Source organism: Drosophila gunungcola, assembly GCF_025200985.1.
Source record: "Drosophila gunungcola strain Sukarami chromosome 2R unlocalized genomic scaffold, Dgunungcola_SK_2 000004F, whole genome shotgun sequence".
Classification (NCBI taxonomy): domain Eukaryota; kingdom Metazoa; phylum Arthropoda; class Insecta; order Diptera; family Drosophilidae; genus Drosophila; species Drosophila gunungcola.
Genome location: NW_026453167.1, coordinates 2,324,332 through 2,857,307, shown reverse-complemented (window position 1 = coordinate 2,857,307; position 532,976 = coordinate 2,324,332). Strand labels below are relative to the sequence as shown.

The 532,976-nt window shown below is 40.3% G+C and overlaps 88 protein-coding genes, 2 long non-coding RNA genes and 5 other non-coding genes across 130 annotated transcripts; 54 read left to right on the top strand and 41 right to left on the bottom strand.

The window, feature by feature from the left end:
* Positions 1 to 11,450: 11,450 nt before the first annotated feature.
* LOC128254388 (uncharacterized) lies at positions 11,451 to 22,428 on the bottom strand. Its single transcript, XM_052983466.1, is given in 12 exon segments — positions 11,451 to 13,726; positions 14,169 to 16,887; positions 16,889 to 17,522; positions 17,590 to 17,705; positions 17,763 to 18,160; positions 18,770 to 18,951; positions 19,016 to 19,183; positions 19,735 to 19,889; positions 19,958 to 20,196; positions 20,567 to 20,702; positions 20,765 to 21,790; positions 22,346 to 22,428. Coding segments are annotated over 11 exon segments (6,366 nt in total). The 5' UTR covers positions 20,918 to 21,790; positions 22,346 to 22,428; the 3' UTR covers positions 11,451 to 12,260.
* Positions 22,429 to 23,827: 1,399 nt separating this feature from the next.
* Positions 23,828 to 33,246, bottom strand: LOC128253962 (protein quiver). Of its 2 annotated transcripts, none has more exons than XM_052982695.1 (7): positions 32,643 to 33,246; positions 30,695 to 30,791; positions 30,560 to 30,637; positions 29,921 to 29,968; positions 28,055 to 28,107; positions 27,900 to 27,993; positions 23,828 to 27,792 (listed from the first exon to the last, which is right to left on the bottom strand). In XM_052982695.1, the coding sequence occupies exons 3-7, from the start codon at positions 30,606 to 30,608 to the stop codon at positions 27,569 to 27,571; spliced, it is 468 nt and encodes a 155-aa protein (XP_052838655.1). In that variant the 5' UTR covers positions 30,609 to 30,637; positions 30,695 to 30,791; positions 32,643 to 33,246; the 3' UTR covers positions 23,828 to 27,568. The 2 variants fall into 2 exon arrangements, with proteins under 2 accessions (XP_052838655.1, XP_052838654.1); XM_052982694.1 differs by lacking the exon at positions 29,921 to 29,968 and adding an exon at positions 29,123 to 29,179.
* Positions 33,247 to 33,595: 349 nt separating this feature from the next.
* Positions 33,596 to 40,066, bottom strand: LOC128253636 (aquaporin). Of its 2 annotated transcripts, XM_052982205.1 has the most exons (6): positions 39,883 to 40,065; positions 36,004 to 36,074; positions 35,696 to 35,851; positions 35,488 to 35,631; positions 34,326 to 34,748; positions 33,596 to 33,901 (listed from the first exon to the last, which is right to left on the bottom strand). In XM_052982205.1, exons 2-6 carry the CDS (start codon positions 36,037 to 36,039, stop codon positions 33,866 to 33,868), a joined length of 795 nt encoding a protein of 264 aa, XP_052838165.1. In that variant the 5' UTR covers positions 36,040 to 36,074; positions 39,883 to 40,065; the 3' UTR covers positions 33,596 to 33,865. The 2 variants fall into 2 exon arrangements, with proteins under 2 accessions (XP_052838165.1, XP_052838164.1); XM_052982204.1 differs by lacking the exon at positions 33,596 to 33,901 and having other exon boundaries at positions 34,263 to 34,748; positions 39,883 to 40,066.
* A 6,553-nt stretch (positions 40,067 to 46,619) lies between these two features.
* On the top strand, positions 46,620 to 62,771 carry LOC128253635 (aquaporin). 4 transcript variants are annotated; one of them, XM_052982201.1, is made up of 4 exons: positions 46,620 to 47,233; positions 55,603 to 55,781; positions 61,698 to 62,051; positions 62,110 to 62,771. In XM_052982201.1, the coding sequence occupies exons 1-4, from the start codon at positions 47,218 to 47,220 to the stop codon at positions 62,296 to 62,298; spliced, it is 738 nt and encodes a 245-aa protein (XP_052838161.1). In that variant the 5' UTR covers positions 46,620 to 47,217; the 3' UTR covers positions 62,299 to 62,771. The 4 variants fall into 4 exon arrangements, with proteins under 4 accessions (XP_052838161.1, XP_052838159.1, XP_052838163.1 ...); XM_052982199.1 differs by having other exon boundaries at positions 46,625 to 46,731; XM_052982203.1 differs by lacking the exon at positions 46,620 to 47,233 and adding an exon at positions 48,737 to 48,757.
* On the bottom strand, positions 59,162 to 60,078 carry LOC128253637 (C-type lectin 37Db). Its single transcript, XM_052982206.1, has 2 exons — positions 59,921 to 60,078; positions 59,162 to 59,858 (listed from the first exon to the last, which is right to left on the bottom strand). The coding sequence occupies exons 1-2, from the start codon at positions 59,987 to 59,989 to the stop codon at positions 59,238 to 59,240; spliced, it is 690 nt and encodes a 229-aa protein (XP_052838166.1). The 5' UTR covers positions 59,990 to 60,078; the 3' UTR covers positions 59,162 to 59,237.
* A 1,537-nt stretch (positions 62,772 to 64,308) lies between the features above and the next one.
* Positions 64,309 to 65,106, top strand: LOC128253759 (hepatitis A virus cellular receptor 1). The gene is made up of 2 exons (XM_052982428.1): positions 64,309 to 64,805; positions 64,893 to 65,106. Exons 1-2 carry the CDS (start codon positions 64,370 to 64,372, stop codon positions 65,039 to 65,041), a joined length of 585 nt encoding a protein of 194 aa, XP_052838388.1. The 5' UTR covers positions 64,309 to 64,369; the 3' UTR covers positions 65,042 to 65,106.
* A 251-nt stretch (positions 65,107 to 65,357) lies between these two features.
* Positions 65,358 to 66,547, top strand: LOC128253757 (integumentary mucin C.1). The gene is made up of 2 exons (XM_052982427.1): positions 65,358 to 66,259; positions 66,325 to 66,547. Exons 1-2 carry the CDS (start codon positions 65,587 to 65,589, stop codon positions 66,444 to 66,446), a joined length of 795 nt encoding a protein of 264 aa, XP_052838387.1. The 5' UTR covers positions 65,358 to 65,586; the 3' UTR covers positions 66,447 to 66,547.
* A 192-nt stretch (positions 66,548 to 66,739) lies between these two features.
* LOC128253702 (uncharacterized) lies at positions 66,740 to 67,803 on the top strand. The gene is made up of 2 exons (XR_008267480.1): positions 66,740 to 67,402; positions 67,480 to 67,803. It is a non-coding gene; the product is annotated as an uncharacterized LOC128253702 (long non-coding RNA).
* Positions 67,738 to 92,577, bottom strand: LOC128253699 (SET and MYND domain-containing protein DDB_G0284059). 3 transcript variants are annotated; one of them, XM_052982310.1, is made up of 7 exons: positions 92,350 to 92,577; positions 69,862 to 70,169; positions 69,737 to 69,800; positions 69,473 to 69,604; positions 69,062 to 69,409; positions 68,760 to 69,002; positions 67,738 to 68,703 (listed from the first exon to the last, which is right to left on the bottom strand). In XM_052982310.1, exons 2-7 carry the CDS (start codon positions 69,905 to 69,907, stop codon positions 67,833 to 67,835), a joined length of 1,704 nt encoding a protein of 567 aa, XP_052838270.1. In that variant the 5' UTR covers positions 69,908 to 70,169; positions 92,350 to 92,577; the 3' UTR covers positions 67,738 to 67,832. The 3 variants fall into 3 exon arrangements, with proteins under 3 accessions (XP_052838270.1, XP_052838268.1, XP_052838269.1); XM_052982308.1 differs by lacking the exon at positions 92,350 to 92,577 and adding an exon at positions 73,772 to 73,809; XM_052982309.1 differs by lacking the exon at positions 92,350 to 92,577 and having other exon boundaries at positions 69,862 to 70,287.
* Trnat-ugu (transfer RNA threonine (anticodon UGU)) lies at positions 70,580 to 70,651 on the top strand. The gene has a single exon. It is a non-coding gene; the product is annotated as a tRNA-Thr (tRNA).
* Positions 71,186 to 71,257, bottom strand: Trnat-ugu (transfer RNA threonine (anticodon UGU)). The gene has a single exon. It is a non-coding gene; the product is annotated as a tRNA-Thr (tRNA).
* On the top strand, positions 75,715 to 75,786 carry Trnat-ugu (transfer RNA threonine (anticodon UGU)). Its single transcript has one exon. It is a non-coding gene; the product is annotated as a tRNA-Thr (tRNA).
* Positions 78,545 to 92,389, top strand: LOC128253700 (uncharacterized). The gene is made up of 5 exons (XM_052982311.1): positions 78,545 to 79,061; positions 85,775 to 85,884; positions 89,992 to 90,395; positions 90,459 to 91,460; positions 91,789 to 92,389. The coding sequence occupies exons 2-5, from the start codon at positions 85,807 to 85,809 to the stop codon at positions 92,168 to 92,170; spliced, it is 1,866 nt and encodes a 621-aa protein (XP_052838271.1). The 5' UTR covers positions 78,545 to 79,061; positions 85,775 to 85,806; the 3' UTR covers positions 92,171 to 92,389.
* Trnat-ugu (transfer RNA threonine (anticodon UGU)) lies at positions 81,563 to 81,634 on the bottom strand. The gene has a single exon. It is a non-coding gene; the product is annotated as a tRNA-Thr (tRNA).
* On the top strand, positions 88,152 to 89,912 carry LOC128253701 (persulfide dioxygenase ETHE1, mitochondrial). The gene is made up of 5 exons (XM_052982312.1): positions 88,152 to 88,898; positions 88,953 to 89,097; positions 89,166 to 89,529; positions 89,588 to 89,706; positions 89,763 to 89,912. Exons 1-5 carry the CDS (start codon positions 88,743 to 88,745, stop codon positions 89,816 to 89,818), a joined length of 840 nt encoding a protein of 279 aa, XP_052838272.1. The 5' UTR covers positions 88,152 to 88,742; the 3' UTR covers positions 89,819 to 89,912.
* A 668-nt stretch (positions 92,578 to 93,245) lies between the features above and the next one.
* Positions 93,246 to 97,183, top strand: LOC128253907 (extracellular superoxide dismutase [Cu-Zn]). Of its 2 annotated transcripts, none has more exons than XM_052982613.1 (6): positions 93,246 to 93,384; positions 95,165 to 95,234; positions 95,297 to 95,524; positions 95,689 to 95,917; positions 95,980 to 96,001; positions 96,548 to 97,183. In XM_052982613.1, the coding sequence occupies exons 2-6, from the start codon at positions 95,172 to 95,174 to the stop codon at positions 96,765 to 96,767; spliced, it is 762 nt and encodes a 253-aa protein (XP_052838573.1). In that variant the 5' UTR covers positions 93,246 to 93,384; positions 95,165 to 95,171; the 3' UTR covers positions 96,768 to 97,183. The 2 variants fall into 2 exon arrangements, with proteins under 2 accessions (XP_052838573.1, XP_052838574.1); XM_052982614.1 differs by having other exon boundaries at positions 93,247 to 93,384; positions 96,820 to 97,183.
* Positions 97,184 to 98,372: 1,189 nt separating this feature from the next.
* On the top strand, positions 98,373 to 101,322 carry LOC128253909 (CD151 antigen). Its single transcript, XM_052982615.1, has 3 exons — positions 98,373 to 98,832; positions 100,203 to 100,391; positions 100,458 to 101,322. The coding sequence occupies exons 1-3, from the start codon at positions 98,770 to 98,772 to the stop codon at positions 100,923 to 100,925; spliced, it is 720 nt and encodes a 239-aa protein (XP_052838575.1). The 5' UTR covers positions 98,373 to 98,769; the 3' UTR covers positions 100,926 to 101,322.
* A 207-nt stretch (positions 101,323 to 101,529) lies between these two features.
* LOC128254150 (uncharacterized) lies at positions 101,530 to 105,587 on the bottom strand. The gene is given in 5 exon segments (XM_052983008.1): positions 101,530 to 102,223; positions 102,225 to 102,427; positions 103,039 to 103,655; positions 104,812 to 105,296; positions 105,353 to 105,587. Coding segments are annotated over 4 exon segments (1,638 nt in total). The 5' UTR covers positions 105,237 to 105,296; positions 105,353 to 105,587; the 3' UTR covers positions 101,530 to 101,830.
* Positions 105,588 to 107,377: 1,790 nt separating this feature from the next.
* Positions 107,378 to 108,125, bottom strand: LOC128253886 (C-type lectin 37Db-like). The gene has a single exon (XM_052982590.1). The coding sequence runs from the start codon at positions 108,058 to 108,060 to the stop codon at positions 107,401 to 107,403; it is 660 nt and encodes a 219-aa protein (XP_052838550.1). The 5' UTR covers positions 108,061 to 108,125; the 3' UTR covers positions 107,378 to 107,400.
* Positions 108,126 to 108,635: 510 nt separating this feature from the next.
* On the top strand, positions 108,636 to 109,493 carry LOC128253807 (translocon-associated protein subunit delta). The gene is made up of 2 exons (XM_052982488.1): positions 108,636 to 109,002; positions 109,064 to 109,493. Exons 1-2 carry the CDS (start codon positions 108,763 to 108,765, stop codon positions 109,322 to 109,324), a joined length of 501 nt encoding a protein of 166 aa, XP_052838448.1. The 5' UTR covers positions 108,636 to 108,762; the 3' UTR covers positions 109,325 to 109,493.
* A 43-nt stretch (positions 109,494 to 109,536) lies between these two features.
* LOC128253803 (uncharacterized) lies at positions 109,537 to 114,366 on the bottom strand. The gene is given in 5 exon segments (XM_052982482.1): positions 109,537 to 110,895; positions 110,897 to 110,977; positions 110,979 to 111,060; positions 111,118 to 111,268; positions 113,052 to 114,366. Coding segments are annotated over 5 exon segments (1,839 nt in total). The 5' UTR covers positions 113,239 to 114,366; the 3' UTR covers positions 109,537 to 109,557.
* LOC128253805 (uncharacterized) lies at positions 111,792 to 117,618 on the top strand. Its single transcript, XM_052982486.1, has 4 exons — positions 111,792 to 111,938; positions 116,223 to 116,422; positions 116,509 to 117,158; positions 117,227 to 117,618. Exons 2-4 carry the CDS (start codon positions 116,263 to 116,265, stop codon positions 117,452 to 117,454), a joined length of 1,038 nt encoding a protein of 345 aa, XP_052838446.1. The 5' UTR covers positions 111,792 to 111,938; positions 116,223 to 116,262; the 3' UTR covers positions 117,455 to 117,618.
* A 144-nt stretch (positions 117,619 to 117,762) lies between these two features.
* Positions 117,763 to 119,206, bottom strand: LOC128253804 (putative gustatory receptor 47b). 2 transcript variants are annotated; one of them, XM_052982484.1, is made up of 3 exons: positions 118,262 to 119,206; positions 118,040 to 118,201; positions 117,763 to 117,976 (listed from the first exon to the last, which is right to left on the bottom strand). In XM_052982484.1, the coding sequence occupies exons 1-3, from the start codon at positions 119,204 to 119,206 to the stop codon at positions 117,836 to 117,838; spliced, it is 1,248 nt and encodes a 415-aa protein (XP_052838444.1). In that variant the 3' UTR covers positions 117,763 to 117,835. The 2 variants fall into 2 exon arrangements, with proteins under 2 accessions (XP_052838444.1, XP_052838443.1); XM_052982483.1 differs by having other exon boundaries at positions 117,763 to 118,201.
* A 12-nt stretch (positions 119,207 to 119,218) lies between these two features.
* On the bottom strand, positions 119,219 to 120,725 carry LOC128253806 (probable N-acetyltransferase san). Its single transcript, XM_052982487.1, has 3 exons — positions 120,493 to 120,725; positions 120,039 to 120,362; positions 119,219 to 119,598 (listed from the first exon to the last, which is right to left on the bottom strand). Exons 1-3 carry the CDS (start codon positions 120,498 to 120,500, stop codon positions 119,376 to 119,378), a joined length of 555 nt encoding a protein of 184 aa, XP_052838447.1. The 5' UTR covers positions 120,501 to 120,725; the 3' UTR covers positions 119,219 to 119,375.
* A 383-nt stretch (positions 120,726 to 121,108) lies between these two features.
* Positions 121,109 to 121,863, top strand: LOC128253801 (mediator of RNA polymerase II transcription subunit 29). Its single transcript, XM_052982481.1, has one exon. It carries the CDS (start codon positions 121,208 to 121,210, stop codon positions 121,778 to 121,780), a length of 573 nt encoding a protein of 190 aa, XP_052838441.1. The 5' UTR covers positions 121,109 to 121,207; the 3' UTR covers positions 121,781 to 121,863.
* Positions 121,864 to 122,281: 418 nt separating this feature from the next.
* Positions 122,282 to 123,755, top strand: LOC128253763 (death-associated protein 1). The gene is made up of 4 exons (XM_052982434.1): positions 122,282 to 122,378; positions 122,444 to 122,507; positions 123,257 to 123,345; positions 123,410 to 123,755. Exons 2-4 carry the CDS (start codon positions 122,462 to 122,464, stop codon positions 123,563 to 123,565), a joined length of 291 nt encoding a protein of 96 aa, XP_052838394.1. The 5' UTR covers positions 122,282 to 122,378; positions 122,444 to 122,461; the 3' UTR covers positions 123,566 to 123,755.
* Positions 123,756 to 124,003: 248 nt separating this feature from the next.
* Positions 124,004 to 125,049, bottom strand: LOC128254094 (trypsin iota). The gene has a single exon (XM_052982910.1). It carries the CDS (start codon positions 125,009 to 125,011, stop codon positions 124,244 to 124,246), a length of 768 nt encoding a protein of 255 aa, XP_052838870.1. The 5' UTR covers positions 125,012 to 125,049; the 3' UTR covers positions 124,004 to 124,243.
* Positions 124,084 to 124,170, top strand: Trnastop-uca (transfer RNA opal suppressor (anticodon UCA)). Its single transcript has one exon. It is a non-coding gene; the product is annotated as a tRNA-Sec (tRNA).
* On the top strand, positions 125,027 to 125,599 carry LOC128254095 (coiled-coil domain-containing protein 103). Of its 2 annotated transcripts, XM_052982912.1 has the most exons (3): positions 125,027 to 125,157; positions 125,222 to 125,406; positions 125,460 to 125,599. In XM_052982912.1, the coding sequence occupies exons 2-3, from the start codon at positions 125,261 to 125,263 to the stop codon at positions 125,557 to 125,559; spliced, it is 246 nt and encodes an 81-aa protein (XP_052838872.1). In that variant the 5' UTR covers positions 125,027 to 125,157; positions 125,222 to 125,260; the 3' UTR covers positions 125,560 to 125,599. The 2 variants fall into 2 exon arrangements, with proteins under 2 accessions (XP_052838872.1, XP_052838871.1); XM_052982911.1 differs by lacking the exon at positions 125,027 to 125,157 and having other exon boundaries at positions 125,171 to 125,406.
* On the bottom strand, positions 125,592 to 126,426 carry LOC128254093 (trypsin delta-like). The gene has a single exon (XM_052982908.1). The coding sequence runs from the start codon at positions 126,392 to 126,394 to the stop codon at positions 125,633 to 125,635; it is 762 nt and encodes a 253-aa protein (XP_052838868.1). The 5' UTR covers positions 126,395 to 126,426; the 3' UTR covers positions 125,592 to 125,632.
* A 2,157-nt stretch (positions 126,427 to 128,583) lies between these two features.
* LOC128253747 (trypsin delta-like) lies at positions 128,584 to 129,410 on the top strand. Its single transcript, XM_052982399.1, has one exon. It carries the CDS (start codon positions 128,608 to 128,610, stop codon positions 129,367 to 129,369), a length of 762 nt encoding a protein of 253 aa, XP_052838359.1. The 5' UTR covers positions 128,584 to 128,607; the 3' UTR covers positions 129,370 to 129,410.
* A 986-nt stretch (positions 129,411 to 130,396) lies between these two features.
* LOC128254363 (trypsin alpha-like) lies at positions 130,397 to 131,216 on the bottom strand. Its single transcript, XM_052983430.1, has one exon. It carries the CDS (start codon positions 131,191 to 131,193, stop codon positions 130,432 to 130,434), a length of 762 nt encoding a protein of 253 aa, XP_052839390.1. The 5' UTR covers positions 131,194 to 131,216; the 3' UTR covers positions 130,397 to 130,431.
* A 230-nt stretch (positions 131,217 to 131,446) lies between these two features.
* LOC128254356 (trypsin epsilon) lies at positions 131,447 to 132,291 on the top strand. Its single transcript, XM_052983422.1, has one exon. The coding sequence runs from the start codon at positions 131,473 to 131,475 to the stop codon at positions 132,241 to 132,243; it is 771 nt and encodes a 256-aa protein (XP_052839382.1). The 5' UTR covers positions 131,447 to 131,472; the 3' UTR covers positions 132,244 to 132,291.
* A 103-nt stretch (positions 132,292 to 132,394) lies between these two features.
* Positions 132,395 to 133,273, top strand: LOC128254362 (trypsin alpha). Its single transcript, XM_052983429.1, has one exon. The coding sequence runs from the start codon at positions 132,436 to 132,438 to the stop codon at positions 133,204 to 133,206; it is 771 nt and encodes a 256-aa protein (XP_052839389.1). The 5' UTR covers positions 132,395 to 132,435; the 3' UTR covers positions 133,207 to 133,273.
* Positions 133,274 to 135,238: 1,965 nt separating this feature from the next.
* Positions 135,239 to 136,070, top strand: LOC128254361 (trypsin theta). The gene is given in 3 exon segments (XM_052983428.1): positions 135,239 to 135,538; positions 135,540 to 135,765; positions 135,768 to 136,070. Coding segments are annotated over 3 exon segments (786 nt in total). The 3' UTR covers positions 136,028 to 136,070.
* Positions 136,071 to 136,837: 767 nt separating this feature from the next.
* LOC128254359 (trypsin eta) lies at positions 136,838 to 137,735 on the top strand. The gene has a single exon (XM_052983426.1). It carries the CDS (start codon positions 136,876 to 136,878, stop codon positions 137,674 to 137,676), a length of 801 nt encoding a protein of 266 aa, XP_052839386.1. The 5' UTR covers positions 136,838 to 136,875; the 3' UTR covers positions 137,677 to 137,735.
* Positions 137,736 to 138,709: 974 nt separating this feature from the next.
* Positions 138,710 to 139,683, top strand: LOC128254357 (trypsin zeta). The gene has a single exon (XM_052983423.1). The coding sequence runs from the start codon at positions 138,769 to 138,771 to the stop codon at positions 139,612 to 139,614; it is 846 nt and encodes a 281-aa protein (XP_052839383.1). The 5' UTR covers positions 138,710 to 138,768; the 3' UTR covers positions 139,615 to 139,683.
* A 521-nt stretch (positions 139,684 to 140,204) lies between these two features.
* On the top strand, positions 140,205 to 141,167 carry LOC128254360 (trypsin eta). The gene has a single exon (XM_052983427.1). It carries the CDS (start codon positions 140,290 to 140,292, stop codon positions 141,079 to 141,081), a length of 792 nt encoding a protein of 263 aa, XP_052839387.1. The 5' UTR covers positions 140,205 to 140,289; the 3' UTR covers positions 141,082 to 141,167.
* A 257-nt stretch (positions 141,168 to 141,424) lies between these two features.
* On the bottom strand, positions 141,425 to 142,294 carry LOC128254358 (trypsin delta). Its single transcript, XM_052983425.1, has one exon. The coding sequence runs from the start codon at positions 142,262 to 142,264 to the stop codon at positions 141,443 to 141,445; it is 822 nt and encodes a 273-aa protein (XP_052839385.1). The 5' UTR covers positions 142,265 to 142,294; the 3' UTR covers positions 141,425 to 141,442.
* A 379-nt stretch (positions 142,295 to 142,673) lies between these two features.
* LOC128254118 (uncharacterized) lies at positions 142,674 to 155,248 on the bottom strand. 2 transcript variants are annotated; one of them, XM_052982947.1, is made up of 9 exons: positions 154,749 to 155,248; positions 151,152 to 151,461; positions 150,107 to 150,208; positions 149,850 to 150,044; positions 149,091 to 149,201; positions 147,526 to 147,852; positions 146,982 to 147,457; positions 146,682 to 146,924; positions 142,674 to 146,385 (listed from the first exon to the last, which is right to left on the bottom strand). In XM_052982947.1, exons 2-9 carry the CDS (start codon positions 151,399 to 151,401, stop codon positions 143,155 to 143,157), a joined length of 4,935 nt encoding a protein of 1,644 aa, XP_052838907.1. In that variant the 5' UTR covers positions 151,402 to 151,461; positions 154,749 to 155,248; the 3' UTR covers positions 142,674 to 143,154. The 2 variants fall into 2 exon arrangements, with proteins under 2 accessions (XP_052838907.1, XP_052838908.1); XM_052982948.1 differs by lacking the exons at positions 151,152 to 151,461; positions 154,749 to 155,248 and having other exon boundaries at positions 149,091 to 149,199; positions 150,107 to 150,206.
* Positions 155,249 to 159,531: 4,283 nt separating this feature from the next.
* LOC128254078 (odorant receptor 47b) lies at positions 159,532 to 162,283 on the top strand. Its single transcript, XM_052982885.1, has 7 exons — positions 159,532 to 159,616; positions 160,498 to 160,668; positions 160,731 to 160,899; positions 160,967 to 161,487; positions 161,540 to 161,747; positions 162,010 to 162,168; positions 162,233 to 162,283. Exons 2-7 carry the CDS (start codon positions 160,535 to 160,537, stop codon positions 162,281 to 162,283), a joined length of 1,242 nt encoding a protein of 413 aa, XP_052838845.1. The 5' UTR covers positions 159,532 to 159,616; positions 160,498 to 160,534.
* Positions 162,284 to 163,918: 1,635 nt separating this feature from the next.
* On the top strand, positions 163,919 to 174,219 carry LOC128254089 (uncharacterized). Of its 3 annotated transcripts, XM_052982904.1 has the most exons (20): positions 163,919 to 164,147; positions 165,033 to 165,230; positions 165,739 to 166,086; positions 166,150 to 166,431; positions 166,493 to 166,625; positions 166,697 to 166,839; positions 167,021 to 167,207; positions 168,056 to 168,168; positions 168,293 to 168,562; positions 168,625 to 168,762; positions 168,883 to 169,683; positions 169,787 to 170,255; positions 170,379 to 170,560; positions 170,623 to 170,801; positions 171,320 to 171,459; positions 171,517 to 172,168; positions 172,226 to 172,395; positions 172,452 to 172,721; positions 172,804 to 172,932; positions 173,874 to 174,219. In XM_052982904.1, the coding sequence occupies exons 2-20, from the start codon at positions 165,158 to 165,160 to the stop codon at positions 173,926 to 173,928; spliced, it is 4,734 nt and encodes a 1,577-aa protein (XP_052838864.1). In that variant the 5' UTR covers positions 163,919 to 164,147; positions 165,033 to 165,157; the 3' UTR covers positions 173,929 to 174,219. The 3 variants fall into 3 exon arrangements, with proteins under 3 accessions (XP_052838864.1, XP_052838863.1, XP_052838865.1); XM_052982903.1 differs by lacking the exon at positions 173,874 to 174,219 and having other exon boundaries at positions 163,961 to 164,147; positions 172,804 to 173,153; XM_052982905.1 differs by lacking the exons at positions 168,883 to 169,683; positions 173,874 to 174,219 and having other exon boundaries at positions 163,978 to 164,147; positions 172,804 to 173,153.
* Positions 174,220 to 174,641: 422 nt separating this feature from the next.
* LOC128254135 (probable serine/threonine-protein kinase dyrk1) lies at positions 174,642 to 176,614 on the bottom strand. Its single transcript, XM_052982969.1, has 2 exons — positions 176,396 to 176,614; positions 174,642 to 176,328 (listed from the first exon to the last, which is right to left on the bottom strand). Exons 1-2 carry the CDS (start codon positions 176,544 to 176,546, stop codon positions 174,932 to 174,934), a joined length of 1,548 nt encoding a protein of 515 aa, XP_052838929.1. The 5' UTR covers positions 176,547 to 176,614; the 3' UTR covers positions 174,642 to 174,931.
* Positions 176,615 to 177,008: 394 nt separating this feature from the next.
* On the top strand, positions 177,009 to 178,978 carry LOC128254256 (farnesyl pyrophosphate synthase). The gene is given in 7 exon segments (XM_052983176.1): positions 177,009 to 177,273; positions 177,537 to 177,631; positions 177,702 to 177,913; positions 177,972 to 178,314; positions 178,317 to 178,332; positions 178,393 to 178,619; positions 178,678 to 178,978. Coding segments are annotated over 7 exon segments (1,248 nt in total). The 5' UTR covers positions 177,009 to 177,100; the 3' UTR covers positions 178,860 to 178,978.
* LOC128254254 (CWF19-like protein 1 homolog) lies at positions 178,861 to 181,039 on the bottom strand. The gene is made up of 8 exons (XM_052983173.1): positions 180,958 to 181,039; positions 180,728 to 180,894; positions 180,339 to 180,670; positions 179,971 to 180,282; positions 179,803 to 179,911; positions 179,413 to 179,741; positions 179,196 to 179,353; positions 178,861 to 179,139 (listed from the first exon to the last, which is right to left on the bottom strand). The coding sequence occupies exons 1-8, from the start codon at positions 180,975 to 180,977 to the stop codon at positions 178,998 to 179,000; spliced, it is 1,569 nt and encodes a 522-aa protein (XP_052839133.1). The 5' UTR covers positions 180,978 to 181,039; the 3' UTR covers positions 178,861 to 178,997.
* Positions 181,040 to 181,439: 400 nt separating this feature from the next.
* Positions 181,440 to 182,313, top strand: LOC128254259 (uncharacterized). The gene is made up of 3 exons (XM_052983178.1): positions 181,440 to 181,606; positions 181,673 to 181,795; positions 181,855 to 182,313. The coding sequence occupies exons 1-3, from the start codon at positions 181,496 to 181,498 to the stop codon at positions 182,215 to 182,217; spliced, it is 597 nt and encodes a 198-aa protein (XP_052839138.1). The 5' UTR covers positions 181,440 to 181,495; the 3' UTR covers positions 182,218 to 182,313.
* A 216-nt stretch (positions 182,314 to 182,529) lies between these two features.
* LOC128254262 (uncharacterized) lies at positions 182,530 to 185,805 on the top strand. 4 transcript variants are annotated; one of them, XM_052983183.1, is made up of 3 exons: positions 182,530 to 182,790; positions 184,392 to 184,789; positions 185,552 to 185,805. In XM_052983183.1, exons 2-3 carry the CDS (start codon positions 184,468 to 184,470, stop codon positions 185,653 to 185,655), a joined length of 426 nt encoding a protein of 141 aa, XP_052839143.1. In that variant the 5' UTR covers positions 182,530 to 182,790; positions 184,392 to 184,467; the 3' UTR covers positions 185,656 to 185,805. The 4 variants fall into 4 exon arrangements, with proteins under 4 accessions (XP_052839143.1, XP_052839145.1, XP_052839142.1 ...); XM_052983182.1 differs by lacking the exon at positions 182,530 to 182,790 and adding an exon at positions 183,944 to 184,103; XM_052983185.1 differs by lacking the exon at positions 184,392 to 184,789 and having other exon boundaries at positions 182,539 to 182,790.
* Positions 185,806 to 185,918: 113 nt separating this feature from the next.
* LOC128254265 (protein FAM166B) lies at positions 185,919 to 186,503 on the top strand. Its single transcript, XM_052983188.1, has 2 exons — positions 185,919 to 186,074; positions 186,130 to 186,503. Exons 1-2 carry the CDS (start codon positions 186,059 to 186,061, stop codon positions 186,396 to 186,398), a joined length of 285 nt encoding a protein of 94 aa, XP_052839148.1. The 5' UTR covers positions 185,919 to 186,058; the 3' UTR covers positions 186,399 to 186,503.
* A 375-nt stretch (positions 186,504 to 186,878) lies between these two features.
* Positions 186,879 to 189,253, top strand: LOC128254255 (NADPH:adrenodoxin oxidoreductase, mitochondrial). Of its 2 annotated transcripts, XM_052983175.1 has the most exons (5): positions 186,879 to 187,057; positions 187,151 to 187,412; positions 187,805 to 188,177; positions 188,247 to 188,418; positions 188,477 to 189,253. In XM_052983175.1, the coding sequence occupies exons 2-5, from the start codon at positions 187,201 to 187,203 to the stop codon at positions 189,118 to 189,120; spliced, it is 1,401 nt and encodes a 466-aa protein (XP_052839135.1). In that variant the 5' UTR covers positions 186,879 to 187,057; positions 187,151 to 187,200; the 3' UTR covers positions 189,121 to 189,253. The 2 variants fall into 2 exon arrangements, with proteins under 2 accessions (XP_052839135.1, XP_052839134.1); XM_052983174.1 differs by lacking the exon at positions 186,879 to 187,057 and having other exon boundaries at positions 187,064 to 187,412.
* Positions 187,372 to 187,787, bottom strand: LOC128254266 (uncharacterized). Its single transcript, XM_052983189.1, has 2 exons — positions 187,569 to 187,787; positions 187,372 to 187,511 (listed from the first exon to the last, which is right to left on the bottom strand). The coding sequence occupies exons 1-2, from the start codon at positions 187,744 to 187,746 to the stop codon at positions 187,432 to 187,434; spliced, it is 258 nt and encodes an 85-aa protein (XP_052839149.1). The 5' UTR covers positions 187,747 to 187,787; the 3' UTR covers positions 187,372 to 187,431.
* Positions 189,198 to 190,540, top strand: LOC128254257 (UPF0605 protein CG18335). Its single transcript, XM_052983177.1, has 2 exons — positions 189,198 to 189,338; positions 189,395 to 190,540. Exons 1-2 carry the CDS (start codon positions 189,298 to 189,300, stop codon positions 190,323 to 190,325), a joined length of 972 nt encoding a protein of 323 aa, XP_052839137.1. The 5' UTR covers positions 189,198 to 189,297; the 3' UTR covers positions 190,326 to 190,540.
* A 138-nt stretch (positions 190,541 to 190,678) lies between these two features.
* LOC128254252 (F-box/LRR-repeat protein 6) lies at positions 190,679 to 195,225 on the top strand. 2 transcript variants are annotated; one of them, XM_052983169.1, is made up of 9 exons: positions 190,679 to 190,820; positions 191,741 to 192,659; positions 192,721 to 192,931; positions 192,992 to 193,161; positions 193,220 to 193,360; positions 193,424 to 193,591; positions 193,648 to 193,880; positions 193,940 to 194,074; positions 194,130 to 195,225. In XM_052983169.1, exons 2-9 carry the CDS (start codon positions 191,757 to 191,759, stop codon positions 194,332 to 194,334), a joined length of 2,166 nt encoding a protein of 721 aa, XP_052839129.1. In that variant the 5' UTR covers positions 190,679 to 190,820; positions 191,741 to 191,756; the 3' UTR covers positions 194,335 to 195,225. The 2 variants fall into 2 exon arrangements, with proteins under 2 accessions (XP_052839129.1, XP_052839131.1); XM_052983171.1 differs by lacking the exon at positions 190,679 to 190,820 and adding an exon at positions 190,848 to 191,142.
* Positions 195,226 to 195,270: 45 nt separating this feature from the next.
* On the bottom strand, positions 195,271 to 196,083 carry LOC128254261 (uncharacterized). The gene has a single exon (XM_052983180.1). It carries the CDS (start codon positions 195,873 to 195,875, stop codon positions 195,414 to 195,416), a length of 462 nt encoding a protein of 153 aa, XP_052839140.1. The 5' UTR covers positions 195,876 to 196,083; the 3' UTR covers positions 195,271 to 195,413.
* Positions 196,084 to 196,448: 365 nt separating this feature from the next.
* Positions 196,449 to 200,887, top strand: LOC128254253 (WD repeat-containing protein 48 homolog). Of its 2 annotated transcripts, XR_008267534.1 has the most exons (10): positions 196,449 to 196,857; positions 196,954 to 197,173; positions 197,237 to 198,231; positions 198,294 to 198,398; positions 198,459 to 198,598; positions 198,668 to 198,863; positions 198,927 to 199,121; positions 199,183 to 199,288; positions 199,415 to 199,546; positions 200,766 to 200,887. XR_008267534.1 is itself a non-coding variant. In XM_052983172.1 (9 exons), exons 1-9 carry the CDS (start codon positions 196,816 to 196,818, stop codon positions 199,456 to 199,458), a joined length of 2,043 nt encoding a protein of 680 aa, XP_052839132.1. In that variant the 5' UTR covers positions 196,450 to 196,815; the 3' UTR covers positions 199,459 to 199,984. The 2 variants fall into 2 exon arrangements, 1 of the variants encoding a protein (XP_052839132.1); XM_052983172.1 differs by lacking the exon at positions 200,766 to 200,887 and having other exon boundaries at positions 196,450 to 196,857; positions 199,415 to 199,984.
* LOC128254260 (protein Vhl) lies at positions 199,530 to 200,758 on the bottom strand. The gene has a single exon (XM_052983179.1). The coding sequence runs from the start codon at positions 200,609 to 200,611 to the stop codon at positions 200,048 to 200,050; it is 564 nt and encodes a 187-aa protein (XP_052839139.1). The 5' UTR covers positions 200,612 to 200,758; the 3' UTR covers positions 199,530 to 200,047.
* On the top strand, positions 200,779 to 201,581 carry LOC128254263 (trafficking protein particle complex subunit 2-like protein). Its single transcript, XM_052983186.1, has 5 exons — positions 200,779 to 200,919; positions 200,975 to 201,144; positions 201,205 to 201,292; positions 201,355 to 201,434; positions 201,491 to 201,581. The coding sequence occupies exons 1-5, from the start codon at positions 200,887 to 200,889 to the stop codon at positions 201,534 to 201,536; spliced, it is 417 nt and encodes a 138-aa protein (XP_052839146.1). The 5' UTR covers positions 200,779 to 200,886; the 3' UTR covers positions 201,537 to 201,581.
* A 315-nt stretch (positions 201,582 to 201,896) lies between these two features.
* Positions 201,897 to 202,496, top strand: LOC128254264 (cuticular protein 47Eg). Its single transcript, XM_052983187.1, has 2 exons — positions 201,897 to 202,056; positions 202,121 to 202,496. Exons 1-2 carry the CDS (start codon positions 202,045 to 202,047, stop codon positions 202,460 to 202,462), a joined length of 354 nt encoding a protein of 117 aa, XP_052839147.1. The 5' UTR covers positions 201,897 to 202,044; the 3' UTR covers positions 202,463 to 202,496.
* A 3,167-nt stretch (positions 202,497 to 205,663) lies between these two features.
* Positions 205,664 to 207,448, top strand: LOC128254116 (troponin C). Its single transcript, XM_052982944.1, has 4 exons — positions 205,664 to 205,820; positions 206,121 to 206,295; positions 206,354 to 206,605; positions 207,343 to 207,448. Exons 1-4 carry the CDS (start codon positions 205,809 to 205,811, stop codon positions 207,369 to 207,371), a joined length of 468 nt encoding a protein of 155 aa, XP_052838904.1. The 5' UTR covers positions 205,664 to 205,808; the 3' UTR covers positions 207,372 to 207,448.
* A 1,309-nt stretch (positions 207,449 to 208,757) lies between these two features.
* Positions 208,758 to 216,372, top strand: LOC128254140 (uncharacterized). Its single transcript, XM_052982972.1, is given in 17 exon segments — positions 208,758 to 209,093; positions 211,858 to 212,620; positions 212,684 to 212,833; positions 212,898 to 212,930; positions 212,984 to 213,064; positions 213,578 to 213,691; positions 213,758 to 213,829; positions 214,031 to 214,138; positions 214,210 to 214,245; positions 214,301 to 214,363; positions 214,744 to 214,829; positions 214,831 to 214,852; positions 214,940 to 214,972; positions 215,029 to 215,100; positions 215,155 to 215,211; positions 215,346 to 215,390; positions 215,961 to 216,372. Coding segments are annotated over 17 exon segments (1,971 nt in total). The 5' UTR covers positions 208,758 to 209,078; the 3' UTR covers positions 216,182 to 216,372.
* A 486-nt stretch (positions 216,373 to 216,858) lies between these two features.
* On the bottom strand, positions 216,859 to 219,467 carry LOC128253850 (signal transducer and activator of transcription C). The gene is made up of 2 exons (XM_052982534.1): positions 218,332 to 219,467; positions 216,859 to 217,599 (listed from the first exon to the last, which is right to left on the bottom strand). Exons 1-2 carry the CDS (start codon positions 218,767 to 218,769, stop codon positions 216,940 to 216,942), a joined length of 1,098 nt encoding a protein of 365 aa, XP_052838494.1. The 5' UTR covers positions 218,770 to 219,467; the 3' UTR covers positions 216,859 to 216,939.
* A 3,022-nt stretch (positions 219,468 to 222,489) lies between these two features.
* On the top strand, positions 222,490 to 223,176 carry LOC128253896 (larval cuticle protein 1). The gene is given in 4 exon segments (XM_052982601.1): positions 222,490 to 222,698; positions 222,773 to 222,989; positions 222,992 to 223,092; positions 223,095 to 223,176. Coding segments are annotated over 4 exon segments (393 nt in total). The 5' UTR covers positions 222,490 to 222,686; the 3' UTR covers positions 223,158 to 223,176.
* Positions 223,177 to 224,588: 1,412 nt separating this feature from the next.
* Positions 224,589 to 225,764, top strand: LOC128253895 (flexible cuticle protein 12). The gene is made up of 2 exons (XM_052982600.1): positions 224,589 to 224,723; positions 225,255 to 225,764. Exons 1-2 carry the CDS (start codon positions 224,712 to 224,714, stop codon positions 225,636 to 225,638), a joined length of 396 nt encoding a protein of 131 aa, XP_052838560.1. The 5' UTR covers positions 224,589 to 224,711; the 3' UTR covers positions 225,639 to 225,764.
* Positions 225,765 to 226,159: 395 nt separating this feature from the next.
* LOC128253890 (mitochondrial sodium/calcium exchanger protein) lies at positions 226,160 to 230,023 on the bottom strand. Of its 2 annotated transcripts, XM_052982594.1 has the most exons (8): positions 229,815 to 230,023; positions 229,119 to 229,328; positions 228,653 to 229,056; positions 227,916 to 228,269; positions 227,739 to 227,857; positions 226,868 to 227,102; positions 226,746 to 226,813; positions 226,160 to 226,686 (listed from the first exon to the last, which is right to left on the bottom strand). In XM_052982594.1, exons 2-8 carry the CDS (start codon positions 229,256 to 229,258, stop codon positions 226,492 to 226,494), a joined length of 1,515 nt encoding a protein of 504 aa, XP_052838554.1. In that variant the 5' UTR covers positions 229,259 to 229,328; positions 229,815 to 230,023; the 3' UTR covers positions 226,160 to 226,491. The 2 variants fall into 2 exon arrangements, with proteins under 2 accessions (XP_052838554.1, XP_052838553.1); XM_052982593.1 differs by lacking the exon at positions 229,815 to 230,023 and having other exon boundaries at positions 229,119 to 229,408.
* A 30-nt stretch (positions 230,024 to 230,053) lies between these two features.
* On the bottom strand, positions 230,054 to 230,871 carry LOC128253892 (uncharacterized). The gene has a single exon (XM_052982597.1). The coding sequence runs from the start codon at positions 230,779 to 230,781 to the stop codon at positions 230,161 to 230,163; it is 621 nt and encodes a 206-aa protein (XP_052838557.1). The 5' UTR covers positions 230,782 to 230,871; the 3' UTR covers positions 230,054 to 230,160.
* Positions 230,872 to 233,119: 2,248 nt separating this feature from the next.
* Positions 233,120 to 235,153, top strand: LOC128253893 (endocuticle structural glycoprotein SgAbd-2). The gene is made up of 4 exons (XM_052982598.1): positions 233,120 to 233,236; positions 233,784 to 233,962; positions 234,470 to 234,545; positions 234,628 to 235,153. The coding sequence occupies exons 1-4, from the start codon at positions 233,135 to 233,137 to the stop codon at positions 234,781 to 234,783; spliced, it is 513 nt and encodes a 170-aa protein (XP_052838558.1). The 5' UTR covers positions 233,120 to 233,134; the 3' UTR covers positions 234,784 to 235,153.
* On the bottom strand, positions 235,080 to 237,259 carry LOC128253891 (odorant receptor 47a). Its single transcript, XM_052982596.1, is given in 6 exon segments — positions 235,080 to 235,230; positions 235,766 to 236,337; positions 236,340 to 236,380; positions 236,443 to 236,632; positions 236,696 to 237,086; positions 237,145 to 237,259. Coding segments are annotated over 5 exon segments (1,155 nt in total). The 5' UTR covers positions 236,997 to 237,086; positions 237,145 to 237,259; the 3' UTR covers positions 235,080 to 235,179.
* An 805-nt stretch (positions 237,260 to 238,064) lies between these two features.
* On the bottom strand, positions 238,065 to 238,572 carry LOC128253894 (protein FAM98B-like). Its single transcript, XM_052982599.1, has one exon. The coding sequence runs from the start codon at positions 238,490 to 238,492 to the stop codon at positions 238,175 to 238,177; it is 318 nt and encodes a 105-aa protein (XP_052838559.1). The 5' UTR covers positions 238,493 to 238,572; the 3' UTR covers positions 238,065 to 238,174.
* Positions 238,573 to 240,320: 1,748 nt separating this feature from the next.
* On the bottom strand, positions 240,321 to 240,780 carry LOC128253889 (uncharacterized). Its single transcript, XM_052982592.1, has one exon. It carries the CDS (start codon positions 240,628 to 240,630, stop codon positions 240,394 to 240,396), a length of 237 nt encoding a protein of 78 aa, XP_052838552.1. The 5' UTR covers positions 240,631 to 240,780; the 3' UTR covers positions 240,321 to 240,393.
* Positions 240,781 to 240,994: 214 nt separating this feature from the next.
* Positions 240,995 to 241,361, bottom strand: LOC128253887 (protein suex-1). The gene has a single exon (XM_052982591.1). The coding sequence runs from the start codon at positions 241,348 to 241,350 to the stop codon at positions 241,048 to 241,050; it is 303 nt and encodes a 100-aa protein (XP_052838551.1). The 5' UTR covers positions 241,351 to 241,361; the 3' UTR covers positions 240,995 to 241,047.
* Positions 241,362 to 241,943: 582 nt separating this feature from the next.
* LOC128253937 (prisilkin-39) lies at positions 241,944 to 243,688 on the bottom strand. The gene is given in 3 exon segments (XM_052982654.1): positions 241,944 to 242,670; positions 242,672 to 243,332; positions 243,391 to 243,688. Coding segments are annotated over 2 exon segments (714 nt in total). The 5' UTR covers positions 242,864 to 243,332; positions 243,391 to 243,688; the 3' UTR covers positions 241,944 to 242,148.
* Positions 243,689 to 245,224: 1,536 nt separating this feature from the next.
* On the top strand, positions 245,225 to 245,687 carry LOC128253925 (uncharacterized). The gene has a single exon (XM_052982636.1). The coding sequence runs from the start codon at positions 245,265 to 245,267 to the stop codon at positions 245,616 to 245,618; it is 354 nt and encodes a 117-aa protein (XP_052838596.1). The 5' UTR covers positions 245,225 to 245,264; the 3' UTR covers positions 245,619 to 245,687.
* A 1,789-nt stretch (positions 245,688 to 247,476) lies between these two features.
* LOC128253934 (uncharacterized) lies at positions 247,477 to 248,082 on the top strand. The gene has a single exon (XM_052982650.1). The coding sequence runs from the start codon at positions 247,583 to 247,585 to the stop codon at positions 247,931 to 247,933; it is 351 nt and encodes a 116-aa protein (XP_052838610.1). The 5' UTR covers positions 247,477 to 247,582; the 3' UTR covers positions 247,934 to 248,082.
* A 722-nt stretch (positions 248,083 to 248,804) lies between these two features.
* Positions 248,805 to 249,768, top strand: LOC128253942 (collagen alpha-1(VIII) chain). Its single transcript, XM_052982659.1, has one exon. It carries the CDS (start codon positions 248,901 to 248,903, stop codon positions 249,684 to 249,686), a length of 786 nt encoding a protein of 261 aa, XP_052838619.1. The 5' UTR covers positions 248,805 to 248,900; the 3' UTR covers positions 249,687 to 249,768.
* A 950-nt stretch (positions 249,769 to 250,718) lies between these two features.
* On the top strand, positions 250,719 to 251,228 carry LOC128253847 (uncharacterized). Its single transcript, XM_052982530.1, has one exon. It carries the CDS (start codon positions 250,733 to 250,735, stop codon positions 251,084 to 251,086), a length of 354 nt encoding a protein of 117 aa, XP_052838490.1. The 5' UTR covers positions 250,719 to 250,732; the 3' UTR covers positions 251,087 to 251,228.
* Positions 251,229 to 251,601: 373 nt separating this feature from the next.
* Positions 251,602 to 252,088, top strand: LOC128253844 (H/ACA ribonucleoprotein complex subunit 1). Its single transcript, XM_052982528.1, has one exon. The coding sequence runs from the start codon at positions 251,679 to 251,681 to the stop codon at positions 252,018 to 252,020; it is 342 nt and encodes a 113-aa protein (XP_052838488.1). The 5' UTR covers positions 251,602 to 251,678; the 3' UTR covers positions 252,021 to 252,088.
* Positions 252,083 to 252,884, bottom strand: LOC128253848 (uncharacterized). The gene is made up of 2 exons (XM_052982531.1): positions 252,753 to 252,884; positions 252,083 to 252,276 (listed from the first exon to the last, which is right to left on the bottom strand). The coding sequence occupies exons 1-2, from the start codon at positions 252,847 to 252,849 to the stop codon at positions 252,083 to 252,085; spliced, it is 291 nt and encodes a 96-aa protein (XP_052838491.1). The 5' UTR covers positions 252,850 to 252,884.
* Positions 252,885 to 252,956: 72 nt separating this feature from the next.
* Positions 252,957 to 253,440, bottom strand: LOC128253845 (uncharacterized). The gene has a single exon (XM_052982529.1). It carries the CDS (start codon positions 253,403 to 253,405, stop codon positions 253,049 to 253,051), a length of 357 nt encoding a protein of 118 aa, XP_052838489.1. The 5' UTR covers positions 253,406 to 253,440; the 3' UTR covers positions 252,957 to 253,048.
* Positions 253,441 to 254,246: 806 nt separating this feature from the next.
* Positions 254,247 to 255,042, bottom strand: LOC128253928 (uncharacterized). Its single transcript, XM_052982638.1, has one exon. The coding sequence runs from the start codon at positions 254,883 to 254,885 to the stop codon at positions 254,424 to 254,426; it is 462 nt and encodes a 153-aa protein (XP_052838598.1). The 5' UTR covers positions 254,886 to 255,042; the 3' UTR covers positions 254,247 to 254,423.
* A 101-nt stretch (positions 255,043 to 255,143) lies between these two features.
* LOC128253927 (aspartate, glycine, lysine and serine-rich protein) lies at positions 255,144 to 255,691 on the top strand. The gene has a single exon (XM_052982637.1). It carries the CDS (start codon positions 255,181 to 255,183, stop codon positions 255,640 to 255,642), a length of 462 nt encoding a protein of 153 aa, XP_052838597.1. The 5' UTR covers positions 255,144 to 255,180; the 3' UTR covers positions 255,643 to 255,691.
* A 1,038-nt stretch (positions 255,692 to 256,729) lies between these two features.
* LOC128253851 (MAGUK p55 subfamily member 7) lies at positions 256,730 to 264,172 on the top strand. 5 transcript variants are annotated; one of them, XM_052982536.1, is made up of 9 exons: positions 256,730 to 257,084; positions 259,685 to 259,788; positions 259,849 to 260,126; positions 260,478 to 260,609; positions 261,005 to 261,034; positions 261,343 to 261,510; positions 261,832 to 262,153; positions 262,308 to 262,601; positions 263,041 to 264,172. In XM_052982536.1, exons 2-9 carry the CDS (start codon positions 259,746 to 259,748, stop codon positions 263,559 to 263,561), a joined length of 1,788 nt encoding a protein of 595 aa, XP_052838496.1. In that variant the 5' UTR covers positions 256,730 to 257,084; positions 259,685 to 259,745; the 3' UTR covers positions 263,562 to 264,172. The 5 variants fall into 5 exon arrangements, with proteins under 5 accessions (XP_052838496.1, XP_052838498.1, XP_052838495.1 ...); XM_052982538.1 differs by having other exon boundaries at positions 259,679 to 259,788; positions 262,425 to 262,601; XM_052982535.1 differs by having other exon boundaries at positions 259,679 to 259,788.
* A 35-nt stretch (positions 264,173 to 264,207) lies between these two features.
* Positions 264,208 to 267,875, bottom strand: LOC128253852 (spermine oxidase). Of its 2 annotated transcripts, none has more exons than XM_052982541.1 (2): positions 267,665 to 267,875; positions 264,208 to 266,424 (listed from the first exon to the last, which is right to left on the bottom strand). In XM_052982541.1, the coding sequence occupies exon 2, from the start codon at positions 266,407 to 266,409 to the stop codon at positions 264,877 to 264,879; it is 1,533 nt and encodes a 510-aa protein (XP_052838501.1). In that variant the 5' UTR covers positions 266,410 to 266,424; positions 267,665 to 267,875; the 3' UTR covers positions 264,208 to 264,876. The 2 variants fall into 2 exon arrangements, with proteins under 2 accessions (XP_052838501.1, XP_052838500.1); XM_052982540.1 differs by having other exon boundaries at positions 264,208 to 266,430; positions 267,665 to 267,874.
* Positions 267,876 to 268,527: 652 nt separating this feature from the next.
* On the bottom strand, positions 268,528 to 271,922 carry LOC128254109 (syntaxin-6). Of its 2 annotated transcripts, none has more exons than XM_052982932.1 (4): positions 271,747 to 271,922; positions 270,876 to 271,033; positions 269,541 to 270,263; positions 268,528 to 269,123 (listed from the first exon to the last, which is right to left on the bottom strand). In XM_052982932.1, exons 3-4 carry the CDS (start codon positions 270,163 to 270,165, stop codon positions 269,047 to 269,049), a joined length of 702 nt encoding a protein of 233 aa, XP_052838892.1. In that variant the 5' UTR covers positions 270,166 to 270,263; positions 270,876 to 271,033; positions 271,747 to 271,922; the 3' UTR covers positions 268,528 to 269,046. The 2 variants fall into 2 exon arrangements, with proteins under 2 accessions (XP_052838892.1, XP_052838891.1); XM_052982931.1 differs by lacking the exon at positions 271,747 to 271,922 and adding an exon at positions 271,119 to 271,680.
* A 396-nt stretch (positions 271,923 to 272,318) lies between these two features.
* On the top strand, positions 272,319 to 274,553 carry LOC128254278 (phospholipid scramblase 1). Its single transcript, XM_052983222.1, has 5 exons — positions 272,319 to 272,495; positions 273,130 to 273,306; positions 273,374 to 273,765; positions 274,225 to 274,368; positions 274,429 to 274,553. Exons 1-5 carry the CDS (start codon positions 272,411 to 272,413, stop codon positions 274,456 to 274,458), a joined length of 828 nt encoding a protein of 275 aa, XP_052839182.1. The 5' UTR covers positions 272,319 to 272,410; the 3' UTR covers positions 274,459 to 274,553.
* On the bottom strand, positions 274,487 to 323,881 carry LOC128254273 (uncharacterized). The gene is given in 9 exon segments (XM_052983209.1): positions 274,487 to 277,727; positions 277,795 to 278,021; positions 278,083 to 279,073; positions 279,076 to 281,146; positions 281,209 to 281,316; positions 281,390 to 282,175; positions 282,237 to 283,897; positions 303,490 to 303,546; positions 322,922 to 323,881. Coding segments are annotated over 9 exon segments (7,980 nt in total). The 5' UTR covers positions 322,953 to 323,881; the 3' UTR covers positions 274,487 to 275,679.
* On the top strand, positions 285,316 to 363,322 carry LOC128254277 (G-protein coupled receptor dmsr-1). Of its 8 annotated transcripts, XM_052983214.1 has the most exons (9): positions 285,316 to 286,041; positions 289,409 to 290,083; positions 339,987 to 340,073; positions 358,583 to 358,876; positions 359,698 to 359,869; positions 360,323 to 360,449; positions 360,654 to 360,875; positions 361,235 to 361,417; positions 362,310 to 363,321. In XM_052983214.1, the coding sequence occupies exons 4-9, from the start codon at positions 358,634 to 358,636 to the stop codon at positions 362,785 to 362,787; spliced, it is 1,425 nt and encodes a 474-aa protein (XP_052839174.1). In that variant the 5' UTR covers positions 285,316 to 286,041; positions 289,409 to 290,083; positions 339,987 to 340,073; positions 358,583 to 358,633; the 3' UTR covers positions 362,788 to 363,321. The 8 variants fall into 8 exon arrangements, with proteins under 8 accessions (XP_052839174.1, XP_052839178.1, XP_052839175.1 ...); XM_052983218.1 differs by lacking the exon at positions 339,987 to 340,073 and having other exon boundaries at positions 362,310 to 363,322; XM_052983215.1 differs by lacking the exons at positions 285,316 to 286,041; positions 289,409 to 290,083 and adding an exon at positions 298,470 to 298,726.
* On the bottom strand, positions 343,502 to 343,920 carry LOC128254281 (uncharacterized). Its single transcript, XM_052983224.1, has 2 exons — positions 343,744 to 343,920; positions 343,502 to 343,665 (listed from the first exon to the last, which is right to left on the bottom strand). Exons 1-2 carry the CDS (start codon positions 343,862 to 343,864, stop codon positions 343,574 to 343,576), a joined length of 213 nt encoding a protein of 70 aa, XP_052839184.1. The 5' UTR covers positions 343,865 to 343,920; the 3' UTR covers positions 343,502 to 343,573.
* LOC128254274 (zinc finger protein 777) lies at positions 349,830 to 352,259 on the top strand. Its single transcript, XM_052983210.1, has 2 exons — positions 349,830 to 350,297; positions 350,376 to 352,259. Exons 1-2 carry the CDS (start codon positions 350,130 to 350,132, stop codon positions 352,047 to 352,049), a joined length of 1,842 nt encoding a protein of 613 aa, XP_052839170.1. The 5' UTR covers positions 349,830 to 350,129; the 3' UTR covers positions 352,050 to 352,259.
* Positions 353,956 to 354,659, bottom strand: LOC128254280 (cuticle protein LPCP-23). The gene is made up of 2 exons (XM_052983223.1): positions 354,538 to 354,659; positions 353,956 to 354,415 (listed from the first exon to the last, which is right to left on the bottom strand). Exons 1-2 carry the CDS (start codon positions 354,547 to 354,549, stop codon positions 354,119 to 354,121), a joined length of 309 nt encoding a protein of 102 aa, XP_052839183.1. The 5' UTR covers positions 354,550 to 354,659; the 3' UTR covers positions 353,956 to 354,118.
* A 12-nt stretch (positions 363,323 to 363,334) lies between the features above and the next one.
* Positions 363,335 to 368,011, bottom strand: LOC128254275 (Bardet-Biedl syndrome 4 protein homolog). 2 transcript variants are annotated; one of them, XM_052983211.1, is made up of 10 exons: positions 367,675 to 368,011; positions 367,471 to 367,610; positions 367,307 to 367,419; positions 366,296 to 366,586; positions 366,077 to 366,233; positions 365,880 to 366,002; positions 365,725 to 365,809; positions 365,016 to 365,102; positions 364,066 to 364,277; positions 363,335 to 363,554 (listed from the first exon to the last, which is right to left on the bottom strand). In XM_052983211.1, the coding sequence occupies exons 1-10, from the start codon at positions 367,751 to 367,753 to the stop codon at positions 363,381 to 363,383; spliced, it is 1,461 nt and encodes a 486-aa protein (XP_052839171.1). In that variant the 5' UTR covers positions 367,754 to 368,011; the 3' UTR covers positions 363,335 to 363,380. The 2 variants fall into 2 exon arrangements, with proteins under 2 accessions (XP_052839171.1, XP_052839172.1); XM_052983212.1 differs by lacking the exons at positions 363,335 to 363,554; positions 364,066 to 364,277; positions 365,016 to 365,102 and adding an exon at positions 365,257 to 365,445 and having other exon boundaries at positions 367,675 to 367,918.
* Positions 367,949 to 376,832, top strand: LOC128254282 (uncharacterized). The gene is made up of 3 exons (XR_008267535.1): positions 367,949 to 368,078; positions 372,744 to 372,900; positions 376,520 to 376,832. It is a non-coding gene; the product is annotated as an uncharacterized LOC128254282 (long non-coding RNA).
* Positions 376,833 to 377,823: 991 nt separating this feature from the next.
* LOC128254117 (probable cytochrome P450 12d1 proximal, mitochondrial) lies at positions 377,824 to 379,778 on the top strand. Its single transcript, XM_052982945.1, has 4 exons — positions 377,824 to 377,956; positions 378,013 to 378,338; positions 378,396 to 378,512; positions 378,570 to 379,778. Exons 1-4 carry the CDS (start codon positions 377,855 to 377,857, stop codon positions 379,588 to 379,590), a joined length of 1,566 nt encoding a protein of 521 aa, XP_052838905.1. The 5' UTR covers positions 377,824 to 377,854; the 3' UTR covers positions 379,591 to 379,778.
* Positions 379,779 to 380,202: 424 nt separating this feature from the next.
* LOC128254005 (serine protease 41-like) lies at positions 380,203 to 382,408 on the top strand. Of its 2 annotated transcripts, XM_052982765.1 has the most exons (8): positions 380,203 to 380,406; positions 380,463 to 380,508; positions 380,722 to 380,867; positions 380,935 to 381,492; positions 381,669 to 381,717; positions 381,794 to 381,909; positions 381,964 to 382,200; positions 382,279 to 382,353. In XM_052982765.1, the coding sequence occupies exons 1-8, from the start codon at positions 380,349 to 380,351 to the stop codon at positions 382,314 to 382,316; spliced, it is 1,248 nt and encodes a 415-aa protein (XP_052838725.1). In that variant the 5' UTR covers positions 380,203 to 380,348; the 3' UTR covers positions 382,317 to 382,353. The 2 variants fall into 2 exon arrangements, with proteins under 2 accessions (XP_052838725.1, XP_052838723.1); XM_052982763.1 differs by having other exon boundaries at positions 381,964 to 382,408.
* A 14,749-nt stretch (positions 382,409 to 397,157) lies between these two features.
* On the top strand, positions 397,158 to 515,280 carry LOC128254245 (Krueppel-like factor luna). The gene is made up of 5 exons (XM_052983155.1): positions 397,158 to 397,954; positions 404,075 to 404,626; positions 505,405 to 506,728; positions 506,810 to 506,959; positions 513,730 to 515,280. Exons 2-5 carry the CDS (start codon positions 404,525 to 404,527, stop codon positions 513,903 to 513,905), a joined length of 1,752 nt encoding a protein of 583 aa, XP_052839115.1. The 5' UTR covers positions 397,158 to 397,954; positions 404,075 to 404,524; the 3' UTR covers positions 513,906 to 515,280.
* Positions 418,555 to 420,284, bottom strand: LOC128254251 (uncharacterized). The gene has a single exon (XM_052983168.1). It carries the CDS (start codon positions 418,692 to 418,694, stop codon positions 418,566 to 418,568), a length of 129 nt encoding a protein of 42 aa, XP_052839128.1. The 5' UTR covers positions 418,695 to 420,284; the 3' UTR covers positions 418,555 to 418,565.
* Positions 440,987 to 443,472, bottom strand: LOC128254248 (piggyBac transposable element-derived protein 3-like). Its single transcript, XM_052983164.1, has 2 exons — positions 442,299 to 443,472; positions 440,987 to 442,233 (listed from the first exon to the last, which is right to left on the bottom strand). Exons 1-2 carry the CDS (start codon positions 442,537 to 442,539, stop codon positions 441,173 to 441,175), a joined length of 1,302 nt encoding a protein of 433 aa, XP_052839124.1. The 5' UTR covers positions 442,540 to 443,472; the 3' UTR covers positions 440,987 to 441,172.
* Positions 515,281 to 532,976: the final 17,696 nt, after the last annotated feature.

The window sequence follows — 532,976 nt, the reverse complement described above, 5'->3', positions numbered from 1 at the left end:
CACCTTTCCCCGTTATCGCCGACAGATTGGTCATAAAATATCGGAATTCCAGCGATCTTTTTATCGCTGCTGTTGAACCCATAAAGCCCCGGATCATGGAGGTTTTTGGGCTGTCCACGCTTTATTATCGCTTCGGATCGGATCGTTGGAGCCACGCCCCGAAATGCAAACCAATCCAAGCCAGTTTAATAACTTTGTTGCAGCATTACAAAGCAGCGAGTGCCAGATGCCGACACAACGATAGTATAACCCCCGACCAACGAATTAATCAAGCTTAATTTTCAGCCCTCGACAAAAGAAACAATTATACACAGCGATTAAGGGAAGGGTAAGGAAAAGAGGAGAATAGTGAGCAGAACAGTCCAGCTTCTCTAGCTTCATTTTTAATAGGAAGATGGCTCATAATAATTGTTATACCTGTTTGAAAATTATGAAGATAATTCTGTAATTTATAGTCAAGATTTAACTTTATATCTGCATAAAAATACCATGACAATTGTGTTCAGATATAACCATAACTATTTTTAAACTATCGTTGTTCCAACCTGTGATGTGGCTGTTTGAGTTACAGAAGTTTGACTGTAGAAACCCAAGACCACGAATTATGAATAAAATTAAACACAATTGCTCAAAATGTCTGAAAAGCGTACTGATTCTCTCTACCCCTTCCCTTAACCCCAGTCATTTCCCGCAGATTCCAGGCAAAGAGGAGACATGATTAAAGCCGCGCACGAAACGCTTTTCACATAAAAGACGCCGCGGAGCGTAAGGCGATCTCGCTAGTTAATCGCGCAGAAAATCTTCATCAGAAATGGACGGCAAACGAAAGCAAGAAAAAAACAGCAACAAAAAGCAGCGCAGTAAAGTTACTCAAACTAAAATAAATACAATCAAAACATGAAGCCTACAACGCAAGCAATAAGTAACAACGACAACACAACGACAACGACAAAAGAGCAAAGCGCGCCGGCAAAACATTACAAGACCTCTCTATCGCCTTCTCTTTTCCGCCACAGCATCAGCTTTAGCACCAACAACGGCAACAACAACAAATAGCATAATCGCATTGAGTAAGCCGAGGCAACTCCTCCCCCTCCCGCCCCCTAACAGCTCCCCACTGGGCACACAATTTAGATGCGCGGCAATAGATAAACTTAAAGAGGCTTTTATTTAAACAAAGCGCAGCAGCAGCGCAAGAAACGCCAATGAAGCTGCTCAGTCAGGCAGACAGAGAGTGAGATTCAGGCTTCCAAAAGGTGCGGATTCAACAATCAGGAGGTTGGGGCGGCTAGGATTAATTTAAAGAGTATTTAAAAAAAAAAAAAAGTTCCAAGCAACTGAATCCGTGCTAGGGCGCCACTTTTATTTGCTTAAACATATATTTGTTTTCCATTTTTTTTTGATTTTCTGCTCTTACGTGAATATACTTTAGTAGGAAAGGAGCTTTAATGATCCCTGCTCAGACACCATTGAAATGAACCATTTAGAGCTTTTAAGCGTAATTCGATAAATAAGTAATTCTAAGCTACTAATATACTACCGTTTAGAGCTACACACCCAACTTAAGATCACTGTTAAGCCAGCAAGTAAATTATTCGAATTAACACATTTGAGTCCTTGAATCCAGCCCTGTTCCAACTAGCAGTAGCTAAGTGCGCGGAGCTGGGGAATAAGAATGGGGACTCTGAGTTGAAGCCTGATCTCTGAGGCCCTGCCGCTGCTGTCGGCCGAAGCGCAAAAATGTATGTAGCTTACAAACGAGCAACATCAAAAGAACAGAGCTCGGATTGGTGCTCTCTTTCTCGCCCGCTAACAGGATCGATTTCCCTCGTTAGCTTCACCGCTCTCATTGTCAATCTTATAGGACTGTAGTGTTGCCTACTCAGCTATTTCACCACCAGATCTGGCGCTTTCCAAATAATCGGTTGAGATCTGGCCTTTTTGTGCTGCAAAATAGGGGCAACTCTATTGGATTGCACTCGCCTCTTTTTTTGTCCCGGTTTGTGTTTGTCTCTGTTGCTTTTCGAGCTGATCTTTTAATCGAATCGTAGCATTTATTATGTTGCGACTGGGGATTGGATGTGGATTGGAGACTGTAATTGTTGTGATTTTGCGGACAGTTTGTCTAATGTCGTTTAGCAAACAATGGACATGGCTGTGTCATAAGTTTACAAAAAAAAAAAAAAGAAACCAAACAGTAAATGGCCAACATTTGTTGCGCAAATTAATAATTTGCTTTTCGGCTTGCGCAATTCGCTTTTGACGTGTATTGTGATTCGACTTGATTTAGCTTTGATTGAACTTGATTTCTTGTCTCAATTGGAATTTGCATAATTTATTTGTTTGAGAGCGTGCTGCTCTAATTGCAATTAGCACGTGACGGACAGCAGTTATCATCACCTCCATCATCATCATCATCGTTGTCAGTCGGCAGTCAAAATCCCATTCCATTATCCCATTTCTCGATACCCAACTTCGTTCCACTTGTCGACAGTTTGGAGAGAAAAATCAATAATAGGCATGTGGAAATTGTATTTAATTGACAGTTAAATGGTTTTCAACTCGCCATGGAAATCGATTGGGTTTGGCCCGCAGATGCCATTGGGGTTGTTGGGGGGTTAAGAGAAGTGGTTTGCCGAGGGGGTGGTGCGTAACAGCCAATTAGGAGTGGAAAAGTTTTCGAGGAAAATTAATAAGCAGGAAAGAAGTACATGTCAAGGCAACTGATTTGTTGGGGTCAAGTGATTAGGTGGTTTTACAAAAACTGGGGAGGAATATTTAAATTTACTTAAAATGGGATCAAGTAATTACTGGTTTTACTTAATGATCGTTTATTTTCTAAGGTAAAGAAAAAGTGAATAATACTACACTGACAACCAAGCATTTAAAGAAGCAGTGACGAGCTCAACGGTACCAATAAAAATATAAAAAAATGCACACTAGTCTTAATTTTCAAAAACATTTGAAAGTTTTCTTTATACATTATATGTTTCTTTAGAATTCTCGACCAAAGGGTTGCATGTCTGATGATTTTCTTTATAAATAGAACTTTGTTCGGAAACTCTTCCCCACTTTTTACCCATCCGCTCTATTTATTCTACTCCAATTCCCCCTGCGAATTGGACCCAAAGCAAATAAATAAAACGCGACATTTGAACCGAACTGACAATCACCTAATTACATGCACAAACACTGCCGCACACACTCTAATTAAAGTGCGAGGAGTGCGGCGACAGAAAAAGCGAGACAACAAGTGGGGGGGAGTGGGGTAATTGCAAGGCGATGGCCTGTCATCGGTTGTTCGTGTGTTGTTGTCGTTGCAGAACGCTTAAGCAAATAGCATTAAATAAAAGGTTAATAAATAGCACAAAGCACACACTGCGGTTAAGAGAGTGAGCGAGAGAAGGCGATTGAGCGAGACAGACAGAGACAATATGGCCGACAAGGCTGACATGTGTACGACGTTTGTGCGCGAGAGGGAGAGGGCAGAGGCTTTCGTTTGTGTGTGTGTGCAAGCAGTTTGTAACGCCTGCTTATTTATGTACGATGAAACTAGAGGGGGGCACATTGGCGGGTCCTTTCAATTTAACCGTCGCTCCTCCATGCAAATGTCAATTGTCAGTTGTTGTTGATTTAAGTTTATTTGGTACAACAATCAACTAATTACGGCTTGTTAAATTGCAGCCATTGAAATGACCATTTAAACCATTCAATTTCAATCGCATGCAATTTACCCATTCCCCTGACTCTCCCTCTCCTGTGGTCTCCCCCTTGCCCCTCTGTCATGTGTCATGTGTGCGGATACTTATTTGATTTATTCCCGATAATGTCCAGAGCGATGGTCATCGTGTATCCACTGTGGTTGGGTTGTAACATATGGATTTGGAAATGAGGGCTTGACGAGTTTCGATTGGAGAGTAGAATGTATTCTCTACAGATCGAAAACTCCAAAATTCATTCCAAGCCTCACTATATAAAAAACATTGCATACTTTTTGGTGGACGATTTTGTGGAAAACCAAATAAACTCTTGTGACGAAACAATTGATTTGATCGTCATGAAAATTAGGATGTGGTTTTAAATAAGAAAACGAAAGCATTTCTTCTCAGATCTGAAATCATCATCTTTCTAGCTGTGGCTGCTGATCAAAATGAACTTATAAACCTTAAAAATGAATTTCAAATATATGTATATGATTTAATAATAACATTTCTTATAAGAAACAAGAAGTCTTTAGTTTTTAAAGTACAAAAGATTTAATGTAACATTATCTTGGCAAAAACTACCTTGGTGAGGAAACATTGAGCAGCTTTCACCTTAGAAATTACCGTAACGCCTACGATCTGTGGCCTATCATCGATAGGATCTGCCTGGAAGACCGAAACGAAAGACAACAAAAGCATCGACGCCTCTGCAATTTGTTGTACACGAAATGCAATTTGCTTAAAATTTATCGCAATTTAATCATCAACATGGAAATATGCGCCCAAAGCAGACGCGGGAGTGAGATGGAGATGGCCCGGGGGCCAGAACGAGACGGTGCGAGTGCAACAAAACTATTAACGCCAAACGATCGAGATGCCGGCCAAGATCTCTCTCCTTTTTCCATTTCCTCCTCCTCCTGCTTCTCCTTCTTTTTGAAGAAGGGGTTTTAGTGATCTTTCCACCTGCTCCCACCAAACGCTTCGGGCCAAATTCGCGATGGCAAATGTTTTCATTCATGGCAGTCGCAAAATACATTTTAAAGGAGTCGAATAGCAAATGGCCTATACACATAAAAGACGTTACTTGTTATTGCCAAGGTAATAAAAAGAATAAATGACTTAATCTATTCTTTGATTTTAATGAAAAAGGCTTTTAAATATTTCTAAAATGAGATGGAAGCCGTAATCCTTTTTTCAACTTCATTGTATTTAATTTTCTTTGTAGTGGCCTAAAAAGTGCATTTGAAATCAAATGCATTTTGAGAATCATTAAAAATTCCATTTAATTTTATTTTTGATATCTTAAAAAATTACTAATTCCTGCCGTGCTTAAAGAATATACTTTTAGAAGTATAATTTGAAAACTAATGCATATTTGAAATTATTAACGACTACATAAAAACTACATTTATTTTAGATTTCTTTCTGGTTTCTTAAGAAAGAATATAAGTTTTAAAAACTTTTGATATTAATAAGGACGAAATATAAAATCTCATTTATTTTAGATCCTTTCTGGTACCATAAAAAGATCTTGTCCCAGCCTTCATTCCATATTTTATCCACCAAAACACCCCATAAATACCCTGCAATGGCAAAGTTTAAGAGAAACAAAAGGTCAGGCGACCCGGTTGGCACAGCCAGGAAGAAGAAGCAGTCTACGCCTGGGGTTCAAGGAGAAGAAGAAGAGGTCTTTCAAGCGGCCACAAGCCATAAGCGGGAAAATTTGCATTTTAGCCACATTTAACGGTTATGTTTTTGTTTTTGGTTTTTTTTTTTTAGCGCAAAGCAACCGCTTTATTGCATTCAAAATTGATTTGTTCATGACGAACTCATTTCGGCGGGGTGGGGTGGAGGGGTGGTAATGGGTAACGGCCAGTTCCAGACGACTTATGGCTGCTGTTAACCCCTGGGACGGAATGCCTGCGATGAAAGCGGCTCGAACGGGTACCGGCAATTAACCAAAAAATTTGCCCACACTTAACGGTTAATTGGATGGGGTCACCGCCGTAAAAACCAAAAACCAAAAATAAAGAATCTGTAATGCAAGACAACAACGAAATGCGAAAAACAGCCGAAACTGTACCAAGGAATATGTGGGTATTTGTATTTAATCTGCTGGCATCGGACATTGACACAGTAAAATCGATCAAACTTTTTGCTTGCTGTTGGCCGCCTAAAAACTCATTTAACTTTTGTGACCGGGAAGTGTCAAGTCACTGTAGCAAACGACAAAAAAAGTACACATTTCTATTGATATTTGCACAAAATGACAGTTCTGATTGCTGGCGACATTTACACGCGACAGCATTTTGGGCTTAAATAATTCGGAAATTTATGGATATATATACAAACATATATGGGTGAAGTATCGTGACTCTTAAATATATAAACACGGTGAAAAATATCTTAATAATTTTGAAGGTTTTATTCTTGAATTATAAAAAAGCTTTATTTTGATTTACTATTAAAGCGTTTAATAGCAAAACTGTATTATGTCATGAGACAAAATGTTGGATTTTATATATGAACATGGTAAATTATGTCTAAATAGTTTGTAAGTTATTATCTTGACTTATTAAAACAGTGATGAGTCTTCGATTTTATATTTTTTAAACTTAAAGAAAGAATTCTTCATGAATGCTCTTTAACCCAGTTTCCTAGTCACCCACATCAAAACCTTCACTCCTTAAATGCCAACTCGCTTTCACAGCTCTGACAGCCTTCGCTAATGAGCTGCTAACTGAACAAAAAGCTCTAAACTGATTTTCCCATCAATTCCCAAACACCACAGAAAACACACATGCAGCCCGACATGGCTGCATTATAATAAACATCGTGTCAAGCCAAAAGGTCAACGGCGAAAGGAAAGTCCTCCGATATTCACACAGCCTGCCGGTCTCATCGATACGGATTCCGAATGCCATTCCTGTTCCCAACGAGCAGCTAACAAAAGTGGCTTAAATCAACGGATGACAATGCTAACGAAGCAGTCAGCAAACAACAAACAAACTGCAACACTCCGCATGAGGAGCAGGCAAACAAAAAATGGAGAAGGTTGAGGAGGAGTTCAGTTGAGGCTGAAGATGAGGAGGAGTAGCCAGGAGTCGGCACCTGGAATTGAGTGCAAAATATGGCGCAGCCAAAACAAGACTTACACTTAAGGAAAAAACCTCTAAAATGCAAAATGTTACGAGGAACCGACTAACAAAAGATTTAATCATGGCTAAGATATTTATATGTACCAAAGTCAATAAATTTTTTCTTTGTAGTTAGGATCGAACGTAAGTGCTAAAGAAATATATATTTTTCAAATTTTGTAATAGTTAGATTCTGTTAAAGACATTTTTTTAATCAATTAAAATTTTTAATTAATTAAAATACCCAATAAATAAATATACTTTCCAGAGTCGAAAATCCTAGCACTTTTAATGCCTTCACGAATGTCCTTTATAAATTGTTATTTTATTTGACATAGCTTAGTTGTTTTGAGTTATTTTCCTCTATGTACCCAGATGGAGGAGGTACTTCTTATGTCTTGTCTGGGCCATATCCATGTTACTTAGCGTCTTAGAGCAGTTGGCGCGTCATGTAGCCAATTAAAAAAAGCGAAAAACGACAAGCGCGAAGACCGGAGAACGGAGAAAGGGGGCCCCGAAGAATTGGGGGCTGAGATTCGACAATGGCGAATGGCTGGAGGTGCGGCAACTGGCTGTCCTGGTCACGATCTCAGCCGGAGTCGCACAGAAATCTAAGCGAGGCAATCAAATTAGGAAAGAAACAGAGTTACTATACATTCTCCCTGTAGATCTGACCCACAGAGGAAAGTAAAAGGGGGAGCGGGGGGAGTGGTGGTTGCACCGCCTTAATTGCATCTTTAATGTGGCAAGAGCACACACACACACACACACACACACACACACATCCGTATGCTAATAAAGGTCAGGCGATATGCACATCTTGATAGGCAAGTGTCAACGTACCGTTGAACAAATTTCATGCCTGATTTTTTGGTTTTTTGGGTTTGGAGTCGATTCTTTTTGGTTATTTTATGCTTTTTGTTTTTTTTTTTTTTTTTTTTTTTGAACGGCAGCTGGGACATTGCAACATGACACCTCGACATGACAGCAAAATGAGCTTCTGTTGCCGTTGCCCGACTCCTTTTCGAGATCTCCGCCACAGCAGCAACGGCAGCAACCGGAGTGAGTGACAACTGCAACGGCATGGCTTTCAAATATTTAACACCAGCCTCCAGCAGCAGCAGATTCGGAGTCCAAGCTTCGACGCACCAAATGCATGTGAAATCGATGCCAAAACGAACACTTTTCGCACTCACAGAATGATATAAGCATGGGGCAGGGAGAGTGGACACTGGCCATACAGTGAAAACCTAGTGGGATGGACAAATTAAAAAGGGGAAACCAATTTTCTAGGTAAAAATTGAGTCAATGACTTTCATGATCCTAATCTTACCGTAAATCCTAATCTTGCATAAAACTGATTATCAATCTTGTATATAAATATAATAAAAGTAAAGTAAATGAGTTTGCAAGTTATGAAAACTTATTCAATATGTCAAGTTAGACCTGGTGTTAAATTTATTAGTCGCAAGATATCAGAGAACTTTATAGGTCCTAACTTACCTCCCAGCAAAATACATTTTAAAAAACCTATTAGGTGATTTTTTTAAATTCTAGTAGATTATTCAAATGTATTACCCACACTTCACTGTAGCTTTTGCATTCGGGCAAGGCGTCTCTCTTTGATTCGACCAATGCCAGTTTGGCATTCATTTATTCGCATCTGTTGCCAATTTACAAAACTCAATTTCAGTTTTTTTGCTTTCCGTGTGATTTTCGATTTCGATTTGGTTTTTGTTGGTTTCTCGCGTTTTTTGTCAAACGTCGAGCCGCCTTAATTGATTTTGGCGCTTTAACGAGGCGCAAAGTAAACACACTCCCGGCCAAAACAAAAAAAAAAACCCATTTGACAGGTCTGTGGGCCGAAACGAACTTGGCTATCGGAGTGTTAATTGAACGCGAAATTGTAACGAGATTGAAATTGTAATGTGTGATTAAAGTAAATAGGTGAGGTATCTAATCGATTCATCGCTTGTATCTGGACGATTTCTATATGACCTTATTTGAACAATCCCATGATAACTGTCCTCCAAAATAAAATCGATAATTGGTTTTTAATTTTTATATTTTTTATTTCATTTCGTAATCATGCACTCTGTCGTTTTGCATTTAATTTTGTTTTCCTTTTTGGATTCTGTCAGCTTTCAATTAGTTTTCCGTATTATTCGTAATTGTTCATCACCGCTGATATATTAATATTTATATCTGTTTGTTATATGTACACCTTCGAAACTCGGCCATTTTTATATGGGAGGGATATGACCCGCAATCCATATCCGATTCGTAATTACACATATATTGTAATGAGTTCTCAGCTCCATGCTTCTACATGTGTAATGTTATACTTATTTTTTTGTTTAGTACTTGATAGCTTATGCAAGAAACAGTTAAAATCGCTTATGCTGTTTATTATTTTCTTTTTATCATAAGTATATTCAATTTCCATCAATCTCTACGATAATATTGGTTTTATGTTCTCATTATTCATTTGTCTTGTTTTTTGTGCTTCGGTTTAATTTTTACAGTATTGCAAGTAGTCTCAATTATGTAGATTAAATATTTATTAATTAAACATACGTTTTCATTTTTTTGTTTTGGATGTGTTTACTTAATTACCACAACAAGCGTTTCCAGTTTTCTTATTTGATTTACTAACAATACATTCATATACAATATTTGATAAGGGAATCAGCTCAACTGCAATATGGATTGGATTCGATTCAATGGGCCTAAAGTCCCCGAAAATGTTAGGAAACCGATAAAACTCTACTGAAGTACAAATCCAATAGTAAGGAAATAAACATTGTTTAAATTAAACAAAAAAAATTACTTTGAAAACTATATCTATAAAGTTTTAAAATAAAAACAACCCAAAAATCGTCTGAATTCCTAGTAGTTCTATACAAAGAGGCTACATGCAGATTAAGCTGTTAATACTCGATTGGTAAATTCACATATTAGTTAGTTATAGAGCATTAGCGATAGAGTGATAGGATGTATTGGGGGAGGATGGGAGGGGCAATTCTACACACAGTTTGAATCTCTAGATGTGTCTGCTGCATTCGCTGTAAACAATTTCACATGTAGTTTTGGTTAAGTTCAAATACGAATACGCAAAATGGCTGTATCGATTATATATAATACATAAATATTTGTTTTTTAAATATACTGTATAATTTCCCTTTGTTTTGTTTTCTTTGTGTTTACACTTCATGCAAAAGAAGGTGTTAAAAACTGTTAAGTACATATAAAAAATATGAATATTCAACCTTGTACTGAATGCTGCTTGCAGAAAGATTTGGGGAAATGAAAACCATTTATAAGTATTAAGAACTTGTGTGTGTGCTCTTAAATGAATGCAAAATAATATATATGGAATAAGTAAATATGGAATTTATAAATAAGGCCAAGCGAAATTCAGGACAAGGCTGCTTATTATAACTATTGTTTATCATAACTATATACAGATATTGTAAAGTACTAGACAAAAATGAGTTAAAAAACTCTTACAAAGTCAAAGCTATGATTTCATGGATTTTTTTTTACTAAATTTCTGCCTCCTTTGAGTTTATTCGAATCGATGATCCGAAAATGGAAAATGGAAAGATAAAAATGATTATTTGGATATCAGACAGTCGAGTCGAGTCGGCATTAATCGTATTTATGTTTATATACACAGCTATAATTTCACTTTAAATATATTCTGCTTAATAATCTGCTAGATGTTGACTGGTTAGATAGAGTTTCGCTTTCGTGTGTTTACCCGTATTTGCTGTTGCAGAAGTGTCAAATCATAAAAGTTGTACGCATCACAATCGGTATATATGGTATATGGTTTATGGAGAAGGGAAGGGTCGAAGAAGACTGAAAAACTATGGCCATCAGGTCGTAAGATAATCCGATTCTACGCATTCAAGGTACGAGATGCAAGATACAAACATGCAATTTCAATCCCCTCCAATTGGAGGTGTATATGGAGAATCTGATGTGGGGATCGAGTGCTGTGAACTGAAAATTGGGAACCGGAACCGGAAAAGAAAAATGATGATACCGCTTTCAGTTTTTGAATGAATGAATTTCGATTTAATCAGAGTTTTGCTCGGTTTAGGTTTGCAATTTGTTTTCCATTTTATTATCGCTCTTGCTTACGCTCTTACCGATCTAAAATTTACATACTACGAAGTTACATCGCTATATAATTATTGTTTAAATGTTTTTGTTTTTTTCGTTTTGTTTTACTCGGTTTTGTTTTGGATTTTAAAATATTATCGTTATCAATTAGGGTTTATATATTATATCTTTATTATTATTGTGTGTTGTTTATGCCGCTGTAGCTGTTGCCGCCATTGCATAAGCATTCTTTTCTGTTTTTGCAATTACGAATACAATTAAAATTATTACCTTGTATAAAAAATAATAATAATAAGAGCATACAATAATAGTGTTCTTCTGCAACTCCTCTCTATATCTCTTTCTCTCAATCTGTTGCCTCTGAAGTTGCATTTCTTAGTTAAAATAACTAAATGTAGTTTAATGTTTGTTTTCTTTTCGTTTAAGTTACAGGATAAGTTAATTTAATTTACGTACATTGAAAAATGTGTTTTGTTTCTTTTATTTTTGTTTTGTTTTTGTTTCAACGGGCTGCCCTGACTTGCCACGCCCCGAATTTTTAGGCTTTTGTGGGGGTGGTGCTGGGCGGGGGGCGGTGGGTCATCGGTGGAACAGCCCGGCTAAAGCGCGTGGTTCTGAAACGGCATTAAGCCGGAGAGAAGTGGTCTCTTCTCCTTATCGTTACAACTATTCGTATCACTAAACATAGTTTCATTAATCATTAATTCTTGCTGTTATTTTGTGTGTTTTGCAATTATTATCGAATATTTACAGTTGCTATTTAACACATGAGTTTTTGCTGTTGCTGTTACTGTTGTTGTTGGTATTGGAAAGGAAGAGGGAGGATTGGGTTGTGTGGGGTCTCTACTAGCCCAAGAGAAAGAGCCAAGTTCTCGGTATGCATTTCCATATACATTGTACATATATATATATATATTTGTTTTATTAATTTAATTCTTATTATGGTTTTAGGGTTAGGCGATCTTGAAAAATAAGACCTAAATCGTTATACACACATATGCTTCTATATATAGGCTATAGAAAATCAAATTAAGCGAACTTTGTTAATGGTGGCTTTCATTTTTTATACAACTTATCCGTCCCGTCTTATGCTCCCCTCCCCCCGCTCTTGGCCCTTTCTTTACTGGCTAAAAGGTTTTCCTGCTGCTGGCTGCTATTCCGAATAGCTGCTTGCTTGAAAATCTTTTTGTTGGTAGAAGGGTTTCTGTTTCTGTGTGTGTGTGTGTGCGCGGGCGGATCCTTGTGTTTGCATGTGAAATTCTGAAAATCCTACATAATGAATTGGGCTTCAGACCAGCTCGCTTTTCTTGACCAAACAGAGGGTGCAGCAGCAGTGGGGCTGCTGCAGGAGCTGGCCCAAGGCCACTTGGGCGTCCGCTTGAGGCAGGGATATGGCCACCGCCTGGTTTTCGCTGCTTTCCGTTGATGCCTCCGTTTGCGTCGCTGCCAAACTGAGCAAAGTGCCGCTGGGCAGATGCAATGGGGGTTGCGCTCGATGTTAGCTGCTGCTGCCGCTACCGTCCGCGTCTCATCTGTTGATGGTGGACGTCACACCCACTCCCCCTGCTCCCGTGCCAGTGGCTCCTCCTCCTCCTCCGCCGCCGCCAGCTCCCGTGGCATTCACACCGCTGCTCACAGATCCTCCTCCTCCGTTTCCGCCCGCTCCACTGCCATTGTTGTTATTATTATTGTTGTTGTTGCTGGTAGGCAGCACAACTCCTCCGTTGTTAGCACTGGCAATCACCTGCTCCACAGTCAGAGCTTTGCCCACCTCCTTGGCACTCAGCAGACTGCCATCCTGGGTGTTCACATTATTGGCATTCGTGGCCACCAACTGCCTAATGGTGGTGGTGGTAGGTCCCACGGCTCCACCCGTACTATTCACAGTGGTGCCCAGCGGCAGGGTTCTTGTTATGATGGCCGAGTTGTTGAGACGCCCTCGAAGCACCTGCTGCAATCCACCCGGACCCAGTTGCATCTGCATCTGGCCGCTGTTGTTCTTCTGCAGCGGCTTCACATTCAGCAGACTGGTGTACAGCACTCGCTTATCGCCCTGGCCAGTTTGTGAGTTGCCCGTGGTGGCCAGCGTTTTCAGCTTCTGATGTTGCTGTTGTTGCTGCTGCTGTTGCGATTTGTTCAGCAGCACCGTGGTGGCGCCCACCTGCTGAGCTTGCTCGCCCGCCCCAGCGCTGCTCACAAAGTTCAGCTTGAGGTTGGAGTTGGGCAGCTCCTTGTAGTGAAGCTTTTGATTGGCCGCCGCCGCCGCCGCTTGCAGTTCGCTGGTCAAGGCGATGGTGAAGTTGCCAGTGGATCCGCCGCCACTACTGTTGCTGCTGGTCAGGAAGATCTTGTTGGCCTGCTGTGGTGTCGCCTGAGTGGTGAGGATTGCTGTCGAAGCAGGATGCAGGCTGTAGTTGTGATTGGCCGCTATCGCTGCCGCCGAATTGGGCTTAAGTTGTTGCTGCTGCACTTGACCAGACCCTGCTTGTTGCTGTTGCAGATTGACATCCGACACGAGCAGCGGTAACTGCGACATCTTGATCACCTTGCTGAGCTTTTGCTGCTGTTGCTGCTGCTGCATCTGATCGCCTGTGTCCATCTGATCGCCGCTATTACCCGTCGTGGTGGCAACCAGTTCGTCCAGTTCCTCGTGCTGCACCAATTGTTGGATCTGCTGCTTGGTCAACTGGATCTGCTGTTGCTGCAACTGTTGCTTGCGCAGGAATCTCCGATTGAGCAGGAGTTTGTTGACGTCTGTAAAAGGAAAAGGCGTTAAATAAATGTCTTTGTATAATATGTAGATGAATAAGATAGGACTGTTTAAGACTATTAACTATCAATTTACTTTTAGAAAGCTAGAATTATCAATAAAATAATAAACTTTTTTGCGCCATAAAAAAATTGTAATGTTTTTTAGATTTTTAAAATTCCAAACAACTGCTATCTAAACGAATTCATGAACCTTAGCAGCTTTAATCTGCATTTATTAAGTTCTTAACAACACCAAAAGTAGCTTGTGCAATAATATGAAAGCAAATACGAGATAAGATATTAAATGCCATTTCAAATTCAAGAGTGCTTACAGACAAAATGGGAAAATAAAAAAATTGTCCACACTTTTTTATGAATTCATAACAGCGAAAGTCAGTGTTCTCAAAAAATTAAAATATAAGTACATTCTTTGTCCTCTGCTTACCTGTATTCTCTGGTCCGTTGAGCTGCCTTTTCTGGGTGGCCGGGCGGGTCCAGACAATCTGATTGGTTACCGCCTTCGGCGAGGAGTCCACTGTGGTGGAGAGCACCGCTGTGGTGGCCACCGCCGTGTTCGTACCGCTTACCTGACGCCACACGAAAGGCTGCTGCGTCACCAGCTGCTGCTGTTGCGGCTGCACATTGTTGCGCGAGGGCGTGGCCACCAGCAGGGGCGTACTGGTGGTCACCTGTTGCACCTGCTGCTGCATCCCGGCAATGCTGTGCACGGCCAGCTGCTGGCCACTGGCTGTGTTGATGATGTTGACGCTGGAGGAGCCTGAGCTGCCACTGCCCCCGGAGGAGCTGTCGTCACCCTGCACCTTCACATTGGACAGCGTGATGACCGTGTTGGGTCCAATCGAAGCGGTCGTGGCTCCTCCACCGGCCACTCCCGCCTTCTGGATGGCATAGGTGACCTTTTGGGAGGTGGCCGCCGCCGCAGCTGCTGCTGTGACAATCTCGCCGCAGCTGGTGGTGTAGATCAAGTGGTTGCCCGTGGCGCCAGCGCCGGCAGCTTGTAGGGGCGTCAGGGCGCGCGAGGGATCCCGCTGCATCTGGAAGAGCAACTGCTGCTGCTGCTGCTGGGGATTCTGATTCTGGTTGGGGGTCTGTTGAGGCGTCGCCTGTCGCTGCTGGACGGTCACGTTGCGGAGCTGAGCCTGCGCCAACTGGTGCTGCAGCTGCTGCTGCGCGGTGAGTGCGGGCAGTGGACTGCTACCCGTGTGCGGCGTGATGGTCACTATATCGCCCACGGCCGCTCCACCGCCGTATTCCGTGCGTGCGATTATCTGCGGTCCGGCGTTGGCAAACTGATTGAGCAACTGCGTCACTTGGGGCTGCTGCTGCTGCTGTTGCTTCTGCGTGGTTATCTGGGCGGGTATGTTGATCAGCTGCGTCGTGGGCAGAGCAATGGCTTGTTGTGGCTGCAGCTGTTGTGCCTGTGCGGCAACAGGAACGATCTCCGCCTGGGGTTTCTCCACCGGCTCCAGCTTCACCGGCAAAAGCGTTGCCTCCTTGGCCACCACCACTTCCGGCTGTTCTACTTGCGCGGGAAGTTCCTCTTTGGGCGTGACCACCACTGGCGGTGCTTGGCTGAAGAAGAGCTCGCGCTGCTTGAGAGAATCCGCCGTGGGACAGACGGTAAACGTTGAACTACCCAGCGGACTTTGCGCTAATCTCGTCTTGCGATTGCGGCCAGCGCGCTTTGATAAATCGGCAGCTCCCACCTTGGGTTTCTTCTCATCAATACAGTCCAACAGCTGATCGGCAATCTCGACTTCGTCCACGGCTGCCTCGCCATCCAGGATGCCGTTCCAGAAACTGGTGGCCTGGTTCAAGGCCTTCGGATCATCCATGGCACACTCCTGCAGTATGTTGTCCAGCATATGCTCGTGGTTGTCGTCCTCGTCGTCATCGCCCAGCAGATTGTTGATGTCGTTTAGCGAGTCGCCGCCGCTCAGGTTGAATTCCAGAGCAGATCCCGAACCGGATCCCGAGCAGTTGGGACTCTTGCTGCTGCCGCGGGCATAATCCTGAACTTGAACCGTCTGCAGCAGCTGGGCATCCGACTCCAGATCCGTGTACTTGAAGCCGCTGCTCAGGAAGTACGAGTTCGAGTCGTTTTCGTCCGCTTCTCGCTTGCCCAAACGGTTCAGCTCCACACTTATTGGCGTGTCCTGGGTCCAGTCCACCGCGTGACCATCGCAGGACTTACCCACCTCGCAGTCTTGGCTATCGGACAGCTCATCCGTGGGCGTTTTGGGCCGGAAGTGCAGCCAATCGCGTCGAATCTCCGAGAGCAGCTCGTTGCAGATGTCCAACCGCTGACTGGAGGTTGGCGACAGACCGCCCAAGTAGTCCGCATTGAATTCTTCCTCGACGGGAGCTTGTATGAACAGATCCTTGGGCCTCGCGTGCACTTGGCTGTTGCGCAGATTTCGCAGGCGAATCACATCCGGCAGCTGGTTCAAACAGGGCGCGGCCTCATCCTCCTCCATCCGCCTGGCGGCCTGCATCTGTTCGTGCTGCACCTGTTGCTGGTGCTGCTGGGCCTCCAGCTCCTTCTTGACCGCCGTATGCCGGATGATGCTGCTGAGCTGAGCGAGATTGACATCGTCCTCCGCCTCATCGTCCATGAGTTCGGGAACATCGGATTGCGTGGACTGCAGGACGGCTGCTGTGCGAATGCTGCTCAGCGGTTCGTTGGAGTCGTCGGCATCGATCATCTCGCGCTTTATCGTCTTGGCCACCTCCTCCAGCGAGGGTCCCGGATGCGCTGGTGCCAGCGTGCCCGTCGATGCGGCTGCCTCCGCTGCAGCGGCTGCTTCAGCGGCTCGAGCGGCGGCCGCTGCCGCCGAGGTGGAGGCCACCGGCTGATCCTCGCCTCCGCCGACGACACACTCCTCCGCCTCCTGCTTTATCACATTGATTTTTTCGCTAATGCTAACATCCTTATTCATAACGTTACTACTACTACTACTATTGTTGTTGTTCAACACGGTGTTGTTGTTGTTGTTGTTGTTGGAACGGTGGTGCTGCTGCTGATGATTGGCTCGCGGGGGTTGCAATTGCTCCTGATCCTTCTTCTCCAGCAGCTCTGTTGCGAGATTCTCGCAATCTTCCTTATCCTCTTCCTCCTTTTTGAGTTTCTGACCAAGAACCAGTAGCCAAACGCTGGAGATAAGACCTGGGCAAAGGACCCAATGCTGGTTTGGTGTCCTCTTCCTCCTGAATCTGAACCTCTCCAGCTTTCGCCACCGCTTCCGTAGATCTTTTCAGCCGCTTGGCTGCATTTAGCTCTCGCAGTTGCTGCTTCTTGCGACGCAGGCGGCGACGTTTCTGGCGAAGTTCTATCCAATTTTGGGGTAACGTTACCGCTGAGCTGTAGATTCCAAGCCTTGACAAATTCTCATCTTCGCTGGCCAGGTATTCATCCTCGACTTCCATTTCATATCCCTCCAGTTCTTTGCTCTCCTGGCCGGACTCTATACCCGCAGCGGCTGCTGGCTTTTCCATGTCGCTGGGGGGTTCCACCTTTATCAGATCCGGAACAGGCTGCTCACCTTCGACGGGCTTTCCGGCGGGAATCAAATCCACCACCGTGGGCGGCGAACTCGGTTTGCACAACTGCTCGGGATGCTCCGGCTTGAGTTTGTCGCCACACCTGTCGGCCACCACGCTCTCCATCACCGTGTAGTCCAGCTGCGACCAGAAGTCGTCGTAATTTGTTGTGGCCCGGTCAAGGAGGATACGACCGCCACGACCCAAACGACGACGCGCGAAGCCGATGCAACGTGGCCTGTAAGATTAGCCCGATTCGGAGTGAGTATGGGCATGGACATGGGCCAAGTAGAATGGCAACAAACCTGGGATAATTGAGGGAGGTCAGTGTGTAACGATATTTGGCATCCGAGCAGGCTCTACTGGGCGCCATCTCCTCGTCGGCAGAGTCCCAAGGCCAGCGACCATCTCGGTGACGAGTCTGTGCAAAGGGGAATAGTTAACATCTGGCTTCCAGTTGAGATTTACAAACACTTACCGGCAGGTAAATACAGCTCGACCTGCGCCTAAATGCAAACGGCGTCTCCTCCTCGCTCTCCGAGCCCAGTTTGTTGCCATTCTGAGCCCCAGCGCCAAAGTAGTCCTCCTCCTCGCTGTCCGCGATCGAGTCGTTGGCCGCCGGCGAGGCGCTCTGCTGCCTGCTGAGGTGGTGCAGATGGTGGGGCAGGTGGTGCGCGGGCGAGACTCCAGCGCCTCCAGAAGCCGGCAGTCCCGGCAAATACTGTTGTTGCTGCTGCTGTGGGTGCTGATGGTGCTGCTGCTGTGGCTGTTGCTGGTGTGGCTGCTTGTCGCGGGGCAGTTTGTGCTTGCGCTTCTTGTACGTACGCTTCTCCTTGCGACTGCTGCTCCCGTTGCCACTGCCACTGTTGATGGCATCTGGAAAACAAGTAAAAATGTGAATTAAACACGGTGTTTTCAATCTTAATAAACTGTATATTATATATGTACACTGTAAAAGATTTATTTTGTTTTTTATTAAGTCTAAGTATATTTGGTAAAAATGTTTTAAGTCGATTTGAAGTCTATGCTATCTTCAAAGGTATTAAGAAGCAAACGATAAGGTTTAGTCTTAGTGAAGTGTAATATCATTAGACAAATCTTAATATATTTTAATCTAAGAGTATTTTGTTTGTTAAAACTGATTTAAGTCCTTTTGACGTCTATGGTTTCTTTAGAGGGATTAAGAAATAAGGCTCTGATTTGGCAAAGTCAAGTGAAAAAAAAATGTCAATAGCTAGGTAAGCAAATTCATGTACCATTTATGCAATAAAAAGTAACTGATATTCAAACAAGTCAAGAAATTATAAAACCATTAACCCATTTTATATGGATAAGTAAATTAAATTATAAAAAAAATTCAGCAAATATTCGATGAAACCAATCAAATATTCATAACAACATTCCAAAAACCGACAAATATCAAGTGTTTTCGCAAAATGTTTGTACTATTTTCAGTTAATTCAAAAGATATCAACCCACCCTTACCCATTGTCAGATTCGACGTGTTCAGGTACTGCGACGCTGAGCCGAAGACATTTGCATTGCCCGCCGCTCCAACACCGCTCGGCAGCAGGCCCGTGGGCAGGGCGGCCAGAATAGCACCAGCCGTTCCCACCGCCGCCGCCCCTTGTGAGTATTGATTCGTATACAATGGATTATACGCGGGTCTGCAAGTAAACAAGGAGTATTTCAGTACCTTTCGGCGAAAGTAAGGGGCATAGCGAAACGCACCTTGTGTTCTTGTACTGAGAATTCAGCTCCGAGTAGACAGCACCGTTGAAGTCGCGCATCTCGACGCGCTTTTCAAAGATGTTCACCGTCATCTTGAGATGATCGCGTTTCGTCTCCTCGCGTCGCCGCACCATCTCCAGTATAGTGGTGGCGCGCTGCAGGTCACGTCTATTGAACATTCGAGGAAAAGGTGGATTAGTTAATCAGGTAGGGAAGACGGGGTCATAAAATATGCTGCCTAAAGAAAACTACCTAGAAACTATTGAAATTTATAAATGATAAAAAAAATATTCCAAGGTAAAATAAGCCTTAAAAAAAAGAGTTTTAAATCTTAAATATTTTATACTTTTTTCTAATTAAATCATAGATTTTATATAATTTACAAATACTTTAGATTTACTATTTGCAATCTATGTCTTCAATGTCAAAGGACTTTTAGTGATCAAAAATCGACAGAATATTTATTTTCTACTAGTTTATCAAATAAATGACTCAACAATCAAGGCAAAGAACAAAATAGAACCAAAGAAAATTAAGAATAAATGACTCAACTGATATATCAGCGAGATAGAAGTTCAATTTATAGCAATACGTCTGGAAATGAACAATTCAACAACATCTTTGTGTTCAAAGTTTCCAGAAAATGTAGTATGACACGATTAGCCAGCACTGACATAATTTTTCAACCGACATTAGACTCAGTTTCACTCAATTCTTACCGCAGCTTGAGCATCTTCTCGTAGGAGGCCTCATCGTTCTTACGATTCTTGCGGGTTTGCATTTTCTCAGTGCGCCGCCGAAAGGCCAAGTACGGGTTGTTGGAGCTGGCGCCGGGTCGACTCTCCGTTTTCACTGTGAGGATCAGCGGGTGTTGCTAGAAAATGATAGTTAGAATTAGTGTTATATTAGCTTGTTCAGACAATTAGGCTTTGGCAATAGTACCATCTTGAGGCGCTTGTTTAGCCAGTAGTCGTAGACGGATATGCTGGTCTCGTCGTCCTGGTTGAGCAGTGACTTGGCCTCGTTCAGCGTGACCACCGTTTGGCCGGAGCTCTTTTCCAGCCGGTCCATCATCTGCTCGAACTTCAATTCGGTGAGCTCCAAGCGCTGCTGCTGACTGAGCCAGTCCTCGTCGGCACTGTCCATGTCGTAGTCAGGAACCTCGGTGTCCAGCCCAAGAGCTAAGGGAGGAGTTTAATTAGTTGGGGTTTTCCTTAATAACATTATTTAACAGTCACATCTTTATGGCTATTCTGCTATTTAAATAAATAATCTAAAAATATCTAGCAAGCAATTAATAATGTTTTAGTCGCAACCGTTAATTGAGAAGTTCGTTAGGGTTCTGGATCCTAACTCACTAAAGAATGTATTTTTCAGGCATACTTTGAAAGGTGTTTCACGATTAGGACCCTTTTTAAAATAGGTGAACTTGAGTTATTACAAGTGAATATTACATAACAAAGTGAATAACTGAAAGATTATTTCGTTTTGGAATTGTAATTTGGTTTAGTCAATTTCGATCAAGTTTAGAATGATGTCCTGTCAGCTTACGTTGCATGTGGATCATTTGGCGGGGCATTTTGTAGTCCGGCGGATAGTAGGCATCGTAGAAGGGCTGGTCCGTCTGCAAAACCTCGGGAGTGGGGATGATTAGGCCCGCGCATATAGCCCGCTGCAGATGGTGTTCCTGCAAGGATGACAATCCAAATTAGTCCCTGTCAAACCGAGATCTCAAAAATGATAACTTACCGACTCCTCCTCCTTCTCCATGCCACTGGGCATCTGCGGCACCGCCCGGTTGATGGCTGAGTACTCGGGCAGGTCGGGCAGCTCCTCGGCCAAGTAGATGGGCATCTGCTTGGACGGATCCAAATGGCGGGCTCTGAACGACAGCTTGGACATCTTGCTGGCTTTTGATTTGTGTTGGGGTTGTGGGTAATTGGGTGTTTTTGGGTGGTGTGTGGAACGTTTCTATTTGCTGTTGCTGTGGCTGTTGTGAGTGTTTTCTTAGGTGGCTATGGATGCTACCGCTGCTCCGGCTGTCCAACAGCAGTGGGCAGTGGGATTCGGGCTGCTACTGCTACTCTGGATTCTGGAGGATCTACTCCGTTGCGTGGTTTGCGTTGTAGTTGTATTCACTCCTCTACTCGTTCCCCTGGCTGTTTTCGTTAGCCGAAGATGGGACTGGAGATGGGACTGCGGATTCTGGGAGTACAACAGGTGCTCCTCCTGGTCCTCCTCCTGATACCGATCCCGATCCTGAGCACCGGGGCTGCGGTGGCTGTGGCTGCTTTGCCAGCTGGTTAACGCAGCCCCTGTGCCCGTTCCCCTGGCCGAAGACGTAGTGCCACTGCTGGTGGGGATTGGGTGTGGATTGGCGACTATATAGGGCGTGTCCTCCTCCTCCGCCCGATCCTCCTCCTCCTGCCGCTCCTCCGCCTCCTCCCTCGGCTGACGTCGTCCTTGGTCCTTGGGAACTCTAGCTGACAGCGCCGACAGCAGGATAATGGCCAAGGAAACGATCTGGTGGCAATTACGTAGACAACGCAGTGGTAGCAACAACAGTGACAGCGAATGCAGCAAATGTGTCGACGACATTTTTCACGTTGAAATCGAAGGTTCTGTGTGAATTGGCATAATTACGTTCATCAAATTTGCACATTTCAGTTCATCATCGTTTTAGGCAAAAGTTGAAATTTGGTTCTTCTTCCTTTTGTTATTATTTATTATTACTTCGCCTTGGTTTTTTGTGTTATCGTTTTGGCTGATAAAAATCTAGAATCGAAAACAACAACAAAAACTAGTTAGTAAACAACGCACTCACACACACGGACACACGGACACACGCACATTTAAATGTGTGGGGCAGCGCGCGCGGGAAAAATATCACATATACACATGCCGCATATATACATTGCTCTTTTCTGCCTTAAATTAATAAAACACGCACAAAAACATAGTCGCGATGAATCATTGCCTTTGCCTTTTTTTATTGCGCATTTTTTCTTTTATAAAACTGCGAAAAGTGCAAAATCATAGAAAGCCGAGACGAAAAAAGGCGGCATAAACAAACACACGCGCGCAAAAACACACACCTTAAACAAACGCGGCGAATTTCAAAATGCTTTTTCAAGAGATTTCTCACTTTGCAGTGCGCTGTTAGTTTACATTTTGTTTGTACAGAACTCTGTTAATTGAGAAAAAAAAACCCAAGCAAACTCCGCCTCATGTGGGTTTTGTTTTTTGCTTTTATCTGGCTAAATAGTCTCCAACCATCATGTGCGTATATTTTTTAAGATCGGGACTAATTTTTCACACACTTTACCGCACTTTTCAAGCAGCAGCGAGCGCAATCTGGTTGATAAATCGCTCGAAAAATTTACACATATAAACCCGATTTTGCGTATAGCGTGGTTTCGCTGGAAAGCAATAATGGCGGCCAGAGAGCCGAAAACCGACGACGCCTCGGAGTGCAAGGCCGCGATTAATTTGCACCGACGGCGGCGATAACGATGAGCGGCCGCTCTTAAAAATCGTTTATTTTCCTCAATTTCACTTGGCAGCCTTATAAAATGTACATTACAAATTAAATAACCACTTTTGTAATTTTAAGCCCGCCTAAACACTCTGTCTTGTATTAAAAAACTTCAATTTAATGACACAAATGTTATCGATATATCGCCGTTGCCCGCTCGTAAATCGCGGCCTCTCACTCCGATAACACTCCGAACGTTATGCTAGCGCCCCCTGGCGAGCTCTTCGCGCACTAAGCTCAACGCGGAATGATTTTTTTTTTCACAAACAAAAAAATCGATTTAGATTTTTTCACGCACATTTTTCACACTGTTTGGCAAATAGTATGCCTGCGAAATGACAAAATGATGTGATTTTCAGCGTATTTACCACTGCCGCTCCGTTTACAGCTATATTTTAAGGAGTTTAGCTAGCGCAAACGTACGAAATTGTTCTTCAGCAGCGGGACACGTTTTTACTTATGGGCGGCCATTACGAATGAGATTTTCGGAGTTGTCGGAGTCGTGCAATCGTCAGCAGAGTGGCGAAATTATTTTGGCAAGGCCTCCTGGGGAAATATTAATCCATTTTGATTGCGGTTTTCGGCTAAATCTGTGGAATTTTGTGGGGGAGTAAATGCATACATTCGGATTGGTGGCGACCAGCTGCATTTATTTAATTTGTTGTTAATTTACGCAGCCCCAAATCGCCAGCTGCCAGCTAGTGGTGGACAAATAATTCGGAGTGGCCAGGCGTTAGGGGATTTTGTGCGGGCTATCGGTAAGAGCTCACCAATGCGCTGGAGGTAAAATGTGCTAACGCCTGGGTTTTGAAATCTGGGAAACCGTCGTTTGTCACTAAATTTATTTGCTCTAAAATTAAAAAAACATGAAGTGATATGTTTAGTTCCAAAATGCAGATTTAAAACATAGATAAAAACATTAGTTTATTTTGTAATTGGCATTTTAGTATTTTATTTGGCGAGATTGTAAAAGAATACATTAATATAGAAAACTACCTGTGTTTTAAATCCGTTCCTTCTAAATTTCAAATAATTTCAATTTTTTTTTTCCATTAAATGCTTTTGATTTATTATAATCTCTTACAAGGCTTTTCGTACTCGCTGTTTTGCTTATTTTTGTTTATTTGCTAATTACATTGTCTTGATAGTTTTTAAGGTGCTCGTTGACTTTAAATCTTTACTTTTTGGAATACAATTAAAATATTGTCGATATTCTTTAACGATTTTCAGGGAGTATGCTGAGTTGGGCAAGCGATTTTGAATGGTAATTATTTTCGTTATTTTTTTTGTATTTGTCCAGCAAAGCGAGTTGGAAGCACCTGCTTAGTAAAAAGTAAGCCTCAAAGCTTTGTTTTAAAGCCCCAAGCAGAATAAGCTTGATTTGATAAGTTCCCTCGCCGATCCTCCAACGGTTTTTTCAGCTGCATTTTGTATCCTCGGTTTTTTTGGGCATCTATTATTTGTTTTTTTGTTTTTTTTTTTTGGGAAATGGCCGCACGGATGTTCACAATTACAGTTGGGGCGGCGACCGCCTGTGGCCAAAAGCGATCTTTTTGGGAATGTTCGCCGGTAACAGGCGGCGCCATATTTTTCATTTTTACCCTCGAAGTTTCAGATGCTCGGTAATGCACGCGCGCCTGCCGTCCACAAATGCCAGAAATTAACTTTTAACAAATTAAATAATATTTTTTGTTTGCATTTGTGGTACGGCTGTCGCGGCATTGCGACCACTGTGCATGGATTGCGATGGCGTACATGATGAAAAACATAGTCAGACAGTGGTGTCGTATGTGAAAAAGCACCATTTTCGTGGGTGGCTGTGGGTGGAGGGGCGTGGCACAGCTGCGAAAGAGGGACAGAAAGAGCTCTCTATCGCACCTGAGCAACCTTGTTGGTGGTGAAACACAGTGGCGTACAAGATTTTTTTGGTTTATTTTTTAAAAATTAAAATTTCCTAAAGTAAAAAATAAATCTGAAATAAAACTAAATTTCAGTTCTTATTTTACCTTATTTACTTTTTTACGACAAATAAAAAATAAATAATTTAAATTTCAAAGCCACCATAACAAAATTCTTGTGTACGCCACTGGTGGAACATATGTGGATGCCATTTGACAAGGTGAGTTGAGGTGAGAAGGTGAAAAGGTGAGTGATTGAGCGAGAGGTGGGAATTACCAGATGTGAGCGTGGAGAGCTGAGGTGTTAACTCAATTCAAAAAAATTGGAATTATCTGCTATATTCAAGATGAATAATTGAAAAAAAACGAACCAATATCTAAAATTAAAACATAAAAGCGACTGCTGATTTCTTCTAGAGAGTTGGTTTTTGAGCTTTTTGTGTCTCCTAGGTTTTTCTCTTTTTTTTTTGCAATATTCATCAACCAATACCAATAATCATTTTACTTAGCATTTCGCTATATTGGTAAGATCTTTGATATTAATTTAGTGCTTTTTGTATTGTGAGGAATCTATGGATGTCAAGCTTAAGCCCATCATTATCGGGCTCTTTAAAACGGTATTTAATTGTATGTTCTGTTTGAAAAAACGCGCCTACAAGTAGTAAAAATTCACCATTGGTTTTTAGTATATTCATGAGTTGTTTGAGTGTTTTCTCTAAGTGCATCGCTTATTCTGTAACTGTATCGTATTTTCTGTATATATTTCGCTAACATTCAGTGAGTGGCATTTGTGTTTTTGCGTGTATTTGTATTGTTTTATTTTTGTTTTACTATATGCTACAGGTGTGTCTCTAGTGGAAGAGTTCTATGTGGTTTCTGTTTTTGGAAGAAAGTTAGTAAAAAGAGTCTTAAGATCAAACAGAGTTAGGAAAGAGTGAGAGATAGTTAAACAAATAGAAAGATATACAGAGAGATATAGAGGAGATACAGAGAAAGAGAAATAGAGAGTGTGTTGGCGCTGAGATAGATGTTGGAACTACAAAAAGTACTAAATTAAAATATGTTAGTTTTGCACTACAAAATCCGTGTGTGTTAATTTTGTTGTTTAACTTCATTGCCTGTTTTCGATTAATGTTTTTGTTTAAACTTTGAAACGCATTAACCGTCAATCAATCAATCAAATACTGGTTATAAGAATATTGTCAACATTCACAAACCAAAATCGGTTAGATATTTGTGGTTAAAATATATAAGTTTATCTGTTATTGAACAAACCAACATACCAGGAAAGCAAGAAACCATACAAATTGAAATTAAAAATAAATAGTGTAAGCATTGCATTAGGGATTTTCGCTAAGTTTAGGGGGTTTTGAGGAGGGGAAGGGGGTTTGGGGGAGGGGTCTAGGAGTAGGAGGGTGCCGGAGTGAAGGTGTTTGTGTGTACCACCAAGATAGGCCGGCTAAAATCCGATATCCCATCCATCTACGAGCGAGGCAAGAGCGAACTAAGAAAAAGGTGCGCAACTGTACTTTTTGGATTAGAGTTTTTATTTTTTGTTTTGCTTGTGACTTACCTGTGCTGGACGGATATGGATATTCTATTGTTTTTCTTTTTAATATTTTCGTGAAGCATTTTTCAACTAAAGCCAAGTCTAGGGGTTAATATTATACAAATGCGTGGGCAAAAGTGCACGAATGTTGAAAAGTTGGTTAAGTGAGTAGCAAGTAGATAAAGCAAATTGAAGCTAAAAGTTAAACAGCAAAAGTTGAGAGTAAATTTTGCTAGATATATATGGTAAAAATGGTTGTTTATTGGCCAATCTTCAATTATACAAATGAAAAGGTTTACGCTTAGAATACAAAACTTCAAGTCGAATACTCTAGTCGAGATGATAATTATAATCATAACTATTAATTTATAACATTACGTAAAATTCCAAAAATGTAAATCATAAGCTATGTAAGCTATAAGTTCCGATTCGATTCGATTCGTTTTAAAACTATCACTAGCATGAATGAGAATTGATTCAATTTCAATTTCATAATGAGGGATACGGGTTGTATTACGGATCTGAGGGTTAGGGATCGGAATTGGGGTCGGGTATCATCTACTTACAATCTAATTATCACTTGTTGAACATAAACCAAAGGGACCAGGGTGATCGGTACTTTATACAGTTTGGTGCTGGTGGCAGGTTCTATGAGGCAAACTACTTTAAGATCGATAGGTTACCAAAATTCGGTCTCATTGTTGCTTCGTTACGTGATATGATGCGTGCGGTTCTTTGATTTTTGTTTTTTGTTGTAGGCTCCAAGCGAGAACCGAGAGTACAGCTTAATGGCTAGGATCTAGGATACCGAGTATTAACAACAAAATAACGTTTTATGCATTATGCAGTTCTCTTCCGACTTTGGAATAAACAAGATGAGCAAATGTTTCACTTGGTCACTGCAAATACTTTTGGGATGATCTTTTTCAGGGCTGGAAATATATACAGTGTGTCTGGGGGTGTATAGTTATTCCAAGTTTACATAAGATTTGGACAAATGTTTTAAGGTAAGTCTATTAACGTATTAAAGTTTGAATCGATTACTGGCTTTGGTTTTCTTGTTTTTGGTTTTGGTTTATCCCTCTGGTCGGGGCATTTACAAATGTAAGTAACAACGAAATAAAAATGTAATAATTACTACGATTCCTACTTAAGCGCTACATGCTTCAGCTTTAGCATCAACAACATGCAATTCAAATATCGATTCGATTTCGATGCGAAGAACTCTGTGCATCCAAAGCTCGCTTTAGTGTGTGTCTACCGTGTGTGATTAAGAACAGAGAACAGAGAAAGCCTTCTGTCATTGGAAGCTTTGGTATGCATCAACATTCCTGGATCGGGTACTCGAGATTTCGATTGGTGCTGATCAAACTACTCGAAGTCCTTTCTTCGAAAACTGTGCTCCAAAAGGAAATCAATCGTAACTGTTATCGTAATGAAATCAAATCAGGCTACAAATCATACGCTTAGATAGAGAGGAAGATAGATAGTGAGTTCGTGTAGGATTTAGTCAAGGTGTTCTTTGTATGTTTTGTATGTGTGTGGATTTCTGTGGGTGAACCTAACACTTTCTATCTGCTGAGCAATTGACTTATTAGCCATGACACTGCCACTGCGATGGGTATGAGATGCAGCTGGCAACCGTTAGTGAGTAAATCTTTACTAGAATTGCACATATCTTCCTCACAAAAGCACATATGTCCATTGCCTGAACTTTCCATCATGCACACGTGATCGACCATGAATAAATTGATCTGTAACTGTGACGTACACATGCGTCGCACCACCTCGTACGCTGGAAAGAGAGAGTAAGAGAGGGGAGAAAGAGACGGGGACAAAGGATAATCAATTCGCGAATAGGATAGAAAGGCTAGACAAAGTCAGAGTGTCAATTCTACTCACGTGATCTCTGATGCCGCACCATTTTCACGCAGCAACCGTTGCAGGTCATCAAGGGAGGTTGATCCCTTGGCAGGGCAGTATAATTGAAGGGATCCTAAGTAAATATAAAACATTAATTCACATATTATATATTATCTCCATTACTCATTTCAAACCTTGCAGCGGGCATCTGTCCAGGAATCGCACTCATAGCAGTAAATCGATCGCGCTATATGAAAAGATATCGCGTTATAATCTACTTCTTAATAATGCTACTGCTTTCTGCTGATCTTCGGAATAATTTGAGGTTAGCTTTACAAGTACTGTAACGTCAAAACGTGCAAGACACAAAAGCATGCCAGAGTTGCCAAACACAAACAAACAGCAGGCAGAGAACATTTATCGATACCAGTTTGAAAATCAACAGGTGGATTTGTTGCGTTACTTTTGAATTGGGTGTGTGATAATTTAGAATTTATTGAATGGCAAGTGTTTAATAAAATCTCTAGCCTAGATTTGCAAAATATAATAAACTCAACAGTAAAACACATTTATGTGGGGGATGTACTTGGGAAGCTTTAAATAGAAGAGTGTACTTTTAAAGCATGCACTCGCACTCACATACTTATACACCACATACAGACACGCACAAATAACTAGTATAAACTATCGGTTTTTTCGGATATAGTTGTTTTCAGAATTTAGTTCTGAAAAAAAGGAATTCTCAACAAACAAAAACGGAATACCCTTTCGTTGTGAACTTTATAACGTATTGAATCGCACTTTACCACAGACTTACACCTGATTCAAAGGATTTTAAAAGGATAGTATAAATGAATTAAAAATGAACGAAAAAGAATACAATTCAAAAAAGCCTTGCCTTGGTGCAAAACAAACTTGAGAAAAAAGTGCAACGGAAGGAAAAGTGAAATTAGCAAAGAGTAAAAGGGGATGTGTCCCAAAGAATTGAATGGATATTGGTGGCAAAGCTTTAGGATTGAGCTGGATTGCTCCGATCTTTCGGCCGATCGGGCATTAAATATAAAAACGAAAAGATCTTAAGTAACACTGATAATCCAAAAATATTCCTTATTCATGGTGAACTCGTTATAAACCGATTCGAGTTTGTTCGAAATAGATTATACATATACTTATGCATGACTCTTATTTTCTTATATTTTGGCAAAAAGGTAATCGATAGGTTTAAGCAAATGGAATGGTTTGGAAAGGCAATGGACTCATACTTTGACATTCGGCTGAGGTCTGCGGAATCCATATGAAAGTTAGAAATCCGATAACGGCTGCAAATAAATAATGGAAGAAAAGAGAGCAAAGTAGAAGTGGGCAGTAGAAGGAGCACGAACCAAAGATACAAAACCAAGGATGGTTTGGGAAAGAGTGGGCAGTAGATCAAGCGCCGTGTCAGGTACAGTTGACACCTGAACTCGTTCCGGTTTCAACTTCCTCCGAGCATGCACAACTGTACCTGCCATTGAGCTATACAACTGACTTTGGGTAAGGTTTGAGGAAAACATATAGAGTTGGTGGGTGTAATGTTGAGACTCTACAAACGTCGGGGACTACGTTAAAACTCTCGATTTTCTGTGCACACATTGTTCCAATGCCATTCGTTTCCACCGCCTACTCGAAAATATATTACCAGGGTGACAGTGTTGAAAAAGGCACAGGAGGAAAGACAATTTTTACAAATTACGTTTACATTTTGGTGTGAACTTCACTGCAACTCAAGACGCATACGTGTTGTTGTTGGATGTGAGACCAGGAATATGCAATATATATGGGTATATAGAATGTATAGAGTTACAGACAGCTGCTTACAGTCGATATATAACGGCATTTACAATCAACGGCACGTACGAAACGAAACCAATAATGAAACTAAACCAAACTCAAATCGAACGCAACAATTTTTTTTCATGTTTTTACAGGGGATTATTTGATTTTTTTTTAGATTAGTACAAAAACTTAAGGTGAATTTGGTTCAAATCGAATGGGGAAATCATACGCAAAATTAAACTTACTTGGAAAACAATTATCGGTGGTAGCGAATTTTGCCAATGCCAAAAAAACTATATATTATTTTTGTTACCAATGAAAAATGAAAAATAAAAATAATGTAAAAAATGTTTTCAATCAATTTCACTTGAATTGTGAATGGCTTAGCAGCTGTAAAGGAAATGAAAATTAATCATCTCGGTGCCCTATCTAAACAATTTCGATTCGATCGATCGATCAGCTTGCACTTAAATGGAATTCATCTAGCAATTTATTTACATTTATTTGGCTCTTTTTTTAAAATACAACTTTTATAACGAGTCAGCAACTAATGCAAAAATATTGTAGTATACTTAACGCTTGGATTCTCATTTTCCTACAAAATTTCCCTGCGTCTGCTTTATTGCTAAGAAATCTAATAATCTTGTGTATGTAGGTATATAAAAAGCTCCCAGTCCATTCTTTGATCTGTGTGAGAACAAAACTTGATGGTCCATAAAACGGCGGGATTTTATGTTGGCTATTCTGTTTATTGTTGGACTTCTGTTTATCATTCAATTCGCTATGGTGTTGACCTTTGTTCATTATTAATTTAATAACTATTTCTCTAGCTTTATCTGAGTGTTTGTTTGATGGGTGTGGTGATGGATGAGTGAAGGGATTACCTGTTAGGACCAACAGCCAATTGCCGACTGCATTTCTCTGCGTCCACATCTTGGTTGGTTTACCGGCACTCCACCCACCTAAAATAATTTATTTTAGTGGTTGCTTGAAAAGGTTAAATATATATTGAAACTTGCTTTTATTGGGCTTAATTTATTTGAGTTTATACTGTCTGCTGTCTGCAATCTGCTCTCAGGTCCTGATCCTGCAGCGAAACATTATGCTGCCTCGTCACTAAAATTTGGGAAATATTAGAAATCGAATTTCTTAATCTCTAGTTATTTTAGACTTATTTACGAAAAGCTGGTGTAATATTATCATTAAACAATCTATTTTTTTTTCCAATTTTTTTTTAGACAATATTGTATGCGAATTTCATTTATAAGGGACAACACCTTCTCAAGATGTTCTCATCTCAACACCACTACGTTTACAAAAAAAAACTAAAAAGTCATAATTGTATGTTGATAACTCAAAAAAATAGTCCCCCTTTTTATTTAAAAAAAAAACTCGTTGCGCCTAATTTTGACTTCTTTAAATATTAAGCAAGTTCCAGCACGTTTTCCTCTTTAAAATATGCCCTGTTTTTAATCCCTAAAGACTTCCCGCAATAGAATTGGAAACTCAAAAATTAACACTTTCCCCGAATAACGACCGACTCTGGTTTCCCAACTTTTATGACTCCTTAATGGTGCACATGGCGAGGGTTGACCACAGAGTTTTGTGTGGACATGATTTGTGGCGCTTAAATTTATGGCGACACTTTAAGATCCCATGGAACATCCTCTAATGTGTACGTCAATATGACAATATAAATATATGGCGTATATATATATAGATGGGTATAGATATAAGTGGATCAAAAACATGGCTCTAAAAATAGAGCCGCACAACCTCTAATAAGTGTTCTAGGTCAATCGGTGTGAGTGTGTGAGTGTTGTTGCTGTGTGGTGCAGAATGGGTGTGGGTCATGTTTTTGGGTGGGTGAGTTCAAGTCATGGCTGTTGCTGATGTCAATGGTATTTCGGTTTCTCGGTCCTCTGTGATTGACCGGCTGTTCGAATACTAGCCATAAGTATCACATCGTTCGGTTTTCACATTTCACACTGTCCTCTGCATTTTACACATTTCTTGTTTGGTTTGGCTGAATGTATTGTGGCATTTTTTGCATTGAACTTTGGCAAAGTGTCAAAAAAATGCGAGGGCGGGCAACAAGAAAAACAAGTGGGGAACGGAACGGCAGACCAAACTATTTATATTGATATGTATGCCACTGCTAAGAATATTCTTAAAGCGTGTAGAGATCAATGGGGATGATTGAAATATTGATACCCTCTCGACATGTCTTCAAAAACACTATTTCCTTAAATTACATGAATTTTAGATATTGACTTAAATAAATTAAATTGCCTATATGTATACTCCGCGATAAATAAAATTATTATTAAAATATTAAACTTATTTTATTGATTGTATATAATTACATATTTAAATATGAAGAATATGTGTGAGAACTTAAAGTGTCACTAGTTTTAAAACATTTAGCATTTCATTAATAATCTTTTTGTAAATTGTAAATATTTAAACCAATTAAAAAGGTCAGATTCAAAGGTAAATGGGATACTACCTCATGTATACCATATGAGATTATCATTATTCCTTTGATATAAAAACCAATATACCCTTTAATATCGGTGAAGCATTAAACTGCCGCCGGGTCTATTGAACATTTCAGGTTAAGGTTTTGGCTTGGCACTACTAAATTTAGTGGCCAATATGGGAGACTCTCCACTGCTGCAAGCCACTGTGGCTAACCCGCACAACCGTTGCATACGAAATAGGTCAGAATGTGGTGCAGTGACCGCATGTCCCGTTCAACAAGTGTTTGCAATGCCGCCTTTTTAGCGTAGATTATGGCTGCCGATCACATTTCATTGGCCCATTCATCAAATTTTAATGGCACTAAAGAGCTAATTGCATAGTGGGTCAATGGCAGGCCAGAATATAAGATTAAACACAACGGCCGGGGTTTGATTTGTATTTTTATCCTTTGCCCCCGATACGTTGAACCCTTTAATTACTTGCCTTTTTCCTTAGTTACTGACTAACTGAAATTGAATTTTCGTTCATGTTTGGCTACCACTTTTTCGTTGGCCACACGCGAGTATTGATTTTATGTGCTTGTGTTTACACGTCGCTGCAGCTTCTCCACTTTTCCCAGCCACTTTCCACTTTTCCTTTCCTTTCCTTTCACACTTTTCCGGGCCGCTGTTTCATAATATGTTCTGGGTTCTCCAATCGATTGGTCAGCTTAACTGGGTCTTAGTTTTTTTTAGAGCCCCAGTGCAATTTGCATTTGACCCTCGCTGTGGTCGCGGTCGCTTTTCCGTCGATTTACGAGTTTTTCTACACGGTTTTCCTATTGATTTCGCTCACAACACTTTGGTGCATCTATTTTTCCTTGATTTTCAACTGGCTTTTCAATTAATCGTGTGCACTGGCCAATTGTTTAGTTCACTAATTCGAATAATTTATCAATTTATTGGAAGATTAGTTGTGGGCAATTTCAGCTAGATGCCGTTTTTATTTGTTAATTTTGTAATTTATTTAGCAGGTCACACGCAACGACATTGACAACGACGGAGACGACTGCGGATTTTCCAATTTTCCCTTAACGCTTCATGACAGTTTTGGCGCATGACGCTTTTGACGTATGCTGCGCGGAGCTTTTCCGCATACGAAGTGTTGGAAAACTTGTCGGGGAAAGCTAACAGCATAAGCTTTTCATGGCGCCCTTTTTGAATTTGAAAATTTAATTTATTTTTGAAAATATTTGGAATACCTTGAACCACTTCTTTGAATATTTTTGGTACGGTTTTTCATATTTCCTTAAAAAAAAATTTATCAATCACTTGATTTTTTTATGTCGCATACCAATACAAAACACATCTGATACAAAACAGATAATTAAATTTTATTTTTTTTTACAAATTAAATCTGTTACCAAGCACCTAACTGAATAACTTCATATCAACAAATTGTAGTAAATGTTTTCCACTTTATTGTGAACGAATGAGGATACAAGTAGTTTAGTTTGTAGATTGCATTTTAGGGCAGCTTACACATTTAAGTATTAGTTAAACAAAAAATGAACTTTTCATGAATAAATACATAAATAAACACGAACGGGGAAGTACACGACTAAGTATGATAGACACTGAAATGAGTGGATTAAACGAAGAATCTGTTCTCCTCGGCTTTTTCTCTCTCTCTATCTCTAGATTCGAGTCGCTTAAAGTTCCTTAATCCTAAGCATAATCGCGAGCACCGTCCAATTTGCGCATCTGCAAATAATAGAAATATAATAATAAGATAATTAGTTGAGCAAATGAAACAGGGATGCAAACCGATCGAAATTGTGGACGGGTTCGGTTGGAGGTATCACTGAATTTTCTAAATCAATGGTTCGGTTCACAACAGTGGCTTATTTTAGTTTTGCGTGCAGTTGGCAAGAGCTTTAGTATACGAATATCTGCTGCTAAAGCGATAAAAATATACAATATTTAATAAAGCATCAATAAATCAGTTATAAGTTCGGTTTGCATCCCTGAAATCGAGTAAGTTAGGGTATTTACAATGCGAGTGTGCTTGAGAGGTGAGTGAGTGTGTGTGTGTGTGTGATAGGTGCGTGTGTGTGTAATGAGTGGGTGTGATCACTGATCAGTAGAAAGACTCCTCACTCCAGGCACTTATCAACCTGACTCTCACCTCGCGTTCATCGGCGTGCGTTCGGTACTTTTCGGATGCCTCGTTCACCTTCGGTGCCGGCTTCGCCTCCAGTACCTGGGTATACAGCAGGGCGGCTGCCACGCCCCCCAGCACAGGTCCCACCCAGTATACCCAATGCGATGTCCACATATCGGTGGCAAAGGCAGTGCCCACTGTGCGAGCGGGATTCATGCTGGCCCCAGTGTACCGAATGGTGCCCAAATGACCCAAAGTCACCGCCATTCCAATGGCCAGTGGCGCCGTGTAACGGGAGTCCGGCTTGTGGGGATCACAGGCCCCAAACACGACGAGCACCAGCAAAAGTCCCAGGAAGAACTCGATTCCCAGGCCCTGCAGCTCCGAAATATTCGGCGCCAACGAGGTGTGACCCAAACCATTATGATAGTCCTGATCGAGGAGGATCTGGGGAAGATACAAATTATTAGATATGATTAGAATTTATATTTCATTTGGGGTTTTCTTTTTCCTAATTGAGATAAGCACAGTTCATCCAAGAATTTCATACTCCTTTTAAATAATTTTCACCTAATATAAACCTAATTAACTAAGTTTACTTTACTAAATATGGAAAGATTCGATTTTTTTAGTATTTAATTTAAAAAATAATATTCAATATATTTTGTTATATACTTTCAAAATTAATTTAAATGCAAGCCATAGTAAACTTATATATAATGTATATAATATAATGTGTATAAATACAAAAACATTTGCAAATACTTTTGCAACGTATAAACATTATGATTTTATATTTTAATCTTGAGTTATGTTTGCAAGCTTAATATTAACACCAGAAACGCTTGAGAGATTTTATTTTTGGACAAAATATGTGAGTGAAGTATGAGTAAGTACTTAGCTAATCAACGGAATGACTAAATGTACTCTTGACATTGGCGTTTGCCGTTCATTTATTCACTCAACGAAGGAAAGCAATTGTCGAAATAAAAGTCACTTTTTAAACCACAGCCGGATGTAAGACAATCAAAAACTCTAAGAGATAAATGACTCAATACGAAAGCTTTTGCTTTAAGCACGAAAAAAACCAAGATAAGAAATATGTAAATAAATAACAAGTAAACATTTCCATAATTTTGAAAGTGATTTTTGAATTTATCTAAAATAGTATTTTATTGTTTCTCACCTTAACAGCAGCAGTTCCAGCAATGGCACCCAGGCATTGGAAAACAACATAAAAAACGGCTCGAATCAAGCTGATTCGTCCTGCAACCAACATTCCGGCGGTAACAGCAGGATTCACATGTCCACCACTCAAGTGGCCCACAATCTGCAAGGTAATATTATTAAATTAGTATGAATTATATTTTTAGGGAATATTTTAAGTAGCCTACCGTAATAGCCATGAAGATGGCCAGGCCAAAAGCCAGGGCCTTAAAGGTACCATCTTCAATTTGAGTGCATGCACCGCAGGCAAAGAAATTGAGGATCAGATTGCCCAGGAATTCTCCGATCAGGGCCTGCCACAATCGCAGCTCCTTGGATTTTAGCTGATATATAAAATAATATTTTACAAATATTTAAAAACTGTAGATCAGGTGACTTAAATATATATATACAGATACTTTAGAAATAAGTTCAATTTTCGAATACATGCTTATTCAAATAGTTTTTCTGCAAAATGTTTATTAACTTAACTCACCTCATTAAGACCCAGTGAGTATTCGAACTTTCCCATCTTCTTCGCTTTATTTTCCGACTGAAACTGGCGGACTGCAATAAAAAACACACGGAAAAATCAGTGAGCTATGCCTACTAAATGCAAATATCAATCCGAATTGTATATGGAAATGTGTTTGAAAATGGAAGCGAAAAATTGTCAGACATGAACCGGTAGTTAACCACCGACGATGCCCCCTTTTTGCACTCATTTAAGGTGCTATATTGTTTTGGCCTTTCGCGACAGTTTAACAATCTGCATTTCCGCTGCAATTGTCTTGGTTCCTAATTGGTTGACACTTTTGTCTGGTCTCTAATTAACACATTTGCAGCTATTCAGTTTTAAGCGGGGGGCTTGCTAAATAAATAAGAGGTTTTATTATCTTAGTATTGTAAATTTATTCTTTTATACATAATGGGTTTTAAAGGAGCACAGAAATTGACTTGTAGACATTTTTTTTTCGGGTCAGCATTTAGTAAAACATCTTTAAAAAAATGTTTTAGAGTTTATGGTTTTAAAGTATATTTTATTGTATTCTTTTTTATTTTCAGCTGTTCAGGAGGGTTTATGTGCTCAGCTTAACCCCATGTCGTTGTGCCAAAACTGGGAATTAAAGGGCACCCCTAAATAACCCTTAACTCCAGGAATCCATCTTATCAGCAATTGCAGCTGCATGTGAGAATTTATCAAAGCAAACACAGTGTATAACATTTAATTGGCAACGAGTCGTATAAAAGTGTGGTAAATATTTGAGAGCAACACCGGCAGATGTAAACAGCACTCGTGAATGAGCAGTTGAGAGTGTTTAACCAGGGGGCAAAGGGGTCCCAAAGGGGTTAATGTTAACCCGCTGAAGCCGCGGGGGGATTAGGCCTGTTTTTTATAGAGTGGAATCAGTGGAGACTATTTGTTTTGCTGTTCTTATTTGGCGCAATGCGGTCACGAACAGGCCCAAAAATGGGCGATCACTTGTCGACCATGCCCCCACACCAAACATAAAGAGCTTTAAAATATATAACTACATATATATGTATATAGCATATAGCATGTATCATATAGAATATTCCATTTGTAATTTGTCTTTGCCATCAATCAGTTGACCGTTCAATGTTAACTCCCATTTTGTTAGCTCAGAAAATATACATCACATTTTTTCTTTATTTTTCTAATGCAATCTTAATGAGTTTCGTGTTTTATTTGCGTCATCTATGAGGCCCGTATCGATATCAGCCAATAGACTCAAGTGGTCTGATATGGAAACGCGGGTTCTAGCCTTTAATTGAGGTGCAGAGGAGTGTGCTGGATGAGCAGATAGTAATTGAATTGACTTAAGGTTGGACTCGAGCCTCACGGATAAGTGGAATACCTTGTAATAGAGCAGAAATCATCCAACACACAAACGCCTTCATTGATTGGAGTCCTAAGAAAACCGGGTAAAAACTTGAGACTTTAAATATTTGTCATCGCCTGTTAATCATGCATTGTGAAAATTGATTCAACAATTTGAGCATGTAATTATAATTATTTTCCATGGAATGTTATTTTAATTGGCCAACTACTAACCGACATTCCATTGTACAGATTCACAGGTGCTGATTCTGTTCTTCGGTGCTAATTAAAATCCGTAGCGCGAACAACAATGTTCCGGGTACCCAGTTGAGAAAATCTAAACAATTAATCGGCTCTGATTAAAGTTTGTTTTGCGATTATTTTGGGCAGAAAATAAGCTGGCTTTATAATTGGAAACCTAACACCCAACACCACTATTTCCAATTGTGGAATTTTCAATAGCGCGCTAATAACCAAATTGGCCAGTGTGTAAGTGTAGGTGTGTCCGTGCCAATTCGCTTAATATCCGAACAATAAAGTAAAAGTTTGCTCAACAAATTAGCACAAACGGCGAGAACAAAACACACAAAATTCACACATATTTTTGCACACCCAACAAAGTAGAATGCATTTCGACGCATTTCAAGTTGATTTTCGTCATTCGACATATTTCTGTAGCTTTCGAAACGTGTATGAACAGCGGGTTCATGAACTTGAACTCAAACCGAATTGAACCGAAAGGCGGCTAAAAATGTGTTCCAATAAAAATTTAATTATATGCTAATAACGAAAAATGTCATTAAGAAAACTCGCAACACACAAAGACATTCGTCATTAATTTAAAACATCTAGATAACAAGGGTATAAATCTTGCGTTTATGGAACTGATGAGGTAATGCTTTCCAGTTTGTTTTTGAAATTGTTTATTGACTTCAAAAACAGGTAAATAAATTATGCGGCCATTTTTAAAGTAATTTAAAAGGTTTCTATCGCCGTTTTGGGTAGCATTTACACATTTGTCATTAGGTAAACTAAGATTTACTAGAGGTAGACTGCTGAGAAGTCAATGTTTTTAATATTTATTAGTCACAAGATCTTGCTAACACTTGCATTCTAACGTTTGTATTCTAACTATTCTTCAGTTGAATAATACATACTTGTTATCTGTTAAGCTTTTAAAATAAATATATTTTGGAGGCAACTGAATTCAAAAGTTGTTTATAGTTTTTTTTCTTCAACTGTTAAATAAGATCTAGCCTCAATTGCGTACTTCTGCTGATGGCACTTACCGATATAGACGTTTGCAATTGTTTGCCGCAACTTTGTCATTTAAAAAGCCATAAAACTTACTTAAGCTTTAAATTTGTATGCAACCCCAAACGTGGGAGGAGCAGGAGTAATAAAAGGGGTAGAGCACACAGAAACAGAAGCAAATGCAGAGTTAATGCCTACAACTCCCACACACGTGTTCGAGGCTACAGTGGAGCCCCGTTAATCGCCAACTGGCCACTCCAATTACCTGATCAGGGACCAGAAAATTGCCGTGGTCAACCCATCAATCACGGGTGTCAGATATGAAACGAACTGAATGCCCCCGAGCTTTGGATATGTCCCATTACCATATCATCGGATCACGGCATTGCCGAACCTAATTAACCACACAATACAAAAACATATAGATATCTTAAAAGCTTATATAGATCGCACGACCACATCGTTTCACGCAAGGCTGGTTTTAAAATGAAAAGCACAATAAAATAACCCACTGTTCTGCGTAAATGTTGAAATGTCTTTTGGCAAGATTCTTATTCTATATCCGCAGCTTTTAATTTCTCGGAATAACGCTGGCGGACAAAGTAAAAATTGTACAAAATTGTTATATTTTTACGATTGACACTTGCGGCGGACTTTTTGCGAATTTGTTTATCTTATGTCTAGAGAGAAGAAAATCAAAAAAATAACACATCAAAGAACATTTGACAAAATATGAAGAGAGGAGAAGGCATCAAATGCAATACGGTATAAGTTGCAGTGCAAAGGGAAACATACAAAATAATCAAAAATTACAGTTAATAATGTATGTTTTTGATTATAATGTAATGTAAATACAGGATTTTTTTAACAGATAAGCTTCCTTTGTTTAATGATACATATATGTTTAAAAACAGAATAATATTTCCTGAACACTAAACGAATTTTAATTTATCTGTTAATTATTTGAATGATATTAATAAAATGTCTTGTATGTCTTTGAACTCATCAATATTGACTTGTTTTAAGGTAAACATATTTATCAAAGAATTATTTAAAAAAATATATATAAAATTTAATTATTTTCAATTAGTTCAAGAAAACATTTTAATTTTTTGAAATTTTTGCTTGGAAAACCTATAGCAAAATATAAATTAATATTGAAAAGTATTTAAAAAAAATTCATATCGTTCTTCGACAAAAACGTTTAACATTCTTTTTTGACATGTAAATTAAAAACTTATATATTGTAATTATGATCACATTCAATTAGAAGTTTACCTTGTTTTGTTATTAGCTCACTTTTGCACCTTTGCACTTGCTAACGAACTTGGCTTTGCGGCAACAACAACTAACACCTAAACTTGCACTTAACAAATATTTAATGTATTTTGGCAGGAATATGAATTCGCTCCTCGAGCGATCCGCGCACTTTGACTCGACGACAAAAACTGCGCGATCGCTTTTGGCAGACAAAAACCAAAGCAACGCAGCCCCAAAGACGATGGTGCAAAGAGAGCTCGGTGTAAAATATTAAGAGAGCTTAAAGAGAGAGAACCTGAGAGTGGGAATTCTAGAATTAAATGTACGATTATCTTGAAATTAATAAGTGACAAAAATACAAAAAAACCGAGTACAAAAACCCACCACACTTGTTTTTGCTCATCCGAGACTCAAACCTTTTGTAAACAACTCTAAATCGAAATTGCCACCAATCGTCTATCTGAAAGCAATATTGTCAAATTTATTGACTGCAAATAGTTATTAAAAAAGGTAATATTTATCCAACCCATCATCAACGTCAGACAGTGACGCTGGCCAAAAAGTTTCCATCATTTTTCGATTTTCTTATCACACAAATTTGCTCAGAAATCATGTCTTTCGCAAACAAATTCTTTAATTAATTTAGTGCATGTCGTCCGGGGAACACTGAACTTTTCCATTAAACATTGACGCAAAATCACATTTATTTTATCTTTATAAGGTGCGTTCCGCAAAGTTAATTTGCCTTTTTAAAATTAATGGCTTTAAACTGAAGATTCTTGTTAAACGTGATAAAAAATTGATTTGGTTGGGCAAAATGAATTCGTTTGACAACAATGTTATCAAAACTTAAATAGTTTTAAAAATAAAAGAATAAAAACAAAATTTGATTTTTATTTCATTATTTATCAAAGTATTCTTATCATTATAAAAAGATAAATGTGTTATCTCGTGGATTTTGCTTTTAAATAAGGATTGATTTGGACTCTGATTTTGTTTTTGTTATCTGTGTGCGTTGGCTTGGTTTGAAATTGTTGACCAAAGATAATTTGGTGAGTTGGTTTGTGTTACGGATTAGCGCAAATTTCAGAATTTGAAGCACACTTTTTTGAGGCGTCATAAAATTACTGGCTCCATAAATTTATGACTTTGAGTTGGGTGTAAAATACTTGATCAATTAATAGTGAATAACATATCAGTGATAAAGGAGTTGTGTAACACTGTCAAAAGTGTTTAGGTATGAGAATCATAAAATAGAGCTACTTCTGATTTTATTCATACGTAAATTCAGGCTATTACTGTTAACTTTACATTTTAAATTTATTTAGAAACTAATTTTAGAAAGACACAACGTGAGCATCCATTTTTTTTTACTTTAATAAAAAATACAAATTAATACTTTCAAATCTTTTTGGCATGCACGGACTAAAAGCATGTAAAAATGTAATTAATTACAAGTGGCATTGCAATTACTTGATAGTTTATCTAAGCTATGAAAGGTATGCCAAAGCGTTTTTCAATAAAAATCCCAAAAGAAAATGATTCATTTGCATAATGACGACTCATACGGTTTGCCCTTTTTTAATCGAAATATTTTTAGGGAGTAACTGACTAGCATAAATCAATTTGAAAGACTACTTGCTTTAGATAAAGATCTTTTCTAATTTACATAGGTACTAAGAGAAGACTCCTTTGGTAAAACAAAAAGGAAAATCTAGTCCACAATTCAGTTGAATGGAAATATATGAACCAGCCGACTCCTCTTGACACTTGACTCCTGACACCTGGCCAACGCCCACTTTTCAGCCACCACACAGAAGTTTCTCGATGACCTTGGCCCGTCATTGCGCCCATTTGCATATGGCCCGTAATCCTGTGAAAGGGCTCGGCTTTTTGCTTATTTTTTTTGTTTGCTGGCAAGTAGCCTCACTGTGAAATATGGAAAAGCAAAGTAATTGTGTCCTGACTGGCAAAATAATAAATTAGAATTGTCCGGTCATAGCGCCCCCAAGTGGGAAGCCATTAATTAAATCAGACAAAGCTGGAATTTAAAGCTGGCAGTAGCGAAATGACGTGATCTGTGGAGTAGGCACTTTGTGGATGGATAAATAAAACTGCTTTATTGTTTTTCATTTAATTACTGTGAAAAAGGCTTATAAAAGGCGATTTTTTTTCTTAAATGTGGTACATTTTACTTGTTAAACAGAAGTTTTTGATACAATCCTTGCTTACCTAATCAGCAAATTCTCTTAAGCACTTGTTTTGATTTGAATTACTCATGTTAACATTTAAACTGATAAACCACGTTTGTACTATTGATACAGCCACTTCCGCACATATAAAATAAGTGGCTGATATGCCAGAACTAGATTAGGAAGTTTTTTTAGCAACTACATTAACTCTAACTGAAAACAATTAACTTGGTGGAACGCTATTTGAATTTAAAGTAAGGTTATTTTTTTTAGCGGAAGCTTACATAATTCTCTGTTTTGGTTGGGTTCTATAGTATTTTTTGCCAATGTGTGCTTTGATTACCCTTTGAAATCGCATTGCGAAAAAACTCAAAACATCTGCGACGGCTTATCAGCATCTCGGACCTAAGCAAATTTTCATCAATTGCCATTTTTTATGTGCCCATTACCGTTCCCCATCTTAATGGGCTCTCGATATATATAACACGTACACCATAAGTCAACAGCGGCCGTGCCTAACATCACAACAAAAAAAATTAACCAAAAAAAGGAAAACAAAACAAATCGCTAAGCTGCGACAGAAAAAAAGTCAGTTCTTTATATATTTTTCTATAAAACAAAAGCCAGTGCGAGAACAAAAACCGAAGAAGTTGAGTAAACACAAATGGCAAATTGTACAAGTACGAGCAAGTGCTTGTGTCAATCAATATTTCGAGTGCTGCGAACTTTTTAGCCTGGACATGGATGGGAAGGAGAAGTAGTGCTTTTTATTTTTGGTTTCGTTAATTACCTGCAATTTTTGGTCCGGCACGCGCTTCAACATCGCTCATACGCCGTGTGTGCTACAGGAAGTGGGCATACGCCTCGTGTGCCACAGAATTAACCTTAACATTTTGGCTTGGAGAATGTGTGGCGTAGATCTGTGATCCATGACCAGAATTATTCGCTTGAGATGCCCGCATAAGATTTGTTTCTGCGAAAGCTCTTGGCAATATTTCCCACGGCGCATGCGTGAAGACAACTTGAAGCTAAACAGCAAAAAAAAGACAACAACCAGAGGTTAGTCATGGCTGCAAAGATGATGGAGTTTCGAGATGGAGGGGCACACAGCGACAAGCGTCTGAAAATGTGCAAAACAAATAGCTCAACAACAATTCAACATTTCGAATTGGACTTGGACGAGGCTTGCCAAAAAAAATAAAAAAAACAATAACGAGAACCGCAAGACCAGACACAATAAAAGCAAACACCAAAGCCCCAAGCAGCGGCCTTATTGAAACATAATGTCTGATATACGTGTACAGTGAATATAGGCTATAAACTATTAAAATTATAAGCTATTACTTTAGTTTTTATAATATTACCATTATATAAAATTATGTGCGATTAAATGGTTCCTATGGTACTTATCTACTTATGTAGAGTAAACTTTATATAAGTTTTCGGCTCTGTTGATGCTTTTTATTTCCCTAATTACTATAGAATATATAAAATAAAAAAATTATATATTTTATATATTTTGCTTATAAATTTGTATGTAAAATATTATTTTGTAAGCCTGCTATATTTATATGTTATTTTTTTAAACGTATCTAAAGGCGTTTTTATACCTTTAACTTATCAGGTAAGTTTTCTAAGCCTGTAATTCTTATTTTAATTATTTTAAGGTATATCTTATGTAAATTTAAGTAAAACATTTTTAGTTTAAGAATACTTTTTCTCACTCTGACTTTCTGAAATTTGTCCTTTAAAGAGTATTTCCTTAATTGAATAAGAAAAGGGTTTTTGGAAAGGGTATGGAAACTTATTTTGCTTTAGAAATTTCTTAAGCACCTCTTAGTCCACTGTACTTCACACATCATGTCTCGGTAAAATAAGTGAGCAAGCCATAATCAGAGCGATGGCTAAATTTGCATAGACGTTTAGTCCCATAGTCTTGGAGATGGAGACTCACACCTTTACAGCGACCACTAACCAAGATTGATGAAGTGTCAAATGGCGGAGATAGAGCATCACAGTCTGAGGGAAAAAAAGTGACATTGACCTTTATTCGATTTTTGGCTGCTGCCCGGGCTGAAATCAATCATACGCAAAAAAACAAACTGGCCACACGCTCCTACTTTTTGCCACCTGATTGAACCAATTTCGGGGCATTTAATTTTCTACCGACTCATGATGGTTATTGTGCGCCCAAAATTCATTTCAATTCGTTTATTAGCCGCCCCCATAAGCAAACACAATATTAGCGTTTCGCGTCGAGATTATTATCGTTTCTCTCTGTGTGCGCTTACACATTTATTTAGCTTTGTTTTCTTTTTATTTTGTATTTTTCATTTTGTATTTTTCATTTTCATCTTTTTTTTTTTTTGAGTCCACTTGGCGATCGTCTGTCATTTTCAGTTACAATTGCAAATGTTTCAATGTCACTGGAGTCCGCTTACGGTTATTATTTTTACCGTATTTTGAATTGTTTTCGTGGCATCACAAGATCCAAGTGCAGAGAAAACAGATAATTGCACAAAAACCAAATTAAATTCAATTTGGATTTGGTAATGGCAAACTACCATTTGGAAGGTTTTTCACTGGTTTTACATGGATTTCAAATCAATTTTATTCGATTCATTGGAGTAAAGCGAATGGCTGCTTGAAAAGACATTTCCTCTTTATTATTTCTTCACTTTCACCTATGATTGGGAAATATGGACCATACTTTAAATTAATTAAAGTAATGTAGTTCAAAAGTAAAAGACTTTTAAGCTTATTTAAAAAATATACATAATTACAATCGTATTTATTAAAATAGTTACTAATGAGACTATTATCTACTACTTACTAGGGACAGGAACGAAACAAAAAACAATTTTTATATATTAACATCTAACTGGTTGATTTCTACGATCCCCATCTTATTCTACTGAACCCAATTGAAAAAGAGGCGGGAGCACAAGATCTATTGGTAATTCGACAAGCATAGACCATCTCAACAGCTTGCGATTATGATCTCGCCCATTTAGCCAGAGTTCGTGCCATTTTAATGGTTAACTGGCATTAAATATAATTACTCATTAAGGCAACAAAGTCGGCAAGTCTATCGCTTCACTTCCCCAACCGTTGGCATAAATAAAACCGTCTGAGTTTTGGCTCTTGTTTTCATAATGGTCTGAGACGCTTCCACAAACAAAATATAGTATAGTAAAATTGAGGCTCTTGGCGAATGCCTCCTTTTATTTCTGGTTGTCACTTGTTTTGTCAATAACTCGCAACTGTTGCTCTGGCCAGAGGTAAAAATAGGCTGACTACGACAAGGTAAAAGCCCTATTCATAAGCGAAACCCCGCAATCAATATGGCATATTAAAGCCGTGGAAAGTTGTTTTAAAGTGAAACTGATAAGGGGCCAACCGTCCATAACCCATTAGCCGAGTTTAAAAGTGAAAAAGCTACAATAATGTACCATTAAAATGAAAAATGGAAGGTGGGTGGTCGACTAGGCGTTCCTTTTTTTGGGGGGTGAGCCCGTCACGTGCAACATTTGTGGATTAGCAAAAGTCAAAACTCTGCTGGAATGATAAGATCTGAGCAATGCGATAATTATGTCTGAGGTTCTGCATGACCAGCGCAATTAGATTAATCAAAAATGTTTATGGCATTTTGAGTGCTATAAACCGCACACGTCCATATATCAAGTGCCCAAAAATGGCAGGCTGATAGCTATTCGACTGTGTGCAAAAGCCGAAAATGGCTTTGAACTTTCCCCTTGCTCAATAACAATTAGATTAATAATTTGGCACATCTTTGTCTTAATTGATTTTCATTTGTTTTTAAGTGGCACAATATTAGCAATTCTGTATTAAAGTAGCTTTAGAAGATTAGGTAAGGAATTACTTAAATAATTTAAAAGACTACCTGCTTTGTTATCGATTTATTAATATATTTTTAAATTTCTTATCTTATCTTCTTTGTATTTAATTTTTTTTTCGTATAAGAGATAGTGGGCGGTTTTATCGGTTAAATTTGTGTTTTATGTATTCGCTTAAGCTTAGGGCTATAATGTTTTAAAAAATAAAATAAGCTGGATTTACTGTTTCCGGGAACTATAATTTTAATTGATTAAACCATTATGAATTATTAAGCCCATCAAAATGTGTTCCCCTTTCTCTTCAGTTTTCAAAGGCAGTTAAAAAACAAACATTAAATTAAGTCACTGCCAACTAAAAGCTTTTTTCCAGGGCGCATTTAATGGCTTGCATTGGCAACCAAGAGGTAAGCAACTCACATTGGCAAAATAGAGCCATTCACAAAGAATATGTCCCCGCGCCCAAGAGCCATAACAAATGTTTTTACACCCTCATTCGATTAAGTCATCATCGGGTCAGGTGTATTCCGAACCCAGATCCTTTTCGAGCGTTTGGCCAAGCCCCAAAACTGAAAATCTGATGTCTCTGCTGCAGTCGCAGTCGACGTTGACCGCGGCAGCGACGCCAACGGCGACTGAGGCAGCGACTGCGACTGCGACTGCGACAGAGAGTATATCAGTTACAGCCGCAACGTTGCCAACGTTTATTTGCGCTCGAGCAGCGAACGTGGTAGCACAGCTTTTAAGCACTACAATCAATCTCCGAGAAAGAAAAGAAAAGAAAAGAAAAGCAAAGAAAAGCCAGCCCACAACGGCAAACGGTAATTTAAAAATAAATTCGAAAAGGAAATCGAGTACGGGAGCGGTTAATTTAATTGAAAATAATAAAATCAAGTTATTATACGTTGCGCTTTCCAATTTCGAGTCAATCAAAATTGGGCCCAGTGTGAAAATAAACAAGGCGAGCAGCTCAGGAAAAATAATTTGACAAAAACTCCCCTCTGTCTGCCCATTCGACTCTGTGGTCAAGTGCCTGACAATTGTGCAACCTCAAGACTCTTAACCTTAACAATTATATTTCGGCCACAAAAAACTATTGGCACAATTCAATTCGATTCGAGTGCTCGGTAACTCACTTTTACCTGTGCAGCACACAAAAAAAAAGAGTTAGGCAAAAAGCGCGCTTTGAAAACGAAAGCAAAACACAAGTTCAATTCAAAACCCCCCACGCTTTGCGAAAATCTCAAGTGACAGCCCCCAGAAGACAGTAGACCGAAGACAGTAGAGCGAAGACAGAAGACAGCAAAATGGTTGAGAAAACAGGTGAGTGATTGACGATTGGAGACTGGAGAATGCAAACTATGCGTGTGCGTGTGTGCGAAGGTTAATTGCAAATTAAATGGGGGCGAAGAGTGCGCGAAATTGTTTCGATTTTCTGCGAAAGTTAATGCCACTCTTTTCTCTGAAAAATGTAAAATCAAATATAGACAGTGCTGTTTCTAGAAAACCAAATTAACAGAGACCTTCAAGTGACAGAGTAACTGTTTACTAATTTAAATTTAGATAAAATTAACAAAACTTCAGCAGGAAAACAAATTGGTTGCAGTCCATTAAATAATTGTTTCGTTTTTACACGTTACAGTGCGATTTGCCCTACATTTTTGTATACATTTTTAACATGTGGAACCATTTATTAAAATGGTTATAATAATTAAAATAAATTGTTTTGTTAATATTAAATCCGTTTGACCATACTTTTATGAAAGAAAGTTGTTACACTTTTAAATACAAAAATTTGGACACGAACATTTTAAATTTTCTGTTCTTAAATAATAAATGTAAGTTAATGATATATTGCAAAACTTGATTTACATATTTATCTTAAATTTTTTGTGGAATGAACAACATTTACGTGTTTTACGAAAATGTAGTTCGCACTTCATTTAAATCGCTTCAGTCAACTTTGGATTTCACTTTCTTAACAAAATCAAATTGGTCCTAAAGTTTTCCTAAAAATTAATCATTCCTGTGTAATTAATCAACCATAATAAGCTATCTAAAGATATTTTGATAAATCATCTTTTTTTTGGGGGGTTGAATAAATCAAAGAGTAGCCCGCCTGTCGATAACGATAACGAGATGATTGCTTTTCAATAATTTCTCTAGCGCAGCATGACAAAGACGGTAAATTAGCCTCGAGTTATTTTTCTATAGTAAGACGTATTTTTTTGTGCTGCTTTGATTTACTATAGCTTCCGTGGTGGTTGATGATGATTTCTGTAACTGAAAGTTTGCATGACAGAAAAGCCTCAAGAGAAAAAAAGATAGATAGGAGAAAACTTTGATAGGTAAACAACAGCGGAAACTACAGTCTATAGTCGGGGCAATTCAAACGATGATGATGGTGATGACTCCCCAACGAAAGCAATAAAACCACACCGTCAAGTGAATGAACTGAAAAGAAAAAAAAAACAAATTAAGAGCCGAAAAATAGGAGGTTTTATTTGTGCAGCATCAACAGGCAATTAATTAAAATCTTAATTGCATTTTCTGTTTACCGCAAAGAACTAAAGGCGATCTCTGGCGTCATTTTTGCCGATATCGTTGTGATAATGGCGATAATATTTGCGTAGCGCTTAAATTCATTTGCCAGCCAAGCTCCATTATTGAAATTCTTGGTTCCAGCTAATTAATGTCAACGCCTGAGCTTCTATTTGATCAAGTGTTTAAACACAAGGTTCAATATTTGATTTGGATATTAAATATTTTCGCTGCCTGGTTCATTGGTTAAATATCATTGGTGGCATTCTTTTTGGAGCAGTAAGACCTTTAAAATAGAGTTGTGAGGTGCGTGAGAAATTCGCAGGCCTTTGGCGCTGAAATTCTGCAAATTATAGTACAAACGTGTGGCTAATTTGATCTCTCTCTTTTTTTGTGCGCTTTAACGTCTTCCCCGACTCATAATTCAATGCGTTGTCATCTTGGGCCAACATCGCTATATATACATTTTTACACACTTCCACCTGACGTTAGTTGATGTTTTGTTTTTATGGCGTCGGATTCGCAGACATATAAAATTACAGTAATAATCGTGAGCCGAGTTGACATGACATCACGGTGAAATTGGCATTCGAAACAGTAGCACACTTAAGGCCAGAAAATGCTGTTCGGTGCGGCCAACAGAACATTTAGACGTTTAGCACAGTTAGTGCGCATCTCTACTTATTTCAAGACGTCTCCCAGCTCAGTTCTCAATGGAAGATCAACTTGTTTGTTAATCAGATAGCTTATAATTAAGATAATAAGCTGCCATTGAGATGCACAGAAGCGAAAATGCTCGGTTCCCATGGAAAGTTTTGGATTCACGTAACGTTGAATTAAATTTACGGAATTGTGGGGATACTAATTAGGAATGTTCAAATGTCTAGAAGGGTTAATGACTTTGATTGGCAACTTCGATCTTATCTTAAAGTTGGATTATTAAATGTAATAATTCATTTTCTTTTTTTGGGGTGACATTATCCCTTAAAAGTTTATAATGTTTGTTCTATAACAAACACCTGTAAATCTTTCCCTTTTTGCCTATCATTTCATCTTAAATTATCGCAATTAATTGGTAAATTTCCAAAGTTAGTCATAAACCACAAACCTCAATAAATTGCCGCTGATTTATGGTACATTGTTAGCGAGTTAAAGCGACATAAATTCGTTCGAGCAAAAGCCCATAAAGATTACAAGTGAATGGGGGACGCACTCCTCCCGCACAGCAAACGAAAACTGAATAGTCCCTGCCCATCTGACTAATTAATTTATAACGATTTTAATGGCCAGCGAACAGGTTTCGATCTTTCCCGCGACTGTTATTAATAAAATCATCACCTTACCGCACAAAAGTGCCCAAGAGTTGCTCAAATCGAAATTAATAATCCGATTAAATTGATTAATTGTTGTAGACGAAATGGGTTGAGAACAATATGCGACAGAACCTTTTGTTTTGCACTTACATATGCGAAATTAATGCCCCAGTGCTGGGCATTAACTTTAAATTAACGACAATAACATAATTTGCATATATGGACAAAAATAAACTTTGTAAATTTACGCAACCAAATGTAAGACACACCTTGAGGTTAAATCCTTTGTTCTTTTCTCATTTCTTTTAATATGTCAAGCCAAGTCTTGTATAAAAACCATTAAAGCAGCTGTCCCTTCAAAATTTCACTAATTTATTTTCACTTTCTTGTTGATGATAATTGCACACGTGTCAAACTGACGTCAGTTTCCAGAAAATTACCATTTGATACACCCTAAAAACTATCCTAGCCCATAAAACTACTTTTTGTGAATCCTTTTTGTCTGCCAGTCGATTTCTTGGGTCCCCATTCCCTGCTTGAATGATTAGGAAGCATATGAGCAAAAATGGACATAAATTAGTAAACTTATGCCAAATTTGCGTGACTGAAGCGAATTAATGAGTTGAAAGAGCGGAAAATGTTTGCCATCCTGCAACGAGGTGAGAAAAGGCGACAGGCGATGACATTGCTCATGTTCTAATAATACGCAGATAAGTCATGGCTAACGCTAACCCAGGTTCCCCAATCAACATAACCGCCAAGTGATTCGGGGCCAGGACTTGGGAGCGGCTCTTGCGGAGCCAAGCCTTTAACTTGGCCTTTATTCAGGCATGGGCACGTGTGCCTCGCCACCACGCCCCCACACCTTTGTGTTTGTGTTTTTGCCAAGGCTGGCCACAAGAAGCACTGAGAGAAACTTTTATTCAGAAACATTATTTTCATATTGTCAAAAGAACAATTTGGATATAGTATAGTACACATATAATGTAATCAGTGCTTAAAAAACGGTAAACTAATCGATCTACGTTTACGAAAACAAATGAATACAAAACACAAATTTAAATTATGTTTTAAAATAGAATATTTAAAGTATATAATTTTAAATAGACTGTAATTTACAAAAATTTATCTTACCTCTACTGTTAATTGCAAATTAATTATCTCGCTTTGATAATTTGCAAAGACCAAAACAAATGTAAATTCAATTTAACAGAATTTAATTAACTCAGTAAATGTTACAAATCTTTGTTGAAGAAATTTTACCAGTGTTCTTCTGGTAATTTCTCCCAGTGCAACTTGCCATACAAGGTTTGCAGGATGTGAGCCACATTAGAAACAACCAGAACAGGTGCAAGACCATGTCAGGCGGACATCCGCGGCAACATCAGGTTTATGGCAACTGCAACTCCGCTTTTCCCGGGGGTCAGACATGCACTTAAAACAGTCCCGGCCAACTTGGCATATATTCCAATTCGGACACACAATGTGGATTACTATATTTGGGTCTCAACGGCCTGAGCAATTTCCAGTGCCGGGAGTTGCTAATAATACGGCAATTATATGCGAGCCACTAAATTAAAACCGTACAAGGGGATCTGAAATTCTCTATTTCACCTATCTTATCGGTCAGTTCAGTTCAGTTGGCTATTCTACCGGGCAATAGCCATAAATCGTTGGACAGAAAGCTAGCAGGCCTCCACGTCAAGATGTTATCTTGGGAATTGCGAAATAGTTGAATATTACGAGCACCACTTGAGTCGTGCCGAAGGTTCTATGACTGTAAAAGTGAAATTGCACGGGGCTTAGGAATTTTTCCCACGAGGATCGTGATTTATCAGGCCTGAAAGCGATAACGAAAGTGCCAAGATTTTTTACTGAAGGCTGTTGTGGAAATGTGCAGCGACCTTGACATTTTAATTGAGTTTGTGGGCCTGGCGAGGTGACGAATTCTGTATTCTCTAAAACATTATTATATTTTATTTGAATAATTAAGTTTTGCAGTTTTGTTTAGGAGCCAAAAACTAAAATAGACATAAATACTATAAAAGGTATACAAAAATTGAGTTCCAGCAACCGGCTGTACCCAAAAATAAAATGAAAGTTTAGTTTTAATAAAAGTAACTTGAAATAAACTACAGACATTACTAAAGTATAAATATTAATTCAATACTAAATATCATAACGAATATATAAAATTATATTTTAAGTGACAATAGTTAGTTTCGATGACAATTTTTTTTTTCGTGTGGAAATTATGTTTTGGGACATTAGCTTAACTTTTTATATAAATACTTTTTTATTATTATAATACTTTTTTATAATTATAGCAAATATTTTTAAGAAAAACCAACATAATAGCTAAATTATTTGAAAGAGTATCAAGCGCTTGAAACTTCGCCGGTGAGAGATTTCAATCTCTTCGAGCACGCGTAATAAAAAATTGTTTTGTTTTCTTCGTACATTGTTGAGTTCGCTTGTTGTTTTCAAACACGGAAGCCAAAGAGAAAGAAAACAAAAAAAAAGTGAGACAAAGTCAGAAACGAAGCCACTCTTTACCTGCTTTGAATTTCAAATTTCCGCTCGGCTCTGCAAGAAGTAAAAAACGGGACAAAGTAATCAAAATCAAGTGCCAGGTACAGGTACCAGTGGTATTAAAAAAAAACAGGTACTTTTTTGGTATGTGGGTCAGGCAATTCCAAGCCAACTTTTTAATGGCAAGAGTCCAGAACGAACCATTTTGCAGCCGATAAATATTATTACGCATACGCCGGGAATTTTTCGATTTGAAAGAAATTAAATGTTAAATGTTGTGCTCGTTTCTCGATATGTTTTTTCTCTCCGGCGATAGCGAAGCAAGTTTGCTTTTGATGTGCGCCACACTAATTAATTTCATGTCGATATGGCAATGACAATGACACTGTCATGTTCTGATTGATGGGCTGGAAAATTGATGGAGCGCTCCCAGTTCTCGAATTTATTTAGAACACACCTTTGCGCTCTAATCAAATTACTTAGAATTCATGGGACGATCGCGAAGTTAACTTTTTCCACTAATTAAATTAATTACGATTCATTATGGACATTATCAAATTGTATTCGACAAATTAAAGGCGAAATTAACACAGATAAATCTTCATCTCGCAAATGTATCTCGGCTGGCCTTGCTGATGGATTGTTTTTATGTCTATTTTTTGTTTTTTTGCTAAAACATACACAAAATCCAACCGAAAGCCTCGACGTCGTCACGCCCTCACCTTCCAATTGATGACTATTGTGTGTAATTGTTGTTATTATGATTTTTTCTTTTTGTTAATTTCATTTTTTAATGTGCCTGCCGGCCACAATAATTTATTGGGTTTCGCATTTTCTTCAGACCACTTTCAATGGCATATCAAGATGTGTGTGTGTTTGGTTGAGCATTATCCATTAGCCAACTTCCAAGGATGTGACAAGAAGGCCTACGAAGGTTGTTAAGGCCCAAAAAACAAATCGCGGCGGGACGGGCAATTTAGATTAAGTTGGCTGAGCACCCGAGATAAGGTTTATTTTTAGGTAGCAGCCACTACTTTATCTTTATGGAGACCTGTTGAGTTAGTTAGCTTCTAGTCAAAAGCAAACCTCGAAGATATAAAGCCTATCAATTATAAAACTGATTGCTGCTGATTGCCTACGAGTTAAGTAAGTTACATGTAGTAACTCAACCCAAAGTTACTGGCAATTTAAATGTCATCTAAACTGGCTAACAGCCATCAAACCAAGTGCATTTCACAGCTCAGAGCCTTAAATGAAAGCCCCGCAAATTGCTTATTAATGATCCTCAGGTTCCATTGAACTTGAATCTCGATTTTCAATTCAATTGCCGTGATTAATATCTGGCAGATAAAGTTATTAATTTTCCCCTCGCGCAGCGCAGTGTATTGATTGATTGTCAAACGGAGATGCTCACAGTTCGGCAATAATTTGTGTTTGTTTGTCCCACAATGATCGTGTAATTATGTTTGACATTTCGTTATCTTTAATTAAATTCAATTTATATTTGTTTTTGTCTCTGCAAATTAACATGACGCGAGAACACCGAATGAATTAAACAAATGTTCATTGCAAATAAACCATAAATTTCGTACATATATGCTAATTGAGTTTTGGCCAATTGCGTTTCTTGTCAACAGGTCGATCTGGTTTCATTTGCCAATCTTATTTACGCTCCTTTATGTGGGTGTATCGGCCTGCCAATGTGTCGAAACTATCATATTTCATTTGATAAAATGGTTATTGCTCTTAATATTCTTTAATGGCCACTTCCTGGGCTTAAAATATTTAGATCAAATGTGTGATAGGTGATTATTTTTTTTTTAATTTACTGTCACTTTTAAAGGCCGTTAGTCACACACCATAAGTTATCATTCTGTAGTTTTATTTCGATAAAAAGTGACGCCAAATATCAATTGAATTCCAAGAAATATCATAAGTTACTGTCAGCTCAAGTTATTTATGGGTTTCCTGGGCTTTTGTCGGTGGGAATTCCTCGGGGATTTCTTCAAATTCAGATCACGTTAGCCTGCATTTGATATTTTCACCAGATATACTTTAGCTGAATTTAAAGGAGCAAACGCAGTTTGTTATTGCTTTTGAGCTAATGCCAGTAGCTAATCGTAACTGTTTGTTGACACCCAGATTTTTATGAGGTTTTCCTGCCTTTGCTATTATCTCGGGCAGTCAGAGTCATGGGACGCCAGATAATTGCCATATTAAGTGAAGTGTGCGAACTTGGCGATAACATAACGTCACTTATCAGTGGAAAAAGGGGCGTTGTGTGTTTATCACTTTAGCTGGCATGTTGGTCAAGTGACAGCTTTAAAAACAAATATCACTATTTAAATGCGGCTTAACTAACGAGGTGAAGCCTTTTTTAAGGCAGCCAGAAATTCTCAACTCTCTGATAAGCCCTGCATTCTATTTAATTGCACCAAATTAAAAGGCAGTCATCACGTTTATAAATAGTTTTATTGGCAGTGCAGCCGGGACTTAGGCTGCGTTTTGCTTCGCAAATATTTGTTAAGACCGCTTGGCGCGTAGACAAATTAATTAACACCCACTCATTAGTACTCAACTACGAGTGGCTGTGGCTCGAGCAATAATGACAAATGAAAGGCTTCTGCCAGGAAGTAAACACCAAAGTGTTAATAAACAAATTAATTAATCAAACTATGCAAATTGTTTGAACAGACTGTGCAAAAGGGCCAATTGTTTGAACAACAAGTAAACAATATTAAGCTATAACTTTGAGCTTAATTTTTTATACTTTTGAATGAGTCTTTGTTTAATTTATATAAAATGAGCTTAGGTATTCCAGAAAAATAAGGCGTGAAATTCTTTGACGTAATTGCATTAAACGTGCGCATTTGCATTGCCTTTAGCGTCACATAATACGTTAAATAGCTTTTTTTTTTGCGCCACCTTGTGCAAACTGCAATAAAATTGCTCCAGTTAAATATTAATGAAAAACTTGCACAAAAAATTCTAGCACCAAGCTAAAACTAAAGCTGTAAAAACAGAAGTTCTATCTAATTAGTTTTTCTTTGACTAGTAGTTACAGTAGTTACAGTTAAACAAACACCAGACTGTTGTTTATTCGTTTTCGATTTTTTCATGCCAACTTTGTTGACTAAGAGCTGCATAAAAATGACAATAAGCTGACAAAAACTAATAATTAATTATGATTTGGCATGCGCTGCGCAAGTCTCAATCAACTGTTTTTTCAGATTTATTTTCTGATTTCTGTGTTTTGTTGCGATTACTAATGTTGGGTTCTGTTCGGTCTGTCTTTTCCATTTGCAGAAATGTCGAAATTCGTTGGCGTTGCCGACATAACCGAGAACAAGAAAATCTGGCGCATGCTGCTCGGCGAACTGGTGGGCACATTTTTCTTGGTCTTCGTCGGCGTTGGCAGCACGACGAGCGGAAGTGTACCACAAATCGCATTCACCTTTGGCTTGACGGTGGCCACAATCGCCCAGGTAACTATACGCATATAAATTTAAGCTAGGATGGATCAGAGATTTGAAAGAATTCTCGGAACAAAATGTTTTGGTTTCAAAACATATACAAATTAAAGTAATTTTTTAAAATATGGTAATATATAAATTTTTTTATTTAATTTATATTTTACTTTACTTTTAATTAAACAAAAAATTAACTTGGATTACAGGTCGTATGATTAGTTTTCAGAACAGTCTTGCATATGTTTGTACTCAAAAATTTACAATCTAATAAAAAATCTTGTTTTACCTTCTTAGTTTTCGATTTAATTATTAAAAATTATTAAGCTTCACTGATAAGCTTGAAAGACTTTTGATAAACCTTTAATTACTTCTTGGATACCTTTGTATTAAAAAATGTAGGATGCAAGAAGACTTTGGTTTTAAAATGAACTACATTTTTCTAAGATTCTTATTACTCAAGATTTTTTGCTTATTCTTACTTTGTAAATACATCGTTATGTTTTTGCACTTAAGAGGTTTAGTAATTTGATATCATTCTTAGATGTACAATTCATATTTAAATGTTTATGTAAATAAGTTAAATGGTTCTAGACGATGGAGTAAATGACATTATTTCGGAAACCTCTCCTTGTATTTTGGTCCACCCCAATGAACCTAATACAGATCGTACAAAGAGAACGCATCGAGCTAGAGATTTCTGATTTGAGATCTGCTATCCAAGTCAGAGATTTTGTGGCTCGAAGTCGGCGGTGCGTGCGTCGATCGGCGGACATTTTCAAGGACACGCCACCGCCGCGTTACACTTTCGGCTCATTCACAAACGCTGCGCTTTTTGGCCAAGAGACATTGGCATTTAAAAGCGACAACAACATAAAATAACAAAAAAAACTAAAACGGCAGAACGAATGCTGAGCTCGCCGCTCAAAACTCAAGACTGCGTGCGAATGTAATTTACAAAATTGACAGATTTACAAACGCACACTGGAACTCACTCGCAGTGCGAATAATAAATGCGCGCTCGCAGCAAAAGCGTCTGCGCTGGCAATTAACATTAATCAACACGCAAAATATGCAATTAGATTATTATGCGTTTAATTACGCTATGCTGTGCTGTGCTGTTCTGTTCTGTTTGGAGTGACGACTGTTGCTGTTGTCGTGCTTTAGCATTTAAAGCGATCTGCGCTTTGCATTCGATTTATGGCACCACAAAAGTCAAGCTCAACCGACCGAATCCATCAAGAACACGAAAAGGCTTCTATGATGTTCTATTTTTAGCTTCCATTTCATAATTTCGATTTGTGTTTATACATTTATTGATGGTTTTATAATGTTGGGTGGTAAAAAAGGTGAGTTCTGAATAGTCCAAGAACTAGTAACAAATATATTTCATTATAACATTTTTTTTAAAATGAATGTGTTAGTAAATCAATTAATTATTAGATAATATTACGTGCTAAAAAAGAGTTCTTAAAAATCAAAAATAAACAAGTATCTTTACAAAAAAAAAACAATTAAAAATTAATTTTTTTAATTTTTTGAACAAATTAAATTTAGCAATAAATTTGTATAATGATTGAAAAATATTTGGACTACTTCACCGACATACATGTCGTATGAGTAATATGGATTTGCAACCACGGGTGAAAAATGTACTCCTTTCAAACTTCTGGTTACAACTCAATAGTTGCACTGCTATTATCATAATGACTATATTTAACCAAACCATAAAAAATAAACTTTTATTATGAATGCAAAAAATACAATATTTGTAATAATAAAACATTTTAAAACTTGTAATTTTGAACATTTCATTTTCACTTTGCAAGCGCCTTGGTAAAATGTCCTCCTTTCCAATTTCTGATTACGAGCCGACAGATGCAATGTAATAATCATATTGAAAGCGTTAATAATTACCATAATGAAATCGAGTAGCATTATTGAAAACATAATGGAAGCTTGTCTCTACCATTTTTCCGCGGAAACCACTTGCAACACAGATTCGCTATTAGTGGCAAATTAGTTGCCCCTCGCTTGCCAAATCACGTGAACAGATCGGTCACATGACTGCAGGCAGTGGCAGATTTTCCAACTTTTCCACCTTTCCATGTTTTCCATGACGTTGCAGCACGAGTCGCGATCAAATGGTAGTCAGATAAACTCAGGTATGCATTGCTAATTTCGCCAGCAGGTGTGACGACAATGGTAATGGTAGTTCGTCATCGTTATCGCTATTGCTATAAGCCAAACCAAAAACATAAAATATAGCCCCTGCAATAACTGTTCAATGGAGCAAGACGCGTGGCGTCAAATTGGAAAACGTGCTAATTGCCAGCTTTTGAGTGACCAGTAATAGTGTTAGAAATAACTCAAGAAATATGATATATACTAAGCTTCAGTCTTAGCTATCGAGTTCCTCGAGAGCGGCACTTCAAATGCAAATCTCTGGCAGATCCGCATTTGTATGCAGTTTGCATCTAAAGGAAATGATTTAAAGAAAATGCTAATAAAATGAAATTTAATGCAACTAAAAAAGCTTAGAAAAAATGGCAAACAACAATACGACGTGCATGGAAAAATTTATATGAAGCGATCTCAATGTGGGTTGTATATTGTCATGTCATGTTAACCGATTGTTATCATGTAAGAGGGCTTGCCAATTTATTATATGTTTGAATTGAATTTGATTTCAGAAAAACACTAAATTTAAAAATAACAAGATAACTGATATGATCATGCTATAATTTTGCTTAATATATATATAATAAAATAAAGCGGCTTCAACATTAAGTTCTGAGTCAACTTAATGACATTATATGATTTAACTTTGCAGGCGGCTTTAAAACAAAAGCAACAAAAGAAAAACAAAAAAAACTAAGTGCGTGCAGCGTTCACGTTTTTGTTTTCAATTTGCGATCGCAATCGAATCAAGTTGGTTGAACAAACTTCGACTTCGACTTTGGCTTTGGCCCGATGCGAACTTGAATTGAATCGGCCAACAAGCAAGTTGGCAGCAAAAAATAACCACAACAACAATCGCCAAAATGCTGCTGAAAAGCAGAACGAAACAAACAAGTTAACATTCGATTTTCAGCTGAAAAGCCATAAAATATGATTTAAGCGTAAAAGTCGATCTGCAGTTTCCACTGCACATGCGTAAGCCAATCGATCTCTATATATACATATAAATATATCTCGATCGGTAGAAAAGATCTGCCAGACTTCTCGTAGCCAATGGAAAACCTTGAAAACTTGGAGAGTTCTAACACAAAGTAATGACAAAATTCTCAGTTGATTTTAGATTTATTTAAGTGGACTGTCATATTAGTATCAGTTTGCGAATCTTTCAAATAAGGTCAAAACTACTTAAAAAATAAAATTTTCATTTTATAAACAATATCTCTTCAATTGAATTTTTTTTAATTTTAAATTGATTTTGAAAAAATTGATAAGACACAAATGTTTTTTCTTAGTTTAGATAGATTTTTCGCAAACGAAGTAAAGACTTGCAGTACAATTGTTATCATTCATGGTAGTCTTTCCGTTGAATGTTCGTATATCCACACACTTGCCGTCCTTGGTGGGTTCACCATCTGCCCAACTGAGGAACTTGGCTTTGGATCCTTTAGTTATAGACACGTATTCATCATCCTTGAACTGAGAGGTCACGTCGATCCAATAGCGATTCAGACCATCAAACTTACTGCCAATGCTATTAAGTTCCTCCTGATTTTGCGGGCTAGCCAAATGGCCACCCATCTTATGACATTTTTCCAAGGCATCGTGCCAGTTCAACTTTAGTTCCTTCTCAATGTAATACGATTTGTTACCCAGTTGGTGAAACATGTCAGTCCTTTCCAATTTTCTAGCTTCCGGAGTTGGTGCTATTAATAGCTGAGAAGTATTTTTCTTTTCCGGATGCATTGTCAATGGGAAGCCAAAAGTATCCAGTCTTCGATCGTTAAGGGCAATTCTCGCAATAGTAACAGCTGCCTCACAGGCTTCCGTCCTCCTTTGTAGGTTCGCCATGTTCGACATACAGGGATTCAAAAGCCCAAAACAGTAAGCTGCACACTGTTCCTGGCATTCTTCCCCCTAAAAAATACATATTTCTTGAGCTTTTTATAGTTTAAATAAATTTTAAATTCATCACTTACCTCGCAAACTACTGAATACGAGGTCCTAAAGTATATAGACAATACGACTAATACAATAGACAACCGCATTGCTCTGACTGTAGTTACTTGTCTATCCGCAAATCAAAACCAGACTGACTTAAATGCATCTTCAGCAAAGATATTATGGAGCATACCAGTGAACAACTTTATGTGATTATCGAAAAAGCAGCAAATATTACGCTGCAAGATAAGAAATGTTTACTACATATTTCCATACTTAACGAATATAAGACGTTATTATCATCTTACACAGAGCAAAATACAAAGCGTCCGTAAAGAATATTTTATTTTATTTCAAATTTGTATACCACTTTAGTATTTAAAAAATGTTCAATATAGATGTCATTTAATTATAACCTAATATCAACAATATAGACTGCTATTAAGTTAATAAATAACTAAAAGCACTTAACAAAAATGATCAAAATATTTATTTTAGCTATTTTCAATCCATTAAATCATAGGCCTAACTCGATTTCAATCATATTTCATCGATGACTCATGTCTAAGCTCAGATTTCACACGCAGCCGGTCCGTCGATCGCGATTGTTTTCGTTGCATATATTAAATTTAATTATGGGTTTCGGGCTCGACAATAAATTTGATTAATTTCACGACTGTTCGAGTGTGTGCAATTAAGAGGAGTTGGGGGTATGGGGTTGAGAACAATAGGCCTACTGGTAGTAGTAGGTCCAAAACGCTGATCTCGACGATTAGGCCAGGTGGAGCGGCAACAAAAGCGGCAACTTAATGTTATAGACGAAAACGAAAAATTGCAATGCACGCATGAGCATAACCAAAATGTCAAGAAGTTGTTCGAGTTGTAGTTGCTGCTCGGATTTGCTGTTTGGGCCGCAAACTCGACTCGATCTTGCTCTTGGCGGCATTTGTAATTAGCGTTTTGTGGCTTATTTTTTCTTTTTTTTTTTTGCGCATTTATTAATTAAACGCAAAGCGACGCACGACATTGGCCATGCGAAATCCATATCGAAATCGAATTCGTATCACCGAAACGTAGCGAAACACGGTTGGAAAGAGATATCGAACATAGAAGCCTGCACATCGACCTTGAGAGTGCGCAGTGTGATCAGTGCGTTTCGGCTTCATTCATAACACTCGATCCGATGCGATGCGATCCGATCAGTTTAGCTGACTGTTTGGCTGTTATTTCCATTTAAGTTCCAACCATGTGATCTCTTCGCGGGCAATGACTCAACAGAACCCCCCAAATCACTTTTACTTTCGACCTGAACTTTGCCGACACACTACTATAAACACAATAAATGCACTCGAATGCATCGCAGCTCTGACAAATTGCTTGTATCCGTTGGCAGTTCGATGTGTAAGCGATTGTGCAACGGAAAATTCGGAAAGTCGAGCCGAAAATCAGCTGCCATGGCAAAGGGCAAACATTAAACGGAGATGGTTAAGATGTTGCGTTGTCAACTTGACATTTGCAAGCAGCGATCGAGAGTGCGATAGGCTATTATGCTTGAATAGGTTTAACACACATCTGTTAAAAGTAAAAAAATAAGAGTAATTCCATAAATTTTGTGATTTTAAGAAAAAATAATATAATTTTTTAGGGATATATTTTTTTTTAAAGTGTTTGTACTTAGAGCCAATAAAATAATTTAAATTTAGTTTCCTTTTGAATTTTATATTCGTGGAAATGGTTTGAAACTAAGACCAATACATTTTTTTTTGACTTTAAAAATATATCCATTATAATCCCAATCTTTTTTATACTTTTCAGGGCTTGGGTCACTTGAGTGGCTGCCATATCAATCCAGCTGTCACCCTTGGCTTTCTGATCGTGGGCGAGATCAGCATCCTGAAGGCGGCTTTCTACATCATTGTGCAGTGTGTGGGCGCCATCGCAGGAGCGGCTGTGATCAAGGTGGCTCTCAATGGAGTGGCTGGCGCCGGACTCGGAGTTTCGTCCTTTGATCCCTCCCTGGATGCTGCACAGGCGGTGCTGATCGAGGCGCTGATCACCTTCACTCTGGTGTTTGTGGTGAAGGCGGTATCGGATGCCGGTCGTCAGGATATCAAGGGATCGGCGCCACTGGCTGTGGGCCTGGCCATCACCGCTGGTCATTTGTGCGCAGTAAGTTTAAAAAAGAATAAATCTAATTGAAAGGTTGATAAAAACTATCATTTTACAGGTTAAACTGAGCGGTGCCAGCATGAATCCCGCCCGATCCTTTGGACCCGCCGTTGTCCAGGGTGTTTGGACCTATCACTGGGTTTATTGGGTGGGTCCCATTGCCGGCGGCCTGCTGGCCGGAATCCTCTATCGATTCATCTTTAAGGTACGCAAGGGCGACGATGAGGCCAACTCGTACGACTTCTAGACAGTAGCCGAATACCAACCTGTTCTTGTAAATGTCCGCACCTGCTTCCCATCCACCCATCACCCATTCGCTTTCCATCCAGCCAGGGTCACATCGAATTCGTTGCCGAAATTTCTCTTAGATTAGGTTTGCTCCACCACCAATCAACCAGAACTTTTCACACAGCTGTACCATTTTTATTTGTTAAAGAATAAAAAAACACGCAAATGTCTTGTTTTAGTTGTAACGCGAAGCTAACACTTAAAGTATGCAATATTGTATTTGAGTAATTTTAAGCTAAATTATATGCACAACATCATTACGCGAATCGAAGGAAAACTGTATTGAAGCTTAACTAAATTGTAACTCGAAAGCACTTTCCCATGGAAATCCGAACCAGCAAATAAGGTTAATTTCCTCTATTCAGTTGATCACCACTTGTTGAGCACCTACGAATTGTATTATGACTATGTGTAATAAAAAATAATAAGAAAATACAACTGTACGTCTTTGTCTATATGTCCTGGGGCTTTAATCATTTGTCATCAATCGCCTAACAGTTTATTAGATTTTATAAAAACTAATTAATAAGCAGCTAAGCATTCATTTGGTGACATATACTAACTTCTCAAGTTTAGAAGTATGCTGCTTATAAAGTGACTTGCAAGGACGATAGCAAATGGATACCGCTTATTTTTTTTAATGTTACGCGTGCGTAGAACCGTCTTTTGGGATCTTTGTTTATGTGCAGAGGCTAATGTATAAATTTCAGCTTAAGAAAGGCAGCACACCCTTCCAAAACAATGAGTCATTTTGGTCACTTGATGCCCTAAAAATCCCCGTAATGGCTTGGTTTGCATTTAGTATCCTTTGCATACTTGTGATGATGTACTGCGTGCTAACGGAAACATAAATCGGAACAGAGAAAATTTCATATTATTACGTTAAATGAGTGGATCATTGAGGTATTTAATTAATTTTATTTAAACTTTTACGGGGAGACAAGGGCTTTGTATTGTATTTCGGTTTTTAAAGATAAATTATTTCCAATTACAGCTATGATTAAGGGCTTAAATGTCAATCCCAAAATGAAAAGGATAATGGACGGATGGGACATGTACCAATTTAATTTATGGCAAATCTCTTGTTTCGCTGAAAATTAGTTAGCAATTATATTAAGAGATATTTAAATTATTATTAAAAATAAGAATAAATTATAATAAATATAATATATTAATAAATTACATGCTGATTGTTATGAAGCCTATTACACCAACTGAAAAGTGTTTACTTCTATATCTACATTTTACAATGTATTTTACATGCGGTTAGCTAGGACACAAACCTGGATGTATTTGACCTTCAATTTTAGTAGTGGCGATTTTTAATTTAAGCCCTATAGACGCCAAATATATTTTATCTTAGAGACAAACAAATTTAGAAAATAATGTTAAAAATTGTATTTTTGTTAAAATTTAAAACAAAAACATTAAAAAATGTATTTTAAATTTAAGTTCCAAGCGGGCTTAGATAAATTATCACTACTTTACGGTCATAATTTGGATGACATATTAAAACTATTATTTATTTTAACAAATGTTTAAGAACTTTTCTTCAAAATTTATAATTCTCTTTACAAAGGAACTTTACTCATGACCGTAATTTTTTGAGTCATTGTCTTTTTCATTTCTTTACTCAATTCATTTCCGTTGTGACGATAAAACGTTAAAATCGAACAACAAAGTGTTACAAGGCAAGTTGCACATGCGTGTTCACCCACCCGCAAGTAATTTGAGCGATTCAAAAGCCAATTTCGCCACTAATTCTGATAAGCCATTTTGGTGACCACTGTAAAAAATTGTGCTCACTGTTGTTCACTCAACCAAATATTGTTTAGACGCCAGCATCTTATTGTTGAGCGTTTTGGGCCTTTGTCGCCTTTGCCTATTCTGTTATCAGCCCTCAGCTATTTTGTGTGAGTCGGTATAAGTGCGTTAAACACCATAAGCTCTGTGGTCTAAGCTCAAGCTTCTTTTAGCGTTTAGTTTCAGAATTAATTGTAATCAGCACAGCACAACGCAGCTCGCTAGAAATGAAGTGCGCAATTAAAATTGCCAGCATTTTTTTGTGTTTCTTGGTAGCTGGCATTTGGGCGCAGGATGTAAAGCCAGAGCGGCCAGTAGATATTAGGCCAACCATTCCAACTACTACAACAACAGAAGAAACAACTTTACCTGACACAACAGAGAAATCGACCATACCAACAACAGAATCCACAACATCAGAAGCTACTACAACTACAACAACAGAAGCTAGTACAACTACAACAACAAAACGCCTTACAACTATAGCTACAGTACCCACTACAACCACAACAATAGAACCAACATCAACAACACAAAGGGGACCAATATATCCGACCTACCGACCTCCCCACGTGCAACCCACAGACACTTCTAAGAAGCCTTGGATCGTAATGGAACCGTTGGAAAGGTGTTTTCTGAGAAACCAACTGGAGTACAGTACTTGTAAGTGTGATGTAAAAGTGAGAAAGATTAACTGGAAAAAGGGTCCAAGGTGAATCACATTTCATCTGCTTGCTTTTCAATTTGCAGGCTGGCGAAACCCCCCGACGTCGAGCTGTTATCGCTGCTGTTACTATTACGACAACCATATCACCGAATGCAATAAGCTCCACTATGGGCCTTGTTGGTGGTATGAATATAGGCAGTTAAAAGTTCATGTAAATTGGAAAAAAGTGTAATATAAACGAAATTGAACTGCAAACGAAATAAATCAATACAACTTTGAATATTAGGAAGATCGAAAGATTTACCATACTGTGTATTTTTAAATTTTATTGTTACTTCGATCCAAATGTGTAAGTCTTAAAGTGGAAAGGTTCTTGTGGCTATAAAAACCTAATTAACATATTTCGTTTTCAATTTCGCTTTCGCTTAAACAAAATTTAATGATGCATTTTTTTGTATGTATTACAAGAACTTTAGGATTATCAATTTTTCTTTTAATCTGATAATCACTTTTTGTATCCACTGTTAAAAGTTCTACTCACAAGTGTTAACTCAACCAAATTTTTTGAAATGCCAGCATCTTATTTTCTATAAATTACTCAGTCCTCCCTGTTGGTTGGCGTGCTGTTATCAGCCCTCACCTTTTGCGTGTGAGTCAGTATAAGTGTGTTAATGACTATAGCTCTACAGCTAAAGCCCAAGCTCAAGCTACTCGGGACTGGCGATCGGTTTCAGTATTCGATGCAACCAGCTCACGTTAACACAGCTCGCTAAAAAAATGAAGCCCGCAGTTAAAATTCCCATTGCTTGTTTGCTGTTTCTGGCGACTGAAATTTTTGCTCAGGATGTAAAACCAGAAGTTCCAGTAGATATTCCGCCAGAAGGATGGGAACCGACGATTCCAACAACTGAAGCTTTACCAATAGAGCCAAGCACATCTACCACTACAGAACCCATCACCATTCCAACAACAGAATTTTTCACAGCATCAACAGCAGAACCATCCACGACTTCAACTACAGAACCCACAACAATTCCAACAACGGAATCCACCACAACGTCAACATCGGAATCCACGACAACATCAACAACAGAACCCTCTTCAACTTCAAGAACAGAGCCTAGCACAACTTCAACAACAGAATCCATCACAACTTCAACGACAGAGGCCACCACAACTTCAACAACAGAGACAACCACCACTTCAACAACTAAACCCAACACAACATCAACAACCGATTCCACCACAACTTCAACAACAAAGCGCACATTACCTTCATCAACACAACCCACAACACCTTCAACAACGCAAAGGGATCCATTATATCCAACCTACAGACCCATCTATACGCGACCTACGACTTACCCTACCAGGAACCCTTGGATATGGCACGATCCGACAGAAAAGTGTTATCTCAAAAACGAATACGAGTACAGAATGGTTTGCTATGGTAAGTTTAATAAGAAAGGGGGAAATTTTTATGAATCATTTATTTGTTTGCCTTTTAATTTGCAGGAGGGGGTTGGCGAACGACGGCGATCTGTTATCGCTGCTGCTTCTACGAGAACAGCGGTTTTGCCGGATGCAGTAAGCTTCACCAGGGACGTTGTTCTTGGTATGATTCTGGACGATGGTGAACATTCAAGACACAAACCTGGACACTTTTCTCGCTAGAGGGCGCCCAAAATGATCGCCAGCCTGAAAAATCTGGATTAAAGACGTTTCGCCTTTTTTTTTTTGTTTAAATATATATATATATTTAAAATCAAAGCTAAACGAACTAAAAAAACATTTAACAGACCTCAATATTAACGTTCATTTTTTGGCAACAAATCTTTAATTTGCTTCATTTTTACATATGTAGTTAGAAGTTAAAATTAAATTAAACTTTTGGATTTAAATATAACATAACAAATACAAAAATATTTATAATTTGTTTTTTTTTAATGTTTTACACATGTTATATTTTATTAGTTTAATCTAAATTTTTAATGATTACTCCAATTTTTATAATAGAATATGCATAACGTTCAAAAAACAAATATAAATATAGTGTATACAATATCAACGGCCCGGCGCCATTAGTCAGCAGTAATTTTGAACAAGAATTTAATCAGCTCTTGTTTGTAAGATGATATATATGAGCTATGACTGTAGCTCTACAGCCAAAACCCAAGCTAAGCAACTTGGGATTGACAATCCGTTTCAGTATTTGCTCTAATCAGCTCAAGTCAACACTGTTCGCTAAACATGAAGTCTCTAGCAAAAATGTTCTTAATACTTTTGTGTTTTTTAATCGCTGGAATTTGGGCACAGGATATACCACCAATGCCTCCAGTTGAGGATATATCGGAATACCAACCAGATTCACCTAGAACTACAACAGAAACTACCACAACAGAAGCCTCCATAACAAAATCCTCCACAACTTTATCAACACAGCCCATCACAACTTCAACAATACTACCAATATATCTGCTTTCCAATGTTCAACCTTCTTCTGCCGAACATGTCAAAAACCCTTGGATCCGAAACAAAAGTGCAGAAAAGTGTTATCTGAAAGACCAAGAGGACTATAATAAGAACAGAAATGGTAAGTGTGGTGAAATAATTTTGCAAAAATTTGGGCAAAGTTAATCACGCTTTTTCTCAACCATTTTTAATTTGTAGAAGAGAGCTGGGAAAAGACGACAAGCTGTTATCGCTGCTGCTTCAATGACGAAAATTGTGCCGGCGAATGCATTAAAATTCACGATAGGCCTTGCTTATGGCAAGATTATGCACCTGCCGCACATGTGCTTCAAAAAAATATGGTAAAATTTAACTAAAGCTGGAAGTAAAATACAGTCAGTTCATTGTTTTAGCAAAAGATTTGCAATCCATATATTTGAAAGTGAATGTGTAATGTTTTATTTGAGGACGACATAATTTAAAACTGTAAAACTCATTTATTTGTTTTTAATATTTGCAATTAAAAGTCTTAAAGTCGCAAAACATTTGTATACATTTTGAAAGTAATCACTCTAATCCAGAGTATATACATTGCCCAAATTGAGGAAGCAGTCCTTGAGGTTCTGCTGACTCTCGCAGAAATCGGGAAAAGGCGGGGCCAGCACTTCATACATAATCCTGATCAGATCAATGAATTTTGCCAGGGCCTTGGAGTATTCCCCTGTCTCGTACAGCCTCTTGGCTGTGCGCGTCATCATCTCGGTGTCCTGCATGACCTTTAGACCTTTCAGGATGTTGGTGATCTCGCCACAGTTCACACACTTGACCATGAAGTCGTTGCAACTGGGTGGTACCTCAATCACCGCCGTACAATTATTCGGGGCATCGCAACGGAATCGTATCACATCCCGAGGAAGATCATCGAAACGGGGCCAATTGTCGATACAGGCATCGCAGGAGCACTCGAACCAGTAGAGCTCCTTCAGACGCGCCTGGCGATCCGATCGCTCATCTTGGGTGTACATTGGTCCATAGTTCTCATTGATCGGAAGTCCAGCTTCGATGGGTCGTACACTGTTTATGTGGATGGTGGTGCCGCGGAAGTAACGCACCACGCCCGGATCACAAGAGTGATTGAACAGGGCCAAGGTGGGATAGATGGCTCCGCCAATGAAGATGGACTTCTCCCGGCCAGACGAACTGAATTTGTGAAGCTCCGCCACTTCATGAGTATTAAACTGGATGAACTGCAGACTGCGCAACACCAGGGAGCATATAATGGCCACCTGATCTGGCTTGGGCTCCAATCCAAAGTAACCTCCGGCCCGGAGGCATTGTGTCAAAAAGCGAGCCATCAGGACGTGCTGGAAGAAATTGGAGGGCTGCCGTTCACCCTGATGTCTCTCCAATTGAGCCACTCTGCGGAAGTCATCCTTAGGTAGGCTAAGCAAGATGAAATTTAATTTAGCACTAAAAAACTAAGAAAGTAAAAAACCCACCTGATCAGCTGCTCCGGTGTCAGCTCCTCATCAATTGTTGGCTTTAAGTTGAGGAAGTAATCCAATGGCTTGCTGGCAATGATCCTCAAGGCAATGTGATTGTTAATGGAGGCACCTGAACGCCAGAGAATGGGAACTATTCCACACTCGTACTTATGAAACTTCTTGGAGGCCTCTTCACGACATTGTTCCGAGCAATAGAGAACATCGGCACAGCGAGGACAGGCCACGGGAACCACAGTCCTTGGGGAGAATAGATTAAAAACAAGATCTTTCAAGGTATAATTACCAATCTATATTACCTCACAAAGCAATTCTCGCAGTGAGTCTTGGCAAACTTTTCCAGCAAAACTGAGACAAAAGGTCGCTCCACTAGCAACTCTTCACCGGGCTTTATATTTGCAGAGGCTCTGGCATAACGACCCTCCTGTGGATTGCTATCGATCCTCACCAGAGGACTCACTATTTCATTCTCCAACTTAACTGGTTGGGCTTGATCCAAAGCTATCTTCTGTTTTTGCTGTTTGGCCTCCTGTTTAGCGGTTCTTGGATCATGGCTCAGCATTTTGATCATGGTCATGGCATCCAAATTGAGTTTGGCGCGCTTGTCAGAGGTCAATGTGGAGTCATCCATGGTGGTGATACACTTTCTTCGGGAGTATGTGTAGATATAGTTAGGGTAAAATTTTTGATTGCCTTTGAATAAGACTCACTTGAATGCCTCAATTGTATGTGGATAGTCCTTGAGAGCCATGTAACAACGAGCCTGACGTTCGTACAGCTTGTAGATCAAATCCTTGGGATAGCCTAGATCTAAGGCTCTTCTAATATCAATCAGGCATTCTCTGCAAGTAAAGTAAATGTTAATAAAATAATTAACTATACCGTTTTCAGTTTAAAGAAACCTTTTGGAAGAAGAACTTTCTTTACAGATCAGCCATTTATAGTATGTTAAGTACTTACAACTACATACTTACTGATATTTCTGCATGTGGTACAAAGTGGCCGATCGATTAGCCAAAACAATACGTATCTCTGCCACTGAAGAATATATAAGGCTATTAGTACTGTCTAGATCAACTATTACTTGTCAACCACTCACCATTTTCACTGGGCAGCGCCACATAGCTTCTGGTGTACAACATCATTGCCTCCAGCCACTTCTTGGCCTTGAAGGCGGAGGTGGCCCGCTCCTTGATCTCCGCCGCTAGAGTAGCGTTCTTGCCGGCGAACTCCTGGTTCACCACCAGGTTGGCATCCCCTGCCTGCACCCAGGGCAACTTTCCCACATAGGCCACGCGCTCCTCATCACTCTTGCACGATGACAATTTGGCAATGTCCGACTCGCAACTGGAACCCGCCTGATCCTTGAGCTTCAGATAGTATTCGGCAAAGAAGCCCGTCTTCTGGCTAAGTGGAGTTTTCATTTTATCTACACTTTTCAACTCAAAATTATGCAAGTTTAAAGAATTTTTCAAAATTTTTCTGTACTCTCGGCTAGAAAACTGCAGATGAACTGAATGGGTATATCGGGAAAATTCGACGACAACGTGTGGTATAAAAACAGCTTTTTGGGGATTTATTTTTAGACGAAGAGAGTGAACCAAAGAGAAAGCAAAGAGAGTGAAAGGAAAAAGATGAGAGAGCTCAACATTTGTTTACTAACAAAAATGCCGACACATGCTAGTATACGTAGACGTATTTACCAAACACGGAAAAGCATTAACGAATAATTAAAACTCATGCTAAATTTGGCAAAAAAAAATTGGGTGGAAAATGGAGGAGGGAGAAGTGCGATTTTTGGCAACGCTGCGTTGTTCGCCTCTTTAGCTCAGTGGTAGAGCACTGGTCTTGTAAACCAGGGGTCGTGAGTTCAATCCTCACAGGAGGCAGATGGGATCTGCATCTTCAATTAGTTCTCGGGATATTTTGTTAATTTTTGATGCCCTAATATTTTAAGCACAAGCTTAAATAATTTGAAACCAATGCCCTGTATATAATAAAAAGTTAACAACAATAAATAATAATATATGGGTTTCTGGAAATCAACCTAAGTTAAAAACTAATAGAAAAGATAAGTATCAGCGAAAAATCATTATTTAATTGAGACTTTAAATGTTTCTAAATACTTGAGAAATATAATGCTAATCGGAGTGTCAAAGAAAACTCTTCCAACCAAATTCTGATTACATTTTTATAAACCTATGTATATATAATATCAACTATCCACTAATTTTGATTGAATGAAATAAAAAACAAAAAAACCATGATTATTAAATAAAAGCACGTTACCAATAAAATGACAGAAATTTCTTTTGGCCAACGTCAGTTGGCAACAGCAAAGGCAAATATCGAAATTGTAAAAAACTCAAAACTAAAAGAAATAAAAATAAATAAAATAAAAAAAAAAAGTTAACAGGAGAGCATGCCTCCTGTGAGGATTGAACTCACGACCCCTGGTTTACAAGACCAGTGCTCTGCCACTGAGCTAAAGAGGCTTGGGCAAGGCGGCCGGCAAAAGTGAAACTTCAACTGAGCGCAATTCGCTGGCAGTTGTTGCTGTCTGTTAACATATGCTTTTCGCGGGTAGTTCAAAAAGTTGTAGTTTTAATTGCCGGGTACTTTGAGAAATTGGCTTCGTGTCAAAGGAAATTAATGTCGGCCTTATCTGGCATCGGCACTTGAGCAAACGGCAGCTGACTGAGTTCTTCGGCTGATGAAGACAAGTCGAAGTTCAAAGCGAATTGCGGGTGTGCAGCTTCGAGTGGCAATTTGTTATGGGTAAATTGTGAAGAATTGACGTGGGAAGTGGTAGATGCAACACCTAATTGTGTCACTGGGTCTGCAAACTGAATTCTGTTTTATATCCTCTAACCAAACACAACTGTACTTCTCGATAAAAAAAGTTTCCCATATCGAATTACCTTTGTTAAGCCCTTTGGCATTTAAGCCGTATGCAAATGATGTAAAGAAAAGGTGAAATGCGTAAATTACAGTGTCAACATTACAACGCCCACTTTGGTAAAAATTCGAATCGCTTTTTTCGGTGTCCCGCCGTGAAAATGCATTATGCACAAAGGAAAGCGAAACCCAATACCAATGGTAAGGGTGCACATTATGCTGTACAAGTATGTAAATTTCGCTAAGCTGTTGAATCGCTCCCCGCTTTTGACTTTCGGGGATGTATAACCCCTTTTGTGGAGTTACCAATCCGAGGTGGTAGTGTTGGAAAACATATTTCCGTGGCTGACAAACTGGACATGACAGCTTGTACATCTCGTACATCTCGGCCCTGTCATCAATCATCAATCACGACGGAATGAAGAAGGGGTGTTCTGTGTCAAAAACAATGTAATCATCAGGGCTTACAGCGGATCAGCAGCTGTCACTTGTACGCAGAGCGACTTGTAGTACAGTAGAGCCACTCAAAGGATGCCCCCGTGTGGTCCTGATTGAACATTGTCAATACTCGTAATCGCAATGTTTATGGGCTGTCATCCCAAGCGCAAAATATTTATCACTCAGCCAGAGTTGCATCCTCTCCACTGCATCAAAATCAACCCCTAATAATTGGGTATTGTGCAACTGCATTTCGGGAGTTTTGAATGCATTTCGAATCGCTTTCGTCCAGTTTTTGACCCTGCCTTTGAAACTGGCCAATGCAAATGCAAATTCAAGCGGAATAAATGATGCATCCCCCTCTCCACACGTTTGCAAAAAGCCGCCAGTTAATTACAGTGTATTTTGTTATTTCCTCTTTCCCTGCCCACCTTTTTTTTGTTCTTTATCGTTCTCGATTGCTCACACACATTTATTAAACTTCCGTTGCATTTGCGTTTTTGTTTGTTTTTATACCCTTCTATTGGAGTTCGTTGCCGCTCAAACTGTTTTTGGTAAAACTATTTGTTTGATTTCCTTTTTTACAAGTTCAATATTTGTCAATTTTCTGATAATAGCAGTCATTGACTTGAAAATTGATTTATAATTGTTTTGTTTTTATTTTATGGGTTGGTGTTGTATTCGATGTCGAAAACGTGCCTATGAAAACATATGTTTACAATATTTGATTTAGTAACTTTGGCTAATTACACTTTTAAAGGGTATTTAAAACAGAAATTTACCTAAACTAGCCCTCTTTTTGTTTGCATTCTTTATTTTGCAATATACTAAACTTCCGTTTTGCATTGTCGTTGTGTGTCTGCTATTGTCAACTCTTTGTTGTCAGAGGGTTTTTCAGCATGTATTCATGTCAACTTGATTCGCACTGAAAACTCAGTCAGTTCACAGACAAAAATTAAATAAAACCGAAATTAATTGCAGCAACTAAATTGTGTTTAAGCCAGGCTGAACACCTTCCTGTCTCAGTTTGTCGGCAAATAAACAAAAATGGCTTAATAATTAAAAGCCATTTTTCTCTCGTAAGCCACATGCATTTCAATTGTCGCCAAATGTCATTAGGTGGGCGACGCATTTGGCTGTTGACATTTGGGAACGTCATAAATAATTTATAACAGACTTTTGCGTTTTGGCCATTGTTTGAAAAGTCTTGAAAATGGATTTTATGGATCTTGTACTTGATTGCCAGCTTGGGTTTTTTATTTGCTTATGTGCCAAGTTGGTTTTTTATGCAAATTAAAGTGTGCCACTTAATTAATTTTGAACGATCAGATAAGCATTTAAATTAATTAAGGTCCAAAGTGATCGGAATCAAGTTGTTTTCAGCCGATATACAAGTTTTTGGCTGATTTGTAAGTTAATGTCATCTAAATATCATCAAGCGAAGGTAAATCACACAAGAGATAATGCTAAATCAACAAATTTGGGACAATAAATTGAGTGCTGACTATGAGATTAGGTGGTGACCGAATATTAAATGAACTTGGTTTATCTTGGAAAAAAGGTGTTGGAACATGATTATTAAATTAGCTATGAACATGTGTATAGCTTAAATATAGAGCTCTCTCTTAAGATAGAATCAAAAAATAACAATCTTTCAATGGTATTTTACTTACCAAAATTCCTGGGTGATTGACATCGGCGAAGAACTCATTCAACCAACTTTTCAATCAACACTCATTGTTTTGAGGATTACTACATTATTTTCCTTTCATTATAATTTTTCTTGAGCTGTCACTTATCCATCAACGGAAGGAATCAAATTTCAATTAAATCCTCAACTTGAGTTTTCATTCAACTCTTTCCTCCGCTTTACGACAAAGCACAAACATTTTCTTCATTAGAATTTTCTTTTCAGTGATTTCTTTTCCTTATGCATTTCCCGTACAACCAACAACCTTTTCTCCACATGACTTCCCCTCGTTTTTTGCTTGAAAAATGTCGCTGAGGTCAATGGATGTGCACAAAAGCCTTAATTCAATTTGATTACCATTAGGGTAAACGCATTGCGTGGAAAACTCTTCAGACCGTAATCAGTTCAAATTAATTAAAAACTAAAAATAATAAAACTCAGACGAAAAGAAAGCAAAACACGAACCAAAAATGCAATGCAATGTGTTTGTGTTTACAAAGGCAACAATGGAAAGTGCTTCAGCTCAAGTGGAAAACAAAAGCTAAATGAAATGAATTTTCAAACCGATGAGGGGGTTGAAACAAAACCGAATTTCAAAGAGCGGCGTCGGCGGCAGCTGGCCAAAAGGGGAAAAGGCGAGGGAAAAAGGGGAAAAGGCACGTGGCGCATGCGCAGGACCTCGATTTGGGTCGGGATCATAAGCTGTTACATCCAGCCGTCTGTCGTAATACAGTTACAACCTGAGATTGATTGGTAAGAGCAGAGGGGATGAAGATCCGAAGTGACAGACTGTGACGAATTGCCTCGAGCGGATGCTTTTTTGCCTGCGATCTTTTTTCGGGATGCTAATGACGACGAACCATTGATGTAATGTCCTTTGCCTGTCAGCGGGTATTAGCCTCATATTTCTCTATCCGTTGTCTCTCATTTTCCCTTGCAATTTTACACTAAATCAGGCAATTTTTTACCCAATTTTTTGTGCTCATTGTTTTCATTTGACACTTTTCGGATTGATTGGTACAAAAAATAGCAAAGCGACAGGGAGAATTAGTCAGCTTATTGCCTATACGAAATCCTTTTTTTGCGGTTGAGGTGTGCTCGTTTTAATGCGATTTAATGGCAATTTGGGCACCTCGGATAATTTTAGGCAATTCATTTATCCCTCGACACATTAACGACAGCTGTTAAAATTTTACAACTCAGCACGCGACAGTTGCTTGTCTTTTTCTTGCCTGATCCTGCTGTGAACTCTTCGATTTCAGACCCAACATATGGGACCTAATCGATGGTAGTTTCTGGGGAAAATTCCTGACCCGAACCGCAGTTGATTTTAAGGCTGGTAGCGAAGCGCAAAGACCGTTGATCCATTTTGCACGCACTGCTGCCTCGAAACTGAAATCGAACTGCACTCAACGCAAGCCCCATATATGTACATACATATCTCTCAGATGCGTGGCAATCAAAATGATGATGTGAAAATATTTGCTCATCAAGCATGTCGTCTTGGCTTTCAGGGAAGACCTAATGGCTCCATCTTGCCAACAGGTGAACAGGCTGCCGAATTTCTTTCTTTTGACCCTAATTGTCATGGGCCACTGAAGCGAAGCGCCCAAGAGCCGATCTTAATGTTGATTATCCGCTGAATGTGTGTAATTTTTGTGAAATTAATATCCGGTCGGCCTGACCTTGTGTCTTTATACCGCCACTCCACCTTTCTCTTAATTGCCTTTGAAAGCATTTATCAGCTCGGCGACAGTCGACGAAAACAAGAACAAGAGCAACTTCAACTGTGTCAACATATGTTCTTGTTCTTCGAGCAGATACAAAGATATAGATATGCTGATATATAGTAAAGTTCTCGCACAATGCAAGCCAAGCTCTCACCGAGCAGTTAAAATTCGCTTCTGGGACGCCCTCGAAACGTGGGCCTCTTTAGCTCAGTGGCAGAGCACTGGTCTTGTAAACCAGGGGTCGTGAGTTCAATCCTCACAGGAGGCATGCAAGACCCCCAAGTAATTACCTTAGATTGCGAGGGAGTTGACCATAAAATTTTTTGGGTGCTCTGGGTTTAAAAAAAATGAAGACACCAACGGGAGACCTAAAAAGCGTTTCATATATGCTGGAACTTTTTAAGTGGAGTATCATTGCTAAGCTCGGATTCATAAGATAAGTAAAGTTGATATAGCAACCTTCAGTTCGTAAGGTTTTTGGTTAAAGAAAGGTTTTATGATACACTGTTTAGTAGAAATATTTTTTTTGCAATTCAAATAAGTAATTACAATTGCAAATGTATTACTTGCTATTCCAGAAAAAATATACAAAAAAAACTTTAATTTATACAGCTAAATGCAATACGGGAAGGGAAGCGGTACATTTTTAATAGTTAAACACTTAAACACCTAAAACTTATTTTAGGGAACGGCCATGACAACATTCCCTCACTCTCCCTCCTGGGAAAAATTCCACATTTTCTTGCACAATGCGCGCATTACATTAGCCCAATCCCCTTAATCGAGGGCACCTGTCACCTGCCGCAGGACTTGGAAGCACTTGAAATAAACGCGATCAAGTTCCGCTCCCATTGCGCTTAAGCTGGCGAGACAATTTATGTCGTCTCGCGATCTTGGAAATGCTCCATGGACACGCACACCTCAGGAGATACGAAAAAAAAGAGGATCGGCAGCGGAAAATGTGTCCAGGTAGAGCAAGTGTAGTGTTTTCTTTATGACGGCATAAATTCAGTTTTAATTGAGGTTGCAAGCGGCTACTTGTTTGGCCATTGGAATCTCATCCACTTGGCATAAATTACGAAAAACAGGGCTCCCCCCTCTGTTTTCCCATTTTTCAAGTGCCACAGAATGTACGAGTTTATAGTGTTGGCTTGGCCTTTGGCCCCGACCTCCGCCTCGATTTCAAAACCAATCCCAAAATCCCAAACCAATCTAATTCTCGGAAAACCAAGGAAAACCCAAAGCAAGTCAAGTTTTTCCAGCCACTTGCGGTCTGTTCTTTTTTTGTGTGTTCGTTGTTTATTTTGTTCGGGATGAAAAACCATAAAAAGTGGCCTCGCGGTACTGACAGCGTCAAGTGATTTTCCTTTGTTTTTCTTCTCGGAGAGGAAGTGTTTCTTTTTTTGGGTTTTTTACTTAACGACAAGCAACAAATATCTCTTCGATTCTCCGCATTCTCAATCTTTTGTCTTGGTTGGCTGAAGAAACGAAAGATTGAAGCAACAAACGCGTATGGAAATGAGCTGAAGCCGCTTTCTGTGGATTTGGTAATAGACGCGGTCTAACGGTATAGCACATTTCACTCGGGCGTTTTGATTTATAGACAGTGGCCCTGCCTCACATTAGCTAATCGAAACGATATCAACCCGTAAAAAGTTTCGCAATTAGGCGGGCAGCCGAGGGTTAAAATATAGCGCACTTGAAGCGCGCGACAGGCGCAAGCGTAATCCGTTTTTTTTTTCCTGTTTTAATTTTTGTTTAATTTTGATTTATGCCTGCTCTTGAATCTTTGGCTCCGCTGGGTATCTATTTGGGTTGCACTTAATGAAGGGAAATACAATCAACGCCAGCCAGCAACCCCTACGCATGCCGATTTTACCCCCGATACAGAGTAAAGGGTTTCTTTTTTCGGGATTGTTGTGATCATTTTAATTGACTTTGCGCACGAGCGGACTCATCGGACCGAAACGCCGGAGATAAAAGGCAAATAGAGGGCACACTATATAAGCCGCGAGCCATACCATATGTCGATGATTTTGATGGCGTGATGCAACTGGAGCAGCAGGCAAATGAGCAGTTTAAGATGCATCGCAGCTCGATGCATCGTAAAATCTCGGATCTCGGATCTCGGATGCAGCGACAGCTGTCAAAATAGGCAAAGACACCCACCGAAAAGTCGAGGGAGTGGGGTTCAATGCACTGGAACTCTATTAACCATTAACCATTACGATTGCAGCGGGGGTCGGTCGCACCGCACACACTATAACCCAATAAATCCGGAGACCAGTGCACTTCGCAAGTACTCTACTCTGCTCTCAGTTTTACAACCGCTCTCTCAATTGCTCACCAACCACCAGTTTTATATACTCAGCTATTTTCAAGCCAAATAGGTTTGTTTTCTATTTTGTAAAAGATGGCATTTTCTCAATACTGTTTTTAGGTCTATAAATGAGTAAAAACTAATAAAATATTATTTTGATTCTTAAAATATTTAAAGGTTTTTTTTTTAAAGAAGATTACCCACTAACTCGACCAAAACATGTGGTATAAAAAGTCTATTATTGCTGGGCTACACCCAGGCTGATGCATTCATAGATAAAGATACATTTTTCAAATACTGTTACTTGAATGTTGGTTAATAAATGTTTAAAATTAATTTTCTGATTTCAATAATATTTTCAAAAATCTTATATGACTAAGTTCTAAGGTTATAAAAACCAATTTTAATTGTTATAAAAACCAATACCTAAAAATTGATGAAGGCACGTCGGTTATTACAGTATTTATGTCTAAAACTATAATTCTCCAGAGATTCGGAGTTTATTGATGCCATTTTTAGCTATTTTTGCCTAAGCCCAATGCTCGACATAGCTAGTTTTGTAAAACATGGCGGGCAACACTAAACATAGAGAGAGGGTGCAGAGGTGAGAGACCCAAAGAGTCGTAGAGAGAGAGAAACCCAGAGAGCGGCTTCATGTAATGCCCGACTGCCGTTCAAGTCGTGATGTTCAGACTTCATCCAAAACTCGACGCGATCGGGTGTGCGCGCACTCTCTCCGTATAATCCATAGTCGACTTCGTAATTAGTTCTCTTGGACCTTCTTCCACTAACCTGATCGGGAAAACGGATATTCCACTCCTACAACCTACGTGAATTTGTGTGTTTTGTTTACCTATTCCATTCGAGAGTAAATTTCCTGTATCCTCCATAAACCAAGAAAACGCACAGAGGAAACTCTATAATTAATTAAACTGCTGCAAGCGGAAAAAATAAACCAAAAAAATTAAAACTAAATGTGCCGATCGCGTTTTAGTAACGGTTTCGATGCGGTTTCAAACAATCGGTTTAACCATTGACATCATTGATTTATGTCCCAAGTGTAAATAATTCGCACAATACAATACACCAAATTGAGGCTTTCCTCCCTCCGCAAAAACAAACCAATCAAATGCAATGAAATGAAATGTTGCCATTGATTTGCGCACATTGCCATTGTTCAGAGTTATTGGTTGACTTTTAACTGGGATCCGTACTTTAAGTTGGTAAGTAGTTTTCATCGGCAATAACAATGGCTTTAAATAAAGAGCGAAAATCACTTGTGGAAAGCGAAAGGTTAAGCAGCGATCAATTGTTGCATTCTAAAAATACAGTACGGCCTCTTTTGAGCAAACGGGGTCGTCGCAGCAAAAATAATAGTGATGATAGAGCAATTTTGTCTTTGTTTTTTTCGTTCTTCAGAGGGCCACTCCTCCTGAAGATCTTAACTTGGAGTTTGTCTTGCATAATCCCGTAGAGCGTCGGGTAAACGGTTCTGATATCTGAATATTTATGGAGAAACTTTCGAACTCTTTTATAACACTTCTCTTATCATAACAAAAGCGGCAGGGAAACTAAAAAAAAAGCTCGCAAATAAATTAGTCAGCCGTCTATTAAAACGCAATTTGCCTTGTTGATGAGTCGCAGATATGGCTGTAAACAGTATGTTTTTGCTCATTAAGCCCTAACCAGGTTCAAAGGTCCACAGAAAACGCGGATGAGGAGAAAATGTTACATTGAAATTCTTCCAAGCAGCCACAATCAATCAGTCAAATATGACTCGATCTCTGACCATATAATTACGTATGAGAATTTTGCGGTTGAATCACAATCCACGAACTTGATACGTTCTCGAGACCCCTTTCAAATCGTGTCTTAAATGCAGTGGCAGGTTCTGTCTGTATCTCAGTCTACACATCACCCATCTCGCTTTTGTCATTAATTTTAATTAGATATTTCCTTTTGGGAATCGCTGACTGCATTTGAATGACAATTGATCGGCTTCTAACCAAAATGTATTCCCCGTTTCCATTTCTTCATTGAAATGCCTAACCCTTTATCGACAGGACGTCTTTGGGGTCTCTAGAGTGTCATTTACATATTCTTCGGATTCTTTTGGCTGTTCGTCTTTGACTTTTGTCTGCTGTTTTGATTTTTTCAATGCTAACAACCTAATCAAAGTTTGTTTTTCGGCTTTTTGTTGGATATGTTAATTTTCGAATGACTGTATTTTATTTTTATGTGGGCTTCATGTCGTGATTTCTTGTCTACGTATGGACTGAGATGCATCAACGCATTTGTCTACAGACTTTTGTTTTGTCTACTTCACCCATTAAGTGGGAATAGAAAGCCAAGATTCGGGTAGATAACTTTGCATACATCGTCGACCTCAGCATGTTGACTATTCGGGCTAACTGTTTCGGTTGCGGTTTTCACTTTCATTCAGAGAGGCGCTGTAACAATTAAAACGAGAGCTGCAAATCTATATCTCTACAATATAAACCATGACAAGACTATCGGGCATCGATTTCGCTTTCGTTTCGATCGTATTTCCGATCTCTGGCCAGGGCAATTTGCACTTTCATAGAGCGCCTAATCAAAGGCCCGCTTTCTAGAATTGATTTGCATAAGTGATTTGTCCAGTGCGGAGACAACTTTCGCGACCCCAATCTGCATCTCGATCTGAAGACAGCTGATATTCTAACTGTGAACGATAAACACATAGCCAGGAAACATACCCGAGACTAATTGCCAACTGAAAATGATGGGCAATTATCAGCTGAAATAGAAACAGCTGCAAAACCAACAGTGATCACTCGAGAAAATCATTTAAACCTTTGATATTTTTGAGCTCAGCTTGGGCTCATTGTATGAAGTCCATAAATTCAAAACTAATTTCTGTTAAATAGCAAAGGCAGTTTTTTAATGGAATACATTCAGATCAAAATTAAAATAAACAAGAATAATTACCTTTTATTTTAAAATTGTTATCCAACTTGAAATTATTTGGTTTTTATCATTTAACTAATTATAAAACGAAGCTTGTTGCCAAAAAAGAAGTGACCCTCACTGCATATGCTCACCGTTTATGACATAAGATAATAGTTTATTAGAACAAGCAACAACCCAACGACCTTTTCTTTGAAAGTCTCTCAAAGTTCAGTTTATAAAAAGAAAGATATACCCGAAAACAAACAAACAAATTTCCATATTGATGTCAAGTCTATTAAGCATATTCTTGGCCAGTTGTCAAGCCATCTTAGTCCGGTCAGCTCCATTTGTTGGCCATGTAGCACGCAGCCTCCGGGGCGATTAAAATTATCAATGTCGGGGCTGCGCTTGTGACACTTGTGCACACATAATAATGCCCGACAAGCCAGGCAATTGTCAAGCTGGGCTAATTTGTGTTTTGCCGCCGTGTGTTAGTGCCAAGAGAAATATTTCAGCTCGTAAATAACTCGAACAGACAGGGCGCGCAGGTGTTGGGAAACTACGAAACTAGACAGGGGTTAAGGTTTATAGGAAAACCACATTGAAAAACATAAAAACAAACTTAATTTGGCGTCATACCCGCAGGGCCAATGTTTATTCATAAAGGTTATTAAAACACCAAAATGTTACAGAAACTGAATTGAGGTAATTTTGATAATTGTTTCAACCTTGCTAAAAAGCGAAAAATAAACATATATCAAAGAAAAAAAATAAAAAAAACTGAATATCAGGCTAATGCCTCCTGTGAGGATTGAACTCACGACCCCTGGTTTACAAGACCAGTGCTCTGCCACTGAGCTAAAGAGGCTCTGTTATACTGCTGGCCAAAGCGCGATAGCTCTTAACGCAGTCAGAACGCTTCTAACAGCTGGAAAAAGTTAACATAGCTTTGCTAACTTTAACAGTGCCAAAAGCTGTTACCATTTTCCTCATTTGCATCTACAGTCAAAGCTTCGAATCAAGTTATTACGCGTTTATATAAACAACTATATATTAGAACCAGGTGTCATCTCCATTTAAGTAATTGAGCAAAATAATTTTGCATTGTTTAACAACTTTGTGGGCGCGCACTGAGCTCATCTCGCAACAATTTTGTAGGCGCGCTTGGTTCGAAAATAATAATAAACAAGTAACAGCAGAGGGGCGGGCAGATAACGCCCCCCTCACAAGATAGACAGAAATTCGATTTGATTTCTAAGCTATTGAATTTACATAAAACTCGGCATTTGATGTGTGGGCAGATGTGTTTTAGCGTATACGCAACAAACTGTCAACATCCGAACGGACTGCATATGATACATGGCTTAATGGAAGAAGATTCGATTCAAGATCTCGATCTCTGTTGATTGAAATTTATTGCAAGATTCTCAGCGTAAACCGTTTGAATTCGAGTTAGAGACGATCCCCTGGGACCTTGGCGAAATCAATTTCATCTAAAGCCTGAGAGAAATGATAAAAAGCTGAATAAACTTGTCATCATTTCGCCGGCTTTTTGGGTCATTTCGTGTGAGATCTCTTGGCTAGACCGGAAAATTCGCATCCGAACAAGTTTCACTACTTGGCAACTAAAAACCACTGGACATCGTTCCACTTGCGTGGCCATCAGCATCGAAAATGCAATTTGCAGCTTGAATTTAGGTGTAACAGTAATATACCACAATTTGCAGCTTGTTCTTGACTGGAAAACATTGTTTGTGCTACCTTGAGTCAAATTGCTTCATAAACTTGGCTTTTTGTCAGTTTCACTCTTCTAACTCTTGCTTGAAACGCCGGAAACGCGCTCAACATAAATGAAGTCCAAATGGAAATGATTACAGGGCTTAGTGTTCTTTGGCTAATAGAGATGATAGCGTGAGGTAAGGTGTGGGCTTTGGAAATGTGTAATTTTCTATACGATAGCATTGGTAACTAAAAATTAAAAATCTAAAAAAACTGGTTTATGGTTTATGGTTTGCCCAAAACTGACAATAAAACTGTTAAATTGGATTTTAAAAAACAAAAACAAAGGTTTTCCCAACAGTGCTCAGTGTGACATTTAATTAACTTAAACTATAAATGTGATGTAGATCAGCTCGTGTAGCTGACAGGCACAAAGACTTGAAATTTGTTTAATTATATAGGTTTCTTACCCTAAGTTCTCCCCAGGTAACTCTCCCTAATAACTTGATTATGGAGTACAAGTACTTGTTCTTGGTCTGGCTGCGCTTCAGTGGTTTAAGCGCCCCCATGTTGAAGACCCGGGGCCTGGGAAGCAAAAGCACCTGATCGCGGGTCTCGCTGCACTTGCTCTCGTTTCTATAAAAATATAAATATATATAGAGACAGACACGGGGAACCCTTCAGAGTTGGGCACGCAAATTGAAGAATAATAATTACATGCATAGAAGTCGACTCTCATATGTATACGTATAGTTAAGTATGCTGAAGAGGGTATAGTTGAACGATCTTCACGGTTGACAGAGCTTTCCCACAGCCAATTGAGGATTGTAACTGACACTGCTGCAATTTGGCGAATGGTAGATACTTTGTAGATTCCTGACAGATTCTTCTCCCCAGTTCCCCATAATTTCAGCTCATTAACAAAGCGCTCTAGCAAAGTAACCAGCCAGCAGAGAGATAGATTCAAATCCAGTCGCTAATGTGCGAGTACTCGTCGTGGTTCTTATTCAGAGCTCTCTAAGCAGGTCTCTTTCCATCCATTCACCATTCCACAATTAAGCATTAAGGCGAAATTAGATTAATGGTAGGCCCACATTGGGCAAGGTAAGCTCCCCTCGTCTCTTGAGGCTTTATCTAGTTCCTGTCCCAACACGCAAGCGCAGAGAGATAGGCCCCAAAAGATGTGTTTAGATGGAGTTCTAAGCTAAATTTAGTAGAACGTCGCTTGCGGCAGTGCCAGCATGATCATTATTCTCCAAGACTAATGACTTGCTTGCTTAGGCCCAAGCCCAAAGCTTAATAGTACAATGTCAAACAGATGCTAGAGATACAGACTCCAAAGCTAAGAAAGATGTACTTTGTGGCTTAAATACAAGTAAGTGTTCGGAAAAAAAGTAAAATTATTTAACGACTAAACCATAAAAAATCGAAAAACTAAATTTTTTGGTAATATAACCATCAAAGTATTACATTTTCAAAGCCTTGTTTAATTATCTACCAAACTAATGGTTGAACACAACACATCGTTTTAAAAACTTTCATCGAAAGTTTGCCTTTAAGCTTAGCAGCTCATTGGTTATGGGTGGGAAATTTTAAAGCAACGCAATGTGAACTGCTTTTTCATAGAACTGGTTCTTTTTTAGCACTCAATAAAAAAGAAGCTAACGGTACGAGTATAAGCCCTCAGCCCTATAAGACACATTTTATATGTCACAAGTATCCATGACAATTGCAGTATGAATGAAGCGCTTTGTCTTCGAGTGCCGACAAAGGCAAACAAGTGAAAAGCCAGAAAAGCGGGAAATGTTGTCTTTGCCGGCACATTAAGTAATGTGATCTATGCAACCTCATCCGCAAGATACAATCTCGAGAGTGTGTATCTTGCGGCTGTGCATATCTGCATATCGAATGAATTTCTTTGTTGGGCCCCTGAACCACCGAAAGTGCGTTTTTATACCCTTGCAGAGGGTATTATAATTTCAGTCAGAAGTTTGCAACGCAGTGAAGGAGACGTTTCCGACCCTATAAAGTATATATATTCTTGATCAGCATCACTAGGAGAGTCGATCTAGCCATGTCCGTCTGTCCGTCTGTCCGTCTGTCCGTCTGTCCGTCTGTCCGTCTGTCCGTCCGTTTATATGCAAACTAGTCTCTCAGTTTTAAAGCTATCTGCATGAAACTTTCCCAAAAGTTGTCTTTCTATTGCAGGTAGTATATAAGTCGGAACGAGCCGGATCGGACGACTATAGCATATAGCTCCCATAGGAACAATCGGAAAAATAAATGAAAAAAAATTATAACTTTGCTGTTTTTTAATTTTTTGTTTAGTTCTTCGACATATAGTAATGGTAAAATATTTCCGATTTACGGTTTAAATTTCATCAAAATCGGACGACTATAGCATATAGCTCCCATAGGAACAATCGGAAAAAATAAATGAAAAAAAATTATAACTTTGCTGTTTTTTAATTTTTTGTTTAGTTCTTCGAGATATAGTAATGGTTTAATATTTCAGAATTACGGTTTCAATTTCATCAAAATCGGACGACTATAGCATATAGCTCCCATAGGAACAATCGGAAAAATAAATGAAAAAAATTATAACTTTTCTGTTTTTTAATTTTTTGTTTAGTTCTTCGACATATAGCAATGTTTAATTATTTCAGAATTATGGTATAAATTTTATCAAAATCGGACGTCTATAGCATATAGCTCCCATAGAAATAATAAAAATATATAAAATAACTATCTAATAATTGAGCTGCAAATAATCATAGTTTCAATGTTTTTTTTTAGCACATACTCAAGTAAATCATAATTTAAATGTTTTCAAAAGTATTTAATTAATGCAATAGCTGCAAGGGTATATGAACTTCGGCTTGCCGAAGTTTGCTTTCCTTCTTGTTTATTTTGTTTTTCTGTAACCAGCTCATTTGCATATGGTCCACATTTTCTTAGCGGACCTACAATATGAATGATGAAATGAGAACTTGAAGGATGGTTCTGGTGGCCAATTAAAGCCTCTTCAACGAATCGCAAATGTAACGTGCCAAAGTTGTTAAGCCCGGCGAACCGAAAATTGCAGCCCAATTGTTTTTGCCTCGCCAAGCGGAACGCGAAATTAAAGTGACTTTGAAGCGAGCTGAAGTCTAGGACTGAATCGTGGGGGATGTCCACTTGCCAGCGATGGCCAGGGTTCAAAGTTCACCACAACATATATGTGTATCTATCACTGTCAACTTGAGGTTGTATCTTAAAGTCTCTCTCTGCATCTTCTACTCCATTTCAGAGCTGTAAACGAAGACTGCCGAGTTTCCCATCATGGACACCGGAAGTGTGGTTAGTGAACCGATTTCCGCGCATCATCGCGCCTTCGCCAAACAGAAGTCCGCCTCCATGGTAAGTTCCCTCGATTGCAGAAAAAAAAAACATATGCACCCATGGGCTTATTGTGTAAGACCTAACATAATTAATGCAACATCCATTGGCGGCGAACCGCCCTGGCCCGCCCCTATTGTCTGATTCGATTATGTAAGTGCGCGAATACTATCTACGCTAATTAGATATTGACACGCACAGGCCCGACAAGCAGCAGGCATTAGCATTAGCCATAAACCATAAGCCATAAGCTGCAAGCACTCACCCCAGATACTTTGCATCGCTACACGCTAGAAAGTTGTCGAAAACGAAATTCGCGAATGGGCAAACATAAGTCCCAGATACAAGCGAACAAATACCAGATAAAAACGAAGACATTAACTTTAGTCGAAGATTTATTACTCTTTAAGATTTTTGGGGAACATTATTCAAAACTATTAATAATCTAGGGAGGTTCATCTTCAAAAAGAGTTATCTGTTAAAATTAAGATTTCTTATCTTTCCTGCTTATAATATGGTACAAATTCATTGTTTAGAGCTATTTTCATTTTCGATTAACTGTACATTTTTTTCAATTTCTCAAACTCAGCAACGTAACATTATTTTTTCTGTGTACTATAACCTCTTTATAAAATGGCATTTAACACTCTTCAACGCTTTAATCCAAATAAATGCATATTAATAAAGCGTTGAAAACATCATAAAACATGAAAATGTAAGAGCTCAAAACAAATTTCAACAATTAATTGCAAATCCATTTGATTGCATTTTTAAGCAACACTTTCACGCAGCCCACAATGCAGAGTCATTCAAGCAGTTGCATTCAAACGATTGGTAGTTCGAGTATCTAATCTTTTTAACAAACATTATGTGTGAAATATTGCATTGCCAAGCTGGGAATTTACGTATGTATTTATTTTTTATGTGGGGGAAGTGAGTGGAATAGGTAAGTGTGAGAAAAGTGAAATTACAATTCAATAGACTCGGAGAATTCCACATGTGCTTTGAATTTCCTAAAGTTGATAATAAAAGCGCAATGTGGAGTAATATTGCAATTTTTTCTTTCGAAATGGAAGAAAGTCACTTTGGCAGCAATGATGATGGAAATGAGGTGACCCCACTAATCTTTAACATTCGGCCATTTGGGCCTTTTGTGGGTATATAATATTTCTAAAGATACTCACATGATGGCTGCTTGGCAAATTAGTAGAAAGAAGTCAGACAACACAATGGAACTTTCACTCGCCGCGAAATGATTGAAAGCAAAAGTGAGTGACGAATATGTTTTGTTTGGGCTAAAAATCAAAACATCAGCATCGATGCGAATCATTAAGTGACAGGTGTTTAGTCATGTATTTTTTTAGGCGGGAGGCGCATCAATGGTAATAGCAACTATAAAGAGGCCCAGTAAATTGGCCATATCCAAAATGCTGCACAAACAACTCGCCCCCAAAAAGTGAAGTAATCACAGGCAGAGCGAAACGAAATCAATATCTCGTCTTTTCCTATGCAAAGACCCTACGTATTCCGCACCCCGAACTCGAGCTGCATTTCATACTACCCTTCTCCTAGCGCCAGATTTCCTCACTTACTTCACCATCTACGGTCAATTAATTCCTTCCACAAAATTACACCAATTACTCAACGCGAATGCTAAATAGATTTTCAGACCGAGCTGTTAATGAAAGAAATTCAACTCATAAGTTATGCAAATTTATTTATGATCTGAGCGAAAAGTCATGAAATTTATAACGAAATCCGGTGAATGAAAAAGTTCTCACGTTCACCCCGTGTAGTGGACAATGTCCGGTCTTCTTATTAATTTGGTAAAAATTTCTCAACAACTGCAACTTCCTTGAGGTGGTAGGAAAAAATAAGGTAGGGGTTGCTTGCGAAGGGGTGCAAGGAAGCCTAAAATGCGTTCAGAAGGTGGTTGTTGCAGTTTTTAAGGGTCACATAAGTAAATGCAGCTGAGACAAAACTTTGTAACGGCTTTTGGTTCTTGTGTGTTTAGGAGTGTTTTTAAGATCTTCAGAAATATGTTGAAATGTAACAGAAATGCAACCCTGAAAGTACTTCTTTTGTTTGGTTTTCCTATAGCTAACGTTTCGAAATGAAAATATGCCAGTGTTGATTAAACTATAGTAGAACTAAAAGGAAATTAAAATCCACTTTATAGATCTCACAAATCAACTTATTTAATTGCAGGAAATGTACACTGACAAATAAAATGCGGTTCATGCACCTAATAGATATAGTAGGGAAAAATTATTTAATCTAATACTTCAAAGTAATGCTCATCCAAAGGCATTTGAAATAACCCATTTATACACCTATATTGACATTGAAACACTTATTTTGCTAATCACGTAGTCCAGTCTTGTTCAAAGTTCGAAAAGCTTTCGCTACGTCAAAGCAACAGGTTCCCCAAAAGCTTATAGACGAAGCTCCACGCAACACACCCTAATTCAACTCAGTAAAACTCAACACTTCAGCTGATGTGCCGCTGAAATTTTCTGTGTTCACCAAATTTTTGTTTATTATTGTGTAAATGGTCCCCAATTATTTAATGCTTGTTTACAAATACCGGTTCGCGAGTGATATGCTCTACCTCTGATCAAGTGTAATATTTGTGATAATCGAAAGACTGTAATCGCAACAACAAAAAGTGCTCAATTATCAGTAATTTAATAAATTAGGAACTTTATCAGATGCCATAAGCCAGCTCAATACTGATTAACTATTTATAAGTAAGCCCACAAAAAAATTATCAAGTGAAACGTCTAGGGGGTAAATAGAAATCTAAACGAACCAACCAATTACACCCGAAGTCGGACGGTTAGAAACGAACCTCAAATAGATAGAAACACGATCACAAAATGCGAGTACTTGGCTCCAGTATGCTGTCGGCCCTCAAACGGCTCTCAACGAGAAAACCCCCAACCTTGGTCAGTAATATCCGATCGCTGAGCTCTTTTGGAACCATGAGCCTACCGGAACGTCAGCCCTTCTCTCCAGATTTCTTCTTCCGTCAAGTATGTAATTAGCTACTCTATTATGAAATGAGATTTTCATAGCATTCTACACAGCTTTTTGATGGCGAAAGTAGCACGTATAGTTACCTTTTGGCGGATCTGAAGAATGGAGAGGCTGTGATCATTGATCCTGTGCTGGAACAGGCTAAACGAGATGCCCAGTTGGTCAAAGATCTGGGTTTTCAGCTAAAGTATGCCAGTAAGTCACAGCAATCTCTGTTTACCGATGAATAGATAATTTCATCATGACACCGTCGTGTTTCCTAGTCAACACCCATATGCATGCGGATCACATAACGGGCAGCGGTTGGTTGAGGAAGTTGACGGGTTGTCAGTCCGTAATTGCGGCCGCCAGTGGAGCAAAAGCGGATCGTCACTTAAAGGAGGGAGATCGCATAGATTTTGGGACCCATGTGATAGATACTTTGGCCACACCGGGACACACAAATGGCTGCATGAGTTATGTGATCAAGGATCAGGCTTGTATCTTCACCGGGGATACTCTCCTTATAAGAGGTTGCGGACGCACCGATTTCCAGGAGGGCTGTCCACGAAACCTCTATGATAATGTGCATAGCAAGATCTTCACTCTCCCTGAGAACTTTCGCATTTATCCGGCACATGACTACAAGTGAGTTGTGAATGGAAATACATATATTAGGTATATCTCTTATGTCTGCCAATTCCAGAGGTCAAATGGAAAGCAGCGTTTGGGAGGAGAAGCGCTATAACCCTAGACTGACTAAGGATATCGATGAGTTTGTCAAAATCATGGACACCCTAAACTTGCCATATCCCAAGAAAATAGGTGGGAGTAAACGAAAATCTAGTATTAGCTTCCTTACTAAGACATATACCTTTCAGATGCCTCGTTGCCCGCCAATCGGGAATGTGGAGTGTACGATATACCCAAGGAGTAAACCTAACCCCTGCAGTCTATGGGCAAATGTTTCTAAGAGATCTGTAATCTTTAAAATAAATATACGTAGATTTCTTATTAAAATTAACCCAATGACTTTCTTTTACTTAACTCCCTGACTTTGTTGTGCTTAATAAGATAAACTCACTTCTTTGTTTGCTTCTTTTGTTACAGACCATTCTCAATCCGAAGGGTTGTGGCAGTGCCGTCAAGTACAGTCTGCACTCGACTGCAGAGACGAACCAGGAGACTGCCAGTACCACCACCACCACAAGCCACTGTTCCACAACTGGAAGAAGGCGAAAGGGTGGTTCCCTGGGTGGTACTCTCTCCTCGCGATCCACGCGCAGTGAATCCAAGGAACTGCGATCGGCTCTTCAAGATCGGGAGGCTGTCATCCAAAATCTGCGCATTCAGCTATGTCTGGGCAAATTGCCACGCCCCACGGGGCCACCTTTGGATGAATCCGAAAAGCCGGCGGCTGAGCAAAAACTAAACAGACTGAAAACTGAGGCGGAAAATAAGCGAATTAAGATCAAGAATCTGAAGAGTGCCCTTGAAAAGCTGGACATCACAGAGTGAGTATCATAATAATATGAAAAGGAAACAGCTAGTTAATTATCATTTCATTTTACCCACAGCAATATAGACATTCGCATACGGCAAGCCGAGTTGGAGTATGCACTTGGCAGAGAAGAGCTCCAGATGCTTTCGATTGTAGAGGAGGCTCGTGCTTTGCAGGCCAGGCTGGAGAAATCCAAGCCCGAGGCCCAGACGCTATACAATATTATTAGTTCTGGCGTCACACTGAGTCTACATGCCGTACATGCCACCTCTGGAAGATGGGCAGCTCAACAGAGAACCGATCAACCGGGATACTATGTAGAATGGGCTTTAGAGGGCGATGGTTTGTACAAAGGCGATCGCATCTTAGAGATCAATGGTCGTCTGGTCACCGGAAAATCCAAAGAAGAGCTGCAGAAACAAGTGGGAAACTCTGGCAAGTGCCAGATGGTGGTACTGCGCAAGAAGTCCGTACCCATACCACAAAAGCAACTGGATCAGGAAAAGGAGAACAACATGAGGCTGCAGCATCGCATATCGTACCTGGAAGAGCAGGTGCGGGAGCTCCAAACAGTGAAGGATCATAATCCTTCCCAGCAGCAGCAGCATCCACATCAGCAACATCAGCAGGCATCCTCCAATCAATCTCAACATGTGACCAGCATTAGTATATCCTCACCACCTTCAACGCCACCTGAAAAGCCACTGATCTTTCAGCGGGGCAACTACATAACCACTTTGGTGGGTGGCAAGCCCATCGAGCTGATGGGCGACGACTTAGCCTCCACTCAAACTCCGCCTGGTCATGTGACCAAAACGCTGATCAAGGAGAACACCCACATCGATTTCAGGGATCGTCTGCCGCACATGTACTCCATGCCCTCCAAGTCGCTGTCCGCCTCGAAAATCTCGATAAATAGCGATTCCGCCTATATGCAGCACCATCGACGCGAGAAGGAACGCCATCGTCAGCATCGGGAGCGCCCAAGAGATCCTCTCCAGCAACAGCAGCAACTGCATCGCGAACATCTCATGACCACGCATGCGCGCAGTGTGGAGCATCTTAATCATTATAATGGGTAGGGGTCCAGTTTGGATTGAAAAGCAATCGCAGAACTATTTTAACTATTATAAAATCAATCTTTCAGTTCCTTTAATAGAGTTACCAATCCTAAAATTATACATATTGCACAAAGTTTTTTTTTCAAATTATGAAGACCAAAAACAAGCTAATTTGTAGATAACACTCTCACAAATTGTAGTTATTAAATACTTATAAAATATGTTAAGTCCAATTGGTGGATTAAGTAAAATGAAAAGATCAATTTCAGCTATGAGCATTTCTTATGATGTCTATCATAAATATAATTGCAACCTACCTAACCTTTTCCATCTTCCTCATTCTAGACTTGATCGCCGCCGTGACACGCCCCGTCAAAGTGAAACGCACACTTTAAAGCCCCGCCTCCCAAGCGATATGAGAAGTGTAAAATCCTTGGATTTCGATAGCGAAAACGAATCGAAACCCGCTACAGAGACGCGAAATGCTCGACCCACTCCGCCCAAGAAGCCGCTGCGGTTGTCCCTGCAACGAGCCCAAAGTCTGCAGACCGTAGAACTTCATCCCTGTGCGGATCTCGAAAGAAAGCGACCCATGAAAAGGGTTCACCACAATAATAGCAACAACAAGGGTGGTGGAGGATCACCAACGGATGGGGGTCAGACAATGCTCATCGAGAACTGCACTCCCATGCACACTGCCTCACTGGGCAGACACAAGCTGATATAGGGATCGAAATCCAACCAAACTTAGTGTAAATCAAAGTAGTTTAACCCTCGACCGTCACCAGCTGACGATTGGACCCAAAAAACAGGCGGACATGTGCAAAATTATACTTAAATATACAAATAAATAAACAAAAACCCAAATGGGTTGTAGTAGTAGCGTAATTTTAGTATTGTACTTACATTTTATAACAATAAGTAGGGCTTGGCTATCATCTTATAGTATTGGCAAAAACCAATAATAGAGATTTTTTGTATGTATGTATGATGATTTTATTAGCACAATTTATCAATGAGAATACACGAATATTTTTACGTATTTATGTGTTTAATTGGAAAACTGGATCTTAGCCTGCTGGAAAGGCAAACCTCTTGGTATCTATCCTTTTTTTAAGACATTTACAATAGGGGCTTATTATTTATTTATTTATGACAAGTTTTCGAGTTTTAAATTTCTATCCAATAAATTCGGAAAGGAAATTAAACACAAAATTTATTTAATGTAAAGAAGAAATTTTATTGTTAAAAGGATATTGAAATGGGACAACGGCTTATAATATAAGATAAGGTCCAAGAAGTAGAAATATTTTAAAAGTTATTTCATAATGTTAAGATGATTAACACCTAAAATATTTGGTCCGTAAAGTCTGCCAATATTTCAGACCTTTATTGTAGGCACGAGCCTGGCACACATTTTGGGTCGCTACAGTGATAAGGTATTCAATTGAAAAGCACGTTAGCGTGTCTCCGCAGCACCTTTAATTATTTTAAAGAATTTGCATTGTGTGGAAATGATTACTCAATATATTGTGTTTCTAGTTTAACTAATCAGTGAATAGGGTATATATATATTTTGTTAGAATTCTAAAAAATAGGTAAAATTGATCAATCTGCAATTGATTAAGAGTTAGAGAGAGAGAGAGAGTTAGCACGAGATAAACTGAAGAGCGGATCTCTCTCCCACGCGATCGTGCTGACCACCCACTGCAATTTCCGCCGCTCTACTAGGTAGCTCTCTCCACTCTCCAATCTTCATTCTCCGGTCTCCGCTCTCCCCAAATCTCCCCAATATTCTCGCGGCGAGGCGATTTGCGATGGCAATGCCAATGGCTTGAAACAGATTCGTCGCAGTTCTCCAACGGTACGGAGGTGCAACCGCTTAATTCGCGCAAAACCCGAAAACAATCACTACCCAATTATTAAATAGTTGCTAACAAGGTGAGTGCGCAATTGGCAGGCAACAAAACAATAAGAAGAACAAGGGCTAGAAATCGGGAGTAATGGGTGAAGGTTAAGCTGAAGCTGAAATTCTGTAATTAAAACGGTTTCATTATTTATTTGCTTGCCAACTCTTTAGAACCAGATTTAGACTTATTACCTGGAATTGCTTATTACCAAAAACAAAAACCAGTTACCGCAAAACGCAGTTTATTTCACATATTTTTGGTTCTCTCTTTCGGCAGCGTTCGTTGTCCGCTTGCCCTTGAGTGGGTTAAGGTAACCAGTTATAAATCCCTAAGTGTGAGTGGGTTAAGCTGCACTTGAGACCAAAAATATTGTGTATAATAAATAGAATACATATCCATTGAAGTCCACACATTCCACTGTTTCACAGTTTTACACTTCAATGAAATTCTCTTGCCTGAAATGTTTGTCGAACAAGTGTTTACAATTTACTATCTTTCCATTTATGGAAATTTATGTCTCATTCTTATCTCAAAACTGCATATTTTGAGCGTTTAAATTGGATGCCAACTCACTGATTGAGAAATAAAGTAATCTTTGCCCTATTGTTTGCAAATTCATGATGGGCTTAATGATCGTAATGTACAGATAAGGTGTGTTTCATTAGCATAACATTCCACGGGGGTATTTCAAGTCAATTGCATCTGAAACTCAACCTCTGTTATTATTTTCAAATCAATCATATTCAATCAGCAAGCCAACGCAATAGTAACGCTCGTTTGATGGACAAACGATGGCGATTAGTTGCAATTTGCGGCCCATTTCGTGACAGTTTGAACCAGAATAAATAAACAGGTCCCAAAAAAATACTTATAGTCCCACAATCATATTTCCAGTTCCTCAGATAGGGCCGAAATTCAGTCGCTCAACGAGCGTGAGAATCGTAAATTATGGAACCCAATTTAAGTGCAGATAAGGATACGTGTAGAGCAGGTACTGACCGCTTTTGAAGATTGCCACGAACATGAGTTTGCAAGACTGCCAGCATATCGATAAGGACTAGGGAAACCGGACCAATAAACAATTATTACCCCGATAAACAGTGACACCCATACATTTCATTCATGGGACATCATTGGAAGCGAAGTGCGTACGAAAAAGAGATTGTTGATTGACCTTCCCGCAGCCACACTTAACCCTGTGAAAAAGGCTGTTTGCATTTAGTTTCGTTTGGGTATCGTTTATTCACACACATAAATAATACCCGTTCGCAGTTCGCACATCATATATGACCCACAAATCGTTTCATAAATTGAGGCTAGGCGCTTCAATTCCGCACACAACTGTCCGCTTTTAATGGAATCAAGTGATTGTGCACCTGATGACGTCCAAGCCAGAGATGAGCTTGAATCACAAAATTTGGGGATCAAAAATATATACAATATATTTAAAAATGGTTTTTTGACATTTTAAGATTGGCGCTAAAACAGTTTCGACAATCAATTAAAATTAGTTAGTAATATATTGAATGACTAATGGTAGAATATTCTTCATAGAACAGGATCTTTTTGCAGTTACTTCATGATTTCAAAGTTGATATTATTTTTTTTGTCTTTGCTTTTACAAATCTATTGTATGCATGCATGGAATTGACAATAAAAATGTCACGTTTAACAGATAACATCTCTAGTTTCTATCAAGCTGTGATTTTTTTATGTTTTGTGGCACTGAATCTAATAAAAAATATTTATTTATAGCTATTTACCCTTATCCAATTGTACACGTGCCTAATTTAACAATGATTTCCTTACAGATTCATAATGTTGCAATATCTTGTGGTCACCCTGGCACTTTGTGCCACGATCTCTTCTGCCGCTCAGACGGTAAGTTCAATGAGAATTCTAAGATTGTAAATTAATAAGTTTGTTTTATATTTACTCAACAGCGTAATATGCCCATTCAGGCTATAGCTTATCTGGTCGGACCTGTGCAATCGGATAATACTCAGGTCAAGGGCAATGTGACTTTTACGCAGAACGATTGTGGCCAGAATGTCCATGTGCGCGTCCAGTTGGAAGGATTAAAGGAGGGCAAGCATGGCTTCCACATCCACGAGAAGGGAGATCTGACCAACGGATGCCTCAGCATGGGTGCCCACTACAATCCCGATAAGGTGGGTTCTTTATTCTTTTAAGCTATTTGCATTAAATGATCACATGTACTTTAAACTTACGAATTTATTATTCTCAGTAGATCACGGACTTCCTTTTATGCTTGTGATAAGAAATTATTGCAAATTATTAACTTGTTAAATAATATTATTTTCGTAATTTACAGGTTGATCATGGTGGTCCCGATCACGAGGTGCGTCACGTTGGCGATCTGGGCAACCTGGAGGCCAACTCCTCGGGCATTATCGACGTCACCTACACGGATCCTGTGATCACTTTAACTGGCAAAATGGCCGTTATTGGCAGGGGATGTGTTGTCCACGAACTGGAGGATGATCTTGGCCTGGGCAACCACACGGATTCCAAGAAGACTGGCAATGCAGGTGGCCGCATTGGTAAGATATCGGGTCTGTCTATTTAGCAAAATCTTATACATAATATAAATTTATTTTTACAGCCTGCGGTGTTATTGGTATCAAGTAAATATCCCTTCCACTGCGTCAGCCAAAACTGTATGCTGCTCGAATATTTTATGTGTAGTTGTGTAACTCCAGGCCCAGTAACTAATGAAATGTTTTCCTAGTTTCCAACTCCACCCACAATCACACACCCTCACACATTTTGGCTTTCACATTTTCCTCAATTAACTGTCTCAGTTCACTGACTCACTCGATTTACCCTTCATGCTGTCCTGACGTGTGTTTGTGTGTAATAAAATCAACAAAAATTAACCGAAATCTAAGCTAAACATTAGCGTACTATGTATGAGCCACTTGTATTCCACCAACTCATTCATGGCCTAAACAAACTGCCTCACTTTCCTGGGGTTGGTTGAGTGGTAGGTAGGTATGACAAAGGGTTTTCTTACCAATCCATTCGTACTAACATCATTAACATTAGTGGGCTGCCCAACAAAAAGTGGGATATTGGAATAACAACAACAAAAGGGAATCGGAATCGGAAGGTTTCTAATCCACACCTAAGGGTTCAATCATCTCTGTGAACTTACATTGTGTGTTTTCCAGTGCCCCACCTGTATCTGCACCTGCACCACCACAACCACCAAAACGTCATCAGCCACTGTACTATGTGCCCCATGGGGAGCCACAAGATCATGTTGTCTATCCACTACAGCGCTATCCCTCGTACCCACTGCCATACCTAAGCCCATACCCATATCCGCACCCATATCCGCACCCATATCCCTATCCGTATCCGTTTTCGCACCAATCTGTGTACCTGTGAGATCGCGAGAGTACTACTACTACCTGTTCGCCTGTTCCACCTCTAATTGCAGCTCGGATGTGGACGAATGGCCATGTCGCGATGGTGGCGCCGGCGCCCTCCGCTATTCCCTCTCCATCCTGACCGTCATCGTAGCAATCTTCATGGCTCGAAGCCTCAACTAACCCACTGCACCCTGGAATTGGATCGAATGAGCATGTGGCATGGGACTATTGACCATTGTAGAGATCCGCATCCCCACCTACACCACTAATCACAACAACCATTAGTCGCACACACACACACACACACCCACAAAAGTAATTATAATACTCCAGCAACAACAGCATTATCCACCCGAAAAGTGACCTTTGAGGAACTAACTAAGCTACTTATACTGTGTTTGAGTTGATTGATAATAAAGTTTGTTAATTGTACTTTGTGTTTTGTACAATCCTAGCGATTGTAACAAAATTGTTGAAGATCAAAACTTGTTAGATAAGGTTTACCTATAACTCAATAGGGAGATTAGACAAGAAAACCTAAATTTCTTGTTCAAATAGCAAAAGCTTGATTCATTAATGGTAAAATATAATAAGGTACATGGATTTTCTAAGGGAGTTTAAGTCTTAATTGGAATTTGATAAGATTAAACAGATTGAGAAGAAAGAAATTAGTATCCTATCATATTTTTTAAAAAAGAAATTTCTACATTTTTTATGGCCTATAAATTAAGCAACATTTCAATTAAATTCGTAATTTGTATAAAATTTGTTCATTTCCATATACATTTTCTTAACATAAACTATTGTTCCATCTGAATAGGCCACCAACTGAATTAGCACCTTTATTTACCACGAAAACTATAAATAGAATGGTTCAATCCAAGTAACAGAAATCATAAAAAAATAACCCATAACGTCACCAATGCCTTTATAATTCCGTACGTACCCACTTTCTTATTCAAGTAATTGGGGCGTATAACTTTCCCTGTGACTTTAGATTGCTGAATTCCAGGTTAGAGCCACAATTTGCTTTAAATTGCGGAAGCCTTCAGCAAATGTTTGCCCTCCAATCATTCAAGGAACTGCAGTTTCAGGTGATTCGTGGGCCCCCAACTAATAATGGTCAAGCAACAGCTTTTGCTTTTATTTTAGCGAGATTTCTGTGACCAGATATGGCCAAGACCAAGCCAAAAGAATGGGTCACCCAGCGGGATTCCGGTAACTTGGAACCATAATTCCCGACACGCGACATTAACATCATCCAAAAGACTGTGTGGCATACTTCTGGGCGTCTTTAATTATTTCGCACAATCCCTCAGAATTTCGTTCTGTTTCTCGAAGAGTGAAAGCATTTACAACTTTCTTTCGCCTTCGCACGACAACACGCAATTAATTTCGCCTTGGGCCCGGTCGAGTTCCAAGTGCTAAGTGCTGAACTTTAAAGGGAAACAAAAAAAAAGCACCAGGACGTGGGCGTCCAGCTGAATTTGTATGGTAATAAGTGCAATGACCCAGTCGGACCCAACTGGAGGTGTAGCACCACCGGTGGTTGCAGTGAGGTAAGCTCCGGGCGACCCACAAAACGCCACCAAAAACGCCCCGCCTTTTGCCTTGGTCAAAGTTCTTTGGTATCGAATGTTGAATCAACGAAATGGGTTATGGGGCATAAAAGCAGTTGGCTGGCACTGCTACCTATCCCTATTCCGATTCCCGTGCCTAATCATGCCTGGCCTGAATTCGAATCGGGCCTCCCGGACTTTCACTCGCTTTCACTTTTGCTCCACCCCGGCCATAATCCCCGGGTGCGTTGCCAGCACCAACCCGGAAAGTGGCCACAACAGACCCAGGGGGTTTCTAAAGCCCGGCCGGACAGGCATTGCGGTCAGTTCGTGGCTCAACTTCAGTCCGGCCAGTCGCATCGGGCGATCTCTGCCTCTATCTCCCAGCAAAGCGGTTCTAATTCTGGACTTAACTTAAATTAAAATAAATTCGGAAAGTGCTCAATTAAGTAAATCAAAATGCGTTCGTGCGGTCCGAGCTTAATTAAATATGTCCTGTTTGCATTCAACGTTTTGTTTGCGGTAAGTGAAGACTATATCAGTTAAAAGATTTCCTTTTTTTCTCTGAAATCAATGATTCAGTAAAAGCAAAAGGACAACGATTTATAAATTATAAAGTGGTTCTGACATTGCACACGATTTTAAAAAGTTTGAGGACTTTTTGACCGGAATAAACATATATGAATTCTGTAAACTTCCCAAATTCAAATATGTGTAATCAACATATCTTGGATGGAGTTCGCCAAGGATACCATGTTTTTGTTTAATTAAATTACGTATCACTTTAAGAATTCGCTGAAACTGTGATTAATAACACGAGCTTGACACTGCTAAATATTCTATCTGTAATCTTCGATTTTATCCTCAATTAAATTAATATCGGTTCTGGGGACGGATCTTTAATACTAGCAACCTTTTCGAAATTTTCTTCATGTACAGAAAAGATACAGAAAATAAGAACAAGAGATACAAAAAAATAGTTATAAAAATATGTGAAACACGTAAATTATACTTTAAAGTGAAACGGTACCATAAAAAACTTTTTAGTCATTACCTGAATCATTCATCTTGGAGAATTTGGTCGATTATATTTTGCAAGCCAGTGTAATAATACTTTTTAAAGATTTAGCTAAAAATAATCGAGTTAACCACTTAACACTTTTAATAAGACCTAAAACTGATTTATATTGTATTTATTAGTTAAATTTATTAATAAAGAAACGTGTCAATATAATAATTTTACCACATATCATCGTTAAATATCATGAAAATCTTCTTTCGATTTTTTTTCTGGGAGTTTCTTTTTAAGCCCAGGTACTCGAAACAGTGAAAATATACAACTAAACTCCAATCCAGACTTGCCAGAGAACTCTTGCAATTATATTTTTGAAAATTCAATCGGATTATCCAACGTGATTAGATTTCTCCAGCAATTTCGATTTAATTCGCCCTAATAAACGTCACTTTAAGCACTACCATTAGACTATTATACAACCAGTCTTGTTGAGGTGGCTCATTTAGATAAGTATCGCTGGAAAATGGCATTGTCGCCCGCCATCGACTGGTAAATCCGCCGCATCGGAAAACGCGATTTGCTTGTAACGACATACAAGTGATGTGTGCGTGCTCCAAGTCGCAATCAAAATCCAAAGGACATGGACATCGGGTGTCCTTCGCATTGACCAACTGGGTAGAGCAAACAAGCGACTTTCAATGACGCCATGGACTTAAACATGGAAATTCCATTGACTAAGTTGTTGGCGATTTATATCGTTTAATTAGAATTGGAAATGTAAATACAAATGCCAACTCGAATTAGGACTTGATTGGAAGCCATTAACTAAATTGCTTTACGGATATTTGATTAATCAGAGGGATCTTGTTTCTTACAGATCTCTGGCCTGGGAATTCTTATAGCTGGTGCTGTTGTGTTGGCCGATGTGAATGAGTTCAATCACTTTGTGGAGGGTCGAGTTTTGGGTCCACCAATTGTCCTTATTGTCACGGGATTGATCATATTCGTGATCGCTTCGCTGGGATGTTTTGGAGCAATCAAGGAGTCACCAACTCTTTTAATAACAGTAAGTCCTCTAACAGTCAAAAATATAATGATTTAATGTCATAATTTATTTAACTATCCATACCAGTTTGCTGTACTTCTGGCCGTCATCTTCATTGTGGAACTAGCTGTTGGAATCGCAGCCAGTGTTTTCAAGAAGGACCTGGAGTCGATGGTGAAGAACTCACTGCAGGAGTCAATCAAGCGTTCGAATAGCGAGGATACCATGGCCTGGGACAACATTCAGCAGAAGCTGATGTGCTGTGGAGTTGATTCGCCGGCGGATTGGAGGACACTCAGCGCGAACAAGACACTGCCGGGCAGCTGTTGTCAGCCGCAGTTCATCGACACCACCGTGGGACATTGTCTGGACTCACCGGCTCTGGGCAAGGATAAGTACTTCCAGGATGGCTGCGTCGGCAAGCTGAGGAATCGGATCGAAAAGAATGCCACCATCCTGATCGGTGTGGGCATCGGCATTGCCTTCATCCAGATTTTGGGCATCATACTGGCCTGCTACCTGGCCAATTCCATTCGACGGGAGAGGGCCAAGTAAGCCCCATCGTATATATATTTCATTGATTACTATTTTAATTGATGTAGTGGAAATTGTTTTAACGTTAGAACCTGCTCAATCTACATTACCCCCCAAAAAAAAAACTGAAAAGCTATACGAAAAAACGCAACAATTCTTATCAGATTAAATCATCATTAGCTACTTTCTAATGTTTTCTAAAAGGTTTTTTTATAGTCCCAGAAAGCTGTTTTCCATCATATTCAGCACTTCTATCTTCCTTCTTTTTTAAAAAGAAAATATTTTTAAAATTCATTTGTCATTTACATACACATGAATATGAATATATATGCGACTTTCTATTTATACTTTCTATCTCCAAAAGTTTTCTACAAAATTCTTTCTATAGTTCCAGTATGCATATTTCAACATCCACTTATTACTTTATAATAAATCTATTTTCTTTTAATCTATCCATCTATATTACTACGTTTTATTTTCTATTACGACCGAATTGCTAAATTTAATTTTCCATTATGACAAATTGTTGCTTTGTATTATCGAATAAACATAATCCATTTGTGGTAACCATTTCGTTGTATTGCTCAATAAAAATATATCTTTACAAACGAATGTTGTTTTGGTGTCTTTCTAGTTCTCTTTATTGTTAGGGATCTACAATCTGATGCTGTTGCGATTATTGGCCAGGCTCAGCGTCCACTTAAGCTTGAGTCCCGCCATAAAGTACATACGGATTCTTATGGGGGATTCTACGGTTTTTGGGGGTACCATCTAGAACTACGGGTGGACGCCGCGGTATGGTGTCTCAGCGGGGTGCAACTGCAGTTTAACGAGTGCTCGACTACTGCTACATCCTCTAGGGGCAAATGCAATTTAATGGTCGGGTTCCATAGCGCTGGAACTGGATTTCTATTCTCGACTTCGTCCTATTTGCTCTGAAGCAGCGCTTCCGAGAGTCGTTCAATGGCCGTGACCGGTGGCTTACGGCCCTCCTTTTCGCCGGACTCCAGAATGGCGGCGGCAGCTGCTGCCTCGGCGGCCTCCGCCTCCTCAAGGACGCGGGCCTCCTCCTGTTCCCTTTGCTTCTGGAAGTGCCTGAACTCCGTGGGCGTGAGCATGCCCCTCAGCACGGTTTCATAGCTCACACTGACGCCCTTGGCCCCCATCTTCTGATGCAACTTCCAGCACTCGCGCTCCTTCAAGCTGCGCACATATGCCGGATAGTTGTGATCCGGCTGCTGTTGTATCTGATCCTCACAGTTGGCCGCATTGTTGTTGTTCTCCTTCTTGGCCTCATCCGGCGACAGGGTAGCAAGCGGGCATCTCAGCACCCCCATCCCTTTTCGGAGGCTGCTCCATTTTGGCCTGGACTTCGGTCAGGAAAATGGAGACGGGCGGCGCTGTCGGCGGTCGATTGGCGCGGATACGGGCGGCCAGAGGTGCTATCGAGCCACGGCGTATCATGTGCGAGTACTCCTTGGAGGCCAGTTGGAAGGTGGGCGGATAGCTGTCTTGAAACGAGACTGCCAGAAAGCTTTAGTTCGGTTTCGATGGGTTTCAAAGTGCATTATAGTTTAGAAAGGTTCATAACACCTAGCTCTCTAGCAAAAACTGGTAGTGCAATAAATAATCTAAAAAAAAGTTCAACGTGTTTTCTTTTCTCTCAAATAAAAAATAATAACTTACGTTACGTAATTTATTTTAATATTTATTTATATATTAGTATCTCGCAAACAAATAAACAGTGAAAAATATTAGGTAAAGCACACTTTGAGATTATAGAAAATGTAAGCCATGCTTTCTAAAGCTTAGAAATAATCTTTAGAGGGTTAAATCCCCTTTGTAGTGTGTCCAAAAACAAATGACAAATATTATGGGATTAGCCACAGAAATCACTAGGGTTTTGAAATCACTTTAAAAGGGGGTAGCTCTTAAAAGCTTAACGTCGTCTTTCGAAATAAATCCTAAGGACCTCTAGACTTAACACAAAAAGTGTAGCATACTTTTATACAGCTTTATAAATAGTTTTTATATATCTTTCCCTTATATATCTCTCTTCGGGCAACTAAAATACCAGTTTCAAAAAGATAATTGCAAAATGGTGTATATCCCGACGCAGAATCTAGAGACTTACCCGATTTGCCCGTCTTCCTCAGCAGCGGCGCCCTTCGCTGCGCGGCTCCCGAAGGCGTCTTATCGGGACCGTTAGAGGGTGGCGACGATACCGCCGTGGAACTGTTGTCCTCCCGCTCGGAGTCGCTGCCCTCGGAACTCAGCAGGGAGACCAGGGTAATGACATCGGGGGCGACCACGCTGCGTGCCCGGTTCAGCGATTTTTTCGGCGCATTTCCATTGCCGGCGGAGGCAGAGGCAGTGGTATCCCCGATGACATCTAGGGGCACGGATACCCCGGACGAGGGTGTTCTGGTGAAGATCTTGCGGCGACGCAGCTTCTGCTGGCTGCGCTTACTGGCGGCAATGACGCCCTTGCTGCTCTCGTCCAATCCGCGGACCGGAGCGGACATAGCACGCACCAGGGGCGGACGCCTCTGGATGGTCAATGCCGGCGAGATGCTCAGCGGGATGTCCGGCGGAGTCTCCACCACCGGATGACTGCCCTCGATGTCGCTAGTGTGGTCCGCTTCCGCTTCCGGTTCCACGTCCTGTTCCTGTTCCCTCTCGTTGGTAGCCCTTATCGTCTGCGACAGGACTATATTCAAATTAATCCGATTCTTGTCCGCCTTGGCGCTGCTGCAAATGGATAACAAGAACTAATGCAACTCCACCGTTGTTGTTTGGGTAATTGAGAAAACGAAATGGAAATGAAAATGAAAATGAAAACGGGATATGGAAATGGAAAGTCTCGAGTGACCTACTCCCGCCACCCGGCTAAATTTAAATCAAATTATTTGGCATTAGTTGCGGGGCAATTTATGCTGTTCTCGATTCGGAATCATGCAAGGCACAGAAATAGAAATTAACTTGGGTGTTGGGTTTCGTCCACCGCCATACCAACCGTTTGAAAAAGGAAACCATGTCAATTACATTGGCAATTGGCGCCCGAAAAGCATTACCCGATGAAAGTGAGTCTACGAATCGGAGGGTCATTGAACCCCGCAGCAATCAGGCACTACTATTTGCGCCCAGGTTTCAGCTTTTCAGCTTTTCAGCCAGCATCTATCTTGTCAGCGATTCCAGGCAATGATCGACTTAAGTGTGCCGATGGGTGGTGGCTGTTGTTTTGGGAGGGAGTCCCACTCCTAGCTACTCCTTTTCGAGCATGTCTAGCGTGTGTTATGCACTGGAACATAAAACTTTGACGTTTGATTCGGGCGTGAAGCATGCAAATTGCACACAGAACTTGACGCGACGCCCATTTCGAAAGTGACACTTTCGGCATATTTATATAGATGATATCAGGACAGTCATTACGATTGGAGCCATCGAGCTTATTACGTATACGTATCCGGTGAGTGGAAGCCAAGGGGCTGCGTACCCAAGGGGCTGGTACCAAGGTCAAATAAAGGCACTCACTCAAGGGTTCCCATAGATGCGACAATCTACGAAATGTTGCTATTCAAATTCCATCTTGGCATTTTCGACGCTTCATAAAAAAAAGAACTTAAAAAAAAACCTGCAAAGCACATTGTTCTTGCTCTATGGTTCGTAAACTTCGTACTTTTTAGAACGATTGGGCATAATAACAATTATTAAAAACCCTTTTGTGAGGTTTTCTAAGACCTTTAAAAAAAAAAAAAATTATATTTTACAACAATCACAACATTATGAGTAAGCCACTGCGTTAATTCTAGAACACATTTTCTATTGCAATTTATTTTTATTCAGTTATTCAGTTATTTGTCTTCATCTCTTTCGAAAACGTTAGTTTCTAGTAAAGAATACATACGTTTTCGCTTCGGCCGGTTCAGTTTGTGTAGTCCTTTCCGGTTCCTGGTCCTTGAGCAATGACGAAGTGGAGGACCAGGCCACCAGGCTCTTATCCCTCAGCCTTAAGCCCTGCACCTGCGAGGCGGTGATGCGGGGGGCAATCCTGGGAGTGACCTCCTCCACGGCCAGCGATGTCTGCCTGCCCACGGGATACAGCTTCTGCCGGATATTCTCGATGGATCGGCCCACGGAGAGTCCGCGGGAGAGGTAGCCCCTCTGTTGGGCCGAGAATCTGGCCGTCGGCTCGATGAAGGAGTGCTGTTTCCGCACCGACAGGGGCAATTGGTAGCGGCCACCGGATAGTGATGAGGAGGATGGGTTCGCGGTGGACGATGGAGCGTTCGTCGTCTGGAGGCGACGACGGCTGGCCACAGACAGCGACATGGTGACAGCCAGAGTATCCTTGATAACCTTGATTAGCAACGGTGACAATGACTGTGGTTACTGGAATGGATGGAGTGGGTCTTCAGGAGGCCGGCGTTGCAAGGAGGGTGCCTTACGTTTCAATTGCCAATCAATGTGGCACATCGAATGCAAATCAATTACGAAGTCATTAAGCCCCGGAGGCAATAACTTTGTCAACAAAGCAGACGGACTGAAGTGGAAACCCCATGCGAGAGCCCAACGAACCGCCAACCGCCAACCGTCACGAAAGCGAAAGCCACTTTTTGGGAATACAAATCCGTAGGCTGGCCGAGATCGAGGTGGCTTCCACGTCCACTTGGCTCGAATGCCTTGCACCGACTGCGTTTTGTGAATGAAGAATTTCGGACTCCGAACCGGAATCGGGTTTTTTTTTGTTGTTTTTGGAAGGGAGGTTCGTTTATGTTGCCAACAAACAATCAACAAAATCGCAACGTTGGCAAGGAGCCGCCTGTTATGCTGGCTCTCTTTAGAGTTTAGTTGTTTGTTCCATTTCCTGCTCACACCCACACGTCAGACAACCATCCACCGATCTACACTGAAAAGGATGGGCATGGAATTAAATTTAATTATTACTGTGAGTTATTATTGTGAGTTAAATGATGTTCAATTTTATGATTTACTTATTAGAAGTAAGGCACATTCTCTGAAAACATTTAATTGGCTTATAATTCTCAACAGGTTCAAGCGACGAAATTATGTTCTTGAGAAAATGGTTAACTGATGATAGGTAAATTTAAAAACCAACTGATTAGCTATTTTTACAAACTACTCATTTTACTAAACTGTTTTAGATAGTTTTTATATGCCATATCTTTTGTCAGTGTTATCCACCTGCCAGCCCCGGATTTTCCCCACTTCCTCCGTGGACACGTGCAATTTCGGTGGGTCTGGCAAGTTTTCGACTGCGACTCAATGAACCCGCACGAACTTTTGTTTTCATTTGCGAACCGCCCCCCCGGCCACCCAATGCCTCGTAATCGAAAGGATTACAGCATTTTTGGCAATATGCAAATCCGGCCATGAATGAATGAATTTTGGCCAAATGAAGAGGTGGCGAGAGGAGAATTGCGTACAAGTCGCTCAATGTCGGCGAAATGTTAGATGCAAATTCAGTTGTCATAATAGGGGTATGAGTATCTCCGCTACGGATGGGATGGCAAGTGAAAAACTTTCACATTTGTGACAATTTCAAATTCATCAAAGACATGCAAAGTTCGCTGGAAAAGTTCCGTGCGCGGTGGCAATCAAAGAAAAGTAACGAACATAACAGAACAGAAGCCCGGAGAGCGAGGCAAACACAAACACAAAATGGCATAAAACCCAAAAAAAAAAAAAAAAAAAAAATTAAAAGGAAAAAAAAAAGAAAGCAAAACCAAATCAAGCCCACTTCAAGGTCACAGCCACATCAACCAAACATATGCCTGTTAGCCAAAGTATTTATACGAATGTATCCGAATTTCTGATTGCCAGCCAATAAAATGTACTTAAAACAAAGCTGAAAGGCCAATTCGGGGTGGATGGGCATTAATCATTTCCAGTCGGTAGTCAATATTTATGGCTTGACTTTGACGACGCGCTTTGTACCGATCGGACAGGACTCCGGCTTTGGCATTTCACTTTCTCCCTTTCGTTTGGCTTGTGCTTGTGCTAGTGCAATTCAAAATCAATTACAATCGAAATGCCGTAAATATTAGACGGAGTCGCAACCAAATACGGAGCGGTACCAATAGGGAAACATGTCAGACGAAAGCTTAGTTTAATTAGTAGAGGCGTCGGTGCCAAATCACAGTGACTGGAACGGCCTGGACTTAACTTTTCGGTGTACTGAGTCCAATTACATTAAATAAAACACACTCACTTATTTGAAATACAGAAAATGGAAACCAATGTTTTTGATATTTTTATTTGAATCATTTTGGGCCAAAATATACCTATTATACAAAACTGTCCAGCTCTGAAATTGAAATGTTTTAAAGAATATTTCATTTTTACAATAGCTGCAAGAGTATATACTTTCTATTGATTTTTGAAGCACCGATTGTCTTTAGTTTTCAGTAAACACAATGTTTTTTTTTTATTATTATTATTAATTATTTATAATTATTTTTGTATTTTATTTATATTACTCATCATCGCCTGCTTCACAAATGAATAAAGTTAACTGTTCACACGATCTATCATACATTAGGTTACTAAACAGAACACAGTGATCGGTGGCCTTATTACTGGGTTCTCCTGATGCCCACTTCAAAAAACTTGCTTTCTTTCCAGAGGTCGAGGACATGTACACATCTTTGTCGCCCAAACTATTGATATCCAGCCAGTACTCAGTTGAGGTGGTAAGTTGTGCCTCAATGGCGTTCAACTCCGTTTCATTACTGATACTCGCCAGGTGACCTCCCATCCGGCGACATAATTCTCCAGCAGCGAACCAATTAAGCCTGTTGTATTGCTCAATATAATAGAAGCCAGAACCAATATTCGCAAAGTTATTTGGGATGTTCTTCTTAGATGTGCCCTGCGATGAAGCCAGGCTGGTTAGGATCTGGTGTTGGGCAGCCAATTGTTTTTCAATATTTTCCAGCCTTAACTCTGAGGCTTGACGATTGGAATCGTTTAAGTTGGATCCCAACCCTTGGCGGTAGAACATATGGTTCAGTACCGCTCGGAAGCAAAATCCACCACACTGGTTTGGATCTTCCACTTGCCATTCAGCGCCACTATTAAGCGCCAAAAATCCATGTAGTACCGCGTAAAAAAAAACAATTTTTGGTTTAATCATTATGAAGGCGTAACGAGCAATAAAAGAAGCACCGATCGAGTGATTTAGCTGGATCGAAAAGACTGCCTTAAATACCCATATGAGAACTTTAGTATTTGTAGCTTCCACTTTGATAAGCAACGGTACTCGACCCCTAGATAGACTTACGTCCTCTGCTATTGGTGCGTATCATCATTTTTCTCATCAGTATAAATGTACATATGTTATATGTTATACATATGTTATATGTTATTTTATTTATATTAAAGCCATTTTTAAATGAGAGGTGACGGCAGCTGCCACTCATTACTCACCTGAGTTAACCGATTTTTAAAATATTTATCAAAAACTAGAGAACTAAGCATGAATATTATATCAAAAGACATACATTTATATTGAATGTATACATAGCACTGGCTTACGAATTTAAATCGACAAAGCAAATCGACTTTGTATAATTGGATTTTAAAGATCCTTAACATAAAGGACAAGGGATGAAGAATTCATTTAGCTATTTTATAGCTATCTTTGAACTGATAGTGGCCATCCCTGGTATTGGCCAGTGTTACCATCCTCCACGATGGACTTCGGTAATTTTCTCGGCTGTCAAGTGACGTATGGTGCTGTCGTGGCGTTAGTTTCAGAGAGAAAGAAAGTCCCGAGTTGGATAGCCGCTAATTCTATTGATTCCTCAATAAAAACCACCACAAAAACCCGACCAAGATGTCCCGTCAACTGTTTGCCATCTGCCTGATCGCCGCCGTTTGTGCGTCCGGAGTCTATGGCAGCTGCAAGGCCACCGTGAGCTCCTTCAGCACCCAAGATGCCACGATTCTGACCCAACTGGCCCATGTGGGCGAGTTCACGCTGCAGTGCAGCGGATCAGCCCCCTCCAGCCTTTTCGCCGAGTTCCCCTGCGGCAAGGTGGTCCCAGTGGCCAAAGTCGGTGACGACAAGTACCAGGTGAGCACATAATCCCCTCCAGACTTTGACCCGACTCTAACGCACGAACACCCCATCATAGGTGAGCTGGGTGGAGGACATCAAGCAGGGCAGCAGCGGCAATGTCCAGGTGCGTCTCTTCGACGAGGATGGCTATGCCAATGTGCGCAAGGCACAGCGTGATGGCGACAAGGTTTCCTCGGTGAAATCCCTGCTGGACATCTCCGTGCCCACCAAGGGCGCCTACAAGGGACCCTGGATCAAGGCCGAGCTGCTGGCCGCCTTCCTGGTCGGCGGATTCGCCTACTTTGCATTCACCACCAAGGGCAAGGTGCAGTCCTAAGAACGCGGATGCCTTCGTCATCGATTCCTTGAATGAAATTCATTCGCACTAAAATCATTTAGCATCAAATTGGCCAGGTCCCCCAGAGATTTTTCCACATTTTGTACACCTAAGTATCGGAACACCTGCGCCGCCCCAACATAAATAAACGGATCGAAAAAAAGAACAACCGTAGGAATCTATTTGAGATTAATTTAAGTTTAATTTAAGAGATAACTTGTACGAATACACGCTTAAATCTGCCCGGCGGAGGAGCAGGGCACCCCGTTCATGGTCGCCTCCTCGTCCGAGGAGATGTCGATCATGCTCTCCACGCGCGACGGCGACATCACATACACAAAGTGCTCCGTGGAGCCCTCGGGTCCGACTGGAGGCGGGAGTATGACCACGGAGCCATCCTGAGGCGGAGGTGGCGGAGTATCTATGCTACAGTACTTGAGATTCCCGGCTCCTCCACCACCGCCCGAATCATCCGGCGGCGGCGCTCCACCATTGCAGTCAAAATTCTCCAGCTCCAGCTCCAAATCACTGACAATCCTCATGCAACGCATCTTGGCCAGCGACTGGAACTTCATGGGCATGGCCCGCACCTGGCGGGCAAGGCTCAGGAAGAACAGCGTATTGGCGTCCAGTTCCCGGTTGGCCTGCAGCACGGCGGACACATCCCAATCGCTGGGGAAGCGCGGATCGCAAATCTTTCGCGTTTTAGCCGGCGACTGCGGCTGTTGCTGCTGCTGCTGCTGTTGGATTTGAGGCATCTGTATCGTTTGCTGGGGCTGCATTTGCCCCGAGTTGTTTCCGCCGGAGCAGCTGAGATTGATGGCCGTGGTCTGGGGCGAAGGTTGCACCCTTCTCACCTTGGAGGCTGGTGGTGCTGGCGGTGGAGGTGGCGGCGTGGGATTGCCCAGGGGCAGATTGACACCCGAACAGCTACCATTGAGGCGATTGGCATTCTGCACTTGATTGGCCAGGTTCTGGAACAGTCCGAGTGGTGCTCCTGCTGCCGCAGCGGCTGTCAGCTCCTTCTTAAAGTTATCCGCCGCCGCAAAGAGATGCGGTTCGATGATTAGACAGCCAACATTGTTGTTCGGTCCACTGCCGGAGCTGCAGCCCGGCGGAGTGATCGTGGGTGGCAGCGGCAGTCCAGCGGCCACTGCCGCGGCCTTGAGCGTGGCCAGCGGAAACATCTGCTGGGCCAATCCGCCCACGCCCAGGCCCATGGGCAGATGATTGGCCAGCGAGGCCAGGGCATTTGCATTGGCCTTGCTCACAGCGGCGGCCGCTGAGGATGCGGGAGAGATGGGCAGGGGCAGGACTACGGCGGAATTGCAGCCACTGGTGGCCGGCGGAGTCATCGAGCTGAGCGGAGCCACTGCAGCGCAGTTGAGGCTTCCGGTGGCACTGCCATTGCTATTGCTATTGTGGATCTGAGGTCCTAAGGAGCCGGAAGTGGCTCCAGCGCCGCCCAAATTGCTGCCGGGGGAGATCATGTTAGGGGGCGTCGCCACGCCCAAACTGGAGGTCAGGGCGGGCGCCGAAGTACTGCTCAGAGCGGTCGTATAAGTATTAACCTGTGTGCGTTCCTATGGACGAGCAACCCGCTGAGGCCGTGGCAATGGTGATCTTCAGTTCATCCTCGCCTCCATTGCTGGCCTGCCTTGGCCAAAACTTGGTAGCCAAAATCACACTCCGTGTCGTCCTCGTCGTTGGATTTGCCATTGCCATTGGCGGAGTTTCTGGAAGGAAGTCAAAGATCAGTTGGTTTCGATTGTCATAATAAGGAGAGTACTCACCTGCCCGGTCCCTGGAAAGGCTTTAGGAAGTCCATGTGATCCGCATGGGCCCAGTACTGGTACTTCTTGGAGGTCTTTGTGCCCACGCGAAACGAACGCAGATACTTTGTATAGCTGTCCCTTAAATTTTTCCATTTCCGCTTGGAGGCCTCTGTAAAAAGCATACAAAATGGGAAGTTTAGATAGATACTTGAACTTATGATTTACCAAAAACTAAATAAACGTTGAATACACCTCAAAGGATATTATTAAAAAAAAATGTAATATTAAAATGACATATTTTATATGTAATTTTTAAATAGTATTACACACCTTTGTATTTTTTTTAAAACTTGTCTTTGAATTTGTTGTTTAAGTACTAAGGATATTAATATAACAATTATTCCATACTATTAAATATATAATTTAACTTTAATTATTCATTCAATTTTTTTAGTGACAAATATTGAATTTCATTTACTTCAGTTTAATATTTTTGACTTTCTTAAATGCAGTGATCAAGGTAAATGTTTGTTATAAATATTCAGTTTTACTTTAAAACTTGATAACTAAAAAATTAATAACCAAATTTAAAATTTTCAATGAGTGTGACCGCCCTTAAAAAACAGGAAAATACTTTTTAAGGGAATGCAACCGTCAAATAATACCACATTAACCCACAACAAGCCCTGGCATTTAATTCATTTCGTTTTCGGAAATCGAGCAAGCTTGTAGAAACGCATTTAAAAGATCTTTAACTGTGTGTGGCTTAATTGCAAAAAAATAATCGTGCTGGTGATTAAAAAAGAACAACGAGTAAACAGAAAAACATTTACTTGCAGGTTAGTTATTTTTAATAAATATATTTTTAATAAATATAATTATTGTGATTCCCCGAATTGCAAGAAGATGATAAGCGTCAGCGACGTAATTGGCTGCAATGAAAGCGTTTGTGCATATACATACATACATATGTATTTTTGAGTGGTAAATAATGCGTATTACGTTTTTGGTTAAAAAGTTGCAAGTAAATTTTTAGGAAAATGATTGAAAGGGAATTGCAACCTAAGCATAAAATTAATGCCGGCGATGAAACAATAACAAATAAGTCATGTTTATGCGAGAGAGCAAGAATTGTAGAGGCAGAGCTATGGGGAATACAGGGTGTTGCAAGTTTAAAGTCTTATCGTATACAAAAATTAGTAAAATGCATTTTTAGCCTTAAGACATAGTTTAAATATTTGTAATTTAATAAATTAACTCAAATACTGGGGATAGCATAGCATAGTAAAACAAAAAAAAAAACAAATTAAAATAATAATTTTATAAATGAACAGTTATAATGTTAGTCCAAAAATTTAGTTCTCATTTAAAATTTTTAAACCCGACAGCACAGGTGGTTGCGTGCTTGAACTAAAATTCGCACCTGGCAATACCGGACGCAATGTTTTTGTTTTGAAAAGCTCTCGCCTGCCCACTCCCACTGCCGCCCAGCCCGCTTACACCTCCTCCCAGTCTCTTTGGGTCTCTCTCAGCATCAGAGAGCGCGCAGTATTCGCTCTTTGACTGTTTTTGTTTGTTTTTTCTGCGTGCCAGTGTGTTTTCCTTTTCATTTTTTTTGTTTCTGCTTCTCGCTGCAATTTGCCGACCGCACTTCAACACACACACACATGGACTTTTTCTATATACATATATGTATCATGAGCGTACGAAAAATATCAGGCCGGGCGGTTTGAGTTTGGCCGCTTTCAGGTACATATATATTTAGGTGTATACATATACATATGTATATACATAGTATAGCAGTATGCGTGGGTTCTACGTAATTCAATTTCCTACGCTTCCTTTTTAGAGGGGGGTGGTGGGGTGGTGTTATCGTAGAGGGGGTGGTATCCTAGGGGGTTCTACTATAATGGGGGGTGGGGGGCCTTATAATAGGCAATAATATCACCTACCCACTGAAAGTCCTATCTCATCAGCGATTTGCGTCCACACCTTCAGCTTGACTTCGACGTTCTTGTAATCCGGATTGTGATTGTTATACACCACATCGTACTTCTTGACGATCTCGATGAAATCGGAGGTATTATCTGACGTAGTCGAGGACTCGCTGATTGCGCGCGCCACTTTCACATCCTTCATGCTAACGGGGCTTTTACTAACGGTTCCTTATTTTTTGGGAGCCTTTTGCTAACAGTACACGGCGAGAGTAAGAGAGCAAGAGCGGCCGAGAGAGAGAGCGAGCGAAAAACTGGCAAACCGTCCGACTACCGTTCTGTGTGCGACCGCTCCGGCAAACGTTGGACACTTGAATGAAACGACGACGACGACGACGACGCCGCCGCCGACAACGAGCTGCATGCACACACAAGTACGCTCCCCACTCCACCGCTCCCCCTGCGCCGCCCCTGCCCTGCCCCGCCCCTCGCCACACCCCGCACCGCCCCAACCTCCCGCCGCGCGCGCACACTCACACAAACACACCCGAGCCAACAACAACAACAACGAAAGCGGGGCCCCAACAACAAGCGTACGTCGTTGGAGGACGTGTAAAGAAGAAGAAGAACAAGAACGGCGAGCTCTATCATGATGAAAAGGAGAGGGGGGAGGGCGGGGGCCGCTCCAGCGCTAACCGCCCACCAGGCAAAAACAACAACAAGAATAAACCCAACCAGAGGGCTAGTTGCACCAGTGTTTTGTATGTATGTAATTCACATATATGTGGTGTGTGGGTTGGATTCAAAAACCAAGCGCGACAAAATTGCGATGCTGCCCGCACTTTGTGGCAGGCGAAAATCTGCTGTAAAAGCAGCTTAAATGCATTTTAAAATGCAGAAGTAGACGAAACTGTTGATTATCACGTGCCATCCAAGCCAAGTTCAAGGTCATAAGCAAGGAAGTATCTAAAGGATATCGATAGAAAGGCGAAAGGTATGGGTGGGCTTAAAGAGAAGAAGAGAGTGATCTTCGTTAATCCTTATCAATTTGACTCAAGAGAGCTTTTGTTTTGGTACCGCTGGGACAGCAACTTCTATGATAAATTGAGGGACTAGAAAAAGGGGAATGTGTTTTTAAGAGAGGGCTGGGAAGGAGAGCCGGTTGAGGAAGATAGAAGAGTGGGCGAGTTGCCCATGGGCGTAACTGGAGTAAAACAAAGGGGTTTCTATAATGATGTTTTCTCAATGAATGTGGTTTGTTGTTAGATTTTGTTGGCGGGGGATTGCCTTAAGTGTTTGGTTTCAATAATAAAATACATATGTCTTTGTAAGGATGCTACATACGTTTATAATTTTTTTTTTTAATTTCGTAGTTACTTACATCTGTTTTGTGTTGTAATCTTTCAATAAAGCGATAAGTTACATATTGTTCAATATAATTACTTCTTTTTCAAAACCTACATGGGGATACTATCTTTAGTTGCTCACCCTCTTTTTGGATCCGCTTCTGACCCAACCAAGTGGCTCCATCGATCCGTCTCTTTCCCCCTCTTGCTCACCATCGTCTTCCTCTTCTTCGTTTGCTGGTGCTGCTGCGACTCTGGTTTTGTTGTTGCGAACCTACGACCAGTTAACTTACCTACCGCTTTGGCTCCTTCCAAACTAACACACATACATATAGACTCTGGCGAATATTTAGCCAGGCGCCTGTACATCGCTATGTGTGTGAGTGTTTGTGCGCTTTGGCTGCGTGTGTACGTTTGTATCTCTTCAGCTTGTGCGGGTTTTTTGTTGCTTTTATTATAAGTATTTTTTCGCTTTTCTCTCGTCTCGCCTCGTCTCTTTCCCTCTCTCTGCCTGGCCCCCCATCCTCTTAGCCCGCCCCCACTCGCAGTTCGCAACAGCGACGTCTCTGTGCCCTCTTTCCCTCCCTTTCACTCTTTTGGCACAAAGTCCTGGCGGCCGGCTCTCCCCTCCCCCTTTCCCTCTCCTTCGCACCCACAGCTCCCGGTTTGCCAGTTCCAAACATCATCATCATCATTTGCCAGCGAGCGACATCATCATCATTATATCAACAGCCAGCCCCCAAACAGCAGTAGCAACAACAACAACAAAAGCAGCAGCAAGCAGCAGCAGCAGCCATTCGTGGAAGGGAGAGGGGAGTGGGGACGGGGGGAGGAGTAGGTTGAAGGGGGACTAGTGGGTCGCTGGGCGTTTTGGCGTTCGACGTCGAAGGCCTGCCTGCTTGTATGTATGGGTGTGTGTGGGCCGTTCGTTGCCTGTATGTATGTTTTGTAGCAGTGCCGCAAAAAGAGAGTGGGGCAGGGAAAGGGGGGTGGTGGGGTGTTGCCTGGAAGGGGGCGGGCTGTGGTCTATGTCAGGCAAGCTGGAACGGAGCGGTGGGAAGGGGAAGGGGATGGGGGGTGAGGAGAGCGGGGGAGAGCGGCCTACCGCCGCTGGTGGAGCTGTGTTGTTGTAGCTGCTGTGCTGTACAATATGCTTGTTGTTGTTGTAGCTGGCGTTGTTGTTGCCTTTCGCAAATCGATAAACGATGTCCGGACTACGGAGTAGGCGAACGCTTTGCGTGTGCACATACATGAACGGGACGCCTATATATGTATACAAAAACCATATATTATATATGTTCAAAATCATTGGTGTGCGTGTACATAATGTAGCGATTTTTATATGATACACCGCCTAACGGAGTTTTGATGCAATCTGCAGCAAACAGTACATATGTATTTACTTACGTGTGCACCCACCTTTTGACCCCCCGGCAACTATTTTGTATTTTGTGTTGACCCAACCATTTGGCATATTTTTCATATTGATTAACTCTAAAATTTAAGTTTCCCAAAGGCATCATTTTAACTTGAAGCTTAAAGATATTCCATCCATCATGTAATTTTCCTTAAGTAACTTCATTAGCTGATAAATGTTCCTAACTACAGAAAAATATCGTAGTCCTTATAAGTAACTAGGTAAAAAGACAGAACAGACAGCAGATTTTTTGAAGTTTCTAAAACTTTCCTCAAGTTTAATATATCTGTTTGAAGGTGTCATGTTACTAAGGTTTCTAAGGTTCAACATAAATCATCAAAACAAAATCCAAAAAACTGTGTTATTGAATTTTTTTCTTTTTTCGAGTTTATTCACTTAATGTAATTTTCTGTTTTGATTACAAAGGATATTCTAACCAACCGAACTTGAAACAAAAAATCCAAATATGAGTTCCACTTTTGAACAACATTTAATGGAGATTGCCAAAAAACTTATGGCCCCTTCAGATAAATCTGATTTCGCCATCGTCCGGGATTTTATAATGGATATAATAAGGGATAATCAAGTGTTGACTTCCACATGCAGAGTTGAAATGTTAGACTTTGGTAAGTTATGGATACATTTTAATTTTTAATTTAATTTTAAACTATAATATGATATTGCTAAACTTCATTTATTCTGCGCGTTGTAGGCAGCCGTGCTTTGGGAATACATAAAAACGATAGCGATTACGACGTAATGGTTGTGCTTGAATTTCCCTATTTCGAAGATATATTAGTGCGTCCGGATCGACATCGTCCAGGAATGGTGCACTTGGACTTCAAGGATTTGCCCTCAAACTATTTCACGCAGGACACGCTGCTGGATAACCGCTGGTATCTCAAGCGCGATGAGTTGCAAACGTGGATGCAGTGCATCCTGACAAATGTCATCGGTCGCAGGGTGAGGGGCGCACGCTGGGATTATTACGAACTACGCTACCACCGCAAACCCACTTGCCACACCATCACCGCTGAGTCGAACAATCGTGTGTTCTCCATCGACTTTGTGCCGGCCATTAAAATTTACTTTGATGATTCTGACTGGCTGGCAATTCCCAAGTGGGCGCCAGGTCCAAAACGATCCAACGGTTGCACATTTATGGTGAGCGACATTGAAGAAGAGATATATTGGTTCAAACAGGGTGGTACGGTTATCCAAGACGCCGTAGCGTTGCTGAAGGCACTGTGCGAGGCCAAGGACCTCCCCAAGATTCGCAACTATCATTTGGTTTCCACAGCCATTCGTATAATCAAGAGTGATGATTTCGATGGTTCTTCCTTGGAATGGACCCTTCTGGGTGTATGTATTCAAAGCAAAAAAAAAAAAAATTAAGTACGTACAGTAAGTCACCACTTTTGTTTCTCCAGCTTCTCTACGATCTAATAGAAGCCCTGGAGGATAATGACCTCCCGTACTTCTGTTACGATGAGCTCAATCTGCTGTCAAACTTTAAACCAAACCAGGTCATTAAATACGTCAATGTCTTGAACAGCGTGTACAAGACCCTTAAAAGTTATCCGCACCAGGACAACCTTTCCTATGAGCGATGCAGCTGGCACTTTTTGGGAGATGATGATGATGATTACGCTGACTAGGGCTTGTCAGGCCATTAATTTCATTTTTTTAACACATTTAACAAGTTTCAATCTTTTTTACTTTCGTCGCTTTAATGTGACATGTGCCTTGTGAAATAATAAACAATTTGGTTTAAACTTGGGAAACAATAATAATAATGGCATCAGATAAATATAAAAGACCCTATGTATGCGAATATTATATTAATTTTTATCAATTTTTTAAGTTTTTAGTTATTAGAAAAACTAATTTTCATTAAATGTAAGCATTAAAATGTTTTTGAGCAGGCTAAATTACTAAACAGTTAATAAGCTTTTGTTACAATCCTTAAATATTATGTGAATGGACAATAAAGGCTTTCTTGTTAATCGATGTGTTTACTATATACTGTAGTAGTTCGTTTAATCCATGTGCGTAATGGGGCCCATGGGTCCAAAAACGTCAACATCCCTGCCCGATAACAGTTGGCGCTCTTTGATCTGCTGCTGCTGGAACAGAAGCTGGACCAGGATGATCACATAGTTGGCCATGCCGTTGTAGATCTGCCAGGATAGGTGATGGGTAAGGATAAGAGTGGTTTGGCCTCGAGTCAGTTGATCACCTACCACGTAAATGGTGGAAACATTGAGTATTGTTGTGCTGCCCACCAGAGCCGCCTGCCGATTGTGCATGCGCCAGTGCTGGAAGTCCTCCGTCTGCCGGCGAGCCACATCCTGGTCCGGAAAGTATCTCGAGTAGTTGCTCAGCAAGTGCATGCAGTTGCGCTTCTGGAGAACAAACAATGCACCCTCTTAAACAATGAAGAGAACTTGCCAAGCTATCCCCACCTCTCGCTGCAGCAAATACCCATAGGTGCTGGTGATTACCACCTTGTAGGTGTGTATAACCACGTGAAGCAGCATGAACAAGTACTCCAGGTCCCAGGACTCTCTATCCAGCAGTTTCTGGCAAATGACGTACACCAAGCAGGTCATGACGGTAAAGTCGTAGAAGAGGCCAGCGGCGGCTGCAAACCCAAACACTCCATTCAGTTCGGCCAGAAGAAAAGAGCAACGCTTGGACAGGTCGAACAGGTGCACAATCCGCTCGTGAACCTCTTGTCCGCTCAGTTCACCTTGATAAAATTGCCGGAGCAGCTGCTGAACCAATCGCAGGCGCACCCGCAGAAAGTCCATGATGCCGATGTGCACAAATCCCAACAATCCTACGGAGGTCATCAGCAGAGTGTAGGTAAAGGCCATCAGCAATGTGGATGGAATGCCGCAGGTGCAACGCGTCGTTTTGAAGACCAGCGAGATGGAAAAGGAGAAGAAACAAAAGCCGACGATCACAGTGCCATACCAATATTTCATTCGAGAGCGTTGGTAGTTCCACTTAACCTGAGGAAACACCTCCACGACAGACCGATCGAACTGCTGCATGCTGGCCAGGAGTCGCAGGTGCCTGCTCCGCTGACTGTCCAGCGACAGGCAGAACTCCAAGTAGGTGATCGAGCAGCTGAGGCACTCCCAGGTGAAGATCGCCTTAACCAGCGGGCTGAGGTGCTCAAACATGGCCGCTGCCATCTCCGGATCCTTTAGCTTCGCCATTAGGCTGCCCAGGAAGCAGATGAGCAGTAAAAAGCGCGCCAATAATGCATAGCCCACTGTCCACCTGGTTGAAACTGCTCCTCCTTGACCCGTACTCCTCACCCGGATCGTGATCAATCCCCAGTAGAACAGCAGGCTGTACAAATTCCCGTAGCAGTAAACAAAGCCATCGTCTAGCCGCATTGTCTTAGGAACTTGAATTTGGACTGGCCAGAGCCGTACAGAGCTATTTATTCCCGCGCAGGGGTTAATGAATATTGATTACACATAGATATGATCGGACTAATTGAATACATCGTTTTGGCCGCCGCTACATGTCTGCTTGTTGTTTTACACATTGAAACACATCCTCTTAAACAAAAGTGAACTGGCGTGCTTTACTGCGGGAATTTGAGTTGGCGGTGGTATTGTTGGCGGAGCTGTTAGAGTTGGGTGCAGTGCGTCGCAGCGCCTTCTGCAGGACATGGGCGTCCGCGGGCTCGATGCGCTTGTAGTACTGCTCCTTGGTGTCGACGATCTCGAAGCCGAACTTTTTGTAGAACTCGATGGCTCCGTCGTTGTTGATTTGCACATGCCTGAAATTGTTGTAAAAAGTTAGTACAAACGTAAGTGGTGCTTTTGGAATAAACAGAAATTGCATCAATACCAAATTAGGGCAAGGAAATTAGATAAAAAGTCACATTTGATTATTATAGTTAAAAAACTCTCTTATAGAATTAAACAATTGTTAGCGAAATAGTTGTCCAACTTTTGAATCGAAATATGTTGACTTCAAAAACATTTAGAGCTCAAAGAGCATTCTGAACAAAAATAAAGTAAAATAAAATTAATGATTTTAGTACAAGAGTGTGATTTAAAGAATGTACTGCACCAAACTTGTATAAATAACAGATAGGTAAAAATCAAGAAAAAGTCTCGTTTCTGCTGTAAATCTAAATAAAAACTTTAACCGTGGACCCTAAAGTTGTTCAACCTACTTCGGTACCAAACAATTCCAAATGAATAGTTTTCTTACAGAAAAATGCTGTCAAAGTTTCCATCCTTTTCGGCAAAGTTCATGATGTGCTCGAACATGACGGTGCCGATCCCTAGACGGCGGTACGGGGACAGGCATCCCAGGGTCATGATGTACAAACGCCGCTGGTTTTCGGTGGTGTCGATGCGACAGCAAACGGCGCCAACCACAATGTCATTGTAGTAGGCCAACTTGGCCAGTTCGCCGGCCTCGAGGACATCTACGTAGAACTTGTCATTGTAGGAGACCGGGAAGACCACGGTGTTGAGCTTCTTCAGCTGCTTGATGTTGTGCGGGGTCACATCGCCCAATTCGATGCTGTTCCTGCGGGGGGTTCAGGGTGGAGAAATGGGTTAACACAAATGTACGACCCAAGCGGCACTTTTAGGTTATGATTCTGGCACAAGTGCAGCGGACACAAGCTCCCAGTTGGACGCAGTTCATCTCCACTCACCTGGTCATAGTGGTCGTAGAGTAACTTAAGCTTTAGCAACGCGCTATGCGCCTCGAAATTCTAATAGAAAAATGTGTTTTAAGCGCCACAGCTGTTGTCCAGGTTGCTGCCCGCCAGTTATCGTTATCGATAGCTACCGCCCGCTGCAGTGGTGCTTATATAGCTATTTTATATACAAAGAGCTTAACGAATTTAGTTTAATAATCGGAGCTAGTGTCTACTCTTTTAAAATAGAGTCTATTTTGAAACTAAAATATGCTTCATCTATTTTCTTCCTGAAAGCTTTTAGAACGCTTACTTTAATTTGTAAACATATTATTTAAGGTTTAACAACGGATATATTCGAGCCTTACTGTACACTTAATATATAAAATTGTATACACATTTTACAAATTTTTGAATTTAAAAAAAAAGATAAGTATTTACTGTGAAGACAATATTTCAAATATTGGAAAAATATTTTTTTTTAAATAAGTTTATTAATGCTAAACATTTACATTAATTGTTAATCTTAAATTTTTAAATATATAAACGGGAATTTTTTTTTTTTATTAAGCTAGATTATTCTAGCTAAATGTTTTGTGACGGTTCATGCCATATCTGAGCCACCCCCAACGCAAAAATGAGTAATCTCATATCGCGTTCCACCATTGAAAAAAAAACAAACTGCTGTTGTTTAATTTCTCCGTGAAAATTCAACATTTTCGAGTGCAAAATGAACCCAAACATGAACATGATGCCCATGTCGGGTCCGCAAATGATGCAGGTGATGCAGTCGTCACCGTCAGGCCCACCAGGACCTGTGCCCGTGCAACACCAGCAGCAACAGCAGCCGCAACCGCTGCAGCAGCAGCAGCAGGCGGAAAAACTAGACAACATATCCAGGGTAAAGAGTTTGCTGGGACCCCTGAGGGAATCGATGTTCCTGACTATCAGATCAAGTGCCTTCACACTGCAGCAAAACAATCTGGCGGATAACTTGAAAAGGGACACGGGGGCCCATCATGTTCCTCGATTCGACAAGCACTTGGAAGATTTCTACGCCTGCTGCGACCAAATCGAGATCCATTTGAAGACGGCCATGCAGTGCCTGCAGCAGCAAAACTCCTCGAATCATTATCTCCCCGGTCCGGTGACCCCAATGCGCATGGAAACCTTTATGCCGGACAACGCTGGACCCATTCCGTATCCCACCTACTTGAACACCGTTCGAGTTCACGTCCAATCGGCGAAGGATATTCACGATACTCTTATTAGCGCCGCGCAAAACATTTCTCAGGCTGATTGATAGTTGTAGTCGATTAGGTCTTATTATTTACCAAGTCTAGGTTTAAGGTTAAAGTGTAATAATAAAGTAGTATTGATTTTTAAGCAATTGTAGTTGTTTGCTTTTATAAGCAGTAAAATGGTGGGACCATTTTGCCGATGCTTGAAATAAAAGTGCTAGGGTATGGAAAAAATTCTTTAAAACAATGAATATAATTAAAGCAATTTCATTGATACAACTCAAAGTTTAATAACATATTTTTAAAATTAAACTTAGCAAAACAAATGTTTCCACATATTATAAATAATTCCTCCGATACAAATTTTATTGGCTACAAATCGTTAATATGTAACCCTAAAACTTTTTTCATTCACATTTGAGCGTTTTATAAAAGTTTCAGAATTATTTTATTGTTTTAGTTAATATGTATATAGATTTTAATTTGACCACTAAATACTGTGTGCAGTGTGAACAACGAGCAGCAGCTGAGCTACTGCAACAGTGAGAATAGACCTACAAGTTTCGATAACAAGTTTCGATAGGCAACAGTCGGACGTGTCACAATTAGAACGCAAAAGCAAAACAGCAAAGCCGCGCATTTATTAACAACAAAAGAGAGGTAGGTCAACGAAGCCTTCTACACTGTAAGTGTAAATATTTAAATATAGTTTTCCCAACCCATAGCTTTATAACCCAGGAAAAATGGCTGATGAACAACCCAATCTTGTTGCTGGACACCCACCTGCATGTAAGTGCACTTGCATTGGTGTGTGTGTGTGTGCAGTCATGTTTTTGTTTTTCCACAAAAATTCCATAGGAAATCTACGAATTGCCCCGCTGGCAATTAATAATACTCCCAATCCTATCAATTGCCACAATATCTACTCCCTTATCAGTATCTTAACCTGTTTCGGCCAAAGCTGATAAGTAAACAAACAACTTGCACATACGCACACGAAGCCATTGCTTCCAAAATTATATTTTCTTACTTTGTGCTGACGTCAGATGCACAGCGACTTGTGAATATTTAAAAAAAACTTGTATACCCTTACATAGAGCTTTATTATTTGGGTGATATGTTTGTAACGCATAGAAGACATCTTCGACCCTTCGTATGTTGATTCTTGATCTAATTATTTTTCTATGCATTACACTCACTTTGTTTTAAATCTAGAATCATGAAAATTTAACAATTGTCCTTTATTAAAACATTATGTTTAAAAGATCCTATGGTTCCGACGACTTTTAACCATTTTAGGCAGAGTTTTATCGAAATCGGATTGTTATACTCTGTAGTTTCCATTAATTTATCTGTCATATAGACCAACTGTTTTTGCATTTTATTCATTATTAATCTTTTCAAACCAAATTTAAAATTTTGAGGGTCAAAAGACTATATACTTTTGTTTAAATGACCAGGGTATATAAACTTTGACTTGTTGAAGATCATTTTGTTTTTATAGTTAAAAAAAAATTATTTATTATTTTTGTTTTTAGTAAAGGCAGGTGGCATGAGGATTGTACAGCACAAGGCTCCAACTGCTGAGCGTGCGCCCAAGGATGCCGAGGACTGCACTGGACTTACGGTGAGTCCTGGTCAAAAATACTCTATTATAAATTCAAATAATACTCATTCCCCTTGGCCCCTAGCAACCTATTGCTGTGAACTCGGGATCGGTGAGCGGTGCCCCCGTCAAGGGTAACACGGACTTTACGCCCGCCTCCGCCCAAGTGGCCCACTCGCCCAAGCCCCCGGCCGCAGTGCAGCAGAAGCCCCAGAACCACATCCAGCAGCCACGCAAGTGATATGGATTCCGGCGGGCAACTTATAATCATAATTCTAACTATTTGATCTTTTGCTTAAATTCTCAATGGTATTGAAGTCGCCTATGAAAGCGATAGTTACTTTATATGCATTTGCTACTGCATTCCATAAATGAATTATGTTGATTCTCTGAGTAAATATTTTGTAATAAACTGTATCCTTTTTTATAGATATCAAAAGCTTTTTTGCTGGGTATGCAATGTTAATGTACTTATAAATTAGAGCTTTAATTACAGCATTTAATTTAAAATTTTTTTTTTACCATTTAGTTCACGTAAAAAAATATTAAGCTAGGTATCCATAAATAATGCAAACTAAATTAAAAAAACCAAACTTTTTTTAAACCGATGATATTGTATAATGCTTTTATTACTGCGTGAACTACCTATCTAAATTATATAACACTAACACTAAGATGCTCTACAAATTCTCCTAAAATTCCCAAGTGCTTTTTCTGCATCTGGAACTTATAAATGGGGAAACTTTAGTAGATATTAGTGCCCCACTGAGCTTTGGTGGTCCAAGGTGCGGACTTCAAATCCGTAGTCGATTAGCGTCGAAGTGGTTCGATTCCACCTGGGGGGCGAATAATGAAGTGGGTTTTGTTTTGTATTTTGTTTTGAAACATGGTTTTTATTTTTGCGACCCCAGCTCCCAGCTTATAAGGCATTGGCTGCTTTGACTATCCATGGGCGCAGCACAGCGACATCCACATACACACCGGGGTAGTTGACGTCCGCACACCGGTAACCCCAGGATACAATGCCCACCAGCTGGCTGTTGGCCACCAAGGGACCTCCAGAGTCGCCTGTACATGCATCCGCATGAGTGTTGGCAGCACAAATGGTCTCTTCGCCCACAAAATCCGCACCATAGCCATACTTAGGCGAGGCACACTCCCCACGATCGATGATCTGCAGCTGGGCCTTCTTTAGTGTGTCGGCATAGGCTCCATTATCCGTGTAGCCCCAACCGGTGACCGTGACCGTCGATCCACCCAAAGGACTCTTCTTGGCCAGATTTATGGCTCTGGTCGAGAGGCCAAAGGTGAGTGGAGTGGACAGACGCAGCACAGCAATGTCGAAGTGCAGGTAGCGGGAATCGAACTGCTCGTGGACTTTGTACGCCGCCACGGGCACCAATGTTCCGCCGTAATTGTGATTCTGTGCTCCCACACGGACCTTCATCAGGGTCACGGATTTCCCGTGCAGACAGTGTCCGGCCGTCATGACAATCTCCTTGCTGTAAATGACTCCGCCGCACTCGTGACGCGCACTGATCTGAATGGAGACCTGCCAGGGGGCATTACGGATGACCTGGTCACTACCACCCACTATCCGCTCATTGGCCTCCACCTTTGCTGCTGCTGCTGCTGCTACGAGGAGGAAAAATAGCAGTAGAGCTCTTACTATTCCGTATACAGTCATTCCGAAAGCCAAGTGCAAACTGCTCGTAGTTGTTCATGAAACACCTTCATGACGGATTTATGCGCAGGGCTGTAAAAGTTAATCGCCGGCTAATAGGAGCTTATCGCTGGTATTACTGGTATTACTGATACTCTCAAGTAGTTTTGGTCTGTTCCACAATTTACCCAGTTACCTAGGCAACCTTTGAAAAACAAACTTTTTTTCGAGTAGGGAAAATCCAAAAAATCATTCACAACCAACGATTCCATTATGGAGGACTGGAAGATAACGCCGGAGGAGCTTATCCGACTACGGGAAAGCTGTCTTCAGTGCATCCGCGATGGAGAACTCTACGAGCTGCGCAATGATGCCAAACTAAGGGCTGTTTATAGCACCCAAAACTACGAGGAATTCAAGTAAGTTCCTTAAGTCTCAGACCTGACATTAAATATTAGCCAAATGCTTTCAGGGATATAGTGGATGCGGCTCATCTGCGTCCAGTTACCAGAAGGGACAAGGCCAATGCCCAGACCAAGAACCGACTATGGAACTCGGCCGCCCGCGATTGATTCGATTCCCCAATAAAGAAGAAAGCAACGAGTTGAGTTATAAACAGCAAATTCGTTTTATTTCGCAAGGTTCTTAGGCGTTGTTGACCACCCAGGAGCGGAGGTCGGCCACGCTGGCGTAGACACCGGGGTAGTTGGAGTAGGCGCATCCGTATCCCCAGGAGACCACACCGACAAGGACTCCACCGGAGACCAGTGGGCCGCCGGAGTCACCCTGGCAGGCATCCTTGCCGCTGGCAGCAGCGCAGATCATGCTGCTCTTGATCTGGCTACCGTATCCGTAGGTGGAGGAAGCGCACTGCGACTGGCCGACGATGTTCACGTTGACGTACTGCAGCTGGGAGGGGATGGAGCTGGAGCCGTAGGACTGGGTGCCCCAGCCGGAGACGGAGGCAGCTGCGCCGTTGGCGGGGTTGGAGCTGGCCAGACCGATGGCCTTGATGGAGGAGCTGAAGGACAGGGAGCTGCTCAGCCTGACGATGGCGATGTCGTTGACCATGGTGTTGGCGTTGTAGCCCTCGTGGTTCTTGAAGGAGGCCACCTTGGCCACGCTGCCGCCGGAGCTCCACAGGCTGGATCCAGCACGGACTTGCAGAACAGAGGCGGACACGGACTGCAGGCAGTGGGCGGCGGTCACAATGATGTTGGCGGAGTAGACGGATCCGCCGCAGGAGTGGCTGCCACTGCGCTGCAGGGAGATCTGCCAGGGGAAGCTGGTGATGGTGGTGGTCGTTCCTCCGACGATGCGGCCATCCAGCTGGGGCAGGAGTCCCTCGGGGACGGTGCCTCCCAGGGCGCAGGCTACGGCAGACAACAAGATCACGAACTTCAGCATGGTGCGAATCCAATGAGTTGCCTTCCCAAATGGGCACCCCATTTATACGGGGTTCCAATCTTCCCCTTGCGCATTAATCAGAGTTTTCAATTATTTTTATCACTATCGTGTCAGGAAAACCCAAAATAACCCGTTGAAGTGACCGGCAGATAAGTCCTCCACTCCAAACTCTTTAAGCTTATATTTATTTATATTTTATTCGTGTAATATAAATTCGAGTTCGGGTTTCTATATTTCGGCTCTTTCACCATTTGGTAAATATTCCATTTTGTTTTAGTTCTTAAAGTGTGCCATCAAGTGTATCACATAGAAATCCATTTTATTTTTTTATGTCCGATAATTCGTTTCTCGAAATCACTCCAGATAAATTAATTTAAGGATGTGTTGTTTTTTTTTTTAATGGTGCAGAGGGGTTGGGATCACTAACCTCTCAAATAGAAAACGTGAGTAAGCCCATTTGGGGCCAAAGACTTTGGCAAGTCAATAACTTCAAGCTGATTCAAAACAGGGATGTGTATCAATATCTCCGATAAGAGGTATCACATCTGAGATTATTAATAAGTGAAAAATATTTGGGGTCATTCTTATTCAATTTGGCTTTGTACACTTTTAAAGTAAGGAGTTAAGCGCTAAAATACTAATCATTTCTCAGACTGATTAATAGCATATTTTATAAAATGCATTTAATATAGTTTCAATTAGAAAAAATATTATTTACTACCTAGATCTCATTTACTTCAAAAATGTTTTTAATTTTGGTACTATTCTTCTTTGTTTGTTTTGCTTTTAAAGTCAAATACAAACCATTTTAGTGCCACAAAATGTTACAAAACAAACTATTAATATATTTTTTTTTTTTTTAATTAGTTAACATTGTTATATTTAAATTTTAATAACATTTTTTTTTTTGTAAATGATTTTTTGTATGCTAATTATTAGCGAAACAGTAAGCAAATCAAAGTTTTTTACTCAAAAAAAGTGTTTGTTTTGATTTTTATACCCTTGCAGAGGGTATTATAATTTCAGTCAGAAGTTTGCAACTCAGTGAAGGAGACATCTCCGACCCTATAAAGAATATATATTCTTGATTAGCATCACTAGGCGAGTCGATCTAGCCATGTCCGTCCGTTTCTACGCAAACTAGTCTCTCAGTTTTAAAGCTATCTGCATGAAACTTTCCCAAAAGTTGTCTTTTTATTGCAGGTAGTATATAAGTCGGAACGAGGCGGATCGGACTACTATAGCATATAGCTCCCATAGGAACAATCGAAAAAATAAATAAAAAAAAATTATAACTTTGCTGTTTTTTAATTTTTTTTTTTTAGTTCTTCGACATATAGTAATGGTTAAAAATTTCAGAATTACGGTTTAAATTTCATCAAAATCGGACGACTATATCATATAGCTCCCATAGGAACAATCGGAAAAAAATACAAAAAAAATATAACTTTGCTGTTTTTAAATTTTTCTATTAGTTCTTCGACATATAGTAATGGTTTAATATTTCAGAATTACGGACGACTATATCATAAAGCTCCCATAGAAATAATAAAAATATATAAATAATAATTGAGCTGCAAATCATCATAGCTTCAATGTTCTTAGACATATACGCAAGTAATCATAATTTTAATGTTCTACAAAATATTTAATTCTTGCAATAGGTGCAAGGGTATAAGAACTTCGGCTTGCCGAAGTTTGCTTCCTTTCTTGTTTTAATTATAATTTTTTATTTTAATATCTGAAAATTTAATTTAAGTTTAAGCCAACAAAACAAATAGGACCCATTTTAGATCTAGTATTTTTACATTTTATCGAACTATTTTCGAATTGCAATCTTCAAATGCAATTTAATTTGCAAAGTATTTTATAAAATGATTTAATATTTAATTACAAATACAAAATATTCAATAGCCAGATATTTATTTTTATTCTTCCATTTTTTATCAGTGATAAGATGTTTTAGTTATCTAAATACAAACGCTTGATCGTACTTGCGGTTAAAATTTTGATTTGTTTTTTTTTTTTAAACAAAACTGCGAGACTTTGGAGTAGAGGACTAATCTGCCGATCACTTTAACGGATTAATTTTGGTTTTCCTGTCACGATAAAGATAAAAATAATTGAAAACTCTGATTAATGCGCAAGAAGAAGATTGGAACCCCGTATAAAAGGGGTGCCCATTTGGGAAGGCAACTCATTGGATTCGCACCATGCTGAAGTTCGTGATCTTGTTGTCTGCCGTAGCCTGCGCCCTGGGAGGCACCGTCCCCGAGGGACTCCTGCCCCAGCTGGATGGCCGCATCGTCGGAGGAACGACCACCACCATCACCAGCTTCCCCTGGCAGATCTCCCTGCAGCGCAGTGGCAGCCACTCCTGCGGCGGATCCGTCTACTCCGCCAACATCATTGTGACCGCCGCCCACTGCCTGCAGTCCGTGTCCGCCTCTGTTCTGCAAGTCCGTGCTGGATCCAGCCTGTGGAGCTCCGGCGGCAGCGTGGCCAAGGTGGCCTCCTTCAAGAACCACGAGGGCTACAACGCCAACACCATGGTCAACGACATCGCCATCGTCAGGCTGAGCAGCTCCCTGTCCTTCAGCTCCTCCATCAAGGCCATCGGTCTGGCCAGCTCCAACCCCGCCAACGGCGCCGCTGCCTCCGTCTCCGGCTGGGGCACCCAGTCCTACGGCTCCAGCTCCATCCCCTCCCAGCTGCAGTACGTCAACGTGAACATCGTCGGCCAGTCGCAGTGCGCTTCCTCCACCTACGGATACGGTAGCCAGATCAAGAGCAGCATGATCTGCGCTGCTGCCAGCGGCAAGGATGCCTGCCAGGGTGACTCCGGCGGCCCACTGGTCTCCGGTGGAGTCCTTGTCGGTGTGGTCTCCTGGGGATACGGATGCGCCTACTCCAACTACCCCGGTGTCTACGCCAGCGTGGCCGACCTCCGCTCCTGGGTGGTCAACAACGCCTAAGAACCTTGCGAAATAAAACGAATTTGCTGATTATAACTCAACTCGTTGCTTTCTTCTTTATGGTTTCGTTAGTTTTTTTACGGTTGCTTCAATTGGGGGTTTTTGGGGGTCTACATATGTTTAACGTTGAAGTAATGAATATGCGGAAAAAATTGCGGACTTTGTTAGTCAAGAAGGTCTTAAAGTACATGTTACATTCATTCTGACTAAATATTTTGTACGGATAAGCGAATTAGACAAGTCTTAAAGAAATATTTGTTTTTTATTGGGGACTAATCCAATTGGGTAGTTTTGCAACATAATATTCGGAGTATTAGCCTGTATCCCTTATTGAATAAATTACAATTTATTTTCCGGATGGTGCTTTAAGAGACGCGCTAAACTTTTAACACAACTAATGCCGTTTTTTAGACTTTTAGACAGATTTAAGTTGTTACCATTTGTAAAACAAGTATTTGTTTTGTTATGCTCATAGTGAAACCGCTATTTTAAATTGACATCATAAAGTAAGTTTTGTATTATATTTTAATATTTCAAAAAATGTGTTTTTCTTTTACTCTGCAACACAACACTATACACCTAGATTACCCTTCTAGTGAGCGGAATAACTACAATTATTTCTGGTATATACAAAATTATATAGCTGTTATAATTTTACGTCAAAATAAGTATATGTATAAGTATAAGCGTGCCTATAAGATTACGTATCAATATTAAGTTTTTAGAATGCTCGCGAAATCAATCTTCAATTTACTTATTTTTGTGTATTACTGACTTTAAAGTGATAATAGCTATTTTATTAAATAAATGTGAGAAGACAGAATAATGGTGAAAAAGGGTCTTTACTACCTTCTTCAAATCATTTAACCCAGTCGTTACCCTTGCAATCGGATAAACGCTTGGATAGGCAGCGTATAAATATATTGGTATTACCTATTTAAATGCTATGAGAAACCGCAATACTACCCTCAACAAAACATTGATCGCCTCCCCAAAACTAAAATTTTTGAAAGAACAAAGTCGATAATTTTCTGCTCGGTTTAGATTTTATTCGCAAAATGCTTAGGCGTTGTTGACCACCCAGGAGCGGAGGTCGGCCACGCTGGCGTAGACACCGGGGTAGTTGGAGTAGGCGCATCCGTATCCCCAGGAGACCACACCGACAAGGACTCCACCGGAGACCAGTGGGCCGCCGGAGTCACCCTGGCAGGCATCCTTGCCGCTGGCAGCAGCGCAGATCATGCTGCTCTTGATCTGGCTACCGTATCCGTAGGTGGAGGAAGCGCACTGCGACTGGCCGACGATGTTCACGTTGACGTACTGCAGCTGGGAGGGGATGGAGCTGGAGCCGTAGGACTGGGTGCCCCAGCCGGAGACGGAGGCAGATGCGCCGTTGGCGGGGTTGGAGCTGGCCAGACCGATGGCCTTGATGGAGGAGCTGAAGGACAGGGAGCTGCTCAGCCTGACGATGGCGATGTCGTTGACCATGGTGTTGGCGTTGTAGCCCTCGTGGTTCTTGAAGGAGGCCACCTTGGCCACGCTGCCGCCGGAGCTCCAGTAGCTGGATCCGGCACGGACTTGCAGCACAGAGGCGGACACGGACTGCAGGCAGTGGGCGGCGGTCACAATGATGTTGGCGGAGTAGACGGATCCGCCGCAGGAGTGGCTGCCACTGCGCTGCAGGGAGATCTGCCAGGGGAAGCTGGTGATGGTGGTGGTCGTTCCTCCGACGATGCGGCCATCCAGCTGGGGCAGGAGTCCCTCGGGGATGGTGCCTCCCAGGGCGCAGGCCACGGCGGACAACAAGATCACGAACTTCAGCATGGTGCGAAATGAATACTCTTGGAGCCGGACGGCGTGCTTTTATAGGCGGGTCGCTATCTCGGAGGCGGTTTAATCAATGGCGAAGTGAGATCCATCGTGGCACAGGTGGATAGTGGCGTGGAGTGGCCCTTGCCTGATAAGCTGATTAGTTCCCGGAATTACTGAAGGAGTGACGCTACAGCCATGCTGAGGCTATCGCTGTCAAGAAAGTCTAGATATGCGCTTCGGATCATGTATATAAGGCGACTTCATCTGCGGATCAGCATACAAGCGATTAAGATGTTGAAATCCGCGGTACTTCTTTCCATTCTGGCCTGCGCCTTGGCGGGCACTATTCCCGAGGGACTGCTGCCCCAGTTGGATGGTCGCATCGTCGGTGGCTATGAGACCAGCATCGAGGCCCATCCCTACCAGGTGTCCCTGCAGCGCGGGGGATCCCACTTCTGCGGCGGCTCCATCTACTCGCACGACATTGTGATCACCGCCGCCCACTGTCTGCAGTCGATCGAGGCCAAGGATTTGAAGATCCGCGTGGGCAGCACCTACTGGCGCTCCGGCGGCAGTGTCCACTCCGTTCGCGCCTTCCGCAACCACGAGGGCTACAACGCCCGCACCATGGTCAACGACATCGCCATCATCCGCATCGCTTCGGACCTGAGCTTCCGCTCGAGCATCCGCGAGATCCGCATCGCCGACTCGAATCCGCGCGAGGGCGCCACCGCCGTGGTCTCCGGATGGGGCACCACCGAGTCCGGCGGCAGCACCATTCCCGACCACCTCCTGGCCGTCGACCTGAAGATCGTCGACGTGTCGCGCTGCCGCTCCAGCGAGTTCAGCTACGGCAGCAAGATCAAGGACACCATGATCTGCGCCTACGCCGAGCACAAGGACGCCTGCCAGGGTGACTCCGGTGGCCCACTGGTCTCCGGCGATCGCCTGGTCGGCGTGGTCTCCTGGGGCTACGGATGCGGCGATGTGAGGTACCCCGGTGTCTACGCCGACGTTGCCCACTTCCACGAGTGGATCGAGAGGACCGCCGAGGAGGTGTAAGCCCCACAAGCAAACACTTGAAATAAAAGCAATCCATAAGCAATTGAATTCAGTTTGGTGTCTATCTCTTTGTTTTGGCCCAATTGCGTCGCACGTGTAAGCCCTTACACTTGGGCACTTGGGCAGATAAGACGAGTGTATAAAAGGTTTGGATGGCGGCATGTAAGTAAGCACTAGCTAGCACCGCTCAACATGCTGAAGATCGTGATCCTGTTGTCCGCCGTGGTCTGCGCCCTGGGAGGCACCGTTCCCGAGGGACTCCTGCCCCAGCTGGATGGCCGCATAGTCGGCGGTTCGGCCACCACCATCGGCAGTTTCCCCTGGCAGATCTCCCTGCAGCGCAGTGGCAGCCACTCCTGCGGCGGATCTGTCTACTCCGCCAACATCATTGTGACCGCCGCCCACTGCCTGCAGTCCGTGTCCGCCTCTGTGCTGCAAGTCCGTGCCGGATCCAGCTACTGGAGCTCCGGCGGCAGCGTGGCCAAGGTGGCCTCCTTCAAGAACCACGAGGGCTACAACGCCAACACCATGATCAACGACATCGCCGTGATCCGGCTGAGCTCCTCCCTGCCCCTCAGCTCCTCCATCAAGGCCATCGGTCTGGCCACCTACAACCCGGCCAACGGAGCCAGCGCCGCCGTCTCCGGCTGGGGCACCCAGTCCTCCGGCGCCAGCTCCATCCCCTCCCAGCTGCAGTACGTGAACGTGAACATCGTCAGCCAGTCGCGGTGCGCTTCCTCCACCTACGGCTACGGTAGCCAGATCAAGAACACCATGATCTGCGCTGCTGCCAGCGGCAAGGATGCCTGCCAGGGTGACTCCGGCGGCCCACTGGTCTCCGGTGGAGTCCTTGTCGGTGTGGTCTCCTGGGGATACGGCTGCGCTTACGCCAACTACCCCGGTGTCTACGCCGATGTGGCTGTTCTCCGCTCCTGGGTGATCAGCACTGCCAACAAAATCTAAGCAGTTAACCCGTTGGTTGGATGTATATCAAATTGCTTCAATAAAACTTATTAATACAGGCACTTTATTTTGACGGTTATTTATTTTTGTGAACTAAGTAACTAAGATATGCAATTTTACATGTTCGCTATAAAAATCTCTTAAGCCTTGCTTCAATTTAAAAGAGCAACTGTGTCCCAAGAAATTGCTTGAGTACCAACCGAACTCGATACTTATGATTGTAAAAGGTATTGTATTGTTAACTCTAAACATGTTTACATTTACCTTTCAAAAGTAAAGGGTATGTATTTGGTTTAACTTGAATATTTGGAAATCTATTACGGTATAATTTCACCAACTTTCTTTCAAATTTGTGATTGCAAAAACACAAGCCAAGGAGAAGTAAAATGGGCTGCAAAAAATGTTATATAATTTCACGTAAATCGTATTACACCCACCGCCTTATTGAACAGATAATAGAAAAGTAGTTACTTAACCTGCTCACGTCACAGGTGTTATCATTTTTAGGGTTCAGGGGAATTCACATAAGATAACTCGACGTGCTTTCCGCGATTTCCACCGATTTCAATGGTCTCAAGTGGCTTAGGGAAAATATTTGGCCAGGACCGATGTATCTAATCATAGAAGCTTAGAGTGCATCGCGTGGCCACAGATCCACTTCATCTTTCATTGACAAGTTGAGTGATGGTCTGGATTGGCGAGGCAAGATTAATTAGCCACACAACGAAGCAATTGATAAGATTGCACAGATTTGGTCACGGGAAGTCGAACGTTTTTTTTTTTGGACCATGACTGGTGAAATACTAGGTTGTATGAATTAATCGTACTAAAAAGGAACGATTGTAAGGAGTTGTTATTTTCATAATATTTTTCAATCAAACGCAAAAACAAAGCAAATAGTCAAATCGAAAACTTTCTAGCTGATAATGTTGCTTATGAAAGAATTTCGTTATCAATTTAATTTGAAGCACCTTAAACTGATTGAAATTTGCGGTTGATTTTCGCCATTGCGGTGTCAAAATATAGCCACCCCTTATTTTGCGGTGTATTTCCAGTATTTTGGGTAATGGAGCCATTAAAAGTTGCCCATGAATGATATAACCTAGATTTTGGGAATAGCGTATCGTTACTCCAGTTAAAATAATATATATTCCTTTGAAATTTACAGTAAACCTCAATAAACTAAGGGTGAGTCTTGCGTAACATTCACTCAACCACTTTAACATTGCAAACCTTAAAAAAGACATATAACAAAGAGGTGAAGGTGTATGTGTAGGATCCACTACCGACCTTGTTAAGTATAATAGTCTTGATCAGCACTTTTCAGACATATCTTTATAGTAAAAACACAAATTGGTGTCATCACTTGGCCCATAACTGCGAAAATAATAAAGGTGTGCGCAGTTCAAAGCTCACCTATTGACTTTATGTGATCGTTTAAGTGCCGACTCCCGAGTTTCGACTGGTGCTCCAGATTTCGTGGGCTTTCTTTGACAAGCAGTAAGAGTCGATTGATAAGGAACTTGCCGCCTGGGTATGCTAATTCATTGGCTCATAAGATCAACCGATACTGTCAGTTGTCCACTGGAGGGTCACCTTCCGCCCAATCAATCATAACACTGATAAAAACATTGAACAGTAAACATAATTTTGGTTGGCTACTAATTCCGGAATGTTTTATTTTATATTTAAAATAATTATGAAATCACATTATTAAATACCATGCATATTGAATTTCACAAACTAAAAGTAAAAATTTGAAATAAAGGGAAAAATAAATAAATAAATAAATAATTTTTTTTTAAGTTTTTCTTGCGGTGAAAATGTAAATTTTATATTTTAATTAAAATAAATGTAGGTAATGCTTCCATACTTAAAGTGACCTTCAAAACTTAAATCTGCAATTGATGAAAATCAAAATCAAACATTAAGTATGAAATATTTTACTAATTTTGTACCAGTGTAGACTCGGATCTGGTGGAAGGTTATAAATGTTGGTCGTAGTTTTCTGATGGTTCAGTGTTTTTCCAGAATGCAGGGATTAGTGGTTCTTTTGGTTAGCTTGGCTGTGGGTTTCGCCCATGCGGGCACAATTGGCATTTCCAATGCCGATCCCTTCCAGCGTGAGGGTCGCATTGTGGGCGGTCAAGACACCACGATTCGAGCTCATCCCTACCAAGTTTCCCTGCAGACGAAGAGTGGATCGCACTTCTGCGGTGGCAGTTTGCTCAACGGTGACACTATAGTCACGGCTGCCCATTGCCTTGTGGGCAGGAAGGCGGCCAAAGTGTTTGTTCGCTTGGGTTCCACGTTCTACAACGAGGGCGGCATTAGTGGTAGCCGTCCGGGATCTAGCCTACAATGCGGATTACAACTCCGAGACCATGGAGTACGACGTGGGAATACTGAAGTTGGCCGAGAAGGTCGAGGAAACCGAGGATATTCGTTATGTGGCTCTGGCCGAGAAGACTCCGCCCACTGGAACCACCGCTGTGGTCACCGGTTGGGGTGCCAAGTGCTATTTCTGGTGCATGACCCTGCCCAAGACGCTCCAGGAGGTGAAGTCGATATTGTGGACTGGGAGACGTGCAAATCGGAGGAATACAAATATGGAGAGATCATCTACGAGTCCATGGTGTGTGCCTATGAGAAGAAGAAGGACGCCTGCCAGGGTGACTCCGGTGGTCCTCTTGTGGTCGCTGGCACCCTGGTGGGTATCGTGTCCTGGGGATATGCCTGCGCCTCGGAAGGACTTCCCGGTGTCTACTCAGATGTGGCCTTTTTGCGAGATTGGATCCTGGAAACGAGCAAAGCTTTGTAGATTTTTGTAATAAATTTAATGAACGAGCATTAGGTTGGCAAAAGTATAAAAAACCATTTTAATTTAATAGATTTATCTGTGCCGTAAACTAAAGAATTTTATTTTAATCTTAATGCTAATGATACGATACGTAATGTCAGTCTGATTATTTTTCTAATTAGAGGCAAAAGTATGTATAAGTGATAACACATGAATCCAATTTACAGCCCTTAATTTGTTCTACATGTTGCCTTTTGCATATTAATATTCATAAGCATACTTTCAGGGTTTAGTCAGAAATCGATAACACAAAAGCGATTTATGGTTTAAAAACCAATAGTTTTTTAACAAAGCTTAACTTGCTCAAAGAATTTATACATATTTTTAGGGGCTTCACATAATTACAAATTTCTTTACACTTATTAAATCAAAAGTTGTCCACTGATCCATATTGCGTATACGCACAGTTGTCTGTCTTATACTTATAAAATGGTTAACTTAATTTCTTAGCTGTGCCATTTCACGTTTATAGTTACTGCCTTAATAAAAGAGTTATAATAAAATATATTTTTTATTTAAAGCTTTTTATTATTAATTTTTTTTTAGTGGCAAGCAAATATTTCTTTAATCTGATAACACTCGAATAAGGTTAATTGATTGGTTATCACAGCTGGACAATGTCGTTATGCTTAGTCAGCCGTGGATTTTTGAAGCTTATGAAGGAACCAATTCAGGAGAACTGTCAGCGCTCATCTTATCGGTTTTAGAGTAAAAACAATTTATTGACCAATTCGAGATATGACGAAAGCTTCTCGTCGGTTTTTTGAACAAGCAAAAAGATTCAATTTAGTCACTCATTGAACAACGAAATGAACAAAGTTCTGTTACGGATATTTGCGGTTCTGCTTCTGCTGGGATTGCTGGGATTTCTGGCAGTGGAGGCCCAGCCAGATGGTCGAATTGTGGGTGGTGCAGATACCTCCAGTTACTATACCAAATATGTGGTTCAGCTGCGCAGACGCAGTTCCGCGAGCAGTGCCTATGCCCAAACCTGTGGCGGTTGCATCCTGGATGAGGTGACCATAGCCACTGCAGCCCATTGTGTCTACAATCGCGAGGCGGAGAACTTCCTGGTGGTGGCCGGAGACGATAGCCGCGGAGGAATGAAGGGCGTGGTGGTGCGAGTGGCGAAATTGATCCCACACGAGCTGTACAATGCCTCGATTACGGATAACGACATTGCCCTAGTGAGGGTGGATCCCCCGCTTCCCTTGGCCAGTCACGCGAGCACAATGCAGGCCATTGGTATCGCCACGGAGCAGCCGGCTGTGGGTGTCCAGGCCACCGTCAGTGGCTGGGGCTACACCAAGGAGGACGGGCTGTCCTCCAATCAGCTGCAGCAGGTCAAGGTGCCAGTTGTGGACACCGCAAAGTGCCAGGAGTCGTACTACTGGCGACCCATCAGCGAGGGCATGCTCTGCGCCGGCTTGCAGAATGGTGGAAAGGATGCCTGCCAGGGAGATTCCGGTGGACCTCTGGTTGTCAACAACAAACTGGTTGGCATCGTTTCCTGGGGCGAAGGATGCGCGAGGCCCAACTATCCCGGAGTCTATGCCAATGTGGTTCACTTTAGGGACTGGATAGCCAAGCAGCAAGCAGCCTATGTGTGATTCACCATAAAAATAATGTTATTATATTAAATAAATAAAAGTGTAAATATAATACTGTACTTCGCACTTCTTTATTATTGCTCAGATAACTCAACTGCAGTTGTCGAATCATATAAAAGTCTGGTAGTAAAATCGTTTATGGGTATCAAAGGCTGTTGAGTCCATACTTCAATTTGCTTTTGGATCATGGCAAGTCTTTAAAGTCTTTGCAGTTATAAAATGTATTTTTTTGTATTAAAATATTTGTTTTTATCCCTTTTTTAAACCCTTGCAGAGGGTATTACTATATATATTCTTGATCAGCATTGCCAGGCAGGTTGATCTACACATGTTCGTCTGTTTTTTCCACCCCCCCGGCTACACTGCTAAAAAAACATAGTATATCCAAATAAGTTGTTATTAATTTAATTAAATTTAAACAAATTTTTAATATATTTTTTTTATGAAATTTAATTAAATTATGAACTATAAAGTATTGAACTCGATAGTCAGATATTTATTTCTATTCCGTTTTTTTTAACAGTATAACTTTAAAAAAAACTTGGATTGGGGCATGATCAGGAGGTACAGAGTTTTTGGTTGGAAAACCAGTCGAAATGTGCCGTATTATTACCGAATAAGCGTTTCGGTATTAAAGCTTGAAAAATTATACTAAAATTTTTCAAAAATAAGTTTTTAATTATAGCAAAAATCGAAAAATGCATTCAAAAATGATAAAGTTTTTTTGTTTTTATAGTCGTTATTTTGTTAGATTAAGTAATCTTAAGCGAGATTTCATCTGATTCTGTTAATAATATATTCTTAGCCTTGGTAATTGGGTATTACATAATATGTGGACAACCCTAAGTAAACAAAAATGATTGAAAGCTTCAAAAGCCCCAATACCAATCATAATCACATTGTCCAATGGTATAGTATAGTAGTATAGTAGCCATAAAGCGTAATCGCTTGTAGTTACGAATGACCGTGCATATCCAGAATAAAATTTATGGTCAATATAGTCGGGTAGACCGTCAGATAAGCCATATGCCGTGCAGTTGCTGGCCAAGTGGTTTGGGCCCTTAGTTCTCGATTCTGCGTGGCTTTGCAAAGATGTCGCGCTCTTGGTTGGTTTGCCTTTTGGCCATTATGGCTTGCCTGTTGGCCTCGACGCACGGTCTTCCCCTCCAGGAGAATCCCCTCCAGGAGGACGAGAAGAGCGGTGGTCGCATAGTGGGTGGCTATGCCACGGACATTGCCCAGGTGCCCTACCAGATTTCGCTGCGTTACAAGGGCATCACCACGCCGCAGAATGCCTACCGCCATCGTTGCGGTGGTTCCATCATTGCCGAGGACAAAATCCTAACAGCGGCGCACTGCATCATTGGCACGGTGCCCAGTCAGTATAAGGTTGTGGCTGGTACAAACTATCAAACCGGTTCGGATGGCGTCATCACCAATGTCAAGGAAATCATAATGCACGAGGAGTACTTCTCGGAGTTCGCCTACAACAACGATATTGCCATTCTTGTGGTGGATCCGCCATTGCCCCTTAACAACTTCACCATCCAGACCATTAAGATGGCCACGGAACAACCACTCGAAGGAGCTGTGAGCAAGATTAGCGGCTGGGGAACCACTTCACCAGGTGGAACATCCTCAAACCAACTGCTCGCCGTCGATGTGCCCATTGTGAGCAATGATGTGTGTGACAAGGATTACGAGAACTTCGGCGATGAGACCTACCGCATCACTGCGTCCATGTTGTGTGCCGGCAAACGGGGAGTGGGTGGTGCGGACGCCTGCCAGGGTGACTCCGGAGGACCCCTGGTGGTGCGCGATGTGCTCCAAGGCGTCGTCTCCTGGGGCAACAGTTGTGCCCTGGCCACTCATCCCGGCGTCTATGCCAATGTGGCCTACCTAAGGTCCTGGATCGATGCCAAGCTAGCACAGCTCTAGAGAAACATTACTGTTTTGTAAATAAATTCGCTGATTAGCCCACGTGCTTTGGCGGTTTTCCAAATCTAACCGTTTCTTATTAATCTTTTCCAATGGTAATCTGCTTGGACACTGATTAGATCAACCTTGGACAGCTGGATTAAGATTAAGTGACTTCCAATAAATCGAAGCCAATGTAAAGTGATAACAATAAAAGCCCCAAAAGTATGCAATGGCTTTTAAGCGCAATAACAGTTAGCTGAATGATATTAGAGTGGACCAAAGTTCAAGCGTAATCTGATAGTTTGGGAATTCTTCACTCTCAAAGCTAAATACGGTGCTATATATAAATGGCGCTCTGATAATAATCTAAATTGTAGTTCATACCAAAAGGAAAATCTGATTCATTGAGCAACTCTTAAGAACTTTATTCTTTTTTTAAAGCAAGTTAAAAAGAGTTAAAAAAAGAGTTTAAATTTACTTAAAGATTAATTTAAAACAGTCCATCAACAAAGAGGCAATCGCCTCTGGAATGACATTATCTTGGCCGTACCCTGGGTTCGCATTGCTATCGGGAGTTATCTCGAGCACCGCCCATTAAGTTAATCGATGTGGCCATTGAATGCCGTTTGGTAAGGTTAAAATTTGCAAAACATATTCAGTTCGATAGGAGCCTCACGCCCGTGCAAATCGATCATGTGCATCCCTTTACTGTTGTTGGCCATTGGATTCTCCGCCGTTTTATCCATCGCAGGCCAACCGGAGGGCAGGATAATTAATGGCACCACGGTGGACATAGCCCGGCATCCGTACCTCGTGTCCCTTCGCTATCGCCGGGATGAGGAGTCCAGCTACAAGCACGAGTGTGCCGGAGTGATCATCTCGGAGCAGGCACTGCTCACCAGTGCCCAGTGTCTTCATGGTCTACCGGAGGGTACTAAACTCATGGCTGTGGCTGGTGCAAATACCCGCAATGGCACCGATGGCTTCATTTACCCCGTCTCCAATTGGACCCATCATCCGAGCTACGATCCCCTCGTCGTTGACTATGACATTGGGGTTTTGTTCCTGGACACTCCCCTGAACCTCACCCACTTTGGCATCAGCTCGATTGGCATCCGTCCGGAGCGACCGGCAGTGGGTCGACTGGCCACCGTAGCCGGATGGGGATATCGCGAGGAATGGGGACCCTCCAGTTACAACTTGGAGCAGACCGAAGTGCCAGTGGTGAGCTCGGAGCAGTGCACCCAGATCTACGGCACGGGTGAGGTCACCGATCGCATGATCTGTGCCGGATTCGTGGCCCAAGGAGGCAGCGATGCCTGTCAAGGCGACACCGGTGGCCCCCTGGTCATCGACAATCAGCTGGTGGGTCTGGTGTCCTGGGGACGAGGCTGTGCCCGGCCCAACTACCCCACCGTCTACTGCTACGTGGCCAGTTTAGTGGATTGGATCGAAGAAACAATTGCCGCTGCCGGAGCGCAATAAACATTTATCATTTCTAATCTTCAAGTGGCCAACGCTCGGATAGAGCTACCTAATTCAATAATAAAACCGTAATCAAACAAACCATAGACTACTATATGTTATCGACTGAAACATGCCGCACATTGGTAATCTACTTATGTAATTTTGGAGGTCATAGGAAAGCTAGCTATAGCATTATGTTTAGATATATTCAGGATTTAAGTTTATAGTATGCTAGTTTTGACTACATCAGAATTGGCAACAATAATAAAACCATAATCAAACAGACCATATACAACATTGTTATCTACTTTAGCATGCCGCACATGGGTAATCTTCTTATGTAATTCTGTCATAAGATAGGTATATTTAAGACCTTTATTTACAGAAAGTCAATTTTGCCAATATCAGACTGGGCATCGATGATCTCCAGTAGCCAGTCGCGAACATCCGGAACGGAGCAATAGACTCCGGGATACTTCTCGCGGGCACAGCCTGTTCCCCAGGAGACAATGCCCAGGAGTTCGTTGTTGAGGATCAGTGGTCCACCGGAATCGCCCTGGCAGGCATCCTTTCCGCCGCCGGTGACCCCAGCGCAGAGCATTCTACTGGTCAGCATGATGGAATAGGCGCTCTTGCACTGGGTGTTCTCCACCACATTCACGCTGACCTCCTGGAGGACATCGGAGATGGTGCCTCCCTCGCTGGTGGTGCCCCATCCAGTCACCGTTACGGGAGTATCGTGTTCCGGACGCTCCTTGGCCAACTGAATGGGTTGCACCGCCTTATTGAACTCAAAATCGCCATCCAGAATCAAAATGGCCGCATCGTAATCGTTGTTCAGTGTGCGATACTTCGGGTGAATGATGAACTTACGGACCGCCAACTCCTGTTGCGGTCCCGTGGGATACCAGATGTTCGAGGAACCAGCCACAATTGTTAGATTTTCCGGTCCGGTCAACGTGCTCAAACAATGAGCAGCACTGATGACTATGTTTGACTTGTAAACGGAGCCTCCACATCGGTGATTTCCTCTATATCTCATAGAGATTTGATGCGGATAGTGGGTGATGTTCGTATTCTCTCCACCGACAATGCGTCCATCGAGCTTGGGAACCTCAACCTCCTCGTTCCGGTAAAGAGGATCCGCCAGGGAGCTGGCCACTCCCAGAAGCACCAGAAACGCGACCAAAATCCGTGACATTTTCGAACAACTGACCGCAAAAGCAGCGCAATCACTGGATTTATGGAGTAACCTTATCAAACTTAGCCATAGATTGCGGTTGGATTGACCATTACTCGGTAATCTGACGAATCTAACGATACGCTTTGTAATCAAGAAACAGACATGGACAACGAGCTAGTCATAAATCTTGGCTAAAATTCATTCTAGGCTTTTCCCTAAAAACATGACCTTGCAAGTTAATTTTATTAATTCAATAAACCTACCAGGGGTATCCCGTTCTGTACCACTTAATTGTTAAAGCATTATCTTTACCATAGCTTTCTAAGAATTTTAACAGGTTGTAGTAAATTATTGCCTAAAGAAACTATAAAATGGTTACCCGAAAGTAGGCTACCTTCCCACCAAATTATTGATATATAAAAAACCATTTCTTTACTCTACATAATTTAAAGTTTTATTACGTGTAGCTTAACTCTAAGCCATTTACACTGAAACTAACACTAAGATTGCACATTTCCGGCCCAAGACTGCTGACATTTATCACAATACGCATCCGTTACGATACTAAACGATATAATAAGATGATTGATTGCACTTAGATTTCTTAGGGCTTGGGTTCGTTTCCATTCCGTTCACTCTTCTCAGTTGGTACCTGCACTTTGCGTATTGGATGCAGTTCCCAAGGGTTTTTCCTTTCACTAGACTCTAAAGATTACCAGCTAGCTTAGATTTAACAAAATTGCACCTTGTGGTTTGGCAAGAATCTCCGAGTTATTGCACTGATTGTTGTTGCTATTGCGTTGCTTAATCTTAAAACGGAAGTCTTTCTTCTGGTATTGCACATCCCTAGAAACTAGCTATATATTCTATTAGCTATATATATATAATATATATATAATCTTGTATAACTAACTTTTCCTAATCATTTTGTAGAGCACGGAGTGCGTTTCTATGCTCTCCGCCCCGGACTCCCACATGTCCTCCGCGTTGGTCTCCTCGTCCGTTTCCGAGGATCCGCAACAGGTGCTGCGACCACGTCCGTGTTCATCCGAGGAATAGGACGACATGGTGGTGGTACTGCCCCGCACATTGTGCTCCTGCGAATTCGATTGGGAGTGGGATCGAGTCAGGGTTTTGTCGGAGTCCGCATCGCTCAGATCGCCAGCGGCTATAGCAGCCATGTTTTCCGGCGAACGACGACTGTGACTTGGAGAGACCATATGCTCGAGATCCTCGAATCGGCTGTCGTTCGGACCGCTTTCCTCCTCGTTGTCCTCGATGGTGTCCACCCGGATGATCTGTCCCCGGCCAGAGAGCATCTTAAAGTTGTACCTATCGTAGACGTTTCGCTTGTACAGCTCCGTGGAGTCGGTGCTCATGTAACCGCTGTCCAGTTGTCCGAAACGCTGCTCATAGTAGGTTTGGCTCCCAGGTTGTCCCATTCCAGCGGACTGCGCAGCATCCTCGATGATGGAGGCTATGTTGTCATCCTCCAGGAATCCAGCTGCGTTCTTACTGCCATAAGTTGGCGCTGGACTTTGGCTGGGACTAAACTTGTTAGCCGCCATGGTCACAAACTTTCGCCACGCGTTTTTCAGATCCTTGGCCTTCTTGGCGCGATCCTTTAGTCCAATGGCAATCTGCATTCCGGCCGTGAGCTGGGCCTGTTCGATCTCACATCGGTAGACGGTCTGGACATTACCGCCGGCAGTGGGACTTCCGCCGGAACTGCTGGCCGCCCGCTGGGGATAGGCTATGCCCACTGGCACTCCGGCATTGCGATACATCTCCTTGGTGCGTTCCGAAAGATGACCACTGCTGCGATTGGAACGGGAGCTTATGGACAGGGCATCAAACTGGGCCAGATCCACCTCTTTCAGGTTCTTATTGCCGCTACTGAACTCGGGTGGTTCGGCTACGTCCTTTGGGGAATCCTGTCCAGCCTTGGAGGCCTCCTCCCGCTGACTCTTGCGTCGATTGAGATACTTGGTCAGACTGTAGTCATTGCGCAGACTATTGATTTTTTTATTGTACATCCCTTCGTAGTCTTCCTGGCTTTCCTGCTGGGATTTACCACTTATTTTCGGATTCTTAGAACCCTTTGTGTGAGTTCTCTCCTCGGTGGTGGCCGATATAGCACTGGACATGGTGTTGTTGCACGAGTTCTCAAACTCCGAGATCCCAGTGACCTCGGTGATCTCGCTGTGCAGACTGTAGGCATCTTCATCGGGTGCCTGGCTCTCCGGTGATAAGTTCGGCGGAGGAGGTGGTGGCAGTGGGCGTTTGCCTTGCACCAAAGGGGGGCAGTAATGCTGATTGACCTTTGGCCGCAAAGGAGGAGGTTTCTCCTCCGCCTTGGGTGATGAAATCGTGATGGTGGTCTTGTTCACCTTTGTGATGTCCACCACTGACTGGGTGGGTGAGGTCTCCATCAAACGCTGACGACGTGAGTGCTTGGCCTCCAGCGTGAGGATCCTACCCTCCTCCTCCGGCGTCCTCTCCGCTTTCTTCTCATACTTGCTGTTCTCCTGGGCAATCAAAGGTGACTCGTAGATCTCTCTCAGGTTTCTAAACGAGTTACTGGATCGCAGGATAAAGGAGGCGGTCCTTGGCTTGATGGCCTGACTGGGAGCTGGACTCATCTGGCGACTCAGATCCGGCAGAGAATTGATCTGACTGAAGTCCGCATCCATTTGCTTATGGCCATCCCAAGCGGATATGTCGCAAAAGCTCTGCTTTTTGGGCTTGCGATCCAGGGTATCCGGCTCGAATTGATCGCTATCCGTGCGCTCCAGATCGGAGGGCGGTTCATGCTCCACCTCGATGGTCATGCTGCCCCGAAAAGGAGTGTCGTATTTAATCCGGGCGGCCACCTCCTTCTGCCTCTGCTGCTGGCCAGGATGTGGATGCTGGTGCTTGGCAGCCAGACGCTTCTTCATCTCACCCTCCTTGCGAAATCCGTCGAGGCGATCGTAGACCGTATGACTGATCTCCATTTCCTCCTCAAGAGGCAATGCTGTACTCAGACTGGGACTCAGTTGGGAGCTCACATCCGAGGATGGTGAACTGGAGGAGTGGGAACTCTTGCGTTTGCTGGGCTCCAGCCGTTCCAAACTGTCCGTCTCGTAGTCCACAATCAGATATTGCGGCGACTTTCGCCTGTAAATCGGTGAATCTGGCTGGAACTGTTTCAAGGATTTGCGACTGAGCGAGCTGTAATCCGGCGTGGGTACCGATGGAATGCTACTCTGCGTGCTACTATAAATATCCTTGATTCTCTTCTCTATGGTGCTATCATAATCGGGCGTGGGAATATGAGCTGCATATTCGCGTTTCAGCGAATCATATATAACCTCCGCCGGTTTCATATTGCGCAGCATATTATAGTGCTGTCGATCGAAGGAGGTTAAGGATGTGGGCGTGGAATTGGCGGCGGCAAACTGATCCAATACCTCACTACGTTTCCTCAGCGATTTGGAGCGACTGGAGGTGCTGCGCAACGAGGCGGCCGGAGAATCGGCCAACATGAACTTGGGATTATTGTAGATCTCTCCACCGGTCTCGGCAAATCCGTAGACATTGGCGGCCACGGAAAAGGCGGAGAAGCCGTCATAAGTGCTGTTGCCCACCGGAGTCTTGGGCTTGGCCATTTGTTCCGGACTATTTTTACCGGGACTTCGGCTGGATTGGGAACCAGGAGCCGTTGTTGGTGAAGAGGACTTTACAGAACCCTCTTCCAATTTCGTTTTCTGCATCGGCGGTGGTGGTGGTCGCTCCTTGGGTGCTGTTATCTCCTTTTTCCGCAATGAACCCTTGCTGGGCGAACCCGAACCCTTCTTTGTGGTCGGGGCTTGACCTGGTCTATCGAGGGTCTTCTGAGCCGGACTCGCATCTGAATTGGGCACACTTTGGAGCCACTGTTCGATGCTATTCCGCTTGTCACCCATTCCCTTGGCGGCCAAATTCTGTTGCAGCGGAATGTTGAACATGGTGGGTGAACTGGAGTTGGAATCCGGCTGCAGCTCCTCGGGAATAATGTTTAGCGAGGGCTGGTAGCGCTTCGAGGCCATCTTGTACTTGGCAATGGCGATGACCTCACGGATCTTCTGCAGAAACTCAATGGCAGCTTGAGGGGGTTCCTGAAAGTAATACAAAATATCATAAGTTATAGATAAATGAACAGGTTAAATATGTTAAAACAGCATACCCATGGTTTGTATACATGGCCTGTTTAAGTTGTTTTAAATATTGTAATATACATTTTTTTGAATTGAATTGAATTTAATACCTGTAAATTTGAGCAATTTTGAAAGGTGGTAATATTTACCATAATAATGCAAACATTATTAATATTAAATAATGCCATTTCTTATGCACTGAATTTGGCATTATGATTTTATATTGAACCTCAAAATTAGAGTAAATATAAACTTACCGCCAGTAAATGAGGCTCGAAATAAGCCGGATTGAAGTAGAGTTTCTTGCGCACATTGCCACTGACCATGGCACGCAGGTTCTCCAGTTTTTCCTCGCTCATGAGCTCATCAATTACGGCCACATTCTCGGCGGGCAGGCACTCATTATCCTGCAGGAAGTCATCCACATCCAAGGCGGCATTATCCGTTCCACCCGTTGGCTTAGGTGATTTACTCAACTGGGGATGCACCAGCACAGATGTCTGTAACGCATACATTTTACTCTGTAATTTTCAAAGAATAATATATAAAACACCCACCTTAATCTTCTCATCCATTTCACATTCCGAATTAGAGTTAGATATATCGCTGGCAAAACCGGAATTATGCTCCCTTTCGCTCAGTTGTGGAAAATGTTGCAGCAAGGGGTTATTTTTCACGATTCCCATGTCCTCTTTAAGACTGCCCATACTGGTGCGTGTATTGGAATCATTGCCATTGCCCAGACCCATGCTGTTCGAGGAGTAGATGCTGCCCACTCGACTAAAAGGTGCTCCATAGGTGACCTGATCGTTCTTGGGATAGTTGATATCATTGGTCAGGTTGTCTAGCGAATGACGAGAGCTGTGACGCTTGCGCTTCTTCATGTAAAGATAGAGGAACACCGAGGCCACATAGATGAGACCCAGGAGAAGACTGCAGATCCCAATCACCACGTATTCCCGCATGGTCATGCCATCGGAAGTGGAGGCCAGCGTTGTGGAATTGGCCGGCTGGAAGAAGACCTCGGGAACATCTGTTTAAAGGGGGGGTTAGCGACTATAATATTTTATTTTTTATTTTTTTTTACTAAATAACACTTACTGTGGGCATACTTCACGGGACTACCGTTCACACGGAAGGCAACACAAGGTGAGTGCACATTTCTGGGCGGCATCAGGGGTTCACCTTTGACATGACTACTGGCATTCATGGCCACCGTCATATCTCGGCACACCAGATGCACCACTATCATACGACCCTGCATCTTCTGGCGAAGATCAGCCTCACCCAGCCACAACAGGAAGCTGCGTCCCTCATCCCGGAACATCCGGAACGGATAGTCCGTATCGATGGGATTCCTCAGGTCCGACCAGCCATTGGAACCCAGGTACTGAGCTCCGGTTACAGCGCAAACTGGTGTGTGAATGCCTTTTTAAATAAAAGTTATACAAAATATGTTTAATATTTACCATGGCATTGAAAATTTTGAAAAGTCAAAAGGTTTAAAAATATTGTAAACAATAAAATGAATACTAGTAATGCCAAAAGACTTAAACTAAATTTATAAAAAAACATAGCAATTTAATGGAATGTCAACCATTTAATTATTCTGAAATATTAAACCATTACTATATCTCGAAGAACTAAACAAAAAATTAAAAAACAGCAAAGTTATAATTTTTTTTCATTTATTTTTCCGATTGTTCCTATGGGAGCTATATGCTATAGTCGTGTCCGATTTTGATGAAATTTAAACCGTAAATCGGAAATATTTTACCATTACTATATGTCGAAGAACTAAACAAAAAATTAAAAAACAGCAAAGTTATAATTTTTTTCATTTATTTTTCCGATTGTTCCTATGGGAGCTATATGCTATAGTCGTCCGATCCGGCTCGTTCCGACTTATATACTACCTGCAATAGAAAGACAACTTTTGGGAAAGTTTCATGCAGATAGCTTTAAAACTGAGAGACTAGTTTGCATATAAACGGACGGACAGACGGACAGACGGACAGACGGACAGACGGACAGACGGACAGACGGACATGGCTAGATCGACTCTCCTAGTGATGCTGATCAAGAATATATATACTTTATAGGGTCGGATCATCCAAAGTTATTAAATTTACAATGTTAATTGAGTCAAAGACTTTCCCAACTTATAAAACACTGGCAACAATACATTTTATTATTGGCATGTCAACACAATAAAAATGTTAAATGCATTTTAGTTATAAAAAGTTATATTAATTTGGTACAACAAATGTTTGTAACAAAGTAAGTGATTAACAAACAAGTTTGCGATTTTACGTCTAAAAGTGATTACTAATTGGCAAACTAAAAAATTATCACTGTATTTTGAAAAAATTATCATGTTTAGAAGCCTTAATCACAAATAGTTGAATTTACTGTAAATAATAATAAAGTTCTTACTAATAAAGTTTAAAAGTATAGAAAACAATACTATTCAATAAAAAAATTGTATTAAATTTACAGAAACCTGTTTTCCCAACAACCAGTACTACTTAAGCAATTTTAGTTACCAACTGTTATGTATTATTTAATCCTAATTGTCAGCAAATTTGACAAAAAATGGGTAATTAGCCAACCAGTTTTTGGTTTTATGGACTAGGAGTGATTTGAAAACATAATAAATTACTCACTGGCAAAGCTGATCTCCCTGCTGGGATAGATGATCTGACCTTTAAGAGGCAGGAAGACAAATGGGATCTTTTCCGATGAGGAACCACTCACAAAGGGCGACAGGGAGCACTCTATAACAATGGGTGGAAAAATGGGAAACGATTAGCTGTGTTTGAAGTTGTGGGAAAGTATAGTGCATAAAAATAGCAACGATAACGATCGACGCTTATCAATTACGATTGGGAAACGGTAGTGAAACTAAAACATATTTGTGCTGTGCTGTGTTGTTTTTCCGGCCAGCCCAGCTCTTACTTTCGGTCCGAGTTGGGGTCCGATTCCGATTCCAACACCAAGTCCAATTCCGATCTTCGAGTCGGATTCCAAGCTCAAGTTAGACCCCCAAATGGCAGTTGGCTGAGATTGTTTATGTTGGCAGACGACGACGACGACGGCGAAAGTTTCCTTTCATTCATTAGCAGCGGGGAAACAAGCGATTTGTTCAATAATAATAACATTTTTTCCCTCTTTGCGTCACGTTTCGTTTTCATTCTGCAGCCCTGCACAATTTCAGTAGCTGTTATTACAGCATTTCTTTTTCAATTTTTTTATTTTTTTATTTTTCAGTTGGGCAACCATTGTGCTGGGATATGACAAAACAATGGATGGATGGAAGGTGTCCCACACACGTGTGGGAGCAACTCCCACCGCGAAATGGAGCACACAATTTGGCTCGGAATTAGCTGGAGCTGGAGCTGTAGGCTTCCGCAATCCATACTCACCATGGATGTCGTCCACGCAGATGCCCAGATCCTCACGATAGGCCCTCTGATACGAAAGACATTTGCATGTGCATCCCGGTTCGCCATTCGAATTGGAGTTTTCCAGCTGACCCCGACCTTTTTGCATTTTAAGACGGCGGGTCAGGAGCTCCATTTGACCGCCGGCCAATGATGAGGTCGCCGGATTGAGTCCATCTGCGGATTGGGCGGTATTCATTTGGATTATGACAGGTTGCATATGTTAATCCGCTGCTTACCCTGGCCAACTTGACCGCTTCCATCGCCGGTCTGGCGCACCAGCGAAGCTGTGCCGCTCGAGAGTCCGATGCAGGTGTCCGCATTGCAGGCGCTTCTCAGGCCTGCGAAGAGAAAACATTAAGATGAATTGAGTTGGGACTTCACAACAACGCATCAACATCAGCCGATTGACGGCTAATCAGAAGACAGGCTGGACGAGACCAAGCCTTACGGGCAAAATTAATGCTGCTGTCAGCGGATGAACCACGGAAAAATAAAAAATAAACGCCGCATCACCCAGCCGAAGATGCCACATGCCAAGGCAACTAGCAACTGGCCAATGACAGTGACACAGGCCTTGCATTCGCAAAAATAAGCAAGTCTTTGGCACTTCAACTTAGTTGGAAATCAATATAACTAAAGAAAATATTGTAGTGTAATAGAAAGTTTTGCAAATGGTTCATTCACTAAAAATAACTTAAGTTAATAACAAGAAAACTTTACCTAAAATAAACTAACAAAAAAGCAAACAAAATAAAATAGTTATTTTAATTTAAGCTATATAAAAAAAAAATTGTAAGATTATGTTCATTAAAACCAGTATACTTTAATGAAGTATTTTATGAGGTCACAAATCTTAAACTCCTCGTATTAAAAGTTTGTTTTATTATACCAATGTCAACAATGATAAGTGATAATAGTTTAAATGGCTTAATGTATGGGGAGATTGATTAATTATTTTGTCTTTACATTGAATACATTTACAAACGTATTTATTACACTAAAAGAAATTTATTTTCCACATAAATAATTTGTTAACGATTTGACTATATAAGATTTCAATTGCACATTTCAGTTACATAAAATTTCGTTTTAATATCTATCCATTAAAGTAAAACAAAATTTATTGCCTTAAAATAAAATATTAAGAGCTAATGGCCAGTGGCCATACAGTTTCTTATTTCCCCATAAATAGCATCTTTATTGGTGGTTGCGAAAATCACTCAATTGAAAACCAACCCTCTTTTCTTTTGTGTTCAACCCATTGCCAAGTGTAAAACTCACCGCTCGTGTGGAAGGTATCGCCGTCGTGATGTCGTGTCAGATTGATGAGTTGCCCGTTGGTCTGCTGCAGTTCCTCCAGCAGCAAACTGGCCGGCATGAGTGGATCCTCGATGGTATCTTCGCTGGCGGTGGCAGTATAGTGGTTCCTCACCCTCGGATGGGTGGGCGGTCGGGGCGCCGAAGTGGGCGTGACAGGCGGAAAGAGGATGAAAATGAGCTGAAGGAGCAGCGGTGAGGATTGGAGCCGCATCTTAACAGCACCATAGCGGGATGCAACGCACTCTGGGGGATTCTACGGTGCAGCTGCTAACTACAAAAAAAAGGAGGGTAGAGAAAAAAAAGCCACTCATTAATTAAAAATAAGTCTAAATTCGTAGCTAGCGAAACAAAACCAAAGCCAAATCCAAAACCAGCTACTAGTAAGTTGACATTCTTTGGGGGCCCCAAGCTTAATGAGGCAGAAATTGTTTGGTCCGTTTTGCTGGAAATGGAGCAACATCTACATCCAGTTGTTGCTAGTTTTAGCTGTAGTTGTTGTTGTTGTTGTTGTTGTTGTCCAACGGCTAACGGACAACATTTAAACAAATGTTGCAATTAAAACTCGTTCTGGCGGCAAGTGTATACTTATTGCTTGGGACACAAGGTGAGGAGCTGGCATAATGCTGCACTGGATCAAGTGCGTCGCTGCGGTGGCAGTGGGAAAACGTTATTTCGATGCTGCTGCTGCTGCTTCTGCTGCTGCGTTTACCGTTACCAAAAGCTAGCTGCACTTGGCTTAGAACACCCCGTTTATACCGCTAATCAGTTGCACTTTAGCAGCTGCTTTCGGCCATGCCAATTTACATAAATATTTCACACACACAGCAAGCAGGGAAAAAAACAACAACAAAAAGAACTTTAGCACACGGGCACCACAGAAAAATTATTGGGGACTCCTAACTGTTCATATCAACGAGTAGTTCTACTAATCTTGCTTTTTTGGCTCTTCAAAAGAAGAACAAAAGAGACGGGTGCGTGTGAGTGGGATGGGTAGAGCTAGAGCTAGAGCTAGAGCATAAGCTAGACCTAGAGGTTTATATCTAGAGGCATAATGTGCGCGCGAATGAATGAATGAGAGAAGAAAGCGATAAAAAGCAACAGTTGCGGCCTAATTTGAAAGTAAAATTTCTTTACAAAACGCAGTAGAACAGCAACAGTAACACTAAAGTTCGGTGCCTAAGTCTTTTGATTGACCAGTCACCATCATAATCACCATCCATCTACAAGCTTAGCCAACTCCATGGTCATCGCCATCGCCATCGCCATCTATCACTCCACTTGCTGTACAGTTATGGCATTTAAAAATAAACAACAATAACATTTCTATTATTTCTCTTTCTTTTCGATTTGTTTACGACTTTGCCTTAGTTATTCGGTTTTTCGGTTTTTGGTTTGATTTTAGGTTGTCTAGCTTTTTTCGGTTGTTTTCGGCTTGTCTGCATTTTCGAAACGAATTTAATGGCAGTAATGACCTGCTTTTCGGTTTTCCAACTGCAACATCAGCAAAAGTCACAGCCATACTCGTACCAACTGAAACTGATGCGATTTTGATGATGCTGGGAAAAAAGGCAAGCAAAAAAAGAAGCAAACTGATGGTTCTGAGATATGTTATATTTTATGTGGTCTGCAGATTGTAGTATCTCTGTAGTGTGCTGTCTATAGTACGAATCTCCATGGGGCACCTGTGCAGGGTCTTGACTCTTGCGCACTCGACTAAACTCAATTAACAGGTAATTGAACCCAACTGCATAAATTAGCCATATTCCATCTATTCCATCTCATTTCAGCCCATTGCAGCCCATCATCCGCCGCCATGTACGCGATCATTAATTATTGGGCAACACGAAAGAGCGTGTGCGCATTGTTCTAAGTCTGTGCATAAATTTAACCATAATAAACAAGTGGCAGATGCCCAGGGATCAGCTGGATCGACGAGGGATATACCCCTTGATTTTACTAAAGTTGCCCATCGGAGCGTTAAGTGCTGCAGGTTTATTAAATAACCATTGGTATTGGCTGAGCTCAAAGTCGTTGAGGGATCTAATAGATATCTTATTTATTCATTCTAAAGTTGTTTGAAAATATTAATTTTAGATTATTGATTTGGAGAACTCTATGTTTGAAGATAAATTTATCTTGAAAATTTTAAAAGTAGATGACAAGTTCTGGTAACTTATAAACTAAATGAATGAACTCTCAACAATCAATGAATAAGTAAAAATATTAACAAACTTATTTAAGGTGTTTTAAAAAATGTTTAATCAAGTTTCGAGTTCATGCACTAAAATTCTTTTCCCAGAGCATTTAGTCTTTTAAACTTATGTTTTGAGAAACTATATTATATTTTGCATCTAGAAAGGTATTCCTTGACATTAAACTGAAAATCCATAATTTTCAAGAGCAACATTTTATATTTATCTGTTTTTCTACTCATTTTTTAATTTGCCAATTTAGCAATCACATTTATTTGCTTTGACAGTAGTTAAGTTAAATTTAACTTTTTGAAAAGGGTTCATTATAAAACCCATCGAAAGCTTTAAACTTATTTCTCTATTTGAGTGTGGTGCTTTCTAATGTGCTGTAAAAATAACTTTCAATTTGTGTGAAAAATCATTATCATTTGATTTGTTTTCTTTTGAACTCTTTAAAGTTGGATATGTTTTCAAAACTAAAGAAAACTTATTGGAAGGTGTACTTTAACTAATAATGAACAAGTAAAAATAGTGCTTCTCATAAGTAATGTTGATCTAGATTGGACTTAAAATGGATTTCTCCGGGGAGTTGAGTCCTTTAAATTCAAACTATAAAGCTTGTATTGGTTTATATTAACACAGCTTATTAATGTAAATTAACGTTGGCTGCCACTGAGTTTAGCATACCCTTAGAAACCTATGTGCACTGCAAGAGGTATAGAAATTACCACAACGCATTCTAACCTGGCCATTTCAATTCACATGAACATGCACCGACCATGGAGTTTGGAGTTGGCTACATCTCCGGGTGGCAGATAAACCCATTGTCTGGCCGGAGCAGCTGCTACACTTCCGAGTGCAGTAGTCGACGTCACACTCGGCTCACTTTTAACACTTAGAACACGCTAACTGCAGCAGAAAAGAGCAGAAAACTGTGGAGCATCATCATACCGGCATAATAACAAATTCCAAATTTATTCCGCTGTTAGTTTTATTATTTTGTGTTAGTCCATTGTTGTGGCCAGAGGAGCGCATCATTTGCTTGCCGCCTTAATGTGCTTTAATATGTACTTGGGCTGGCCAACTTAGGGCCAAGTTGGCAGTTGGCCAACGGTTTCGGCGTTGTTAAAACCGTATTATGGCAGTGCAATGGCCGTTGTTTTGGTTTTGGTTTGGTTTGGTTTTATTTTTGTTGTTGTTTTCCACCAAATTACTTTCTCCCAAAAAAAAAACAAAGATTTTCAATTTGGGAGAGTGCCCATGCCCAGTGACCTAAACTCAATTGGCAATGGTCTGATTAACCCGAGAGCCAAGGGCAACTTAAAGCCCTTTTCCCTGTCAAACAAAACTTTTTAGATTTACTCACAGCAGAGCCCGTTGGAAATTGGTGAATAAATTAACACCCTTGGCCGTTAATTTTTCCCGACAAGATGCACCTCCCAGGATTGCTTTTCACACATAAACTTAAGCGGTTTCTTTTTTTTTTCGTGTTGCTGTTTTGCCGTTAACTTGCTTAACTTCACTTTGCATCTGCTGGCATTTTCACACATTTCTTTGGCAACATTTTTTGCACGTTTTTTAGCATTTTTGAAACATTTTCATCTCGTGCCAACACACAAAACACAACACAGAAACAATCAGAGCCGCGATAAGTGTTATTGTTTTTAGAAAATTTGTAGCGTTTCGTTCGTTTCGTTTCGGTTTCTTTTGTTTTTCTTTCTTTGTTTGGCTGCAAAGAAAGCGAAGATAGCGGCGGCTTTTCTTCGCGTACTGTGGATTTTATTTTGGGTTTTGTGTTGGGAATTTTCTTTCTTACTACTAAGTAGTAAGTGTTTCTAAACCGCTGGAGACGTCTATCAAGGTCGCCGTCGGTGGAGCGACTGCCAAAGCAATCGCAGCTCAAAGAAGCCAAAGCCGCCTGAGTTTCGTGAAAAAAGATATGGAGAGATGTGGTGGTTACACGCTCTTAAACGAGTTTTCTTTTCAACTCCACGCTCTTATATCTCGAAAGTATAAGTTCGAGCGTAGAGTGTGTTGTGTGTAGTGTGTGTGTTTTGACAAATTGTACAACCAGCCAAGTGATTTTCTATATAGTTGTGTTGTGATGTGTGAAGGCGAAGATCTCTAACTGCAGACTAATTAACAGAGACTGGGACAGGTTCTCGGCATCGCACATACGCCGTGTGGTCGGCGGCTGCAGAAATGACAGGAATCCCCAAGTACCGTTTCATTTCGTTTCGTTTGCTAAGATTCACGCTCCAATTTGATAAAAGCTTTTGGACCAAGAAAAAAAGGCGTCATTTGTCATTGGTTCAACTCAATTTATGACAATTTACTCGCTTTAGTTGCGCTCGAGCTGTGCGCAGCTGCATTTCTTGGGATCTTGAGAGCTTGAGATCTGAAGATCTGCAGATCATTGGCATCCAAAGATCCGGAGATCCGTGCACCAGAACAAGTGAAAACTTTCGAAAAGATGGAGTTGTGGGGCTTGCTTCGAATTACACAGCCAATCTGTTTGACATAAGCGAGTTATAGAGTTATAACATATATAGTAAGGCGGTCTCGGGCCAGCCAAACCAAAAAGACAATTACCACAAACTGGTTTCAATTAAAAACAGTTAAGCATTGCAGCCACACAAATAGACAAAAAACATATAGAAAAATAAATAGAAATATTGGCATCTCCTTTTTGCCGACGCTGCGTACGTGCAGTCTCCCAGTTGGAGACTCCAACCTGAAGACTGTCTTCAGTATGCAGTCTTCAGTCTTCAGTCGACAATCTGCACTCTTCGTATTTATTCCCATCTCGTCTGGCCAATAATTATACTTTAGTTGGCGACGCGGCTGCAACTATTTGCTTTGGCTGCATTTACAGTTTTGGTTTTTTTTTTTCTGGTGCCGCTTAAGTTGCCGCCCGTCATTTAGAAAGTTTTAGTTTCGTAGATCTCCATGTAATGATACCCAATGATCCCGCCTTCTTGCTGCTACACTACTCAACATTATCGCCGGCCCATTTACCCCATATTCAGTTCTCGAAAATGGGTCCTTCGATCGTTTTATTTCTTGCATTTATGACTGTGTCTATCTGCATTTCATGACGCTAAATGTTCGAATTTGTATTTGTGTGTCAGTGGGAGATTTGAATCTCTGAATTGCTATGCTCCTCTAGGCTCTTATCTATTTGGCTTGAATAAATTTGTGGTCGATTTAGCATTGCGTTACCCGCACACAATTGTCCGCGTATCTGCTCACCATTTACCCATGCCTGATCCATAAATCTTTAACTGTAAAAAGGAGCCAGCTCGAGCTTCAGGTCTAGTTCCCGGTCCAAGTCCATATCCACATCCACAGCCATGTCCTCGTCCATGTCTATGTCCATGTCCATGTCCAGGTCCAACTTATGCAAACTTTGGCCACACGTCGCTGGATGGCCGGCGGCTGCGGTGAGTCGTCTGATCTGCTGCTGTTGGAAAACGGGGAAACCAGTTCATGTCTGGGATGAGCACACTGAGGAAAAGGGATACCCTTTTAAGTCGAAAATTTGTAGGAAAATACATCTTGCTCAAGACACAATTCAAAATATTTATAGCGGCAGTCCAAATATTTTTAAAACCTTTTTTTACTTAAATTATTTTACTGACAATATTAAAAGAATTTAAAAAAAAATTATTTTATGAACTTTGATGATTCGTTTGTGTCTAATAGAATTATTCAAAAAGGATTATTATATCTATATAGGCGATGGCACTGGCAGTAATTAGTCTTGGCTTAGTAAACAGTTCTAACATTAATGTGTATACATAATTTCAGAAACCAATTTATAGGATCAGTTGAGTAACTTAATGACAAATAATTTGATATTTTTATAATTTTTCCCTGTGCATTAGGATTGCAATGCTCCTCCTGTGCCCGCCACTCCCATCCTCGCAGCTTTCCTCCTCAAGATGCTGCTAGTTATTGATACGCTGGCGGCGGAGTGGAGTGTGCGGTGTGCCTCCGGCTGAGCTAAACAAACTTGCAATTGTATTCATAAATAACGATTGAGAAATGTATTCTTTTTTTCCACGTCTGCGGTTGCGCACTTATTACCAATTGCTTCTGCAATAAACATGAAAATGCGCTCATCGAACTTGGTCCACATCGAATCTGGAGTTAGAGTCCATAACGGTTTATAGAGGATGCGAGTGTCCGATATCAGGGGCTTGGTAATTATTTGAACTCTGAACAGGTCGAATATCTCTGCATTGGAATTTTGTGATATGTGGTGTAATATGAAAACAATATTACCTAATACAGCAAGTGTTTCTTATTCTATAAAAATATTAATACATAAACTTTTAACCGGATCTTTGTGGAGAAAAAATATAAAATTCAGTGCTATTCCCTGCTATTATTTTATTAATTTATCTCGTACACAAAAAAAAGCTTTCATGGCTTGCCATATCTTCTTTATTTTATGCAATTTTAATTGTTTTAATTTAGAAAATAAATAACAAAAAAAAAAAGCAATCAAGTTGCTTGACAACCATTTAATTACTGGAACTGGAAATTAATCAATGCATTTCACGCGCAAAGAATCGTTATTTTCTTACTTCTTGTACTCTTTAATTGGCACTTAAAATCAAGTGTCGAACCATAATCTATATAGGTGTAGTGTCTTCAAGTTTTTTTTTAATTGCCCATAAAATTTAATAGCTGTAATAGAAATAATTGTCTGTCCATGTTTAGTGTTCGCGGCACAAAGTTATTTTTATTAAATCCTTGTATGATACACATCAAAACTTTATATCTTTGTATTTACTGATAACTGGAAAGTAATTAGGGCTCATCACACTTGTTCTTTTTAAGTATTTTTTAAAATCGGGTGCAAAGCCATAATTTAAACAAAAAGATTAATAGCTGCGAGTTTATTATTCTCCATACAAAGTTTGTATAATAAATCCTTGAAGGATTTTATGTCTATCAAATAATGTGCATGCATTATGTTTTTTTAAATCTGTTATTAATCTTTAATCTGAGCATAATGTTTAATGGTTGTGATATAAATAACTGTCTTTTTGTTTGATTACTGGTTTTCATACAATTTATTTTTTTATAAGATCCTAATAGAATAAACATTATATATTTATGATCTCACTTTATATCTTTATGGTCTTAATATAATCTAAATTAAATCAGTGATTTAACTTTTTTTTAACATAAAGTTTAATGGATGTGAACAGAAAAATTGGCTGTTTGATTGTTTAGTTTTCTTCATACAAATTATTAAAATACTACAATTTTGAAGAATAAACATTATATTTGTATGATCTTACTTCATATCTTTTTGTTTTTTTGGTAATCTCCTTCTAAAACTTTGTAATTGATACTTAAAATCAGGTGTCAATTGGAGGTAATTCAGCCTAGCACACTGATAATTGTTATGGCTTTCGTTTGCTGGGATTGCATAATTAAAATCGTAGCAGGAGACATAGTCATTACCAAGAATCCCCATTGCGTGTTGTGGTTTATGGATATGAAAGTGGATGTGGATGTGGTTTTGATGGCTTGGCAAAGTGGCGTATGACAGCGCCGTGGGGTTGCGTGTGCATCCTGGCCAAGATTCAAGATCCAAGATCAAATAGCTCCATTACCCTTCGTGCCACGTTCCTCGGGAGACCAAGTTCCGGGCTGTATCCAACCATCGCCAGATCTGATTGACAGCCAACAAGCCAAATGCATTTCAATTAAACGCTAACCGCTACGAATATTTCCATTTCTGGGTGAGTTACTGATTGTTGATGTCTGGTCAGGTGTGCTCTGATCTCCAGCTTCTTTTTTTTTCGTGACCAAGGCAATCCGAAACGAAACCAAACAAGCCGAACCCAAACTTAAACTCAAACTGAAACCCAAACCCGTAGGAGAACAATTCCAGAACAGCGGTCAACTCATCAGTATGCTGTATAAATTAGAGCATCAAACGGCGCTTTGCCAACTCGGAACTGGTCTATACTGTTAGTACCACTATCCACTGGCCCCATCCCCATCCACCAATTCAACTATTCAACTGTGGCTGAGACGGTGCATGTGGTTGCAGTTCGCTTCTGGCTGGAATCGGATGGTTTTTGGAGTGGGATAGGATGGGCATGAGTTCAATGACGAGGCGCGGAGTCATCGACGCAACTTGTGCACATATTGTTGCGAAATTGATATCAATTTGTTTTAATGGCTGGCCCATTATGGTGCCATTATATGGTTAGTCCGTGGGTTATAATAAAACACACTTTATTACGAGCATTACAGGCAACGCACGCCGGGACATTGACTTGAACGACTCGTCTAATCCCAGATTGATTCCAATGGCCTTGCTAAATGGCCATGTCCAGCACATAAGACGGTGGCTAGCATTAGCATGTTAGCATCGAAACGGATGTCCACTTGGCCATCCCAGACATTGAATACAATAACCAGTATGGGATCGAATTGATCGGTTGACCAACCCACGGGATCCGGAATCCGGATTATGACGGAAAGTGTGTTGGCCAAATTTGAATACTGGAACTGGATTTATGCTGGTCTTGTATCGATGCCTCTGTGTCCAGGATCCTGATTAAGACATTACTCATTCTTCACAGTTTAGTGTTTAGTTATGCAGACAGGAAGTTTATGTGCCAGGTTGATTGAACCTCTAACTCATCACATCCATTTAATATGTTGGGTGGAGCGAGTGAAGAGCACTTTGCCATGATCATGTTTTGCTATACGCTTCAAAAACTGTGAATAAACAGAAGCCCGGCTGAATTCACCATTTATGCGATATATATTATTCATTGTTCTTAATGATGCTGATGATCTAATGGGGCATCCGAGTCACGCGAAGCCAAAAGGTTGGGTTCACTGAACGATGTACTAGTGAGAGAGTGACCGAAAGGTCCATCATACTGTATATGCGATATATCATCAGTAAGAATCGATCGAAATAGTGCGATTTGCAGCACATGTTCTCAATGTGCAAACACTTAAAGAAATCTACTGTGTGGGCGTTGCCAGCAAAACAATTGCTTATAAACATTGTAATTAGACCCTTGAGGGTTTTTCTTGTTCTTTTCTTTTCTTTTCTTTTCTTTTTATAAAAGGAGCAGGCCGCTGGATTGGAGCACAGTTTTTACTATAATGGCAGACGGTGGCTATCAATCAAATCTTGGCCTTTTGCGGCAATTCTTGGATGAGTTTCGCTCTGTCCTGAGGCAGGAAACTCCTGGTCTCATCCCACGCCTGGCTTTTAACTATGCTCGCGCCTGTTTGAGGTGAGTGCTGGCATCATCCATCATCCATCACGCTCTTGATAATCTTTTTAATCCATTTCCAGTTTGCTGTGCCAGTATCCCAACATGAAGTTGGCTACTTTGTCTTTGTACCGCTGGATCAATGTGTTTATCATGTGCAATGTGATGAATGCTTTTGTGACCATGGTTTTGGCTCTGCCAGAGTCCAAGAATGTGATTGAAATAGGCGACGACTTGGTGTGGATTTCGGGGGTATGATTAACCGTGTCTTCACCCACTCATAGATCATTAAAAACTAATGGTATTCTGTGTTCAAAAGATGGGTCTGGTCTTCACCAAGATATTCTACATGCGTTTGCGTTGCAACGAGATTGATGAACTTATCTGGGACTTTGACTACTACAATCGGGAGTTGAGGCCGAATCATAGGGATGATGAGGTCTTGGGCTGGCAGAGAATGTGCTACTTAATAGAATCGGGCCTATATATGAACTGTTTCTGCCTGGTCAACTTCTTCAGTGCTGCTGTTTTCCTGCAGCCTTTGCTGGGCGAGGGAAAGCTACCCTTTCACTCGATTTGGCCCTTTCAATGGCATCGCATGGATTTGCATCCCAATATGTTTTGGTTTCTCTACATCTGGCTCAGTGTGACATCGCAGCACAATCTGATGAGCATCCTGATGGTGGACATGGTGGGTATTTCCACCTTTCTCCAGACGGCCTTAAATCTCAAGCTGCTGTGCATCGAGTTGAGGAAACTGGGTGAGATGAAGGCCGTAAGTGATGCCCGTTTTCATGAGGAGTTTTGTCGAGTGATTCGCTTCCACCAGCATATCATAAGGTGAATTTTTTTTTTTCCACTTTTGACCAAGATTATCGACTATGATTTGCAGTATGGTGAAGAAAGCCAATAGTGCCTTCAATGCCTCCTTCAACGCGCAGTTGGTGGCCAGTTTTTCATTGATTTCCATATCCACTTTCGAGACCATGGCTGCGGCGGCCCTCGATCCCAAAATGGCAGCCAAATTTGTGCTCCTCCTGATGGTGGTCTTCATTCAGTTGTCGCTTTGGTGTGTTGCTGGTACTTTGGTTTGTACTCAGGTAGGCTTTTGTTAAACTTGGGCGGAAAATCTTAGTAGAAATTCAAGAATACCATCAAAGAGCAATATTTAATTTAATTTAATAAATTAAAATCTTGCTCTTGCTTTGACTTACAATTACTTTCTTAGAAGAAAATTCTTAATCGAGCTCTTTAAAGCTCTTTAAAACTTAACATTATCACGTATAAGTTTTTGGAACCTTATAAATTAAGAAAATCTAAACTCTTTGTTTTAATAATTTTATTTTTCATTAACTTTAACAGTCTTTGGAGGTGGCCCAGGCTGCATTTGACATAAATGATTGGCATACGAAGGCTCCAGCCATCCAGAGGGATATATCCTTTGTGATTTTACGAGCCCAGAAACCGCTGATGTATGTGGCTGAACCCTTTCTGCCCTTTACGCTGGGAACCTATATGCTGGTAAGGATATAATAGTATTTTCCAAAATTGAATACTCCATTAAATTTCTAATCCACCTTTTAAGGTTCTGAAGAATTGCTATCGCTTGCTAGCCCTGATGCAGGAATCAATGTAGTTTTGTACTTTCTGGGCATTTGCATTTGCATAGCTGGTAAAAAAACAAAAGAAAAATTAAGAATTGAATATTTTATTATATTCTCTACACTTTTTTAGGGTTCTGAAGAATTCCTATCGTTTGCTGGCCCCGATGCAGGAATCAAAGTAGTTTTGTAGTTTTTTTCGAAAATAAAAGTTGGATATTTTCTGGGCATTTGCATTTGCATGGCTCGTTTAGGTTGTCGCCGCGCCCAGTGACACTCGGGGCCTAAAATTAACAATGGTGACGGACCACGCACACCCAGCGGCGACAGGTGCAACCCAGCTGCAAAATGCAGGGGAGGAGCAGATGATGCAGTGCCTCCGCCTCTGCCACTGCCTCTGCAAATGGAGCTAGGGCTGGAACGCAAGCCAGCCTCGAACTTATTCAGACGTGACTCGTATTGTCATGATCTGACCCAAACCCAAACCCAAAAGCCAGACAATAAAGACTGGTGATCGTTTAGTATTTAGCATTTGGAGTTGTGGGCTGAACGCTTGGACTTGGAACATGGCACATGGCACATGGCACATGGGACACCAGATGCTGATCCATGCCCTTCACACAGCACACAAGTGGGAAAGTCGCCCATGTCCATGAAACGTTGACCGGGCGAAATGTCATTATGTGCCATGTGCACATTCGGCCAGAACGAAAAGCTCCAGCACTCTCGGAACTCCAACAACACACCCAATTCCCGGGTGCGTGTACCAGTGCACTGAGAAAAATTGCATTTATGTATGATCGGAGAGGTGGCCAGCGATATTTATGTGGTTTCGTAAATATATTTTTGATCACTTCATTTTGTTTTTAATTAATTTTTTCTTTTTCTGATTAATGACTTTATCTATGCTTTAAATTATTTACTAGTGTTTAATTTTCTTCTTAATTTAAAATGGATTTATAGAAAATTATTGTGTTTAGAGAACTATTTTAAATACATATTTCCTTTTCTTGAATTGCGTAGCCAATTAAAAGTTGTTATTTTTGGTTTGATCATATACTGCTATGTATGAATGATAATTATGATTTTTTTATAAACTAACAAAATTCTTTCTCAATGTTAACACAAATGTTTCATAAATTTATGATTTAATTTTTGTATTTGACCAAATACTTTTTGATTATGACGATTTTCTATTTTAGGAACCAAAATTTATTAGAATTGAGCTCTTAATGTATAATTTGTTTGTACATTAAAGCCCCTTCACCAAAAAAAAGGTATCTCAATGATATAAAAAATGTAGATTTTTAATTTAAAATTTGTTAGTAAATTATATTATTATTCATCTGTGGTAACAGATCGGTTATTTATTTTAAGCAAACCAAATCCATAAAAGAAAAATATTTTCCGTGAACCGGCGACTCCCCAATTTGGAGGATGGAGTGGGTGGCTGGTTGTTGTTCGGTGGGGGGTGGGCTTTTGTCAACTTCGGTTTGCTCGCCGCACTGATTAACATTTGAATGGCAATCCACGTACGAGCATTTAGAACATTGTGTCCATGGCTCTTTGTTGCTGTCTCCACATCTAATTAAATCCCCTGTTCGAGCATTGTTGCCATGGAGTCGGTGGTGTGGTGGTGGTGGTGTGGTGGTGCCGCTGCCCCCGCTAATGGTAATCGCATTGGCAATCGCGATGGCAATGGTAATCGTAATGGTCCAACCACCGATCCGACTGCAGACCATCAACGAAGTTAGGTTCTCGAATTTAGTTTGTCGCGCCATATTCTAACGATCGGTCGGGTTCGGTCCCCAATAAACCATCTGCAAAACTATAATCGCTTGAGGTCAATCTACTAAGTTTAAAATCCCTTTAAAACGGATATCCTTGCGGAATTAAACGGTATTGAAATTAATTAAGTGGTTTTGAATGGTGGCCTTGAAATCCTGGTTCTAACAGTTGCACTTAAGTGTATGATTATTTCATCATATCCTTTCAAGGATATATTAAGTTTCAGGACTTTCGGTTTAGTCAAAAATGCATTATAAGAAAGTGTTACCTGTAAGCATCCATTTATTTGGTGGTAAAACAACAATTTAAATCTCAGGATGGTCTAGGATATTTCTTAAGAAACTCTTTAACTTTAGAAAAGTAATCAATGTTAACTCTCAAGATCTTAAAGGACTTTAATAAGAGTACTCAATAGTAAATAACAGTTTTGATTCATAACTTATGATCATATATTTATAGAGGATGTTAAAGAACAAAGCTAATGTTTCGTTGAACGATGCACTAAAGATCTTCTATATCCTTTTAAATTTCTCCCTTTAAATTAGGTTATAATTTCACAATTCTAGAAAAGCTTTCAGCATTTAAAGTGACACTTTCCAAGTACAGCCACCACTTGAGGTCAATAGCTAACGTTTTCCAAAAACTCACTTCGCTTTTGTGTGCTTTGGCTGTGCGTCGAGCATAAAGAGTTGAGTGGACAATAAGCCGGAAGTGACATCCGGAGTTGCGGATCGATATGAGTCGAGCGACACGTAGCTTGGCTAGATTTTCGTTTAATGATCCAAATTCACGTTACGCATTGTGCACATTATGGCGGCAGCAAGAGCAGCAGCAGCAGAAATATATTTAACTATTCATGGGATTTTCCACCATTTTTCGAGCAGGGAAAATTCTCTCCAATTGAGGTCGCATATTTCATGTCATTTTGTCAGCCAATGAACTAATTAGATCACATCGGATAAACCAAAGCGACTAACAACGAGCTTTAAATTCCAGCTAAAACAGCACGCAATTGTTTCGAGAGCGAAAAAGCCACCAGATTGCGGCTAATAATGCCGCGTTCAAGTTAGAAATCCCCTTTTGGAAGTACTCTTAAATTGAATTATAGAGGAGCGTACACAATGAGACCCAAAAAGGAGTTACACCTGCTGCTACTGGCCCTAGTGGTCACCCTAAGTCTCAGTAATATTAATGGTAAGTACTGAATTGATTTTATGATTCTAAAATATATTGCTCTTTCAAAGTTTGTCTTTAAAATATGTCAATAAAAGCATCATAGTGTAGTCATAGAGTTTGTCCGTAAAATTACCATTGCAAACTTTATAATTTTGGTTTTACAGCATACTTTTTTTCCGTTTTCAAAAGTTTTATGATTCCAAAACAAGAGTTTATTGCTATACAATAAAACCATATTTATTTATGATTTTATACAAGTGTATCTTTAATTACTTTAGTGTTAAATGATTTCATTCTTTTTTTCCTTACCTGGTGTTATAATAGTAAGTCGTTGTGACATATTTTTTTTAAATTTAGTTTTAGAACATATTTATTTTTCTATCCACAAAAGATTAATATTTCCAAAATTTGAGTTTATTAAAATAATACAAATGCATTATAAGCGTTTTTTTGATTACTCTGGTTTGTAATTACTCATTATTCTTTAGCACATTGGTATTACTATAAATTCGAATGTTCTGTACAGGTCAAACCACTTGCAAAAATGGCTTAGGTCGAGTGCTCTATGAGAGATTGCCCAACCAGCAACTGCAGGGCTACGATGACGATGTGGTGCGGGATACAGCGCCACCATTCCGGGTGCTGGAAAAGTGCCAGGACTTGTGTTTGCGCGATCGCTCTGGCTCCAACAACCTGGTGCGCACCTGCACCAGTTTTGACTTCCAGCCTGGAAGTCGAATCACCTCTTTTGGTGGCAATTCCGAGTACGAAGAATCCCTGTGCTATTTGACCTCCGAACAGGCTGGACCCGAGGGCATTGGAAGCCTAATGCTGGTGCCCAATAGTGTGCACTTTAACGAGATCTGCTTGACCTGTAAGGGCTCTAGAAAAGGGTAGTCCGATATCTTTTATATTGCCGATCTTCTCCCAACTTTAGCAAGTCGTCCGGAAAGGGAGTGCCCGAGTAGAAGATATGTCTTCGAAAGGCATCCCCGCAAGAAACTGAAGCTGCCCATTAGTGACATCAAGGAGATAACGGCTGCGAATCGGTCGGATTGTGAGGACAAGTGCCTGAATGAGTTCTCTTTTGTGTGTCGATCGGCCAACTTCGATTCCACCATGCGATCCTGTACGCTGAGCAGATTTACCCGACGCACTCATCCGGAACTGATGGAAGACGATCCCAACTCCGATTACCTGGAGAACACCTGTCTAAATGGTAGGCTAAGATCATAGTTCCAAAGCATAACCTCTAATTCACTCCCTGAACCAATGATTAGCTGAAAGGCGATGCGATGGACTGGCCGTTTTCGTCAAGGAGGAGAACAAACGCCTGGGTGGCCCCTTCGAGGTGGACATATTCAACAACATGACGCTGGAGGAGTGCCAGACCATGTGCCTGCGGGCCGAGAAGTAAGCTTTAATAGCTCTATTCCAGAGTCATTTGAATTAATAGCGGACACCGCATCGCAATTTCATCACAGATATTTCTGCCGATCCGTGGAGTTTGACGACCAAAGCAAACAGTGCATCCTCTCGGAGGAGGACTCCATCTCGCAGAAGGATGACATTAGCATCAGTTCCAGTCCCACACACCATTTCTATGATCTGGTGTGCCTCGATAATCGTAAGTGGCTACCGTAAAGACCTTCTCCTCTCAGCCGAGAGCCGAGAGAAGAGTCAACAGCGACAACAAGATTATAGTGGTGCATCCCATCACAACGGTTGCATCCATTGCCATTTCCCCTCAACCGTTGCCACCTATATATCCACACATATGTCTATGTTATGTTGTATTCCCGTTGCAGAACGAGCCAACGATTATCCAGATAACTCAGTCACCTCGCACCTCTTCTCCAGCGGCCGGCGGCCAGATACGGCATTCCAGCGGTACCGCAACTCCAGGCTGGGCGGCGAGTTTCACTCCGAGATCACGGGCCGTTCGCTGAGCGAGTGCCTCGACGAGTGTCTTCGCCAGACGAGCTTCCAGTGCAGGTGCGTTTTGCAGTTGCCGTTGCCGTTGCCATTGCCATTCTTGTTTTGATACCCTGGCACAAAGTCTTCCTAGTTGATCAAATTCTTACTAAAGCTAATTTATTTTTTGTTTCTGTAAAAGAATTTTAAAGTTTCATTGCATTGTCTACTCCCTTACATAGTATATTACAATTATAATAGATTTATAGCAATTATTACTAATATAGTCACTTTTAAGACATTGATTTACCACAGCTACGACTTTGAAGTACTAATAGTTAATCTGGTGTAGCATATATTACATAAAATAAGTTTAAGGGTAGTTCAAAGGCACTGATTTAATTTTGATACTCAAAGGGTACTTTCATATACATTCGTAGTTTGTAAACATACGTTTCGTCTAGAAGTACGTTTTGGGCTTAAATATTAATTCAGTAGGAATAACATTTCCTCTTTATGCAGCATGAGTTTATCAAAAAAATATATATAAAATCTTATTGTGGCAATCCACAAAATTATTTTAATGTATAAATAGTAATAATTTGTATAACATGTTGATCGAGTATATATATTTGGGCACGCATTAGCGGTAATCTTAAATCTTGCGATAATCAAATATAATTAAATATTAATATAATACAAAAGAAAACTAAGAAACCGCTAAATAACTTTAAATAAATATTATTTATGGTTAAGCCTTAATGAATCTGTTAAAGAGTGGTCAACGTTTCTATTTAAGGATCATAATCCCTAGAAACTTTTCCTTTACCACCAGGGTATCCCCAACTTCGGCATGCAATGGCATTCCAGTTTTGTGGTTCTCCTACTGCCTCACTAACCAAACCACTCTATCTTCCCGCAAATTACAGGTCTGCTGTGTACAGCGATCGTTTTCGTACTTGTCGCCTGAGTCGGTACAATCAAAAGGACGGCATGCGCATTATATACGATGCTGATTATGATTACTACGAGAATCTAATGTGTAAGTGGTTAGACGGTTAGATGTTTCGAGGAGGTGCTAATAGCGGGCTAGTAATCCCTGACTTTTGCTGCTGGTTCTGCTGGCTGATTCTGATACTGATGCTGGTTCCTATCCCATCTTGCAGTGAATGTGGTGGGCGGAGGGGCCGATGGCGATGGCGGTGGTCACAGTGGCGGCAGCGATGGCAAGCGACCCGGGGATCAGTCGGGCAGCAACTGGAGACAGCCTAATAAGCACGACGATCGCTATGGGTCAAGTGGTTCGACTGGCGGCGGAGTTGGAAGTGGATCGCATGGTGGGACGGGTTCTGGCGGCTCAAGATTGCCGCCGGGCGAGGGCGTTGACTATAACAGGCCATACGATCGTTATCCGGACTTTGCGGGCAATGAATATGGTATAACTGGCCATTTCACAATCTCTAAATTAACCTTTAATGCCCCACTTAATCCTGGCCAGATCGCAATCCTTATGGCGGAGCTGGCGCCGATCGCGACAGAGATCGCTATCCACCCGATCGTTATGGCTCCCGATATCCAGCCGGAGGAGATCAAATGGGCTATGGCCGACCCTACGATCGCTTTCCCGATGACTATGGTGAGCTGTGTGTTTTGTGTACTCTCTTTACCCCCTTTTAACCCTTAATGTCACAAACATGAGAAACGATCACCTTAACTCTAATTCTACTGACAACTAATGCACTAACCACTAATTCAGATCGGTACCCAGCTGGTGCGGGTGTTAATGGCGATAGAGACCGCGATCGGGATAGAGATCGTTATCCAGGAGCTGGCGAAAGGGATCGAGATCGTTATCCAGGGATCGCTGGAGACAGAGACAGGGAGCGTTATCCAGGCGCCGGCGAAAGGGATCGTTATCCAGGCGATAGGGATAGAGATCGCTATCCAGCAGACCCTTATCCGCCGGAGCGTTATGCGGATAGGTATGGCGATCGTCGTTATCCGGACAGGGAAAGGGATCGCGATCGTGACCGTTTGCCACCCTATCGACCACTGCCCTATCCCGGAATCAATGATAACAGCCTGCCCAGCGATCTACCGCATACACGACCCTATCCCACCGACGATGATGCTCCCTTCCGGCCATATGGTTATGGAGGAGGTCGTTATGGTGACAACAGATACGACAGTCGCTATCCCCCACGTTTTCCACCTGGTCGCGAACGAGATCCCGTGGGCGGCTACACGGGCAGAGATGCACCGGACAGCATTTTCCCGGACAGGCGGTACAGACCTTCGTCCATGGACGGCGCCAGGTATCCCTATTTGCCAGACTCGCGGGGGCCACCTGGCAGATACGATGACATAGTGCACAGTGCCAGGAGACCAGAACCGGACTCGGCCAAACGCTATCCACCAGCACCCATTGCTCCGACGGGCAGTGCCAGCAAGTATGCCTCCACTCCGAACCGGTTCCCGGTAGGTAGCGATCGTTATCCCATTGACATCTACAAATACGGCAATCGCCCGAGACCCGATGATCTTGGTCGGAGACCAGGTAAGTACTTCGACTAACCAACTACCAACTCGTAACGCGTAACTCATTTGGTGGCTAGTCGGGCTTAATATCGATATCGATGCTAATTGTCTTATCCACTTAGGTCTGGAACGTCCGCCACCTCCTTTCTATGACTATGACTACGAGGAGCGGTATGGCGATAGATATGGACCCTATGACAGGGAGTACGATGGTCCGCCGGGTAGGAGACCTCCCAGTGGTGGTCCTTATGGACGCTACGACACTCCTTTTAATCGTCCCTATGGCGGCAATGGCCTAGATGATCGTCCACTTCCCCTGCCTGGATTGGGACTCTCCCATCCGCCCACTCCCTACGGTGGAGGAGGAGGTGGGGGAGGCGGTCATGTGGGTATAGGAATAGGTGTGAACTCGGGTCCCCCACGACCGCCCATCACCCGTTGCGAGGAGAGTGACAATTTCAAGCAGATAGCCGCCCGGCACAAGATGCGTCGCCACTTTGTGCGACGAGCTCTGACCGTTCCTAGCCTGATTCAGTGCGAGCGGGAGTGCATCGAGAGTCGGGACTTTGTGTGCCGCAGCTTCAACTACCGGTGGGTGTGTGTGTGTGTATGTTGTGTGTATGTTGTGTGTGTGTGTGTGGACGGAATGCAGAGATACACGATAAGCGATACACGAGCCACAAACAAATTCACATTGTAAATTTCAATTTGCAGAGACTCGGCCGCCTCCAGCTACGAGGATAGAGATAGGGATCGCGATCGCGAGTCGCCGAACTGCGAATTGAGCGACAGAGATTCGCGGGAGCTGGACATCCACGATCCGGGCACCTTCGACGCCTCCAACTATGACTTCTACGAGCGCAGCATCGGACGCAGCGATGGCGAGTGCATGGACGGTGGGTGGAGTGCCTATTGAAGTGTGCATTTATCTTGTTTGAAATAAAATTATCTAATATAGTCACGCAAACGTGTAACGAGGAGGGCATGGAGTTTACTATCCGCACGCCGGAGGGATTTCTGGGTCGCATATACACCTATGGATTCTACGATCGCTGCTTTTTCCGCGGAAACGGGGGTACGGTCAATGTACTTCGGCTCAGTGGACCCCAGGGATATCCAGACTGTGGCACCCAGCGGGTGAGTTCCTTAAATGATGTATAAATTTTATATAAATATAAGGCTTGGAAGGGCTTACTTTCTTAAATGAAAAAATATAAACAGCGGTCGGCTTAAGTTAAATAAGAATTTTAAACCTTCAAACAATAACCAAGTACAGAACTGTATGTTATATTATGTATACCGAAATGTGGTGAAATGCTCATTATTTGCAATGACGCACGAAATGTAAAATAATTTGTGTGATTTGAAAACATTTTTTATTGATTGCATGTTTAAAACACGAAAAGCATAAAATACTCTACATTTTTGTAAAACAAGTTAAGCACAGGTGGAATAAGTATACTGCATGTATACTACTTTGTCTGTTATTTTATATATATATTTTATATATATTATTATATTTAATAATTATTTATATTTAATAAAAATATATTTATATATGTTATTAATTTAATTATCTTTAATATTTCATTAATCGTTCAATTCTTTTACTTTTGTTTCAAGAGTTACAATCATTAATCTTGTATATTTTTTAGTATGGTGACACCCTAACCAACATAGTGGTGGTTCAGTTCTCGGACAATGTGCAGACCAGCAGGGACAAGCGCTACAATCTGACCTGCATTTTCCGTGGTCCTGGAGAGGCGGTGGTTAGCTCTGGTTACATAGGAGCAGGGTAATAAAGATATTCCATTAACTATAACAATCTTTTATTCATGAATACAACTTTTAGCTCTGGCAGTCCCATTCCCATTGAGTATCTGCCAGCGGAGAATACTCTGAGTTCCAAGGTGCGCTTGAGTATCCTGTACCAGGGCAGACCCACTACCACGATTGCCGTTGGTGATCCTCTGACCTTCCGATTGGAGGCTCAAGATGGCTATAACCATGTGACGGACATCTTTGCCACAAATGTGGTGGCCAGGGATCCCTATTCCGGACGCAGTATCCAGTTGATAGACCGCTTTGGCTGTCCAGTGGATCCATTTGTGTTCCCTGAACTGGACAAACTGCGGGATGGCGACACTTTGGAAGCTCGGTTTAATGCCTTTAAGATACCCGAATCGAATTTCCTGGTCTTTGAGGCCACGGTGCGCTCTTGCCGCGAAGGATGCCAGCCGGCCTATTGTCCTGGACCAGCGGGTCGTCAGGAGCCTTCCTTTGGCCGCCGACGAAGGTCCCTGAACACCACCGAAGAGCCCGAACCGGAGGCACTGGCGCTGGGGGGCAGTAGCCAACTGGAGGCATCCACTGTGGATGAAGTCACCGTGGTAAACAGCACCACAGTAAGTGCTACTTTGGGACAGGCTCCTGTGAATGAGACCCAAACGGGTGACAAAACCAAGGAGACTGAGGAACCGGAGCAAGTGCGGGAAATGATTGAGGTAATTAAAGTTGTAAATTAGGGGAATTAAATTCAGAAGCTTATGGCATCACTTTAGGTCTTTGAAACCCGTGAGGAAATCGAGAAGGAATCGTATCCCCGCAAATTGGTGGCTCCGGTGGAAACGGTGTGCATGACTCCGGCTGAGTACCATGGCCTAATCACAGCCATCATCCTGCTAATGATCCTGCTGTTTAGTATTACAATGGTGGCGGGTCTAGGATACAGGTAGGTTCTACCTAACAAGCTAACGATGCAGGCTAATTGAGGGGTTTCTTCTTTAGACGGTACTGGAAGTCCATCTCCAAGAATCGACTGGTGGACCGGCACTCGCCAATCCATTCGCTGGGACACTCCCATTCGTCCATACGCACCCATGAGCGATTTACGGAGATTGGACATATGCCCAACTTGAATGGAGGAGGTGGAGGAGCAGGAGGCGCAGGAGGCACTGGGGGCGGAGCCAATCAGAGCGCATCGAATCGAGCCTCAAACGCTTTTCGCACCAACATGTCCATGTTCGGCGGCTCATTACACAAGACGTTTGCCACGGGGTGAGGAATGGGCCAAGCCAAGTCTCCAATCCACCCAACCGGTCCACTTATATGGGGTGTTTAATGTTTAATGTCTTTACAGCAACTTGGCGCGCATGTGCCAGCTGCCAGTGATAAATCCCATGCGCAGTAACAACCAAAGTGGACCCCATCAGTTCGAGGATCCCAGCGAGCCCATCTACACGGATCCCTCGCTCTTCGAGCGTTCCAGGCAAGTGCTTGCTATCCATACCCCCATTAGCGGTAGCAAAAATATGTGTTCGCCTTTTATTGCTATTTGTCTAAGCCGTCGACACCTCGTTACAAGGGTCTGCAGATGCAGAGGCCCACCTTGTTGCAAAGTCCATCCCGTCCGCCGGCTATTTGGCAGTTTGTACTGCACCAGTCGCCTTGCAACTGGCACAGGCCAGTGAACGTGGGCATATCGCCTGTAACTAGACACAGAAGTTAGCTCCCAACTTAGGCACAATCTGCTGGCCAAGATCACACTTACTTCCGTGGGCAGCGACTAAACCGACCAGCAAAATAAGCAGACAGAGGCGTAGGTATTCCATGCTGATGTGCTGTCAGATTCAGACTAAAAACTCGAGCTGGGATGGCGATAAGCCGTATCAGTCATGTGAATCTTGAACTCACCTCTCTGCATATATATTCGGAATTGTATTAATAATAGAACAAAAACGAAATATTGTTTTCGTATGCCGAAGTATACGTTCCCTTCCAGCAATTACAAAAATATTTGTATGCCTATCTATACATTTAAAGCTTATAAAACGAAAATAAAATTAGATCAAATATAACAAACAAACATTTAAACGCAGATTTTTAGATAAATAAACCACAAGCCTTAAAAGGTACGCCTTTTTAAAATCTGATATGTGTATGAAAAGTTATGGCCTTAAAAGTAATGGTCTTATTGGTTTTTTTTTAAATATGGAAAGGTCATTTTGTATAAAAAATCAATCCAATATACAAACAAACATTTAAAAGCAGATTTTTAGATTTATGTCTTTTCAAATTGATTGTTTTAAAACTAAGAGTCTAGTTAACTTAAAATGTCTCCTCTACAGCGGTGCAAATTTCAAACAAAACTATGATGCCTTCGGCAAGACTATAAGTACTGATCACCTATTGTTTGCTTTTCGTTCACAGATCGCTGCGAAGTCTGACCATGGTGGCCGAGTCCGAGGACAATCAGGAGGTCTGAGATCCAAACTCCTGTGATTAGTTGTAAATAAGCTAAAGGTTCTAAACTGCAGTTAATCAAAGACAATCTGACAAATATCAAGACGCTAGCTAAATGCGTGGGACCCTCGAGTAATCGGTGGTGGTCCATCAAGTATAGCCTAAGAACTGCACCACTGACCAGTATCCCAATATTATGATCTTATGCTATTTAACATAGTCTATCTAAGCTTAACAACAGAAAACACAACAATTATTCTCTATACCAGCTAAGAAATGAAATGCAATAAAGCCTAAACTTATCCATATCACAGCCGACTTTCGTTCTGCCCGGAGGAATGCAAAAGCGGTCATTAATCAGCATACGGGAGGATGTAGTGGCACATTGAGCGGCTTTGCCATTGCAGGGTTAACGAGCTAGGCCAATTGCCAGTTGCAGTGGCAGTTTCCGTTGCAGACAGTAGCCGGCGGGGATTTGTTGGAGTTGAAGCTGGAGTCTGCTCGCTGGACAATCAGAGGAACCAGGAGGATCGGTCAGAGGCCAGGGCATAAATCAAGCAACAGGGCGGCTACCGAGCGTAACTGAAAAGAAACCTCTACAGCTTAGTAGGTCACAAAGATTTGCATATCATTAGGAACTCGTTCCTTGCGGAGCTGAGGCTTCATATAATTAGCAATGTGTTGGCTAAAGCTTAAGCAACTTACACTTAAACTTACAGTGTACAAATAAAGACATTATTCCTTTCCTTTGCATACAGTTTAATTAACACTTTCGAAATAAATTAAAACCATTCATTACTTAAAAATAAATATATATATATAAATTAATGCAGATACGGAATCCCATTTGGGCCATCCTGATTGCTGGTCTTGACTAGCACAGTTTGAAAAGCGTTCGAGAGGACAGCTTCTTGGTGGGATGCTGGACCAATGCGACTCAATATGCTGGTTAAAAGCTAACATAAGTTATGAATTATATAGATAACACTATTTACAGAAACTAAGTGTAGTTAGCTAGCCCTTTTTTAATCGTCGAAAAAGAGTATTTCAAGTATACGCTTTTGTGCACTTTTCTTGCGCTCCTTGTTCATCTTAAGGAGCTCCGTGGTGACCAGCTCGCCAAGCAGATGCTCCGACAATCGCTGGACGCCCGGATGATTGGGCGGCGCCTGGAATTTCCCGAAGTTTGAGGGGTGTGAGCTGTTGGCCTGGTGTGGAAACTGCTGGTACAACTGGAAAAGGAAGTCCGTGTTTGACGGAAACATGTTCTGGTGCTGCTGCTGTTGTTGCTGCTGATTGTTGTGACCGCTGTTATTGCCGCTGGTTATGTTGCTCCCGCTATTACTGCCCGTGCAATTGCTATTGCCATTGCCATTGCCACGCTGCATGTTCATCGAATTGCCATAGTGATTATCGTGCTGCATCAACACCTGCGGCTCCATCAGATCATGGCTATTGTCATCGGAATCGTCATCCGAGTCGTTGCCAAAGTGGCTGCCATTGCTGGCCATCTGAGTGTGGGCACTGCCATTGAGCTGAACGCGTGGTTTCTTCATGTGGAAATTGCTGGATGCCGAAGAGTCCAAATCATCGCCCTTGGGGTTGTAGACATGTGACTGCTGCATCTGCAGATTGGAGCTGGTGCTGATGGAACCGCTTGCGGCACTGGAAGAGGAATGTACCACCGGAAGCTGCTGACCAGAAGCCGGCGACTGTTGCTGGGATGGGTGCTGCTGCTGTTGCTGTTGTTGCTGGGATTGCTGCTGCTGTTGCTGAGAATGTAGGGTACCAGCCCCGATTCCTTGCAGCGGCGACGAAAGCGGTGATTTCATCGAGGACGAGGTGGAGGTCAGGCTGCCGGCGCTGTTCTGGACGCCATTCACGCCCACAGAGGTGCCGTCCTTGTACTGATCCTGATAGCCCTGCGAGGAGTCGGCCATCACAGCTGCCACGGCCGCCGCCTGCTGCTGCATTTGTGACTGTGAGATGTGCTGGAGCTGCTGCGAGGCCACGGCCGCGGCAAAGTCCCTGAAGACTTGGTCCGCCTCGATCTTCACCTGCCCGTTGACGTTTTCCAGCGCCGAGGCAGCCGCTGTACTCAAAGCACTCATAGCATGCTGCTGATCCGGCTGGTGGTAGTGGTGGCTCTGACCCGAGCTGTTAAACTGAGAGACATTCTTCATGGAGCCATTCGACTTGTCCACCTGGTACTCGTTGTAGCTGGAGCTGTTGGCCGACTGCGGTGATGTTAGGAAGTTCGGCACATGACGGTAGGATTTGCGCGGCTGAATGTGCTGATCGAGGAACTTCATCTTCTCCAGATAGGGACGCGACAGGTGTTCGTAGACGGGCGGATCGCCCTGCTTCCGTTGGGAGACGTAGCGCTCGCGCAGGTACTTCCACCGCTTCTTGCACGTGTCCACTGCAAAGGAGGAGGAACGTTTAGATACAAAGTCTGGCCGGAGGAGCACCCCATCCTCAATCCTCACCATCCGTTCGCAGCTTCATCGCAATAAGCTGCCAGGCCTCGTCCTTCGTCTCGTACTTCCCGCCATTGGCACCGCCGTTCAGGTAGTACTTCTGTCGGTTGTAGATTACCCCGTGCTGCGCCACCTCGTCAATTAGCTGCTCATCCATCATTTTAGTTTAATTCGCGTTTTTAGCTGCCAATTTGCCTTTGGTGTATGTCAGGCCATTTCCAACACTGGTTGCAGGTAGTGTGCCAGTGTGACCAGAGGCATTACAAATTTAAAGGGGGTATACAGTTAATATGTATTTAAATATATTTATTTAAAAATACTCTTACAAATAATAACATTAAAAATAAATTATAATACAGAACAGATACTGTACTTCTTTTAAAAGGAAAACAATATTTCATTTAATTATTTATTTATTGTTTTGAATGCCAAAAAGAAATATATTTTTTAGGTAGTGAATATAATTTGTTTCAGCATTTATTAGACTTTAGACTTTTTAGTCAATTCTTAAAACAAATTAAAATCAATACAGCTATTGATAAATTTAGCTATAAAAAAAACTAGCTCTGAAACCGTTATTTTTATAATGGGTTTTTGAAAACAACAAGTATTTTTCCGAAATAGGAACTCGGTCACTCTGGCAGTTTTTGTACCCAAGTTGAACTGCGATTTCGTTTCGTACGTATAGTTATCAGTGAAGAGCCGAGAATTAAAATGTTTAAACTGGCCCGTATGCTCCTGCCGCAGCAGCGGATCCTCGCCAGTCCGCTGCGTCTCCAGCGCCTGATCTCCACCAGCGACGAGGTGAACTCGGAGCCCATCCTTCCCACCATTGGTGGCCTGCCCACCGAACTGGTCAACGAACAAAAGCTGAAAAAGACCAGCAGGTACTCAATCCTACCGGTTTTCGCACTTGACCTTTGTTTTGTTTACGTTTCGGAGACCGGTATACATATGCATGTATCGCATACCAGATTTGGGCGTGATTTCGGATGCGGAGTTTAGGGGTTTCTTGGGTTGCTCGGCGTGTTCATGTGGGGGAGAAAGTTTGTACCTACTTATGCAGTCACGTAGGCCAGATCTCTACGAATGCGCCTGTGTGTTAGTTTTGCACTCTATTGTTCTTAACTGTGTTGTTTTGTCCACACAGAACCTTATCGACGCTCCAAAATCACTCGGTTCCCATTGCTGCTCGCGTCACGGTGTCGAAAGATGAAAGTCGCGACTTTATGGCCGTCTTCCCAGGTGAGCTGCGTCGCTTACTTTTGCCAATTATCATGTTAATACTAATGCTGATTCTATTCCGTGTCAAAAGATCTTGTGCGTGACATCACCACCGTGACGAAGACCTATAATTGCACCGATGCGGCCAAGTGGTTTGCCCAAGTCCTCCAGTACAATGTTCCCAGGGGAAAGAAGAATCGGGGCATCCTCACCGTGCTCACATATAAGAATCTGGTGCCTGCCCAGGATCTCACCCCTGAGAACATAAAACTCGCCCAGTATCTAGGCTGGTGTGTGGAAATGGTACATATCTATTATATCAAATAGCGTCCCAGTTTACTATAACCAAATCAATCTGCAGCTCCAGAGCTTCTTCATCATCTCCGACGATGTGATGGACAACAGCACCACCAGACGCGGTCAACCCTGCTGGCACAAGGTGGAGAACGTTGGTCTGACCGCCATAAACGATGCCCTCATGATCGAGAACGCCATGTACGCTATTTTGAAGATGCATTTCAGCCACTTGGACTGCTATGTGGCTCTGATGGAGCTGTTCCACGAAATCACCTATATTACCACCTGCGGTCAGTCGTTGGACCAGCTAAACTCGAATCGCTGTGTCTCGGAGTTCACCATGGAAAACTACAAAGCAATTGTGGAAAACAAGACTGCCTACTACTCCTTCTACCTGCCCTTCGCAATTGCTTACATTTAGCTGGGTGCGACATGACCCTTTCATTTTCTAGACTTACTTACTTATCCTCTTTTCTATTGTGTAGCTATAAGGACGCTGAGGCATTCCGCCAATCAAAGACCATTCTTCTGGAAATGGGAAACTTTTTCCAGGTACAAGACGATTTCCTCGACTGTTTCGGTAATCCGGAAGTGACCGGCAAAGTTGGAACCGATATTCAGGACAACAAGTGCTCGTGGCTGGCAGTGGTGGCCATGCAGCGAGCCAATGTAGAGCAAAAGCAAATCATGATCGATTGCTATGGCAAAGAAGGTAGGGGTATATTAGATATTTGTCCTTATCTATTGTCAAACATTTGATTAATTTGCAGATCCAGCTAAGGTAGAACGAGTCAAAGAGCTGTACAAGGAACTTGGACTGCCATCTACTTATGCCATTTTCGAGGAGGAATCCTACAACATGATCAAAACTCACATACAACAAACCTCTCGCGGGGTGCCACACCAGACCTTCCTGCAAATCCTCAACAAAATCTACCAACGTGACTCCTAAATTACTCGATTGCAACGACTTAACTAGTGCGTTTTTAATTAAATTGTAGATTTAGCATTTATATGGATGAACTGTTAGCACGGGCTCAGCAATTACAACCGAAATGAAATTTTACTATACATACAGTGTGTTTTTTTCTTAATCGTCTGTAAAATCAAAAGGAGCGAAAGCCTTGCGAAAGTCCTCTACGTAAGCCACTTCTTCGTTCTTGTCGAGAAGGCAATCCTTCCAGTTGACTTTTTCGTCGCAGTTAAGCAGATTCTCCGAACAGAACACGTCCCTGAAAATAAGCGATTAGTCAAGCAATTGAGAGCGGATATTCAGATTAAAGCGTACCTGGCAAAATGAATGGGAAAATGTTTCATTTGCCGCGTAATCAGAGTGCTGTCGTCGGGCAATTCAGCCAGGAAATAAGGTCCCATTTCTGGTAGCATTTTCTCAGAATCTAAAGCCGGCAAAGTCTCAAATTCCAGATTGAATTCCTCCGCTTTGTCCTGAAATGTAAAAGGGAGATGTGAAATACATTTCTTTACAGGTTACGATTTGGGTGTACCTCAAAGCTATGTTTAATCTTCCAGGCATAGCCTTCTTCAAAAGCCAGTACATTGATCTGCAGATGAACAGACTTGTAATGCCGCTCTGTGAAGCACACCACTTGTCCCAAAGTTTTGAAGAACTTTTTTAGGGCCATCTTGAACTTATTTAGCTCCTCCCAATCCTCTGGGCTGAGTTGAGCTGCGCAGGGCACATGTTTGGTAGACAAAATCATGACATGATGCTTGTTGATGGGTCCTTTAGCCAGAGCCAGATAGAAATGTTCGCCCACAGTAATAATGAGATGCTTCTCCACATCGGGGGAGGATAAACAGAACCAGCATTTATCTAAGTTGAAAAAAGGGAGTGTTATAAAAATGCAGTTTGTGAAAGGCGTAAATAAAGAAACCTTGCTCAATTTGAGGTATTCTAGGGCGCTTATCTCTTCTGTTATTGTCACCACTTTGCCGTTTACGACTGCCACCATCCATGTCGTAAAAGTACTGACGAGTCTCCGACTGTAAAAGGTTGAATTTTAGAATTAGTTGAATTTGTTGGCGGTTTCAAGGTTACCCACTGAATCACTCTTGTTAATGGCTCCGCCCAAATCTAAGCCAATAAAGGGACAAGGTATTTCGTTGGTTGTCTTCTGCACCAGGTCCAGTAAACGTGATTTGTCAACTGGTTTAAGGGTAAGTGCGTAAATGTACTTGGCCTTCTCGGCATTTCCCACATCCGCCAGGGAAATAAAGCGAGTGCAAAGCTCGAATTGCGTCGTTTCATCCTTGGGCATTCGGAAAGGAGCACTTTCGTAGTGGCTTCTGGCGCAAAAGTGATACCGCGGCTTGATTTCGCGGCAAAGAAACGATACCAGTTTGGAGGCTGTGGCCTAAAACAGAAGATTGTGGTGACAAATAGTTATGGAAGGTTTAGTCGAACACCTACGTTCTCCTTCTCTTGCATGCCGAATGGCCATTGCGATGTGAGGAGGACATCCACTCCTCGATATTCCGTGGAGCAGTTTTTGGACACCAGGCAGGAGTTTCGAACGGCTATGACGTCGGCTTTGGTGAACTCGTGCTCCGAACCAGAGGATTCCCCAGAATTAGCTGCCTCCAAGCCACTTAGATAGGCTATTTTAACACCACTACTCAGGGTGTAGACTCCACGCCTTCCAAGATATGTGAGATTGGTGCAGATTTCACCATCCGCCAGATTTTCAAAGTATTCGCCATGCTCCTTTTTGTTGGGCCCCAGAATATAGGTGGGCACGGTGACTTAATATTATGACATTATAAAACAACTTAAAAATGTTTATATTTAAGTATACTTACTATTTTTAAAGCCATTTTTGTAGGCAATAAGCTCCTCGTTTTGTTTGTCTTCGCCAAAGAAATCGCCCACACAACACAGGATTTCAAAGGGTCCCGCCTTTTTGTTGACCTGCTCCACGCGTTGGAAAAGTTGCTTAAAGCGACCCCGCACATCGCCCACAACTAAGCTAGGAGGAATAAACAATAATCAACCTTTAATTCATAATTTTAATGCCGGTTTTATTACTCACATTTTGGTGCCCGCGTCCATGGTTATCGATAACTGAGCAATCGATTGTTACTAAGTTGTGGAGTGCTGCCAACCTGTTGCAGTAAAAGGCGCCATTGTTCAAAATTTAAATAGGCTTAAGTGTTTTACTTAAAAAAATCTATTTAAATAAAACATGATTTAAATTAAATTCACAAATAATTAGAGCGCCTCGTCTTAAGCGCCATGACACACATTTTGTAGTAAAATTCTCAGTTCCACAATTTTTCGGCATTTGCTGTTTAATTGACCATAGAACATTCTATGCTTATATAACAAACTTTAACCTTACTGCAATGTCAACGGCCCAAAACATGACATTATTTATGACATTGGCCCCAAATAGCAGCAGATTGCAACAATGAACTTTTGCTGGGCTTTTCTGGTCATGCGTGGCTGGCACAATTAAGTGGCCAATACTCTTTGCGTTCCATTAGATGTGGAGCTGCGTGGAGGGATATAAAATGGGTCTTTCGACTCCATATTCATATCAGTCATATTTTAGACAGTCAAACGCAATAATGTCGCTTAGTCAGCTATTTTTATTACCCGTTTTGCTTGGAGTTGCATTAAATATTGGTCATGTGTTAGGCCAAACCACTATTGATTGCCAAAGACCGCCGCAACTTGTGGTGGGTTTTCTTTTCTAGTTTGATGGAGGCTTACCGGAATATTAATTATTATTTATAATTATTTAGGATCCTGCAATTTGTTGTAGAGACGGAGGTCGTGACCAGGCGACAGAGCAATGCGCGCAGAGGATTTTAGGAGCTGCAAATGGTCAAAAACAAGGAGGCCCTCCATCTCTAGACACTGCTGCTGTAAGATTTCTTTGGAACATATTTGAAAAACCTTTTAAATCTTAACACCCCTAATTTAGTGCCTGGCTGAGTGCATCTTGACATCAAATAAGTATATTGATGAACCTCAAAAACTTAATTTGGACAATATACGTAGCGATCTGACCACCAAGTTTTCCAACGATACTGCCTATGTGGAAGCCATGACGATGGCCTTTTCCAAATGTGAACCACAATCGCAGCGAAGATTGGCCATGATCCTTCAGCAACAACAACAGCAGAAATCCCAACAGCAACAACCAAGATGCAGTCCCTTCTCCGCCATTGTACTCGGATGCACCTATATGGAATACTTTAAGAACTGTCCGGATCATCGGTGGACTCAGAATGCCCAGTGTGCTCTAGCCAAAGCCTATGTTACGCAGTGCGGCTTGGGTGCTTAATTTTCCGGTTCGTTTGGCACGGAAATTGTATATACAATTTAGTAAATAAATAATAATAACGAATTGGTTCGTTTTTAATTGTCACCTAAATATGAAAGTCTCCAAAATATATACATTTTTTTAAATAATTTGTTTTAAGGCAAAAAATATTTATTATCTCTTTAAAGGGAAATTCGAATATTACCTTTTTAAATTGCAGTTTATTATCTCTTTATAATTAATTTGTTAGTTTAAAACGATAACGGCATATAATTCGTTTGGTGTGGCCAGATTATTAAGTATCGAAGTTGGCTAGCAAAAACGCAGTCACACTATTAAATACATCGATATATCGGCTTACATTTTTTTTTCCGACATCTGCAGCTTCTTCGCAATCGTTTTTTTGTAATTATTGAGATAAAGTCGGAATTTGAAAGCGAATAGTCTAGTGCAGACGCTGCCCAAGTGCTCCTTAAAAGACAATCTTGAATAATATCAACATGGTTGACCTCACAGACGCCGGTTCGCCATTCCAGCAATCCATTCCCGACTTTGCCTTTTATGTGCCGGCTGTTGTTGTTTTTACTTTGGCAGGTGAGTGTACCCTCTTCCCCCTCCCCTCCCCTGTGTATATGTATATCCCCTCCCCCACCCACCCGAATGTTATGCATGTTATAACCCGGCCAAAATCCCGACCGCAAATTGGGTCAAAAGACTTTCACCAAGCGAGCAACTCTATCTGAATGTTTAGACCCTTCGTAACTGCCCCTTTTTTTCTTACCACCAGCTGTTGTTTGTCGTTTGTGTTTGGTTTTTTTTCGTTCTTATCTTATTTTAATTGGAGATAGAGATAGTTTTATAGATTTGATTTGTGCTTTTGGCAAGTTGTCTTACGTGTTCTATCCGACCATTCTGTCCCATTCCGGTTTTCTTGCGTACGTAGCCAAAAGTTCCTGGGTTTCAAGAGCGATAAGAGCGGTGTGATAAGAATATTCGACCTGCCACCATTCAAAAGTCCATGTAGTACAGTCAAACCTCCGGCGATAAAAAAACATAAAGAATTCCGATACAATGTCCTCACAGGATAAAATTACACCAAACATGATTTATTATCAAAATTTTGAATTACAAAAAAAAAACTAATGGGAAAAACTACCATCACTCTGTGTGAAGTTCTCCATTTTAAAGAACCCAATGCAATAAACCTACATAATAAACATGTCTTAGAATATAACTCATAAAATACTTCATGTTTTCCATTGTAAAATCTATAATTTTGAATTAGTTCATACTTTTATTTACAAAAAGTGCTTAACATCTAAAGTTTTTCTTAGAAAACATATAATTATGATCAATATTAAAAAACAAACAAAAATTGAATATTAAAACTACAAATACAGTAATCTGTCTAAAAGAAAAACAAATTATTCCAACTCCTTGTGATTATTAGTCCATTGTTTTTAATTAGCACCGACTGCAAATATTAATAGGCTCAGAGAATAGAGAAATTAATCTTATAATTTTTAATTAAAATAATTTGTATAATATAATTGGAATCGTCTGAAAGCAAGTCTGTTTTTTGAGAAACTATTGGCAAACTTTGGTGGGTGGGCCTCTTGGCTTGGCTTCTGCTTCAATATAGTCGTGTGTCCGGCACTGATTAGTGGCTCTCCCTTATCGCACTCAATATACATTTATATATATTATATGCTCTCCAACTTCTTCGAACTACCTTTGAAAATATGCTGACGAAAGCGAGAGGCAAACCCAAAAGCGCAGCAAAAATTCAACTAGTGGGCATATCTGAGAATAATGAAATACAAGCGACTGATTACACACGAATTGATTTTAATATAAATTTTAGAGAGGCTCCACTCAGTCCATCCGAACAGCAGAAGTCGTAGCACGTAAGCACCGGCGATCTAGCGCCCAAATTAAATAGTATTCGAAGAAGTGTGTCTGCGATCTGGGGGGAGCACTATCTAGAAAATACAAAATTCCTACCCAATCGTTACTATCAATGCATGCCGCGTGTCAAACTTGTGTTAAAGATAATCAAATCCATAAAGAACCGAAATCCGTTTAGTTTTGTTATGCCACGTTGTTTGTTTCTGTGATTTTGTATGCCCCCCCAGAGTAGTAGCATGCTGAGATCCAAAACCATGATTCTATCCCATAATATACCACCCATTCAGACGCGAACCGCTAAAGGCGAGAAGCCCAAAAAACACAGCCCGTAAAGAGTAAAACCAAAAGCAAAGAGATTAGAACATGGCTGAGGATCCGCTGAACCAGCAGGCATTTGCCGAGGACGTGGCAGCTGCCGCTGCTGCTGGAGGACCCAATGGCTTTGCCGGAGCCGTCGAGCCGGGACATCCCGACTTCAAGATGCCCAGTGCCGAGGAGATCTGGAAGCTGGTCGAGGGCATGGAGGGCATTTCGGACGATGAGCGTGCCGAGCTGAGGGACAGCATCTTCAACCCGAAGCCACCGTCGCCGGAGGACTTTATGCGCCAGTACGGACAGCCGGGCCACAGTTCCCGCGAGTACCTGGTGTTCTTCGTGATGCTGGCCCTAATACTGATTGTCTTTGGTAAGCGATCCCCTCTTCGGGGATAGCATGTGTTCACTTGATTGACAAACCAGTCAGTCATTTTTTGAAAAATAGACTGATGTTATAAGCAAGTAAGTGAGCCTAGAGTGCAAAGTATCGAAGCCAAGTGATTGAATTTCGCACCCATAGTTTGGGTTACCCTGCCGTAGCACTCACACACATTGACGAGGCTAGAGTGTTTGCCTCGTTTTATAGGCGTTCGATTTGTGATAAGATAACCAGAGGTGAGCGTGGCGTAGAATCCACCTCAGCGAGACACCCCAAAAAGCAGTACTTGTTAGAGACCCATGCCGTCCACAAGTTGACACCTAGTAGGCCGACCCCTTTCGAAAATCCCCCCCACAAAGAAAACATGAGTTTCTCAGGGCCCAACGACAGCGAACTCGGCGTGATCGAGCAGCTGAAAAAGTCCGTGGAGGCGATTGTGGCCAAAACGGGGCCCAGCAGCAAGTTCTCAATGGATCTGGTCAGGCGGATTGGCGAGATGCAGAGCAAACTGGAGTCCCTGGCCGAAACGGACAGGCATCAGTTTCTCGACGAGATGAAGGACAAGTTCCAGGAGACGATAGGCAGGATCGAGCAGCGAATAGTGCAGCATGCCAATATAGCGCAGACCTACTCCAGTTCCATAGTGACGGCAGTGATCTTTCTTCTGGTCTCAATATTCGGTCTCAGTCCCTTGAACTTTACCATTTAAATGAAATAACCTTATTAATAAATATATTTTTCTTGACATTACAGCTCTGTTCGGCTACAAACTGTACAAATCGCTGACGGAGAAGGAACTCAAGAAGCAGGAGAAGCTGAAGAGCAAGCAGCAGAAGAAGGCCAAGAAGTCCAACTGAGGATGAGACGAGGAAATATCCTTTATTGTAGAAGTAGTAATTTCTGGCCCTGAAACCTACCTTCCATCTTGTTAATCAATACAATACAATCGCCCTGTAAAAATGACTAAATTATGAACCAGTACACGTAATAAACTCTTTTAAATGCCACGGTAATTGTGTTGTTACAAGGAGTCGAATTAATTGCCATTAAAATCAGGCAACAGCCATCAGCCATCAGGAAATGCAAATCGGGTTTCGTGACCGAACTTGTTGCTGCCCATCTAGGCAATCCTGGCCTCTGTTGTCATGGCAAACACGGTCGTTTTGTCGAAGCGCCTCCTGTCAGGCTGCTATTAATAGCCAGATTCAGTTTCCAGTTACTTAGTTAAGCAGCAACACTTCGGAAAGACACATATCAAACATGTCCTATTCCAGCCGTAAGTGACTGCACTTGACCAGGAGTACTTTACTTTCCTAATTTATGCTCCCCAGGATTCGGTTTCGACTTCCAGCTGCCGGACGAGGGATGGTGCTACCCGAAGAACGACATGCACTTCATCCGCAGCGAAGAATGGGTGCCCGTGGAGAAGGCTGGCGTGGGTCGCTCCTTCGCCAATCCCAATGGCGTTATCTATCCCCGGGTGGTCGGCATGATTCCGCGCTACGGGGGCCACGTTCCGGGCAATAAATTCCGGGTGGGCAACACCTACGGCCGTTCCACCATCGATGCCAAGCGTCATCTGTCCCTCAACCACGATTGAAGCGAAGCGATTCTTAGATCACTTTCTCACTTATAGCCAATCAAAATTGCTGTGTTACGCTTAGAGAAGCACCCAAAATAAATTGTATACTGTAGTACAGTCTAATGGTGAAGTGTAAAAAAATGGCATGTGGAAATAAAAATTATTCACAGCTAATTGTCTTTATTGCTTTAATATTGCTTGAAATATTATATATTAACAATAGTCTTACTTTAATCATTAAATCATTTATTTTAAAGGTAAAAAACAGTTAAATAATGTTTCTCGTTTTTTATCTTAAAATATGATTTTTAAGATTCTAATGGAAAAGTGATAACAATAAATTTAAATCCCGCGCCTCATAAAAGTCGTTATCGTTATCGATAAGACTTTTCCTATGAGAGATCTGGTAACGCTGGCTTCGACTTTCAAAAACTTTTAAATTTCTGTAAGGTTTAACGTTTTTTAAATGTGTTACGTAAAAAGAAGGTACAAGAAATTGTTCAGATCATTTTTTTTAATCATTATAAATGCCTATTTCTCTTAAAAAAGTATAAAAAACTAAAATAAACCGCAATTAAAAAGTGTTACCAGGCCTAGAAATTTAATAAATACATTGTTTTGGTCCAGTTATTATGGATATTTTGAGACCACCAGCAAAAGTCTTTCAACAGATAAGAGTAAATAACAAATCATCGTTAACAAACAACTTTAATGTGCTAATCATCTTCCATGCCACTACTTATTACATGCTGAATTTCGTTGCAAACTAGCGTTTATCGTCACAAATCAAATTAATCGGAGGAGTGGCGAATGGTTAACAATGGTCCCAAAATTATTTAACATCTGGAGACGTGGCCTCCACACGACTTCCGCCCGACTGCAGGTGATCCGCGGTGCCACGCCCACCAAGCGGATATGCATTGTGGGCGCCGGACCCGCTGGCTTCTATGCCGCCCAACTGATCCTCAAGCAACTGGATGACTGCGTGGTGGATGTGATGGAGAAGCTACCGGTTCCCTTCGGTCTGGTGCGGTAAGATCTACAACTAGCTCTATAGGGCGGTGCTGTTGGTTCTCAGGCCAAAGCCAAAGATTGGACCCACCACGGATCGAAAGATGCCAGTAAAGTAGGCTGAAAGATCGGAGAAAACTGAGAAATCCCATCAAGAAATCTCAGGGTAATACCTACCTCCCACCTGGTCAAGACTCCACAAAGAATTGGCCGCACTCAAATCCAAACTGGTGATCACCAAAAGGCAGACAATGATCAGTGGAAAACCTTGCACCTGCATCTTGGCGACAAGACTGTAACTGCCTGCACCAAGCTCAAATGCTTTTATCCGTACCTGGTTGCGTGTCCACAACATTCCATTGCACTTATCTAACTAACGACTTGTCCCATTATGCAAATCGCTCACTTTGCAGCTTTGGCGTAGCACCCGATCATCCGGAGGTCAAGAACGTAATCAACACCTTCACCAAGACCGCCGAACATCCGCGTCTGCGTTACTTTGGCAATCTATCGCTGGGCACGGATGTGAGCCTCCAGGAGCTGAGGGATCGCTACCATGCCGTGCTGCTCACCTACGGAGCGGATCAGGATCGGGAGCTGGAGCTGGAGAACGAGCAGCAGGGCAATGTGATATCCGCCCGGAAATTCGTGGCCTGGTATAATGGTTTGCCCGGTGCGGAGAACCTCGCGCCGGACCTCAGTGGTCGGGATGTGACGATCGTGGGTCAGGGCAATGTGGCCGTTGATGTGGCCAGGATGCTCCTCAGTCCTTTGGATGCTCTGAAGGTTAGATCATCTTACGTCTTAAGGAAACCATTATAAAACAGTGACTGCAAGTAATAATTATTTTTACAGACCACCGACACCACGGAGTACGCTTTGGAAGCCCTATCCCGCAGCCAAGTGGAGCGAGTGCATCTGGTGGGCAGACGTGGTCCCCTGCAGGCCGCCTTCACCATCAAAGAACTTCGGGAGATGCTCAAGCTGCCCAATGTGGACACCCGCTGGCGAACCGATGATTTCTCAGGTGGGTATTACACAAAATACCCCTCTTTTCACTTCCTAATGACTACCTACTATTTCAGGCATTGACAATCAGCTGGAAAAACTGCAGCGACCTCGCAAGCGACTCACCGAACTGATGCTCAAGAGTCTGAAGGAGCAGGGCAGATCCTCTGGCTCCAAACAGTTCCTGCCCATCTTCCTGCGCGCTCCCAAGGCCATAAGCTCCGGGGAAATGGAGTTCTCCGTGACGGAACTGCAGCAGGAGGCAGCAGTGGCCACCAGTTCCACGGAGCGTCTTCCCTCACACCTAATCCTGCGTAGCATTGGTTACAAATCCAGTTGTGTGGATGGGGGCATCAATTTTGATACCCAACGGGGTCGAGTTCACAACATTGAAGGTCGTGTTGTCAAGGATGATGCCACGGGGAAAGTGGACACCGGACTTTATGTCGCCGGCTGGCTGGGAACTGGACCCACGGGCGTTATTGTGACCACCATGGGCGGCGCCTTTGCGGTGGCCAAACACATCTGTGATGACATTACCGCGAATGTTGTGGACACCAGTTCAGCCAAACCAGGGTACGATGCCGATGGCAAGAGAGTAGTAACTTGGGATGGTTGGCGGCGCATCAATGATTTCGAAAGTGAGGCGGGCAAAGCCAAGGGAAAACCCCGCGAGAAAGTAGTTAACATTCAGGATATGCTGCGAATTGCGGGCGTCTGATTATAGGACTCCAATGGTTACGGTTTACTAAGTTTTATAGAACAAATCTAGCTTACTTTTATTTAACTGTCGTTTAGAGGCCTTTGTTGTTCATTGTAAATACATAACTCATTTGTGAAACACTTGAAAATTCCCTTGTACCAAATTGTTCGTTTAAGTTAAATTATAGTAAGTGAAATGGATCATGCCATAACGCCGGAACCGCATTTGGTGCCAGGGTAAGAAATCTCAAGTTACAACTTGTATGCTTTAAGATCTGACCTATGTCTTATAGATACACGGGTCATTGTGCCCAGAATCGGGACAGAGTGGGTCGCACTTATGGCAGGCAGACCCACAAGTTGCTCATAGATCCCTGCATCTACCATGCCCCGGAACTGATTGTGGCCCCCATTCATGCCAAGCGTGGGCTCAAGGATTATCCCACGGAGCAAGAGCTGAAGATCCTGCGCACACGGGAAGGGCTGGTGGACTCCGTTTACAGGCATCCCATTCTGCCGGGCTACGCTGGTTTTGTGCCCAATGTAGTGAGTCAAATTGGCAAGCGGTATGTGGCTGCCGCATCCGCTGGAGTGGCACGTCACGAGACCTTGATGGAGTTGTACCGCTGCGAGAAACGGACTCTCCGACACCGGGATCTGCTGGAGAGCGGGAAGGGTCTGTTCGACCGCAAGATAAACGAAAGGCTGCTGCCACAGACCAATTACAGGGCACCGCTGATCCCAGTCACCGGCGTGTCCAAGGGCATCAAGGATGAATCCTGTCCGCCGAGGGTGGAAAAGCTCTGCTACAGCAAGTTTACTTCGCCGCATTTCCTCGAGGACGAGGATCCCGACAAGTTCATCATCAACGGATATGCCGGGCACATTCCCATGTCGGTTACCCGTTTCGGGGAGTCGAACAAGGTGCTCACCGGACGGGCGTTGTGCAGCTTCTCGGATTACATGTACAAGCGGAAGAGGGACACCTGGTGCTGTGGTCAGGATCTCAGCCGACCGGCCATCACCTGCCCGCCGGTGGGACACTTTGTTGTCTATCATACGGACGACGGAATGAACCCCAGTTATGCGGGTCACGTGCCCGGAGAGACCTACAAATTCGGGCGAACCTACGGCAAGACCACTTACGATGCCAAGCGTTGGCTGGAGGTGCACAAGAATCTCACCGTGCTGCCGGAGGTGGCCAATCTGGATTACGCCTACTGAAAGGGGAATCCCCTTGGCGCAGATTTCAAATAGTAACGCTTTTCGCAGAGCGATGCCACCCCGCCGAGGAAATGCAGCATTTACCGTGTATAGTGCACCTGGTCCCACCGGCGATTGTTGTGATGTATCGATACAACAACAACATCCCCAGCTTTCTATCTACGTCGTTTGTTGCAGCAAATAAATAAGTTTTAATTGATTGTGCGCCTCTAAAATGTACGAATTGTGGCTAATGCCGTGACCAACTGCAGTGCAGTGCCCCCGTGATTGGCAACAATGTTAAATCGGTCATTTCAGGCAGCAGAAAAGGCCTAAAGTCTCCATAAAACGCCAAGGGAAAAAATCTTTAGAATCGAATTCGAACAATTCAAACACACACACCTAGTGCCGTACCGTTCGCACACCGCCGAGCAGTACAGTACCGCAGTGCGTGAGAGCGAGACAACTAGGGTGTCGGCAGATAACACATTTGTGTACCTACCTCTCTTCCAAGTGGTGAGTTGAATGCCGATTATGCACCCTGCACGCGTCGCGTCGAGCATTGTATGCAATAAGTGAAGTGCAGCGCCGCGAGAAAAATAAGAGCCATAGTGAAACAGGAAACCCCCAGAAATGCTCCCCATCTGTATAGTTTTAGGTAGTACCCCCCATTGAAACCCCAATTTTGACCGAGATTTATGGCGGGAACTTGAACGGAGTGTGCGCACAGGTCACAAACAAGTCGATGCGACCCCAACTGCGGTCGACTTGTTTATTAAGAGCGAACAAACGAATAAAAATAAAAACAAAAAAATATATATGTAATTTGTTGTAGCAGGTGAGATTTACGACTGTGTGTTGTTAGTAGAGGAGAGGAGAAAATTGACAAGAGAAAGAGAAGAGAGCTATTCGTATTGAGAACGGGGGCGAATAGGAAACCGTGAAAAACCGCCAAAATGGGTTGAGTTCTTTTTGCATCGATTTTCCCGGCCGGAATGTGAAAATTTCAAATTGTTTTTTTTTTTATGTGTGTGCCTTTAACAGCAGTATGGAATATTAAATGACAATAAATAATAATTGTTAAACCTCTCAACTTGACCAGTCGATTTGTAATAAAACGGTATAAACAATATACAGTAAAACTTCCCTAACAAGAACTTTTCTTAAAAAAAGTCTGTATAAGTCTAATTTGTTTCTTGTACAATAAACAAATAAACCAAAATAATAATTAACAAATGTTTAATTTTGAAGAATATAAAAAACACGTCAGATTTCTACCAGTGTTTTTAAGTACTACTTTTTCTTAATTGAGTGTTATGATGTAAAATTTATTTTCTTAGATCGTGCTATGAAAGATCGACTGCAATAAACATAATGGCATTGAAAAAGTCTCCACTGTAAATCAGGTAATAACATCGGTACTTTTTTAATTGCAGAAGAGCGAGTGGAGTGATGAGCGAATCTCTGGCCTTGCAAGTGGAGGAGACCAAGGTGTCCGAAGAAGATGGTGTGAAAGAGAAAGCTGAAGTGTCCACGTCAAAAGTTCCCGCGGGATCGGCCATGAAGGTGGATACAGATGACACTGGTGGTCAGCAGCAGCTGCAAAGTGATTCGGGAGACAAGGAGAAATCTGCCACGGTGGACATAAACACACTCACCCCCTCGACGCCTTCGCAAACCCCGCCACAACTGCTGGCCGTTGAAACTGCCACATCGGGGAGCACGGCCGTCATCCCGGAGAACATCCTGTCACCGCCCAAGTCAGAAACCCAAACGGATGAGACCAACACGGCCACATCGACATCCTGTTCCCCGGCCTCCGAGGGCCAGCGATCCCCCGCGGCGAAGCAACAGTCAACGGCTCCTCCGCCAAAGCAGCAGAAGGAGCAGGCTCAGCCCACAGCAGCGGTCAATGGCTCCATACCAAAGTCGTCGGGGAAGCCTTTTTCCTCCGCCCTGAGTGGCAAAAAGCCCAGCAAGGCGCCCTCCACGTCACCACGCGCCTCCCGATCCCGCAAACCTAAGGCGCTGCCCATGTACGAGAGCGAGATCAGCGACAACAAGGTGGGCATCAAGCTGTGCATCAAGAAGTCCGATGCCGGAGACGGTGCACCCGCTGGAGCCACATCTCCCCCAGTCGCTGTTCCCGCTGCCTCCAAACCGGTGCGCAAGCGCGTCCGGAAACCAAAGCAGCAGGACAGCGATGAGGCCGAGTATGAGCCGCGCAAGAAAAAAGGTGGAGGAGGTAGCGGGGGCGAAAAGAAGGTTTCAACGAGTTCGGATCCGGAGGCAGCCGTTGAGCCGATCGAGCAGAGTGTCTGGGCCCAAAAGCTGCCAGAAGAAGTCCTTTTCAGGGTAAGCATTAATCGGAACCTTAATAAAAGCAAAAACTTATTTAAATTACATTTTGTTGCAGATCTTCGAGCATGCTGTTGACACACAGGGCTGCTTGCCCACACTGTTTCGCCTTGGCAGAGTCTGCTCCCTCTGGCGCCAGGTTTCGCTTAGGCCCACCCTGTGGCGCACCATGGATCTGACCACATGGGTCAAGGAGAAGTATCGCACTGAACTGAAGCTCAAGTGGTTTGTGGACAACCGCTGCAGTGCCTGTACAGAGCTGAATGTTTGTAAGTGAAAAATATCTACCTTGAAACTATTATGACTAACTCGGAATTATTCACCTTCAGCCAACTGGAAAATATCGGACATCAATTGCTTCCTTGCCAAGTTGTCAAGCGGTTGCCCAAATCTCGCTGGCATTACGCTGTCCGGCTGGAAGGGTTTCACCTCGGATCATCTCACATATTTAGTGGATAACATGCACAAGTTGCAACGCTTGGACTTGAGCTCCATTAATGTAAGCTGTGGCGGGCGATTTTTAAAAGCTCTGCTTATTTTCAATTTGTACCCTCCAGGTTGAGATGAATGCCAGCAAAAGTGCTGTGGGTGTCAACTCGCTGTGCAATGCATTACAAACCATGGGCAGTCGCCTAACGCATCTGTACTTGGCGCACAACCGTTTGGCGGGTATTCCTCAGATAGTCGGAATTCTTTCGGTGAGTACTGCACTCTAATAATCTTATTTAATCTGGCTTATTGATCGATGTTTCCTGTTTCAGACGCACTGTCCGAATCTAACTTTATTGGATCTCTCAAATGTGACCACTCAGGCCACATCGCACGGCGTACTCCACATTGAGAAGCTGCAACGCGGCTGCCAGAAGCTGAAAGTTCTGCGGGTGACAAACTCTCACATAACGCCGAGCACGGCATCAATGCAGGAAATTGTAAGGCAATAAGAGAGCACCCTATTAGATACTTTTACTAAAACACTCATTGTCAGATGGATTCCCCCGGCTTTCCTGATCTGGAAGAACTGTCTGTGGCTGCCTTGACAGATGAATCACGCATCATTAGCGACGATCATTTACAGCGCATCCTGAAAAGCAGCTCCAAGCTCAAGCTGCTAGACGTGCGTAACTGCACGCGGCTGACACACGAGAGCCTCATCCGCCTACCAGCCTGGGATATCAAGCATTTATTCCTGTCAGGCTGCTCAGTCACACGAGATATGGGGTGGGTTCGATTGCTTATTACTATTAGTTAGACAGCCTTACAAAAATTCTCCCAATTAGGTCGGGTCTGGAACTCATTGCCTCCAAGTGGGCGCACAGTCTTATTGAATTGGATCTGGCTTGGGCGAATATGCAGCAGCCCATAGACAATGCCCTGCGTGCCCTCGCCGAAAAGGGCAGGGAGTCCCCGATGGCGTGAGTATAGATTGAACTTGTTAAACTATTGTGTGCTCATAAAACCCAATTGCAGTCACTTAAATCTGTGTGGTTCGTCCGTTTCCGATGAGGCGGTAAAGGAAATACTGACGAATTGCCGGAAGATGAGCTCCATCAACCTGGCATCGTGCCGAGGACTGCCGCGTGGAGTCAAGCGTCTCATGCAGGGAACTCAGGAGCTGGGCGAACTGCGCGAGGTTCTGGGCGTGCAGCTGAAGAACAGCAGCGGGAGCAACTAATCCAGTCAGTGGGCGAGTCCACACACACACACACACATACTCACACACACACACGCACACACACACACACATCGGTTTTATTGTTGATCAGGCGGGCCAAGTTTAAATGTAATTTAAATTGTTGCATCCCTCTTTGCGCGAAAGGCGTTTAGCGCTTTGTTGATTTTGTAATGTAGACGGCAAACATATTGCAATATTTGCATATTTGCAATCGCTTGCATCTTCCAATAATGCTTATTTTGTTCATAGGCCCTAGAGTGTAATTATTGTACTTTTGTACTAGTTTAGTATTCTCCGCACAGCGGCAGCAGCGAGATCCTCCCTTTCTGGAGGTTCCCGCATATAGATGCTGTGCGAACGAGCAACCTTTTGTAAATGCAATATGTATTCATAATTTAGTTGATTCGAATTTTTTGCAGCGCGAAAATCATTCACTTTCGAGGACAACCGTTTGCAACGATTTTCAATGATTTTTTTTATTATATAGGTATATTTAATATATATATATATATATATATATTTACTGATTTATTGTTAAGTCCGACCATTGAGCGTTTGTAAAGTATGTATACAAGAATTTAAATTAAGTTTAAAGTGTATGTTTTGCAATACAAAATCCATATATTTACCATAAAGTAGTCGTCAATTCAAAGTCGCTAACTAAGGCAATTTGTAGAATGTTTTAACCCGATAGAACTGTACATATTGGCGTTAGAGAAACTTTCCGATTGGATGTTTTTATATACAAAATAACCATTAATAAAGGTAACGCATATACCACACATAAATAACATAAATTAAAACAATTCAATTGTTAAGCATTATTAGCAGTTAAGAGACGGCAATTAAAGGTACATTTAATTTAAAATAAACGCAAACATTTTCAATCTACGCCTGGAATTATCTCTTGAGAGGAAAACACAACGCGCTGCTGCCTCGAGTTTATTGTATAATTTTATTCAAATATGCGGGAGATAATATTGCATTACGAGCTATGTACGGCCAAGACAGCAATTACGGTACGAACCCATAAAGTTTGGGTCCCATCAGTTCATTTAGATTATAGATCCATCGGTCATCTAGTTCTTCTGCAGCTTGTCCACGTCCTGAATGTAATCGGTGCCGACCTTGACGATGGCGGCTCCTGTTCCCAAACCCGCCAAGGTTGCGAGAAGAGCGTTATCCTGCGGCAATGCGGACTTGATAAGCGCCCAGGCCAGCACGGATCCCATGGAGAAGAGGGTGGCACCTAGCAGGGCGTATGCTCCCCGCTTGTTGTTCTGCACATCCTTCAGGTGGGGGCGGCCATAGATGTAGAAAGCGCTGCCCACCACCGCCGAGATAAGGAACACATTTGTGAGGTCCTTCTTGGGCAGGATCTTGGGCACGATCTGGGGGTTCATAACATTCACCGCCAGGGCTCCGTAGCTCACCAGGCCGTGAAGCGGTATGTAGTAGTTGAACACATTATCCCTGGTGAAGGGCTTCAGGCCGACCTTGTCGCATATGCTGCAGGCGTCCTTCGGCTGTGAGCTGGCCATTATTTCAGGTAAAAATGCAATTAAATCTTTAAATCCCGGTGTGGTGGGGCCGATGAGTCCTCTTCTTCTTCTTGTTATGTAAAGAACAGGGTTGCCGACTCGCGCCGAAGCTCTAAAGTATTGCCGGGCTACAATCTACGGAATATCACTGTTTTTAGATAAAAATAAGAAAGTTTTTGATGTATTGAGCAATATATGTCTATATCTGAAAGCTTGTAGTATGATATAAAAATGTATTCTGACAGCATACGGAATTTTCGAGAACAAGTTTTTTTTTCAATTTAACTCTTAATTTTACGAAAGATCATTTTTGGTAAGTTTATGAGAATCAAAAAATTAAATTTGAAAATAGTTAAACAAATTTAGAACGTGATATATTAATGATCCGTACGGTGTATTTGGAATTTAATCAGTTTTAAAAAACAAATTGCATATATCCAACATAAATATGTTTGAGACTCATTTCTTTTTCCTTACAATACTAACTAACTACTTAATAAGTGTACAACCTTCATGTTAAAACTTAATTATTCTTTTTGGTAGCTTTTTAAATTACAAAATTTTCAAATTTATTAATTACGGCAGTGGTTCACGAACCGGTCACCTTTTTGAGCGGAAAGTGTCAACTCTGTTGAACAGCCGGCACAGTGTGCAGAACCAGGTGGCAACACCAGCCGGCGCAGGAGAGTGAGTCGGAGAGGGACAGAGAGGTGGGAGGACCGAATGGGGAGAGACAGAGAACGAAATAGGTGCGAAAAATTTTTAGTTGGCTGGAAATTCCTTGATTTCGATTAGCAAAAAGTAAATATATCAACCGCCGGAAGGAAATCCCAATAGATGTGCGTGCCCCACGAGCACCGAACAGCCAACATCAGCTCCTGAAGCACTCCCAGTCCAGAGATATCGCCGAAAGCCACAGTGCAGCAGATCCGTGGACGACATGTTGACGCACAAAACTTGTCAGGCACGTAAGAAAATGCAGGTGAGTGCGCCAATTGGAAATGCGGGGGGCGGGGAACGGTAAAGCAGGGAAACTTAAAATCCAAAACTAATTCAATTACACCGCCGGCGGCGACAGGTTTCCTTTGTGATACGGGACGCCGAGGAGAAACAGCACCGGAATGGCGTCAATGCGCTGCAGCTGGACGCGAATAACGGTAAACTATACTCCGCCGGACGCGACGCCATCATCCGGGTGTGGAACACACGGACGGACTCCAGCGAGAAGTACATACAGTCGATGGAGCACCACAACGACTGGGTCAACGACATAGTCCTCTGCTGCAATGGAAGGAACCGTAAGTTGTTCCCAACATCTGGCTTCAAAGTAATCTTATGCTAATTCTCTTTCAAATTCTTAGTAATCAGCGCCAGCTGTGATACCACGGTCAAGGTGTGGAACGCCCAGAAGGGCTTCTGCATGTCCACCCTGCGCACCCATCGCGACTATGTCCAGGCATTGGCCTACGCCAAGGATCGGGAGCAGGTGGCCAGCGCCGGACTGGACAAAGCCATCTTTCTGTGGGACGTGAACACTCTGACAGCTCTAACGGCCAGCAACAACACAGTCACCACCTCTAGTCTGACTGGGTCCAAGGACTCCATCTACAGCCTGGCCATGAATCCCTCGGGCACCGTCATTGTGAGCGGCTCTACGGAGAATATACTGCGTATCTGGGATCCCCGGACCTGCATGCGCAGCATGAAGCTTCGTGGCCACACGGAGAACGTGCGCTGCCTGGTGGTCTCGCCCGATGGCAACCAGGTGGTCTCCGGCAGTTCCGATGGCACCATCAAGGTATGGAACCTGGGTCAGCAGCGCTGTGTTCAAACCATCCACGTGCACAAGGAGGGCGTGTGGTCGCTTTTAATGAGCGAGAACTTCCAGTACATTATCTCCGGCAGCCGGGATCGCAACATCATTGTGACGGAGATGCGGAACCCGAGCAACAAGACGCTGGTGTGCGAAGAGCAGGCGCCCGTCCTCAGTCTGGGCTACAACATCGACAAGACGGGCGTGTGGGCCACCACCTGGAACTCGGACATTCGCTGCTGGAAGCTGCCCATGTACGAGCGGAGCACGATGAACTCTTCGGGCGGAATGGACGCCCAGTGGACGCAGGGCGGCACAGAGGTGGCCTGCATCAAGGGAGGAGCTGCCATCAAGGAGTGCACGGTGCTAAACGACAAGCGTTATATCATAACCAAGGACTCACAGGATCAGGTCGTGGTCTACGATGTGCTGAGAGTGGTCAAGAAGGAGCAATTGGGGGCCGTGGATTACGAGGCGGAGGTGAAGAAGCGCAACAAGCAGGTTTACATTCCAAACTGGTTCACTGTTGATCTGAAAACCGGGGTGAGTTTAAGGTCATCTAAAGTTTAAGCTATGTATTTTACTAATAATATATTCATCTGCAGATGCCAACGATTGTGTTGGGCCAGGAGGAAGTGGATTGCTTCTCAGCTTGGGTGTCTATCGAGGCCGGACTGCCAGAGTGCGGCGATCCCACCACAGAGATTAAGGTTGCTATCTGATTAAAAAACTTCACAGTAAATTTTCTTTATTAAATGCTTGATATTTAGATCAACTATGGCAAACTACTGCTGGAAGCTCTACTGGAATACTGGACACCACCGCATAGCATACCACCAAATGAAATGGAGCCCGATATGCATGGCAATGGCTACTTCCAAGTGCCCAAACACACGCCTGTCATCTTTAGGTGTGTTTGTGTGGTTTAACTATATCTAGACTATCACTAATTACTGCCATTTCTTGCTAAATTAAACAGTGAAGTGGGTGGCCGCACTGTTTGTCGACTTTTAGTGCGCGATGCAGCCGGAGATAGTGAAAGCACTTTGCTCCACGAGACAGCGCCACAGTGGGTGACCGATGTGGTGATAGAGAAGAACATTCCCAAGTTCCTCAAAATACCGTTCTTCCTGCAGCCCCATCCGCAAATGACCAAGCCAGAGCGAACGAAGAAGGTAGTAGTTTAAATAACAGCCTATAGAGCAGTCTTCTTATATGTTTTCTGTACAAATATTTAGGATCGCCTGGTGGCTAATGAATTTATACAGTGCCGCAAGGTCTGCGAGCATGTGCTGGAGAAGGTGCTCAATGCGGAGACCACCCCAAGTGGGGGTAATGCTAATAATTCCCTGCAGAATAGCCAGAGCGATGCTAACTCGGAGGGATCCCAACTGCCGGCAGAGGAACGCATTGAACTGTGGTGCAATGATGTGGTAAGAGGACGGCTGAAAATGCTTTTAAAAAGACCTCTGGCTCATTTTCAATCCGTTGTAGGTTGTGGACCCCAACATGGACCTGCGCACAGTGCGTCACTTTATCTGGAAACAGTCGACCGATCTTACGTTTCAGTACAAGACCAAGCAGAATTTCAACTACGATGGTAAATAAGAGAGCCCACGCATAGATCAACACAAGAAACACACTCCTCACAAACACAAGGCATTCTTGAATTCTGCAATATTGCGATTGGCTAACCGAGCGTTGTGCTTATATATCCGCCCCATAGGTCCAATCGGGGATAGTCTGGAACGCGTGACGCGCAAGTATTGAAGTCTGGCATGTGATCTCCCGCCTAACCGAAGCAGTCCGATGCATTATTGAATGAATGAACGAGATTCAGCTGATCGATTAACCATTTGTATGTATTTATGCAATGTATTTTTGAGTTTACCTTCGACTTCTCGTTAGGAATACACATATATGTACTTCAGATTCAGACTTATAAGAATTAAGCTTGCGACACACAAACACGTAGATAAAACATTGCAAGGGGAGTAACAACTACAGACATACCATTAAAACCGTATTCGCATCTGAAGCATTCTAGACCTAGAGGATTGCGCATATATGTATGTAATATTCACACTTGTTTCACATTAGGTTTATACATAATTATATATACATAGAACATAAGTATAAGTAATCTTGTTAAAGATACAAAAAATCAATGCAACGGCAGTAGTCCAACCTGTAAAACGCTCTATGCAAGCCAATTTGTACATAAGTAATAAGCGGAAAACGAAAACGAAAACCAGGATGAAAATCAATTAAAGTTATTAAATTATTTGGAAATCGAGCCTGGCTCTCAATCCCAAAGTGTTAATCCCCCCTTATAACAACTATTCTAAGGTAAATGATTCTAACGCCGACGTCTGGTGCCGGCCACCCGGGAATAGGACTCCATGGTGGTAAGCAGGAGGAGCAGTTGTTGCTTCAGCGTTGCGGGTATGTGATAGCCATGGATGACCCTCCGGGGCGCATTGCTCGTGCGGATTAGCCAGCGGGCCACCAGCCAGAGGCAGTTCTCCCGCAGCGATCGCATAGGGAAGTGGATTAGCACCTGGCTGCGCACGTCGCACAGCTGCTCCGGATGCTGGGGATTCTTGGGCACCCGCACCCTGATCGGCTGGAAGATCCTCCTCGAGCGCACATGCATCCGTTCGCCCGTGTAATAGTCGCGGAAGAACCAGCTGTGCGTGCTGAACGTATTCACCCGGACCTCCTCGAAAGGCTTGAGGGTGAGGTACATGTTCTCCCGATCGCGGTCGCACAACCAGTACAGATCCAGGGTGCGATTGGTGGTGTTGACGAACAGCACGTACACCTCCACCACCATCTGGAGCCCATGGAGCCCCTGCTGCTGACCACCCAGTCCCACCAGCTGCTGGCCATCGCGGTTGTTCTGCGCTATTTGGAGCGCCATCTCCAGCAGGGTGCTTAGCCGATCCGCAATGGCTACCAGATCAATTTTCGATGTTTTTGGCCGCCCAATTTGGTAGAATCAAAATTAAACAAGCAGAACAACAAGTATAGATAAAATTCACTCTTATCACGATTTACGGTAACATTTTTCGCAGTTTATTGGCAGGCACTGGTCATACTTTCGATAGGCGGTCTATCGATAACGGGGTGAACAGCTGACTTTCACCCATCTCGAATGACAAAGTAAACAAATAAACACCCAGAAAAAAACAAAAAATGGCATTTTGCATAGCAGTTATTGGCAAGGATGTAAGTTTTATTTCCTTTTCGTTTATAAGATTATTAACTCGCTGAGTGTCCGCAGAATGCCCCACTGTACTTGACCACATCCGATATGGAGCAGGAACTTGATTTGCAATATCACGTACACGCCGCGTTGGACGTCGTAGAGGAAAAGTGTTTGATTGGCAAGGGTGCTCCCGAGTCCAAAGAACTCTACCTGGGACTGCTTTACTCCACGGAGAACCACAAAATGTACTTACATCTAGCATTAGCCATTGTTGATTTATAAACTCAAGATTGAATCCGTTGCAGCTATGGCTTTGTGACGAATACCCGTGTGAAATTCATTGTGGTCATCGATTCCAGCAATGTGGCTCTGCGCGAGAACGAAGTGCGAGCGGTGGGTTTTTTATCCCCTCGCGAGTTTTATACTTTTTATCTCCACTTAACCCCACTTTCCAGATCTTCCGCAATCTCCACTTGCTCTACACAGACGCCATATGCAATCCATTCTACATTCCCGGCGAATCACTAACTTCCAAGTGAGCTGCCTTAATACAAGTTTATCCAGCTATTATTAGCATATCTCTCCTTACAGGAAATTCGATCGCGCTGTCCAGAAACTGATGAGCGGCAATGCCTAGCTGTAGATTCAAACTAAGCTACCAATAAAGCGAATTATTTATCAAGCCAATTGATTTTTTAGGAGGGATGTCAAGGTGGCTTGACCAAAGCCCACCCGAAGCTAGATTCGAAAAAGAGATACGCACCAGAGCCACGCAAACCGGTCGCTGGCTGGCTGGCCGAAGCCAAATAATATGCAAATTCCAAATTTTTGACAATAATAATTCGAGAATTAATTATATCTTTACAATGTGTCTGCTAGTTGACGCATAGTTAGTTAATGTCTCCGTGTCGAACTCGTCTTCCGTCTGCTTTTTGGGCCTTGTTTTGTGGGATCCGCTGTGATATTTAACTTAACGGCATGAAAACATGTATTTTGTCTTATCTTATGCATAATTAATGAAATTAAATCCTCCGCGTCACTCGGACTTGAACTTGGGCGCCACCATCGTGATACTCCGGTATAAAAAGCTGGCAGAAGTTTCAGTTTGATATCAGTAAGCCTTCTCCAGTCTTTCTACAAACAACATGAAGTTCTTCGTAAGTGGCTTTATCACAAAGCGATCCTCAAGGGATACTAACGCTTATTGAACTCCTCCTGTAGATTGCTTTCGCCTGCCTTTTGGCCGTTGCTGTTGCCAACGAGGATGCCGGAGTCCTCCGTAGCGAGTCGGAGGTGAATGTGGAAAACTTCAAGTATGCGCTGAAGCTCGACAACTCTGTGGACGTCGAACAGTCTGGTCAGCTGCATGGTAATGAGTGGAAGGTCGACGGAAAGCATTCCTGGACTTCTCCCGAAGGAGAGGCAGTGTCCCTCACCTACGTCGCCGATGCCAACGGATACCAGGTGCTGAGCGCCAACCCCCCTCTGCCCACCCCTCCCCCAATCCCAGAGGCCATCCAGCGCGCCCTGGAGTGGATCGCCGCCCACCCTTCCAAGGAATAAGTTGTTTGTTATTGAATAAAAGCATTTAAAAGTATTCCCATCTGAGTGTCTCTGTTTTTTTGTTCTTCCCCTTAAAGGATGAATGAAACTTTTTGCATTGCCTCCAAAAAATTTGAATATTTTAACATACCTCATTAATAGACAAAAACTAGTTTCCCAAACACATACATCAAGTGAAGGTCAACCAGATAGAGAAAAGAAAACGTATAATATAAATATTTGATTGTGACTGACAGATGGCCATTATAGATGAGCTGCCCCTGAACTTGGGGTCCCCTGGAAAGTTTTCACTTTCGATTACAATTTTGTTGGCCAAGGCAGGCAGTTGGAAATCTCTTTTGCATACTTTCAGGCACGTGAACACCACCCACGCAATAAAAGATCTCAGTTTCAACATGGGCCCATGAACACATAATTTTTCTTACACAGGGCGTTACTTTTCATATATGCACTATTTGAATTCATGATGAATTCAAAAATTGACAATTTCATTTGCATGGATAAAAACTTTACCAAATTATGATGAAGGTTTGAGTTGGTCCAACAAAGTTGGAATACATTTATAAATTTCTAATATTTGTATTAAAGGTTATACATTCCTGGAAGATCTTTGAAAATTAATGTGCATTTCTATTTGAGCACTGAAAAAAAATATTAAAAGTATTCAAGTTTCAACTTTTGTTATGGAAAAATACATACAAAAGTTGTACTTATTGATTGAATAAAAACTACTTTACCTTGATCTTGAGGATTAAAAAAGTACAATTGCTGGTTGAAAAGGTTAAAGTATTTTTTTCTGTGTGGAGACATTTAGCAATCCCTATCTAGTCACGTGATCGCGATGCGATAATCAGGCTCTTTGTTGTCATAATTTCCGATGCAAATGCTAGGCTTTTTGGACTTTGAAAGTGATGCGGTGCGATGAGACCGCTTAAGTTGTGCGAAGCAGAGTATGCCACTGCAATTATGATGACGTTCAAAGTGAATGCCATCGTAAATTACGAGGCAACCAGGGGCAAAAGTAGCTGTATCTGAAGTAACTAAAGTGGTCGATCCGCCGCGACGATCAAGGCTAGACCTCGTCGCCTCACAAATGTCAAAATAACATTGAAACGCTTGCACTTCGTTTGCCGATTGCCGCCAAATCCGTTGATTCTGATTTGGATTTGGATTCTGAGTCTCTGAGGCTAATCGCTCTGGAAGCACAACATGAAATCCCCGACAGACTGCTGGCGATGGAAACGAATCCGCAACGATGATGGATTGAGATGTTGAGAGGGCGATGTCAGATGCCAACATGCTCACAGGGGATCGATTCAAATCGATGGAACACTGGCGGAAAAAATTACAACTAAATTCTGTAACCAGCTTGAGGCAGATAAATGAAAATATAATTTTTAGGGGTAAAAATAATTCGGTAACTATTTTATTTTTGTAACGAAAATTGTATTAAATAGGTTGAATACAGTTAAAATCGATCAAAGAAAACCAAAAACAAAAAAACTAACAAATATCAAAATAACAAAAATCTTTTTGAAATAAAAAATGCTTGAATATGAAAAATGTTTAAGGAAATTATTTTTGTAAAGACAAAAATATACATATTTAATAGGTTTAACAAAGAAGTTAAAATTTATCTTTGAGATTTAGAAAAAAAAAAAAATATATATCTAACATATTTATAAATGTCTGTTAAAATGTGGCTGTTTATTTTAAAACTAAAAAACCAAACTCTTTATTTATTTTGCAAACATAATCAGTTAAATATTTTGCTTCCATTTTATAAAAAATAATCTCGAACAGAAACCAAACCAATTCGCTTTTGTAACTGGCAGTGTAAATATCTTTAGCCAAATGCAACAGTCACCGAATTTCCCGGATTCTTTGCGGCGCCAAGAATTCATTTCTCCGGCTCAGCTGTTGGCCATTACTAATTCCTGTCGTTTTGAGATATGTGTCTCATATATTTTTTGCTAATAAATTTATAAAAACATAAACAAATAGTCAATATGTCACCGTGACGTCAACTTTTTGGCGGCTGCTTTGGCCGGTGCTGTCATAATTCGTAAACAACATTTGGTTTCCTCAATTTTCTCAATATTCCATAGCAACATAAACAAATACGAAAAATGTGTGCCACACAAATAGCCATTTTATTGAAATGTATAAATCAATTTGCATATCATGGCTGGCATTAAACAAAACGAAAATTAATACTATGGCTGATTTAAATCTGAATAAACGAACGGGGTATAGGAAGCAGAATCGCAAGAGACAATATTCGAACCGTTTATAAAAATGTTTTAGCACTTTGTTCATTTGATATTTTCATGTGTGAGTGTATTGGTGAATGTGTGTGTGTGGAATAATTCCATCCTCTTAATTAATGTCGATTTTTTAATTGGTCGTTAATTTGGTCGAGTTATAAAATGATTTTATGGGCCCGCCGTGATCGATTCATAAAGCGTGTCACCGCCATGAACGTGAAAATATGATCAGATTTGCTCCAATTATGGGTGGATATCTGATACATATTTAAATGAGCACCACTTAACTGTACACTGGGGGAAATCGGAGCATTGAACTTGGTCGTCTTTCGGTTTCAAGTTGAGTTTCGTATTTTTAATGCTCAATAAAAGCGAAACCGAAAAGCTGTAGATCAGGGTTGGTTTTTTTAGTTTCTGGCGGAATTCGTAGTTATTTAATTAGCCATAAACAAAGACCAGTATCGATCGAAAAAGTATAAAAAGAGATGTTCATTTCAATAAGTTAATTTAAGACCCCCTTTATCGTCATTAAGCGTATTTAATTTTAACAGATGGTGACAGCGCATTTGGAACTGGTTTATCATCAGCATGATACTATAATATCGCTATCTTTCCACCAATTTGAATAGGGATTTTTCCCGCAGTGCTGAGTAAATATAGTGATTGTTAAGCTTAGCAAACCACTACAAAATCGTATTGAGTGGGTGGATGTGGATGGTGGTAGCGGCATTTCTGCTGCCAGGCACAGTAAATTTGGCCAGTGCTCGGTGGTTTTACAGTGCTTTTCGTATTTTCCATTCTTTTTTCACTCCACACGAAAATTAGAAACACATTTTAAAATTTCCACACGGATTTGTATGTGCGTTTTACCTCTCTTTTGTTTATTTCCCACTGGTTTTATTTTCGAAATGCTGTTGAAAACCATAAATTAGCTTGTTACTTTTGGAATGCCCGGCGATGTGTGTGGGTGTATTCGGTTCTTGGGTTCTTGGGCATCTCGAGAGCCAAATGCAGAAGTGGGGAACTGATTCAGTCGTTAGCGGTGATCGATCTGGTGAACAACTAGCAAAGGATTTAAAATGGAGAACATTGTGAGTGCAGCGGGATTAAAGAAAACCTTAAGGATAACCAATTACATATGGTGAAAAACAACGAGAATTTATAATAACAGCTGAATACAGCTTAAAGAGTACGAGTAATTTTGTTCCGGCTTTCTTTTTTGCCATGTAGTTAAACACTATCAAATTGAAATTAATGTATAGATTAAATTCGGATGCGTCGCAGTAATTAAGAATGATTATAACCCTGTTTGATTTCCCCCAAAATTCGATCATTCCTTCAGGAAAATTAATTCAGCTTATATTTAATAAGTAATTCAAAATTCTTTTCAGGATGAAGACCTGACCCCCGAGCAGATTGCCGTTCTGCAGAAGGCATTCAACAGCTTCGACCACCAGAAGACTGGCTCCATTCCCACCGAAATGGTGGCCGATATCCTGCGTCTGATGGGTCAGCCCTTCGACAGGCAGATCCTCGATGAGCTGATCAACGAGGTCGACGAGGACAGTGAGTATTAAAGGCATTTGAAGTCTGGTTGCCAAACTAAACCCCAATCCCTTTGCAGAGTCTGGTCGTTTGGAGTTCGAGGAGTTCGTCCAGCTGGCCGCCAAGTTCATCGTGGAGGAGGATGACGAGGCCATGCAGAAGGAGCTGCGCGAAGCCTTTCGCCTGTACGACAAGCAGGGCAATGGCTACATTCCCACATCCTGTCTGAAGGAGATCCTCAAGGAGCTGGACGACCAGCTGACCGACACCGAGCTCAACATGATGATCGAGGAAATCGATTCCGACGGCTCCGGCACCGTGGACTTTGATGGTGAGTGTTCTGTACGAGTGTATGCGGACCAATTAGCCGCCGTCAGTCTGGCGATAAAATTCTAAAATTCTTTGGCCCGTTGCCAAGGTGTTTTCCACTCAAATTATATCAATTTGTTCGAGGGGAGCTGCCCTTGTGGCTGCTTATTTATAGATCTTTAGATCTTTACACAGAAACGTACAGATTTTGGACTAGATTTTAAAGAGCTATATAACTCTGATCTTGGAAATAAATATGCATACGTTTTTCGGTGTCTCTTTTTAAAATATTGCTCACATTTGTAGAGGTTTGAGTGCACCAAAATATAATTTATATCTTTATTATTTAATACTGAGTATGTTATTATATTATGACCTTATGTCTATTTAAAAGTATCTTACACTCATTTATTTAATTAAAAATCTAAATTTTACTCACACTTATCAGGCTTTCAATAAACCAAATTATAGTTTATAGTACTGTATGCAATATTTTATATTTCCGGAAACATTACCGTATCGACTTTTAATTTTTTTTTTTTATAATGAGACAAATTAATTGTAAAAATTACATCTTCAAGTGGATCTCATTGAATTGCATGTTTGTAACAAATCTTAATTGTAGTTATATTTTTTTTAATTCTAGTCATATTGGATAGCTTTACCACTAAACGCTTTATTTATTTATTATTAAGTTTAATCGATTTTCATTTAATAACCCTATTAATTGGCCAACTTTCCCATCCGTTTCATTCACAGAATTCATGGAGATGATGACTGGCGAGTAAGCATTTTGGACCCATCCTATCTTATTAATGTCTACTACCCACAATCCCCGAGGCTTGAATAAACGTTTTGTATTTTATTTGTACGATTGAGTAATCATAATTGCGCTATAAATAATCGGCTTGTTCAGGAACTACTGCTGAGTTAGAAAAACCCAAAGCGCGGCAAACATTCTATGGCTGCAGTGCATCTGCATCCGAGTTGAGTCATCTTAATTGCCACCCTCTGACTGACGGATTATAATCATTTGATGTTTCGAAGTTTATGCAATGAAGGGTGGGAGGGGGCGTGGCCGTCTGCTCATTTGTGTGTTAATTTGGCAAGGCCACTCGGCGTATGAGTGATGCATGTTGCACATACGCAACGTGGACTTACTGTTGGGGGGTATTTTGTTCGTTCGTTTGCTTATTTCTTTTGGTTCTATTGCTGGCAGTGCGTGCAAATTCCTTTTGCCACTTGGCTGCAGTTCTGGTCCGCGCAGCTGTGACCATCCCATGCAGAATAAAATCCACTGACAATCTACGAGTCTTGTTGGTTTTTGCCTTTCCAAACAGCAGTCAGCGTTTTCAACTGGCAAATGTCAATGAGCATTCTCCTCGTTTTGCCGAAAAGATGTCAAGCATTTACGCTAAACTTGGCCCCGCCGCGACATGCAGTGAGTTTTTCCCCCCCACCCCAAAAAAAAAAGCGAAAAGAAGCAACTGCCCTTTTCGGAAAAGTTTACGAAAAACTTTTAAAATGGAGAAGTGGCTGGGGCAGATGGATGTTGCCACCAAGTGGAGCAACTTGTTTTGCGCAATGGTAAGTCTATCTGCCGCAGGGTGTCGATATTAGTGGTATTTATTACCGTTTCGAATCCAGTTTTGGTCTTTCATTAGGTGAAAGGTCACAGACTGGACTCAGCCCTAAGAGGCGAAGTCAAATTTATTGACATCCGGCTGGGCAAACCTCTCAATAAGCGATATTCTTGACACCAGACCAGGCGCATTTAAAATGGTTTCTCAAACATGCAATTCAATGGAGATGAAGCTGAATGATGATGATGCGCTCGAGCGTTGAGAGTTTCGATTGGATTCCAATTTACGAGCACCAGCACCATCACCATCGGTAGTTGCTTGCTAATTTTTACCCACTAACCTAGGAGAGATGTGACTGAGAGCGTTTGTTTAACAAGACAAGGTACATTGAGTAAACGAGATGCCGCCGTTGAGACAATAGTCGAACCCATGCACCGATCCACCTCCTCCCTTCAGTGTGCGATTGTCTTCTTTTTTTTTTTCGTGTTTTACCTCAGCTGGGGAGCCCAGCCAACAGCCACCAGCCAACAGGCACCACCACAGCTGCACACGATTGCAATAAATGCCATAAAGTATCAAAATCTCAGCACTCGCTCAGCGCCAGAGCTGCAAGCTCCGGCTTCAGTTTTAGATTCAGATTCAGCTACAGCCACAGCCACAGCGTTTTGGTTCATTCCATTCCATTTGATTGCATTTGGCGCCAAACCAAGTATAAAAGCTGGAGAACCTGGGCTGCGATCGGCACACAAGTACCTGTGACATTCGAGGAGCCACAACACACAAAACGCGGCGTGCTGCATCAAAGGACTCTTTTGGATTACTCTAAGCCTGTGGATATATCACCTTGAGAATTTCTTGTCAAGGATTCTCCGCTTTCTTTGACTGGGATTATACAATCAAAAGCTTAAAACAATGGCTCTTAAATGGGTAAGTTCAGTGAAACATCAATTCGACTTCAACTTATGCACAAATGTGTTTAGTGCAACAGGACTATTGAAAATATCTTTATATTTACGTGTATTTGAGTGACTAAACAATTCAGAGTCCTTAAGCGCACTTTATAAAACTTTATTAATGTAATAAAAAAAACTATAAATTATAATGTTTAACATTTAATAATGTTAGTAAATATAACATATAAGTGTTATAATATATAAAAATATAATAACTTAATTTCAATCTTTAAAACAAAAATTAAATTAAATTAAATATATTAATTAAAAGTCTAGTATAAAATTTCTTGAATATTAAAATGTGGTAAAGGGAAAACGTCTTCTTTTTGTGTACTGTATTAAAAATGTCCTGAAAAAATTATTGAAAACACATTGTTAAATATTGTTGGAAATTTACTTATCCTTGACATAATAGTCATCAAAGAGAAAGCTTAGACAATATCAACTTTAAATGATTTTCGATAGCCAACTTTAATATCTTAAAATCAAAGACAAAATTAACGTTTAAATAAAAGTAATAAAGCAAAGGATTTTAAAATCTGCGTAATTTGAGCTAACTAAAAAAAAGAATTTAGAAGAAATAAATATATTTAATCAGAGGATTTTCAATCTTCTATTGGCATATTTCAAAATATCACCAAAAAGAACACGTTTAAGCAATGACCTAAAGGAATGCACCATTTGCAAGTGTTAATTAAGCAAAGGATTACCCCATGGCACTTAGCATATCCGATTGTCTGGGAAAGACCAAGTAAATTCCCGCAAAACGCATAAATTAACAGCCCATTTGCAATCGGAGATGAGATTTTGGATTTGGATGTGGATGTTTGGTGGATGGCACGCAAAGTTGCCCAAGATGGATCGTGGATCGTACTATAGATGGTCGTGGTCGATCCGCCCTCAAAGCAGATCATGGAAATGAAAACCAAAATGAAAATGAGAATGAAAATGGAAATGGAAGCAGTGGCGACCCAATTGGCAGCCCATTTGCAATTACTGCAATTATATTTGCAGTTGCGAAACGCTGTCGAAGATGTCTGCTAGGTGGTCACGAACTTTAAGAGTCTCCCAGAGAATTTGGCCAAAGGGGCAGGCGTTGGTTTTCGGTCTTGGTTGCATGTGGCAAAGCCGCCGTATGAGTCAGTGTGGCAAATGTCAGAATTTCCACATTATTGCATTATTTCGTTATATTACATTATTCAGCTACAGCGACAAGTGAGCTCATCATCGCGCCAATCGAATGGAGCTGTTAGGTTTATGGTCTACAGTCTATAGTCTACAGTCTATGGCCAATTGGAATCCGTAAACGGTTTAAACTTCAACTTGAAACTCCGCTCCGTTTACTTAACCTTCCTCAGGCCCAGGCACTCGGTTCTGTTCACACGCTGCTGCATCTTCGTGTGGCTTCGAGTGTTTCAGCGGCAGACATCTTCTGTCTAACAAGAAGTCCATAAATATCAGAGTTCGCTTCAGGCTGCGACAACGCCGCTGATGATGAGCTCGATTGTCTCCAGTCCCGCCGCATTTGCAGCCTTAATGGGCAACCATAATATCGTAGTATCGCCTGCAACAATGGAAAACGTGAGCGGATCGGATTGCAGCGCTCTGTCAATGGGCGAATGTTTCATTGATGAAATGGCCGACATTTGGCCACACTCTTGACCCCGATAGAGGTCTTAAGTGGGGTCGAATCACATAGCTGGGCAGCATCTATTACATCGGGGTCACTTTTTTTTCAAAGAATATTAGTTAGAAAGTGCATCGCTACTCGATACGAAGGTCTACAGGTCTCCTTCAAAACTTAAATGTACATCTAACTAAAAAGGCATTTAGCTCAGGTATATAAGCTCAAACAAATTTGATACTTTTTAAAAAAAATTACAAATCCTTCAAGTTAGTTTTTCTTGTAGAATTTTTTCATAAATATCTACTGATTTTTTTTATAATATAGTTTTAAAAGTTAAGTAAAATGTAATGTTTCTTAGAGAAAACTACAAGATCACTATTTAGTTAAAGATTAGTTTTGTACAATGATTTTCTTTAGGTCAATAAGTTCTTTTAAGAAACTAAAACATGGTGTACTTAAGACTTTTACTTTCGAAAGGCTACTGGAAATTGTAATTACAATTTTTGGGCCAGAGTAAAATAAATTTGATTATTTACATCTAAAATTGAAAATTTAAGTAGTTAATAAAAAAATAAGTCTCATTTAACGATTATTTTCTGACCCTGACTCTTTTAATTTACTGAAAGTTTCAATTAATAAAGTAATCAATTTATTAATAGGTAATTTATTATTTAATATTTATTTGCAAGCAATTAAAAATATTCACATTTGTTAGATAAAATGGTTAAAATTCATTTGTGTGCAAACCAAACTCGATACTTAAAGTTAATACCCATTCGAAATTTATATTTCCACGTTTTATGGAGGCTATTAAAAGTTTGGCTCGCAAGCCCCTAAATTTAAGCATAAAAAAGTGTTAATTGTTTTTAAGATACGCGTATGGTAGTTATGAAAGGCAATTTTTAAACAATTATAAGCGCCCCTAAAATTTTTCACCTGTATTAATTTTGCAATCATATAAGTCAATGTAGCAAAGTGTTGCTTCAGGCCAATTCCAAGCGTGCATCGCGATGGCAAATGCTGCGTTCGCATGAACTTTCCAGGTTCCATGAGCATGAGCCTTGCATAAATTTGTGATCTTACCTGTAACCTCTTTTTCGATCTTCTCCAGGCTCTGGTGATCACGACGCTTGCGTTGGCCCAGTCAGCGAAGCTAGATAACAAATACCTGCCGCCCCCGGCAAGTGCGGCCAGTGCGGGCGGCAGTCCGGGAGCGGGACTCCAGGGACCAGGAGGTGGCTTCGGAGGAGGTGGTAGACCAGGTGGTGGAGGTGGCTTCGGAGGAGGAGGTGCCTCTGGAGGAGGAGGCTTCGGAGGAGGAGGTGCTCCTGGAGGAGGAGGCTTCGGAGGAGGTGGCGCTGGAGGTGGAGGTGGAGGCGGAGGCTTCGGTGGAGGAGGAGGAGCTGGTGGCTTTGGGGGTGGTAACAACGGCTTGGGTGGCTTTGCAAATGGTCGACCCATCGCACCAGGCGCTAGTGCCCCCGCTCCACGTCCCAGTCAGCCAGGTGGTGGTGCTCCTCCTGCCTCTGGACCACCCATTCCCATCCTCTCATTTGTCAACGAGAACGACGGCGATGGCAACTATCGTTTTAGCTACGAGACAGGAAATGGTATTAAAGCACAGGAGGAGGGCACCGTGAAGAACAAGGGATCGCCCAATGAAATCCCCTCCGTAATGGGCTCCTACTCCTATACAAATCCCGAGGGTGAGCTGGTCGAGATCATGTACACGGCGGATGAGAATGGCTTTGTGCCGTCGGGCAATGCTCTGCCCACTCCGCCGCCCATTCCAGAGGCAATAGCCAAGTCATTGGCTGCCCAGGGAATCTCTGTGCTGCCAGGTGGTGGCTATAGTGGAGGACCTGGAGGTCATGGTGAGTCGTTACACTGAAAAAAAGAGGAAAAGTGTCTTAATGAATTATTATTCCTATATCCAGGTGCTGGTGGCGGCGGAGGCGGTGGCTCTGGATATGGTGGTGGATCAGGATTTGGAGGAGGAGCTGGTGGAGCAGCCGGGGGTGGAGGAGCAGGAGGAGGGGCCGGATATGGAGGCGGAGCAGGACGAGGCGGTGCTCCTGGAGGTCCCGGTAAGTTAAACTACAAACAAAACTTTATTTCAATAGTCGAAAATATTCAACTATAATTTTGCAGGAGCGCCAGGAGGAGGTGGTTTTGGAGGTCAAGGTTAGTGCTCTTTCCATATTACATTCTTTGGATTTTAAAACAATATTATTTAGGAGGAGGTGGAGGCGGTTACGGAGGTGGAGGTGCTGGTGGTGGAGGTGGAGCAGGTCGCGGCGGCTCTCCAGGTGGACCAGGTGAGTAAATCATTAAGTCTTCTTGATTTATTACCCGAGTCAGAAATACACAATCTTCACCACTTTGTGTTTCGATTGGAAAACCACAGTTTTGAAAAGTTTTAAAACGAGTTGGAAATGTTGCAAAAGTCTATACAAGACTTAGAAGACCTTTCTTTTTCAAACTGTTATAAAGAAATTAACAAAACATTTATATGTTTATAACTTTTTCAATTGGAAAGTAATTTCTCTGAATTAGTGTTTAATGACATTTCTAAATCCGTTTGATTTGTTTGAATGGGCCAATTTAATTAAAAACATATTGATTTAAACATTGATTCAATATTGTTGTCAAAATATATTTTTTTTAAATCCTTAAAGATACATTTTTTAATCGGTAATCGGTAGTTCTTTTAGAAATTCTTAATCACCTGTATTTGTCAAGGACATTTCATATGCTACCCATTTCAGACTCGGAAGAATTAAATTATTAATGTTCTTATTTTTTGTAACTAAACCATTTTTAATTTTTAGGAGCTCCCGGTGGTGGAGGATTTGGCGGTCAAGGAGGAGCAGGTGGCGGATATGGAGGAGGAGGCGGCGGCGGCCGCGGTGGTGGCGGTGGAGGTGGAGCACCGGGAGCACCAGGTAAGTTATAGTCATATATTTAACATTTTTATTTTGGATTAAAAACGTTAAAAACGTATATTTTAGGAGGTGGTGGCGGATATGGAGGTGGAGGTGCAGGTGGCGGAGCAGGTAGAGGAGGCTCTCCAGGAGGATCAGGTGAGTTGATTTATTACCTGTATATGTCATGAAAACTTAAGTAATTAAATAAATAAATTCATAAATTTTGATCCGACCGACTTCAAATTGATGACACAATATTATTTTTCAATAAAAAATAGTGTTAAGTTAATTATAACAAAGAAATTGGCATGAATTAATACTATTTTAATTTTTAAAAAATACCATTCTTAATTTTAGGAGCGCCTGGTGGGGGAGGATTTGGTGGCGGAGGAGGAGCTGGAGGCGGATATGGAGGCGGCGGCGGCCGCGGTGGTGGTGGAGCCCCAGGAGGACCAGGAGCTCCAGGTGAGTAAATATTTATTTATAAATGGCAATTTAAAATGATTTTTAAAATCAACTAATTTTTCAAATTGCAGGATCGCCAGGAGGCGGAGGAGGTTTTGGTGGTCAAGGTTAGTGGTCTTGCCATATTTATTAAATCGAAATAAAATATTATTACTTTTTTAGGAGGTGGTGGCGGCTATGGAGGCGCAGGCGCAGGTGGCGGAGCAGGCAGACCAGGAGGACCAGGTGAGTAAATATTTTACTTCCATAGGAATATATTTTATATTTTTTTTTTTAGATTTTTTTTGCTTTACTTTAAATAGTCTATTAGTTTTGTAGGAAAATGATTTTACCAAAACCTCCCAAAATTTGACAAATTTTTTTTATTTAAAGTTTCTAATTGTAATGTAAACGCTTGCATCACTTGCATATTCGACAATGATCAAAAATCATCTATGAGGTTTCCAGTGCTTATAAGGCATTGCCAATAAATTAGTAGTTAATATATTTTAGAAATTACACTTTCAACTTCTTGATATGGTCTTGCAAAAGACCATTTTAGATAAGAAACTATTTTTTAATCATGTAGGCATAACTTTTATATAAAATACAATATATGTTTTTAGGAGCTCCAGGTGGAGGAGGATTTGGTGGTCAAGGAGGAGGAGGAGGAGCTGGTGGCGGATATGGAGGAGGCGGCGGTCGTGGAGGCAGGTGGAGCCCCAGGAGCTCCAGGTGAGTTCATTATTCAGTATTAACTTTAAAGAGCAATTAAATTGTGGAACCCATAAACTGAGAAAAAACCAATTTCTTTAATTGCAGGATCTCCCGGTGGAGGCGGATTTGGAGGTCAAGGTAAGTTGTTTTGCCATATTTCACAGTCCGGACTTAACAAACAACATTTTCTTAAGGAGGTGCTGGTGGAGCAGGAGGAGGCGCCGGTCGCGGTGGTGCTCCAGGAGGTGGTGGTTTTGGAGGTCCAGGTTAGTGATTTTATTAACTTATATATTTTGAATTCTAAAAGTCTTTATTTTTAGGAGGTGGTGGCGGATTTGGTGGCGGCGGCGGTCGTGGCGGAGCACCAGGGGGCCCGGGTAAGCAAATGATCGATATATTTAATTTAAAGCTTGATTAAACTAACATATTTCGTCAAAAAATTGTATTCACATCCTTAACACATACAAATATTTCTTGCTTAATTGAAATGTTTTTTTTTTTTAATTTTAAGGATCTCCCGGAGGAGGCGGTTATGGCGGCGGTGCTGGTGGCGCAGGTAAAATAGTTTATTCGACTACATTTAGGAATATTTGTGTATCCTTGGTTTTGGGTATATTGCGGCTGTTAAAGTTTAAACAGTGCCTTTAACATTAATCCTATGCGTTATTCCTGGGAAAATGTCATACAGACCTGACTTAAAAAGTGTATACCTAGGCTTCACAAGAGACGTTTTATTCCCACACATTTCAAGTTTGTTTAACAATAATTTTTTTGTGCTTAGCCTTTGCTTACAGTTTTACCCACGATCTACTAACGACCTTTCATAAATTATGCTATTTTGACTTTTAAAGCGGTCTCTTTTATGTTCCTAGAGTCACTAGGTAATAATGATTTAAACAGGTTTATGGTAGCTAGACAAAGAAGAGATTAAATAAAATTAGGGTAATTTCAATACCTAAATTAAAGCATTCTACCAGTATTTATACACTTTTCTTATAGTAAATCTTAAAGCTGAGGATGTTTAAATGTAGTTAGTAATATTTTAGAAATATCCAACTTTTTATGAACTACTATTTATAGTATTACCTTCTTTTTATTAAATAAATTATTATTTTTGTATTTTCAGGCGGCGCCGGTGGAGCTCCAGGACGCCCAGGTGCTCCAGGATTGCCCGGCGGCAATCAGTATGTTCCACCTCCAGCTGGTGGCGGTGCACCAGGTTCGCCTGGCAGACCGGGATCAGGACCTCCCGGCGCAGGATCCCAGTACATTCCACCTCCCCCAGGAGCGCCGGGCGGAGGTCGCGGTAATGGGGAGTTCAATCCTCAGACAGGCTATAGCTATTAATCCCAGAATAAACAATTCCCAAAACGCCAATCAAATCCCTCAAATCGAAGAAATTTCTTTGCAATGCAGGCTGCCTTAAATGTTCTTTCACTCAAATGGTTAATTTATTTATGTAAGCTTCTCCCTTTTTTCTTTTTTGTGACAATGTGTGTGTGCAACTATCGAAATAAATGAATCTTGAATACTTGAAATCACTTTTTTACCATGTTTAGTTACTTTTATAACGAGGTAATTTTCTTTTCTCATGCATGTATTTCATGCCAGAATAAATTCAAGAACTCCAATGAAATTTCTTAAATCGAAGAAATGTCTTTTCAATGAATCTTGAATATTAGAAATTACTAGTTAACTTTGCTACTCAGGGATATCAAGGTATTTGGACAATTTAGATGCATAATATATTATGCCTTTGAATGGGGTCTAAATTTTTAGACTACCTTATTGATTCAAAGTTTCTTTCTCTCAAAATGTTAATTTATTTATGTAGGCTTTTCTCGAAATCACTATTTTACAAAGTTAACTCCTGGAAAACCCATTAATTCAAGGTAGATTGGCTTATCAGATGCATGTATTTCATGCCAAAACTAATCAAATTGCTTAAATCAGGGAAATGTGCTTGCAATGAGTCTTGAATACTTAAAATACAAAACCCATTAAAACAAGCTAGTTTGACTTTTCAGATGCATGTATTTCATGCCTTTGAGCTGCGACTACATATTTGGTCTAACTACTCGTTTCAATTTTGGTATATCGTTATATTATTTCTTTGGGGACTTCTTGAAGCGTCTGCCATACTGGTTGTAGCCAAAGTTATCCACCAGATTGTTGGGTCTGCCCCTCAGTTGTTGGGTGATTAGGGCCTGTTGCTGCTGCTCATTTTGCTGCTCCTTCTGCTGTTGCTGTTGCTGCTGTTGTTGCTGTTGCTGCTGTTGCTGTTGCTGGTTGAGATTCTGTTGCTGTTGTGCCTGCTGCGCCGTGAGATTGCTGCCAAAAGATTGCTGGCCAAATTGTCCGGCATACTGGCCGGGCAAATTGCCGGAATGCAACTGGTTGAAGGGCTGATCCGGTTGATATTGCCCTGAATTCGGCTGCTGTTGCTGCTGGAAATTGCGTTGCTGTTGCAACTGTTGCTGCTGCTGTTGTTGTTGCTGTTGCAGCGGGGTCAAAGGCTGTTGTCCCGGAATCTGAGGACGAAATTGGGCATTGGGCAGCGGTGGCGGCAGTTGGCGGAAGGGCGTCTGATATGGATTTAGGTTTGGATTAATCAAGCCCTGTTGATAAGGTTGTGCACCCGCAAAATATTGCGGAGTTGCAGGTATTCCAGTGCCCTCCGCCCGGAATCCATTCTCATCGGCAATGTAACGCACTGTAATGGGTGTGCCTTCCGGCGAAGTGTACGAGTAGGAGCCCTGGATTACCTATTAATTTCAAATTGGAGATCGGTTTATTACAAAAGGCACTTAAAAGTATGCTTTAGATTTCGATAAGTTTTTTACTGATACGCAGAAAAGATTGCAAGGTAATTGTGTCGTTAATTGTATTTTTACATATGTTAGATCTTTTGAAATTAAGTATTTTAACTAAAGACCATTAAATACACAGTGGTAACCATTCTTAAAAACAGGTAATTGCTTCATTTTTCGATGAATTTTATGAAATTTTATTTATTTATTAAATAATATATTACTTTATTTTAGGTGGGACTCAAAAACTCTTAGCTACAAGCTGAAACAAAAAACAAACTCCTTAATTTAAGGCATACTGGACTAAAGATAACCTTAAAAATGTTCTTAATTAAATGATTTTAGGCTATGTTGCAGAACATAAGTCAAGTTTAAGGTAATGTTTTCATTAATAAGAAGACTTATTTTAAGGGCCATGTTAAGTCCATTATTTCTTAATTTTAGGAATTTTCTTATATCAAGGAATTCGGTTTTCTGAGGTAGACCAATAAGCAAAATGTAAAAACGAAACTAAAAACCTACAATTTTAGAGATATACATTTTTAAAATATGCCAAATAAATGTTTAACGCCAAGATAGTTGTACAGCCCAGTTTTTGCCATGGTAAACATTATTAAGGATCATCAATGAGGTGTCACTGATGATCCACCATGACTTTTTGATAAATTAGCAAGGTAAAGAACCCACCTGAGCCTCGACGCCTTCGCCGTATCCCAAGTTCTTGACGTAACCCTGAGCCTGGGCAGTGGTTCCATCGGCCGATGAGTATCCGTAGGAGAAGCTGCCATCCAGATTGAGTTCGTTTTGGTAGGCCGTGATGGGCACGTAGTTCTGCTGCTGGTACTGATTGTAGCGGGTGTAGGGATTCTGGAGGGCAGCGCCAGTCAGCGGAGGAGCCAGCGGGTTAAGCGGATTCCGCTGACCCGGAAAGAGACCCTGACCCTGGACGGGATTGGGCTGTCGGCGCTGGAAGGGATTGACCGGCTGTTGACCGGGTGGAACCTGCGGCCGTTGTCCTTGGAATCCGGTTCCTGGCAACTGAGCCTGTCCCATGGAACACCAAAATACCAATATGCAGGCCACCCAGCGAAGGTGCCGGAATCGCGGAGCTCGGACTCCAGACATTTATGGCTGTCAGTGGGCGGGTAGGCCGTGTATCATAAATCTCGCAAACGGAGCACAAATTACACGCTCGATAAATCCGACAAGCTGGGAAACACTAGAGATTTTCCGATTTTCCGATTTTTCAGATCCGATCTCAAAAGCGAAGCAAATCCGTTGCTGCTGTAAGTGGAAGTTACTGATCGAAAGTCGTGCCACGACTGCAAATGCGGCTCCCACTGCCAGCGGTATTTATGCGGTTCTCGATCTGAGGTTGAGTTGCAACAACAACAGAACAGAACTGAGCCCTAAAGCTCAGCTCAGTTATGGTCAGAACAATTGGCCGCTTCCTGTGCTCCTCGCATCACTTTCTGACTGCATCTCGATGGTTATCTCAGAAATCTCAGAGCCCAGCGACCAGTGTAATTTATCTACGTGTTAACAAGCCGCTGGGGTGGCAGCTTTATTGGTTTTTTATCGGCCATTGACAGAAGGACAAACGAATTTCGTTTGGCTCTGTCCAAAGCTGATTGATATCTTCATGGTGGCCAGTTGGTTAGTTGGCCATGTCTTCCGCGCACTTGTTTATGAGCCAGCCCCGATATGCAAATTGCAAGCTTTTTGCTCCAGCACCTGTCTTCGCATCTGCCTCGAAGGCGTTTGTCTGAGTTATGTGCCGACAGTGGATGCCAGTGGATGCCAGTAGATGACCCCTCTCATTTTCATTTTCCCTTGGTCAAGGTGGCAGTCGGACCTCAACCTGGTCTATAAACATCATTTGTCAAATGGCATCCGAGATATACGATTTATATCCCCAGGATAGCTTGAGAGTTTTTCGGTTCCATTGTTTCACGCTTCACCAAGATTATTCATCGTAGTCGGATTGCTCATGTCTAGGTGTGATGTGATCGCCATCACTCATTTGTAACTGCCAAGCCTCGGACAGATACATTTTCGTTTGTCATCTGTATGAGCTGCCATTAAAATTCGAACATGTCTTGCTCCATGTTCAGTTCAAACTTTAATTGCATATGCTAATTCTGTGAGGTTTTCCATTTCAAAGCATTGTCAATTTATGCGTTAAGGTTTTGGGTTGAAATAAGTGCTTACTCATTTTGGACTATACGAAAAATATAGAGCTAATTTATAATTTGTTTACAGCAAATGGCAAAAACTTTTTCCATTTATGCTTTTAAACGCTGCCAAGTTTTTTTATTGCTTATTTTAAGAGACCGCCTCGTGAGCTGCAATTGTTTTTAAATTGTTTAAAATGCCACACAGCCGAATAGTAGGCTATAAAAATTGATGAAAACTCAATAGCTTCCACATAAGGCATATACAACTTTTAAATGCGCTCTTCCTAATAAAAACTATAATATATAAAACAATAAATGCTAAAAACAGAAGTTATAGTACTAATTAAAATAAATGTTTACAATGACTAAAATTTTGTTTACTAATTTGCAATAAATTAAAGACCACACTTTTATTAAAGTAAGTAAGTATTGGGCATCAAGATTATATTTTAAAACAAAACGATACCAAAACTAGAAAGAAAATAATTTTGTCTTGGGAAAAAATATGAAATATAATATCTCATTGAAACCTAAAACTTTTTATTATGTCAAATTCTAAAAAAAAAAAATTAAGTCCTTAAAAAAAACGAATTTTGGGGATCGATAGCTAGGCTTAAATGAGTGCTCTTTCAGCTTTGGGCTCTTTAAAGCCAAGCTAAAACGCAAAACACTGCGAAATACCTTTTTTATGAAAAATTTGGTCTAAATAAAACAAATAAAAACACATATTTTATGTGGGGCTTGATGAAACCTTCAGCTTTTGTTTACTTTTTCGAAAATGTTTTCCCATAATGAGATGCTTTGTTAGTGCCAAATATTAATTATAAATATGTTTTTGGCCCATATTAGTCAATCGTCGTTTGATTGATTTGCCATTTAAATATTCCACGAAACTGGGCGAATAAATAGCAATAAAACAAAGCGCCAAAATGCGGGAAATCAAACGCAAATTGTGGCGATGCGGGGAGCGACATAAAAATGGCTCGCCAAATTTATGCAGAAATGCGAGACACTAGACAACACAACAAGCGCACAACATTGTGTTGTTTTTGGCCCGATGAGCAAACCGCATTAAAGACAGGTCGGACACTCCTCCCACGACTCCAAATGCATCATGGGTTTTAGGGCATTGGGCTCTGGTGTCTTTGCCTCAAATCCACCTTAAAGTTGGACAGCAACTGCGACGGTTATTAATAGACTGCAGCCAGAAAGTTGCCATGGTTTAGATGTCTTAGATGATTTTTTTTTTTTTTTGCAGAGTGGGCCTGACATTTTGCATTTGTGAATTCCATTAGTTAGAAATTATGGCCGCCAGCGGGGCTAATTGATTCACATTGAGATGTGCGTAGTGCGACTGCCATTGCGATTGCAACTGCGATTGGTTGGAGTTCTGTCTTTGGGTTCCGGCTGGCAGATCTTTCCTAAAGGTTAACGTGTCGCAGCTCTGAATTATGACCTCGTCGGCAATGCGGCTACATTATGTTTATGTTGCTACATTAATGAGTTTCCACTTCTGTGGCAGGCGCGTCAAATGCCGCTCCGCAAAGACACACTAGGAAAATTGGGAACAGGATCATTCTTTAAGACAGGAAAGAACAAAAACGTTTATTGGTAAAAACAAAAAAATTATAGAAATTTAAATAATATAATAAACAAAATAAAACAAATACAAGCAAGAAGTTAAACACATTTTGTTTTGGGTACAGAACATTTGTATTGGTTTTAATTCCTTTCTGATTTTACTATTTATTGTGAAAGCATAAAAACACTTTGTGAACATCATTGAAATTTAGAATAAATATAATTTCTAAATAATCTCGAAATTAAATAAATATTTTTAATACTCTATGACAAAATATATAATTTAGGAAAGAATAGAGAATGTGTAAATTGTGTAAATGTACAAATTCGAAATACGAAAAATTTCTTTAACTAAATCAAATGGCCTTTTAAAAATAATAAAGTCTACATACGTAAATGTAAGAATTATAAAGTATTTTTTCATGCAACAGTGGCTAAACAGTTTGTAATACATAGTTTTGCTCTTTATGAACTGTTTTATTTTGCTTAAAGTATACATCTGCAATTAAACTCACTTTACGCTTTTAAATAATTCTTTCTAAAATATTTTCTCCCAGTGCACACTTGCTGTAGTACTTGATTTAACGGGATTTAATCCAACTCACCGACTGGGGAGCCGCAAAGAATCAATTTATTAACACGTTGCCCGAGAGCCTGGCCATTTTGGCAAGTGGAACTGGAAATTGTAACTGGGCGGGCCAAGGCAAATGCCAAAATGCAACTTCTGCCGCAACCTCGGCTGCTGTGGCAAAATTGCGAAATTGCTGGAAATTATTATTGAATTCTTTTTGCCTTGGCGTTTCGTTTAGTATTGCCATAAATGTTAGCCGCTTCCCAAAGAGGCCCGAGGTGCCCACCCACTGTAACAGAGTCACTTTTTCAGTTACACTGTTTGGAATTCGCATCGAGCAGTCAGCCGTTACCATTTCTGCACCTTTCGCCTGCCGCGTTGCCAAATTGTGACAAATTTTATTAGCTGGCTGCACCTTTCGAGCAGAACCCACGCGATTCACATATGCTTATGGATGCTATCTGCATTGTAAACATGACAGTTTACCAGCTCCACACTTCTAATGGCCATTTGAATTGCAAATCTGCGGTTCAATAAACCCCAGAAAACCAAGAAACTCGACCTGCTACTTTCTACTGACCTCAAAAAAAGGCATCTCATCTGGCAAAGTTGTGCAACTGTGTCTAGGAGAAATGCCTTACTAACTGGCTTCTCCTACCAAGTGCTATAAAAAGCGCAGAATCTTTTGTGCGCGCTTAGTATTAGCATAAATCATGTTCGCATTGGTAAGAAGTCGGGAGCTCATGAATAGACAAAAAGTTAAGTGACTCCAGTTTTTTTTCTTTCTTGTTACTTCCAGTTATTGATGTTGACTTGCTGGCAACTGTGGAGTTGGCCCGCTGAGAGTGCTGCCATTAGTGAACCGGTGCCAATCCTCAAATCGGTGGCCGAACAACTCAGTTCTGGCTCCTATTTGTTTTCGTTCGAGGCTGCCGATGGCACTTATCGCGAGGAGCTGGGCCTGGTAAAGTCCAATCCAATGGCAGCCGATCAAGATGACGATCTGGAGGTGTCCGGCATTATGGCTATATCGATGACAGGGGCCTAAAGCTTGAAGTCAGCTATACTGCGGACAGGAATGGCTTTTTGCCCCATGTTAGGTACGTTGCCAAGGGAGAGCCGTCTATAAATAAACCGAAGTAGAGCCATTATCTTTGATGGCCACACATTCTTGCAAATGTTAGCCACACAATTACCAAAGCCAAGCGCCGATCCAGGCGAGAATTCCCATCTGTGCCGCAAAAGGAGCGGCACACTTTAAAAAATGATATAGAAAACTGGTTTTAAATCGATACATTTTTTGCAGATATTTTACAAAGTATCTTTAAAGTATTGTTAATATTTATTTTTAATAAAGTTGAGGTCTTTTTCACAAAAAGAAAAAATACATAGCTTATGTAAAGTAAAAATTTTTAACAAACTAGTTTTGAAAAGTAAATTAGTAATATTATAACATGATTAAATATAATACAATTCCTTAAAGGAAGAAATATATATTTGATTTTCGCAACTTAAAAAAAATGGAACTTTTACATGATGCCAATAAAGCAACAGACGTAATTTTAACAATATTGTTATTTCTTACGATAAAAATATTGAATATTTCAAGTTTCTAGTTGTTTATCGTCTTAATCATATCAATTTTAAAATACTAAAAAACTTTTAACTTTGTAAATACTTAAATCATTTAGTTTTCCAGCTAAGACAAATTAATTTTCAGAATTTGAGCTTTTATAGGGCTTGAAAGCAAAAATAATTTTAAATAAAATTAAAATATTTTTTTTGTGCCTGGTCCAGCAGCTGAATTTGAAATCGCTTGCTCATCGCTGAGATATTTAATTTGCGGCCGATTTGCGAAATTAGTTAAGCTGTCAAAGTTATAAATTGTGGCAACACCGCAGATTGCCCTTTGAGCTAAGCCAGGGAAAATGTCGTTCGGTGCAGAGAAATGAATTTATGTTTATCACCCCATGAAATGAATAACGAAAATAACACGATCGTTAATAACTGGCCACGGAACTACCGATGATTGAATAAATAGCGCCGCAATGTAAATGAAATTGCTGATGCACCCCATTGAGATTCTGAATCGAGTCATTTGTCAGCCGAAGATGTTCGATCGATAGTAATAGATGGGAATAGATAGATGAATAGATAGATAGGTAGATGCCCTGGGCTAGGGGCTACACCCCTAGTATAAATTGCATCAAAGCTGACATTTTACATATTTCTGGGATTGGTATGGGTTACGAGTGTTGTGGTGCAAGGTGTGAGCTGCGACTGATTAATCGCGACACCTGGCGAGTGGGTGAAGCCAATGCCGTGTAAGTTATGCAGTTGCAGAGGCTGTTAATGTGGCCGCCGATCGGTGTCATCAATCGCCGGCGTCAACGCCTCGGGATCTGACTCAGATCTTTCATGATACTGGCATATACCGATACCACCAGCGTAGTGACACATTTTTGAATTCCCAACTCCGGTACTGATACTGACCCATCCGAAGACCTTGACATTTAGAGCCCAGACGCATTTTAAAGTTTGCGGACGTAGCGTCCACATAAAACGGGATGCAAACATGTTTGGCATGTTTAAGCGAAAGAGCCGAAAGAGCTGGATGTGGATGTGGTCGAAATTTCGATGCAGGAGTGCGCGGCTATAAAAGCCAACTGGCCGATCCACTTTGAGTTCACACGCGCTTTAACTCTCGCTTTCTACGCTCTTAAAAAATAACCGCAAAAATGTTCAAGATAGTAAGTGGATTCAATAAAGGATTAGATGCAGTGAAAGGTCGAACGACATTTGACATTTGATAAGTATATGTGAAATCGATAAAGGATAATAAACAGCGAAACAAAAATATAAGGACATAAGTGTTTACAGACAAATATATGGCATCCTTCTTTTTGAACAATTAATAACACAATTTTTATATACAATTATACCATTTTATTTTTTTTTTGGTTGGGAGGTTATATAGGTTAATATGCGTTTTGCCAAATTTTATTTATTTTGTTTGAATTAATATTCCAACGCAGCATATTGAATGGGAGATACAAACTCATTTTAACAGGCACAGACTTAATATTTTTTTTTATGTTGGGAAATGGTTAAAAAACTAACACATCTCTTACATAAATTGAGATGAGTATGAAAAAGGGTACTTAGAAAACAGATATATTTTGTAATTTGAGGATTTTGTTAAGGATTTCATTGATTCGCGGATATTGTATTGGGTTTTGTTGTCCCTGATTTTAAGGTCCTAACATTCCTATTTCCAACAGCTTCCACTTTTCGTTCTGGCCGTGGTGGTCGCCTGTTGTCATGCTCTGCCCGTGGAACCCGAACGCGAGCCAGTGGCCATCCTGAAGTCCGAGACCAACAAGAGAGTGGATGGCAGCTATGACTCCGTGTACGAGTCGGCAGATGGAACCAAGCGCCACGAGGAGGCTTCTGTGGTGGACGAGGGCACCGACGAGGAGGCTCTGGAGGTGAAGGGCTCCTACAAGTACATCAACGACCTCGGCGAGGAAGTGGAGGTCTTCTACACGGCGGGAAAGAACGGATTCGTCCCCTACGGCTCGATTATCAACCCGGAAATCACAGCCGTGGCCGAGGCAGCCAAGGATCTGCCCAAGCCGGTGAAGGCGCAGAAGCTTGATCATTAGGATGTGTTTGCAAAGGAGATCTCGTAGAACTTTATTCATAAGATTGATTACAAAAAGAGCCAGCGCGTTGTAACTGGGCAATACCAAAATAAAAGTCAGCACCAATGCGCAGAAATTATGTAAGAAGCTGGGAGTATTTGTATTTCTCATTCGCATATCTACAAATTTTTTGTTTACTTAGCCGGCGAAGATGGCTTAAATACACAGGGCTAAAAATTCAGGCTTAAAAAGTTAATTAATTTAAACAAAAATAACATATATCGTTAATCGATATGATGTATACCTCTGAAGTGTTTAGATAAGAAACCAAATAATTTTAAAATTTTTCTTAGTGCAGATGAGAAATATCTCTAAACGACTTTAATACACTGCAGAAAAATTAAGGCTAACAAAGTTTTTAATTAATTGTATAGGCAAATTAAATTATTTAAATCAAAAGATCAATTTAAATTATGGATTTGAATTATATCATTTAAATTAGAGTTTAGATGACAAATGTTATATGTCAAAACATATTTTGTTGTTATAATTTTGTCCCAGTGCAAAAGGGAAATACCCGGCTCAAAAGACCTTGAAAACAGACAAAAAAACTTGGCACAGTATCAATGTCTGGAACGTTGTATGATTAAGCACACGTTTGGCCACTTTGCGGTACAGTGAGGCCTGGGGCCACAAACCAGACACCTGCTTCAATACATCATTACACGCTTAAACATCGTCCATTAGAATTGATCAAAGACACAAGAAATTAAGACCTAACGAACAGGAAAGCATAATAATGGAATTGGCCATTTAATCAGACATAAATCATCTCGGGAATTTGCATATTTGATAGCTTGGGATGGCTTGCCATTCACACGCCATAGGCATGAATCTCACCCTTCTCCAGAAGAATAAGAACTCCCAGGAAGAAAAAGTAGTAGAAAACCAGCAGACAACCACAAGCTCGTCGCATCTTGAAGTTTGTAGTGAGGGCGGAAAGCATTGAGAAGCACATTCCAACCTCCACGAAGATGCACACCGTCTCTCCGAATTTGCCCTCCGAAACCTTTTACAAGATTACATTTAAATATTCCATATGATACTTTCTTTTTCCGCTTTACTTACTTTTATATTACTGGGCGCCTGTACGAACGTCTGAAGAACCAGTGGCAGGGCCAAAAACACAAAGGTTCCTGAAAGAATGAATGGCTAGATAGTAGTTATAATACTAATACTAAACTAAATACCAAACACAGGTGCCGAGAAGGTGGCTGTAAATGCCATGCGAGGCCATCCTTGACGAGCCAGCGATAGATTGGCCACCAAATCGTTGCTGGCCAATGCCCAGCAAACAGCCGTTGCCAGCGAAAATTCCTGGCTCACTTTTGTAATGATGGCCAGTGTAAAAAACATGGCATTCACCTCGGTGGTCAGGCAGAAGATCAGGAAAATGGTGGCCATTAAACCCAGTCCTGATGTATACTGTAATTATCATCGATAAGAAAAATAAATATTGCTTAATCTATTTAGAAAAGCTGAAGTGAATCTTAGATAAGTGAAGTTAGTATCATTATTATAGTCATAAAGTTAGTTAGTTAGTTTTGCCAATATTATAATGACCAAAATTGAATTCAAATGTTTATTCATAATAATAGATTTCTCTTTTCTAAGACTTGAAAATGGTGTTGCTCCTCGTAAGTGACCTTATTATAAACATTTTCTCTATCTACGTCTTGTTGTTCACTTTAAACATTAAAACATTTTCTCTATCTAGGTCTTGTTGTCCACTTTAAAATTAATAATTAAGGAGACTTAGAAAATGGTTTTTGCTTGTTAAGAGAGTGAAGAAACCACGCAAGAAAAAGAATTTATAAGCCTTTAATTTTAAATTTTCAAATTTCAACACCTGTTTTCTTAAAACAGAATACACTTAGTTATTCTTGTGTACAGTATATAGTTACACGAGATAAGGACCAACTGAGGTCTGTCTGAAGCCTGGATTTCATTTCCGGGGGCACGCAACTTTGAAGATCAAAATGATTTTACTATGGCATTTGTAAGAAAACTGGTTTTATGACTACGTGCCTGAAATCAACATTAAAAACACCGATAACTTACCCTGAAGAATTTGGGCGGAGTGTCGGTGCGCGTGACAAAAAATATCAAGATAGAAATAGGCACCATGACCATGAGGATTAAGAGATAGGTGGCAATGCCCGCAATGGTATATCCCCGAACTGGAGAACTGGAGATCGTGAAGTGGGTCATTTTAAAAGCCCCCGACGATAAACTCACCAATAATGTAGGAGATATAGGTGGGGACCAGAATTACATGCACATTGAAGAGCAGCTTGGACCATCCGTAGATGGGCTTCTCCATGTCCACCACTGGGATGAGAGTGCGGAGCACCATGTCTATGGGCTGCTTGACCACCAGGTAGACCTTCACCAAAAGGGTTCCCCTTCGAAAGCGATCCGTGTCGAACTCGGCGACTGTGTTCCAAAGTTGCCGAAAAATACGCTGATTTCGATTACCCTGACGAACGGATGTTCGATCGATTTCCTGGCGCTTCAGCGGCAACTCCGTCTGCGGCTTCAGTTCCTCCAGTTGCAGTGCCTCAGTTAAAGTCACTCGTTTGCGCTCCAATTCTTAAGAAGATAAAAATATATGATTAAGGTGAAATGCTGTATTCGATATATATATATCTATATATATATATATATAGATATTGATCGAATAGGCATATACCGCCCAAAAACTAGAGGTCTATGTCTAAAAGTTACATGACAGAGAGGGCGTTAAATTTTAAAATAATTTTGTGATAGGTGTATCTGCATGCTCAATCCAAAATCTATCTAGCTTCTATAGTTTTCGAGATATGCTCGTTCAAACGGTCGGATAGATAGAAAAACAGACAAAAGCTAAATTGACTTGGCAATTAATCCTAATCAAGCACCGGAAACGGTGCTCCCTTTTATAACCTTTTAATCTACGAGTAATGGGTATAGAAAGGGAATATATTGTTACCCACTTCGAATGCGGGCCGTCAGGAGATGCTGATCGATAATTGCCACCACAACGTATCCCAAAAATATGAAGGCACTGGGCAAGGCCACCACCCAACTGATTCCATTAGGACGCTTGTGTATATAGTCCATGTAGGCAGTATTCAAGAACAGGAAGCCGAAATCCCTCAGGTAGTAATTGGGCTCCATATTGAAAGGCTTGGTCAGGATCACCATACCGGCGACAAAGATGTGCAGGAACATGGTCTGCGACATGCACGAAAGGAAGGAATACTGGGAGCTCTGCAGATTCGAGGCAATGGCCGTGAATAAATCAGGCGATCCATTGGCAATGGCCAAAACCGTAACTCCAGCCGTGCTCTCGTTTAGCCGAAGCAAGTCAGTTACAACCTTCAAGGTGGGACAAAAGCTGCAAAAATATCATCCTTTTAACAACCAAAATTTTAGGATTGAAACATATTCATGACTCACTAGTGATGTACGGCCAACTGCATCATCCAGAAGACGTAGATAAGTACCAGGGTCATTCCAAGTCCACTCCAGAAGGCATTGAAACTGCTCCGGACGTCCACTTTGCAGTAATGCCAGCTCAGGTAGTTGATCAAGTTCATATTAGTCAGACAATCTGGATTTGTCAACACAAATCGGCATCGCTGGGACTCCGGTAGATCATGGATTGCACTGCATGTGGTCGCGGTATTCATTTTTTTACGTGGTATTTATTTTATTTTTCCTAACTTTTGCGCTGATGGAAAATGCTAGGCTGCCTAATGATTTAATATATTAAGATAGAAACAAATTCTAATATTCATTTAAATTTCAGTTTTAGACCTGATCTCTGAACCTTACTAAAATGTTGTTTTCCTTTACTTCACTTTCAATTTACAAATCAATATAAAGTTCTGGCAAATTTAAAAAAATTAAAAACATTTTCTTAAGATCATAATTATACTAAACAAAGAGTATGATTAAAAAAATAAGTATTTAATGATCTATTTTTAGTGCTTACGAGTATTATAAAGGCCAGTTTTTTTGAAACCCATAAAAATGTTTTTCGTTTGGACAAAGCATTGTATGATGAGTTGTTTACGAAATCAAGCAAATGAGTTTTATCATGCCGGATTACTAATCAACGAAATATCTCAATTCGCTTTGTGTTCATTATACCTCTCTCTCGCTTGATTATACCAAAATCGTTAATCTTTTCATATTCTCCAATAAAGTTCTAAGCCATGAGCGTCAGGCCAACAATTTGTGGCCGGTGAGATAATTTCTTGTTGTCAGCTTTCTGCTTAAATTAGCACTAACCATAGCGAAATTTATGATAAGTATTTATATGCAGCACGACGGAATCCGCATTTCACATGCAGCTGCTGTCGCTCCACTTAAATCAAAATAGATGCGGATTGCGGATTTCAGATAAGGAATCGTTTTATTGCTAGCCAGTTAAATTAGATCGCACTCGTTATTTAAATTAAACAATACTTAGGTAGTCTAGAGTCTAGGTGAAAGCTTAGGCAGTCTTGGTTTCGACCTTTGCATCGGCTACGATGGCGGTTTTGACCTCGGTCTTGACCTCGGTCTCTGGCACGGCATCGAGGACCACCTGGACGGGCACCACCTGGGATTCGGCGGGCACAGGCTCGGATTTCTCCACCACCATCGATTCCTTGGCAACCACGGCTTCTTCCTTCTTTTCCAGCTCCTGGGAACGGGCCTTGCGGAACTTCAGCTCATCCTCAGCGGAAACCTTGGGCAGATCGGCAGCAGCCCTGGCCAATTCGGTGATCTCCTTGGGAATGATGGTGCCCACGGGCACGAAACCATTCTTTCCGGCAGTATAGTGTACCTCCACGGTGTTGCCATCGGCATCGATATAGCTGTACATGCCGGAGACCTCCAAAGCCTCGTCCTCGGTGCCGGCATTCTCGAGCGTGCCCTGCTCCTGGCGCATGGACTGATCAGCGCCCTCGTAGCTGAAGTGGAAGGAGCCATCGGGACTCTTTTCCGTCTCGAATTTCAGCACGGGAATGATCTCCTTAACGATCTTCTCGGTGGTGCTATCCACCTGGCCAATACTGGCGGCCAGACAACCACTGGCCAAAGCCAACAAACAAATGGCAATCTTGAACATCTTAATGGTTATTATATTGCGTAAAGAAAGATGGCAAAGAGATGCTTTCTAGGCGGGAACCGACGGACGACTTGGCTTACCACATCTGCCACATCCACTTTATATACCGGCGTTTAATGTGCGCAGCAGCCGCAAATTAGCATCTTTTGGGACTCCATTACGCCATAACCGAAAAATACAAAAATATACCCAAAACAAAACGAAACGAGAAGAAAAGAAAAGAAAAAAAAATAAAAACACCAAAGAAATTCTATGGAAGCGAGCAGAATGTGATTTAATAAAACACTCACAGCCCAGAGACAAGATTTGCATATTTTATGATTCAGCGACTTGTTTTAAAGAGAGGTCAAGTGATAAAGCCAACGATGAGGCACTGTAATGAGATCGATTTTGGGCTGGTTAACCGAACATTTCAGTAATCGCAGAAATTCCCGTCCAGACAGGTTGATCATCATGGTGATCGTGGAACACGTCACAAACTTGTTTCGCATTCGCTGGAAGCCAACATCCATCACTCGAAGTGCCCAAATAGCTAGCAACTGATTGATTGCCAATGTTTAGGAAACTGCACTCGATTAGCATAGTGTTCCACACGCTTCGCCACACAAAGGGGCATAAATTAAGATATAGTACTTTGGATGTGCGCCCAAAAACGATTCTATATCGGATTCGAATCGCACGCGATCCATCAGTCATCAGTCATCACACGGGAAACTACTTGTGTGGGGAGAAAAAACAGCCTCATCTATAAGTGACTAAGTTGCAAATTGTATGTCAAATGTGAAGAATGCACTGAGCCAGCTGAAAACAACTCTTCCTCTCAGCCAGCGGCAATTTCGCGAAAAGCAGCGCGAAGGCCAAAGCAAAACGCGGGCAACCGCGAAATTGGCCAAGTAACATGGAAAACGTACGAAAGGGAAAACCAACGGATTGCGGCGGGAGTTGGTCTGGCCGAAAAAAAAAAGAAAAACCAGAAGAGGAAGCAAACATCAGCAAGTGTAAGTTTATATACTCTAAATAAAATGATTTTATTCTATACTACAATGTTTAAAAACAATTACGTTTTGTTAACTTTTTAATATATTTTTCGATCATTTCTATAACAGCTTTATAATATTGTTTTTTGATTTTTATAAAATAAACAATGTAATTTTGAAATCGAAAAATACATATATATCTTGAGTGCATGTATATGCGTATATACTCAAATTTATTATCTGTTATTTTCTTATTCATTTTCGGAGGTTTTCTATGACAGCTTTATGATATAGCATTTCGATTCTTATAAAATTAAAATAGAAAGAAAACTGTTTTATTTGTTACAGTTTTAACCGGATAGCTTTAGAACTTAAAGACTAGTTTGCGTAGAAATAAACGGAAATACGACCAAACGGACAACCGGACGGAGCTAGATTAATTCAAAACTAAATATATTTTAAAAAGTCTTAAATTTATCCTTCCCTGCATTGCAAACTTTTGACTGAAAATATAATACTCCCAGCAAGGGTATCAAAAATCTCGGGCGATGTTCATCATGTTCGTGATCATCTCCGCCGCAGCGTTGGCTGGATTTTGGCAGCAGTTATTGCTGTAATTTTTATGAATTGCAACTGACATTTCCTACACGCTGGAAAAGTTTAAAGTTTAAGCCCCAAGTGAAAAATGGTCTTAGCCGGCCGGCAAATGTTGGCAATTGGGTAACTGGTGCAGAAGGGAGTGGTCGTGTTCCCTGGCCAGCGACCTGGTCAGCGAAATTGGCCCAAAAAGGGCAAACCGATGTGGAAGTGTAAACAAAGACAGATTATGCTCTTTAACGATGCATTGAAATGGACAACTTGGCTACGCCCCATCCCGCGGCTAATTCAAATGTCAGCGGGCACAGGGAGATTTAGATTCCATCGCAGGCCATTCATTGGCAGGCCAATGTGGCCAAATGGCCAATTCGTCAAATCGAAAACCAATTGCAACATTTGTAATCTTTTAATTAATATTTGACTTAACGAATTATTGCAGCCAGCCGAGCATCCAGCGGGGGCACTAATCAAATGAAGTTCGCATTGCTAATTCACATAAATTACATCGCCGGAGAACTGTGAGCTGTAAGCTGTAAGCCGCATACGCGGCGTATGCGCAACGCCCATTTGCATTTGAAACTCGTTGCGCATACGCTACGTGGTGCAGCTCTTCCGATTCTCTGGCTGTCAGGCAAGCCAGCAAACACTGTTTGTTTCGAGGCCCGCCCCCCCAGCTCCCCCAGCTGCCCTTCGGCTCACCAATTGTGATGCTGCTGCACTGCATCTGGTTGCGGATGCTGGCGCTGCTTCTGCCGCTGCTCTGCTTCGAGCTGCAGTGCATGCGATTTCGGTATAAAAACGTTTGTGGCAACTGCAGCCAAGTCAAAGCACTTTTGACGAGCCTCCCAGCGCAGTACCCGCTATCAAGTCGCGAATCCGAAGTGAGTTTCAGTTCTAGTTGCAGTGGTGGTGAATCCTTCGAGCAAGGATCACAAGACTCAAAGCTACAATGTAAAGGAAAACAGAAATACAATTAAGAACTCAAGTGGAGCTAGACCAGTTCAAAGGATATATTTAAAAACCTATACTTAGGATGCCTTTTTGGAAAAGAATCCAAAAAAATCATACACCATAAAGGCTGAAAATACTTTGGTATTCTTTTTGGAAAAGGATACAAAAGCTTAAATTACTTTGTATAACATTTTGGAGAGACCTTTATCCTCCCATATGGATATTTTTCCCACGACCTTCATCATCATAACCATCATCATGTCGCAGAACTTTCAAATCGCAAAAAGCCAATCGGAGTGTATCAGATGCTAATTGCCAAGCAACGAGTTTGACATTCAAAGACAACGCCGGCGGCAACTCAATCGGGCAACACAAAAAACTGAAAATTGATCACCGCACCTCATCTTACTTATGACTTTATTTAACCTGCATAACTAACCCGTCGCGGTCCCCTGTCCTCTTTCTCCCCCACTAAAGGTCATGACGATCACCCACGCCTCCTTCGCAACCGTCGTTTTGGCCCTCTGCTGCCTGAGCTTGGTCCATGGCCAGCCACAGCGAGGACTTCCCCCGCCCCGCGGCAACTCCTTCGATGCGAATGCGGTCATACTCAAGCAGAACTTCGACCTCAATCCCGATGGCTCATATCAGTACAAGTAAGTGTGGGTTAGAAAGTATGAGATTACTCTTTGTAGACAACTGACTGATCCTTAACCTCATCATTAATTTGATTAAATCTTTCGCTTTTATACACCATTTCCTTATACGTTGTTTACAATCTGAAATAGTCCAGAAAATTAATGTATTACTATGCAGAACTGATCATTTACAGTTTGATAATGTTATTCCACTTGCTATTAGCCCTCAATGACCCCTACCCATTAACTTGTGTATCAATAAAAGTCGTTCTTTTCAAAACACTGACACTAAGAGTTTCAAACATTCTAAATTTTATTTAAAGGTTCACAGTTAAACTCACTATTTATTAGTTACTAAATGGCAAAGTTCTAGAAGACATATATAGTTTGCTTTATAAGCAAAACAAGAAACTTTTTCAGGTGACTAATATTTTAGAAAGCATTTTGTTAACCCAAAAATTTTCTATATGTAATGTGGCTTATTTCTGATCCAGAATTATGTCAACTTCTTTCGAAATATTTCAGCTACGAGACGAGCAATGGAATCCGAGCGGATGAGGCTGGCTATTTGAAAAACCCGGGCAGTCAGTTGGAGGCTCAGGTAAGCCTGCTTTTGGGCGTGGTCTTGCAAACTTTGTAGCATAGCTTGAGGCACAATTAAAATTATTTCAACTGACTCGCAGGTAATGCAGGGATCTTACTCGTACACCGGACCCGATGGCGTGGTCTACACCATCACCTACATTGCTGATGAGAACGGATACCGTGCCGAGGGTGCCCACATACCCACTCCGCCTCCAGTTCGTGCCGCCGCCGCTCCCGGAAGGTTCTTCAAGTAATCCCCATCGTACTTAATTCGTGTTCCAATTCTTCATCGTTATGCCCAAGTTGGAAATTGTTTCGTTGCGGGTCAGTTAAGCTGACCAAAAGTGAACCAGATGCAAACAGGAGAGATCCATCATCCTTTCCCACCCACAACCATTTCCATTTCACCCTCCTCTCCCCCCAAAAACTTTTCTCACCTTCGTGCTTCATCTGTGCATTTCTACAGCCAATCCAATTTTCAATCTACGTTCTACAATCTACATTCTACTTAGTGCCTAACGAACTGTGTGTGAGATAAACATTTGTAAGATATGTAAATTCGATTGTTAAATGTCGTACAGCAACGCAAGCTCAGCAATAAAACGAAAATTGCACAAAAATCAATCCAATGCGTTCTGATTTAAACCTTTTTAGGAGAAGGACTTGAGCATGGTAATGTACGACATGGCTGTGCGGACAATCTGAAATGGAAAACAAGACGATTAGTGCTTGAAATTTAACAAGATTTTTTTATATTCTTAGATATTATTCCCCTGAGAACTAATTGAGGATTTCTATGTTTGAGACTTATATTTTCAAATATTTAGATATTATTCGCCCGAGAATAAAATGAGAATTGGTAAACTTTCATATGGAATGTTAAGTTGCGGTCAAACTATTTAAAAATAGCTATCTAGAATGGCTATGTTACATAAAAATTGTTTTTTATACAAAATAATTATTGTTTATGATTCTTTTTTTTTGGCTTAAAAATAACCATTGTTCTTTAAGAGAATAATAAATCATTATTTTATGATTAAAAAAAAAAAACGTATAAAGATAACATTCCCGGATTTTTAGACCTTTTTTCCCCATTATTAAGTCAGTATCTGAAGCATATATTATTTATAGTTAGTATTAAAGCCCCTTCATTCTTTAGATTTGACATTTTTTAAGGGAGCTTTGTCGAACTGGGAACTTATCTGAGCCAAAAGCTAATATAAATTCGACACCCACCGATGAGAAAGCCTCCATGTTGGCCTCGAAAAAGTAGCCGGTGATGCGAAATCCATGATGCGCCCGCATCATGCTGATCAGCAGGGATCGGCAGATAGAAGTCGAGGCTCCGCCAGATCCCAAACTTTCGTGCCAGGGACTGTCGTAGATGGCAAACTCAAAGTTGGCACTCTCGGTCTTTAGATTCTCGCCACAATAGCAATAGATGTAGGCCTGTATAATAATGGTGGCTATGAAAGAGGCGTAATACACGCCCTCTGTTTGGGCAAAGGTTATGGAAAATAGGTAGCCCAGCATGCAAAGTTGCAGTGAAGAGATGAAAAATTGGGCGCAAATTATGGGTTGATAGCACAGATTTAAGTCGGTGCACATATCCAAACTCGTTTGGTACAAGGCAAAAACCTTGTTGAGAGTGGCCTGTGATTCCTTCAGATTTTTGCCTTTAAATCTTATGACCTTGTACTGTGCAATCTTGAAGAATGCGCACAGATTGCTGGTAAACGAGCAGAATATGGTATCCAAACTGACGGCAGGTAAAACCACACCAGTCGAGGCAAAAGCACTCCAAATAAGCTCAAAACATAGTTGCGCCTGATGTGGATGTCCCATGGAAAACTAAAGAAGTTATATTTGAAAAGAGGATTGTTATTACAATATATCTATATTGTAATACTTACAGACAGGGAAAAGGCAGCTCTGGTTCAGCATGTCCTGCCAGCCAATAACTAAGACCCATTCTCACAAAGGGCAGCACGCTGTTCAGTAACCAGGCCAGAATAAAACAGGTCCTGAACAAAGTGCACAAACGTTGATCCTGTTTGTTAGCTGCATTGAGAATCTCAGCATACTCCTCGCCCTGTTCCGATTCTTTAGGTGATCAAAAAAGTCATTAAATATCATTACGTACATAATAAATAAAACTTAACTCACCAGTTGCCATCAGCAAACGAAACTTGTCAATCAATCGCTTGAAATCCCTTCGCAAGTAGAGTATCATGCTGAACTTGAATAGTCCCAGAATGGTAATTAATAGAGCCACCATGGCATCCGCCAGAAGCATCACATGCTTCCAATTGTGCAGCACAGCAGCCAGAATGAAGGGAAAAATGGTAGCTATGCCAAATACATTCAAGGCTCTATAGGGACGCTTCCACATCTCACGGTTTTCACTGAACAAATCAAATCCAAGCCAGGCGATGGTGCTCTTCTGCACTTCCAGGAAACTATCCATGTTGATTAGTGTTAATTCGGTCTCACACTAAGGAAAGTCTGCTAGAGTTAGTGGCTTTAAACCTTTCCACTGAGCAACGGATATGGTTAACTGAAGAGAAAAAGTGGTAAGGAAAGCTAATCTTTCAATACCCTTTCAAAGTTATAACCAGATACTACACTTAGACCTTTTGAGCTACAATTTCTTTGTCAAGGTCATAAACTAAATTTTCAAAATTTATTTCGATATTTTTTGTAACTTTGTTAAGCATGATTGAATTTTATTTTTATTTCGATGGTTTAACTAAACTTGTATGAATTTGTTTTGTATAGATTGATACATTGTATAATGTAAAGAAAGCTTTTTCCAAGTTTTAATGAAATTTCATATCTTTGATATGTTGCAATAAAAAGAGAAAGCTAAAAATTATTGTTTTTAATGTAAATTTTACCATATTCCAATTGATACTGGCCATTTTTGCTTGCTAAGAAATCTTTTTCAACTAGCGTCCGTAATTATTATAAGCAATACTCAACATAATATTTAAAATAACCATTATTTTTAATAGTCAATTTTTGTTGTTTAATAACAATTATCAGTTGGGATTTGTATTACACAGGAGTGGTCAAAAGTATTTACACAAATCAAAGGAAAAGAATGTATTTGTGTAAATACTTTTGACTATCCCTGTATTTATCAAAAAGTAAAAGCTATTTTTAAGACACAAAAAACTTATCGCTCAGAAATAATTAATATATTGGACCGTAATATTAGGCCTTAAAATAATGCGGAATAATGACAAGATTATAAAATATATTATAGTTAGAAATACCACGGAGCAAAAAAAAATGTCAGAAAAATAAAGCATTGATGTGGCTAAGAAAATGTTATCAATTAGCGGATTTTGTAAGTTTCTGATTTTTTAGTTAAAAAACATAAATTAAGATTAATTTTGGTAGCTGTTTAAAGTATCCAAGTTCTTACCAAATTGTTGAAAGGGTTAACGTACCCTTTGATAGGGAATAATAACAGGCCTATAAAAATCTCCTCCGTTTGACACCTTCCCAGGCATACCAAATGATAATCAAATTTTAATGCTTCAATGTTCTTTATTCACGCCTCGACATCCGTGGGTGTCCTTCTGACGTGTGGCAAGTGGTGGGTTTGGCCGGAGGCGTGGTCGGGATGACAGTTCCGTCCTATCGGCCGTACCAGCCGCCACCGCCGTGGCGACCCCAACCGCCGCCGCCCCATCCGCCACGTCCGCCCCATCCTCCATGGTGACCGCCACCCCATCCGCCACGGTGACCGCCACCCCATCCGCCACCCCATCCGCCGCCGCGTCCGCCCCATCCCCACTGGCGGGCCTCGCGGGCTCCATCGTTGGCATGGTTGGCTCCCTGATCCGCGACGTCCAGGAGTCCGATCACCCGATCATCCTCGTTGGTGGCATCATCCAGGGCGTAGGCATAGGCCAGGCACAGGATGCCAATGAAGGCCAGGAGTGTAAGACGCATCTTTCTGTTCCGATTCGATTTGATTCGATTGATTGCTGGTGAAGATCTGAGTGCAACTGATGACTTGTGGACCCGACTGCGGGCCTTATATTGCAAGATCTCGTCGGTCGGCGTTCCTGTTCTCACACGCATCAATACAATCTCCACACATCCCCTCTCTGGCCATATATTCATACTCTACGATATACCTAGTACATAGTATATACCTAACGAGAGGTGCGATTGTTTAGGGGCTTTTTTGACCGGGTTCTGTTTTGCATCGTTATTTTCACCACACAATTATTACACTCTTTGTTATTCTGCTTGACTTTTTTTGGTCATTTTTTTGGCTGTCATTACTGAATCATTTCAAATTTAAATGTCTCATTTGCGAAAGTTGTCGGGATGCTGCTCCTAAGTGGTTCCATGCATACATAGATCATTCGATTAGGGTTTGCAGCCTGTCAACAATTGGGACCTGTTTTATTTTTTATTGGTTTTTACGTAAACGAAATTTAGACTTTAAAAAAGTTTCCACTGAGTAAGTCTACTTAATTCTATCAAATCTTATCTAGCTTATCATTGAGAAAGACCCCATATGACACAAAGGCAAATGACAAGCTTAGCTAAGCCTATTACATTCTAATTAAATCTAGAAATTATTAAAATGACAGACTTTGCGGGCCAGTAGTAAAATGTAGTAGTAACTAAACACCTCATTTAAAAGTTCTTTTTTTTAATAATCTTATACACACTTTAAGAGTAGCTTGTTGAATTATCATATTAATTCACAAGGATTCATATGGAAATGAGCTTCCAATTGTCTAATGAATGTCAAGATCGTCTTGTTTGATCTAGACTCTAAAAAGTAAACAACTGGGGATTTACGATGGCAAGCCAATGAACCTCAGCTGTCAATACAGGTTCCCCTCGAAATATCCCAAACTTTGTTTAATATTTTTCAAAACAAAAAAAAATCATTTAAATGATTTGCTTAATTTGCCCGTGCGCGTCAAAGAACAAAAAAACACGCCCACTGTTGTTTTTTGGATGCATATATTTTGGCAATAAACTTGAGTTCCACCGATTTAAATAAGTCATTCTGGAGCTTAAAAAGTTTTCTAAAAAAACAGCTTTTTTTGAATGGTTGAAGATGACTTAAAGAGGGCTTGTCGTTTTTATTCTCTTACAAAATGTCTTTTTGACTGAAAGTGTTATTTTTTAATTTATTTAAGTTAACATGTTTTAATTTGACGAACAAATCCATATATCTGCAGTTTTCTTAATATCGTTGGTTCATAATATAATTTTAAATGACTCGAAAAACATGTGGTTTTAGGGCAGAAAATAAAATATTTATGCATACAAGCGTATATAACCATAGACTTGCTTATTCTTTGTTGTTGGACACTGTATTTTCAAATCACTATTTGGTGTGCATTTGCATAATAAAAATATTAGGATTACTCAAATATTGTACCAACGCGATGAACGGTAAATATTTCATTGCCATTTTCTGGAAATAAAAGCTGTGAAGTTTTGCACATTGGTACTTGTATATTTACCCCATCAATTTATTAATGTATTTTTGAGGGATTTTTTTAAGCTGCGTAATACTATTAAAAGTGCATTTTTTGAATCTTTATATTTCACCACACAATTATCACACCCTTTTGTAATTCTGGCTACCTGCTTAATTTTTCGTCTATTTTTTCGGCTATCATAAAGAGATGTTAAGAGTTGCTAGGTATTTCCTATTATGGTCAGTTGTTTACCGAAGATTTTTTAATGATATACCAAGGATAATTTAGTCGAAACATTCCCTCCCAGTCTCAAGAACAAATTAAAATTGTATTTTAAACTATTTTATTTACAGAACATTGGGTTGGATATTAAAGGAAATTTAGAGTTATATCAAATCTTTAGCGACCGTAGTGTCCGTGACCACCGTGACCGTGATGTCCATGTCCATGACCACCGTAATGTCCACCTCCATGACCTCCACCATATCCTCGAGCTGCCCGAACTCCGACTTCGGCATGGGCTTCTCCGTGATGGGCCACGCTTAGCAGATCCTCCAGATTGGCTCCATTGTCGTTCAGGGCAAGGGCACAGGCCAGGCACAGCAGGCCAACGATGGACAGCAGAATCAGACGCATCTTGTAGATACTTCAGTTAGGTGACTTGATAGATAGATAGATTGATTCGCTTGAGCTTGGTTCTTTGCTTTTTTGCAACTGTGAATCGGTGAGCCAAAGCCATGGTCTTTTATTTGGTCAACGATCCAGAGAAACCACTGACATTCCTGTTTTTTGTTTACTATTTTGAATATTCTGGTTTGCGGTGGCTAGATTTAATGTCTCACATAAAATATCAAAAGGCAAACAATTTAAATGGCTTTTGTTATTCGACTGAGCAAATAAAAAGCTTTTAAAGCAAAGGCGTTTTTTGTTAACTTAATTGCGCTTTGGTTTTTAGAGCTTTTGAAAGCTTGAACAAAAGTTGTTAATACGCTTTGAATTTGGGTCATTTTTTAGGTGGTATAGTTTTTAAGGAAGCGACTGTCTTGGGGCTAGCTACCACCAGTAGTTACTATAGCTATTGCTCCATGGGCGATATGAAACACTCCATCCCTTGTTCCATCCTCCATTCCAGCCACCACCCCAGCCTGAATTCCATCCACCACCCCATCCTGAATTCCAACCTCCTCCCCATCCTCCAGAAATCCAGCGGGCTGGTCTTTCACCTTCTTTTGCCTCCTGACCACCCAAGTCAGCCACATCCTGTAAAGTGACAGCAGGAGCAGGATCCTCGTTGACAGGCTGTGCCAAAGCTCCTCCCAAAAAAACCAAAACTGGCAGAAAAAATATTAACTGCATCTTAGCCAGCCGCTTTAAAAAACACTGCCATCCATATGATCTCTACTGCCACTTTTTATACCTCACAGAATGCAGCTCTCCGCCCACTAATTGCAATTTATTTGCAAGTTGAAGACAAAAAGCTGAAGAGCCATGACCCAACAAACAAACCATATTAACAAATAGCAACAAATTTATTTAACACAATTTACATGGCTTAGCAGAGCAAAAACTGCATAAACTTCTTTACAACTTGCAGACCAGCAGTGTTGAGCAAACAACAAAGCATTTATTTATTTAGCAGTTGAACAAATATAAATTTTAACTTGTTCATAGATTTATAAAGAATTTCATTTTTTTTTTAAATCAACGAAAAATATTAATTAATTTAACACCATTTATAAAGCTTAGCAACAAAATTTGTATTCTTGGCTTATAGAGTAGCTGATTAAAGGAATGCAAAAGTAATTTTAAATTAACAAATTAATTTATTTATCAGTTTAACAGCTTAAAAAACAATTAATAAAGAATATTTTTATTTTAAAAGCATAACATTTAAATCAATCTGATCTATCAAGATCAGATAAAATTGTTTTTTTTTTAAAGTCCTTCTTTGTATCAAACAGATTTGATTTGTATATTCATAAATGAAAAGATGATTCAAAAAGAAAAGAAAAAGAAATTATTCAAAAGAAGTAGAAATTTGATTATTTTTCCGCTAATTCTTGAAGAATGGAAAAAACTGTAGCTACGAAAATCTGTAATGTAGTTTCAATGACTTAATAATGTGATTGTTATTAATACTGACGGATTTATAGCCTAGCCGAGCAGACTGAGCAGACCGCTCAGCGCTTGAGGATTAGCGCCCGCCCCAGTGGCACCCGCTGCCCCGCCCCCATTTGCTAGAAGGGGGCGTAGACTGCTACCCAAAGCCTGGCCCAAAATTCCAGCTAACTGGGCTTGCTGGGCGGTGGACAGCTGTGAACCAGCTCCAGTTACTGCTCCTGCTCCTGATCCCACTCCAATTGCCGATGATGTGGGAGAACTAGATATGCTAGCTGTACTACCATATCCTCCATAAGAGGGATAACCCGCAGATGCACCTATGGAACTATAAGTCGGCCTGTAACCGTAATACTGCTGCGGTCTCTGATAGCCACCATAGTTGTAGTAGTTGGGTCTATAGTAGTTCTGGCCAAAGCCATAGCCCAAGCCGGGATATCCATAGTTGTAGCCGTAATTGGGATAGCCATATCCATAGTTAGGCCTATATCCATAACTGGGATAACTGCCTCCGTAGTACGAGTCCAGAGGATCCGATTGAGTGCCTCCGCCACCAACCTGAAGATGCCGATCCACCACCAGGTCTGATTGGAGGGGATACATCGAAGAGCGGACCACCACCTCCCAGTAAAAGAGGTGTCAATAGACCTAGGGTCCTGCCCTGCGGCTGATCCTGCCTCGATTTACTCCTTTGCCCGTGGGACAACGAAAATAGAAGGCTCAATAGAGCCAATCGCGCGGGTAGAAACATTCCGTGACCGTCGAATGCAGATCAGCAACTGAAGACTGACTGAAAAACCCAATAATATTTTATACCACAGAGTTCTTGAGTTAATTTCCAAATAAGTTTAGCAAAATCGAAAAAAAAACCAGAAGACCTTCGGCACCTTAAAACAATGATCACCGCAGGCCGAGCGGAACTTTGCAAGTTTTGGGCCAGAACGTCATCAACTGGTTGGAGCCAAACTGCTTTCACGCCCCACTCTCGAGATCGTCTCTTGTTTTCTGGCCCTGCCTGCAGACGAATCACTTTGGCACACACCCGACATTGACCTTGCCAAAATGTTGGCCAAATAAGTCAGCAATCTGTTTCACACCGTTAACTCGATCGCTCACTTCCGCGGGTTTTTTGTTTTTTGTTTAGGCTTTTTGTTTTGGCATTTTGTTTCATTCACAGTCGAAAAGCCAACAACCGGGGGCGTTTCTGCTATATTTGCCGGCTATAATAATAAAATTTGTCAATAGCACAGTTAATTAGCGGGCTGGAAATCTATTCACCCCTGAGAAGATGCATTCTAATATATCATCGCATCACTGTTTCTGAATCATCTTATACTTGTCATGTATAAGAGCGGAGGGCCCTTTTTTTTATGTATTTCTAAGTCTTTCGGGACTGCTTCGAATTATAATATTTGCACTAATTGATCAGAGTTTCGCCAGACGTGGAAATCTTTGGCTTTTAATATAATTAAGTCAGGCTAAGCAATTGCCAGTTAGTCAAAGCGAAAAGGTAATTTATACATTCGTGGTTCAATATAAATTTTAATATTTACTTAAGTGCTCGTCAAAAAATATTGCAATTTGTATAAATGCGAAAACATTTTTTTATTTTTATACTTTATCTATATATTATTTTTGACTTCTGTTTAGTTACTGATTAATAAATGGTGTAAACTGAAATGATTTTAAATATGTGGATTATTATATAGGTTTCTTGTTAAGTTCTAAACTATCAGATGTTGCAATTAGCTACAGCTTATGTCATTGAGAAAATCATAGTTTTAAATGAACTGTTTAAGTCAACGACTAGTTTAAGCTCAATAAAATTAAACCGTCACTTTAAGCCATTTTTTATTCTGACAAGTCATTTGGTAGCTAGTCAGTTAGATTGAACTTTTAAGTAATAAAAAACCTATTAAAAACATTACTACTATTTAATATTGACTTTTCTAGAGGGGTGCAATAAATAAAGCCGTGCCGTAAAATTAAGAAGGTTTTTTCTAAGTACATTCAATAAGACCTTCAAACCGGTTTAACCCATCGCTAAGACATACAATTTGTTTAGCTTGAATCTGTTACGCTTATTTCGTTTTGCCTGCTCATTTAAAGATAATCTTTTAAGCTCATTTTTGATATGACTTCAATGCCGGTCAACAAACAGGTTTTACTTTCTTACTGAACCTTTTAATACTGACGGTTAAGCGATTTATGTGCTTCCCCTGATCCGCAAAAAAGGCACCCATCTCTGCCAATAAAGTAAACTCGATACCCTCGTGGAATTCAAATAGTTAAATGCGCAAAATCTATCTTTTCTTGGGTCAAGTGATCACTGTGTTGACTGTTCTGCGTTCAACCGTAGGATAAGTAATTCCCCAACTTGGGGGCCGGTCTGAAAAAAGATACAATACAAGAGCTGATATAAGCAGAAATGATACCCTCTACCTTGAAAAATTCATAAAGGTATTCAGAAAATGGTTATTAAAAAATTAGCTAAAGGGCAGTAGGACTTCACTGAACAATTGAGAGAAAAGAATTTCGTACCATTAAATTCAATTAAATTTTTCAATTTTTGTATGGATACAAATACATTTAAAAATGTTTTAAGATATTAAGCAAATGCTAACTAAACAACTAACTAGATATTTACAATCGCAGAAGGTCTATTCAAAACAATTAACGAAAAAGAACTTCGTAAATTAAATTCATTGTATGTATTATATTATTGGTAGATAAAAATTATGTAACGTACAAATAATTATGTTTTTTCCAGATTAATACATTTTGTAAAAATGTATTTATAAAAGAATACAATAAAAGTATCTGTACAATACTCAAATTAAGAAATTGTGTAGGTAACCCATCCGATACATTTTTTCTAATTTTGTAAATACTGTGAGAGTTTGGGGGTTGATTTTTTCGAAGTCAGCACATGACGCAACTGGGATTTCCGTTGACCTTAAGTTTTTGGTGAAATCATCAGCATCAACCGATAATTGCCTCACGGGTATAACTAATGATGCTTGGATGGCATATACTGGATGATAGGGCAATAGAACACTTGCTCTTCAGACGGGATCTCCCCCGAAGATTATTTTGCTATAAAAGCTAGAATTCGAGGCGAATTGTTTGTAGAAAGTGTTCGAGTGTCCAATATGAATCAATATCTACTGTTTGCTGTCGTCTTTGTGGCGATTCTGGTGCTGAGCAGAGGACATCCTCTGGAAGATCAGCAGGTCACGCTGGAGGATGCCGAAGTGCAGCCCGGAATCGATGATGGAAGTGGAGTGAGAGCTGCCCGTCACTTTGGAGGAGGATTTGGCGGACGTGGCGGCGGAGGATTCTGTTGTGGAGGCGGTGGTGGTGGCTTCCGGCGCAGAGGATTCGGCGGAGGTGGCTATCCCGGTGGTGGATACGGCGGATATCCAGGAGGCGGCTACGGAGGCGGCGGTGGAGGCAGTGCATCAGCATCGGCGTCCGCTTCAGCCAGTTCCAGTTGGGGACGATAATAACTTTAATTTGCTTTTTTATTAATTGAGACGAAAATAGACAAACGTCCAAAAACGTAAACAAAAACATATGAGTTTGTTTTATGGGGTGAGAATTGAATGGCATTTGGTGTAAGGGGGCGAAGCAGTTTGCTTACGCACTTAGTCGCGAATAGTACGCAATCGACTGGAACCGGTCTCCAAACGCTAATCACTGAATCCAATTTAAACTCGATCGAATTTCTATTTTTCCCACAATTGAAAAATCTTCCAAAGCCAAGGATTCGACTAGTTCTAAGACCTTTAATTAAAAATAGCACAGTTGGATCATAATTATGTGCTTATATGATTGTTTTTGTTTATAGCTTTTAAGCCGATATTAACTAGTGATGGTGAAATGTATTTATTAATGAAAGGAATCGCTAAATCTGGAATAACGTAACCTGTTTTTGAGACACACACTAATTGGCAAGTCAATAAAAAGCTAGTTCGATCAATTTTCAGTCATCTGGAGTTGGGACTGGGTTTTTGCGGTTTTGTTTTGATGCACCCCCGAAAACCTTGCGATCGAGTATTTTAATGGAAAATTACCTCCAAATTCCTGGCACAACATTTCACCAGAGGGGATTAACTTTATTTTATTTTTTTATGATTCATCACTTCTAATTTGTAAGGGTAAATATTTTTCACACTCCATTGTGGAATTAATTTCATTGGTGACAAGCACTTTGTCAACATTATTCATGTTTACTTCTAGTTTTTTGCAATTGCAACTAATTAGCATGTCCCCTAATTTGTTTTTTACAATAGTATAACAATACTGTGAGAAAAAATATTTTGCAGAATTTTAGTTTGTTGATTCAAATTACTTTTTGATTTTTCTATATAATTTAATGATGTTCTTAGCTTAAAAATTCGGTTCTTATTTTAGAAAGACTAAAAATAAATCGAAAGAAATCGCAAAATAAATGCTCAAAGTGTTAAATCACGCTATAAACCTTTGCATTGGCACCGCGGTGCACCGACTCTGTGGTTTCTCATTTTCGATCGGTTCCACAGAAAGAAAAACAAAATCCAAGATTATAAAAATGTGTAACTATTATTTAATAGTCGGTTGGCAACCAAAATTAAAATTATAAATTATTAGCTTTATGGACAGTTCACGCTGCATAAAGGGTAAGACAGATATTTCTATAAAGCAAAGATTTATGAGATCAGGATTTCAGAGTTTATCTGTTGCCATAATAAATATGTTTTTATACAATAAAAGAAAAAAATGTATATATGTATTTTTATATAGATATATACTGAACTTTTTTTTTGAGATAAATTTTAAAATTTGTTGCTATTAAAACGAAATGGAATTATAAAGATTTTCACAAATGTACTTAAAATCACTAAAGTCTCCCAAACTAGTTTGCTTTACAGTGCTAAAGAATTTCTGTCTCATACGTCATCATATCTATGAAATGCCTAAATTATGACTGATTTTGGCAATACATTTTTTCTATGAGATGTTTCGCGAATACCAACTGGAAATAGAACCAACAATGACTCATACGCATTTTGGCAGTGCCTACCGCAACAAAAAGCAAAAGTTGCGAATGCCGAAAACCGCAAAGACATAAAAAATGCCACCCCCCAAAGGGGTTCAGCCCCCATTTGACGTCACACGAGAGGAGTTGTGAGTTTTAAGTTGAAAACCGGCCAAAAAGGCTGGACCACATTGACGGAAATGCTGTGCGGCGCGATGTTTGCTAATTGAATCAAAATTAGTGCCCCACAACTGTCACCACTGGAATCTGGCTGAATGGTCAGTCATAACAATTAGCGCGTATTTGGGAAGACTCGCGGCTATAAAAGTCAAAGGCAGACGACAGATCAGACACAGAACCCCAAGGAATTCCATCTAGAGTGGACATACCAAGCCATCCAAAATCTACACTTCAAAACCTTATCAAAAACCACACGAATACCTGATAACCATGCAGTTTGCCATATCGTTCGTTGTGATCTCCCTGATCGCCAGTTTGAGCCTGATCCAAGCAGCTCCCATCAGCGATGGTGGCCAGGATCCAGGATTCGTCTCGGCCACCGATATCACGGGAGAACCAGTGCGCCAAAAGCGAGCCAGTGCGGATTACTACAAGGGCGACTACTTCATCTGCTATCCCAAGAGCGAGGTCTACGGAAAATCTCGCTACGGTGGTTCCAATCGCAGATCCTACGATTCGGAGGAGGAAGGCCCCCACTACCTGGCCAATGATCCTTTGGCCGTCCGCCAGGCTCGTGCGGATGCCAGACGTGCCGCCTACACCGACAGCTATGGCAAATAAGTCTACTCTACTGATCCTTTTTGGATTAATGCCAACATAAGATACCTTCCAAGTTCAGAAAACGCACAGGAATAGCTTTTAAAGTTGTACAAAAAAATTATTGTTATTATTTATATTATAGAAATAGGAATATGTTAAAAACTTTTAAAATTACCATTATACAAATAAAAATTAATATTATATTAAAAAAATTTAAAATTGCATTACTTGATCAACACATTATTTATAACAACATTTTTATATCATACACTGTAATAAGTTGAATTCAGCGTTGAAAAATAAATCAGGAATATTATTATATTTTCTGTTTTTTTCTATAATTCGATGTCTGGTATTAATTTTTGGGAATAAATTGATAGGATCTAAAGCAAATATCAGAAAAACGTGCATGTTTTATCAATTAAATTAGTCTTATACAACTACGAAAACCAAGAACTTCAACAACTTTTGAAAATCTTTTTCTACTTTATTAGTGGTTGAAGGTTTGTTAATAACTAAAAATACAAGTTATAATTTCCCAAAGCATACCCTTAGGCTGAGTAAGTAAAGTAATTTCCCAGCCTCTTGGTTTCTTCAGCGGTCACAGACGCCCCCGCTTTACCCTACAGATATGAGATATATATTTATATCCCCCATGAGTCGTCTGGTGAGCAACGATTTTCTGCAAGGCGAACTCCGTGCCGCTGGGCCGCTGAGACATTTCGCACCTTATTTGACTTGGCCATTAGGCTAAAAGTGTGAATTGTTTATAAAGAGATTACAAAACCGAAGACATGGGCGCTCAGTGGGCCGGCAGTGTTCGACTTTTGCGGCCATAAAAACATAAAATGAAAAAAAAAACGGCATCACTTTAAACGAAAAACCAAGGCGGATAATTGCAAAAGAAAGTTTTCACCATCGGCCTCGGCATAAAAGGCGACTCCGACGAGCCGGAAGCAAACAGTTACCTCCAGAGATAGCTACCGAAATGACCAAGTTTGTTGTGAAGAAAGCACTTGTGCTGTTTGCCCTGTTAGTCCTGGGTACTATTGAAGCCAAGCCACTGGATCGGGAACAAGACCGGAATCAGGATGGGCATTTGCGAAAAGAGCGGCAGCTTAAATCTACTGATGCAGATGTCAAGATGGTGGCCAATGTGACTCCAGCAGGATCTGCAGGATCTCAACCCATGACGATGGGCATGGGAATGGCGCTGCCCATGAATCAGATGGCCCTGAGTTCCGTGGGTGGCCAGTTGGTCAGGTATCCCAACTATCCTGGCCTGATATACCCCGGAATTCCTCAAGCACCTGGCCTAAATGGTATTCCCGGCCTGCAGACAAACATTGCCAACAACTATCCCTCGTACCCGGATCCCAATTTGGCAGGATCTTCTCCCAGTTTCAATCCCTTCGGATCCTTTGGCTATCCCGGCGTGCCCCAGATGTACGGCAGCTCCCTGATGTACCCCAATGCCCAGCTGCCCAATGGATTCGTGCCCAACCCATCGGTGGATAACTTCCAATCGCTAAACGGCATTGTCAATATGGCCAATGTTCAAGGATTGGGTGGCGGAAATACTGGCTTGTATCCAGCACCTCAAGGATTCGGTGGCATCAGCTCGGGACTATTTCCCCAAGCTCCGCAAGGATTTGGAGGAGCCAACTCTGGAGGGCTGTATCCTGCTCCTCAGGTCAACATGCAGGGACTTTATCCACCACCCGGTGGTTTCCTGGAGCGCATGAACATGCAGGCCTACGCACCTGGCTTTTAAATGAGCTCCATTACTCAATATTCAATAAGATAATTTATTTTATTTATTTTGCAAAATACAAGGACATTTGAACAGAAGAAATAATGGTGTTTTTACTATTCAATCAGAAAGTTTTCTTAGTTTTCATACTTATTGGAGGATTTTCTTTTGTACACACTTGGTGTATATTTACAATGTAAAAACAAGTATCTGGCTGTTGATTTCAAAATGTCATGCCTAAATGAATATTAAATACCATGCATCTTTAGTTGCAAACTAAAATATTTTAATTATTGTGAAAAATACTTCCCAGAAATGAAATTGTTATTTAATTATTTAGAAAATGCATGAAATGAGTATTAAATTAATATCACTGGTATGGAAATTAAACTAAATGGCATTGGTGTTTATTATTTAGACATCAATACTGCCTGCAGTTTATTATCAAGAACAACTTATAAAATAATTAAAACCCGCAATGGATAAATATTAAAGTATGAAATACTTGGATTTACTGAGTATTTTTAATAGCGTATATATTAAGATATTATCAGGCACCTGTTAAACAGTTATCGACTGTTTAAAGGTATACAAAGCCATTTAAAAGAAATTATTTGGGAATGAGGATGTCTACACCCGTTCTTAGCGCATATATAGACATATATTAAATATCACCCTACAGAGAAACCTCTTTTAAACGCTAATTAAGCAGCAGGTGTCAAGTACAAGGTTGGTAATTTGGCAAAAGGGGGCCAAGAGTAAAGATCTCGAAAGTGAAACGTACACGATGATTCGCACCCGCAGAGCCATTGAACATTTTCCATTCGATCCGATTTTTCCCTTAAGATAAAGATACCTTTTCCCGCCCTGATTTACGATCCACACAGTGATTTGTTGGCCTGCGCAATGCATTTATCTGAGTACCTGAGGGTCATTGATAAGTTGGGCAGGTAGTTGGTTCGCTTCAAATGTCCGGGATAATCCGATAATGGAGTGTGTGTTCAGCTGGGTATAAGAACCCAGGTTGAAAGGTCAAAGAGCAGCAGTCTTTAACGAACCATTGCACCATGAACTACTCTACGTTGCAACACATTCTGATAGTTATACCTTTCCTGTTGTTTCTCATGGATATCTGTGAGTCCAGGCCTTGGTGGCCATCAAACGAAGCTGGTTATGATGCCAGTTTGGATCCCGTGGCCTGGTCAAGATCTTTTGCCCCCGAACAAGTGAGGAAAACCCGATATAATGTCCTCGCGGAACCCAGAAGCAAACATCGCCATCGGCAATCATCGAAACTTTATTACCAAAAGCCCGTGACTTCGTATCCCGAACACTTTGTGAATGCAAAATACTACAAGAGATTCCTAAGAAGACGACAAAAACTGGCAGCACGTGAGAGATACGCACACTGGAGTCAATAGTCCCTTATGATTCATAACCATTAGGTGCTAAGCAAATCTTTATTTCTAGTAATTAGCATAATAAACAAAAGACTTAAGACACAAACGAGATGGTTTTACTTTTAGATGGATTCGCTACGATTAGCAGGAGTTCTAAATAAGTTCCCAAATATAACATATATGACTCCTCAAACAAAATCTGGTCCCAAACAAACACCAACTAAGGTCATTGTGATTACGTTTCAAGACCAGCAACTTGGTAATCGCATGGGCAAACATGATGTAACTATCGTTAGGTCCAAGCTAAAGACCTGAGCAAACCCAACCCATTTGCACACACTTACTCGCTGAAAGACGAAAACCCATCCCAAAAGTCTAACAAAATTTTGGATGAATGAAAGTACGAGTATATTTGGCCAAGATCGCCGATCGCAGATCGCAGCCGTTGCTGGGCCCACACTTTGTTGACTTTAAGAATTAGCAACTCTTCGCACGAGCCCAAGACCCAGACCAGAAGTATATAAACCTAGTTGTCATGCCGTTTGGTATTAAGTACCAATCCAGCCAGCATCCATTAATCAGCTATCTGCAATCAGCTATCTTAAGCCACAAAATGAAGTTCCTTGCTCTGAGTCTCGCCCTGATCGCCGTCATCTCCTGCTGTTTGGCCCTTCCGTTGGATCTGGAGAATGGTGAACCACTGACTTTGCTGGAACTGGAGGCGGAAGAGGATCCCCAGGTGGATGAACTGGAAGGCGGCCGTGTGGTTCGAGGATTGGGAGGTCTGGGCGGACTTGGCGGCAAGTTTGGCGGCTTCGGGGGACTCGGTGGCCTGAAGGGAGGATTCGGTGGTCTGGGACACGGCTTTGGCGGTGGCTTCGGTGGACATGGCTTCGGCGGCGGCTTCGGTGGATTGGGCAGCTTCAAAAGCCTCTTCAACAAGAAGTTCCGTTAATGTAACAGCAACAAGATTATATTAAGTCTAGCATTTTCATAATAAAGTCTGGTTAAGTAATGTTAAAAGTTTCCCGTTTGATATATGGGATTCAGAGCTCCATAGAACTGCAGTTCTGGTTTTGGTGAACTGGTGGTAATACCCATCCTGGTCTTAACGGTGGGTGGTGGTGCAGACGGGGCTTTATGCTGAAAACGACTGAAGATCATGCGCACTTGACTGGTAAAACTTCGCCATAGTTGAAAGTGTTTGGGAACTGTAAATAAAATTTGAGTATGAAATTTAAATAAATAAAGTTACTAAAAACATTCATTAGAGGAGTATTTTTCACTAACGCTCAAAATATTTATGAAATAAATTACATCTTAAAAAATCATTTGTTATTACTTTTTTCTTTTATAGACAACATGTATTTCTAAGACAAAAGTAAAAACTACTTTTAAGTTACTAGCATTTCTTTTTTCTATTCTTAAGCCACATAATTTTCACATTGATACTTTCGGGGTATTTATTTAATACTCATCTTATTGAGAAATTTTCATAACCATTTTTTTTTTAATTCATGTAGCAATAGTTCAGATTCAATCACAATTATTTTTTGGCTGTAAGATAAATTGAAAAAACAAGATTTTTAACGATTTAAATTCACTACCTTTTAACTGTTAAAGCAAGTTTTGAATTTTGGGTATTACTTATCCATTCTTTTCATTTTATTTATTATAAATGTCTTACCCAAACTTGTAGGTGGTGCCACCTGTGGATCGAATTCGCGCTCATCCAGAGCTACAACCAGCACCACAGTGATCCACAGCAGCAGCAAGCGGAACATTTTGTTAGCACCACCGCGTTGCCCTCTTATAAACACCTCCGATCTTAGCTTTCCCCCGCTATAAACCTAAAGTGTTAGTTATAAACCATAAGAAATCACCGATTGAATGGACTTGCATAAGGTAGTTAATTTTATTGCACCCAATGGGGCAGTACAAAAGAAGTATCACAAAATGGGCAACGAAATTTAACTCAGCTGCTTAGCCATAGAAGCCACCTCCGTAATAGCCACCGCGTCCACGGTAACGGGTACGGGTGACCACTCGAGTTCTCTGGAAGCCACCGCCGAAACCGCCACTGAAACCACCGCCATAGTACGGTGGTGGAGGTGGGCCAAAGAAGGGTGGTGGTGGTGGACCAAACGGAGGTGGTCCAAAGTACTGGCGCACTTTCCGCACACTCTCATCTCCGGAATCACCCTGTGCAGTTTCTCCAGCCTCCAAAAGCTGCGGATCCTCCTCAATCACTTCCGTTTCCGTTTCATCGGCTCTCACAAAATTACACAAGAGCAGTGCTGCAGCAATGCTGAAGAAAAATAATATTCGCTTGTAATCCATTCCGCTGAACGTATTCCTTCTCAGACTTCGTCAAATACTACAACTTATCGCCCAGCTAGGTCTTTAATTTATAGCCAAACATTTGCCAAGAACACCCAGCACCTGGTCTCATAAACAAAGGAGGTTCATTGGCATTTCGTTGATTGCCATTGAATGTCTTTTTTTTTACATTTTTCGTCTAATTTCAATCTTTTGCAAAGCAAAGCCGGCGAGAATAATTATTGGTTTGAGAAAAAAACCCAAAAATAAAGTCTACACAAATACATTGGGTTGACCCAATCTTAATGTGTTGATGAAACGATATATAATGCGGAAGTTTGAGTAACAGTGGTACAACATCTAGATCGATAAAGATTGTGTAGCATAATATGCTTCTGATTTAGATATAAAAGGTAATATCGTTAAGATGGATTTGTATCCAAGCTTGAAAAATTAAATTGAAAACTAAACACTTCAACAAAAGCTGATCCACCTTATACAATGTAAATTTGTATGTATAGCCCACTAAAATAATATTAATCCATTGATGCTTATTTCCTCTGTTCAGAAAATGATAAATAAAAATAATAAAAAAATTATATAAACAAATATCATTCAGACTTCATGTTCTGTCACTATAAAAAGAAAATACTGTAAAAATTTTTGGCAAAGCCTTAACCGTAACCTTACCAACTAAAACGATTACGAATTAGCAATACGATTACCGAGTATCGAATTGCTCTCCAAAGCCAGCCAACTTGACCCACTGTAATCGCTTGATGGCTTGTTGTTTACCACTCGAAAAGCCCATCCGCCTCCCCTCGCGCGATTTTCGGCATATATATTGAAGCAAACACCAGCGAGAAGAGACTCTTCCAGAAATATCCAAAGCTCAAACACAACCAGTTGAAAATGGAATATATGCAAGCTCATCGAATCTGTTGATTCCAAACACTGGGCAAAACGAAACTCGATCTCGCAGCACTTTTGTTTATTCATTGTTTACACTAGAGACCCACTCAGACTTGTTCGGAAACATCTAGCCGAAGAAACCGCCTTTGAATTTGGCAAAACCCACAGCGCCGCCGACGAAGCCACCTCCTCCAACGCCTCCAATGCCACCAAGTCCACCAAGTCCACCTAATCCTCCAGCTGCGGGATATCCTCCTCCATAACCATTATAGCCATAGCCATAACCATAACTAGGTATAGTTTGTATGCTGGAAACTACGGGAACAGTGGTGATTATGGGCACGGTGGATACAATGGGTACGGTTTGAATGGCGGGGGCTGCTATTATGGGGGCAGCTACTCCTCCTCCTCCTCCTCCAATGATTCCACCACCCACGATTCCGCCTCCTACGACTCCACTACCCCCGAATCCTCCAATGTGCCGGGGCTTTCTAACACTTTCCTGGAGGAGATCGCTGCTGGAGAGGATCGGTGTTGTGCTGACCAAGGCGCACGCCAAAACGAGCAGGTAGACCGTTTGCCACAACATGATGGGTTCAACTATTTGGTCTGCCCCACTCCCAGCTGCTTATTTATGCAAATTAATTAGTGGCCACTGTTTGCACATCCAATTGGCATATAGTTGGGCGCCTGGGTAGAGAAAACCCCAGCTCTGTTTGGGCGGTTCTAGTAAGGGAATTTTGGTTTTTGGTTTTGCCCGATGGTCAGTGGTTCACACCTCATCATCGTCATCGTTTTGGGTCTGAAGGTCGCTTGTCTGGGGCATTAAAAACCAGGCGGTTTTGGGTAAGGTAACTCAAATCGTTATTCGACACTCAGCTAAGATGAAGTGTGATCTGCAAGTGCCACTTTTGCTGTTGCTGGGAATTAGTGCTTGGAGGACGGAAGCTCATTCCCTGGGAGGAGGAGGAATTGGAGCTGTTGGAGGAGTGGGAGCCATTGGAGGAGTGGGTGCCATTGGAGGAGCGGGTGGCATTGGAGGAGTCCAGCCCGTTCCAGTCATCCAGCAAGTTCCAGTCGTTCAGCAAGTGCCCATTGTGCAACAGGTACCCGTAATCCAACAACAACAACCTCAGGCTCTGGGACTCGTAGGAGGAGGTGGATTCCTTGGCGGCGGAATCGCAGGAGGAGCCGGCTTTGGACGCTATAAGGAAAGCTATCGTGTACGAGCACGGGGCTTTGGGGGTGGATACCGCGCCCGGTACGACAAAAAGTTCGGAGGAGGATTCGCTGGATTTGGAGCTGCTGCAGGAGCGGGCGCAGTGGGTGGCGGTCTACTGGGATAGATATTAGCAAATAATGTAGAGAAATTGCCAAATAAATACAAGTTAATACAAAACAAACAATATCTTTGTTGTCATTTAAAAGTAACTAGTTCAAAGGATTTTGTTTTGTTTTTACTATTTTAAATTTACATACTTATATATTTCAAAATCTTAAACTGTTAAACTGTCTAATAAATAAATGAAAAAATAAATGCAATCTTAGCATTTTAAAATATTTGATAAATATATCATTTAGCATAAGTTTGGCAGATTACAACTAAACACCCTGTATGTCTCGCGCTCTGGATTTTCTGCTGACCTGCGCAGTTTCCACCCCCAGAAAAAGGAAAAAAAAGTCCCCTTGGCGCTCTGTGTTCTCACACTTTTGGGCTTCCCACTCTCTGGTGGTGCATTTGATTCCATTCATTTCCTTTGTCGCTCCAATTACTCTATGTCTTTTGGTCACTTGGCTCTTCCTCTCTTTGACAGAATATGTCTTCTCTTTTATAATAAGTCTCTTTTGAACATTTTGTTTTGTAAATGCAAGCACCTTGCGTAGGTAATTTTCAGTAACATACGACACATTACAAAAACAATTATTCAATTACACTTTCTTTATTCTTTTTATCGACATTCTCCACTGACAAGACCAAGTTAGCCAAAAACAATTTCATTCATTAGTAAAATGTATTTTTTTTTTCATTGAGTTTAGTTATATTAAAGGTTTTATGTTGCATTAGAGCGATAAAACGTTTTATAGGAAATAAACTATGAAAAATTATTTTATTTTTCCATATTTTCAATTTTATGATTTTTGCAGTAATATTTATTTAATAAACAAGATTTTTGAAACAAGTACAGCATAATTTGAATCATTTTCTAAAGTTTTGCTTTGTCTTTGTTTTGAGCAGGTACATTGGCAGAAATAATTTATTATTAATCTGATTTCTGAGATTATATATTAAAATGCACTATTTTGATAAGCTTAAGCGGTGACACTAAGAGAAAACTTAAGAGTAAGAAGATACGCTCTTTGTAAAGAGATGCCTACCAAAGAGATTTGGGAAATGGTCTTGGCAGTCGCCTCGATGTCCAATTGAATTCCTGAAATTAAACGTTTTTCTTTTCCCGTCGTGTGCAGTTGCTTCCGCTCCCGTTATTCGCCGTTCTGGGATTCCCGCTGGCGGACTCTAGTGACTATATCACCTTGATTATCTTTTTGGGAAAATGTAAACTTCTCCAAGGATACAAAGTGCAACAAAAATAACGGTTAACTTAGCTAGTGCGCAATATTAGTGGCCTAAAAATAGCAAAGAAAATATTAGCGAGAATAGCAGACATGCCGTTTTGTTTTTGGGCCTCTGTGTGTGCCTGAGTGTCTGCGAGTGAAGTGGATATTTAAAAATAAAACAACGCTGGGACACAATTGAAATTTATTGGCCAACTGCCCAGAAAAACTCCAGGTGATAACCACTAATTTAAATGATTCTTTGTCTCTTCTTCTTTGGGCCATATTTTGTTGTTAATCAAATTCTCTGGGGGAAACTTTCAACGCTCTCTCAGATTACTCTCTCCTCTCTGTGATTTCACACTCTCTCCCTGATTTCTCTTAAGCCACCGCTATATTTAGTATGACCAAACTTCATTTTAGGTTTGATTTAAAGTAGGTAGCGCAAATACTTGGTGTTTTCAAATTCCCTTAAAAAACAAGTGGGATTCGGGGTGTTAAAAACCTGGTACCTGCCTTATCTACTAGCCACACGGACTGCCATTGTCTGCCCATCTGCCCACTTTGACAATTGTCAAGCCCCAGGCAACGTCATTATTTCGCTTTCCGCCAGACCTCTTGGCCTGTCTCGGCTTTTCTCGGCATAATTAGTGTAATTGGGGCCAAGCTTGACTCGATTTCTTGGCTTCTGCTTGTCATTCGCTTGATTGGCAACAGTAATAGTTGCACATGCAACACCCCCTTCGAAGAATTTCCTTGAAAACACAGTAAAACAATCTAAAGTTAAAACTTTGCTGAAACAAAAGTTTTTTTAACTAAAATTGACGACGAACCTTTGTTCGATTCGGTCTCCATAAACTAAGCTCCGTAAACTAGTCTTTACTTTTGAAATTGATTTACTATTTTTTGCTTAAAAATTTGATTTAACTTAAATTTTAATATTTATTTTGTTTTTTAATAATTTTATTGAGCATTCGGTGAAATTCAACTGCTCTTTTTTGAACAAACTAACTTTAAAAAAAAAACGTTAACAAATTTTTATCAAAATTTCATTTATTTAGGTGTGGGGATAATTTATAAGTACAGGTTTTACATTTTTAATTCAGCTTCAAATTAAAATTATTTAAAAAAAAACAAAAAGTTGCCTGACCTAGGAAGTTGAAGTAAACTTTTAAACGTAACTCTTTGTTGTCACAAAAAATCGGATAAGAATATATGTAATACCACACACAAAACCATTAAATAAAACATGTGTTTGGACATTCTGGTGGTAGTTTAAGCAATAGCAGTTACCCTGTTGTTAAAATTGCACCACCCCCTGGTATAAAATACTCTCAAAAGTGGCTGCAACCCTGGGATCCCACGCACTGACGTCGGTGCAACTCACCCTGAAAACAATTTGTAGTTCGGGCTTTTTATGTACTGAGTGGCTGTGTGTACCGACGAGTATGTAGTTCAAGGTCGTTGGACAAGTTCTGTCCGCTGGCTAAGATGTGTGTTGGTGGTCCCATTACCATATCCACACGGAGAAGCTGAAACTTGAGACCCCGGTGGCAAGTTGAAGGACATGTGAATGCCCCACTTGAGACGCTATTCTTGGGCTCCAAAGAGTCCATTCAGTTGACACTAATCACAGCCCACGTCAGCTCCATGAAAACGTGGCACTAATGAGTAGCGGTCATGCAACGTGTTGGTGACCCCTTGGAATATGGCACCTGGCCAAGGATCCTCCTCCACAGTCAGCAAAACAGCAACAGGAAGCGCAGTCATTGAACAGTTAATGGAGTGCAGATTGCAAAAAGGGGCGCCAACATTCCGGGCCACTGGGCAGACGAAAGTGACCATAAATCCAACGCCTGCTCTCTAATCAACTTGCCCCCTGGCCAGAAGCCAATGGCCAATAAAAGCGGATGCCCCACTTGGCCGGGCTTAATGTCAGCTAATTGCACTGGCCGGGAGCTCTTTTCCTCAGACTAAGCGTCGTCAGTGTGCTCCCCATAGTCCCCGACTCCGGCGTATCAAGTTCAATGGGGCGCTAACTGTTGTTATGGTAACGAAGCAGTGGAGCTTGTTTTAGATGAACTTGACCTAACTATCAAGATTATTATAATAAAAAATATAAAAATAAAATATAGCTATGTTGCATAAGATTTACTAAGCACAATATAAATATTAATATATTGTTATTTACCAAACTTAAAAATCAACCACTTAATATAATAAAAATTTACAAATCTTCTTAATTAAGGCAGATAATAAAGGCAAAAGTATGATTATCTTTGGTACTATAAGTACCAATTTATATTAAGAAAATCAACCCTTTTTAAATCTGTTTCAGATTAGAGAACACTTTTGAAAACAAAATTTTTAAGTTTTGAAATTGTGTAAACAAGTTTTTAGAGAAAAACGTTAAATTATACTATTTTACTCCTATAATATCTTAAACAAAAAACATGCCGTTGTTATATTGCAAATGGACTTGTAGAAGGAATGTTTGTTATAATGTATATATATTTTTTTGCTGTGCCACATAGTAAATTAACTTATAGAAGTAGGACTGTATGTTAATATCCGAAACAGAGCTTTGGCAACATTTACCAGTGTTTGGTGTCCTTTGTAGCGAGTGACGTAAACGAAGTAGTTTGAGGAAAGGGGGAAGGTTATGGTGTTTATGGTTGGTGGTCGGTGGGTGGCTTTTTTAGTGGGTGGCAGCCTTGGGCTGTGGAATTATCATTTGGCTTTCGCCTGGCCCCGTTTGCCCCCCGTTGACATGCTTATGCGCAAATTTTTTGTTAAAGTCTCTTATCGATTTTGTTAACTCGATTATAGGAACAGAGCAAAAAGGATAAATTGTAGGGGATAAGCAAGGACAGTGACTCGTCGACGGTTGTGTGACATGCTAGCAGCAGTTATGGCATCGGACATCAACTGGGATCCAGGTGAGTGACGCACAAGAGCTGTCCAAAATGATTGATTAATTCTTTGCGACATTTTTACAGCTCTTTCTAAATTGATCAGCACGCTCAAGGAGTCGGAAAACCTGTCCAATGACCAGGAGATTGACTTCCTGAAGGCTTTGCTGGAGTCCAAGGAGCTGAATGCCCTGGTCAATGTCCACACGAAGGTGGCCAAGGTGGGGCGGGATGATCGTCTGGCCCCCGTGCTCTCCACCTCCGCCCAGGTGCTGTATGAGGTCCTGGAGCAGCTGTCGCAGCACTGCCACCTGAACGACGACTGCAAGGAGGCCTTCCACCTGCTGCAGGACTCTCACGTCCAGGTGAGTTATTAAATCGGGAAATAATACAATTGAGCTTTCCCTCAAACCTACATCTGCCACCTGTACAAGCGAGTTTTTCTTAAATTTAACAAAATCTATGAATTTTCCAATAAGTTTTAGGAAGATCTTAAAATTTTAGTTTAATTTATATTTTTTTTTAATAGGCAAAAGCCTATTGGTCGTTGTATTAAAAAATATCTAATAATTCTTAGGTTTATTAGGTACAAAATAGTTGTATTATAAAAGTAAGATAAATCATTTGAAGCTGCTTGTGAATTCCTTTCTTTTAAGACATTTTTAGATAAATTATTAAGATAATATATAAGTTCAAGTTTCTAATAAAAATTTCAGCACCTCCTGTTTGCCCACGATGCCATTGCCCAGAAGGACTTCTACCCGCATTTGCCGGAGGCGCCTGTCGAAATGGACGAGGATGAGGAGACCATCAAGATTGTGCAGCTGGTGAAGAGCAACGAGCCCCTGGTGAGTGTGCATTTCCAGCTGGACCATCACTTTTCCATGCCCATCTCATCTCGCCGTGATCGCTGTTCTGTGCTGTCCATCGCTTTTCTCTGTCCACTCGACTTTCATTTCCGACCCCCAACCCCCACTTTCACCACCCTCCTCCTCCCCCCTTTCGCCTTTGCCAACTGCTCCTCTCTCTTTGCGCCTTCATTCATTTTCGTACTTCTACTGTAATCGCCTTCATGTCAACTCTTCCCAATGCTAATCAATTTTGTAAACTTTGCCTTTGTTAAAATCGAATGAAATCGAATCCAATTTCTCGAATTCGTCCATAACAAATAAACAAAAATGCATTTGCAACAAACAAATATAATATAAAATCGAAAAATGTCAAAAAAAATATAAAAACACAGACAGGAGCACAGAGTGCGGAGCCAATTGTTGTAAGTAATCGAATGTCCATAACTGTACAAAATGTCCACTGATAATAAAAAAAAAAGAAACCCGTTTGCCAAGCACCAAATACAACAAATAACAAAAGATACATAACATAAGATACATTCCGTTGTCCTCATTCCTTTGTCGTTGTTGTTGTGTTGTTGTTGTGACACATACATCAGATATATATATAGACATCCAGAACATCGGAAACCTCACTTCACACAGATACACACTCGCACACAGAGGCACACACACGCACACATACGCGCTTTGGGTTGAATTTCTAGTGATAGCTATTGCCTACTTTTAGGGGGCCACCATTAAAACGGACGAGGAAACGGGCAAGATAATCATCGCGAGAATCATGCACGGGGGAGCTGCCGATCGATCCGGATTGATACACGTCGGCGACGAGGTCATCGAGGTCAACAACATCAACGTGGAGGGCAAGACGCCAGGCGATGTGCTCACCATATTGGTAAGTTCATTTCAAAAAACATTAGAATTCTCTAAATCTGTATTAGATTTTACGTGAAACTAATTTTTATCCTAGAAGATTAAATCCCTTAACGAACTTTGATTTCTTAAAAGCCGTGTTTAAAATAGTTTAATGGGTAAAATATAAATCCAGATTTTAATGATAAAATATGGCTAACTATATGCTTAATTCTAACTAAATTAAAAATTCTATTTTATTCAAATAAAAATATTCTATTTAAAAAGTGCTTTAAATTCGTTTTAAGATTTAAATAAGGCGTTGCAACCATACCAATGTTCTAACTAAATCCCTTCCCTGCAGCAAAACTCTGAGGGCACCATTACCTTCAAGCTGGTCCCCGCGGACAACAAGGGCGCCCAGCGCGAGTCCAAGGTGCGGGTGCGGGCCCATTTCGACTACAATCCGGATGTGGATCCCTATATACCGTGCAAGGAGGCGGGCCTGGCCTTCCAGCGTGGCGATGTGCTGCATATTGTGGGCCAGGACGATGCCTACTGGTGGCAGGCGCGCAAGGAGCACGAACGCTCGGCGAGAGCTGGTCTGATACCCAGTCGGGCGCTGCAGGAGCGCCGCATCCTCCACGACCGATCGCAGAAGGATGGCGTTGATCTGGACTTGAAGCGTAAGCATCCTCGGGCTTGCCAACTCATTGCACCCATAACATTGTCCATCCGCATGACTAAAATTGCTCTAATTTCATGATGCATCGCAAATACCCGTTATCAAAATCCGCAATTGAACACATACATCACCCAACCAACCATTGCCATCGCCAGCCGGATCATGCGCCTCACTCTGCACCACCCCACCTGGTTCCCCGCGACTGCCTGCCAGCAGCAGCAGCTCCTCCTGCCGCCAGCCCAAGACTAAAAAGATCATGTACGATTTGACAGAGAACGACGACTTTGATCGCGAGCAGATCGCCACGTACGAGGAGGTGGCCAAGCTGTATCCCCGGCCAGGTGTCTTCAGGCCCATCGTGCTCATCGGAGCGCCCGGCGTGGGTCGCAACGAGCTGCGCCGTCGGCTGATAGCCCGGGATCCCGAGAAGTTCCGCAGCCCAGTGCCGTGTAAGTATTATTCGTGAATGAAAAATAATGAATGAAAAAATAACAGTGGTGAACTAAATTGTTCACCTAAGTGCATAATTCACTTTAACGGATGAAACAAAATTGTTCACTCACTAAGCTCAGCTGTTGAATTGTTCACTTACTAGCTTAAAGATTCCTTAGTTGTTCATTGGCTTAGTAGTTCATTTTCTCAGTTGTTTATTGCTTGTGAACCAAATTTATTAAAAGATAACAAGTGAGTGCGTCACAAAGATAGCAAATGAAAAAGACATAATCAAAAGTCATTTAATATAGTACTAAGTTATTGAAGAATTACAGGAAAACAATCAGAATTTTAGTCAAATCTAAGCTGATTAACAGTGACCAACTGATCTTGTTGATTAAAGTGAACTCTTTTCTTTTCTTAAACATCATAAACAATAAACCTTATCTTTTGTAGACACCACACGACCAATGCGCACTGGAGAAGTGGCCGGACGTGAGTACATCTTTGTGCCGCGTGAGAAAATGGATGCGGACATCGAGGCTGGAAAGTTTGTGGAACACGGCGAGTACAAAGGTCATTTGTATGGAACGTCGGCGGAGAGCGTCAAGTCAATCGTGAATGCGGGATGTGTTTGTGTGCTGAGTCCGCACTACCAGGCAATCAAGACTCTGCGCACGGCCCAGCTGAAACCGTTCCTCATCCACGTGAAACCACCAGAGTTGGACATCCTGAAGGCCACGCGAACGGAGGCCAGGGCCAAGTCCACCTTCGATGAGGCGAATGCCAGGAGTTTCACAGACGAGGAGTTCGAGGATATGGTCAAGTCGGCCGAACGCATCGATTTCCTGTACGGACACTTCTTTGACGTGGAGCTGATCAATGGAGAGCTGGTCAGCGCCTTTGAGCAGCTCGTCCAGAATGTCCAGCGGCTGGAGAACGAGCCCATATGGGCGCCATCCATGTGGGTGCAGTAGGAGTACTATAGTACTATGCCAAACAATGTGGAGAAGCATTTCATGCAATTTGTTAGACGACAACAACACCAAAGTATTTTTGCCATACGAATTTAGCATACGAATATGCTAGAGAGACAGAGGAGGAGGAGATACACTATTTACCCGTAGGCGGTCCTGCTGGGCACTCCCGTCCGGCCTTAGTCCTTTTCACGACATGTACCTTTTTGCGTCACAGTGAAAACAAAGAAATGAATACAATAATAGACACAGACAAAAGAGAAGGAAATTAAAACTCAACCAGCATCTATCTTACAATTACGATAACAATTAAATTATAAAAACTTGTTGTACAAAATTTATTTGTGTTCAAAAATGGACTAAATTATAAATGTATTTATTACACGTTGTTGAAATCAAAGAACAGAGTTAATCCCCCCTGTAACCCTTATGCTAACCGTATTGTATCTCAATTGTATATACACTCACTCACTAACTAGAGCATATTGGATACAATCTCAATTTCTGTGTAACATGTCTCATTTCGAAAACTGATTTCATCAAAAACGTAGTGACAAATTGTTGAAAACAAGTGAGAATTATTAATAAAAACCTATTTTAAATGCCATTAAGAGAGGGAAGCGTTGATTCTAAGCTAGACTTTGGATAGGCTATATTACATTTATTTGGGATTGAGAAGACTTAAACACAGCATTATTTGGGCAGCACATTTTTTGTCGACATATTGACATGCTCTCACGTACATACATATATTTATTTATATATATTCTGTCACTTATGTTAACCTATGGCAAATATGTAAATTTAGCTTAGCCATATGAAGTCTATCCAGGATATATTGTTCAGTTTCCTTGATTGTTTTTTTTTTTTGTATTCGATTTAGTACTCATCTAGATCAAGTTTCCTACACTCAGAGAATTTTTGGATAATTCCTTAATATGGCCTTAAAAATGAGCCCCTTTAAATATTAAGGAAAAATAACCTTAAAGTTTAACTAAAGTAATTTTTCGATCATATTTTTCTTAATTTATATAGTAGACTGAAGTTTTATTTTTTCTTTTCTGAGTGTATGAAATGAAAATATTTTATTTGCTTTGGTCATTGAAATGTTCTAATAATTTCAGTCACATCATTGGTTTTTTAGAAAGATTCGTACCTAATATGGCTCTAAAAATTTCACGACATGAACATTTTCATTTCATAGGATTTTTGATTCAGGTGAAGTAACATATTCTTGAGTGTGAAGACAAAGACTTATTTCACATCTACCTAGATAAGTGGATCAGGTACGATATCCAGCCAAATCCCCTTACAGCTATAGTTGCGATTTGGTGCCGGATCGGGAGACACTTAATCCGTAGAATTGGGCCAGTCTTCTGGCCTCCCGCCATCCCGCCTCGACTGCTCCGTGAACTGTGGAGTAGAAATGCTCACTGGAGGCCTCGCCGGCAAACTGGACAATCGGTCTATCGCAGCGACTCTGCTGCCACGCCTCCTCCTCCTCCGCAGCCTTCTCCTTCTCCGGCGTGGTGGCCACCACTGTGAGGGGATGGGCCAACTCTCGAGCTCCGGTGCCCAGTTGCTCCGTGTCCATGGATCGATAGGAATAGGAACCACGGAAGTTTTCATTTGTGTGCCAAGCGGAAGTGCGGAAACTGGAAGGCTCTGGGATTTTCCACTTGAGGAACCTTCGGAAGAGGTACATCACACCCGATTGGACCTCATCCGCGGGCAGGGTTTCCATATGCCGGCCACTTTCATTGGTGATCCAGCCGGCCAGAACCCTGGGCTGATAGCTTACCCTGTAGAAGCCGAAGACTTCCTCCAGCCAGGATCTTGAGGTTCCACGAATATCATCTAGGTCCTCTTCCCGCCAAAGCAGGGTGAAGCCCGTCCAATCCTCGGGCCAAAAAGCCTCGGGGAACTCCACAAAGATCTTGTTGACCGTGCCAAAGGCCAGGCCATCAATGGCGCGTTGTTTCTCCACGGGAAGCTGCGGCTCGAACAGCCTGAAGTGCTGATCCTTGAGAACGCCCAGGGAAACGGTTATGACAACATGATCGGCAATGCAGTTGTCACCATTGCTCAGCTGCAGCTCCACACGTCCATCGTTGCGGTTCCAGTTGATCTTCAAGACACGAGTGGCGAGAAGTAGTCGCTGCTCCAGAACTCCATGCTCCACATTCAATTCCCGTGAACGCATGAGGAGCCTCAGCAGCTCCACATAGCCTTTGTCCTTCCAGTTGAGCAGGATGTCGCCCTCGCACTCCCAGTAGTCCAGATAGCCCCTGCCCGAAACCTGTTCCAGGGTATCCGAAGCCTCAACGGAGTTCTCGAACTTCTGGTAGTTAACAAAGAACTCCCTGGCCACCTCGGCGTCTATGTCGGAGTTTTCGGGACGCCGGAGAGTATCGTAGAACTTGTTGGTCAGGTAGCTGCCCAAGGAACCGCTGCAGTGGCGCAACTCCAACTGCCGGGTAACCAATGAATCACCCACAATGGCCTTGAGGCGACTGGCCACCTGTTCGGCCACCACTTCTCCATTGGACCTCACGCACTGGTAGTTCTCATACACCGGACCCGTGGACTCCAGCAGCTCCTCATCAGCCTTACGAGTGATCTCATAGACCAGGTTATCCCTTTCGCCGTGACACCATTGCGCTCCGAGATCAATGACATTATCGGCAAAGGGAATGGTGTGGATGCGACCACCCAGACGATCCTCCGCCTCCACCACGAGCACATTCTGGAAGCCCAGCTCCAGGAGCTTGGTGGCACAGGCCACGCCCGAGGCTCCCGCTCCGATGACGACGATCTTGCGATCCAGATTCCGCTGTGCGCCACTCATTCCGGGTAACTGAATCTGTTTCTGCAAGTAAAGGGGTTGCCGAGCAACAGGAGAATAGCAAATTAATGTACAAACAGCTTGGGTTTGCAAAGGCAAATGTGAGCAAGTGGGTCGGTGACAATTGTGCATACACTCAGCAAAAAAAATATCTACAGTCTTCAAAAAAATCATGTGATTTTGACCACTCTAAGTATCTACCTTTGGTTTGGTTTTGTTTGTTTGGGCTTATTTAAATTTGTGTTTGCTTTAGCGTATTAAGATTTCTTTTTAAATAATATTAAAAAAAAAGTTATGACATTAACATTTAGAAGTACTGTCACATAAGCTTGGAATTTCGTAACTTCACTGGTCAAAATTCAGAAGCAAATTATAATTATTGCTTACCAAATTGTTTTTCAAAATTGCCAAAAAATCGCCTTTTTGTTTACGCTTTCACTTTTAAAAATAGCATAGAAACAGATTTCGCAATGTATGTTTTACCTATTATATTAAAAGCAATAAAAAGGTTGTCTATATTAGATATTTACACAAGTAGAGACATTGTAGACACCTGTTTGAATGATGTTGTTTTAAGCAACAAAATTGGTTAAATTTTTCAAAGATTTATTGATGATTTTTCCAAGTGCACACAGCGCCACCGTTATGCGATTCGTTAATGGAATTGACACTTGAATTTCAACACCGCCCACTTTCCGCATAACAATAAAAAAATGTCTTTTCATTAAAAAGTCGGCATAGTCGCTCATCTGTTTCGATAACGAATTCCTGTCCGCAATTCCGACTTTTGATAAGAGTTTCGAAAAAGCTCCCCCCACCAACACAAAAACCCCAAGAGCAACACACTCGGCCAAAGGAAAACCACACATGTGTACAAACACATAAATATGTTAGCTCGCTTCTGGCTACATGAATTTATAAATAGCCACAGTAGCCAAGGGAAATCGGAGGCGAAAAGGGGGAGGAAAATTCGCAAAAGGAGTATCTAGTGTCTAGCCAACCGGACCAGCTGGTTTTACCTGAAGTTCACCTGAAATCTGTTTTTTTTTGACAACGAGAGGAGATGGGAAGAAAAGGGAAAGCGACTTCCGCCTCCTTCGTTTTGGCATTGATTTTATATTTTTGGCCAACAAAAATGTTCAAGGTTTTCTGCCACAAACAATAATACAAAAAATATCGAAGAGGAAATGGAATTTTTTCGTCACTTTTTGGGGGTGATAATGAAGAATAATTTCACTTCACTGCACACTCCACTCACCAAAATAACTCGAAAACCGTTTAGCCGTAATTATTCAACAATTTAACATTTCTACCGGAAAGTTTACCAAATATACTATATATTTGCAGCAGGAAAAACTCCAGCTTCGCGGAAAATGCAAACAAAACTGAATGCCGAAAACAGAAAACATCACATGGAAACGTGCGGTTCTGCCCGTGTGCTTATGCTGTGAGCAGGGGCGTAGTCCGGATTTCAAAGGGGGATTATGTACTGGTATATTTAGTTGTATCCCCTCGAGAACGCCACTGTGCACTCTGCGCAGACTGCAAGCTCCCCAAAAGCTCTGGCCAAAAGCACCCAACACAGCTGAGTGAGTGGGTAAATCGAGTGGGTTGCCGAGTGGCTTGGGGTATTGAGACAAAATGGGAAAGGGCCTGGCTCCCCTGCCCAAATGCACAGAAAAAAATGTCGTAAGAATGTAAATTTTAAATTAAAAACTAATATATCTTGCATTTTTTAAAGCCGCTTGTTTTCTTAAAAAAATAAAGGTATTTTGACTACCAATTAAATAGCTTCCTCTAATAAAAAAAACTGTTTAATCTAAAAATATTGCGTTCCCCTACTTTAGAAATCTTAATGACAGAAAAAAAATTTAAGTTATATAGACTGAAAACTTTATACCTTTCTTTGGTTTTAGTTGAGAGACAAGAAATGATGTTTTCAAAATTTTTCAATTTTTAAATACCCGGTTTAACATATTTATATATCTCAAATTTATAGCCTTCCATTTTATTTAAAAAAAAAACCATCAAAACTAATTAATTGTTTCAGAGAGACATTTTTCCTCTGTACACTTACTAAATTTTCCTCTTGGCACCCCTTAAAATTAATAATTAATGCAATTTATGTATATATATATATATATATTTACTTCAACTGCATACAAGTTTTTGCTAGATTTGGTTAAAGGAATTTCCTAAGACTCTTCGTTAAATAACTCGTTTGATATTGGTAGGTCCATTTTCAGTATATATGCAGATATATCCTTCGATGTATGTACAGGTCAGTTGCAGTATCCTTTGGCCAAATCGGGAATGACAGAAATCTGGAGCACTCGGTATTATAAGTAATTAGTTGTCTTTTATTACCCGCCTACATTGACTTTACATGATCATCTTTTCGTAGCTTTGGAATTATATTAAATATTTATATATATGTATAGAGGCTGGTAATAAATCTGGTTAAAATTTTTCCACGTGTATATACAGCAAGGGAGTTAACTTGAAATATGCTGATAATTCGTTTAAATAAATACTATTTGATTTGCTTTAAGGGACCGAAATAAAAAACCAAGCCATGTTATAAATAAATCTAATTTACACTAAATATATAACCGATTTTGGAAACATAAACGAAAGCAATTACAAAATAATAAACAAAATTATCACAAACAATAACAGCCCGGATAGGATGAGAATGGCGGCCCATTGTCGTTTATCTGTGGGGAGAAATAAGAAAAAGTTATTTGATTTAAATATATAAGAAAATTTAGGAGCAGAAAGTAGGTAAATTAGATTTGAGATTACTGATTTATGATTACCAAACAAGTTTAAATAAAATATTTGGTGTGCCACAAAAATCACTAGAACTTTAAGACCAATTACGAAAGTGTCTAAAAGTATGCAACAATATATTTAAGGTCTATAAGTCCTTGAATTTATTTTGATGGACTATGCTAACTTCTTAGTGAATACTTTTGGACGCCTTTTAAAATGATTTTAAAACACTCGTAACTTTTGTGGCCCCCCCTTGTAATATTTTTAAGAACATTCGTTCGTAATTAGTCATGTTCCATGAATCAGTAATCCTATAATCGAAATTCCTAGCCAAGTGCCCCTAAATCCGCACCACTCACCATTATTCATGTGCAAGACTTTGGCAACTTTCTTCATGGTGGTGTCCAATTTGGACTCCGTGGTATCGAACTCGTTTCCGAAGTCATCCAGCATCACGGCCTGTTCATCGAGTTCCACGCCAATTTGCCGCGAAACCGTCTTTAGAGTGCCAATTGAATCACTGATCATGTCCAGCTGCTCATCCTGCCCCTGGATCATGCGCTGCTGTATGGACACCGTCTCGCCCACATACCTATGACTCGGACTGTCCATGCCGCCGTGATGCGTCTGCCCGTAATGACTGGGACTGTCCAGGGCATTCTCCAGCTTGGAGTACTTGGTGCCACTGTGGCGGGAAGCTGCTGCCGCTGCGGCCGACATGGTTCCAGCAATGGTATTGGCCACCACCTGGCTGCCACTGTTGATCAGCGAGTTGCCGTTGATTATGCCACTGGGACACTCCACCAAATACGTGCGATCGTTGTGCGGATGCTGATGGTACTCGTTGGAATTGGAATTGGTGTTCGCGTTTGGTATGGCAATGGAGTGATTGTGATTGGGGCTATGCCGATCGTTGTCCAGTAGCGGCTGATGTGCGGTGATGTCTCTGTCCCTGCTCCGGTTCAGGCTCATCTTATCCTTCATCTGCTTGACCTCATCGCGCGTGTTGTCGATGAAGTGGCGCCGGCTGGAGAGTTCACGGTTGTCGATCCGAAACTTGCTCGGATTCTTCTCAACGATGCGTACAGGATCGAAATGGTTAGGGTTAAGGAGGAAACCTTGGATAAATTGAGGAGCCTTTTTCTATGTAAGGAGTAACAGATAAATATAGCCGATTGGTCCGACTTTTACATACCCAGTACTCACTTTATAAAACACACAAAATATAACAATATATGATAATATTATATGTAATAAATAAAACGTATCAGTAAATAATAAAACTGAGAGATGAAAAAAATTATAGAATACCTCAGAACGGTTCACACAATATAAAAAAATTATACTAAGTTCAATAAACTAAAAATTATTAGTAAATAAAAAAATTTAAAATAAAATAAAGGATTTAAATTATTTGGTTTATATAGATTAATAGAAAGATTGGCCTATATTCGAATGTTATCCATAAATTGTAGACAGAATTGAGTAAACTAGTAAAGAAATAAAACTAAAAGGAATGTTATGGGACTGGTAGTTGAATCTTAATTTTTTTTAAGCTCAGAAGAATAAAAAAAAACGGACGTGTGCAAAATTTACTTAGGAAAATCATAAATTCTCATTAAGTAAAGTGCAACCCCTTGAGTACCGGATAAAGAAATTGATTTTCCAATGTATTGCTTTGCCAAAAAGGATATTGATAGTGTCCTCGAGGTCCTCGAGATCCCACTCGATGCTCCGGAGCGAGTTACGCAGCTCGGTGGTGGTCCATTCAGCCTCCGTTCCTCCACTTTCACCCAACTCCCGCCAACGCAAATAGAGGCCGCGGGTTTTGTTCAGAGCTTTGAAGACCTCACTGCGAAGAAAATAAGAGAGGTAAGTTGTCTTGGGTTTTGGCCAGGAAAACTGCAGTTGCCATTATAGCCAGCGAATGGACCTACTCCTTGACTACGAAAAAAGGATCCTCCAGAGACATGCCGTGTTCAGTTCTTGGCCCAAAACGGAAATAAAAACTACTAGCAGTTTTTCACCAGAGTGGCGCACTCGACGTTTATTTTCATGGATTTTTCCGGGCTAAAACCACCCCCAAAAATTGTGGGGGGAAAGTGCAAGTTGCTAATGCCAATGGGGGTTACATCAAAATTCAATCGAAAATTCCCCTGAATTTATGTTTTCTATTTGTCTCTATATTTCTTTTAGCAGCAATTTCACAATCAACTGGGTTTTATCTTTGGCCAAGAGCGAAGTTCGCACAGCACGTTTATTGATTATTGCACTTGGGGCCGCGCTGTCTTATCGCCCGATTACTCTATAGACTCCACCGATTTAGCTGGTTTCGCCGATGGCCCAGAGAACACTGTCGTTATTCGCGCTCCGAAGGCTAAAACCCCCTTCAATGAACCATTGGCATTTGTTTACGCCGCTCTCGCGCTTGCGCATTACCACCCAAATTTTGCTACCCCCTAAAAAAAACCATTTTTGAAAACAACCCGTAATATAGCCAAGAAATTCCACAACAACAAAAATTTGCCAAAATGCCAGCACTATTTTAATTTTTTTGTCACTCACCTGCTGCTCGTCGCCACCTCATTAAGCAAACTACGATCCCAGAACACGGTGACTGACTCTAATTTTAAATATACACTATACAAATTTTGAAATCTTCGTTTATAAATTAGTTTTATTTTTGTTTTGGCTTACAGCAAAATAATCCGTCAGACTTAGTATGACCTAATCGCGTTAGAGCATTTAGCTCAAATTATATTTAGTATGTATCGTTTAAGCAGAAAATACGTTTAGTGACTATATAGTGTGCGGGAACTCTGGTTTTTTAAATTTAAAATCTTGTAGTTTTTTGTTTAAGAAAACAGAAGTGGACAAAAAAAACAACGGAAATTATGAAAACGTTTTTCAGCCAATATTTAAGAAGTCATAACTAAAGAGATTAAAGTTAAATTTATATTAGCTTTTAAATTTTGTATGAATGTTTGAGGCGATAACTCTTGAATTTTACTATAAACACGCAAAGTAAAAAATATTGTAACATTCTTTACAGTAAAACAGCTTTCTAATTAGATTCCGACCACCTTCATGATAAAAAATTTTAAAGCAACCGCGAAGTCTTCTTTCAGCCATAAAAAGTATTTCGTTGTCATTGTGCGACTGTCACACTGCACACCTTTGGCCGTTTTATTTAGACCGCTCTCAAATAAGTTTGAAAAGTGCTTGCAAAATGTTGCAAAACGACGCGGTACGGACTTTGCAATATGATAGTGAGATTCGTGTGGCCCAGCAGCCAAGCCCCTCAGAGCCTAGAGGTAAATTTGGATTATAGTTTCGAAATAAAATGAAAACACTGAGTGAATCACCTTCGGACAATGGTAACTGCCTTGTTACCAACTGATAAGCACTGCACCGGATTAATTATTATTGGCAGCTAGTGTGTCACAGTTCGACGCAAATATGCGGCAACAAGTTGGCTATATCTTATCGGCTAGCGTTTTGTTGTGGTCTCGGTCTCCTTCCTCAAGTGCCTTTGTTTGGGGCGATCGAACCTACTATAAAACACAACTTATCTGTATTAAATAGAACACATTTTTCTATTCCAAGAAAAGTAATAAAACTTTGGGGAAAAAAACCAATATTATTTTTTTTTAATTAAAAAATAAAAACGCCTTTTTCTTCTGATCAAAAATGAACAGTTTTTACTAGAATATTTAAAAAAATCAAAACAATCGGGTTTTTCTATACTATGTATACAGAAATACAGAATATATCAGAAATTTATTTAAAATTTACCTTAGCAATAGTGAATATCTTATTTTATTTTTGTTAGTATACTTTAAGCTCATGCATAAAACTTATTAGTTTACAATTATTTTTTTTGTTTTAAATAGTTCCACAGAATTGGTTGAACAACGATTTATTAAAACCTCTACATTCTACCTTCAGTTTACGACTCCCATATCAGCATTACATCGCAGCCACGGCCGGAAACTCCCCGGATTCCCCTGCCGATACCCATAGCCACAGTTACGGGCAGTAGGTCCTTTATTCCCCTATCCGGATACGATTGCCTAGCGGATCTGCCATCCGTGCATATTGAACAGACCTTTGAGCTGAATGAGGGTATTTTAAATGCATTCAAAATTCTAGACATTCATTTCAGCCCTAAGACTTCTCATTTCATTTTTAGCTCTAACAGCAGTTTCTTCAGAAAATCGTTATGTGGTGCGATCTCCATTGGGCGATGCCATTTTCGCGGCCAGCGAAAGTTCCACAGAGAAAAGTCGTCTTCTCTGGGGAGCTGGACGACCCTTTCAGATGCACCTTCTCGACAAAACCCATCAAGAAGCGCTGGTCTTCCGAAAGAAACTAGCCCTGGGAACACTCTGCTGCCAGCCGAAATGTCTGGAGATCTGGGTGCCACCGGGTACTCTGCTCGGAAGAGTGGTGCAGTCACCCTCTTTCATGCAGCCAGAGTTCTTCATCGAGGATGGAAGCACAGGGGAGCCCGTGTTTTGTGTGGAAGGTCCTCCCAACTCTGGATTCTACTGCTTTTGCCTGCAGAGGGAATGCTACTTTAGGGTAAGAATATTGAAAAATACTTCTAAAGCGATTCTTTTGTGATATAATCTTGTTTAAGTAAATCAAAATCACGTTTAAAATAATAGAAGTTTTTCAGCTTATGGAAATAGCAATCGAAAATAGTTTGGAAGCAACTCTTCAAATCAATTTTATATTTTCTTGTAGCAAATACTATTACCCAAATGGGGCAAATATTAAAATCACCTTTTTTAAATATTTATTTAATAAATTGATAAATAAAACTTTTTTTTTAATTTAAAAATATATGAGATATTTCGGTATTAACTTTATTGTTATCCTAGTGTTACAAGTATATTTAAAACTTTTTATTCCAATTCAACTTGCAGATGTACAAGAAATTAGTTATTTTCTTAAGTTATCATAAATTCGTTTTACATTTTCCTAAGAACAATTTTCTCATTTAGTAAATATAACTAATATTTCTGTTTTCCTCTACAGATTAATTCAGGTGGCACTATGAGGGCTTCCATAGACCATAAATGGCTGGCCAGCAAGTCTCAGTACACAACAAATATTTACTTCAGTGATACAAAGCTAACGGCCAAAGAACGAGCCTTGATTTTAGGATCAGCATTTTTACTGGTAACTTTATTAACTAGCAAAAGAAAAGACCTAAATAACATTAAACACTATTTCTTCCAGGAATATCTGTACTTCCAAACCCGCTTCTAGACCAAACAACTTTAATAAACCTTGTATATTCACATTGATTTCTTTATTTTTGTCATTTTTTTGTATAAGATTTTGTTTTTTTGTGTTGTGTTTTTTTTTCAGTTTTTTGATATATTTTACAATAATGTAATAGATCACTTCATTTTCTTGTTGTTTAACCACATACATACATTCAAATATATATGGATATATATCTATGTGTATATATATACGTTGCTGCAGCTTTTGCCATAGCAGTTTGTACAATAATTTTCATTTATATCTATCAACTTTGTGTAGTTTGTTTGACTAACCTACCGCTTAATGCATATATGACAACATATTGATTATTTACAGTTAGCTATTCTTCATCATTTCGTTTCTCTTCTGCCAAATACAAAATTAAAACAAACAATTAAAAGAGTCTCGTGGTCTCGTCGTTTAAAAAATTAAAACAAAACTAGTTATCGTTTCTCATTCACCGATTTCAGTTGCTCTTCTTAACTTCTGGTGTGTGATAACAATTTCGAAATAAGGAAGAACTACGTGATTTGATTTGATTTGGATTTGGATTTGGACTTGGTCTTGGAAAACCAATACAATACAACTCAGTGTAGGTGTTCGTTCTGATTCAATATCGGGGCTAGGCCTTAGAAATAACACACTTTTACATTTGTAGATAGACTCACAGCACTTCAGGAGTTTTTTTTTTTGCATTTATGCATTTCGAAAACAAACTATAGTTTACTGTATATAATGTATATAGATTTTTACGTGTGAGTGTGCTTGCTTGGTTGCTTGGTTGGCTTATAACTAGGGCTAGCTGATGACGATTCCTTAAACTAAATACTTAAGAGGGGGATGAATGACTGCCTTTTGCTTTGTATAAGATTCTTTCTGGGCAGTTCCCGTTCCCCGTAGAGTGTTCACACTGGAATAGCTGACTCGCCTATCTGGCTCTCCCACATCGTTTGATTACGATCGGCGATTAGCCCAATATCATTGGCGAGGTCTTACAGGCTAGCTCTAGAGTATGTTGTGTGTGTGTGTGTGTGCCCAAATGCGATATGCTTAGACATTTGATATGCGCTCGTTGGAGGTGGTTTGGTCATGATGTTGGCGGCCCTCGCTCCTGGAATTGTAGACCGGGGCGGCATACTGATGGTGACTGATGGTGTCCAGGTGGTAGACCGCTGCTGGATACTGATAGCCTCAGCTGGGCTGCAGCATGTACATGTACTGTCAGTTGCTGGCCGCCGCCGAAGCAGCCACGGGAACGGGAACAGCAACGGGAACGGCGACGGGAACAGGTAGATCCTGGCCAGATCGAGCCCGCTTTTCGCCACTACCCTCTGCCGGATTGTCGCTCTCCTCGCCTGTGCTGCTAAAACTGCCCGGCAATCGTCGCTTGAGACTGTGATTCAGGCCATTGGCCACCGTTTCGTCTTCGGACATGGAACTGGCCCTTTTTGGGGTATTCCCCGCACTGTCGTTGTCCAGTGATGCTATGGCCGAGGCTATGGCCGCACTGAAGCCATCTTCGGAAGCGCTATCCTGCGAGACGGGACCTGTGGCATCTTGGGCCAACTGCATCATGCCGGAGGGCGTGGTGTAGCCACTCAGCTTGTTCGGATCCTTCTCCAGCAGTTTCTGGGCCAGCAACTTGAGGGAAATCAAGGAATTCTCGCAGTCACTTGTGTCGATCTCAGTGAGACTTATCCCAGCCCGCTCTATTTCGGCGTACGTTCCAAATGGCAGCTTCTGCAGGCACTCCAGCTTCTGAACGTGCGTCTTGGAGCGCAGATGCTTGGCCAAATGGCCGTGGATGCGGAAGGCAATCTTGCAGTCGGTGCACTCGAAGGGTCGCGGATTGGAGGTGGTTGGAACGCCAAACGTCGACGTCATCATCACCTTGTTCTTGTGTGCCTCCGATCGTTCGTGCTTCTGCAGATGACCCTGTGTCCGGAAGGAGATGCTGCACGGTTCGCACTTGAACTTACGCTCCATGTAATGGATGTTCATGTGCAGGGTAAGCTGATGTTGCCGCTGGAAGGTCTTGGCGCAGATGGTGCACGTGGGTCGCGCATCGCTGGCAATGGGAGCTGGCGGCACTCCCCTGCCGTAGGACACATGCTGGAGTTCACTGCTCTTGCTGCTGGGTGTGGAGTTCTTAAAGCCATCTTCGCCCACAATCACAGTACGCTGCGTGGGCTGCGTTGAGTTGGCGGAGGCGGTTGAAGTGGTTGCCACAGCAGAAGCCGTTGAAGTAGTCACTGTGGCAGGCACACTTACAGCCACAGCTGGTGGCGGTGGATTTCCCAGCACTCCGCTGAAATCATTGGCATCCGGTTGCTGCACTGCAGCGGGCAGATTGGCATTATGCGGCTCCACAATGTTGGGCTTCTCATGATCCGATTGTGCTTCGTTCTCCTCGCTTTCCTCCTGGCTAATCTTTACAGGATTTGGTGTTGATGTAACTGGCGGGATGACAGGAGCTATAGTTGGCAGCTCTGTGGCTTCCGGAGTCTTAACTTCATGCACTTCAATGCTGGGCACCTCGTTTATGCTCATGACGGGTCTGTTGCTGCTGCTGCTGCTGCTGCTGCTAGTAAATAGATTGCTACTACTGCTGATAACGGGCGAGGCAGTGGAGTACAAAGTATTCATCAGATAGCTGCGACTGAACTGACTCTGCTTTATCTTGGCCTGGTGCAGAGCATGCTCCTTGATGTAGGTCTGAAGCTGGACATCCTCGCCCTCGGCCTCGTGCTTGGCCTGCTCCTCCATTTCGGCGGAGATGCGCACCTTATCCGACACCGAGATCAGGGTCTTCATGAAGCCACTCGCGTTGCCAGAACTGCCAAAGATCACGTCGTGTATCTGCTGAGCCTGCGATTTGGGCAGTTCTTGGATGGCAGTTCCTGGATGATGAACTGGCGATGGCGAGATGGCGGACATCGGGCCACGCGGCTTGGTGAGAGTGAGATCCATGGGGGCACTCTCCTCGCTGGCCACGCTGCGCTTGGGCTTGGACTCCTCCGGATTGGAGTAATACTGTTCCTGCTTCTGGTAGTCAAACGGTGGCTTGGGCGACGTAAAAGAGCACACCAATCGCTTAGGCAGCGAGCCCGAAGAGCCAATGCTGTTGGCAGGACTGGCCGCCGGCAGAGGGGTATCCTGCAGCTGCGGATAGGGCGACACACTCTGCGGAATGGGCGGCGTCATCGATAGCGATAGCAGACCCCTGGCTGCCTCGTGTTCTTTTAAGCGCGACTTGGATTCATCGGTATCTGTTTAAAATGATTTAAGTTAATAAGTAAGCGCTACCCCATGGATAAGTATATAACATCTGCTTACCACTGCTTTCCGATTCATTGTCGCTGTAGTCATCGGAATCGGATTCGCCAGCCATTGAGGAAGTGCGTCCGCCGGCCGAAGTGGATGACTGCTGGTCAAAGTCCATGTCCACATCCAGGAACTCGCTATCTGGTGGCATTGGTCCCGGATTGATGCCCAGTTCAATGCACTTCTTGAAATGGGTCTTCGATTGCATGTGCTTGGTCAGATTGCCCTTGGTCTTGAAACTGTGAGAGATCAAAGATGTTATGTATTGGAAACTTGAGTCGAAATGATTTCATTACTAACCTGAAATTGCAGTGGCTGCAGGTAAATGGCCTCACATCCGTGTGGGTGCGTATATGCTTCTTCAGCATGGAGGGCTTCTTGCAGCGAATACCGCACTCGGAGCAAACATACCGGCCCCTTCCTCTGCCGCGTATGTACGTGTAATCCTCGTGCGACTCATAGCCACCCACCAGGGGCTGTCCCGACGGACTCGTCTCCAGCTTCTTGGCCTGCGCCTCCTCGTTCGCTTTGGCCGCCACATTTGCCTCGCTGAGCGCGGCCACTGTGACAGTGGGTGGCGTCTTCACGGGTCCCCGATAGAAGGCACTGCTACTGGTCGTGGTCGACGTGGAGCACACTGTCTGCTGTGAGGCCACCAGATTGTAGCTCAGTTTTCCCAAGCCAGCCATTGCGGTGGAACTGCCATTTCCCAGCATCCGCTGACGTGAGTCATACAGCGCCATCACCTGCTTCAGTTTGAAGCCCAGCGGATGTGGCTGATTCTCCTCGCACACCTGCCACACACTGTACATCGACAGTTTGTGCATTCCGGCCACATACGAGGGTTGCGGACAGTTCACCGTACAGTAGAACATCTTGGTGCTGCACTTGAGACCCAAATAGGTGTAGGCATGTCCATTTAGATAGAGTTGCACACAGGATTTCGAGGGCCTGGGAGTTTCCGGCGAGATCAGTGGTAGTGTGTTGGCCGTGGGCGTTATGCCATGATGGCGTTTCGGTGTAAAGGTTCCTGGTTTCAGCGGCAAACTAGTGGGTCGCAGGAACTTGGACTTGGCCGATCCCGATGAGGAACTGGCCACCTCCTCGGTGGCACTGCCATTGGGAGTCTCCACATGGAGCGGTTGCAAGGTCAACTCCTGCTGTTTGCCAGCCATAACATTGTCCAGATTGAAGTGACGCACTTCTGGTTCCGCCGTCTTCACGTTATCGGCCATGCGTAGAAAGTTGAATGGAGCCTTCTTCGCCGTCTCCTTGCTGTTCCATTGCAAGCTTGTCGCTGGGCAGGCGTTGGTGGCTGTCGGCTGAACTCGCTGGGCAGATTCTGAACCCCACCAAATGGCGACAGGGCCTTCAGTTCTCCCACTCCAGCTCCACCCAGCAAAAGTGGACTGGGTTGCTTGCGACTCGGACTACGTCCTCGACTCGCCGCAATGGGCAACTGCAATTGCTGTGGCGGCGGCGGCAGCAGTGGCATTTGTGGCGTCAAACTTCCTGGCCCCGGCATTCCAGGCACATGAGGTATTGGCGTGACGGGCGTGGCATTTTTATCACCACCACCGCTCATGGGTGGCAAAGTCAACGGATTGAAGGCAGTTATCGAGTTGATGGGCGGAAACTGAAAGTGCTGGGGGCCAGTGCTAACGCCGAGCAGTCCACTGCCACTGACCAGTGCCATCAGCTTGCGCTCCTTGCTCGAAGGTCCTGCCTCGTTGTTGTTGTTGTTGGCCTTCACGGAGACATCCTGGAAGCTGCCGCCGGACAGCAACGGCGTTCGTATCATCTTGGGGCTGTTGTCCATGTCCGGGCACTCCGAAATGGGTATCATGCTGCCGCCCGAGGAGGTGAACCGGCGAAGGCGCTCCTCCTTGCTGGACTGCAACTCGGGCACACCATTGTTGTTGAAGGAGAAATTGAAGCTTGGCGTGGCGGGGGCTACGACCTGATCGCTGGTCTTCACACGCTTTGCCGGCTGAGCCTCAATGTCGCGCAAGGCAAACTGTCGATCCTCGTGCATTTTGGTTATGACCACCGCATCCTGGGGCTTGCGCGGTGCACTCTGTCGCGAATAGTCCACCAGGGGAGTTTTGCCCAGCAGAGGACCTGGCGACGGCAGTGGTGCATCCACAAAGCGCAGTGCTTCAATCTGAGGAGCAGGAGCAGTAGCAGGAGCAGGAGCAGGAGCAGGAGCAGTTGCAGTGGGAGCTGTTACTGTAGAAGTCCTTGCCGGCGTTTGTGCTGCACTGAGACGATTCAATACCAGAGTGCTCCTCTTGGTCTTCAACTGCGACCACGCCAGCTTGGCCAGTGACAATGGATTCTTCGAGTTGGCCATGTGACTCTTCAGCTCCGGCAGACTTAGCGAGATCGAATTGGAGCGGAAGGGCGACGAGGCGGGACTCATGGGCGCACTGGAGCTGGCATCCTGGCAGTAGGTGCTGTTGTGCAGCTTCAGTTCGTCCGCACTGCGGAACTCATTGGCACAGATGGGGCACGAGTAGACTGCATCATCGCCCTCGCCAATTGGCACCGCCAATCCTCGAGCATTAAGCAGCAGATTCTTGATGATCGAGTTGTTCACCTGGGCAGGAGGTGCGGCAGTTTTGGCGCTGCTCGATGGATTCGCTGAGCTCGCCGGTGTCGATGCCACAGAGCTGATGGGCAGGGAACTCACTGGCACTGTGACCAAAGTTGGTTTGGGCTTCGCTGACAGGTTCAAAGGCATCACGTGCACTGCTGCCGCGGGTTGTTCCACTTTAGGCACTGGCGTGGCCGGATCCTGGCGGTATTGCATCGTTTGCATGGGCAGCGGAGAGGGCGGGGGCGGCAGTTGTTGCTGCTGTTTCACAGGCGTTGTTGCTACTGTTGCTGGCTTATAAGTGTTCCTTTTAGCCAAGCCATTTGGTGGTTCCAGTTGCTGCTGCTGCTGCTGACTCTCCTGCTGCTGTTGCATGTACGTATAGTAGTTCTGCTGCTCGAGTTGCTGCTGCTGCATTAACTGCTGCTGTTGTTGCTGCTGTTGTTGCTGCTGTTGCTGCTGCTGTTGCTGCTGCTGTTGCTGCTGCTGTTGCTGCTGCTGCTGCTTCTGGACTATGGCCTGTGCCAAATTCACTTTCGTCTCGCGCTCTGGCATCTGTGCATTGATATTATGACTGCTGTTCGCATGCAGTGCCGTCGTGTTGCTGCTGCCGTGCTGCGTTGCACTGTTGCTGTTGGCATTGTTGAAGCTGCGGGAACGACTCAGCTGCTTGGGGTATTTCTTTTGCAGCAGTATCTCCTTGTTCTCCACAATGGCTTCATTCTGAGAGATCAACTTGGAAATGTGCTCTTGCACTTTGGCCACATTCTGAAAGGATTGAATCCAAAGTTAGTAATCAAATGAGGCAAGTAGCTGGCCAAAACACTCACCACTTGCATGCCGCCACTGGAGCTGGCAAAACTGCTGAGATTTGCATTGGGTGTGGGAGTGGCAGGTGCTGTTGCTACACTGGAAACCTGGCTGTTGGCTCGCACCAGCTGCGAATAATAATAAAAAATAAATAAATTACTAACGATATTCCCTATAAAAAATGAAACCTCTTTTACCAACCTGTTGAGGCGGCAGATTTGTAGGCTGTTGCATGGGAGGTGGCGCCTTCACCAAAGGTGAGTGTGGCTGCTGTTGCTGATGTTGCTGTTGCTGCTGCTGCTGTTGCTGCTGCTGCGCCAGGTGGATTTGTTGCAGATGAAATTGCTGAATAACCAAGGCTTGCTGGTGAATGGCCGCAGCCGCAGCATCTTGGTTGTAATAGGGCGGTTGCCCTCCCAGGTAATAAACCGATCCGGGTGGCACTGGCATGGCGGCCAACAGCGATTGCTGGGCCAGCAGTGATTGCTGCTGCTGCTGCATCTGCAACTGGATCTGATGCGAGTTGATGTGGTGCTTCATCTTCATCTGCGTGCTGGGCGAAAGCGTAGGATGAGCCAGCGATGGCTGTTGCACCAATGGCAGTTGAATGGATAGCTTCTGCTGGACCATTTGGTGCTGTTGCTGTTGCTGCTGTTGAAGCTGCAACTGTTGCTGCTGCTGCTGCTGAAGCTGAAACTGCTGCTGCTGCTCCTTGCTGCTGCCCGGTGCATAGAGCGAGGCATTGTGGAACTTGGGCTTATATGGCTTGTAGTCAATCGACGGGCGATGCTGGGCAGTGGCCGAGTGCAGATTATCCGCGGTGGTGGGTGGCAAAGTACCGGCAGCCGGTGAGCCCAGCGGCAATTGTTGCAAGTGCTGTGGCAGCGGCGGCTGCTGCAAGTAGGCACTCTTGGCCGCCGACAGCGTGGAAGGTGAGGGTGTGGGCGAACTTATGGGCTCATCGTAGGGCGAACCAGCGCGACTTGGCTGCAAGTAAATCAAGGCATTAGCTACAGTTTGCTAGGGTTATCCCGCTCAATCAACTTACCAGCTCCGAACTACTGTTGCTCAATTCGGCATCCTGATCGGACAATCCATCATCTGCATCCGCAGGCACTTCCAAGCCCCGAGCTCGGGCTGCATGCGATCTGGAGCGGCAATGTTTGTACAAATTGCTCTTTGTCTTGAACGCAATGCCGCAGGTGTCGCATGGATAGGGTCGCTCGTTGGTGTGGGCACGTATGTGCTTCTCCAGCACCGAGGGCTTGGCACACAGCAGATTGCAGTATGGGCAAACATAGCGTCCGGACTTTTCGCCTGCAGGATTCGCTACTGCTGGCATTCCTGGACTCCCCGTTGTTGTTGGCTGTGTCATTTGCTGATGCTGGGCAAATGTTGCCGGTGACAGTGTAGCATTTGCTGCATAGTTGCTAATGCTGTTGCTGGTCGTGTTGCCGTTGCTGTTGCTATTACTATTACTGAGTGGCGTTCGCGTTCTGGCCGCTGCCTTGTAGCCACTGTTGCTGATGATGCTCTCCTCATGACCAATGGCATTGACATGATTGCTATTTACAAAATTGGCACTGAATTCATGTGTTGCTGTTGCTGTTGCTGGCATCGGTTGCGGCTGATGTTGCTGCTGCTGCTGCTGCTGCTGCGGCACTTGCTGTTGCTGGGTCATCAGATGGTGGTGACCATTGGCCAGCGGCATCATCATCGGCGGCGGTGGTGGTGATAGCGAACTGTTCGAGGACATCGATGTGGTGCGGATGGCATCATGTGCACTACCACTACCGTTCGTTGTCGAGTGGCTGCTCTCCACTTCGGTGGTGCTGGCCAAACGTTTGAACTTCTTGTGCAGATAGCGTGAAATATTTGACCAATCCCCCAGCGAAGCCTCATCGGTGGCGTTGGCGGTGGCGGTGGCGGGTGTGGGTGTGGCATTTACGCTGGCCTGGCTACTAATGTTGCTCATCGTATTAACCACATTGGCTGGAGCCACTGGCTCCTGGTTGCTGCTGACTGCTGCCATCTGTTGTAGCGTCATTTTGCTATCACTTAGACTTGCTTTATCTCTACACTTAAATTCATAATTATTCTCACTAATACTATTATCACTGTGGTTGTTGTTGTTGTTGTTGTTATTTGTTTTATTATTATTATTGTTGTTGTTGTTGTTGCTGATGATGTGGTTGCTGTTGTCAGCAGTCGACAACTCGCTTAGTTTATCTCGTGTACTTGTACTGGGTTTGCTGTTGCTGCTGGTGTTGCTATTGCTATTGCCACCAGCAACATCTGTGGTTGCTGCTACTGTTGCTGCTGCTGCTGCTTTGGAGGTTGTTAGTGTTGCAACCGCTGGTGTTGCTGTTGCTGATGTTGCTTCTGTTACAGCGGCTGCTGCTGCTGTTGCTGATGCTGCTCTGTTAGCTTTGTTTGTTGCTCGCTGAGTGACTGTGGTTGCTGTTGCAGTTTCCCGATATGTCTGCTTCTTGGTTGTTGATGTTGTTGCTGCTGTTGTGGTTGCTGCTGTTGCTGTTGCTGCTGCTGCCGCCGCTGCTGCTGCTGCTGCTGTGGCACGTCGCGTATTGTTCACTTTATTGGTCTTGTACTGTTTGCCTGCGGTTTTGTAATGCTTGGCCGTTGTGGTTGTTGCATTTTCCATATTATTATCGAATTTATTACCCTGTGACGTATTTGCAGCGGGCTCATCTATAGCGAAAAAGAGAGAAAATAAATCCAAATTAATTCAATGTATACCGCATAATTTAATTTAAATGCCAAAGCTAATTGATACACCCATGATAATCCCATTTATACATTGGTTTCCCTGCTCAATGCACGGATATTATTTTAAACGATAAACTAGGTAATGGTAGCATCGCGAATGAACGGCAAAAGTCAACTGTTTTTGCTTCTGACCAAGAACTTGGCTGTGTCTCCAATGCAATTAATTATTTACTTTCAGCTAACACACGCTTTTGTGTTAACTTTCAGCTAATAGACCCTTTTAGCTGGAATGGATTTTGAATAATTCAAGTGCACTTGATGTTTGCGTTTGGGTTTCCCAAGACTTGATTCCCTCCCTTGCCCCTTAGTTAATCTTTTTATATTTCCAGCCACACTATCAGCACTAATTGGGGCTTAATCTTATCGCCGTGTAGCTGCGAATTCCACATACTGAGCACGCTAATTCGAGGCGATCAATCCACCAAGTGAATCACAAATTGGCAAATTCCTGTGCACTATTGAAAATCAATTTCCCAGCCTGCGAACGTGTCAACATCGATAAAGAGCACAGTGGCAGAAATACACATATGTATTTGTACGGATGTACACTTTTGCCTTGTTTCTTTTTTATCAACTTTCTATTTTGAATTCCCAATTTAGCTAGGGTTCAGTTCAGGCCCCACCTGCTTGCAAAGTCAGGCAGGCGACCAAAAAAACACGAAAATCCAAGAAATGTGACAAGTGAAGTGTAATGACTGGTGTCACTGGCGTGTCGTTTGTTGTTGGGGGCTTCCTTATCACAGCTCGTGCACACATGTGTGACAAAAGTACGTATCAGTACTGTAAAGCTGGTAACTGAAGATCACAAGTGGGATTATAAATAATGTTGCCAAATAATAAGGAGAAAACTAGAAAAAATCATAGCAGAACTTTTAGTACTACGTTTTTTGTCAAATATTTAAAAATATATCATTTTCATTTCATCTAATAAAAGCAAAAGATTTATTAACATGTATCTATTTTATCGGAAACAAAAATATTAAAAACAAGCTGGTTTTTTTTACTTTACTTTTTAGGCATGAAAACTTTATAATCACACATTAAATTTGGAAAATGAATGATTTCAAAATTTTATGTAGAAAAATTTTTTTTTTAATTTAGTAGTATTAAGTGTTTATAAGGTAAGAATAAAACCATATATTTTTCAAGAAACATGTAACTTTTTAATTTTTTTTTAGAATTACAATTCCAGGAAAATAGAGAAATATAGAAAAATCTAAAGGGACCCATGAATCTTAAACGTTCTTCACAAAAGTTTGATAAGAGTTTGTTAACATTTGTATTATTGCAATACTCTAAACTGTTGCTTTTATTGTGAGCCCCACTGTCCGTCCGCATACACGTATTATATGACTCGCTCGTAGGGCGATTAGTAAGCTGGGGTAGTTCTCAAATCACAATCGCACACAGACCGACGAGCGACGAGCGGACGAGCGACGACCGACAGACTGAACAAAACTCACTGGCAACCGAGTTGGGTCGCGTTAATTGACTCGACTGCGACTGTTTAGCATTCAGCGTTATTATTATACACATTATACGGCATTATGCGATCGCAGCGACGACTCTCGTCGCTTCCCAATGTTTACTCAGTTCGTTATCAGCACGGCTATAAGGCTTTCAAGCCGTGCGACCGCAAAAAAAGAATTGCCTAAAAGTTCCATTGATAATGCCAAGCTCTATATACTGTGTGTGTGTGTGTGTGTGTGTGTGTGTGTGTGTGTGTGTGTGTGTGTGTATGAGCTGTAGGTATTTTTGGGAATGTGTGTTTACCAGATTCATTATCAGTTATCAGTGGGGTCTATCGTGCGCCTGAGTCAGAAACAAAGCCCCCGATAAGCGATCCCCATTGTAACCCAAGTGATTGGCAATTTGCTCGACTGCAGACGCGTTGACGTCAGTTATCCGATATTTATTCCAATAAATGGATGTCAGATTGTCATCTTGTTGGGCAATTAAGTGACATTCGCTGGTGACAAGCTGCTCGGGGATCCAAATCCTAATTACATAATCACGAGTAGGAAATATAGTACACATGTGTATGTACTCAACTTATTAATAAACGAGTGAGTAGGTCAATTACAAGGCGCCAACTGCGCCACAATTGAAATATGTTTAGCGATTATAAGGAATGTGAGTGCTGTTTGCTGCTAATAAAAACAAAAGCGGAAAAACGAAAATAAACAATTCGGGCAAAGTCCAATAAACTAAACCTACGCAGTCAAAACAAAGTTAAAGCTAGAGATTTGAAGACAAAGTTCTGTAAATCGAAACTCTTTAAAAAACAACAACAAAGTCTAAACTATCGAAGTTTAACCAAGTAAACTCAATTATAAAGCATAGACTTACGAAACGTAAGCCACCAAGAGTCACAACAATATAATAAAGTCAAGCGGGAATAAAGCAGATAAGCTAATCAGAAGGAGGCGCTTATAAAAACCCCAGCAATAAAAACCAGAATACTCATATTCCAGATACAAAAAGTACACAAAGCGCAAAGTGCAGTGTGACGTTTAAAGATTCTGACTTTACACCATCATTGTTGGCCACGTAAATCGATTTGCCACAGCTATCAAGTATATATTTATATGACATTTCGTTATCACGAATTTTTGTTTAACGATCTTGGGGATCTAATTACGCCTGTTTGCCAGCATTTTGAGGCGTGAAAACGGCAAGTAAACGTGAAACACATGGGAACGTTTTTTATAAATACAAGCTGGAACTGCATTTGCATTGGCATTTTCATTTGCATGCACTTTTTTATTGAGCGACGAGAAAAACAATTGCCCCTGTACAAAGTGCAATAAATATAGCGCTATAGCAAATAATCAGACACTAAAAAATTCACTAGAACAAAGTATTTGCCTTAATATTTTGTTATATATTCTTCTACTTTTAATTTTTTTTTAAATCTGCGATTTTAATATTGATATTTATTTTGTTGTGTAGAAAGCCCTGCTTGTCAAGTTGATAAATTGACGCAAATATTGGGCACACGCTATCGCCTACGTCACAAGTGCATTTGGCGATTAAAGAAAATAATAAAATAAAACAAGAAAACAAATATAAAAACGCTGAAACCAGCACAGAGAAATAATGCAAAATATAAAAAATACGACGAGGTGTGGCAACGGCGCCACAAAGTCCACACATCTGTCTGACGGTCAGTCTGTCACTCTGCCATTCGGTCATTCCCTCAGTCGTCCATTCCCTCATTGCCCCACGATGATGACGACGACGTCATCGCAGTGCAAAAAGCACTGAGCACTCGCCCACTTAGCAATTGTTTATAATTTATTAGCGAGCAGCGGTTTAAGCGGTGGCGAAAAAAACAGAGTACGTCAAGTTCGCGGAAAAGATTCCGAAATTCCAGCGAACAACGAAACGCCCGATAAAAAACGTTGAAAACAGCCAAACGGTAAAGAGAAACATACCCAAGCTTTATTGTGACCACACGCATCATTTCTCAGTCTGTCCCGCTCATTTGCATAGTAGTTGGTGTTTATGGGCGAAACGCAACAACTGAAAATGCACGGCGCGAAAAAAAGGTTCGCGGCGCGCGAAAATTCGAGAAATCGAAAGAGGCGACAACCGACCGACGCGCTGAAACTTTTAAAATGATTTAAGGCAACTAGACGAGGCGACCAGCGAAATTCATTCAGAGTGTGTTGTGTTTCAGACGGCTTTTTGTTGTGTGTGTGCGAAAAGAAAACGAAGAAGCGACCGAACAGGGCAAAAACAACTAGTAAGAAGTCTAAACTCGACTAAGGTATACCCGGTAAAAAAAAAGGTAGGATCTCAAAAAACAAGGATCCAGTTAATTTCTAAAGCCATTACTTATTCATCTGGAACTATCAAGTAGGCAATCTATATCTTAAATATATATGTATACTATTGGGAAAAAAATGTATTTAAAGGACATAAAATTTTAGTTGTAGATGGTAAAGAAGAGAATCAATTGACCTTTGTTGACTTTAAAACAGATTTTTTCCAAAATCGAGTTATTTTATTTGAGATCCTACGATTCTTTAAATATTCAATATTTATGATATACATTCTACAAAGTACAATAAAACTATTTTTAGTGACTAAAAAGTTTTTGTTTCGAAATTCCCGATTTGACAATTTATTTTCTGAGGTTTCTAAACTTGTTAACCGTTTTATTAATTTATTCTTAAAAAAAATTGAAAAGTCACTTGTGGATTTGCTTATTATAAAATCGTCTTATCGTTTAAATCCTTAATGGTTCCAGAATCTATCTTGTTCTTAGAGTTTTAAAAATCCCTAAGATATGGAGAATGTTCGGTATACCCCTGATTTGATTGGGTTATTGGGTATTAAAAATACGCGACGTCAGCGCAGGCATCAAAAAAAGAGTACAATAATCAAATAATTGCGGCTACCTCGTCGTCACCCCCCGCACACAAACACACGCACACACAATTTCCCCACTCACACGCATTTGCAATTGTCAATCAAAAGTAAGCACAGGGTCGCTGCTTCTTCTTATTCAGCTTTTGATTTTGCGGCAGCCACTGAGAAATGATCAAATCAAGCAAAAATTAAGCAGAAAAAAATTTAGAAAACAAAACCAACAACAGGTGACGCGAAGTACGAAGCGAAATGAAACGAATCGAAATAAAATGAAATGAAAGACTGTCGCCAGCCAGTCAGACGTTGTTGTTTTTTGTTGTTTTGTCCCCCTATTGTTGATTACGTACGCCACACACACTTACACACACATGCACGTAAAACACGCGCACACACACAGGCAAACAGTCGACCACATTCCCCCGCACAAATATGCGAAATTTTGCTGACTAAGGAAGGTCTGGGGAGCACCAGGCAGAAAAAAGCAAAAAGCTGAAAAAAAGCAAAAACACACCGCGATAACAACAAAAGCATTTAAAAATCGTAGAAGCACAAAACGAACCAACGGAAAAAGTGATAATAAAATAATAATTGCTACAGCGCAGACCGATCGCGAGAGAGAGAGAGGCCAGGCCAGAGTTGCCATAATAGCTGAGAGAAACCCCCATCGCCAGCCCCATCCCCCCTCCCACTCAATCAGATCAGCACGATTTGCCTTTAATGTTACTTATTCAGATATTTTATAGCCGCAAATGCGTATAAATTAAAATAAAGTTGATCAACATTTCTACTAATCGAACCTAACTGATTGGAAGTGGCGTTAAGCAATATTTCGTCAAAAAAATGTATACCAGTCAGTATACAAGTTCAAAGTTTGAACGAACATTTAAATGCAACAGAGCGTATGAGCGATAAACATTCAATCCGATGCGGAGACTTTTTTTTAAAAGCTAGTATGAGTAAGATTTTTAATATTTCTAAAAAGTTATATAAGTACTTACATAAGTAGATATAGAAAACTTAAATTAAAGCAAAAGTGAAAAAAACTTATTTTCTTAGCTAGTTTCTTTTTAGATTTAGATTCTATTTGGAAGCTAAAGCTGTCAACACTGTTTGCCATGTGGCGACGAAGCCCCACAGCCAGAGCTCTCCCTCTCGCAAACATGACTAAGCCAAACAACTTGACAACACTGTCGGGGGAATTGTTGCTGCTTTTGAGTCAATTCATAAGAAACGAGGAAACCCGCCGCCATGTCGTTGTTGCTGCCTTATTATATACATACAAATGTGGATGTGTATGTGCATTGGCATGAGCATGAATCAAGTTAAAAATTTTAATAATTTTGCCCGATGTTGTGGCTGTAAACGAGTTTAGCTTGTTGAACTTGTGTGTGTGTATATAAGAGTGCGGCTACTTGTTTTCTTCATCTTCTTCTTCTTGCTCGGACACTGCAATAATATATTACACCCATACAGATGCAAAAATGAAGAGCTTGATAAGCGCTGTATGCGCCATATCTCTTTCTTTTTGAAGGGGGAAAAGGAAGGGGCGCCCGTGACGTTCCCGTGTCTCATTGTTATTGTTGTTGCCCACTCAGCCGTGGTGAAGTGTTATAGGAAATCAAATTAAGGCGATTAAAGAGCGGGTACACGCGCTCTCAAAAAGAAAGAGAGAAGAGGATCGCTCTCAAGACATGAGATACGGATTTTGATGACTACTTGAATACCCTACAGGTAAGAGATACACTACTTTGCTGATAATATCGATCGAAAAAGTTACTATCGCAGATAGCTTTATTTCTAAATATTTTTAATATATTAATATTTTTGTAGAAATAATTGTTGATATTGGTCTATAGGACTATTAATTATTATAGGACGAACACATCTTACAATTTTTTTCCGAAATTTGAAATCTATTTTCATTATAAAAGGAAGATACTGGTCGGTATTTTTTAAAGTTTTTTGTTTAGCCACTACCGACAATTAAAACCTTATTAGTGTAAAGTGTATTTTAACCCATGCTTAGTAATATACCCCCCGGCAACGCGAATTTTAAAACAATTGATAAGGCTAGGACAAAGAAATTATGCTTTTGTGCAGAACTTTGGCATTTGCTGATAAGTTTGAAAGCAATTTGAGCGAAGTCAGTAAACAGTTTAAATTATTTATTTACCTAAAAGGGGTTTCCAGAGCAGAATATTAATATAAACAAACACAGCGCCAAACTGTTGATAAATTACGGAAAATGCGAAAACATTTCATTATAAGTGGTCTGAAGTTGGTCTTTTGACTAATCAGTGGTTCTTTTCATGGAATAGATTTCCTTTCAATGACTTATCAACAGACAGGGTGCGCATTCTGTTGTCAAGACTAAAAGGTCAAGGTACGGATTCCGCTATCGATAAGTAGTTAAGATATATTCTTAGAATTTGTGTGAAATGTTGGGAATAAGTGTCTTTGCAGGAGATCCAATTCGATTATCTGTCACTAAATGAGTAAGCATTATTAGGGGAAATTTGGCATACAACACAAATTCTCGGCATATTATACACTTTTCGCATTAGCACGGAAATTCCCAAATTAGTTTGACGTCAGCAGAAGAAATATTGTAAAATTTCTCGAGAGGAAAATCATGTTCAGTTTGTGCCTAGATGTTTTCCGATTGCCAAGGTTCCCTGGTTTACATATAAGTAGGTAAAATCTGTATAAACAAATTGATTTTTGGCATAGCGAAATAAAACAGAATCGAAATTCTGTTTAGCACTTATTCAAGCTTTGAAATACAGATTTATTGATTTTTAGTATGCGCCGTTGGTTTTCAAATATTTATGACTGCATTTGGACTTTGAAAATTGCGACCACTTATCTAACGGTTAAAAATCGATTGTTTATAAATAGATTAAAGTCTTCTCGGAATCTGAAAAATTATTCAATATTTTTATAATTTCCTAATAACTTAGAATTTATATGCCAAAATTATTTATGATTATTGCATGGATGAAAAATCACTTTCGGGCGTTATAACCGTAAATATAAAATGAGTTCAAAGTAAAAATCAAAGTATTTCTTCCTCATTCCGCAATTTGTGTAAATGAGCAAGAGCTTTCAAAATATAGGAATTCATGGCAAAAGAGTGTTAAACAATTGCCAGTCTAACATTTTTTTGTTTACACGCAAAGTAAAACAACGGAAGATCGAGGAAAGCAGACAAAAATCGTTCGATAATTTTTGTTTATTTTTATTTTCCACTGTCTTTGACTTTTGGCTTTGCTATTCTGGCTGATAGAATTTGATTTTCTCGATTTTCTTAATTTTCCATTTTGTTTTGGTGCCGCCGCCTCGCTAGAAATGTATTTTTAAATGCTCCAACTACGTAAGACGACATTCAAGTGTTTTATTTTAGACAGTAGACGGTATAGAGCCAAGTTGTCGGCTATATATACACACACATCTGCGTCCGTACATATATCAGCTTAAATATTTTTAGTTGCTTCTATTGGCCTTTTGCGTTAGCACATTTTTGTTAAAAATGATCGTTTTGGTATTTGCTTTATACAGCCAAATGGAAATCTCGAATCAATTCGATTATGCAATGCTGCGCAGTGCTATAAAGATCATAATTTAATTTCACCCCCATCAAATGAAGCTAGGTATTTCGAATTTTATGGCGACATAAAAGCAGAAATTAATGAGAGTTTTTCGCTCTAATGTCACGTTATTTTTGGAGGGCTAATTAAATCAAACTGTTTATAAATACTTGTGCTCGGTCAAAGAAGGCCGCCAAAACAAACGGCTTGGGGAAAGAATCTCTAAATCGTGCATTCGAGCGCAAACAAAAAATGTTTCCGAGCGCCAAGCCATCAAAATAATTTTTCACAAATCGTGTGCGTTGTTCTTTCTTAATTTTGTTTTATTTTTTTCTTTTTTTTTCTGCTTGTCTTGGCGTTTTGGCATTTGAAGGACGGAAATACGTTGGCGGCGTTGTGAATTTTTGCATATTAGCAAAAAGTGAGAAAAAAAAATAATCATAAATAAATACAAAAATATGATAAATTCAAAGACGCTTACGTAGGCAACTCATGGGGCTATATTATGGGATTGATTCAATTCGATTCGATTCGAAACGAAACGACCCGATGAATGCAAAGGCATGCGCAATGGGCGGGAAAAAAATGGTAACCGATTTCAGCGGCCCGGACCCAAAGAATCTGTATCTGTATATCTGTAGCTGTGGCTGCGGAGTATCTGTTGCTGTGTTGTCAAGGTCATGACTGCTCTTTAGGGGTTGCCCAGCCGATAAACATGTGTCGTCATTCCCCGGGCAGGGCATTCCTCAAATCTCACGCAAACTCAGCCGCACACACAAGCACATAACACAGCATTAAGGCGGAACGTATTATAACTGTTGCATGTTTAATTGTTCGCAAAACACTTGAGAGCAGGCCTAAGACCCTGAGACATACAGTGGCGCCTCGGTATTGAGAATGGCTAACTTCTGCATTTTACAATTTATAATCAAAGTTTAGGTTAATTAAAAGATGTTGATCTTATTTTGTAAAAATTCTATTTAATTTTGATATCTTTGTTTTTTCTATATATACTTGAAGGAAAATCGTAGTCATCAGCTTCTTTAATTCTATCTTAACTAGTAAATAATAATCTAAATTTAGTGTCTGAATTCTCAATAGAAGAAATGTGTGAACTTCTGGGTTTTGTTACAAATTTGAAATCTAGAAGGTTCCACTGTTCCACAAGGGGAATAGCGATTCCATTTGAACGCCCCGTGGTGTAGCCTTAAGTGGATTTCCACCTTAGTTGCTTTTGTGTTAATGTTGTTGCTGCTTGCACGTTGCACATTTATAGCCTGCGTTGTTGTTGTTGCTGCTGGCGTGTCAATGACGTTGCAAGCCTTTTGTTTGTCTTTTTACCTAGCCAGGTATCCTGGCGCCGGCTTAATTTACGGAAAAGGTAAAAGGTAAGGAGCGCAGGTAAAACGCCTTTAAGTAGTTCAAGTCCAATCACCATGCCCTCTCGCTCTCATGAGCACACCTATACCCATACCAATGCAGAGATTATCCACTCACCCACTATTGTTGTTGTTGTATTACTAACACTAATCTGATTTTGCGGCCCGGCCGCGGGGTTGCCCAGATTGTAGTGTTGTTTTTTTCTCTGTTGCTTCTTCTATTGTATTCTCGAGAGGGGATCTCTCTTCGACTTTTGTTTATTTTGAATTTTCACAGTTTTTCTTGGAATTCCTTGCACTCTCTTACTCACTCGCACGCACTTAATCACACGTTCTTCTCTCTTTTTATATTTTGGATAGAGAGGCTTTGAATTTTGCACTTTGATTTTCGTGTATTTTCGCTTTGCACTGCAACTAATTAGCATATTATGACATTCATTTTGCTGTAACCTTTCCTCTTTGTTTCTCTTTTGCACACTTTTTCGCGCTATGATCTAATTTGATTAATACAAAACTTGTTGTTGGCGGCTGCACTCGCACTTCTCGCCCACACACTATTATATATTACGTATACGTATAGGAGCGTATGTTCCGTTCTTTTGTGGTTTCTTTCTTGTTTATGTTGCGTTGTTTATGCCGACTAATTCGAATTCATCGTCGTCGAAACAAAACCGCCACGCCGCACCGAAACAAGCGAAACGTCCGAACAGCCGAAACAACCACACCGAACGACGAAGATCGAAGAATGGCGGGCCTCGACTCGAGGCTCGAGTTTTTTTTTGACGCCGGCAGCGACGCGGGCAGCGCAGCAGGCAGCGACGCTTAACCCTTAGGCGCCCGAGAGAATAGCGTTTCAATAATAGGTACTTCTTGAGTGCAGGTGATAAATATTATATAGAATCATTTCAATTGATCAAATAACGCTCTTCTAGGATTTAAAAAGAAATGTTTTTTTTTTTGCATTCACACAGCGTGCAATCTTTATACATTAAACATGTGATGAACTGTTTGGTTTCGGCTTTTGTTTTTGCCAGATAATTTATTATGTTATTATCACTTTGATAGGGCTACTGAACTCTATTTGTTGTGGTAGCTTAAAAATAAAAGTTTACTTACCTAAAGCTTTTTAGTTATCATTACGCAAATAAACTTGAATGTTTGTAAGAGGTTATTTTCCTTAAAATGTACCAGCTTAGTCATTTTCCTTAAAATGTACCAGCTTAGTCATTTTCCTTTTGAGTTAAGACAAATGATGAAAATATGTTTTTTTTACTCGAATTACTTATCTTTGTTAATAGTTTGTTTAACCTATGAATGAGAAAGCGAGTTACATTTATAGCTGCTGTTGGTTAGTATGGGTCAATAGAATCGATCAACTGTTCCTCGCCGTTAATGTGTGTGTGGGCAAATATTGGTGTGGTTATTTTCGCACTACATTTAAAAACACAATCTATTCTATTAATCAGACATTCAGCTTGTCAAATAGAATATTTTATTATTTTTATGCTGTTGCATCATTTAACAGTGGGTTAATGTAACCCCACAATGGGTGAACCGCCCCTGTGCGAATGATTAACAATAACCGGCAAGAACAAGAACAACAAGCAGGGAAGCAGAACATAACAAGAACAACAAGTGAACTGGCGTCGCCAAGTCGTCACTAAGTCTGTGTGTTTGTGTGTGTGAGTGAGCGACTGTTGCGTCTGTGAGTGTTCTTATGGCCTGCCATCTCTATCTCTTTCCGGCTAACGTGATTTTTGTAGACATATGGCGCTGTTGCGCTCTCTTTCCACGAATGAGCAAAATCACTTTCCTCTTACATCTCTCCATCTCTTTAGCCACTTCTTCTCTTCGTACCCTGTACTCAAACAGTATCTTAGAACTTGAGCAGTTGTGGAGATAGATAGAGTTTCCTTGATTGGAACTTCCATAACTTGAAGTTTCTATGAGTCGAACTGGTTTTAACCAAAAACTCAAAAGTTTTTTTTGTGGCAGAATGCGGTTTTATTTATAGATTCGAAATATATAATAGAAAATTAACCAATAACAAAAAACAGTTTAAAATGCTGTACTTAATAAAATGACGCAACAGGACGTATGAGTGATAAATCATTAAGTCAATGCGCAGAGACCCTTAAGCGCTTTTTCACAAACATTTTTATATGGAAATTCCTAATAGCATTTAACATGAGCTGGAAGACTTTAAACCTAGTATACAAAGTTAATAGCAACTCAAAAAAGTTGTTATTTTTTTGATTCTATTAAAACTGACCAAAGGGATTTTGAAATATGTGACATCATTAACTTACAAATTAAGGCTTTGCTGCGCTTGTTAATCATCTTGACCTTTTAAGGTCCTAAATAGAGGGTATCTAAAATGCGAGTGCACCAATTGGAGCGTTCTTTCTGGTTTCTGTTGTATTTCGCTGCGTATTTTTCTGCCGCGAGGGAAGCCCGCCCGCAAAATGTGCCATTGTTATTGTTGTACATACTTGCTTTTGTCGAATATAAAACAAAAAACAAAAAGAAGAAGATGAACGCGTAAAGTGAGCGCCGCCGTGTTCTTGGCTTATTAGATCAATTGGTTTTGCACTTTTTGTTGTTGTGCTGCCACTTTGTTGGGTTTATTTATAAATTTATTCTATTTCCCCCGCTGTGCGCCATTTTCAGCGTACAGTTTTTGTTTGCTAATTTGTAGCTAAAGTTTGTTTTTGGGTTGAGCAATTGCAAAAGTTGCGGAACCTTATTGATTTAAGCTCTTAGGTGTCCCAATAAATTGCAAACTTATTAATTTGTTTTCCATAGTTTTGTAGCTAAAGAACTTTAGGTTTTGAAACATTTAACAAATTTTAAATTTTTCTGATGAATATTTTGTAGTTATTTTAGCAGCACATCAACGGAATTAAGAGTTTGGATCTTCGAAATGTCTATAAGTAAACGGTCAATTAAATTCCCAATTATGTATGTATATTACATGTCAACCTATTAAACTGTTAATGGAATAACTTCGTTTTGGATATTAATTTGTTGCAGCCGTAAAAGCGTTCCATTAATCACTTTCCCCCTTTTCACACCCATTAAAAATCGATCTTCGATAACGACAGCGAATTACTCAAAGAGCTTGACAACAACAACGGTAGTGAAAATCCCCCAAAGTCTGTAACTCTCTTTGCCAAATCGAACGGAAGCGATTCGATAAGAACTATCACACACACACGCGCTCTGAATATATACGGAGTATACTTCAATTTTCCATTGGAATAGTTTCTGTGTGTGTTCAGATGTACATTTATTTGGACAGTTGACGTACGATAACGCTCAACACTTGGTCGCCGATGATATCACGAAGAAAGGTAAACAATCTAATCAATAAACACAATCAACCGAGGACGAGAGGTACGCACTCATCTATTAGAGCGACACGTTTGTACATACATTTGTATGTATATGTAGACGTGTCTACATACGCGTATAAACATATGTATGTACACAGGGAGAAATTAGCACCAGAAGTTGCTCATCGTTTCCGGCATATTATCACATCAAAGTGACTCCTGTCTGTGACATCAGATTTTTATTTCTTAACATTTCGAAATGGGTTTCTTCATCATAAAAATAAATTGTGTTATAAGGCTAGATACGAGTAATTGGTAGTGAAAGTATAAGCGTGATAAGATTTAGGCTATTATGATATATGAAACTTGGTGTTTTTTGACCATTCAAGAAAAGAAACTTTACACAAATGGTTTTGATAAGATTATAATTATGATTAGTTTAAGAACTTAAATTAGGCGATTTTAAGATTTTCACTCTTAAAATGACATTCTAAATAGTATATAATAATTTATAAATAATTTGTCTTAAATATACAAAACCATTAGATGACATGTTTAAAGTCATAAGGATGGGACGAAAATAGAACAAACATGGTTAAGTTTTTTTTCCGTGCATGCATGGGCTACTCCTATCTGTGTAATACCAGTTGTTGGTACTCGTGGTCGTACTCGTACGATTAATCGAACAGGCGACGCTGCCACATGCACGCGACGATTGATTACAGCAATAAAACGTCTATCGCATCGATTGATTTAAAAATATAAACCCACACACACACACACACACAGAAGCGAAGCCATCCCAAATGATCGGCAATTGGGCTGCACGGCAACAATTAACCGGGCATCTGTGTCGGTGTATCGGTGTATCTGTGTGAGCGGCGTGTATCTGTGTGAGTGGTACATATCAGCGATATATCTGCGAGTCTGGCAAACATAAATAGGCACAAGTGGCCGGCCCCAAAACTGCAGCAAAGGCAACTAACCAACAATGCCAACAATAACACCCATCGTACGTCGCCCCCGATGGGTTCTTACTCATTCACGCATTGGGTAATCGATACACTCACCAACACACATGGAGAAACGCTGCTCAGCCGCCAAATGAAACCATTAAGCGCTACATAAAACAGTCGTCGTCGTCGTCGTCGGGGGATGTCGGGCATTGGAGGGGGTCAAGGGGGCGATGAAGAGTGCCGAGGGGATGGGGCGACGCTGGAAACATTGCAACCAGAAGCTACGATCGCCAGTGCCGCCAAAGTGGCGACAATGCCACACCGAGAGAAATTAGCCACCAGTTATAGAAAAAGCATGTAATGAATGATAAAATATTATATGAAAATATGAAAAAATCCTAGTTTTATTTCTTTAAAATCGAACCAAGTCGCTTTGCTAGCAATATTTGGGATTTTATATAAAATATATTTTCTTTACAATTTCTATTTCTAAATGTAGTAAAAACCAATAACCAAATCTTACTTAGAACTTGTATAATCTGAAGGTTCCGTAAAATCTCCAGAGACTTAACAGCAATTATATTTTATCATTGAACTAATTTCGTAAAAACATAATTATTTATAAATAACTTTGAAGATTTTTGGGTCTGTTAATAAAATTTTTGGCATTTAAGCTTTTCCAACAAATATTAAAATATCTTTTATCTTTATCTTTATATCAAGATATGCTTGAGATATTTGTATAAGTAAGGTAGTTTTTAAGAAAATTGTAATTTCTATATTTCTTTATGTATCTTTTAAATCCTGGAATTTTTCTCCAAATTATTAAAAAAAAGGTTAATTTCTCTCAGTGCCATTTTGGCTCCAAACTCCGGGGCAGACAGACAACGCAAACAATCAGAGAGCCGTGGCAGCAACAACACGGCGACGTGATCATGTCTGGGCCGCTCAGTCGTTCAGCCGTTCAACCGTTCAGCAAATGTTGGCGACGTCGTCGTCGCCGTCCGGCGGCTCCAACTTTGTTATTATTACCGCTCGCTCGCTCGTGCACATGCCCCCAACTGCCCACGATTCGATGTGGCCGCTGTCCGCTGTCGGTTGTCCGCAGAGCAAACAGGTTTGACCATTCACTTGAACTGCTTTTGGGAGTTGCCCCCGGAGGAGGGGCTCTGTTTTTGTACCAGTTCCAGCGGAGTTCCAGGGGAAGGCGTCTTCGTCATCGACATTAAACGTAATCAATAGAGCGAACTTCTTCTTTAATTGAGCATCGTAAACGTGCGAGAGACAAAAGCGAAGCGACAATCAAAACTAATTGAATGCACAGTGCAAAAAAGAACAGCGTAAGATAAAATAAAGAACGATTGATTGCCCTTTATGAAAAACGAACAAATACAAATATAATAAAAACCGTTTTAAAAATAAACAGCTCCACTTATTGATCATTTTAATATAAAAAACCTTTCAGGTTCAATTAACATAATCCTACTGAAATTGTTGAATTAAAACTCAACAATTTAAGTAGAATTAAGTAAATTGAAATCAAGCAATCGGGATTAAAAATAATGCATTTATTTACATCGCAGTTTAATTTATTTATTTTATTTTGATTTTATGTATGCAAACATATTAAAAATATTTTAGCTGTATTGCTGTTGAAATCAAAAATAACGTTAAATCAACCAAAATGATATAAACGTTTAACGTGCAGCTTAAATACATAGGTATCTAATCCTAAGCCGAATTTCCGTTTCACAAATAATTACATGGCACATAATAGTCAGCCTAATTACGCATTGCATAGTTATGTGTGTTATCGATTTTTGAAGCCGCTTAGTTCAAATGTCTAAATGATAGAGCCAGCCAGACAATTTGCATCTATGTATGAATGTAGAACGAGAATTAAGCGGTTGTCATGGGAAAACTCCGGAGGGGGAGTTTCGTTGACGGATTGGGAGTGCCCCGGCATTACGAATACTGCTTCCGTTGATCGATGACACTGCCATTTATCAAGGTGTGTCTATTCCTTTTAAGAACATGCATGCATAAGTTGATTTTATAAAAATTAATTTTAATTATTGTAGTTAATCGTGTGTAAATTGTGAGATAATTAATTAACCAAAGGCTTTGAATTTGGAATATATTTAGAGCTTGATTGCTTAAACATCATTCAGTTGCTTTGTTGAATTTCTTATATTTCTTGAATACCCAAAAGAATATTTTAGAGCTTTAACGTTCATTTGATATTGTAGCTGTAGAATAAAATTCCATTGAAAAGTTCATTTCGATTGAGAGTTTAGATTGTAAACACTATTTAGTTCTTGCTTACACAAAACTGCAAACGATTCCACAAAACGAGACCTAATATATACATACTTATACGTAAAAAGATTAACAAGTGATTGAAAATCCTACAAAACAAATTGAAGAAACCACTTGTTTGAAAAAGTACATGGCACTGATTCAACATATCAAGAGATAACAATATAATGTTCCGAGAATTCAGAGCTGATTTCTCAGAAAATCATCCCCATCCGAACTGTTCGATCCGCATTATCAGTAGGTGGCCTTTCCATTCAAAAGGCTATCGCTTTGGCTCCACAGTTTCTTAGTCAGACAGCCTGGTAATGTGATGGTGGTGGAGAAACTGGTGGATTCGACTCGATTTGAGGCGATTCAATAGTGACTGAATGCGTCAGCACTGAATAAATAAACGTAGACGACCAGACCTTAGTCAACTGGCAACTACAAACTACAAGTTTTCGACATTATATAGGCACAAACAGATTGACCGCTGGGTGTTTCAGACCCGCTTAACTTGGTCATTATAGGATTGTCGATTGCTCATTTGCTGACACGCAACATTGGCTTTTGCTTTTGGCCGGCGGCAGTCAACAGTAAAGCTAGTGTGAGTAACACAACGCCAGGGTGAGGTGGAATAATCATCAAAACCAGCAAAAACAGCCGCACAGTGCGGATTTGAGTTTGAGTTATTTTAGTTTATTTGCACAACCTCAACTATCCAATAACAACAATCACGCAAAAGCCCCCTGGGTCTGCAAACTGTGAATCAAGTGGAATTTACATACATTCGGGGTTCCATCTGCCGGGTAATAAACACTAGGTGTTTTCTGGGATTGAAATTTAAGTAGGAGCTGTATAAAGTCTTTATTTTTAATGGCCTAGAATAATTGGAAATGTGTTGAAATAAATTCAAGTGCGATTTTATGGCCTATAAGTCTTGTTTCCTAAAACTTCGAAATTAGCTGAGATTGAAGAAAAATATAAAGTATAATGAAAATAATCAATAATTATATTTTAAATAATAAAACATTTATATTCTGCTTTGGGTTAACTAATTTTAAAGCGTACGAAAAAAATAGTTTATAAAGTTAAGGAAGGTATTTCCCAATTTAACTTAATCTTTAACTTCTTTACCTCAATGATTATATTTCTACATCCCCGACGTTATTCACAGTTTTTATGATGCAAAATTTTGAAATCATAGCTTTTTGCTGGAAAATCTATCACCCTGGACTGATTACTCTCTAACGACTGTGCTTCTCAGGGTACTTGAGATTCGTGAGTACTCTGTTTGATAGTTTTGTGTACACAATTCGAGAGTCGATGCCGCTGGCTGCTGTTGCTCTAGCTGATTGGGAATCGCCAGTTTGGCGACTGGGCTCGCACAGATACAAAAACAGATACAGATACAGCACAGAGATACAGATACTTTTGTACACATTCTTCGGCACGATGTCTGTTGTTCTGTCGACGTACTTGTAGCGTCTATGAAATCGCTTTATATTAAGCACCGCACCGAGAGCAGTAAATAAAACGCAAAACGCGGCGATCGCAGACGAACGACGCCAACGAAAATATGCCGAGGAATGTTGAGATATATCTCCGAGAGACTCTCTGATTGTCGCCCATACGCATATACGAACGAGTATCTCGAAATCTGCATCTTCATCTGAATCTCAGGGTTCTCTTTGCTGTAAACTGCATGGGCTTTTTGGACCTGCTTGTTATTCCTTTTTTATTTTGTGGCCACATCAGGGCCGCATATTTGCATACGCCAGCAGCTGTTTATAGTTTCTCATATCAGCTAATTGAATCGGTTTAGCTATGCTTTTCTGCTTTTCTGCTGGCCCAGACATCAGCGAGACAGCTTAATCACTTGCGTCAATGGATTTGCTGGCTGCTTACCTGGCCAAAACGAAATCGTAAGAGAAAAAAAAAAACAAAAAATAGTCAGAACAGACGGAATGGCATCATTACGCCGGTCAGCAGCAGATTTTCCCGGGTAAAACCCATAAAATCATCAATAGACCCCGGACAGCAAAGGGATATAAGTAGGGCTTAGTGGGCCACTTGACTTGACGCATTTAAACCTGGCGCTAGGCCAACAGCAAAAGGTCCTAAATCCCCGCACAGGTCAGACTTTTCGGCAGGGCAGCAATTAAAAATGCCACGGCAGCAGATTCAAATTCAAATTACACCCATCTAGATGGATTTCTGCGCTGAGCAGGTAGTGCTGATGAGCTAGGTCACTTCTGGTGAAAATCATTCCCGGGTTTTCTTTCTGACACAAATGTATCTTTGATCTCGTAAATGGGATACAACGGTTAAGATGCTGCTAAAGATACTTTAACAATATGCTTATTTTAAACGTTTCTGTAAGGATATAGCTTTCTTTATTAAAGGTGATTTTAGATATGAATGCGGCATTTTAAGTTTGTTATTAGAAGAACTCTTTAGGCAACAAGAATGTATCTTACAAAACTTGTATGTATCATACAGCAAATAAATAAATACTAAATATTTCTGCATAATATCCTGAAGACTGGCTTATAGCTTTAAAAAGTTTAATATCCAGCTGAGCACATATTTTTTTAATATCTCAGTCAAAGATTATGGAATTTTTTCCGAATTTTCAATTAATTAAATATAAAATATTATTTATCTGACCTTTAATCAAGATATAACTATGTCAAACGTACCCTTTATTTTCTTTCAGATTCTTATGAAAGATACTTTAGACTGAATGACCCGAGTTGTAAGCCACTCCAGTTACGCTATCACAATTATATCATTATTATTGGTATCTACGTCACGTTTGAGCTTATCGAAACGAAAGTGAAATGCGGCTGGCTTCGGCAAAGTATCTATAATCGCATAATCTTCTTCGATACGCTTGCACACACACACACACACACCCATTAAGACACGCAGATACTTTATTGCTGCTGATTTGTATAGATGTATCTGCTTGCCTCACTTTCGAGTACAAGTATATACAGTATACCCCAAGTATCGGTGTGCGAACTCTGTCGTGAATCACGCCATTTGGCCTTATCAACCGAAGCTCTCATCGCTTCTATTTTATTATTTCACGCCTATGTACAGAGCACGCACTTTATCAATATCGCTAAGCACTCGCTTGTGTATCTGTGAGATTGCTTTTGTGCTTGGCACCCATAACAACTGTATTAAACGCCATTCGACATATGTGGAAGCCCATCTGCTTTTCCCCTCGCCGCTTTACCCACAGATAAACATTTCTAGTTCACTTTTTTTCCGGGAAACTTTATTGATAGACCTCTGAAGGTCATTAATAAATCTCTTGGTATATTTCTCTTTCGTAGGTAGTTTAGATTCAATTGAAAACTATTGAACGTCCATGGTTTATAAACTGCGATAGGTGGTAACAGATTGCCAGTTTTACTCTGAGTCATGGTAAATAAATTGATTGAGTTATCAGGTCGAATGCTATATAGGCAATTGAATTAATACTGTATAGTTGCAGAATTTAAGTTATCGAATGACGTGGTAAATCTTGGTTTCTAAATTTGAACATAAGATTGTAAAGTGTCAACTCACCTTTAAGTTTCTCACGTGCCGTTTCCAAAGCACTCTTGCGTGAATTCACAGTAGATTCTGAAAATAAAAAAAAACATCAAGATATTAAAATATATATCTCACAGAAAATTCTATAAATCTTTTACACAATGTAGACAATTTTCAAGTGCATTTTCAATGTTATACATCTGAGACAAAGCTTCGCCCACAAAGTAGCCGTTGGCATTTCACTTGGTGACGTCAAAAACGAAGGCCAGAAAAATACCAAGAGTATGGGAAAATCGAACCGAGGAAAGCACATCTGACACACACACAGATACACATTCATACACTTCATAGTCAATAAAGTATTCAAATGGCGTGGGGGAAAAACCGAGAAGAAGCAGAGCCAACTGTTGCCAATTTCCATGGGCGTGGAAAATCCGAAATGGCGGCAGACGGAGGCCATCAAACCAAGCTGAAAATTCATTTCCACCCAAAATGTTTACAAGCCAATTCGGTTGCGCTCTTCTGTTTTGCCAATTTTAAAATAGACGCACGCTTTCAATCTCTTTCTGCGCGTACCGATATAATTTGAAATATTTTTTCTAAATTTCTTCGCGCAAAGTGAACGTGAAAAAACGCATTGACGAGTGGCCAAAAATACCTCGAGATGTTTTTGCCAAATTGTGGCGAAATTCCCAATGAAGGCACTAAGAATACACAACAAACGGTTCCGATGAAAAATCTTTGAGATTCGTTTTTCTTAGCAGCTGCTTGAAAACCCTCGCCGAATGACGCACTTTTCCGATTTTGTAAACAAGTGGGGCATAACGATGGAAAACGAGGTGGGGAACACCCTAATTATGCGGAAGTTCGCGTAGCAAACTTACAATGAAAATCTTAAAAGAAATATAAATGTTTTTTTCCTCAAAAATGGCTCTTAAGAATGTTTTTAATGTTGGCATAAAATTAAATAAAAACCGTCTTTCAGTTTTTCAAAAAAGGTTAAAAAAAATTAACAGCGCACTGTTAATTTTAAATAAAGACTTCTAAATACACCATACATTTAAAGCGTGTTGTTTTAGTTTTCAAATAACTATTATAAATAAACTAATTTTAGCAAGTATGTTCTCATATTGGAAGTAAATTTGTTTCTTAAAAGTCTATTTAAAACGTACAAATGTCAATATTTGTTTAGAAACAGATTTTATAACAACTTTTATAAAATACAATGCAAATCAACAAGTTTTTGATTTGTCGCCATAAAATTAATTCTTCTTAAGTTCAATGGCTATTTAAGCCATAAAAAATCAGTCCAGCTTCAGAATGAACAACCGTAGCTTCATGAATTTTTTTTCTCTGTGTCGGGAAGTACCCCATTTCCCATCTAGAGCATTTAATTACGATTGTGTGCTTTTGAATGGGGAATGATGACTGCTTATCGCCTGTCCGTTTGTGGTCAGCTCCATAGAATAGATGTTGTGAGGCACTCGAGTTAAGTCGCCTCGAGAGGCTGCACTTTGAACGCATCAGCGATAAACTAACGATTCCGATTCCGATCCCCTCTTGAAATCGGCGCCCCCGTAAATATGCAATGCGGATCGCAGTCCAGAACTCTGCGGATTGTGCTAAAAAGCTACAAGGCTACAATAAGAGAGACAAGAGCGAGATGGAGCGGAAAAAACCTGCATGCAAATTAAAGCAGGCACCAGGCAAACAGAAATGCGACAAAGGCGGCTAAGGTAGCCTGGCCAAGTGCAGAAAACGGAAAAGAAGTTGGCCCAGGTAGCCTGTCTGTTTGTTGGCCGCGAAAGCCGAGAACGTGGCCCCGATTGGGCACGCATCTCCTTCTCCAATCGAATCGCATCTCCAAGCTCCAGCGTTTTTACCACCTGCCGCACTTGTTTATGGCCGCGACTTGTTGGCGACCAACTTTGGCTGCGGCTTCTCATTTTTTCATCTTCTGGCCAAAGCGGAAACATGCGCATCAAAGCAGCAGCCACAAACACACGAAAAAAAAATAAATTCACTTCTTAATCTAATGCCAATTTAATAAATATTCCATCACATTATGTTTAGTATTTAAAGTTATTTTATTGGTTGCCACTGGCATCTTCAATCTGTTTTAAAGATTATCATACCTTATATAATTAAAAAAATATTTATGTTTTCAAAATTATATTCGGCGTGCTAGAAATAAAGATTTTCTTACTTTTATAAGGATGTATAAAAGTATACTACGATTATTTTTAATAAAATACCTTTATGGCTCTAGTTTTTAAAATCCTAGAATATAAAAGGTTACATTCGAGATTGTACCAAAAAACTAAGCAAATAAATACATTTTAGGAGAAGCATATTGCCATCACTTATCTGATTATAATAATAAGGTTTTATTTGTTGTTATATTTTATAACAAAAAATGTAAGAACACAAACGATTTTAAAATGTTTTTAATTAAGTATAAGAGTACGCTATTAAAACAAGTGTGATTAAATATATTTTATTAAAGTTTCTGTTATAAAATTAAACTGTTTGCTTTGAAGTTATTTAAGATTCTTATAGATTACTGTGCCTAACGAATTTATATTACTTTTTAATTTGGTTAAGGCATTGTGTTATTATCATTATCATCATAAAAAAATGTAATATTAGAGAACATATTAACTGAATCTAGATCTCAAATATTTTGTACGTGTACGGTAGATTGAAATTGGCAATGTCGTCGTCATCGCTTTTGAGCCTCTTTTTCTTTTTAGCTCTTGTGTCAGGTCTTTTATTTTTGCTCGAGAAAACTGGTTAAGAGGTTGCTGCAACCAGTTTACCAGTTTGTTCATTGAATGTGTGTATATTTCTGTGTGTGATTGGGGGAAGCCTCTCATCGCCGTCGTCGTTGAATGTTGTTGTTCTTTTTGTTCTTGCTGTTGCTGTTGCTGGCTTACTAATTGCTGGCTCGAATGTTTATAGAACAATTAACATTTGCGGCTCATTACGCATACGCTGGGGCGCATGAGCTCAGCCAGCAGAAAAGCGATGCGATGCGATTCGATGCGATCATAGCCAGTGGGGCGTATGAGTAATGTCCCTTGAAAGCTAAGGAATACCGTGTACTGGCACTGAAATGATTCAGCCATTTGTTGTTAGTTGTTTATTTTTAGAGATTTGTTCTGGTCGGATTTTGTTGCCATAAACAAACTGCTTAATGGATTCCAGATGAAACTGGGCTTTTCCTGAAAACTATGGTCAACATTGACATCGTTGGACGAAATACAGAATAATGAGGAATTAGTTAGTACTTATTTTCTAATGTTTAAGAGCTTTTCAAAATCAATCGATTTTCTTAAGCTTTTCTATAGTATATAAAAAATATTGAAATCTATTATATTAATACAACTTTGTAATAATAACATTTTTTTGATGGTACTTTAATTTGTTTATAAGAAATTAACATATACAGATTTATCTAAATTTATATATTTATTTAAAAATTCTGAATTTGTTTTTCCCGTAAATTTCCTATTTATTTATGGCTTTAAGCAAACAAAAGGTGACAGATATCTATAGACAAAGGAAATGCCGTAGATGGTGAGTGTTAGAAGACACACAGTAGAAAAAAGCTCGCGGAAAGAATAAAACAAAATTGAGACTGGGGCTCGTGTCATAAAAATTCAATTGAAAGCGACGCAATATTGCAAATCGGCCCACTCTAACATACATATATGGTATATACAAATACTCACACCCCCAATGCGAATTGAGTTTCGTCGTTTTCAATTTCATTCGCAATTCACTCCGTGACGTATGAGCCTGTTGATTGCGTAATATCTACTGCTGCTGCGCTGCATTTTAATTTGATTTATTTCAACCAAGTTTTTTGACAATTTGTTTTACTAAATATAGCAGAAAACAATTTGCTGTTTGCTTTGTTCTGGGTACCAAATGTGTGGTAGAAATACCTTAAATACAAATTAATGACAAGTAAAAGTGCATTTCGGGCATTTTTTGTGCCTTGCCAATTTTTTGCAGCTGCTGGCACATTTTATTAAAGACAAAAACATGCAAAAAAAATTATGTTTAAAAGAATATGGTTATGGATATGCACATGGGCCACAGACAGGCGACTTTAGGCAGCTGTTCAAGTTGGCTTTGGGACTTTGGCGGGGGTCTTTGGGTGCAGAAGTATATATATTAAAGTATCTAGAGTGCGACCCACATGGAATTATTTGCCTAACTATGCCAAGAATTTCGACCATGTGCGTGTGGGACTTGCACAACCCAGAAACGAAGGGGGTATCCATGGACATGGCCTGACAATTAAATGGTTTCGACTTCCCAGACTCAGTGAGTAAATGGAGCAGAGTGCTGGAATTCCTGTGACTCGACATTGTGGCTGCACTATCTACCATTTCTCGGGCTCATATCTTTGTGAACTCGAGTACCTACTAGACATACTTCTGTTTGTCTTTTCAATTATTTTATTTTTTTTTTTAGAGAGCAGTAAATTTTGAGTTGACCTTGCCTTAAAAGTTGAACTTCGAATATGAATTTTGGGCAAATTGTTATCACAGTAAAACAAAAAACTGCTGGCTTTTGTTAACAAAATATTGTCTATTAAGAAACATGTTTGCTGGTTTGCAGCTTGCTAGCAACTTACTTTTGCAACTATATGTTTCCCTGAATCTAAATATTTTATTTTATGCGATTTCCAATTCGCAAACTTCTTGGTATCTTAAATTTCGCATAAAAAAATTCGGCGAACAAAATGGGATTTCCCATGTCGAAATGATTAATTAGTATAAATACGCTAAACATGGGCCGAGCGGTGATATCAAGAAAATAAATGTGTGTATATATAGAGAGGGCGTGTGGTGTGCAAGGACATGAGACTATGCAAATGATTGCTTGGCGAAAAAAAGTGATAAGAGCCAAAAAAAAGTTGGATGAGATCTCAAAGCTCGAGTGGCGACGCACCAAGCGAAAATCAGCAGCTGCTAGAAAAATATTAATTCAAACATGTATAAAAGCTGTAGGTGAATATATCCTAAATCTACCTAGCCCTAAATGCACAAAAATGGTGATTATTAAGGAAGGGAAATTAAATGATGTTGCTAAGATTTTTCTTATCATTAATTGTTAATATAGTTGATTGGATGATTCCTCAAAATTAAAAGAAATAGTTTTTCAGTTAAATAATTAAGTATCTATCTTTAAGATCCGGCTTCTTAGACTTCAACTTTCATATTAGTGCTCAAATTTTCAAGAATATATAACATAAAGTTTTCCTCTTACATACATTTACACAAATACAGTATACTCTTTGTGTCGCGTATAAAAATAACACACATCACTAATCTGCGTATTCACATACACACTTATATCAATCTAAATATATGCTCGTCTAGTTGAATGAGCGCAAAATGGAATGCCAAAACGCTGACACCGCAATTATCAAAAGTTATTCACTTTTTATGCTTAATTTCCTTTGAATTGCATGCTCTCTCTCGCTCTCTCGCTCTTACTATCTCTCCCTTTTAAATGCTTTCGATTTGTACATTCAATTTGGTCTTTCAATTTTCTGTTCAACCAAAAAATGAGAGGGAATTCCCTGGGCTACAATTGAAATTGAAAGAGAGCTGCTTGTTGCTCTTTTTTTTCTCTCGAGCTCTTGTTGAGAAATATATATATTCAATCTATTTGTTGTTTTTAGTCACTGGTTGATTATGGTTTTTGTTGTACCGATTATGATTATCTTTCGTTGTTGTTTCTTTAGTTGTTGTTGCCCCTGCCTTAATTGCCTGGTATTTGTTTTTGCCTTCGGTTCACGAGCGATAAGATTTCATGGGTACCTTTCCCGTTATTCAGCTTATTATGGTTCCACCTTTCAGAAGATACAATGTGTAGAAACGAGTCCGAAATCAGTTCAAGTTCAAGACTTCCTAAAGGGAAAATTAATGGCCAGGAAACTACGTCACTAGTACTTAATTATACATTTTATTTGCTTATGACCTGCGTCAATGGTTTTCTAATTAAAATGTATGTTAAGACTTTTAATTCCCAAAACGATGAAAATCTGGGAACTATAGTAAGTATAGTATTTTAGTATCAGTAAAACAACACATTTTTTTTACTGTTTTATTCAGTACCTTGCAAAATGTAAATTAATTTAGCATATAAGTACATGTATAAAACACATTGAACTCAAATTTTAATCTTTACAACACAAATTAATTTGGTTGACATTTCTAAAAAAATCAAAAAGAACGAATAAACAGAATAATTTTTCAAAAGGTCTCTTCAGGCTAATCTCTTAAAATTTTTAATGCAAATTTTTCATTATTTTAAGATTTAAAAATATTTCCTAAAAAAAGGGACTTTTAATTTTATGAATCGAAAATTATAAAATCAATACTTAGAAAAGAAAGGCTAAAAATACTAAGAATATTGTTAATACAAACACGATATTTAGAAATGCTTAAGCTCTTGAACTTTTTCTGTATTCCTTAGCCTTATCGAAACAACCCAATCGCAATTTCAGGCTGGCCCTGCTTTGCAGAAATTTATCGCGTCCTTCGGTTTCAGCGAAAATACAAAATAAAAGCCACAACAAGTCGAGGAAAAATAAATAAAGATTTATTTCTCGATCTGCGTTAACATAAATTACAGCTCACCAGCGAAAAGCAGAGCCAGAAGTCTTGGGCTAGAATCACACAAGCACACAGCACATGACTACGTCATAGCCGGGGTAACATCATTGTTGCTGTTTGTGTGTAACGTCCCATTTTGTTTTATATACATCTGTACGTATCTGCTGCCCGGCGAAGATACAAAGATACAGGTCCCAGCGCAAAAATAAAAGTATCTGTTGCTGCTAAGTTCGAACTTTGGAGCATCCTGGCAACGGCAACAGCTGCCAACTTTCGTGTTCAACAAGAAAAAGGCGCAAAAACGAAATCTGTCTGCCGTAGTGTGAGTGTACAATTGGGAGAGAGTGTACGTGTGTGAGTGTGGGACAATCCTCAATCAACTGCCTCCACACCTTCTGCAATGTCTGCTTGTTTTGGTACAGTGAAGCCTGCTTAGTCTGACCAATCTTGGAAGCTTACATTTTAGTTAACCCATACAAATATATTCTTTATTTTGTGACTTTTCAATAAATAACTTGTCAATTTGATTAAAAAATAATAAACAATAATAAAAAAAAAATGTAGAGAACAATAAAAAACTTATTTACTTTATAAATGTAAATCAAATTTTAAATTTGTTGATTTTATTAATGTTCACATCTTTCGTACGAACGTTCTTTATTCGCGAGAAAAATAATTTTTATGGTAAATGCTTTTTAAGTATGTTTGGGGTTGGATATAATATATAAAATCTTTCTGTAGGTGAAACTATTTCGGTTCATCAGGACTTTAATTGGATTGGTAAAAGTTTCGCAATTGGCAGCAAATATTTTACTGTAGATGTAAGATACGCGTAGCACTTGACGTTGCTTTACTTTTCGGTTCTCTGTAATTCGCTTTCTCACTCCGATTGTATCTGCAGCACGAGCTTGTCGCAAAAAAGGGGCGTGGGGCATGGGGGCGGTCGAGCTGCGAGTGAGACAGAGACAGAAATACAGAGAAAGAGAGAGAGAGAGAGGGAGAGAGCGAGAGAGCGAGATGGCTGTGCGTGGAGCGGTCTATAAACAGAATTCTAAATGCTGGCGCCTCACCGACGTGAACGACGTGCTGGGCGCACTACGTGCCACATTCGTAACGTGACTTCCTTCAATAAATGGCCCACGGCGCGAAAGAGAGGGCTGGCAAAAAGAGAGCAAGACGGAAAGAGAACGATTTTGTCTGTCGTTTAATATAAAGTTTTCCTCGCAAAATGTATTTTACCCCTCTCCCCGCTCATTGTCTTTCGCTGCTCGCGCCCCCCCCCCCCCCTTAACTTAAAATATATTTTCTAAGAATCCTGTTAGCTGAAAGCTCGGGGCAAAAGTACTTTAAATAAGAAAACTTATGCTAGGGCTCATTTTTCATCGGAAAGCAAAATATTTCGGTTACGAGTTATTCAAAGTTAAGCGGAATATACTCGTATATTGGTTATACCGAGTGTTTCCCCGTTCATGGCTAACACTTTACGAGTTTTTCCAATTGCATCCCGGGACTGTTTCGCTTTGAAAACGCCGCCGTCGCCAGACAACAAGACGACATCGTCGCCAGACAGTCGCAGTTGGAGATGGTGATGTTGGACTGGGGATTGCACAAGATATAGGGAGACTCCATGCATGGGTCTTTAACCCAAAACAGGGAAAACGCAGCCGATCAATGCAACACCGGAAAAAAAACTCCGGAGCAGGATCTGTTTCATATTAATCGTATTTCGTCATTTAAAACAAATCTCTTTCCACATATGAATTTAAATATGATTCATTACTAAGATTATCACTTCTAAGCAGCGGAGATATCACTATAGATACAAGATACAAGCTATAGATAAGAATTCAAGATTCAAAAACACCAGGTGAAGAATAAATAATCAGATAGAATAAAGAAAAAGCAAACATAAGATGGAAGATGTTAAACAAAAGGTTAAATGTAGCAAATCATTTTGTAGCCAATTTTTATACCCTTGCAGAGGGTATTATAATTTCAGTCAGAAGTTTGCAACGCAGTGAAGGAGACGTTTCCGACCCTATAAAGTATATATATTCTTGATCAGCATCACTAGGAGAGTCGATCTAGCCATGTCCGTCTGTCCGTCTGTCCGTCTGTCCGTCCGTTTATATGCAAACTAGTCTCTCAGTTTTAAAGCTATCTGCATGAAACTTTCCCAAAAGTTGTCTTTCTATTGCAGGTAGTATATAAGTCGGAACGAGCCGGATCGGACGACTATAGCATATAGCTCCCATAGGAACAATCGGAAAAATAAATGAAAAAAAATTATAACTTTGCTGTTTTTTAATTTTTTGTTTAGTTCTTCGACATATAGTAATGGTAAAATATTTCCGATTTACGGTTTAAATTTCATCAAAATCGGACGACTATAGCATATAGCTCCCATAGGAACAATCGGAAAAAATAAATGAAAAAAAATTATAACTTTGCTGTTTTTTAATTTTTTGTTTAGTTCTTCGAGATATAGTAATGGTTTAATATTTCAGAATTACGGTTTCAATTTCATCAAAATCGGACGACTATAGCATATAGCTCCCATAGGAACAATCGGAAAATAAATGAAAAAAATTATAACTTTTCTGTTTTTTAATTTTTTGTTTAGTTCTTCGACATATAGCAATGTTTAATTATTTCAGAATTATGGTATAAATTTTATCAAAATCGGACGTCTATAGCATATAGCTCCCATAGAAATAATAAAAATATATAAAATAACTATCTAATAATTGAGCTGCAAATAATCATAGTTTCAATGTTTTTTTTTAGCACATACTCAAGTAAATCATAATTTAAATGTTTTCAAAAGTATTTAATTAATGCAATAGCTGCAAGGGTATATGAACTTCGGCTTGCCGAAGTTTGCTTTCCTTCTTGTTTTAAATAAACCAACTACATTACGCTAATTAGTAATTGTCCATTGAATATACAATATACTAAAGATAAATAAATACATAAGCTATTTTGCATAAGAATTGTTTCGCTTATATGGGCTAAAGATCCGAGACACATACCATTTAGTTATTTTGGAGAAAAGTATTTCTTCCTGTGCATATAGGTTGGTGCTATCGATGATGCTCGAATTTGAACTTGAGAGTTGCGACCCTCTTCACATCGCTCTGTCTTCGAATCATGTGGAGAACCCTTTTGTTCCTGGACGAGCGGGTAAACCTGTCTCTGTCCCTATCTCCACTATTGCAGTCTCTCCTGCTCTTTCTAAATCCATATATCCTGCTCTGTCTCGCTGCTTGTGATCTTGGGTTGTTTATTGTTTTGCGCTTTTAGGCGTTGAGTGGTTGCCTCAGTGGTAATGGCTGTGCCTGATTTTGGCCCCTAGGGAACTTATTCGAAAAGGGACTACCTGACGTAGTAACCTTGTTTACCTGTCTCGGTCTCTCTCTTCTCTCTCTCTCTCCCGTCCCTTTCTTTCAGCCAGCTCTACTGCAACATAATCATATTTAAGGTACACATATGGAGTGTTTGAACCTGCTCGGGGGCTGTGCTGTTGTTTGTCTTTTAGGCTTTTGGGGGCACTTAACTTTTTTATCGGAAATCACCTTTTCGATTTTCTGCGAATTTCATTTCGATGGGGCTTGCGTGTGTGGGAATTTATGTTTTATTATTATAATAATCTTATTGGTTTTCGGGGGCAGGATGTAGGGATTTTATATTTTGTTTTATTTAAAAAAGGAAGTCTTCGCCTTGCAAGCAAATATATAAAAATTTACAAGTTGATTAAAATAATTTTATGAAATTGAATTTAATTAAGAAAACATTTCTTATTTAAACATTATTTAACCATTGAAATTCATTTTTTTGAACATATGCATATTTCTTTGTATGCATTCTAAACCGGACCAATTATAATCTAGCAAATTGGATTTCAGCAAATATTGACGTCACAGTTTGCTTGAGAATTCCTGATTTCTCATTACCACTCTGTGTCAACCGTGTGGGCGAGTTCAAAGTGAATTTGAATTGCAATTAGATAGAGATTTCCAAGCCCCAAATTAGCGTAGGCAAACAACAAATGTGCATTTCAGACGTTTTGGGACCGCCTACAAATTAAATTGATACGTGCTGATAATGTATTGATTACTGCGATTAATCTCCCACCGGGCCAAAATGAAATTCCAAGAAATTTGCTGCGATAATTTGAAGTTAGCTCGAGTGGTGAGTAAGATAGAGCCAAGCGAAATAAAGGCGGAGATGGTTATAAAACCCGTTTGAAATGGCCAAAAGGCGAATGAGCGGTACGGTGAGCGAGAAACTTGATAGAAATACTCATATTCCAGCCGTCAGGTGAATCATCCGTCCAACAACAGTGCACCGCCGCCTGTCACTCCAGCTAAGTTCTGTGTGCTAATATTTGGGCTTGTTGGACGAGTGGGTGCGGCGGCAGCACCACCAACAGCACCACCAACAGCAGCACCAGCTCAACCATCACCACCGCAACATCGAGAGCGATTTAATAAAGTCTTAAGCCAAGCTAAGGCTATCGCCGTACCACCGCAAAACGAGTGACGCTGAAACAGGTTAACAGTGCCAGAATTGTGGTTTTATAAGTGCATTGTAAAGCAGACACAGAGAAAAAAGAAATATATTTGTATGTCGAGCATGGGTATTTTATAAATTTTGATTTTAAATTTGGAAACCCTATCTCATAAAATCCTTAAAACTCTATGTGATGCAAAATACATTTTTAGTAAAACTTAGTTTGGATAGAAGAGATATTTGTCGTTATAGATGACCAAGAAATTTTAAATGATTTTAGGTTCCTGCAAAAGAGTTAATTCGTTTTGACCTTACTGTTAAGTAACATCGATAATTTAATTCTTAATTTATTTTAATTAACTAGTTTGGAACTTAGGAAATCCCTTTACCGAATATGATCAATATTAACAACAAATTTATTTTTATGAACGAAATAACAAAATGGTTGAGTTTAATAACAATATTAAGCCTTTAAAACGAGTATAAATAGGTAAATATTTACATAATTTTTATAGAAACTTTATTTTAACGAAAAAAATCTCTAGAAACTGTTGATATTTGAAGTGTGGCACTGATTATAAGTATTGTATTTATGCAAAGAGGGTTTTTCTCTGTGCAGAAAGCAAGCAACTGCAACCACTTGGCTGGTCGGTTGCAGCCACAGTCGCGTCACATTGGCCCCCCCTGGAAACCCCCTCCCCCTTCTGATTTTCAGGCAATCCGTAGTTCTAGTTGCAAAGGCAAAGTCCGCGCGTGTTTGTCTCTGGCTGTGCCGCACTTCGGGTCTTGTGTTTGTATTTTTGTATTTATTCTTTCGTGAGCTTCCCCCATATTTCTGGTTCGCTTTGCTTTCGGGGCAGCCACAATAGCAACAGCAACAGCACGGCGGCAACAGCAACAGCACAGCAGCAACACAAACAAGCACCACGGCAACAATATGCCTAAACGCTGGCAAAGTCGAGCTGACGACGCTGAATTAAACTGAAACCGGTATGACGTGATGCCTGCCTTTATTTTCTTTACTCTTTATATTTTTTTTCTGCTGATTTTTTTTATTGTTGCTCTTCACTGACTTTGCATATTTGCGTTGTGTTTGTTTTTGTAAACCTAAATTCAACACGTTCGTTTTTAAAGTGCCTGCGCTTGTGTGAGTTTGCGTAGACAAACAGAAATTAGAAAAAAAAAAATAAAAACGAATAAAATATCATGTGTTTTTTTTTTCCTTTGCAGTGACACTTGAGGCGACTAAATAACGCCTGTGGTTGTTGCTTGAATACTTCGATTTAGTTTATTTTAAAAAATGTTGTATTTTTTCGTTTGGCTCTGTTTAAAAGTGGCTATTTAGGCAGCTGATATGACCAAAAAGTTTAGTATTTGAATTTGCTTTCTAAGATAACTGAACTCTCCAGAACTTTTTGAAATAAAATTAATAATACGTAATAGCCTAGCTTAATTAAATTTAAAGAGAGAGAACCAGTGGTCTGAATAGATTCTGGCTTTGACTTAATTTGTTTTAATATTGATCATAAATTAGTAAATTAAAATAAATTGAATAGATTCTGGCTATGACTTAATTTGTTTTAAATTAATTTACAATAACTAAAAATAATGATAACAGAACAATAATGTAAGTCAAAGCGAAATTCTTAAGGGTCGTAAAATATATTTTCCTTTTATAACTTCCATGATTATAAAAACACAAAGTTTATTAAAAGTTAAATTACCTTAAGTCAGATTAGAATTTCCAATATATCAATTTAAATGCTATCGAAATAATCTGGCAAAATATGTTTTGGGTGTCACTTCATATAAACAACGAACGCATTGACCTTATTTAGCATTGACCTATGCTGTGGAGAGGTTATCAGTAGCTACACAAATAAACAGTTTTGCTTCACGCATAACATTAAACACGTAATTGCAAATTTCTAGAACTGTATATATAAAAACTCATTTAAATTAAATGAACATTTTGTGAAAGTCAGATAGAAACCGAAATCTCTGCTCATAATCCCCTGACTTTGTTCATTAATTAGTGTTTTGGTTATAATTTTGGCTTGCCAGTCTTTTGAGATTGCAAAACAGTTGAAAATTATTTACACATTTTGGCTGCTTAAAATTGCACTGAAAGTTCGCAACATTAATTAACCAGGTTTTGGGCTTTAATAACTGCTGACTATTCAGTCGCAAAGCCCTGCTCCATATTCCCCAAAGAAGGGGAATATTTTTCAAATTATGCACTTCAATTACATGGAAAATAATTTCTAGCCAGCTGTTCCAACAGAAAGGGCCGCAAATCTAGGCATCTGACGTAGGAAACGCCACTTGGCCCCCGTTTGAGATGCGAGGATAAAAGGTCGGAAAACCCCCACAACCCGCAACCCACAACCCCCAACCGACCACCACCCCATGACGAAGCAATCGTGAGATACACGATAGAATTCCGGCACGTCCTTAGGCAACAAAAACAAAAATTGTATTAGGTTATCCTTGCCACACTCGCAAGCACACACACCCATTGTGGGAGGAAAATGGGGCGAGAGGGTTTGAAGTGGAAGGCAAATGGCCTTTCACGGTCGTTGCCGTCACTCACTCACTGTTGCTCTGGCTTTTGTTGTTGCTGCTGAACTGCTTTTAGCCCCGGCAACAACCTTAGGACACCGACAAAAATGAGTGATCGAAATGTTTAATTAATTATTTCAAAATTCTACTTTCACATCATTATTTATATAGATCATTATCTTTTAATAAAATACGAATCTTGAACATGATTTATACAAGTTTTTAGATTGTTAAACATAAATAATTCGAAATGTTTGTAAAAAGTCTTTGAAAAATATAATAATAGTCAGTTTATATTTTGCAAATTACAAATTAAGCTTTATACAAGTAAAACTATTACTTTAATTAGTTTTAAATTAAAATAGGCTTACTTAATGTAAAGATGTCATAGGAGACATCATATTTTTACAAATCATATTTTTGTCAGTGTAGCTTCGGTTCACATTGGCCATAGCCAACAAGGCTTGCTACCCGTGACGCATCGGGTTGTAAAGGGGGCCAAGCTCACGTTTCCTTGTCACACCCCCATTTTCCACCATTTTCACCTCTTGCGCTCTCCTTCACTCCTTGTCGCTCTATCTCTTTCGTTGGTTGCCGACTCATTTGTGTTAAACTTGTCGCTACCCAGCAAGGTTCTATAAAAATGGGTTATATTGTTTACTTAAGTAAATGTAACATACGGTTTTCTTAGAATTAATTGGAAAACCAAGAATCAGGTTTGGCAGAAAATATTGATAACTTATAAATCCTTGATGGCTTTATATTTATATTAATATTACATCATTGTGATTTTCGGATGATTTTTTTTATTATATATATATATTATATATATTATATTGATGTATTATAGCGAGCATTTGTTTTTTTTATATACATATATACAGTGGTGACCCCAACCGAAAAGAGTTTAATTGGGTATTTATATCTATATATCGATATATTGTATAGAGCTTATCTTTTAAATATATGTAAGACCCAACCAAGACGATATTACGATTTTCTTAATGGAGTATTGAGAAAATGCAATTAAAAAGTTTTAAGTTTAAAGAAAAACAAAAGAAAATACATGACATATTAGAAGTGACACCCGGATACAAAATCAGACTCGCTTGTGGGGTATCCTTGGGTCGCTTTATTACTGGGAATTCCCCAGTGGATGGGGTGGCCCGGTTGACTTGGTCTAATGTTCGCCTTTCTGTGGCAACTAACTGACGACCGCCTCGGCAACGTCATCATCATCCCCATTACACACCACCCACCAACCACCACCCCCACCTTTGTCATCATCATCATCGTTCAATGCTCGTTTTATTACAGTGGAGTGCTGCTGGCGTCGACGTCGCTGCCTCTGCTGCCCCACAAAGTAAAAAAAAAAAAAAACAAATAAAAAGAAAAATCCAATGTGCGCCCGCAAAAGCAAATAAAACTTTATCATTTGGGGAAGCCCTGCGCTTTCATAGACTTGCCTTGAGTGTGAGTCTGTGTGTGTGTGTTGTGTTGTGCATGTATTTTTTTCCAGCTGCAAACTTTTCCCTTAATTTCTTGTTTTTGTTTTTTTTTGCTGTTTGTGATTACCTTATACGTACGTACATTTTCTCTCTGTGTGGCAGGTCCTTTTCGCTACAGGTATGGGGTTTTATTTTGGTTTAAACTCATAGGTAAAGTTGGGGCCTGGATTTCGTTTGCGTTTATTTATTTTCCTTTTGTTTTCGTTTCCTTGTTTCCCTCTCTGTTTATTTTTTTTGGGTCTTTTGTTGCTTTTCTTTCTGACATGACCTTTTTAGTGGACGGAGGCGGAGGGGTCGGTGGGCGGCTAAAATGGCAGCAGAGAGAATTTTCTGGGCGTGGCTACCCACAACAGTTGCTTAAAAGGCGTCCCCGGAAAAGTTGGAGTGGAGTGTTTGTTTACGGCTATGATATGGCTGTGGCCCAAAAAAAAAACAAAAAAGGGGGGAAGGCAAACCAATTTGGCAGAATGGGTAAACTGTGACTCAGGAAATTGTATTCGTTTAGGAATTGTTGCGTGCCTGGCGGCAGATTTTTATAAAATAAATTAGCTTAGCCAAGGTTAGTTAATGGATAAAGTCAAGAGATTGTGCGGAAAGTGTTACAAAGTTTATAAAATATAAATTGAATATAATAAATATGCACTTAAAATCTTGTACATTTTTAATAGATAAAATATATGAATATATGTATATAAATTCTTAAAGATATTCAGTAGCATATATTTTAAATGATTTGAAAAATACATTTAAATATTGTAAGACCATAAAATTTTATATATCATTGTTAACCCTTCACAAAGGCTTATATCAATATCCTAATTTTAGTTCAAGCTAAATACAGCTTGACTTAAAGCACCTTATTCCGCATTTCAAATGGAATCAGAGCAATCAACAAATGGAAACGGACTCCATTATGGCCACACCTAGACCTACATAGGCTGTTACCTAGCACTTAAGGACTCCAACCCCAAAACCCTTTCCTCCTTTCCCAACAAAATGAAACCAACCCCTCTAAAAGGCAAAAACTACGCAAACTAAAAGGCTTTTCTTTTTTTCCTTGTTTTATTCATTCGAAATGGAAATGGAATGTGAACGGGCCAAAAGCAAAGTTGCCAAAGGGACACAGAAACAAAGGTAGCGATGGAATGAAAATACTCTGTAATAAAAGTGCGGGGAAATGCCAGCCGCAGGGAGTGGGTGGGATTTCCTCGACCCACCACTCCATACATTCCAACTCCCCAACCGACTCCCCCGCCATAAATTATCCACACAATGTCCCAGAGCCAAGGCAAAGGCGATGCGAACACAGTGCCGAGAACCCAGAGCAAAGTCTATTTTAATTTTGACGTTGTTAGACGAATGCGAAAAGAGATTACAGCGGCGAAGTCACTGGCAACGCAAAGGCAAAAGACAAAGGCAAAGACAAAGCCAAAGCCAGCTTAAGTGTTCCAGCCCAACTCCCCAACCTCAAAGCTCAGACTCAAGACTCAAGACCCATGCCCATACTCCTGGCCAAACCAAACTCAAAACCGAACCGAAACCCATCGGCAGCAGCTTAAAGTCAAGGCGTAGCCAAGTGAGACGCTAGCTCTTTGAACATGTAGGCGCAACATGCTACAGTGGTAGCTCTAGGTAACTTCCTACTTAACCCTACTTTAAATATAAATATATTAACTTAATCTCTAACAGAAAGCGATGCAGATAATAGGGAAAACATTTATGAATTTTCTTATCTGGTAACTCCCAAACTTTGTTGTAAACTTATTTAAAGAAGATATATTCTTTAAATGTGTGTAACATTAGTTTTACAATGCTAATAGTAATGGTAATCGTAAGACTTTTTTAATCTTTCTATTACAAAAATTAAGTATAATTCCAGAAATATTTTTGTCCTAAAAAATATTAAAGTTTCTCAGCATTTTAATGAATGACTTTTATGTTTAACCATCCATTTTGGAATATTAAAAACAAAAAATAAACAAGAATAAGCTTTGTTAGTGTGGGAAAAATATTTATTGTAACGTTATGTATATATATAACTGTAATTTCCCTTTACTAAAATAAGTTTTTTATTCAAAGATTCAAAAAATATATTGTGAAGCTTAAAAAAATTCTTAGAGCCATGCTAAATTAATTTTAACAAAAATAGATTTCAAATGACTTAAATAAATGGAGTACTACTACTTGTATTTAAAAATAATTTAAGACTCAAGACTAACACAATACTATGTAGTTACAGTATATTTGTATATATATAAAATTACACCTAAAAAAAATAATAATACAACTAATAAAAAATTATTGTGATGATAAAGCTCAATTGGAAATTTTAATTTTTGTTACATCAAAATTTGGAATTAGGTACTTCTTAAGAGAATACAAATTTATGCTTAGTTTTATATAGTTCTCTTGACAGCAGTGACAGAAATAAAAATTGCCCCCACTTTATGAGGTATTGAGTACTGGGAATGCACACTGTATCCGCCCAACGAGAAATACTTGGCATATATCAAAAGCCAGGCACACTTGTATCTCATTTGGCCAAAGTATCTGAGCGGAGGATGGCGAAGGGTGGGCAGGGGGGCAACCAACAAAGTATCTGGCTTTTTAATAGGTTCAAACTGTAGCATGAGTAACAGCAGCCGAGCAACTTGACTAACAGGCCGCGTGACGCAAAGTATCTGTGACTGAGACTACGACTGTGGATGCCCAAGTATCTTTGAGATTGTACACACAAAAAAGCATTCAGAGATATTATCAATTTTAAAGTTACAAATTATCAAATAATTTTGAAGATAAGGCAATCATCTTTATCTTGTCACTTATATTTTTTACATTAAAATAAGTTAATTTAAATTTTATTTTAACAATATAAAGTATCTAATTGATTTTCTTAATATTGCAAAATGATTGATATTTGTCAAATTTGTTTTCAATATAAAATAAAAGTATCTTTCATTATTTCTGTGCTGTGTATCTTGTATCTTTGTATCTGTGAGCTGCCTGTTGAGCGGGTGAGCAGCGCAAAAGTTCATGACGCTGGCTGAGCTTGATTTTCAGGCCATTTTACATGGGGCGACTCCGACTGGCTGGCAAACAAGCTGCCTTGTTTGCGTCTGTTTTATGTTTATCTGTTTTCCCTGTTTTCCCCGTTTTCTGTTTTCTGCTTTTCCGTTTCTGGCTTTGCTTCTTTCTTTTGCCCATTTCGTTTGTGTTTTTGTTTTTCTTTTGTTTGCCCGCGAGTATGTATTTGTATATGTGCATGTGTATGTGTCTGTTTGTTTGTTTGTTTGCCTTTTGTGTGCGCTGGGGGATTACGTAAGGGAATCCCCAGCATTTTGCAGCGCGCGCGCCAACGCAACTGAAATGAAATGATAAGAGGGGGTGGTGGTTGGGCGATGTGCGAGAGGGGCGGGGGCGAGAGCGAAGGGGCGTGGGCGCAATGCAATGAAAAGTGACTACTGACGCTGTTGTTTCATGTTTTATGTATGCTCTCCCTCTCCAACCAACGCTCTTCCATCTCGCTCGTTGAGCAAGTGTGTAAAGCAGTCGTGGCACAAATAATAATGCAAAAATGTATCTTATAGATACAGATACAGGCAAAGGTTTCAAGTGGGGGCGTGGCTGAATACTATTTCCTTAATTATATTTTTCCCTTTGAGCCACGACAACAAAAATCGCTGCACTTGATGAGATTCCTTTGCCTTGAAGTGTGGGCGAAAAGCAAAGGCTGGTAGATAGGGACATTAGTGTCTTGCCATATGGCAGCTGTAAATCACGACGTCCTTGAGTAGGGGGTGGAATATTCAAGTACTTGGTTGGTTTTGCTTTTTATTGTAATCCCTAAGTCATACATTTTTTAGAAACTAAAAAATAAGTCTTTTTTTTGTATCAGTTAGTTGTGGTGGCCTTGCAAAGAAGACTTGTTTTGGAGTTGGCCCTTAACAGTCTTCTTTTGATATTGGCATATTTAAGTGGGCTTTACACAAAACATTGTTTGGCCTTAGAAGTTTCTAAATATGGAAGTAAATAGGGATAGTAGAAAAATGCTTGGTGTCAGATCGACGAAATCTGAGATGTTGTAAAATGTGAACTTTTTAAAGTCAGCTTTGTTCCTCGAACATTTAAGAAAGTTTACAAGAACAGCTCATAATCATTGAGATGTAAACGGAAATTCCCGTAATTTCGCTGGCATTCTTTCGCGACAATTTTTAATTTAAATAATTAACAAGAAAATCTACTTACTGCCTCGACCGCTGCCCTTGCGTCGCGCCATTTTTCTGCGTATAACTTGGTGTCCTGCTTTGCGCTATTCCTTGTCCCTTGGTGTCCTTTTACATGGGACAACTGCTGGAAATTAGGATCCTTGCGCTTGACTGATGTATATTTAATCAGAGGCCGCCCACCTGGCACGCCCACTTTGCGACACTGGTTTGTTTGTATGGCACAACTACAACTACAACAACAACTGCGACTACGACTATGAATGCTTTGTAAGCATGTACGTGTGTCAGCGTCCTTGACGCACACAATGACAAACGTCCTTGTTTGTCCGAAAGTGTGAGTATGGGTGTGTGTATGTGTGGGTGTGTGGCCTGGTTCCCGGTTCGCTGGTATTTGCCCACTAGACAAATAGAGGAGCCATGTCCAAGTCGCCAAGTCCTTATCCTGATATGCCGTTAGCCTGTCGACCTGGTGGAGATTGCAACCCGCTGGCTGGCATCCTTGCGGCTATCCTTCCAATGCCTCTGTATCCTTGATTGCTGTAAATGTGCTATATAAATCCTAAATAAATGGGGTATTCCCTTGGTTCGTTGTAAATACTAGGAAATGTTTATTAGGTTTTTTGATATGCCCGTTTTGCTAAGTGTGTGGATTTGTGTTCCCTTGTTTTATTGGTTTGATCAATTTGATTTGTATTACTATTTGCCGACCGTGCGTATACGCAATATTCGAAACTAATTTGCGCGCGCGGCAAATTCTTTCACAAAACAGTATCCCTTATCAACTAATCACTTTTTATTTTTCTTGATTCGTTTGAAATACGCTTTATATGCCCTGTGCTGATCTATTTTTTAAATATACGGCATGTATTCACCATGCGTTGCGTTGCGATTTGATTTGAATTTGTTGCTGGCTTTTTTGCGCATTTACCGAGAATTGCGAGAAGCGCGCGAAAAACGAGAGGCGTGCGTCGACGTCGGCGCTCACGGACAAACAGAGCCAGCGAAAATCCGTTAGGCCCCCAAAACACAAAACATGAAACACAACGAGAGCGCTGTGGGGTCTCCCCACTCGAAATGAGCTCTCTTGCGACGCCAAAATGAGCAATACAAAGAGCGGGGATACGGGTTTCAATTCGCTCTGCTTTCCGTTTCAATTAAACGCTTCGCCTTCAACTTTTCTGTTTACCTTTTTTTTTTGTTGATTTTCTCGCTTGCAGTGCGAGTCTAAGAGAAACGGATATTTAGGCTAAGAGAAACGGCTTATCAATGGGCTTAAATGGGCCTATTTGTAGGAGCTTTTGATAAGATTTAATTCTTAAGCTTAATGCTTCCTAAGATATTGAAACTAAAAGTCTTTTTATTCATACTCATTATAATAAATTTATTTTATCCACACAATTGATAGCCAAGGTCGAAAACTTGTTTCTGCCTAAAAGCATGCAACAGTAAAGTAAATATGGTCAAAATTTCTAAATCGGCAAAAGAGTGAAAATGGAAAACATCTTTAAAAGTCTAACAATTCAAGGAAACTGCTTATCTGTCCTTTTTAAGAAACACATGTAAGCATAGATTAAACTAATAAGCTTTCTGACAGCAGCTGGAACTAATCCGTCCCATCCACGGTCCCAAAAGCACCATAACCCTTTCATATATGAACAATTAATAATTAATAAAAATAAACCATGATGGATGCACTCACCCCTTTAGTCATTAACCGTTTTTACTTAACTAATAACCCAATTCTTAATATTAAATATTGATAATTAATAAAAGCAGAATGATTTGAATTAGTCTGTAGTTCTCTATTCATTTATTTTTTAGTCTAGTTTATTTTATTTAATACGGATAAGATAAAGCTTCCATTTAGCTCAAGGGAGATGATTTTGTACAATATAACATTTTTAATTTATGTTTAATTCTTTCAGGAAAATAACAAGTGTTTTTTTAACTTAATATAATTGGTATGTTAAAAATTTAAATATTAAAAGAACACTTTCAATATAGGCCACAATCAAACCTTACAAATTCCTTGTAACTTCTTGTTGAAGACTAACGTTTCAAAACCAGTTTTAGAGACTTTTACTGCACACCAAATTTTAACCTTTTTGATAACTCATGATTTAAACGGATGGGTTTCCCCGAAACCAAATAAATGAAGGTGTCCAAAGCAATGAGACCGCCATTATTGTCTTCGAATCATTTTGAGCCAGACACTCTGGGCCCAGTCAAAAGCTGTTCAAGCCGTAACGCATGGTGTCGAAGGGCTGAAATAATGCGTCGTCAAACGAAATTAAGGCGAGAATAAGAAAAAATCTGAAAACATGGGAGGTGTCAAGTGTATGGAACTCTGACTGGCAGCTGCGAGAATTCTCAACCAGCGTGACAAGCGAAAGGCGTGGCCTTGAGCCTGGTTTTCCGTTCCTTCACCCAACACAAAACACCACCACCTTTCAATTTATTTCCATTTGAGAAGCGATGTGGCCTGCTTCAATGGTTTTCAATAAAATGTTCCTTTCTTTTTTGTAGAAATTTTACAAATCATTTATATTTATTAAAACTGCACACAAGCTCACCCTAATCACATCACTCATTCTTATGCTTAGAGTTACTCCACACACCCACAACATAGTATATTCCTTTGTCAATGAAGAGCAATACATGTATTATACCGAAAACAGCTGGTCTTTGTTTATAAGTTTTTTTTTATTTTTTGCGCAGGCGTTGTTTGCCGGCTAGAAAACCATCCAGTTTCAGTTCCAGTTCGAAAGTAGTTCGAAAACTGGAAGGAGGGGAAATTCGATGTGCCGAGCACTTTGGCGCCAAATCATAATCGTCCGACGGAATTTCACTCGCAGTCGGCAAAATACAGAGCGCGTGAAGGGATCACAATGCGGATAAAATATTGCGGATCAAATATATAGACCGACTTTAAGTCAGTGAACAAAAAAAAATAATAACAAAAACAAACTGAGCTGTTTGTATATTCAATTATAAAAGTGCTTATGTGGCGAAGTGTAAACAAATACATTCCAAACAAATAGAACGCAAATGTGAGTGTTATACGAAAACTGTACAACTGTTATCCGAATTTAAAAATCATTTATATTAATTGACTCGAAAAAAGAAAAACAAAAGCAATTAGTGGGTATACAATTTAAAACATAGAAAAACAATTTTATTGTTTCTTCCAATGTATATCATTAATAAATATACTTATTTGTTGTCGTTATTAAGTAAGTGTGCATGTAGGTCAAATGAAAAACTGATGTATTTAAAAAAATTGGTTGTAGTTTTGTGATAAGACAAACAAACTGTGAGCTTCCAAGAATCGTATCTTGTTTACGTTATACGTTATAACCAATTACATTTTGTCGACCTTTTTTTGGGGGGTAAATGGCTTCTTGGTATAATTTGTTTTGTGACGTTTTGGTTAGACAATTAACGGGCTCAGGATAATTTTTAATTGCTTATTTGCCATTAATTAAAACTGACTGAGGAATTATTTTTGCGTTCGAAAATAAATACGAAACCGGACTTTTTGTAATGTCAATATGTTCTTTGTTGCTCATCTCAATTTTTTTGTTGTTTCCTATATTTACATTTTGTTATTTTTAATTCAAAAACAGAACAATCGCATTCTTCATTTTATCTTTAATTGTTATACTCGAACAATATGATTTAAGGATGAAGGCAAGCATATTATATTGCGAGTTTCTAAACTATAGTTCTGTAGGTAAAAATGTTATAAGCTTCATGATTTATTCAAGAAAAAAATATAAAGTTATAATTTTCCTAAAAAAAGAACAAAGGATTTTACTTAAAGTAATTTAAGTGAACGAAAACTTCTTGTATCTAAAAGCAGTCCTTTCATAGTAAAAAGGAAGAAAGGTTTTTAAGGCGATTATATGATACACCTGGAGAAAATGTTCTATTCACAAAAGATTCATTACACAGGCCAACAGAAGTTTTTTGCAAGCCCAAGCGCATGTAATTATGATATACTATACTATTCCACTACATCTATAGTCCATTAGCTCTGGTATTAGCGCTATTTTTAATTTAAGAAAATCACTTTTGTTCTTTAGTTTGATTATATCATTAAGAATGGTCATCCAATAACCGATAACTATGCAATTTAATTTAAATTTTTGGTTTTCCATGTATAACAATATTATAGACCCAATAAGAACTTTTAATTGACCTTTATACCAGCAACAATTCGCAGGAAAAGTTATACATTTTAGTGTATAAAGAGATAGACATTGTTCGGAATGCCCAATATGCCTTTTATGAATGCACACAAAATATTTGCGGATGTCGGAAGGCACACTGCCAAAGGGTCCCAAACCGCACTGGCCTGTTGTGAAATGTTCTGTATTTAATTGATCATATGCATAATTTATGAAGACTTCTTGGTGTGGGCGTTCGATGCTCTGGGCTATTTGTGTTAGTGTCTTTGACCAAGTTTTGGGCCAAAAGGGGAGCTCAGCCAAACACGAAATATCAATCTGAAGGCGAAAATCGCACAACAATAGAAAATTGATGCCCAGACCGCAGCACCCATTATGCCCTTACCCACAAAGCTAAACCATACTCTGAGCAGAGGATACATGGATCACAGTTCATGTGGCTGCTTGTGGAATGCCTAAGTTGTATTTATTGCGAGTGCGAGTGCGAGTTGTGGCGCCTTCATTGTGGGCACATCAAAGCAACACGCTCTGGACATAAAAGAATAAATTAAACGTGGATAAAAAGTAGCCCCGAAAAACACGCAATTCGGAAATGGAAAATGGTATAGTATGGTATGGTTTTTTTTTTAACACACAATGGCGTCAGCATCTCGCATATCGCAAACCCAAAGATACCAGTATGAGGAGACATCTCTGCTGGGTATTTTTTAATATGTCGAGTCTAACGGCACGGCATGCGGCATTTTAATAATGCATAAAGTAGCAGGCTGTCCAGGAAACTGCTTCTCCTGTCTAATGTCCATCCACAGAGTTCATTATCTCAAATTACCGGGGGCAGCGTCTAAATTAAATACATAATGCCTGCTTGCATGACGCTTGTACTTACACAAATGACGAGCGTTGTCCACCGAACTAAATCCCAATTTATGTGCCTTAAATTTGGGCATTAGACATCGGACAGAGGAAATTTAATGACGTTGGTAGCTGGGAGTTAATTAGCCACGCCGCAAGGACTTCAGTTTCGAAAATTGGTTTCCGTCATCGGAATTATTTTCCCAAACAAAGGCCAGCGAAGGGATTTGTCTCATTAGTAGGCTTCCTGCTGTGCCGTGGCACTTAACTTTGGTGAACTAACGAAATGACAGCAGTGACTAATCAATTTTACGGCTGTGCAAATTCCTTTCATTAAAACATTGAATAACCTGTGTAGTAATTGTTTGTAAACATTTCGATGAATTGAATTTCAACAAAGTTTGTAACTTCATTATCAAGCTCATTAGCTTGACAATAGTGTTCCACAGTGAATCTCTTACCTATTTGAAGGCTTAATTGCGTGTAATCAATTCCCTTTTGAAATGCCACTGAGTTGGAAAATAAGAATTGTCTTTGATTTGCACACTGCTGAAAGGAAGGGGTTGCGTTGTCATGCTTACCCATCGTATTATAGTCGTTGGTTTGCTCTTGGATATTGTCCTTGCTATTCATCAAGCTAGTTTACTAATTGAAGATTCTGTGGCGTTAACTATAATTAAATGCTGGAATTATTGAAATTAAAAACATATTTTGCTAACTTTCCGGTCTAACTGATTAAATGGAAATCTTGTTTGCTCTTCCGAAGAACACTTAGCATCTCATTCTTTGATACGACTGAATGCTTTTCAACCGGGCGTTGAGTGCGATGAGTAAACAATAAACAATTTTCGAGGTTTTCTCCAGATGTCTGTGTACATAGCAAACAACCAAACCACCCACTACCCATCCCATACACCCACTCGGGGTTGCCAAAACAATACGAACGCATACATAGTAAGGTATCTATGTACATCCTCACGAATTCCGGAGTGGTTTCCTTAGAGCCTCCGCAACGCGTGCCGTTTTTCCCTGGCATTTTTTGTTATGCTGGTCCAGTTTATGCCCAAAGTTTTACTCTCAACTGATTTTCTGTACTTTGGGCAATTCCTTAAGGTTGAAGGTTAATTTATGGATATGTCGAAAGATTTGGCATTGTTCAACTTCCCTCTGCCAGCCAATTTACCTGAGTCGGGAATACAAAAAAAAATAAACACAATACATAAAAAAATGATTGGTGAAACTGATACCTATTTTTTAGAAAAAAAAAATTAATACGGTTGCGTTATTCGCTGTTAAATTAAAAATACACCATGGAACAGAAAGACCGTCCACACCAACAGCGTGAAATTTCTAACGAAAACCTGGTTGTACAGTATTTTCCTATTGGTACGTAAGGTACACAAAATTTTAATAAATTATTAAATAATCCACAATTGTGTTTTAAAGAATATATATAAAATTAATTTCCGGATGGGCTAAAAAATTTCGTGTTAAATCGCAAAAATGAATCTTTTGGATGTATTATTAAATCCCTGAATTGGATACACCCCACGATATGTCTTTTTGAATATTTAAACATAAAAGTGGTTTGCACCCAATTTTAGACCAGCAATTTTATTTATTGTCCATTTTAGATGCGCACCTTTTGGCAAAGGGCCTCAGGTGGTGGCTTTTGAACTTTATATTGCGTTTATTTATTGTTTTTGTCGTTTTCACTTTATTCAATTGTTGTTTTTTTTCACCGATGAATTTTTGCCGTTTTTTTTTGTTGCGTGTTGGCATTCATTAGCATCGAATGTCTAGCCGTCTGACGTTTGCATATAAATTGTCTAATGGGGCCAGCGGGCATTGATAATTGTACTTTATGGCAAGAGGATTTCTTTTGCCGATTCCCTTTTTTTTCCGAGTGATAATTTTATTTTATTTAAGAAAAGGGAATTACCAAAGGAAACGGAAAGTCAAGTGGTTGCTTGGAGCCACAAAAAGGACATTACCGAACGACCATTACTCAGCATAAAAATTAAATGATAAAACTTGACTACCAATCCTCCGCCCAAAGTCAATTGGCCAGCTTTTCCCATCTCAGTGAATTGACTTTTCAGCTTGGACCCATCACTTCATGCCACCAATGCGATTCATTGGCAGAGTCCTGGAATTAGGGCCAATGCCATTTGTCGGTCTGAATACGTATACGCAGTGTGAGCGTTAAAAGTTTTCGAGACCCAAATCACATTGAATGCCTGTCATCGCGGCATTACTCAAAACTCAGCCAAACAAAGAGGTTCACTTAGGTCGAACGAGCTTAGCGGTCCTTTCCATAATTCCATTCTTGGGTTCATAGTTTGCATCACTTCATTTGAGTCGAACATTTGCTGTTTTTTTTACGACCGTGTAGCTGGATATGTTTCGGGTGGCATTAAGGCAACGTGACGGAAATTTGAAATTTTAAGTTAAAAGGATACAAAAAGGAACGGAATGTGAAAATATCACTGCACGACAGGCAGATGTCGATTTTTCCAATACCCTTGAAAGTTCGGATAGTGCCAATAGTATTATTATTATACTTTACCAGTATTTGCTATTTACGATACTATACTATTTAAATTTAATAGCATATGTAATAAATGTTAAGTCGCTTACCTTTTGCCTATATAAAACATCTTGCCCGAACCTTAAAATTAAATTTATAACTTATGCTTCATTTTTTTTCTTAATTACTTTATTTAAGTTTTAATTTAATATGATAACCTTATACAGACTTTTATTTACAGTGCCACAACTTGAAGCTTAATCTTTAAAAAAGTGGTTAAAAAAAGTTTCTCCTACCATTTAGTGTAAATCCCCTACACTAAATGGTAATGTGGACAAAAAACCAAAACATTTTTTTTCCAAGGCAACAGTACGTGTGAGTGATATAGTTTGAGTCCAATGAGCAGAATCTATGAAGCGTTTATTTTGCACATTTTATAAAGCACATACACAGACCACACTATTGCACATACACAGCTTTTTCCGGTCTTTAATTTAAAGAATTACCTGGGTTTTCCTCGGTAAACGCAACCAATTTTTGCGTAATAAAAACATGCAAAGTTTCCTCCGCATAATAAAGAGCAAAGTTCTTCCTCAACAGAAATCTGCTTCTTTTGGTTTCACCAACTTTTTATACCCAAATACTAGTCCTAATCGTATGTGCAAAAGAAAAAAAAAATAGTTTCTCACTTTATTTATAAATTCCATAACAGAAAAAACTGTTGAGAAACCCCCTCAAATTTAGCAATTATTAAGTTTTTCAAGTTAATAACAGCTTGCGCCTTACTTTGAAGAGTTATTATTGGTAAGAAATTATGCATAATAGTTAGCGCCAAGCAGTTTGTGTATTTTGCAAATACCGGAGCACTTAAAAACTAAAAGCGAAAACTTAAAGTGAATCGAAAGGCGTGGCAAACCTGAATGAGTTTCTTTGTAATTAAAAAATAGTTACATATTTAATAGCCATTATTTTTGTTGTTTTACAAAGTTTTCGTGTCCCAAACAAACTTTTTGACATAAGCAGAAGCCCATTAACTTCTGAATTTGTTAAGAGTTCTGACGAACAAGTCGTTTGTTTAGCAGCTAACGAAGCTCAAACGACGTTCCCATGTCTGCAGAAGAGCTGTATCCTTGGCAGAATCAATTTCGTCTATGTGGGTGGGCCTAATGTGCACGTGCCTTTTGCTGCTGACCGGGATCCACTATGGGTGTTGTTCTAATTGAAAGGAATCATTCGCCAGTATGCAGGGTTGTAAATTTTCAATGAAGATAAATGGCCAGAGTTTATGCAAAAATTTGCACAATTTACGTTGAAAACGGTTGGTTGTAGCTCCGAATGATATACAATTGATGTGTATTCTCAGTGAAAGAGCAATTTTTCCCGACTGGCTGAAGTTTTTAAATTGTTCAGCTCGAGCCCACAACACATTTTTCTTTTCTTTCTTTTTTTTGGCAAGTAGATGTTGAATGAAATTTAAAAAATGTTTACATTTGTACTACCAAGAGTTGCTTAGTTCTTATATGTTGTTAAAATATCCAAAAATATGTTGTTAAAAGATAATCTTAGGCTTTTTAGTATATTGCTTGTAATTTAACACACTATTTCCATAAATTCTAGTTCTGTTCCTTTGAATTATTTTAACCAATTTAGTTTACGTTCCCTGTCTTTTTTAAACTATTTTCTTCTTTGTGACATAAGCGCGATTGGTGATTACTCCGTATAAAAATACAGAACTCATTTTACTTTTAATTTCCTCACGGAAAACTTTCTTTGTTAAAGTGGGGCTATTTTTATTTTAAGTTAATTTAATTTTATTATTTATTATTTTCTTTTTTTTAGGATATATTTCTTTAATATATTGATAATTTTTGATTAATACATTTTTCTGTTCTTCTTTTTCTAGCCAAAAGATAAATTCGTGAATTCAATATTTATGTTTCGTTTTCCTGGATATAAAAGAGTCTAAAGATTGTTTACCCGGTTTTAAGAGAAAGCTGTGAAAATTTGTATTGGCTTAAGACTTAAATTAAATTGTATATAAACGCATTGGTCCCATCGGTCAATAGCTCACAGCCAATTTATATTGATGTCTGCAGCAGAAAAGTGCGAAAAAAAAACTGAGAAAAACTCTGGTAAAAGAAGAATTGGCAGGCTGTCCAGGGATACGCTATTTATTGTATTCTTTCTTGCCCAAATTTGTATCATGTTTACTAAACTTTTACGAGTCATGTTGGCATATTTGTGAACTGCTGACTAAACTATATTTTTATTCAACCATGTTTGTGCTTTGTTTGTTCCTTTGTTGTTATTTGCTGTCCTACGAGCTCTGGTTTTTAATTGCAGCCACTGGGGGCGAGGCTTTTTGTCTGCCACCTTATACACAACACCTGAAAATCCATTAACAGCTACATGACAACTCTCTGCGGAATTGGTTGCCCTTTACTGTTTGCCAACCCACAAAAAACTGCTTTAGCAAGGTTTTACAGAGCTCTAAGTTGGCTTAAAACGGATAGAAAATTTGCCTTTCTTTTCCATAGCTGAAAGATATAAAAAGCTTATGGATATATTCGCACGGACATCAAGCTTCCAAAAGCCTAAACTCTTAAACTTAGTTGAAGCAAGTTAAATTCTTACATAGTTTTTTATTAAAACTAGTCTTTTATGTTTCCTAGTCATTTTTTGTAGCTTATTGCAAATAACTTTAATTCAATCAAATATAAGAAAAAGCATCCTTTTGAAGCAATCTTTAATGTTTTCATCTAAATGATAAAAATTCTAAAAACAATATCTGAGTTTTGAATTAAAATTTTATATTCAATATTTACATTTTGATTAATTATTTTAAATATGAAAATATTCGAACTTTGTATTTAACTATTTTCGGTATTGCTTTAAATACTTGAAAATTTCATGTAGTCCATTAAAAATTTTAATAAAATGTATTTAAGTCAAATAGGACACATTTTAAATCTAATATATTTCAAAATTATTGAAATCCGCAAATGGAGGAAAATCAAAGTGAAAAATATTTAATGTACAAAATATTTGGACTTACCTCGTTTTTGTTACCAATGTAATTGGGGTAATGTTACGTGGGGTGCCATTACCATTTAAGTCAAAAAGGATTAAATGGAGAAACCATTATAAATAGTTCTTAGTTCCTAGCACCACAAGATTAAACTAAATCCTAAAATATGCCGTTCGACATTTCATGTTTGATAAACTGAACTGCAAATTGGGATAATTGCTGCTAGTATTTTTATATGCCCTTATTAGGAGCTCAAGTCGATTAAAAACTTGGGGGCCTGAACTTGGGCCAAAGTCATTAGAACTTCGGACAAATTGTATCTTGAGCAATTAATTAGGGAAATTCAAGTGTTGTCCCGAAATGACACTCGGCGATTTATTATTTGCCCGAATTCAAATTGACAAAGTTTTGACCTACCACGTGCCACGAGTTGCTTTAAAAGTTTTTATTTTTCCAAAAAAATACTAAATTTCCCGTCAGTTTGAATTTGGCTCTCTTGGCGTGCGGTAGAGATTTTGCTCAGTGCTATAATTTAAAAACACAGTCATTTGCATATAGAAAGAAACAAATAAGCTGTCATTCATAGGCAATTATTGTATGTAGTATGTGTTGGCGATCTGCCTGCTTGTATTTTAAATGATTAAAATACTGCCCCGCGTTTTGACGGCACAAGGGAAATGACATGGAAAATAAATAAATAAACATAGCTTTTAGCATATCAAGTGATTGCTTGTACAAGTGTTGAATAATAGCAGAAGTTGAGAAATAAATTTCATTTTTATATTTGCCTTAACGGCTGAATGGTTTTGCTATTTAAGAAATTCCGTTTCCCCTTTAGCAATCAACCTAATTTGGAGCAAAATATTTCAACATTTTCGTTGAGTAATTGTAAACAATTCAAAATATTCTCATCCAATTTAGTTTACTATAAAGTGGGAAAGGAATTTTTAGATCAATCGTTATTTTTCTTTTTCAAACAATTTGCGTATATATTACAAACGCCGTTGGTAAGTTTAATGGTATGAAAAAATATAAAGCAATACATTTTGTTTATATAAAAAACAAAAATATTGCTGAATTTATTGGATAAATGCATACAAACTATGTTGAACTCGTTACCAAATAATTACAATTTAAATAGCTCTCAAAATATTAATACATTTAACGCACAGTTGAATAATTTTCGTAAATTGATGCTAATTTTTTGTGTTTAAATATAAAAAGTTCATCAGAAGGAAATTGGGAAGCACGCTCTTATGTTCTCATCTGAATATTAATGTTAAAGGTGTTTTTTTTTGTTATATAGATAACTCCTAACGAAATTGCGAAGTTCATCAGAAGAAATTGAGAAGCAAGCTCTTATGTTTTTATTTGAACATCTTATATAGTACGCTTCTAACGAAATTGCATGAAAATTCGTTGACTTTTCGGCTTATCTTTTGGGCCCTGTCTAAATTGAAAAGTTGTGTATTCACTTACTCCTTTTAAGCTCACCACATACGTTAAAAAAGATAGCTAACAAAGGCAAGAGGCTACAGTGAAAAGAAGCTAATGGTATTTGGAATACCACCACCTGGTTTGTGGTGGTGCACATTTCTTTGTCTAAGCAATTCCCTTGCAGCTACATTTTAATTTGAGTAAGTTGGCTCAGGTTGTAACCCCAAACTAAGGCGAAATCCCCATTGAGCTACAGAAAAGCGCACCGAGTGAACACTTGAACATAATGAAATGAAATGAAATTAACATCGCAAAGCTTTAAGTGCCGTCGAAGTTCATGATGATGATATAGGGGTGGCGGATTGTAAACAGAAAAGTTGGCAACTTTTGCAGGGCCAAGGACCTCGCGTTTGCTCCTTTCAAACGATCTGCATCGTTTGCATAATTTATTTTTTTCATGGCGGACTAACAAAGTGGGTTACGAGTTCCGTTGAATTTGCTCAAATCCTGCAATGTTGGTACACCAAGTAATTTCTGTCCTAAAGGCAAAGAGCGCAGCTGCTTTAAATATTTATCTGCCTTCTTTACAACCCCTTTAAATGAAGTCTTTGTGATCATTTGACTGTTATGATTGCTTGCCAGGCAACTTGGCAGACAAAGTACACAAAATGTCAACTTGCTGTCTGATTTCATTAAGCCTAATTAGTCTTACCCTTGAACGCTTCTAAGCAGCCAGCCAGTGCAGCTGATTGAGTTTAATGAGTTTTTCCAGCAATTTCCACTTGACACGCTGCATTTCTCAGAAAATCGCTTAGGACATAACAAAGGAAGCCAACTAACTTCTACTCTATTCAGGCTTTTATTTGGCATAAGCTATCGCGCAATAAAAGACGGGGAGCTGAATGAATTGGCAAAAGGTTGGCTTAACAAGGAGGGAAATGCCATCCCCGCTTGTCTAACACGCAATTGTTAATCCATATAGTTAAGCTTTTATACACCCTTGTTATTTATTGCGTCTTCTTGAAAACACCTTTATTTTGATCATGACTTTGCGCAATTTTTGGCTTTGTTGTAATTTGACGGATTACCTTACAAAAGTGTTATGTACACAAATTTACATTTTAATTTTGGTTGTATATTCAGTAAAAAATAGTCTTGAGCTGGAAAAACAAAACACAAATTATTATAGACTTAACGTTAAAATGGTATGTAATATCTAAACAAATTTATATTTTCATTTTAAATATTTGCTTATTTTTTAATCAGTAAAAAAAAATCTGATGTTGGTTCTGTTGATTTTATTTGTTTATTAAGTCTTTCAATATTACATACTGAAAAATTTTGCGTTTAATTTAAACGTGTAAACAGCGAAGAAACATTTTTGAAATGGAATTCAAAATTTTTTAAATTGGTTTAAGCTAGGAGTTCTAATCAGTTTTCAGAAAAAAATTCAGGCTAAGGATGCCAAACATTTTTCCGCCTAATTTAATTGCCAACTAGGTACTAGGTTTGCTTTTTAATTAATTGTAAAAAATAGTAAGTCATTTTCAATACACAAATATTAAAAAACTGTTTAATTTTTCATTTTACTATTTTTGGAAGCAATTTAAATGTGATTAAAAATTTAGTTCAAATTTAAACCATATTTAACTAAAAAAAAATCACTTTATTCAAGTAGGAATGATTTCACATTTAATTTTAATATTTAAATACAACTTTAAATTCCATTGTTAGCTATTTATTTTTACTTATCCACTTGTTTATCAGCGTAGTCAGTCGATAATTGTTTAATTAAATCTTTTATTAAAAATTTGGTCAATAAATCCCATGACAATTTGCGAAAAATTCTATTAATCACAGAGAATAAAGATTTCTTTGGACTTTAAACTTTACTCAACAATTGCAAAGCTGCCAAGGTGTAAACACCAATGAAAAGTATTTATTCAACCACTCAATTTATCGGTTGATGGAATAAACTACTTTCAGATGAAACTTTCGCTCTGAGCGAAGCAAAACAATTTAAATTACTCTTTGCGAAATGTCTGTAGACGAACACAATGAAGTTTCAGTTGGGAATATCCAAAGAGCCAAAGAGGACCGGCAAAAATGCCAGAAAGCTTATATAATCAAGCATAAATCTGAATTGTGCGCAACCATAACTTGGCTGTCACTTGCCAAAACAAAAGAAAAAAAACCGTCAAATCCCGGGAGTCGACCGAGTTATGGGCGTATCTGATTTATCTGTTTTATTTTCCCTGGAACTTATTTCGCCAGCGAGTGGGCAGTGTTATAAATGCTTTCTGTGTAAACTGTTAACCGCATAGATTTCTGCGAAACATCGGATCTCGGGTTACGCAAGTAATCCAATCTGCTCTTGAGTGACCTGCAAAGCTATTTTCCTGATTGCTGTCAAATAGATTATGTAAAGTGAACACACCCTTGTGAAAAATTTCAGTTAAGTCCCTCTGGCGAATTTTTCTTCCTAGCAAATGCAGTTTATATATATACCTACATGATTAATTGGTGTCCAGCATGGACGAACACGCTCTTTGACAGGTGTCGCCAGGATGTCGCAACACGCTGTTTTAGCGTCATCCCATAAAGGGGGCGCACTTTTGATTTACGATTGACTATATCGTGTCTGCCTCTATGCTAGAAATAAAAATGGAACAAAGGAAAAACAAATGGAAAAAATGTAATAAATAAACCACCTTTTCCTAGGCAGTGTCAGTGGGATTTGCCTTTAACCGCGGGCCATGGCACTTAAATTTCTAACGAAAGCAAATAATTTAATTTAAAAGGCAAGGTATGCAAAATATTAATCGTTTCGAGTTTGTCCGGCTTAATTTCAACTGGAAATTGTGCGAGGTGTAGACAATTTTTCAATTTGAAAAGCCAAAAAAATACCTTTGAAAAGAACTATAAAATATTTAAATATTAATATAAGTGTTAATTAAATAATTTACGGAATTTCTGAAGTAAACTATTTATATTAACAACATTTAACATTTTAATTAAGTTCTGTTTATTGCAGCTTAAAGGCAAGTCCTGCAATCCTGCAAATGCGAAAGAATACGGACAAAATATTAAATATAAGTAAAATCACAAGTGAAAAGTGCTTTATTGCTGTACTAAATCTAGAAACTAAAAATACACTTTTTTGCCAGCCTTCTTTGTATCAACTATGTATGTGTTGTAAGAAAATTAAGTTGATGCTGACATTCAAGCAAGTCATTGAAAATAATAAAAAAATGTAAATGTAGCTTACCAACAAGGACTTCTAAATTAAAGCCGACAGCCAAGTAATCCAAGTCATCACACTTTGCCCAAGATATCATGCATATGGAATTTAACGAAAATTCACTTACAGTTTCTTGACCCTGGCGACAGTTGCCGGTTGTTTGATTTCCATCTGAATTGAATCTTGCATTATGCTAATAATCTTGGATGGGTTCAGCGCAGTTCAGTTGTGCTTTCTTGCTCAGTACATGTCTTTGGTGTAATTGTAATGATTGTTATTTGATTTCTCCTTTATTGGCCGGTCCTTTACGGTCGTTGGGCTGTGGAACAAAGGCTCCATTGTCGTCGAGCAGGCATCTTTTCCCCTGTTTCGTTTATGGTTATAAGTTAGTGGGCTCCGTGAGCCATCAATTTTGATGGCTTAGCCCACGCAGGCACATTTTGCTTGAGAAAAGCTTCAAATGCCGGAAAAACTGTCACCCATCAAATCATCGAGGTTAATGTCGCGTGTCCACAGCTCACGCATCTTTTCACATCGCCCCCTTTGGGGATCATTATGCCCATTGATATATACCATATATTCGCACATGCCAGGCAATCTGCTTACCTCAAGAGTTTTTCCTCAACTTTTCCATTATCCAAGATGAGCGAAAAGTTTGGGGTAAATTCAGTTAAAGCGATAAATGTATACGAAACCACCTGCTAAACTCCAAAAAAGCATTTACTGGCACTTTGCATATTATATGTGGGGGATGATTAAACTGCGTTTGATGATGCGAAAGGATTTTATGTTACCTGTTTTTTTTAGCATACATTTTGGGGCAGCTCGTCTCTGTTCTAATTGGTTGTAATTACAAGTTTAATATATAACATAGTGCTTATATTAATATTAGGTGTGATATTTCGTAAATTCGTATGTGGATTTAAATTATTCCTAACAATTAAAATAATAACACACATTATTAGACACTTCACGTATTATTTTTAATTTCTACAAAATAAACATATAACTAATTATTGTGATTGATAATAATAGGTAACTGTTTTATATTTCTCATATAGTTATAATTTTAATGCTAATAAATTGGCCTTTTAATTGTGTATAACAATAGGGGTTTTTTAACTCGTTAATTTTAATTACATTACATGCACAATGCAAATAACTACGCACATAAAAGGTTTACCTGGTAATAATACAATAAACGCATTGAATTTATTGTTCTCTGTTGTCTAAATTTGTTGCCCACCAATCAATAAAGTAATGTCTATGTGTAATCGATACTCCGACAAACCTGTTAGAAAAGTAAACGCAGTCATTGACTGATGGTAAATGTCTGATGGTAATTGATATCCTCACCATATGCGGGAGTTTAAGCAATTGAACACTCTACTCAAAAATCAGTAGGGCATATTGGTTATGCTAAAATACCAATAGTCATTTAAGTCTTACAATTTGAAATAGAAAGTATTTCCAAAGTATTTTGAAAATTTTATGTACGCCCTGGCAATTAAGTCTTGTTGTAGAAACATGTAAATAGAAATATTTAAATTGTTTTCAAGTTGCTGTGAAATTCTGTTTTTTTTTTATTGGCCTATTGTCGTCAGAAATAATTACTACAAGTATTTATTTCGTTCTACAAATTTCTTGATTGTTCTAACACACAGAATTTAAAGTTCTTTTATGGGTATTTTAAAGTCGGATCAGCTTTTGAAAGTGACCTTACGTTTATTATCTTGTTGTGTGAAATCGATATTTATCAGTTTTCCAAAAATGTTGTTGTTTTATCTGTCTGCTTCTATTTTTTAGCACGTTCTTGTGGCGCCATTTATTTGCATAATTAAAGCCGTTCGGCTAGATGGTAGGCGAGATTAGAAGTCGCTAAGATGATGGCAGGTAAGTCGCGTCTATTTATATTGGTTTTGCAAAGGGGGGCCCTAATTTGCAATGCAAATTGAAGCGAACCGAATAGAATCGATGTAGTTTATAGGCGGTTAACAAATTTATGCGAGCGGCGCATGCGAGAAATCTTTCTCTGTCTCGAAATTGATTGGGCTGGTCTTCCTCAAGTTTGCCACCCAGTTTTCTGCATTCCACTGGGAATTCCTGATCGAGATAAACTTTGTTTTGCCAGCTGTTTAGCTGTTCAGCTGGCCAAGATGCTGGCTCTGAACCAGTCGTAAAAAAAGCTCGTAAAATGCCATTGTCATGGACATATAACTAAGCCGTCGCCGACCACGCAAACTAATTAATTGCTAGGGCTTGCCAATAAACTTGCCAAAGCGGAACTACTTACTATGCACCAATTAGGGAAAAATTAGCTGAAAAGTAAATACAGCTGTCGTTTGGGAAAAAGGAGAACGTTAAATGGATATTGGTCAAATTCCGGACTATACATATTTTTGTAATTAAAAAAGTAGTACCAAACTAATACCATAATGCAGACCAAAATACCAATTACATATATTTTAAAAATCGCCTTCAACATAAAACAAAAAATTTACCAATTTGAGGCGAAATTGGTCAAGCGGAGTAATAATAATCTTAAAGATAATTTTCAAACGACCAATAAAGATGTAGTTTAAGTTCACACAAAATAAATTTAATTTCTGCAGACCTCTTTTTAATTTAAAATTTGTTGAAAAAAAAATTTAAAAAAAAAGGACTTTTTAACATAACCAGAACGAGAAGGCGTATTTATTTCGCATTTAAATGAAACTTTATAACAACAAAAAAATGTGTTCCTGCAACGTAAATATAATATGAAAATATTTTTGCTTTCACAGAATTTATTAAGGAAAGTTATTTGATTTTCAGCATTGAACGTGGTTTCGTTTTATTTGGCTTATTTGTGTTTTAAAATAATGTTCATTTTGAGAAACACAGAAAAAACAAAGCAGTTGGAAACAAAGCTTTAAATATCCAGTGGACAATGGTAAAAAAGGCAATTTGTTTGGCATAAACTCGAGCTTCAAAGATAGCACCTTCAAAATTAAGAAATAATTTATGCATTTTGGTTTGTGTTTTTTTTTTTGAAAACAAACCTTGGTTGAAACTTTTTAAAAATTGTACGTATGTATGTTGACAATTTTTTTATTTTAGTAGATAATATGAATATAACATTATCACTAACATTTTTTAAATTAGGGGTGACAAACAAAAAAATTACTTTCTTGGACATTTTTTTTTGTTTTAAAAATGGCAAAAACGGGGCAACATTTATGAAGGCTCTTGATTTGCACTTGTGTTAGTTTCGGCTTTTTTGGACATATACAAAACATTGAATAACTGGACGATACAAACAAGTTTATTAAAAACTTGTCACGACTTCAGAAATGTCCTAGAAAATAAAGTTTTTTCGCTTCCAATTTTTAAGTAATTTGTAAAATTTAAGTGTTAGAACATCTGGTCACACAATTTGTTTTCTGTTTCGAGTTCGTTTAATTTAGGTATAGTTCCTAAGGCACAAGTTGTGACCAATTTACTACCCAAATATTCAGCTTCTGTCCATAATAAATGTACCAGGAGCTTACGGCACATGTGTGTGTCATAAAGAGAAATACGGGAGCGTATAGGTCGGTATACACGTATATGCAACCATATACACACGCTTTTATGGCCGACTCGGCAATTTATTTCACTTGGCTAGCTTTTGAGTGTTTTGCGCGAGGAGGACTATTTGCATTTTCCCCGTGCACTTATCTAAACTGCATTTATGGTGGGGCTTTGCAAATATGTAATATCGGCGGAGCTTTAAGTTTGGCATTGACATTGGCATCAAGGCTTTAAGCCCATGGCCCAATGGCTGTCGTATCGCGAGATAACAATATTGCATCTCTCAAGTGTTCCGGCCACGAACAGTCGCTTTTTCCCAGACTCAAGAGCTAGCCAAACACTTGAGCATCTTGTGCAGCAGAATGAGATTCAGTGAGGGAAAATTACTTTGGCATAAGCATATGACTTGGTAATCCACTTATTATCAAATTGTCCCTGAAACGAATTGCGGGGAAAAGGCAAATGACCAGAAAACTTCTGGTACTGCGATAAGTCACAGGGATGAATAAACTTTACTTGAGTTTACTGGGTAACTCAACTTTAGTTGAGCTCTGCATCTGCTGCCACCAAAATGTGGCAAAGTTTTGTGCACTTCCCCAAAGCGGAAATCCTCTTCCGGCCACGAAACTCATCAAAGCAAAAGAGCTCTCACAAACACTGTTCTTGCCTTAGTAAATAAACGATAACTTTGCAACCCAAATTATTTTGGTTATAATATAATAATTATGACAGTGTTCTGGACAGATATCTGTAATGCTTTGCTTTGCATCAATTTTGGTTGTTATAAGTGGAATCCACTTTTTGGTGAACAACTGCTACAAATCCAGTAAGAAATGGTTAAATCTAAACCAATTTACCAAATATGCTTCCGGCTTAAAGTTCACCAACATTTTTAGTGTTCGCACTTGTTTAAGCTTTTTAGTAAATACACTTACTTATTGTTAAGTTAAACCTAAATTATTTTTAATTTTTTTGTAGCCACTTAAATGCAGTTTAAATTGATCAAGTTCTTGAAGTCTATTTTAACGCAACTTTTGATTTGTTTATATGTATTTTTATGAAGCTTACACTATTAATTAAATGGGGTATTTTTTATATCTACATTTATAATATTTTCAAAAATATTGATAAAAACAAAAGTATATATTGTATATTTGTTATTTAAAAAATTAGGTAGATATTAAAAATATTTGCATTCCAATACAAAGTGCAGATAATCGAAGATTTTTTGTTAATTTCCTAACTTTATTTATTGAAAATTTTTTACTACAGTATTTTGAAAAGTGAATTTAAGAGAATAATAATTTAAAATTCAGCTTTTTTTTCTTGAAAAATAATATTTTTATACCTAATTTGTTCATTGGAAGCTTTTCAAGCACTTTGAGTACTTTACATTGACCCACTGCTATTGTTATGAGTGCAGCTGTAGATTTAGAAATATATGAAATACATTTTTTTTAATTAATGTTAAATTATACCAAAATTGTTTTTTGCAATCATATTAGGTGCATTAAATAAGTGGAAGTGATTGGCTATTGCAGTTATTGTTGCGATTTATTTGTCCATTTTACCGAAAACGATAAAAAAAACGCAATTGTCAGCATCAATTAATTTTGTTGTAAATATGAGACTCTGCTTTGCAATTATCATGTGTTTCATGTCAAATTGAGTTGCAAAGAAACCTTTGGTATATGCAAACTTTTAGTTAGTCTACAAATGAATATCTGAATTCGGCTGCTAGTGAAAAGTTATTTGTACTGGTTTAACGCAAAATTTCATTAGAATTTATTTAGCCATTTTTTAAAGGTAGTCAGGTATGTTTAGGTAGCAGTGTTGGTCCTTCAGAAGTGGGCCACAAAGGTGTTAGGGTCAATCACATGGGCCACCTCCCACGGATGAACAACCGAAGGTCCTGGAATGCGGTTGTAAGCAGCTGAAAAACATAATAAATGAAACGGAAAAGAGGTTGATCTGATGACAGTTCTTCTGAACTATTTGATGCCCAACTCACCGATTATCTTTTGGATGGCGGTGTGGGCGTCCAGCAGCTGTGTGGGCGGGGCAGGTGCGGCGTTGCCAAGGACAAAGCAGATGGCTATGAAAGCGAAAACGGCGGCGAGGACTTTCGACATTCTGCGGCTTTGGTTTTGATATTCTGGAGGTTTGCTTGGCGTCTAATTGAATCTGCTGCGACCGCAGCTATTTATACTCGAAAAAACCGGGATGAATGAAAGCCAGCATCGCGATAAAAAGAGAAGAGCATCTCGTTCTGGAGCAGCTGTTTAGAAATTTGCTATCTTGTTTTGGTTTTTGTGGCCGTCCAATTTCTACAGCTATTTTTTAATCCGGGGAATATCCGCACCTGAAGCCGGAAAACAAGTTTCGCAAAAGAACAAACGATTTGGGGCGAGAATTTTAAACACCTCCAAGGAAAGCATAACAATGCAGAATAATTTTCAAAAAAGCTAATGCGAATATATAATCTTTTTGAATATTAATAGTTTTGGTAAAGGTTGTATTTCTCAATTCGCACAACGAAAAATGTGAAGGGTATTTATGTTTATATTTATGTTTGTTAAAATTTAAAAATAATCAAATGGAAAGAAAATCACCAGAACATTTTAATATAATTCATTTTTTCTTGGGTTTAAATGTGATATTAATACCGATAAATTATTTTATATTTCATAAAATTATCTTACATTCCTGTTAAATACGGTTTCACCGCCTATGTGATTTGTGCAATTAGTGAGCAGCATTAGTATTCCGCAAAATACAATATATCAGCATTTTTAATTTGTGTTCCTATTTTCTAGAGGCAGGGAATCAAAAAGTTGACATCAACAGTCATTTGAATTTAAATCGTGTATCTTCCTTCTGAATAAATTAGCCTTAGCACAAATATTTTGCATACGACAGTTCATTGTACGAATTGAGCTAAAAAATCTCTGTTTATGTTTTGTTCAGTTATCTTCTTCTTTTTTGGGTTATTCTATAGACGGCTTGGGCATTTCCAACTACCTGAAAATATGTCGGCCACATGAAAGGTACAAGTAAAAGAATCGTCTGGTTATTTGTCGCCATTTGTTGTTTGTTGTTTGGTGCTGATTTATAAACAAACCGGTTTGACTAATTTGCCGCTTGGTCGGAGGCCAAGGGAAAGTAAAATTTGTGGAATATTCTTCGTTTCATAAATTACGTCAACTGGGAATTTCATCTTAGCATGGCGGCAAATTAAGAAAAATGAGTCGCAAAAATTTTAGACAATTTTCTTAACTTGTTGAGACATTTTGCCATGTATAAGAATATATCAAAATTGATTGGAATTGGAATTTGACAGAGGGAGAAGCTTTTTTTGTGGCCGTCTTTAGTAATCAGTTTAAGACGTGTATTGCCAAAAAATACGTGTAATGCTTATGCACACACGTGCTCAGTATTGACAAGATTGTCACAAGGGTGAATATGTTCTGATAACTGCGTGTCTGTCGGGAGAAAGGAAACCCGGATAAAATAAACAAACAAATAGGGGGAAGCTCCTTTTGACACATGGCAATTGTTTGCGGGAAAAACCTTTTCATCGGATGGGTGGCGGCTAATGAGGCACCCGTAAAGCCTCTTATCACTACGTTTATTGGGCCTGTCGGACCGGCAAATAATTGTGATCTATGGTATCGAACGAGTGCGAACGGGTGAGTTTATGTTAATAACACTGAGCCCTCTACTTAGCCCTATTCATAATTTGTATTTGTGTACTTTTATCTGCATATTCAGCCGTTCAATTTGGGTCGTGCGCAAATCGGACTCCCATACGGCACCTTCTATTCATGGATATATATTATGGCTTTGTGTATTCAAGTCCCGAGAAAAACGAGGCAAAATAGCTAAATAAGAGCTAGGCGTAAACATATTACCCCAGGGCATTTTAAATTATATGTTCATAAATTAGTACTTTCCTCTTTTTTCTCTCACAAGCTATTTACTCTCCCGTTTAAATTTCAACAATGTTTGTTTTCGCCTTAGTCAGGCACACGCTGCGTATGCTTAATATGCCAACGGATTGGTAATTTGATAAATGTTTCATTAATTACAAAAACCATTAGCAATAGGAGTCACAAAAAACAAAAGATGATAGCCTTATATAACTGAAAATGTCAAACTGTTACATGTTCTGCATAAAGATAAATGGTAGATCGTAGATAATTAAGGATCCCAGTAATGCGTATTAATATGGCTTGTTTTTTCATTTAGAAGAGGGAGCTGCCAAGAAAGTGTGTTAGATTTAATTATGTACAAGTACAGAACTCCTTGATGTTGATGAATCGACTCATGTGTCAATGCACTTGCAGCAGAGTCAGCGATGCAGTTTAATTGGAATTTTGCCATTTATCTCGGATTTCAAGGAAGGAGAATAAGTTACTTGTACACAAGTCAATCATAGAATATTTAAAGCATTTTGAGTGCTTACACACGTGTCGATTTGAGTTTGTAAATTAGATTTCTCATCATGTCAGAGACGTGCTAAAATGATGGATCCGATGCTCTTAGCTGCCAGACGCAAATCCCATTATTGGAAATTTCGTTTTGTTGGCAGGTTGTAAGCTTCTGCCGAAAAGTTGGCCAACTAACATGAAGTTAAAGAGCGAATGTTATTTGCGATTCCCTAGACGCAGGCGAAGCAATTAGGTTATAAGTTCCACTTATATAAACACTTGACTTTGCCCAACTTTCAGATGAATAACTTTTAGATAATCCACCGACGTACTTAAGCTAAATTATGTACTGATCCTATTTAACGTGTATGAGATTTCTTTGAGAAAAATCATGAAAATTGACCACGTTATAAGCTGAAAAGTTGTGCTAGTCTCTTAAGGTTGCCAGGAGCGAAACAAAGGAAACCATGTCTTCAACAAAGTCATTTAATTAGCTGATGGTTGAAAATGCAAAGTGAGTCAAAGCCAGGTCTAATCCTTACGCTTCAGATTTCATTGCGGAGATGGTTTCCGTCTGTTGGTTTTGCTTATTTTAACCAACTGCAGGTGGGTGTAATTAAGTGGCACAAATAGTGTGGGATTTAATCATCACAAACAGCTATTTACGCATATACAAATGGGTGCTTTGTGCACATTTAGGTGACTGCAAAGTTATTCAAAGTTGGAATTGTACTGTTTTGTTCAGATTGCATGCATAATTAAAATCTCAACATAAAAAAATTTTTAAGAACTTAGTTCTTAATTAGAAATTTAAGGTCTGCTATGATTATCTTCTGTTTGCTGTGTGCGAACTTTTATTACTTGACTCAACTCCAGTTGCCGTAGACAACAATGCTCACGCGACATCTGGGCGAATTGCTTTGCCTTTTTATATCTTGTACTCATGAAGTAAATGGGTATATTGCATTTGGCCTTAAGTAAGTTACAAAGATTGTGAACCGTATTCAAAGAGTTAATGAATTTAAGCAATTTACATATTCACAATTGTGAAATATATAAAACCATTCGAGGAATTTTCAATAAACATATGCGTTTACATGTGTGTCATATTGAACTTTCATTGCAGGGAGAAAAAGTCAAAAGATTATATTCAAAAATTTGATAGGTGACGATTTATTTTGTGAAGGAAGAAAACCATCTAATCAAATTTTCAAGTTAACTGCTTACTTCAGTAAGTACTAATAATCGTATGGTCCTGAGCATTTAAAATGACATTTGATGGCTGTACCAACTCTTGTAATTATTAGGCACTAAATAATTATACGCTCATAGTTAAGGAGAAAGGAAGGTGAATGCTCTAAGATAAAATGGAATTGCTACCATATTTTTATGAAATTTGTTTTCTTAAACATTTCTTTATTTTGACTTTTTACCGTCTTTGCACTTTGTTTGTTGATGCTGTTTTTTAAATGTGAACAATGTTCTGCAACTTAATTTTTATAACCTTTATATATTTTCATTTTAAGTATCTTAAAATGCGCCGCAAACTAAACTTAAAAATAAACTTAACAAGAATGAAGCATCGCTATATCTTTGCTTTTGTCAAATGGATATTATTTAAATAATTTTAAAGTTTTATAAATGAGGTGTAACAACCTGATGAAAAAAAGAAAACATTTTAAGAGTAGGAAATAAATGTGAAGTGTTACAGAAAGAAGCACTTTTATAAAAAACTCATATAAAATCATTCTTTTATAACAAATTTAGAAGCACCGACCTTGGAAATGTCATTTATGGAAATATCAACTCAATAGCAGTAACTTCGTCAGTTTTGCTTGAAATCTTGACCCAACCATCTCGAAATATTTAATAAACAAAAATAAAAATGCTTAGAAAAAATCTTAAAACCGCACCTTAAAAAATTCCAGTGACGAAATCTTCTGTTTTATCATTTTTCACTTATAAATGCCCTGTTACATTCGATTACATTCGATTAGACGACCTTTAAAGTCGTCTTAATGTGCATTTTTCTGTGGACCGAAGCTTTAAATGTACAAAATGTTGTGTCTTCCTTCGTATGTGAGAGATAGAGACGTTCGCAGGAGGCTTAAAATCCTTCCCCATGGACCATATGCTTTCTGTTTGTCTTCGGGATGCGACAATCATGCATAATTAATCACAGAGTGACGCCGACGGGATTTGAATTGTGCCCGTGTGTTGTGTGCTGTGTGTGTTGTGTGTTGTATGTAGTATGTGCCGGTTGACATGGCCGTGCTTTTTTATCACTGCCACAGACGCCTAGCCGCTATATTTATCTTTTTACTTGGGTTCCTCGGTCCTCTGTCACTGCAATCTGGTGTCATAAACGATTTGGTCCGAGAAAAGTGGAGGGCCAAAGGAGGAGAAGGTAAGACCCTTGCCGGGAAAACGATGTTAATGTCAAGTATGTTCCCGAGCACGTCTTGCTGCGATAATTGTTGACGTAAATCATGCAGAAGAGCAACAGAAATAAGGCCTCAGACAGACAGTACCAACAACACATCCACAAACAAAAAAAAATTATATTGTGATGCGATTAATTTTTAACAGAGCATTTTGTAGGCTTAAATATGGATAAGAAATATTCATCAAACAATAATTTGTTGGAAATATCATTTTCATAAATTAGGACTAAAATAACTTTTGTCAAAATATTGAATCACATTAAAAAAAGGCAAATTATTTTAAAAGTGATTTCGAATTAATCAAGCCCCGCCTTATCAGATCATGATTACATATCTGAATTAAGAAGCGTTTATAGTCCTGAAAAAAAAAACATTCTTAACTAAGGTTGGTTTTTTTTTGACAGTGTATTGAAAGGACCTGTCGCCACTTTCTGAAGCTTGGGGAAAGTGACATCCGGAAAACCGGGCGCATTAGCGCGGACATATTTCTTGGTGGCCGCAGCACATAATTGAAATAAATATCAAGTGCGTGTCATCCCAGATTTTTGGTCGGGTGGAAAATATGGGGGTGGCACTTTATTGAAATGTGTTTGCTTATTTGAAGACAAACACCAACAAAGTGGCTGCCGCTCTTGCAGTGGGAATTGATTATAATGGAAATATTTACCATCCCGAGCAATTCTCGGCTCAGCATTTGGCGACTGGATGGTGAAAATTTGAAAGCATTGTAAAAGCTGGACTAAGTGCTTGGGAAAAGTGCGGAAAAAGGAAAACACAAAGTGTTGATGCCTCAGATGTAAGAAAAGAAGGCATTTCTCAAATTAATGCGCACAACAGCGGGCGGAAATATTATGCAAATCACGTAATTTTTATTTCGCCGTGTTGAAAAGTCAAGACGACATGCTTTTTGTTTCAAGCAGATGGTTACGTTGGGGGGTTTCATATGAGAAGGCTTTTTGTTTAACCCACTTTTATTGAAAACACGCGCTTAGAAGCCTCTTTAAGTTAATGGAAATAAGGGTAATACTTATAGTGATGGGATATTTTGACCTATATTATAGTTTCATGATTTATTGCAGATTTCTGGAAATCTAGCATCTTTTGTTTGGTAACATTTTTAAATCACCCCTTGCCATAACATTTCAAATTTGCGCGCCCTGCATGCAGCCCTGTGCTTGTTATCGATTGCCAGCGGGCATGCGCATTAGTATCGATAGTCGATGACAAACAGCTGTGTACCTATACTTATCCAATATGGCTGCAAGTAAAAAAATGTAACGCTGTGAAAAATTGCAACTCAAATTGCATTTTCTGCTCGAAAAACCAAATAGAAAAGTGCCAGGAATGTGAATAAGTGACGAGGAAGTCGAAAACTTCCCGAAAAACAAGTGCGCGCCAAGAAATTCGAAGGGAAAAGTGCTGAAAACAAAAAGTTGCCGGTGCCCCGCCAAAAAAAAGAAGTCGCCCCCGCCTCTTCGAAAAAAAAGCATTTCTGGAAAGGAATCAAGATTCATAAAGTTACAATGGAAGCCGACATAACGCCCTCGGCGGAAACGAATGGGGAGCAGCGTGAAAATCTCCGCGAAAATGCTGAAAATCCCGAGCAACAGCCCCAGGAGCTGGCCAAATCCCTGGATTCCGCCGACGATGGCGTCTCAGGAGCTGTGGGTCAGATTATAGACTACCTAGAGGTGCGGCTGGCTTAAAACTTAAAAAAACTCTTCAAAGCAAGGGGCTTATATCATGTTTCTTTAAATTTCTTATTTCAGGAGGATGCCGGCGCCACTGCGGATCAGGATCAGGAGGCGGAAATGGGCGAGGAGGAGTATCTGGATGGTGAGATGCCGCAGGAGAAGGAAACTCAAGGATTAGATGGCTTGCAGGGGGAGAAAACCAAATCCCCCGCTCCAGAACCAGCCAACAAGGTAGATTTACCCAATACTGCAAATGAAAATGAGGATTTAAAGCAGAAATCTGGAGAGGAAGGAGAAAAAGATGCTGAGCAAGAGAAGGAAGCCCCGTCGTCGGATGGAGAAGTTGCCACAGACAAGCTTGATGAAGATGCCACAGCCGAAAAAGATGAGGAAGAAGCTGGCCGAGACAAAGAAAAAGGACCGGACGACGAATCAGCCATCGAAGATGGTGAAGAACCCAACGAAGATGGTGAAGAAGCCATCGAGGAAGACGAGGAAGGTGACGAACCCATCGAAGAAACAGAGGAAGTTGACCAAGAATTCGAGACCGCCACCGATGCCGAGGGCGAACTAATCACCGGCGATGAGCCCGGCGAGCTGGGCGAAGTAGCTCCCATCCGCGAGCGCAAGAAAGAGGAGCCCGTGGATGAGAACCAATGCCGCGTCTGCACCAGCAAGGAGGAGCTAGTCGACCTGTTCAAGAAGCAAATCGATGCCACGCCCGCGGACATGCTGCTGGTCATCTGTCCCAGTGTCTCGATTCTGCCCAAGGACTTTATGCCGCAGTTCATATGCACCAAGTGCATGGGCAGCCTCACCATTGCCATACAGCTGAGGAAGCAGCTGGAAACCACCGACCAGGATCTGCGCAAGCGCCTGTCCAGGAGCAAGAACAAGGTGCGCAGACCGCGCGGCTATGTGGTCATCGATGCGCCCGTCACCGATTCCAGCGAGGATGAGGATGAACTGGACGATGAGTTCAAGGTGTCCGATGTTGGCGGCACCACGAGTGCAGACAGCGATTCGGCCGACTCCGATGTCAGTGAGAAGAAGAAGGAGAAAAAGAAGCCCGGTCGTCCTGGACGTCCGAGAAAGAAGCCGCTGAAGAGGAATTCCGAAAGCGATGGAGAGCCATCCAGCGCCCCAAAGAAGAAGTACCAGCCGTCGCCGGGGGCTGCCGTGGGTCCATTCGAGTGCCCCAAATGCGACTTGACCTTTTCGCGCAAACAGTCCTATGTGCTGCACCGCAAGACGCACGAAAGGATAGAGCATGCTTGTCCCATCTGCGGCAAGAAGTTCAAGGTGGAGTGGGCCTACAAGACGCACATGCAGCGGCACGAACAGGAGCGCGCCCACTTCCGCTGCGAGCTGTGCCCCAAGATCTTCCGCCTGCGGGCCGAGCTGAAGCACCACATGGCCCAGCGGCACGACGAGCATGGATTTATTTACGAGTGCAAGCGCTGCCAGCGCACCTTCCTCACGCAGCAGCGATTGCAGCGCCATCAGGCCGTCGGCTGTCAACGCAACAAGGAGGAGCCGACAGTTCGCATCAAGGAGGAGCATGTGCGCATCAAGCACGAGCCGCGCATCAAGGAGGAGCAGCGTAACAGCCATGTACACGTCCAATCGCACTCGCAGGGCAACAACAGCGGCAGCATGGGCAAACGTCGACCCGGCGAGGGCAGGGACCTTTTCAAGGCCGTGGCCCCACCCACCACCACCTACTGGAGCGATAGCTTCTCGGACTAAGATCAAGGTGCGGCGGCTCTGCGGGGACTTCTGTTATAATCAACGATTTTAAGTTTACCCTAGCTGTAGAAAAAATAAATCAGTGCAAATAAATCACATTTGTAATAAATACAAAACAAAATAAGTGCAAGTTGACGCTACTTGTAAACTTCTCCAACTGAAATAAGTAAGCAAACAATAAAATAAAAGGTTCGATTTATGGCTAATTGAGATTATTGACTTTCATTTTATGTGGGTGTGATAGATACGCTTTTGTATTTCAAACTCCGTCCATTTTTTCCAAATAATTTTAATTACAATTTTATTTTAATATTTCAAGCCGCAAATATATATCCAAGTATTTTTAATTTTGTTTGTACACTTAAAATAAATTAAGTTTGTTATTATTATATTAAATTAAAATTATTTCAATTGTATTTCATTATTACATTTCATGCCACAAATATTTATCTACAAATTTTTTGATTTTCTGTTGTGCATTCCAAAGTGAAACTAGTTAGCTTGTCGAACCCGCATTGTTTCACAAGTGAGAAACTACAATTTAAGTTGTGCAGATGTTGTTAAATTGATTCGTTTTGTGCATTAACTTAATCGCCTAATGTCGCGAAAACATAAACTGAAAAGGATTTTAAAAGGATTTTTGTTTGTACTTCAATTTTAGTGACCATTGTTGTCTATGCTATCACTTTAACTTAGATAATTCATAAATACTTTAAGTGAACTTGCCATCCGCATCATGCATTTTACAACAGCTGAAGCTACTTTACAGCGTTCATTGGCTGACAGCATTCATCCTCGCAAACCATAAAGTGTGTAAACGAACTATGCTTCATAAAATTTAATATAAATTGTTTGCTGGTTGCAAGCGCACTATTGTATGTGATGCAGCGTTCTAGTCCAAAATGGTTTTCACTAAAGCCCCTAAAGTGGTCGCCAAAGTTGGGGCTTACCAAATGAGGGCATTTAATGCTTTGTTAGAACGCGTCCACCCCAATCATGGCCATCATTTTGCTGGCTAATGGTCATAATGTCGCTTGCGGGTTCTAACTACGAGTGTATAACTGCAGGGATTATATTTGCAAGCACATTTAAGTTGCCAACTGAACTGCAGCTTACATACATACAAAAAAATTAAAAGTTTTCATTCGAAATGAGAAACACATTTAGTTTTGGACAAAATCACGATTTGAAAAAGGCTAATAAGTTGTATACATTGAAAGTGGTGTGGCAGAGGCAAACTTAGTTTGAGTCTTATAAAGCCCAATAAATATGTATTATTTTTAGTTTTGAAACCCAGATATTAAATTTAACTTTGCTAGGAATGCAAATTATTTTATTCAGAATAACATTTTTTTAAGTACACTATCATACACGATCTACGAAGGCAAAAGTCTTATAAAGTCTCGTATCTAGATATTTTATTTTATGGTCAAATGATTTTTATGATACTTTATATCTCATCCTATAATTTTGTTATGCTTATATATTTTTGAAAGCATAGTTTGCTAAGAATATAAAAGAAAAAATGTTTGTGGGAGTTTTTTTAATGTTTTTTTTTTTAATATAATATTTCTGTGAAATGTTGAAAAGTAAGTTTAAGATACTTTTGGACTTTTTAGAGTACAACTGAATAATTGTTTACATTCCTTAGATTTTTTCTGGTCGTTCCGATATATTTCGACTTTCTTTATTTTAATTTTTTTTGTTCTGTTTGTTGAATAGTTGTAATTTTTTCTGTGTTTTATAAACATTACTAAAATGTCTGAGTTGAGTGTTGGGGATGAAATGTGTAAACTATTTTAGTTTAGTTTTGTCTATATGCCCCGTATTTCTCCTCTGTGTATGCCAAGAGTTCTATACAAATCCTGGCCCCAAATGCGTAAAAACAAAGTGAAAGGCAACCACACTGGATCGACCTCAATGTTTATTTACAAAGCCAACAGAAGATATTTGGGCACGAGGTCCGTTGCAAAAACGATGTATATATGTAGGATTTCTGTCGGGGGTTAATGGGTAGTTGGCTGATGTATCAGGTGCTGTTGGTTGCTGCTGCTGATCCGTGGAATTCTTTAAAAGTGGTGAATGGAATGATATGTGGGCAGGTGGTACGAGACCGAGGATACCGGATGGTGGGCGATCAGGGGGGCGTGCGAGATGAGCGGTGCGTGGGAGATGAGCGGTGCATGCGAGATTATCGGAGCATGGTGCACCACCGTGGGGGCGGAGATGTAGTGCGAGTGGGTGACCAGTGGGGCGTGGTGGTAGCCCAGCCCCAAGGACAAGCCCCGCTTGGTCTTCACCGACGACTCAGGAGCTGGTGCGGGTGCGGCCAGGATACAGGCCAAGCTGGCGATGAGCAGGAGCAGCTTTTACGTTTCCCGGAATGTTCCATTAGCGTTTAATGAGCAGAAATACAGGAGAAAAATGTGGGAGTATTAGTTCGCGTCGTTCGACAAAATATTTACTCAAGTATGCCAATTTAGCTTACTGTGAATCTCATTTTGTAGGTCTATTTATGATTTATGGTGATGGTGGTAACTGTTTTGCGCACTGGCTTTAATTCAACTAACGAGGCTGGCAGTCAGAACCACCTTATTTATACAATTCGACGGTGCGGTGCGTGAATTGTTCGGAACTCACTCAAAACTAAGTCAAACGCACTCATTAGGCAAAAACTATTTAGACCCAAAAATAAAGTAAAAATCCCAATAGACACGCATTGAGAAAAAAATATGCCCACATCAAGCCAAAGTTGCAAAAACAAGCCGCCGAGCGACTCAAAAATTGGATAGATACTATACATGTGTGAATGTGCGTATGCGAGTGCGGCTGAGTGTATCTGAGTATCTACGTATCTGACAGAACGCCACAGCCAGTCCACATAAATTGGCTTTTAATTCAGCAAATTATTTGGAGTACTCACTTTGAGTGCGAATTGCCACTATAAATTATCGGCAGCTGCAATGGTCCATAAGATCATCTCAATAAATCGAATTACTAAATGCCAAAACAATAAATAACAATAATTTTATTTAGCTTGTGAGCAACTGTGGCTTTTTACCAATTCAACATTGGCAAGCAATTTTTATATGGTATATTTTAAAGCATATTTAAATAGTTCAATACAATTGAAATATTTGCTTTAATTTGTAAATCGATTAAAATAAACGAGTTAATCATTTGTGAAAATTACTAAATAATTCTCAGCTAATCCCTCGAAAATATATTGCAATTGTTAACGCAACACAAAAAACACTATATACCACAAAGTGAATAATATATATTGTTCAATCTTAAGCTCAGCACTTACAATTAAAGCCCACCAATAAATGAACCAATTTATTTTAGTTTTCTATTGAAAATATAGGTTGCGGCATATGCAAACAAGCTTTTATTTATTCTATGCATATTCTATGGCAAATATAGCAAAATTGTTTTCCATGCAGCTGCCCATTTCTGTCCATGACAAATGAGTCAAATACATTTTCTATGCGTCTGAATTCCATTCTGAGTTAAAGTAATGTCAACAAATTGTATACCATTTTATATATTTTTAACCGATGACAGCAACAAATGATTGCTAGTGTGTTTATCTAGGCTAATAGAAAATACCAATTCCAGAGGTGCTTTAGGGGATTCGTATTCCGCTAAAGTCTCTTTTGTTTAGAGCATTTATGTGGTAGTTGCAGCTATTTAATGGCCTTAATGTTAGGGCCCTTGTAATGGGCAACAAATGCATGGAAGTGAAAAGCTGTGGGATCGTTGAGTCAATTGGCCCAGCGGGAGGCTATATAGCCTGAGCTGTATTTGATAAGAGTCTTGTTTCCTCTATCCAATTTTCCCGCCGGAAAATGTGGTAATAAAAATGAGGAAATACACACTTATATATGTAGGTACACTGAGGTACATAATCTAAATTAAGAACAAAATGTCCTTACTAGAAAAATAAATCCCGAATTGTTCTTATTATGTAAGAAAAATCTAAGCCGAAAATACTAATACTAATACAGAAACTTTCTGATTTAATATCTTATTTGGCATTAGCTTGAGACGAAGTTTGAGTCTTTGAAGAGACAACATAAAAAAATAAACATATAGAACACACTAAAGATGTACAATACTTTTTGTAAGCTGTTAAGAGTTTTTAAAACAAGAAATATTGTTTTCAAATCAAGACGTGAAACCATTTTTCTTTTAATATTTTATTCTCTGTGTACACACATTTGACAGGCGGAACGTTAATTAACGGTTTGGCGAATGGCGGCCAAAGAGAAACAACAGCAGCCAAAGGAAAAGCCTGGGGTGCCATTTCTGTTTATCTGCAGCTGTCAGTTGATGGCGGAATTTTCCTTTTTGTGGGTTGTTGGGTGGTTGCATATCTGTGGGTGCGCCACCTGTTCAGACATATTTCTCAAGGCCACGTAATTGTGAAAGAAAAGACTTAGGGATAATAATTTAGTTAGGGAAGGCCTGAAACGAATCGCTAATAAGGCTAGAATTTCCTTACAACCTGACTCAAACTATATTAAAATCATTGAGTAGTCCAAAGTTATTCTGATCATGTTTTTAATATAAATTACATCGAATAAACTGCTTTAAACAGCTTGTTGATGGCTTAGTAATTCTAGCTAATAATTTACCATAAATTTCATTATTTGAATTTGTTTATTTCCTGAACATTAAAATAGCACAAGGTTTGTGCTATTGAATGTTCACTGTATATGAGGGAAAATAAAATTTGGCGGATATTACTTAATGTCATATCCACTTCAAACGATTTATTTTCAGCAAAATAAAAGTGTACTTTAATAGCCTTTTTATTACCTTTATAGCAAGTTGAGTTCAGAAAAATTCATTCCGTTTGAAATCAAATATATATTTTGTGGCCCGATTTCAATTTGATTGAATGCTGCTCACAGCAGATGCCCTTAACAGATGTATGCGTTTGACGAAAATGAAAGGCCAATCGATCAACATCAAATATCTGACAGAAATTGGTGCCACTGGCAGTGAAGTTTCAGTCCAATATCTCAAAATATTGCAAGCCACATGTGGCAATTCAAAAGTGTTGCCAAAAGGCGGAGTTGCGAAATGAGTTGCGAACAGGATTCAGATTTGTATTCAGATTCGGCGGGGGCCATTAGCCAAATGCAACACTTTTGACGACATGTGGACACGTTGACTTTGATTCGGCCAACTGAGTGATCTGGGTAGCAGTGTCACATGCTAACCGTCGGATGAATGGACATAGCTTTTGCACAATAAGAAAAACATTTGGTATATGAATTTGAAATACAAATAAAATAAAATATATCCTCCTAATGTGTTTGTAAAATATTTACAAATTTAATCCCATTTTCAGAGCAGGAATTTGAAAATTAGCTAAAATAACTTTTTAATAACTCAATATATGATGTTGCAACTTGAAAAGTACAAATGAAATAAATCAGTACTGACAAGAAAAATATTAAAATTATTAGCATAGCTCATAATTGATCCTAAAAAGGCTGTCCACACCACCTGAGAATGAAAATAAACATATTGTTTCGCTTCAAGATCAAAATTACTATTAATTACAAAAAAAAATGTAATTTAAACGAAATTCTCAAAAATATCCGATAACATATCATTGAAATATATATCTGTGTATCTGGATCTGCAACTCTACCGAATTAGATTTTTCTCTTGGTGCTTTGCCAATTAATTGCCCACAACGCCCAGGCAGCTTCGAATCGATTCGGCGGGCAGACAGTTGGACAGGTGTGTTCAGCTCCACTTTGGCCACTCAAAAATTGCATTATTTTTTGTTAATTATGCTGCACAGTTGCAGTGGTACTCGCTCGGAATGTCGACACCGCATAACCATACTATAGTTGTGCAATCGCATTGCAAACTGGCTGCCAAGGCTTTAGCTTGACAATCAGGGTTTTTGATAGTCAACATTGTTTTACATATCGACGAGGGAGGCAAATTTTGATGGCTATAAGTCAGCATGACATTGCCATCCGTCAACAGTTTTCAAAGTACAGGGCCAGGTTAACCAGTAATTTTAATAAACATTGTTTGACAGGGGTTGGAACTTGGTTAGCCACTTAAAAGCAATTATTTTTACTCAAAATGTTTTTCATTCCAGGATGCTTAAAATAAGTAAAAACACGGAAATAGCAAATAAAAAAGAAGCTTAGGAACTATTTAGAAACAATTTAAATTTTATTTGCATAAAAATAGCTAAAGTAGGCTTAAAATAATTAAAAACATTAAAAAAAAGCAGAAGCCTGTAGATACAAATTATTGTGATGGGTTTGCTCGTTCAAATTCTGTGTTTTTGCAGAGACATTGTATAAAATGAAAAAAATTTTAAAACGCAGTTACAACCAAAATTATTTAAGAAGCCTTCATGGGCCACTAGTTTATTAAATTATCTAACAATTAGGAAAATTAAGCGATATTTTCAGAACTTGAAAGCCGAAAAACATTAATTTAAAAAAGTATCGAGCTAATTTTTCGCTGTGTATTTTTGTGTGTTTTTCTAGCCTCTAATTAGCAGTTGGATATTACGCATAAATTGAAATTATCAGCCTGCAATGATGCAGGATATCGGTAACGTGGGCCAGACCCATTTGCAGCCCCGCGTGCTCTTCAATGAAACGGTTTTAAAGGACCACAAACTGACCAGCACCGACATCGAGGAGTTCGTGAAATTATGGCAGGAGTTTCAGATGAAGAACATAACCCCGTCGGTGGATGAATGTCAGGGCTATTGCCAGGGGGAAATTTACAACTGGCTGCGCGCCTACAACAGCATCCATGGATACGTTTCCCTGATGGTAAGCTAACTGTCCCCCAGAAATTTCTTATTTGGGGCAAACAAAGGAATATTTTGACTAATGATAAGTGGGGATGGCAAAGACCATTCATGAACGCAGCCGGGAAAGGTTCTCTGATGGATTCAAGGGACTGCATCACCTTTGAACCACCCACCCAGGTCCAGGGAATTTTGGTCCTTTTTCTGAATTAAAGCTATTTGGTTCGCTCAGTTTAGCCATCAAAATTACAAATCAAATTAAGGTCCTTAAATCTAGGCCTTTTGTTTTTGTTCCCTCTTTTCTTGTCAACGTTTTTTTGAAGGGATACAAATTACATTTGATGTCGTTGTGGTTAAGGCGTTAATGTGTTTTGCGTCCGTTACATTTTAATTTCCAGACATTAGGTTTTTTGCCTGTTTTTCAGACGGCAAATGTAGAAAAAGTTTTTTGCTTACTCACAAATTAATTAGCATCAACACAGCTAAGCTTTAGAATAGGATTCAACTTTTTTCGGACTTAATAATTTGATTTTCAGCTTGAAGAATTTAATTTCATTAGCGTAGAAGAAAATAGTTGAGGAAGAACTTACTCATAAAACGTTCGGCAACAACAGTTAACAACAGTTCCATTTGGCAGATGACAGCGAAATGGAAAATGTTGCGAAAAATGTAAATAGAATGGACCAAGTCAGTTGCGAATGAATAATACATTCAGCCGTTTTGGTTTCCAAGGGCAAAAATGGGAGGAGTGCAATCAATTGAATGTATGTGAACGCTTCAAAACATTCGTTTTTACAAATAACAGATTTGTGTTGCTTTTTGTTATTTGCTTGAACCATATAGATTTGCATATTCGGGACAATAGCAAACATCTTGAACATAATGGTCCTTACACGAAAGGAAATGGCCAAGACGCCCATAAATAACATCCTCAAGTGGTTGGCCGTTGCCGATATGTTTGTGATGCTGGAATATATACCCTACACTTCGTATCAGTATATATATATGGGTCCAGGTGAGTGAATATTAATTGCAAAATATTAAATATTAACAGAGGTCATCTTGATTAAAGTTTTGTTTAGTTTTAGTTTTTTTTTTGTTTTTATTAATGTGTTTAAAAGGATTGCCTTACACTGAGAAAATTGAATTTATGAATTCTTCAATTTAAAGAATAATAGACTGGATATGGTCTTAAAGTTGAGCCTATCATAGGAATAATTGATTTAAGAAATAACTTAAGGTCATGTAACAAGCCATATGGCCTTAGGTCCGTTTTTAGGTAAATATTCCCTTAATTACATAAAACTTTTAAGGCCATGTTTAGGAATTTTTCTTAAAATTAAGAAATTAAATATACTAAGCAACATAACATTTTGAAACAACATATTTTTCTTAGCTTGATGTGTAGAAAACCAACTGAAATTCTAGAGTTTCATGTTTAATTTAGTAATCATTTTTTTCTGTGCAGGTGAAAAAGATTTGAGCTACACCTGGGCGGTTTGTCTGCTGGTCCACATGCACTTTACCCAAATCCTTCATACAATTTCCATAGGATTGACCGTAACACTGGCAGTGTGGCGATATGTGGCCATCAGGTGAGCAGATCTTCCAGCCAGCTATGCATGCTACTGCCTGGGATTCAGATTCCCCCCGTCATCCATGTAGAATTTGGGCACCGCCGACTCACACTCATGCTAATCCACACCCGCAATTCGTACCGACATCCGGCTAAACTGACTAACACATCAATGTGGCAATGTGGCTTCTCTTCTCTTCCCCCGTCTTTTGTTTATATATAGCCAAATGTTACCGTCTCTATTCCACAGACATCCGAATGGGGGCTGTGCCAACTTCCTGCTCGCACATTCCCGGGAGGCGATCCTCCTGCCCTTCATCCTGTCGCCGATCCTCTGCCTGCCCACGTACTTTGTGTTCAAGGTGCGCGAAACGTACGATGTGGACAAGGTCAACTCGGAGGCCATGTACCACGTCTACTTCGAAAAGGATTCGGTGCTCTACAGGTGCGTATTTTTTACTTTTGTGGTGTTATTATTAATCTCAGGACAAAAACAATAAAAGGTCTTACAGAAATAACTTAAAAACGTTAAAGCACTAATGATACATTCAACTTATAAGGGGTTTTAAAGCTCATATAGATTTAATAGGTCTTATTTTTTATTGTTTTTATGTCATGTTAAAATACTAAAACTACTAAAAGTACTATTAACACTAAAGCACTCTTGTACAAAAAATATAAAAAAGTACTGATAATAGTAATAGTTATAATGATATATAATTATAAGACCAATAATATTAAGACCTTGTTTTTAATCAAAAAAAAATAAATAACCTTTTTTTATTTTGGTATCTTGTGTTACAGGTTCAATTTCTGGATACATTCCGTGCTTATTAAACTTCTGCCGTGTGGCATATTGATTGTGATCAGTGCAGTGCTCATGCATGTTTTGTGTGAGGCCTCGAGACGTCGTCTAAAGCTAAGGGACTACAATAATCCCGCAAAGTATGCCATCCAGCTGAACCTGAACGAACCCAAGTCCAAGAAGTGAGTAACTATTTCGCGCAGTATCATTTTTAATTCATTACAATAACATGATACAACTATAACTTATCGTTGGGTATGGCAAACTAATCGTTTAAAGTTACATTCCTGCATCACTATAGTTGATAATCGAAAAGTTGTTATAAATTTACCAGTAAATTTAAACGTTTTAATCTAGCTTGTAGGTTACAAATTGTTGTGCATTATTTATCTTTGCTTATCTTTTTGTTATGTGTATTTATGTTTTAAATGACTGTTGACTATCTGGTCATGTTTTTTTTTCATTTTTAATTTTCGACTTACCATTTTTAATTTTACCAACTCACCGTTATATAATGCCAGTCTTAAAGTTTTTCATTGAGTTGCTAAAGTCTTAAAGTCTAAGGACATTATGGACGAAATTTCTCGGAATCTCGGAAACGCCTTATTAGGGCCATTTCTAAGGAAACGCTTGGCCATGATTTTAATTTCTTGGTATTTGAGCAATTTCTAATCAAACGCTTGGCCATGATTATAATTTCTTGGTATTCGAAAGAAATTAACAATGGTATTGCGTTACAATATACCTGAATAGTATAAGGAAAATCATGGCCAGGATAAAGCTCATAGATATTTAAATTCCACCCGCTATATTCACTGGAAGCAATGTTTAACTTTAACCATAAGGTGCTAGTTTTTTTATTTTCTATAAGCGATTAAGATTAATAGCTTGATAGCTAAGGCAAACTAATTGTGAGAATCAAATTAAGTATTTGTACCAAATTACTATATTTTAAACTAAGTAGAGAGTGACTTACACACTAGGCTACCCAATTTGTCCAGCTTTAAAATGATATTAAGTTAATGAGTTCCTCAAATTAATTGTTGATTGCATTTTGTTTTTTAATCGTTTTAGGCCTCCTCGCTGTGACCGTCGCAATGATCGAACTACTCTTCTACTGGTGGCAGTACTGGTTCTGTTTCTGATCACCGAATTCCCGCAGGGATTACTGGGTCTTCTGTCCGGGGTGATGGAGAAGTGCTTCTTCGCCCACTGCTATCCACCATTTGGCGAACTGATGGACCTTTTGGCCCTGATCAATGCCGCCGTGGGATTCGTGCTCTACGGATTGATGTCGAAGCAGTTCCGATCCACCTTTAGGTCGCTCTTTATGAAGCGCCACTTTGGCAGCACCGAGATGACCCGGCTAACACGAGTTACCACAACATGCGTTATAAATTCGACAGACAGAGTATCTCCTAGATGTGATCAAAACGAAGGCGATTATTTACGAGGATTAGGTGAAGGACATCCAAGATGTTCCAGGCTGGCTCCATTTGAATTTCTAAATTATAAACTTTACAAAAGTTTCGTTAACTTAAATAACGAATAAAGTATACTGTGAGTGCGGGATAAATTTGTACACTGGTTAATGCACCGATTTATTGTTTTCTGCTTTACCTTCGTTGTCCGACTAAATTTTTCTAAAGATTAAATGGTGCATTAATCGGTTCGAAAATTGATTCTGCTTGTGATTTGGCTGTTTAGAAAGTGCCACTTCATTTCCAACTTAATTACGTTAGCCAGTTGGTGTTTCAAATTCATATTATAGTACATAAGATTTTGATAGGCTAAGGCAGTACATTCTGTACAAATACGAGACATTTACTTTTCACTAAGGCCAAACAAACGGAATCCATGAATGTAACTATAGCTATGCTAAGAGGACAGAAAAACTCCATGAGCCCCGAGTTGCTTTTTCTTCTTGGCTGGAAATATCAGGTTATATTTTGGTTATACTTCGATTACTGGATTCCAGTTGAAAGTCAATGCATTTTACATTGACTTTTGTTTTGCAAACCTAACCATGTGTATTAAATAAGCTGCTTGACCTATTTATAAATAATTGTGAACACTTTCAAATAAATGTTTGATGTGAGTTACATGACAAAGAATTGTTTATTGCTTTTTAATACAATTACTCGTTTAATTCTGGCTAACTACAGCATTCACCTCCAGTGGCAGTTCATCCGGCAGCAGTTCCCTGGTTCGATTTTGTCCCACATCGGATTCCTCCAAATCCGCTGAGTCCAGCAGGATACCATTGCCCTGATTCGAGATTCGCAGCAGGGATTTCAGCTTGGTGGCCTGGAATTTGTACTGCGGGAAATGGATAGGGATAAAATCTAGGCTTCATCAGGGAGCTCTCCCCCAAAGAGGCTTCAATGCGAGGCATTTTTGGATTATTATACCCTTGCAGAGGGTATTATAATTTCAGTCAGAAGTTTGCAACGCAGTGAAGGAGACATCTCCGACACTATAAAGTATATATATTCTTGATCAGCATCACTAGGAGAGTCGATCTAGCCATGTCCGTCTGTCCGTCCGTCTGTCCGTCCGATATCATATAGCTGCTATACAAACTTTCAAATAATTGAGCTGCAAATCATCATAGCTTCAATGTAAACATACACGCAAGTCAATCATAATTTTAATGTTTTCAAGAATATTTAATTTTTGCAATAGCTGCGAGGGTATATGAACTTCGGCTTGCCGAAGTTTGCTTCCTTTCTTGTTTTTACTACATTTTGTGGCCAATAATACGGTGGAATCTCTATTCACGTGCCGTTGCATATAGCCACTGGGTGTGATGGTATTTCGGGCGACTTACTTCCGTGGGCAGCAGCAGGTCCTGGGCTTGGCTCATGAATCGGTTGTACTGTTCGGTGGCCAGGGCTAGGCGTCCGGTTTCATAGCAAAAGAGGGCAAAGTTTAACACCACCAGCGGATTGCGAACGCCACCCTGTTGGCCAGTTGCCATGGCACTGGCCCTTTCGAGGGCCACAAACGCGTTCTCTACATCGTCCAGCTTACGCAAACACACTGCCAAGCCAAGAGTTTGAGGTGTTATTTCGGCGAATATTCGGTAAACTCAAAAAAATGAAGCTTGCCCTTAATTTGTAAATTATTTTTGATTCCAAAAAATTTTGAAATGGCAAGTAAAATATAGTTGATATCATGAAATATCTCAATAACTAAATATATTTAAAAAATAAATATTTTTAACAAAAATTATAATATAATTCAAGAAACAAATTTACAAATGTTTTTATAAAATTATTTATTGTGAATGGCATTTAATATTTTCATTTACTATATATTTTTTAAGAACTAATTTAAAAAAAGTTTTAATAAAAGTGATAAGTTCTTTAAAAAGAAAATTACAAATATTTTTATAAAATAATTTGTTATTTATGTGAGGAACAAAATGGCTAGTTCTTTAAAAACCAATTTACAATAATTTTGTAAGCTAAATTTGTTATTAATGAAAGCCACGCACTTCTATATAATATTGTTTGAGTGTATTTAATTATAATTGGAATAATGAAAAAAAAACAGTGCCTAAGTATTAAAGTTTTTCGGAAACTTGTGACAAGATGTTTGTAAACTTGAATGTTGAGAATAATTTTCTTTAATTTAATTAAATCATTTTAGTTTTGAAAATAATACACAAAATTATCCTTTTAATTCCAAATAAGTGCTATTCCTTTTAGGCAAAAACTTCATAAAATTTAACGCAAGCTTACGTTAATTTTTTTAAGTGCAGTTGTGCAAACTTACGGCCCAGGAGCATGTAGCACTCGGCGTTGTCCTTGCGCAGGTTTATGGCTGCGGCCAGCGAGTGAAAGGCACTGGCGTATTGTTCAGCTGCGTCCAAGTCGAAATACACAAAAACAACAGATGCTCTTCTTAACGGAAGTAATAGCAACAAACAATGCTGGAGAAGAGCACCAGCGAATGGCCTGCGGCTCGGACTTTTCTTGGGACTTTTAAGAAATTTATTAAAAACCCAGCCCATAGTTTTCCCCTTAGCCGTCTCAGGGTATATTTGCTCTCATATTCCACCCTTTTCACATAGTTAGTAAGGTCTCTATTGTCTCTGTTTATTCTGGGTTTCATTAGGCCAGATTCTAGTTTTCTTTTTAGAAATTTGTATTGACCAAATCACGGCCATAGTTTTCTTGCAATTGGTCAACTAAAGGTCACTCATCTGAAATTTCAACACAGTTTCCTAAAGTTCTGTCACATAAATCCACAAAAAAATGTTGGTTAGTATTTGCCATGGTTTGTGTTTTAATGAATTCTATGAATGTATTTTGGTTTGGCAGAGAAGCTTTTATATTTTTCTTCATTTCCTTTTAGAATGTTTCTAACAACTCTGTCACAGAGTGAATTTTTCCCCACATGTATATGCATATTTTTTATACCGCCCTCACAAAATTGAAGTAGAAAATGTACAACCAGTGTCGTTAGATTTCTGAGTACTCACAGGCAATATAAATTAAACTCAGGTTGTACAGGGCATTGTAATTAAGCGGCGAGAGCCAAACGGATTTGCGCAGCGATGAAATGGCCTGAAAATTAAAAAAAAAAAAAACGTTTAAATGCAAACCGAATGCGGTACCTGGGTTACCATTCCATTACCAGAATGAACTTTTGCTTCTTGAAGAAGCACAATCCAATGTTGTTCCACAGCTCGGCAATTTCCGGCTCAGCGTTTGCGATTTGGCTGTATTTGCTGAGGGCGCCATCGACATCGTTGCGGGACTATAGAAAATGTGAACAATAAATATACATTTTTATTGGGTTGAGGTTGCGATTGGGTATCCACATCTCACTACCTGCAAAATGGCGCCAAAGGCCAAAAGTCCCTTGGGCGAGCATTTCCTCTCGATGCTGACGACTTCCGCCAGACGATCGTGTGCCTTTTGCGTCTCGTTGATTTTGAGGTACAAAACGCTAATTTCAATCAGCACCTCCGAGTTCTCAGGTGTCAGGCTGAAAAGATGTAATGTGCATAAGTGAGTTGCCGGCGGCAATGCGAGTTATTGGCGACTAACTGCAGGCAGGTTTCCAGGATGTCAATGGCTTTCTGGTACTGTTTGTCCCTGCGATATAGCTCCGCCAAACGGACGTAGCTCTCCAGTTTCCGGCCGGATTGAACTGCTAGTTCGAAATATCCTCGGGCCTCGCCCTGCTGTTGGTTGGCCAGGTCCTTTTTGCTCTGTGTTGTGGCCGCGCGATAGAGCAGTTCGCCCAAATAATGATAAATCTCGTGGTCCTGCCGACAACTGCGCTGCTCCGCCTCTCGAAAAACTCCCAGCGCCTGACTAAAGCGGCCCATTACGTAGCTGAAAGTGGAGCGACATGGCAATTTCAGTTTAACCACGCAAACTTTGTTTGGGTTCCTCTTTGTGTAACTAAACCCAAACCTCAACTCTGAGTTTTACAATGTTTTCTTCATACGAGAGCGTTTTGATTGTCACTTTATTTCCCATCTAAATAGGCATTTTACTTTGTGTACTAGAAAGAAGGGGAAAATACACTATTTGACTTTGAACTCTATTCAAATCGTTGTTACTTCTTTTTTAAGCTAATTAAAACGTTAACCAGTTGATGATGGCACTAAAATAAATACTCTTATGACTTTACCTAGAATTTGGTCTATTTGCACACTTTTTAAGGCTTGAAGTAGGTACATTCTGATAAATAAAGTTTGGTTAAAAAATAAGTTGAAAACTAAATGAATAAAGCGCATATGCATAATAAATGCATAAAATACGCATAAAAACACGCAAACTATGCAACAAACGTTCAAAATATGCTAAATGCATGTAATGTTAATGTATGTTAAACAAAATCAGACAGAAGACTACATATATCACCTATTTAATGCATTAAATAGATTATAATAATATGAATAACATTAAAGAGTTCAAGAAATCAAACCACCATATGTTTTTATTCCCATTGCCAATAACATTTGTTTCAACTATAGAGACTTCGATTAAGATAAGTTGGAGTTACTATCGATTAGGAGCAAATTGTTGACAGAACTACATTTTACTCACAGTGTCCGGCCGATTTCCTTGTAGGTCTCGATGTTCCTCGGATTGAGCTCCACCGATTTTTGCAGGTGCCGCAACGCCTCGATGTTATTGCCCTCCTCGCGGTCAATTAGGCCCTGGCGAAGGCAATCAATTAAAAAGGACACCCGGTATTAAGCTCAGCTCACCTGGACAAAGTACAGGTACTCGGGATTCAGATGGCGATTCAGCTCACGTTCGATGAGGCGGCGGCAGCGCGTGAACTCGCGGCGAGTAAAATAAATGTGGAGCAGCCAATCAATGTTGGCATCGCTGGGCATTTTGGGAGCTAACCGTAAGACGAGAAGGACAATGAAATAAATTTGTAGAAAAGTTTTAGGATTTTCTTTCACCTGGACGCACAACCTCCAAACTGGGCAATTCAATGACTTTGCCGTTGCAGTTGATCTGCTCTGTACCCGGTTCGTACATGGATTATTTTTCTATTTTCCCTCGGAATGCTATGAAAGCTCAACTTCAAAGTGAACCCAAAGTGGTATCCGTTTGTTTTGGCCGTCGGCGAATGTGTTGTGAACCATTCGCGTTGCCATGGTTGTTATCTTTAAAGGGTTGCCAATGTCGACGGGCTGGAAATTAACTTGTTAACTGAATTAGTGCACGTTGTGGGCCAGGCCAAAAAGCCAAAACGAGTTTAAGCAAATTCCGCGCTGTGTGTATTTTTAATTAGCTGTGACAAATACGTCCGAAACCTATTCGAAACTAATCGAATTGCAATAAAAACCAGCGCTAAAACTGGGTAAATAATTGCCAGCGAAAAAAAGGCAAGCACACAGATCTTGGGATAAAACCAGTTCATTGGGTGCGTGGAGAAGTCCCAAAGCCTGACACCGCCTAATTACTCAATTTATTTCACACCGGCCAAAGTGGAAAACTCTGTTGCACTCGTTTCCATTTCGGGCCGAGAGACAAGTGATCGTGAGCTACATTGCAAACTGTTTACGCGGATCAGGCCAAAATTCAAAAGCAATTAATGCACAAAAAATATCGTACAAGATCACCACGATATCTGTATTGATCGATCGATTGCGGCTCCGTTTTCAGATCTTTTGCGTTCTCAGATCTCAATCGGGAAGTGCCACCTGACGCCTTTTTCTTAAAGGCAACACTGCGGCTACGGGTTTTTTGGCTAAAGTTCGGTAGGAAGTACCAACGACCACGGACCGTAAAGCTTGACAGTCATGATGAATTCGCTTCCAAATGGGGCCTCAAATTGCAGCAGATTAAAAATCAATTACGAACATGGCAGCCAACGAGAACAACATTGATTTAACCATGTTTTCCACAATCTTTTGATTGGAAATACAGTAAATATCAGCTAACTATCATACTGATATGTATGCTTTCGTTAGTTAATTTAAACAGCAATTTTATGTTTTAATTTGTATTAACAATGCCCATATCAAAACGAATTTTAAATATTGCGACCAAAAAGTGTGCCCGCCCTTTGTTAAACAGAAGGTCCTGAAACGTCTTGGAGAAGAGTTTGAACCGAGTGCTGCCAGATTTTTAAACTGAGATTGTGCGGCCTCCACATTTTACGTTGATAAACGTCAATCATACAATTTTACTCATTATTACAATAATTCTACAATTAAATTTACATGGAGTTATAATACGCGTCTATTCTACAATTTTACTCATTATTAATTTTACAATGGAAAGTAGAAGTATTTTACGCGACTGCAAACAAGTTTCCAATTTTACCTTTGTAGATGGCGGTAGTAAATTATTACTGCCACCTGGCGTGGATGGAGAAAAACACTAAATTTCAAACTGAACCTTTAAAGAGAAACGAATTTTACCGAAAGATCAATATCTTGATATTTTATATAAAATGGGGTTTTTAAATTTTTCGTTTTTGAAGCTATTTTTGTAGATGTCGCAAACACAACAATTCTTTCTCGGGTACTGACTTTTTCCCTGTATGCAATACATCCCTATATTGATTAGCTAAAGCTAAGTAGGTCTTGAATTAAGTGCTTTTTTTTAATTAAAATTACTCAAATCCAACTACCGGCTAGAAGTGGGGAAAATCGTGGTTAATGGGATAAGTTATACTTTAGGGGTTATTTAATAAACTGTAATAAACTCCCTTGATACCCAGTCCCAGCGTATTCATCATTCTATTTTAGCGCCTCTAAAGCCAGCATATATTTCCTCGATCCGAATAACTTGTCTTAAAAAGTCAAATTGGTGCTCTTTCACGTAAACTTAAATTCCCTCTTGTATTAATGCATGCTTTTCTGCCCAGGCAGCTGGTGGTTCTTTGAATGGGGGACGGCCTAATTCAATTTACTGTACCACTGTAAATATGATTTACACCCGACGACACTTCAGCATGACCTCTGCGAGGGGGGTGGGGAGTATCTTCGCATATCTTACGCACATATTTGTGCGGCCAAAGGTCATAAAAAATCGACTTACACAGCATTCCCAGCTCCACAAACATCCGTCTGCAGGCTGAAAGAGTCATTCATGTGGATTGCAAGTGCCGCTCACGTTTGTTTTCCCCCTGAAAGGCCGTAATTCACTAGGAAAAGCGATGGAGACGAGTCGTAAAGATATGTATTGTGCAGCAATACCCGACTTGGCCTAAATCTGGCTTTGGCTTTGACTTTGGCCTGTTGTCTTGTCCCAATTTATGCAATGCCAGTGCCCACTTTATTATTTGAGCATTGGTTTTACGATTGTAACGCGACGGACACCTAAATATAGTCATGGCCGACTTGTTTACCAAATTGCCGTCTCGTCCTTTACTCCCACTTTCCCCCAAACTTGTTCGGCAATCTGTGCGCAGACAAGAACAGGGAAAACATTTGTATATGCGTAAGTGACCCAAATAAGTATGCTTTGTTTCTGCGACCCCCTTTTTTTCGGGAACAAGGATGTGCCCCACGTTGGACGCCACTTACGATAATATTTAATCGCAAATTGATGTTTACGCGTTCGTTGGTGTCTATATCATTTGATACACAAATAAAAATAAACATATCTTTCAACAGAAATGGTTACAAAACACTACTTATTGATTGTTACACTTTAAAAAAATATGAAATTAAATTATGTGCATTCCAAAAAACATTAAGCATTATCGACTTAATGTGCTTTTTACTTTACTTCACAAGTTTCCATTTCTTTTTTTCTTAATTTTGCTGCGCCTAAGTTCCATGTTGAGTTCAAAACAAATATACTATGTATATCTGCAAAATCATATAATTAATATGTAGCAAAGATAGAGTCGTAAGTTTATTTCGTTCAGTTTTATATATTTTTTTTTCTCCGTGCAGGTATATGCTGTATCTGTATAATGAGGCATTGTTGTTTGCTTTCCACTTGTCTTTGACCAATATATCCTTTCGCTTTTCCTGTTGCCTAACGTGTGGCATATTCAATTTACTGCTGCCACACTTCGGTTGGCTTAATCTTTGACACATTTCGTAGGGGGCCAGAGTTGATGGCTCTGTCCCATTTCCCCCTACTTTCGCCCCGATGCTGGCATTAGCATAACTATGGAATGTCAGGGACAGCAAGCAGAAATATGTTTCGGCTTGAAAATTGACAAAATTTGACAAAAATGTACATATACACAGGGCGGATGTTATGCTCTGTGTGTATGTGTGTGTGTGTTTGCGGTGGGAATGCCAATGAAAGGCACTGGGTGATGTGGCCTGCGTTTCGGTGTCCTGTGTCCCAAATAGCTGAAAGCTGAAAAACTCTGTAGCTGGAAAATATGCGTGCTGAAGTTTTGCGTGCTGTCGCTGTAATTTATGTCAAGCCAAACAAAAAACAACGAAATTGTTGTGGCGCATAACCAAGAGCAGCACTTTGCCCACATTGTCCGATTCGATGCAGATATGCAAAAACGAAAAACAAACACAAGCCCAGACACACACACCAACACAAACACAAAAGGAAATGGCAACACACTGGAGAAACATATAGAATTGGATGCGGCGATGCGGAATGTTTATTTGCTGTAAAATTTGAGGCATGCAACGCTTATGAAAAAGCTTTTTTTCGGCCTGGCCAGTGGAAATCCGTAGCTGCAAACCAAACGACCACTTCATGTAATAACTCTATTTGCTGCTGCTGCATGGCTCGATTTTAGAAAACATAAATGCAAATTGCTTTAAATGGCGAAATTTGAAATGGGATAGCCAGGCAAACATCAAAGTAAAATGCCCATCAAACATTTACCAGTTGAATTTCGTGGGGTTTATGGGCTATATGATGTAATTGTAGGCCCTGTGATGTTGCCCCTGTTAATTTGACTTTAATATAGCAAATAATGCAATTAGGCAGAGGTCCCAGCGCCAGCGAGTAATGGGCCCTCATATAATGTGATATTCGGGTTCAATGAGTTCATCGAAGGGTTAGGCGCCTGCGGGCTAGGTTACTTCTTCCCATGATTGATGAAACCACCACCACCACCACCACACAATGTATCGAGTGGAATGGGTTTTGGGTGCCACTCGAGAAGCAACAGAAGTGGCTGCCTCACATCCAAGTTGCGGCTTTTTCGGTTACTGAATAATAAGCAGGGGCCAATGGGGCCAAATCAATGTGTGTGTCTCCTAGGTTGCTCTTCCTTCCTTCCATTCCAGTTCCAGTATTACAACCCCAGCCCCGACCCCAACTCATCCCCCACCACATGTTGAAAAGTGAGTTCTGTGCCGTTAATTAATTAAATTGTCATACCCTCAGGGCACCACAGCGACAATTGAGAAATCTTCAGCCCGGTTGCCATTTGAACTCCACCTTCGGCGGCAAATTGGGGCCAGAACTCAGAGGGGCACCTTTTCCGAAAAACGTAATGAGCTCGAGTTACTTTTAACCGGAATTCACTGGCAAAAGCCGCCTCGGTGGCCCCATAAATAATCATTTATTGAATGAACCAAAGATACATATTCGACCACTATTTTTTGTGACACTCACGCTCGTATTCTGCCTGCTGGCTGATTCATTTACGAGCGATTCATTCATAAAAACTGAGTAAATAATTCAATTTAGATCGAATGCGTCATTTTCGTTTAATTAAACGATCACGCAAGCTTTCAACTGGGTGATACCTGGTCATTGGATTCTAGTATATAGGGCCCTAACTTTGATAACTTGAAATTATCTAATATGACTAAAAGAGAAACATTGCAAATCTAAGTATAATTATATTTTGAAAAATATTTACACTTTTTAAGGTGGTTAAAGCTTAAGAATTTTTGAAGTGTATATTTCATATGGATGCCCTAATGCTTTGTAAAGAGCATCCCTTGAGAATATAAAAAGGTTAAAGTTTTGCGTGTTTCAAATGTATTTATTTTTCTAATGTTGAAAAGTATTTAAAGCTATGGTTCTTTTTTTTTTATCGATAATTGTAATTTACGCTACTTAATTTCAATTACAGAAATCAACTGCTTTTCATCCAAAAAAGTTCTCATGGATTTCGTTCGTTCCGAAGATTTGTATCCGCAAACAGGGTATGCGGGCAGCTGGAAAATCGCCCGTCGAAAAGTGAGTGACAGCCGAACGAGAGTGCAACCCTTGAGTGCACTGGCAGTTGGGTGAGTGTGCATACGTATAGTGTGTTTGTCTGTTGCCGACGACGTCATGAAGGTCAACAGACAAACAATCCAAATGACCCCCCTATCCACTGCCCCCCACTCACAACCCCTTACTCACAGAGGCCCGGTCAATTGAAGAGGTTAAATTCGTGTGGGCCCCTCTTTGGCCAGCTTGTTTCGTATGCTGTGTCAGGGGCTTAGTCATGTCCCCAGGGTGTTAGTGTTAATGCCCCAAATGCCACTGGCGTGCGTTGTTGCAGTTATGGCCGGCAATTATAATTTGAACAAATTATAAATTAATGTGTGTGCTGGTCATACGGTCATCAAAGCATAATTGTAATTGTTTACATATGTGGGTGGGGGGTGGTGTGGGTTAAGGGTGCTGGGTTAAGGGGCGGGCAAAAGGGGGTTAAGAGCTGCCATCGCTTATTATAATTTAATCAACAAAATGCTCGCTTGTGTGAGAAGTTAACTATGCGGGCATCGCTTCTTTTTTGCCGGCCAGCCAACTTAAACATTGTCGAACTGCCACAATTTATTAATTAGTTGCGGTCAATCAAACAAACAAGATGCCAAAGGGCTTAGCATAGCCGGCGGGCATTTAGTGGTCAAATGAATCTGTTCTGGAAAGGACCTGCAAAGCTTAAATCTTATTGAAAATTTCACAGAAACTACTACGAACTTGATTTATCAATCATTTTGATACCAATTTGGTTTGCCTTTGCAAAGGGCTCTCCGTAATATGTAGTTACTTACTCATGTGACATTAAACGGACAAAGAGAAGTTAGCATTGTAGCTACATTTGCAAAACTGAATTAATGCACTCAATAAATTAATTAAGTTAGGTAGGAAAAAAAGGAAGGACAATTTGAATGTAATCTTCAATAAACGTTTGGTAATTTTCTAGTTATTCATTGCACAATTGTAATAGCATTATAGAAAATACGGTTTAGCTTAACTACTTTACTCTTCAAAATATGGCATATTTTTGGTTAAAATAATTTTATAGATTAATGTTTTACTTTAATTACAAATCACTCTAGCTATTAAAATTTACAAGGAAAGTGTGTAATAGGAATATATACAAATTTGTTTAGATTTTAAAGCTTCTAATTTTTAAAAGTTTGTTTATGTGCACGAGGCTCTGAATATCTCATGACCACAGCAAGTACACAACCTAGTCTCAAAATAAACGATATTGTAGCTGCAAGCGGCTCAAAGGAGCCACAGATTGTCATATCAATGCCGGACAATCGATTAAGCCAAATTAGCTAACAGTCCATAAACAGAAATGTTGCAATATTTGGCGTAAGTCTTTCGTTTTTGGCAACCAAGACATGTTTAAGACACACACAATGAGTGTGTGAGGCTGCCAAATGTACACAAAATGCATGGATGTTGAGTGTGTGTTGGCCAGAAGGGTCTGCAAAATCTTGTGGTTGCTTTGCCCAAGTTGGTAGCAGCCTAGCTGCCTGGCAGCCTATCAACCATGGCTGCTGACAGCTCATTAGGCCAGGTGTTTGATGGCCAGCAGGATGGGGATATCCCTCTGCACATGCATGAGCAAGCGTAAGAGTGTTGGCCAACTGCATTTGAAGGCATGTACATGCACCCCCAACCCAGTCGTCCTTTAAACATCCTTTAGGCACCCGGCCACCGCATCCGAACACCAAGAGTTGTCAGCTGAAGCGACATGACATGGAAAAACAGCGTTAACCACATGTCCTGCTGAGTCTTAGGTGCCTCGTGTGCCAGGCAATCACTTGATTTGATGACCAACGGCCAACAGCCAGCAGCAGAAACATTTAGGCCACATAAAATGCAGTTTCATTTTTGTGCGAAAATTTTGTGCAACACACGCACACACACAAATGCTTTGGCAAAGTTGTTGCATTTCAAGCAAATTAAGTTAATTAAAAAGTTGCAGGATTTGTGAAGTAATTACCATAAACAAGGCAACTGTGTGCTGCGTTCCAGCACATCCTGCGGTTCCTGATGTTTCTGTCGGAGATGTTGCTACTGTTGCTGTTATCGGTACACTGACCAAAAAAAATAGGTCAAGAGGAAATTTTAAGAAATTATTTTAATTCCATGTTGATTTTAAATTACATACATTAAAAGAAGTACATTCTGTAATAGTGGAATTTTCACTTGTAGGTATGTTTCATATTAAGAATGTTGAAATCTTTGAATTTTACATTGATTTTACTAATATATTATAATACTTATTATAATTTCAGGAAATTTATGAATTATAGGAAATTAAATTCTTCAAATAAAGCATTGAGTTACCTATTATATTTGAATACATATTTTTATATTGTTGGTGATAAATTTCCTGGGTCTGTTTTTTTGTACTTAATGGTAATGGTCTTAATGGCAAAGTTCCATACGTTTTCTATGTTATATACCTACTTTTAACTTACCTTGCGGACTAGAAAATCTGGAGGACTTTAGCTATTTTGCGCAGAGCTTAATAAATTTAAGTACTCAGAATTCTCAAATTTATTCCAGTGCATCTGGGGTGCGGATAAAGTTGTCGGCATGGAATATAAACACTTCAAGTCGTTGCGCCTGATGCGCTCAGAGCTTCAGAGCTTCAGAGCTCGGTCTTCAAAAGACGACCGGCACACGTGAGAAATTCCAACAGTTAAGTGGGGGAGTGTGTGTGTGTGAGTGTGAGCGAGTGTGTGCCCCGGCAGGATGTTGTGCCACTTGCCAAAGGCAGATTCAAGGGTGCTCCAGTCGAAATTTAAAAACCTTTCACCAGGGAGTGAAACAAAGGAATGGGACAGAAGCCATGAGCTAAAGAAGCCAAAGACTGAATTCAGAAATGGATTCAAGAGATATGTCAGGCGGCAGATGCCATATGGTTCAGGCCATGTGGTGGTTATCTGGAACAGGGATTGGGGATTGGGATGGCGAGAAATGAGCAACGGCGGCTCCAACTCCAACTCCAACTCCAACTGCAACTGGAGACCACACGCACTCGGGACCAATGAAATGGAGGAGAATTGCCATGTACGTCGGGAACAGGTACAAAACGGAGCCGCAGGAACATGTCTCCGTGCGTCAGGAGCAGAGTCTGAAAACGGCAATCGGGGATTGGGGATCGGGGATCGGGGATCGGGGACTGGGGGCATGGGCATTCAACATCGGTGTACTCCACTCCACTCGACACAGGGTTTGTTATTGCCGACAGTTGCGGCCAGCCTAGGTGACACTTGAACATAACTGGGTTCTGTTCTCCGCTCCGCCTTTTGTGCAATGCCTGAGTGCACTGATTATGCACATGGGAGGCGAAAAAGGGGGTCCCTGGCACAACAATGCCGCCAAGATTTACAGCCCCTTCTTGAATGGCATTTGGCTGGCGTAATTTGTTTGGGGAACCACTGCACTTCTCGCCCAAAGTCTTCGGAACTCAAGAGTTACAGTTTACTTTTCTCTACACACGAATTGCAAAAGGAAAAGAATTAATTCTAATAAGATTTGGGTTTAAATTTTTAAAAGGGTTAAAAGAGCTTCCTACACACAAACAAATTTCATATGTAAAACAAACTTAGTAAAATTGATAGTTAAATATTAAATTTTTTTATGTATATTGTTGTTGGTTTTCAGTTCAAGTGCCTACAATCAAGAGATGTCAGTTGCTGGATCACTTAATCAACAATCGACTAAATAAATGCACAGCGAGTGGCCAGTCAGGCGCAGGTATTGGCAAATGTGAGTTCTGTCCTTTGGCTTTGGACCTCGCATGTGCATTGGCAAGATTGGTGGATCTGGAAATCGAAACGAGCATCGCCATATTGATTAGGAACTTCCAGGTGGAATTCAACTACGATGCCAGTCGCCCATACAAAACCTTCTTCTTCATGGAGCCGGCCATCACATTCCGCTTCAAGTTCACCAATATTGACCCTTAAATGGCTTTGAAATTAACACACTTGCTTGTGCCATATATTTTGTAAATAAGCAGTCATATTTAAAGAATTCTTCATCAGATTAGATTTGTTTTGAGTGTCACAAGCGTGACTTGTGTTATCTCTGTGGGGGAATGCCAATGCCTCTTTAAATATTGATTTTTAATTGGAGGAGCCCAAAAACCGAAAGCCAAACAACATTTGGACGAGGCTCGTGTTGATTTAGCGGTTATGGTCGAAATGGTGGGTGTTTTGAGGTGATTTGGGATGTTTTGGTCAGGTGTGGACCGTTGGATACGCTCGCCTATTTGGCCAATTGGAAAATGCTAATTATTAGCGGCTTATTAAATTGGCGTAAATTGAAATTTAAATTGCAAACACAAATTTTCCTATCACTTTGTTGTAGCATAGAAACTGTATGCTTAGATCTTAAATTGCTATATGTAAAGGCTTGCCTTCTGCTGAAGCAATCAAATTCATTGAAGGGGTTTAATCCTAAACAACATATTATTATTATTAGTTTCTTGTAATCTAAAAGTTTAAACTAGCTTACAGTGACTGAAGCAAAAATAGACCTTAAAGTCTTAAATACCAATTATGCGGTCAAATACATAGTTAAAGTTTATTATTGATATGATAGCTTATATGGCTTAAATATTTTTATTTTGCTTAATAATTTGGACAATACTCCTCTTCAGATCTAAGCTAGTCGTCTAAAAAATTGTATTAGGTGCGCTGACTCCGTAACATTCTTATATTCAGTTCAAACTGGTTTTAAAAGTTCTCACGCTCAGCTGTTTTTGTTTTGTGCTGAGTGGAATAGGCAATTCACCGTGAAACGACATGTAAATGATAAGAAACTATAGAGTCATAATGTATTTGTCAGTGCTTTGCGTTTGTTTCAGAGCTCTATTTTGCACTCAAGGCTCTCTGTTTTGCACTCTCTTGCAAATCTGTACTTTTTAGAGATAAGACTGGGCTTTATAATTAAATTCAACAGGCAGCAGGTTTTCAGTAGGTGTTCAGAACGAGAATGAATACCATAAAAACTGCTCGATCTGTGGCGATTTCCAAAGGCCCTATTCGTTTTCTGAGATCATCGTCTGTCTTGACACAAACTGAGGTGAATGCCAATGTAAGTATACATATATGGAAAAGTCAGTCGAAATAGTTGTATTAAGTTAATAATAGCTTTCAGGGGAAGCCAAGCCCTATGATGAGATTCCACGGCCTAACAAACTCAAATTCATAAGGGCATTTATGCCTGGAGGGGAATTTCAAAATGTTTCTATCACGGATTATAGTTCAACGATGCGTAAACGTTATGGTGACATATTTATAATGCCGGGAATGTTTGGCCGCAAGGATTGGGTTACCACATTCAACACCAAGGATATAGAAACTGTGTTCCGCAACGAGGGCATTTGGCCCCATCGCGAAGGTCTGGATTCGATGGTATATTTTCGCCAGCACGTTCGACAAGATGTTTATGGAGAGGTTCAGGGTCTTGTGGCTGCGTAAGCTGAATAATTAGTTATTATAGTTCTTAGTCAACTATTGTATTTATCTACCAGTCAAGGCGAGACTTGGGGCAAACTGCGTTCCGCCATTAATCCGGTTTTCATGCAGCCAAGGGGCTTAAGAATGTACTACGAACCCCTGTCCACCATCAATAATGAGTTCATAGAGCGGTATGTAACTAGTTTTATGATTGAGAAACCCCAGTAAAGAATTTTTATACCTTTCAGCATAAAGGAAATCCGCAATCCTAAGACTCTAGAAGTCCCTGAGGACTTTACTGATGAAATAAGTCGATGCATTTTCGAATCGCTCGCCCTGGTGGCCTTCGATCGTCAAATGGGTCTGATCCGCCAGAACCGAGATAATCCAGATGCATTGACTCTCTTCCAGACCACAAGAGATATTTTCAGGCTGACATTCAAACTCGACTTTCAGCCCTCGATGTGGAAGGTAATTTCGACGCCAACGTACAGGAAAATGAAGAAAACCCTTAACGACAGTTTGAATGTGGCCCTCAAAATACTGAGGGAAAATCAAGATGCGCTGGAAAAGCGTCGTCAAGCGGGTGAAAAGATAAACAGTAACAGTATGCTGGAGAGACTGATGGAAATCGATCCAAAAGTGGCGGTGATTATGGGCTTGGACATACTTTTCGCCGGCGTGGATGCCACTTCAACACTTCTTTCGGCGGTGCTACTCTGTCTGGCCAAGAATCCGGCGAAACAGCTTGAATTGCGAAAGGAACTGCTAAGGATAATGCCCACAAAGGACACTCTTCTGAACGAAGAGACCATGAAGGATATGCCCTATTTGAGGGCTGTGATTAAGGAGGCCCTGCGATATTATCCCAATGGCATAGGAACTTTGAGAAGCTGCCAAAATGATGTGACACTTTCGGGATATAATGTGCCCAAGGGAACGACCGTTTTGTTGGGTTCGCAGGTCCTCTTGAAGGACCAAACTTTCTATGCTGAACCAGAGGAATTTAAGCCAGAACGTTGGCTAAGGGATCAGGAGACGGGAAAGAAGGCCCAGGTCAGTCCATTCACCTTCCTGCCCTTCGGTTTTGGACCCCGCATGTGCATCGGCAAGAGAATCGTGGATCTGGAAATGGAGACCACTGTGGCCAAGTTGATTCGCAATTTCCACGTGGAGTTCAATAGGGATGCCAGCCGACCCTTCAAGACCATGTTCGTGATGGAACCGGCCATTCCATTCCCCTTCAAGTTCACCGATATCGAAAACTAAATCCCTTTTTATAAGTTGTAACAAGTTCCTTATAGCTCTTAAGTAGATATTGTTTTTACAATAAATGTTTTGTCTAAACCACCGGTAGCTGATTAGAACTGTGCTTACCTATTGCATTTGGTTGTGCCACTGTTTTGATAAACAAAAGCCAGATTTTGCCGATATATAACTTTAATAAATATATATACTTTATATACTTTATACAGTAGGATATTTTTCCTTCACTGCTTTGCAAACTTCTGACTGAAACTATGTATTCTAGCCTCTGCAGGGGCGCGTTTCTATTATTTTTTTCACTACTGTATATATGATTTTCTTGGAAATTATACTTATTGATAAACTCTAAATGGAGGCCTGTCCCGCTGAGCTCAGATCATGTTCGTTATTCAAACTTCCAGTGCCTTACATCCGTTCACCGATAACGGCCCGCTACTGAACTCTGACCTTAGAAAATGTTGTGCTGATTGCTGAGCAAATTTATTTAAGACAAAAAAATTAAAAAATTCGTCGACGTCGGTGATTTAGATTGAAAAATTTTGTTGATATGAGTCAGCAGCTGATATGTAGAAGTAACAATTTTCTTGTGTCATTTCATTCGTGAATCTTCTGAGATGCAGACTTATTTAGCTTGGATTTTTTTGATCACTTGGTTTCCTTGCCATCTGGAAGCCTATCAGCTTTTGGAAAATAATTGTGGACATTTAAATTCAGGCAGAGTTGTTAATGGAAAAAATTCAAGCATACAATACGCTGCTTGGATGGCAGCCATACAAAATGAGACCCATTTTCTGTGTGGAGGCACGCTGATTCACAATCGTTCGTATATTTATAAAAAACAGCAATTATAATTAATAATTAACACTGTTTTTCAGGTTTTGTATTAACTGCCGCTCGTTGCATACATGGTCATACAAATTTGTAAGTAATTTAAGGATTTTACAATTTAAAGAGTCGAAGAGTCTAAATAACTCTGTTAGCTTATGTGTTGCAATATTGTAGTTTTATTCTGTATGAGCTGCTTGCGTGTTTAAAGTTCCTTTCGGCTAAACATTTGATTTATCTTTGGTCGCAAACTTGTAAGTGCAAATCTTAACATATATTAAAATGGCACATTACTTGTATTGATTATAGGTTTGTAAGATTGGGAGCATACAACAAAAGTGAGCCTACCTTTCAGGTCAAAGTCACTGCTGCAATTATACACCGTTCGTCGTCCATATTTGATTTTCATTATAATGTAGGCCTGCTCAAATTATCAAGCAGGGTCAAATATAATTGTAAGTGAAATCGTAGACCGATTATTAAGAGCTATTAACAGATGATAATTAATGAATTTTTCTGCAGTTTACGTTCGTCCAATCTGTATTATTTTGGATACAAAACATAAGAGTTTTATACCGACAACGTTGAAAGCCTTTGGCTGGGGACAAAACAGTGATAACCTGGAATCTGATATACTTCAAACTATCACCCTGGATCATTACAATGAAAGAGTGTGTAACAGGCGCTTGAATTTTACCATGAGTTCGGAACAGATATGTGCAGGTGCCTATAACGGCGACACCTGTGGTAGTGATTCCGGAGGTCCATTGAGCACTACTTTGACCGTCAATGGATTGCCCCGCGAAGCGCAGATCGGTATCGTTAGCTTTGGCCTAAGAACCTGCAATGGACCGGGCGTGTATACCAAAGTGGCTAGTTATGTGGATTGGATACAGAAAAGAATATCCAACTTTGATGATTCTAATAAGCCACAGCTCGCAATGCCACAACAATCTCCGCCTGCAATGGTTCAAGACATGTGGTTGCACAGGGACTGCGGTGGCGGTACCATGGCATCAATTTTACGGGCCGACATTTTTGGACATAATTTCAGGGCCCATGGAGTGCTGATCACAGACCGTACGTATCTATACAGTAAAATCTATTATAAATTATTTGTTATTTAATACTGAAGTTTTAAGTTTAAGTTAGTTAGTTAATTAGTTAAATATGTGCTGACTTGCCTCGACTATCATTTATGTACGACACACATTTTATTATATTTCGTTGAATTTGTAAACTCTATTAATTTTCAGGTTTTGTCATAACCACTGCCAGACACTTATCGGAAAATCATGATGCGCTGTAAGTAATTTCAATTGTTTGATAAGAAAAGTAGTTTTATAAATTATTTGAAATGATTTTTCAAACAATTCCACAGAAAAGTTATTCCAATCGGAATGGGATGGACATATGGTGACCACCGAGTTGACTCAGTCTTTAAGCATACTAGTGATATAGCTTTGCTTAAACTTAGTCGACCGATGAGGCCCACAGGTGCGCTTATTTTAATGGATTATCGAACCGATCACCAAGTTTTATCTTCTCCAGATGGAATGAAACCGATCTGTATGCTTTCGAACGACCAACTCCAACGGATGGGCGAACCTCCTCTGCCCTTATCTGTATTTGACCCCGTTAGCGGTGGACACTTTTATTTATATACTCGGGAGTGTCCATGGACAATCAATGCGGATGAAATTTGTGTGGGAACTCCTCCTGGAATAAGCACTACATTTGGAAAGGCTGGTGACATATTGGGAAAACAGATTATTGTTTCGAAAAAAGGTCGGTTTGTTTTGTTTGGTATTGTCAGTTATTCAAGTGATGGTTACCACATTCTTACAAATGTAATGAAACATACAGGGTGGATCGCAAATACCGTTAAACAAAATCAATTTTAGCAACCAAGTAGAAAAGCTTTTCCATGGCTTTACTTTTGAACCCCTGATTTTAAGGAAGGTAATCTTGGAATTTATTTGAAGTTTGTCGACGGATCCACAAGGTACTCAATACAATGATGTAAAAATACTTTTGTAAAAATGTTTCAAGTTTTTGTATTATTCTTCTTATTATTAAAAAAATATATATGTTAATTTCAGATTAAAAAATAAAAACTATAAATCTGTGAATTTTGTTTTAACTTTTATAAATAACGCTTGCTCTGCACGTTTTATTTTCAGACCAAAAGCAAAACTTCTTTTTTGACTGAAAAATCGTCAAAAGTATTATGTTCAAGGTTTAATCTCTGAAGGATTTTGTCAATTTAAATTTGTAAGCCAGTGTTATTAAGCTAATCAAAAAATATTAAAAACAAACCAAGAACAAAAAAGCCCAATGTCAAATTAAAATTTTTATTTATTTAAAGAAAAAAAATTTGGTTTTTTGGATTTCGACTACAAACTATAAAGTATATATATTCTTGATCAGTATCACTAGGCGAGTCGATCTAGCCATGCCCGTCTGTCCGTCTGTCAGTCTGTCCGTCTGTCCGTCCGTTTCTACGCAAACTATTCTCTCAGTTTTAAAGCTATCTGAATGAAACTTTCCCAAGAGTTGTCTTTCTATTGCAGGTAGTATATAAGTCGGAACGAGCCAGATCGGACGACTATAGCATATAGTTCCCATAGGAACAATCGAAAAAAAAAATTAAAAAAAATTATAACTTTGCTGTTTTTTAATTAAAAAATTTAGTTCTTCGACATATAGTAATGGTTAAATAATTCAGAATTACGGTTTAAATTTCATCAAAATCGGACGACTATATCATATAGCTCTCATAACAACAATCGGAAAAAAAATACAAAAAAAATTATAACTTTGCTGTTTTTTATTTATTTTTTAGTTCTTCGACATATAGTAATGGTTAAATATTTCAGAGTTACGGTTTAAATTTCATAAAAATCGGAAGACTATATCATTCAGCTCCTATAGAAATAAAAAAAATATATAAAATAACTATCTAATAATTGAGCTGCAAATCATCATAGCTTCAATGTTCTTAAACATATACGCAAGTAAATCATATTTTAATGTTTTCAAAAATATTTAATTCTTGCAATAGCTGCAAGGGTATATGAACTTCGGCTTGCAGAAGTTTGCTTCCTTTCTTGTTTTTTTCTAAAATAAAAAGAATAAATTGTAATTTTTATAAATTTCTAAATTTGTTTGTGTGGAATATGGAGTATATATATTTCCTGTCATTTTTGTTGTGTATGTATAGTTTCAGTTATCCAGGCATAAGGTAGCACTCACCAAAGACACTTTTAGCTGGCTCTTTGGCGTTGGCAAAACTGGCAGGCAGGTGAAAGGAGTTGTCCCTTGCTTCGCCGGAAATATTTCTAACGGCAACATCGACATCAGTAGCAGAAGCATCAGCAGAAGCATCAGCAGAGGCATCAGCACCCAAAGCACCGGCAGGAAAATCAGGAGCAGGAGCGCCAAAGTAGACATATTCGCCTGCGGCTGGCGGAGTTATGCTAACTGGCACTCAAAGCAAAGCGCGGCCAAAAGCTCAGGCGGTTTGCTCTTTGCCCTTCTGCCCTCTGCCCTTCTTGTTGCATTTGTTGTTGTTGCTCGGCACTCGGCAGAGGCAGCTTGTAACAATAATTTAAGCGATTTTGCGCTTTTTGCGAGTGGGTTAATGGCACGTCCAGGGATCTGGAAACTGCGAACTGTGAGCTGGCTACGGGAACTGGAAAGCAGGAAGCCGGGTATCCTTTGCCGTGGCGAAAATTCCACTTCTGTAGCAAACGCACATAGCTTATGAATTCCGCAATCCTGGATGCGGTGCAGCAAATGGTTGGTATGGTACAGAGGTCTTTGTCCAGTACAAAGTAAAAATGCAGGACATGTGTTTTTTCTTTTTTTGAGAGGGTGGGTGGGGACATGCACTGGTCAGTGCTATGTAAATCGCTTTGTGTCTGCTGTATATTAAAATTCAATTTTAAAATACGCCACGCACAACCGGGCGTATGCGTAATGCGGCATGCAATCATTTGCGTGCGCCTTGGCTTGGAAATTCCTTTGCCATAACTAATCTCGAAGGCTAACCAAGGACCAGTCCTGACGTTTCATATTTCTAGCTCGCCGCACCGTACCGCCAACCCTTTCCTTTCTCTTTCCCTTTCCCATTCCCATCCTTTCCCTCTCATCTTTTATCTTTTATCCTGCCTTTTTTTTTTTTGTGTGAAAAATTTCATACTCATCAAGTTGACAAAGAAAAAGTTTTTCATTATTACATTTCGCTGTCATTTGGGCGCAGAAATAGCTTGGAAAAGTTGTCGGCTGCTGGTGAAACTCGAGTGCAGCGCGTAAATGAGCCACTCCCATTTTGAGTTTCCCGCCCGCAGCAGTCGGCGCTCATCATCAGATTTCCCCCATCTAAGGAAAATGGGGAAAAACCGGGCCCATTGCGTAGCTTGACGTAATTTTCTTGGCCTGCCTGACGAGTCGCATCCTTGCACATTAATCCATTGGTGCCTGCCTGGATCTCGGAACTTGGAACTCGGATCTCGGGCTCAGCTTCGGTCTTTGGTTCTTTGGTCCTTTGGTCCTGGCTGCACGCAAATGAGGGTATGGTCAAATCACTCACTGTCAGCCCGTGTCCCAAGGAATGCGTTCAGCATGTCCTTTAATTTTTTCTCCCCCTGAGACCAGTTCTATTCCCCTTTTTCTGCACTTCGGAAAAATTCGTCTTCATAAAATAATTGTGTTAATTTGTTTCATTGCATATTATTTAAAATTAACATAAGTAATTCAGTTAATACGCAATTTAAGGCTGAATAATGCTGCTTTTTTTAAATGAAAAACTTATTCGATTGGTAAGCATTTGAAGTTTAAGATTAAATTTAAGTTTTTTTGCGAAAAGTCTAAAAAAAACAAATGATATTGGCTCAGCAGTTAAAAAAAGGAAAATGTGGAATGTAAGCAATAATTGGTGTTAATCAAAAACAAATTATTTGTTTTAAATCCAAAAATTAAGAAGAGATTTGCATAAACTGGAGTGTTGATGGTCTTTATAAATTTTTATTTGTTTTTGACATATTTAAAGTTGATTTACGATTAAATTACAAAACCTTTAAAGTAAATTAAGAACTGCAGTGAAAAGGTTTAAGAGAAATTCTTCTTTTCTCCTACCTGAAAACTACCCAATTGATTAGCCATTTTGGTGACATTTTTCTCATTGTGCAGGCCCTAGCATTTTCTATAACTTGACGTTTTGCCATTGTCCCCCTACCGTTTTCCATTTCCCATTTTCCGTTTCACCAGCCCCTTGGCTCGCTCCTTTGTCCGGCTTGTACTTGTGTTGCCTCGCTTGCCGCTTTGCTGCCTGTCAGCGCAGCTTAAGATAAAAACTTTCCTTTCCACCCGAAAAGGGGCAACAACACCAGCCAGTTTTAAGGCGGGCCATGGGCTTGGGCATGGGCATGGTCACAAAAAAAGCAGGCAGAATATCGCTCGAAAGGGTTGACTTTGACATTTAGCTTTCGCATATTTGCACACACCCCGTGCTCTGGACCCCCTTCCCCCTCCCCCCGACTCCTGCCCCCTGCCCCTTCCAACAACAATATATTTTATAGACTAAGGCGAAGACATGACAAATGCTTAAATAGAAATTCTTCAACAAGATTCTTGGCCGAAACTTAAGTTCATTTTTTGGTTGTGCACATCGCATTTGGTGCTTTTGTTAGAGCGTTACCAGAAAGAATTCAAATTAAAATGCGATTGCTCTGGGCAAACTCGATTTTCGTGTGATTTCCGACACGGCCTGTCAATGGTTTTTGCATTTGCCTCCCAGGCTGAGTATTAGCTTTAATTTTATATCTAACACTAAGGTTTTTTTAAAAGTACCGCTGTTATTTTCAATTTTCAAATCCCACACTTTCTAAAATTTTTTTAAAGTTTTCAACCAATATAGCCTTTAAAAAAAAATGCAAATGATTGTTTAAAATTTGTTTACTATTATTAGCAATGTTTTTTTGGGCATAACTCTATCTATTAAAATAAGAAATCTTAATCAAGTTTGAAATACCTTTTCAAATTTTAATTACTTAAACCAATCAAGTTTGCCAATATAAACATCAAATCTAAATTTCTTGATGTTCCCTACCATTTCATTGCTTAAACCCTGGTCTATTTGTTTTTAAGCAATTCAAATAAGTTTCACTTTTAATATATACAAAATTTGTTTAATATTATATGTATAATATGTAAGTAAATTATAAATTTGATTTTGATATAAGGGCATTCACATTATTGCTCTAAGCCTTGAAATAATTTGCAGTTCAGTTGGAACATATGACCGTGCAGCTGGTGCTCAGATGTTTTCCCGCTTTCCCCGCCGCCAGCCGAAATTTTCATTCATCAGGCGCAGCGCACACGCATTGCCGAATTTGCACCAACACCAGTGCAATCGGAGGAACCAATTGCCACCCCAAACACACCAAGCCAAACACCCACCAACACCCGCACAACTCACTCACCCATTCATATATTTTATGTTTTGTTTACATTGCCGGCTTGTGCAGCCAAAACAGCAACAACAACAGTTTCTCGACGAAAAGTGTTGGGAAAGCCTCGTGACGTCACCAGGGAAATGCGTGCTATAAACGAAAGTATAAGAGAAAAACTGTTATACCCAAGAGAAAAAATGTGCAAGAAGAGCAGAAAAACGTAAACGATACGAGTGCGCAATTAAGGAAGGAACTTGCAATTTAGCTGCTCATTTTGGAGCGTTTTGTGGTGAGTTGAAGTTTCCGCAAAATGACCGAGAGAGAGAGAGGGAGGGAGAGCAAAAGAGAAAGAGTATGTGCGAGGGAGAGAGCTAGTTCGCTACGTCATCGGAAAAAGCATCAACAAGCTTACTGGCTGCTGAAAATCGTCATTACGCCGAGATCATTATTACCAACGGCGAGGAGCAAGAAAAGTTGTCGCAGAAACGAGTCAACGCTCGAGAACGTCGGTCATTGCGCTGTGTGTTGCACTTTGTCGGCTAAAGCACACACACCCACACATAAGCACACACACTCGGCTTACACGGATACTCACACACACACACGCATACACACGAGACAACGAAAGAGAAACAGAAACTATTGCATACCGCCAGGCGCACATGGTGCTCAAAGTGTGAGTGCGCCATTGTGCTTTGTGTTTGTGATATCTAAAAAGGGTTTCAACAAAAGGGGCTTTTCAAAATTATTTTAAAAATATACATACTGCAAGAAACTATGCAAATTCTACCAAAAAAAAAGCAAACCACTAACAACTTTGGCACGTGTAAGTTGATTTAACTTTTGTTTAACAAAATAAAGTGTTTTTTTTGTACAGCAGTTTCAAATATTTTTAAGATTTATCTGATTTAAATTTTAAGCAGAAAAACCATGTTTCTGGTCTAACCAACGTTTTCTTCTAATTTTGCCGGCTTGTCAATGGCTTTTGCTCTCTTAGCCGCTCTCTTGCGCTCTTTTTGGCCAACTCGCCTGCGCCAAACGGAAAAAAAGTTTATGACCAGAAAAACAAAATAAAAAGAGCGCCAAGAGCATAGTAAGCGGCGTAGTTCAAGTGCCGGTTGTACTACGCGGGGTCAAAGGGTATGTGCAAAAGGGGCTGGGGAAGAGGAGGAGGAGCTGCTACGTAAGCAGCTTCCACCTGCGAAAATATTCCAATGGCACGCCTCCTCATATCATTAAAATACCATTTTGTCTGCGCCCGAGACTTTTGCATTTTTTCCACCTGACACCGGCATTTTTCTTTCTCTCCTTCGGTGTTTGTTGTTCTTTTTTTCCAGGGTCTGTATCTTTGTTGTGGCATTATTGTTATGGCGTTCGGCTGCACACTGTAGCGCCCAGACTCTCGACTTCCGGTGTTGCACGTGTCGCATGTTGCTGCTGCTGCTGCTGCTGAAATTTCCGCAGCGGCAACAAAAGACAAAATAATGACCGACTGCCTGTCACATGGCTGACTGCCTGGTACTACTCGTATTGCCATTGCTTTTGGCCATTTTCTCCTGTTCAACGGATGTTGTCTGTAAAGTTGGTTAAACAATTTATTTGCCCCACACAATGCATATATGGCCTGGGCGCAGTTTGTTGACCTTTGACACTGGCCTGCGCCACCCTTTCACCTGGTTCCATAATTAATATACTGATTAATATATAGCTTAACCGACACAGGCGAACTGTCATTAAGGTCCTGGCAATTGCCTTCATCACGGGATGAAAAAACCACCTCCTTTGATGGCAGTTTTTTATTAAAAATTCCTGGGCATCATTATCGTGGGAGTTGCGTGAAAATTCCGCTGGCAAATAAAGTTATATGAGAAACGGGTGGTCGGAGCGTGTAAACGGCCATAATCTGAAGGGCCAACTTGGTACCTGGTTGCCTGCCTGCCAAATGCGTCAACAGGCGCACATCGCAGCCAGCAAACCGAAACCGAAACCGAATCCAGAACGTGGCCTGCCAACTTTCAAGACACAGCAGCAGCAGCAACAGCAACATCTACAACAGCCACATCTACTGCAGCAACAGCAATATCAGCAGCAACATCAGACAGGAAGCATTGCCACAGGCACACTGGCAACTACAAAAGGCCACGAATCGGTGGAGTTTGGCTCCATAGATATAAGGCTATGTGTGTGTCTGAGCAAATGACAAAATCAAATCAATTTCAAGCGACTAAAGCTGAATGGCGGCAGTTGTGTTGAGTTCGTCTAACTTTGGCAAGTGGGCTAAATGAAGTTTAGGTGTTGCAATAATAATAACTAATTCACAAGCACAATGTGTGATTGCTTTTATTATTATTTGTCGTTGAATTTCAATTTGAAATCCCTAATAAATCACTAATTGCTGGCTAATTGAAGTTTGCCAACAAAGAATAGAGCCTCGAAACAAATGATTTAATTAAATTAACATTTTTTTTTTAATATTTTTGGCGATTTTCAATGAATTGAAATCTCCGTTCTGGCTTTTTAAGGCTGAAGGAAAATAACTCAAAATAAAGGGTTTGAATAAATTTATATTTAGAATGAACAACTAGTTTGTTTACAAAATTTACAAAATTTGTATGAGTTCTATATAAAATTAATATTTTTATTGTTTCAAAACGCAGATGTTATGTGAATTTTTATAACTTTGAAATTTTTGTTTTTTGAAGTGCGTACTTTAAAAACTAAGTAGTCTTAGATTATTAAAAAATAAATACACAAAGCAGTTTTTTACCTTTACTTTTAAACTAAATTAAATTATATTGTTTTAAAAACTTGGCTAACATATGTTTTTAAGGATTTATTAAAAGAACGTAAACTCGATATTTCTGTTCCAGTTTTAAAGGACTGCTTTTTCAGCTTAATCACTTCAAAACACATCAGACTATAAACTAACGAAATCAGTCATCAGCCAACACCATTATCGGCCGCCTTTTTGGTGGGCGTGGCTGATTTAATAATGCGAGTGTCGCCCTGCGAGTGCCTGTGTTTGTGTGTGTGTGGGCGTTGCAAATGCAGTAAATGAATGGCCATTAAGCAAAGCGCAAAAGGTTTTTAAATTATGCGTGAAAATAAATTGTATGTACACCGAGCATAAAGTTCGGGGCGGGCATTGGTGAGGTGGGCGTGGCATATGTAATGATGTGCCCGCAAGCATCATGAAAAATCAGGAGAGGTCCGGGGAACGCCAGTCAACAAACGCTAATTGAATAAAGTTGAGGAAGACTCTGCGAAAAAAAAACAACATTTAACTTGTTGCAAGTGATTAAGCATCGAAAATTAAATTAAACATGAGTTGCGTATGACTAGAGGGCAAGAATTTTAACAAATCGGTCAAAAGCCACCACAACAAGCCAAAAAATAATTACTCTTAACAACTAGAGGCAATGATAATTAAATGAGACCTTTGACACAATAACTTTTAGAGCTTTTGGCAAGTTGTTGAATCACTTATGCAACGAAACCGTTTTTTCAATTAAAGAATTAATGTTCTCTTTAAATTTGATGGCCACACAGACGAAACAAAAAATTAAAAGATAATTCAATTACCATGAAAAATATTCTGACCATAAAAAAAATGTTTAAGTCAAATGAAATACAAGGCTATGCTAAAGTTTTTGTTGAGGTATGTTTATATTCGCCATGTTTTAATATTTTCAATTATGGTATTTATCTTTATCATGGGATTTTATAACTTTGTAAAAGCTTTTTTTTCTGAAAATGTTTTGTAAATTATTAATCAAGCGAATCATGTATTTTTTGCGAGAGAACAACATTCTTTGAACGCAGCCGAGTACCGAATATACTTAAATTTTACTATTAATTGGATAAAATAAGTAGTCCTTTCAACATTTTACAAGCAACAAACAACTTGTGCTTGTTAATTTCTTTTTTAATTAAATCAGCAGAAGGCAAATGAAGAAAGCCAAAAGTTTGTGGTCCCCAGCTGCATCCTATATATAATTTTTGCAAACATTAAAGAAAAGGCGGCTATTAAACAATTTGCGATAGTCGAGAGGCTGGATTAATGGGTCTGGCTTTGACGGCCGAAAACCAATATTTGCATTGTTGAAAGTCTGCGACAACATTGACGATGCTGCAGCAATGTGTTTGTTGAATATTGAATCATAATTAAAATTGTTTAATTTAAAATTAATTTTATAAGCAAGTAGCGGTCGCTTCTGCCGCCGCATCCCACATCCCGCGACATAAATTATACAAACATTTTTATTAAAATGACGACCGCCGCCGGAGACAAATATGCAAATTTTGCGGCAAGGGGATGGGGGATGCTGTCATGCGGCTGGGTTGGTGACAGCTTTCTGGTATTTGTTTTTGATACTTTAATAAACATTTCACTGGTGTTCGAGTATCTTTGGCCAGTCAGAAAGTGCAAATTGTACACACAAGTCCCATCAGCCTACGCCGCCAGCGATAATTATGCGAATTTATTTCAAAATGTATTAAATACACGATGACACAATTTTAATAGCTTTCCGCTTTGCAGCAGTACAGCAGTGCAGCAGCACAAAAGTAAGCAAATAATATGCAGGCAGCGGAAGATAAAAAATGTTTGCTTTTAATTAAATTGCATTCGGCATTATTTATGAAAAAGTTAATTAATCTAACGTGGCGTGAAATCGAGGATTACACAGCTCTTTTCTAAGCCAACTGTTCGTTAATTGCTAGCCGGTAAATTAATGGCCGGGTTAATCCGCATAAAGCCATTGCATAAAGCAATGATTCGGGTGCTCTTCGGACAGAATGAGTTTGCCATTAACAACTATATAAATTAACGATACTCATATAAATCAATTTCCTCTTATAATTAAATGCACTTCTTTGCGGCCAAAAATATGAAATTGAAATTGATATATGTTGCCCAGCAATGCCCAGATTAAGTTCACCGATTTGTCAAAATTATTTAAAAACCATAATTGAAGCCGATTATAAATAGCTTTTTTGAAGGTTTTTTTTTATGAATCGGATAATAAATGCAATTAATACCTATAAAAACCCATTAGATTGTAGTACATAAGATTGGTAAGCATTAATATGTTGTTAGTTGTTTATATGTTTATTAAAATTATTTTAGAAGCATTTAATTTGAGACCATATATTAAATCATTATAAATGAAAAATAACACAGATTATTTATTATAAAAGTGTGAGTACAGATTTTAGACAATTGGAAAAGTTTTCATCCTATTTTAAATTTTAATAATTCTAAAGAGGCTTTGTTTAGACTAAATCGGGTTGACTTTTTCTTATCAATAATCTTGAGCAATTTAACATATAATATACAAATCGAATTTTCCTTATTACTACCTTTTGTTGTTCTAATCTCAGCCATTTTAGATTAGTGACGCATCTATTTTTGATTTGTCCAATTTGCGCTGGTCAGTTTTTCAAGAATCGCCTATCGGGCTGTAATCTTTTTGATATGCGGAACGACATGCGTGTAATTTATTTTTAGCTCTTTATTGGCAACCCAACTTCCCCGTTTTTATTCTTTATCTTGCTGTGAGTTTTGTGGGACTTGTCATTCATTCTGTTTGTATTTTAACCCTCTCCATAGCTCATGTGATTCGCAAGGCTTATTGTTGCTGCGCCTATTTGCATGCTCAACAAATTGAAACTGTCAAAGACGTGCAAATAGAGACGGATAAAAGTTGGTCAAAAGAAGAAGTTTCCAGCTCAAAACTTCCAACGTTTTGTTTACTTGAAGCAATGAACTGCAGCTAAGTGGATGGCAAGTGTTTATATTTGCCAAAAATTAAATTAATTTCTACGCAAAAGGAAGGCGAGTGTCGGATGACAGAACAGTTAATGAATGAATGAGTGCCTTGCAATATTCATTTGTTTTGGCCATTAACGGGGGCCCGAAAGAAATCAGGCAAAGTATGTGCTTAAAGCCCAAAGCTAAGCCGGAAAGTTTTCGCCCGAAAAAAGCAGAATGCGATGGGAGTGTGGGATGCCACCGGCGACATGCAATGAATATCAACAGATTTTTATGAGCCACACATGTTTAGGTCTCGCGGTGTCTCTTTCTGTTCCCCCCCCCCTTTAGCCATCTCTTTCTGGCTTCCTTTTCTTTCTGGATTTTCCTTGGCGTTTTCCACCCTCTTCTCAAGAAGTAGCGAATCCCCCGACTGTCCATGACAGAGATAATGATTAGTGTGATGTGCATAATAATCATTCTCATATTCCACGATTAGTTTCCAATTCATATGCGTCTGCCTCGCTTCCCTCTCTTTCTATCCCATTCTTCCCTCTTTCTCATTCACACTCATGCACACAGCCTGTTGCCATCTCTTTCGCCTTCTTGGTCACTTATCCACCTTGTATATGTTTTATGCGTTGAGTACAGGAAAAAGTCCTTAAGGCGAACTATTACCAGCTTCAATTCAAAGGAAAAACTTCTTAAATATTATTCTAAGATTCAATATTTAAGTCAGACCTTCTACAACCAAATTGTTATTATGGCTATCAGGTTTTTATAGAGCAAAAACTTGCTACTTTCTTATTTTTTCAATAGTTTACATGTTACGAAATAAAAACTAAAAGCATTGAGGAATTATAAAAAAACAAAAACAGTAAATTCATATCGATTTCTCCGTTATAACATATTCATTCTCTAAAATTAAGCTTAATAATTTAAAATATATTCAATAATGTTTCAAACATTTTTGCAAAAGCATACATGATATGTTTAAAAGATAGAAATTAAATTTCCTTTCAAAGGTACATAAAGTTCAGTCTTTTAATAACACCTGTTCCACTTACAGTCTAGCCACTGTACCTCGTTCCAGTACTTTGTTTTGTTACTTTTCGGCGAGCTAACAGGCAACAGAAATATTACCACGTAAATTATTAATCAGCCGAATGGGCCACCCCCTTCCAGTCAAACCCCGGCGTAGCATAAGTTTCCGTCGATTTGTCTGTTACTTAACATGCATAAAATGTTTCCATGAATACATCAAAATATTTTCGCTTTGGCAGCAGCAACATCCAGCAGTAGCATTAACCATGGCCCCCAACCTGCTGGTTTTGGCCATTGGCTTAAGCTGGAAAGTGTCGTCTTGTCTGCTTGGCGATTCCGACTGCGAGCGCATATTGTGCCTGTTTTTTGAGCAATTTGCTTTGTGATTTTATGCACTTTATGATTTCCTTAATGGCACAGTCGGTCGCCAGTTGCCAGTTGCCAGTTGAGTAGGTGGCTATCCCAGAAGCCTGTATCTCTGAGATACGTACTTAAAGTGCTGTTATTGATGGCCAATACGGACAAGCGCCTCACTGGAGTCGTAGATTGGTAGCTGGTTTATATACAGAACAAGTAATTTGGTTTTCTCACAGCTTTAATGCTTGTTCTCTTGGTTAGCATATACACAAAATATACAACTAAATAACCTCATAAGTATAAACTCACGGATTTTATAGATCTCATATTTTGCAATCTGTAAAACGCTTTTATATTATAATGTTAACAATAAAATGGTTAAATGTCTGTAGTTTCGTGATTAAATCTATAGAAAAAAGAACTTGTCAATATTAAAGCTCTTAAAAATTATAATTTTGTTTAAACTGAAAAATAGGAACGACATTGCGTTGTTCTCGATTTGTAAAATTTGATTCCTGATTGGTGACATGTTTAGTTCCGCACAAACAGTTTGATCTACCCCAGAATATCCCATGACTGCACTTAATCTGCAAGTCTGCCGCCGTAATTGTTTCTCCCAAAACTCCAGAGAGCGCTCAATGCTGTCCCCCACAGACACACCTGTAATTTAGGCCAGGTGGACCTTCGAGCCCTACAAGTGCCCCCATACATGGGTAAACTCAGACCGACAAACATAAATTTCCATTACAATTGCACAAACGTCACATTAGACGCTATCAAAGCGCAATTTGCAGCGTCTACTAAATCAATAAGCCAAACTTGGCAACCTAACGGATACGCACACGCATACGCATACGCATACGCACATTAGCATGCACATGTACATGTGGGTTTCGGCCAAGAGCACTTTGCATGCAAACCTACCAGCAAACATAATAAATTGTAACGCGCTTTACATTAACATTTACATAATCGCAATTAATCGACAACATTTCGGGCCCTATGCGTTGGAGATCCAGCTCGAATCCCGTAGCCAGTTTATGCTCCAATCAATATTAATAACCATTGCACTGGGCCCCCATTTTGGTCCCCCCTCTACATATCTATTTATACAGCCCACCGATAATGGACAATTTGGCGCGACGACTGCTGCCCCTAACTTGGCCCGAACTTCGGGTAGAGCTTTTGGTGGCATAAACTGTGCCATTTACGGATTTGTGTGACTTCCGCCAGCCGTCGGCAGTTGGAGTTCTCGGTTTCTGGGGATCGGGAACTGGGGTCTGGGTTCTGAGGACTGGGTTCTGGGGACTGCGAACTGAGAACTGGGAAATCCAAGCAGAGAACTTTGAACGGAGATGTCAAATTGTCAACGCACCTTTGCCTTCTACTAATCTCAATGCACATTTGTGTACAGGCGAAATTCCTTAAAACCAACATAATGGTATAGAAGATCTAATATTGGAAAATATTAAAGTGATTGTTTTTGATCAAATAAAAGGCTTATTTATTATTTTTCTTAGGATTGATTCAATTAATTAAAGGGCTATTAAAATAGGCAAATGTATGAAATGTTATAGAAGAATCAAAACAAGAAATAATTTGAATTGATATTTAAGTACAATAGAATAATTTGAGGATATATCCGATTAAAAAAAAATTGGTTTCACTTTTACGTCATATATTTTTTAAGCATATTTTTATTAAAAATTTATAACAAATTAAATATTTTGGAATTTGGTTGTATTTAAATAAATTAAAGTTAGTTTTAGTTTTACTTTTGCAGATAGAATTTTATGATATATCTATAAAATTTCCATTAAAAAAAATTAATTTACATAATAACGACTGTTTGTATGTTTTAGTGAGTGCCTTTGTGGGTTGGTATTGTTGCTAGTTTATTTGCAATTATGCCAGCTGCCTGCACATTACACGCTTGTCATAATTCTGCCGGCAGTCGTATACGCAATGTGATTGTCAATTATTGAAGCAATTTGGGGACCAGGAAAAGCATACATATTTTAGTAGGGCTTTTGGCCAGTTTTTGCTAATTAGCTAAATGATAAAAATTTATTGTCCTAGCCGGAATAAAATGTTATACCGCTTTTAGCTTACATAGCGGCCAATATCGTAGATGTATAACAGTCTTTATTAAGGTATAATGCAAAACCAATTTTAAAAATATATTTTCATGAAATTAAAATTGTTATCTTTTTTTATATAAGTTATATATTATTTTAGTCATCATTTTTATTTAATTAATTTGTAATAGCTTACCTGAATTTCTTGCTTATAAGTTAAGCAAACGCACAATTTGAAAGAGAGAATTTCTGAAAGAGAATACCCGCTCTCTTTGCTCCCTTAATATACACTTCGTTAACAATATCTCTTCGTTAACAGTATCTTTTCGTTGACAGTATCTCGTCGTTCGCCTAACATAGCTTCGTTAAGTTTTAACGGTGGCCTGCGCTGAGTTCAATTGAAAATATTGTTGGCGCCAAAGCAAAGATTTTTAGCTTAGTAAAAACGAATTGCATTGAAAAAAATAAAGTTATATTTAATTATGATATATGTATATACAAATTAACTTCGAAATATGTTTTATTAATATGTAACTACAAGAATTTGCCGTTTTGTTTTCGTTTACAAATACGTCTTAGCTTCGCCTAAAAACAAGTTTAAATATAAATAAGTGATTGTTTCAGGTATGAAACATTTTTGATTGCTTTTTGAAAACAGTTGCTTAAGCTTAAAAATTGTTGTTCAAATAGTCTTAGCCTATAAAGTATCTAAATTGATCTGCGACCATTAATGCTGTTGTTTTTGCTATGCATTTTAAAACAAGCTAAACAAAATATTGTCAAAATTAGTTTTAAAACTGTTTATAACATATTACAAATAATTAAAGTCTTTTGACCATAAAAAGTTTGCTTAACAACTTACGAACAACGAGAACCATCAAGAACCCCCTGCAAACTTTTGTAAATCGTCACCAATTGCATTTGTTCATCTCTCAATCCATCAGATGCACTTTACATTTCGCTTAACATTTCGTTGCCGAGTGCATAATGTTACGCTAACAGAGACTGCGAGTATCTGTGTGGGCATAGTTCGCTTTACAGGCGCTTAACAGTCAAATTTCAGACGTCGAAGCGAAAAGACGCGTTTTTCTCGCCCTCTTTTTGCCGGTTATTCGGTTACTTGCAGTTATCGGAAGAATCTTAACAATCGCACTGATAATTATTTGGCCAAAAGCAAAAAATACCACAAACCGCATATCCGCATATTCGAAAGATACGAAAGATACGAAAGAAACCTCACGGATTGCGATTTTGTTTATTTGCCGTGGGTGCGTGCGTGTGCGTGTGAGCAGTATCTGTGTGAGCAGCGCGTGTAAACAAAAAAACGAGCGTTGTATCTTCGGCTCTGATAAGCTGACAAGTTTGATAAAAAGCCAGGAAAACACAAGTGCTACTACTATTTCTGTTGAATGGAAATCTAAACAAATCGCCGGCAAGTGAAAAAAGTGAAATTCAAGATACAACTGCAAATACAGCGGAATTATTGGAAAATATACACAAAATATCGGCTGGCGATATCGCTGCAAATTAATGCCGTGAAAAATTCGCTGAAAACAACAACAGCAACAACAACAACAAGCAATCATTGTGTGTAAAAATATACGACTAAGTTCTTATCGGTGTGCGATCGTTGTTGTTATTATTGTTCTATATGCTGGTTATAGAGTTGTTGTTATTTTTGCCTTAGCCGGCGTCGATGTCTCGGTGTGAGTGTGTCGGTGTGTTTGTGTGCAAACGAGTTTGAAAAAAAAAAAAAATAAAGGAAAAAAATATTGCAGTTACGGTGGCAAGTGTTGCAGATACACCAGCAACAACAACAGCGGCGACAGCGACAGCAGCAACAACAAGTTAGCCAGGTATGATGGCCCAAAAGGAAAATCGCAAGAAAATGCATACGAAAAACCAAAGAAAAAACCGAAATTGAAAGCTCATTAACTTGTGAGTGCGAAGTGCGGCTTTGATTTACCGCTATCCGACAGACAAGTGCAATTTTTAGCACGTCCGTTGTGAATCACAAGCCAACCCCCCATCACCCTTTATAATTTTCTATGATTAATAGAAGATGTAAGACTGTATACAGTGAAAAAAAATCATAACAACTTTATTATTACTATCCAAATAATGTTATGTTTATCAGGGGGTTCTCAAATCATTTAACTGCCAAACAATAATTTGAGTTAGTGACATTTTTAGATAACTCATGAGCGTCAATGCAGTAATAAATATACATTATCGACCTTAAAGAAAACAGTGTACTCCCGATATAATTGTTATTCAACTAACAATTAACAATTATTATTTAGAGAAAACCTCTGCTTCTAACTGATTAAAAATACAAAAGTTCTTATCCAGTTCAACAACTGAATCAAAAGTTTTTTCCACTGTTTTTTATATACTTCTCTAGATTAATCATTCTTTATGATTCACTTAAAACTAAATTTTAATACCCAAACAAAGCTAAATATTGCCCAGAAAAATATGCAAAACATTGTTTTCATATGTTAAAAATATTCCTTTGTCATGTTTAATTTATTACTTGCTTTCCTAAGAACATTATTTTGGCAACCATTTTTGTATGAGCTTAAAAAACCCAAGTGAAAAAGAGTTTTTATGATATTTTTCCCTCCGTGCAGTCACTTGCCTACACTCATCGCTCGCCACAGGCCAAAATCGAGACGTCTAATCGGTTCCGTTCCAGATTCTCGTACTGTGACTATTATTACAGCGAAATATTTTCAGCTGGCGATGCAGATACATTTGCATCGATGGGATCACGTAGTCGGGTTCTGATTCATGCAAAGTCTGGGTAGTATTCAATTTGAAATGCGGTTGACTCGCCGGCGCCGCCACCAATAATCGTATAAATATGAATAGCCAAAGGAAATACTAGTACATACATTTATGGCAATGTAGATGGGTGTGTATATGTATATTTGCTGGCGGATCGAACAGGCAATGCACTTGTTTTGCGATTAATTCATATCGCTTTCAGCTCGACTTGCACCGGTTTCCCCTAACACTTTCAGCCGAATGTCAACACACAAATGGAGGGGCACAGGTTGTCACAGGTTTTCTTGGTACACTAAATATTTACTGATAGCTTCACTTTGTAATCCAATTACTCAGTGCTGAGTGTTGTAAGATTGGCGTAATAAACATAGATGAGGAAGGGGGCAGCGAAAAGAATGTGGTTAATACCCGCTAATGGTTTTCCAAATCACTCTCGCCTGGGAAACGACAATTCTGGGAGGACTTAGGCTTATTTATGGGTCCAGTCCCAATTAAAGGGGATGCCACATGTGCCGGGGCGGCCGAAAATAAAGTGCCCCCGTCGAAATGTCGCCTTGAGTTATATGCGCCGGGGTCTTTATTAATATTTATTTGCCTGTACGAAAATAAAATAGAGAACATAAATAACGCTTTGTTTATAAACACACAAGCAGTTTGCCAACTAAAAATAAATGATGCTAGCGGCACAACAACGACAACAACAACACTAAAAACAATTTCTTCTTTTGTTTTATCATCTGCCTTCCAGCAGTTTTGCCCTCTTCTTCCGGCTTCGATTTGGTTTTGCTTGTTATTTTGCTGGCCAATTTGTGTAAAATGGGGAAATGGTATGGAAATCTCTTGACAGAATTTCCGAACTTCCCTTTGCGGTGGCATAACGTGCATATCCCTGCCAACAGGTACAAATCCGTAGCAACATTTTTGCCTTAATATGAATTAATTGCTGGCAACCACAAAGAAGCCGCAGGAAAATGTCGAACTCTGGCTCCTTTTCAAAAGTTTAAGTCAAGTCTGTGGCTGTGCAGATAGAAAAACTTGGTATTTGCCTTCTGAATTTTATATTATAAAATCCAATTTCAATTAAATAAGAAATGGAAATTTAAAAGCCTACACAATATGGCTTTAATAAATTAACTTTAGTGAATATTTAAAATTGCAATGCATTAGAATATTAAAATAATATTATTAGCTTTTATGGCAGCACAGTTAATATTTTTGATTGATTAATAAATTGATAGGAACAATTTGTTGAATGTGTTATTAAAATTTAAAATTATATGACTTGAAAGCATATCAGTGGTATAATTCAGTAAAATCAATTAAACTTCTTTAAGTGTTACAAGAGCAACACGTATTGTTGTGCCACAAAATTGGGTCTACATTTTCGAATTTCTTATTTCTTTTCTTGTAATATGACGTAGGGCCTCGTTTGTCGAATTTGGTTGCCTGTTTTCAATGTTTCAATGTCAATCCGCGTGTAACCGCAACACCAGAAATGGAAATGGGATTTTCTAATTGAGAATGCGTGTGCCTGCCATTCCTAAAGGAAAATTCCCACTCGAATTGGAATGTAAACAAAATACGATATAAAAATAGACAAGCCATGAACATTTCCCCTTTCATTTCGCTTGGTCTTGCTCTGGAGCAATTCACGTGTGAAATGAACAAAGTGTTGATTTGTTTCTAGGCTATATACGACTACGACTATGACTACGAGTAAGGGTATGGGTATGGGTATGGGTTTATGTGGGTGAGTGAACGGCGGAGGATGGGAGATAATACGAGCAGGAAATAATACAATGTGAGAAGAGCTTGTCCCCTTTTGCGTAGGAGCAGGCAAATCAAGTTCGGGAATGAAATTCATTTCAATTCGGTTTGGTTCGTGTTGCCATGTCATGGTGCACAGTAAGAAAATATCAGCAACATTTTATTTATTTAAAATATACATATAATTTGGGGTTTTAATCGAAGCAACTAAAAGAAGGTTTAAGATTCTTTTAATTGCTTCGATCTAAAATATAAAGGCATTAAGAATAAGATATGTGAGAAACTTGCGATTGCTCTTCCATGTAACAATATATAAACCTGAATTAGCTATGCTTTTCTCTCTGTGTGGCTGTCCCCAAGCCGAAGAAATGGAAGATGAGAAGCATCTACAAAATCTCACAAATGCAGGCAAAGACCCGTTGGACTGCTGATGACGTTTTCACTGTCTATTGTTGTTGTTGCTGGTGATGTTGTTGTGGTATCTGCTGGTGTTGCTGTTGATGCTGTTGTTGCTGTTGGTGTTGCTGCTGCTGTCGGCTGAGTGAATCCGAGTCCAAGTCGCAAGTCTGGCTGCCCGTTAAGGTCGTTGCGATGTGGTTCGTTTTCTGTTTCTGTTTCTGATGTGCCACAACAACAACAATCAGCGGCAGCAGCAAAATCTACAGCAACAACTTTAAGGGATCCCGCGCTTTCTTAGCGCTTAAAATTCCGTTTCGAAAATGGAAAACAAAACATAAACAAACTGCTCGAGTCTTCGTCTCCCGACTCCAATTGCGACTCCAAACTCGCAGCCAAATCAACTTGAGCGGTGAAGTGGCCACGCAGCAACAGCAGCATCAGCAGCAGCAACATCACCAACCAGCAACAGCAGCAACATGAGGGAAAAGGAAGGAAAGAAAAAAAATTAAAATTAAAACGCACGTAGGCAGAAGAAGAGGGAAGAATCGAGGGGAAGTTAACGTTGTTGTCTGCCCTCGTGGCGCGTTAAGTTGTTGATTGAAGGGTATTTGAGTAAAGTATCTTTACGTGTGTCTGCCATGGATGTTGCTGCTGTTGCTGCTGCTGTTGCAATCATAAATGCAGCTGGGTGGAGCGGATCGGCCATAGAGATTCTGGGGGAGAAAAGACTGGCTTATGTGGGTTTAGGTTTAGGTTTAAGTTTTTCGGGCTTGTGGGCTGGGATTTTTTCTTGTTATTGTGGACCCGCGGCAAACTTAATGAGCAGCTGTACAGAGCACGCTCCTTTATTTGATTTCACTTGAGCGATAAGGCCCGGAAACTGGGTTACCAGTTAATTAGACCAAACAACAGTCATTCCGGCCAGACGCAAAACTCAAAGTTCAATATGAAAAGCGTATCGTGTTTCAAGCGAAATGCGAGCCATCCGCTCATTTCATGCTCAGCCAAACCCTTTGCTTGGCCAAGGGCCAAAAACACACACCAGACTGGACCCAAAACTGTACCCCAGACATAACTTTTTGTTTTGGTTCGTTTATCCACTCCACTCCGCTCCTCTTCTATTTTCCTTCTTATTTTTTTATACATATAATACAAACTTGTAAAAACGTCAAGCGATAAAAATGTTCGATAATCAAAATGAAAACGACCGACAGGGGATCAAAGTGGGGGCGATTGGATGGCCAACAATAAAACAGGAAGACTTCAGAGCGCAGGACAAGTGTGTGAAAGGTTCGGGATGAAAATGCCTTCGAATGCTGCTGGAAAATCAATAAGCCATGCTTATTGTCAAAGACCAGGGAACCCACCGGCTAACAAAGCGAATAGAACAGAACAGAACAGAAATGATATGGCTGGCAGACACACAGAGACACATGGGCCAGAGTCAAGAACATAAAAATGCCATTGACTGTGGCCCCTCGTCTGTGATTGTGATAGGCTACAGAGAGAAAAATGGACAGGATTTTCTTAAAAAATTAGAATAGCTAACACTAGGAACACTATCTAAGAAAATTTGATTGCTAGCAAAGTTAAATTAGTTCACGTTTTCTAAAACAAACATTTAATTATATAAAGAAATTTTTCATAAAAATAGACAACAAATATTTAACTTTTTATGTATAAAATAAATTACACAATTTAATTCAGGCCTTACAATATTCTTATTAGAAAAGGGATGTTCAAGTATAGTCAAACAAGTATGGTTTTAAATCAATCTTCTTTGAAATAGTAAAAACTTCTGCTAGCAAAGTCAATTTAGATTTCTTAAATAAAAATTAAATTATATGTGCTTCTACTAATTTTAAAGTAATTTGTCATAAAAATAGACAACAAATGTTTGCCGTTTTATGTATTTTAATAATTCAATTTAATGCAGGCCCCACAATCTTTTGTAATATGAGAAAGAGGTTGCTTTAAGTACGATTTAAAATCAACCTACTTTGAAATAGTAAAAACTTTACTACCATACATTTTCCTTTTGTGTAGAACTAAATAGAAAAGATATAGACTGCAGTCTGGTTTTTCTATCAACCGGCGACGCTCGTTTTCCCTTCACATAATTCTCCCACTGCCAGTTGAGTAATGAAAGTTGCTTTTACCCTGGCCAGCACAACTGCATTGCAAAGTTCTAATTTGGCCAGAAAAAGAGAGGGAAACCGCTGCCGCATGCAGCAACAAAAACAAAACTGTACCAAAAACAACATTGAAAAACAAACTACAAGAAACGAATCAAAAAAAAAAAAACAAAAAAAAAAAAAGAAGTCAAAAGCGCACACGGACGGGACGGTCAACGAATTTGGGTTCGGCTTTGGTGGTTCTTTTTCAGTTAACACGAAAACGTTGTGAAAGAGCCCGGCTCAAACAACAACAAGAAACAGGTAGTAAAAATCGACAACAGACCGGGTTTACACGGGTATTTGTATATATGTGGGTATCCAAGTATGCATGTATTTGTGTGAGGAGTGAGGGACAACGCTTAGAAATTAAAGAAAAACACAGGCCGAGGCTGAGTTGTGGCCGAAAACCCAGGTCCGTGGCTCAAAACCGAGCCCCTGTTGACTATCATAATAATAAAATTCGAGCCCCGAACAACGCCGAATGCACGGCCATGCCGCATATTCGGTATGAGCAGTGTGAGTGTGTTTCAAATTGGGGTTACTGACCCAAAACTGTGTTTTGATAGTGAAAAAGTGTTGAGCTTGGCTAAAACGATCCGAAACCGATATGAAAATGTACACAGGCAAGAGAAGCTAGCTGGGAAAATGAACTTTGCATAGTTCCTAAAAAAAAGAACAGAATTAATATTTCTCGGGCTTGATGAGTCGGCGAAAATGATTGGGAAAAGGCGGATTACGAAAATGGAGCGAATTGCCTAAAACAAAATTGGGGCTAAACAACAACCATCACAAATACGACTTTGATTAATGTTTATATTTGCACTTTTTTTTTGTTATTTCCAGAAACCAACACACAAGCAGAAACCAATATTCGGATGCATTCACAAATGAGTCGGGATAAATTAAATCCAATTGAAAGTGCTGAAATAAAATAAATTTTAAGTAAATAAGAAACCACAATAAATAACCAGCGTGTGCAAAGTGTAGATCAATACAAATTAGCTATATAATACCACAAATATAGGTCAATATCCCAGCGCGAGTGCTAAAATGCTGTCCGTCGCAGCATCGGTCATCGTCGGGATGCATAAATCTCTCTAAAATCAAAATTAAACCAATCAAAATAGCCTAACTAGCGTAGTAAATCAAATCAAAATTGCATCAAAAGCAACCTCAAATTGTTGCCCCCTCAACAGTTTGAGCAAATAAATTCTTCGGCCCCATCAAACATTAAACAACGGCCTCAAAACGGAGTCTCTAGAGTTTTTTCGCTGCGAGGGAGAGGATTTCGAGATGGATATCCTACCGAGTGGCAATATCTTCAACGAGACGGAGTGGATCTGCACCACCGGCTATTTCTCATCGCAGCCGTCGATCGAGGATCAATGGCAACAGGTTGGTACTATTAAACATTACATAGCAAAACATTAAATAATTTTGATTATATAAAGAAAATTTTAATAGTTTTTGTGAAATCAACATAGGATTGATTTAAAAAAAAAAACGCCTTAAATAACAAAGAATATATAAAAGAAATACGAATATATTGCGAAAAAAACATTGGACTAAACTCTTGCAAGCTCTTACCCATTGATTCCATTAAAATACTCTGTAGTTATAATGCACCAGTTAATAACCAATCAGAATATTCTAAATAAGAGTACAATCATCTATCAGACTCACACTATTTATTTATTTTCACTTTTAAATTTCTTAGCAACTAACAGATTTAGAACAACTAAAATTAAAGTTTTTTAACAGAATATACAAAATGGTTATTTAACACTTAAACAAATATAAAGCCCTTAGTCATATATCATATACTTTTAAACTTAAATGTTTGGACACACTTAAATCTCAAATTTTTCGGAAAATATATAGTGACCCCTATTTGATTTAAAATTATTTTTGAGCATTCCCATTGTGTTTCGTTGTGGCTTTTAGACCCAAAAACATAAATCAAATTTCTTTCCCTTTCCACTGTCCTCTATAATAATAATTCCTCCAGTTGACGTCACCCCTTAGTTTGGTATGTTATTTATTTAGCATTTAGGCATTTATCATAGACTCAACTACTTAGACGAGTCAGCGGTATTTTATCGAAGTATTAACCGACTTTATACAGACTTCCTTGGAGGGTATTGCGCAATCGAATATTATGAATTCCTCAACGGCCTGGAAAGCATTTCTCTGTGCGCCTGATCTTTTGTTTGCTTCTCTGGCCAATAAAAAGTGAATGAAAAGAAACCGTTTCAAGGTCCCACACTCGAGTTGAGTTTACCTGAACGAGCGTGAGCTAAAATTAAATTGCTAAAAATTATAAACTCTTGATAAGCGAATTTGTGTGCGCAGCGCTAAGCATACTATATATACGAAAATCGTATAACTGATACATATATAGAGTATATATGTTATATGTTTGCAAAAAGCGAACAAGAGGAAGAGGTCATAAATAAGTAAATTTCGCCAGCAGTCAGCGACCAGCGTCGGTTATCATCTGAGGGCATGCATAATATATATACTAAATACATAGCATATATACTTATACATTTTGCGAATTTTTTCGCACACTTAATATGCATACATACAGTGGGTATGTGTATGTGTAAGTTTGTTTGTGGGGGGTTCTTCTGTGTTCTGTTTGGCTTGTATTTTATTTTATTTATTATTTTCTTTTGGCCTTTTTGGTCGCCTCTGATAAAACGAATCGAAGTTGCCGCCAGCTGATTGCAGACAGCTTTGTTGGCTGCCTCGTTTTTGTTTTTTTTGTTTTTTGTTTTTCGTTTTATTATTGTTAAGAAATGCCCGGGGCATATTCTTGTTGGTCTGGTGTTATCAAAAACCTGACGCATAAGAAGATTGTGTTTCTGCTTTCGTTGTCGGTGTCGCTCTCAGTTTCTCTTTTTTTTTGTTTGCCCATCAAACGCAAAGTCGTAATTCATTCGGCAAGGGAAATCTGCGATAAGACAGAGGACTCTTCGCCAGAGGCTGCTGCTCCTTATATTTTATATTTTATATCTCGTATCTCATACCAATCCATCCCAACCTGACTACCGTTTTTAGCTTCGCACCAATTTAAAGATACTTTTCACACCTCCAGTTTATTTGTTTAGTCTATACACACACACACAACACACATTTGATTTATTTTATTCAATTGCTGCATGCCTTAGTTGAAACCTCAACTACAAGTGCCAGTCGAAATTCCAAGAATGTGCCAAAGAATAGATTTCCCAAATCAAAATATTCCCCAGCAAATTTTAAACTAAAATTAGCAATTCGCTTCGATTTTCATTTGGCCATCAAATTTAGCTGCTGACCACACACACGCACTCGCCAAAAAAATATCTTAAGTCAAATTTGGTTTAAGTGTTATTACCGCATAGAGCCAAAAAAAAGAACTAATCTTATCGTCAGCTAAATTTGGCGCTGTGTTGTACACGAATTTCACTGAATTTAAATTCCTTTCGCTGTGTTTTCTGCCGCACACGGCAGTTAAGCCAAAGTTCCTGTTCGAGTTGTCCGCTCAGTCTGAGTTTCGGAATGAATTCGCCGTCTGAATTGGAAGTCGCAGTTGAAGACGCAATGCACTCGTTTCATTTGCACAACTTAAAAACTTTTAATTGAACTCGAGTACACATTTTTGCATAACTTTTCGTCGGGGGTTGACGTTTTTTTGGTTTTTGCTGCTCGCCGAGTTCAAGTGCTTTCGGATACCCTGATAAAAAAAACACTGGCATCTAAATGCCAAGAAAACTATGAAATGCGAACAAATTTTATAGTTCACTATTTGGAATTGTTATTTTACGATAGGCTTTTCATATCAAATAGCTTGTATTTTGCGTAAAGCAAACTTTATTATTTCAAAACATTGACATAACATAAAATATTTTTGAGGATTTTTTAGTTTGTCAATAAAGTGAGCCAAAATACAAACGCTTAAAAAATTTTACAAAGAAACTTTCAATAATTAGTGAAATATTAGTGGGTCCAAAAAATGTTATTGATTAATATCTATGATAGGCAAAACCTTGATTTATTAATAATATTTAAATACTAAAAAAAAATAATAATATTTTTTTCTTTTCCCGTAGAGCATTTCCCACACCGTTTTCAACTATTCTCGATTCATTTAAGCGTTTTATTTCTTCGGTTAAATTTGATTCGGGGTTAAAAACTTTAAATTGCAGCACTTAATAAAAGTTTCGGAGGGACATGGCAGGTGGGTGGGGAAATAAATTTGAAATTTAACTTTCTCCACAGCCCTGCCCCTTCCCCTCCCCCTCCCAATTTCCCTTCTCCTCCCCCTCATTGTATCTGTATCTGTGTTGGGTGCCTTTTGTAATTAGAACTTGCGGATGTTTTGTTTATTTCCGTTGACTTCCGCCTGCTTCCGATGCGGCGGCTGCGTTTTGCTGTTGCTTATTGTTTTATTGTAATTGTTGTGGAGGGACTGACTGCTATGTTATGCATATAATGCGTAATTCGGTTCGTCACTCAGTCAGTTAGTCAGTCAGTCAGTCAGTCAGTCGGTCGGTTGAACACTTGTGTCTCATCGTTTAAACAGCTGCTGGATCACAATTGTTGCTGATGGCGGTGGCAAAAACAAACAAGACGCCACATCGCATCTGCATATGTATTATTTATGAATTTACATACGTATTACGTATCTGCTGGAGCTGTATCTGTATCTATTTCTTGGGCTCTCCGGGGCTGTTTATCTAAGCTGTGAAATTATGCTGCACACTCAAAACAATTTGAAAGCGCAGAGAAAGCAGAAATATGCTAACAAAAATAAATACAGAAAAGGAAGGCATACGGATACGGATACGGAATGGTATTTGGTTTTTAGTCTTAATTTATTTCATATGCTGCAGATTGATTTCGATTCGCCCCGAAATGTTGTTCTTTCATTTCTGTATAAACACCAGAACAAAAATGGATTTTCATTTGCTTGCCCAGCGTGTGAAATTCAAGTGGTGGAGGGGTTTGGGATTGGGATTGCCAATCTATTTGTGATTAATTTAATTTAAAGAATTTGGCGATTTGCATGTTGTTATAGAATATTGGTTTTAATTCAAGCGTCTAAGCGGATTCGATTGGATTTTCGTTTAGTTATCAATGTCCATTGATGTGGCTTTATCGCATCGCCACATTTGCCACATTTTGTTGCGCGTACCCAACTGCGGTGGCCATTTAATGTATTTAAATTATTTCAAATTAAGCCGCTTTTGTATGCTAAATAAAAATGAGTTTATGTATTACATTATTTTATTTCCATTTGTTTTGTAAGAGGGGTTGATGGAATAGAAATCCCGCACAAGTGCCGAAATCAGCGACGACAACCTCTTACCACCGCGCAGACAATATGCAATCAGCAGTTAACATTTAGCACACGCAAAAACGTAACAAAACCTAAAATGGCACGTACACACACGCACACACACACACACGCACGCACATCCGTGCAAAAAGATTGCCAAAAAATGAGCGAATGGCAAAAAAGTAAGAGAAATGCTCCCGAAAACGATGTTGCCATTGGGAAATTCATGAAGACAGATGCACAAACACACATAGACTTACACCTAATAAGCCAAAAGCAGAGTGACACACTCACACACACCCACTTCATTGATTACACAGACAGAAATGTTCATTTAGGTAATTCACTTTTTTATTGCATTTTTTTTCTTTTTAGATTTTTAGTTTCAATACTATTCAGTGGCTTGAAAAAATTAAAAGCCAAGCATATTTTACACCTAAAAATATTGCCTTTCGCTCAGTGTATCACGCAGATCTTAGTCTGGCCGGGAAACGAAGAACAGTTATTTTAGCAGAGCCAGCGAAAAAAGAGCCGAAAGAAGCAAGAAAAGGAAGTGGGAGATTTGGGCGATGTAGTTGTGGATGGGGAAATCCGAAATACGTGCAATTGCTGAAAATATGCTCGACGTGAGGGGCAAGGCAAACGTGCGGGCCAAGCGATTGTGGGCCTTAAATACTTGCCACCATGCGGCACTCCCCCTGAAATCCCCCCTTCCTTCCACCCAAAATTCAACTGAGCAGCAGCTACCACGTTTGCTACTCCTATTACCCTCAATCATTTATCATCTGGGCTGCAATTAATCATCAAATGCGCGCTCTCGCATTCGCACCCACCCCAAAGAAGTCCTTTTATAGTTTTTGTGGGTTGCCCTCTGGATTTATGCTTATAATGTGGAATGCCAGTGTGTGTTTATCTGGCCACCGGGGTTTGAAACGAGGAGTGTGCGTCTAGCACTAGCTACAATAGATGCTCGTATTCTCCTATTCGTATTCGTATGTGCCGCACATAGCTCACAGCTCACATTTAACTATGCGACAGCAGTTGTAGCAGCAGAACCACCAACAGTCACTGAGGAAAAATATTCTTAAATTCAGTATTAGTTTGGGAAATAAGGAAGCCAAGTTAATCATTATCAGTATCTTAAGATCAGGTCCAAGCATTTTTGAAATAGTCAACATTTATGGAGTTTATATTATATTATTATATTAATATAAGGTCCTTTAAATTCTAAAACACTTGTCAAACGTGCCCAAAATATATTATAAAAACCTTACGAGTTTTAATAATACGTTAGTGTTGCGTTAATGTGAAAGCTATGCCTGTTAGTGCAAGGCTGAAAAATATGTATGCCCTTCTTAAAGCACAAGCTTTGGAGCTTTAGCTTTAAACTTATATAGATTTTTTTTTATTTTAGTATCACAACATTATTTGAAAATAAAACAACATAATTTTTGGTTTATTTATTTAAGACCTTTTGAGAACTATGAGAAAGAAAGATGAAGTATGGTCATATAAATGCTTTTCATTTCTAAATATAAAAAATTTACTTAGGTAAATACGAATTAGGTGTGTCTTTTAAGACACAATTTCGCTGAGTGCATCAGCGCATTACGGTTCGTTGCTCGATCTGGCCAACACTGCTCTCGGTTCTTTCCCACTGGTTACGTGCAAGTTTATGATATGGCTCTTGGCTGAGAGCCGGGTCTCTCGGCTGGCCTGACTTGCGGTTGCACTGGCACATTGGCTTACTGCCATCCTGCAGTTGTGCCACACGCAGAGTTAACCAGAAAAGTTGCTGCAACTTGCGGCCGGCAAACCAGAAGTCGACGGCGACTCACACTGAACACTCGAAACTCAAACCCCAGAAACGCAGAAACGCAGACTCCGAACCTTACTCGGGATTTTCTTGCATAACTGCGATTAGTTTTTCAGTCGCTTGAGAGAGAGGTGTCTTTGAACTGGGGACGTCTAGGGGAAAATAGAAAGGAGAACAATGAGCGTAAAAAATCATTAAAAATGGTCAGGCATGTGATGGTGCCCCGGGGATTACCTTTCTACGCTTGCCCTCTTTTTTTAATTTTTTTTTATTTATAAGCTGATTAAGTCTCGTTTCAACCTTTTGCCATCCATCCATTTGCCTAACCCTTCCTGATTCCGTAATTAAAATAATAATAATCGTTGCGAGCATGTGAGCTCCACTGGCCCACAATTAGACGTTATGTGACACCCACCTTGAAGTTTTCCCATCTTTGTGTGTGTTTAAAACTCAAAAAACCACCCGCCTGGGTTTAAAATTCTGCACAGCTGTTGGGGCGTTTCATAATTTGCAGGAAAAAGGAAATTCACCACCCCCAGATAGGTGAACTTTGCGTGCGTTTGGTTGCTTTTTTGCAATGCAATGCCTACAATTAGATTGGCAAGGACACGTCTAAATTGCGCATAATTGAGTTGCCGGCTGTCGGCTGTTTCCTCGGTTTCCTCGCCATTTTCCTTCCACTGCTCTCACATTTTTTTTTTTTGGCAAGAACTCAAACTGTGTGAGTCAGCCCATGCATATAAATCATGATTAGGTCTGCACTTTGTGTTTTGATCAGACCCACTAACAGATACAAATACCCCATGATGATGATTCGGACTTTGTTTAGTGGCCATTCGATGGTCTTTGAGCTTTAAGTTTGAATTATATCCATTCCTAATTGGTTGTACAATTATGTATGCTTCGGCTGCTGCCTGATAAATTTGTATTTATTAGACTCATACATCAAGTTGGCATCTTTGTGGGTCTTCTGTCTAACCCCGCCCTCCTTCTCCGCCCAAAACTCTTATCCTGGCATCCCCATCATTATGTCGGTATAGGGTATATCTGTGTGTGTGTGGTTCTGAAAGGAGGATACTGCATGTATGTATATGGCGCCCAATCCCAAACCCAATCCCAAACCCATCTCTTTTGGCATTCGAGGTTGACGTTGTCGTTGGTTCTTTTTGCTCTTTTGCTCCTCGGGTCGGAAGATGTGCGCCGTTGATAAAGTCTCTTAGTAATGAGTGGATATGTTTCGTATTAATTACAGTTGTGTTTTCCCTCCTTCCCGCCTCGAAACCCCCCATCCATTCCAGTATTTCCTGCCTTGTTAGCGAGAGGAGTTCACTGATTGTGAGTCGCTTGCTAATCTGCGGGCGTGGGCTGGGTAGACTCCCCATTTCCCCTTTGGAAAAATCCTACTGTGTGGGTTGACTCTTGATTTCCCTTCAAACACACAGACACACACACACATTTTGGGCTCTCGGATTTAAGCAACTTCTGGCCATTAAAGAGCTGCCTAGAGTTGGCCCATAAAAACGGGCCTAAGCAATTGATTGATTTTGCCAGCGGAAATACCGCTCTTATTGTTCTCCTTTTTTTTTTTTTGGCTGCCGTTTTATGCCCCAAATTAATCTTTTTTGGCCCAGCTCCATCTCTCCAAAAGTGCGAGATTTTGGCCGTAAAATAGAGAAAGCTCCACTCCTGACAAATTTTACGACCGGCACAAACTAATCCTTTTTTAATAATGCGAGTGCGAATGACCGAGGCCACTCGAGAGCCACGTGCCTGGGTCCTTGGTCCGCAGACCTCTTGAAATTGCTCCTTCCACCTCGTCATCTTTCATTGCCAACTCATTTGAGCGGCAGATACACAATTTCATTATGCCACAGCCAATTGCACACTCATTGTTTTATTTCTTATGTAAATTTCGAGTAAATACAAATGCGAATGCGAATACGAATCCAAATACAAATTGTTTTCCATTTCTTCGGGTAAACAAGCAGAACAAACCAAGCCGCCATCGTCAACGTCTTGGGCAAATGTTTGTGCAAAATAAAAAAATATCCAAAAAAAAAAAAAGGAAAACGAGCTGAATATTATGTTGAATAACTGGAAATAAAAGGCCAGCAACCAGACCAGAACCAACCACCAACAACCACCCCAAAAACAAACTGGAGGGTAGAGCCCAGAACCCAGAAGATCTGAAAATTGCACGAACATTTTTATTTTGAAAATTGTGTATTTTAAATTTTTGCACACTTGCTGTTTTGTTTAATTTTGCACACGTCGAGACGAGTGGGTGAGGAATTTTTTTATTTTTTTTTAGGTTGCCGGGGGTGCGTGAACGCTTGTGTGTGAGTCGTACATAATTTATGGCACGCATGAAGGGGCAGCCAGAAATTAGAGGAAAAATAGACGAGGTTATTTTACCCTTACCAAAACGTTTATTGTCAAATAACTTGGTTGTGTATTTTCTTAATTTTTAAAAAATTGTTTAGATTTTGTTTTCTACAAATTTTTTTATATTACGAAATTGTTTATTACCATTATTTATATATAATTTTCATGCACTTTTGCCTAAGTATTCAAATTGTTAATTAGTTTTAGTTTCTCTTTCAAAATGTAAACTAAATAACTTTTTTTTACGAGAATCGTCAATAATTTAATTTATATTAAGATTTTTAAAACTCAATTTAGTATATATATTTTATAATGGAGTTTTGCCTTACAGCTCAAATTCTATATTTATTTTTATATAAATATTTATTAAAGAAGTAATTTCGATATTTCTATAATAATTTCTAGACATTTTAGTATCATCCCTGCCTATCATATACGAAGGACAAACCAATCCAATTAAAGTTTTAAGGGTTATTGATTTGTCTACCGACTGACAGGGTCTACCCTTCGAAAGGGCATCAAAATGATTGCTTGTACTTGGGTTTGTAAAGAGGTGGAATGAGTTCTTGGTTCGTTTGGATGTGGGATGGGGCTTTTAGAGGCTAGACGAACGCCATTGTTGTTGCCGGCTGGCAGTCTAGTCCTAGTCCTTGGTCCCCGCAGCACCCCTGGCCATCGAGTTTCCCTCACTTTCTGCTCGTATCGTGAAAAATTCTGGCGAAAAATGTGTGTCAAATGTGGAAGAGATGAGATGTGCGTGGGTGTTTCCAGCGGTTGATTTGTGCGATCTGGTTGGCAGTTGGGCTCAATGCGAAAGCAGTTGACAGTCGTACCAAAAAGTTGTCAGCTGCCTCAAAACGGGCTAATTAAAGGGAGGCTAGCGCACATAAATTACATTTGCCAAAGCTAAACTCCGACCTTGGAAAACTGCGAGCCCACAGCCTGTTGGCTGTTGTCGTCTGCCCATTTTGTGTGATAAGTGATAAGACCAACTGGCGCCAATGTCTTCCGCCCGCCGAATATTTCCTAATTCCCGGGCCAAAGGCGACAATGATAAGAACAATTTGTGTGAACACAGTATACTGTATGTGCTATGCTGTTGTGTATACAAAAGCAATTTTCGGTGGCTGACACATTGGCCATAAAAGGGATCAGGACTTGGGCGACCGACCCGCCTGCTCGCATATGGCGGTAAATTGTTTTCCCTTATTTCTCAATATTTTCCAAGAGTTTTCCTCCTTTATATGTATGTCCACAATTGCAGGGCCAAACGCCTTTTGTTATGGTTCGAATTCGGTGTTGATGTTTGTGCGATGATAGGGGCGTGTCGAGGCATTGAGTGCTAAAATTCGATGCTGGCCGGCGGCCATGGGTTAAGGTTAAGGTTTGGGTGTTGATTCGCCTTTTGGAGGACTGTGTTGACTAGTGCCAGTGCTTCCTGCGGGGCTGATAAGGCGTGAATCAGAGGCGAACCCTTTGTGTTTGTCATATGCTCCGTATCAATTCGAAGGCCTTTTGCCACCGACTGAAACTGAAACAGAAACAGAAACAAACAAGCGGCAATAACAACGAATTTGTTTTTTTTTCGCTCCGTTTCGCCTTGAAAACATGAAAAAATGAAAAAACCCCAGGCCCATCCATACATGTTAATCATCCATTCAAACAGTTTTCAGCTCATATAACATCACGAAAGAATGCGTTCTCAGGGAGTGGGTTATATTTGTTATATATGAATATTTTGTGGGCCTGGGAATCGAATGCACTTTGGAAACAGTGGCACCCCTTGATCCAAACTGGGGTCTTTCCCATCCCCCACAGCATGTCGCCATCTGAGCTATAATATATTTCACACTGTCTGCCGCTGGCAAGCCCAAAAACGAAATCAATTTACACACCCCACTGAGGCGAGTCTGAGTCCGTCCATCCGTCCATCCGACTTTTGTGTAAAGAGATCTTAGCGCCTAAGTGCATCAATTGACGCGCTTTTCAAATGGAAAGTTCCCCCAATTGCATTAGGCAAATTGAAAAGGCGAGAGAAAGCACTTCCCCAGTAGAAATTCTATTAAAATCCCTCCCACTTTTCCCTCGTTGCCCGTGACACTTTGTAATTGAAATCTGCGGTCACCAGACCCATTAGTATATATAAATATAGAAAAATTAATAAGCCAAATAAAATATCGACTAGTCGATGGATTGATCCCAGCCAGAGGCAATTTATCAACTGGGGGTAAACCCGGAATTGAAAAGAAATAAAGTATATGTAAGTGTATACAAATAAAATGGGGGTTCTGAGGTCTGAGTCAGAAAACAAGATAGAGAGCCCAAACAGGATGGAACTCGGAAGTCGAGGAGGCTGGTAGTAGAGGCCTCCAATGATAATGATTGATGGCTCTGCAGGCGAAAGGAATTTTGTTGTGCTGCCCTGCAGACTGATAAAAAAAGAGGCTACAAAACACAAAACACTCGCTTGACTTTTTATATTTATACACATTTCAAAAGAGATGAAAGCAGAAATGGCAATTTTTTGCCAGCCCCGATAAGCCTGTCTTTATCGAGCTTTGTGTAAGGAAAAAGCATAAACTTGAAATAAATATGAAATATTAATGAGTGTATGGCAGATGATAAATATGGCAAACTTTTAAGAAGGAGACTTAAAGATTTGCGCCTCATTTGAGGGGTTTCGTTTTCGTTTCACAAGGTTCAAGGTTAACTGTCACTAAATGACTTGGCAAAAGACACTTCCCAGCGCACACACACATATATGTAGTATAAGCCCTGATGGTTATTATGACAAATTGATTACATGTAATTTTGTGTCTCTCTGTCGGTCCCTTTGATTAGGTGCCAGCTGAAGAGACTCCGCAGCTGGCTGCCCAAAATTTGTCTTATTTCTGCTGATTTATATCTTGGCCAGCATAGTTTGTGTCCCCACCACGACTTGCTTCCTTCCTTTTTTTCTCTGTGTGTGTCTGTCGCTTTTATTTGATTTCAGCTAAGATGATTTCGCCTTAATGCATTGAATCGGACCAAACAGGAAACCTTTGAAGCAGCTTCCCAAACATTTTTTTCTCCTCGTTTTTCTCTCTTTTTTTTGGGGGCCAATTGAGGGAAGTGGAAGTTGCCAATATATATACTGTTATAAATTAAATTTTTCATTCTACTTACATCGAACTCCCTTCCATTTTGGTATGTTTTTATTTACGGTAAATTTCATTTCGATTTCTTTTCCGATTTCTTACCGAATTGCCTGTCTGCACTCCTTGAGACGGCCAACGACTTCGATACCAACTGAATGGCCAATCAATAACATTGGCCAAGACATGCAGCCCCCGAAAAAAAACGTCTCTCCTTACTCCCCCCACCATCGAACACTCTAAACACCAATTGATGTTTATATGATAATGATTAATGACTACGTTACTTTTACACAGATTGCTTTTCCGAATGGCTTCAGTTGTATGTGTGTGTGTGCGTGTATATTGAAAAGCCTATTTATTTATAGGCCCAATACAAAAGCCAATTTTCCTTCGCCTGGCGCCTAGATCTGCTATAGTACTCCCCCTTTCAGTTTCTCCCTAACTCTCCGTCTTTGACAGACTTTTAGTTGCGTTTAGCTTAAGTTTTTTCGCCCCATTTTATTTGGCCCATGTTGAGAAGCGCGTCTCATTACCAGACATTCATCAATTGTTGGCAATTTGTTTGCAAGTAACCGGAGAAAAATGTTGTTGCCAAGAAGGCTCCTTGTCTTTCTGAGTTTCCTGTTATTCATCTGGGTTATCCTTGGGAACTTTTTTTAAATGAAAAACAAGTTGAATAGGGCTTGGAAATAAAATAAATAGTAAATCAAATACTAGTCTACACTAAAATGAAGGAAAGGAATTTATAAATCATTTTACTAATTACCAAATTCATGATATAAGCTTGTTTTGTTCTTAAGTTTCATGTTGTTTTTTCAGACAGTTTTTCTTTTAAGTGTAGTATTTTTGCCCTTGCCTTTTTTATACTCTTGCCGTTTGTCTGGCCAACTTGTAACTGTTACTAATGATGACAACTTATTTTGGCCTAAATGCTTGGCCAACACTTTTATTGGTTTTTGTAATTAATGATGCTGGCCGAAAAGTGCGAAAATGACTTTGTGGTTTACTTCGAGGTGTTTGAACACCCCTAGTCCTGCCCCCCAAAAAAAAGGTAAAACCAAGTGGAGTTAAGTTTCCATTAATCAAATGCACTGATTAGAGAGTTGCAGTTCGAAAAAGCCAAAGGACCAAAGGGCAAAAGTGCTGTCGTCCGATTGTCACAGTTGTCAGTTGGCCGGCACAAATTACACTCGCGGCAATTAAATTAGGCAAGCAATTAGGCCGACGGGCAATGGCCGAAAAAGGGTTGCACATCGGGAATATCGATGAGCTCAAATTAATCAAAGGCGAAAGTAATCATTGGAGTCGACATGGCCAAATGGAATGTCAGTTGAACCGAATGGGGGCGTGGCACATTCTGTCCACGTTAATTGCTTCCCATGTTCTTCTTTTGCTACCACTTTCTGCTATCCTTGCTTTCTTTTCGCTCCTCATTTATTTTTATTCTTCGGCTGTTGCGCCTTTTTTACAATTTCATTTGTAATTTATCATTGTTTGCCCTCGCTTTGGGTTCCTTTCCACGAAGACACAAAAAAAAGGGTTCACCCCGTCAGATTCACTTTACTTTGGCATTTAAATATTTTATTGAGTGCCTCAAATTGTTAATTGTTTTCTGATGGGCTGGAGGGGGCTTAAAGGCAAAGAAAAAAAGGATATCCCTTGAGCCAAATCGATTCTAATTAGGGATTGTGTTTGGCAATATCCATATCCAGGGATAGCCTGACTTGTGCCTCCATTTTCTTGGCCCTAAATGAGTTAGCCGAAACCCCTTACTTGCGAGTATGGCAGCCAAATTTGTCAATTGAGTTAATTTGGGCCCTCGCTTTATGCATGCCTGATGCGCTCTTTCGTGGCTTATCCTTAGCACCCACTTTTCGGTTTATTGCGTCCCTTTGCGCTGGCAACATCAAAGAGCAGCTGGAGCTGGCCAGACAGACAGGTGAAAATGTCCTGCGACTTGATCAAAGGACATGGAGGCAACTAACTTTTTCGGCTTTCGGTTTTTTTTTGGCCCAAAAGGTGAGAAGCATTTGAGGAATCCGTAATGAAGCCACGATGACGTTTTAACATTGGCTGGCTGGGGTGGAAAAAGCAGAACCCAATATGTTTGGGGTTTTGTCGCGTTGACAGCTTTTAATAAAAGTTGCTCCCTTTTGGATTTTCATTTTGATTTTCCAGACAAGAGATGTCGCTACTTGTGGTTTTTTCTTTTCCTGGGGCGCAACCCTTTTTTTTTGACCTTCTTCATGTGACACATTTTTAAGTAAGTTGTCAAATTATTTTCACTGTTCTGCACAGCAGGCCAAATGAAATTATGTTTTCATACCCTCTTGCGGTTTTTTTCCGCATTCCTTTCTGTGCTGTTTGCGCGGGAAATGGGAAAAGTCATTTGCCTGATGAGGGAGGACTAAAGCCAATAACGAATACCTTTTTCGTAATCGAATACCCTTAAAAAAAGACAGATGAAGCGACAGAGCGAAGCAGAAATACAACTCACCCTCGATGAAATGCGACTCCAAACTAAAAATGCAGTGACTCTACCATTTGATCCCAATCAATCGGGTTTTCTCAGTTCTTTGTTTACACTTATCTTTACATAAAAGGAAAACGCAAGAAAACAGCAACTAATTACGACCTTTTCCCATTCTTGTCTCATTTCAGGTAATTCCCATCTCACACCATAATCTCCACCAGAATGATGCCCAACTTCATGAAAACGGCCAAGGTGAAGATCAACAGAACCAAGGTCTTGCTGGGCCGCTCGAAATCGTCAGCAACACAGTCTCCTTTATCCCCCGGCATTTTCCAGGTTTTTCCAATAATTTCCGTTTTGCTTACAGTTGCCAGTGAGTTTTGAGTTGTGAGTCAGAGAGATTTTCACCACTCAAAGTGTGAAATGTGTTGCCAAATACAAAAGTGAAGCGGCGTTAGTGGTGAAAGCCGGCAAACAATAGATCCATTTGGCTGCACATTTGCTGAACTGAGTTTCAAATGCCGCAGGCCGACGCACATACATTTTCACACATCCTCCTGCCAACTGCCAACGAAATTATGATGGCCCCAAACTGCAGTACGCAAATTATAAACCTCCAGCTGGTGGAATAAATAGCCGTAAGCATATGTTTGGTCATTGGCCAACATGGGAGATTGGAAAAGGGTGAACCAGGTAAAAAAACCATGGCAAACGCGGCTGCAGTGATGTTTAAACAGTAGTTTCTGTTGGTTTTTCTCGCTCTGAGTCCGCTTGGGCCAACCTGAGCTGATCTGAGCCATGTTTTTTAGCCTTGTTGCCCTTGCTTAGTCTTTTCGTGTTGATGTTAAGTGTTTTTCTTTCGGTTTTGTGTGTCGTGTCGTGTTGCCTCAATTTGTGTTTGGCTAATGAAAATACCTCGAGAGAAACAGACAACGGCGAATGGACAACAGACAAGCGGCGACCAGTAAACGATTTACGATATTCGGGCCAGGCATTTTCACTTGCCTCGACGACCGCCGAACATTCCACAGCAAATGACTTCATTGTGCCCGACTCGCAGTTGTAGAGCTATAAATTCGCCAGACCGCAAGACAATGGGCGCCCAGAGCTGAGATCTCTGTCTTTCTGCCTTACAGCGTTCGCTCATTCACTACTTCGACTATGAAGACTACGATGATGATGATGATGCGTTCGTAATGGAATTCAATGCATTTAATGGAAATTTTCGCATTTACATAATCGATGGAGGGCAGGCACAGGCACAGCAGCCATAGTAGGATGAAAAACAAAAAAAAAAACACTGTAAGCTCGCACGCAAATTAAGCAGCTAGGGCAAGTAAGTCTATATGAGTCCGCAATCTCTAGTCCCTGACCATGCCAACTCAATTTGCTCACCCCCTTGCTCTCTTGAATGCAAATTTGCATTTTGCGGGGCTTGTTCTTGTTGTTTATGCTCTTAGATTGCGACTGTGTGTGCAGGTCTTGATTTAAGTTACTCGCATACCCGCTTAATGTGTAATTTAGTGCATTTAGATAAGTTCCATAGTGAATTTTTGATGTGTGTTGCTGCTGTTTCTGTGCTGCGGCTTCACTCCCCGCACATCACAGCAAAGGGAATTTAATGCATTGTCTTGCATTTCTGCATTCTGCATTCTGCATTCTGTGTCTGCCTGCTGCTGCTGCTGGAGCTGGTGCTGGTGCTGATAATGCTTTTGTTTATTTAACGGCGCTAAGTGCATTGGTTGCATTGCATAAATCGCTCGGTGGTTGCATGCTGCAGAGCCATCGTGAGTTTGGATGCGAGGAGAGGTAGTGCAACCCGACGCATTAAACAATTTGTGGCATTTAACAGTCGTTATAATATTGAAAAAAGGGCTCACAGTTAACCCATTAACAAACGAGTTTTTAATCAGAAGCAATATTACTATGGCGCCCGACCAGGGACATTTATGGGCTATATATTGATACGAATTGCAAAAAAAAAAACATATTTATAAAACTTATTTAAGGATTGGTTTAAAAATGTTTAACATGGCGCCCGAGCAGCCCTACTTTTAAGCCTAACAATTATAATATTAGCAAGTTAAATTATAGTTTTATTAATTTTGATTATTTTTCCCTTTTGAGGTTCGACTTGGTTAAACATGGGTTAAATCGCAGCCATCGATAGCCCGTTTCAGCAACAAGGGTATCAGTGTTTTTATGCGCTCGCCGCTCTGCATGTGTGAGCGTTAATCACAAAAGCCAATATGCAGCTGAAATCCGTTTGTTAATGCGTTATGCATTGCCACACTCCACACAAAAACCCCCCGGCCTCCGTCACTGCTTTTTTCACCGCCCGCTTCTCACCCATTGTCATGGCATTAAATCCCGCAGAAAATTCCTTTCTGGCTGGCCAGGCTGTGATAAATTACACAACGGCGCACAGGCGATGGACAGAGACTCGCATTTAATAAATAAAAATTCCATTATGGACCCTCAATGCCAGCCTCAAGCTCAATCAAATAACAAAGAAACTCTGGCCGTCTGTGTGTAGTGTGAGTGTAATAAATGACGTTGCACCTCCTGGTGCCAAGTGGGTATTGGGGCTCCAAAAAACTTACCAGCCAGGGACAAGCTTGTCAATTGTCCAAACATTTTAGCACAAAAATATATATTTCGGAGGGAGCATTGGCGCCGTTTCCAAACGCCCACAATATTCCACCTCGTTGTTGCATCATGGGGCATGCAACAATTGTGTCTGTAAGCCAAGAAAAAATCCTGTTTTTGTTAGCCTGCTGTTTGCTGTGTTACTGTGTTGCTGTGATGCAGTGTTACTGCCGTGCAGTTGGTGTTGCTGCCGCAACATGCTGTAATTAACCCGTTTGTCATGCAAATAAATCAAAAGTTACATCCCTCACACCCGCTGCCCCAAGCAAATGGGTTCGGGAAAATGTGTTAAATGCAATTTCAACTGCATTTTGAGTGCATTTTCCTTGTTTTGCGTTTTACGAGTGCAATGTGTTCGCCATGCTGTCGGCGCGAAATCTCATTTGCAACCACTTGATAATGGAATTCAAGATTGTTGCTGATTTTTGCTGATTTTGAAAGATTCTCATTTTCCGACGGCGATCAAAATGTTGCGGTTGGCAAGCAACCAAAATTTTTCACACTTCCCAAAGCAAAAATTAATTGCAACCAAATGCGTTAAATGCCTTTGGCATTTATCAAGTGGAGGAAAAAAAGGGGAAACGTGCCGGGAAGTGCCCTGCTCGATCCGTGTGCACCGATCGAGTGCAATTTAATGCCTCAGTTTTCACCAACAATTTCTGCGGCTGCCAAATGCTACGTGCGTTCCCAAAAATAGCCGTGTGTATTTTCTTTTACTTTGTAGTCGAATTGTTTGGGTTTTCGTTTTCTGTGGCCCGTGTTTTTGTATTTTGGCTTCCTTCGTGACTTTTTATATATTTTTTTTTTTTTTATGGGTGGGGGGGGGGGGGGTTACTAAAGACAAGTTCCGCGTGCGCCAATTTTGGCCTAAATGGCAATGAACTTGAACGCCGTCGCGTGGAAGTTTCTGTTGGCGCCCTGCGATTTGATTTTTGGTTTTCGTTTTCGTGCCGGCTTTTGGTTGTCGGTTGTTCGTTGTCGGTTGTTTTCTTTTTCTGTCGCTTTTATTTCTCCTTGTGTTTATCTTTGTCGTTTAGCGTTCAGTTTTGGTCACGCGATGCCGTCAGGCGTATCAATTAGCCCCGAAAAATGTGTTATTAAAGGTAAGAATGAGTGACAGGGAAGGGCTGAAATTGGTTGTTGTTTCCCCTACTGATAGACGGACAATAAATTTACATTCGTTACCTTTGAAATGGGTCAAAAAAAGGTGTGTGGGGGGGGGGGGGGGTGTGTGTGTGTTATTTTCGAGGCAATCAAAATTCCACAACATGATACATAAACTTTGGCCTTACATTTACACCACTTTTCAATTTTGCACAACGCACAGTTCTCACCTAATAAAACTGACGAAGACATTTTCTTCATGCTGACAGCATAGCAAGCAAAAAAAGTTGGCAAAATGTTTGCCAAAAAAAAAAAAGGAAAAAAAAAAGAGGAAAGATGTGATGTATGAAGATGGGCGGGTGGGGGAAATGGGGGCGTGACAGCATGAAGTGTAGCGTAATAAAATGCACACAATTTACGCAATTTACGTAAAGCTAAAAAACATAACAGCCAAACAAGGACAATAAAGGGTGATGGCAGGGGGGTGAATAAGTAATGGGGGGAAAGGTTTTGCGAGTCGAAGGACGGAGAGCAAAGGCACTTAGCGCAGCTCACACACACACACACACATACACGCACACGTCTAGTGATGATGGCGGCACTAAATACAGTTGCTGTTGCTGTTGTCCCGATGATGTTGCTGCTGGTGTCCTCATGTTTCTGCTGCTCGTTCGCTCGATTCCATAGCTCCTCGCTGTTCAAACAGTTTTCCAACGCGTTTCTCGCATTTTAACAGCCGCCATTTTGTTGGCATTTGTTTTTCCCGCTCACTGTTGTTGCATTTGCCGGCTTTACGCTGTCATTTTCATGGATGTTGTTGCCGTTTTTGCAGCTGAAATGTTTCTCTATTTGCGCGAGAGTTTACTTTTTGTTTTGTTTCATTTTTGGGTGCCTTTGTTTTTCTTTTTTTTTTGTTGCTCCTTTTTTGTACATTTTCTTTTAGCCAGCATGTTTCGAAATTCAATTTTCGTCAAGTTGGCAACAGGCACATGAAGACAGCCAGTTCATGTGGGTGGGCCAGGAGTTGCTGCTGTGTTGTTGCTGCTGTTGCTGCTGCCTCCTCCACTTGTGACAAGAGCAACATTTGTCTATGTCGAGCTGCGACGACATGCAATAACTTTAACTGATTTTTCACATACACACACTTACCCATACTCGCCTGTAGAGTATTTATAATTCTATTTATGTTTCAATACATGGGAAGTCCTTCTAGCAAAGCTGGCCACACACGACGAAGCGACAGCCACTCAAAAAAGTTCACTTGTCAGGCTTAATGATAAAGTGAAAGTTTTTTCAGTTGTTGGGGCTCTGAGGCTCCGTGCTTTTCTTGCCTTCTTGTTGCACATTGGCTTTGCATGCGACACTGGCGAAGGACCAAAGGAGCAGGTCTGGTCTGGCATGAAATCAAGTTGACTTTTCATTAACAGCTCAACAATGCCTTGGGTTTTCAGTTCTCAGCTTTCAGTTTTCAGTTTTCAGCTTTCGGTTTGCTTTGGCTTGGCTTGGCAAGCCAAGTTAAGTTGTTTTTACTGCCTGTCATAGCGGTACTTAAAAAGCACACTTTGGCACACACATGCTCACATGCGGGCCCCCCCCACAAAAAGTTGTCCCGCATTAAGCTTCCTCACCCCCCTCTGCAACAACAGCAATTAATGCGATTTGTTCAACGTTTTCCATGTTAACTACTTGAGAGAAAACACAATTTTCGTCGACGACAAGAAAAGAAGACGAACATGGGGCTGCGGTTCTTTACCCAAGGAAAGAGCCCCCGAAAACATTTATTATTATAATAATAAATTGCTGCAAATGATGATTGACATTGAATACGTGTATGGGCTGAGGCAAAGGGGCAGAGTGTTGCTGTAATTTTGCGATGTTCATCAGTAATAAAAATGACAGAAAATTGCGCATACGCAACGTTGCACGTTAACACACTGGCGATTAAAAGGCGCGTTCAGCCCGCTTTTACGACCATCCAACACACAACACCCTCAATGTCACACACACAAGATGATCAGGCCTGCTCTGGTGCTTCATAAAAATCCCCATTTGACGTGACCGGGAAAAAGCTGAAAAGGAAAAGCCGAAAGGGAAAACCGAGAGAGAGTCTTAGGCCACTTGATTAAATGAATATTCCAGCTGCTGTGTCTGCGTGACTTCCTCTGGGCACCGAGTGCCACCCATTACTTAATGCGGCTGGGCTGCGTCAATTTTTGGTTGCATTTCAAATGAGCTAAGCTCAGCCCGGGGGTCGGGAAAATAAGAAATTCCCATGAATGTTTGAGAGACCCCAGGCCCTTCAATTATTGATGCCCCGGTACGAAATATGCATTTCTTTTGGCCATTTTTGACGAGCACTTTCGCTCTTTATTAATTGAAGTTAGCCTAGCAGGCTCACCTAAAAATAGGGTCTCTATATTCAGATTCAATTTTTGCAGAGTGCGAACTGGGTGCTCCTATTTAAAAGATAGAATTTAACTTAAAGATTTGTAAATCTTTTTCAAATAAAAAGCTTAAACACTTGCTTGATATTGTGTGAACTTATATTCGACGCCCAGCCTGAAGGGCTTTTACCTACACAATTGTTAAGCCGAAGTTAATATTAATTTAAGAAATTGGTTCATAGGCTTTTATGCTTCAATTAAATATAATATTACAAGCCTATCTGTGTTGCTGCCAAGCACTTTTGTCTTTGTTTAGGAACCTTGGAAAGCTTCTAGCCACACAATTTTTATCACCGAAGTTAAAGTTAAAGTATGAAATTAGTTCATAGACTTGTAGACCTTTATTAAATACAAAATAACCAACTTAATTCTGTCGTTGTCAGGCACTTTCGCTTTTAATTAATTGATATTAGGCCAGCTGACTGTGTTTACCTAAAAACCGGGCGATAGTGAGCCAAAGTTTGCACTGGCTCGCATGATAAGATATTGTTTAGAAACTTTGGCTAGCGATAAGAACTTGGATTCAATTAAGGTAAGTTGGTCAATGTCTTGGCTGGAGGAGCAGTGGGAGGGGCTGTGGGGAGGGGGGGATAGAGAAGCTTGTGGCTTGGAAACTGTGCCACATGGAAAATGGAGCGAACTCAGTCGGCGTTACTTTCCACTTGCAGGGGATTTAGTGGGTGGCAGGCGGAATTGCGCCGCTTTGTTGTCAGCGACGTCAAGTTGCCACTGCGCCAGCATCGTGACAGGTGCCATGCTGTTGCACTGCGTGTGCTGTGGTGTGGTGTTGTATTGTGTAGTCTAGTGTACTATAGTGCTGTGCAGTGCAGTGTTCTATAAGCCACGCCCCAAATATGTCGGAGAGCATTAGGCCGCGAGTACGCCACTTAAACGGACTCGCTCTTCTCCTGCATTTCTTTGCAGCTTCCCAGGGCTTTTCCCGCTTCTCCCGCTTTCCCGCTTTTCCCGCTGTTCCTCCTATCAACTTTTCCCCCGATGCGTGTCAGTTTGTCAGTTGCTCGGTCTGTTCACTCACTTGATTTCTATTACACTTGACAATTTCGTTTCGTTGGCTCTTCCACGGTGCTTCTTATGTCGCCTTTTCACGGTGACATGGTTTTGACACATAAATGACAAAGTGTTTAATATCTGCTGGAATTATGTCACTTGACGAGACGGCATTGCCACTTGCTCTCTCAGGCCAAATTGATTACATTTTAATTTGTGCTGAAGTGAAAGCGGCTGCGAAATTAGACGAAAAGTGCATGCTTCGGTTGTCGCCCAAAAAGTGTCGCACATTATGTGCAATTTCGAAGGTGTACTTCCCACTCAGCCAACCCAGTTATAATGTTTCATTTTGTTTGCTTTTTTTGTAGTCTCCTGTTCCCCATCATCATCATCGTTGATGTTTATGTGCCGTCATTATCGCCAGATTAACTGCCTCTTCGCTGGCTTGTCTGTGTCGCATTTTCAGCCCGGTTGTCGTTGCCGTTGCCTGATTTCGAGGTGCCCTGTTCCCAGTTGCCAGTTCCCATTCCCTGTAGCCCCCATTCCATTCCTGCCCTGTCCTTTTGGCACTTTTGGCGTTGGCGTCGTGCAACATTGTCTCTGCCGCATCCTGCACATCCTGCCCACGCGTGCCGCACATGCAACATGGCAGAATTCGCGACTAAACGAAACGCATCGCATCGCATGGCAGCTTCCCTTTTGTTGCCAGGTTTTGCCCAGGCCAAATTATGCTGCAGTTAAAATTTAAAGTTGAGTGGCGCAAATGACATTTAATTGAATTAAAAATAGCGACAGAGCCAAGTCCCCATAGTCATATATGGAGCGATTGTTCGTGTTGCCATGTGATGTGCAAAACGGGGGGGAGGTATGCCCATTTTGGGCAGACACTTTTTCACTAACAGCACATTGGAATGCAGCAAATTGAGCAATTTAATTGCAGGCCTTCTATAAGAAACCCTAAAGCCTATTAAACCTATGCATATCTTAACAAAGGTACAACTGCCGAAACCAATTTAAATAACAAAACATCTTGGCATAAACTATTCAAGACTCGAAATGAATATTCAAATATTATTATTTGCTTTTTTAATTGCACATTTACCAACTCCCTGGGTGACTTCAATTAAAAATCGATAACAATTATTGTGTGTGTACAAAATGTTTGCTTTCAAATGTTTATACACACAGAGGATAGGAAATTTTATGGCTATCTGGTTCTGTGTGTGCGCCTGCACTTGACACATCTGTACAATACCCCATCCAAAAAATTCCCTTGTTGCGTTGTTGCGGGCGATAATGAATTTGACGTCAATCTTTATTTGGCGGCAAGTGTCATTTAAGATATCAAATGGGGGAAGTAGATGTAGATTCCTGCTACTGTCAGCAGCGGAAATAGCTCAAATCCGAGTACAAAGGAGCTGCTGAAACAAGCATATATGTGGAATCACTGATTGGCAAGAGCCAAATGCCGTCGATGGCAATGAAATGTGAAAATGCGAGAATGTGCAAAAGGCCGAAAGAGCAACAGCTACGCAAACAACAGTTCTCATACAAGTTTAATTTAATGATTCGCAGAGGTTGGGTTTCCGAAAGAGGTTGGAACATCGATGTGGGCGTCGTTGTTGGGGTTTTGTCCGTGGCAACATGCAACAACATCAGCAGCAGCAGCAACATCAACAGCAACAGCAACATCAGCAACAGACAATCAGACAGACAGACTGTTAGACATGATGTATAAATAAATAATTGCGCATTGATGAGCAAAAGCGAAACGTCCGCAAATGGACAAAGCAGATACAGATACAGAGGTCCAGACTCAGATGCAGATACAGATACAGATACAGATACAGCTACATATACAGATTGCCTGTTGAGCCAGAGACACGCACTTCCGCATTACTCTAGCACGCCAAATGAATCTGCCATTTCAGATGTCAATTTGTGTAAAACACACACACCAGTCACCATCAGACTGAGTTTCTCTCAAGTATCTGTATCTGTGTCTGCATCTCTATCTGTACATCCATAGAAGCATACGGGGCCATCAAGGTCACTCGATGGCAATTGCATCTTGTCGGGGGGGGAAAGGAGGGCTCACACACAGGTCAACGATCTCAAATCGAAAGAGTGCTCATTTTACGCCCTCAAAGGCAGCAAGTCAAAGCAGCTTAATGATGCCAAATATGGCCGGCCTTCCTTCACTCCATAAATATGGCAAAAAGTATTCGCGACCGTGTGTGTTGACGTTCTGCCAATTTCGGCCCTCTTTTCGCCCCCAGCCTCACCTCTTGGCCATTTCGTTCTTATGACATTCGGTGCATAGTCAAGGGCTCCTACTCGTTTTTTGGGGACCTACAGAGATGGTCCCTTGCCGTTTTGCATTCGACAGTTGCATAGGTCTTTCCTGCTTTTCTGCTTTTCCAGTACGTGTGGCGGAAAGTCGACGGCTGACCATCCTTTCCACCTTCTTTTCGATCCAACCAAGCAACCAACCAACCAACCAGCCAACTCTATTTCTGGCTATCTGCTGTGTGTCTGGGCTGCTTTTTATGGCTTGTAGCTGGGCTGTCAGCTGGAGCTCTTTGCATCGCAACTACACGGGCCGGGGAAACTGATTTGCTTTGGGATTACGATTTTGTCTATCACCTAATGGGGTCGTTTCGCTTGCCACCATCGGCGGACCCACAAACTTGGACAAAGCAGAGAACGCTGCTTTCGGCCGGTGTCTGCTTTAAGTTGATGTTAACTCAGGTCAACTGCATGGCTTTGCTTATGGAATGTGGATTTTAGGTTTTACCCCACTCTCACTGTCTGTCTCTGTCTCTTGGCCAGATTATTGTTGACCAGCCGGTTGATAATTAAACGGAAATTGCTGCAGGAAATCGGACAGAGATAACCCATTATGATGGACGGGGCTAGATTTAGTCTCGCTCCTCCGTTCGGTAATCCATTTTATATTGCATGACTCGGAAACCACATTATGCTCAATGCCGCATCGCACTCTCTGTCTCAGACGCACATCAATAAAGGCAACATTGTGTGCCTGTCACATGCTCATCTGGCTCTACTCGTGGTTTCCTTTCTTAGACTCTATTCTTTTTTTTTATTCTTTTAGAAGAGTATATTAGTTAAGCGGTGGAGACAATAAGTTACTCCTACTACCATTTTGCTAGCTAAGTTCATTAAAGTCAATCTTAATCTAAAGAATTCGCGTAATGGGAAAGCTAAAAGTATCTTCTTATGCAGCACTTTAAAATCAAGCTGTAAATATTAATTTACTAGATCTTCATCTGCATAAGAGCCATTAATAAATACAAAAACAAAGTGTTGTAATAAAAAGATTTATGAAAATTACTACTGTTAATAATTCTACCACTGCTTGTTATTTAAGAGCAGGTGAACATGAATCCTAATAGTTCACTTCATTAAAGTCAATCTAGGTCTAAGAATTCGCGTTAAAGTTTCTTCTCGAGCTTGTATTAACTATTCTATTTGTTATGTATTTAGACAACCCGTTTTAAAATATTAATCTCAAGATTGCTGGAGTCCACCATTAAATAAAGAAACGAAGTGAGGTATTCATTAGATTTGTGAACATTTTGTTGTGAGTTCCTTTTGGATCCTAAACTCCGCAGTCAAGGATATGCCCTATTCGCCGTTCTCGTATTACACACTCAGCCCTCTTAATATCGTTTATCGTTTTTTTCTTTCAATTTTGCCCCCTTCCTTCCTGAACACACAAACTCTCACGCATAAGCTCGAAATGACATTTTAACTGGTGCGTATAAACTTGAGCATTTTATGCATATTATCCTTTATTGCATGCGGCCAGGACCAGACGCAAGGACAAGACCCAGAGCCCCGCCTGCGGGCCTAATGCGAATTTCCCCCGCCCACACACACACACACACTCCATCGGGGTTTCTGATAAAAATTTAGGGGGGGAGTATGGATGGGGATGGAGGTTTCTGAGAGACATCTGGGACAACGACACGCCTTGGCAGCGCTTTAACAAAGTCAAAAATCGTATTTATTATATTGCATTGACAACTCGTGTGTCATGTGGGAAAGGCTAAGGGATAAGGAGTGTATATATCGGGATATCACGAACGATGGGCACGAGGGGAGATCGAGCTTACTGTCTCAGCCGCAACCTCATCCTCATCGCAGTCCCCAACCATCCCATACCTACCATCCCATACCATCTCATCCCACTCAACGGATTCAGGTTCTGTTTGTGTCTCTGGATAACTTTAAGTTTATGCTCGAGTATACGGAGGCTGGGCCTGAGCCTGATGATTCTTTAGTTCTCGTTTCTCGATTCTCGTTTCCCGATTCTCGAATCTGCTGTGTAGGTGGGATTCCCCCTTCGAGGAAAAACTTTGCCGCCAATGCCGGGGTTTATCACTCTTCGATGTTTGTTGCTGCTGCTGCTGCTGTCGCTCATTTGTTATGCGACAGTGATAAATGTCATGCAAAAGTTTCGGCAGCTGTCAAAAGGCATGTTTTTGGTCTTTTTCATTTTCCTGCTTGTGCCCTGGCTTCCTTTTCCTTTTCGGCCCAGTCCTTTGTCTCTTGCTGCTCGCATTTTTCTTTTGAATCGCTTTTGCCTGTTGACAGAGCCACAAAAGGGCCATGCGAGGGTTGATTAAGTTCTTCCACATGTCGCAGTGCACGAGTGGGAGCGGTGCACTGGGAAAAATGCTGTGGGCATAAAATATTATCAAAAAATAATATAACAAGTTTTTAACATAAAAAGTCGTAGTTGAAATCTTTATCCAACAATATTGTTAAGGAGATTTTATTGTTAAAAAATAATAAAATCTGCTTGCTGACAATAAATTAAGGGCAACCATATACTCTAGTTCTCTTGGGCACGAGAATTCGCATAGTGGTTATTCACTAACTACGCCATTCACTAAACTTATCAATGCACAAATTTCATAAAAAGTATGTTAGCTTGTAAAATGTGGACTGCATATTATTTCTTTGAGTATATAAGCCGATTAAGCCGCCTTAGATTAGAGCATAATCCTTTGAGTTTCCATATAAGTTATGGCAGGCAAGTGCGCGACAAACGCAATTTTGGAACTCGCTTGAAAATTAGCTTTTGCCCCTCCAGCTGCAACTTCTTCGGCGATCACACAGCCATCCTCTAATTTTACGCATATTAGTTTCGTGCCAGGAGCTGGGACGTAAGAGAAAAATCCAGTTCCTTTCAAGGATTGCGAGCAGTTCCTTTGAAAAATTAGCACCATTTGCATAGCCATAGCTCCGCCCTGTCAACCGGCATTTCTCTCCCCCGCGTATGTTCAGTGATTTTGATGATGATTTCTCTTTTGGAATTTTTGTATTTTTTTGTCTACTGCTCTCAGCGTTTTCCTCATGCGTGTGCGTTTTTTTTTTTTTGGCTTTTTCCGAGGGCAAGGAGAACTTGATTTTCTTCAATTTATTGAAGCTGCCTGCGTATGTGTGTGAGTGAATTATATGAATAAAAATTTATTCAGCCATAAAGGCGCGAAAATGTTTCACCGAACGAACCAATGCCGAACCGATGCCTTCCACCTCTCAAACCTCCTCAAACAAAAAAATGACTTGTCTTTATGACTGCTGCTCGCTCCATAACAGTTATTCCCGGCAACGATGTGATTTATTTGTGTTCTTTATGTTCCAATATTGTTGCTGATGTCTTCTCCCCCTGGCTTTTTTCAGAATTGATTATTTGCTTGTACTCGAGACTCTTTTGGGCATAAAAATTCAATTTGCCAGAGTTTTCGGCTTAAAGTGCCTTGAGTGCCGATGCCGGGGCATATCGGACAGATCTGCCGAGGCATTCCGCATTTCAATCGAGCGAAACTGTTGCAAAACTAGCCGAGGCAGCCACGTTTTCCCACTTGACCAGAATTATGTAAAGAGCCATTTAAAAAGGGTTTCTGTGCGTGTGGGGGGGACTCGGGGTGGCCATAAACGTATTTTACAGAACTTTATTGTTATGCTGATGAGTCTCCGGCCAAAAACAAGTTTGGCTAGAGTTGCTGCTACGTCTACTTCTGCTTAATTCCAAAGCTAAAGCCAAGACGCCGGCAGATGTTGCTCCTGCCTTTCCTTTCCATTCCTTTCCTTTCCTTTGGTTACTTTCTTAATTAATTCGGTGGTGGCTGGGGGGCTTTTGTCTCCTGCTGAGCATCACTTCAATTAAGCCACTTCACTCTGTTCTTTTCCTTTTGCCTTGCCTTGGCTTGCCTTGCGAGGTGTTGCTTGTTGCACGTGCAATATGTGCCGCCTGCAACATGCAACATATACGGCTGTGTGTGGGTTGCCCTTTTTGTGGCGGCCTCTACAAGTGTCAGGGGCTGATTATGATGAAGCGTCTTGTCATAAATAAACACGACAGTTTCCCTCCCTTTTGTTGATTAACCCCTTTTGTAATCCACCTCTGGGATCTGGCTTTTCTGGCTGCCTCCACTTGTATCATCGCCGTTCGCTTCCTGCCGCTTCCTGCCGCCTTCTTTCGTCGTTTCCTCGTGGTTTCGTGTGGTTTTCGCATGTGGCTGGGTCCTCGTCCTTGTCCTCGTCCTCGAACGTTGACTTGGTCCGGGCGGCTTCTTTTCAGTCAGCCCAGCACTTGTGGTTTTTAATTATTTCAACTTGGCTTCGTTTCCCCTTCGCCCCCGCAAGTCAACTGTACTGTCGCTTAGATTCATTTAATTAAGTTGTGCTGCCTTCAATTTGTTTCTATTAAACAAACAAGCCAAAATGTGAAACAAAAAGCCAGCGGCGCCTTTGGGCAAACGCACTTTGCCGTTTATTACTCTCTCGGTGTCAGTCGGTCAGTTGAATAAAGCTGAATAAAATTGCCAGACTGCAGACTGTCGACTGCCGGACTGAGAACTGGCCCATTCATTATCTCGTTTCCGCCTGAATAAGCAAAAACTTTGTACTACGGCGGATACTAAAAATAAACACACTCTCGAAACATACGCACATCGCACGTTGTACCTACACATAAATATCCAGCAGACACACACAGAGACAGTTGAAAATTTAATAATAATGAAAATTGCAAGCGACAGTGAGAAATTCAATTAGCTTGAGCTCTGCCAAACACTTGCCGGCGCGAGAAAGAGAGGGGGCTATGCTTGAAACGAGTGAAAGAGAGGGAGGGAGGGAGTGTGTCATGGCATAATTTAATTTGTACGCTTGCTCATCCATTCAAGTCGACAAGCATTCATTCAGCCATTCATTGGACTCATTGTATCAAACGTATTAAAATACAGCAGGCAAACGAATTGGAAAACAAGTAGGTATGGTTGTATACTGAACATATATGATGACAGCAAGAGCTGCGTTTTGTACGGCCCTAAATTGGAAAAGTTCTAAGAATAAACAACCAGAGAGTCTGTATAAATAGTTTACTTGCACAAAATTCTGTTTGATCGCAAACTTGGAGCGAATTAAAGACTCACCCATAATATAGACAAGAATGGCTATAAAACCACTGAACAGCCAGAAGCCTGGGAAACCAATAGCAATTTATTAATAATGTCATGCAGTCGTAGTCATTGTTGTTGTTCTTGTTGCTACTACAGCCAGTCCGAGTAATTATACTCAAGTGGAATTAAAGAAATTGCCAGCAATTATTATTTGTCATTAGTGGGATGCGATGAAGCTGCACGATTTTCAATTTGACCAGAGGACTCCCCAAATGAATGGCCCTTCGGCGCGAGCATCAAAAAATGCACGAGAAACAATTAATTTGTAGGAATTAATGAAGGAGCAGCAGCAGCAGCAGCAGCAGCAGCAGCCGGTTGAATCCGCAGAGGGATAAAACCAGAGCACGAATCCCCATTCACGGCAGCAATGTTGATTGCAGACGGCGATTATTAACATTGAGCAGTGGGCTTGCCGTGGCCCCATCAATATGCAGGACCCACTGCGTGCCATGTGCAACAACAACAACAACAACAACAACTGCAGCTACAACAGCAACAGCAACAACAACAACTACAAATTGACACTTGAGTGAAGACGATGGACCGATGACGATGGCGAGCCAAGGAGACGGCGTCAAATCGATTTGCGAAACAACAAAACATGGCGCGATAAGCTCGGCAATGAGACAAGAACGTAACTTGATGATGCCAAGCAGCAACATCAAGCGGCAGCAGCAGCAGCAACAACAGTCAGCATTGGCAAACACAATGGCCGGGGCGACCGCAATGTTGCTGCTGTTGGAGTAGTAGATGTTGCCGGTGGACCAGCAGCAGCAGCAACAACAACAATTACCGGCTACTGGCAAGCGATTTGTCGTTTGCCTTTGATAATGTTGCCCCTTGATGATGTTGTTGCTGCTGTTGTTGCAGTTGCTGTTGCTTTTGTTGTTTTAATTCTTGCTGTTGTTGCTATTGCTGCTGCTGCTGCTGCTGCTGCTCTTGTTGCGTCGCGGCAACTGTACTGTAAAATGCGCTTATGCAATGAAGAGGGACAAGCTGCACCGAAGTCGCCTTTCCCTGTCGCTTGGCCCCCAGTGAAAATACTTTGTGCAAATCGAATTACCAAGTTATAATATCCACTTGGCCAGAAGGGTAGAACAAAAGCCCGGCGAAAAGAAACGCAAAAGGGAGAGGAGTGGTGGAGTGGAGTGCAGATGCAATGGCTATCCGATTGCCAAGCCTTCTAAACCATCCCCTCCTCACAGCTCTTAACCCTCCTGTCAACAGTTGTGTTTTTGCTGCTTTTTATGGCTGCTCCAGTTAACCAGAGTCCACCAAGTTCCCGAGTGCTATTAAATTTCGCCAGCATAGACCAGTACAGGCTGGCCAACGAACCACCCCCGCCACTCGATTGCCCCTGCTGTCAAACACTCGATGTGCGTTATAGGATTTGACAGTTGCTTAATTTTTCTATTTCACTGCATTCTCTCGCATATTTCCGCATTTGCAATTGGCCCCTTGGGTAGAACGGAACGAATTGCTTCCTCCTTCGGGCTCTCGTAATGATGAGCATCCTCATCCGCCAGGCCACGTGTTGACTGTCTGTCTGGATGGACTCTGGCTGACATGGAGATACAGATACAGCTACAGCTACAGCTACAGCTACAGCTACAGCTACAGCTTCAGCTACAGATACAGATACATGGCTGTATTGCATGTCTGCAGCTGGCTTTCTCGATTGCCTTTCGTTTGAGAGCGTTTTTCCCTGGCTGGCTGGCTGGCTATTTGCTTAGAAAGTGCTGCAGTGGTAGTGCTCCTTTGGCCGCAAAACTGCAAACTGCAAACTGCAAACTGCAAATTGCATTTGCCGCGCACATTTAGCTGTCAATGCCAGAAGCTTGAGTGAAGCTATTAGTTTTTCCACTGCTGCTGCGCTTTGCTTTTTCCATTTGCCAGCTTCATTCCTCCAGTGCCCTTTTCCGAACCCATCTCGCTGTGGACCGTAGACCATGGACTGCAATTTGTTTGAACTGCACTCGCAGTTGTTCGGGTGTTGTTTGCCCTGCTGCATCAGCATCATTATCAGCCGAAGATGCCGGTAACACCGCAGATACGAGTAATGCAGTTCATCAATATGTCGCACCGCCCACAGCAGCAGCCGCCCAATCTAAAACGCCCACCGCCCCCCATCCACCGCCCCCTGCCTAAGGCCACGCCCACGACCGATGGGTAACTCTCTTGGGTACATAATCAACAGCTTTAGTTGCGAGCTGAGCGCCAAGAGCCTGGTGTTTGCTCTGCCAAAGCTAAATGCACTGCCCGAAATCAGGGGCTACTATTAACATAATTTCTAGGGTGCCAAATCAGACAGAAATCTAGTTTTGTTTCACAAAGATAATGTAGGATTTTACGGAAAACTTAATTGATTTAAAAACGATTTTGGTACTACAAATTTTGAATAAAAATTATCACAGAAAAAGTCTTGACTTGACTTGAAAGTTTTGTCTTATTTCAATTATAAAAAAAATATTTTAACTTCCAAAAATATTTAGCTAAACAAAAATGATTATTTTTATTGAATTTGTAAAATTTGTGGGTTTCTATGGCTTAATAAACTATATTAATTTGCTAAAAGTATGTAGAGAATTCAAATCTTAAATTTTCATAAAGTTTTAAAAATAAGCATTTTATGCCTTTAATTAAAGTCAAGCCTAAGTAAGAATAAAAGAATACTTAAAAACTAAATTAGATTAATTTATAGAAATCTTTTTAAGCCAGTGGGCCCAGTGAGCTTGTTAAGAATTGTAATCTAATTGAGCAACTTTTAATGGTAAGCACAATTGACCTTTTAAGATCAAAGCTTGACTTCATTTGCTGTGTGAGCTTGTGAATGCTTCAATTTGGAAAACGTTTTAAGGCATTAGGTCATTGCCTAAACCAAGTGCAAATGCCTTATCTCAACACCTTTATATATCTCCATTAAGCCAGAACTTTTCACAGTGCCTTTTGGCCTCCGATGCAATGCAACTTGACTCAGCTCGGTTCAATTTAGTTCAGTCGGGTTTGGTTTTCAATACGTTTCATTTCGAATTAAGTTATTTCCAAGCTGAATGCAATTTGCTGTCCCTTTTCACTTTGGCACTTCGCCCAGCACTTAGGACCAGGCCAGAACCCGACCGAATAAGGGGGTAGATGGTATATCAGCCCGAAAGGTTGCTGCGTCATCATCGGCAACCGTCATGATGGCATCCCATCCTCAGTCACGACCCCAGCTTAATCATCAATGCAGGTTGTTTGGTTTGTTGTAAAAAGGAGAATGCCTCCCCCAGCCACATTCCATTTGCATTTGACAAGCGGAAAACTTTTCAGATATGGGTGAAGCGAAAAAGAATAGACAAAAAACGCACCCCTTCGCCACTTTAAATAATGATTTGTTCCGGCAACTTCTAGCCAGCAGAGTTCTCATCCCCATTTCCACTTCTTGCTCTCGTTACAGGTAATTAGAGATGCCAGTCAGCCAGTGAGCCAGCCAGACATTTGCAGCTTTGGCACGCTTCACTGGCACTAGTACTTATTCCGGCAGTGGGCGTGGCCCTAATTAACAAATTGTCTGCCATTAATTAGTAAGTAATAAAAAATAAAATAAAAAAGTGGGAGTCGAATGCGGAATGCAGCTGGAAAATGTGCTAATTTGGCAGTCAACTCCGGGGCGGTGCAGATCACACGAGTGAGAAAGCCAGGGAAAATTAATGCACAAGTCTCAGATTTAGTTTTTTCAGTTTCAGCTGGGAAGATAAAAGGCTCTATACATAAGTGAATACTTTTAAAAATATCATAACTAATATCTTAGACCAACTTGCTAGACCCTTGATATTGAAATCTTGCTTGAATCTGGAAGTTTTAGAACTTGTAATATAAATGTATATGAACTTTATTAAAGACATGTAGTTTTAAGATCCAATTAAAAGTTTGAATAGCCCAACAGATATAAGACGTTGTTCATTATTAATTTAACATATTTTATTTGTGTTTTATGTAAGATAATATCAGTTTACTAATTTAAATTAAAAGTTGTTTGAATTCAGTACAAATTTTGTATAAAGCAAATGGTGTAATAAAATGATCAAAATTCTTTTAATATATCTTATTTGTCTTAAGTCTACTAAATCATTTTAAACTTTAAGCTTATTATTTCCCCCAAGTATTTGAAATTATAAACTTAAGCTTCTTTGAATTCACCATAATTTTGTTTGCCAATTTAAACATCATAATTCCCATGTTCTTATCTATTTTATCCCTATTCACTCTGTTATTCCTATCTGCTCGCTCATGGCGCTTATAATTATCTCGCACACATGCAGGGCAGGCACATAAAACGCAATTAATTAAAAATAATAAGTGCTCGGAACAAAGAGTTCCGAAAGCGAAAGTTTAAGTACTTGAAACGGCCCTCGGGCCAAGATGCCCAGCACTATGTATACGTATGTACATCTATACGATTATATAGTTGATGGTCAGTTCAGGGAGCCGAGTGCTCTTCACTCCATTCAATTGGGTTCGAATTTGTTTCGTTCTTCTTTATTTTGCTGCTTTTGCTACTGCTGCTGCGGCTTTGTTTGCTAATTTCTCCAGCAACTTTGTTGAGTGTTGGCCAGCGGCGTTTTCTCATCTCTGCAGCTGTCTGCTCGTGGGTTTTCCACCCACTCCGCACCACCGCTTGGTTCTTTCATTTTCCACTTGCCACTGCCAACTATTTTCTAATAAAAGTTGTCAATTAATTTACTGCGGCCAGTGGCACTAGCACTGGCAATTTCTTTGCAACTGTTGAGTAAGGGGTGTTCAGTGTGGCATTGGCAAAATATTTATGAACCGATCACCCCGACGACGTTTCATTGTGCTGTCTTCCCCACCTAAAGCCCCTTTTTTCACGTTACGCTCACTGAACAATGGGTAGCCCGTTTGAGTACGAGGCTGGGGCAATGTTTTTAATCAAAAACCGCAGTCCATAACTTGGAGGCGCAGCAGCAGCAATTGCAGCAGTCCCAACAGCAGCAGCAGCAGCAGCAGCTGCAGCACAAAGAGTGCGCTTTAGAAAGATGGCAGAACGCAAATGGTGCTAAAACAATGCATAAAAAAAGGGGAACCGCAAACCAACAGAAGGCAGAAGCAACATTGCACTGAGCATAAAACCACAAAGTGAGAAATACATTTTCTTTCTCAAACAACTACCTGAAATCATAATTCTAGCAACTAAAATAAAAACAACAGCAGACAACACTTTTAAGTCATTTTCTAGTCTTAAAAAGGATTTTCTATGATTTTGTGTCCCCAAGAAAAGTCTGACCTGGTCCACCTTTAAAATTTTTAAGGCATTTCTTAACAATCTCTTCAATGCCAAGAATCACATCTTCAAGTCTTTAAAATTTCAAGAAACTTGCAACTTTTTTAAAAACTAAATACCCAAGGTAAGAATCCACAGTGAAGATAAAGTGTAGTTTTTAAAATTAATAATAGGCAAAAAGTAACAAAAAGTAACTATGCTGAAATATAGAAGTTCAATATTTTTTGGCTGAGCTTGAAGAATAGAGTTACTGTTTTGTTGAGTGTAAAAGTGAAGTGGGTAGAGGGCGCCCACTGCCCCTCGACCCCTGCCCGTTTCGCCGACCCTGCCCGTTTAGCCGGCCCTGCCCCTCCCCCTTTTTGCCCCCTGTTCTGCTCCAGAGAACAGCGACAAAATGTGTGTGCGAGGGCGCTTGTGTGCGAGTGTCTGGTTAACATGGGAATCAATCTTTGAACAGAGCTATATTAAATTTCGAACATTTCCGCAATTTCACAGGCAGTCAACCAAGAATAGGCCAGCTGAAGGGAGGAAAGGGGGGAACCGGGAACCGAGCCAGGGAAATCCGGGGTCTCGACTTAAAGGGAATCACTCTTGATGATATTTCTTTGACAGCACTCACAAGTATTTAATTTGATGTTTATTGACCTGTTTGCAAATGCCACTGCTATACAGATACTGAAATTTAACTATTTCTACCGATTTATTTGTCCCGTACCGAGTACGGTTTGCCAATCGCCGAGCTTAGTGTTTAATTAAGTTAAATTTGCATACGCCACTTGAGGCACTTACACGTGCAATTATTCAGGCAAGTCAATCAATCATCCTGTAAAATATATTGTAATTGCATCAAAAAAGCAGCAATGCAAAAGCCAGAGGGAACGGGCAGATCGTTGCGAATAAATTACGCATACGCGGCGTGGACAAGTGCAGCAAATCTCTCACAGTCGAATTTAAAATGCAAATAAATTCATTAAAAGCAATCGCCAGATAAAAATGTGGGTACAGAGAAGGGACGGAAAAAAAGCAGCGGGAGAAGGGCTATTGTTTAACATATGCAGCCAGTGGTTGTTGTGTGTTGCTGCTGTCGCATTTATCTACCATTTCAGTATTGTGCTAGTTAATAAATCTTCATGTAAAACACAAAAGTGCGAAGGGGAACAACGCGTTGTGTCTGCTATTTTATCTAACTTTCATTAGAACAACAATAATAGCAACCGCAGCGACAATAGCAACAACAACGTGTGTATGGCATTCATTTCTCGGCGTTCATTGAACTTCGCCGGCAAACTGCAGTGGCAAAAGCAAAGCAAAGCCAATGCAAAAAGCCCGAGAGAAAAGCAAAATCAAAAGCCAAAGCAAAGCAAAAGCACAAAGGCAAAAGCAAACACTGAGCGCATGTGCGGGCTATTTTATTTTTTTGTACTTTTTTTTTGTTTTTTTGTTATTTGTTTTGTGTTTTTAATTTTATTTTTGCTCACTCTTTCCTCTTGTTTTTTGTTCTGCATCTGTGTGTTGTCTCTCCGCTTGTTATTGCTTGTTGTAAATGCCATTAAATGCTTGCTCGCGCCTTCGCATTTCTCGTCTCTTTCTAGAGAGAGATGGGCACAGTGTTTCATTCATAAAACCGTTGACATGCATTTACACTGCAATTTAATGAGGTTGCGTCACTAGACAAAAGACTCACTTAAAGTAAACAAATCGAATTCCCCGTTTGGTATTTGGGTTTCTAGTTTAACTCTGCATCTGTGTGTGCATTTAACGTGTTTTTTTTTTCTTCTCGTACAGCTTATGCAATGCGGGGAAACTCGTTTTTTAACGTTGCCATGATAACTAAATGATTTTCGTTGGTCTTTTTTTGCCTTGTTTGGCATTTTTATAGCTAAAAATAAACAACATAATTGGATATTTACTGCCACGCTCGTTCGGACGCTTTTGTGATTTGTTTTTCCCGCTCTTTTCGCTTTTGCCAGCGGAAGTCACAATTTCAGTTTCATTTTTGTCTTCGCCTCTGCTGTTTTGCCATTTGCATACGAACACCATACACACAGGCACACTTATTTTTGCCGTGCATTTTTGCTTTTGAGCAGCAGCAGCGGATGCAAGCGCATTCCAAAAAGTTGAGCTAATTTATGCCATTTTATTGGCTGACCAGCGCATCTGGGCTAATAGAAAGTCGTCCGGGTTTTTAGAAAGTACCATTGGTCATTCTATGCCGCTCGAATTTCCACGGCTTTTCACACGCCCGCAGCGAGGAAAGGAAAATTCCAGTTTCCCAGCGGCGGCTATCATATTTTAAAGATTTCGACTGTAGCCCCCCAAGTGAGCTATATAAATTTATATAAAGAACATTATGTGTTTTATTCATTTTGTTGTTTTTAAAAAGGTCAAGCCTAAAGTTGAATATATATGAGAACGCTATTTTGAGAAAGTTAGCTTTGAGATGACGGAATAATTTATAATTTATTTATTAAAATTTATTCTAAAGTAAATTAAAATGTCAAAGATATGCACTGGTTTGCTGAAACTAATCTCTTGTAGCTCACATTTTAAGTATTTCAAATCGAAAAACCTTGAAAAGTTGTATGCTTGAAGATTTGATTTCTACACAATTTAACCCTTTCGACCCCAACTTTTTCCCTGTCGAAAAAAAAATATTTTTTTTTTTGTATTCTGTTTGTATTGGGCCAAGCAGTATTTGAGTAAAGTTTGAACTCCCCACCCCCACTAGTTTGGGCGCTACCGGATGTTGCTTGTGGGCAACGTTGGGCCATAGTGTATATTAAAGAATACATTTTTAGTTGATGGTTATTTTTGTTTATTTTCAATTTTTAAGTATGGTAAGACATAAAACAGTTTTTATTGTTGTTACAGCATAGGTGTACTTTACATTTAATACATTTTGACATTGGGGTTCCTGTCTTACACAGTCTGCAACGCCCTTTTTCAGTAAATACCACCCAATGTTCCATGCAATCGTAACGCATAGAATTTGTAGGATTTGGCTGAAACTTGTATTTTTTGGATTGATTGGAAGACACACTGCTAGTTGGAGAACCCAAAGATATTATTGAGTTTTCTCTTTGCATATTTGATGGCCGACCCCTCTTTTTTTCAAATGAAGTAGAGTAAGTACATTGTAGCAGCTCATGAGCAACTTCCATTTGAAATTTGATGAGCGGTATATACTTTTGATTTGGGTTTAGAAAATGAAAATTTTTTCTATACAGCAGCCATGCATTTGTCATTGATGTTCCCAAGCACCAATAAAAAATTCTAATGTACCACTTTCTTGAACGGTGGTTTATTTTATATAGCTCCATAAGCATGTCCGCTAAGTCTACTCCTCCCATACCCTTGTTATAAGAGCCTACGATAGCAGGCCTTACAACATCAATGTAAACTTTTTCTTTAGGACTCCATCGTTTGCACATTCCAACTGGCTGATGGTCTTCATACGAAGATAGTAGTTGAACCGACTTATTATCAAACCATTTGACGCATATCAGATTATTGTTTACTTCATATTTTGTATCAAATGATCCTCTTCCACGTTTTTTCAATTCTGCATCTGAAAGAAGTCTACAGCTGCTTATGCGGTTTTTGCGGATAGTTCCGGTTGCAAATATGCCATTTTCCTTCAATGCAACCAAGAGACTAACTGACGTAAACCAATTGTCAAAATACAGCTTGAAAGGTTTGCCTTTGGGAAGACCTTTTGATAAGTATAATACCACATCTGAAGATATTCCCAATCCAAAGTTTGGGCAAGTGCCTTCGCCAACATACAGTGTGAAGTCATAAACTAATCCAGATGTTCCAGCGCGCGTAAACATTTTTAAACCCCATTTGTGAGGCTTAGCTGGGTTGTATTGCTTATAAGACGATTGGCCTGACAAAAAATTAAAATTGAATTAAAATTAAAATTAAATTTTAATAAAATTTAAATCTGAATACCTTTGTACGCAATGATTTGCTCATCAACGCTTTGATGTTCTTCTTGGGGTAGTTTACCAAAACTTTTTTTGAGAATGTCAAGTAAAGGGCGTATTTTGTACAGTTTATCATAGTTCAAATCACCTTTTTTTAGTTGTTTTGTATTATCGTTGAAATGTAAACATTGTTTGATTTTTTCAAACTTTCCTCGTGGCATTGCATCCGATATAGCAGAAAGCTTGTATTCTTTTGACCAAGCCATTTTAAATTGAGGTACTTTTATGACACCCAAGTACAATAAAATTCCGATATACCTTTTTATTTGATCTCCAGTACATTGCAGCTCTATGCCGTGCTCTTGCAACCCATACAAATTAGTTTGATTTGTAATTAAATCAATAACATTATTGTCAAAAAAGCTGCAGAAATACTCTACAGGGGTCTTCACTTCATCGATTTGGCGATTACTATCTTCTTCCCAAATACACCCTGGAGCTTGAAATGGCCTATTTCTCCACTTAAGTGTTTTGGGATCAACTTTTTCAAAGCAATTATCAGCCACAACACTATTTTCTTGAATGCTTTTTTCATCAATCAAATTTTCAATATGCTCAAATTCTTTGATTCTCCCCTTTCCAATATACTTTTTAAATTATTCTCCAACATTCCAGAGATGTCTTCCATTTCATCACCACTTTCTTCGTCACTGGAGACATCCCAATCGAAGTTCACAATTCTCTCAATATCATCATTTGATAAACCTTTTTCTTTTGGTCTCATATTTTGGTGGTGCAATGGCCCAAGGTTGCTCACAAGCAACTTTATTACTTTGAAAATTCCTCAGTTGTTTTTTAATAGAAATCAATTAGATTGAACTACAACATGCATTAAAGAATTCATTTATTAACAAATTTCACTCACATTCTTCAACTTTTAATGCGTAATTAAAAAGTAAATCACTTTCTTTTCAATATACCTCACAATACAACAATCACTTTTTACGCGAGGCACGTCCAGCACATTCCAAATAATTTCGTCAAATGATGCGCAAACTAGAATTTTTTTGCTTACATTCTAAGTATACACATCAAAGCACCGTTATCTCGAAGAATAAGCAGACAAAAACAAAAGCACCGACTACCGATAGCCGTTAAACTTTTGAAATTGCTCACAGGCAACTTCGGGGTCGAATGGGTTAAAATGTAATTAATTAATTAAACGACTAAAGATAAGTCTGTTAAGAAGTCTTTTAAATTTATTCACAATATATTTTGATCTCTACAAGCTTACATTAGAAATATCTTGAATCGAAAAACCTTGCAAAATGTTTTTCACGGAAGTTTCTAATTTAGTGAAATAATTTAATTACTAAAGAGATGCATTGACTTGTTAAAATGGGATGTTAAAAAAATATATTCAAAATATTTTTTGATCTCCACAAAGTCGTCATTTTAAATATTTCGAATCAGAAAACCTTGAAATGTTCCTTTCAAATCTAAAGTTAAATAAATGATTTCTACAGAATTTGGTTGTGCTTTAGTCTCTGCAGATGCCACATTCATGATATCCAGAGACCAAAACTGACAGATGTTGGCAAATAAATCCGCTGTTTTTTGGTTTTTGCTCCGACCCTCTATATATTTTGCCAAATCTGTTTCGATTTGCGGAGACAGCCAACAAAGAACAGAAATCGCTCGAGTGTCCGCCATTAAGCATACGCAGCGTGTGCGTCTTGCCAATTAACTTGGCGGCATTCGCATCAGACCATTGAGTCATCAGTGGGTTGAATCTGAATCGAAAAAAAAACAGGGGAGAATAAAAGCCACATGGCCACATTGCGGAAGACCAAGTGTTGCTTGGTCCAAAGAGGGTGCGCTGGACCTGAGGGGCGGGGGGCGTGGCATATCGCGGTGCACACGGCGAGACACGCGTCTCAGATGTTTTATGCTCATTGCACAGGTAAATGGCTGAAACGGGGCGACAGAGAGTCCAACTCCGGAGTGGACTTGCAGTGGACCATTGTTGTTGTTTGTGTGTTCCACATTTCGCGAAAGCGGCAAAAGCAGCAAAAGCAGCAAAAGCTGCTAAAGCAGCAAAAGCAGCAAAAACGGCAACAGCAACAGCAACAATGGGCCACAAATATTTGCCAACGTGACCGTGAACTGGCATAATGTGGCACGCGATGCTCATGCCGCAACACGTGCCATTGGATTCCTCCACTCCACTCCACATTTTCCCATTCCCATTCCAAACTTCAACCTCCCTGGAAAGTTCACTTTTCGTGCAGATTTGTTAAAGGATTTACACGCATTTTCGCACCATTTGTCAGCAGCTGCTGTAGCTATTTCTGTTGCTGCAGCAATAAAATCAGCAATTAATATTTGAGTAAGTTCACGCACTTTTCGCATGGCCCTTTGGCCAGGGCAATTTGCCTGCAAAATTTATGATGAAAGCCTTTCAATTTTCATAAACCAACTTCTCTAGATCAACTGAGATTTACGCAGTTGGCCTGCAAAATTTATGAGCTCAGCTGAGGCCCAGACTCCAGTTGTTGATGGCTGTGTTACTTTTATCTGACCAAAAATTAACTTTTCGGTCTAAGGCCTCTCGGCTTACTGGAGAGTAGAGGTTGTTAGCCATAAATTTGCCCGCTGCCTGCTGAATGTGCTAATAACCGAGGGCCTGTCTTAAAGAAAAGCGAAAACAAAACGGCCAAGAGGAAGTGGAAACCGTTGAAGTTTGTCCGCTAAGTTACGGTCATGGGAAAATATCTTTCCGCTGCCTCGTCACTCGTCGTGTAATTGGGATTTTCATTATCTGCCAGCCAACAATGCAATGAATCCAGCAATCTAACCATTTTTCACACGTTTAAGCCCCCTTTAAATGCATCTATTTATATTCATGACAGTTCGCTTTGTTATTCGTTATTGTAGCTGATTTCATTTCGAATTCTCCAAATCGCACAAAAAATTCATAAAATGTTTGTACCCTGGAATGCATGACTGTGTAATCGGTTTGATAGGCCTCGTCAAACTGGAGTTTAATAACTTCCAGTAATTCTTTAGCTTTATTTACTCAATTGTTTAGGTTATTTTAAATTAGCTTTAAACTATTTTTATATTAAAAACCTATAAAGGGTATTTGCTTGTTGAAATCCCATCATTTAAACTTGCTTTTATTGTGCGTATATATTTTTTTACGGTTAAGTGTTTCGACTCAATTTATTCATATTTGTTGCGGTTGCTATTGCTGTTTGTTCATTACGAATATTACTAACCCGTTTGGTATGCCAAGAGTCGGGGCAAAAAATTATAATTTGTTTTGTAGTTTGTATAAACATTCCTGATATTGGCTTATGGCTTATTGTTCTGTGTGTTTGTGCTTTTATGTGGGCGTGCCGGTTTTTATTTAACCAGCCGGCTCACAAAAGCCGAACCTCACTCGTTCTGGCCAAGTTGAAGTGAAGCCATTGGATTGGCAATTGGTAGTTTGTTGTTGGCTTGAATGTCAGAGCTACGTGCCAAGTATGTGTCATGTTCTTAATGGAGAGCCCAGTTTGTGTGACTGACTTGTGTGACTTACTGCAGTCAAGATCTTGCTGGCTGGTGTATAGTACACTTCATTATAGAATTAACCTTCAACTTTCAAATGCAGCTGCATTAGCTTAATGTCGAACAACAAACCAAAGAAAACGAACAACCAAAAACGTGCATTTAATAGACCTTGAATCGCTGCCAGCCGAGTGAAATACCAATTGTGAGAAAAACTCGTTGTTGTCTTTGCAGTTCATTGACACAATTTTCATGTTTTGTGTATTTTGAACTTTTATTAAACAAGAGACGAGAGTATTTTGCTGACAGACAAATAAAAATACACACACGTAGCATAAGCGTGAGTGTCCAATCTCTTGCACATGCTATATTACACAATTTTTTCGATTGTTTATATAGGCGACAGGAGCCGAGAAGAACAGGCAGATGCAAGCGCAAACCTGGCCATGATTTATGGCATTTTATGTAGTACTTTAGCATTTTCACAGTCCATTTGGCTAATTGCTGGCCATTTCGCCCGCCGGCTCGTATGCAAACGAATTTTTATAAAAGCCTCCTCGGCTTCTGAGAACTTTTTGTGTTTCATATTTGTGAGTGGTATGGTATGGGGGTTTTTATACAAACACTTGAGTTGATCCCTTTGGCTCTGCTTATTTTCCAATTGTAAAGCTATTGTGAATCGCACATCTTCAGTTTGACAAGCGGACAAATCCCTCAACATGAAACAGAACAGACGAAAAACGAAAAAACAGGTGACCATGAAAATTTCCAACCAGACAACGGCTGGGTATGAAAAGATAGTCTGTCTTTTGTTTTCTGGTCCTCATACAAACACACACACACTCTCTGGCATTTTAATTATAGGCCAAGCCTGGAAAAGCAAAAGCTTGGCCCTGGCAACACGGCTCCACCTTCAGCTCCATGACATTTATGATTGTTGCCAGTCGGCAGTTGCAGGTCGGCCAACTTCGTCCACCTGTGCGGACCGAGAAACAATGGAGCCGGGGATTAGCAACTAGTAACGAAGGCAAAGTGGTGGAGGGGGAAGTTAATTAATATGACATGACATGAAATCAAAAGCATGGAGCAAAAAATGGCCGAGTACTTAATAATGATGTTTCATACTACTTGGCAGGCCCCTCCTAATAATAATTAGCCAATTAAACCTGGCTTCCCCTACGAGCACATTTCTCCCAGAGATTCGCTTTCGTTTGATGTATGCAAATGACTTTTGATGTCATTGAGCCTTTGGCACAGTTTCGGTTTCTCCACTGCCTTTCTGCTCTAGTAAGCAAGTTAGGCACACTGAAGAACATGATTCCGAACTCGAGCACTTGAAAGGGAAACGCCGCCCTGGAATTTATTATTTTTATTACATCGATGTGACAACAACGACGACGACGGCGACGACAGTGAATTTACGATGTGCCACAGTGACTGATTCTTGTTCCGATTTGGTGTGATGTAAATCACAAGCGGCGTAATTTTAATTGCCAGCGAATTGTTTGGGAATTGTTTTCGGTTTGCGGGCTTGACCACATTCCATGGCTACCCTTGTGTTTTCGATTTCAGTTCGATTCGTTTGACACATTAAGCGGGTTAATAAATTGTGTTTCGGCCTTTTCAGCGCGTGCCATTATCATTATCTCACTGGCAATATATTTCGCTTCATCTTTTGTGTGTGGCATTTAAGAGGCTTGGCTTGCCGCAAATCTCATTTGGCTTTAATTTAACTAAATCCTGAGATTTCGACTGCCACTGAGACTGGGGCACACCTTTCCGTGTCGGCAGACGCACCTTTTCCCGCTAAGCTCGGCATATTATGCCTGGGTAGAAGTCGGCTCTAAATCAACAGCAGTCGTAAGTTGATATGAGCGAATGTGACACCAGAGACCCTGGGGTTAGAGGGGTTTTTGAAGGTTGCAAGGCGAGAGATGAGATAGGTCCTGAAACTCAAACTCAAACAGGACGAAAAGACCAAGGTGAGATCACGTGTGGGAAGGGTTTTTTTTTAAGGGGGGATTCAAGATGCTCAGATTGCGTATGTCGGGCACTTCAAAGGGGCATCGGCATCACATCGCATCTCACTCCCCCCTGAAAACTAATGATAGACAAAAGGGCTGCCGGAACCCAAACAAGTGGTGTTGGCTTTTGCTCGAAGGCAAGTGCGCTTGCCAGATGGGATTAAAATTACCAAAGGACCAACTCGGTGGTTCTGTTCCGTTCCGTTCCTATATCTATATATATTTCACTGACTGACTGGCAGACAAAGCTGCTTAATGATAGCAGTGAAACAACCCGGCTCTGGCTTCTTCGTCTACGGCTTTAGTTTTTGGCTTCGCCTGTCGCACCATGCGATGCGATGCGATGCTCAAAATGTTCATGCTCAAAATCATTAAAATGGATTTTCAGCAAACTAACCATACGGGATGAATGGTTTCATCTGAGCTGGCAAAGCCAATTTATGAAATGCCACTGACATGCTAAAAAGACCGCCTTAAGTTGTAAATAAGTTTAGTTGCTTTAATGTAACTGGAGTTAAGGGTTTGCTTGTACTTTTATTCCATCAAGTTTAAATGGATTTGATGCATATCGTGTTCCTGTAGTTTAGGTCGAACGGAATTATTCTTAAAATAATTAGATTTGTTTATCTTTGGAATTTATATAGCAATGTAAAGTGTTAATTTTGTATTTTATTGAAATGTAATTGAATTAAAAATTGTTTATTTTATTGAAAACGTTTCTAAAATCAAACTAGATGTTTCTCTGCTACTATTTTGCAAACTGAATTTAAATTTATTAAAGTCCCTTAACAAATTTAACTACAACCCCCTTTTAAAATCCCAAATTATGCCATTTGAATATTTGCAATAATTACATTGTTGACAAAACGTTGAATGTGAAAACGTTCAATTATCAGGGGATATTTATTTGTGTTCATATTCGATCGCTTTGATATTGGAAATCGAATCAGCAATCGGCACTTGATTGATGCTGTTTGACCCCAGACTGCAATTAGTTGTTAATTTGTTTTCCGGACAAATTGTGTGTGGGCTAAATTTGATTTAGTTTATTTTTTGTTGTTTTTTTTTTGTGTTTACGTGCCGCATTCAGATTACAGAGTTGTCTAATTGTTGTTATTATTATTATGCTGACCATTTAATGTTCAATGGGGCGGCTAGCGAAATAAATAAATAGAATTGCAGGGCGATGGAGAACTTTTATGGAGCCATAAAATGAAATTTGGCCCAGCAAATTGCAGGAAGTAAATCAACGTTTGGCTGCAGCCCCCGGAGTTGCGACAAATTGCAGTTTCATGTTTTTTGGCCAACGCAAAGTATGGGTAGCAGCCAATCACGGGGTAATGCCCAAGTTTTATGAGCATTTAAAGCGCCAAATAAAACGCCACCAAAATCGCATTAAGCGCTGAAGAAGCCAGAAGTTGCCAGCCAAGTTGAGCGTTAAAACTTGTCAATAGGTGCAGTTGTCTCGCTCTATTTATATTTCTACCATTTACCATTGCTCTTTCTAGAAAAGCACTTAAAGAAATAATGGGAATTGTTTCAGAAATCTTCAATGTCGAAAAATCGTTAAGAAAGAAAGTAATTAAAGTTAAGTCCAGATGTATTTTGTTAAGGATATACAATCACAAATCCTTTCAAAAATATTAAATTGATTATTTTAAGACTCATTTTAGTTTGGCTTAATATTTCAAGATCGTTTATTAATTTTAATAACAAATTAATATTGAGTTCAAAAACTCAAATATTTGATAATATTGATAAACTATGCGTTCTTTATATTGAAAATTCACCTAATTTACTTAAACAATTTTTTTTATTTTTCCCAGTGTGGCAGAGTGTGGCACGTGAGCAATTTTCGAGGGAAACATTTATTAGAGCATGGCACTCACGAGCACACACTTGCAGTCTGCAATGTAAATTTAGAAAATTGAAATGTCGCATTGCGTCCTGCACGTGTGTGTGTGTGCGATTGTGTGGGTGCGAGTGTGCGTGGGCCCTAAGTATTCCCCATAGAACATTTGTGGGATGTGCAGCTTGGGGGCGTGGCCCAAATACAATCACACTAAAAGGTGTTACACCGCAAAATGCAAACGCTTTTATGAAACAGTTACCAAAGCTCGGCTCCCAGGCATTTCTTTTCCTTCAACTAGTGTCAGATACCCCAAACTTCGCTTTTCCAGGCACTTTCCCCACGACTTTCCCCCAATTTCCTCCCCCACCCCCACTTTTCCATCGTCCAACCTCCCGAACAGGCCGCACTTTGAGAGTCATTCCAGGTTCGCCCCATTTGTCAGGCGCACACTCCTCTTTTATGGTCCATAAGATGTGCATATATGTACGAGTACCCAGAAATTACTGTGTGTGTGTTTGGGGTGTATTGGCGTGCGTGTGTGGCTGTGCGTGTAAGTATTATGCGTGCTCAGCCAGCGCACTTTTAGTTTACAAGAAGCCCAATTTGATTTTCGCAGGAAAACTATAAAAAAATGAAAGTCTGAATATATTCAAAAGTAAAGAAAAGTTATCAACGAATTTGATTTACTCTTGCAAACAATGATAAAAATTTTTTTTGTCCCAATTCTTAATACTTTTAATTTTATAGGTAATTCCATTTTATACGAAAGAACAACCAAACTTTATTGTTGATTTTTTTTGTCTTTTGGCTACTTCCTAACTTCCATTTTTTATAGTTTTTCAAAGTAATAAAATAAAACTCTAAAAGTAAACTGAAAACATTTCAAAATTAATGTAAGACCCTAAAAATGTTTAATAACTAAAATCGTTTCCTGAAAGAAACGTGCAATAAACTACAAAAAACTTAAAATATTTTTAGCAATGGCTCCAAGTCAACGAAACCAATTCTAAATTTGTAGAGAAGACAATGCTTTAAACTCTATGAAAAATGTTAGCCGGTGATGCAAATGACAAACAAATAATTTGCTGAACAAGCTTATACGCTTAAGCTGTAGTTTAGATGCGAAATCAGTTGTTACGTTTTTGGCAGGTGCCCGAAAGAAATGCCATAAAAATTGGTAATGCTGTTCAAAGAGCATAACCAAGAAGACAATTCCTGTTGGGGTCGTATAGTGGGCTGGCTTTACGAGACTGAGAGTCTGGCTACGACGACTCCAACGACTTCCCCCAAAAAGTCACTGCTCAAAAATTATGTTTGCCGGCAGAAATTATACGAGCGTGGCTGTCCGTTGATGCTGTTGCCCTGGGATACTTACTATATACTTATGCCGCACTCCACTTTGGCCCTGTTTTCTGTTTTCAGTTTTCTCCTCCGCTGCCATTTGGCATATTCAAATTCGCAACAATGTCGCCCCAACAAGCAGCAACAACGACAATAACAACATGCAAGTTTTGTGCTTGAATTCCCTTTTTGCTTAGTGTGTTTTTTCATAAAATTTGTATGCAATTTTATGAGGTTTTACTTTTTACACGCGTCGCGAGGCGAAGCGATGCGTTTGGCATTTGGCATTCCCGTTGCGGTTATTTCAGCGACGTGTTTACGCATAAAAATTTTCCAGGGGAGTTCCTGCTTTTTAGAGGGGGTCTGCCCTTAAAGTCGTAAAATATACGCTTTTTGCATTTTCGTTGGTGGAGAAATGAAGTGAAACAAATTTTTGGTGAAAGTGCAGCTTATGTTTTGCCCGAAAATGTGGCTGCAAAATGTTTTAGGTGCTCTTAATTTTACAACACTCCGTTTGTTGCCGGTTGTTGAATGCTTAAAGGTTAGCAACCCTTCTAGGTGGTCGTAAATAAACAGAGCAACCCCTGAGCTGGTCAATTGAGTAGGCCGCAGTTTGTGTTTGTTAATGGCCATGTTTTCGCTCCCCATTTTCCTGCTTCTCCCCCACACATTTTCCCCCCGTTAGTGGCATATAAACTGGGTTTTAATTTTCTAATTACACACGGCAAACAAATGAAAATTTATTGTTGCCAGGGTGTGGTGTTTTTCGCCTCTCACAACCCCCCCTTAACAGCATTTATGCAAAGTCTGTGTGGCGGTGTCTCACCTTGCCCGTTATCTCATGGGGGAGTGTGCTTGCAACCACCCCTAAAGCCATCTAAACCCACCCACGACCACCCATAACCACCCACTCCAAACCCAAGCAGCTGCTACTGTGCCACAATTTTTATGCGCCAAGGTAAAGGCTCAAAAAACCAGGCAAAATTTATATATATTGTATTAATAAAATAAAACGCCGTGCAAACAAATCGTAAAAGTTCACATATCCCCAACAATTGGGGTTGGGTGATGGTGTTATGGCCGTTCCTGATGGGCGTTTTTAATTTAGCATTTTTGTCTTGTTTTGGGGATGCAGCAGTTTAGAGGGGTGTATGCCACTAACTGGGGACCCATCTGCAGGGTCCTTTATTTCATTACATTTAAAGTGTTGGCTTTATAGGGCATCCCTCAGGAAAACCAAGAGTTTTGGATAGAATCAAAAATAAAGTTAAGTATTTTCCTCAGTCATAGAACTACAGGATATTCCCCGATCTGTTAGGTTACTATATGTATTTTTAGCCCCACCATTTCTTTTTATTTCCATACTCATATGTTTTGGCAGTCATATTCCCGTCAGAGCCTGTTACTGCCATATACGAGTCCTTTGGGAGAATGAGCGGGCGCCTTCGATGCGTGACCTACCCGCCCACGCACTTACATTTACTCAGCTTTTCCTTTCCGTACGTGCGTTTTTTTCTTGCCTTTTATTTTCTCTGTTTTCTCTGTTTTTTTTTTGCATGTCCCGTTAAGTAAAAACATACGACACATGCGGAGCGGGAAAAGCGTGACCTTAGAGATTTGTATTTGGAATTTTTTCATGTGCAAGTCCAGCCAGGGACTTAATTTATATGTGCCGCACTATAAACGAGACCCCGAGCTCGGCACCGCTTCGAGGCTAATTTAGTCATATTTTCATTTTTTCCCCGCTTTTCCTTTTCCTGCTTTAGTTTTTTTTTTGTTTTTTTTTTTTTGTGCGGCATGCATCAGAGCGCACATTATAGCAGCGTCTCGCACTTTTCACGCTACACCGAGCACGCTTACCCTGCCAGGATATATAGTTGTCCTTATTTTATTTGCATGTGTATCTGTCTGTGCTCGCCGGCGGTCCCTTGTGGCTTTCAATGCGACAAAGTAGACACATCGGGTAAAAGGGCGGGCCCAAAGTGAGTGCTCAGCGCTGGCTGACTTGGCCATAAAACACTAAGTCCTTTGGCCTTCGGTAATTTTCTTGTCCTGGCCATAAGTAAATTGCTGTTGCTGTCAGTAGTGCGGCCATTTTAGGTTTGTTGCCCAAACGTGATTTTATTAAAAACTCGTAAATTCTTCGGCCTCTTGGGGGAATAGATAATATTCCCGCCCCTTATTAGTTTGTAGAAAAATGTTATAGAGTTTTTTACAACCATTTAAGTTAAATGCAGGGTATTTAATAATAATATTTATAAAATTAGTTCAACAAAACAATTTTAAAATGTATTAATAAGGAGTGCTTTTGCAAAAGTGCGATAACGCCTGCATGTACACTTTAATTTTTGTATATTATAATATTTCAGTGTAAACACTTTAATCTGCTTACTTTAAATATACTTTGTAGAAATTTTCTTTGATCTTCCTTCTGTTTGATCTTTGATCTTCCTTGTTTGCTGGGTGTTGTATGTGTTTTTATATCGTTTAGTCCTTCGACACTTTGGCAGCCCTTGACTTGACGTCAAAGTGCAACTCATTAGAGCTGAAGCAGCAACTTGCCTGCTAGACATGATTAAGTGCAATGAAATGGGTAAATGATGCTCTTTCTTCCCGTTCCCCTCGTATTTTGTATCCACCTCCTCAAAAGCTAAACATCTCGTACACACAAAAAAAAAAAAAGGAGACAAAGCAGCGTGCTAAAGTGTCAACAGAGTCCTAGAGTGTCATTGTGTTAGGGTGAGAGGGTGCGTGTGTGTAGGTGTTTGCATCCTTTCAGTTGCCAGTTGTGCCAGTGTGTGTGCGAAATGTGGGAAAGTGATGCTCTCAAGTGCTGCGAAAAGCACTCAATTAAAAACATCAAATGCTTTTCCTCAGCTGCAAACACTCGAGTCCTCAGGCGCAGATCAAGGATGAAATTAAGGAGCTGAACAGGCCAAGCCCTCACATTATCACTTCTCCATTCGCCTTTTGTCTGCGGCTTGTTTATTCGAGTTGTTTCTTTCTTTTTATCTTTAAAAAAATATCAAACCAACCTTGTTATGTAATCAAATAAGGAAAAAGGGAACGGGAAGTGTTATTAGAGTTTGCTGAAATCCAAAATTTGTTTTGGCCCAGAGAGATACTTAATCTGTGACTATGAATAAAAATTTATAATCCAGTTTTAGGAGCTAATATATATATTTTTAGTCCAGCCAACTTTATTGCTAATTTAAAAATGTGTATTAATTTAAAGAATTTATTGAACGGTATCGAAATAATATTTTGTATGTTCCTATTTTTAGTTCAGCTTAAAAGCTGATATTTACTTTTTTTTGTAATGATAAGACAATTTTTAAAGTTACTTAAAATTTATATATATCAAATACTATTCCTTCTGTTTTTTTTTTTTACAATTTTACTATTTCTTGTGTATTAATTTTACAATTTTAGAAGCTCATACGAACTATAACTTAATTTTAACCAAGCGAATCACTTAAATCATATTTGGGAGATTATTAAAATGTGTACAGGCAGAAAAAATCATTCCTTTGTTTTTGATAACTCACTTTTCAAAATTAATTAGAAACAAAAGGTAATGTGGTAGCACCTTTTTGCAGGAAGACCGCAGGTTGAAGCTCGCCCTTTTGGCTCGTAGTCTTTGTTTAACTAGCTGTGGTGGCTCTGTGGCTGCTGTCTGGGCCCACATGCTGGCACCACGACCCCTTTTAGCCCCACACTTACCCCCCACCAACCCCTTAGCCTTTGCTAGTCCTGTTCCTGACCATATTCCTGTTCCCGGCCCTGTTGGCAGCAGTAAAATTGCTTGCGGTTAATTGTTTTTCACGCGAAAAACTTCAATAATGCAGATATTGGCTGTTAGCCCCCATTTTCCCCATAGCCGCCACACACCCATCAACACCATCAACACCATGAATACCCTTTGTATTCAGGTTGTGTCGCCAGGGGGCGCTCGCTTGGCTTGCCGCATTGTTGCAATTTATGATGAAGCATGCATTTTTTTCCCCCACACCCGTTCCGCTTTGGTGGTAAACACGAAGAGCTGGCCAATCGAATCAAATATGCCAGCTTTGTGGACTGAAAAATGCTGAAAGGAGCGAGCGGCAAGGAGGCGTGAGAGGAAATCCAATAAGCATTTTCATTTGTCAAGCGGCGACCAAGCGGCGTATACGCAATTTGTCGAGCATTTTGTTAGACTTTCGTAGCGCACCGTTTTGTTTCGTTTCGTTTTGGTTCAATTCGGTTCGCTTTGGCTGCAAATTCAATTTATTGTAAATATTTTTGCGCCAAAGGCAAAACTTGCAAATTAATTTTTTCGCCTGCCGCCCGCGGAAAATGCACAAGTGGCCAAGAAGTAAAGTGTGGTGTGGGGTAGGAAAACATACAAATAATAGAACAGAAAATAAAATGAAATCCAATAAAAAGGCAACAAGGAATCGGGCAAGAAAAGCGAAAGAAGGCGAAAAAAAAGAAAAACTGGGCAACTTTATCACAACAAAGGGGGGAAAAGAAAAGCAAGCACAGCTGTGAGCAAAAAAGGAATACTCGAGGAAAACGAGCGCGAAAACGAAAACTCTATTACAGCCACAGTTGTTATTTTTTGTGTGTGTATGTGTTAGGGGTGTCCTGCAGGCATTTTCTGCTGCTCAAGTAATGATAAATGCCAACAGGCACACAAGTGAAAAAAAAAGGAGGACATGGATGTATCCGTAAGATCCTGCAATATTTATTAAAGTCGAAAATTATGAAGCCCGAGTGCAAATAAAGTCGAGCTTCGACCCCTCAACTCAATTACATCGCCAATGATGTGCGTCGAGTAGTCCTTGCGTTGTCCATTTCATGTCCTGTGTCCAGTGTCCTGTGTTTGTTTTACCCTCGATTTTTGGCCCTGTTTTCATCGTGGGGCCCCAGCACTGTGATTGTTTTCCCTAATGTCCCCGGGTTTGTCTTTATTTTTGCGGCCTCTTCTCGCCGTAATCAAATCGAAAAACTAAAGGGACTGGCCCAACATTTTGATTGTTTTCCTTTTAGTACAAATTAATGGCCCGCAAGGCATTCAATTAGACAAGCAATCTTCTATATTTTCTATGGCTCTTTCTTGTATTTATTGATGAAATTGTTTTTATTACTGCACTGGAAGAAACACAAAGTTAGAGGCTTTGTAATTCGCTTCCGCTTTGCAGATTCAGAAAACCATTTGTTAATTAGATAGTACCTTTTAAACTATCGTTTGAATAGACAGTGAGTTCTTAAATTTAGCTTTTATATTTCTTATGCAATTCAACATTTGTTTCTTAATATATTACAAGCTCCACATATGTTTTCCCAAGATAAACATCTTAAAATTAAGTCCCAAAAAATCGATCAAGAAAACTAATGCATTGATTTTTTGCTCTTATCATTGCAGGTTGGTTTCCATTTTCTTTGACTAAAAGCTTCGCTTGAAGCCCTGTTAAGTATGCTTTAAACACTTTTCCATCGAGAGTCAATGCATTGTCCTGGCGGCTGGCTAAAATGCAAGTTTCTTGGCAAAACGACAACATCTGCTACTCCCATCGTTCGTGGGCCAAATGCATTCATAGCGGCACAAGGCAACTGAGCCAAAGCCGGCAAATAAACACTGAACCAAAAGGGGGCGTGGCAGACATAGGGGAGGGGAGGGCAATGACTAAAGACAACAAACCACATGTCAGGCTAGCTGGCTGGCTGGCTGGCTGGCTGGAAAACCCTTTCATGGGCAGAAAAACCAGCGCAAAGGGGTGCGACCCAGACCATTCGAACCCAGGGGCACTCCCCAATCAACAATCGACGTCATCAACTGCAAGGCTGGACAAACAGAAAGAGAGGGGACTAGGTGGGAGCGAGAGAGAGAGAGAGAGAGAGAGAGAGAGAGGGATAGAGAAGCAGCAGAACACGCGATACTGTGGTTTGTCATTGCCGGGATGACGACGTCATGATAGTGTGGCTCCAGGAATATGGATGAGTCCTCGTCCCCGGGTTTTCTGGCCCTCCGGCGTTGTTGGCTTAGAAAGTTCATTGTCTTGCTGGCAAAATGGAAAGTGGTTGGGCTGTGGGTGGCTTAAAGCTTAAAGAGGGGTGCAAATTGCAAATTGCATTCACAGCCTGCGACTGCATTAGTTTACCGCCTTGCAGGCATATGGCTTGGGTCCTGAATACAGTATTCAGTATACAGTATCCTGTAAAAATGCCAGCCCCCTTTTACAGCTGCCTAACCTCATTTCGCAGTGAAAAGAAGTTGAGGCTGCATTGTATGCCGCCTGCAGACAATTGAATTTTAATTTGTATAACTTTAGTGCCAGACAGAACCTCCTCCTCCGCCTGTCGTCCTTTGCAACGCTTTAAAGTCCCCGTCCATTGAAGCGTTGCCGGCGGCCATGCAACGGAATATTTTACATATTTCATGCGACGACTAGGGTCCTGCACTCCCATTTCTAGTAATGGAGTCATGCATTGAGGCTTGTCGGCTCTTTAACCTGCCGCCAAATCCTTTTTGTTTTAGTTCCATCGCCATTGTTGTTGCTGCAAAACAATTTGCAAATTGCTGGCCAAAAAATGGCGCCGCAAAGCTCACCTGAAAGCCCAGCCCAAACACCCTATGCCATCAATTCAAGAGCAATTACAAAAGACAAACGAAGCAAGGACCTATACACACACACACAAGGATACAGAGGTTGCACAATAACAATGGCACAACTTTAACGGCTGGTCGCCTTGATCATTATCAGGCAGGAGTCGTTGGCCAAGTGCACGACACGGCCAAAACGGGGAACAGGATGGGGAGCTCCTCACATGGAGCAGCATGGAATGGTAACAGGACGACCACGACGACGACGAGGACGAGGACGTGACTCTTAAGTGACTGCTGTGGTGGCGTTTTGTGGCCATGTTTTGGGGTGTCAGGCTCGACTGCACAAACACAATAACACCCAACACCAAGCCAAGATAGCGAGAGTGTGAGTTTTGAACAGACGAAGGACAGAGACGGGGAGCTAGCCAGAGAAAGAGACAGCAGGAGGCGCAGATGCGGCGGTGACAACAAATGACTTATAGTGCAAAAATCAGAAGTTGGCCATAAAGTTGATCCTACCAACTATTGCATCTCACCAATGGAGCAAGACATAAAATACAGAGAGAGAAATTTTTCGGAATGAAACAGGAATTTAAAAAAAATATAAATTGTTTATGAAAAAGCAGATGGAGATAGGAAACGGTAAGATATGAAGATGGTAACAGTGGGAACCAAACACCAAATTGTTTTACAATTTTAAAGACGTGTAAATCAAATCTTTTTAAATATAAATAAGGAATGCGATATTGCTTAAGAATAAGTTCTTAATTATTATTTAAAAGTGTTAGTTGTTTAAATTTAAACGTTTTTGGTATACATGTCTTTAATGCTTACGTTTAATTACTTAAACTTTGTCATAACTTTAAACTGCTGAACAAAAAACTGCTAAAGCGACAACCCTGCTCATATGCAACAACATTGGCAACACCTACCTGGCCTCCCACCAAAAAATAGTAAAAATGGGAAAAGAAAAGGGGAAAATGCAACAAAAAGCGCCGGCAAAGTTTAGTGCTTTTCATAAACTAGTTGCCGAAGAGCGTTTGTGAGGGGAGGAAAAAACACTGAACAGAGGACAGAGAGTCGGGGCTTCCTTTTATTTTCGAATTTAGTGCCGCTGCGGCCGTTGGCCCGTCTCCTATTATTACTGCTATTATTATTATTTTTTTGGGCCCGTTGTTGTTGGCGTTTTAGTGGTAGTATATATTTTTTTCCCCTCCTTTTTTTGTTCTTGTTGCTCCTGGCACAGGAAACGTGCGACGTCATGTAGGCGCGCCAGTCAGACGCCTAAAAGTATGCCTCAGCGTTTAGTGGCAATATCAGCAAAAACACGCGACGAGGGTAAAAACGCGAATTTCCAAGGATAGTGAAGGGAGGGGAAAAGGGGAGGCGGGTGTTGCAAGGACTCTAGGCCTGGCGTCGCTCTGCTCCCGTGTTGCATGTTGTCGCTGGCTTTTCCTACCGCCTACCGCCTACCTCCCACCTTTTATTTTAGTTTTCGGCCAAAAGTAAACAAAAGAAAAGCGAATTTCTCGTTGGCCGCAGAAAAAACTTTCGTTAACACGAGAAATTGCATGCAGCAGAGAGGGTGCCACTTTTTTGCTATTTTGGTTTTTAGTTGCCAGTTGCCACCCAGCTGAAGGTTATTGTGGCAAATTGAGTTTTTGCATGAAACTTTAAGCCGCTTAAAGATTAGACCAGGCCAAGACAAGAGCGTGGAGGAGTTTCCCAAGAAAATGCCACTAAAGAGTTTCCCATTTACGGCAAGCTTCGGTGCTAAGCTTCCCTTATTCTGAGCTGAGCTGCAGCCCTTGCCCTTATTTATAATTATTATGCAAGCTGAATACGAAAATAGGAGGGCAAACTTAATAATCAAGGCGTACGTTACGAGGGACTTAACACTTTGCAAGAGTTTTGGCCGTGCACTATATTATGAAATATTTATATTGCAATGCACAAAATGTTATAATTCGCAGTGCAATCTGCAAAAGTTGTAAGTGGCTTAAATGGTAAGATGTTGCATATATTTGACACTTGAACCTAAAGGAAAACTGTAGAATTCTACACTTTTACTGCATTGTCTGGTTAGGTAGTTATTTTATTTTATATTTATTCGCTGATAAGAAGTAACCATTCTTTTATGCACTAAGAAAAAATTATGTTACTTTTGATTTTCAAAATTATTTAAATTAATTATTAAATTAATTAATTAACTGCATAGGTATTTCTTATAACAGAAAGCATTTAAAATATATATTTTCTAGTCTCAAATATATTATTAAATATATTTTTTCCCTAGTGCAAGGAACATTGTCCGACTGGTGTTGAATAATTTTATCAGTTTGTACTTTTTTCGTTCCGGTTGAATTTTCGGTCGCTTCTGTGGCCTTCTCATTATCATTCCTCTTGGCCGGCGAGTCCTTTTAGGGCTTTTATGCCATGCTGTAACAGCTGCATAAATATTTTCTGCCAGCCATTTGGCTTTTATTGGATGCCTCCCATTCTGGCTTTATCTCACTGTCTCGACTTTCGGCTGCAGAGATGGAAGTGCATTGGCCAATTGTAATTCAAGTCGCATAATTTTTCGGCTTATTAAATATGGTAATGCCGCACTGCCAGCCGAAACACCTGCCAACGACACCGCAACGGCAGTAGCACTCATTTTGACTATTTGTGTTAATAGTCAATGGCTGCTCGCTGGGGAGCTTGGCCAGAAGCGGATGCTCTAATGAGTCATGTGCCACAGCTCGGAGTCGACGTCGACGTCTGTATGTGAGTGCATGGCGTCAGAAATTCATTAAAGCCATGATTGTAATTTATTCTAATGGCATTTCGGTGTGCAATGCTCGTGCAAACGGCTGGCCAAAAGGTTACGCAACCCGCCGCCGCCGCCAGCCTCGCAAAATGTTGGTCAAAAAGAACATTGTGCTGCTGCACTGTGAAGTCGTTATAGCCATGTCCAGCATTCGTTTTGATTGACGGCTTAGCAAAAGCAGCCAGTTTGCCCCAGCTATACGAGTGTCGGCCACATAAGTTGCAACAAGCTCGAATGGAGACGTATGGTGAAAAATATTTGAAATTTCTGGGACTTTTAAATTTCTTTATATAGGAGTGGCTAGAAATATTGTGTTTTACAGGTTTTATGGTTTCTGTTCTAGTACTTAAGAATATGTTATAAACAACATTTCTCAATGGTCTGACTTTTAAAACATTAATTAAGTTTAAAAAAGATGATAGATACCCTTTTTTCTGAATATAAACTAAGTTCTAATATTTATAAGCTTAGATACAGAAATTATAAAAACGTTTTTAAGTGCCCTGCAAAACGAAACCCATTTACTTATAAATGTAATTTATTATATGGTATGCACTAAATTTTCTTGCAGTGTGCGTATGTGTGCCCACAATTTTTGGGTCAACCCGGCTCTCTGGCCCGTTCTTTGTCATCATCAACTGCAGTACTCTCTGCTTAATTAGCGGTCTTGAGCTTTGACTTGGGAATTTCTCACGACCATGCGAAGTGTATTCGAGCCTAAAAATATAAATAAGCGCATACGCTGCTAAAAACTGGTTAGCCGACTGAGCTGATTTATCAGCTCGGCCTGTTTGTTGTTTGTTATTTTTTTTGGCTTTGGTTTTGGTATTCAGTTACTTTTATAAATATAAACAGCGTCATGCCATGCGCCGTAGTAAGTCGATGGCCAAGTTAATTCAACTTTTTGTATACAAAGCCGGGCAGATATATATATTCATATATATATTGCGAAGACAAGTTGCAGCAGTTTGTTGCCAGTTGCCAGTTGAGAGTTTCTGGTTGCCAGTTTCTGTTTCTGCTTTTGGCGCGCTGAGAAGCGAGAAGCCGAAACAAGTTTTTTGTTTATAAACAGATTTCGGCTTGCTGTCAGTGTCCGTCGATCTGTGCGCTTTTCTGATAAACAAAAGCTGAGCGGCGGACGCTTCGCTTCGCAAACAAATGACATAATTTGATATTCAAATTCCAGCACAAACAAATTTTAATTTGAAAAGAAAACGAAATTGAATTTCAATTTCAACTACCTGCCTCTTCCGACTGACAGACAGACAGACAGACTGACTGACTCTTGCCTCGCCTTCGAAATATGCTAATAACGCGAAATGTTTTTCGTTGGCTGATATCACGACGGTATTCTCGCCCATCTCTCCACACTGGCTGGCTTATATAATTCGTGTGGCTCGGCTTGGCATGCACATTATTTTTGATAAAGTGGCAAACTGGTTTATGAATGCCTTCGACTGTCGAGCAGAAAACAAAACTCGAGCTGATGTCATCGGGGATCCGAGTCCGATGAGCAAATGCCAAGTTGGAATTCTTTATACTATCTCGCGAAGTCTGCTGATCGATTGCCTCGGATCACTATCGGAACATGCCCCCAACGAAAGTAAAACCATACTAACTACATGATTCACATTGGCCATATTTGCCGAGATAACGAACGAAGACTAATGACTGCCAGTGTCGAATGGGGGTCTCCAGGGGTGTTTGCCAAGATGAAACACTTGAGGAGCGGCTAAAATACAAAAACGAACGAAGGACGGGTAGTACTCTGCACTGGATTATTTATTTATATGGGTTCTGGCACACAATGAATCATTTAATCGATTTTTGCTTAGCAGAGATTGCAACAAAAACGCCTGGGAAATACAAACAATGTTTGCTTGAGGAATACGTGTTGTACCAGACTAAAGAAAGTGTAATATTAAGCATATAATTAATTAGTTTGTTTAGTCTGTAGGATTAATAGTTTAATTTAGCTGAGATTGCAACATATACTTAAAATAAAATAACAAGCAGTTCTCACATTTTTTTAAGTTTGTAAGCAAAAAGAAGATTTATAAGTTTAAGAAATAATCAGTATTTTCAAAATTTTGTAGTATAATAAATAAAACCAAAGCGTAATTTCATATGAGGGTTTTTGTTTTGTTTAGCTTTCAATTAATTTTCATTAATTTCGAATCAATTATTCTCTGAAGTTATAAAAGTCGTGTTAACTCGCACATTTATTATTACATATTTTTTCTTATTTTATTTATGTTAATTTGTTGTAAAATGTCTTTAAGCTATATTGATTGATGGTTTCGGATGTTGTTCCAAGAAAAGCTCTCAGAGTCCATTTACCATTAATCATGATTAAATCTTTCAGCAAATGCATATACCTCTTCAGGCTCTAGGGTATAAATGCCATTTGTTCCAGGGGAATGCTACTCGCTAATTAAATTTGCATAGGCAACGCGTGCGAGTAAATAATTCTCCGATCCCTCCGAGTGACTTAACATGTGTTTCAGCTGCTGCTGCGTGAGAATGTGACTGCCATCGGATGAGTTGGAATACTATACTATATTGTATAGGTTGACTCACAGCCCGTGGCCCCCAATTGTTGCTTTTCCAGCTAGGTTCACACAGCAATTGGGAGCCAAGAGCAGATGATGCTAAGATGATGACTAAGTGGTGGGGGTACTGTTCTCCAGACACTGCAAGTGCTCATGACTCAGGGAAAAGTTCGAGGAAAACTTCTGACAAGACTCGTTTACGAGCGGAACCAATGAATGAAGCACTTGCAATGGAGCACTCGAGTCTTGAGTCTTGAGTCTTGAGTCAGCCGCCTTGGAATTCACTTCCATACGAATTGTATACAATTAGTTTCATGCAAATTAAATGCTCGCATTGTTTTTTTAGTGCTGCTTTGGCCGTTGCCGTTAAAAAAATAATAACAGAATCTGCAAAATTTCAACATTGCTTAATTATTTTTCTTAATTAAGCCAAAGCATAAATGAGGGGGGAGGATGGGAATGGCCTGCCAGCAGCTGTATTAAAAATAAACACAAATTATGAACCACCCCCGACAAGCTCACCCACACAGATGCAGATTCAGATACAGATACAATGGCAATAAGAGGCGTCAGGAAAATGTTTAATAGGCACGATGAAATGAAACTTAAACAAAGAATTTTACATCCAGCCGCTGGCCAAACAGCAAACACATGTTCCACAGATAGATACAAGTGCATGCATACATCTTCCCTTCAGCCCAGTATAAATCTTCCCCTGCCATCTTCTGTACACGTGGAAAAATTATTCAATAAATATAAGCTAATTATGGGATTATATTAATAGTTTGTCCGATAGACTTCCTCCGAATAGAAAACTGGCAAAACTTAATAGTATTCCTCTCAACTCATAAACTTTCTGTTGAAACCTTTAAAAATCTTAATATTCATACTTTTTTAAAACAATTTCTCTTAAATTAATTATTTTCATAAGCTTGCTTCTTGTTAATGAAATGAAATCTTTAAAATTTATTTCAACCTTTTTGAAATGTAGGACACAGTTACTTACAGGCATAAAAACATTTGCTATTTATCTGCCTATCAAATGAAATATCTTATTCCGCAGCACTTTAATGAACGTTTTTTTCATAAATTTGAGCAAAGACAAATAATGTCTTGTAAAATTATGATAATGGTTTTTAAATGTATTGAATGTATTTTAAACTGTGTTTATGCCTTAAAAATAAGTTTATTAGCGCAGTTTTGAGTCAAAAAGCGTCCAATTTCTCCCTGTTTATCCCACTGACACTTTCAGCTGCCTGCATTTTCCGCAGAATTTCAAGAGTTTTTGATTAATTACAGCAATCTGGGGGAGAACGCCCAGCTCGACAGGCGGGACAGCCAACAACTGACTCGTGCCCTCGAGAGGAAGGAGCTGAGAGCTGGGGAGGATCCCTCCTCCTCTGCCCCCACTCATTACCACTCAATCTCTTAAGCATGCCGCTGTTACCGCTGTTGCATGCCACAAGAGGCCGTTTATTTATACAGATGGAATGGAGAGATGGGAGCAGAGCTTTTTCTGCCACATTTAGCGCTGGATTTGTGGCTCAAGGTCTCGCTGCGTTTCCTGCACTGCAATTTCGGTGTCATCGCCAATGCCGCCTGCCATTTGTTGCCGGCCAAATTGCTACATAAATCTGAATTTGAGATTTCCCGCCCACCGACTTGCTTGTTGGCCTTATCTATTTTCCAGCCTGACAGCCTGCGTTCGACTTGCAGCTTTTGTTTATTGATGCTGTCCAATTAGGTGGATATTTGGCACACTTGACTGGTCGGCCACATAAATGCCAAACTAGCAATTGGTTTTAAATTAAATCTCAATATAATCCGAGCCAGCCATGTGTAAATGCAAAATCCAAAAGTCAGTCGAGCGAAGTCAATATAATTTTTGGCAAATAAATTTCGAGCAATATTTCGGCAAAATACTGCCAAACAAGTGACTAATTAAGGCAGCGACAATAGCAAACTTTTCGTCTCTCCCTCTTTGGCAAACACTAAAGCACACAATAAACGAAAACAATGAAAAGTTTTCTTATTTTCTTCGGCTGTTTGCTAACCTTGTGGCGTGCTAATAGATGGTCATAGATATGGATAAATAAATGTTGTATGGTGTTCGGGGGGAAACGAAATTGGGCTACCCTGTAGTTTGTATAAAAAAAAATTTAAAATTTCCCAGGAAAAATATAATAGCTTAAATAAATTGTATCTAGTGATGATCATTAGTGCTTCTTTCATGTATGATATGATATCAATATATCAATATACTCTCAAATTCAGTAGGTATCAATAGCCATACACACATCAGCGAATCCATCTATATATAGCCAATGTGTGGCATATCAATGTGTATAAATTCTGGTTGGCTTTTGAACTCGAGTAGTTGAGACTCAACCAAATGGCACTATTTTGTTGCTTCTTTTTTTTTGCCTGGTAAGTAAATTATTTGCGCTCATCAACGGATAAAGACATTCGACGAAGCCTCGCAAAATGTGCAAATTTATTTAGCCTTGATAATTCCCAAATTAAAGATGTGAGCTGTTCGTAGAGCAACCATTTATATGGCTTGGCACATGGCACATGGCATGTGGCATGGATGGGGTCATGAATATGGGTAGTGTGTGATTGGGGGTGTGTGTATCCTCAAGATGAAATGCTGGATTTAAACTGATTAATCCGTAGGTATCAGATGCGAGTAATGAGAGGCTGTATCTAATCTGCATTTCTGTCTGGGGCTCTGATGTCATTTGCAAATTCAATTTATCCAGTTCAAATGGAATTTATACAACTGGAGAGCAGGCCGAGGACGCACTCTGCACTCTGGCGTTTTTACTACCAATTTTTATGGTTTATGCATAGTTTACTCTTTGTGCCGGGCAAAAAGAGCCCCGATCCCCAATCCCCAGTCCCCAGTCCGCAAACCCCCGGTTCTTTTGTCTGTCACGGATTGCGGACTGCCAACTGGCTGCGACATTGTGACTCCGGCTTGCTCATAAAAAGGTAATAAAATTTTTGTTTACCTTGGTAATAGGAAGTGAAAGGCACGCACACACACACATTTGCGTATAATGCAGGATACGGAGAGAAACATATTCCTTTGCATGTCCCCGGCTATATGGCTATATAGCTATATAGCCTTGAGTGGTTTAGTCGACTCGACAAGTTTTTGGGGCGGCAAATGTGTCCGGGATGCGGGGACTGCCTCCTTCTAAAGGCCGTATAGCAACAAACAAAAAAAAAAACGGAGGAGAAAAAAGAAAGCATGGTGGGTAGAAGGGGAGAAAAACATCAGGATAATCGCAAGAAATGGAGTCGAATGTTTGGAGTCGAGTCACAGGAAATTGATTTCTTTTCGTGGTTTGGCCCCAGGACCTCTTTGGCAGGATCCTCCGCTCGCCGTTGTCAAACAGAATTTATCGATGATTGGTTTGCTCTTTGCGCATATTTATCTCAATGCAGATTTTATCTACACGATTTGCGGCGGCATGGGGAGCTATAATTGCACTTGCCTGCATATAAATAAAGTCGACTCAATGGAGATCGTAAAGTATGGCATAATAAACTTCTTACATTGATAAAATGCCCTGACTTCTGGCCTGCGTTCGCAAGTCATGGGCATTATAATGTCGAACAGCAGAATAACTTGGCGAATAAAAGTATAACAATTTTATGCAATGCAGATTATCTTAAGGGCGAAAAGAAAACAACTTCTCACACTTATTGGCTTTCAATTTACAATTTCTAAATTTACTCGCAGACAAGCCAGCCATGCCACCCTCGGAAAATGCGAGCGAAAACTTTTGCGCTTTGCTATTCCTTGTGGATTATTGAAATCATTTTCCCGGCCGCCTTCGAGAAACTTTGCCATATTTGCTTGCCTAGGCCTTCATTAAAAGTTTGCCCCTGGCACGACATTTGTCTTCAAGTTACATATACATAAATATATATTTTCACGTGTATATGTATATCGCTGCGCTGCAGGAAAATCAGGGTTTCCACCTCGTGCTTTGATTTATTGCTCTATTAAATAATTTTCCAGTTGCCGTTTCTGTGCAAAAAGTTGAATGCATTGGAATTTCAATCGGGAGTTTGGCTGCGAGGTCGGAAAAGTCTAGAGGGGTGAAGATTTGTGGTGTCATTAAAATTGTGTTGCAACCAGAAGGTAGTCTATCCCTTTTCCTTTTCCTTTCCCTCTTGCCATCTTCTTTTCTCTCTAGAAATTTCTATATATCTTTCTCCTTCATTTGCTGACTCCTACTCTATCTTGCATACTCTGCAGAACCGCTTAAATATGCATTTGTTATTGAATTTCAGTAACAGCTGGCTGGCATTGGCACATCTCTACACTGGGAACATTTTTAGATCATGTTAATTTAAGAATTGTAAAATTTGAAATTTATTTTATTTATATATTATATCTATATATAGCAACTTAACACAATTGAGAACATTTCAACTGATTTTAAATATCCTTTAACGGTGCCTTAAAGTATTTTATTAAATTTAAATTATTTTTAATGACAAAGGTTTTTTGAGCATTCTTCGATTTTTAAAAATATTTTACATTAAATATATTTTTTAATTCATTTTGCTTAATAAGAACCTGATTTCTTTGAGTTTTTCGGCGAGTGTAAACAATCCTCTTACCAACACGTTTTAGCTGTTTTGCAAGCTGTCCGGGCGGTACGCGAGTACGTGTGTTGGTGGCATTCCGACGGGCACTCAACCGTAACTAACACACCGTATGTGGCATGCCACATGCACTTTCACCTTTAACTTTTGGCTGATTTCTAGTGCGGAAAGCGCTCGTCGAAGGATCTCCATCGCCATCGCCATTTCCATCTCCTCCTTCCTCTGCTAATATGTGTCTAATACAGCGTATTAATTTATTTAAATTCCACACAGACCCAGGCAGGGACTCAGATGTGCCGACATCCTGCTGTTGAGTGTGGGCATACATGTGTGTGTGTGTGTGTGTGAGTAAGGATGTGGCACACATATGGATACCGATGCCATTACGACGTTCAATGACACGGCAAAGTGTGCGCCGTGGCAACTTTTTGCTTTTTCCCGGCCCTGCTTCACGGGATGCCTGACTGCTCCTGCTCATGCTCCTGTTCGTGATTTAGCCAGCGAGAAGCTGGAGCTGGAGCTGAAGCTCCTGCTATCTATAGCCCGATGATTACGGCTGCCATCAGCGGGGGATCGAATGCCGATGATGCCGTCCTCGAACCCCTGCCTCGAACCCCTTTCGATACTGCCGCATCCTTTCGAAACGTTCTAATAGCTTCTAATGCATGTAATGTCAGTTCACGTCAGCTTCCGCCCAGCCACCACAATTTTGCTCACATTTTTTGCACCTGAGCTTGATGGCTAACGTTTAGCGGTGGCTTTAAGAGTGGAGGAAAAATGCTAGCCATAATATTGATTTATTCTGAGGATGAAAGAAAAGTAGGCTATGTGTGGTGTACATTCACCAAAAGTAACATTTAAATACAAATTTGTAGTAGTATATCTAGTCATTAAATTCCAAAAGTTCCAAGTCCTTGGCCTCACCAAGTAAATGATTAATGCTTTGCAGTTTTAAGTGGGATTTAAGTGACATTAAGAACTTTTGAAGCTTTGCAAATTGATGGTTAGCCAAGCAGCATTTAAATTCTTTCACTCCAGCATTTATATCTGAGCTGAGCTGAGCTGAGCTGAGCTGAGCACAGCATGTTTATGGAATTAAATTTAAAACCTTATTCTCCCACTTTGATGATAATCCAAAATACTTTGCATGCAGATTGGCAGCACTCAAGAGCTTTGGCATCAAATAGTAGAAAATAGTTTTAGCCCGAAACTTCCACTATCAAATGACCGCAATTCATTATTTTATCTAGTTTACCAAACTATTCAAATGTTTGTGAGAGGTCCTGGGAGCCCTTTGCATTATGGTAAATTGCCTTGTTTTACAATGCTTAAGTGCTCGGCCAAGGGTGGAGGATTAGGACCATATGCTAATAGTTTTGTCACTCTTTCGAAAAAGGGACCCGGGACCTTTATAAAATTACCGAAAAAGGGGACCTTAGTTGCGCAGCCCAACCACTGGAAAAGTTGCAAAGTTTCGAGCTGTCGGCACCTTGTGTTGCTGTTGGTTTTTGGCTTTTGGTAATTTCCCGTTTTTATCTGGCGACCGAAAAACACACAGGATATTAATGCAGGCTGCATGATTGCAAGGATATCGCTGAGTGTGTGCGAGTTGCTTCGTCTTTAATAAATATTTATGTGCTGTCACCAGCCCAACTCAACCCACTTGCTATCGCCAAACCAAATGCTCTCCCTTCCCCGTCAATTTGCTTTTCTAATTTGTATACAAGGATTTCTGCTGTGGCTTTTGTTGTTGATGTTGTTGCTGCTGTAGTTGCTGCTGTTGTTTGCTGTGTTGTTGCTGCTGCTGCTGTAGCTGTTGCTGCTGCTGTGTTGATGTTGCTTTTGTGTTTGCTCTCGGGGGCAACAGACTTGGAACACTTGGCACTCTTACATATTGATGAGCGCTGCGATTAAGTAGAGCGTGCCTAATGCATGCAGCCAAGTGCGGGGCATTGGAGGGTTAAGGAAGGACACCATGTGTGTCACCACCCGCGCCTCCACAACACACACACAACCCATAAACGAAACTCATCAATTTTTATGCGGTTTCGGTTTTTTGCGCCCTCCCAGTTTTCTGTGTGTGTTTGATGAAAGTGAAAAATGCCCGAGAAAGGTGAAAAGGTGGGGAAACTTTGGCAACCTGTCCCTGTCGCTAATGTTATGCAAAATGAAAGTAAACAGAGTTTGGTTATCCAAGTGTGCTTTTGTGTGTGTGCTAGTGTGTGTTAGTGTTTGGCATACAAATTGTTGCTGTCGGCTTTTTAGGCGTAGCTTAATGCATTTAAATGGGAAAATTACACAACTTTTTTGCTAAAGCTTGGCTTTACTTTGCTACTAGAAGTAGCCATCGAAAGGGTTCTGATACACAGAAACAAAACATTTCTTAAATTTGAATATTTTTTACACCATTTTTAATCAAACTCAAAGACGCTCAATTAGGCGGGATAAAGGTGCTTCGAAAGCATATATCGTTCACCTATACTTGACTAAAACTGATTATATTTATCATTAAATAAATATATATCACGGAAAATAACTGTAGTATTTCCTTTTACACGACAATAAAAACTGTCAATGTACTTTTAAGCATATTTTTTGTTAAACAAATTTAATGAACATTTAATAAAACCAAATGTATTTTTTTTTAAATATCCGGAACATTCTAAGAATTAAGCTTGAATTTATATGTTTTCGTTTATAGTTAATGGAAATGTCAACAGAGAAATATTATTTCCAATTTTGGGTGTACTATTTTATAAGTGCCTTTGTGTGTATGTAATTTATCTAGAGCATTATTTTTATTATAAGTGATAGCTTTATAATTAAAATGGAAAAAAGGTCCCATAAAAAGTAAAAAAACAACATAAATTCAGTTTTCTGCGTGCAGTCCCCATTTAAACGCTCGATTGCAGGCGGAAATCTCAACACCCACTGATACGCACAATTTTTGCCACTCGAGCAGCCACATGTGGTGGTAAAAAGCTTTTAGCGCCCTCTCATTGCTGTAATTAATGTTCGCCGACTTGGCTTTAAGCCGCTTTAAAGACACGGAATAGGAAAAGGAATCGCCACAGACTTTTTTGCCATTGTGCGGACTTATACGTTTATGTGTGCTCGAGAGTTGATGGACGCCATCTAGGCGCCAACTTTGGTTTGGTTTGGCTTGCTGGCTGTATGACTGGCTGACTAGCTGACTGGCTGACTGGCTGGCCCTGGCCCATTGTTGTGGGTAAATATGGCTCACTGCTATGGCTTTTTCCCTTGTTGTTGTTTTGGACTGTAAAAGTGTCGTCATTGTTGTTGGCAGTGCTGCTGAATGGCTTAACAACAATAACAATGGCGAGTCGAACAATAACAACAAGGAGGGCAAACGCACGCACTGCTTGTTGGCCTAGGCTAGAAGCGTCCTCGATTCTGGTAACATAACTACCGCCCATCCAGCCACCCACTGGCCAGCCCAACACCACCCACCCCATTTGCCACCCTCCTTTTCAGCCCAGCGGACGGACTTCTGCTCGTTGGCTTTTATTGCTTCAGCTTCAGCTTCAGCTTCAGTTTCAGCCCTGAAGTATGCAACGCTTTCTCTCCTTTCTCGGCTTTCCCGCTGCACACTTCTGACCCACTTTACGCGTTTTTTATTTACTCACTTTTCCTTTTCAGCACCCCTTTCCCCTCCGGCTTTCCTTTTTTTCCCGTTCGCTCATTGTTGCCAAAGTCTTATTATTATGTGGCTTGCTTTAGTCCTTTCTTCAGTTTTATTGCTTGTTGTCTATGGCGGCGACAGCAATTATGTAGATTTCAGTTGCACAAATAAACTTAAATTTATATTGTAGTCCAGGCAAAACAAAAAAGAGACGAAAAAAGGGAGGAAAGGTTGCATGCACCGCATAATGAGCGGGTTATTGACATTAATTGCTCGCCTTGGCCGGAGAAATCCCGGATCAGACAGGAATGGCGACAGCTCGTGCTTGTAATATGATGTATGATGTCAGCCGAAAACACAAACACCACAGGCTGTCAGTCGAACTGGAGGACTGAAGAACCAACCAGCCAAAAAAGGACCAAAAACCAAAGGACGAGCAACCTGAAAATTTGGCAAATGTCTGACTGTCTGCCAGGCATTATTACGTTTTTACTTATTTTCGGATATGTGTGTAATAAACACACAATACCAAATACCAACATTCTGACAGTCACTCGCAACAGGGGTTAAATCATTTTAACCTGACACCCGAAGCATTTTATTTATACCATCAACACCTTTTTTGCTTAATGTGCTCGGTACTTGTGGTTTTACAGGGAATACTGTTTGAATGGTTAAGTGTTTTTAGCCTAAAAGGAAGAGTATTTAGGCGTAGTTGAGTATATTTAAGGTTAAAAAAATTTTTCAAACTTAAACGATATTTATTAATTTAGTTAATGAGCTTAAGTAACTTAATTTCCCAAAGATAACAGTATAAAATTAAAAATTAATAAGTATTTCCGGGTCGAATTAAAGACAACTTTAAAAAAGTTTATTTTTTTAAAGCAAACATTAAGTGTGTTTCAATTGCAGCTGGTTTTTTGGTCAACGTTTATCGAAATGATTTTTTTCGCCCATTTAAAACCATCATATTGGAATACCTGTGGCACTTCCCTTTATTTTTAGACCTCGTTTGCTTATCTTTAGCTGAATTCATTTAAAAATGTGCACACAATTATTTGCAGATGCGCAGCCATCGAAGCTGAAAAATTGATTGCTTGTAATGTAAATAACAAATAAATTGAATCAATGAATTGAATCATGTAACAAAAAAAATATTAGAATAAAGCAAATAGTTTATAGTGTATAACAGATACAAGAAGAACAGATTGTAGCTTAAAAGCTATTTAAATACTGAAATATGTAAATCAAAATTCTATTGTTTTAGTATTCCGCCTTTACATTACACCTTTGAGATATAGTCAAAAGATGGCCTAAATTCGAGGCCTTGGGGACCTAACTTGGCCCTTTCAGTCAGTTAAACCTCAAAGTTATGGCTAACCAAAGTCCCCTGGAATTTTCCTTGTTGAAAGCAAAGTTATAGTTAACCAAAGACCACGGATTGCCGCTTTAAGGCCGGGGTCGAATTTAATCAGCCTCTCAGGAATTTCGTTTGCCACCTTCAGCGAGTTAAATCTCGAAATTAACACCCCGAACAAAAGGGAGGAAAAACCGGGCTGAAGTTGACTTTCTGGGGGATGACTTGGCCCTGATTTTGGCCTGGCTTTTAGCTTTGGCCTTCCACTTTCGAGTTTCGTTTGAGTTTCTAGCTCGTGTCGCCATCTTGCAGGACGCTCCGTTGATTTCGCCAGGGCAACGCAATAATTTGTGTAAATAATCAATGGCCTGTGCCGGGGCTTATTGACATATTCTCTAGTATGCAATGGCCCCCGGGCTCCTTGGCGGCCTTTTGTGGCCAGGGCAATTAAATTATTTATAGCCGGCCTTTGTGGGCCTTCCAACTCCATAGCAACTTGGATGTCCCGTGTCTAGACCTGGGTTCTCGAGCAAATGGATGGTTCTGAACCGAAGCCGACGCCGAATCCGAAACACAAAACCGGCAGGTGGCTCGGAAAATTTGGAAAACAGAAGGCGACTCTAATTACAAAGAGCTTAGGAGGGGGAAATATGCAACAATTGCTAATTTGATGAGTTTCCCGCCTTGCCTTAATGTTGCTACAGCTGAAATAATAGAAAAATTAAAATATTTTACAGCGCCTGCTGGTGGGGGAGGGGGGGGAGGGGTGGATCAAGTGTCAGACAGGCTAACAATTATGGCGCACACCTTTTGGCCGCCCTTCTTCGACGATGTCGAAGCCATTATCAAACTTTGACTAATACCATTGAAATTTGTGCATAATTTCGAGGCACTTAAAGCAGACGCTTAACTGCCACGCCCTCCGCACGGCCACGCCCCCAGCCGCCCATTACCAAACACCCCAAACACTTTGTAGTCACGCTTAGCAAAGCAATTTCGCTGAGTGAGCCCGAGAAATTGTGAAAGTCTCCGACTTTGTAAGTAATTCCTTTCGGAAACTTCTGCGCCTAAACTGGCACTTTAAACAGTTGACAGGATTTGTAAATGTTTGAATATTTATGATAGTGAGCCCGCAGATAAATTAGAGATTAATACAACCTTGATTAATTATTTAATTTCCTGTTAGGGTATCTGAAACTCGAATTTCCCCCATCGAGCAGCAACAGTTTCCTTAATACCTTAACTTTTAGTAAAACGCGTCGCACTTAATTAACTATTCAAAAATGTTGCCAAATTGCAGGGGAGTTTGGGGAGAGAGAAACTAAACCATCATTAAAAGGAATTGTCCAGGCTGCTTCAATCTCTCTATCACCGTCTGGTATTTTTTTTTTTGTATTTTCGGCTACCCCTAATTTAGAAACCACCCACAATCGGTCGTGCGTTGGCTTTTTGATAAGACTCCTGCTCCTCCCATTATTTCCCATTACATCCTCTGTAATGGCGGCTTGTCCTTTTTTGTGTTGCTGTTCTTTGTTTGTCTACAAGGACGTCCTTGACTTTCCATCCTCCTGCCCGTTTGGGGCCATTTTCTCCATTTGACTTTCAAATAATAAAACATATTTTTGGGGCGCGCCGAAGCCGCATGAAAACGGCAGCTGTAAAATTTGTGGGTTATTTGTTGGAAATACATTTTCCACTTTTCATTTTCGTTTCCTCTTTTTTCCGTTCTGTTTTCCTTTATTTATTTTTTTTTTTTGTGGGGGCCCAGCAAAGGTGAAGTTGGCTCGTTGTTGGTTTTCGATGCGACCCAGGCTCAGGTTATGTTTTGTGGGAAATTTGATGAAGAGGGTCGTCGTTTTGGTCGATTGGTGTGGGCCGGTGGCAATGAGTGGAGAGTGCAAAAATGCCAATTTTATGCATGAGAAAATACTTAAAATAAAGTATAAAATATTTCATTTAAATGTAAATTATTTTTTATTTCACTTTGACTCACGTCCAATGTTTGCCAGGTGAAAAATATACGAATAAAGAAATGAGAGTACGAGTGTGTGTGTGTGCAAATGTTTTCTCACAACGAAAATAAATACTGTTTGTAGTCAGCAGGTTTTGACTTTATTATAAGTAAATTTGATCAATTAATACTATGTGCATATTGAGAGCGGTTTTTTGGTTTTTAATAGCAGGGGCTTTTAAATTTTCTTGGCATTAAAATAAATGTACAAAGATATAAAGTATTTTATTCCTCTGACATATTTGAAAAATGTTGCACAGTTTTCTGGTAAATGAGGAATATTTAAAACAATCTGTGCTCCGTTTAATAAGTAAAGTTTTTTCACAAATTCCTCGTCAAAGCATTTAAATATACCATACCGGTATAAAAATAAACTTCCAAAAATTTGAAGTACCAATAAAATAGATAAGCTTGCACATAGATAAATTGCACATTTTTCAAGTAAATAAGGAACATATAAAACCATCTGCGGTCTGTTTTAGATGTAAAGTTCAACCATAAATTCCCCTGAAAAGTTTTCAATCAAAATCAAGCAAAAACTTTGAATATCCATATCCCATAAATAAAATAAACTTCTACCGAATAACTAGCACCTTTTCTCTGATTTTGGTTGGATGGCAAAGGAGACGGAGACCATTTGTAGAACCATTTGCCATTTATCTTGGGGACTGGCGACTGGCGACTGACTGCTCTCAGCTAGTTGAGAATTATGAGGCATGTCCTTCGGCTTCGTTTTCGTTGCTGTCGCTGCCCTCAAAATTGATGTACGATGTGCCAGGTGATGAAGGAGTCCTCGCTCCCCATTAATCTCTACATATATCTCTCAGCGAGTCTGACTGTTTCTCCGTCGTTTGTCATAAAATTAGCGACAGCATCTGGGGGGCAAAGGTGAGGAGAGGGAGTATTCCGAGGTGGCATTACCCATGTCGAGGCTTCATTTTGGTCATGTCCTTGCGCCTCGCACAAATTAGTTGGTGAATTTTTTATGTGGCCACAGCACGATAATGTGACATGGCCGCCTCCTCAAAACACCTTGTCCTTGTGCCACGCCCCCTCCCCGGGGGGCGGCGACATCCTGCTGATGTATTCGCTCATTTAGCGGCTGCCTTCCGCCATAAATGAAAATTGATGCTGGCACAAGATTTTTCACGCCACATTGTCAAGTGTCTTGATTCGATTAAGATGAGGGATGAAGTGTCCCTGACGGAAAAGGGAAAGGATGTTGGCAAGATGGCCTACAAACCCATTTCAAGTGCAACAACATCGCATTGAGCTGCTGCAGACTGAAATTGAGACTCCAAGTAATTGCGTTAATGCAGCATGCAGCAACATGGAGCTACATGCCATAAGTCAGTCAGTCTGTTCATCTGGCAGTCAGTCATTCCATCAGTCGAGTGCTCCAAGCTCATTACGAGGAGGCAAAAGCGAAATCCCAAATCCGGAGCACGCGAGCCGGAGTGAAATTAAAATTTCCGCTTTTGCGTGAGAGTCTGGGCGAAAGAGCGATTGCAGCAATAATTGCAGAATTGCAGCAAATATTTCCAGCCAGGGGACCATTGCCATTGTCCATTGTGTAGGCAATTTGACTGTCCACCTATGTGGACGCCTGTGTGGCATGCCTCTTGCCTCAAGGCTGCCTTCGTCACGCGATGAGAAGATGTGTGTGGATGTTGCTGCTGTGCATGTTGCTGCTGTTGCTGATACTGATGATGCTGCTGCTTGACCCATTGTAATTGCATTGTGGCATTGTGTCGTCCTACTCATCACTGCCCACTTGTCTGGCCCTTGCTCTCGTTTTCAGTCTTCCTCCACTGCGTGCACTGGAAAAAATGTTTAGTGTGTTGGTAGACACCAAAATTCTATTTTATAATAAGTAGACTCTCTAAATCTATAAAGGAATGTTACATAAATGGTTTTAAATCCGGTGGTTCGAAAAATCATAATCTTATTTTATTGAAAATTAAACTTAAAAAAGATTAAATTTTTAAAATGGGCTACGCTCTTTTTTCGAGTGTGTGAGCAACAAACGATGCTGCGATGGATGATGCCTCGGTTTTAAGAAGGATATCCGCTTTTTTACTCAATCGGTGCCGCATTCCTTTGCTTTTCCCATCGCCCCTTGAATTTCCTGCCGCTCCTCGAGCTGTTTGGCATGCGGACAAAATAATTACAATTTCGCATTATTATGCGAAGTGAATTTTCATTTATGGAACCTTTTCAATGTCTCAAGTGCTGCTTGCTACTGATTCTGTCTTAATTTCACTCCGTGGTGGCCCGTTGTTGTTAATGTTGTTGATGTTGTTGCCGCCTCGTTGAGAAGTTTATTAAAATTGCAAGTGGCCTCGCTCGGATGTTGCAACATTATTTTCGTATTAAATTGTATTTCCAGCTGAAATGGGATCCATCATCAGGGTATTTATATGTATTTCTCAGACATATTTGCAGACACCGCAAATGGTTTTCAGGTGTTCATGGGGCAAAAGCAAAAGCAAAGGCGATAGCGATGGCGATGGCAAAGGAAAGCAGGGCAAATATACTATATATTTTGAATCTACATATTTGTGCAGGGAGTGGGTTGAACGCACTGCTGATATTGTACACACATCGCTGCCCCCGAATGCATTCGAGTCTTTGGCATTGAACGAGGAGTTTTTGCAGCATTTTTGAAGGCATGCCATAAATGCTTCAACGCCAGCGAAAGCATTTTGCATCCATTGGTCTTTATATTGCGAGGTTCCTGACTGATTGTGCAGGAGATGCCGATGTTGCTCCGTTCGGCATCTTAAGTGCTTTCCGATTTTCCCCTGCTCAATGAGCCCGAAATCCATTCAAATAGATTCTGGATCCCACTCGAGTGCAACCTTTAAGTTTAGAGTGCAGTGTTTAAGCGCAACTGCTGTGGCTCCTGCATAATTAACAGCCATCGAACTGCGGGGCGTGCAGGGCGTGTGTAATCCTATTTGTAAGCCCACTCATTATTAATAAGCACAATTTCGCATAATGGCCAATGAGAGCGGAAATGTAAATAATTTATGAACACATAACAATGTAAACGCGAAATAATATCAAATATTACCTCTTTGTGCGGCTTTTCAGGGTATAAAAATTACTCAACTTACTTTAAACCCTTTTGCTATTTTCGCATTCCTGATTTATTGCGAAATGTTTACCAACCAAATAGAGGCACGTCCTGGCCCTTACTTTCCAACCGAACCAAACCGAACTGGCCAGATATCGGAGAATTTTAAAATTCCAAACGCCTACGCAGGCTAAGAACGTAAGAACTGGGGTCTTATATAGAAATAAAATGAAATGGGCAAACGAGACAAAGGGAGTTATTAGTCAGGGGGAAGGGGGGATGGCGGAAGATGGCCTGCCCTGTCTGTTAAATTTAAATCTTGTCTCTTTCTCGTCGTCGCCTTCTCTTTCTTTTAATATTTACTTTTACAATTGCGGTCAAATTTATAGAAATAATTGAATGCATAAAAATCAGTGGGATTTTAATACCATTTATTATGGTGTCTAAAAGTAAGCAGCGAAAAATTTCACCATAACGAGATCGTCGCACTTTTAGACTTAGCATATTTCGTTGAGCATTATTTAATTTAAGTTTAATAAACTGACTTACGTTTACATAATTCAATAACCACAATTAAATTCAGTTTTACACCAGAAGCCATATTTTGTTAAATAATTTTTAATAGATAAATTAATAAATAGTATTATTTAGACATGATATATTTTGTATTAAATATATCAGCATAGCAGATGTGTAAACAACATTTTACATGAAAAGCATATCAATTAAATATATATGTAACAGCAGTTTATAGGTGTTGTATGTTTTAAGTACTATTATTATGGCCACATTTGTTTACTCACCTTTTTTATGGTGAGAGGGCTTGGGTTCGGGTTGTGGGGATTGTGGGTCTGCCGATATGGCAGCTTATGTCAAAGTACGTGCCTGGACGAACACTAGGCCCCATCCGTGAAACACCTATTGAGTGGGCCAAAACGGAGATAGAGGGAGAAGCAACAACTTGCCGCGGGCTAGAAATCATGTTTAGAATGCCTAAGTGCGTCGTGAGCGAGTCAAGTGGCAAGTACCCCCCACTTCCAACTCCCCTCGACGAACCCCAAAAGGAAACTATGCGTGGGCGTCGTGTGCGTAGCAAAGTTTAATGAACTTCAAAGCATCGACATTCACATTTACATTCCCAGTGCCATTGCCATTTCCATTTCAATTCAATTCATCAATGCGGCAAACATCGATTGACGAATGTTTGCTGTGCGCCTCTCAATAATTCTTTGATGGAATTATTGTTGTATGGCAGCGGTATGGAAATGACTGTGTGTTTTGCATATTTATTGGCAGGCGGGCTCTGTAAATGGCTTTTAATTATGGCCCTGGCTATCCAATTCCGACCGCATTTTATGGTCAGCTACAACATTGCCTGCTGCATGATGGCATTTTTCAATTGTCTGCATTGTGCTTTGTTTAATTGTTCAACCGAAACAAACAGAAAACATGTCAAAGGGAGTATTTTGTATTTTCAGGGGGGGAGGGAAGGGAAGCAACCAAAAAAAGGCGAGTGTATAGAAATGGATTTTCCTCCATCTAGCGTGAAAAGCGCCGCCGGGAAAATGGTCAAAAATTCGCACAGCAAAACCCAAAAAACAATGAGAATTTGTCAAACAACGAACATGCTCATAAATTTTTGGTTTTGAGGGGGGAAAAAGCGTGGCTATAAACCAAAATGTTTCCCTTTTTATTTGCTCCGCAGTTGGCCATTTTCCCCATGCGCAGTAAATCAGAAAAACAGTTTTGTAATTACCACAGCTATCTAAGGAAAGTGGACTCATATCCAATTTAAAGCCGCCATAATCGACTACTTTTTGCCACTCAAATCTAATAATTGTTCTCTCTTTATTTTCAGGTAATTTCCAACACATTTCTGTGGTTATGATGGCCCGCACAAAATAATTCGCCCGTAAGTAATTTAAGTAATTTGTCAAAAACAAAAAACGCAAGCTCAGTAAGCCTCAACAGCCATTGAGTTTATGAAGCGAGCTTTATTTTTATTATATGTGTTATGCAACATGCTGAAGGGGCTGGGTGGTTCGTGTATAAAACAAAAAACCAAAAAACAAGTAAAATCACAGAAATTGCTGCATGAATATCCTTTTAGCGCGCTCCTGACGCTTTTATGCGCATTTAACTTTTACGGTTATGATGACGTTGCGGTAAATTGGTTTGGGGGGCGTGGCTTCTGGGCTGTATAAGTTAAATCTAGTATTTTGGTTTGAAAACATTTCTGCGAACGAGAAGCAATTAAAGTGAGTCTTCCAGGATTAATCAACAGCGTATTCCACTTTCACCGCATAGTCGTGCATAGTTTGTATTGCTATTGCATTTCCATTGCATACTTTCCGGCGGCATGAATGAAAAGCCCATCCATTTTCCTCGTAGCGTAAAACGATGCCGGAGTCTGAGCCGCGTGTTGTTAATATGGAATTGAGGCCCCCACATTTATCCCAAGGGGAACTCAGCTTGTATCTGGCATATTAAAAAGGCAGAGCGAGGAGTGAAACAAACTGAATGAAAAGTTGTAGTAATGCCTTTACAATGATTACGCCTTCGCACACCCCTTTTCCTGCGGCACCCACAACTTTTCAAATGAACTTCTCTCACTCTGTGATCTGCGCCTGTCTGTTTGAGCGTTCATTGCACCCATTTGTCGGCTGGGCAAAAATAGGGGGAAAACTCAAACGGAAAACTCAAACTGTAACTGCAACAGATACAGAAACAGATACTGGCGGGCATTGTTTGCTACCGCCACAGCCACGCAGGATATTAGAAACGAGGCAAAACTGCACTCATTACGCATACGCCCAGTTGGCCTAATATGGCAAATAATCGCGGCCTTAAAGTGTTTGGTTTGGTTAAAGCGGCAAGCGGCTTAAATGCGACGCTGTTGTTGCGGCTGCTGCAGTGAAATAAAAACCGCATTTGATATAAAGGCATTGCGCAGCTTTTGGGGGAGCAAAGCGGAGCAATGAGGCACCCACAGCCCCAGACAGTGGCAGACAAAGCGGCACGACAACCAACTGGCTGCCTTTTTCCTCATTTTCCTCCTCTATTTTCCATCTAACTCTATGTCTGTCTGTCGGTCGGTCTGTCTGTCTGTCTGCCTGCTGTCTCTATATGTGGCTAGAGCCTGCCTTGAAGAGTTTTCCCAGTGTTTTCTGTGGCACGCCGACGACGACAGCAGCCATCCCCTTTTGAAAACTCCTACCCCAGGATTTTTCACACACCCACAAACACTGCATATACAGTACAAAAAATTATTATTATTATTATCATATTTGAATGTGATTAGTGTTCACAGTCCGCTATTTCAATAATCAAATTCAAATAAAATTCAAATCAAATATCAATCAAAACAATTTCAAAAGCCAATCAAATGCATTTGGAAATGAAATGGAAGTCGACCAACTATTTTCATGTGTTTAATTAAATTTACTAAAATACAAATTGTTTCAGGCTATGATCAAATGATTATATATGAAATGCCATGAAATTATAATAATAAAATTAGTATGCTAAATTAGTGAAGGTTAGATATGAAATAGAAATCAGCTTCAACGAACTATACTATCATTTCCATGTTCCCACTTTAATTCCTAAAACTGTAACAATCCGTCTGAACTATGATCAAATATTAAAAGTCTTAAAATTTATAATTAAAATTTAAAACTAAAAGGGGTTGTAAAGACTTTAAAATATCTCAAAAAATTACTGATTCAAGTCAATCAAATAGCTTTAATGTTAAAAACTTAAAAAAGAGTCAACTTTGCTTATTACCATATAAATAGGGGAAAATAAAAGGGACTTTTTAATATAAATCTTAATTACTAATTGAAGTCAATCAAATATTTTTATTTTGAGGAGGTAAAATAAAAATAACCCTGCGTATATTAGCAACAATTATAAAATATTTATTGCAGTGCAGAGATGGCAGTTGGATGGCTGGCTGCACTGCATGTTTGTGCTTATGGAAAATCCCTGCGCTCTAAAAAATTTATAAGTGCGCACATGGTGGAGGAAAAGTCTACATTGCATGCCCATGCCAGGCCGCTCCATTCCCGCCACGCCTCTTCGCCTCTTTGCATTTTGCGAAAACTTTTGTAAAATGACAAAAATATGCCCATTAAAATGAGCAAATGTTGGAATTTATGTACATTAGGAGGAATAGGCGAGCAGGCCTCATAAGGGATGCTCTTTTATTTGCCCGGTTTGTTCTTTTTCCGCCGCCCGTTTTCCCATTTCCCCACATTTTCCCGCTTCTCCCGCTTTTCCCGCATTGCCCGCTCGCCATTCAGAGCCGGCTCATTCATCATGGAAAAGGGAACACTGAAGGAGATATACGAAGGAAAAGGAGGTTAGGGAAAACTGTCCTTTCTGACTGCATTTCTTGGCTTGTTGAAGTCACAGTTGGTTAGTGCAAACAATTAGCGCAGCTTAATCAGATTTGCCTCGGCGCATTAAGGCTTGATAATGCCGGAAAACCCCCTTTTCTCCGTTTTCCCCTCCCAGCTGGCCAGTTCGATTGGGCGAGAAAAGTTGACCCCAAAAGTTTGTGCTGAAAAGAACTCAAACAGTTTTCCTGACTTCGCCGCGGGCAAAGTTTAGCCCCTTCAGACAGTCGGACAGACGGAAACTTTTCCAATTTTAATGAAAATATTTGCGCAGACTAGTATACAGTATACAGTGGTGTGCCATCCAAGTCGAATCGAATTGGATTTCGTACTGGACAAGCTCGTATCATTAATATGCATGTCATCGAGCCAGGACCAAAGGATTCTCCTGTCCTGCAGGCGAACTTTATGAGTGGCTTGTTGTTACCCAACTCTATCTCTTTCTCTATCTCTATCTCCATGTGTTTATAACAAGCTGTGAAAATATTTCCACACTTTTTCTACCATTTGCTTGCTGCCAGCCTTTGTTTTTCTTGTCCTGCCATCGATTTTCCAGGCGTTTTTCCTCGCACTTCAGGAAAACAATAAGTCGAAGCCAAGGAAAAGTCCAAAAAGACAAAGAAAGGCTTCCTTCTGCATTTCCTTTTTGTCCATTGCCAAACAACAACAACTTGGCCAGAACAGAATACCCTTTCATTATGCATGGGGCTTAAATTCAGGCATTCGACAGCAATAAATGGCAATCAGCACCTGTGCACCGAAACTGCCAGTTTCAATTACAAATTACATAGTTACATTGTTCCAGGCCGACAAAATGATGAACTTTTAATGAGCTAATTAAGAGCAACACTTTCGTTTTTACAGCCGAATGTGTAAGCTCTCGCGGCGGGAAAGTTTCCATTTAGACTTGTGTTGGCAACATAGCCGAATTTGTTGCCAATTAAAAGTTGCCATACAAAACAGTGAGGTGAGTCGTTGACAAAAACGAGTGCTGCAATCGAATGGCATTTTAATTGAAATTCCATCGAAGATTCTGCTGTCTAATAATTGAAAGGAAATGCAAGTCACGACTCAAGTTCGTATGTATGTGCTTGCGACTGTGCGAAGGATATTGAAAAAGAAATTACATTTTATTAGTTGGAAATTTAATTTTCCTAATCGAACTTGGCTTCGTTCTTAAAGAGTACTTTTAATGAAGTTGAAGGAAGCGAATTAAAGGATTTTAAGCACAGTGGTCATTAAAAATTAAACTTAAACTTTTAGTGTTCTGACCCAATAAAAGGCAACAACAAGCCCTAATGACTTATACCACAATGGCGAGGAGCAGCGTATCCGGCAGATATCTAAATGTGTATGCATTAACTTCTATCTTATCTGCAGCACAATTAAAATATTAAAAGAAATCATAAAAAGACCTGCCACTAGCCATAATTCAAGTCATTAAAAGTTGTGTGGCCACCGAAAACACCACCGAAAAGGAAAACGAGGGGTGTGTCTGCAATAAAATTGCCCACCGCGTCTAATTCTAATTTACTGCGTTTATATGGCTGGGGATGGGGAGTTGGGTTGTTTTTTGTACACTTCGAGGCGCCAGCAAATAAATTGGGTAAATTTATGCGTTGAACATTAAAGGGCTGTGTGTTTCCAAGGGCTCGGTTGCCAGTGGCAGCAGCCTCACCTGACGGCACTTAATTTGCCCCAAAATGAGTTACAAATTCTGGTTCCGTTTTCGCTGCAAATTGTTTGCCAATTTGCTTCGCACTTCGCAGGAGATCCTTGTTTGTTGTTCACGCGCCTTCTATGTGTGTGTGTGTGTGTTGGTGTTGTGATAATTGCGCGTTAAAATATATATTTGTATATATATCAGACGAGACGAGGCTCATCTGGGCTCTCGGCTCGGGAGGAAGTTGGCTAAACAAGCGGCATTCAATTAGGAGCCATCCAGGCGGAAATTAATCAACCGCCAGTCGCAAAAGCTGCCAATCAGGAAAAGTTTTCCCTTTGAAGTTGCTCCATGTCATTCTCATGCAGCCATGAGTTTTCATGAAAATGGGAAACCCATTCCATTATCCGTTCGCCAAAAGTGCAGAGGCTGCCTGACACTGACAATGACAATTAATCAAGCGATAACAAGATGTAAATGCAATGCATTGAATATTTTCCCCCTTTCCATTTTTTTTCTTTGTGGCCTTGGGGAGCAGTGCAGTTTATTTGAAAATTAAATTTACGCCAAATTTGCGCAGACAGCTGGCTGCGTTTTCGCACACAGCGCCCCTGTCAGACTTTCAACTTCATGAATTGGATTATGCCGGGTTCAGTCCAAGAAGGACTGAAGGAGTCGAAGGATTTGGGTTCGTGTACGGGTTCGGGCCATGTTTCCCAGCCGCCGGCAAGATGAAGCTTCCACTGCTGCATAGTTTTTAAGTAGCTGCGTAAATTTTCCCGCTCAGATTTGCCGAGGAACAAGCCACCCCGGTGTGTTTTCTTTCAGCGCAAAAATTGCCGCCAGCATCGAGCGTCGAGAAGAAAAATGAAATGTTGTCTATGCATGAATGCAGTTGCTGAGGGGTGGGAAAAACCCAGGGAAAAGTGGGAAAATGGGAGGTACATCCCTTTGTGCTCACGCTTTGCGTACTTTGCATGTACGAACAAACGGTTTAAGTGCTTTCAAAATGTTGACGCTCCACGATGATGCTGCTGCTGCTGCTGTTGCTGCTGCTGCTGATGATGCCCGGGAAATGGAAATGGGAATGGGAATGAAAATGGAGATGGAGATGGATATGGGGACGGCGATGATGGCCAGAACTCCGACATCATTTTATTATCTGCTATGTAAATTTGCGCGCTGCAAAAGTTTGCGTAAAGTATTCCGGGTTTGATTTTGAGGTGGCCCATAGCCGTAGTCCTTGTTCTTATACTCATACTCTTATCCCTTGGCCAGGATTAGCCAGGGCAGGCCAGTCGTCTGAATGGCCAAAAACCAATAACCGAGGGCGTTTATTCGGCAAAGGGGCCATAATTTAATTCAATTATCGTGGCTGCCACCCTGCTGAGTGCGTCTTTTTATGGAATTTCTATTGGATTGCCGCTTAAAATGCTAAATTATGTGCCTTTTTTTCTACAGGCAGAACAGAGCCAGTAAGGGTCTATAAATTTAATTCTACCTACGGAAATTCATGGTGGCCTGTAAAAATTTTATTGCATATTTGCAGGCGCGAAAAGCTGCCGCATATGAAGAAATACTTAAGGCCCAAACAATTTGCCAAAGCCGCTTAAAAGCCGCAAGGCGCCGAAAGCCCAACATACCTTGAGGTCCTGCCTTTTCGACCTCGCACACATGTACGAATGCTCGCATGTAGGTCCTTTTGTTTTATTTGCCAAAAGTGACGGGGGGAAAGTCGGGGGGAAAAGTCTGGGGAAGCAAAGCCTATTAGACTGCCAGCGAAACCAAGATGGCGCCATATTAAATTTCGCTTTCCCCGACTGGCTGGCATTGTATTTGTTTATGTCTTCGCTGCTTTGCCGTCTGGCTCACATAATTGTGCCACAAAAACTGTGGCCTTAGTGAAGCGATAAAACGCTTCCCACTCGCTTCCTGATTATCAGCCAGCAGCCTTGGTTTCTTTTTTTGGCCTCGTAAAACATAAAAGAAAAGCTGAAGCTGGCCAACTAATTGTTAAAGCGAATGTGACGTCAGCCTTAAAGAGCAGCCGAAAATCCGGAGCTCCGTTGTCATGCCAAATAAGAACAACTGGCCCTGAGCTTCGACATCGTTTGTTGTTCAAGGCGGGCTCTTATCAAATCAGGACTTTTGACAGCTTTTGGCAGACATTTTCCCCCCCATCGAAGGATATATGTGCTGGATATTTGTTTGTGCGGCTCGTGGACTTATTTATGTCGTCTGCCAACCGGCGGGCAAAGTAATAAATTTTTCACCGAAAGCAAGCAAACTTCAAATCGTTTTCATTAAAAAACATGAATGTGGCAGTTACTGGTAATTCACTCCCCCATCGTCATCGTCATTGAAATCGAAATTGACTCACCCTGCGAATTCCTTTTCCTATCATCTTGTGTTTCACTTGACTTGGCAGCTAGGTTTTGATTTATTGACCCGACAGGTTAAGGCCTGAATTATTAATGCCAATTACTTTGATTACTCGAAAAGATTGGGGCTGATGCGACAGAATCATTAACCCAAAACAGGTTTGTAAACTTTGGCCAGTGAATAATCAAGAGGACTTTAAATGGGGCATCGTTAGGGTCTTTTGATTAGCCTTTTTTGATTAAAAAGCAATTTACCTGTATTTGTTTAATAATTTAAATTAAAACCAAATTTGAAATTTAAAATTTATTAAAAGTGTGTACAAAACTAATATAAAGTTCGTTTTGATAAAATGTAATTCTCAGCCAAGCCGTAAAATTGTTTTCAAGTATATTTCAATTAGTTTCCCCTTAAGTAAACTTCACAATTTGCCACAAATGTCTTTCAAGGTACTTAAACATCGTTTTACGGCACCCTGAAAATGTAAAATCGATGGCAATCGAATGAAATTAAATGACCCAACCTTCGGGCTCTGCAACAAAAAGGATTCACATTATATTGTAGCACACTTTTGAGAGCTGCAAAAGTTTTCCTTTTGAACTTAGCCTAGTAAAATTTTACAGAAATTTCCAACGATTCCAATACGATGGCTAACTTTCAACATTTGCTTTCATTGCAGGTAAAATCCCGAACCAAATGGAAAACATACATACGTATATACATATATATCCGAAAAGCCGCAGAGCAAATCTGCTAAAATTGGATTACAAACTTCGCTGAGCAGAAATAAATCACTTGACTTTCCATAAATCATTAGCGGGGGTCTCTGCTCCCTGGGGTCACGTCTGCCCAGCTCTGCTCTGCCCAAATTCAAAATCAAAAGCATATTATGCCCGAAAGTATGCAAACATAAACCAATTATGGCCGAGCGCCCAAGCCGAACCAGTTTTCAGTTTTTGGGGCGATATCCATCCATCCCATTATCCCCTCGGATATCATTGGGGCCTTTGTTGCCACTTCATGGCTCCTGGCAGTCAAAATAATCGCCGAAGCATTTAATCAAAGCACGCACACAAATTTACACGCTAAACGGATTACGCGTAAAAGCCAATAATTATGTAAGCATAGCCGCGTATAATCTTTGACAACGGTTTGAGCGAGAAAAGTTGGAGTTGAAAGGGTATGATTTAGGGCCAAAACTTAAGAGGAAACTGTACAACATGCCATTTCCATTCGGCCAGGTTTGCAATGTGGAGTTTGCGTTTGCGGTTATTGACCAGGCCAAAACTGCAGTGTCTGGATGGCAAGGGGCTGAAAAGGGGCGCCTTTATGTTGCCTTTTCAATGGCCCTGGCCAAATGGCAATGGCTGGCTGTTAAGGGCGCTATGGAAGCAGTTTCCAGCACGCCGTTACTTTTAATTAACTTTGATTTTCATTAAAGAAGCCATAAACACGAGCTCCGCAGAAAGTTGCTCCTTCTCCTCCTTTCTGTTCCATAATAATGATTATGAATCGGATCCAGCGCCGCATGCATTATGCATATTGCATAAACAGTAACAAAAGTTTAATAAAAATTCATTTCAATTTTTAATTAAAATTAAATTTTCATGCCGCTGGCTTCATAGTTTATAGTTTTTCGCTCCTTTCCGTTTCGTTCTTCTCGCCCAGCAATTAAATTAATATTTCGGCTTATAGTACATACTATACACACACAGAAACAACCATGCGTGGTGTCCATTTTATTTATGCATAAATGTCTGTCTGCATTTTTTCACTTTTATCCCAAAAGGATGGAGAAAGATGCCGTAATTTGGCTGTATTTGCACAAGTTTTTCTGCAGTAAGGCTGCCATTTTTTTTGTGAGAGCCTCAACCTCAAGGTAAATAATTGACCAGGCGACGGCGGAAACGTTTGTTTGTTTAGGCCATTAGCCCCATGTTCGTGTTCCTGTTCCCTTTCCCGTTTACCGTTTTCCATTTTCCGTTTTCCATTTTCCGCTTGTGAGTCCGTGAGTCATTCAGTCAATTGTTGCATGCACACTCGGCTTATTAGTGCAGCTCACTTAAGGCAAACAAAGCCGGGCTAAACTGTTAATCGCCGGCAACACTTAAGACAAACACGAGTTCCAGCCGCACGAGGGGATTTTGATGGGTGGTGGTAGGTTCTCGAGGGGTGAGGGGCACAATCCAATGGGGAGGGGTATGCACGGTGCACTTGAGCCGCAACAATTGCATGTCGAGTCGGGGAAATTCCAACCGCCCCCAAAAACACCACGTCTTTCGGGCTGCCTTTGTTCGCACTCAGGACACATGGATGCACATGCACTTGCACACAAGAAGGAGGCGGAGAAATGGGTGGAGATAGAGAGAAATACACTGGAAGAACATTCTGAGTAACTGCTTTACTCTAAAATATGGTGTTTATGACTTTAAAAAAGGCACCATAAACAAGAGCTCTTTGAGCTCTTTAAATACATAAAAATACAAATAAATTCCGAGGGGTTCATATTATATTAAATATGAAGTTCATTAAAAAATCCAAAGCAGAAATAATTTTCCTTTAACTATGACTTGTTTTAAAAGACTTAATTTCTCAGAATCCGTTTCTCGCAGTGCATAAAGAAACAAAGGTTTCAGAGGAACAGACACTCGGTGTGGAAGTTTCACAAGGCACCTGTTCTGCTCTTGCTAATCTTGATGGCCTGCCAATTGGCAAATGCAATTGCCATTGATTGCCGGACCCCGGACTGCAAAGGCAAAGGCAAAGGCAAAGGTAGAGTCATGGGCGGAGACAACAGCGGAATCCACTTGAAGGATAAGGGGCGTGGCAGGAGGAGCAGACAGGCGGGCTTTTGTTTTTGGTCCGCTTTGTCTCGCACCTTTTCCAGTTGAAAACACACACAAACACACACACACACAGGGCAAAGCTCTCAGGTGAGTGGCAGAAAATCCACTTGACAGCATAACTTCCTTCGAAGGATGACTCCATTCCTCCCACGCACTTAGCCCCGTCCATAAACCTAATTGGAGCTAACCAAATGTTGGCCAATTAGAGTTTTTCGCAGCCGGAAAATCGATTAGCGGTTGGGCTATCAGCTATCAGCCAATGGCCCAAATTTGGCCGGGCCATTTGTCAGCAACTTCGATTGAGTGGCCGTTGAAACTGAATATCCGGGATACCTGCAATAATACAACAACAACTAATGGCCAACATTATGGCCAATTGACCGGGGCGTGTCCGGAATGGAATTCGTTGCCGATACACGATATATTCTATTTATTTGGATTATTGTATTTGGCCAACTCTGATTGCTGTACAACGCAATAACCGAATTTGCATAAAATCTCAACGTTCGGTGTACTTTGTAAAACGAAGCAAAATAAACTTGCCATAACAATAACAGCAGCAATGGCAATAGCAAAAGCAATAGCACTAGGAACATCAACGCACTTTGTCATGTTTTATGCATGAACAACAACAGCAACCAGTGAAACCAGCTGAACACGAGCAAATTGCATGTAGAGCAGTGCTGCAACACTGAACGAAATTATAGTAAACATTGAAATACATATGTAATTTAAAATTTAAACATAGAAGATTTTTGTGCATTTCATAATTTATGTTTTGCCTTCAAACGACTTTTTAAAACGCCTATAAAGCAATATTAAATTCATTTTTTAAAAAACTGCCCACTTTAATGTGTAAATTGCACTTGTGGTTTAAAATCTGCTGAAATTATTGTTCATATTTCTATCCTCAAATATAAAAGAGAACATATTTAATATCAATTTCCATTAATATTTATTTTTGTAGTATTTTTAATACAAAACATACTTTTAGATACATTTGCTTGTGATTTTATATGTCTACCCGCTTTTTTAGAATTTCCTTAGTTAAATTAAACGAGAACATATGTTCTTCATGCTTTTCATGATGTTTAAGTATTTAATTCAAGGCTCTGTTTTCGTTCTCTGCACACATATTTGCAAATATAACTAAATAAGAAAAAAACTAGGCAAATAATATGAAAGCAAGGGGCTTACAAGGGGCTAACCCCTCTTGCCCCCCCTTCAACCCCGTCGAAATCCTATGTGTTTGTCGGTGTTTGGCTGCTGAAATCATATGCAGCGCTCAGCCGTATGCCACATATTGTTAGTTCTGAGTAAAGCATCCCCACAACCCCACCATCCATTCATCCCCCCGTGTGTTATGCATTTTCGACTTTATGGTAAATCAGATTAGGGCTGGCCCACTCACAAACACTTGCAATAACACACACACACACATTGAGCTGAGCTCAGCTCAGTTACAATTTCAATTGCAAAAATGTGTTGCATTGTTTTATTGGGCCGAACTGTCTGTCTGTCTGTGTGTTTGTCTTTCCGTCTATCGTTCTGTGGTGCGTTGCAGTTGTTTGTTGATTTAGCAGTTAGATTTATTGCATATTTGATGCCATGCAACAAATTGCCTGTATGCCACAGGGCAACTTCGCCCCTTATTCCCCTCTTTGCATTTCTGTGTGGAAAGGCAATTTAATAATTTTTTTGCTGCTGTTTTTGTGATGCTACTATACATCACCACGATGAATTATTTTCGTTTTGTCGAGGACTCTTCATATCGAGCGTTTGGGCTGCGGTCTAATATGCAGTTAGTAAATATAAATTTTCACTGACAGCATCGACTAAACGAAAATTTAAATTGTGAAAAAGGAAGCGTTGGAACTGAAAATATTCACTGAGGTCGCTGCACATATTTTTGGCATATTTCCATGTTGACCCATAAATATTTGAAATGCTTTGATGCATTTTACATTTGTATCTCCATGGCTCTCAATTTCTTCCTTTCATGCGATTTAATTATTTACGTTTTTGAATTTTGTAAAATCCGGTAAACAGTTTTTTTATTTAAGGTGTTGGGCTTAATTTTAAGGGGACTTTAGTTTTTTGGCACAAGATGAATGCTTTGGAATATAAATCATTTAAATAAATATTAAAAAAAAGAACTAATGTACCGATTCTCACATATATACTATACTCTTTTTTTAAAGTTACCCCTGAATACTTTTTTTAGTGTAGCAACTCCCACATCTTTTTATTTATTTCTTCATTTATTTCTTAATTGGTCCAGCTTGTTAGACAGTTGTTTCTTGTGCAAGCAAAAGAATGAAAATATTTATTTCTTAATTAGTTTTTGTGACTGTGACATTTTGGACCAGGGCATTTATCATCCGATTTCTCAGTACTCTGCCTGTAATTAGTTTTGCCTTTTCTGCCTGCAGTTCATAATATTATTCCACATGTCTGCCGGCGTCGGCGTCCCTCAGCAATTGTCAGATGCAAATGTTTTGCATTTTACTTGGCTTTGGCTTTGGCTGGCCTGGTTTGGCCCACAATGCCATTGTCAACGGTGTTGGTGTTCGTTCTGCTGCAATTTCCCACTCGCAAAATTACCTTTTTGCGTTCTACCGCTGTCATGTGGCTGCTTTTGCACTGCCTGTCGCCGTTGTCGCCGCACTTAATTTATGGCATTCGCTGTTGCCGCAAGAGCGGAAAAAACAACAACAACAACAACAACAACAATAACAACAAAAATAACAGCAATGCCAGTTGCAACAACTGCGAAAATTTTACAAATTTTTGGCACACGGTTGCAACAACAATAGCAATGACAACGGCAATTGCCGCTGCGGTTTGTTCTGCCACAGAAAAGGGGTGAAGAAGGGGTGAAAAAGGGTGGGGAAAATGGTTGGGAAAAGCTTAGTGCTAACAATGAAATTTGTTAGATTGCCAAAGGCATGCTAAAAACGTAATTACCATAAAATTACACCCACCATGCGGCACACTCTGTGACTGTGACTGTGACTGTGACTCACTACGTGACTCTGCTCTCAATCACATTTGATTTACCCCACCTGAGTGGCCAATTGGCAGTGTTTCTATTAGTGGCTTTTGACAGTTTTCCCGCGACTAACGCAGCGTGAAAAAATATGCACTCAATTAATTTTCGGGCAAAAGTGTTGCCACGAAAACAATAACACCCAGCACTTTTCCAAGCGTGAACAATTTGCTGCATTGTCCTGGCGAACAGTAGTAAATGCTGCAAAAAAAAAACCAAACAAAAACAAATGGCATCACATGAAATTCTGACTGAAACTTTCACTTTGGCCATAGAGCCAGAAACCGAGAACGAGCTGTTACTGCTGCTCCTGCTGCTGCTGCTGCTGCAGAGTTTCAAAAAACAATCAGAGAAATGGCAAATTGCACATTTCCGCATGTAAATGCACACACAAACACACACTCCCCCACAGATAGCCCTTTTTTCCGCCCCCTTTGGCTCATTTCTGTTTGGGGTTTCCTTCATTCTTTTCTTTTTTTTTTTGGACCGTCAGACAAACAGCTAAAAACAACCTCAAATTGTTGAATTTAATTTTCATTTTGGATGTATTCCAATTTCATCAACTCGAATGCGAACCCGCATTTTATACCCCCCTCCTTACGCTTGTGTGGGTGCAATACAACTTTGCTTTGCCAAATTGCTTTCGGTGCCAGCACTGCGTATACGTAATATTTGTTAACAGGGCGAAATTAAAGCCAACAAAAGCCAACGAAAGTGGCAGCCAGCAGATCCATCGCCGGCGGCAGGACAAGCATAATGTGCAATTACACACTTCGTACTGGTTTTCATCTAGTCACGCATAAGTAACGCGTCCATAATTTTCCCCCTTTCGGCCCACATTTTGGCCAAGAGCACGCTCCACACTCCACGCGCCACATGCGCATCGACATACAACACACAAATTCCAAATGCCACATGCCACGTACCAGAGGCACTTGCTGCTGGATGGCGGTTCATATATGAGTGCGACATGTTTTGAATTTATGCCGCGAACGTGCAAAACTTTAGACCTCGTAAACTATGGCGCAGAACTAAGGCTAAAAAGTTGAATCCCGCTATCAGTGGTAGAAATGGGTCATCTCTTTGTTGTTAAATCAAAGTGCTTGACTTGTTTTTCATTAATGTGTTCTTACAATAATATAAAAATATGTTGAATATCGAATATTTGAGGAAACTATGAAGTAAATAAAAAATTAACTTCAACTATTAATTAAAGTTGAAGAAATTAAATATTTTTCAAGAGATTTAAAAACAGAAGTTTTTTTTTTCGTGTTATTTTTATAGACAGTAGAGAAATACAATTTTTAAAAACCACGTTTTAAAATACATCGTATTTGTCCCTGGAAAATGTTGTATACTTTATAGTTTTAAGTCTCTTGAATATTTAAGATCAAAACAAAAATAATAATATTTGAGCAAAAACAACCTCTTTATTAAGTGATAAATTATCATTAATAACTACTTTAAAAGAAAGTAAGCAAATATTTGTTTTCAAACTAAATTTTCATTAATTGTTACATATCTTAAGAACATTTTACACAGCCCATCAAGTGATTTCAAACTGGTAAAAATTTTTGATAGCGCAAATAATACTCGAAATTATTTCTTTTAAGTAATCAGCTTTCTTTTTTGACTTCCTAAATTTATGTGTAATACAAAGAAAATGTGACAGCTTACTTATGTTATTTAATATTTAAGGGGCTTCTTCTTTGCTCTTCGAAAGTGCCATATATTCGCTCCTCTGTCTTTCGGCCGGAAAAGCGGATATTTGATCGAGTTGGAGCTGCGGGAATTGCATCAATTGGCTGCCACCTTTTGTTGTCGACACCTGGCCGAAGCCTTTCAGCGCCATTCAGTTCACCTTTTCGCATATTTTTTATGGCCATCGATCAATTTAATAATTCTTTTTCGGGCAGCGCAGCGCTGACGTCCATCAATTGTTGCCGAACGAGCGGGGTAATGGAAAATGGGGGGTAGGGCGGTGGAAAGTGGGTGGGTTGGTGGAGGGACCTTCCTCAACAGATGCGCCATTACAGGGCTTTTTTCTCTCCTATTTTTTCACTCTTTTTTCGTGCTCGCTTCGTGCTCGCTTTTGTTTTTCAGAGGAGCGTTTTTTTTTTCATATGGCTGGCACTGTATGCGTTACAATGTGTCCTCGTAATTTATTCCTGTTGAGTGCCATGTGCGAATTATTGTCAGCGATTTGTTGCAAATTTAAGGTATTAAAAAGGCTTCGACGGGCAGGCAGAGGCAACTGTCAAGGAGCGGCACTAAGTGAAAGATAAATGGCAGATCCCTGATGGAGTTTGTTTTTTTCTTGTCTCTATATAAAGTATATACCTATATAGGTAGGTAGTGATGAATGTTCAGTTGCGGATTGTTAGCATTTCGATTCAATTACGGAGAGAATCTGAGCCAGGTAAATGGTAAATGTGAAAATAACAAGCCACCACACCTAATGCATAATTTATTTGCCTTGTACATTTGGGACGCAGCATAAATCAGGGCCAAAAACAGCAGCAGCCAAAACCTAAAAGAGGGCTGTACCAAACAGAACAACAAAAATTATATTCTATATAAAAATCCGGGCTAACAGAGCTGTAAAACCCATTAACAATTACGCGCTGCGTTTCGGTCTTGTTTCGGACTTCAGCCGCTCTTGTTGTCAACTTTTCTCTGGGCTCTGGGGGAAAAAGGGAAAAAGGGACAAACCTTGGGCCCAGAACGATAACCTAATTAAGTTGGGGGCTCACCTTTTTTTCAGCCCATCCGCTTCCTTCTATTACAAAGTGAAATTAAACAGGCAGCGCAACAATGTCAAAAACGAAATGGAAACGAGGCCACAAGGAATCCATGTTTTTGGCCTTAAATTCTGGGTTCGTTTCTCGTGCTCTTGCTTTGGCTCCTTCGGCATACGCGTTTTTAATTTCCCCACAGTTTATCTGGCTGCCATTCAATGCCATTTCATTTACTTCCGTTTCATTGGAACTGCCCTCCATCGGATGCTGGATCGCCCTTTCGTTTTTCGTCCTTTTTGGCTGTGGCTTGTAATTGCTAATATCCGCTTTTAATTAAGCAACTTCCTTTTCAGCATTGCGGTCCGGCGGACTGTGGCTATCCCTCCTCTCGCTTTGGCTCTGGGGTTTCTTTTCCATTTGTTCAACTGTATGGTATAAACATATATTTATATATTTTTTGGCGCCCTTTTCGACTTACTTTTGGGCTGGAGCATAGCTTGCCTTTTGGGCTTTTGTTGGGTGCGCTTTTGACCCAAAAGTCGTGCATTATTCAGGTCTTAAAGTGACGTAGACGGAGTTGGGCTTTAAAAAGGGGATACCATTCGAGAGCCTCAATTAGTCGACATCGGCATTCATGGCGTTTTGTAATTTCGAGGCACTTTTATCTAAATAACTGCATTCAATGGTGCATGCAGCAGCGGCCAGAAACAACAGGGCCAACAACGAATACCAGCTGGCCAATGGTCAATTCTCCGTTGGTCGTTGGCAATAAAGTTTCACGGAGCATATCAATTGCTTGCCCTGCGGCTGCTCGTGCTGCTCATACCCTTTGCTCCCCCTATTTTCCACCGTTTTCCATAGCCCTCGAAAAACGTATGCAGGGGGAAAATGTGTAAAACGAGCCAAAACAGCAACAGAAACAATGGCTATCTGCAAACAGCAACTGGCCAGCTTGATTGGGGTCAATTCAGCATTGCAACAACATTGGTAGCAACATCCTCGATTTCTCGTTCGATTTTTGCCGTCTGACATTGTGTGGTTGTTTTATGCCCTTTTTTATTGCGCTGCTCCTGTCTGCCGGGGCCAGCTTTTCGCATTGGTTGTCTCGGCGTTTTGTTGTTCAATAATCAACACCCAAAGCTTGGGCCAGGCTGCAGCTGTTGGGAAAAACTGAAACAGCTAAAATAGCAGCAGGAAAAAAAATGGTGGGGAGGGTTTTAGGGGGGAAATGGAAGGAAAAACACGGCACAGCGGTGAATTCGTGTATTTGTGGTTTAAAAAATGGCAAGGCAATGAAGGGGTAACCCCCACATTGACAGGTGAAAATTGCCGCAAAAACAGCCATGAAAAAATAGGATGTACACTGTACACATATATGAGCAGAGGTGCCAAGCAAACAGCTCATCTCTGGTTTCACTAACCAAAACTGCCCAAGTTGCTCAAATAAATGTTGAATGCGAGCCAGTGCATTAATTAAACTTTGACCCCCCGGACAACACCTGTTCTGCACTAACAACTCACCTTTTGAGCCCACATTGTTGGCACTTGAGCGCCAGAAAGTAGGCTCAATCGTATTTTCAATTCCGTTTTAATGGCCATGGAGCTAGTGGAGCTTTGGTTTCGTTTCGTTTTGTTTCGTTTCCATACACTGGAGTCTAGTGCAACAACTAATCGGCTTAGTTGCTGTTGGCCAACTGCATTCGAAATTGCAGGAGGATTGCCCACTTTTCGGCCAACTGTTGTTTTGGGCCAAGTCTTTCAAGCTGTTTTGGCCTTTTATTTTTTTTTTGTGGGGGGGGGGGAGGGGGGGTTCTAGATTGAATTTTGATGTGTCTAGATTATGTTGGAGCTTAGATTTGGCCGTTTTAAATTGCACACCAGTTGCGTTGATTGGCTCACACGCTTTTCCATGACTTCACTTTGCTTTTTGCCACCCTTTTCTGCAAAGGTTGTAAAGCTGAGGAAACTGCAAGCTGATACGGCTGTGCACTCGAGGAAATCAATGAAGGGGCTACCTGTTGCCGAACTGGCAGCTACCATGGCAATTACTCAGGTTTACGATTCATTAAATCTTTATGTCGCCGACACACATAATGGATTAAAAACGAGCGCTGATGAATGCGAATGAGGCGAGATGCTGCAGCATTTTGTTACACAATTTCTGGCTGCCACACCTGTTACGGCTTTTATATATCCTCCTTTCTTGGCCTGGCCCTTTTTTTTGTTTTGTTTTCTCCGGTTAAATGGAGTGCAACTAATGGCCACTTTTATGCGAGTGCCGGCTTAAAGACAACGACTTAGCCTGTGTATCCTGTGGCTTTCTTTTTGCAGGACTCCCTTTTACGCAGAGGCAATAGAATTGCAAATGCGAACTGCAAAGCGGTCAAATATTTGCCAATTTTTGAATGGTCGATGTCAACTGCAGCATTTGGCGCAATTCTCGCATAAATTTTGCAGGCTCCTCTGCCTTTTTTTTTTGGATTCACTATGCAAATGTGTGTGGTGGGGGTGTGTGTTTTCCCAACCCCGCACTGCGTGTAAATGAAATGTAAGCAGAGTCGCATATTTCATGACACGCTGCATAAAATACAATCGTATTTCGTACTATAGTTAACGAACACAGGCTCCCGGAATCGCCTTCTGTGTGAATATGCAAATGTGTGGGGGTGTGGCGGAGTGGGGGCGGAAATGGCCTGCTAACTGAACTTTACGACCATGTTCCTATCTTATTCCTTGGCGCTCTTGTTCAGTAATCTCTCCTGCCAAGGAAACTTTGTCCATTTTGTGTTAGTTTTGCATTCAGGGAGACAACTTTTGTGGTCGCACAGCAATGTTATTTAGCTTGTTGCCATTATTTGATTGTCCTGGTAGCTGGTAGCCAACCTTAAACTCGGTTGTTTAGTGTAATTTCATTTCATTTGGCCTACTCCCAGCAGAACTAGTTTGGCAGCAATTAAGTTTTCGGGACACGGACACATGTTGCTGGTTTAGGAAGGAGAAGGGTGGCCTATCCATTCATCCCCATATAGTATGCCCAACATTATTACTTTTATCGTGCGACATTGTCAGAAAAAAACCTGCTTTGTGTACAAATTTCCTATTTATGTGGGGTCACCTCTTCGTTCTGTTCAATCGATGGATTGAGCCGATAAAACCCTCGCTAAACGTAAAAACCTTTGCACACACACACACACACCCACACATCTCCCTGAATATATATAAAATGAAACATTTTTCGGTTTTTGTGCACAGACAAAATGCGTTGTTAAACATGTTTTGGGTCAATATCATAAGCCATGATAGTTATAAGCCACAAAATGTTAGACAAACACTTAAGCAGACACTGAAAGATGATAGTGGATTGCTGTTTTGTGGGGGATGGCGAGGGGCTGGGATCAAGGGAATCAGCACAAAATCCATTCAATGCCATAATAGACACAGAAAATGTTCCACCTTTCCATTTTCAGGGTGGCTGCTTGGTTGGGTGTGCGTAAAAATGGAAACCACAGAAATTGCATTTTTCGTCTCGACACTTTTGTGGGCTACGGCTGCCCGAAAAACTCAGACAACGACAACCCAAGCCATGCCGATGTGTGTGTGTGCTTATTTTGTCATTTACGTGTATCCCTTTTAATGCGACCCCAAAAATTAGTTTTTATTGTCACACACAAGGACGTCAGGCAGCTGTGTGGACTTCAGTTATTAAGCTTTTGTCTTCATTTTATACGTTTTACAATCTCTGTGTCGTTGATGGCACTCGGGAACGGGAATGGGAATGAGGATGGGAATGAGATCCTCGTCCTTCCAATTGATTGTGTGTGTGCGCATTTTGTGGCCGCCTCTAAATGTGTTAAATAATTTCGTTTCGGCTTTGTGTGGGTTCATGTTCATGGCTTATGATTCCGATGCCGATGCCGATGCCTATTCGATTTCCATCGGAATGAACGAGGCTTGTTCTCGAAATGTAATTGCCTACTAAGTGGATGTACTGTAGACGGGGCCGATGGTCAATACCATCGATTGTTTCCAGCTCCAAGTGGGCACTGAAAATGTGGCTGCAACTCTTAATTGCAACAGAGTACCAGTCACACACACACACACACACAGGCAGTCATGTGCAAATTGTGATTGTTTCTGGTTCTCTGGCTCTCGATTTAGCCAAAAGCAGACCAAGCAGAACAGCCACGATAAGCTCTCACCGAATTTTAAAGTTCCCCTGGACTTTAATGCCCCTAGTATGGACCACAACATAGAAACACTCTGGCCCGTTAATAAAGTTCAATTTTGGTTACAGCCGAACCAAAAAAAAACAAGAAAAATGCAAATGACATTGGCCTTGGGCGCGAGTAGCGCGTAGCTCGTAGAAGAAGAAAGTAGCGACTTGAAGTGAGTTAAATTTATTTATTATCATTGTCAGCGTCATCATTTGGGGCAAAGTGTCATTTAGGCCGGGCCAAGGCGGCAACATGCCGCAAAATGACAAAACGAAGCGTGAAGCGAAGCAGGCGGCAACAACATGGCAACAATTTGCCTCTGCCGCTCAAATAACATCAAGTTCAAAGCTAATGGCTGGGGCAGAGTATCTGCGGAATGGGAATTGGAACACTGACAAAAAAAAGGAAAAGTAAAAATAAATAACTGGCTACTGATTTGCAAATTTCATATTTAATCGAAATGATATACAATCCATATAGTATGGTTTAATATTAGACAACTTAAAATAATGTGGAAAATATAGATTAATGTCGTTCAAATTTAAACTATATATTTCAGATAATTAAATCTACTCCAAAACTAGTCGAAATAAATATTTAATATTAAAATAACTTAAAAAGTACTTAAAATAAAGTAAAATCATAATGTGAAAGATTGGAGTAATTTTCCTATTATTAAATATGCATTAATATTATGTTTAACATGGTTTAAAAAAAAAATTTAAAATTCTGTTTTGAAATATTCAAATAAAATATTGAAAAAAACAATTTATCATTTTCTTGTTTCAAAAAACCAAAGAGAAAGAAAGTCAAATCAAAAAGTATTTAAATTTAGAACACAATTCTTGGACTTACAAAGTTTTTTTTACAGTGAATGGATATGGGATTGGGTTTTTGGGAGTGAAGGAGCCACGGACCTCGTAATCGAACCAAGGCAGACGGTGGAAAAGAATAAGGAAGACCGAAATTATAACGAAAGCGAATGCATGTGGCAAGTGGAAAGTGGCGAAAATGTTTGTATAGTCGGGACGGGGCGCAAGAAAGCAGCCAGCCAAAGGAAAAGGAGGGTTGGAAATAATGTACGCATTAATTCCTCATTTAAATTCAGCGGCGCGTACAACGCATTAGTTGCCCTGCTCATCCCCCCGCACACCTACTTCCTATACTTGCCACACCACCATACTATACTATACTTTACTATACTATAGCACTTTTCCTGCTAGCACACTTTTCCGGGGGAGACCGCTATGCTTTTCTTTCTTTCTTTCTCGAGAGCCCTTCTTCGATTGCCCTAAAAGCTGAAAATCCGTTCGGGCGGAAGATCACTTTCGCCATTTGCCCTTCGCTCTGGGCTCCTTTCAAGCAGAACTACTTGTGTGCGAGAAGTTGCTTGCCGAAATTAGCATAATGCCTGGAATTATGCAATGCTCTTGCTCGGAGTTGCTTAAGTGCACTTTCCCAGCCCGAAAACAAACAAACAGAGTAGCTGACAAACAACTGCAGCGGGTTTTCAGCGGGGCAGGTCAAGTAAATCAACGCATTACACTTTGTAATGTGGCCGAATGAGCTAAAGCAGATTGGAGATTGGCGATGGAGTTTGGATGTAAGTGCAAATGCAGTGATAATGCCAATAATTCAATTATCCTGCTGCGTCTGTCACCTCTTGGCCCTCAGCTCTCAGCCACCAAACACCCTTAACTCCGTGTCTGGCTTATTGTTATTGCCAAATCGAGTGACTAGTGACTGGCTGATATTGTTGCTGCCTCTGGTGCTGCTCTTACAACTCCAGACTCCACAGATTGCAGCCACTTCCCCGCCCTCGTATTAAGAAGTCACTTAGCTGACAGCCAGATAACAAGGAGCAGCATCGCCTCGCTTTCAGCAGCTTCTTGAAGGGAGGCGGGGGATTCACTCAAAGCTGCACAGCAGGACGTAAATTGAAAACAATAGTTGCAATCCAAACGACACACGAAACGTATCAATCTGTGTGTAATCTCCCGGCATGTGTGTTCCTTATATAGACATAAATATGGTGTGTGAGGTATGGCATGTTGCGTGTCTTGCGAAATATATTTAGTCGACAATGAGTGAGAAATACATTGGATATATTGCACCTACAATAATTTCACTAATTTGTGGAGTACTTCAAGGTGATGCATAAGCGAGACATAATTTGGTATTTGAATACAGCCTCTTGGCGCCCGAGCAGGGATCTTAAGCTTGCCTCTGTTTGTAAATATTCGAATTTCAATCATACATGTTATGATTCGCTTGGAATGTGTTTTCCCTTAATGAGAGAAATAGCACCTGCATAATGTATGTTAAAAAAAGATTAACTGACTTCTAGATTTATAAGATTTTTTCAATCTTTTACAAGCTTTTATAACTAGTTTTTGAAAACCCGAATGATTTCTGTGGCCCCCAAATTGCAACATTTTCTTAAATCTAAGGGCTAGGATTATCTTTTAGGTTTTAATTTCTTACAATTGAAGTTCAACCTTACACTTTTAAGGTAATTTTGTTTGTTTCGTCTACTCTGACATTAATTGAAAACATTTTTGTAGGAAGTAGAGAAAGAGCATCTGCCTGTCTACTTTTTCTGCTTAAAGCCAATGCTCCTCTCAAATGGGACAGTGCCTTCTTAAAGTGCTTTCTGCGTTTCCAGTTCGGGCCGCATTAATTGTCGGCATAATTTCATTACGTTTCGTTCATTAAAACTTTCAAAATGGAGGCAGTCGACAACAAGACACAAATGGGAAATGGGGAAAATGTTCGGCAAACATTTCCCTTAAGGGGGGAAGACTTAAGGCTCTCTCTGGAATTATGGCTCATTAAATGACATAATGCAGGCGGTGGCGGTGGCGGAGGAGAAGCCAAAATTGTATTTGTGTAGCGTAATTTTTTTGGCAGCGATGGCAGATGCTCCTTGAAGCTGAGTTCTGAATCCTGAGTCCTTGGCGCTGAATAGTCGGCTTTTTGTAACCGCAGGGCGATTGCCGCCCGCTGGCGTCTGCTAATGTCTTTCTAATACACAGTCTCGCACTGAGGCGATGCTCTCACACTCCTAGTGAAATCGCAGCGGGACATCCAGGACATCGAGGACATTCAGGACTTGTAGCAGACATGTGCCGTATAATAGTCTCGGCTTGATTTTTCTCAGCTTCCTGCTTCTTGAGGCTTCTTGCGTGTGTGTGTGCTCCTTAACTGCCGTTGCGTCTTTTTCAATTACACACATAATTAAATATGTTCCGCCCACAAAGGCGCTCGGAGTGGGCGTGGCATCCCGCGGGGATAGCAGTGTATGCGTGCCTGCCAGCCAGACAAATACTCCAAATCTCTCCCAATTGTGCGTTATTTTCCCCCCACTGCCATATCGCATTTGTGGACTTTAATAAACATGCTGGATAATTAAATTTAATCGCATGCTTTTATTTTACATTAGCATGTGTGGGCACACACACGCACACACACTTTCATCGCAGGGGATGAAAATGACAGACTCTATTTGCCGTGGCCAAATTCAATTTGCCACCAAAGTCCTGGATCGCTTTTGGTTTTGGTCCTTGGGCAAACAATTCATTTCATCCGGTTTGGCTCAAAATTGTATTTGCTCGAGTCCCACACAACGAGAGTTCTGAGAGTTCGGGTCCTCTATTTCTCTTGAAAACTCAAATGCTCTAGACTATGCAAACAATTTGTGGTTAGATAATTGCAAAAATTTAAGAATTTCTGTATTTTTTTTCATCTGTTTTGGCTTCAAGTTCCATTGTGGTGCTTGCTCATTCTATAATTTGTTTAGCTCAGGCGGGGAATATCTGCAGAATCTCGCAACTGTCTGGGTAATCTGTGAGCCAATAAATTTATGCCGAAATATGTCTATTTTCTTCTTTTCCGGCTTGTCAAAATCTTGGTTCCACTTTGCCGGGGGATATAAATACAATTTGCAGGTTTTAATAACCACAGCTGTCACCACATCGCCTAAGTGCAGCGCATAAACCAGCTCAGAGTTAAAACACAATCCTAGAGAAAGGAATAAAAAAATGGGGAAATGGGAAATGGGGAACCACAATTTAGGATCAGAAACAGAAGCAGGAATAGAAATAGCAAACGAAACATAAGGCAGACGGCAAATAAACGCCACGGAAATAAAGATTTTTATGTGGCCCAAAGTGGAGCAACATAAATTGCTGGCAAAAAGTGCGCAAAAGTGTTTTGTCGTCACCCTCGCACCAGTTTACATGGCGCAAAAAAAACCATCCATACTCCCACACAAATAAATTTCTATTAAACACAAATGAGCAGCGGAGAAAAAAAAAGTTTTCCTAAGAAAAGTAGAAAAGTTTTATCCCCCCACACACACACACACACATGCATCCTTAGTGACAGAAAAATTTTGTTGTTTTTATTCTTACTTTCCTTCTTGGCAAACTTTGTGCCAACAATAATTATGTTGATTACAACAAAGAGGCAACTTTTGCCCTCTTCAATCTGCTGCTAAGTGTTCTTGTTGCCGTTGTTAAGGGCTTAAGTAGGGAAACCCGTCAATATTCATAATTATGCACATACATACACGTTGTTGACGGGAATTATGGCTATTATTCAACTTAGTTGCCAAATTATTTCCCTCTAGTTTGCTTATTTTCGTTTAATCTATGCCTACTTTTCGGGTATTGAATTATTAACAAACGAATCTGTACACTGATAAAATAAAATATGAACTATTTTAAATCTAATGTTCTCCACAGTTAGTCAAATATTTTATTTTTTAACCCCCATTGTATTAAATATTATGATTTAAAAATTATAGTTCAATATTCAGGTATTTATTTTTCCTATTCCATTTTTTTTTCAGTGTATGTTAAGAGTCTGCTCTGCATTTCAAATTGATAGTTAGCAATTAGATTTTGCACTTATCAACAATAATTCGCAACCCATGTTCACCCGCCGCAAAGCTGGCAATATCTGAAAGCGGTTTTCAAATTAATTTAACTCCCAACATTTAGTTGTTAGCCGAAAGTCTAATATCAGCCATCCTGGCAATACTGTGTTGCCATGCTAATTATGCTAATTACCGAGCGTGAGATAACGCATCATAATTAGTGCGATAATTGTGTTTTAACATGGCTAAAAGTGCGCCACATTGTTTTTTGGAGAGTGTGCAACTAGGGAAACGAGTCTGTCTGTATTGCTGACTTTGCTCTTTTTATAAATTGGCCAGGACCTGAACTGCACACCCGCTGGCCATCAATCAGGTGGAAGTACATGGCCAAGGATGGGATGTGAGTTTGCCGGCAGCAATTTGAAAGTCGCGTCTAATCTTTGGCCTGTTGGCTCACGTGATTTGTTTGCAGCATCGCCAGGAGCAGCGAAGGCAGAGCATCGCATAAATCAAAACGCCATTTTTGATAGTACCTACCTGGCACCCCCCAAAAAACAATATATCAAATTGCTTTTGCATTGCGCGCATGTTACATTTTATTTAGATTTTTGCTCGAAGATTGCACCGCTACATTCTGTGACTGGTACTGGTTATACAAGAAAAGCGGATGGAAAATGCAGCAGCAGCAGCAGCAGCACCAGCATCAGCCGCCCATTAATCATGTGTGAAAAGTCTAAGCTATGGATGCTAGACCCTCGCAGCCATTATCCCGATTCATAAACCATTATAGTTTTCCCTGTTTCCAAGGGGAAAAAAGGGTTGTGTGAAATTTATGTGTTGCAATTATTTTCTTGAAATAACACTTAAAGTGATTTACGCGGCATAGGGCATGTGTGTGAGATCCGGAGAAATGGTCATTCCTTTTGAACCTTTCGGCTGCTTATTCCGGCTCATTGGCCTTCGGCGCTTTGCATGGCCATTCTAATCAAATTGGAATGCCAATGCCCCGAAAAAGGACTCTATATACAAATGACTGGGCAAATTGCCGTTCATGTGTTCAATTTGTGGGTGAGACTTTAGGACTTGCCCTTACTACCAAACGAAAAGCGTATATTGAATGCGTTGCATCAAAGGGGCGTGGCAATTGGCCGGAGGCTTGTTTGCCGTGTGCACTCCGCTCTGGCAACGAGCTGAGATCAAAGGCAGCCCCCTTTCATGTGCACTTAATTGTCGCCTCCATTAAGTCCCGAAAAGTATGCAACTGTGGCCATAAATTCAAAGAGCTAAATTATTACCTGTAATTGCGCCAGGCATAAAGCATAAAACATAATTTGAAATTTATGTTTATGTTTCTGGCCGCGGGCATCCCTAAATTATCGGCTTAATGTGCCCGAAAATGCCCGTCGCAAATTGAATTGGGCTGAAGCAGCCAGAGCTAGCCATCTACCATTAACCTCCTGCCCTAATGGAGCCCGAATTTCATGAACTTTCGCTTCTTTTCTTTTTCCCGTTTTCGCCACAGACCTGCTACGAACTGGATGGGTATTTGCGGGATGAGCCCAAGCTGCAGAAGATGCACAGCAATCTGGACAACGCCTGGGACATATTCTCCACGCCGGCCCGCCTGCTCGAGGAGCTGAAGATCAAGGAGCAGCACCTGGACACGATCTCGACGACCTCCTCGGTCTCGTCCAACTGCTCGGGCATCTCGTGGGACAGCAATGGCTCCCACGGGTTGAGTTGCTCGGTTTTGGTGAAGCAGGAGCGGATTGACGAGGAGGACGACGAGGTGGGCTGCGAGGACAAGTTGAGTGTCTTGCTGGCGGCCCCGCCATCGGCCATTTCACCCAATCCCAGCATCGGCAGTGCGGGCAACATGACGCCCACAAGCAGCAGCAGCAGCAGCAACATCAGCAGCAACACCAGCAATAGCAGCAGCAGCAACAGCAGCAGCAGCAACAGCAGCAGCATCATTGCCAGTCCGCTGAGCAGCCTGGGCAGTGGCAGCACCATCACAGTGAGTGCCAGGAACAGTTCGGCGCCGGGCATTAAGGTGCGAGTGGTCCAGGCCAAAGGTCACCAGGGCAGCAGTGCGAGATTGCATTTGGGTCACGTCCAGGACTTTGTGTTGCCCACTCTCACGCCGCCCTCTTCTCCAGAATCCAGCCTGCGCAGCCACAACTACGCCCAGCAACTGGAGGCCAACGACCTGGCCGCCCTGATACAGCAGCAACAGCAACAGCAACAGCAGCAGCAGCAGCAACAGCAGCAGCAGCGACAGACGAGCAACAACACACCCGCAACAGCAATCCTGCGATTCACCAGCCAGAGCAATCCCACAATGACGCAACTGCAGCAGCAGCAACAGCAGTTGGCCGTCCAGCATTTGAGCATATCGCCGCAGGCCCTTGGCAGCAATTCGCCCAAGAGCAACAGCAACAGCAGCAACAGCAGCAGCAGCAGTAGCAGCAGCAGCAGTAGCAGCAGTAGCAGCATCAGCAGCATCAGCAGCAGCAACAGCAGCAGCAGCAGCATCAGCAGTAGCAACAGCAACGCCAGCGATCAGCCCACTCACAGCAACATTCCGCGCAGCACCATCGTTCGACTGACAACGGCCAATGGCAAACCTGGAGCAGCGGGAATCAGTCTGGCCCGTGTGATTCAGATGCAGAACAATGGCAATGCCAATGTGGCCGCCGTGCTCAATGCAGCAGCCAACAACAGCAGCAACAGCAGCAGCAACAGCAACAGCAATAGCAACAACACCAGCAGCAACAGCAACACCAGCAACACAGCGACACCGCAGCAACAGGTGCTGTCGCAACGGGCTGAGAAGTCATCGAACGGTGAGTTTGGCCAGCACTTGACCCAATTTGGGACCCCACTTAACCCTGTGCCCCTTTTTCCACCCACACCCACACCCACAGGCTCCTCGAAGTCGCACCACCCGCGCCAACATCACAGCAGCGATCACAGCCCGGATGCCAAGCGGAGGATACACAAGTGCCAATTTCTGGGCTGCAAAAAAGTGTACACGAAGAGCTCGCACCTGAAGGCTCACCAAAGAACGCACACAGGTGAGTGTGGGGGCAACCGAAATATGAATGAACTGAATGTGGTGTGTAGAGTGTGTGTGTAGTGTGTGTGCAACTGACAGATCCGAATTTCCAACTGCCACAGTCGGCAATTAAAAGCGTGTGCCTTGGGAAGAGGGCCGCAGCCTGTAATCTGCAACCTGCAACCTCACCTGAGTTTCTGTGCTTCTGTGCTCCTGTGTGTTGGACCAATAAATCAGAGGGCTGCGACAACAATGTCCTCGACAGAATTCCCTGCGACAGGCAGGATTGACATGTTGCATTGTTTGACCGACACCGTTTCCACAGTTTGCCAGAGCCTTGCAGTCGCGGCAAAAACATGCAATGGGCTGGATGATATGGGGGCAGGACCATCCGGGATGGGCAGGGCCACCAAAAACAACCTCATCGCCTGACAGCAGACGATGCTTGAAATTTCAATAAAAATCGCATAATTCAAACATGAAATATTGGTCGCATACACACATACACACATACGCACACACATCGCCAGCGTTGAAATGTAATTTTATTACAACCACATTCGAACACGAGAGAGCAAATCTATTGATTTGTGCCCTACAACGATGGCGATGGGTTCGAATGTGCGTTTGCGTGTGCGCTTACAAGAGCTTTTGCCAGCGAACACTTAACCCATAAAATAGAAAACCAAAATCCATTTCAAGTTCTGCCAAAAATTGGGCGAAAAAAAAACAGTTTGCAGTTGCTGGCGAAAAACATTTGTGCGCATTCAGTTTTAACTTGTGCACTGGAACGAAAATTTGATAAGATTTATGGGTTTGCTTTTAAGTAATTTTCAACTTTTGAAAGTTTTAATACGGATTTTCATTTCGCTAAGAAGAATGTCATCATCTAGACTATTTGGATATTATATTTTGATTGTAATTAATTAATAAATTAATTAATTTACAAAATTTCAAATTTAGAACATTTTAATTTTGATAAGAAATACATATCTATCTAGACGTTTTCGGATTGACAAGTACTTAGTCTTTGAATTAATTTTATGTTTAAGACAACAAATTTTGTAAAGTTCAACCTTTGAAAGTTTTAATCTAGATATTCGTTCCATTTTGGATTTGAGGTTCATTTTATTTAATCACATTTTAACTTTGCTTTAGTTTGTCCAGAATGTCAAATACTAAGTCTGACCGATTTCCACATAAATGTATTTTAACTTAAGCCCAAGAATATTGGTAAATTTAAACTTTTGATAATTTTTTACTGCATATCATTTCAGTATTTTAAATACTCATTCTTACCGATATGCAGTTAAATTTTTCTCTGTGTAAGCCGAGGACTTTGCTCTAGCCATGCTTTATGAATTTGGTAGATTCATTCTTTGTTTTGGCTTGTCAGTTTTCTTGGGGCGCCAAAAAGGGTGGGACCAACAAATCATTTGGCACACACTCAAATGCCAGGCAAATGATTTTGCAATGCCTTTGCCAAACAAATCAAACAGAAGAAATAGTAGGGTGCCGAATCGAGTATACCCTGGATAAAGAGTGGGTTGAATGGTGGGTATAATGGCAGGCCATGTGTGGACTTGTTTACTTATGCATGCAAGTGTTGGCTTCCAAATCCCATTTGGATCTTTGCAAGAACAGCATGTTTTGTCGGCAAATGAAATTCGGGCCTTGGATATTTCTCACTCAACTGAGACAGAATGGATGTGTGTGTGTATGGGTTCCCTGTTTGTCCAGTGACCAGCCGAATGTTGGCCAAAATTGCTCTGTTCTGAGGCCCTGAATGGCCCCTTAAAGGCGTGGCCATCATCAGCATATAAGCAAGATTCATGTGCAGCTCAGGGCTCGACTTGGCAAAGGTCCTGCCCTGCTATCCTTTCACTTTGTGGCAAGTGTCAACAGCAACAACTTTCTGTGACAGCCGCAGGATATTGCTCAATTTATAAATTTACTTTGGCCCCGGGCGGCGGAGCTTAACATTTTAATTAACATCGAATTCCGGGCCGTTGTTGCTCGTTTGTTTGGTTGTTTGCCTTTGCCGCAGGAAAACCAAAAGCCTTTGGTTCAATAAAAATCCATAACAGTCAAAGTTTTTGCTCATAATTTTCAGTTTATCTTGGCGGAAAACCAACTAAACACCCATCCGCCCTGTTTACCCATTGTTTTGTTGCGCCAACAGCTTTAAGTGTTAATTTTTGCCAGGCACCGAACTTCTATAGTTTCCCCCAAAAATGAAAATGAACTTGAACCTGAGGAGTTTTTAATTAATTACACATGTTCAACTACTGGAAGTGCAGTAGGGCAGATAGGAGCAGCCAACGCAAAAGCCCGGGGAGACCAATAAATCAAAAGCCAAGGTGTTGGTCCGACGATAAGATTGAAACATTTGATTTGGCCCCTGAAATTCCAGCGACCCAGGCGAAAAAAATAAAAAAATAAATAAGGAAAAAAATGTTATGAATCGAGCCGGGGCGAAAAAGGAAAACGTAATTATTTTAATGATACCATGGAGACCAGGCGAGGTTTTTAAATTAAAGAAAACCTAATGAATTACGTTTTTTGCATGGCAAATGAAGCTCAGAGGAGAATTTCATTACAGATGGAGCCTAGATGGGGGCATTCTTAAAATGTTGTCGCATTTGAAAAGCGGACGCATGCGAATAATTGATGACGAGCTATTATTTAGTTGCCAAACAGTGTCCTTGAACAATTTGCAAAAGGGGGTTTTCGGGCGGAACAGACAGTGAAATTAATTTGATTTGGGTTTTCGAGCGCACTTCCTGTGTTTCCTCCTGTGGCTTTTCGACCATTTCCATTTCCATTTGCATGTTCCCGTCGCCATTTAATTAGAAAGCTATTCAATCGCATACACACACACATGGGAAAGATATATATCAGAACAATTGAATATCAATTAAAGAGACATTTGGCTGAAAAAAATCCAGCTCGCAAACTTTGGCCACAAACGATTTCAATTAGTTAAACGCAGGCGGCTATAAAAATGCCAGAGAATGGGGAAAGCCCGGAAAAAGCCCCGGAAAACCGGGAAAAGCGACGAGACGCCGAAGCCGTTAAGAAAAGATTACAAGTGCAATCAAGTGAAAAGACGCAAACAGACCATAAAAATTGTGTTGAGTGCAAAAGCCGAGAAGGCATCGAGCAGCAGCTCCATAAAAAGGCAAGCCACGAAGGAAAAGAGATTCCTCAGCCATTTTCCCCAGCACCATTTCCCGTTTTTCCCCCTTTCCCGCTATTCCCCACGATGCATTCTTTTCTATTGCCGACTGAAATTAAAACTCAGCCCGCCAAGTGAAATTTATAAAATATTAACTGGCTCCATTTGCCGCTCCTTTTTGCTAAGCGGCTGCAGTCCGGCTCCTCCTTATTGCCCTTAAACAATTTACAAGTGCAGGCTTTATGGCCAAAGCCATAGCCATAGCCTGAAACTGAAAACTATCAATATATATATACACAGACAAACGGTCGAGGTTAAGTCTTAACTGCGTTCGGCTCAATAAATTAACATGGCGACGTCTCGTCGCGATTGACGGAAATAAAAGCAGGCGAAAATCGCTTAACCCAGTTGCAGACTGCTTGGCTTTTTGGCCAGGTCCACCACGGCTCCACCAGTTCCATTGCCGCTAAAAATGTCAGCTCAGATGACTTGCCATGAAAACTAATTAAAGGGCTTTTCCCGCGAAAACCATCTTGTTCCACATGTGCGGCCATTGCATACTTCTGGGCTTGGCCCATTGAAATGGCAAATATCCTGAGCCTGAGTAATAGCAAACTATTGGGCCAGGTCCGCAGAGTGCATCCAAAAAGGGTAGAGAATGGGGTATAACGATTACTTATGGGATTAATTTGTTGTATTATAAAAATTACTTGGGTGGCTGCTTCAGTAATCATCACTGTTTGAAATAAATAATAAAGGTGCCTAAAAATATGCAGTAAAAATATAAAAGACGGCGGTTTTAGGAATTAGGGTTCAAAAAAATATTTCACATTGCATACTCTTAGACAACTTTATAAATAATTTTAAAAACCTACGGGTTTCTGTAGAATTTGAATTTTGAGTTTAGTTATGAATAAATTAATACAACTTATATATACCCCACATTTCTCAATGGACTTAATACAAATCCCTAAAAAAGAGTATCCAATTAGTCAGAGTATTTGCCATCTCCTATATTTTGTTGTTGGCCCGTTTCGGTTTCATTTCGTTTTTGGTTTCGTTTCGTTTTGCCAGGCCACTTCAGTGGCCAGATAACACGGCCATTTTGGGTGCTTTATCGCTGCTTTTTCCCCTCGGATTGCCGACTGCCCGCTGCCAGCTCTTTTGCCGTTTAAATGCACTTCAATACGAGACTCTTGGGGGTCGCATCCTAGATCTCAGGGCCTGCACTTTGTGCATTTGACGCTGATTTACACAGCCAGAGGACTGCAAGGGGAGGCCGTAGAAAGAGATAGTCAGAAACAGAGAAAAACTTATAGGAAAAGGGGGGTGGGAGGGATGCTCTGTTGGCCAAAAGTGCCAAAGACAACGATATGTGTGAGTGTGCATTCGTTTATTTATTGCCAATGCTTCGATACCAAAACAGTTCTGACAACATGCCAAAGTGCAAGTGGCAGTCACCCACAAACATATATTCACATTATACTCAACAAAAGAACACACTTACTAAAGAAATTAGCAAGGGTACTCTTAGCACATTTATCATGGTAATCGGCCTTAAATATCAAATATAACATAAATGAATTAAATTCTTCATCACCAACCCGTTCTTTAGTATTTCACCAACACACATTCCTAAGATATTCACTAACATACTGAAAGCACATTCATCAACAAGATATACCTCTTATTCCATACCGTCAAAACAATTTTCTTTATTCCTTCTTTCTTTTATCGACAATATCACCAACACATTCTTTCACTTATTCAATAACAAAAATTCATCAACAAAGTCAACAACATATACACAAACATATCCACCATAAAAACCAATCAATTCTTAAAACGTTTATTAAAGGAATAAACATACCAGCATCATATCATATTCACCAACAAATAAAATCTATATCTTAAGGCAGTACCAAAACATTCACCAACAACTCACCAACTCACATGCAGGTCCACACACACACACATACATACACACACAGATGCGACTTGAGCTATGGCCAAGTGTAAACAAATGGAAATTAAGACAGCCGGCAAGTCCAAGCTCCGGTCAACGGAAGGGTTGGCCTGGTAAAAATAGAGGGAAAGTGTGGGGAAAAGTGAAGGGAAATGGAAGGAAAGCCGCAAGTGCATAATGTGAAATTGAGCACGGAAATATCACACATTTCCGCATGCATTAAGTTTTAAGCCAAGTCTATGTGTGTGTGGTATGCGTTACAAAGTTTTCCACTCAGCTTTATGCATTTTTCTTGGCTGTCGTCGTCTACTTGCCGGTTATCTCGCTCCATTTTCATTTATTTTTTTTCATTTTTTCTACAGTTACTGCTTTTCCAACGGCAGCAACGGCGGCAATTTCCTGCCTCGGCTGCTGTTTGTCTTTTAAACTGAAATAATTTTCCCATTTTTATTTTTTTCGGTGGTTTGGGCTTGGGCTTGGTTTGGCTACGTATTTTTGTATTTTTTCAGTGTGCCCTGGCACTGGCCAGCTTTACGTTTACACCCCGCTCTATTTTGTTCAGGTCTTTCTCGCCCTTTCTGGCCCTCGCATTTTTAGGTTCCTCTCACTCTTTTTTTTGCTTTGTGTGAAATTACAACTTCTGCATTTCCTTTTCCTTTCGGCTGGCTGGTTTTCGCCATGGCTCTGTTTCTGATTCGGATTTTGGCTCTGGCTCTGGTACTGGCACTGGCTGCAAATGTGGATCCTGCTCTGTTTCTGGTTGGCTTTTGGCGCTACTCCGCTTGTATCCTTTGAGGCTTTTGGCACGCATGAAAAATGTTGGCAAAGGACCGCGCTTGGCACACCGTTGACGTCGACTTTAGCAGCATTTCGTTTCGTTTCGTTCCGTTCCTTTTCGGTTTTAATTTTACAGTTTTTCATTTTTAATTGTCTTAAATTCCTGACTGTTTGTGCGTTTGTGCCCCCCGCCCTCCGGTGCCCGATTTACTCCCATTTTTCTCCATTTTACCCAGTTTACCCGTTTAACCCACCACCCTCTGTTTACTCGTGTTTTACTTTATGCATATTTCTCATCCGCGGAGCTACAGCGTCGAAAAAGTTTTTTCATTTGGCAGGCGCGTGCTAAATAAAAAATGTTCCCCAAACTCTAGCCCTTGCCTCCCCGAGCACGCATATTTATGCGCTTTATTGTTTGTGCTGCTGCAGCGAAGTAGTGGAGAAATTGCAGCCACTTTCCAATGCGGCAGACACTGAAAAAAAAATTAGCGGCCTTAAATATTTGTTCTTATACCAAGAACAATTCTTTCTGTGCTATGCCTATTGATATTGACAAGAACACTTTGTTAGATTTTTTAATTAAGAAGTTCATCCCATTTTTGTACTTAAAAACCCACAGTAAATCTCATTTCTCTTTAAAATTTAGTTTTATTTTCATAAGTTAGATTGGGTTGCCACAGAAATTGTTAGGGTTCTAAAAAAAAAAAATAGTATAAGTAAGGGCAAAAAAAAAGTTATGTTAAAATAGTACTTTATTTGTGGCTTTTCTTTAAAACAAACCCAAATTCTGTTCAGTGAATTCTAGCTCTTACCATTTTGGATGTAACTTATTTAATAAGAGTTTTCCGTTTTCCCCGTCCCGTTGCAGGTGAGAAGCCGTACAAGTGCTCCTGGGAGGGCTGCGAATGGAGGTTCGCGAGGAGCGACGAGCTGACCCGCCACTACCGCAAACACACAGGTGCCAAGCCGTTCAAGTGCCGCAACTGCGATCGCTGCTTCTCGAGGTCCGATCACCTGGCGCTGCACATGAAGCGCCACATGTGAGGCGAGATTTAAGCAGGGAATGCCGAAAGGGTCGGAAAAGTCGGAAAAGCCAGAGGCGGAGAGGAGGAGTTCAGCGGAAACTGTGTGCCATCAAGGAACGATGAAAAACTTGCGTAACGCTAATCAAAACCACTTAATTCGTGGAGCAGTGAGGGGGTGGTAAAATAAAAAACAAAATACAAAAAAAAATTAACAAAAAAATTAAACATAAGAAAAGAAAACATCACAAGACAAGCACAAAGATGGAAATTCAAGTTCTCTGATTCTGATTGATATTTGTGTTGCCATTATTGTATCCGTTATCGTTTTCGTTATCGTATGGTTATCGTCGTTATCGTTTTAATTGCAAATTCGATTTGTTTCAATGCCTTGTTAAGTGTAAGTTTAAGCTATAGCAGCCTGATCGCACTTCCTCCATTCACACCTAGCATTTAGCCGCAAGTTTTGAACAAACAGCAAAAATTGTGTACAATCTACCAAAGCTAAGCAGATTTATTTAATTAGTAAAGCAGCAAAAAAACAGCAAACGCTAGAAAAAATTACAAAAAAAAACCTAGTAATTAAATGGAAAAATAATATTTTTGTTTTCATAATGTGAACACTGCCAAAACGAAAATGTAAAAAAAAAACAAATAAACAAAAAAACGAAAATCTAAAACCTAGAAAAAATATATGTAAATGTAAAGAATTAATATAAATATTTAGTTTCATATGTCAGCAAGAGTAAATAGATATACAAATGCAAGAAAAAAGAAGAGTGCAAAATATGTTTTAAACAAAACAAAACAAAAAAAAAACGTTGAAAATGCTTATATTCTTAAATTAATTTTAAATGTAATTTAAATGTTGACTAGGTCTGAATATCATTTCACAGCACCACTCAAAATTGGAAACCTATAAACATTAAATTTAATAAATGCCTAAATTAGATTTCAATTGATATTCGGTATTTGAAGAAAAAGCAATTTTGTTGCTATGTTTTTAGTAAATATACGTAATTATTTAATGTATCCTTAATTTTCTTATGCATTGCCTAAGTGATGGAAAGTATTACGAACTCATTTTTATATGTATACCTAATTTAATCAAAATTTTTATTCTCAATCGAAAAACGAAACTAAATTCATTCTCGACTTAACATACAAATTCTTCTTTATGTGCCTCATTAATCTTAGTTTAATTAAATCAAATCAATTCCTTGTAGATAAGTACATTCACTCTTTTTTTGCAGTGGTCTAGAAACTTCGTTAGTTCTTTCATTTTTTGTGTGCTGCTTTTTATTTTATTGTAGTGTATCATTTCCTCATTTTTGTTTATAATGATTTGTTTAATTTTTAATTATTTTTAAATAAAGAAAAAGTATGTGAAAAGCGAATGTTTCCATCGACTTCTTATTGTTTTCCACCAGCACCCCTCAGCGAATGAGACACGACATCAAAGTATACAACGTTGATCGAGAGTAATATGTACACGCATGTACGCATGTGCATATCGATCGGTCAATCATTATGGTTTGTGTGATGAGAAATTCTGTGATCCAGAGAACAACAACAACAAAATAGCTAAGGCAAAGAAAAAATAAATGAAAAACCAAAACCAAAAAACCAATGACAGCACCCATGCGAAAAATATAGGGCTAAAGAAGGAACACTTGGCCAAAAAAAACATTGCGATTCCTCTCCAATTGGAATTTAGTGAAACTCTTGATATATATATATATATATATATCCATTTTTATGTACATACGAACACGAAATACAATTTGTCTCCTTTTTCTAGCTTTGTTCTCACTAATTGTCGATGGGATAAGAGTTTTAATGATTCTGATTTGTAATCGTTGTCGATATCAATATGTACGTGTGTTGCTTGTGCTTTGTGTCATTTGAATGTTATCGTATTTGTATGTATCGATATATCACCAGATCAACGCGCCACAAACGGAAAATGAAAATCCACTTCCATTCCAGTTCCAGAATCCCGTTTGGCTTCCAAGCGAAACTTGCACTGAACAATACTTAACGAAAACGTGAAAAATGCAAATCCAATACGATGTGTCAAAAATGCTTCAATCAGTTTAGTCTAACTTTTGAGAAAAACATAAAACCAAAAACCAAAAAACCAAAAACCGATACAGTAAAAATAGAAACCCGAACATAAGAAATATTTTGTATAGAAAACCTTTAAACTAAAAATCGAAAGCGTAACAGTATATTTAGATCCTAATGCAGATACTGGATAGTCACGAGCGCAGAGTGAGCGTCACTATATAGATATGGATAAACAAGAATATATATAAATATATATATATATGTATTTTACAACCGACAAATGTGTATTTTAAAATGAGAAAAATGTAAACAAAATTATTGTGTAAAAAGGTAAAACAAAAATGAAAGACTGGTCAACGAGGTGTTCCGCGTTTATGCAACAATTGCAAAATAGAAAAAGTAAACAAAAATATATATATATATTATGTACATTATATGAGATTTTGAAACAAAACCGAAACCGAAACAGATGGCATAAAGTACTGTACTCCAAAATGTATATTACTATATGGTGTGTGAGCGAGCCCATAGCGATTAGGTTAAGTACCACCCGATCATTTTGATTTTCCGATTCGGCAGCAAAACTACGCATACGTAAGAGGGAAGGCCTTGTCGCGATCCCGCAATTAAAGTTAATAAAGTACGAATTTTAAGTAACGCTGAATGTGAGTCTAGAGAGTACTAAACCAAAAACTATGGATATATTTTAGTGTCTACACTTGAGCATTTTACAAAGGCAGCTCTCCCCGGGGTCAGCTTTTGCGAAGTCAACCAGCCAGCCAGTCAGCCAGCCAGCAAAGTACGAGAGTCTGGGGAAAATCTATAAGCATTTTCTACAGATTTACAGCTCGTACAGAAAGCGGAAGTCAGAAGTCGCAGGGCAGGAAAATATTTGGCAGCAGGCACACATAAAAATAAATAAAGTATACTAAAACTAGAGTAAATACATTTTAATTTCGTTTAGAGTTTCGTTTGCAAATGTGCTTAGCAATTTTCCTATTTTCCCTCCCCATCCATTTTCCCATTCCCAAGGATTTTCCACGCTCACGAGCGGAGTATCACAAGCGTTTAGTTTAGAAGTAGACTAAATGGCGGAGGGCCAAGCTTAGAATAGCAGAAATATATTTCGGAAGAGAAATGGGCATATACACACATATATAGTACAGAGTCGGGAAATGGGGAGTAAAACATTTTATGTAGGCAAATAAGGACATAACTCGTAAAGATTTTGTGTATAGTTTAGTGAAATGAATTAGTTTAATGTTAAATGAACTCAAAAGTAAACTACATAAAAAATATATATAAACATATACACGCGGATATGTATTTAAGGGAATTTAAGGAATACTATTTACGTGGCAGTTGTGTGTAAAGTGTGTATGTGGATTAAATTAATGTGTATGTGTATCATTCGTAGATGGCCGAGGGCGTGTAGAAGCCGGTTTTTGGGGAAGATTATGCAAAGCATCTACAAATTAAGGCACAGCATTATAAATTACAAATAAAGAAGTACGTTTTATTTGAGCTACGAACGCACGAACGGTTACTAAAGCAAGAATGGTGATGGAATGCTAAGAAAGTTGAAAGATGGATTTAGGGATATAGAAGCTGGAAATATTTCGGGGTTGATTTTGGCAGCAAGTGGTGATTACTTAGAATTTTTACGAGACAACTCTGTTTAGCCCTTCCTCGTTTCTGTACATGATCGCAACCCCAGGCATGCATTCATATTTATAATTGTAATCATAAGGCAGTGTAATTGATGTCAAAAGATAAGCAAAACTAATGGTATAAAATGGAAAATTCACAAGTTTCGGCACAGGAAAAACCAAACGAAAACTACATTTTAGGAGTAAGTGAATCAAAAACATAAAATCAATACAAAAACATAATAATTGTATTTAATGCTTGTGCAAAACAGAAAAAAATTCTTAGCTAATAGCAAATAGCAAAAAATCTAATTGTCAGTGTTTAATTACTATTATTGATGTGCATTCGATGTGTGCTAAGTTCACAAATCAAGCATCCCGTTTATCCAGATCCCAATTTTCCAGGTTCCTACAAAATCCTTGACTGTTGTTTTTCACGATTGATTGTTTTTCTCCGTGTTTTGCTAACAAGCAGACAATTAAAACCTAAATACAAATAGAGCTGAATAACTGAACTGGAAATTATTTTGCAGCTGACACGAAATGTTTGCATAAATAATTAGTTGATTAACTGCGAGAATAATTAATAGAATTTAATTCAATTAGCATATTTTCAGCCTCGCCCGCGCCCCTTTAACCGCCTAGATTATATAATTATAGCAAAAGCGAAAACAAAAACAAAACAAAATTATTGATCATTAAACATTATTAATTATTATTATGGCTTGTTTGTTGCGGCTTTTTGTGCATCTCCATTCGGAAATCATTTTATAAGGGGAAACAAATTATAAGAAGAATCTAGAAAATAAATACAGAAGAAACATAGCAGAAACAATTGGGCGAAAAAGCCAGAAAATCGAAGGAGAACATTTCTTGTACTTAGGTTTAGTTTATTATACAAACAAGAATAACAGCGGCAAAATGAAGCTAATTGTAACAGCTAAACGTGAATAAGTGAGGAGACGAACAAGATCCATCAACATTAGAAAAACGTTATTTTTATTCTTGTATAAGTATAAACCGAAGGCATTTTTCAACGTATGACAACTATTATTGTACGTAACTTGATATTTTGATGAGAATTTCTGTGAACAAAGCAAAAAATAAAAATTCCAAAAAAACTGAAATATAGAAAAAATTTAAAAAAAAAAACGTTGCTTGCTTTTCTATGGAGGATGATGATGATAATGGGTTGTAAACATGTTGTTGCATTTAAATGATGTTGATTTTCGGCATGGTCAGCGGTTTGCATATATTTAACTTTTGTGATTGCAGGCGGCAGTCAGCAAACAGTTCGCATCATTAGCCCCACGGGAGAGGGGTTAAACCAACCGTCTATAGTATATTAACCCGAAAAACAAGCTGCATAAATGACATTAAAGCACCGGCGGCGCAAGTTTGTGTATTAATTTTTAATTATACTTTATGGCAGGCTATGATGTCCTGGCCCTTGGCATTTCATCTGCCATAAAGCCTGGCTATTTTGTAAATAAAGTAATAAAGTTCTGGCGGCTTTAATCGTAAATTACGATTTGCAAGGGATAATTGGCATGTCAGTCATTTTCAGGTTAGCCCGAAAGTATGCTGCTCTGAATTTAAATCAATTTCTCGCTTGGCAAAACTTTGAATGGCAAACTTTGGATGGGAAATCGCTTAGACTTAGACTTTGTCTTAGTATTGGTCTGCTAATGAAGATTCGCACAGACAGAAGAGGATGGACAACGACAAAAGTGCAGGCAAGTTTTCCTTCGCTTTTTCCTTTTTTTAGCCATTTTCTACACCAGTTTCTTTTAATTTTGGCCCGCAGACGTAACTCTTTTATTTCCATGCATTTCTAAAGGCCAGAACCTGAAGGTTGCTGAAACTTTTCATTTTCTTCATTTTCCTGCTGCAGCGAAACTTCTAATTACATACATGACCAGCACACATATGTATCCATATGTGCACTGCACATACACACACAGGTCTGGTGCCGAGAGCACTGCACTGCGAGAAATCTCTGGGCGCATCTTCGCCATGCTGGCTAGGGAATTTCCCCTTTTCCTTTACTTGGCCCTAAGTTTGCCCGCTGCATCTTTATCAAAATAGTTTCTAAAGTTCAAACCACTTTGAGAGCGGTGCGCAGGGAATATGACTTTTAAAAAGTTTTCCCACACCCCCACTTTTCCCGCCCCATTTTCCCTTCCTTCCTTTTACTAGACACGTTGTATGTTGCTGCTTCTTCGGCTGATGTTGCTGCCGTGCTTTTGGTGTTGCTGCTGTTGCTGCCGTTGCGGCTGATATGTGGAGCCGAGGCTGTTATGCCGTGCACAACATTTGTAGCTTGTCAAAGTGGCTCAACACGCCAGGCATGTTAACTTATTTTGCTGCCTTTCCTGGCTCGGCTAACTTGCATCAGCTAACTACGAAACCCGCTTCCCTGGAGCGAAGGAGATTTGTGCGGGGCTATAGCCAAACCAACATGCAAGGTAAACACAGAGCGATGAGGTGCTTTTTAAATTGCTGCCCTGGCAGATACCCTTTAATTGTGTTGGCTTACCCCACTAAATTAACACCAACCCTGTTTATAAACTTAATTCCCTGTTGAATTACACTTTGTTATATTTCTATTATTAACAATTCATATTTGTTTTTTTTACAGAAGTTAAAAATGAACAAGCTGATAAACTATTATGCTGCTAGTCTTGTAAGTTATACATAAGTCATTGTGCTAAAGACAACATTTGTAAATTTAAATATAACTAATAGTCAAGGTGTAAAACAGAAAGAAAAGATTTAGAGGATTTTTTTTATAAATTCAAATCTAAGTTTAAAAGTTTTAGTTTGGTTAAGTTTTTGATATACTCAATTAATTTATGTTTTTTATTACTTGCTTATAACTATAACTTTTCAATTGATCATTTCTGCCAACATTTTTTTCCAGCATTTTATTTATATTTTCTTTATAAAGAGCATATCATATTCGCTACGTTTTCATTAAGATGATACTGCTGCCTCAAGTTCATTTGGAAACAAAGCTCTTTCTCTGTAGTCGCTTTTTGTATAAATTACAGGCAAAAATTCAGCTCAGCCCGGCATGAGCATGAGTGCTCGGATATGTGTTCTTCAGGAGTGCTCGTGTACTATAACGTGTTGGGATCGGAATTTCTGATGGTGATGTGATGGTGTGCATCCTTAAAGTCAGAAAGCCCCAAGGGGCTTTTAGCGCCAGCAACCCAGCGCTAGCGAACGAATGCAATTTCTTTCGTTTTTAGCCGCCACAAAATTGCCACCAAATCAATATTATTAGACACGACCAGGAAAAGCAGCGGAAAACGTGTGGAAAAAACTCACAAAAGCGCGTGTGTGTGGGAAAGTCACAAATGTGGGTGGGGTGGGGAGGTTTGACAAGATGTGGAGAACCATGTTATGTTCACATACGCAAATGAGGGCGTATATGGCCGGGCTTTGGGGGGCGTGCCCAGTTCCAACTGTAGCAACACGAAAATTATGATTACAAGCAAAGACTGTCATTTGCCATAATATTTGCAGCATAACGATTATGGAGCGCTTTGACCGAAAATGGAGAATAATAAAGAGCTGGTTGGGTGGTTCAATCGTTGGGTGACTGGGTGGCAGGGTGCCTGGCCCCAAGATAACACACATCCAGCGAGTGCCAATGACAATGACATCAACTGCAGACAAGCCCACAGAATGGCACACAGAATGGCCAAAAGGGGGTGGTTGGGTGCTTGGCTCATTGGAATGGGGTGGGTTCACGGCAGGGTGAATGGAACGGGGCTCGAACTACAAAGATGCAGGGACCGATAGAGCCAAGCTAACAAGACAACCCAGTCCACCAGCAAACCAAACCATTCGAGGGCGTTTGTTAGCCTTCCAAAGCATTCGCTTACCATCGAAATCTGCTGGCTGCTCAAAGCTCTTTCTTTTTTTGCTTTCACGATAGCAGTTTAACTAAATTGAAAAGATAATTTTTAAACCAACTTTTAATATATAACATTTTAGGGCCGATAACATAAAGCATAAAAACTCTGGGCTGCAATTTTATTTGAACTTACAATTTAAAGTTCAGCCATTTCTATACCCTTGCAGAGGGTATTATAATTTCAGTCAGAAGTTTGCAACGCAGTGAAGGAGACGTTTCCGACCCTATAAAGTATATATATTCTTGATCAGCATCACTAGTAGAGTCGATCTAGCCATGTCCGTCTGTCCGTCTGTCCGTCCGTCTGTCCGTCTGTCCGTCCGTCTGTCCGTCTGTCCGTCCGTTTATATGCAAACTAGTCTCTCAGTTTTTAAGCTATCTGCATGAAACTTTCCCAAAAGTTGTCTTTCTATTGCAGGTAGTATATAAGTCGGAGCGAGCCGGATCGGACGACTATAGCATATAGCTCCCATAGGAACAATCGGAAAAATAAATGAAAAAAAATTATAACTTTGCTGTTTTTTAATTTTTTTTTAGTTCTTCGACATTTAGTAATGGTTTAATATTTCAGAATATGATTTAAATTTTATCAAAATCGGACGACTATAGCATATAGCTCCCATAGGAACAATCGGAAAAATAAATGAAAAAAAATTATAACTTTTCTGTTTTTTAATTTTTTTTTTAGTTCTTCGAGATATAGTAATGGATAAATATTTCAGAATTACGGTTAAAATTTCATCAAAATAGGACGACTATATCATAAAGCTCCAATAGAAATAATAAAATTATATAAAATAACTACCTAATAATGAGCTGCAAATCATCATTGCTTCAATGTTTTTAGACATATACGCAAGTAAGTCATAATTTTAATGTTTTCAAAAATATTTAATTCTTGCAATAGCTGCAAGGGTATATAAACTTCGGCTTGCCGAAGTTTGCTTCCTTTCTTGTTTAATTATATTTTTAAAGCTGAGTAAATTAGTTTTTTTTATAAAACACATATTCTAGGAGTTTTTAGTTGTAATTTAGCCTAAGCAAGACGCGCAGCTAAAAAATATTCTTTTATATACAGTCACAAAAAAATTGTTTTTTAACAATTATTGTATTTTTTTAAGGGGTATTGTACCATCATATTTTTTTCAAAATTTTAAGAAACATTTTTTTTTATGAAGCCTAATATATTTGCATTTTGGGCATAACAAGATATGACATTCCAGTTTTTAACAATATTTTTAAGGAATTCGATAATTAACTAAATTTTTGTAGTGTTTTTTAATTAACCAAATTTTATCTAACGCCTTAATGTGCTTTTAAGGTTGCTGTTTACATATTTTTGTATATTATACAATTTCATTTAAATGCAAAAAATTTTAAGTTACCAAATTAAAGAGTAAATAACCTAACTTTTCGTTCTGTTTTCTACCATTTAAAATGAGTTCATCTTTGACAATCTCTTGTCGTCCTCAAGCCTAACTCGCTCTGGATAAATCCTCTTTATAAATTCCGATGGGGAGATTAAAGGCTCTCGGTGCGGAGTCATCTGCCGATAGCCACAAAAGTTGAAGCCCAACTGCAGTAGGAATAGCAGTTGCAGTCGCCGACTGGCTGGCTAAACAGCTTAGAGGTGCTAATCCAAAGGCGCAGCAAAAATCGCAAAATCAGATTGCAAAGTTGGCCTGACAAGCGGCAGCGAAGGGGGTTTGTGTGATGTCATGCAAATGTGGCACGTTTAAATGCCTTGCCTTGGCAGCTGCTCCCAACCAAAGGGTCTTTTGGTATCGTTTACCAGACTTGTCTGATTTCGATCCCGAAATTGCCTGCTCACTGCCAGTGGCATCTTAAGGTGCACTGAAAAATAATAATACAAAATTACATGATAAGTTGTAATCGTATTTTCTTATTTTAAATGTATGTAAAAAAGAATCAAATTTATTTTAATGTTACAAAAATGGTGGGTTGCCAAAGGATTCACTATAGTTTTGAGATCACTTTAAAGTGTGTCTTAAATTATGCAATGAAAAAAGAATGTCATTTTTTGGAATGAATCGCAGGGACATTTGGACTTTAAATATATTGTTGCATTCTGATTTCTGTGGCAATTCCGATAATATTGTAATATAAACGACTTTACGCAATTTAAAGTGGTTAAATTTAATTTAAAGATTTTTGTGACATTATAACAATAGGTATAAAATCGTTTCTCTCAGTTTGGCGAACGACAACGACCGCAGGTGCAACGCGCAGCCATCTCCCTCTCCTTCCTGCCATCTCACTCTTTTCGCTAGAGTATAGAATAACTTCCTCTTAACACTTTTTTTTTGGCAACTGGCGGCAAGTGCACTTGAAGTGTATCGAATTTGTATGGATTTCGCTTGCAGCCAATAATTTGACACTTGCACTGTGCGCAAGTGGAACGAAATGAGACAGAAGGGAAAGGCAGGGACAGAGACGGCAGGAGTGTAACTGAGAGAGACGGCGATAGAAGGCGGAAGGACTCTCAAACCGAAAAGAGCGGATTCTTGAATAAAAGTTGGCATCGCCAGCACGCGAGGGCGCCATAAACAAGGAAGCTCACACGAGATTGTGTTACTCTGTGCGTTGTGTGTGTTTGTGTGCATAAATGCATGTTGAGTAAGCAACAATAACACACAAAAACACACACACACAGAGACACACACACGCCAACGCAATTGTCATCACCATAAAAATAACATAAAACTTTTTTACGACTCCTGTGGCCTGCGTAAGTCTGTTACAGAAGGATTCCCCTGGTGAATAGGGGATAGTGATACTCATGCGGGCTCTAAGGATTGTGGATTGCGAGCATGTGGCACCACTTCAAACAGGGCTAACCAGCCATAACCCACCCAGGAACTGGAGCCCAAGGAGCCACCCAATCCAGCAATTCGACATCGCTTATGTCACGACAGCCTGCTCATTAAAGTTGTAGCCGTTTCTTTGGTTCGGACGTGCGGGACAACCCGCTCCCACTACCCCTTCTACCACTACCACTCCCATTCCCACACTCTGTTTTAAATGCATCCGACCCCAAGCGCCGCACCACCAATTTATCTCAGTGCACCCACCCACTCATAATTCTCCGTCTAAATGCCTGTTTGGCGAAGCGTAATTGATAATGCATTCAATTGGCCAGCCAATTTGCTAAAGTGCCTAAGTGAAGTCGCCCCCACCAGAAGTTAACAGTGGGCAACGATTCGTTGATTTAATGACAGCAAATAGGAGTTTTTACCCTATTGAGTTCTGATTATTTTATTTCACATAATACAATTTTTGGTAGGAAATGGTGGGTAATAAATGCGGTTTGCTAGTGTCAATTGATATATGTTGAGTTTTCCAAGCTGTAAAGTTTTTAAAAGTGGAAGATCAAATTTTCGTAATGCTAAATTTAAAAATATCAATAAAAACAAGCAATGGGTGTTCCCTGAGTAAAATAATAGTATTTAAGCAAGCACCAGTCTTTTATTTATATAAATTTCTAAAGTAATTAAAAAAAATAACATTTTCGAGGTGTTTAGTAACTCTTAAAATTTGTGTAAAACCCCCAAACAAAAAAATTTGTAGTTTTTGTAATATTTAAAAACTTTAAATTAATACCTACAATATTATACTTCAAAGATTGACACTCTGGAGATTACAGAACATAGTATCAGTGGAATAAATGTTATCAAAATATTTAAATTAAAACATTATTAAAGTCAACCTAGTTTTAAAGCTATCTGCATGAAACTTTCCCAAAAGTTGTCTTTCTATTGCAGGTAGTATATAAGTCGGAACGAGCCGGATCGGACGACTATAGCATATAGCTCCCATAGGAACAATCGGAAAAATAAATGAAAAAAAATTATAACTTTGCTGTTTTTTAATTTTTTGTTTAGTTCTTCGACATATAGTAATGGTAAAATATTTCCGATTTACGGTTTAAATTTCATCAAAATCGGACGACTATAGCATATAGCTCCCATAGGAACAATCGGAAAAAATAAATGAAAAAAAATTATAACTTTGCTGTTATTTAATTTTTTGTTTAGTTCTTCGAGATATAGTAATGGTTTGATATTTCAGAATTACGGTTTCAATTTCATCAAAATCGGACGACTATAGCATATAGCTCCCATAGGAACAATCGGAAAAATAAATGAAAAAAATTATAACTTTTCTGTTTTTTAATTTTTTGTTTAGTTCTTCGACATATAGCAATGTTTAATTATTTCATTTATAACATAATATAACTTTTCTAGCTGTATTTTTTGGCCTTCAGTTCACTTTGCAATTACAAGATTACAAAATATAAAAAATGATAAATTCATATCTACAAATTTAAATATTATTATAATTATTTCTAAGTAAATATAACAATCAAATGTTTTTCCGTAGATTTATGTGGGCTTCAGTCTACTGTGCCAATACGGCTGACTCCTTCGCTCTGCAGTTTTCGCTCTTGGCCGTTGTCAGTGCACAGATTTAAAATCAACAACAGGCGAGCGACAAGCCAGAACAACAACAATGTCTGACCGAAGTCAGGCGTACACTCATTTGCACTAAAAGCGGCATATATATAAACAGGCAAGAAAGTCGCAGACCGAAAATGGGAGGAGAAGCGGGGAAACGGAGCTTCCCTCAAAGAGCAACTGGAATGAGGAGCGAAAAAAGGTAGATTGCGTATCGAGAGGAGACTGCAAATGAAAAGCAATGCAGCCAAACGTGTGCCCAACTTGACGTTAATTTAAATGTTAATGCACAGCCATCAGACCTTTTTGCACGACTCGATACCCCAATACTCGATGCCCGATACTCGACGGCTGTTTGCTTGCCGCTTCCGTTGTTAAATGTTGTTGACATCATTGGCTTGGCCCATTGTTGTTTGTGCCCTTCTTCCTCTTCGCCGACCCACATGCAAAATGGCCGACGGCAAACGGCCGCCATTTTGTTAACGCTACCGATGTGCTTCCGGTCCGTTCATTTGGCCCTGATTGCACATTGTTCACCCTGGCGCCCAGAAAAGTAATGGAATTTAGCTTTCTAAAAACTAACCTTCAGCACATCATAAGAAGGCCAGATATATTTAGTTATATCTTAGAATATTTTATTTTTGAAATCCCCATTCAACGTCAAATATATCGAAAATATATATAATCTTTCCACTTTAAAGTACTACATAATGAGTTAAGCTTTCACTAATACAATTTGATCGGTTACCTAAAATTATACATTTTATTTTCATCCATTCTTCGAACGAATTAAAAAACAATGTGTTAAATAAAATCAATTGGAACTTAAACCTAAAACTTTTTAATCATATCCTTTTAAAATGTGGCATAAGTTAGGCGCAGCTTTTCATAAAATAGTCTGCAACAAACTTATATTGAATGATGATTTTTTTGAAAGCTACAATTTTATATTCTATACAAATAAATCTTCCTTTTCTCACTGCTTTGCTACGTCAATCACTTAGTTTAGTGTTAATTAAAGCGCTTTTTATTTCGGCAACCGCCAACAATTAGCCTTCATTTAAATAATGCTCAGGTGGCCAAATGATGAGATATAAGGGACTAAGGCAGCACAATTATCAGGAAGCATGACTTAACCAAACCGTTGGCTTAATGAACCATATGCTGGCTTGAAAACGAGAAGGGGTAATAAGATAAGGCCACCGTTGGTTACTCTTTCAGGTTGGAATAAAAAATGGAAAGCAGACCTACCCAAAAAAAAAGGGAATATATACATATATATACCTACCCCTACCCCACTTGTCAGCGTAATAGAGGTCAAAGCTCTGTGGACACGGATGGACATTAATTTTGCTCCAAAGTGGACATACACACGCATCGAGCTTCGCTTGCCGTGAAATTGTCATATGTGAGGGGTGTAATTTTTCATGCATATTTCAGGAGGCGTGTGCCTAATTAATTACAAACACCTAAACGGCGATGACATTGGCATAAATTGTCTTTTAATTTGCGTTCGGGTATCTCTGCTCGTGATTGATGCGTTGGCCTGGTTGTGGTGTGTCCCACTTAACTGACTAATTCATCCCGATTCGATATTGAGATTCGCATACCTCTGACTCAGTTTCTGACTCTGCCTCTGCCTCTGTATTTGACATTTGATGTCGGTCGACCGAGCAAACAACAGCAACTTGACCACTGGCAAATGTCCTTGAGCCCGACGGTTACATAATCGTGCCAAGTGTGCGAATTCGTTCGGGCCAAGTCCAATGGACCGGTGCCATTATGCATGTGGGAGCAGCGTCTGTGGTTTCGCCAGCATTGTCGATGAACCGCCGGCAAATTTCGCACGCACCCAAATGTTAATTTCTCCTGCACCCACATACACAGGTATGCCCATAGCCATTCTGTTTTCCCGATTCCCCTCCATCTGGTTAGCTGACTAATTGACCCAGACACGGCTCATGAATGCCCCTCATGCACCAGTAATCACATCAATTTCGATTTCCATTTCGGATTCGGTTTCGGGCTCAGGAATAGCGTCAGCGGACCAGAGAACTATGGTCAGGGTCATCAATTGAACCCGGCATCACCTTTAAGCCCCCACTCTGATTTCCTCTTTCAGGGATTCATGGGCATGCCGAAATTTAAATGGAGCTCTTGGGTAATTGAAAGTTTTACTTCATAAGCATTGAAAATTTTTTGGTTTAAGCATGGGTATTTTAATTTCTTTAACCAATTGTCATATTTCTGACACAAAAACTGATTTTGATTTGGTTTTATGGAATATTTTCAAAATATTTTGTAGTAACGGCGAACAAACATAACATCGCAGGATGATTGGTAATTAATACAATTTCCTAATATTCACTCAATATGTATTCGAAAACAAACCGCATTTGTATAAGTCACAGCCCACCAATCGCATTCCATCGTGGGGGAAGACTGAAGTTAACTTTGCAGCTTCGTATTTCGTAAGCCAGCCACAATACACGCCAGTGCCAACCACTTGCCTCACAATGGCTCACAATTAACCCGGCCAGACGGTCAGTCTGCGTCCTTCTCCGGGCTTGGTTTCGCCTTAACTTTATTGTTCCGATATGGGGGACTTAAGGAATGGCAGAAAGAAGGGGTGTTTCGCTGGAGGGACGGCAAGGGAAAGGCAAACTTCCTTATAAGACATTTACCGACCGCACCTTAACCAAGCAGGATCAACATGGCATCCATGTATTATTTAAGCGCTGCGCATCCTTTTGCCGTGCCCTGCATAAAATTTCCTCCAGCGGAAGTTTGTCTGCAGGACGCAGATCCTTCCCGCTTTCCCAGCCCTCGGCTGCTTGGCGTGCTTTATGTGTTTCCGCTCGCATTGCTTTTGCCATTTAAGTACACACCTAGTTTGGATTTTTCTCCTTCCCAGCCGCCGTCGTCGTTTCTTTGTTCTTTTCGCTTCGACTGCCTGGACGCTTGTTTATGTCTCTTCTTACGTCTCTCATTCCTTTATTTTGTGCCTTGTCTTTATTTTTTCGTTTGTTTTTTTTTTTTTTGTTTGTATATTTTGTTTATGGCTTGTTTTGAACCTTGTTTGAACTGGTTTAAAATTTCTTGGCACACGCTTCTTTTTGGCAGGCTCAACCGCAGTGGAGTAGTGACGAGTGGAGGGAAAGCGGCGGCAAAGCTGAGCTCATAACTTTGTTACACACAATTAACAATTTGATGCTTTGCCAAGTTGCCTACTGCACAGGAAAAAAGGACGAGCTTTTAAGTATTCAATATTAAAAATTTGATTAATTTCAATAACTTTTCATTTTAATGCACACTGTCCTATTTCAAGCATATTTGCTTGCGTTCTGGCCATACAGCCCGGCATTATTGTAACTTTGGCTTTCTGTTAACACAAATCCTGACTTGATATGAACAAGAAAAGGGTTTTTTTTTGTGCATTAGCTTTTCCTCTTCTTTTCACGCTACCTTTAACTGGAGTTGGGCAAACAAACCCAAAACTGGCAGTTACATTGTTCATGCGGTTGCCAAACAACGACGTCACACGAGCCTTTAAGTGGGCGTCTCTAATTGAAAAGCGCAGCCAAAAATAAAACACACGCATTCCCCATGCGGCCAAGTGTGTGTGTGTGTGTGTGTGGGCTTTCCTTCCGCCGGAAAACTTCCCCACTTTCTTTTGGGGGACAGGTGCGCCTCGAGTGCACTGCAATTGCTACGTAAATTTTATGCGCTGCTAAAACTTTGCTACCAGCCGGGGAACAGAACCGAGAACCGAGAACCGGGAACCAAGTTGAGATGACGCCACTGCCTGAGCTTTGGCCCAGCCAAACTTTAAGGTCAACTTGTTACTTGAAGTTGCGGCTCGTGGCAAGTAACTAGCTAGAGATGGAATGCCACTGGGATAAACCGACACATGGGCAATATAAAACCCATTATACTCTCGTTGTAAATAATGTTTTCATTTACATGTTGCAAACACACGAAAGCCAGACAATTTCCTATTCTCCTTTGCACTGTAATCCTGCAAATAAAAAGTTTGTCGAAATTAGATTATCATTAATACATTTTAATTTTAAATATTTGACTTAATATTTTTTGTCATCTTATAAAAACAGATGGTACGAAGTTTATTTAAAATCATCAGGATAATCTTGATAAACTTGACCATCGCTAGGTGGGAAAATGCAGCAGCTGTTTTGACAAGGTGACTGCGAAGTGGGTGGCGCTGGAAAATTAGCCAAATGGCCTAAGTGTTCCCTTAAGCGGCATAAAAATGTGCAACTTTCCATGCAGATGAGACTGCCGCACTCTCACTCTCACTTTTTCTTCTATTTTGTGTATTTTTCCAGCTGCGACAGATGGTTGGCAGTGGCGGAATGCAGCTTGACCTTCACCTGGAATGCAGGTGAAAGAAAGGGAAGATGGAACGATGTGAGGATGTGAGGATGGCTTTGCAAGTGTATTGCTGCTACTCGCAAACGATTTGAAAAATTTATTCGAAAATATTTTTGCCAGTCAAGGATGTAACGACAGAACTTCAGCTTTGGGTCCTGCCCTGTTCTGCCCTGCTCTGCCATTCTGCCATCCTTCCTGTCGTCCTGCATGAGAAATAGCTATGCTCACTAACAGGATATGCTGCCAAAAACATTTTTAATAATTTAGCACACACATATTTTCACATCTTTGGTGAAATTCACTTTGAAGACCTTGCGCAAAGTATGCGCCTGATGTTGCCAAAAGGGGGCGGATTTTTCTGGCCAGAAAAAGGGGGGCGTAGCTGGGTTTGGAGGCGAAAAGACCAGCTGTCGATGCGCCTGGCATCGCCTGGGACCCGTGTCGACATCAGCGTTAGTGTTGAGTAATGCGAAACCAATTTTCAAGGCAGCATTATTTAAAATCCCAAACATGAGACAGCTTTGATGTCAAAAGTCGAGGGGTTGCTGCAGCAGCCTTCGACTTATGAAATATGAGGCACTGGAATCGGTGGAATCGCTGCCACTAAAGGCTCTCAAGAAGCACAAGCACAAATTAGTGGCTGGCGGGTGAAAGAGGGAACTGCGACTTCAGGTTGGCAAAAACTGTTTAACTATGCCTTTGATGTTATCTTTAAATGCCGGCGGCGAACTCCGCACTGGTCCCTTGTATTGCAAAACTCCAAGTTGAACTCATTATGCTTAGTGCAGCTGTGCCCTGCTGTCGCTTTAATCCAATTCGCAGAGCAACCGCACCGCACCGCATCTCGCCTTATTATGTGCTCCACGTGGCGGATGAGCAATATGCGCCGGCATTGGCCGCAGCGTCAACATTTGCCAGCACACACGAGCGTCGTCAAATTGATTTCGTCCTGCCAATGTCAGGAGCAGTTATGCACAGAAAAAAATATGGACAACTCTCTGCATACCCATTAGATATTATTGCCTGTATTATTCATTTTTCGGAGTAAGAACCTAGGAGCAATATTAAAGTACAAAAATTGGATGGTTATTCAAAATCAATCTGTCGAAATCAATGTGCTTATTTTCATATTTTCTAAGATCAATTGGGAAATATTAGTTTATAGAGTAATAGGATATGTCAGTTTATTCATTTATATAACTTTGAGAAACTATGTTTGAAAAGCTTTCATTTTTAGCATGCTCAACAAATCAATGTACCACAAAAGAATTGGGTTTATAAAATGCATTTTTTTATTTTTCAGATATTAATATATATCATTATTATTAACAGAGCAATATAATATTTTAATATAGTTTCCACAGTTTAAAAAATATGTACAATTTATTGTAAACGGTAGTAAAATAAATTTAAATAGTTAATCTTAGTTTTGTTACGGTGTAGAGTCAATTGCAGCCTGAGGACTGCTTTGATACGAATCTCGAGCTGAGCAGCAGCTTACGGTGTATCTTTTTTCTTTGCAGGGTATCCAGGAAGTGTGCGGTACAGGGTATACGTTACACCATTCACCACCCCCACTTAGTTGGTTTGTTGCTTTGTCTAGTTTGTTGGCAAGGCAAACACAAACACGCCTTTACGTCATGCGTCGTTTGAAAATTGAATTTTAATACACAAAAGCAGCCGCAGCTGCTGGGGAGTTGGAAGTTGGGATTTCGTTGAAGAGTGCTTTTGTCAGGGGACTGTCCTTATGTGCGGTTCAGCCACCCACACACACACACACACACACTCGCAGAAATTACGCCTAGACAATTGAGCCGGCATTTCCTTGCCTCAGACCCGGTCTCATTTGGCTTAGTGCATTGCCTCAGTTTTTGGGCCTCGGCAAATGGAGCTCTTATGAGCCGCCATTAACCGGAAAGGAAATGCACTCGACCCCGTCTATTCAGACGGTATTTCGATATTTTCCAGGCAGTTCCCGAAGTAGTTTTGCTGATTCCATTTTGCCTGCAAACTCTGCCCTTTCTATTACCTTCTTACCTCTTGATTCAAATTATGCCCGTGTGTCTTCCGATGCAATTCCATTTCGGGGCACAAAGTTGTCGACGCAGACAACTTCTGGGCTTGCTCATTGATTTCCTAACTAAATTTGCCAACTGCAGCTGACTTTTCATCTCATTTGGCCCGTGTGTTATTTATTTACCAAAAATGTACATTTGCCATTTTGGCCCTTTCAAAATCAACCGAGTGCTCAGCGAAAGGCAGGTCTTGGACTTGCAGCGGGTAGGAAAAATCTTGAAATTAAATTTTCAAGTAACTTTCACTCGAGCGCAATGCAAACTAAATAATTCATGGTAGCAGAAGTTGGTGAAGGGAGGGGTAACAGGGGTAAAAGCGGCAAAGGGGGGGGGGGGGGCGGTACCAGCTGCCCCCGAGGTGCACATGTGTGTTTGCGTGTGTGAGGGAATACATTTAAATAAACAGCAGTCGCCGTCGCAGCGAGTTAACTTTTTGCCAGGGACCCTTGCAGACACACCGTTGTGGGCGGGATGATAGCGTGGCCTTAAAGCACACTTTCACTGAGC

Excerpts from the sequence above, each read along its gene's own strand:
- LOC128254095 (XM_052982912.1), top strand. The coding sequence starts at position 125,261 with ATGGAGGACTGGAAGATAACGCCGGAGGAGCTTATCCGACTACGGGAA. Across the intron at positions 125,407-125,459 it reads CAAAACTACGAGGAATTCAA|GGATATAGTGGATGCGGCTC; the intron begins GTAAGTTCCTTA and ends AAATGCTTTCAG.
- LOC128253757 (XM_052982427.1), top strand. The coding sequence starts at position 65,587 with ATGAAGCCCGCAGTTAAAATTCCCATTGCTTGTTTGCTGTTTCTGGCG. Across the intron at positions 66,260-66,324 it reads GTACAGAATGGTTTGCTATG|GAGGGGGTTGGCGAACGACG; the intron begins GTAAGTTTAATA and ends TTTAATTTGCAG.
- LOC128253747 (XM_052982399.1), top strand. The coding sequence starts at position 128,608 with ATGCTGAAGTTCGTGATCTTGTTGTCTGCCGTAGCCTGCGCCCTGGGA.
- LOC128254274 (XM_052983210.1), top strand. The coding sequence starts at position 350,130 with ATGGAAGCCGACATAACGCCCTCGGCGGAAACGAATGGGGAGCAGCGT. Across the intron at positions 350,298-350,375 it reads AGATTATAGACTACCTAGAG|GAGGATGCCGGCGCCACTGC; the intron begins GTGCGGCTGGCT and ends TTCTTATTTCAG.
- LOC128253851 (XM_052982536.1), top strand. The coding sequence starts at position 259,746 with ATGCTAGCAGCAGTTATGGCATCGGACATCAACTGGGATCCAG. Across the intron at positions 259,789-259,848 it reads GGACATCAACTGGGATCCAG|CTCTTTCTAAATTGATCAGC; the intron begins GTGAGTGACGCA and ends ACATTTTTACAG. Across the intron at positions 260,127-260,477 it reads TGCAGGACTCTCACGTCCAG|CACCTCCTGTTTGCCCACGA; the intron begins GTGAGTTATTAA and ends TAAAAATTTCAG.
- LOC128254109 (XM_052982931.1), bottom strand. The coding sequence starts at position 271,153 with ATGTCTCTGGAGGATCCTTTTTTCGTAGTCAAGGA. Across the intron at positions 271,034-271,118 it reads CCTTTTTTCGTAGTCAAGGA|TGAGGTCTTCAAAGCTCTGA; the intron begins GTAGGTCCATTC and ends TTTTCTTCGCAG. Across the intron at positions 269,124-269,540 it reads AGTCTTGCACATGAATAATG|ATAAACGACAATGGGCCGCC; the intron begins GTGAGTGGTGCG and ends TTCTCCCCACAG.
- LOC128254262 (XM_052983183.1), top strand. The coding sequence starts at position 184,468 with ATGGCTGAGGATCCGCTGAACCAGCAGGCATTTGCCGAGGACGTGGCA. Across the intron at positions 184,790-185,551 it reads CCTAATACTGATTGTCTTTG|CTCTGTTCGGCTACAAACTG; the intron begins GTAAGCGATCCC and ends TTGACATTACAG.
- LOC128253927 (XM_052982637.1), top strand. The coding sequence starts at position 255,181 with ATGAAGTGTGATCTGCAAGTGCCACTTTTGCTGTTGCTGGGAATTAGT.
- LOC128254359 (XM_052983426.1), top strand. The coding sequence starts at position 136,876 with ATGAACAAAGTTCTGTTACGGATATTTGCGGTTCTGCTTCTGCTGGGA.
- LOC128253807 (XM_052982488.1), top strand. The coding sequence starts at position 108,763 with ATGTCCCGTCAACTGTTTGCCATCTGCCTGATCGCCGCCGTTTGTGCG. Across the intron at positions 109,003-109,063 it reads TCGGTGACGACAAGTACCAG|GTGAGCTGGGTGGAGGACAT; the intron begins GTGAGCACATAA and ends ACCCCATCATAG.
- LOC128254248 (XM_052983164.1), bottom strand. The coding sequence starts at position 442,539 with ATGGCTTGGTCAAAAGAATACAAGCTTTCTGCTATATCGGATGCAATG. Across the intron at positions 442,234-442,298 it reads GCAAATCATTGCGTACAAAG|GCCAATCGTCTTATAAGCAA; the intron begins GTATTCAGATTT and ends ATTTTTTGTCAG.
- LOC128254356 (XM_052983422.1), top strand. The coding sequence starts at position 131,473 with ATGTTGAAATCCGCGGTACTTCTTTCCATTCTGGCCTGCGCCTTGGCG.
- LOC128253635 (XM_052982201.1), top strand. Across the intron at positions 55,782-61,697 it reads CGGTGGCCACAATCGCCCAG|GGCTTGGGTCACTTGAGTGG; the intron begins GTAACTATACGC and ends TATACTTTTCAG. Across the intron at positions 62,052-62,109 it reads CCGCTGGTCATTTGTGCGCA|GTTAAACTGAGCGGTGCCAG; the intron begins GTAAGTTTAAAA and ends ATCATTTTACAG.
- LOC128253848 (XM_052982531.1), bottom strand. The coding sequence starts at position 252,849 with ATGTTCCGCTTGCTGCTGCTGTGGATCACTGTGGTGCTGGTTGTAGCT. Across the intron at positions 252,277-252,752 it reads GGCACCACCTACAAGTTTGG|TTCCCAAACACTTTCAACTA; the intron begins GTAAGACATTTA and ends TTTTATTTACAG.
- LOC128253700 (XM_052982311.1), top strand. The coding sequence starts at position 85,807 with ATGGACACCGGAAGTGTGGTTAGTGAACCGATTTCCGCGCATCATCGC. Across the intron at positions 85,885-89,991 it reads AACAGAAGTCCGCCTCCATG|ACCATTCTCAATCCGAAGGG; the intron begins GTAAGTTCCCTC and ends CTTTTGTTACAG. Across the intron at positions 90,396-90,458 it reads GAAAAGCTGGACATCACAGA|CAATATAGACATTCGCATAC; the intron begins GTGAGTATCATA and ends TTTTACCCACAG.
- LOC128254275 (XM_052983211.1), bottom strand. The coding sequence starts at position 367,753 with ATGTACGAACCGGGTACAGAGCAGATCAACTGCAACGGCAAAGTCATT. Across the intron at positions 367,420-367,470 it reads AGTACCTGTACTTTGTCCAG|GGCCTAATTGACCGCGAGGA; the intron begins GTGAGCTGAGCT and ends TGCCTTCGCCAG. Across the intron at positions 366,234-366,295 it reads ATCCTGGAAACCTGCCTGCA|CCTGACACCTGAGAACTCGG; the intron begins GTTAGTCGCCAA and ends ACATCTTTTCAG.
- LOC128254363 (XM_052983430.1), bottom strand. The coding sequence starts at position 131,193 with ATGCTGAAGTTCGTGATCTTGTTGTCCGCCGTGGCCTGCGCCCTGGGA.
- LOC128254117 (XM_052982945.1), top strand. The coding sequence starts at position 377,855 with ATGAATACCATAAAAACTGCTCGATCTGTGGCGATTTCCAAAGGCCCT. Across the intron at positions 377,957-378,012 it reads AAACTGAGGTGAATGCCAAT|CTTTCAGGGGAAGCCAAGCC; the intron begins GTAAGTATACAT and ends AGTTAATAATAG. Across the intron at positions 378,513-378,569 it reads AATAATGAGTTCATAGAGCG|CATAAAGGAAATCCGCAATC; the intron begins GTATGTAACTAG and ends TATACCTTTCAG.
- LOC128253805 (XM_052982486.1), top strand. The coding sequence starts at position 116,263 with ATGAGTTCCACTTTTGAACAACATTTAATGGAGATTGCCAAAAAACTT. Across the intron at positions 116,423-116,508 it reads AGTTGAAATGTTAGACTTTG|GCAGCCGTGCTTTGGGAATA; the intron begins GTAAGTTATGGA and ends TGCGCGTTGTAG. Across the intron at positions 117,159-117,226 it reads TGGAATGGACCCTTCTGGGT|CTTCTCTACGATCTAATAGA; the intron begins GTATGTATTCAA and ends TTGTTTCTCCAG.
- LOC128253804 (XM_052982483.1), bottom strand. The coding sequence starts at position 119,206 with ATGCGGCTAGACGATGGCTTTGTTTACTGCTACGGGAATTTGTACAGC. Across the intron at positions 118,202-118,261 it reads GGTATTTGCTGCAGCGAGAG|AAGCGCAACTGCATGCACTT; the intron begins GTGGGGATAGCT and ends TTTGTTCTCCAG.
- LOC128254277 (XM_052983218.1), top strand. The coding sequence starts at position 358,634 with ATGATGCAGGATATCGGTAACGTGGGCCAGACCCATTTGCAGCCCCGC. Across the intron at positions 358,877-359,697 it reads ATGGATACGTTTCCCTGATG|ATTTGCATATTCGGGACAAT; the intron begins GTAAGCTAACTG and ends TGAACCATATAG. Across the intron at positions 359,870-360,322 it reads GTATATATATATGGGTCCAG|GTGAAAAAGATTTGAGCTAC; the intron begins GTGAGTGAATAT and ends TTTTCTGTGCAG.
- LOC128254116 (XM_052982944.1), top strand. Across the intron at positions 206,296-206,353 it reads CAACGAGGTCGACGAGGACA|AGTCTGGTCGTTTGGAGTTC; the intron begins GTGAGTATTAAA and ends ATCCCTTTGCAG. Across the intron at positions 206,606-207,342 it reads CGGCACCGTGGACTTTGATG|AATTCATGGAGATGATGACT; the intron begins GTGAGTGTTCTG and ends TTTCATTCACAG.
- LOC128253637 (XM_052982206.1), bottom strand. The coding sequence starts at position 59,989 with ATGCGGTTGTCTATTGTATTAGTCGTATTGTCTATATACTTTAGGACC. Across the intron at positions 59,859-59,920 it reads CGTATTCAGTAGTTTGCGAG|GGGGAAGAATGCCAGGAACA; the intron begins GTAAGTGATGAA and ends TGTATTTTTTAG.
- LOC128253850 (XM_052982534.1), bottom strand. The coding sequence starts at position 218,769 with ATGTCTGGAGTCCGAGCTCCGCGATTCCGGCACCTTCGCTGGGTGGCC. Across the intron at positions 217,600-218,331 it reads GCGAAGGCGTCGAGGCTCAG|GTAATCCAGGGCTCCTACTC; the intron begins GTGGGTTCTTTA and ends TGAAATTAATAG.
- LOC128253892 (XM_052982597.1), bottom strand. The coding sequence starts at position 230,781 with ATGTTCAAGATTGCCATTTGTTTGTTGGCTTTGGCCAGTGGTTGTCTG.
- LOC128254089 (XM_052982903.1), top strand. The coding sequence starts at position 165,158 with ATGAGACCCAAAAAGGAGTTACACCTGCTGCTACTGGCCCTAGTGGTC. Across the intron at positions 166,087-166,149 it reads TAACGAGATCTGCTTGACCT|CAAGTCGTCCGGAAAGGGAG; the intron begins GTAAGGGCTCTA and ends TCCCAACTTTAG. Across the intron at positions 168,169-168,292 it reads TTACTACGAGAATCTAATGT|TGAATGTGGTGGGCGGAGGG; the intron begins GTAAGTGGTTAG and ends CCCATCTTGCAG.
- LOC128254360 (XM_052983427.1), top strand. The coding sequence starts at position 140,290 with ATGTGCATCCCTTTACTGTTGTTGGCCATTGGATTCTCCGCCGTTTTA.
- LOC128253925 (XM_052982636.1), top strand. The coding sequence starts at position 245,265 with ATGAATCAATATCTACTGTTTGCTGTCGTCTTTGTGGCGATTCTGGTG.
- LOC128253893 (XM_052982598.1), top strand. The coding sequence starts at position 233,135 with ATGCGATTTCGGTATAAAAACGTTTGTGGCAACTGCAGCCAAGTCAAA. Across the intron at positions 233,237-233,783 it reads TATCAAGTCGCGAATCCGAA|GTCATGACGATCACCCACGC; the intron begins GTGAGTTTCAGT and ends CCCCCACTAAAG. Across the intron at positions 233,963-234,469 it reads GATGGCTCATATCAGTACAA|CTACGAGACGAGCAATGGAA; the intron begins GTAAGTGTGGGT and ends GAAATATTTCAG.
- LOC128254263 (XM_052983186.1), top strand. The coding sequence starts at position 200,887 with ATGGCATTTTGCATAGCAGTTATTGGCAAGGAT. Across the intron at positions 200,920-200,974 it reads TAGCAGTTATTGGCAAGGAT|AATGCCCCACTGTACTTGAC; the intron begins GTAAGTTTTATT and ends GAGTGTCCGCAG. Across the intron at positions 201,145-201,204 it reads TCCACGGAGAACCACAAAAT|CTATGGCTTTGTGACGAATA; the intron begins GTACTTACATCT and ends AATCCGTTGCAG.
- LOC128253701 (XM_052982312.1), top strand. The coding sequence starts at position 88,743 with ATGCGAGTACTTGGCTCCAGTATGCTGTCGGCCCTCAAACGGCTCTCA. Across the intron at positions 89,530-89,587 it reads TATCCGGCACATGACTACAA|AGGTCAAATGGAAAGCAGCG; the intron begins GTGAGTTGTGAA and ends TGCCAATTCCAG. Across the intron at positions 89,707-89,762 it reads GCCATATCCCAAGAAAATAG|ATGCCTCGTTGCCCGCCAAT; the intron begins GTGGGAGTAAAC and ends TATACCTTTCAG.
- LOC128253962 (XM_052982694.1), bottom strand. The coding sequence starts at position 30,608 with ATGTGGACGCAGAGAAATGCAGTCGGCAATTGGCTGTTGGTCCTAACA. Across the intron at positions 27,994-28,054 it reads GGACAGATGCCCGCTGCAAG|GATCCCTTCAATTATACTGC; the intron begins GTTTGAAATGAG and ends ATATTTACTTAG. Across the intron at positions 27,793-27,899 it reads GGTGCGGCATCAGAGATCAC|CGTACGAGGTGGTGCGACGC; the intron begins GTGAGTAGAATT and ends CTCTCTTTCCAG.
- LOC128254093 (XM_052982908.1), bottom strand. The coding sequence starts at position 126,394 with ATGCTGAAGTTCGTGATCTTGTTGTCTGCCGTAGCCTGCGCCCTGGGA.
- LOC128254358 (XM_052983425.1), bottom strand. The coding sequence starts at position 142,264 with ATGTCACGGATTTTGGTCGCGTTTCTGGTGCTTCTGGGAGTGGCCAGC.
- LOC128254005 (XM_052982763.1), top strand. The coding sequence starts at position 380,349 with ATGGCAGCCATACAAAATGAGACCCATTTTCTGTGTGGAGGCACGCTG. Across the intron at positions 380,868-380,934 it reads AAGCAGGGTCAAATATAATT|TTTACGTTCGTCCAATCTGT; the intron begins GTAAGTGAAATC and ends ATTTTTCTGCAG. Across the intron at positions 381,718-381,793 it reads TCGGAAAATCATGATGCGCT|AAAAGTTATTCCAATCGGAA; the intron begins GTAAGTAATTTC and ends ACAATTCCACAG.
- LOC128253942 (XM_052982659.1), top strand. The coding sequence starts at position 248,901 with ATGACCAAGTTTGTTGTGAAGAAAGCACTTGTGCTGTTTGCCCTGTTA.
- LOC128254260 (XM_052983179.1), bottom strand. The coding sequence starts at position 200,611 with ATGGCGCTCCAAATAGCGCAGAACAACCGCGATGGCCAGCAGCTGGTG.
- LOC128254281 (XM_052983224.1), bottom strand. The coding sequence starts at position 343,864 with ATGTCGAAAGTCCTCGCCGCCGTTTTCGCTTTCATAGCCATCTGCTTT. Across the intron at positions 343,666-343,743 it reads CGCCATCCAAAAGATAATCG|CTGCTTACAACCGCATTCCA; the intron begins GTGAGTTGGGCA and ends TATGTTTTTCAG.
- LOC128253845 (XM_052982529.1), bottom strand. The coding sequence starts at position 253,405 with ATGGATTACAAGCGAATATTATTTTTCTTCAGCATTGCTGCAGCACTG.
- LOC128253934 (XM_052982650.1), top strand. The coding sequence starts at position 247,583 with ATGCAGTTTGCCATATCGTTCGTTGTGATCTCCCTGATCGCCAGTTTG.
- LOC128254118 (XM_052982947.1), bottom strand. The coding sequence starts at position 151,401 with ATGCGGCTCCAATCCTCACCGCTGCTCCTTCAGCTCATTTTCATCCTC. Across the intron at positions 150,045-150,106 it reads AAGCGGTCAAGTTGGCCAGG|ATGGACTCAATCCGGCGACC; the intron begins GTAAGCAGCGGA and ends CCCAATCCGCAG. Across the intron at positions 146,386-146,681 it reads TCGAGCCTCATTTACTGGCG|GAACCCCCTCAAGCTGCCAT; the intron begins GTAAGTTTATAT and ends TATTACTTTCAG.
- LOC128254094 (XM_052982910.1), bottom strand. The coding sequence starts at position 125,011 with ATGACTGTATACGGAATAGTAAGAGCTCTACTGCTATTTTTCCTCCTC.
- LOC128254362 (XM_052983429.1), top strand. The coding sequence starts at position 132,436 with ATGCTGAAGATCGTGATCCTGTTGTCCGCCGTGGTCTGCGCCCTGGGA.
- LOC128253759 (XM_052982428.1), top strand. The coding sequence starts at position 64,370 with ATGAAGTGCGCAATTAAAATTGCCAGCATTTTTTTGTGTTTCTTGGTA. Across the intron at positions 64,806-64,892 it reads CCAACTGGAGTACAGTACTT|GCTGGCGAAACCCCCCGACG; the intron begins GTAAGTGTGATG and ends TTCAATTTGCAG.
- LOC128253928 (XM_052982638.1), bottom strand. The coding sequence starts at position 254,885 with ATGTTGTGGCAAACGGTCTACCTGCTCGTTTTGGCGTGCGCCTTGGTC.
- LOC128253907 (XM_052982613.1), top strand. The coding sequence starts at position 95,172 with ATGTTGCAATATCTTGTGGTCACCCTGGCACTTTGTGCCACGATCTCT. Across the intron at positions 95,235-95,296 it reads TCTCTTCTGCCGCTCAGACG|CGTAATATGCCCATTCAGGC; the intron begins GTAAGTTCAATG and ends TTTACTCAACAG. Across the intron at positions 95,525-95,688 it reads CCCACTACAATCCCGATAAG|GTTGATCATGGTGGTCCCGA; the intron begins GTGGGTTCTTTA and ends CGTAATTTACAG.
- LOC128253894 (XM_052982599.1), bottom strand. The coding sequence starts at position 238,492 with ATGCGTCTTACACTCCTGGCCTTCATTGGCATCCTGTGCCTGGCCTAT.
- LOC128254251 (XM_052983168.1), bottom strand. The coding sequence starts at position 418,694 with ATGCCGGGGGATAAAGGAGACTGTGTTGCTGACGATTTCGAGCGGCCC.
- LOC128254245 (XM_052983155.1), top strand. The coding sequence starts at position 404,525 with ATGGATATCCTACCGAGTGGCAATATCTTCAACGAGACGGAGTGGATC. Across the intron at positions 506,729-506,809 it reads GGCTGAGAAGTCATCGAACG|GCTCCTCGAAGTCGCACCAC; the intron begins GTGAGTTTGGCC and ends CCACACCCACAG. Across the intron at positions 506,960-513,729 it reads TCACCAAAGAACGCACACAG|GTGAGAAGCCGTACAAGTGC; the intron begins GTGAGTGTGGGG and ends GTCCCGTTGCAG.
- LOC128253801 (XM_052982481.1), top strand. The coding sequence starts at position 121,208 with ATGAACCCAAACATGAACATGATGCCCATGTCGGGTCCGCAAATGATG.
- LOC128254266 (XM_052983189.1), bottom strand. The coding sequence starts at position 187,746 with ATGTTGTGGACACGCAACCAGGTACGGATAAAAGCATTTGAGCTTGGT. Across the intron at positions 187,512-187,568 it reads GAGTCTTGACCAGGTGGGAG|CCTACTTTACTGGCATCTTT; the intron begins GTAGGTATTACC and ends CCGATCTTTCAG.
- LOC128253847 (XM_052982530.1), top strand. The coding sequence starts at position 250,733 with ATGAACTACTCTACGTTGCAACACATTCTGATAGTTATACCTTTCCTG.
- LOC128253909 (XM_052982615.1), top strand. The coding sequence starts at position 98,770 with ATGCGTTCGTGCGGTCCGAGCTTAATTAAATATGTCCTGTTTGCATTC. Across the intron at positions 98,833-100,202 it reads CATTCAACGTTTTGTTTGCG|ATCTCTGGCCTGGGAATTCT; the intron begins GTAAGTGAAGAC and ends TGTTTCTTACAG. Across the intron at positions 100,392-100,457 it reads CACCAACTCTTTTAATAACA|TTTGCTGTACTTCTGGCCGT; the intron begins GTAAGTCCTCTA and ends TATCCATACCAG.
- LOC128254078 (XM_052982885.1), top strand. The coding sequence starts at position 160,535 with ATGGCAGACGGTGGCTATCAATCAAATCTTGGCCTTTTGCGGCAATTC. Across the intron at positions 160,669-160,730 it reads TATGCTCGCGCCTGTTTGAG|TTTGCTGTGCCAGTATCCCA; the intron begins GTGAGTGCTGGC and ends ATCCATTTCCAG. Across the intron at positions 162,169-162,232 it reads CGCTGGGAACCTATATGCTG|GTTCTGAAGAATTGCTATCG; the intron begins GTAAGGATATAA and ends CCACCTTTTAAG.
- LOC128253887 (XM_052982591.1), bottom strand. The coding sequence starts at position 241,350 with ATGCAGTTAATATTTTTTCTGCCAGTTTTGGTTTTTTTGGGAGGAGCT.
- LOC128254255 (XM_052983175.1), top strand. The coding sequence starts at position 187,201 with ATGGTCCCAAAATTATTTAACATCTGGAGACGTGGCCTCCACACGACT. Across the intron at positions 187,413-187,804 it reads GTTCCCTTCGGTCTGGTGCG|CTTTGGCGTAGCACCCGATC; the intron begins GTAAGATCTACA and ends CTCACTTTGCAG. Across the intron at positions 188,178-188,246 it reads GTCCTTTGGATGCTCTGAAG|ACCACCGACACCACGGAGTA; the intron begins GTTAGATCATCT and ends TTATTTTTACAG.
- LOC128254257 (XM_052983177.1), top strand. The coding sequence starts at position 189,298 with ATGGATCATGCCATAACGCCGGAACCGCATTTGGTGCCAGG. Across the intron at positions 189,339-189,394 it reads GAACCGCATTTGGTGCCAGG|ATACACGGGTCATTGTGCCC; the intron begins GTAAGAAATCTC and ends TATGTCTTATAG.
- LOC128254259 (XM_052983178.1), top strand. The coding sequence starts at position 181,496 with ATGTCGCTTAGTCAGCTATTTTTATTACCCGTTTTGCTTGGAGTTGCA. Across the intron at positions 181,607-181,672 it reads AAAGACCGCCGCAACTTGTG|GATCCTGCAATTTGTTGTAG; the intron begins GTGGGTTTTCTT and ends ATAATTATTTAG. Across the intron at positions 181,796-181,854 it reads CATCTCTAGACACTGCTGCT|TGCCTGGCTGAGTGCATCTT; the intron begins GTAAGATTTCTT and ends CCCCTAATTTAG.
- LOC128253844 (XM_052982528.1), top strand. The coding sequence starts at position 251,679 with ATGAAGTTCCTTGCTCTGAGTCTCGCCCTGATCGCCGTCATCTCCTGC.
- LOC128254278 (XM_052983222.1), top strand. The coding sequence starts at position 272,411 with ATGTTGCAAAACGACGCGGTACGGACTTTGCAATATGATAGTGAGATT. Across the intron at positions 272,496-273,129 it reads AAGCCCCTCAGAGCCTAGAG|TTTACGACTCCCATATCAGC; the intron begins GTAAATTTGGAT and ends TTCTACCTTCAG. Across the intron at positions 273,766-274,224 it reads AGAGGGAATGCTACTTTAGG|ATTAATTCAGGTGGCACTAT; the intron begins GTAAGAATATTG and ends TTTCCTCTACAG.
- LOC128253763 (XM_052982434.1), top strand. The coding sequence starts at position 122,462 with ATGGCTGATGAACAACCCAATCTTGTTGCTGGACACCCACCTGCAT. Across the intron at positions 122,508-123,256 it reads TGCTGGACACCCACCTGCAT|TAAAGGCAGGTGGCATGAGG; the intron begins GTAAGTGCACTT and ends TTTTGTTTTTAG. Across the intron at positions 123,346-123,409 it reads AGGACTGCACTGGACTTACG|CAACCTATTGCTGTGAACTC; the intron begins GTGAGTCCTGGT and ends CTTGGCCCCTAG.
- LOC128253852 (XM_052982541.1), bottom strand. The coding sequence starts at position 266,409 with ATGAGTGGCGCACAGCGGAATCTGGATCGCAAGATCGTCGTCATCGGA.
- LOC128253886 (XM_052982590.1), bottom strand. The coding sequence starts at position 108,060 with ATGATTAAACCAAAAATTGTTTTTTTTTACGCGGTACTACATGGATTT.
- LOC128253889 (XM_052982592.1), bottom strand. The coding sequence starts at position 240,630 with ATGCGTCTGATTCTGCTGTCCATCGTTGGCCTGCTGTGCCTGGCCTGT.
- LOC128254252 (XM_052983169.1), top strand. The coding sequence starts at position 191,757 with ATGAGCGAATCTCTGGCCTTGCAAGTGGAGGAGACCAAGGTGTCCGAA. Across the intron at positions 193,592-193,647 it reads CGGCATCAATGCAGGAAATT|ATGGATTCCCCCGGCTTTCC; the intron begins GTAAGGCAATAA and ends ACTCATTGTCAG. Across the intron at positions 194,075-194,129 it reads GGCAGGGAGTCCCCGATGGC|TCACTTAAATCTGTGTGGTT; the intron begins GTGAGTATAGAT and ends ACCCAATTGCAG.
- LOC128253636 (XM_052982204.1), bottom strand. The coding sequence starts at position 36,039 with ATGGGAAAGTTCGAATACTCACTGGGTCTTAATGAG. Across the intron at positions 35,852-36,003 it reads ACTCACTGGGTCTTAATGAG|CTAAAATCCAAGGAGCTGCG; the intron begins GTGAGTTAAGTT and ends TTTATATATCAG. Across the intron at positions 34,749-35,487 it reads CTGGAACTGCTGCTGTTAAG|ATCCTCCTCGATCAGGACTA; the intron begins GTGAGAAACAAT and ends TATCTTCCCCAG.
- LOC128254254 (XM_052983173.1), bottom strand. The coding sequence starts at position 180,977 with ATGGACGCGGGCACCAAAAT. Across the intron at positions 179,912-179,970 it reads CCATTAACAAGAGTGATTCA|TCGGAGACTCGTCAGTACTT; the intron begins GTGGGTAACCTT and ends AACCTTTTACAG. Across the intron at positions 179,354-179,412 it reads AGATTAAACATAGCTTTGAG|GACAAAGCGGAGGAATTCAA; the intron begins GTACACCCAAAT and ends TTTACATTTCAG.
- LOC128254253 (XM_052983172.1), top strand. The coding sequence starts at position 196,816 with ATGTTGACGCACAAAACTTGTCAGGCACGTAAGAAAATGCAG. Across the intron at positions 196,858-196,953 it reads AGGCACGTAAGAAAATGCAG|GTTTCCTTTGTGATACGGGA; the intron begins GTGAGTGCGCCA and ends CGGCGGCGACAG. Across the intron at positions 199,122-199,182 it reads AACTGTGGTGCAATGATGTG|GTTGTGGACCCCAACATGGA; the intron begins GTAAGAGGACGG and ends AATCCGTTGTAG.
- LOC128254261 (XM_052983180.1), bottom strand. The coding sequence starts at position 195,875 with ATGGCCAGCTCACAGCCGAAGGACGCCTGCAGCATATGCGACAAGGTC.
- LOC128254357 (XM_052983423.1), top strand. The coding sequence starts at position 138,769 with ATGTCGCGCTCTTGGTTGGTTTGCCTTTTGGCCATTATGGCTTGCCTG.
- LOC128254135 (XM_052982969.1), bottom strand. The coding sequence starts at position 176,546 with ATGATGGATGAGCAGCTAATTGACGAGGTGGCGCAGCACGGGGTAATC. Across the intron at positions 176,329-176,395 it reads GATGAAGCTGCGAACGGATG|TGGACACGTGCAAGAAGCGG; the intron begins GTGAGGATTGAG and ends CCTCCTTTGCAG.
- LOC128253806 (XM_052982487.1), bottom strand. Across the intron at positions 119,599-120,038 it reads AACTTTGACAGCATTTTTCT|GCATGTGCAAATCAACAACG; the intron begins GTAAGAAAACTA and ends CAACAATTTCAG.
- LOC128253699 (XM_052982308.1), bottom strand. The coding sequence starts at position 73,809 with ATGAGTTCTTCGCCGATGTCAATCACCCAGGAATTTTG. Across the intron at positions 69,605-69,736 it reads TACCACATGCAGAAATATCA|AGAATGCCTGATTGATATTA; the intron begins GTAAGTATGTAG and ends CTTTACTTGCAG. Across the intron at positions 69,410-69,472 it reads CATACAATTGAGGCATTCAA|AAAGTGTATCACCACCATGG; the intron begins GTGAGTCTTATT and ends ATACTCCCGAAG.
- LOC128253890 (XM_052982593.1), bottom strand. The coding sequence starts at position 229,351 with ATGAATACCGCGACCACATGCAGTGCAATCCATGATCTACCGGAGTCC. Across the intron at positions 227,858-227,915 it reads CTATATCTCCTACATTATTG|TTCGGGGATATACCATTGCG; the intron begins GTGAGTTTATCG and ends CCAGTTCTCCAG. Across the intron at positions 226,687-226,745 it reads AGGCGCCCAGTAATATAAAA|GTTTCGGAGGGCAAATTCGG; the intron begins GTAAGTAAAGCG and ends ATCTTGTAAAAG.